Raw genomic sequence first — 475352 nt, 5'->3', positions numbered from 1 at the left:
GAAAACGGGGTAGCCTGGGTGGCTCAGCGGTTTAGCACTGCCTTCAGCCCAGGGTGTGATCCTGGGGGTCACAGGATCGAGTCCCGCGTCGGGCTCCCTGCATGGAGCCTGCTTCTCCCTCTGCTTGTGTCTCTGCCGCTCTCTCTCTGTGTCTCTCATTAATAAATAAATAAATCTTTAAAAGGAAGAAAGAAAACGATGATGAGAGAAAACATGAGTCTTAGGGCAGAATGGTCAGGATGTATATTTAGTGCCTTTTGTGAAATGCAGGAGGAAACTGACCCAGCGCTTCCATCAGGAGAGTTCTTTGCATGTTGGAGCGTACAAGTAGAAAATTACCACTCTTAATAATTAGATATAACCAGGATGGATGGTGGGGGGACAGCACAGAGCCTGAGATGAAACCTCTGTGTGGAGCACCTCGCCTTCTTAGTTTCTTTCTTTGCTTTTACGTTTTAACATTTATTTAATATTAGTGTAGCCTAATTGACAATGAAAGTAGCTGTGTCTTCTCAGACATGCATAAGCCTATAATTGATAAACTACTAAAAATGTTTCTACTCCAACTAATTTCTAGTATGGTTTTCTTAATTTATTCATAGAATTTATAATGATTAATTCCAGAAATGTATAATTTACTAGAACCATTCTGAACAGGTGGCAGCAACTTTAATACATGTGTGTGTTATCCATTATAAATGCACCTTTTACCCCCCTGTCCAGCAGGATATCACCTTGAGTTCCTATTATCTGCATGATAAACAATTTCAAAACTATACTTCAAACTCTTTTTTCTTTTAAAGATTTTATTTATTCATTCATGACAGACAGCGAGAGAGAGGCAGAGACACAGGCAGAGAGAGAAGCAGGCTCCATGCAGGGAGCCCGACGTGGACTCAATCCCCGGACTCTAGGATCACACGCTGGGCCAAAGGCAAGCGCTAAACCACTGAGCCACCCAGGATCCCCTCAAACTCTTAAGATACTTTTTAGCAAAGTATATTAAGAATCTTTATTTTATTTTTTTAAAGATTTTTAAAAATTTATTTATTCAGAGAGAGAGAGAGAGAGAGACAAGCAGAGGGAGAAGCAGGCACCATGCAGGAGCCTGATGTGGGACTCGATCCCGGGACTCCAGGATCACACACTGGGCTGCAGGCAGCGCTCAACCACTGCGCCACCGCCACCCGGGCTGCCCCTATTAAGAATCTTTAAAAAGCTCATGACCTTTGATCCAGTGACTACCCTCCTAGAAATCTATCCAACGAAGATAGAAATTAAGCAAAGATTTAGATATAAAACATGTTCACTGCATTTACAATGACAGAGATTGTAAGATATAAACAGTAGCAAAATCTTAAAGTGATATGTCATTTTATGCTTACCTTAAAATATGGTCATCTAAAATTTACAGAAATTTTTAAAAGTGTTTGAAATTCATGTGATCTGGGACACCTGGGTGGCTCAGCAGTTGAGCATCTGCCTTCAGCTCAGGGCATGATCCTGAGCCCCAGCATTGAGTCCCACATCCGGCCCCCTGCATGGAGCCTGCTTCTCCTTCTGCCTGTGTCTCTGCCTCTCTCTCTCTTGCCTCTCTCTCTGTGCGCCTCTCATGAATAAATAAATAAAATCTTTAAAAAAAATTCATGTGATCTTGTACAGTATCAACCCAAGTTTGTAAAAATACATGTATGTGCATAGAAAAAGGACAAAAAGCTACTAGGTAATGTTATCTGTTGTTATTGCTGAATAGTAAGATTATGGGCCATTTGAATTATCTTTTAACTTTTTCATATTCTTTAGAATGAACATTTTCTTTTATAGTCAAGGAAATAATAAATTTTACTTTTTAAAAAGAAAATAATTAGAGGGCTTAATAAACACTTCTTGATTCATAACTAATAGAAGGAGACAGTACTTAGGTGTAGTTAATAGCCCTGAAATAACCCCAAACAATGACTACTTCAGAAATCAAGCAGTCTCACTCTGCCTTTTCCTTTCTTTCATTCTTATCCTCATCTAGTTGTTAAAAACGTTTCCTACAGTAGGACTCCTGGGTGGCTCAGTCAGTTTAGCATCAACTCTTGCTTTCAGCTCAGGTCATGATCTCAGGGTCGTGAGAGCAGCCCCTGTCTGGCTTGGGCTGGATGTGGAGCCTGCTTGGGATTCTCTCTCTCTCCCTCTGCACTCCCAGTGTGCACACATGCATGCATGCCCCCCCACCACTCTTTCTCTCTCTAAAAAAAAATAATAATAATAATTGTTTCCCATGCTTCAAAGCCTATTACTACCAAAGTGGAATAGTACAAGATGAATTAAGTCTAACAGCATATACCTACATAAATCTAACATGCTAACTTAAAAAAAAGATTAATAACACAAGCCCTCAAACAAATGTTATGTATCATAACATGTTTCCTTCTTTCTAAAAAGCCTAGAGCCGTAGGCCCTGTGCTAAATACTGCAGAACTGCCATAACGGCGGGGGCGGGGGGGGAGAGTTCTACTAAAATATTCATATACATTTATATTTGAATATGTCCTAGGAAAATGTCTGGAAGGCTACATCTTGATGTCAAGGTGTATTAAGTCCCTGGGTTGATAGAATCATTAATGTTTTCGGGACATTTTTGTCAGTATTTTCAGACTGTCCTGTAATATGCAAACATAGCCTTATGTGTAAAACAAACAAACACAAACTTACCCAGAGCTGTCAGAATTAGTATTTCTGAGACCTTCCTAACTCACAAGTAGGAAAACAAATTACCAATCACAATATGGAGTTTTGGTAGGCTGAATAATATAGCTTTATATTAGGTATGTGCCCAGTACTTGGGAAGAAAAAGAAATAATTCCTTTGAACTTATCTGTGAAGCAATTTAGGAAATCCTCTTGGAAAACTCAGTTGTGCAACAACTATATAGAGATTAAGTTAACATCCTACTTTGGCAGTCATTTCAGTGGAGTCATATGTTGATGAATGATTTAATACAAGCCAAATACAAGTACTCCAATAGAAAATTTAACAAATACAAAATACCATTGGGAAACCAACAAGTTTCCTAAAAGAATAGCATCAAGTTAATAACTGGTGTTTAAATAAAAACACCTGGGACATTTTTGCATGTCAGAGCTTTTAGAGATGGAACATTACCAGTGGGTTGGTAATAAGGCCCATTTTATAAAGTATATGAGCACAGAGTTTGACATCAAGTAGATATTCAGTATCTTCTTATAAAAATGTATTTTGATTCAAACATATGCAATAGGAAATGACTCCTAAGCTTAATTTACAAATTAAGTTTGATTGTTTACTGAACAAAACATGTGGTGCTAAGTTTTTTCCCTAAATTTGAACATCTGGATGAAAAAGTTTCGATTTGAGTACACACCTAACAAAATGAAACAAAGCCATTAAGATCGAGGCAATATTATGCACTGAAAGACACTTTGAACAGTGGAATCTACTTCCAACATTGCAGCTAACCAGCTTGTAATCTTGGGGTTCATTTTCTACTACTGTAAAATAAGGCAATTAAACAGGATCATCTCCAAAGACTTCTCTTCATGTTAAACAGTCTGTAATTTGATGACAAATGTAGGAAGATACTAAAAGGTGGAGAGAAGGTAGACTAGGGACCTTGGGACCCAAGGCGCAATACAGAGGTGAGCCCTCTGGGTTGTCTTTCTGCCTCATAACCTAGACTTGGAGCTGTAGAAGCTGGCAACTAGCACAAACTAAAGGAAAGCCCCAAGGAAGCCTGGCTGGCTCAGTGGGTAGAACATGTGACTCTCGATTTAGGGGTCCATAGTTTAAGTCCTATGTTGGGTGTAAAGATTACAGTTTAATTCTCTCTCTCTCTCTCTCTCTCTCTCTCTCTGTCACACACACACACACACACACACACACACACACACACACACACAAGGAAAGCCCTAACAAAAGCCTACTCTCTTTAGCCAAAGGACATGAAAAAGGGCAGCCTAGCAAGACAGACTTGTAGGCACCAAGAGCCCTACTCCAGCCAAACGTGATAGAAAAAAACCTGTGGCCCCAACCCCACCCACATCAGTAGAGGCCAAGTGGAGAGCTCAGACTTCCACTTTCGCCAGGCTATCATGAAGTGGCTTAACCCTCCCCCCTCACCACCACAACCACCAGTGTGGTATCAGAGGAAGCCTAGTGGAAAGTAAGGGCTTTCACAACCACTGGTAGTAATGAGGCCAGAGGTCACTCACTTCCACTCCTGTGTTGTCACGGGAGTCTACTTGAGGAGTATCAAGGCCCCCTACCCCTCCCTACCAAGGATGTATATAAGTGGAGGCCTAATAAAGAGCTGGAACTCCTGTCTCCACCTATAAGTAATGAAAAGCACCCCCACCTCTGGTGCCAACACAGGCTGAGTAGAGGCTGAGAAAGTCTAGTACCTAAATGAACTTCTATACCCCAACTGGTAATAATGAGGTGGCCACCTCCCCACCCCCCATCCTTTTCCTGCTGGAGCAGTGTCAGAGAAAGCCAGCTAAAACATAATGCTTAAATGAGATCCATATGGTCTCCTTTGAAACACAAAAGTTTTTAATTTTGATGAAGTCAAATTTATCTGTTTTTTTTTCTTTTGTTGCTCATGCTTTTGGTGTCACATCTAATAATCCTTTGCCAAATCCCAAATCATTATTTCCCCCTATGTTTTCTTGTAACAGTTTTATTTTTTTTTAAAGATTTTTATTTATTTATTCATGAGTGAAACAGAGAGAGACAGAGATACAGGCAGAAGGAGAAGCAGGTTCCATGCAGGGAGTCCAACATGGGACTCAATCCTAGGTCTCCAGGATGAGGCTCTGGGCCAAAGGTGGCGCCAAATCGCTGAGCCACTGGGGCTGCCCTTTGTAACAGTTTTATAGTTTTAGCTTCTACATTTAGGTCTTTGATCTATTTTTGAGCTAGTTTTGTTATATGGTGTAAGATAAGAGTCCAACTTCATTCTTTTGCGTGTGGCTATCTAGTTGTCTCATCTTTTGTTGAAAAGAACATTCTTTCCCATTGAATAGCCTTGCACTCTTGTCAAAAATCAATTGACTGTAGATGTATGATTTATTTCTGGACTATCAATTCTATTCTATTGATCTGTATGTCTCTCCTTGTGCCAGTATCCCATTGTCTTGATTACTGTTGCTTTGTAGTACCTTTGGAAATCAGGAAGTGTGAGTCTTCCAACTTTGTTCTGTTTTCAAGATTAATTAGGTTATCCTGGGTTGCTTGCAATTCCCTATGAATTTTATTTTATTATTTTATCTTAAAATTTATTTTTATTTTAAGATTTATTTTTATTTATTTGTTTTTTAAGAGATTTACTTACTTATTATGATAGACACACACAGAGAGAGAGAGAGAGGCAGGGACACAGGCAGAGGGAGAAGCAGGCTTCATGCTGGGAGCCCGACGCGGGACTCGATCCCTGGACTCCAGGATCGTACCCTGAGCCAAAGGCAGGCGCCAAACCGCTGAGCCACCCAGGGATCCCCTTATTTTTATTTTAGAGAGAGAATGTGCACAAGTGGGGGAAGGGCAGTGGGGGAGGGAGAGAGAGAATCCTTGAGCAGACTCCTTGCTAAGCACAGAGCCTGATTCAGGGCTCTATTCCAGGAGATTATGACCGGAGCTGAGATCAAGAGTCAGTCACTTAACTGAGCCACACAGGATCCTTTTCCGTATGAATTTTAGAATTAACTTGTAAATTTCTACAAAAAAAGTCAGTGAGGGGTTTGATAGGGATTGAGTTGAATTTATAGGTCAATTTCAAGAGTTTTGCATCTTAAGAATGTTGAGTCTTTGGATCCAAGAACATGGCTTTTTCCATTTCCTCAGATCTCTTAATTTTTTTCACCGGTGCTTTATTGTTTTTAGAGAAGCTTTGACCTTCATTTGTTAAATTTCTTCCTATTCCCTTTTTTTTTTTAAGATTTTTATTTATATATTCATGAGAGACACAGAGAGAGACAGGCAGAGGGAGAAGTCGGCTCCATGCAGGGAGCCTGATGTGGGACTCAATCCGGAGACTCCAGGATCACGCCCTAAGCCAAAGGCAGACACCCAACCACTAAGCCACTCAGGTGTCCCTTCCTTTTTTATTCTTCTCAATGTTATTGTTAGTGACATTGTTTTAATTTCATTTTGAATTATTCACTGAAATTATATAAAACTACGATTAATTTCTGTGTATCAATCTTGTGTCCTATAACCTTTTGAAAATTTTTTCCAGTTCTGATAGTTTTTTAAGTGAAATCCTTAGGATTTTCCATATATAAAATCATGCCATCTCTGAATAGAGATAGTTTTGTTTTTTTCCTTTCCAATTTGGATGCCTTTATTTCTTTTATATATGTATGTATTTGAAATTTTATTTATTTAAGTAATCTCTATACCCAGGGTGGGGCTCAGACTCACAACCTCAAGATCAAGAGTCCCATGCTCTTCCAACTGAGCCAGAATTAAGTTAAGAATTAAGGTGTTCAGGGGATCCCTGGGTGGCTCAGTGGTTTAGAGCCTGCCTTCAGCCCAGGGCGTGATCCTGGAGACCCGGGATCGAGTCCCACGTCGGGCACCCTGCATGGAGCCTGCTTCCTCCTCTGCGTGTGTCTCTGCCTCTCTCTCTATGCCTCTCATAAATAAATAAAATCTTTAAAAAAAAAAAAAAGAATTAAGGTGTTCAGGGACGTCTTCAAGTGATCAGAGTGGAAACCCTTGTCTCATTCCTGATCATAGAGGAAAAGCATCCAGTCTTTCACCATTAAATATGATATTAGCTGTGAGTTTTTTGTAGATACCCTTTATCAAGTTAAGAAAGTTCTATTCCTACTTTGCTGAGTGGTTTGGGTTTGTTTTTTTGTTTTGTGTTTTGTTTATCATGAATGAGTGTTGGATTGTATCAACTGCTTTTCCTGTGTCTGTTGAGATTGCCTTAGTCTTTTTGGGCTGCCATAACAAATTACCATAGATTGAGTGGTATTAACAATAGAAATTTATTTTATTTTAGATGTAGAGGCAAGGAGTCTGAGATCTGGGTGTGAGCAAGATAGGTTCTAGTGAGAGCTCTCTGCCTGGCTTGTCTTCTTGCTATATCCTCGCATAAGGGAGATAGACCACATTCTCTGGTGTTTCTTCTTGTAAGGGCACTAATCCCATCATGAAGGCCCCGCTCTCATGATTTCATCTAAATCAGATTAAGTCCAAGGGCCCCATCTCCAAATATCACCATATTGGGGATTTGGCCTTCAACATGTGAATTTGGGGGTACTCAATTCAGTTTATAGCAAAGATGATTATGTGATTGTTTCCTATTCTATTGAAATGATGTATTGGTTGATTTTCAGATGCTGAACCAACATTACATTCCCTGGATAAATTCCATTTAGTCATGATATATAATTCTTCCTGTATGTTGCTGAATTTGGGTTGCTAGTATTTTGTTGAGGATTTTTGCATCTACATTCATATGAGATATTAGTCTGTAATTTTCTTTTGTGATATCTTTGGTTTTCATATCAGGGTAATAATGGCCTCCTAAAGTGAGTTGTGAAGTGCTCCCTCCTCTTCTATTTTTGAAAGACTTAGTGAAGGATTAATATTGTTATTTAAATGTTTGATAGGATTCAGTGGTGAAGCCATTTGCTCCTGGATTTTCTTTCTATTTTTAAAAATTCCAGTATAATTACTATACTTTGTTATTTTAGTTTCAGATGTACAATTAGTGATTCAACAATTCTGGACATTACACAGTAATGTACTCTTAATCTTCTTCACTTATTTCACCTATCTACCTACCCCCCTACCTCCCTCTGGTAACCATAAGTTTGTTCTCTATATTTAATAGTCCATTTTTTTGGTCTCTTTTTTCTTTGTTTTGTTTCTTAAATTCTACATATGAATAAAATCATATGGTATTTGTCTTTATTTGACTGACTTATTTCCCTTAGCATTATTCTCTCCAGATCATCCATGTTGTTGCAAATGGCAAGATGTCATTCTTTTTTATAGCTGTGTAATATTCCTGTGTATTGTGTGTGTGTGTGTGTGTATGTCTATGTATACTACACTTCTTTATCCATTCATCTATTAATGGATACTTGGGTTGCTTCCATAATTTGCCTATTGTAAATAATGCTACAATAAACATAGGAGTGCATATATCTTTTTTGAATTAGTGTTTTTGTTTTCTTTGGGTAAATATCCAATAGAAGAATTACTGAATCATATGGTATTTCTATTTTCAATTTTTTGAGAAACCTCCATATCGTTTTCCAGTAGCTGCACCAGTTTGCATTCTTACCAAAAAAGCACGAGAGTTCCTTTTTCTCCACATCCTCACCAACACTTGTTTCTTGTTTTTTATTTTATTTATTTATTTAATTTATTTATTTACTTTATTTATTTATTTTTCTTGTTTTTTATTTTAGCCATTCTAACAGATGACAGGTGATAACTCATTGTGGTTTTGATTTGCATTTCCCTGATGTTGAGTGATGCTGGGCATCTTTTCATGTGTCTCTTACCCATCTGTATGTCTTCTTTGGAGATATATCTGTTCATGTCTTCTGCCCATTTTTTTAAAGATTTTATTTATTTACTCTTAGAGACAGAGAGAGAGAGGAGACACAGGCAGAGGGAGAAGCAGGCACCATGCAGAGAGCCTGACGTGGGACTCCATCCAGGGTCTCCAGGATCACACCCTAAGCTGCAGGCGGCACTAAACCACTGCACCACCGGGGCTGCCCTTCTGCCCATTTTTTAATTATAGTTTTTTGGTAATGAGTTGTATAAGTTAAGTTCTTTATATATTTTGAATACTAACCCTTTATTGTATATATCATTTGCAAGTATCTTCTCCCATTCAGTAGGTTTTGTCTTTTAGTTTTGTTGATTGTTTCCTTCACTGTGCAGAAGCATTTTATTTTGATGTAGCCCCAATAGTTTATTTTTGCTTTAATTTCTCTTGTCTCGGGAGACATATTTAGAAAAAATGTTACTATGGCCAATGTCAGAGAAATTACTACCTGTGCTCTCTTCTAGGATATTTTATACTTTCAGGTCTCATATTTAGGTTTTTAATCTATTTTGAGTTTAATTTTGTTTATAGTATAAGAAAGTGGTCCAGTTTCATTCTTTTGCACGCTGCTGTCCAATTTTCCCAACACCATTTGTTAAAGAGACTTTATCCCAACACATATTCTTGCCTCATATGCCATAGATTAATTGATCATATAATTGCAGGTTTATTTCTGGGCTCTCTATTCTGTTCCATTGATCTTTCTGTCTGTTTTTGTGCCAGCACCATAGTGTTGTGATCACTATGACTTTGTAGTATATCTTAAAATCTGGGATTGTGATACTTGCAGTTTTATTCTTCTTCAAGATTGCTTTGGCTATTCAGGGTCTTTTGTGGTTTCATACCAATTTTAGGATTATTTGTTCTAGTTCTGTGAAAAATGATGTTGGTATCTTGACAGAGATTACATTAAATCTGTAGATTCCTTTGGTAATATGGACATGTTAACAATATTTTTTTCTTTTAATCCATGAACATGGAATATCTTTCCATATGTTTGTGTCATATTCAATTTCTTTCATCAGTGTTTTCAGAGTACAGGTCTTTCACTTTCTTGGTTAAGTTTATTCCCAGATATTTTATTATTTTTAGTGCAATTTTAAATGAGATTGCTTTCTCAGTTTCTCTTTCTGCTGTTTCATTATTAGTGTATAGAAATGCAACAGGTTCTGTATATTGATTTTGCATCTTGTGACCTTCCTGAATTCATTATCAGTTCTAGTAGGTTTTTGGTGGAGTCTTTAAGGTTTTCAATATGTAGTGTCATGTCATCTGCAAATAGAGGAAGTTTTAGTTCTTCCTTACCAATTTAGATGCCTTCTGTTTTTTTCTTTTTTTTTTAATTTTTATTTATTTATGATAGTCACACACACAGAGAGAGAGAGAGAGAGAGAGGCAGAGACATAGGCAGAGGGAGAAGCAGGCTCCATGCACCAGGAGCCCGATGTGGGATTCGATCCCGGGTCTCCAGGATCGCGCCCTGGGCCAAAGGCAGGCGCTAAACCGCTGCGCCACCCAGGGATCCCCCTTCTGTTTTTTTCTTGTCTGATTGCTGTGGCAAGGAATTCCAGTACTATGTTGAATAAAAGGGATGAAGTGGACATCCTTGTCTTGTTTCTGATCTTAGGGGGAAATCTCTCAGTTTTTCACCATTAAGTATAAGGTTAACTGTGGGTTTTCATATATAGCCTTTATTATGTTGAGGTATAACCCCTATAAACCTACTGTTTTAAGAGTTTTTATCATTAATGGATATTGTATTTTGTCAAATGTTCATTCTGTATATATTGAGATGATCAGATAGTTTTTATTTGTCTTCTTGTTAATATAAGATGTATAACATTGATTATTTTGTGAGTTTTTTTAAAAGATTTTTTATTTATTTATGGATGAGAGACACACAGAGAGGGCAAAGACATAGCAGAGGAAGCAGGCTCCATGCAGGGAGCCCGACGTGGGACTCAATCCTGGAATTCCAGCATCATGCCCTAAGCTGAAGGCAGATGCTCAACCACTTAGCCACCCAGGCGTCCCACATTGATTAATTTGTGAATATTGAATCATCCTGGCATCCCAGGAATAAATCCCACTTGATGGTGGCAAATGACTTTTTAAATGCATTGCTGAATTTAGTTTGCTAATATTTTTTTGAGGATTTTTGCATCTGTGTTAATCAAAAATATCAGTCTCTTTTTTTGTAGTATCTTTATCTGACTTTGGTATTAGGGTAATGCTGGCCTCAGAATATATTTGGAAGCTTTGCTTTCTTTTCTATTTTTTGAAATAGTTTGAGAAGAATGGGTATTAAGTTTTCTTTAAATGTTTGGTAGAATTCACCTGTGAAGCCATTGGTCCTGGACGTTTGTTTGTTGGGTTTTTTTTTATTACTGATTCAATTTCATCACTAGTAATCAATCTGCTCATATCTTCCATTTCCTCCTGATTCAGTTTTGAGAAATTATATATTTCTAGGAATTCATCCAATTTCTTCTAGGTTGTCCAATTTCTTGGCAAAATTTTTTCATAATATTCTCTTGTAGTACTTTCTATTTCTGTGGTATCAGTTGTTATTTCTCCTTCTTTCTCCCAACCTTTTTTCTAACCTCATTTTCCACCAGGCATCCCTATAAACTGTGTTTCATACTGGCTTTTTGTGCTATTTTTTTACACACCATGCACATTCATCTCTTAGAGCGTTTGTATTTTCTGTTTCCTATGTTCAGAATACCCTTCCTCTAGATATTTACAAAGTTTCCTCTTGTTTTCAGGCCTCTAATAGAATGTGATGGCTTCTGATAGAATGTGATGACTACCCTATCAACCTAGTCGCTCTCTAGCTCCTGACTCTTTCTACATAGCACTTACTAACACTTACATATCTGTTTGTTTATGATCTGCCTCCTTTTCAGATCATAACCTCCATGAGTGCAAGGATTTTGTTTACTACCGAATCCCCAGAGCCTATGTTGGTATTTATTTTTTTTTAAGATTTTATTTATTTATTTATTCATGAGAGACACAGAGAGAGAGAGAGAGGCAGAGACAGGCAGAGGGAGAAGCAGGCTCCATGCAGGGAGCCCGATGTGGGACTCGATCCCAGGTCTCCAGGATCAGGCCCGGGGCTGAAGGTGGCGCTAAACCGCTGAGTCTTTGGGGCTGCCTGGTATTTAAAACATAGAAAATGCTTAATAAATATTTGGTAAATTAATGAATTAAGATAATAGAGGAAATGGAACACCATAGAGGCTGCCAAGCAGAAAGATAGAATTGAGAATAAGGAAAATAATACCAATATGCATTGAATATGCTCAAAGTGAGCAGAATGCTGCCTGAGTAATAAAGGTCTTGTCCCTGCCCTAAAGTTCAGGAGTTGACAAGGCAATAGCCTGATAATATCTATAACAGAAATAAGACAATGTACATAGTAATATAATTTAGTGAGACAATAGAAGTATCTGTGTTCATATTTTTAGTAAATCTTTCTATGGAATTAGAAATGGAGTAGTATGAGGAGAAAGCTTATTTTTGGGTTATATAATATGTAAGAAGACATTTTGGATGTTAGTTATGACCATGGCTTGACATAAACTTTGGTCACATTTGTGAGTAGTTTTGACTCCTTTCTAAATATCTTAATAGCAAGTTTGGCCTGATTTAACTAAAGTGACACCAACTTCCTAAGGCAGCAGTAGGCCACCTACTTCATACCAGCATAATCTACTTTTAGACTAATTTCTAGGCATGTGGATAGTACTAAGGCCCTCTTGCCAGTGGTTCTTGGGTTTAGTATATTTATTACTGCTTCTGATACCACATTCCAGCTCAGAACTAGTGGATTACTTCACAGACTTAATATTCAATGTCCAGTCAAGCAGTAGATGTCATAGAACCTGGGCCTGAAAGATCCAGAGCCAGGATCTAACCCAGTTTAGTAGTATAATTGACCAGATGGTTCATCAGCAGCCCTGTTTGACCCCTGCTCTTATGTCATTTAACTCTCCTACACGTCAGCAACATTTATGATAAGGTAGAGTATAAATCCCGTCAACATCAGTCTCGATTATACCTATGGCACCTATGTTTGGTGAAATTCAGTAGTGAAGCCATCTGGGCCTGAGCTTTTCTTTGTGGGTAGTTTTTTATTACTAACTTAGTCTATTCACTTGTAGATTTTTCAAAATGTCTATTTTCTTCTTGAGTTAGTTGTGGTAATCTGTATCCTTCTAGGATTTATGTTTTTCATTTAAGTTATCTAATTTGTTGGCATACAATTATATGCCACAGTATTCCTCCTCATAGTATTCCTCTCCTTATTACTCATGGCTAAACTGAACTAAGTATTCCTCAAAATGGCCTGTGGTTTCCTGCCCTTTCTTTTTTGCACTTGGAACACTCTCAACTTAATCTTTACCTATTAAAATATATTGGATATCTACTGGGACCAAAACATTCTTCAGAGTTCTCTAGGGAATGCATGAACAATAGATATGATAAGGTCTTGGCTTGGGAATAGATAGCTGTCAACAATGTCAAGTGCTACAGAGAGGTCAAAGAGACCAAGAAATGGCACTTAGATTTAACAATCTTGAAGTAGTGTCAGCTTTGAAAAGAACAATTTCAGGACAAAAAGTAGATAAGAAGAAAATAATGAGTAAGTAAAACAATATGTGAACTCCAAAAAAGCAGGGATTTTGGTCCTTTTATTTACTTTGTTCCCCATTATTTGGACCATGCCTGGCATATTGGAAGCTCTCCAGAAATATTAGTTAAATAAGTGAATTAATGCATTGGTTAAGTGGTGGTAAAAAAAAACAAAAAACAAAAACAAAACAGTAAAGGCAATAGGAGTAATAAAGGAGAGACTAGAATAATAGTTGAAGAAAGGTGCAAGTTGAACATGCCTTTAGGGGGAGGACTCCAGTGGAAAAGTGGAAATCAAAGATGTTAAAAAAAAAAAAAAAAAAGGATAGTAGGGGAAACCCCCGGTGGCTCAGCAGTTTAGCGCCACCTTCAGTCCAGGGCCTGATCCTGGAGACCCAGGATCGAGTCCCACATCAGGCTCCCTGCATGGAGCCTGCTTCTCCCTCTGCCTGTCTCTGCCTCTCTCTTTTTCTCTCTCTCTCTGTCTCTCTCTGTCTCTCATGAAAAAATAAAATCTTTAAAAAAAAAAAGATGGTAAATAGTTGGCTGGTTCAGTCAGGAGAGCATGCACCTCTTGATCTCAGGGTCCTGTGTTTGAGCCCCATGTTGTGGATACAGATTATTTTTTAAAAAGATGTAAAATAGGAAAAACTGATGCAACATTATCATTAAAGCAATAGGAAATGAGAACAAGGTCATGAATAGGAAAAGGCAAGTCCCACTTAATGTAGAAAGACTCAGTTGCAACTCTGCACAAAATTATTCCTCATTATGGGTTCCATATTCTCATTAACTATGAAAATCCACTCAAAAAAAGAAAAAAAAAAAAAAGAAAATCCACTCAAGCACCCAAGCTAGAAACTCCAGTTTTAACACCTCCTTCTCTTTGTCTTCTTGCTTGTTTAAAAGAATAGAAAGTTATCTCAATTCCACTTCTGTAATACTCCCATTTTTACTCTCATCTTCCATTCCCACTGGCCCTACTCTAGGTAAGCTATTCAACATTTTCTTGCCTGGAATATTGCTGAAAGATAGTTGGAAGGCAGGTAGGCAGGGACAAGCCCCCTCCCCCCCAAGAGGAAACCACCCTTAAAAGGATTATACACCACCCTGGAAGGAGTCCCTCAGCCTTTCCCATTGACAGATAGGTGATAAAAATCTGATTGAATGACAGTGCGGGGAGGGTTAATCAGATTGAAACAGCAGCTAACAAGCCCATTAAAAACTCCTAGATAGAGAAACTCTCAGGTCCCCTCCCTCTTTGGGAGCTTTGTACTCTAAATTTACTCTCACTCAATAAACTTTGCTTTGCTGCCCACCACTCTGGTCTACCTCTTCATTCTTCAAAGCAGCGTGACCAAGGACTGTGGGCACCACCGACAGAAGAAAAAATCCTGTCACAATACTTAATTCTGATTATACTCTGAATTCAGTAGCTTTCTGCTCTCAGTGCTTTCTTCATACTGACATCAGAATGATGATCATAAAACACAGACATGATCATACCCTTATCCTCTTCAAAAGAGCCGTAATACACCATTTCTGTCTTTTACATTTCTTCATTTATTGAGCACCTTGCATATGCTAGGTGCTAGGGATATACTAGTGAGTTATACTAAAAATGGCATTTCAAATCAGGAGCAAAGAAGTGGCCACAACAAAATGAAAAGACACTTAAGAATGAAATGTTATTTTTCTCCTATGAAATTGGCAAAGATGAAAAAGAAGGAAAAGACTCAGTGCTGGCAAATATGTAGGAAAACAAGCAACTTTATCGGCTGTTGGTGAACATTACTAGATACCAACTTTTTAGAGGGCAATTTAGCAATACTTGCTAGGCAAATTGGTAATATCAAAATGTTAACAATAGTTATCTCCATAGTTGTGGAATTATGAAAGACTTTCTACTTCTCAGTATTTTTCACTACTTCTTAATAGTATATAAGTGTTTATAATGTGTATTTTTCAATTTGAAAAAATGAAGACAAAAAATGGAAAAAGTTCTCTTTCTCTGATGGATTCACACTTTCTAGGTCAACATTCAAGGCTATCCAAAATGAGTTCCTAACCTGGTTCCAGCCCTTCCTTCCACCATTCCCATTTTGTACCCAGGACTGTCCCAGGTAGTGCTTTTCACTCCTCTGTGCCTCTTACGTTCCTCTAACTGGACTGCCTTTTCCCCCTCTCCTCTATTCATCAAACCAGTACTCATCTTCCCAAAACAACTCAGGAGTCGCTTCCCTTTCTCTGTGAGGCTTGTCCTCCCATCTGGTTTTAATTGCTTCTTGTTGGTGCCGAGGGGGTAGTTTGTTTACACCTCTAACAGAGCACAGTGTGACTTGCATTGTTACTTGTGCCTGGTGTCTTCCTTGTTGCCATTGTTTATTCTCCATTTTATTTGCCTTTTCTGTGAAATAAATGTTGATTTCAAAAGATTACTCAGAGTCCTGTACGTTCCATACATAAACCCACACTTAAATTATACAGTTGTTAGAGAGGCATAGCTCAGCCATGTGGGCAATTTCCTTCAAGTTGCAAAATGCTACTTTGTATTAATTTGTATTTGAAGAGAGTGCAGGAATTAATTAAACATGCCTATAGATGCCTGGTGTGTATTCTCTGACAATGAGCCGGAATTATTACCTCACTTTAAGCCTTTCTCTGGTGATTTGTTTACAGAGAGTTGTGCTAAATAGCTGAATTGTTGTCATGACCCTTTGCCTAGATCTTTTCAAAACAGTCATTAGACTTGAGTTTTACATAACAAATACACACAATCTCATAACGGAGAGACAAACTGAAACCATTCTTAGAATTTTAAGGTTGCACTGCCTTAACATTGGACTTATGGTAATGGGCATAGCCCATAATTTTGTAACTCAATAATCAAATATGACCACTTATAAGTGCTGAAGTGTCTGTGGTTGCCAAACTGAAAAAGTGTAAAATTAACCAATTACTTTACATGAACTTGATCAATCGGGCTCCTTTCAATAAATCAAGGAATCAACTACTTTTTGCTGTTTTGGTGACTACAGTTTCAGGTCCCCAAGTGGGAGTAGCTCTTAAAGCAAAAGCGGCAGCCCCGTTATCACTTGTAAATTTCCACTCACAAGCCAGCCTGGCAGCGTCTGTTGGCTGCGCAGGCTGTGACCTTTCTAACAGCATAGTATTCGTCATTGTTTTGTTTATGAGCATCTATATATGCCGTGGAAGTTCTGGGGAAAGAGTTTCAAAAAAGGAAAACTGAAACTAAGAAAGAAATCAAAAGCAAAAAGCCAGAAACTACTTCTTTAGCCCTTTCTTTATGATCTCAGAACTTCAGGGACCTTGAAAGATTGATTGACTCTCACTCAAGTTTCTTATAAAATTAGCTTTGGCTCATACATTTGTAACACAGTAGTTAATTTTACAAGATAAGCAGTATAGTGGAAATGTATCTGAGGGGAGAAGCAAGTGCTGGAAGCTCCAGAGACAGGTATAAGGTCACAGAACAAAGCTGGTAAGGAAAGTGGTCCTACTATAGACCTGCAAATAGCAAAGGGTCTGCTTCGGGTTAATTTCAGTGTATCTTTCATCACATTTCACTTTTCTTCTCAGCCAGTATTAAATATAAGTGGGCCTACTGAAACCTGTTCTGTGAGAGTCTTTTGAATTACTCAGTCGAAGAGCAATCATGATTTAAGTCGAGAAACTTGAACTTTGTTTTAGCATCCGCTTCCCTATAATGGTCCCAGAGACTGTACTAGTCACAGCAATGAGTCTATTAACCAGGAATTCATGTTCACGGTTACTTATGCCATTTCTAGAAATGAAATGTACTTTTGGATAAGCCCCATTGGCTATCTGAGCTGGAAGGAATATTAGAGTCTTTTAATTCAATCCTCTCACTTTATAGAAGGGATTTCTAAGATTCACAATGTCTCCTAAAGATGAAGCAGTTTGCTTAGGAGCAGAGCTGGAATCAGAACCAGGTGTCTCAGCTAATCTAGATTCCTAATCTAGAGCTCTTTATACTTACAGTGAGTAAATGCCGGAATGATTTCTCACTTACACAGTCAGAGAAAGTCTCTGTGAATTAATTAATCTTTTTATTTGGATATGTTAATCTTTTAAAATATGCAGGAGACTCATTTCAATATATGTCAGCACTGGGAAAATACTCACAAATAAATTGCCTTAAGAAGCATTTTAGAGGGGTGCCTGGGTGGTTGTCAGTTAAGCTCAGGTCATGATCCCTGGGTCCTGGGATGGAGCACCCTCCCCTGGCTTGGCCAGGAGTCTGCTTCTCCCTCTTCCTATGCCCCTCCTCTTCCTCCAGCTCCTGCTCTTTCTCTTTCCAATAAATAAATAAGATCTTTAAAAAAAAAATCATCTTAGAGATGCCCTCTAAAATGGTTTGATGGAGCTGGCCTGTAAAACTGCCCAATAATGCACAAATTATAAATTTTCAAGAGAATATTAACTGGGACTTTTATGTTTCTACCTGCTTATCAAAATGCTGTGTTGAGGGCAGCCCGGGTGGCTCAGTGGTTTAGCGTCCCCTTTGGCCCAGGGCATGATTCTGGAGTCTAGGGATAGAGTCCCATATCAGGCTCCCTGCATGGAGACTGCTTCTCCCTCTGCCTGTGTCTCTGCCTCTCTCTCTCTGTGTCTCTCATGAATAAATAAATAAAATCTTAAAAAAAAAATGCTGTGTTGATCAACTTAATCAAAATTCCCTTCAAGTCAGCCATATCACTGAGGTTAGTCTGTGTGAATGCAGCAGTTCCCAGGCAAGATCTGAGAGGTACAGGATTCCTGTGAAACACTTAAGGCTACTCGTCCTCACCTCTTCTTAATACTTTTCCCTAAGACATGAACTTGGCATTTCTGAAGTGTGTCACTAAGAATGTTAACTTAGATTTGAAAAAAATGGTTCCATGATCAAGTAAGTTTAAGAAATAGAGTTAACTTGGTTTCTTTTATTATGCTAATTTGATTTATTCATTCAAAAAATATTTATCCAGTGCCTACTATGTGCACTGTTTTAGGTGCTCAGGGTACATAAGTGAAGGAAAAGAACACAAATCTCTGCTATTACGAAGTTCATAGACAGTATGAGGTATGTAGCTTTTTTCTTGCTCAATATTTTTAAAAGATTATTTATTTATTTGAGAGAGAGCAGGGGGAAGAGCAAAGGGAGAGGGAGATAGAGAATCCCACTAATCACTGAGCCTAGTGTGGGGCTCAGTCCCACAACCCTAAGATCATGACCTGAGTCAAAATCAAGAGTCAGATACTCAACCAACTGAGACACCCAGGCGTCCTTCTGCTGAATTAATTCTTAAGTTAAATTCCCAGAAATGGGACAATGAATTGCATAATTAATAATTTGCAATCATAATAAGTGCATTGAAAAAAAAATCCAAAGCAGTATGGGAAGATATAATAGAAGAATTTGTTAGGGACTTAATACCTTGTGGAGGGTTGCTCCCAGTGAGATTCTGAATCTGGCTCTGGGTAAAGAGAACTTGATATTTTGAAAACCCCTCTTAATGTTTCTGGTCCCTTCCACAGCCGTCTCTTCCCTCTATGAGAACCCTACACCACACCCTGGAGCTCCATTCTGGGACAGAGCAAAACCCCATCACACCCAGCTACTGTGGCCTCAGGCTCTTCTTTCCTCCCCCAAATGTTCTAGATGAGCAACAAACAACAATTGGCCTTGAAAGCAGGGCCAAGTGACAGAAATTTAAGCATGAGAGAGTGACTCAAGGCTCTCACCATTAAAGACTGACATTTCCTTTTAAACTTGACATCTAAGCAAACTTTTTCTGAAATGTAGAAAATGTTCACTTTTTTGTCAAAACCCATGACAGTTCTCATACTCTTTGATTCAGTGATCCCATTCCTGGGAATTTCACTTGAGAATTAATTCAACAGAAGGATAAAACTGCATCCGCCAAGTTGGTCATTGTAATGTTAAGTGTAATAATAAGGAGGGGAAAAGCAAACAATTTAATATTCTGCAGTTGAGAAGCTAATAGATTGTGGCCATTATGTAAACAGTGGAAAAATATGAATGAAGTTATGGCAAAATTATATGCTAAGAAATGCAAGCTATATAAAAATGGGTATGTAAAACATAGACGGTGGGTGGAGGGGAGAGGATCCCTGGGTGGCTCAGCGGTTTAGTGCCTGCCTTCGGCCCAGGGCGTGATCATGGAGTCCCAGGATAGAGTCCACATCAGGCTCCCTACATGGAGCCTGCTTCTCCCTCTGCCCACCCCCCATCTGTGTCTCTATGAATAAATAAATAAAATCTTAAAAAAAAAAAACAACATAGATGGCAAGGTGAAATGGAAAAGTGGAATCAATTTGCTGGGGTAGTAGGACAACAGGATAGAAGCCCATCATGAGCTGGTTTATGCAGACAGGAGAAAATTTATTGGCTCAAATAACCAAGTCTTAGGTAGAACAGAGGTGGCACTGGCCTCAGGGATGTCTTGAAAGAGGAACACAAGTTACCACCAGGGCTTTATATCCCTCTCTTTCCACTTCTCTCTGCAGGGAAACCTTTTTTCTCTCAACCCAGCTTCTTCCTAAGATGAGATCTTCATCTTCCCACAATAAATTTAGATCACTCTAAATTCACATTCTTATATCTTCCAGCTAGGATGAGTTTAAGAGCAATTTAAGAACTCAGGTTTAAGAACAATTCTGGAAATGGGTTGTAATTGGCTTGGCTTCAGTCACATAACCATCCCTGGGCCAATAACGGCCAGGTTTTCAAGGTTGGTACCCACCTATCAACCCATCATATGGTCAAGGAATCTGGGTCATTTAAGAAGATAGTCACTTCTGGGGCACCTGGGTGGCTCAATCAGTTGACTGTCTGACTCTTGAGTTCAGCTCAAGTCATGATCTCAGGGCCATGAGATCAAGCCTCATGTCAGGCTCTGTGCTCAGCACAGAGTCTGCTTGAGATTCTCTGTCTCCCTCACCCTCTGCCCCTCCCCCCTGAAATGCATGCACACATTCTCTCTCTCTAAAAAGAAAAAAGAACAAGAAAACAGACACTCTAAAGTCAGACATTTCCCTAAAAGGAGAGAGGTGCTGCTCTCAATGGAAATTAGTTTGCCTATTACTCAATTTTACATTTTGGAAAGATATCTTATTCTCTTAGTACTGCTCCCCAAAACAGGTTGTGATTCCCTGATGCAGTGTGTTTTATTATAAGGCCACATAGTACAGCAGAAAGAGTACTACATTGAATGCCAGGAAAATGGATTCTCCTAGCTCTACCCTGAATCAGCTGCGTGTCCTTGGTCTAGTCCTTAAACTTCTCTGCATTTCCGTTTCTTTATCTCAGAATGGTGTCATCTCCATGAGGGCAGGAACCAAGTCTCTCTGAAATGGGGATTTGTATTTGGTAACAACCTCTGGAACTTGGGTTGGACAGAGGAAGAAGGTGAATTGTGATATGATCACAACAAAGTCCTCAAATAGTCATGGGGAACCCTGGACTGAGGATGATCTTTCAGAGATGTCACAAATTTCATCAACTGGATCTACTTTATATCCCCGTTATAGCCTAGATGTGCATTGTCCATAGGGAGGGCCTTAAGCTTGGGTGAAGCAGTTTCCTGAGCCTCATTCAACCAACCCCTGGAGGATTCAGCTGAGAGCTGATGGCAGCCAATACCCCCAGCTGCTGGAAGAGGGAATGCTGTGGTCCTGAAAGGGGATATCTGAGCAGCACACTATGGCATCTACTATCATCACTATATTCATAGCAGCAATAGATACAGTGTCTGGCACAGGGTAGGTGCTTATTAGTGATTTGTTAAATGAATAAACTATGTAAGAAGGAAGGTGTGGCTCAGTTGGTTGAGTGTCCAACTCTCGGTTTTAGCTGAGGTCATGATCTCATGGGTCATGAGGCTCTGTGCTCAGCATGGAGTCAGCTTGAAGATTCTCTCCATCTGCCCCTCCCCCCACTTGTGCATGCTTTCTTTCTCTCACATACATACATACATAAGCAATTTTTTTCATAAATAATTTTTTAAAGGAAGGTGTGGATTAGATAATCCCTCTCGGCAATATTACATAAGCCTTTTTGTCTCTGGGAGAATAAGTAGACAGGGTGATTACTCAAAATCCTCTCAGTTTTTGTTATTGTTCTTTTTTTAAAAATATTTTATTTATTTGTTCATGAGAGACACACAGAGAGAGAGGCAGAGACATAGACAGAGGGAGAAGCAGGCTCCATTCAGGGAGCCTGATGTGGGACTCGATCCTGGGACTCCAGGATCACGCCCTGGGCCAAAGACAGGGGCTAAACCGCTGGGGCACCCAGGCGTCCCATGTTATTGTTCTTTTTAAATAAAGTAATGGGAATAAAACTAGGAGAAGACTGTTTACTAAAATTAATGTTGACTGACCTGTTTGGCTAGAGAGAATAAAGCATTCTTTGTAATTGAGTTAATAGTAGAAAACATTAAGGAAGCAATTACCATAGATATTACATAGAGTCACACTGTGTCGTCTAATACAGTAGCCGCTAGCCACAGTAGGCTATTTCATTTAAAACAATTAAAATGAAGGAGACAAACCATAAGAGACTCTTAATCATAGGAAACAAACAGAGGGTCGCTGGAGGGGAGGTGGGTATGGAAATGGAGTAACTGGGTGATGGGCATTAAGGAGGGCATATGATGTAATGAGCACTGGGTGTTATAGAAGACTGATGGATCACTGACCTCTACCTCTGAAACCAATAATACATTATATGTAATTAACTGATTTTAAATTTAAAAAAATAAATAATAAAACAATTAAAATGAAATAAAATATAAAATTCCTTTCCTCAGTCACACTACTCACATATCAAGTGCTCAGCAGCCATATGTAGCTACTGGCTATCACATTAATCTTGCCCATATCTCCATCTTCACAGAGAGTTCTATTGAACAGCAATGGTCTAAATAAAAATCTAATTTACTCTCATGAATTCTCTTGCTCATTATAGTAAGATGGAAGCCAAAACTTGGAAAGGATTGGGCAGAAAAGATTGTACACTTTCTTAGAAATCCAAGTAGCACAGGACAGTATTAAAAGGGAATATTCGTTATAATTTCATCCTGCTCCTGTTGGCTGGGTCATCTATCTGGATATAACCAGGACTAAAGGCCCTGGGCTTCTAAAGTGTGCTCTGCTCCTGGCTCCCCTAGCAAGGGAGGCGCTATTACTCCTTCAAGCCTCAAACTGTCCACAACCAGATTTGTGTTCTTTTTATTTTTTTTTTTATTTAAAAAAAAATTTTTTTTTTAATTTTTATTTATTTATGATAGTCACAGAGAGAGAGAGAGAGAGAGGCAGAGACACAGGCAGAGGGAGAAGCAGGCTCCATGCACCGGGAGCCTGACGTGGGATTCGATCCCGGGTCTCCAGGATCGCGCCCTGGGCCAAAGGCAGGCGCTAAACCACTGTGCCACCCAGGGATCCCAAGTGTTCTTTTTAAAATGCCTCCTACAGTCTAGGCATTACTCCTGAGTCTGATATATTGAAGCCCAGAAGAAATGTTGTCTCTTTCTTATCTATTAATTTTTAACCTGTTGTATTATCGAAAATTTTGGAACATAATCTAAGGTAGCAGGTTCATATGATGAATTCTCAAATACCCTTCAAGTAGTTTTAATAATTATCAACTCAGGGAACCTGGCTGGCTTAGTCAGTAGAGCATGTGACTCTTGATCTTGGGATAGTGAGTTCAGGTCCACATTGGGCCTAGAGCTTACTTTTAAAAAAATTATTAATAATAATAATAATAATAAATTATCAACCCATAGCCTATTTTTTTAAAGATTTTATTTATTTATTCATGAGAGACAGAGAGAAAGAGAGAGGCAGAGACACAAGTAGAGGGAGAAGCAGGTTCCATGCAGGGAATACGATGTGGGACTTGATCCCAGGTCTCCAGGATCACGCCCTGGACTGAAGGCAGCACCAAACCACCGAGCCACCTGGGCTGCCCAACCCATAGTGTATTTTGTTTCATTTATATCCCCACCCACTCTTTCCACCCAGGATTAATTTTAAGTAAATTCTAGAATCATTTCATCTGTAGATATTTTCATATGTATCTTTTTTTTTAGATTTTATTTATTTATTCATGAGAAATACAGAGAGAGAGAGGCAGAGACACAGGCAGAGGGAGAAGCAGGCTCCATCCAGGGAGCCCGATGTGGGACTCAATCCCAGAATCTCCGGGATCACTCCCTGAGCCAAAGGCAGATGCTTAACCGCTGAGCCACCGAGGCGTCCCCATATTATCTTGATGATTCCTTAATGTCTTCCAATGTCCAGTCATCCAAACAAGGTCCATATAATGCAAAATCGTTGATATGTCCTGTAGGTCTTTTTTTTTTCTTCTTTCTTCATTTTAGTTCTCTTCCATCTCTTTTATCCTTCCTAAGACTTTTTTAGAGGAAATCAGGTCTGTTCTGTAACGTTTTCCAGAGCCAGGACTTTGTTCATTACATCCTCATGGTGTAATTTAATATGCACCTATATCTCCTTTAGAATCAGATTCAGGTTTGACTTTTCCTTTTCTTGAGAGACATTTTTAAACATTGGGTGTGTCCTTCTATTTGGTTGAACTACTATATAATGATGCTATCAGTTGTTGCTAATCCATTGCCTGGATCCCTTCAATTCAGGCTGCAAAACTATAATATTCTAATGCTATCGTTTTCTTCATTTATTAGCTGGAATACATCCATAAAAAAAGACACTTCCTCTCATTAACTGTTCAGTTATCCAGAGGTAAAGTTAATAATAGGAAAGAGAAAAAAGGCTTGATTTTTTTTCTCTTTATTGCCAGTTTTCAAAAGAACAAGTCGATGTTTTACTATCCTCCAGAAGATTGTGTTTTTATTCTCTTAGTATCAATATCATTTAATCTACTGTAGTTATTTTTCTTATACAAACTGTCCCATCTTTGACCATTGGGAGCATCTTCGAGTTGTCTCTAAAGTCCTTTTGACATGACCTCAGCAGTCTTTAATAATTTTTTCACTATCTGTTATAACAATATGTACCCATTTTTAATCTGTTTACTTTGATATTTCTCTGCGAAGACACCAGTCACTCATGACTGTGCAGTTTCAGAACTGAGATATTTTTTTACATAAGAACATAGAGGGGCGCTTGAGTGGCTCAGTCAGTTGAGCATTGGACTCTTGATTTTGGCTCAGGTCACAATCTCAGGCTTGTGGGATCAAGCCCCACCTCAGGCTCCATGCTGGGCATGGAGTCTGCTTAAAATTCTCTCCCCCCCACCCCCACCACCAATCATGCATTCTCGATCTTGTTCTCTTTCAAAAAAAAGAACATAGAGATGGAGTCCTTGTATCTTCAATAGATTAGGAATAATTTATGTTCATTCACTTATTTAAACAAATAGTTACTGAGAATTGGCAAATCAGGCACTAGTATGATTCTTAATCCGGCAGGAAAGACAATAAAAAATTATGTGAATAATTACATATAATGGTTATATGCAACCATGTTCTAGGGAAAAGCACTCTAAAAGAAAAGGTGAGGGCACCATGAGAATATATGATACCTAGCCAGAAGTGTTGGGGAAGGCTTTCCTGAAGTAGTCAGAGAGAAGCCAAAATGCCAAGGGTAAGTAGGATGATGCAGAGAAATAGAGACAGAATAACACGTACAAAATCTGGAGTGGAAAATACCACGTTCAGGGAACGAAAAGGCTTGCATGAGTTGGACTGTGGTGAGGACGGAAAGGTGCATGATGGAGCTGGAAATGCATGCGGAGGTCAGATCATTCAGAGCCTTGTGGATCAGGTTAAGGATTTTAGACTTCATCCTAAAGAGGATGGGGAACCACTGGAGTGTTTTGAGAGAGAAACAACATGGTCAGATTTCCATTTTCATGAGGCCACTGTACCTGTTGCGTGGAGAATGAATTGGTAGGGGCAAGAATGAAAAATGAAAATTTGGGATTATTACTAGTGGAAAAAATCATAGTGTTTTGAACTCTAAGGTGACAGCATGAATATAGAAGTGGATAGATTCAAGAGATTTATGGACAACCAAAAGCCAGCTTTGTGCTTACTGGGAAAACAAAGGAGGCATTCTCCCTAAACTGAGTGTTTTTAACTCTGTGTCTTTTTTACAGGAGTAGAGACAGAACAGCATGTGCAAAGGTCTGGCAATGGGAACTACTTTGTCACATTCAAGGAATTGAAAGTGGGGGCAGGGAACTGCCTGGGAGAGTGGCTGCTCAGGGAGTGGGGATAGAGTGCTAGCTGATATTTGCTGAGTGAGGGAAGAGCTTAGCCCCACCTGGCTCCCTCCAGGAGGGCAGCATAGAGATTCTTCACTGCTACCTGTAGGGGAGTGTTGTAGCCAAACCAGACCTTGATAATGCCTCCTGAGATGGCTGGGCTGAGGGACCTGGCTCCTTCCTAGCTCTTACTGGAAGTTAGCAGTGCATTCTTTCCATCCTTCACAGGAAATGGGCCGCTCTTTTCACAACACATCCCCACATTAGACTTAATACCAGCAGGGGATGAACTAACTGGGCATTGTTTATCCAGGAAGGGGGTGAGTATAAGCCCCTCTGCTCTCTGCAGGCCAGCCCTCCCATGGTGAAATCTGCCACACATGGGCCAGAAAGCCAACGTCTCACAGGGTGCAGTTTGTGGTCAGGAATGGAGGAAAACTAATCTGATCGTTGAACAAGACCCTGACCTCACTACCCAGCCTCCTGCCCAGAAGAGTTAGCAGAGAATGTGGCAGTGTAGACCTCAGAAAAGCAATTTAATACACCTAACTACTGCCTGATTTCTTGTCCCAGAGAAGCTCTGGCCCTGGGAAGGTGACTTGAAGTCCATTTCCTGGAACAAAGGCAGACAGCAGTCCTGCTTCAAGAGCTGCCAAGTAAAACTGTCAGAATCTATTTAAGAAAACCAGGCCAGTCTGGCTGTGTTTATTGAGAGTAGCCATATGAGACAAAGAGGAAAGGAGTTTTCATTCAGTTCATTCACAGATATTTATTGAGGGCCTGTCATGTGCCAAGTCTTGTACTAGCTGGTAAGCATACAGAAATGAGCCAAGTAGACAAAACACTTACCCTCACAGAGCTTACATTCTAGTGGAGAGGACCTAGACAATAAAGATGACAGACAAAATGGGTATATATTAGGAGGTAGTAAATGCTCAAGTTTCAGTTAGCATTAAAAAGTGTATGTAGGAAAAAAAAAGTGTATGTAGGACATTTTTAAGACACAGAATGTGTAGTGGTAAAGGGCATGGATAAGGCAAATATTAGTTCCTATAGTAGATATTAGAGTGGTCAGTGAAGAGCTTCCTGAGGTGGTATTTAAGCTAATTCCTGAAAGATGAGGAACCAGCCTTGTGAAGAGGGAGAGGGAGAGCGAAATGCTACAAAAGCCTGAGTGAGGTAAGAACTTGGAATGCTGAAAACACAGCAAGAAGGCCAATTTCTACAGTGTACTAATCAAGGGGAGAGATCCTAAACACGAGACTGGGGAGGCAGGCATGCCATGATAAGGAACGTGGGTTCTTCTTAACTCACTGTGCTCATTATGGCACAATTATCTATTCTACTGTAACACTGCCCACTTAGCCACCTTGGCTGCCCTGCTTTACCTTGGAGAGAGGACATCTTAAGGAAGACCCAAGAATGGCCAGAAACAGACATAATAAAAACCATGTTCTAAAGCTCATACACAACACTCCTCAGGGAGCTTCTAGGATTTGTACTCAGCTTCTTACTTTACTGTTAAATACCCTTTTAATAAATTTCCTTATCTGATTTCCAAGCCCACAGCAGATTACAAGGGTAGGGAAGGGCAGGCACTCTGCTCAGTTGACATTTTAACTCGTGAGTCATTTTGCTTGGAAACCACCTTTCCCCATGACTGGCCTCACCCTGTACTGAAGAGCTCCAGGATTCATCCAAACACCCTCATGACATGTACATTTACTGTAGCATGATGTAGTGGTAAGAACGCTGATACACATTAGTCCTGGACACAAATCCTGACTCCAGCGTTCATATTTCTGTGTCCCCACAGATTGTGAATGATTAAGGGCATTGTGTCTTTTTTTTTTAAAGACTTTATTTATTTATTCATGAGAGACATAGGGGAGAGAGGTAGAGACACAGGCAGAGGCTCCCTGCAGGGAGCCTGATGCAGGACTCATCCCTGGACTCCAGAATCACAACCTGAGCCGAAGGCAGATGCTCAGCCACTGAGCCACCCAGGCGTCCCAAGGGCATTGTGTCTTAGCTTTGAATCACTCATAACCCATCCCCCTACTCCAAGCCTGGGATAATGCTAGTCATGTAATAGTGCTTGACAAATGGATCTTGAATGAGTAAATGAAAGTTATGATTGGAGAAGTTACCCTCTCTGATCCTCCACTGCCTCATCTATAAAAGGATGAGCTTCCTTGGGCATAAAATAGCAATATAATAGAAAGCACAATATAAAGTATAATTTACAATATAAATGCAAGATATTTTGCTACCGAGGTTGAATCAGAGGTGTCTTTCAAAGGTTCAAGGGGACCTTTAGGTCCTTGTGTCTATGACTTGAAGTAGTTGCCACTAGATGGCAATGTATTCTTAAGGCACATGTAGCCATTTTTGAGACTACCCTAGTTGCCTTCAATCTAGGGGTTCTTTTTTAAAAAAAAAAAAAAAAGATTTTATTTTATTTATTCATGAGAGACACACACAGAGAGAGGCAGAGACGTAGGCAGAGGGAGAAGCAGGCTCCATGCAGGAGCCCGATGTGGGCCTTGATTTCAGGACCCCAGGATCATGCCCTGAGCCAAAGGCAGAGACACTCAACCCCTGAGCCACCCAGGCATCCCCAAACTAAGGGTTCTTCAACTGCTGGGAATACAGAATGCTTTCCAAGATGTGCTCAATTATGGATAGCTTTGAGGAAATCACGTTTCCAGTTCTCAACGTCTATGTGCCTTCCTTCCTAAAACTAACCTGCTTGGGAAAGTATCTGTAGCCCTTTTCCAACTTTTCAAAAACAAAGACATAGCCATTATTCATCCCAAATCATATTTTATGGAATGGCCGGGTGAATAATATCCATCAGGGCATCAAACAAAAGGGAAGTCTCCTTCACTTATTAACAAGGAAGCAGTCTTTCCCTATCTTTTACATACTTCTGTGAAGAGTGAAACTTGGCTTTCAAAATGAGGTATCTTGGCTCATATTGTTGTGGTCTAAAGAAAATATATGGTACGGTGGGGTGGTGGGAATAAGGTTTTTTCCATCTGCTAAGAATTATCAAAGAAGGGAGAATCACTGGGTGGTTCAGCGGTTTGGTGCCTGCCTTCGGCCCAGGGTGTGATCCTGCAGTCCTGGGATCGAGTCCCGGGATCGAGTCCCAGGATCAAGTCCCAGGATTGAGTCCCGCATTCGGCTCCTTGCAGGGAGCCTGCTTCTCCTTCTTCCTGTGTCTCTGCCTCTCTCTCTGCGGCTTTCATGAATAAATAAATAAAATCTTAAAAAAAAAAAAAAGTAACTATATAAAGCAATCCTCAAGATAAAAAAATGGAACTATTTTAGTGAAGGTACTAAAAATCCTACTCTACACTGCTGTTTTAAATTAAATTAATATTTAATGTCTACATTATTATAATTCTAAATATTTTTATTGAGTCAAGTAATGCACAATTACTAAAGTTGGACAATTTATTGTTTTCTCTGGAAGTAATAATTGCCTCATGTTCTCCATTACTTAGTTTTCTAGCTACCTAATTCTCTAACTCTGACACTGCTATAAAATATCTCACAATGCAGTCAAATATTTCAAGTAATGTTTCATATTTTTCTTGGAGACATCCTTCTGGAGCCTTTCATTTTCTGCTCCAGTCTGGGCAGGTTCTCTGTATGCCTATTACTCATCTTTCCTTCTAGAACTTCTCGTCATTACCTCCCTATGCTTTCTTTTATTTGTCACCTGTGTTCAATCTTTTGTTTCTTGGATTTCCTCTCTTAGTATAATCCCTTGTTTTGGTGGAACACATTCTCCAATATCTTCCTAAGAAATTAAGGGTAGGAGGTAATTTATTTGAGCCTTTATGTTTGAAAACAGCTATATTCTGCCCTCAAACTTGGTTAATAGTTTAGCTGGCTATAAAATTCTTCAGAATTTTGATGACCTTTTTCAATTGTCTTCTTGATTCCAGTTACTCTTCAAGTCAAATGCTGTCCTGATTCCCAAGCCTTTATACATTACCGTTTTTTTTCTGTGGAAGCTCCATAGGGAGCTTCAGTGTGATTAGTTTTGCTTTATTGAGATATAACACGCGTTTTATAAAATATACCATTTTAAGTATATAACTACAAGAAGTTTTGTTTTTTTTTTTAAGATTTATTTATTTATTTAAAAGAGTAAAAAAGCATGTGTGACCAGGAGGAGGGGCAGATAGAGGGGAAAGAAATCCTGAAGCAGACTCCCCACTGAGCATGGAGGCTGGGATCAAAACCTGACCCAAAACCAAGAGCCAGCTGCTTAATTGACTGAGCCCCCCATGCACCCTATAACTACAAGAGTTTTGAAACACACACAGAGTAATATAATCAATCAATACTGCATTATTGATATTAAATATTTTCTGCATCTCCCTTTGCAGTTAATCCTCTACTCAATCCTTGGTGCCTAGAAACTTCTGATTAGCTTTCTGTTATTATAGTTTTGCCTGTTCTAGAATTCCATATAAATAGAATCATGTAGTATGTAATCTTTTATGTCTGGTTTCTTTCCCTTGGCATTTATTCTTTTGAGATTAATCAATTTTGTTGTATATCAGTTTTTTTCTTTACATTTGTTTCTAAGTAGTATTCCATTTTCAATATACCACAATTTATCCATTCACCAGGAAATAGACCCCTGGGGTATTTCCAAATGTTGGCTATTATAAATGTTCATGTACAAATCTTTGTGTGAATTTTTTCATTTCTTCTAGGTAAATTCCTAGGACTGAAGTTCTCAGGTCATTCATATATATATATATATATATATATAATTTATATATAAATTTATATATGTGTATATATACACATTTCCCAAGTTGTTTTTTTTTTTTTTTTTTAAAGACTTATTTATTTATTTATTTATTTATTTATTTATTTATTCAGAGAGAGCGAAAGAGAGGCAGAGACACAGGCAGAGAGAGAAGCAGGCTCCATGCAGGGAGCCAGACGTGGGACTCGATCCCAGGTCTCCAGGATCACACCCCAGGCTGCAGGCGGCACTAAACCGCTGCGCCACCGGGGCTGCCCTTTTCCCAAGTTTTTATTTAAATTGCAGGTAGTTAACATATATTACAATAGTAAGTATATATTAACTTCATAAGAAACTGCCAAACTGTTTTACAAAGTAGTTATTCTGGGCAGCCCTGGTGGCACAGTGGTTTAGTGCCGCCTGCAGCCCGGGGTGTGATCCTGGAGACCCGGGATCGAGTCCCACGTCGGGCTTCCTGCATGGAGCCTGCTTCTCCCTCTGCCTGTGTCTCTGTCTCTCTCTCGCTCTCTCTGACTGAATAAATAAATAAATCTTAAAAAAAAAAAAAAAAGTAGTTATTCCGTTTTGTATTCCCAACACCAGTGAATAAGGGTTCTAGATGGTATACACCCTCACCAATATTTGATGTTGCAATCTTTTGTCTTTTAGCCATTCTAATGGGTATATTGATATCTCATTGTGGACTTAATTTGCAATTCTCTTAATGACTAATCTGTTAATTATCTTTTAAATCTTGATGAATTCCATGTAGTAGATTGACTAGTGTTCCCCCAAAATTCATGTCCATCCAGAACCCCAGAAAGTGATCTTATTTTGAAGTAAGATCTTTGTAGATGTAACGTTACAGGATTTTTTCTCCATTGGTGCCTGATATTCTTGGTCATGATGCTTTGAAGAATGAATGAAGAGGTAGACCAGACAGACAGTGGTGAGCAGCAAAGCAAGGTTTACTGAGCAATAGCGAAGTGGGATAGTACAAAGCTCCCAAGGAGGGAAGGGACCTGAGATGGCTGCCACTAGAGTATCTAAGTCTAGGGATTTTTATGGGCCTGTTAGCAGGCTGTTTTAAGCTGATTAACCCTTCCTGTGCCTGTCATATAATCAGGTTTTTGTCACCTATCTGTCAATGGGAAAGGCTAAAGGGCTCCTTCTAGAGTGGTGGAAAATCCTTTCAAGGGTGGTTTCCTCTTAGGGCAAAGGTCTGTTGTCTCTGCCTGCCTACCTTCCAACTATCCATCAGTAATTAGCCCAGGTTGTTACTTATATTTCTGACCAACTCACTGTAAATTGGAGGTGTACCCAACCCCCCACCCCCACCGCCCCCATCCCCTCCTTGGGTTCTATTAATTTGCTAGAGCATCTCATACAACTTGGGAAATCTATTTACTCATTTGATTACTTGTTTATTACAAAGGATATTAAAGGATAGAAATCAACAGTCAGATGAAAAGATACGTGGGATGAGGTCCCTAAATGAAGGTGCTTCTGTCCCAGTGGATTTGGGGGCTTGGCACAATAGTATGTGGAAGTGTTCTGGTTCCCCATCTAGAAACTCTCTGAAACTATCTTTATGGTTTTTTATGGAGGCTTCATTATATAGACACAGTTGATTAAATAATTGACTGGAGGTCAGGACAGGTTGAGGAAGGGACTGAAAATTCCAACCCTCTAATAATGTGGTTTTTTCTCCCAGCAGCCAGCCCCCATCTTTAGGTGGGGTCCCAAAATCACAACATTAACATAACAAAGATACATTTGTTGCTCTTATCACTTAGGAAATTCCAGAGTTTTAGGAGCTCTGTGCAAGAAAAGAGGACAAAGGGATGCCTGGGTGGCTCAGCGGGTTTAGTGCCAGCCTTCAGCTCAGGGCGTGATCCTGGAGTCCCAGGATCCCAGGATCCCGGGATCCAGTCCCACATCGGGCTTCCTGCATGGAGCCTGCTTTTCCCTCTGCCTATGTCTCGGCCTCTCTCTTTGTGCCTCTCATAAATAAAGAAATGAAATCTTTAAAAAAGAAAGAAAGAGAAAAAGAAGAAAGAAAGAAAGAAAGAAAGAAAGAAAGAAAGAAAGAAAGAAAGAAAGAAGGAAGGAAGAAAAAAAAAAAGAAGGAAGGAAGGAAGGAAGGAAGGAAGGAAGGAAGGAAGGAAAGAAAAGAAAAGAGGACAAAGACCAAATATATATTCCTCATTATGGACCATAAACTCCCGGCTGCTAGAAGCAAGGAAGGAGTCTGCCTTGGAGACTTCAAAGAGGGTGTGGCCTTGCCACACCTTAAGTTTGGGCTTCTGGCCTCCAGAAATGTGAGAAAACTTTTCTGTTGTTTTAAGTCCTCCTCCCTACCCCCACCCCCTTTGGGGTAACTTGTTATGACAGCCTTAGAAAAAGAATATAGTCCAATTTATCCATTTTTTTTCTTTTATAGTTCCTGCTTTTTGTGTCCTACTCAAAAAATTTTTGCCTTACAGAGGTCACTAAGATTCTCTTTTTTTTTCCCTCTAGAAGTTTTATGGTTTTAGCTTTTACATTTAAGTCTACAATCCATTTCACATTAATATTTTATATGCTGTGGAGTAAGAATTAGGGTTAATTTTTTGTTTCAGCATTGTTCATTGAAAAAAATTATCCATTCCCCATTGAATTACATGGGAAACTTGGTCAAAAATTAATTAATCATAATTCTGTGGGCTTATTTCTGGACTCTTCATTCTGTTCTCATGATCATCTTTCTACCCATATCATAATATCTTTGATTTCTATAGCTTTATAATAGGTTTTGAAAACAGATAATGTAAGTTGTCCAATTATGTTTTTTTCAAAATTGGTGTTTTTCTAGATCTTTTGCATTTCCATCTAAATTTTAGAATTGGCTTGCCACTTTTTACAATTGGAATTTTTTTTTAAAGATTTTTATTTATTTATTCATGAGAGGCACAGAAAGAAAAAGAGAGACACAGGCAGAGGGAGAAGCAACCTCCAGGCCGGGAGTCCAACGTGGAACTCGATCCCGGGTCTCCAGGATCATGCCCTGGGCCGAAGGCAGTGCTAAACCACTGGGCCACCGGGGCTGCCCTACAATTGGAATTTTTTATTATTTGTTGCTAGTATATAAAAATATAATAGCTTTTGTATTATTGCCTTGTATCCTGTGAACTTGCTAACTCATTTATTAGTTCTAGTAGCTTTTTGTAGAATTTTTAAAGATTTTACATAGATAACAATGTCTTATGTGAATATAAAGAATTTTGCTTTTTCACTCTGTGGAAGACAAATGGATGAAATTAAATTTCTTTTCCTTCCTTCCTTCCTTCCTTCCTTCCTTCCTTCCTTCCTTCCTTCCTTCCTTCCTTGCCAGAACTGTCTAGGACCTCCAACACAATGCTCAATAGATGGGACTAGAGTGAGCATTCTTGCCTTGTTCTTAATCTCATTCAAACTTACACCATTTTTTTTTTTCAATCTTACACTATTAAGCATGATGCATCATTAAGCCCTTTGAACATTAAAGCTTATGTTCCTGGTATAAACTGCACTTGGTCATAATGCATTATCCATTTTATATATTATTGGATTCAATTTGCTAGTAATTTGTTAATCATTTTACAACTATGTTCATGAGGGTTGTTCGTCTGTAGTTTTCTTGTGATGTTCTTTTTTTTTTTTAAGATTTTATTTTTTTATTCATGAGAGACACAGAGAGAGCCAAAGACATAGGCAGAGAGAGAAACAGGCTCCCCCCAGGGAAGCCTGATGGGTACTCAATCCCAGGACCCTGGGATCACCCCCTGACTCAATCACTGAGCTACCCAGGTGCCCCTTCTTGTGATATTCTTGATGATTTTTTTTTTGATGATTTTTATATCAGTGTGATGCTGACTTCACAGAATATGTTAGAAAACATTCCTGTTCCTTCATTTTCTGTTAGGCTTTGTGTAGAATTGGTATTATTTCTTCTTAAATATCTGTAGGTTTCTCAGCCATCTGAGCCTAGCATTTTCTTTGTGGGAGGGCTTTTAACAACAAATCAATTTCTTTAGTAGGTATAAGGCTAAGTTATATATCTTCTTTTGAATGAACATTGGTAGTTTGTGTCTTTAAAGGAACATGTTTGTTTTATCCATGTTGTCAAAATTATTGGCAAAAAGGTTGTTTATAATATTATGATGCTTTTAATGTCTAGAGATTCTTAATGATGTTTTCTCTCTCATTCCTGATACTGGCAATTTGTGCTGTTTCTCTCTCTCTCTCTCTCTCTCTTTCTCTTTGTCTCTCTCTTTTTTCTCCCTGATGAATCTGGTTAGAAGTTTATCAGTTTCATTGCTTTCTCATTGCTTTGGTTTCATGATTTTCTCTATTATATTTTTGTTTTCTATTCATTGATCTCTGTTCTTACCTTTATTATTTCCTTTCTTCTGTATAATTTGGTTTTAATTTGTTCTTCTATTTCTAGTTTCTGAAGGTGGAAGCTAAAGTCATAGACTTAAGATCTTTCTTCTTTTCTAATATAGGTGTTTAGTGCTATAAATTTCCCATTAATACTGCCTTGGTTGTGCCCACAAATGTTGATAGGTTGCTGTTATTTTCATTCAGTTCAGAATACTTTCTAATTTCCTTTTTGCTCTCTTTTTTGACCCACAAGTAATACAGAGTATATTTAGTTTCTAAGTATTTGGAGGACTTCCCAGAGATCTTTTCATTATTTCTTTTTTTTTTTATTTTTTTTAAAATTTTTATTTATTTATGATAGTCAGAGAGAGAGAGAGAGAGAGAGAGAGAGAGGCAGAGGGAGAAGCAGGCTCCATGCACCGGGAGCCTGATGTGGGACTCGATCCCAGGTCTCCAGGATCGCGCCCTGGGCCAAAGGCAGGCGCCAAACCGCTGCGCCACCCAGGGATCCCTTTTTCATTATTTCATTCTATTTTGGTCACACTCTGTGTGAGTTGATTCCTTGTAAATTTATTCAAACTGATTTTATGGCCCAGAAGATGATTAGAAATACGATCCACCTGGGGCAGTTGGGTGGCTCAGTCTGTGAAGCATCTATCTCAGCTCAGATCTTCATCTCAGCCTTGTGAGTTCAAGCCTTGAGTTGGGCTCCATGCTGGACATGGATCATATACATATGATCCACCTAATGGGAGAAAATGAAGTCATTATTATGCTAATACAAGGACTAACTTTTGAGCAACGTTTTTCTTTTTTTAAGATTTTATTTTTAAGCGATCTCCACACCCATCATGGGGCTCAAAATCACAGCTCTGAGTTCAAGTCGCCTGCTGTACCCACTGAGCCAACCAGGTGCCCCAGTATGTTTCTTATCATAGATCAGTATATTGGAGTTTGGGTTTTACACATTAATCTGATGAGCTTTGTGAATATGAGTTCCTTATGGAGAGAACAAGCTGCCTCTTTATATTCACTACATACAATGGTAAAGATCTGAATGAAAAACCAAACATTAAAAAATAAATAAATAAATAAAAGAAAAAAGAAAAAAAAAACATTTTGGGGGATCTCCAGGTGGCTCAGCGTTTTGGCGCCTGCCTTTGGCCCATGATCCCGGGATCAAGTCCCGCATCAGGCTCTCTGCATGGAGCCTGCTTCTCCCTCTGCCTATGTCCCTGCCTCTCTCTCTCTCTCTGTGTGTCTTTCATGAATAAATAAAATTTTTTTTAGAAAATAAAAATAAAAAAATAAAAACCAAGCATTTCAATCTTCCAGGTATTTTCAAATAACCATATATTTTTATGCATATATTTGTTTTACCTTTAGAATATAAATGATGATTTTAGGTCTCTGAATAAATTGTCCTTTCCTGGATTACTTTGTTTCTCATCCGAAAATTCATAATTAAGTAAATTTTATTTACTATATTTATACATGAATGTATTTTTTAAAAATATTTTTATTTATTTACTCATGAGAGACACTGAGAGAAGGCAGACACATAAGCGGAAGAGAAGCAGGCTCCTCACAGGGAGCCCGATGTGTGACTGGATCCCAGGAGTCTAAGACCATGCCCTGAGGTGAAGGCAGACGCTCAAGTGCTGAGCCACCCAAGCGTCCCTACATGAATGTATTTTGATAGGAAATCCATATTGCTCAATATCACTGATTTAGCAGTTTAAGTGGCCGGTAAATATGCAGAATTTGAGCCTCCTTGGAATCAGTCCCAAAGTTCTGTTCATGAACATATTGAAATTCAATATTTAGATTAGATGGTATGTAAATACATTGACTCAGGATACTTTTCAATATGCTATTAGGAGTTATAACTGCAATATCTGAATAAAAATTACTGGTCTATTTAAAAGAAGTTGCTGGGGTGCCAGGCTGGTTCATTCAGAAAAGTATGTAATTCTTGATCTTAGGGTCATGAGTTGGAGCCACACCCTGGGTGTAGAGATTATATACATACATACAAACGTTAAAAAAATTTTTTAAAAAGTCATCAGTGTCAAAAAGTAAAGACAAAACAAAACCAATGAAAAAAGTGACACTGCTTCCCACTCAAAGCTGGCGGGAGTGGCTGGGGGAAAAAAAAAGCTTTATCCTTCCTATACTGTCCTCACAGCCAATATTTAGTCTCTTTAGTGTGTCTCTGGCCCTCTGTCCTTTCATGACTGGGGCTGCTAATCCTTAACTGTAGTGACAGTAAGATCAGCTTAAATCATCAAGCTCTTGTGAAACTGATTTCTCTCAGAAGGCTATCTGGCTGTTTCAAGCCCTAATTTTCAATATTGTTTCAGTGTATGTATGTAGGACCCACATGCCCCAAAGGAGGCACTAGTCCTTTCACTTGTAAAATGTAAAGCTGTATAGAAAACTAAGTGGTACAGCACCAGATCTCAGGAACCAATCATCAGTTTGGGGAGAGGGGAGACTTTTGTTCTAAAATAGCCACAAGCCTGGAGGTGCCTGGCTGGTTCAGGCAGTAGAGCATGTGACTTTTGATTTGGGGTTATGAGTTTGAACCCCATGTTGGAGGGTAGATTGTACTTAATAAAAAATACTTAAAAAAAAACTACAAGTCTGGGTGCACAAGACTAAATTAACTGCTCCCCTTTATAACATGTCAATGATAACTTAACCCCTCTCATTTGGTATGTTTTCCAGTTAAACATTGTTGGCACATCATGGAAAGTTTTGTGAAAAAGATAAAAAGAAAGCATTACTAAGTTCAGGCTTATATTTAAAGCAAAGAAATGAAAGAAATATCCCTTGCTCTGCCACAAGTCTACCACAAGGTAGGCAGCCAGTCCCTTCTGGAGAAAAATTTGTCCTGAAGTTTCTCCACAGCTTTTTAAATAATAATTAAAATAATCTATAGAATTGTAACTCTCTTCACATTCAATATTATCTCTTTGTGGAAGGAAGAACTGAAGTAAAAATATGTATAATTCAAGAAATCTTTTTTTGTGAGAGACAATGAAGTGAGAAACCAAATCCCCACAAACAACACTCCCAAGTTTCACTAATTTGACCTTTCCCTGCTCTCATCCAAGGGTGAACAAGAAAGAAGCACCTACTGGTGATGCAATGAGAAAACAGAATTGACACAGAATTGAGAACATTGGATAGGGAATCAGAAAACCTAAATATGACCCTGGCTTTGTCACTAACTTGTTGGGTGAAACGGAATTAAGCTGCTTAATCTTTCTACTCTGGAGTTCTTTATCTTTAAAGACAGGGGATTGGATTCATGAACTCTAAGATTCCTGTGGACTTCTCCTCTCTGCTTCCTTGGATTCCATGGCTTCCTGCTCATGATACTGGTGTGTCACCCAGATCTCTCCTTTTTTTTTTTTTTTTTTTTTTTTTTTTTAGATTTTATTTTTAAGTGATCTCTACACCCAAAGTGGGGCTGCAACTCACAATCCCAAGATCAAGAGCTACACACTCCACTGCCTGAGCCAGATCCCGTCCTTCTATACTACTGACTTTCCTTTCCTCAGCTGCTGGGAAGGTTGGAGGATGACAGCTCTCAGCTGAGTTACTTTCTAGAAATTGCCCTCATGCAAAGACAGCCACCTTACCCAAGACTGCATCCCCTTCCTGAGGAAAGCCATATCCAGTGTTTGTTCAGTGTGGGAATGAGAAGAGCCAATCCCCTTGCTTCAAGATGGGATAACTGAAGAGCCAGCCATACCTGCTCCAGAATTCTCCTGGTTTCTGTTGTGACTGCATTGCAATTCAACTCCTCCAGTTCTACAGGTGTTGATCTTGAGAGAATGCCTCAACTAACCAACTACACAAAAGTCTTCATTTCAGTGTCTGTTTCTTGGAAAACCCAACTTAAGACGGTTGGTGCCAGGAGTGATTGAAGGAAGCAGACTCTAAAATGGGATATTGGAACTGGACCACACTTTTTCTAGCTGGCAGTGAGTACCCCATCACTGGTGTTCAGAGGATCCAGCAGAAATGGCCCACTGCTCCTGTTAAGGACAAGTGTCCCCACTTGGTTTTTTTTTTTTAAGATTTTATTTATTTATTCATAAGAGACATACACACACAGAGAGGCAGAGACATAGGCAGAGGGAGAGGCAGGCTCCATGCAGGGAGCCCAATGTAGGACTCGATCCCAGGACCCCAGAATCACACCCTGAGCCAAAGGCAGATGCCCAACTGCTAAGCCACCCAGGCATCCCTCCCCACTTGTTTATAAATAATGCAGAGGCCCCTCAACCTAGATAAGAAACCAAAGAAGGATTTTCAAGAGTAGCCCTGCCACTTGGACAATATAACCCAGCAAACATTATGGTATTAGAAGTATCAGTGGTGGAAAGGAATGCTATGTGGAACTTATGGCAACATCCAATAGAGAATCACAATGTAGACCTCAAGGGTACTGCAGTAAGTCTATGCCAGCTTCACTGAAGAATTTTCCACCATTTGAAAAATGGCCTCAAACATGCTACTGTACTCTGGTAGAGACAGAAGGTCTGGTTATAGGACATCAAGTGAACATGTGGCCCAGGCTGCTTGTCACAAGATTGTTTCTATCAGGCCCATCCATTACACAATGGAAGTGGTAAATCTGGGTAAATCCACAAGAATAGGTAATCCAGAACCCTCTGTCATCCACTACTACTACACTGATGTCTCCCTCTCAGCTCACACCTACAGCTGCATTGGCATATTCAGGTGATCCACTCGGGGCTTTCTTAGGAGTCCCTTACTCAGTTTTGAAGGTTACAAGCACAGCAGCCATAGTGTAAGAAGTTTTTGGTGAAAGGCTTGCTCACAGGCTGTGGTTATCCACTTTCTGTGGGAAGAGAAGGGGCATGGGGTAAGGGGTAACAATATATAGGCAGCCATGGAAAACTTGGCAAGTTGGTCAGGGGTCTGAAAAAAAAAAACACTAAAAAATAAGGTTGAGGGCCTGAGTCACACACACCATCAAGGAAGCCACCTATATCAGCAGAGGTGCTGGCTGAGGGTAGGGGAACTCTAGAATGGGTAGTGGAGGGGGGAGACCCTGAGTTTTAGTTCTACCTGGAAGCCAGCTGTGAGGCTGAGTCCATCCCACCAACCTTTCTCTGATAAGTTTCCCCCAGGAAGAGAGACCAATCAGAATTCTGGAGGCGCTGAACTTGTTGTATAAAGCAAGTGGGTCTGAATGACATAAAAGGTAGGTTGTCATGGATGCTGTGATATATTGCACAAGCCCTCTGTTCCGGACCCAGGCACTTACTCTCCCAGATACTGGGTGTGTTGGCTGCCAAAAACTCCCAGCTAAGTCTTTCTCCAAGGATTGCCTTCAGCAGATGAGCACTCCCCTTCCCTGGCATGAAGTCCAGGGCCCCTGCCCCAAGATGAGACACTTCTGAAGGCCCATCCCTGCTTCAGAGCCCCCACTGGGTCATCTCAGGCCTCTCTTGAAACAGTGCTACTGTTCAGCTCCTCCCACTGCCCATTCCTCCTGCATTTACTCCCACACAGGTGTCATCCTGAGGGCACATCCCCTGTAAAATCCTGCACACCGGGGGCTTGAGGTGTTAGTGTTGAATGGGTACAGTTTTCAGTTCAAGAAGATGAAAAGTTCTGAAGATGGATCGTGGTGATGATTGCACAATAATGTAAATGCATTTAATTCCACAGAACTGCACAATTAAAAATGGTTAAAATGGTAACGTTTTTGCTACTCTGTTTTACCACAATAAAAAAAAAATTCCTACATATGAATCTCCCTCAGGGCCTTTTTCCTAAGGAACCTAACCAAACAACCTCTCTGAATATGGCAAAAAAAATTGCTAGTTTCCACCAACATTCATCCTTTGTTTCTTCTCTAGTAATTGAATTCAGCCTGAGACTGTAAGCAGTCTTACCATTGGCCATGGAATGTGAGACATGTGACTAAGTTTGGCCAGTGGGCTATGAGAAGTGATATGGGCCACATCCAGGTCATGCTCTAAAGCAAGAGGCATGTGCTCTACTTGTCACCACTCTTTTCTGGGGGCTGTGATGCAGATGCGGTGGCAGGAGCTGGAGCCATAGATGAAAGCCATAGATAGAAGATGACAAAGCCACCCTACCAACCCTAGACTGGTTATCTCTGGCTATTACAGGAGATAAAAATCAACTTCTGTATAGTATAGGTTAAGCCATGGAATTTGAAGTATCTTTGTTACGACAGCTCAGCCTGTATCCTAGCACTTGGATTGACTCCAAAACCCGTTTTTCTAATCCTGACTCCTTTTCCAAACAGCTCCTATTTCTTGTCCCCAGTTTTGAGACTCGCGTGTCTACATCATAATTTATCCTAATGCTTTCTAAACTTTGTTCCTTCTTTTGTTCTTTGTTTCTAATAATACCACAATTTCCTACTTAGGAAGAAAGAGCCCTAAACATTCACATAATGGAATACCATTCAGCCATTAAAAATGAGGAGGAGGTAGCCCAAGATATGCTAACAGTGGAACAATCCCCAGGGTCTGTTGTTAAGTGAAGAAAACAAAGAGAATGGGGTGCCTGGGTGGCTCAGGGGGTTAAGCGACTGCCTTCAGCTTGGGTCATGATCTCTGGGTCCTGGGATGGAGCCCTGCATCGGGCTGTCTGCTTCTCCATCTGCCCCTCATCCTGTGCTCTCTCTCTCTCTTTCTCATTCTCTCAAATAAATGAATAAAATCTTAAAAAAATAAAAAAGCAAGCAAAGAGCAGTACAGTGTCTATATAATATACCACTATTTGTGTTAAAAAAAAAAAAAAAAAGACTACCTACCTCTGTATTTGCGTGTGCATAGAGTATCTTGGTGAGGATAACCAAAGACTTGAGTTACTACTCAACTTATTTGTTTTTTATAATTTTTTTCTTTTCTTTTATTTTTTTTTTAATTTTTTTTTTAATTTTTATTTATTTATGATAGTCACATCAGAGAGAGAGAGAGAGGCAGAGACACAGGCAGAGGGAGAAGCAGGCAGGCTCCATGCACTGGGAGCCCGACGTGGGACCCGATCCCAGGTCTCCAGGATCGCGCCCTGGGCCAAAGGCAGGCGCCAAACCGCTGCGCCACCCAGGGATCCCTTCTTTTATTTTTAAGTAGTCTTTATACCCAGTGTGAGGCTTAAGTTCACAACACAGGAATTAAGAGTTACATATTCCACCGACTAAGCCAGCTAGGCACCCGTATTTGAGTTGCTACACTAGATAGGACAACTGGGGGTCAAGGTGGCAGAAAAACATCTCTTACATATACATGTTTGAATGGTGTGCTGTGTGCAAAGAGTTGCTAGATTGCACAACCCAAGGATGCATTATTCAAATTCTAATTTGTGTAACTGGCACCTCTGGTATTGTGCTATGTGTAGCCCAGGCAGCTGTTCATATCAGTCCTGTTATGCATGTTTTACATACTCAAAAAAAAGTTCAAGAAAATCTACTTACTCTTTGCTCTATAGTATAGTTTAAACAGAACAGCTATTTTTCTGAAACTGTCTCAGTTAAAATATCCTAGGATTTCACAGACTTCTATCTGGATTATTATTTACATCTCTGATACCATCAATTTAAAATGAGCTTTTATTATCATTTAAGAGTTCCCACTCTTAAAAAAAAAAAAAAAAAAAAGAGTTCCTGCTCTTTTCAGGAACTTCCTTCAGCACTGAAATGACAAGGCAGTTTTTTCCTCTGAAGACCTCCAAGGTGAGACTGGGGGAAGGGGAGACACTGAACTAAATTAGGCAACACTAGAACCTGCCTAACCCCCACAATTCTCCTCCTGGGAGCTGTCAGTGACCCAGGATATGATAACTGTCAGTTATTCATTACGGACTGAGAACCTGAAAAAATGTGCTTAATCTTTGACCCTGCTATGAATTTCCCACGTATCCTAAGGAAAGCATCAACAATACAGCAAGTCAGATGTACCCAAATGCTCACCATGGCTTATTTCCATTGTCTGTAAACAAAGCACAGAGCCATAGATTGACTAGTTAAATCTACTCTAGTCCATCTAGGTAATGGAATTCCAGGTGTTAGAAGAATAATGAAATGGGAAAATGATTACATTGTATTGATAAATGACAAAAGCAAATTACAAAGCAGTAGTTAAGGGTATTATCCTTAGACAATTTTTTGTTTTTTTTTAAGTAAGCTCTACACCCAATGTGGGGCTTGAACTCACAGCCCTGAGATCAAGAGTTGCATGCTCTTACCGACTGAGCCAGCCAGGTATCCCTCAATTTGTTTTTTAAGAAAAATGTATAACTATATCTGGAAAAGACATTCACTAATATGTTAATACTGCTTTTCTTTGAGAGTCGGGCTTTTATAGATAACTTTTTTTTTTCTTTGTGGTTGCCTGAATTTTCTCAAGTTACAATTAATCCAGTTTCTCTTATAATTAAAAAAATGTTATCCCCACCCAAAGTCAATTTGAGGAGTTCTCTGAACACTTCAGTTTGCTCCTCATTAGTCTCCCGTAGTACTCTGAGGCATATATACAAATTGTAAATGAGAAACATCAATCCTGGGTTATGTAGAGAATTTTTCCAACTTGATTATGTACTACAAGGAGGAGGTAAAAGTAGAAGGGTGGCAGATGGTAAGGGGGTGGGGGTGGGTAAAACAGATTAAATGGTGTTGTTACCTTTATTGTAAGTTTTCCTTCCAGAAAAAGTAACTTAATGATTTCTAGCTAAATGAGCTATTTTACATTTGTAGAGATGACAAACTTCACTATTCACCAGGACCATATGCTTTTTTGGTATTCATATAGGCTTTGAAGTCTAAAATACATGCTGTTTAGGAATGTTAGTCTAGACTAGAGAATAATAGCTCTCCTCTAAATAATATATAAGTATCTTTTTAAATTAGCCTTGGCAAGAGGAAATTTTAAAAATAGAAGATGTGGGTCAGAATCAAGTTCTATAAATTAGTACATTCTTTATAAAACATTTATGGATTTGGGCCACCTGGGTGACTCAGTGGTTGAGCATTTGCCTTTGGCTCAGATGGTGATCCCTGGGTCTCAGGATCGAATCCTACATTGGGTTCCCCGCAGGGAGCCTGCTTCTCCCCCTGCCTATGTTTTAGCCTCTCTATGTCTCTCATGAATAAATAAATAAAATATTTTTTAAAAAATTATAGATTTGACTGAAGGATTATTTTAGACACATTTGTGTATAGCTTAAATACAAATTAAATGTAAAAAAATTTAATAATGTAAAAGTGAGTCCTAGAAAGACCAGCAGGTGGCATAAATAATTTATTTAATCAAAACTGCCAAGATATATATTGTAATAGGTAGCTTCCCTGACCTTAACCCCCTTAAAAAAAAAATCTCATGAATATTTAGACCAAAATTCCCAATTAAAACAGCATAACAAGATTAACTTAGTTATAAATACGAAAATTAAAATTGCAGGAGAGAGAGATCTCATAGATATCAACCCAAGGCTAACCTGTAAACTTATGTGCCCAGGCCTATCATTAAACTGAAACACAAAAGACAACATATAATGAGAGCATCTAACATGGATGCTCCACCCAGCACACCAGCATCTCTGAAGTAGGAAGAGTGTGCTGACATTACAGACTCAAGAAAATATTGTTTTTAAAAGCTATGTGGGTGTGTACCTGCCCCAGTTAATTACTCTGTAAGAGCAACATTAAGCCTCTTCTCCTTTCAAATACACCTGGCATGCTGGTTTCAACAGTCAGTCTTTACTGAGTACTAATGAAGCTCCACCATACCAACCTATCAGATGCCTGTCGGCTGCCTTAGATCTGAAATAGGATATTTTCCTATTCCCTAACACCTGATAAATTGGCCAACAGGAAATATGTTTGTCTCTCCTTGCTTTTGTACCTGCTCCCCTGAAAATAGTTCCCATTACAAAGACACATGCCAGGGAAATAGCTGACCCTTGTCAAGGGTCGTCCTGCAGGTTCTTGATTCTTGGTAGCATGTAGCACAGAGGCTCAAGTCTGTGCAGCCAGCATGTCATCTAAGACCTCCAGAGCAGTGCTTCCTGACCTGGGACCCTCGGCTGGAAAGCCAGGGACCACAAACTTAGGTATAGGTTAGAACAGACTGCAGCAAACTATTAAAAATGCTTCCTCTGGAAGGTGAGTTTATAGCAGACTGTTTTTTTTATGCTCACTGTTCAACTTTTACTGCCTAGAGTATTACACATAGTAGATACTAAATAAATGTGTATTGAATGAATGAACACTTTTCTATCATGTCTAAATTTTTTGAATTGAGCATGTTATTTCTGAAATCATAATGAAAATAAAGGTGGGTTTTTTTGTTTGTTTGTTTGTTTTTTGTTTGTTTTTTGGCACTCTCAAACTCAAAAAGTAAAGAATTACTCTTCTAGACAATTTTTCCCTAGATGAAAACCTCATGGTTTTTCTTTCACAGTCTTTATTTGGATGAATTTAATTTTTGAGTGCAAATATCACTCAATATAGAAGCTTGACAAAACCCACCTAAAGAGTATCTAAATCAGATAACTCTTCAGTTATGTAAATCACCAATGACTCATTTCAGAGACTTCCCATGTGTCTCCACAACCTGTTTCATGTTCCTTAAACATGTTCCACTGTTATTGCACTGTTTGCTTTTCTGTGGACACCTTACACACAGCTGCATGCAATGCCTCTCAGGGTCTTGGCCCCTTCCCCACATTAGTGAGGAAGCAATACCGAAAGCCTACAGCTTTTTCTCAAGTGAGGCATTCACTGTGCTGCTCTGCGTTCTTTGAAGCAATCCTCAGTTTTGCATCCGGGTAGGCCAAATATTAATTGAAAGGCAATTGGGGTGGAGGGATGTAGAACGAAGTTTTCTTTAAAACTGTGTTATAGGGTCACCTGGGTGACTCAGTGGTTGAGCATCTGCCTTCGGCTTGGGTTGTGATCCCGGGGTCCTGAGATCAAGTCTCACATCAGGCTCCCGGCAGGTGAGCCTCCTTCTCCCTCTGCCTATGTCTCTGCCTCTGTCTCTGTGTCTCTCATGAATAAATAGAATCTTAAAAAACAAAACAAAGCAAAACGAAACAAAGCTCTGTTTTAAAAAATAATTGGATTCCAAGACCAACCCACAAAAGTTGGATTCACACATAATAAAGTGGAAACCAAAAAAAAAAAAAGTGGAAACCATTCAAATTCTGGTACATAGATATAGTAGGCACTCAGTATGTATTTGCTGGATAAATGGATATTGATAGTGCTTCTTAGCAGGAGGAATTTATAGACTGAGACTCGGTGTCAGTCTTCCTGCCCAGGGAGGCACCTACTCTGTTCCTAACACCCAGCAGCTGTTGATACCTGCAGGTATCACAGGGTATTACAAGTTGAGTGTTAGGAACTAGGACGATGCCTGTCTTAGGAAAAGATCTTCTGGTTGAAAGTATCTTGAGGGGACTAACTTTAAGTCCGCCAGGCTGTTGGTGCTCATACCCTCAGTCTGGGCGATTTTCGTCCAAGGATGGTCGTGGGCTGAGTGGCGTTTTAGAACTTCACATCACTTTAGTTTAGACTCATTTGGTGTTAAGGAATTGAGATTCACTAACATTAGCTAAACTAAAGGGATTTATTGTAAGTAGTGATCATAAGTCATTAATCCAAAAGGAATCATCCCAGGCTTCCTGTGGCTCAGGTAGAGGGTGGTTCTGGGCTCAGAGTTGTTCAGAAGCCCTCGGCTGCAGGGCTCTGTGCCTTTCCTGCTGATGCTCCTCCGTTATTATCCTGTGAATACACATCTGCAGTGTTTCACCTGCCTCCCCTCAAACCTAGCAGAACCTGTGGCAGCAGACAACAGAGGGAAAGTCATCAGTTAGCATGAAGATTGGCAGCCCTCCCTGATGAATTAGCTGTGGCCCAGAAGGACAGGGTGAAGGGTCACGTGCCTGTGCATGGGGAGCAGATCGTAACTGGCTGGCGAGGATGACTGCGGAAGCCCTTAATTTAGTATCTCTCTTGTAACCAATAGAATGCGACCAAAGTGACACTGCCCGCCTTCTGGGTCAAAAAAGGCCCTGCAATTTCCACCTAGTTCTCTTGAAATGCTTGCTCTCGAGATGATCCCTTTGGAAGGTAGCAGCCACACTATGAGAAGACCAGACCACTTGGAGAGGCCATCGTGGGTGTTCCAGTCAGTAGTCCCAGCTGAGACCAGCCTTTGCATCATACCAGCCAGGCACCAGGTACGAGTGCTAGAACCTTCAAATTATCACAGCTCCCGGTTAGTCACGTCACTCCCAACATTTGAGTTCCCAGCTAAGGGCCCAAGCACCATGGAGCAGAGACAAGACCTCTCCACTGCCCCGGACCCACATTCCTCCCCCGCAGAGTTTGTGAGCATAATGAGATGGTTATGGCTTTATACCACCAAATTTGGGGTGGTTTGATACACAACCATAGAAACCAGAAAACAAAGCATGACACATTCAAAGAACCAAAAGAAGGTAGCATGGCCGACAAACGTGGGCTTTTACTGGATACCTGAAGTAACGACCATCTCTGCTGCTTTCTCCCATCAGGAGTCCAAAATCAGATAAAAGAGAAGCAGGCGTGGTTGGGAAAATTATGGGGATGTGGCTTATGCCTCTGTATAATCCCTAAACCAAGCAGAACACCTTGTTCATTTTCAGTCTCACTTCTATTATAGAGATAGATGCAGAGGCGTCTGGTTGCACCCAGGTTTGCTCTCCCTGAGGCTTCCTTATAGCGCAGGGCCCCACAGGGTGGATCTCCCCCCACTCTGAGCAACAACCCAACAGATGTCTCCACTGCCCTCCACGTGTCCCTGTTGTGCAACTTGTTAAAGCCAGGCCGCTGCTGCAAACCCTGGCCATGGGGCTGCTCCATCCCACCTCCAGCAAAGCCATCCCCCTGTTAGTCGCCCTAGTTCCCTGAACACTGGAGATGAAAAGGCAAGAAATGTAGTTTCTTTTGGCCCAGATATGATTCTCCTGTCCCCTGGGCCATTCTACAATGGGCATCATTTTCAAGGACACCCTGCTGTGGCTCACTCTACCTTGTATTAATTGTATGGCTTTGCATGAATTGTAAATCCAGAGGCATTAGATCTTTAGGTGATTTGCACATGGTTTTCACTGTGGAATGCACTCAGGGTGCAGAGGGCAAATGCCTGCTGACCCTGCATTTATTTTTTCAGCTGGTGATTGAAGCTCTGGCCCAGTTATAATAGATGGGAATGCCAATGTCTTGTCCATTTTCAACTTTAGTGCAAATCTTACATTGAATAGGGGTCATATTTCTACTCTCAGCGTGTAAAATAAAAGTAATTTTCATGTATGTGTTTCCAAAGTAAATATCACTGTGTTTGCCCTCCCACCTCCACCCCATAGAACTGTTGTTGGGTTTTTTTTAAAGACATGAACATGGAAAAATAATATTGCAGGTTTCTGAAGGAATGTTATTAATACCTCCAAGAATGGGGGACACATGGTTGGCACTGTCAGTTAAGCGGCTGACTCTTGGTTTCGGCTCAGGTCCTAATCTCAGGGTTGTGAGATTGAGCCCCGAGTGGGACTCTGCACGGAGCAGAGCCTCTCTCTCTCTCTCTCTCTCCCTCTGCTCCTCCCCCACCTGCCCTCTTTCTCTCTCACTCTCTCGCGCTCTCTCTCTCTCAAATGAATAAATAAATTTAGAAAACACATATCTCCAAAAATGGGCAGACCTGTGAGCATGTACCGCTGGCCTATACACTGGGTGTGAAGCAGCTCATCATGGTAGGCAATAAGATGGACATCAGGGGGCCACCTGACCGTAGTGCATGCTTTGAGGAGATCTGGGAGGAGGTGAAGGCCTCAATCAAGATTAGTTACCACTCTAAGACTGTTGCCTTTGTGCCCACCTCAGGCTGGCATGGGGACAACGTGATAGAGCCCAGCACCAAGATGTCCTGCTTCAGAGGCTGGAAGATCACCAGGAAGAAAGGAGATGTGGTAGCCATGACACTGCTAGAAGCCCTGGACTCCATCATGGCCTCGCCTGCCCTGTGGACAAGCCCCTGTGGCTGCCTCTGCAGAATGTATGCAAGATTGGGGGCATCGGCACCGTGTCCGTGGGCCAGGCAGAAACATGCTTTCTCAAGCCAGGCATGGTGGTGACCTTTGCCTCCTGCAACATCACTATGAAAGTCAAGTCTGGGGACACCTGGGTGGCTCAGCGATTGAGCGGCTGCCTTCGGCTCAGGGCGTGATCCCACGGTCCCGGGATCGAGTCCCACATCGGGCTCCCTGCATGGAGCCTGCTTCTCCTCCCTCTGCCTAGGTCTCTGTCTCTCATGAACAAATAAATAAAATCTTAAAAAAAAAAAAAGTCCCAAGTCTGTCAAGATGCACCATGAGGCCCTGGCTGAGGCCCTGTCCGGTGACAACGTGGGCTTCAATGTGAAGAATGTGTCAGTGAAGGACATCAGGTGGGCTGCGTGGCAGGAGACAGCAAGGATGACCTGCCCTCAGAGATGGGGAGCTTCATCTCCCAGGTGATCATTCCCAGCCGCCCCGGCAGCATTGCAGCTGGTCACCAGTTCAGGATGGCCACACAGCCCACATTGCCTGCAAGTTTGCTGACCTCAGGGAGAAGATTGACCGGTGTTGAGGCAAGAAGCTGGAAGACAATCTCAAAGCCCTGAAGTCTGGGGACTCAGCCATTGTTCAGATGATTCCACAAAAGCTCATGTGTGTGGAAAGCTTCTCAGGGTACCCCTACCTTGGTCGCTTCACTGTGTGTGACATGAGGCGGACAGTGGCTGTTGGGGTCCTCAAGGCTGTGGAGAAAAAAACAGCGACTGGTGGCAAAGTCACCAAGTCTGCTATGAAAGCGGCCACGAAGTGAGTGGTGACAGCTACTTCAGGCCTTTCCAGGCCAGGGGCCGCCCAGGAGGAACCACAGCTGGGAAAGAACAGCTCAAGGAGGAGCGTTGGACTTACTCTTCCCTTGGCCGAACTATCTTAAACCTGTCCCTGCTAATGCAGTTTTCGTTTTGCTGATGAGTTTGAGGCATGAGAATAAAGTGCAGCAAATCTTTTGGGGGGAGGGGGATGGAAGGTTTTTCTTTTACTTAGAAAGGCTTCTTTAAAATTTATTTACTTATTTATTTTAAGTAATCTCTACAGCCAACATAAGGCTCAGACTCACACCCTGAGATCAAGAGTCACATGCTCTTCCAACTGAGCCATCTAGACACTCTATAATTATAAAAATATTCAACTCTATAATTTATGACCACTCTTCTGCCTGTAGCATCCCACACCTCCTTAACTGAGTAACATACTCCCCTTTTTATGTATTTACTTAATCATTTAACAAATATTGATTGAGTGCCTACTGTGAGCCAGATATTGGGGATTCAAGGGTGATCAAGAAAGACAAAATGAGGGGCAGCCAGGTTGGCTCAGCGGTTTAGCATCCCCTTCGGCCCAGGGCGTGATCCTGGAGACCCGAGATCGAGTCCTGCATTGGGCTCCCTGCATGGAGCTTCTCCCTCTGCTTCTGTCTCTCTCTCTCTCTCTCTCTCTCTCTCTCTCTCTCAATGTGTGTGTGTGTGTGTGTGTGTGTGATATGAAAAATAAAATCTTTTTAAAAATGCAAGTTCTAGAGTTAATCTACAATGGAATTCCAACTCCATCACTTGCTAGCTTGTGGGACCTTGGATAAATGTCTTAATTATCTGTATCTCAGTTTCCTCAGGTACAAAATGGGATTGTTGCAAAATTATGGTGGTTATAAGAATTAGATGAGATGTGTGGTGGCTTCAAAATACGTCTGCAAATTCTTCAGCACTCTTCCCTTCAAGATATGGGGCTGAAGTTCTCTTCCCTTGACTGTGAGTGAGCTAAACAACTAACAGAATATGGCAGAAGGGATGTCTTTGAGATGAGGACATAAAAGGTATTATCCTTTGGGTCACTTGCTCCGGGGAAAGTCAGCTGCCTTCTTGTGAGGACACTCAATCAACCGTTGGAGAGGCCCACGTAGTGAGGAGCTGAGACCTCCTGCCAACAGCCTGTGAGGGCGTCGTCTTGAAGGTGGATCTTCCATTCACCGGCAAGACTTCAGATGTCTACAGTCCCTGCTGATATCCTGACAGAAACCTCCTGAGAGGTTACCTAAACCAGAACGAAACTGTAAAGCCCTCCAGAGTTCCTTACCCTGAGAAAATGTGATAATAAATGTTCACTGTTTAAACCATTGTGTCTTATGGTGATTTTTTTACACAGAATTAGAGAACTAATACAAGATGATAATGATAAAGCACTTAAATATATATAGTAACTATTCGGTATATGTTAGTTATTGTCGTTGCTGCTATATTCTCTTTTGTATCCTTTGCACCTGACACCTGACACCCAGTAGGAGCTCAATATACAGCGTATGAGTGGAAGAGTAAATGAATGGACACACAAAGTAAAATGAAGGATTGAGGCAATTATCTAAGGCAGTTGTTTCTGAAGTTATTTGAGAAAGGACATTTAAAAAAATATATTACCCCATATCATCAGTCAGGGTTGAATCAAGAAAACAAAAACGACTTTGGGTATTTCATTTGTTTTAAGTTTTTATTTTCTTTTCTTTTTTTTATTTTTTAGATGTATTTATTTATTTATGATAGACATAGAGAGAAAGAGAGGCAGAGACACAGGAGGAGGGAGAAGCAGGCTCCATGCTGGGAGCCCGACGTGGGACTCGATCCCGGGACTCCAGGATCGCACCCTGGGCCAAAGAAAGGCGCCAAACCGCTGAGCCACCCATGGATCCCTAAGTTTTTATTTTAATTCTAATTAGTTAATATACAGTGTAATATTGGTATCGGTGTAGAATTTAGTGATTCATCACCAACATATAACACCCAGTGCTCATCACAAGTGCCCTCCTTAATAGCTGTCATCCATTTAGCCTATGCCCCACCAACCTCTCCTTCAGCAATCCTCAGTTTGTTCTCTATAGTTAAGAGTCTTTTATGGTTTGCCTCCCTTCCCTTTTTTTCCCCTCCCCTATGTTCATCTGCCTTATTTCTTAGTTCTACATATGAGTGAAATCATATGGTATTTATCTTCCTCTGACTGACTTATTTCATTTAATATAATACATTCTAGCTCCATCCACATCATTGCAAATGGCAAGATTTCATTCTTTTTTGATGGCCAAGTAATATTCCATTGGGTATATATACCACATCTCCTTTATCCATTCATTAGTTGATGGACATTTGGTCTCTTTCCAAAATTTTGTTATTGTTGATAATGCTAGTACAAAATGCTAGTACAAACAAACATTCAATGCCCCTTTGAATCACTATTTTTGTACCCTTTGGGTAAATACCTAGTAGTGCAATTGCTGGATCATACAGTAGTTCTATTTTTAACTTTTTGAGGAACCTCCATATGGTTTTCCAGAGTGGCTGTACCTATTTGCATTCTCACCAGCACTGTAAGAGGGTTTCCCTTGCTCCACATCCTTGCCAACATTAGTTGTTTCCTGTGTTAATTTTAGCCATTCTGACAGGTGTGAGGTGGTATCTCATCATGACTTTTTTAAAAAAGATTTTATTTATTTGACAGAGAAAGAAAGAGCACAAGCAGGGGAAATAGCAGAGGGAGAGGGTAGAAGTAGGCTCTCTGCTGAGCAGAGAGTCTAACACAGAGTTCAACCTCAGGACCCTGGGATCATGACCTGAGGTGAAGGCAGACACTCAACCAACTGAGCCACCCAGATGCCCCTCATTGTGGTTTTGATTTATATTTTCTTGATGACGTGTGATGTTGAGCATCTTTTCATGTGTCTGTTGGCCTCTGTATGTCTTCTTTGGAAAAATGTCTATTCATGTCTTCTGCCCATTTTTAAACTGGATTATTTGTTTTTTGTTTGTTGAGTTTGATAAGTTTTTTTTTAACAGATTTTGGATACTAACCCTTTATCAGATATGTCATTTGCAAATATCTTCTCCCATTCCATGGGAAACCTTTTAGTTTTGTCGTTTCCTTTGGTGTGCAGAAGCTTTTTGTCTTGATAAAGTTCCAATAGTTCATTTTTGCTTTTGTTTCCCTTGCTTGCAGAGACATGTCTAGTAAGAACTTGCTACAGTTGAGGTCAAAGAGGTTGCTGCCTGTGTTCTCTAGTATTTTGATGGTTTCCTGTCTCACATTTATGTCTTTCATCCATTTTGAATTTATTTTTGTGTATGGTGTAAGAAAATTGTCCAGTTTCATTCTTCCGCATGTGGCTGTCCAGTTTTCTCAGCACCATTTATTGAAGAGACTGTCTTTTTTTCTGTTGGATATTCTTTCCTACTTTGTTGATGATTAGTTGACAATATAGTTGTGGGTCCATTTCTAGGTTTTCTATTTTTTTAAAAAAGATTATATTTATTTATTCATGAGAGACACACATAGAAAGAGAGGCAGAGACACAGGCAAAGGGAGAAGCAGGCTCCATGCAGGGAGCCCGAGGTGGGACTCGATTCCAAGTCTCCAGGATCACGCCCTGGGCTGAAGGTGGTGCTAAACCACTGAGCCACCAGGCTGCCCTAGGTTTTCTGTTTTGTTCTATTGATCTATAGGTCTGTTTTTGTGCCAGCACCATACTGCCCTGATGACTATGGCTTTGTAATATAGCTTGAAGTCTGAAATTGTGATGCCTCCAAGCTTTTTTTTTTTTTTTTTAAGATTTTATTTATTTATTTATTTGAGACAGAAAATGAGAGAGGGAGAGAACATGAGCTGGGTGAGGCGCAGAGGGAGAAGCAGACTCTCCACTGAGTAGGGAGTTCAATGTGGGACTCCATCCCAGGACTAAGCCACAGGCAGATGCTTAACCACCTGAGCCATGTAGGTGCCCCAGCTTTGCTTTTCTTTTTCAAGATTGCTCTGGCCATTCAGGGTCTTTTGTGGTTCCATACTTTGGGTAGTTCAAACAGAGGGAATTTAATATTAGGAATTGGTTACATAGACAATGGAAGAGTTGAGAAGTCAAACAGGGGGGAATGAGGCAACCTAAAGATTAGCCAGAGCAGGAAGCCTCTGTTATTCTTAGAGTTTAAGGGACAATGAGAGGAGGTGTTATGGCCACAGTCCAGAAGTTGAAGCCATCCATAGTGAAACCCTACAAGGACAGTTGTTGGGCCAGAGCCATGAGAGAGAAGCCACCTGAGTCAGAGATAGAGAGGAAGAAGCACCTTAGTTCCTTCCTTTCTCTTGCCCTCCAATCTTTCACCAGTGCATCCCATTGGCCAAATCTCTCAGAAAGCCAACTAGCAAAGGAGACTTGGGAAATAAAAGTATTTCCTATGAAACAGATCAGAGCAAAAAAGGGCAAGGAATGGATCTAAGAGCAAAAACTATGTGTGCACAGTAATATTTGTAATAATATATGTATACATGTATTTATGTATATATGTGTGTGTATAAATATATAGATATATAGACAGATTTGCTATCATTATTACATAGACATATTTGCTATCATTATAAAGCAAATGTGGAAAAAAATAAAAATTAAAAAAATTAAAAAAAAATAAAGCAAATGTGGAAAAAAAAAATAAAGCAAATGTGGAAGGTGACCAACACCAACAAAAAGGAAAACAGATAAAAGCATTATTTTATTTTATAGGTTTAAATGTAAAGTACTTATACTTTTGTACAATTAACAAAAACACATGTTAATGGGGAGCTCGGTGGCTCAGTTGGTTAAGTGGCTGCCTTAAGCTCAGGTCATGATCTCAGGAGTCCTGGGCTCCACCCCCACATCAGGCTCTCTGCTCTGCTTCTCCCTCTCTGCCTCTCCACCACCACCACCACCCCCCCCCCCATCGCTCCTTCTCACTCTCTCTCCCTCTCTCTGGAATAAATAAATAAAATATTGAAAAACAAAACAAAACAAAAACCACACATGTTAACATATTAATACTCTCCAGTGTGTGTTAAAAAAAAATGGCCGGGGGAGGGGTGCATCTGGGTGGCTTAGTGGTTGAGTGCCTCTGCCTTTGGTTCAGGTCATGATCCCGGGGTCCTGGGATCGAGTTCCACATCAGGCTCCCCAAAAGGAGCCTACTTCTCCCTCTGCCTATGTCTCTGCCTCTCTTTATCTGTCATGAATAAATAAATACAATCTCTAAAACTATATATATATTTTTTTTTAAAGATTTGTTTATTTGAGAGAATGTGCACAAGTAGGGGGAAGGGCAGGAGAGGAAGAGAGAGCATCTCTAGCACACTCCCTACTGAGTGCAGAGCCCACCTCAGGGTTCGAGCCCATGACCCTGAGATCATGACCTGAGCCAAAATCAAGAGTTAGATGCTTAACTCACTGAGCCACTCATGCACCCACAGTGTGTTAAAATTTAATGTTACATATCCGAATGTGTTTATAGTTTTTATTTTTAATTTTTAAAAATATTTTTTATTTTATGTATTTATTTACTTAAAGATTTCATTTGTAAGTAATCTCTATGCCCAATGTAAGGCTAGAACTCATGACCCTGAGATCAAGAGTCACATGTTCTTCCAACTGAGCCAGCCAGGCACCACTTATATTTTGATTTTATTTTATTTTTTTAAGATTTTATTTATTTATTAGCGAGAGACACACAGAGAGAGACAGAGGCAGAGACACAGCCAGATGGAGAAGGAGAAGCAGGCTCCACGCAGGGAGCCCAACATGGAACTCGATCCCGTGACTCAGGATCACGCCCTGGGGCAAAGGCAGATGCCCAACCACTGAGCTACCCAGGCGTCCCTATATTTTGATTTTAAATAAAATCCTAGCTTTGGAAAACCACTCATCTAGATGATCAATCAAAACACTTTTACCCTAAAAAAAACAAAAAAAAACAAAAAAAAAACACTTTTACCCTAATTTTTTTTTGGTTTGGTGATAAATGACAATATAGATACTTGATAAAATTCAAATAGACTCTTGATCAGAATAATAATTATTATTATTAGGATATAATATAACTTTCCTGATTTGTATAATAGCACTATGCTTATGTAAGAGAAAAACCTTGCTTTTTAGGATGTACACTTATTTAGGAGTAAAGGGGCATCATCATATATGTATAGTGTGTCAAACTGTTCAGGAACAAAAAGTATGTAGAAATTAAATATAAAGACATTTCAGTTAAACATTTTATTTAAGTATAACTATATTTTATTTTATAAAACATTTTTTACACTAAAAATATTTAGGTTTGGGGAATCTAGGTAAAGGGAATTCTTGTACTATTCTTGCAATGTTTATGTAAATCTGGAATTATTTCAAAATATAAGCTAAAAATAAAGCATTTTTGCTTAACGTACACATGATAGAGTTGGGGGAGGGCTTGGTGGGACTGATTAATAAATCAATTAAGAAAAATAAGAGAAGAAAGACAAGCTTTTTTTAAAAAGATTTTATTTATTTACTCATTCATTCATTCATTCATTCATGAGAGACGCAGAGAGAGAGAGGCAAGCAGAGACATAGGCAGAGGGAGAAGCAGGCTCCATGCAGGAAGCCCAATGTGGGACTCTATCCTGGGACCGTGGGATCACACATGGAGCCAAAGGCAGATGCTCAACCGCTGAGCTACCCAGGCGTCCCAAAAGACAAGCTTTCGGCCAAATCTGAAAGAGGGCCAGCATGGTATCTTTCAGTCTCTGGCAAGCCACATGCATAGTGTCTGTAACTTGCAGCTGATGGCCTGGGACATTCCTGCAGCTACTGACATCTTCAGCTATCCGCCCACAAACCTCTGGAAGGTGAAGATGGAAAGCAACAGGCTGGCAGGATTTACAGAGCATTCCAATGCTCTTAGTTCCCTTCCCTAGTGACAAGTCTCAAAATGAAAGACACCAGACCAGGAGAAGAATTTTGAGAAACACAGGACATTTGTAAACGTAAGAAGATGAAGGAAATATGATTCACTTGGCAAGTAGAGGGGAAAAATAAACCTTAAATGATCCAGTAATTGTGTAAAAGTGTGGGATGAAGCTTAAAACTCCCAAGAGGCCATCAGCATATTGTAAATTAAATTTCCTGAAAGATCGTCTGGGATTAAACTGGTACCCAGCATATGTGAACTTCATAGAGGGCAAAGAGCTTTGCCTGCTATAGACTGGGAGCATTAATCTAGAAATTTTCCCTAAAATCAAGATACAATATCTGAAAGCAAGACTCAAAATTATATCAACCACTATTTACCAATCTTTCAGAAAATGATGGGCATTCAAGGAAACATGTATGAAGAAAACAGGCAATTTACTAAGAAGAAAGACAAAATGCCAAAAAAGACACTTTTTAAAAAACTGCTTAATGATACAAAGAAATACAAATTTTTGCAATGATGAAATACCATTTTTATTCATCAGATTGGCAAACTGTTTTTTTTTTCTAAGTAAACTCTATGCGCACATGGGGCTCAAACTCACGACCCCAAGATCAAGAGTCACATCTCTACTGACTGAGTCAGCGAGGCACCCCCTGGCAAATTGCTTTTTAAAAAAATTTTAGGGCAGCCCGGGTGGCTCAGCGGTTTAGTGCCGCCTTCAGCCCAGGGCCTGATGCTGGAGACCCGGGATTGAGTCCCACGTCAGGCTCCCTGCATGGAGCCTGTGTCTCTGCCTCTCTCTCGTTCTCGCACGCTCTCTCTCTCTCTCTCTGTGTCGCTCATGAATAAATAAATAAAATCTAAATAAATAAATAAATTTTAATACCCAGTGTTAGTAAAGGTGAGACGAAGGAATTGACATACTTATTATACATATATATCAAGCAAGCATAATTTGGAGCTTTCTAGAGCGGAATTTCCTCAAATAGTGTTTTTCTCCTTAAATAGAAGCTGGAGATGCTCCTTAGAAAGCACCGGAAGGGCTGCTTGGGCAGCTGAGGACACCAACCAGAAGACCAAGTCAATGAAGAGATATAGAGAATGCAGGGTTTGGACAATTTGGGATATTTTGAGAATTTAGGAATTGGGAGAATCAGGAAATACAGTAAGCATAGGAATCCTAGGGTGCTCCCTGATTTAGGCAAAAGGAAACTCGGGCCTTAACTTTTTAAAATTAATATCAAAAATGAAAGTACTCCTGGTCTTTCTTAGTACAAATCCCGAGTTCAATTGGCCAGCTAGATCTTCTCCTCTAAACTATTTTATTAAATATATTTTTCCAAAATTACATTACTAAAGTCTGAAAAGGAAGTTAAGTGCTCTAAATCTAGGAGACTATTCACATACTTGACCAAGAAATCATCCATAAGAAAAAACTCTGGGCTTTTTTTTTGGTGGGTGGGGGGGGTTCATTTGAACACAATCAGACTTCAAATAGTACCAACTTATGGGGACTTCTACAAGATAGAGAGAAACCACGCAATTCATCTGGGGTCAAAAAACTTCCTTGGACCACTTCTTCCCTACCAGGGCCTCTGAGACACCCCAGCCCCTCAAATTCCAGACCCTGTCCAGAGGTTGTCCTTCTCCAGGGTCCTCAGACATAGGATGCTGAGGGGCAGGGCCTGTGCTCGACATTCTCAGAACTGTAGCTTAGCACAAACCTCTACTCAGAAAGAAAAATTGAATTCCAAGCTTGATAGAGAAAAATCTCCATTCATACTGAACTGTAATCAGAAACCTAAGCCATTTCTACATCTTGGTAGAGATATTCTGGATTTCCCAAAGAAATCCTTGAAAAAAATCAATTCCTCAAAACTGAAATTGTTACCCTCAATCTAGGAAATTTAATTTCATGCTTCCAAATGGATATTATGCTTTGTTTTGCAGGGCACACATAGCTCTAATTATACGGAAACTGTGCGAGGAGGAACCACATGGCAATCATCATGCAATTGGAAAATAATTATCGGTTCCCTTCTGTTGACTAAACCACAGCCACAAATAAAATATTAAAATCGTAAATAATATAGTAATTAATCTGTTAACTCTTTGGGCAGTGTTCTTACCAGGTGTACATGCCTTGGGAGAGGGAAATGTTTAATCATAAAAATTTCAAGCCTCAATTTTCCCAAACAAAAGGACTTCAAAACAGAAAGAAAGAAATCCTAAGAACTATATAGCATCTAGCTAAAAAAAAAAAAAAAAAAAAAAAAAAAAAAAAAAAAAGCTGAACTGCCTGTTTTTTGCCTTAAGGAAACTATAAAGTGTTAGATACCCAGCTTTGGGGATAATAGAGCCAGAATGTTAGTCAACCCTGTTTAATTTTGCTAATTCATTCAAAATAAAAAGGATCCCAACCTGGAAAATGGGATCAGTCAAAACTGATTTGACAATTGAAGTGATTACTGGGTAAGCCTGCCTCAGGAGCTTTCTCCCTAAACTGCTTTTGCATTTCTCCCAGCTCTCCGGATACTTGCTATTAACAAATATTTGTATTAAGAGCTTACTAAAATGTCAGGTAAGGGGATTCCTAAAGAATTTCTTTGATCTCTCCAATTGCCTGGTGCAGTGCTAAGCACACAGTCGAACAGAGTCCCCAAATGGGTCATGACAGGAAATTGTAAGATCGCTGCCATAAGTTTGGTGCCAGCTGTCTCAGCCACTGATTACATTAAGCCATCAGTTTTCACTCTGGAGTGTCTACCCTGGCCAAGCACTGTCGATCGATTGAGCCAATCAAGTTGGTATTAGCCTTTTGGAATGTGAAGCTAGGAGAAGTTAGACTTTTCTGTCAAAGTCAGCCCCTGATTTTGTGTCCTCGGCAGGCAGCGTACATTAACAGGGCACCCAACTTGGCAGAGAGACTGGCATCATGGACGTGGATAGGCGTCAAGAGACTGGAAAACATAGTTCCGAGGCTGTAAGAGTTTACAGTCAGGCTAGGGATTAAGAATTTTGGTGCTGCTGTCAATTATATCCCGATAAAAAATTTAAAGAAAGAAGAGTTTTGATGCTGGAAAGGACCCTAGGGATAAAGAGATCAGCGAATAGGATTTTAAAGCCCCACACTCTTGGGGTGGTCAGTCACTTCCCATCCCACTTCCCCTCCTGCCAGTCACAGAGGGTCTGCTTATACCCAAAGGGTACGTGAATGTTTGCTTCCATTTTACATAAGTTACTCCATGTTATTATGTAGGTAAAGCACGTATTAATTTCAAAAGGGAGAAAAAAAGTAGGGGAAAATGTCTCCCCACCTCTCCTGGTCCCCAGCCATCCAACTCCCCATCTCAGAAGAAGCCACAATACAACTTTCTTGCATGTAGCTGTAGAGCTAGCTTATGCATCTAAGAGCATGTGTGCATGGAGGAAGATAAGGGTGTAGATATATACAAAATAGTGTATTATGACTACTGTTCTGCTCCTTGATTCTTTCACTTAATTTGGAGATTATAATCTTGGAGATCCCATATTAGAATTTATAGGCCTTCCTTATTTTTAAAATGTAATTTTTTTTTTAAATTTATCTACGATAGTCATACAGAGAGAGAGAGAGGCAGAGACACAGGCAGAGGGAGAAGCGGGCTCCATGCACCAGGAGCCCGACGTGGGATTCGATCCCGGGTCTCCAGGATCGTGCCCTGGGCCAAAGGCAGGCGCCAAACCGCTGCGCCACCCAGGGATCCCTAAAATGTAATTTTCTAATAAGAAATTAGTCACATGGTCCAAAATTAATTCAAAAATAAAAGTTTCTCTCTCACCCATTTCTCCAATCACCAAGAACTAACTAAACTTTATTATTTGTTCTTATATGATTTTCTAGAATTTCTTTATGTTGATGCTTACAAGTCAATGAACTTCTTTTACTTTCCATATTTTTCACAAAAGGCAGAATAAAGGACACCTCGGTGGCTCAGCGGTTGAGCATCTGCCTTCAGCCCAGGGCGTGATCCTGGGGTCCTGGGATCGAGTCCCACGTCGGGCTCCCTACATGGAGCCTGCTTCTCCCTCTGCCTGTGTCTCTGCCTCTCTCTCTCTCTCTCTCTGTCTCATAAATAAATAAAAGAATCTTGGGGGCTGGGGGGCAGGATACTATGCATACTCTTCTGCACTTTCCTTTTGTCATTTAACAATATAGCTTTGCAGAACTCTACATTTCAGGTTGTGGACGGCCCCTTCCTTCTTTTGTAACAACCATTCAATAGTATTGTACTGTACATTGTACCGTAATTGATTTGCTCTTACAAGTAAAGCTGTCAGTTAAGTAACCTTGTACTTGTGCAATTTCCTATACGTGCTAGTATTCGTAGGTTAAATCCCCAGAAGAGAAGTTGATGGGTCAACAGATATTTGCATTTGTAATTTTGATTGATATTGTCAACTTGCCTTCCAAATGGACTGCACCAATTTAAACTCTTACCAGATGAATGAATGAGACCTTATTTCCCCATACTCTGGCCAACACAGGGGTTTTTTGTTTTGTTTTGTTTATTTTTATTTATTTATTTTTAAAGATTTTATTTATTTATTCATGAAAGACACAGAGAGAGAGAGAGAGAGAGAGAGAGAGAGAGGCAGAGACACAGGCAGAGGGAGAAGCAGGCTCCATGCAGGGAGCCTGACATGGGACTTGATTTGGGCTCCAGGATCATGCCCTGGGCTGAAGGCAGGGCTAAACCGCAGAGCCACCCGGGCTGCCCCCAACACAGGGTTTTATCAAACTTTTAAAATCCTTATCAATCTTATAAATCAAATATGGTAATTTAAGGTTTAATTTCCATTTGTCTTAAGAATGAGTGCATATTTTCATTTGTGCAAGTATGATTTGTATTGCCTTTTCTGTGAGCTGTTTTTTATATCCTTTGCCCAACACTAGGTCCTTGGTCTTTTGATGATGGATTTGTGTGAGTTTTACATATCAGAGAAATTAGCCTTCATGCAATGCATCGCACACCTTTTTTCCCAGTTTGTTGTTGGTCATTGATTCTGTTTTTTATTTTCTCTCATGCAGCATATTTATTTTTAAGTAGGCTCCACGCCCAACATGGGGCTTGAACTCACCACTCTGAGATCAAGAATCGCATGCTCTACTGACCATGCAGTGAATTTTTATTTTCACATCGTCAATTGTATTAGATTTTTTAGAGATTCTGGGCTTATGTCTTTATTAGAAAGGCCTTTCCCCGCAGGAGCCTATACCAGAATATCTCACATACTTTGCCCCAGTACTTCCATAGTTTTATTTTTTATATTTAAATATTCAATCCAACTGGAACTTACTCTGACATAAAAAAAGGTAGAGCATACGATTCTTTTTTTAAAACAAATTCTTTTTTTTTTTTAAGATTTTACTTATTTATTCATGATAGACAGAAAGAGAGAGAGAGAGGCAGAGACACAGGCAGAGGGAGAAGCAGGCTCCATGCCTGGAGCCTGACGTGGGACTCCAGGATCATGCCCTGGGCCAAAGGCAGGCACTGAACTGCTGAGCCACCCAGGGATCCCCAGAGCATATGATTCTTGATCTTAGGTCATGAGTTTGAGCCCCATGTTGGGTGTAGAGTTTAACCTAAAAATAAAAACAGATTTTAAAAAATTAAATTGGGATCCATATTACTTGTCTTTTTTTTTTTTTTTAATTTTATTTATTTATTCATGAGAGACACAGAGAGAGAGAGGCAGAGACACAGGCAGAGGGAGAAGCAGGCTCCATGCAGGGAGCCCGATGTGGGACTCGATGCCAGGAGTCCGGGATCATACCCTGAGCCAAAGGCAGATGCTCAACTGCTGAACCACCCGGGCGTCCCTACTTTACTTCTTTCTAGATTGTTAACCAGTGGTCCTAAAATCATTATTGAACCATATTTTCCCCAATTTATAAATGTTACTTTGTCATATATTAAATTTCTCTATGTATTTGAGCCTAGTCCTCTACTTGCTGTTTTTATCCTTTGATCTATATGTCTGTACAGGCATTAGTGACTAGATTGAGTTCTCGAAGTCTAATAATACGGTTTAATATCTGGTAGGACAGTCTTCCCTCAAGGTTCTTCCTGTTCAAGATTTTCCTGGCTATTCTTGCTTGTTTATTTTTCCGCATGAACTTTAGAATCAGCTTACCAAGTTCCCAGAAAAAATAATCTTCTTGGTATTTTTACTGGGATTGTGGTAAATATTTTTAGATTAATTTAGTGAGAACTGATATCTTTACGATGCTGGAACTTCATTCCAAGAACGTGGCAGTCCTTTCTGTAAAGCCTTTTGATTCTCTCAGAAGTGTTTTATTTGTTTATATATATATATATATATATATATATATATATATATATATATATTTTAGTTTTTATAATTTTTTTTTTATGATAGTCATACAGAGAGAGAGAGAGAGGCAGAGACACAGGCAGAGGGAGAAGCAGGCTCCATGCACCGGGAGCCCGACGTGGGATTCGATCCCGGGTCTCCAGGATCGCGCCCTGGGCCAAAGGCAGGCGCCAAACCGCTGCGCCACCCAGGGATCCCATATTTTAGTTTTTTATTGGAGTTTAATTTGCCAACATATAGCAAAGTGTTTTAAAGTGTTATTCAAATACATCCTGTACATTTATTTTTTTAAAGACTTTATTTATGAATTTGAAAGAGAGAGAGATAACGAGAGAGAGCATGAGGAGGAGAAGGAGAAGGAGGCTCCCCTCTGAGCAGGGAGTCAGATGTGGGGCTCCATCCCAGGACTCCAGGATCATAACCTGAGCTGAAGGCAGACACTTAGCAGACTGAGACACCCAGGCGCCCTGATCCTGCACATTTCTTGTTCAGTTTATTCCTAGGAATTTTGTCTTTCTTTTTTTTTCCTTGGTGGAATTATAAAGTAATGTCTTTTCTCCTTAAATATTGAATATTTAGGGCATCTGTACATCTAGATCCATATTCTCCAATTTCATATATCATATATCTGAAGCAAGGTGACATCAATGCCAAAGTACTCCAGGATGTCTCAAATTATGAAACTTGCAAAGTAAATGAGTTTTCATTGATTTTAACTTTTTTAAATCCCCACATATTTAGGACCTGGTTTTAAAACTCAAGTTGAACAATGAAAGCTTCTCTAGGTAAAAAAAGAAAAATGAAAATCAATGAAAATTTCCTTTTTAAAAAGTAAGTTTTCACTACCATACCTCCAGGCATCCCTAGGAACAGAGATCTTCAAATGTAAACTGGATAATCTGACTCCCACGCTTAAAATCGTCAGTGGCGTCTCATTGCACTGGGAATAAAATCACTATCTAAGCAGACCTGGAAAACCCCATGAAGATCTGGCCCCTTCCTACCTCCTCTTCAGTCTCATCTACCTTGCTCTTGCCTCAGATTTTTGCACATGCCTTTCCACTGCCTGAAACATTCTTCCTTAGACACTCCTTTTCGTTCAAGGCTCAGTTTATTTTTTCAAATTAGTTTATTTGAGAGAGAGAGAGCAAGCATGAGTTGGGAGGAGCAGAGAGAGAGAGAGAGAGAGAGAATTTCTAAGAGACTCCATGCTGAGTGCAGAGCCTGACTCAGGGCTTGATCCCAGGACCTGGAGATCACATCCTGTGCTGAAAACCAAGATTCGGACGATTAACTGCACCACCTAGGTGCCCCTCATGGCTCAGTTTAAATGTCACTTACTCTGGGGACTTTTTCTGACCACATCTAAGGAGATTATCCTCTCTTATTGCTATATGGCAATCCTTTCTTTCCTTCATCACAAGTATTACAATTCTTAATTACCCTAATTTTACATTTTAGTCTTTCAACTTATTACTTGTATCTCCCTACACTATGAACCTTGCATGGGCAGGGCCTTTTGGGTCTTGCTCACCACTCTATTCTCAACATTAAACACCTGGCCTCGAGAACAAAATAGGGGTTCAATAAATAATTGTTAGAAGAGTAAATGCATAGATTCTCAAACAGGTCATCCATTTCCATTCGTCTTTATTTTTACTCAAACTCTTCTTCCTCCACTTTTCCTTTGCTGCCAAAATCCTACTCATCCTCCAAGGTCCAGCTCAAAGGCCAGCTTCTCCAGGACCCTTCCCCTAATGACTTGTGTACTATACATTCCTGTCCCCCACCTTCATGCCAGCTGAAAAACTTTCCACACACTTTCTTTCCACCCAACTTCTTCTAGTCCCTATGACGACTATTTTAACCTTTCAGTATTGGTACAAATTCCAACCTTAGCACTCCATGGGAAGGACTTTCCAACCCACTTAGAAAACAGAGGCCTTAGGGCGAGTTCCTCCGAGTGTGGTGGTTTCTTTCTATGTAATCATTTTCATCTCTTCCACCATAAAGACAAGGAAGCAAATATATAAGCAAATCTCTCCTTCAATCCATTTCACCCTTGGGTGAGTTATTTACTGCTATGTAATAAACTACTCCAAAATTCCCTGACTTAACAACAATAATTTGTGCACAATGCTACAGTTTGGACAGAAATCATCAGGGTGGGGTCATCTCTGCTCCATGTGGCATCAGTTAGGCTGGCTCAACTGGGGGACTGGAGGGTCTGCTTCAAGTTGGCATGTTAATGCTAGCTGTCAGCTGGGGCTATGAATGGCACCCTGGTTCTTCTCCACATAGACCTCTGCTCAGACTGCTTATGTTTCTGACAAACATTGGGGCTTCATTCAAGAGTGAATGTGTGAGAGGTACCTGGATGGCTCAGTCAGTTGAGTGCCCAGCTCTTGGTTTCAGCCCAGGTCATGATCTCATGGGGTGGTGGGATCAAGCCCCACATTGGGCTCCATGGTCAGCGGGGAGTCTGCTTCAGGATTCTCTCCCTCTGCCCCTCCCCCCATTTTCTTTCTCTTATAAATAAATATTTATTTATATTTTTATTATTTTTAAATTTTTTAATTTATTTATTCATGAGAGACACACACAGAGAGAGAGAGAGAGAGAGGCAGAGACACAGGCAGAGGGAGAAGCAGGCCCCATGCAGGGAGCTTGATGTGGGACTCTATCCCGGAATTCCGGGATCAGGCCCTGAGCCGAAGGCAGATGCTCAACCGCTGAGCCACCCAGGCATCCCATAAATAAATAAATTAAAAAAAAAAAAAAGAATGAGTGTGCAAGACAGGAGGTAGAAGGTACTAGTTTCTTGAGGTCTGAGTCCACATTACTTCCACCTTATTCTAATAGTTATGATTCAGGGAATGGGGATCTACCTTATGATGAGAGACCTATAAAAAAAACCTAGTTCATGTTTTAAAACCATAAAGCAGGTTCTCTCCCCATCCCTTTTGCAGCCATTCTGAGGTGGAGCACTTATGAATGGTATTAGTCTTCATATAAGAAGAGGCCAGAGAGCTAGCTAGATCTCATTCCACCAAGTGAGGCTACCACAAGGAGTAGGCAGTCTACAACCTGGTGGAGGACTTTCACCAGAATCTGACTGTGCTGGTACCCTGATCTTGGAAGCCTCCAGAACTGTGAGAAATAAATTTCTGTTGTTCATAGGCCACCCGGTCCATAGTACTTTGTTATAGCAGCCCAAAATGAATAAGACAGATGTCAAGGATCTAGCCCAGAGTTACACAGCTGGTAAGTAGCAACACCAAGAATCAGCCCAGGCAATCTGGCTTTGGAGTCTATATGTTTAACCACTATCCTACACTGCCTTTCAAAATACCTTGACCATTTAAAACTAAATAGTATTCCTATGAGTTAATAGACAACAGTTTGGATAACCAGTCTCCTATCATTTTACACATGCGAAAATTAGCTCTTAGAGATGTTTTTAAATAACTTGTACTTGCAGACTGATTAGTGAAGGGCCCAATTCATAATAGCTAATGACCATTAATTATTAAATGCCTGTTATCTGCATAGCCCTTATTCTAGGCCCTTAGAATCCTTACCCTTCTATGAGATTAGTGTTAGATATGAGGAAACAAAACCCTAAGAAATTAAGTAATGCTCAAGAGCACACAGCTGGCAAGCATCAGATCCAGGATTAAATTCCAGAACTTATGCCCTTTCTTCTCTGCTATAGCATCTCCCAGTTAATCACAGGCACTCTGTTTTTCAGTGCCATCTACATGAAGAACCTTCTCTCATACAATGCTGGTGAAAGTATGAATAGCTACAATCACCACAGAGGGCAGTTTGGCAATATTTGTCAAAATGACATATGTACATCGATAGCAATCTAATTATACTTAATACTACTGAGGTGTAGACTTAAAAATAAAGATGGTAAATTGTAAACATATGTTTTACTATAGTAAAAAAAAATGACATGTACATATCATTTAACCCAACAGTGTAACTAGAAATTTATCCTATTGGTATATACATATGTGGAAAATGGTGTATCTTCAAGAATATTCATTAACGATATGTATTAACAGAAGATTAGACACAGTGTCCATCAGGGGAGACCAGTAAAATAAATTATGGTCCCCTATCCAATGGAATACCGTGCAGCCTCTAGAAACGAGCAGGAAGATGTTATATTGCAAGGGAAAGATTGCCATGATATATTGTAAAGTGAAATGGGCTAGCAGAGGATGGGGTGCGGAGAGGCAGAGTCAGTAAACGGCTTTCTCGACAAGGCCAAGCTGAGAAAGGAATAATTGAGTCAAGACCCTATGGGGGATCCCTGGGTGGCGCAGTGGTTTGGCGCCTGCCTTTGGCCCAGGGCGCGATCCTGGAGTCCCAGGATCGAATCCCACGTCGGACTCCCGGTGCATGGAGCCTGCTTCTCCCTCTGCCTGTGTCTCTGCCTCTCTCTCTCTCTCTCTGTGTAACTATCATAAATAAATAAAAATTAAAAAAAAATTAAAAAAAAAAAAGACCCTATGGATGTGAGAAAGCAAGTCACATGGGTTTGTGGGGATTGAGGGAGCAGTGCGTGCAAAGGCTCTGGGGTTGCACGTGGGCTTGATGAGGAAGAGCAAGGAACTAGCACGGCAGATGGGAAGTGCAGAGGAGAGCAGAGGAGTTCAGAAAGAGAGGGTGCTGTGAGGGGCTGGACAGCGACCTGTGACCAAGTGAATTAATTCCTGGCAACTGTAACAATTCCTTATTCTCTGAGGTCCAAATAAAGCAATATAGATAAAAAGTGCCTGCCACAGAGTTTGACCAGAGCAGGTGGAGGTAAGTTTAATTGTCTACAAGTCTTTGCAGCTGTTTTTCAGGTTGGCGGATCATTTTTTTCCTAATGATTTATTCCCTGTGATTAGAGAGATGACTGTGTTCTGAACCATCTTCATGGAAACAAAAAAACCATGTGGCTGATGTCAATTAAGGTGTTGGAACATATCCCAGAGTTGATGTTTTTTATATCTAAGAGATATCTGCAGCTTACAAACCCACTCATCTGTGGCAGAGAGGAGGCTGCCAGGATAACTCTCCTTTCACAGAAGCTGAAGGTTGAAGAAGTAAAAGAGGAACAGTGGCCTAGGGTCCCTGGGGAATGACACAGACCAATGTAGTTGATTCAGCAGAACCTTTAGTCAATGGATCTATCTGACAGATTTATTCTCTGCAATGTGGGCTGAACACTTTGTCTAAGAGCAGATTTCTAAACTAGAGAATTGCCTTCACCAGACTGGGTTTTTCCCTCCTAGTCTTTCTATTTACTTCCTGAGAGTTCAAGATTTTAGTTGAAGAGGAATAATGGCAAGCTGACCCTTCAGCAGCCAATCAGAACACATTTGTCTGAGAACAGAGGCGAAAGGAAACCAGTAGAAGAACCTGTCTCCAATTCCAGATTCTAGAGAGCACAACTGCTTTCAATGCTTCCTTCAGAAGCCCTTGCTTTCTTTTTTTAAGATTTTATTTATTTATTTATTTATTTATTTATTTATTTATTTATTTATTTATTTATTTATTTATTTATTCATGAGAATACACACACAGAGAGAGAGGCAGAGACACAGGCAGAAGCAGGCTCCATGCAGGGAGCCCGGTGGGAATCGATCCCAGGTCTCCAGGATCACGTCCTGGGCTGAAGGTGGCACTAAATCACTGAGCCACTGGGCTGCCCAAACCCTTGCTTTCTGACCTGTAGAATAGCCCTGCTGTTCTAGGTGGGCTAGGTGGATTGAATTAATTTTGTTATCATCAATCCATCAATCTCAGATCTGTTAAATATTAATGCAAAAGGCCAAGATGACCTCAGGTTCTCCAAGAGGTATCCAGGTAACACATTTCAACTACATCAGCAACTAGAACCAACCTAAACACACACACACACACACACACACACAGCTATATTGACAGAGTGTGAACTAAAATTAGTTATTTTAGGGCAGTAAGATTATTGTATCCTATTTTTCAAAATATTGCTTTTGAAATTTAATAAATATGCATATGGGTTTTAGTAAATGTGGATTGCCAAAAAGCCTGTATAATTAACTTAAGACTCCAGGGACCTCAGGGTGGTTCAGCGGTTAAGCCTCTGCCTTTGGCTCAGGTCATGATCCTGGGGTCCTGGGATGAGTGCCACATCAGGCTCCCCCCACAGGGAGCCTGCTTCTCCCTCTGCCTGTGTGTCCGCCTCTCTCTCTGTGACTCTCATGAGTAAATAAATGAAATCTTTAAAAAATAATTATAATAATTCATTTAAGACTCCAAACAAAAGAAGATTGATTTTTTTTAAGTTAGCGCATTGATATAATGTGCAGCCATTAAAATATGTTGTAGAAGATCAATGACTGACCTAGAGAATGTTCAGGATATATTGTGAAGTGAAAAAGCAACGAGTATCATACAATGCCATTAAATAAATATTTTAAGGGACACCAGGGTAACTCAGCAGTTGAGAGTCTGCCTTTGGTTCGGGTCATGATCCCGGTGTCCTGGGATCGAATCCCACATCGGGCTCCCTGCATGGAGCCTGCTTCTCCCTCTGCCTGTGTCTCTGTCTCTCTGTGTGTGTCTCTCATGAATAAATAAATAAAATCTTGAAAAAATATATATAAAAAATTCAGCTGCCTAATATTTCTAAAAATCAAATTAATTTCCAACTAGAAACACAAAGCGATTCAGCTATCCACTTTCCCTCCTTCAAAAACTGGCTTGGGGGATCCCTGGGTGGTTCAGTGGTTTAGTGGCTGCCTTTGGCCCAGGGCGTGATCCTGGAGTCCCGGGATCAAGTCCCACATCAGGCTCCCTGCATGGAGCCTGCTTCTCCCTCTGCCTGTGTCTCTGCCTCTCTCTCTGTGTCTATCATGAATAAATAAATAAAATCTTAAAAAAAAAAAAACTGGCTTGGGAAGAGCACCCAGCAATGAGGTTTTGTGCCACTGCAATTTTATAATGACGGCTGCACCTACTCTGCACTAGGGACTTTATCAGTGCTCTCCTGCATCGCCTCACCTAATCTGTACAACCCTGTAGAGAAGATCTCATTAGAAAGCACATTTTAGAGATGAGGAAACTGAAAAGCAGGGAAGATAATAAATCACACAAGACCACAAAGTTAGGAAGAGGCACAGATCCAGGCAGTGTGTTGCAAAGCCTGAGTCTTCACCATTGCTGGGCGCCTCACCGCAGTCTCTGCATCCAAGCAACCTGGTAACCTCACCTATCACGTTCAACAAGCCGTGGCAAGTTCTAGCTCTCTCCTCAAGACTTCTGCTTCCCACCTGCCTTCTCACTCTTAGCGGTGAACTGATTTCAGAGAAAAGGAGAACCCACTTAGTTTTGTGCACCCTTCCCTAAGCTATCTATTCTTTCTCATATAGGGGAACAACCCTATATTATTGCAATATCTGGGACATATGTACACTGAACAAATTTCTCATTGTTCATATCTGAAATTCAAATGTAACTGAGCGTCCTATGTTTTGGGCAACCCTACTGAAAGAAGATTCTCAGCTATCTTTTATCCTAAGAAAACACACCAAAACAATCTTACTTCCCCATTCACTCCAAAAACCAATCACTGAGCCAAAAGATACCTTCATGCCTACCATATCCATGTCTCCTCCCAAGGAAGACTGTGACAACAGAACCCATCTCCTGTTGCCCTTGACAGTCCTGTTTGAACCTGTCAGAATCTGACCTTCACAGCTGATTGGAGGCTGGCTTAAGGGATTACTTAAACCTCCACCTCTGAGCACATCCCATAATCTGGCCAAATTCCAGTTGTCCCCCCCACATCCCCAGGTCGTGGCAGTTTCAATACACTAGGAGACCCCTGGTCATGGGAGACCCAACACCCGTAACCCTTGGTTACTATGTCTGATGCGGCCTCTGCCTGACTCAGCACCTCTCCTTCATAACCTTGATGCTCATAGCCTCAGGAAAAATGAACTTTGTCCTGGGCTTGCTGCCGTTGTCAGTGAGGTAAGGGAATGCACAACCACTCAGGAAAGGACTGGGGCATGGTAGATATTCCTGGAAAAATAGGGTTCACCCCACACCTTAGGGAAAACAGTATTATACTGGTTTCCCACATCTGTCTTTCCTGTTCTATACATTCCTTGAGAGTAAGAGCTATAATTTTTTTTTAGATTTATTTATTTGAGAGAGAGCACATGTGTGTGCGGGGGGAGTGTGCAAGAGTTGGGGGAAGGGCAGAGGGAGAGGGAAAGAATCCCAAGTAGACTCCCAGCTGAGTGCGGAGACTGACCTGGGGCTTGATCTCATGACCCTGAGATCATGACCTGAGCCAAACCAAGAGTCAGTTGCCGAACCAACTGAGCCACCCAGGCACCCCAGGAGTTATAACTTTTACATTTGTATGCTGAGAATGAGCTGGGATAGTTTTACCATGGATAAATAAATGAACCAGAAAATAAAACAGATAACAACAAAGAATAAGCAAATTGTGACATCTTAGCTACATGAGATACTACATAACTACTTAAATTAAGAAATATATATATATATATATATATATATATATATATATATACCATGTGAATACATAGAAACATGTAGGTGAAACCAAGTAAATTCAAGAAAATAGGGATCCCTGGGTGGCGCAGCGGTTTGGTGCCTGCCTTTGGCCCAGGGCGTGATCCTGGAGACCCGGGATCGAATCCCACATCAGGCTCCCAGTGCATGGAGCCTGCTTCTCCCTCTGCCTGTGTCTCTGCCTCTCTCTCTCTCTCTCTGTGACTATCATAAATAAATAAAAAATTAAAAAAAAAAAGAAAATAGAACATTAAATCATTGTAACTATACTAAAACCTACATACAGACCACAGACAAGACAGGCAAAACTTGGAGTTGTAAATAGTTTACAGACTAGTACTTAGTAGGGGATTTTTCTATATATTTGCCCAATTTCAAAACAAATATTTTCTTACAACTGAGAATCAAGAGGGACCTCAGCCCTTGAACCACTGAAATAAATAAATCTGCGGGTCTCAGAATTTGAGTTCCTATTTCCAAGCTAAGATTTTTTTCCCAGAGGGTAGCGTTTGCTTTCATGTTGCCCATACACCAATGTGATAGAAACAGCACCTATTCAACGCAAATGAAAAGGTCTATCTAGCCATGATTTGGTTGGTTTGACCAGTAAAGACCAAAATCATGTCTTTTTCTTCTACCAGATAATCCCTGTTGTCTTTTTGCATTTTATATTTGAATTTAGACTGTATTTAAGCAGTTAGCTTAGTTCAAGAACTATAGCCCCAGAGATCCATGTGAATCGTTCTCAAGACTATGTTTTCACCATAATCCTTCCCCAGAGCCCTCACTCCTGATTGCCCAATCCAAATTCCTCAACCCAGCCGACTCCTACAGCAGCTGATTCCAATCTGCCCTTACAATCTTATCTTTCACTAAGCTCTTCTGCTATAACTAAATTTACCTCTGGTAATTTATTCATAGAAATGCCTAAATCAATCCTTACTTTCTTTGTAAGGTCCTCTGGTCTTCCCTATTAGAAGAGACTTTTCTAATAGAGACTTCTATCCAAATTTCTCTGGATAGCATTTTTTTCCTGTATCTTCCTTTAGTCCTTATCATTCATCTGGTTCGTATTGTTAATATCCTTTGTGTGTGTTCATTTGGCCTTCCCAAGTAGACAATGTCATCATTGAAGGTAGAATGATCCAGCAAGATGATCTTCACAAGGTGGGTCAGTGGCCCACTAGAAAGGTAAATTCAATTATGTACATTCCCATTTCCCAAGTGGCACCTTACAATTTCTGGAAATAATGCTAAGCTCAATCTCTATGAGACTCAATCATGCTAACCAAAAGCTCCCAAGAAACTTTTGATAAGCCAGCTTCCTATTTTGCAGTGGGAGTGGCCATTTGGGTAGGCTTCTTTCCCTCAATGAAAGCCAAATTTTATATATATATATATTTTTTTTTTTTTAAAAAGATTTTATTTGTTTATTCATGAGAGACCGAGAGAGAGAGAGAGGCAGAGACACAGGCAGAGGGAGAAGCAGGCTCCATGCAGGGAGCCTGATGTGGGACTCCAGGATCACGCCCTGGGCCAAAGGCAGGCTCTAAACTGCTGAGCCACCCAGGGATCCCCTGAAAACCAAATTATAGATGAGAAAGTCCCTGGTAAGCAGAGACAAAGAAAATAAAAAATTGACTCTATAACCCTGTATTAGTTTTCTGTTGCTACTGCAATGACCACAAACTTAGTGGCTAACAACAATACAAATTTACTATCTTATGTTTCTGTAGGTTACAAGTCTGACACAGGTCTCATTAGACTAAAATCAAGATGTTGTCAGGGTTCTCTCCCTTTTTTTTTTTTTTAAGATTTTATTTATTTATTCATGAGAGACAGAGAGAGAGAGAGAGAGAGAGAGAGAGGCAGAGACACAGGCAGAGGCAGAAGCAGGCTCCATGCCGGGAGCCCGACGTGGGACTCAATTCCGGGTCTCCAGGATCACACCCCAGGCTGCAGGCGGCACTAAACCGCTGAGCCACCCAGGGATCCCCTCTCCCTTTTTTTTTTAAATTAAAGATTTATTTATTTATTTGAGAAATAGAGAGAGAGAGAGTAGGGGAGGGGCAGAGAGAGAGAGGGAGAGAAGCAGACTCCCCACCCAGCAGGGATCCTGACCCAGGACTCAATCCCAGGACCCTGAGATCATTACCTGGGCTGAAACCAAGAGTTGCACGCATAACTGACTGAGTCAGGTGCCCAGGTGCCCCTGGGTTCTATCCCTTTCTGCAGATGATAAGGAGAATCTGTTTTTTTGCCTTTCCCAGCTTCTAGAGGTATCTACGTTCCCTTGGCTAATGTCCCTTTTCCTCCATCCCCAAGGCTTGTAATGTCAGGTTGCTGATTTCTTCACAACTCCTCCTCCCCCTTTTAAAATTTTGTGATTAAATTGGACTCATCCAAATAATCCAGGGTAATCCCCCATCTCAAGGTTTTTTATCACATCTGTAAAGTCTCTTCCTATAAATGAAGAGATCTACATATTCTGGAGAACATGGACATGGACATCTTTGGGAGGCCATTCTTCTGCCTACCACAATCAAATTTCCAAAAAGATATTCATGTGAAACTTATGTATTAGGTATGAACTTTAACACATGTAAAATAAGGAAATATTGCTTTTTTTTTTTTTAAGATTTTATTTATTCATGAGAGACACAGAGAGAGAGAGAGGCAGAGACACAGACAGAGGGAGAAACAGGCTCCATGCAGGGAGCCTGATGTGGGACTCTATCCTGAGTCTCCAGGATCACGCCCTGGGCCAAAGGCAGACGCTCAACCACTGAGCCACCCAGGTGTCCTGGAAATATTAATCTTATTCCCAAATTTTGGCTCCCATTAGACTAAAATGATGAGAAATTAATTAATAATTATTGTTGATTGCACTTTATGTGGTACCTGAAATGCCAAAAAATCTTGATCTCAAAAAAAAAAAAAAAATCTTGATCTCAAGCCATGCAGTCCCCTAAAGTACAATAGCATTCTGTTCCGTGGGGTATGGGCATTTTTGCCCAAGTAGGATATCTTGAGTTCCCATCATTCTAGATGCCCCAATCTACTCTGACATGCTGACCATTCCCTAGACCCCCAAAGTAGTAATGAAGTTCATGGCATTCTAGAACCCTTCCTTTTTCTATCCCAAGCAGATACCTCTCTCTCTTCCTCTTCATTGGGGTTACACTTTTACAAAAGACATGAAAAGCACTTGGTTTTAACCTGCCTTTTGGCTTTCCCTCTTCCAAAAATTTTCCAGAAAGGAATTATAAAAGACCTAGAAACAAAGGACCTGGGGTGGGGTGAGGATGTGTGGAGGCTGAGAAATAATACAGTGAACAAAACATATTGCTACAATTAATAAATTAACATCTCAAAATATAATCCTGTTTCACAAATATAGCCTACTATTTCACTTTCTACCAGGACCTGTTGTTTCTTTTTAGATAATTTCTTTTAATTCATCTTCTTTATAAATAGTTCTACAAAGGCACTGGTAAATTCTTATTCTTTCAGGATCTTTTTTTTTTAATTGAGGTATAATTGACATATAATATTATATTAGCTTCCAGGTGTACAACATAATGATTCAGTATTTGTATATACTGTGAAATAATCACAACAATGAATCTAATTTACCAACCATCACCATACAAAATTACAAAAAAAAATTTTCTTATGATGAGAACTTTTTTTTAAAATTTTATTTATTTTTTTGACAGAGAGAGAGTAAGCGAGCACAAGCAGGGGGAGTGGCAGGCAGATGGAGAGGAAGAAGCAGACTCCCCACTGAGCAGGGAGCCTGACAGGGGACTCAATCCCAGGACCCCAAGATCATAACCTGAGCTGAAGGCAGATGCTTAACTGACTGAGCCACCCTGGTGGTGAGAACTTTTATTACTTACTTTCTTGGCAACTTTCTTTTTTTTTTTTTTTTTTTTTTTCTTGGCAACTTTCAAGTATGCACTATAGTATTTTTTTAAAGGGTCTTTTATTTTTTTAAGATTTTATTTATTGATTTGAAAAAGAGAGAGTGAGAAGAGAGAGAACACTAGCAGAGTGTGGGCAGAGGGAGAAGCAGACTCCCCACTAAGCAGAGAGCCCCATGTGGGATTTGATATGGAGCCTGATGTGGGACCCAATGTGAGTCTTGATCCTGGGACTCCGGGATTATGACTTGAGCCGAAGGCAGATGCTTAACCAACTGAGCTACCCAGGCGCCTTGCATTACAGTGTCATTGACTTATAGTTACCATATTGTATATTACATCCCATGACTTATTTATTTTATAGTCATGGTCTTCTTTTTGTTTTTTTAATTTTTTAATGATCTGTATAAGTCATGAAATTCTGTTTACATATGTCATTTTCCTATGAACATTTCTAATAGCATGTTTTACTTTATATTAGCTAGTTTAACCTGTATGCTCCCTTAAGGGGCTTGGGGACACTCTCTAATCTATCAGTAAGATATTTATAAAGCAAAGTTAGGATAGTTTGTTCTATCTGAAGATAACCAGTCCTTATTTGTTTGTATGTACATATGTGTGTTTTGCATATTTATTTTATTTTTAGAGTTTTATAAGTTATGGTAGCATATACACAACATAAAAGCTACCACTTTAACAATTTTAGAGTATGCAGTTCAGTAGCATTAAGTTTTATGTTGTGCGACTATCATCACTACTAGTTGCAGAACTTTCCCATTACCCCAAATGGAAACCCTATACCATTAATCACTTTCCCACCAATCCTTTATTTACAGATTTTTTATGTTAGTTTTTCACTTGATATAATACTCTCACAAACAATATTAACTGCATAAGCAATATAAAATATATAGACAAAAAGGCTCTTTCCTGCCCTATCTTGTTTCTCTGGAGTATGCTTCTAGGGTTTCTTTATACATATATAAGCAAAATTTCTCTTGTTTTTACATAGAATGTACCATTCTATAAATAGTTCTGTACCTTGCTTTTTTCATTTTTTTCTTTTTTTTTAACTTAAAATATCTATCTTTATAAAATTGTGGTAGCGGCTAATATGTAAGTTATCCTAAGTTCCAATTGCGGGCAGCCCGTGTGTCTCAGCAGTTGAGCGCTGCCTTCAGTCCAGGCCTGATCCTGATGACCTGGTATCGAGTCCCACGTCGGGCTCCCTGCATGGAGCCTGCTTCTTCCTCTGCCTGTGTCTCTGCCTCTCTCTCTCTCTCTCTGTGTGTGTGTGTGTCTCTCATTAATAAATAAATAAATAAAATCTTTAAAAAAAATAAGTCCCAATTGCTTGAGATAATTTATATTATGCCTGTTTTCCAGGTCAGTGTTTGGATGATAAGATACATGATCATCATATTTATATGGGGTGTGTAGCCTACTTTTTACCAAATACAAATAATCAACTCCCCCTGCTCAAGCTCTCTTTCTTTCTCAAATAAAAAAATAAAGTCTTCAAAAAAAAAAAAGACTTAAAAAAAGAAGGAACTGTTTAAACAATTTAAGATACTCAATGAAATGCTATGTACCCATGAAAAAGAGTGTTGGCATCAAGAAAATAAGAAGACAAGCCACAGATTAGGAGAAAATATTTGCAAGAGTCACATCTGATAAATGACTACTATCCAAAAATACACAAATAACTCTTAAAAGTTAACAGTAAAAAAATAAATGATCCAATTAAAAATTGGACTGAAGAGGGCACCTGGCTGGCTCCATTGGTGGAGCTTGAAACACTTGATCTTGGGGTTATGAGTTCAAGCCCCACATTGGGTATAGAGATTACTTAATAATAAAATCTTAAAAAAAAAAAAAAAAAAAGACTCAAAGACCTGAACAGATGTCTCACTAAAGACGATATATGGATGGCAAGTAAACATATAAAAAGATGTCCAGAGCAGCCTGGGTGGCTCAGAGGTTTAGCGCCGCCTTCGGCCGGGGGTGTGTTCCTGGAGATCCCGGATCAAGTCCCAAGTTAGGCTCCCTGTGGGGAGCCTGCTTCTCCCTCTGTCTGTGTCTCTGCCTCTCTCTCTGGGTCTCTCATGACTAAATAAATAAAACCTTAAAAAAAAAAAAAAAAAGATGTCCAACATCATATGTCATTACGAAACTACAAATCAAAACAATAAACAAATCAAAACACCTATTAGAATGGCCAAAATCCAAAACCTAGATAGGACCAAATCTTGAGGAGGATGTGGAACTCTCATTCATCGCTGATGGAAATGCAAATCCAGCCACGTTGGAAGAGTTTGGCAGGTTCTTATGAAACACACTCTTAACATATGATCCAGCAATCACACTGCTTGGTATTTACCCACATGAGTTGAAAATTTATGTCCACACAAAACAACCTGCACATAGATGTTTATAGCAGCTTTATTCATAATTGCCAAAACTGGGAAGCAACCAAGATGCCCTTCAGCAGGGAAAAGGCAAAACGATGACAGTAAAAAGATCAGTGGTTGGCAGGGGTTGGGGGAGAGGAGGGTGGGTAAGAGGGATGCATAGACAGAGCACAGAGGATTTTTAGGGCAGTGAAACTGTTCTGTATGATACCATAATTGTGGGTACATGTCATTAGACATTTGTCAAAACTCAAAGAATATATAACACCAAGGATGGACCCTAATGTAAACCATGGTCTTTGGGTGATAATAATGATCTATCAGTATAAGTTCATTGTTTGTAACAAATGTATTACTGTGATGTAGGATGTCAGTTGTCTGGGAGGCTGTGGGATACGGAGACGGGGTATCTGAGAACTCTCTCTCTCTCTGTATTTTCTGCTCAATTGTACTGTGAACCTAAAACTACTCTACAAAAATACAGCTTATTAATTTAAAAACTTTTTTTTTTTTGAGGGACTCCTGGGTGGTTTAGTGGTTGAGCACCCTCCTTCGTCTTAGGTCGTGAGGCCAGAGTCCTGGGATAGAGTCCTGCATCGGGCTCCCCAGCTTGCTTCTCCTTCTGCCTGTGTCTCTGCCTCTCTCTGTCTCCCTCATGAATAAATAAATAAAATCTTTTTTAAAAAGGGGATGGGGGGAGACGCCTGGGTGGCTTAGCAGTTGAGGGTCTGTCTTTGGCTCAGGGCGTGATCCCAGGTCTGGGGATCGAGTTCCACATCCGACTCCCTGCATAGAGCTTGCTTCTCTCTCTGCCTGTGTCTCTGCCTCTCTCTCTCTCATGAATAAATAAATAAATCTTAAAAAAAAAAAAAAAAAAAAAAACTTTGAGTGTGGCACACTGGTAAGAACCATCCTACTTTTAGATATAGTGTTGGGTGAATAAAGGAAGTTCAAAACCATGCTTTTTGATCCTATTTTGTGTAGAAAAAAATAGAGAAATGGGTATACTGAAATAGGGTCAGAACATAGAACATGCAAGGATATAAAAGAATTTGCTAAGCAGTTTCTTCTGGGGAATGGGTTGGGGAATCCGGAATGGGGAATTTGATTTCTTTTAGTATACAGATTAGAATTTTAATATGATCATGTAGTTTCCATGATTATTTAGTTAGTTTAGTTATTTAAAGAATAAAAATATATTTTCTTTGCAGAATATTCTAGCAATTCAGGTAGTGTCAAAGTGCTTTTGACCTCCCTCCACCCAGCTCCACACCCCTCCCAGGAAATAACCTCTGCTGGCAGTTTATTTGTATCCTTCTTTTATGATTTTAAAGGCATATGTAAGTCCTTTTGAGCTGAATCTCTGTGTTTACTATTAGTTGTAAAAGTCCCTAGTGACCACAGAAATACTCCTTACAGGGAAAGGGAAGTTTTAAAATAGGGAGAGACAGTATTTGTCATAAACTAGCCCAGCAGCAGGGAAAACCCCAGGCCTTTTTTAGATCTCTGAGACCAGAAGGATGGCTTAAGGTGACTGCTCAGGAGCTGGGAGCCGACAAAGCAAGGAAACCCAAAGAAAGGAAACCCAGAACAATAGGGTCACCCCACCTCAGCCCTTCTGGAGGTGGGGCCACTAAGGCTAAGTGTGTAGTTAGCCTTACCAGTGTGATTTAGGGATTAGAAAGCAGCCAGGGTTAAGATTTTAAGTCATTACTTTGAATTCTAAGATAGGATATGGTGTGAAGAGTGGAAAAGGCTGAGAGTCCAAACACTGCACCTGGTTAGAAAGGATGAAAGACAGTGCCACTCCAGTTACTCTGCTGCTTTACGGTTGTTATAGGGAGTAAAAACAGATATCTATAGATACTATCTATGTATATATGGAACTAGAATACTGCCACTAAGAAAGTTGCTTTCCATGTCGTTTTTGGAATATCATGCTATTTCCCCAAAATATTAATTTATTCTCCTGATCATTAAAAACAATTACTGAATTTTACCCTGTTCAGAAGATATATCTAGAGAGCTGGGAAATTCCTAATCAGAGCCTCTGATTCAATGGGAAAAACTTGAAACTAGATATGACCCGACTCCTGTCCCCAACCACTGTGCGATCTTTCACTTAATTGCCCAATGCTTTGTTTGTCTCCTCTGTAAAATGAGACTGTTGGTACAAACGATTTCTATCATCCTACGGCTTGAAAATCTATTAGTTGAACCCATCCAGTTAATGTAAGACTGTCAGACTGAATCATACACTGAAAATGAAGTGGAGAGTTGGATCAATGGTATGGATCATTCTGGAAAAAAAATAAATAAATAAATTGGACCTCAATTAGATATATTTCAGGCCAAAGTGTTTATTCTGTTTTATTTTTTCTGAGGCTGCAAGACCAGAATCCTACCCAATGGATCACCATGACTTCCTTATCCTCAGCTTCATTTCCCTTAGGTGGGCCCCTCGGAGGTTCAAACCTAAAAATGCCAGGCATAGTTTGCTCTATATGGGCTAGAAAAACAAACATGTTCTTTCAGCCTTAGTACTGACCAGGTTTCACATATAGTGTGTTTACCACCATTTAGCTAACCAGCCCTTCTCAAATTTTAAAGTCCCTATAAGTCACCTGGGGACTTTTAAAATGCAGATACTGATTCCCTAGTCTGGGGTGAGCCTCAGGAGTCTGCATTTTTAACAAGCTCCCAGATGCTGCCGCTGCTTGCTCGCCTGTTCTACACTTGAAGTAGCAAGGGGCTAAACCACTAGCCCCTTTTTGCCTTTTATAATCCTCTTTTCCAAATGCAAGCTATTTTTGATGAAAAATAACTAATTCTTCAACTGATGAAACCAATCCTGCTTTCAGATAGTATTTGTGAAATAAAGCCAGAATTAAGGTCATTCTTAAAATAAATGTGTTGGGTCTGGATGCATAACACTTTGTTAATAGGATAGGAAACTTACAAGCATGTTTCTTTTTCTTTCATTCTATAGATAGATACCTTATACAGTAGCAGAGACTTATTAACATATATAAATCCCTTGCTCCAGAAAAAGATTCAAGGCAGGAGGCTGTGATGATTAATGAAGCAACCTACGTGAAAAATCTTAGCCTCATGGCCAGTACTTAAAGAAAATACCTAACCAAAAGCTATATAACCAAGTAAGGCAAAATATATGAAGGAGCATTTCGTCTAAGGGAAATTGTGAATGGTCAATAAACATATGAAAGATGTACAGCATCATTGGTAATCAGAGAACTGAAAATTCAAATCACAACGAGATACCACTTTATGACCTTCAGATTGGCAAAAGGAAAAAAAATCCATATACTAGCACATGCTGGTGAGTATGTTATGTACTGTTTGTGGAATTTAAGTTGATGCAATTGCTTTGGAAAACAATTAGGCAATTTGAGAAAGTTGAAGAATATGAGTATCCAAAGATCCAATAATTCCAGTCATAGCTACAAATCCTAGAGAAATTCTTAGACTACACATCAGTGGACATGCACAAGGAAACTCATAGTATCACTGTTCATAAAGGCAAAAAATGGAAACAACTCAAATGCTCATTCATAGTAGAATGATTAAGTAGTTTTATATTCACGTGGTGGATATTACATAACAGTGAAAAACGAAGGTATTACAGTCACATACATCATCATGGATGAATCTCACACACTTAGTGTTGAGGGGGGAAAAGGCAGAGAAGAATTCCTGAAATATGAGAAACACAAAATGAAAACGAGTTCTTTAAGATGACATACATGTGTCATAAAACTGAAAGAAAGTAAGAGAATGTTAAGTACAAAAATCAAAGTAATGGTTTTATTGGGTTAAGGAAGTAGACATGACTAAGGTTGGGCACCATGAGGCATTTCAAATATATTGACAACGATTGATTTTTAAACATTGGATGCTGGATACATTCATTTTTCTTTTTTTTTTTTTTTTTTTTTTTTCATTTTTCTTTGACAATTCTTTAAACTATGCATATATTTTATATGTACTCATATATATGGTGTAATCCATTAAAAATCTTTTAAGAAATATGTCTAAAGACATACTATTAAAAATATGGAAGGAATGAAAGAATAAAAAATTGAATCACCATAACCTTTGGTAATATTTTGGAATATTTTCAATTATCTTTGTTTTTTTTAAGTGGGCTGTTTGTTTGTTTGTTTGTTTGTTTAAATAATCGCTACACCCAATGTGGGGCTCAAATTCACAACCCTGAAATGAAGAGCTGTTGCTTAACCGACTAAGCCAGGCAGGTGCCCCACTTATTCTTTTGTCAAAGGTATATTGAGGCTTTTCCTCTGTGTGTGTGTGTGTGTGTGTGTGTGTGTATTTTTTATTTTTAAAGATTTTATTTTTAAGTAATCTCTACACTCAATTTGGTGCTTGAACTCACAATCCCAAGATCAAGAGTCACATGCTCTACTGACTAAACCAGCCAGGCACCCCCTTGTGTGCTTTTTTTTAAAATAATTATAATCAGGGGTGCCTGGCTGGCTGAGTTGTAGAGTGTGTGACTCTTGATCTTGGGATTGAGTTCGAACCCCACATTGGATGCAGAGATTAAAAATAAAATCTTTAAAAATAAAAATAGAAATAAATATAATTACAATCATAGTCTATGATACTTTAGTATATGGCTTTTTCTTTTAATATTATCCATGCTGCTATGGTCTTTATAGCCCTATTTTAATAGTCTCTCACAGCAAGCAGATCAATTACTTAGCTGTTTTTATATTACTGGACAATTAGATTATTTTCTTTTTGACTATTATTACTATTCTGGTTTCCAGTTTTCCTCCCCTTTCAGATAACTTCTATATCATAAATTTCTAACAGAAAAATTGTAAGGTCAAAAAGGTTTGAACGTCTGTATAATTCTTTAGACATGTGCCTAACATAATTTCTGCAGAGAAAAATATATCTCTATTCAGATTCACTCTCATCATTTCAAATTCAGGGTTTCTAAATTAGAAGTTATCATCCTCTCTAAATGCCAACCCCCACCTTCCTACAAGTAATAGAAATATTAGCGGGCTTCAGTCCCTGATTTAAAAAAAAAAAAAAAAAAAGAAATGTCAGGAACTCAGGCTGACCAAACCCTGCTGCTAATTCCTAGAATTATGCTGCTGGAGAGAGATTGTCCAAAGTGGAGTCAGGATCTTCCTCAAGGGCCTAGACTTCTGAAAGAGCACACCCTTTCTCATAGAAGAAGGCATTTTAACATCATAATCAATACCAATGATGAACATGTAGTCAGCACTTACTATAGGTCAGGCACTGCTCAAAATGCTTTACATTTATTAACTGTGAAGTACTTCTAGAAACTCCATTATTTTCAAAAATTTGTAGAGCTTCAGTGATTATGCTAACCAAAATATATGTTTCTCCTTTAATTAGCATCATTTATGTTACTATTATTTTGGGCTGTAGTGAGCTTTATTCTTTTATACATATATATGTACATGATTTTAATTATAAAATTATAACTATATATATTTTTATTATATATAATTATAAAATCAATATATATTCATTACAGAAAAGTCATAAACAAGCCCCTCTCAAAAAACAAGGAAAAAATTCCGCAGTAAGAAAAAATGAGATCAAACTACTGCAAACCGTTTCTGAGCTTTCAACTGTGACTATAGATGTACTCATTTCTTTTTCCCTTTTACTAAAATGGGATCATACTGCTTAGACTGTAACTGCTTGTCTAAGTTGAAAATTTACCCCATCGGTTAATACTAACTAGCACTTGCACCTGATTCTTCCCAGGCCAGCTCATGTAACCCACGCAACAACCCCATGGGGTGGGTAGGATTATTATCATCTCCATTTTGCAGATGCAGGTCAGAGAGGATCAGTGGCTCACCCAGGGCCACGTGGCTTGTAAAAAGCAGAGACAGGATTTGAACCCAGGGAGTTTGGCTGGTCCTGTGGCCCAGACTCTAAACAACCACTGAACCTGACCTCTTCATAGGACTAAATTGTTGATTATCCCTCCTTCTTGAAATTCTTCTCTTTTAGCTTCTGCACCACCTTCTCCTACCCCCAGTGCCCCCTCTCTTCCTTCATTTCTAACCCCATCAGCACTAATATATGTTAGGTCCTTGATCTAGGATTATTGGAGTCACCTAATTTTTCTCACCATGTCTAATCTTCCTCTCCAGTCTTTCCTTCTATCCTTTACTGCAGCCAATAATCTTTCTAAAATTAAATTCAGGGATGCCTGGGTGGCTCAGCAGTTTAGTGCCTGCCTTCCGCCCAGGGTGTGATCCTGGAGTCCCAGGATGGAGTTCCTCATCAGGCTCCCTGCATGGGAGCAGGGAGCCTGCTTCTCCCTCTGCCTCTGTGTGTGTGTGTGTGTGTGTGTGTGTGTGCGTGCCTCTCGTGAATAAATAAATAAAATCTTAAAAAATAATAAATAAATAAAAAATAAAATTAAATCCAATATTGTTCCTCCCCTAGAACTCTTAGAGAGCTTCTTGTTTTCAGGATAAGAAGCATAGAAGACGGTGTTTTTGACATTATAATAATTAATACTAACATTTAGTCAGCACTTTATATGGATCAGGCACCATTCAGAATGCTTTATGTTTACCAGTTTACTAACTTGTCCTTACAACAACCCTGTTAGGCAGACATTGTTGTTATTATGTGGCTGGCCTATAGCGGATACTCAATAAATCCTTTTTTACAGATGAGGATACAAAGGTGTGGGATGTTCAGGTGCCCGGATTTCTTATTTATTTATTTATTTATTTGTTTGTTTATTTATTTATTTATTTATTTATTTATTTATTTATTTATTTATTTATGATAGGCACACAGTGAGAGAGAGAGAGGCAGAGACACAGGCAGAGGGAGAAGCAGGCTCCATGCACCGGGAGCCCGATGTGGGATTCGATCCCGGGTCTCCAGGATCACGCCCCGAGCCGAAGGCAGGCGCCAAACCGCTGAGCCACCCAGGGATCCCAAGGTGCCCGGATTTCATTGCCAGTGGTAGTAAGTTAGTTACACAGGGCAGTCTGCCTCCAGGGCCTATGAATACTATCCATGATACCTCAAGTCTCTTTAAAATTGGACCCTAACCTACTTCTCTGGCCTCATCTATGGATACTTCTAGTGTCCTTTTTCTTTTCTTTTCCTTTTTTAAAGATTTTATTTATTCATGAGACACACAGAGAGAGAGAGAGAGAGAGAGAATTGCAGAGACACAGGCAGAGGGAGAAGCAGGCTCCATGCAGGGAGCCCGACCTGGGACTCAATCCCAGGACTCCAGGATCAGGCTCTGGGCTGAAGACGGTGCTAAACCCCTGAGCCACCCGGGCTGCCCTAGTGTCCTTTTTCTATCCTAATGACCATTCTATGAATTTCCGAAGCCAGACCTTCATACTTGTGCATCCCTTTCCAGGCTCTTGGCTCTGGAGTGCCTTTGTCTTCTCCCCTGGTGTTCAGAGGTGCTCTTCTCTACCTTCATTATCCATCTTTCTTCTGACTTCCCTGAGAAGCGCTTTTTCACCCTGGGGCTGAATTACTCTCTCCTCCTCCTTTTGCTCCCAGAACACTTTATTCATGCCTCTAATTACAGACACTAACACTATATTATGATTTATTTATGTGTTTGCATTTCACCAGGTTGTATTCTCCTTCAGGGCAGAGACTGGGTTTCATTCATGTTTGTATCCCCGGCCTGGCATGTAATCAGGATTCAATACATATTTGTTAAATGAATGAATAAATGGATGTCTTTGATTTGACTTTGCAAAGGATAACAGGAAATATTTCTTTGAAAGGACATTTCTTATAATCACCTTCCTATAGGAGCTAAGGGCATACGATTAAATCTTAATTTAGCAAAGGCTCTTGGCAGGAAACTATTTCAATATCAACAAGATATCTTGCTTTCTGACATTATTTAATACAAGGGTGGCAAGGAACAGTTACAAAGACCAATCTTAAGTGCACTTAAGGGGAGGAGGCTGAACAAATAAATATGAATGGTTTGCTGATAGTCACAGTCGAGGGAATGAGACCTGGGGAACTTAAAAGCCAAAAAAGCTTCAAATTTTTTTTATCTTTTACATATTAGACAAAAGAGTTGAGAATAGAGAAAAAAAAATTACTAGGCACTTGTGCTCCATTTGATTTTATGACTTCTAGTCCAAATGCCTTCTCAAAAACATTCGGGACGTCAAGTCTCTTGCTGTGGGTTATGTGTCATCTCTTCTTTGTCTGTGTGAGGTGTGGATAACAGCAAATTCAGCTTCAGAGACCAGTAGTTTGGTAGCTTATTTGGATCCTCTGAAAATTGTTAATTCCTGCCAACCTGTCTTGCTAACTACTAGCTTCACGAGAGATGCATCTGACTCATCGACAGATCCAGAAGTTGGGGCATCCTTTTCATTGTTATCCTAGTATAATACTTGACAATTATTCCAATATTATTTTCAGGAACTTGGTTAAGTATTTCCACCTTTTCCCTCCCCACCTTTCTGTGTAACCAAAAATATCATTTGAAAAACTCTTTGAAAGAACCTGCTCTTAATTCCATTTCACGAATATGACCCAAAACATCAACTCCATGGTGATAAAAAAACTCAAAAAGCACTATTTGCAGAGAGATTTCTTCCAGTTCTTTGTCACTGCTTCTTTGGCAAACTTAATCTGCTGTCCAAAGAGCCAGGATAATGAGATGAACGCTTTGGTCCGTGGGAAAAGGAGCATCAGACAGGAGCGTTCATGCTGACTCGATCGAACTGTAGAATTATAAGTGTCCATGTTAAAGAGAGATGCAAGAGATGCAAGATTCAGAAAGAGAGAGAGTGATTAAAATTGCAAAGCCCAAGAGAATGGGGGTGCGGTGTGTGATCCACAGCATAGGCAGAAAAAAATAGCCTTAATAGGTGGAAAGGAGGGGTGTTATTTTGATGGCAGGAAGTTGGAGGAGTTCTTTTTAGCATTCTGTTTTAGCTAAAGTAGGAGGTGAGGTCATTCTTGGAGGGTGAGGTGGGAGGGTCAGAGATTTGTGGAAGTTTGAAAACACTTGTGGATAATGGGAAACACTCGTTTTAGCCTGGCAGCCCTGAGGACCCCTTTGCAGGTTGACCCGCAGAAAGGCAAGGGAACAGAGGGGTCAAGGTAAAGGGCCAAGAGCTAAAGGCTGGAGAAAGAGAAAATAAAAGCGGAAGGAACTCTGCCCAAAGGAAGAGAGAGGGAAGAAGAGGTCAAAGAATCCAGGTGAAGAGCAGCTGAGGAAAGGGCAGGGTGCGAGGAAAGTTTGGTCAGGGAAGTGGGGTGTCCAAATTAGAATTATTATTTTAAGTGTCAAAAAATAGTATCAGCTTGAAAAAAATTAAATATACTGCCAATTTGTAATCTTGCATTTGAGCATTGGTTTTACTTGTATATTGTGGTTTTCAAACTTTTTTTTTTTAATGTAGACTCCATTCCCAACTCAAGGCTTAAACTCACAACCCTGAGATCAAGAGTCACATGTCCTACTGACCAAACTAGCTGGACACCCCCAACACTCTTTTTTTTTTTTTTTTTAAGATTTCATTTATTGGGACGCCTGGGTGACTCAGCGGTTTGGCGCCTGCCTTTGGCCCAGGGAGTGATCCTGGAGTCCTGGGATCAAGTCCCACTTTGGGCTCCCTGCATGGAACCTGCTTCTCCCTCTGTCTGTGTCTCTCTCTCTCTCTCTGAGTCTCTCATGAATAAATAAATAAAATCTTTAAAAGAAAAGAAAAATATTTTATTTATTTATTTCAGAGAGAGCAAAAGCAGGGGAGGAGCAACAGGAGAGGGTAAGCAGACTCCTTGCTGAGTGGGCAGGCTCCATTCCAGGACCCTGAGATCACGACCTGAGTTGAAGTCAGATGCTTAACTGACTGAGCCACCCAGGCACCTCCTCTCGCCCCAGTCAAACTTTTTTTAAATGAAATTTTATGGAGATCTACTTGGTTAGATCCAGAGTGAATGATTTAGAGGCCATCCACTCTCTGCCAGTTTTATACCCCCCATAGTAACCTCTAAGGCATTTCCATTGTACCCCAGGACACCTTGGGACACATTTAGGGCCCCTGGGTGGCCCTGTGGCTTAAGTGTCTGCTCAGCTCAGGGCATGATCCCAGGGTCCTGAGATCGAGCCCCACATTGGGCTCCCTGCGCTGCAGGAAGCCTGCTTCTCCTTCCGCCTCTCACCCTGTTAGTGCTCTTTCTCTCTCTCTCAAATAAATAAATAAAATCTTAAAAAGAAAAAAGAGAACACTGTTTAGATACCACCGTTATTCCTATTTTGAGACTGAAAAAAATGTATATCGAATGAACACAATCCTGGTTCTGTTCTTGAAAAGAGGCTGAATCACATATTTACTATCAAAGTCCTGCTAGCATCTCAAAAGTACATTTCTACAGTTTCTATATTTTTCACAGTAGACATGCATTGCATTTATAATGCATCCCAAGCGAAGTCAGAAACGCAGTCGATTCTGGGTTCAGTTCGGTAATGCATCAAGATACACCAAAGAGCCAGCGCTTAGGAAATCCCAGTGCCGGGTCTCCCCAGCTGCAGCAAAGAGGCAGCTAGAGCTAATTCTGTATTTTTAGGGCTAAAGTAGGTTTCTTGTCTGTCCTGTCTCCTTATTTAACATTTTGACATTTGAGCAGAGGTGAGTGAAGTGAGGGAAGAAATGTGGAAGGAGGAGCAGCAAGTACAAAGGCCCTGGGGTGGGGTGGGGGGGCAGTGGGGCTAGAACTGACACAAGGAGTGGGAGAGCAATAGAGCCCGGGACTGAACCTGAGGAAGACGGTGCGGAGCCTAGCATTCACCAATATGGGACTTTGATGAGATCACCAAGAAAATGGGTATAGCGTCAGACATTTAGAAGTAAGCTGGGAAATACCAATATTTAGAGATCTGGAAAAAGAGAAAGATCCAGAAAAGGAAACTAAAATAGGATGAATGAATGCTGTACTAGAAGTCTTGTGGGTAAATGTTTTAAGATAAAGAAGTTGTTTACTGTGCCAAAATTTAAGGGGTGGAAAAGCCTAGAATGTTCAGGGACCAGTAGCTCAAAGAGGAGGAGGAGAATCCAGGTAGGACAATGTCATCATAGTCACAAAGCAACTTTTTCAGTCAACCACCTTGACAACAATATTGATGAGAAGGCCTTAAATGTTATTTTAAGGCAAATGTGGAGCACTTTGCCTTTTTAAAATTACTTTCACATACACAGGCTCAGTTGTCCCTGTCAGCGACTATGCAGGGCTGCCTCAGTCATGGAGGAATGAGGGACTTGACCATTTCAGAGATGTACATTGACCAATGCCAGCTATGTCACTTTTTTTCTGGTTCAAGCGCCAGTGCTCTTTAAGCTACCTTCCCTGCCTCCCTTTAGCATAGAGTTGCAGCATTCAAAGTAGGCATAAACCTGATGAACAACTTCTTATGCTGGGGGCTTTTTCCTCACAAAAGTTTGCCTTTAAAAACTCTACAGGTAAGGGGCACCTGGGTGGCTCAGTGGTTGAGCATCTGCCCTTGGTTCAGATCATGATCCTGGGGTCCTGGGATCAAGCCCCACATCAGACTTCTGCTCAGTGGGGAGCCTACTTCTCCCTCTGCTGCTGCTCCTGCTGCTTGTGCTCTCTCTCCAAATAAATAAATAAAAACTTTTTTAAAAAAAGAAGTAAAGAGTGAAATCAATTCATAAGCTCTCAGATTTTGGTAAAAATGAAAAAGATAAATCTATCACTATTGAGACTTTATTCATAAGGACTAAGAGGGATCAGAATCTATCGGATTCAGCAGCTGGAGCTTTCTGTTTCTCTAACATGCTGGAGGTTAAGACATTCTTCTTTTTCAATGAGTTTTTTTAATCATGTACTTTACGGAGTTAATGAACTGAGCTTTTGGGGTTTTTTTTTTTTTTTCACTTCAGATTTTAACTAGTGTCCAAACCACACCTGAGGCACTTAATGGAACTATATGAGTTTGTTAGTGATGGGTTGGAGTTACTGTTTCAGCTTTGTAAATGGCTTGCTACATATTTTTTGGGGAAAGAAGAACTGACAGGGGTGTATGAGGAACATGTGAAGAAATTTAAAGTAAAGATGCTGATAAATAGACTTTAAGTTTACTAGAATAGTTTTTTTTTTAAGATTTTATTTATTTATTCATGAGAGACACAGAGAAAGGCAGAGAGAGAGGCAGAGACAGGAGAAGCAGGCTCCATGCAGGGAGCCCGACATGGGACTTGATCCCAGGACTCTGGGATCACGCCCTGAGCTGAAGGCAGATGGTCAGCCACTGAGCCACCCAGGCATCCCCAGAATAGTTTTTAATAGAGTTTACATAAGAGCTTAGGTTTACTAGCTCATTCCATTTTTTCTTTCTTTCTTTCTTTCTTTCTTTCTTTCTTTCTTTCTTTCTTTCTTTCTTTTTTTATTAAGACTCTATTTATTTATTCATGAGAGACACAGAGAGAGAGAGGCAGAGACACAGGCAAAGGGAGAAGCAGGCTCCATGCAGGGAGCCCAAAGTGGGACTCCATCCTGGACCCTGGGATCACACCCTGAGCCGAAAGCAGATGCTCAACCACTGAGCCATCCAAGCATCCCCCATTTATCCTTTGTTGACAAACATTATTGAATTCTCTTGGCTGAACACTCTGCTGTTTTTAATAACATCCATACACCTGAGAATCTGCATCTACACTGTCCCACATTATCCTATTTTGTTCTTTAAATTATAAAAGGATTTATAATTGTAGAAGACCTCAAACAATACAGAAATGTAGAGAGCAAAGCAAAGGAATTGCATGAGAGAGGCTTTATGATATTCTATCATGGACTTTTTATTTTTTTTTTTTTAATTTTTTTTAGAAATAAAACTCTCCTCATTCAACATAAATTTTAATGATTTTGGGAGTTAGAAAAGGGAAAGGTAATCCCCACACCCATAGCATTTAACCTAAAGTTGATCTGGTAGAGCAAAGTAAGAAGCATCCTGGGATATAATCTTTTATCTCTAGCACCAACCAATGTAGGCATTTGTTGTTGATACAAAACTCTGGAGTCATCTAATTTTAGCATCTCTTAAAACATCTTTCCAAGTTGTTAACTGTATTTCTGTCTATGTTGGAAACATACAGAAAATATCATGGACTTTTTAAAAAAAGATTTGATGATTGATTGATTGATTGGAGGGGAGGAGAGAGGTACAAGAAGACTCCATGCTGAGGGCACAACCTGACAGAGGCCTCGATCCTACAACCCTGAGATTATGACCCGAGCTGAAATCAAGAGTCAGATGCTTAGCCAACTGAGCCCCCCAGTCTCTAGTATTGTTTCAAATATGCATCGTTGGGGCGCCTGGCTGACTCAACCAGTGGAGCATGCAACTCTTGATCTCGGGAGTATAAGTTTGAGCCCCACATTGGCTGTAGATTACTTAAAAATAAATCTTTTCAAAATGCATCATTATGGGGTTTTATTTGCCTGTATTTTTATTTGTTCCTTTTTACAAACTGGCAATTAGTTATCCTAATTACAAATGGTTAAGACCACAAAGTCTGGAGCCAAATTGTCTGGGTTTAAGCCCTGCCCTGCCACTTTTTAGCTGTGTGGATGACCTTGAGTTATTTATCCTCCTTGGGCTTCAGTTTCCTCATCAGTTAAGTAGCATCTATCTCATAAGATGGAAATGAAATGAGAATTAATTGGATGGATATACTTGAGGAACTTAGAAGAGTGCCATGCAGAGAGTATATACTGCATAAGCATTAGTTCTTAGTAGAATTACAAAGTTTTTCCCAATTATGTTGTGAACATCTTATTATATCTCATCTTCCTATTTACAGTTGGGTATATTTCTGGACTACTGACTCATCTGTTTAATCTTGTACTTATACCACACTGTTTTAATTATTGCTGTTGTATAATATATGTTAACATCTGTTAGAGTGAAATCTACCCTTATGACTCTTTTTTTTTTAGAATTAAAACATATGGGGATGTCTGGGTGGCTCAGTGGTTGAGCATCTGCCTTTGGCTCAGGTGGTGATCCCGGGGTACCGGGATCAAGTCCCCCATCGGGCTCCTTGCAGGGAGCCTACTTCTCCATCTGCCTATGCCTCTGCCTTTCTGTGTTTCTCATGAATAAGTAAATAAAATCTCCTTAAAAAAAGAATTAAGGGCAGCCCCGGTGGCGCAGCGGTTTAGCCCTGCCTGCAGCCCAGGGCATGATCCTGGAGATCCTGGATCAAGTCCCACATCAGGCTCTCTGCATGGAGCCTGCTTCTCCCTCTGCCTGTGTCTCTGCCTCTCATTCTCTCTCTGTGTCTCTATGAATAAATAAATAAATAATCTTTAAAAAAAAGAATTAAAACATATGTATATGTGTATATCCATAATTTTTATACATTTCTCAAATTTAATTTATTTTTTTTTTATTTATTTATGATAGTCACACACACAGAGAGAGAGAGGCAGAGACATAGGCAGAAGGAGAAGCAGGCTCCATGCACCGGGAGCCCGACGTGGGATTCGATCCCGGGTCTCCAGGATCGCGCCCTGGGCCAAAGGCAGGCGCCAAACCGCTGCGCCACCCAGGGATCCCTCAAATTTAATTTAAATTTAAATTTAAAGTTATTTAGTTTTGTTTTAGTGGCATGAAACCTGTAAAATAATTTGATAAATGACCTCTTTCAAATATATAATTTCCTCATCCAATAACGTGACCTGTCTATTTATTCAGGTCCTCTTTTAATAATGAAGATTCAAATAAAGTTTTCTATTTATCTTCAGAAAGGTCATACTCTTTACTTGCAAAATGACTTCTAGGTACTTTATATTTTTGTAGTTACTGTAAAAAAAAGTCTCTTTTTTTCATCATATTTTCTTATTCCTACTCCATAGAAATAGTCTTATTGTATGTATTTTATCTTAGATCTTTTTGTTAGTGGGATGAGCACTGGGTGTTAATACTATATGTTGGCAAATTGAATTCAAATTTTAAAAATGTAAAAAAATTCTTTTTGTTAGACTCAACACTGTTTACCATTTCCTTTATCTATAAGTATTCGATTAATTTTATTAATCTGAATCAATTATTAAAGTTATTTAGCTACATAATCACATTTAAATAATGGTGTATTACCTTCTCCTTCTGAATATTTCTATATCATATCCAATACATGTTTTGTTGCGTTAGTTAGAACTTCTCACACAATATTATAGAAAAGTGGCTATAACTTATGCAATAGGCAGAAGCTAAACTCTTTTGTATAGAAAAAGCTCCTATGAAAACCAGAGAAAAAGCCAACCAAGAGAAAAATAGACAAAGGATGTGAATAGATAGTTCGGAGAAAAGGAAATGCAAACTCTCAAACATAAAAAAAAAAAGTTCAACCTCACTTATAATGAGAAAAATGCTGTAGTGCCATTTTTCACCCATTAAATTGGCAAATAACCAGAAGTTTCTTAACACTCTGCATTGAGAGGCTATGGGAAAACAGGTGCTCTTATTCACTGCTGGTAAGAATGTAAATTGACTTAATCCCTATAGAGGACAATTTGGCAAGATCTATCTAAATCACAAACGCATCTACCCTTTGACCCAGCAATACTACTCCTAGGAATTAGCCCTGTGGATGTTCTTGCACACATGCTAATTGACCTATGTACAAGGTTATTCATTACAGTATTGTTTGTAACAGTAAAAAATCAGAAACAGTCCAAAAGTCTATCAATAAAGAACTGATTAAATAAATTGAAGTGTATCCATGAATTGGAATACTATGCTACCAAGAAAGAATGATGTACCAATGACACAGAAAGATCTTCAGGATCTATGTCTATCACTAACTGCAAAAAAAAAGGTGCAGAACAGTATGTATGGTATTCTATATTTTGTGAGAAAAAAAGGACCAAATAAGAAGATACATATTTTTACTTGTATATTCATAAAGAAATGTATTAATGCATAAAGTACTTAAAAAATACATTACTTTTGGCAGTCTGGGTATGAGCCCATGGGAGACAGGAGTAGGAAACTCTTAACTGAACCTACTTATTTTTTTTTAAATGCTTGAACCATGAGAATGCACTGTCTACTCAAGAAAAACATGCAGAGGCAGAGAAAAACATGAAAGCATTACATACTCAATATTTAAAAATTTAAGTCAATTTTTAAATTGGCTTTTATGAGCTCCTTTGAAATTGTTAGCAGAGCATGGAGAAGTAGCTGGACATATTGACAGGGACTCACTGTGTCAGCTGATGTGTCTCTGTGTAGCTTTCTGCCGTGGAGCTAGAAGACTGGATATGCTGGGTTCAAATATTGGCTGTGGCCTTGGGCAAGTTCCTTACCACCACAGGGGGTTGTCATGAGGCTTGAATGAGGGAGATAATGTACAGGTTTTAGTTTAAAGCGTGGCACGTGCCCGAGTGGAAATGTGTGATTTCCCATTTTCTGAGAGTTGTAAGGTACCTGGTACCCACTTCCCTTCAAAGCACGTAGCAGTTTGCAAGTGACCTCTTGAAGGCAGACCCTCTGTCTTACTCAGCTCTGTCCCTGAAGTACCAACACGTTGCCTTGTGTGTTGTAGACTACAGTGTGCATATAATAAATGCATGTTCCTTCATTCAACAAAGATCTGGTGAGTACCTACTGTGTGACCAGGTACTGTGCTTGCTGCTGAGCCTTGGAGAGATATGGGGTCCTGTCAACAGTCTAGCAGAGGAGACAGACATTAAATAGATACTTGATTGCAGTGGGATGAGTGAGAAGTATAATGTCTCAAGTACAAAGAGACCCTGCAGGGAGAGGCGAATCTGGGAGGAATTGGCTTTTAAAGTGAGAACTGAAGATAAATCAAATTATTTCAACTAAGATTTTGAAGAGAGTGTTGCAGGCAAAGGGAACTGCCTCCCCACAGAAGAGTTTTATGCCCTCGGGGAACCAAAAGGCCAGCTGACCCTTCTGGAATGAGGAGGAAGGAAACATCTGCAATGGCCCTGGAGGTAGACTTGATAAAACTTGTGAACCATGGTGTGCTCAATAAACAATCCGTTTCCACTGAAAGGTTTTGGGCCAGAGAAGGAATTGATTAGATTTACATGTTTCCAATCTTTCTGGCTACTCTATAAAGCTTAGGAGGCTTTTTATTTTTTTTTATTTTTTTAAGATTTTATTTATTTAGGGGCACCTGGGTGACTCAGTTGGTTAAGCATCTGCCTTTGGCTCAAGTCATGATCTCAGGGCCCAGGGTCAGAGCCCTGCATTGAAGTCCATGCTCAGTGGGGAGTCTGCTTTTCCCTCTGCCCCAACACCCCCTCCACTCAATGCTCGCTCTTTGTGTCTTTTTTCTTTTTTTTAAGATTTTATTTATTCATTCATGAGAGACACAGAGAGAGAGACGAAGAGACACAGGCTCCATGCAGGGAGCCTGACGTGGGACTCGATCCCAGGTCTCCAGGATCACGCCCTGGGCGAAGGTGGTGCTAAACCGCTGAGCTACCCAGGCAGCCCTTTCTGTCTAATAAATAAATAAATAAATAAATAAATAAATAAATAAATAAAATCATGACCCGAGCTGATGGCAGATGCTTAGCTGACTGAGCCATTCAGGACCACTACAAGGGGTTTTTTGTTTTTTTTTTTTTGTTTTTTTAAGATTTATTTATGGGGGGGGGGCGCACAAGCAGGAGGGCAGAGGGAGAGGGAGGCGGAGAACCTCAGGCTGACTCCCTGCTGAGCGTGGAGCCCAGACACATGTTGATCTCCTGAGATCACGAGCTGAACCGAAACCAGGAGTCAGAGGTTCAGCCTACTGTGACGCCAGGTGCCCTCAGGAGGCTCTTACAGTTGTGGAAAATGATGATGACTAAGCATTAAGTGAATGAATAGATGAACCCCAAACAACAATTCATCACCAATTTATTCACATGGAATATAATACAAGTTTACTTGTTTGCATGTTCTTTTGTATTTCACGGAGACCATCTCCTCTTTACTTTAGATCTAGGAATTCACAGATCTCTTCAAGCTACAGATTATTAACCATTTTTAGCATGGTTCCCTCTACAGATGGATCTTACTACCTGTTGAAATAATTTTACTGCAGAAAATAATCAAATCTTGAAACTCTTGGGAGACCTTTCTAATCTGTCCACACACTGATGGGTCCTACAAGGTCTTCATTCCACCCTACCCACCCGCTGCAGTCCCCCTCTGCTGGTACTGCCTCATTCTACTCAGGAGAAGCCCCAAAGGACTTTACAAGAAAAATAAATGTGTGGTTCTGGCAGAGGAGCAAAAGCAAATGTGGAAACTGAGGGATATCATCGTAAAGCCAGTTTCTATGTTAATTAGTGTGATTTTTTTTTCAAAGATTTTATTATTTATTCATGAGAGACACAGAGAGAGAGGCAGAGACACAGGCAGAGGGAGAAGCGGGCTCCCTGCAGGGAGCCTGACATGGGACTGGATCCCAGGTCTCCATGATCACATCCTGGGCAGAAGGTAGCATTAAACCCGCTGGGCCACCGGGGCTGCCCCAATTAGTGTGATTTTTACAGTAACTCTTTCGCTGCCTTGAGCATCTAAAATGAATTTTGAATAACAGTTCAGAAAGTGATACTCTTGGAATTGTAATGTCATTAGGGCGTTTCTCTTCTAACAATAGATGTCTAGTATATTCGGCTAAAGTTAATAGAATTAAAATGATATAGCAACAGATTCCATTTGTCTTTTTTTTTTTTAAGATTTTATTTATTTATTCATGAGAGACACACACAGAGAGGCAGAGACACAGGTAGAGGGAGAAGCAGGCTCCAGGACTCCATCCCGGGACCCCAGGATCATGCCCTGAGCCAAACCTGGAAACTCAACCACTAAGCCACCCAGGTGTCCCAGATTCCATTTGTCTTAACAAAATAAACTAATGCACAGTTTAAGACTCTGGAATTACTTTTATTCTGTTCTTCATTTTATCAAGAATTTGACACTATTGCTGATACAGGTGCTAAGTTAATAACGTTTAGAATTTCTGTTTAGAAGATTATGACTCTAGGGGAAAAAATCCTTTTTTTTTCTTCCTGTGACTTTCTTAAAAAGGGAAAAAGTCATTGTTTTATAATATAATTAGAGCTGCAGATATCAAATGTGATACTTCAAGCTGTGTACATCTGAATGAGTAAAAATTCTGAAGACAAAGATCAAGATTTTAAATGTCTTATTAAAACACATTTCCTCACCAGAGGGAGAGACTGTAAACACCATCTGAACATGAATCTCAAACACTGGAATCTCCTTTCAGAGTGACTTGATGAGGTTGATAAGCACCCTCTGTGACAAAATTATTCTTTGACTCTGGGGGTGGCTATTTGATAACAATATAAAGGTTGGATTTTTTTTTTACTTTTAAACCTAGGGAAACTATATTTTGATAGCAAACATTACATCTAACCACAATATAAAAGCCAATTTGTTATGGTTATAATTTATCAACAAATAAAAGATGAGTCATGAGAGCAGTGTGTCTTTGGAATGCCTGAGAGTGCCTGGAACCATGGATGGTGTGCAGACATTCTGAAATATCTATCTCCACCTGGTGACTGATAAATAATAATAATAAAATGTATTGGATGCTTAACAAGCGGTAGGCACTTTTTTTTAAAGTAATCTCTACACTGAACTTGGTGCTTGAACCTATAACCCTGAGATCAAGAGTCACATGTTCTTCCAACTGAGCCAGCCAGGTGCCCCTCAAGTGGTAGGTATTTTGATGTAAACTTTACAAGTATTACATGTATTTACCAATTCTCACAACGACCTTATGAAGTAGGTCCTGTTGTTATCTTCATTTTGCAGTTGGGAAGGCTGGATCAACTTGCACAAAATCACAGGGCTAGAAGGTAATGGAGCTGGGACACCAAACCAGGCATCTCTGTCCCTAGGGTCTTTAGTTACTACGCTGTTTCTTAAAAGTGAGATGACTAAAGCTGAGGTTTTCAAGCAGCAGCCATAGCCCAAAATTTCAGTGCATCTTTTAAAAATTAAATCGAATAGACTAGGGATGTCTGGGTGGCTCAGCGGTTCAACGTGGCCTTCAGCCCAGGGTGTGATCCTGGAGACCAGGGATAGAGCCCCATGTGGGGTTCCCTGCATGGAGTCTCCTCTCTGCCTGTGTCTCTGCCTCTCTCTCTCTCTCTTTCATGAATAAATAAAATTATTTTAAAAAAATCAAATAGACTAGAACTGAAAATATCAGAGTATATTACAATAAATGTAAACAATGTTTCATAGAACCACTGTCCTGTTTCAGTCATTTATGTGGAGAAAGGTGGATTGGGACACAATCTAAGATGTATTATTATTTTTTTTTTTTACTGTGGGTTGAAGTAAAAAAAATTTGGGGCACCTGGGTTACTCAGTGATTGAGCATCTGCCTTTAGCTCAGAACCCTGGGATCAAGTCCTGCATCAAGCCCCCCACAGGGAGCCTGCTTCTCCCTCTGCCTATGTCTATGTCTCTGCCTCTCCATGTCTCATGTCTCTCATGAATAAATAAATAAAATCGTAAAAAAAAAAAAAAAAAAAAAAACCTTGACTAATAGTAAAAAAAACACAAAAAACCTCCTAGAAGTAGAGGTAGACAAAACCTTAAGACCACAAAACTAATAATTGAGAACTCATGTGGTGAAGCATTTATCTTTCAGTTAAAACAAAAATTTGAATATCATAGTTCAAACTATTCCTATCTTTGGTCCTTTTTGTGCTTTTTGATACTTTTGAGCAAGCAAAACTTGAGTAATGCATTTTTAGGTTTAATTTTTCAAGTAAAATAAGATTATTTCCCTTTTTGGAAAACTGATTCTGTTAGGTTCATGTTTGTGACAATTAGGTTTTGTAATGTACTTTTTTGTTTAATACTATAAGGTAGATTGTTACCGTGTTTTTTTTTTTTTTTCAAGATTTTATTTATTTATTCATGAGAGACACAGAGAGAGGCAGAGACACAGGGAGAGGGAAAAGCAGGCTCCATGCAAGGATGTGGGACTTGATCCTGGGACTCCAGGATCATGCCCTGGGCTGAAGGCAGGTGCTCAACCACTGAGCCACGATCCCATTTCCATGTTTTAAAAAATAATCTATGCTCTTTTCTCAATTTGTCACCAAGAGTTTACATCATATGCAAATTATTTTATGGATGAATCATAAGAGATGAATTAACATTTGTGACTTTGTTTCTTCTTTGTGTGTAAGATTAATTATGACCTTGTTTGAAAATGTTTTTGATAGGATATTGAACTTCAGAATCTAAACTTTTGTCATCACTTCTTGGGTTATGGAAATGATTAAAGTTGAAGAATGAATCGAAGCTTTCATTATGTAGGCTAACCGTGTTTATTACGCTAATTATTCAGATAATTGCTGATTTTCAGTAGTGGGTTACTGATTAACTGTAATGACCTCCTCCACCATCTCTGATACATCTCTTTTTGGTTTGGTTTGCCCTGTAAATTCAGGTATCATAGTTTAATCATAGTTTAATATTTTATGAGTTACAAGAAGATTTCCAGAGGGAGTCTGAAAAGGATACAGGATTTTTCTCTGTGGAAAGCACCGAACATCATTTCTGACATATCTAAGTGACAAAATTTCTCCAAACAGATATAGCACATAATAGCATACAATATACTTTTATATTGCTTTGGACAAGGGATCTCTATCTAATAGGATTCTATGTGGCTGGTTGCACAGACTTTTCTCTTGGCACAAATTGTGTAAAATAAGATCCTTTTAAGCATTCGGGTTTAAAATAAGAGTCTTCAGGGACATCTGGCTGGCTCAGATGATACAGCATGCAACTCTTGATCTCAAGGTCATGAGTTGGAGCCCCACGTTGAGGGTAGAGTTTACTTTAAAAACATTTAAATTCCCCAGAAGCCCAGTTACAACTAGGGAGAAACTGAGAGAAAAATCAAATGAGAGATGACAAGTAACAATCAGATTTTGCAGAATGTGTAAATACTTTGTCCTGATTGGAGATCACCTACACTTATGGATTATAAGTGTTCAACTATTGGACAATAAAAGTAGAGGTTACTCCTCTGAAGTCTGGAAAACTTCAGTATATTAGGGTTATATATATGAAATCTTGAAAATGGAACTAAACCATTTCAAACTATGAAAGCAGAATATACAATTCATCCACTGACAAGTAATCCCATCTCTTTATTACATCCCAACAGTTTATTAGTACTTGTTGCAATCTCTCTCCTCTTGCCTGTAATCTTTTGACCTTCGTGTAACTGCTATTGTAAATTCTGTATATTTTCATCAACGTTTATAAAGTGAAGTTTAAACTACTTATAAAGAAAACATTTGAACTAAAAAAATAAAAATAAAAACATTTAAATATTTATATTTAAATATATTTATTTAAAATATAAAATATATTTTATTTTAAATTATAAAAATATAAAAAGATTTTAAAAGATTTTTAAAAGATTTATATATTTATTTATTCATGAGAGACACAGAGAGAGAGAGAGAGAGGCACACAGGCAGAGGGAGAAGCAGGCTCCATGCAGGAAGCCGGATGTAGGACTCGATCCCAGGACCCCGGGATCACACCCTGAGTCAAAGGAAGACGCTCAACCGCTGAGCCACCCAGGCGTCCCCCCCAGAGTTTTTCCCCCCAATTTTTTAAAAATAAAATCAGAATCTCCTTCCTGGGGCAGCCCGGGTGGCTCAGTGGTTTAGTGCTGCCTGCAGCCTGGGGTGTGATCCTGGAGACCCAGGATCGAGCCCCATGTCGGGCTCCCTGCATGGAGCCTGCTTCTCCCTCTGCCTGTGTCTCTGCCTCTCTCTCACTCTCTGTGTCTCTCATGAATAAATAAATAAAATCTTAAAAAAAAAAAAAAAAGAATCTCCTTCCTTCCAAGGGGTAATAGGGAATTTTATACATAGATTATATTTGCGGGGTTTTTAAAAAAGATTTTATTTATTTATTCATGAGAGACACACAGAGAGAGGCAAAAACATAGGTAGAGAGAGAGGGAGAAGCAGGCTCCCTTTGGGGAACAGGTGCGGGCCTCGATCCCAAGACCCCGGGTTCATGACCTCAGCCAAAAGCAGATGCTCAACTACTGAGCTACCCAGGGGCCCCATATTGCCTACTTGAGAAGAACACCTCACAAGCTAGCCTTTTCTGTCCTCCTTCAGGCCTGAGGTGACTACTTTGATAAACATTGTTTTCAGTCTTTTCTAAATCTAAGTTGAGTTATATGTTTGTTCGTTTGTTTTTTAAGAAAAAGGATTTATCAGCTCAACCTGAATAGCTGTAAAGTTTCATTCGTTCATTCATCCATTAATTCAACAAATATTTATTGGACCCATCTCCAGGTAGGCACCATTGGTAACTTAGTGGAATATGAAGACATACACTGCAGTATTTCTGCTCTTCAGAAGTTTACTACTCAGTTGGAGAGAGAAGATGTATAGTCAACACCAAACTCTAATCATTCAATCTCCTTAACATTTATTGAATCTTTCCCACCTCCTGCCTTCCCTAGAGGGTGCTACATCAGTTCAGGTCATCGCCAGCTCTTCCTCGGTTTTCTGCAACAATCAGTCTAACACACCTCCTTGTCCCCAGTCTTGCTTCCAATTTATTCTTTACAGTGTTCTTCCAAAAAGCTAATCTAATTACTCCCTTTGCTAAACCCTGCTAATGATTCACTATTGTCCTCAGGATAAAGTCCAAATTGCCAAACTCACTGGATCTGTTCTTGCTTCTCTCTTTTATCCCATTTCTAACTATTCACCTTCGTCAGATATGTTTTCTAGCCATTCTGAATTCCTTTCAGAGGCCCTAATTCACCACTCTTCTCTTCCCTCATTCTGTTCTCCCTGCTTGGAATTTCATCTGTAGATATGTGTTCATTAATTCATTTATTCATTCAGAACATCTTTTTTGAAGGATGTCTACATGCCCAGCCCTGTGCGCCACCCTGGAATTTCCCACTGTAGTCAGGAGATGAGCGTGTAAGCAGGTCGTTATACTGCAGAAGGCAAGACCCAGGATGGATGTAGGTACAGATGCTGTGGGAGTCATGGATGAACCCAAGCCCAGGGAATCGGTAAAAGCTCTGGAGGGAGGAAGAGGGTGAGGAACAGTCTGGATTGAGGAAGTAGCATACGTGAAGGCCCAGAATGAAGAGACTGTTATTCTGGGAAATGGCAATCAGCATGGCCTGAGTGGACAGTGTGCAGGCATCAGAGAATGAACAGGATTGAGGAAGGCAGGGCCCAGTCCCTGAGGGCCTTGCCTGATGTGTCAGGAAATTGAGGCTTCTTTTCTTGTAGAGTATTGGGTAGCCACCAAAGGATTTTCTAAAAGTAGAAAGGCACAGTCACATTCGTGGTTTGTTTTTTTTTTAAGAATTATTATTATTATTTTTATTTTTAAAGATTTTATTTATTCATGAGAGACACACAGAGAGACAAAGAGAGAGAGAGAGGGGCAGAGACACAGGCAGAGGGAGAAGTAGGCTCCATGCAGGGAGCGCGACATGGGACTTGATTCCAGGTCTCCAGGATCACACTCTTGGGCCCAGGGCATGATCCCGGGGTCCTGGTATCGAGTCCCACGTCAGGCTCCCTGCATGGAGCCTGCTTCTCCCTCTGCCTTTGTCTCTGCATCTCTCTCTCTCTCTCTGTGTGTCTCTTATGAATAAATAGATAGAATCTTAAAAAAATAAACATTTGTGTGCCTCTTCTTTATCTGCTGTAGTCTTCAAAAAGAAAGGATTACACAGAAGTTAAGGGGTATCATTGAGCCAGGAGGGACTTCAGGGATCTTTCAGTGTTTTGATCATCTCCTTAACAGTCAAGAGTTCTGTCTATTAAGGGCAAAACTGGGAGAAGAATCTAGATCTCTGGAATCTAGACATAGTTTGCTGTCCCATTTTGCAACTCCAATTTTATTTAATGTGGAAATATTTATAAAAATGTTGTTTGATCCTGTAAAACTCATTTTGGGGGTGGAGGTACAGCTCAAACCTGTCTCTCTCCACTGCAGAATTACTATAGAGCTTTATATCTCCTGTAGGAGCAGAATCTGGAATATAGATGTGGAATTCATAAATGAAGGTGCTTTTGTTCCTCAAGTAAACCTTGTATGTTTTTCTGTATGACAGCAACCAAAGAAGTTAATGCTGTGTGCCAGACCTTGGGGATTTCATGTTCGCCGGGGTCATAAAAGCAAATTCTCTCACGCCCTCCTACCAACGACTTCATTAGGACCTTCTGCCAGTTGCCTTCTCAGATCTGCGCGTGATTCTACTTTCTGGATTTCAGGACAGGCAGAAAGTTTGTCTTTGAAGCCCCAATTACTCTGTCCTCCCTTGCTGGTTCTCTTTTCTTCCCTCAGTCACCCTGACCTCATAAAAAAAAAAAAAAAATATATATATATATATATATATATATATATATATATATATATATATATGCTGGCAAGGGTGTCCGGGTAGCCCAGTTGGTTAACCGACCCACCAACTGATTTCCACTTAGGTTGTGATCCTGGGGTTGTGAGATCCAGCCCCACATGGGGCTCTGAGCTGGACATGGAGTGTGCTTGGGAGTCTCTCTCCCTCTCCCTCTGTACCCCCCACCGCCCTGCATGCACAATCTCTCTCTCTCTCTCCTCTCTCTCAAAAAAAACAAAAAACAAAAACAAAAAAAAAAAAAACAATGCTGGCAGATCTCTCATACCAGCTAAAATGTAAATGCCTGAAACCATTCTCCTCACCCCCTACCATTGTTCAGAAATAGAAGGGAGAACTAACAGTTGCCTGGTCCCTAGTTGTGCATCTCTAGAGGCAGAGCCTCGCAGACAGGAGCTGCCCCTGAGCACATTAGGGCTGCCTTTGGGTCCTCCCTAGTGGAAAGGACCCCTTAGTCCCAGTCTATGGAAGGCCAATTATATCTCCTGCCTTGGGGGTTCAGCCAGGGGGTCCAGATGGCCTTGCCAGGCTTCTTCTTCTTCTTTTTTTTTTTTAAAGATTTTATTTACTCATGAGAGACACACACAGAGAGGCAGACACACAGGCAGAAGGAGGAGCAGGCTCCCTGCAGGGAGCCTGACATGGGACTTGATCCCAGGTCTCCAGAATCATGCCCTGGGCCGAAAGCGGTGCTAAACTGCTCAGCCACCCCGGCTGCCCCCTTGCCAGGCTTCTTAGTGGGATTAATAGGAGGTGGGAAACCCAAACAGGTTGCTGTCCACCTCCTCAAGGAGGTGTTGGAGGGAGATGAACTTCTGATGGAAACACAACAGGAGCTCTGTGAACTTCCAGCTGCCTCTTGCCTGGTACTTCAAGCATTAGGTTTTGAGTTTTTTATCTTTCTCTAGCATCAGAACTGATGCTGCTATAAAACAAGACTGGATGAATTCTCCTGACACTACTGAGTGAACAACTCTACTGACTTAGCTCTAGTCTTTTCTAGCTGTAGCAATGAAAGCCTAAACTCCTCAGAGAACTGAGGCCCTTTTGGACCACCCTGGGTGTTGAAAATGCTGTAGTAAGATGCAGGGCCCTCAGGCTCTCCAAAACCCTTGATTAGTCTGTGTGTAGCACCATTTCTTGGTCTCCTGGCCCATTGTCTTTCCAGGCAGAAAACTGAAACTTTTGTATAAATTGAGATGTGTATCCCGGAGAGGTAGGAGGAAGTTGGAACTGTTTCCACCTGTATCATTCACAAATCCCCCTTCTTCCTTCTCTGTGGCTTCCTTGAGTTGAGTCTCTTGTTTTATCATAAAGATGATGCAAATTGCCCCTGGGTAATTAATTCTGGGATCTTCATTGTTTCCCCTCTCATCACCTCCAAAGGCCAACCCAACACTGTTTCCTTAGTTCCTTGGTCTGGTGAGTCTGTGGGCTTGTTTTGACTCAGCCTCTGGGATAGCATGTGGTTCCTGCCAGGACCACACCCAGTGTATGCTGCATACCCCCAACCACCCCACCAGCCATGGCTGTGTCCACTTGTTCCCTAGTTGTCCTTCCGCTTTGGCCTCAGTTTCATGCACCCTTGCCCATTTTATTTGCTCACCCTCTGTTCTTCTCTTCCCAAGTTTAATGCAAAACCCTTATTGGGGAATCTTGTTGTTACCCAATAGAGAGAGAAGTGCTACCTGTCACGGTGTAAACACAATCTTGAAAATAAAGGCTATGTAGTACTTTAGTGACTAAATCTTTTTAAAGATTTTACTTATTTGTTCATGAGAGACAAAGAGAGAGAGAGGCAGAGACATAGGCAGAGGGAGAAGCAGGTTCCATGCAGGCAGCCTGATGCAGGACTCGATCCCAGGACCCCAGGATCAAGCCCTGAGCTCAACTGCTGAGCCACCCAGGTGTCCCCAGTAGTGACTAATTATGTTCTGCACAAAACATATAGTTGAATTATCAGGCAAAATGCTTTCTTTTTCCCCCTTTTTTTTGAAGATTTATTTATTTGAGAGAGAGAATGAGCAGGAGAAGAGGCAGAGGGAGAGAAGAGTGAATCCCAGTTGAGTGTGGAGTCCCTAAGAAGGGTGCAGGGGGCTCGAGCCCAGGACCTTGAGATCATGACTGGAGCCGAAATTGGATGCTTAACGACTGAATGACCCAGGTGCCCCTAGGCAAACTATTTTCAAGGTGTCCTTCAGTATAATTGACTTATGTAGGAAAGACTTAAGAAAAATTTTCAAATACTTCAGCTTTCAAGGATCTCGGCATAGGTTAAACATTTTCAAATATTAGAACACATTAAAATTCTTTTTACAAAATATGTTCAATAGGCTGGACTTCTACAGGCAAAAAAAAGTGTCATGAAATAATTATCTGAAGAAATCATTTTAGTTTGAATTTATACTTTCATACATTTTCTGTGTTTGTGGCATTATGGCACAACCCAAATTTCCCTGTATATAAGGATTTTTTTTAAAATCTTGCTTTTTATTTAATTAAACATTCAAACATTTAGAAATCTGAATTACTTGTGGCCTTATTCCTGACTTATTTGTGACTGTTTACATATATAAAGCATCTGGCAAATAGTAGATACTGATAAACGGTAAATTTACCAAGCACTTTTCTTTCTTTCTTTCTTTCTTTCTTTCTTTCTTTCTTTCTTTCTTTCTTTCTTTCTTTCTTTCTTCTTTCTTTCTCTTAGGTTTTATTTATTTACTCATGAGAGACACACAGAGAGGCAGAGACAAAGGCAGAGGAAGAAACAGGCTCCCTGCGGGGAACCCGATGCAGGACTCCATCCCTGGGATCACACCCTGAACCAAAGGCAGAGGGAGGCTCAACCACTGAGCCACCCAGGTGCCCTTAGGCAATTTTTTTTTTTAATTTTTTATTGGTGTTCAATTTACTAACATACAGAATAACCCCCAGTGCCCGTCACCCATTCACTCCCACCCCCCGCCCTCCTCCCCTTCTACCACCCCTAGTTCGTTTCCCAGAGTTAGCAGTCTTTACGTTCTGTCTCCCTTTCTGATATTTCCCACACATTTCTTCTCCCTTCCCTTATATTCCCTTTCACTATTATTTATATTCCCCAAATGAATGAGAACATATAATGTTTGTCCTTCTCCGACTGACTTACTTCACTCAGCAGGCAATTTTCTTATAAACAATTATTACTATTTGATATCCAGCAGATGACTTTATCCAACTAGAAAAACAGTAAGTGTCCAAGATTCAGAGCCTTGTAAAGAGACCACTTTGCAACCTTCAAAATGTACCACGGAGACTTTTTGTTGTGTTGAGTGAGAAGAAAAATTTCATTAGGTTTCTTCAATTCCATGAACAATCCCCCACCCCAACCTTTTTCATTCCAGTTTTTTGAAAGTGTGAAGAAAGATGGAGAGGAAGAATAAGTGTATGCATGTACAAAGATTATTTATACTTCTGTGCAATTGAACAACTATTATAAAAGGAATTTGTAGAGAAGGGTATTGTATCTCATGCTTACTCTGTATATATATTTCTCTGCATTTCTTAGGTAAATGACATCCAGTCTCATCTACAGAGGATTAGAAATACTGAAATTAAAACTAAGATAATAGCCCATATAGTTATGCAACATTTTTTGCTTCTTTTTTCATGTGAAAAGTGGTTTAAATATTATTCATTTAGGGCATTCCTGGTGGCTCAGCAGTTTAGCACCGCCTTCAGCCCAAGGTGTGATCCTGGAGACCCGGGATCGAGTCCCATGTCAGGCTCCCTGTATGGAGCCTGCTACTCCCTCTGCTTGTGTCTCTGCCTCTCTCTCTCTCTCTCTCTCTCTCTCTGATGAATAAATAAATAAAATCTTTTTTAAAAAAAATAAAAATAAATATTATTCATTTGAAAATCTTGGGACACCTGGGCGGCATGTTGAGCGGCTGCCTTCGGTTCAGGGCGTGATCCCAGGATCTTTAAGAAAAAAAAAGAAAATCTTCAGATTCTAGTTACATTACAAATAAAGTATTGTACAGGCAAGTCATGCCAGACCATTCTTTTTTTTTTAAGCTTATTTATTTTTTTTAGTGATCTCTACACCCAACATGGGGCTCAAATTTATGACCCTAGGATCAAAAGTCCCATTTTCCTCTGACTGAGCCAGTCAGGTGATTCCCCCTCTTTTCTTTAAAATTTACTCATTTATTATCATAATATGCAAGACCATCCTTAAGAAAATAATCCAGGGATGCCTGGGTGGCTCAGCGGTTGAGTGTCTGCCTTTGGCTCAGGTCGTGGTCCCAGAGTCCTGGGATCCACCCCTGCATCAGGCTCCCTGCTGGGCGGGGAGTCTCCTTCTCCCTTTACCCCATCCACTCTTTGGGTGTGCCAACACCCTTCAAATAAATAAATAAATAAATAAATAAATAAATAAATAAATAAATATCTTTAAAAAAGGTAACTTAAGGCATGCCTGGGTGGCTCAGCGGTTGAGCATCTGCCTTCAGCTCAGGGTGTGATCCTGGAGTCACGGGATCGAGTCCCACATTGGGCTCCCTGCAGGGGCCTGCTTCTTTCTCTGCCTGTGTCTCTCATGAATAAATAAATAAAATCTTAAAAAAAAAAAATCATTTATTGTGGCAATTTTCAAAATGCCCGAGAAAGGTAGCTGTTATTGAAATAAATCTTTTATGTTATAACATTTCTTAAGGTAAAGATAATTGAATGCCTAAATTAAATATTAAACAAATGAACAAACAACATTTAGGGTTTATACTCTTTTTTCTGGATTTTAATCAGTTCTGAAATACGTTTTACAAAAACTCTGAAGTTTTTAATTTAGTTAAATTAGAATAAAGCTCTTTTTTTTTTTAAAGATTTTATTTATTGATGAGAGACACAGAGAGAGAGAGGGAGGCAGAAGGAGAAGCAGGCTCCATGCAGGGAGCCTGACATGGGACTGGATCCAGGGTCTCCAGGATCACGCCCTGGGCCGAAGACAGTGCTAAACTGCTGAGCCATCTGGGCTGCACAGAATAAAGCTCTTTTTAAAAAAAGATCCCCCCCCCAAAAAAAATAAATAAAAAATAAAAAAAGATCCCATTATATTCTATGTTTCAGTCCTTCCAGGTGATAATCTTTTTCTTTCTTAGCCATTATCATACTCGCTGTTTTTATTACTACCTTCACCTTCTGATCTCTCTCGGGTTTTGGTCTATCTGCTGCATCTGACATTCTCAATAAGTACATTGAAATCAGCTTAAAGTTGTTCAAGCCTAATACTGCCTGAAGACAGGGTGAGGTGCTGAGATTCTTCTACTGATGTATTTATGATGCTCATTTGATCTCTTTAGAGAGGAATTCTTTCTCTTCTGGAAATATGTTTTAAAACTTCTCCCAAGAGGAAAGAATTGTACAATACAGAGTACCCCCAAATAAGGTATTTTTTCCAAAGATTTTATTTTTAAGTAATCGCTACACCTAACATAGGGTTCAAAATCACAACTGGAGGATCGAGAGTCGCATGTTCTACTGATGGAGCCAGCTGGGCGCCCCCAAATAATGTATTTTTAATGAGCCCAGTACAAACTTGCACATACTATGCTCCAAACATTATTCGGGTGGACCTCCTTAGGACAAATTCTTCTTCTTCTTTTTTTTTTTTTTTTTTTAATTTCATTTAAAGGGCAGCCCAGGTGGCTCAGCGGTTTAGTGCCGCCTTCAGCCGGGGGTGGGGGGAGGGGTGGGGTGGGGGGGGGTGATCCTGGAGACCCGGGATTGAGTCCCACGTCGGGCTCCCTGCAGGGGCCTGCTTCTTTCTCTGCCTGTGTCTCTTATGAATAAATAAAATCTTAAAAAATAATAATAATAATTAATTGTGGCAATTTTGGAGATCTTTTTTTAAAAAAAGATTTCATTTATTTATTCATGAGAGACACACACACACACACAGAAGCAGAGTCACAGACAGAAGGAGAAGCAGGCTCCATGCAGAGAGCCTGATGTGGGCTCGATCCCCACATTCCGGGGTCACGCCCTGAGGTAAAGGCAGACGCTCAACCGCTGAGCCACCCGGGCGTTCCCTTGCAACAAATTCTTCAGAAATCCATGTCCCTATCCTACCCCAACAAACACCACAGTGGCATAATCTAATGCCTTGCGACTCAAAGTGTGGTCCATGGACTATCATCATTAGCATCAGCATTTTCTAGGAGTTTGTTAGAAATGCAGAATTTCAGGCCTTTTCCCAAATCTACTGAAACATAATCTGCATTTCAATAGGCTCCTCAGGCAATTTATATATACAGTAAAGTTTGAGAAACGCTGATCTAGTTGAGGTTCAGCTTTTTTTCTCCTCCAGTAAGCCAGGATAGCATCATAAATTTTTCTAAATAGATCAGGGTTCCTCAAGTTCTGCACTATTGACCTTTTTTTTTTTTCTTTTTGGAAGTATAGTTGACATACAATGTTACATCAGTTTTGGGTGTTTCACAACCTAGTGATTCCACAACTCTATACATTATGCTCTGCTCACCACAAGTGTAGCTACCATCTGCCCATACTACAAGTGCACTATTGATATTTTGGGCTGAATAATTCTTTCTTGTGGGGGCCTGTCCTATTCCTATCCTGGCAGCAACCCACTAGATGCTAGTAGCATCCTCTCCCCAACCACTTGTAACTACCAATGTCTTTGTATTAGTCATTATTATACTTGTTTCTGTTATTACCTTTACCTTCTGATCGGTCTAGGCCTATAACATGCTGTGTTTGATTCTGACATTGGCTAACAATGTTGTTCTGTGAGGCAATGTTTGATTGCTAAATGTCTCCTAGGGAGCAAAATTGCCTCCTGTAGAGAATCACTGAAATAGATCCACTAATTTTGCTAGATTCTTCATTTCTTCTAAAGTCAGAGCTCGTGATAGAACATTTTCTATTGTTAGAACCTATTTTCAGTTTATTATATGAGAAGAAGGCTTTGAAAATAGTCTTGATAAAATATTATCAAAATTTGATCTGACTATTCTTGTCTGCTTTTCAAATTTTCTGCTAATGGCAATAATACTTGAACTTCTTGTGAGGAGACAAATGAGTCCAATCTCATACATGTGAGAATTAAAGGAAGTTAAATGGGCCTTCCTTGGAGTGGCATCTAGTAGCCTCTTTTTGTTTAGAGCTACAGAGCTAGAGGATTTCACATCTGGTAACATCTCATCAACATTAATTACCGGGACTTCATTTGATTACAGAAGCCGAAAAAGATTAATTTGTGAATTCAACAAATATTTATTGAGTACAACTAGGAAGTTGGCACAAAGCCCCTGCCTTTAAAGAATTTGTGGGAGATGGAAAATGGAGATCCTAATTCCACCACACTCGTGGCAAATTTTTCTCCTGCAAGGCCAATCTTAGTAAACAGTAACTCCACCCTTCCAGTCACTCAGGCATCCATGGAGTCATCCTTGAATCCTCTCTTTCTCCCATATCCCAATCCAATCCTTTTTTTTAAAATATTTTTTTTAAGATTATTTATTTATTTATTCATAGAGATGCAGAGAGAGAGAGAGAGGCAGAGACACAGGCAGAAGGAGAAGCAGACTCTATGCAGAGAGCCCGACGTGGGTATCCAGGATCACGCCCTGGGCTGCAGGCGGCCCTAAACCGCTGCGCCACTGGGCTGCCCCTCCCAATCCAATCCTATAGGATTTCAGAATATATTTGGAATTTGAGCACTTCCATGACTACCATTCTGGTCTGTGGAAGAATGCAAAGTCTCCTAAATGGTCTCCTGAGCTCTACCCTTGCTTCTAGGCTATTCTCATCACAGCATCTCAAGTGATCCTGTTAATATTTGAACTCAGGTCAAGTCTTCATGATTCGCTCTGTTCAATCACTTGGGTGGTTCCCAGTCTCACTGAGAAAACAAGCTGATGCATTTACAGTAGCCTACTACAGTAAGGCCCTACCTCATCTGCACCCCTCCCCCCTTCCCTTTATAACTATGACTTCATCTCCTTCTTGCTCAGTCAGCTCTGATTACAACTCTGGCCTTTTTTTTTTTTTTTTTTAAGATTTTATTTATTTATTTATTTGCAAGAGAGTGAAAGCAAGAAATATCACAGAGGGAGAGGGAAAAGGAAAGGGAGAAGATTCACCGCTGAGCAGGGAGCCCCATGTGGGGATCGATCCCAGGACCCCAGGATCATGAACTGAGCCAAAGGCAGACACTTAACTGATTGAGTCATCCAGGTGCACCAACTCTGGCCTCCCTGGTGGTAAAGATTTAACAACGAGCTCTGAGGAGAAAAAGTACTGAATTTTAGCTGACTTCTGTAGTATAAGCACTCCTACCACGGCCAACGTCAGGCTATGAATATGGTGTCACAGACCATGGAGAGAGGCACCGTAGCACATCGTTATACAGTGATTTCCATCAGGCAAACACCACTGATGTAAGTAATCTCAAGAGCATAAAGAGCTGAGTGAAGTAAGTCAATCGGAGAAGGACAAACATTATATGTTCTCATTCATTTGGGAAATATAAATAATAGTGGAAGGGAATATAAGGGAAGGGAGAAGAAATGTGTGGGAAATATCAGAAAGGGAGACAGAACGTAAAGACTGCTAACTCTGGGAAACGAACTAGGGGTGGTAGAAGGGGAGGAGGGCGGGGGGTGGGGGTGAATGGGTGATGGGCACTGAGGGGGGCACTTGACGGGATGAGCACTGGGTGTCATTCTGTATGTTGGTAAATTGAACACCAATAAAAAATAAATTTACTATAAAAAAAGAGCATAAAGAATAGTAAAGTGCAATAACAGAAGTGGTGACTCTTGAGTATTTATTACCTTTGTTTTTAATATAGTTTATTTAATAATACATTTATATATAATTTAATTTTTTGTAATGGCTATGTTTAACAACCAGTTCACAAAATTCCTGAAAACTTAACAATTCGCTCCCATGGCTGACTCTAGATACCACTATAAATAACACACCAAACGTGCTGTTGCCTCAGGGCCTTTATTTCTCCATCTGCCTGGAAAGCTCTTCTCTTAAAATATTTGCAAGGACTTCCTCTTTCATCTGCTTCATGTCTTTTTTTAACTTACCTTTTTAATTTTTATTTATTAAGATTTTATTTATTTATTCCTGAGAGACAGGGAGAGGCAGAGACCAGGCAGAGGGAGAAGCAGGCTCCATGCAGGGAGCCCCATGTGGGACTCGATCCTGGAACTCCAGGATCATGCCCTGGGCAGAAGGCAGACGCTCAACCACTGAGCCACCCAGGCGTCCCTTAAGTTACCTTTTTTAAAAAGATATTTATTTATTTATTTATTTATTTATTTATTTATTTATTTACTTACTTATTTATTTAAAGAGTGTTGGCACACACAAAGAGGGGAGGGGTAAAGGGAGAAGGAGACTCCCCGCCCAGTGGGGAGCCTGATGCAGGGGTGGATGGATCCCAGGACTCTGGGATCATTACCTGAGCCTCAAGACAGATACTTAACCGGCTGAGCCACCCAGGCACCTCAAAACATTACCTGTTAGATGATAGTTTCCCTATCCATCCTGTCTAAAATTGCTCTACCCTCAACTTATTTCAATACCTCGATTCATTTTTAACCTTAGCACTTTCACCATACAACAACCATTTCTTTCTTATTTACTTCCAGGGTCCTCTATTAGACTTAAAACTCAAGGAATGCAGGGATTTTTGTAGGTTTTGTTTCCTCAAATCCTCAGCATTTAGAATAGTGACCAGTAAATAAATACTCAATAGATTGATTGAATGAATGGATTAGTGTCACCTCTTCATTTCCTTTTTTTAAACTTACTTTTCTGATTCTCGTTGCCTAATAGGTAGTGATATGGCTAATACATGAAAGAAATGGCATATCTTTCCAGGCTACAGATACTAATTCCACCTTTCCTGGTGTTTTGTTTTGTTTTGCATCTTATACATTTTTATTTTTGACTTAGAAATACAACTCTGTGGTTTCCTCTATTCTGCTTGAGAACAATCCTGGCTAAATGAATTTCTCCATGAGTAGGAAAGTCTGGGACCCATTGTTGAATGTCACCTCATAGAACTGTATAAGTTTCTGACTGTCAGACTATAACTCTGAGACTTGGCAGCCTTGTCAGATGTTTTTTTTTTTGCTATGTTCTCAAAAAGGCAATAACTCACTTGCAAGACAGTTGCTGATTCTGCTCCTGATTGATTTGAAGTTTCATAGACTGCATATAGATTATTTGCTGAGGTCTTGGACACATAAGGAGATTTAGCTCCACGAACAGAATAGTTAGAATTTTCCATAAAGATTTTCAACATTAGGGCAGCCTGGGTGACTCAATGGTTTAGCACCGCCTTCTGCCCAGGGTGTGATCCTAGAGTCCCGGGATCGAGTCCCACATTGGGCTCCCTGCATGGAGCCTGCTTCTCCCTCTGCCTGTGTCTCTGCCTCGTTCTCTCTCTCTCTCTCTCTGTCTCTCATGGATAAATAAATAAAATCTTAAAAAAAAAAAAAACAAAAGATATTTGACATTGTAAATTGATGTTGGTAGGAATAGGAGTATGCCTTCCCAGGTTAATTTTTTCTTGAATAGGGAGGGTATCCCTCTCTCCCACCTCCATGTCTGAGCATCATACACAATTGTACTGTTGTCCAGGGGCACCTGGGTGGCTCAGTCGGTTGGATGTCTGCCTTTGTTTCAGGTCATGATCCCAGGGTCCTGGGAGCGAGCCCCACGTCAGGCTCCCTGCTCATCCAGAAACTGCTTCTCCCTCTCCCTCTGCCTGCTGCTCCCTCTGCTTGTACTCTCTCTCTTGCTGTCAAAAAAATAAATAAAATCTTTAAAAAAAACCAAACAGAACAATTATACTGTTGTACTGTTGTATAATTGTTGCATCGGTAATGTTTTTTTTTTTTTTTGTAATGTTTTTTAAATCTGTGTTGCATCAGTAATGTTTTGTAAATCTACATTGTGATGTGATATGCTATTTTAAGAGGTATTTTTAAGAGCAAATACAAAAATAATTGCCTTATAAGATATTCACAGAGAAATATTTCTCCCAGCTTTTCCTTTTGGGTCTTACAAAGTTACAATTATGCCATAGAGATTCATTGGAAGAAAAATCCCATGGAATTGTGAATTTGTGCTCAACACATGAATACATGAGTCACACTCATGGTGTGTTCAGCCCAATGCCCATTTTTAATGACTGGTGGGAAGAAGTACATGTTGGAAGTCAGTGCTGTATCTCTGAGTGCAAAGCAGTATCAATTTTCTCAAGAGTGAGATAACCTATTCCATTATTAAGATATTAGGTTCACTGCATAGTCTAACTTTTTTTTGCTATATTATATGGACATTTAATCTTATTATTTGTGCATTCCTTGAAGAGCTCACCGTCAGATTGTCTTCAGAGCCAAAAGATTAAATTAAAATGCTTATTTTAGTCTGGTGTTATTGTAATAGCAAATATTTATGGCTTTGATAGGGATTAAACAGGCATGATTCACATATTGCGGTGGGTGTGTAAACTGATATAACCTTTCTTGGGGATATCTTGGTAGTACCTATCACAATAACAAATATAATGCCTTTCACATAGTTGTTACACTTCTAGGATGTTAACCTAGAGATATATTCACATTTGTGCCCAAAGATTAATGTACAGGGATATTCACTGTAGCATTATTTCTAAGAGGGAAAACCAGAAATGGCCCATTGTCTTCAGTGCGGGAATGGTTGAATCATTTATTGTACTGAGAAGATGGCAAAGGCTATGGGATTGTTAACAAGGGTGAAGTGGATTTATATATTCTTATGTTTAGTAAAAAGCAATTTATTGGGATGCCTGGGTGGCTCGGCGATCGAGCAGCTGCCTTTGGCCCAGGGCGTGATCTTGGAGTCCTGGGATCAAGTCCCTCATTGGGCTCCTTGCGAGGAGCCTGATTCTTTCTCTGTCTGTGTCTCTGCCTCTCTCTGTGTCTCTCATGAATAAATAAAATCTTAAAAAAAAAAAAGCAATTCACTGAACAATATGTATGGTATGATGTCATATGTGTTGAACAAAACACAAAGCAAATGTATTTATAAAGGCATAAAAAATACCTCAAAGCATAGAAAACCACAACATTAGTATATGTGCTGCTGAAGCGAGCACCTAAATCTTAATGATGATTCCTGGGCAAGAAAAAAATAACTGGGGGAATATATAGAAGGGAATTTTACTTTTTACTGTAGATATTTCTTTCTCTATTGTTTTCAATTGTTAGCCATGATCATGTATTAATTTAGTGGTGCCTGGCTGGCTCATTTGGTGGAGCACGTGAGTCTTGATCTTGGGATTGTGAGTTCAAGCATCATGTTGGATGTAGACATTACTTAAAAATAAAATAAAATAAAAATTTTTAAATAGAAATAAGTAGTAATTACTAAAAAGGATTTATAAGCTTCTGTTTCTCTTATTTCTGATTAATGTTATTATTTTGTAAGACGTGAACTAGGTTCTAATGTTGACTCAACTACTGTGAAGAGATACGGACCTGTGTCTACATGTATGTGCAGTTGAAGAAGGGGAAATTAAGAGTGAGATTGCAAAATAATAACTATCTGATAGGGTTACTATGAGAGTTTAGTGAAATATTCTACAAAAAAGTCAGCCTGCTGAAGAGCTGGCAGGCACTCAATACAGTTTACTTACATTTCCTTATCCCTATCCCACTCCAAGGTTTGGAATCTGTTTGATTTCAATAAATTAAAGCGATGAAAAAAATATTAGCCATGTCAGACCCGTGTTCTGAATTTGATATTGAAAATACAGTGATCAAACATCTGCTCCCATCACTTCTTTTCACACTTGTTAATAACAAGCTGATATTGAACACTGCATTTTGCCTAATTCTAGGCAAAACTGATGGGCTAAATATTACATCTGATTCACAATAGTCAGACAGATATGACCTCCTAGGGGAGTATGATTTAAAGTGGGATGAAAAGAGACAAAGGGACTGCAAATAAGACTATTTGAACTTTACAATTCACACAGTGCTTTATAGGTCACATCGCTCCTTCATACCCAATTGATTCTTCCTGGATGAGACAGGCATTAATGATTCAGCCAGCTTCATTAAGTGGGTGAAATGGGTGAAAAGGAAACTGAGGCCCAAAGAGGTGAAGTGACTTGCCCAAGGTCACACTCTGAGCAAAGCCAGGTCTATTTTTTTTTTAATTTTATTTATTTATTCATGAGAGACACACACAAGAGAGGTACAGACACAGGCAGAGGGAGAAGTAGGCTCCATGCAGGGAACCGGACATGGGACTCAATCCCGGGTCTCTAGGATCACACCCCAGGCCAAAGGCAGTGCTAAACCGCTGAGCCACCTGGGCTGCCCTGAGCAAAGCCAGGTCTTACTCCTAGTCACTTTTTATTCCTATTATTTTGACATAAAAAAAAAAAAAAAAAATCAGTGGCCTGGTCCAGGACCTGAAATGTGTAGGGGAAAAGTTTTTTAAAAACACGACAGCTGGGTCACCTGGGTGACTCAGGCCATTAAGCATCTGCCTTCAGCTCAGGTTGTGGTCCTGAGGTCCTGAGACCAAGTTGAGTCCCACATCACGCTCATTTTATTTATTGATTCAGGAGAGACACACAGAGGCAGAGACACAGGCAGAGGGAGGAGCAGGTTCCATGCAGGGAGCCCGAAGTGGGACTCGATTCAGTGGGGTCTCCAGGATCACACCCTGGGCCGAAGGTTGCGCTAAACCGCGGAGCCACCTGGGCTGCCCCAATAAATAAAATCTTAAGAAAACAAACAACAACAACAACAAAACGACAGCTGCTGTTTTCCTGGTAATAGAATATAAATGTTCCAAATGACTACTGGATACCATGTAGGTTATGTATTATGGTCTGACATTATTCAGTTAGGCAGTGAATAAAAATCTTAGGCCTGAAAGTCACTCAATAAATACTGTTTTGGTAAATCCAAGAGTTGAGTTACAGAGGTTATTTTTATTGGAGGATGAAGGAGGTTTATGTGTGTGTGCGCCTTTTTAAAAAGATTTTATTCATTCATTTGCCAGAGAAGAGCACAAGCAGGTCGAGAGGGAGAGCGGGCTCCCCCTTGAGCAGGGAGCCCAATGTGGGTCTCGGATCCCAGGACCACAACCTGAGCTGAAGGCAGATGCTTCATGGACTGAGTCACCCAGGCAACCGGAGGGAGTTATTTATAAGATTTATTTATATGAGACAGAGAGAGAGAGAGAGAGAGAGAGAGAGAGAGAGAGAGAGAGAGAGACAGAGAGAAGGGGGAAGGGCAGAGGGAGAGAATCTAAAGGGTTGTGATCTCACAACCCTAAAATCATGACCTGAGCCAAAAGCTTAACCGAGCCACCCAAGCGCCCTGTGAGGGAGTTATTAAGTAGTTTTTGATGTTAGCCATTGTTCATTGTGAAGGAAGATCTGCCGTTGAAATTGCATTTTAATAAATCATCGATTAACCTCTTGGCACAATGGGCCTAGAACATCTTGGTGGGCTATTTGCCGTGTTTAAGCAAAGAAAAAAACCAGGAAAGCTGATTTGGAGGGCACGTGGGGACAAACAGCGAGTCAACCACGTGAGAGGCCACGTGCATGTGACTTCCATAGAAAATACTATTTGGGATGATGAAGAACGTGAAGGGCAGCTCTGCCGAAGAGAAGCCGCGGGTAGGGGCAGGGGCCGGCCAAGGGCGCCTGGTGGGGGGCTGCCGGCGAGCGCCCCGGCCCGGCACGACTACCCGCGCTACACCAATTACGGAGATCTCAGGGTCTTTGTTTCCAGCAAGGGCCGGTTGCTGGAGCAGCCAAATCCCAGCCCGGGGAGACGCCGAGTCAAAGCCTGAAGGAGCCTCGCTCAGGACACCTGGTACCTGGTCCACGACTGAGATCCCGAGGCACCGGCCGTGCACGCCCCCACACTCGCCCGACCCCCCTCACCCCGCACTCCCGGCCCCCAACCCAGGCCTTTCGGACGGATCGGCGAGGTCCGGGCCTACGACCGGCCCCCGGGGCGCTCTCTCGGCTCCTTTCTCCCGCCCCTCCGCGATCGAAAAAACCACTGGGCGTGCCCGGCGTCCTCGCAGCGGGGCTCCCTCCCGCGGGGGCGGGTCCCGACCGCGGCGGGCTCCGGCCCCGCAGGCTGGCGGGAGCGGGCGGGGGCCGGAGCGGGAGCGGGAGCGGGCGGGGGCGGGCCGGCGCGGAGCCGGAGAAAGCCGAGCGGCCGCCGCCGCGCGCCGCGCTCAAACTCGCGCGGCTCCCAGCTCACGGGCGGCGCCGCACCCTCGCCGTCACCGAAGGCGCCCAGCCAATGAGCGGGCCGGAAAGGCCGGGCCTGCGGGCCAAGCCGCGGGAGGGGGAGCCGCGGGAGGGGGACGGGAAGTCGGGGGCGGGCTGCGCTTGATTGACAGGCGGCTCGCACCAATCCTCGGCGCAGCTCGTCGTCGCTCCCTTCGCGGCTGGGCTCGGCTCCGCGTCCCCCCTCCTCCGCCTCCACCCCCCCTTCCTTGCTCCGCTACGACCCGCCCCGCTTCCCCTCCCCCACTCTGCAGGCAAATCGCTGCTGGAAAGAGGCGGGGGCCGAAGCGGCGGGCTCGTGTGGAGACTTGAGGTGGGATTGACGGGCGGCCTGGCCAATGAAACGCAGGCTGATGGCGCGGCTGTGGCGGGAACCGGCCAATGGGCGGGCGGGCTGGGGGCGGAGGCCCAGGTTCCAAACGCTCCGCGGCGCCATGGGCTGAAAACTCAACCGAGATGGAATCTCCCAGTCTGAACCGGTTTCAACCGGTTCCGAGTTTGAGGCACTAGGAGGAGGGGGAGAAGCGGCTGCAGCGGCCGCGGCAGGAGCAGCGGGAGCTACAGCATCAGCAAGAGCAACAGTAGCTACAGCCCCGGCGGCGGTGCCTGTTCCAGTCTTTGCTGCTGCAGTCCGTGCAACCACCCAGAGGGGGAGGGGGGAGCCACCAGTCGCTGAGAAGCAGGAGAAGGGGGGAAAGTTTAGGCGAGCCCGGGTGGGGGGGCCCAGCGCCGGAGCCGCGTGAGAGAGGGAGCCGTGTTTTGGTCGGGGGGAGTCGGACTGCAACTGGCAGCGGAGCGTCCCCCGGCCTTGTGGACTCTCTGCCCCCTACTCCTGCCGCTTCTGCTGCCGCCTGTGGCTGGAGGGTCCCCCTGGGGCTGAATCTTTGGGACTTGACCCCTTTCCCCTCCCCCTTCCCTCACTCCCCAGCCAGGCGGGAGCATTTATTCCACGGATTAATTCCCCTTCCTTTTTTTGCGGGGGGAGGGCGGGTGGGTGTGTGTCGTGGGGGTGTCCCTGAAATAGTAAATATTGTTGAGCTTTTTTTTTTTTTTGGCCCTTATCTCCGTTGTTGTTGTTTTTTTTTAATTTCCCTTTTTAAGGTGGGGAAAACTGTGAAACCCACCTTGATTTCCTCCCCTCTCCCCCCTCCCCACCTTCCCTCGCCCTAATCCCCCCGGCAAGGAAAGAAGCAGCAGTTGGTTCAATCTCTGGGTAAGTCGGCTGCGGCTCCGGGGCCGAGGGGCGGGCGGCGGCCGGGCGGGTGGAGGCCGGCGTGGGGCGCGGCGGCGGCGGCGGCGGCGGCGGCGGGAGGCGAGCCCGGGAGGCGGCGGCGGGCCCACGGCGGAGCCCGCGATTGAATGGAGCCGCTTCTGCCGCTGGGGGATGGAGGCGGGGAGGCGGCCGCGGGAGGGTAGCGCTTGCTGGGCTCTCGGCGTGTGCGGGTGGCGGTGGAGGAAGGCGAGGAGCGTGATAGTGAAGCGGGGCCGGTGTGGGGGCGGCAGGGCTTCCCCAGCCCGGGGGGCTGGGGAGAAGTTGGGGTGATTTCAGGAACATCTCTGTAAATTATTAGGAGTGGAAGTTTCCAGAAATATTTAGTGCAGCAGCATTGAAACGTCCGCCTGCATCACGTGGCCCCTCGGTGGAGAGCTTGGGATCGGGGGAGGGAGGGGCTGCCGAGTCCCTCCTCCTCCTCCTGCAAGGAAACTCGAAATCTTTTCTGATTTTTTTTTTTTTTTTTAAGCGGGGTGGGAGGCAGAGTAGGATTAGAAGTAGGAAAGGTTAGTGGATTGTTGAGGGTTCTGGAAGTGGGGTTCCGTGCTGTAGTTGGGGGGAGGGGGCCTGAGAGTGGGGCGATCGAATGGTTTCCTGCTGGCAGCGTGCGGCGGAGGATGCCCTGGTTCTGCTCCGCTCGCCCGTCTCCGAGCTTGGGGTGCGGCGGGGAGGGCTGTAGTAGAGGCGGCTTACGGTGTGCCCGGCCCGGGGCGCCTCGGCTCAGGCGGAGGCCACGCTGCCCGGGGACGCGGCGGCCGACTGGGGCGCGGGGTGGGCGGGGAGAGCGCGCGCCCCGGGTGCCGCGGCGGGGAGCGCGGCGAGGGCGGGTCTCCGCGGGGTGCGCGGCTGCTGAATGGGGCCGCGGCGGCCCGCTCGGCCCGGGAGCGCCGGGGGTGGGTGTCTGAGCTAGTCCTTGGCGATCCCGAAGCGGCGGTCGCGGTCCGGATGGGGGCTGGCGGCCCCGCCGCGGGAGGATGCGGCCCCGCGCTCCCCGTGAGGGGGTCTCCGGGTGCAGCTCCCGAGGAGGCGACGCGGCCGCGGCCTCGCTCCCCCGCGGCGCCCGTTGGCGGCCGGCCCGCCCGGGTGTCTCCGCGTGTGGGACGCTGCTGGTAGTGGAAAGAATGTTTTGGAAGCTGCTTGATTTTGGGGGGGGGGGGGGGCGGACTCCGTGTGCTTGGCATGGACCAGAACGCCGCCATTTCTGCGCGGTTCAAGAATAGGCAGGTCATTCGGAAGGTAGCCTGGTTCTACGGCCGGCGCCCGCCGGAGTTGGCGCAGGCGCTGCCCGGAACCTGAGTGTTCGCAAGAATTGAGCTCGGAGAACTCTGTAAGGACAACGTACTTGAGCACGGGACTTTTTATAGTCAAATGGTTCTTTTTGTTTGGGTTGCTAGATTGCGAGAGGACGACATAGGAGGAAAGTTTGTTCTGTCCAATCTTTTAACCAAAAATTGAAAACTTAGGCCACGTACGTCTTGGTGCTTTGTGGGCACCTGTTTTTCAGCCTCAATTTTAAGACTGTTCTGATCCTTTAAAATTTTGTGGTGTTTGGTGGGAGGGAATGTACACGTTTGTTGGAATATACTTCCATTTTCATATTCATATTTAAAGACTTCTTAATGCACGTCTGATATTGTTAAAAACAGTAATAACTGCTATGTAATTTTTGGAGATCTCAGTTTTTGCTGTCAGTAACGGGTTGAAAGATTTCAGAGGAATGAGTCTTTGAACTCTTAGTTTTTCAATTTTTCCGTTATCCCTAACCTGACTCATTTCTTTACTTCTGATTTTTTTTTTTTGATAATTGGCATTAAGGAAAGCATTGGAGTTAAAATTGAAATTGCTGCCATTGTTATGAACATTTTTAAACTGCTCTCAAGTAGCCAAGAAATAACGTCTTTTTTCGTACCAAACATAATGTAATCAAATCCCACCCATTTCCTGATCCTGGAAGGTTCTTAAGAGGGGGGAGAAGTGGTGGTGACCAGCTGACCTTGTTGGGGCTAATAACTACAGTCAACCAGGGATTCTTAACCTGAGGTTTCATGCATGGCTTTCAAGGTGTCCTGGATTTTCTGTAATTGTGTATACAAAATTGTGAGTTTTAAAAAATTTTGGCAGGAGCTATCGTGTTTTTCAGATTGTAAGGCATCTTGACCCAAAAAGATTAAGGAGTACTGAATTAGCCAGTCAGACTCAAGTGGCATTGGCTTTGAAGAAAAAGCAAAGGAAAGATTTTTTTTTTATAATGCTGGGCAACAAAATTGTGAATATGTGCCAGCATCTTGGATTAGAATCCTCTTAAAAGGATAACATTGCATATGAACTGGTAGGCTTTAGTCAGTACATTATGTGAGATAAAGAAGCTCACTTTTCTGTTATCCTAGAATTTTTTATTTGGAAAATAATTAGCAAACTTTTTATAGGTTTTTTAACCTTCCCAATGAATACCTGGAAATCTAAAACATTTTTTTGACATATTACCATAGTTTTTCTAGAATGTGTTCAGGGAATTTTAATCTCCAAATTCATTGAGGGTTGGAAGAAACAAATAGATGGTTTGAATATGAAAGTTTTAAGTTTTGCTAATCATTGGTGTGTACAAAAAGATTTGGATACCACATTTAACTTTCAGCATCTTCATGTTTTTTCAGCATATCTTAAAAATTAAGGTAGCGTACAGCAAAGGAAGCTTTTAATGAAATAGAAGATTCTACCTAGGAAGAGGGAGAGATCCACTTAAACTTATCTGTATTTAAAAATTTGAGAGTGAGACTTTGAACTGTGTCAATTATTAGAGCCATAAATTCCTAATGATAGTTTCATTAAAACAGGTTAGGGGTAATTTTATTTAAATATTAGTAGGGTTTTAAAATAGACCTTAGGAAAATTAAATGGACCTTAACAACTAAAGCATTTATGGAATAGCTATCTTCAGCATTTAGTCGCTTTTACTGTTCTTTAGGTAGTGTCTAAAATATTATAATACTTCTAGGAACATGGTTGAAGTAAAATAACTTGTAGAAAATTTCTGACTGATAATAACAAAATTTCATAGGCATCTTAAATTTTTTTCTTTATTTACAGTAATCTATGCCAGCAATTATGACAATGTTAGCAGACCATGCAGCTCGTCAGCTGCTCGATTTCAGCCAAAAACTGGATATCAACCTTCTAGACAATGTGGTGAATTGCTTATACCATGGAGAAGGAGCCCAGGTAAAGTAGCTGAGCAAAACTTTATAACATTATTGCAATGTAACGCAGTTATTCGGTTTCAAATATGATTTTAAATTATCACCTTTTAAAAAAATTTTCTGTAGTTTGTATTAAATTGGAGCTATATATTAACCGATGAGAAGCAAGTCTGGAGAAATTGTGTTATATGTGTTGTATTTTGACATGGTTAGAAGGAGATGTTTTGGAATATTCTGTCTTTAAGAAACCTTTCTTTACTGTATTAAATGTTTTACAGATACTAAAGGTTGTATATCTTTTATGTATGTAATATATTTGGAATTCAAGGATTCTTATATTTTTGAAACATTTTAATTACAGAAGTACTTTACAGATAAAACTTGTTTTAAAGGTCCAACAATATCTAACATCTTAAATTATTTGAATTTAAGACCTGCAAAACGGTATATTAATGTAGGCAGTTATCATACACATAACCGATATTTGATCAGTTTAGGGTTTTATTTTTTTAAAACACCTGGCTGAATGATAGACAAGCGTGTTGGTGTTTTTAGTTTGTTACAAGAAGCTAGACAAACTTGAATCTTCACTCTATAGAGTTAATCACATGAAGAGTTTTAAATCAGTAAAATTTTCTGTTGTTGGATTTAAAAGTCTTTTAAGGTGATGTGACAAATACCAGTATAATTTTTTTTTGCCAAATGTTGTATTCCTAGTAGATGATGTTTGGTTAGTAGTACGTATGAAGTTACTTATATCTTTAAGGTATGAGTTTATATTTGCATAGCACGTGACTGCTATCATACTTTTTAGAAACCTGAAAGGTAGAAATTGCATCTTATATAGATAGTCCAAAAAGTACGATGTGTGAATACTAGCATATGCATAAATATTTCCGTCCCTTTCTGAAATCCAACATTATTGGTTTTACTGTAATATAATAAAGAGAAAACTTAAAAGGGAGCCATAAAAGTTGTATAAGTGGTAAAAATACTCTGCACTTTTTCTAAGATTGGTCCAGTTTTATAACTGCTAGGGGCTTTTGGTCTGTGTTCTTGTCTCCAAAAAGCCTTCCTGAGAAGTTATTCCATAAAGTATTGTGTTTGTACAACTACATATACCATGTAGTTGTTTCTTTGTGCTATACATGCAACATGGAACTTTAAGCTTCATTTCACTCTAACATGTATGTATAGAAAAGCAGCTGCTTTTGGAAGAAAGTATGGAAATAAAGTTTGGCTCAACTTTGAATATATTGGAAGCACAGGTCTTGTAGACATTAGGAAGATGGGCATGTAATTTTGTCACATAGCTGCTACTGCTGTTTAAATATTTTTTTTTTTTTAACATGGCTTACAGCATATCTAAAAGTTCGATTAAATGAAGAGACTTGTTAGGCTTATAACTAAGAAGTAGCAGTAGTTTTTATCATGGAGAATATATTGGTGGGGGAGTACCTGGCTGGCTCACTTGGAAGAGCATGCAACTCTTGATCCCACAAATGTGAGTTCAAGCCTAACGTTGGGTGTAGATTACAAAAAAACAAAAACAAAACAACTTTAAAAAATATATATTGGTGATGTTGCTTTTAGTGATATTTCACACTATTGAGATTTAATGATTTATTTAAAATTTGATTTTTAAATGAAATGTAGACTTGGAAAAGTGTTCTCTATTAAGGCAAAATAAACTTTCCCAAAAGTAAGAATTTTATGCCTAGTTGTATTATGACAAATTACTTGCATAAAGATAGGCGCAAATTGATATTTATTATAGTTATAGATAGGAAGAAACAGTCTTAGAGCTTGAAGTTAGCTAAGACTCTTTTTTCTAAAAGGGTGTCTTTACATTTCTAGTTCACTGTGTTTATCATATGCCCCCTCTTTAGGGGGCTTGTGAATAAAAAGAAAAAAGCTGTAGTGGAAAACATGTTTTTAGTGATAGATGTCTTAATTTTATTCCAGTAAATTTTCTAGTCCTTGCTCCAGAGTTTCAGCTACAAAGTTATCTACCTCACAGGAGTGGAAGATGGTAGGGTTTGTAAAAGCACCTGTTATGGTGCCTGATACTTAGAAGGCATTCTGTTTAAAGGGTACTTTAGGAAGTATAAGGAAGATGTAGCGTATGTCTTGTAAACTCATTGTTTTAAAATATGGTATGGTTTTTAATTTTTTTTCCAGTCTCTTAAAATATGTGCTAAATATGGCAACTGTAGAAATTACACTAATTAAATATTAAAACTCCTAGAAATATAGTTTTTTTTTTTAATGGAGTACATAATTTTGGAGAGGAAAAATTAGAATGGTGCCTTTTAATCTGTACCCAGAGCTTGTGTCCAAATGGGCAATATAGAAGGATATTTAACACTGTAACATTAGGACTACCTTCTCTTATAAGTATTTTTCTATTTTTAGCCAAGTTGGGCAGTCAGGAGAAAAAATAATATGGAAGAGTTGAGTGTTTTCTCCGATACTGTGTTAAGTGACTTGAACTCTTAATCTATTGCTTAGCAACTAAAATACTTTCACTGTTGAGTAAGTAACACAGGGAGATACCAAATTTTCTCCTTTAGTTTCCTTTTGTGTCTTTTTCGACCTCTCCAGGAGTTTTAAGTTAATAAAAAATTATGTAAGGATAGTGAGGTTAGGACAAAATAAAGACGCTAAGATGCAAGTAACTAGAATTGACTTTAAAAAGTAAAAGGACAACTAAAAAAGACATGATTTATGCAGAGTTTTAATGAATGGTAATAGTGTGGCAAGTATTGACTTACGTGTACAATGGTCATCATTTCAAAAGCTCTGAAAGAGTATCTTGACCAAGTAACTTTTACTAGGTATAGATCTTTGATATACCTCACGCTCTTGATCGTTTTATTTTATGTGCAAGACTATAACTAGTGAAAAATTGATAGATCTGGCTAGATATTCTCCCAGAGAATCAAAACATGGCTGAAGAGTGCTTTGCCCCTACATAACTGTTCTTTCTGTTTTTTGTCATTATATAGCATAATTATAATTCCTTTTTTTTAAATAATTCCTTAATTAAAACTATCAGTCCCTTAAATTCAAATCAAAATACATATATTTTAAGAGCTTATACTTTAGCTCTAACCTATACTTTTAGGTTGGAACCCAGGCAACTGGTTTTTCTTCCAACTTACATGTTGGTTCTTGCCAAGGTACAGAACTGCTACTTAAATTAGTGGATATATATTTCCAGTTTTCTTCTATATTTTATTTTATTTTAACTTCCAGTTTTATTCTAAACAAGAAGCATTGTACATCGCTAGTTGGTTGATGGGGGAAATTACTCTGATACCTAAGGAAAATAATTCTTAACATCAAAACCAATTTTTTTTTTTTTTTGTAAGTTGGAATAAAAGTTAAGTTAAAGGCCATTATGAGGTATCTGCCAGAGATGGTTTGAATTGGAATGCTTTCCCCCTTTTTGATGCTTACTTTATAACCCATAGAATTAACCCTTGGTCAAGTTGAATCAGTCTAACAAAGGTAACTGACAAATTTTTAAATTCTCAAACTTTGCTTATGTGTGATAGAAATAGGTAAAAAGGTAATTAGGATCCAGTTGAGCTACAAAACTGCCTTTAAAGATGAGAAGATTAAGCTGTTTCTTACTGAAAACAATAGAATTAACAGCCTTTGGTAAAATGTGTTCATAACATTAAAAAAACTATAATGGTTAAAATGAAGAAACGAGATACATAGTGTCCATGTGGCTAGATCTCCCAAACTTAATTGTTATACCTTACAATAAAGCTAAGGGAAAGTGTCAAATGAGAAGAGCACATTGTAGTATCCTGTAAGCAAAACCCCTTCCTCTCCCCAGGCTCCTTGCTCAGTGCAGAGTCTGCTTGAGATTATCTCTCTCTGCCCATCTCCTTGCTCTCACTCTTCCGAGTGCATGCTTTCTCTGGAAGATCTTTTAAAATTTTTTTAAAGATTTTATTTGTTCATGAGAGACATACAGAGAGAGGCAGAAACGTAGGCAGAGGGAGAAGCAGGCTCCATGCAGGGAGCCCCATGTGGGACCCAATCTTGGGACTACCGGATCACTCCCTGAGCCAAAGGCAGACGCTCAACCGCTGAGCTACCCAGGCGTCCCTCTAAAATGAATAAGATCTTTAAGATAGAACAAAGTTTTCAAAATAAGTTAGGAGTTGGTGTGAAATTTAGAAGACTCAGAATGGGGAAAGAGGGTGTATTTACAATACATTTAAGAGACTTCTGGGGCACCTGCGTGGCTCAGTTGGGTAAGTATCTGCCTTCAGCTCAGGTCATGGTCCCAGCCAAGGCCCTAGGATAGAGCCCCACAGAGCCCCACCTCAGGTTCTGCTCCACGGGGAGCCTGCTTCTTTCTCTCCCTTTCCCTCTCCCTCTGCCTGCCGCTTCCCCTGCTTGTGCTCTCTCGCTGTCTCTCTGTGTCAAATTGATAAAATATATTTTTTTAAGATTTTATTTATTCATAGAGACAGAGAGGGGCAGAGATACAGGTAGAAGGAGAAGCAGGCTCCATACTGGAAGCCCGATGTGGGACTCTATCCCAGGTCTCCAGGATCACACCCCAGGCTGCAGGCGGCGCTAAACCGCTGCGCCACTGGGGCTGCCCGATAAAATCTTTAAAAAGGAAAAAAAAAAGACTTTTTAAGGGGTTTCAGAGCCTTGTTTTTTATATCTATGGGTATTTGAGGTTTGTGGCTTTACTTAGTCCTGGTTTTTATCAGTCTTCTCATGAAATAGATTTTTATAGGTAAAGTTTGTTTGAGATATCTTGGTAACTTCTAAGGCAAGGGATACCATTATATAATTATCTAAGTATATGTGAATTTTTATATGTTGCCTTCAGTTGATTGTAAGTGCTGAGACTCCTTTACATTAGAGAAGTCTTTGTTAACATCAGTTGAATTTAAGTGACATTTTGAGAATACCAAATAGATGGCAAAAAAAAAAAAAACTTTTAAAGGGATACGTGTTCCGATAATGGATACGTTTATTTCTATATGGAATAATTATTTCTTGAGTATTTCAGAAAGTTAATATATAATCACAGCCCTATTTAGGATTTGTGTCTTGTTCAATACCATTTTAATGATTAAAAAGAAAAAGTGAGCTTAAAATTATTTTTATATAACATTTTAGCAAAGAATGGCTCAAGAAGTACTGACACATTTAAAGGAGCATCCTGATGCATGGACAAGAGTCGACACAATTTTGGAATTTTCACAGAATATGAACACGAAAGTAAGCAAGTGGTGGTTTTAAAATCCATTATTTCTTCTTTTCTTCCAGTCAAAAACTTTGAGGAAGGTATCTCATTTTTAGTATTAGCATTTGTTATCTGAAATTATTTAATATTGTTAACTTATTTCAAAATTTATTCTTACATAGAATTAATTCTTGCAAATAGTCCTAAGAATTATGAATGAAGTTTTGTAATTGGGACTAGTATGCAAGGTGGCTTTTTTGGTGGTTTTTTTTTTTGTTTTTGTTTTTTTGTTTTTATAATGTATACAGATCTAAGTAGCATAAATTCTGAATGTTATTCAGAGATGAAACATAACATCAAAGGAATTATTTTGGGCAAGTAATCAATATAATACAGGCTAGGCACCTCCAACACCAAGTGGTGTGGGCAGCATAAAACCCTGCTCCATGGTACCAATGCTTTTAATGGGACAGCACTCAGTTTTTATTTGCAATTGAAGAATGTTATAATTTGGGTCCTTTTTTCCTAGTTTGAACAGAAGGGTTGATCAAAATGTGTTTTGACTGTTTTAGGCTTGATGATTCACACTTCTCTTTAAACTGCCTTAAAGTAATAAAATACCATGCATGGCATTCTGTTTAATACACACAAGGTTTCCACTTGGTATACATTGTGTTAAAACAGAAAATAGCCATTTTCACATCTGTTTCTGAAATCAGACTGTATTAATTAACAGTTTTAAAATATTAATTAGTTTTGGCATCTTGTAAATTTTAGGGCAAAAATACAGTCCAGAACTTCCTCAAAGTGCTAACCTTAAGTAACATAATAGTGTTTGCCTGTTTGCTTGCCTGGTAAATTTTGCTTTTTATACTGACAGACATTACTAATGTTTAAGTTGATTTATCAACAGTATTTTTAAAAACTCAAATTTGTCTTGTGAAAAATGAGATGATTAGAGGAACAGAAAGAAAGCAACAGGTAAAGAATTCTTCAATTTACATAAATTACAAATGATTTGGTGCTAAATTTATGCACTATGACATTTGGCTTTTATGCAATCATTTTTTTTTCTTTAAAGATGTTAACACTACCTGATATTAATCATAATGTTCCATTATGTTGATTGCTTGTAATAGGAAGAAAAGGGGTGTCTTCCTGTGCAACTGACACAGCTAGGCTTTGACGGCAGGCCTCCACAAGGTCTACCCTTTTGATTCCCTTTAACTGAATTCTGTTCATCAATTGTTTTTGTTTCATGGGCGGTGGGAGGGGAAAGGGGAATTCAATGCATAAAAATAAGTATTTCTAAGGGCTCAGTAGAAATTTCTACCATAGGGATCATTTCATGCATTTATTTTTTCATTTAGTCTTTGCTGTTATCTGTCCCTCATCTTCATAACTCAGCAGTGGATTTCTCAAGTCCTGAGATGTAAAGCAGAAATGTAATTCATTCTTTATAGTGGTGTTTGGATTATTTGTGGATATTTCCAGAGTAGACATTTATCATTGGTCCTCAGATTTAGCTAGCACCTAAGGATTTTTTTTTTTAAACAAAATACTCTTTCAAAAAATGTGAATTCTCTTCATATGTAGTCTTAATATCTAGGTGAGGTTGTGTCAGGTTGCGGTTTAGGATATTTTGAAGGTGATCTTTGTATTCCTTTGACTTATGGAAAGTTTTTTTTTTTTTTTTTTAATGGAAAGCTTTTATTGGGTTTACTGCCTTAGCTGGTATGGCAGAAAGGAAAATACGAATTGTATCTTCAGCAAGCTTATGATACATACCTTTTTACAGTTGGAGAAAGGACTAAAGGTTAGTAAATAGGTAATTTAGGTAACAAAGTATCAAACATAAAGGAAGCAGGGTAGTAGTGTAAGCTGAAAAACACTGGCTAAATAGGGTGAAGTTATCACTGAGGCTCTTGGTTCTTGAAGTGGTATATATATTTTTTATTTTCTTTTGAAGTGGTATATTTATGGTGGATTTTTAGTTTTTTAAAGATCTTTTTAATTGGTGGAGAATTAATGAGGATATATATTCCATGTAGTAAGAAGTGTATTGTTTTGACTCAGTAAAACTAGTGTCATTTCATGTCTATAAAACTTAAAGTTTTTAGAGTAGTGTGTTCTCAGAAGTTAATTTAAAATTTCAGTTAATCAAGAAACCTTTTTTTGCCTATTCTATTTTTCTGAGACTTAGACTTATAAAGGGGTTGTAAACGAACAGGTTAGAAAGTTTCAGTATTTACTGCTGATTATGAAACCCTTTAATGGTATGAAATTTGTAATTTCAGAATTTTGCTTTGGCTTTGTTTTTATTTTGGAAGTCTTTATAAGGAATGTTCTGCAAATGTAGGATTTTAGTGGAAATGGCAAAATTTTTTTTAAGTATAAAATGTTGAAAGAAAACAGCAAAAACGTTTACTATTGAGCACAATGTAGTTCGGGACAGTCTATATTGTGCTTTGGATAAAATGAGCATTCACATGATCCCTTTGGTTGAAATACTAATGCTCCTATTTTATTGTGTGATGACTAACCATTTTAAAGATGAACTCTTATTCTCAGCCAAAACTTGCAATCTGAGGTTCTGTGTCTATATGAATGAGTTTACCTTTCAGGTATTATAGCTCATTCTTCCCTGATTCAATCAATTGAAACATACCACAACAATTTTGTCCCTTTTCTTCCTCCTGTCTATCCACACTAATTGGTCATAGTAATAATTTTGGGTAGTAACTCCTATAGCATTATAAATTATTGTGAACGTTGTTGACTATTTAGAGTGAGTAATCAGCAGGAGGGACAAAATGGCTTGAAAGTGGTATCTGTATTTATTAACTTTCTCATATTTTTAGTTACGACTTTTATATTTAGGAAGGAATACCTGAAAGGTAAATACAGATTGCAACATGCGTTTGTATATTATTTTTGACTGTGCACAAAAGTTTATCTTTAAATTAGTAGAAATAGCAAATGTAAGGGTGGGATTAAAATTTAAAATTAAACCCGTGGGCTGTCTTGCTGCTCCTTAAGTAACACACCAGTGATGTTTGTAAACACTTTCTATAGAAAGTATCTGTGACAATACTTTAATACTTGGCCAAGAGCTTACAACTCCTAGAGGATGGTAGGAAGCTTGAGAGCATCCAAGCTGCTAAATTCTTAGGAGCCTGGTCGTGTTAAAGTACGTGAGCCTATGAGCAGTCATTTATGCTGTGAATTCATATTTGGCTGCTACTTTTCCTTCTACAGATAAGCCCATTTGGCTGCTTAAAGGGCTTTTTATTTGGTTCTTCCTCCTGGTGTGAGCATGTATAAACAGCAGGACGTTAAATAGAGTAGTAAACAATAAAATGAGGAAAATGCATGAAAACTCAGTATATGGGTGAATAGATCCTTGTTTAATATATGTAATTAAACTTGGTAGCATAATGTTTTTGAAACTTTAGATGTAAATGTGTGAATGTCTGTCCATTTGTGAATCCTAAAAGTTGCCAGTATTATAGCAATATATTCACATGTTTCTATTCTCCCATTTTCAGTATTATGGACTACAAATTTTGGAAAATGTGATAAAAACAAGGTGGAAGATTCTTCCAAGGAACCAGTGTGAAGGTAGGAAAATGTTTTAAATAATTGTAAATTCAGAATTTTACTATTTTGACATTTTTATTATAGTTGAATATTGGGTGGGGGTGTTAAATCTTTAATAGTTTATTATGCTCTGATGGAAATTACTGCTTTTAGAGCCTTTGTCATGTGGCAGGGCAGGTTCTATTTATATTTGGGGCAGGGGAGGAAAAAGGTTGTTCTTTGGGAGAGAGAGGAGACCAAAGTGGTCAAACTGTTCACAATAAAAGCTGTGGTGAAACAATATCAATTAGGACTATGACTGAAGTGGATGAAATTTTGTTATATATTCTTATCCGTAGTTTTAAGTTTGCCAAACAGTAATCGATGAGTGATAAGTATCGTAGCACATTAAATAGTACATAAATTTAACAGAGCAAAGGAAAAACAAGGTTTTAAAAATCACAAAACTTGGGGCTCCTGGGTGGATCAGTCTGTTAAGCATCCGACTCTTGATCTCCACTTAGGTCTTGATCTCAGGGTTGTGAGTTCCAGCCCTGAGTTGGGGCGCACAGGGCATGGAGCCTGCTTAAAAACAAAAAAATCACAAAGCTTTACCTTTGGAAATTCTGGGGCTGCTTTAGAAGAAACCAACTTTTAGATCAGGGGAAGAAAAGAAAATGAAGATGTGCTGGTGCCTGTTGTCATAATTAACTTTTACTCTTTGTCTCAACTAGTTTAAGAAACTTAGAACAAGTATAGTGTCTTGGAGTATATTGATGCAGTTACTTACTGTTTTCATATTCTACCTCTATCACCTACTTTATATCACTTGTTTGTTTAATCTCTGAAAAATACATAAATATAAGCCTGGTCTTAAGTGTTACTATGGGTAGCCGTTTTTGTTTTCCTTTTAAGTTTGTATTAAAATAGGTCTCCTTTATTTGACTGTTGGTCTTTAATTCTGTCTTTCACTTGCTTTCTCATGTCATCTTTATGGTGGGAAAGTGACCTGGATTTACTCAGCTAGTCTTTATCTAGAAAGTTGGTATCTTTTTAGCATGTTTAGAGGTAAGACAGTTTTTAATGGCAATATCCTTACTGTACCATAAACCATAGAATAAGAATGACAGTACAGGGGGAAGTAGTGCCTCCAAAAAAGGTTCCTATTTAAATGTTTTATTTTGGGTTGAAACGTTCTAGATGATGATGTGTGACCTCTTAAGGTAATGAGTACAGTTTGGCTGTGTGGCCCAAATAGATCCTCCTTATTTTGCCATTGCTCTTTAGGGATCTTAGGTGCGGCTCTTGTTCCTCGGCTGCTGTTGGTTAAGTCTCTTGTTTCTAAACACCTAGACCCCTGCCTCTTCTCACATAACGATTGTACTAGATGGTCCTGCAATATTTTTTCCGGCTTTAAAAAGGTTTAAAATCATACTGGCTTATCAAGTTCATGGGTTCTATTTGTTACTAACGGTCTCCCTGAGGATTTGACATTTTTAGCTTTCTACACAAATGGGAGTTGTATGTTTTGGTTTTTATCCTAAAGACATAGTAGCTTTCATATTTATGCATAAGATTCAAATGTACACATACTCCACGGTACATAAGACTTTTGAAAAATGTATCACGTTTGAAAAAACTGGAGAGAGGTGGTGGTTATTCTGCCTGACTTAAAAAAGAGTTCTGTTTCACGCCTGTGTTCCTGTTCTGTGTTAGTGAGACACTTCTTTCTCTGCAAACAGTACAGTTGGCCCCTGAACAGCATAGGGGTCGGGGTACCACTACCACCACCACTTCCGTGCAGTTGGAAATCCATATATAACTTCCGACTCTCCAAAATAGAACTACTAAGAGCCTCCTGTTGACTGGAAGCCTCGCCATTGACCGTTGATGAGCACTTGTTTTGTATATGCTATGTATTACATACTATATCCTTATGTAACATAACCTTTCTGGAGAAAAGGATGTTATTGAGAAAATTGAAGAGAATATACATTTACAATACTGTATGTATATTTTAATGCACAGATGAGTGGATCTGTCCACTTAAAGTCTGTGTTGCTCAAACACCTGTATCTATAAAAAAGATTTATCAGAATCACCTTTTCACAAGTGTTTCTCCTCAAGACTAGTAATTAAGCGTGGTATAAACTTTCTAAAAGTACCTGAGTTACTTTACTGCTCATATAATGGTTACCATTGTCAGTGAGGTCATTATATGGAGGAAGAAGTGTGGTATAACTTCTAGGATCTGTAACAGGCTTATTAGAGGAGCATGTAAGGGGCGCCAGGGTGGCTCAGTTGGTTAAGCGTCCAGTTCTTGATACCGGCCGGCTCAGGTCATGGTCCTCAGGGTCTTCTTGTCCCTCTCCCTATGCTCCTCCCCCCTCACTGCGTATATTCTCTCGCTCTCTGTCAAATAAAATCTTTTTAAAAAGGAAGAACATGTTAAATGTCTCCCAGAGAATGTTTGTGAACTTGATTTAGACAACCATAGCCTTGCACGATGTATTAGTAATTTGTATTTTTAAGGTAAAAAATACAGTGCTGTATTAATTTGTAATAATTTTCAACATTGTCAATCCTGAGAGGCTTCTCTAAATCTTAAGATTTTGTATCTCACAAAATACACTCACATTTCTGCATGTTACTTTTCCTTCCTCTTTAAAGTATTGGGAGTAAATTTGTACAACCCACAAAAATAGTGTATATAGTTTTTTGGTCTGTAACTCTTAGAACTGTTGTCTCCGTTTAACTATTCCTTGTCCAACTTGCTTAGCATATATATTTATTTGCTTGGTACATACATTGTGTATCTGCTTTGTAGAAAGCGGTAGTAGGAATTAAGAGTGTAAATATATCCCTATATCAAAGTGGGAAATAATACACGTATGGAGAAAAAAGGTTAAATTAGGTATATATAGTGAGCGCTACTCTTGTTAAAAGAAGGGAATAATGATCATATTGGGCCCTTGAAATGAACTCCTTTATGCAAATGGGAGTGCTAGATGTATTTTAAAGGTAGAATACGGGATCCCTGGGTGGCGCAGCGGTTTGGCGCCTGCCTTTGGCATGATCCTGGAGTCCCGGGATCGAATCCCATGTTGGGCTCCCGGTGCATGGAGCCTGCTTCTCCCTCTGCCTGTGTCTCTGCCTCTCTCTCTCTCTCTCTCTCTGTGACTATCATAAATAAATTAAAAAAAAAAATTTTTTTTTAAATAAAAAAAAAAGGTAGAATAGGTTTGACCAATATCTTAAGTTATTTAAGATAAATAACTTAAATCTTTTCCAATCTAGCGTTCTTTTAATCTACTTTCAGGTTCTTGTCCATAAGTATATGTTAGATTTTCTCCTTTCCTTTTTCTTTTTTCTTCTTTTTTTCTTTTTTCTTCTTTTTTCTTCTTTTTTCTTTTTCTTTTTCTTTTTCTCTTTTTCTTTCTCTTTTTCTTTTTCTTTTTCTCTTTCTCTTTCTCTTTCTCTTTCTTTTTCTTTTTCTTTTTCTTTCAATGGCATTAGCAGTTTTCCCTTTAGTCTAAGGCATTCTGCCAGGAAAATCCCTGACAATTCTAAATTCTAGACTGAGATAGATGTTTATTTCTCTTAGTGTATCCTGTTCTGGTGGATCACGAATGAAATTTCAAAAGGCAGAATACACAACAGATAAAAATTAGCCAAGTAAAAGTGTTTCAGAAACATTAAATTAGGGACGCTTGGATGGCTCAGCGGTTTAGCGCCATTTAGCGCCACCTTCAGCCCAGGGCTTGATCCTGGAGCCCTGGGATGGAGTCCCATGTCGGGCTTCCTGCGGGGAGCCTGCTTCTCCCTCTGCCTGTGTCTCTGCCTCTCTCTATTCGTGTCTCTCATGAATTAATAAATAAAATCTTTTAAAAGATAAAGTTAGATTTTAATTTTTAAGAAGGGAGATAGAGTCTCATAATCTAACGTCTAACAAATTTAGATTTATGTAACAAAATTACTAAATTTCTCTGGTTTTTATTATTTTGCTTTAGGCTAGGAAAGTATTTACATTTGATGTTTTCCCTCCTCACCATAGCATTTTACACACGTGGCTGTCATTCCCCTACCCCCAAATAAATAAGCTTAATGATGTCAGGGATCCAAGAATGTTGATTACATATTCCCCCTCTTTTAAGATTTTATTCAGTTATTTATTTGAGAGAGCAAGCACAAGCAGAGTGTGTGTGGGGGGGGGGGGGGAAGGGCAGAGGGAGAGGAAGAGGCAGGCTCCTGCCAAGGAAAGAGTCCAGTGCGGGGCTGGATCCCAGCACCCTGGAATCATGACCTGACCCAAAGGCAGATGCCCAACTAACTGAGCCACCCAGGTGCCCCTGCTGAATGCATTCTTATGCTTGGTATATAATTACTCCATGAATCATTGCTGTTAGTGTTCCCCAATTTACTTCATTCCTCTACTTCAAGGGCCTAATAAGTTCCCTAATACTTTTGCTCGTGCATATATGTAAATTATATGTTTACATAAAATATCTTTGAAGTTCTGAAGCAAATATTTTCAAGTTATAGGTCAGACTCCATTTTTCACTGGAAAAAATGGAGAATTTTTATTTTAACTAAAATTTTTTTTTTTGCAGTGTAGTTGATTTTTAATGTTTTAGTTTCAGGTGTACAACATAATGCCATGCTCACAAGTGTAGCTACCATTTGTCACCATACAATGCTATTATAATATCATTGTATTTTCTGTGCTGTACTACACTTTTATCATTGTGACTTAGTCATTTTTTACTGGAAACCTGTACATTCCAGTTCCCCTTACCCCTTTTGCCCATCCACCTAAACATCTCTCTAGTAACTACTAGTTTTCTCTGTATTTTTGGGTCTATTTCTGCTTTGTTTTGTTTTTTTATTTTTTTAGATCCCACATATAAGTAAAATGGTATGTTGTCTTTTTACTGTCTCACTTTATTCACTTAGCATTTTATCTTCAAGAACTCATTCTTTTTGTACTATTCTATTGTGTGTATGTGTCCCCACATTTTTTTTTTCCATTCATCTGTCGATGGACACTTTCGGTTGCTTCCGTATCTTGGCTATTGTAAATAATGCTACAGTAAACAATAGGGGTACATAGATCTTTGTGAATTGTTTTCATTTTGAGTAAATACCCAATGGTGGAATAATGGGATCATATGGGATTTATAATTTCTTGAGGAATCTCCACACTTTTCTACAGTGGCTGCACCAGTTTACCTTCCCATCAGGGGTGCAGGAGGATTCCTTTTTCTCCGTATCCTTGCAAACACTCCTTAGTTCTTGTCCATTCTGACAGATGTAAGATGATCTCATTGTGGTTTTGGTTTGCATTTCCCCGGCGATTAGTGATGTTGAGTATCTTTTCATGTGTCTGTTTGCTATTTGTTTTCTTTGGAAAATGTCTATTCAAGTCCTCTGCCCATTTTTAATCAGATTCTTTGGGTTTCATTTTTTGATGTTGAGTTGTGTAAATTTTTTATGGGTTTTTTTGATATCCGTTATTGGATATATCATTGCAAATATCTTTTGCCATTCAATAGGTTATCTTGTTTTGTTGATGTTTTCCTTGGTGTGCAAAAGCCTTTTATTTTGATGTAGTCCCAATAGTTTGTTTTGGCTTTTGTTTCATTTGCCTGAGGAGACATATCTAAAAAACGTTGTTATGTCAAAGTTCAAGAGAATAGTTGCCTGTGTTTTCTAGGAGTTTGAACAGGTTCGAGTCTTATGGTTAGGTTTTTGATCTATCATGAATTTATATTTGTGTATTGTAATAAAGTGGTCCAATTTCTTTCTTCTGGATATAGCTGCCCAGATTTCCCAGCACTATTCATTGAGGAGATTGTGTGTTTCCCCATTGTATATTCTTGCTGCTTTTGTCATAGATAAATTGACCAAATAAGGGCAGCCCCGGTGGCGCAGTGGTTTGGTGCCGCCTGCAGCCTGGGGTGTGATCCTGGAGACCCGGGATCGAGTCCCACGTCGGGCTCCCTCCATGGAGCCTGCTTCTCCCTCTGTCTGTGTCTCTGCCCCTCTCTCTGTGTTTATGAATAAATAAAGAAAATCTTTAAAAAAATTTTTTGACCAAATAAGCATGGGTTTATTTCTGGGCTCTCTTTTGTTCCATTGATCTATGTTGAAGGGGAAATTTTAATACCTGGAATAGAATAATTTCCAAATAGGGACTGGTTGTTAGTCACCGAAGTGATTAAAGGTGTACACTAGGACTGTCAATGATGTTGATTCTGTCTTGGCTGCACATCAGCCTTCATTATCTAGCTAGTCCCTCTCCCTTTTTAAAAATAATTTTTGAACTTCAGGTAGAAAATTTAAATGATAAAGAAGGAGGCAGCCCTTTTGATCGTCCCTGGAAAAAAATTTATTTGTATAAAGGTAGCCTTTTGTTTTGTTTTTTAAACCAAAGGATCATGATTTAATCTGTTAAGATGTATCGCTTATGGTTCATTTCATTTCATGAGACAGATGAGAACTTGTTGATATTGAGAAGAGGAATGGTGAATTTATGAACAGTCCAAAGTAATAAGTCATAATTGAACATTATGAAAGTTTGGGTGCTTAAAGGTAGTTGGGCAGTTAAAGTTTGAGTTATACATGTTCTCTGTTTTCATTTGGAACATTGGTAAACCAAAAATTGATAACCCGTAAGGTTTTACTCAGTGTTTTATTAGTGTGATGTTGTATAAGATACTTTAAACTCTGAATCTTGACTGCCTTGCAACCTTGCTGGGATGTGATAGAAGAGATAGTGTATATAAAGCCTTGTGCACTTCTCAGTGCTAAGTATGAATAAACACAGCATGCATGTTGCCTGTCACTTTCCACAGAAATATCTTCATTCCCCCAAATAACCATGTACTCCTCTCAAATCACCTTGAAATTTCTGCTGTAGCTTCCTAACTGGGGTCCTTAATATCTATGTTTTTGTGTCCCTAATATTCACCATGAAGGATTTAGCATGGTATTTTTGTTTTTTCAAAGGGATTTAATGCAAGGAATTGATGGGTTTGATAAGGCCAAGAGAGGGCCATTGATGTACCACAAGTGTTAGTAAATGCAGGAGGCAGATACTAACCTTAGGGCTGGGGGAACAAAAGGAAAGAAAGGGTTGCCAGAAGCTGGAAGGTGTATAACTGTACAATTTGATTTTTCACCTAAACATGTACCCATGATACCACGACTATAATCAAGTTATTCACCTTTGTGATTGCCTTTGCCTTTTCTTTTACCCTTCCTCCTCCCCAGTCGTTCTGTCATTCATTGGATTAGCTGGAGTAGAATGGCTGGATCATGCAGGAGATGTGTGTTTAACTGCCAAACTACTTTCCAAAATGATTGTATCATTTTACATTCTCACTAGCAGCACAGTTGACCTGTAAACAATGTATAAGGGGTTAGGGGAACTAACCCCCTGGCAATCACAAATCCATGTAAAACTTTTGACTTCCCCAGTATTTAATCACTGATAGTCTACTTTTGACTGGAAGCCTCACCTATAAGAGTTGATGAAGGGACGCCTGGGTTGCACAGTGGTTTGGCACCTGCCTTTAGCCCAGGGTGTGATCTTGGAGACCCGGGATTGAGTCCCACATGGGGCTGCCTGCATGGAGCCTGCTTCTCCCTCTGCCTGTGTCTCTGCCTCTCTATTTCTTATGAATAAATAAATATAATCTTTAAAAAAAAAACAGGTGATGAACACATATTATGTATGTTATATGTGGTTTTTTTTTTTTTTTTTTTTTTAAAGACTATCCATGAGAGACGGCGGGGGGGGGGTGCAGAGACACAGGCAGAGAGAGAGAAGCAGTACTGTAGTAAGATATATCTTAGATAGGTATATTTTAGTGTCTATCTTTCTGTTGATCAGTGTTGGTGTTTTAAATGGATAGATTTTGCAATAAACATTTGGCAGGAGAAAAGAACCTTACTGTCATTCAGAATGGCTTTGATGGAAGAATGTACCAAATAAGTGGATCTGTGCTGTTAAAACCTGTTATTCAAGGGTCAACTGTAATTATTGAATCTTTAATAAAAGTTCTTTAGTGATGAAATATACATGACAGTAATTGCCATTTTAAGTGTATAGTTCATTGTCAAATACATTCACAGTATTGTACAACCATTACCACTATCTCCAAAATTTTTTCGTTATCCCAAATTGAAATTGTACCCATAAAACATTAACTCTCCCATTATACTGTCTCCCCAGTCTCCGTTAACCACTATTAAACACGTTCTATCTCTGTGAATTTGCCTGTTCTAAGTAACTCATGGAGGTGCAGTCTTAACAGTATTGTTTTTGTGTCCAGTTAATATCACTTAGCATATGTTTCCAAGGTTCATCCATGTTGTAGCCTTCAGTAGCATCTGAATTTCATTTTTGTAAATGGCTGAGTATTCCATTGTCTACCATGTTTTGCTTACCGATTTATCTGTAGGTGGACATTTGGGTTTCCACCTTTTGCCTATTACAACGATGCTATAAACTTAAGAAAATTTTAATTTCTGTGTATCTTTTATACTTGTTTGGTATTTGAGGCCATAAGAGTGATGGCTCATTCCTCTTAAAATCACTAAACATGTAGGTGATAAATTACAATTTGGTTCTACCTTATTTGTATAGGCTCTATGTTAAGAATTCCTGCTCCTTGGTTGATTTTAGCTGTTTGTCTCTCATTTTGCTGTTTGTTCTGAAATATTTCATTAAGTAAGGAGTAGGAACCATACTCTGGATTCATCTGGACAAGAAAGTGTGAAGTAAATAGGTATATTATAGTGCCTATCTTTCTGTTGATCAGTATTGATGTTTTATTTTATTTTTATTTTTTAAAGATTTATTTATTCATGAGAGACACAGAGGCAGAGACATAGGCAGAGGAAGAAACAGGCTCCCCATGGGGACCCCGATGTGGGACTTGATCCCGAAACTCCAGGATCATGACCTGAGCCAAAGGCAGATGCTCAGCTGCCAAGCCACCCAGGTGTCCTAGTGTTGGTGTTTTAAATGGATAGATTTTTGCAATAAACATTTGGCAGGAGAAAAGAACCTTACTGTCATTCAGAATGGCTTTGATGGAAGAATGTACCAAATTTGCATTGTTAGAGCTTAAGAGTGTTAAATATTTAAGTTTAATTGGATGGGCCCATGACTCAGTCAGTAGAACAAATAACTCTTAATCTGAGATTTGTTTTTGAGGCCTGCCTTGTAAGTAGATTTTACTTCAGAAAAATAATAAGGGTACCTGGCTGGGTCATTTGGAAGAGCATGTGACTCTTGATCTCAGGGTTGTGGGTTTGAGCCCCACATTGGATGCAGAGATCCCTAAATATGAATAAACTTTAAAAACTTAAAGTAGATTTGGATACTTTTTAAGTATTGCACAAAGGTTGGAACTGGAATGAACTCAGTTTTGTCTGTAGTTTTACTTGACGTTGCATTTTCTCTAGAACATGAAAATCAGCCACTTTGAAAGAGGAATCAGAATCGAATGTGCAACTTTTTTTATTTAATGTATTTTATAATCTGTCTCAGAATGCAATTTTTTTAGTAGGTAGAATCTGGTATTTGTTTCCAGTTACTACTTCATGGCAATCTATCACTGACCAGATAGGATGGTAAGGGTACAACCATATGATTAAAATATTGAAAAATAGGGCTTCTGGGATACCTGGGTGTGGCTCAGTCAGTTATGTGTGAGACTCCATTCACCTCTGGTCATGATTTCAGAGTTGCAGGATCTAGCCCGCGTGGGGCTTTGGGCTGTGTGCTCAACATGCAGTGTACATGTTCCTCTCCCTATATTCCTCCCTGTGCCCCAAATAAATAAATAAAATCTTTCCTTTAAATGTAGGGTTTTTCCTTCCATGGGAATATGGCTCCATCAGGAAGTGTAACATTTTAAAGGGTTTTAGTGAGGAACATTTGGTGGCTCATTCAGTTAGGAATCTAACTCTTGATCTCAGAGTGGTCAGTTTAAGCCCCTCATTGGGCTCCATGCTGGGTGTGGAGCCTAGTTTAAAAACTCAAAAAACTAAACCATTTATAAGGTATTTCTGTGAATCCTTTATGAAAATTAGGTTTGGTAATGCATTTCTTTTACTCTTTCATCAAGTATCACTTTTTAGAAGGTGTTCCTAGGGGATATGATTATTGCCGAGAAAATAATTTGCAAGATGATGGGGCAGCCTGGGTGGCTCAACGGTTTAGCCTCACCTTTATCCCAGGGTGTGATCTTGGAGACTCAGGATCAAGTCCCACCCACATCGGGCTCCCTTCATGGAGCCTGCTTCTCCCTCTGCCGTCTCTGTCTCTCTCTCTCTCTCTGTCTCTCATGAATAAATAAATAAAATCTTAAAAAAAAGACTTGGCAACATGATGGGTAATTTCTAAGGCAGGATGGAGTTTATGTTATTTATTTATATGGATGGGGCTTATTTTAATCAAACCTTTTCAGCTAGCTAAAGTTGACGCTATCCAATTACTAAGTTTATGTTGACTATTTGACATTGCTCTCTTAGTGGGACTGTCAAAGACATTTTTCTTGATCTTGAAAATAGATTATAAAAAGATAAATGCATAAGCTCTGAGATTTGGAAAAATTACATGTTAAAATCGGCCTTCCCATGACGTGTTAGACTTTTTTTTATACTAGTGTATATTAAAGAAATTGTACATGGCTGGTTTAAAAAAATTTTTTTTAAGGGTTTATTTGAGAGAGAGCATGTACACACAAGTTGGGAGAGGGGCAGAAGGAGGACAAGCAGACTCCCTGCTGAGCATGGAGTCCAAAGCAGGGTGCCATCCCATGGCCCTCAGATGTGGCCTGAGCCAAAATCAAGAGTCAGATGCTCAACTGAGCTACCTGCACACTCTATGCTTTTTTAAATAGCTAATAGCATCTTTATTTTTTATACCACTTTTTTATAAAGATTTTATTTATGTATTCATGATAGAGAGAGAGAGGCAGAGACACAAGCGGAGGGAGAAGCAAGCTCTGTGCCAGGAGCCTGACGCGGGACTCGATCCCAAGTCTCCAGGATCGCGCTCTGGGCCAAAGGCAGGCGCCAAACCGCTGAGCCACCCAGGGATCCCCTTATATCACTTTTCAATAAGTTGAAGGTTAATTAAAGCTTTTGAGGTGAGTTTTTGTTCAAATTGAGAACAGGATGAGGAGGCTACATATAAAAGATATTGAGGTGCTTAGGTGGCTCAGTTGCTTAAGTGTCGGACTCTTGATTTCAGCTCCAAGTTATCTCAGGTTTGAGATACTGAACTGCACTGGGCTCCGATCCTGCGTGAGATTCTCTTACCTCCCTCTGTTCCTCCCTGTGTGCTTGGTGGTGCGCGCACATGCGCGCGCACACACTCTCTCTCTCTTTAAACATAGTTAAGTGAGGGGCACCTGACTGGCTCAGTTGGTAGGACATAAGAGTCTTGTTTTTAGTATTGAGTTTGGACTCCCCCCCCCCCCCATGTTCAGTATAGAGATTATATATAAGAAATAACTTTTTAAAAAATGTTAATGAGGGATCCCTGGGTGGGGCAGCGGTTTGGCACCTGCCTTTGGCCCAGGGCACGATCCTGGAGACTTGGGATCGAATCCCACGTCGGGCTCCCAGTGCATGGAGCCTGCTTCTCCCTCTGCCTATGTCTCTGCCTCTCTCTCTCTATGTGTGACTATCATAAATAAATAAAAAAATTTAAAAAAAAATGTTAATGATTTTATGAATCCTTTGAAAAGCTTGATGATTGAGCAACAAGAACATAGTTGAACTTGCAGTGTTTCTGATTAAATAAAAAATTTTTTTAAATCTTTATGTATATGTATGTGTCAAATTTTCTTGATTCCCAAAGAAGAGCTTAGAAAGCTACTGGAAGGAATATCCTAGGGGCGCTTGGGTGGCTCAGTTAAGTATCCAAATTCTTGATTTTGGCTCAGGTCATGATCTCAGGGCCCCCATGCTGGGCACTACACTGGGCGTGGTGCCTGCTTAGGATTCTTTCTCTTGCTTACCCTTTGTCCCTCCATTCTCTCTCCCTCTAAAAAAGAAAAAATATTTCAGCTTCTTCACTTACACTTTTAGAATAGTAGGAAACCGATAAATTCATTTTAATTTTTACAGATTATAATGTTTTAATGACTTCTTTAGGAAGTACATTGTTTTAAGAAATTGATTTGAATGTCACTGTTAAGTCTTAAAAGCTGAGCTTTTCCTGCTGCTTCTACCCATTTGGCTTTTCTTCCTTGATAAGCATGACTCTTGTGTATTTTCTCTTTTTTACTTAAAATGTAAAACTGTTCTTAATTGAGCTGCTCTAATCTTTTTAAATTTTGGGTAATCCATGGGAAAGGATTTGGGAAAGAAGTTAAAGTACTTACTGACCTAAACTTTGTACTAGTAGTAGATTCTAGACAGACATTTTTATGTGCCGTAGTACTTGATCAGAAAAGGTGTTGTTCCAGTGTTCTGAAGGGACTGAAGTACAATCATTGTAGAGTGACATTAAATTAAGATTGTGTATGGTCTGTGGGAAGCTTCCTTTTCTTATTATTTCACTTTTTCCCTGTTTTCATCTTTTACCCTTTGCTCCATCTACAGGAGAACCTCAGAAGCCTCTGAAAAGAGAGGGAGAAGATACTTAATTGATTTAATTGGTAACAGAAGAGTTGACAGATCTCTGTTTGATCCTATTTTCTTGTTCTCTGAGGCTGAGAAAAGCCTCCAAATAAATATCTCAACTAGAGGCAGCAATAGTAGTTTTAGACATTGTCCTCATTCCTAATGACAGATTAAGAAGAAAACTACTAAATCTCTCATGGCTATATGTTTCCCATGTTAAAAGGTTTCAGAGGGATTTCTATTACTGTTTTTTTTTCTTTCTTAGAACTGCCATTTCCTCAATTTTTTAAAGAGGCCTTAGTGATAGTAATTTATATGTAAAGAACAGAAGGGCAAACCATACTAGAATTATGTTTTGGTTAAATATTTTAGATACTATTGATATGTGGGATTGTTTTGTGGGCTATCCTAAATAATTGGTATAATTCAGCTTTTTAAAAAAATTTATAGTTGTCATAATATTAATTTTAGGTATACAGAAGCTTTCTTTTGAAATTTGATTCGGAGATCCTTGGGTGCCTCAGCAATTTGGCACCTGCCTTTGGCCCAGGGCGTGATCCTGGAGTCCTGGGATCGAGTCCCGTATCAGGCTCCCTGCATGGAGCCTGCTTTTCCCTCCTATGTCTGCCTCTGTCTCTGTGCCACTCGTGAATAAATAAATAAAATCTCAAAAATAAAATACATTTGATTTTCCTAATTGTTTCCCTTTTTACTGTCTTACTAAAACTAGCCCTGATTTTGTGTTCACAAAGTCTGTTCATTTGAAATAATTTCAGTTAGAAGTGTTGCCCCAAAAATATAGAATGCACACCTTTTAGCTTATTCTAATATTAACAACTTCTACAAGCATAATAAAATTACCAAGCCGTAAGACAAACATTGGTCAGTACTATTAACTGTGGACATTAATTCAGATTTCACAAGTTTTCTGTCTAATGTCCCTTTTCTGTTTTACTGTTTGGTTAGTTGGGTCATTTTAGTCTCCTAATCTATGACAGTTTTTAATCCTTACTTGATAGGTCTTGGACACTTTTGATGAGTTCTGGTCAGTAAGTTTTGTTGAATGTATTTCAATTTAGGTTTGTCTGCTTTCTCATGATTTTTTTGGCAAGATATCACAACATGTGATGTCTTCAGTCCACCATGACACAGTGCAAATGATACCAGTACATTTAATTATTCATTTATTAACGTTTATTAGCTGGTGGTTCCTGCCGCTTTTCTGTTTACAGAATTAATGTTTTTTTTGTCAGATGATCTTGGGAAGTAATTTGACTACACTGACTGGTATCTTATTTCTTCTGAAAGATTTGGCCATTCTCCTTAGCCGTTCATTGGTGGTTCTCATTTGTAACATTTAGTATTGCGGTTTTTGCCTAGTAGAACTGTTAAAAATGTAAATGACCTAGTTTAAAATTGGATGGTATGTAAAAACCAGTTAAATTTTTGGCACCTAGCAGTTTTTCAAGTGTCTTAAACTATGAATTAAGAATATTGATACTTGACATTACATTTTTCCATTGATTGATAGCCCTCATGTGACATTATTGTACTAATAAAGTTTTTCCATAGTAAAGAAATTATCTTCATAATTAATGGTTTTAAATGTTTAGTTATTTGAAATATATGAAAGGAAATGAGTAGTTTTGCTATAATTCCTATTTGAAGTACAAATGAAAGGGAATAAATTTACTACTTTAACTCAGGATTAAGGTAGTTTTACAATCAAATCAGCATTTTATTGCATTTGTATTATATATATATATACACACACACACACACACACACACACACATATATATACTTATTGGTAAGTTTCTTCGCAAATCCCTTCTCCATGAAAATTTGAATCCAGAGTTCCAGATTTATTGGATCAGGCTTAGGGGACATAGTTCCAGAAAGTCTTAGCTGTATTTTCAGAAATCAGATTGCTCTGAAAGAAGATCATCATAGATCATTTGGTAGCTAATTAAATAAATGTGAGACTAATCTTTATTTTATATAGTAAGTAATATTTATTTAGGGATCCTACTTCTCAAACTCCTCGGGTATGTTAATGTGGGTTTACAGTATAACTTTAAAACTTAGGGGACCAGGGTGCTTGGGTGGCTCAGTTTCAGCATTTGACTCATTAAAGATTTTATCCACTTACAAGAGAAAAGGAGCGTGCGTGAGGAGGAGAGAGAAAGAATCTCAGATTCCCGTTCTGAGTCTGGAGCCTGATTCTGAGTGTGGTGCTTGCTTAAAATTCTCTCCCTTTATTTGCCCCCCCCCCCCCATAAGTAAAGAGTAGGTTGTATTAAGATACTCTTTAAGTAAATAACATTAGAAACCAAGCTTTCTCCTTAACCCTTCTTCCATATTGTAGTGGAGGACTAGTTAAAAGTCGTATTTCCAGGATTACCTTAATGTAACATCTGATCTTGATTTAGAAATATTTTACATGAACTTTATAGTGCTTACAAAATTACATCTTCAGGGGTTTTGTCGTTTTAATCCTTTAAAATAAATTTATGTGTGTGTTAAATAAATGGACAACATACTAGTCCCTTGTATTTTTTTTTATTTAAAAATTATGTTTTGGTATGTTTAACAAGTATAGCATTAAAGAACATCTTAGACGATAATTTGTAATTGTTAAACCTGTATTTGGTAAAGGTAACAAATTAAAACTTTAAAGGAGTAGTGCACGAAAGCGATTGGCATTAAAAAATGTCAATATTGGGGATCCCTGGGTGGCTCAGCGGTTTGGCGCCTGCCTTTGGCCCAGGGCACGATCCTGGAGTCCCGGGATCGAGTCCCGTGTTGGGCTCCTTGCATGGAGCCTGCTTCTCCCTCTGCCTGTGTCTCTGCCTCTCTCTCTATGTCTATCATGAATAAATAAATAAATCTTTTAAAAAATGTCAGTATTGCTGATGGGATTGGGGTTTATTATCTGACTTTACTTTTATCTCCCCCAGTTTTTGTTGTTGTTGCTGAAGATTTATTAGCATGCTCTAAAAGTGTTGAATACTTTTTTTAATAGGAATTAAAAAATACGTTGTTGGCCTCATTATCAAGACGTCATCTGACCCAACTTGTGTAGAGGTAAGACCATTTTTGAAGATTAGTGTGAGAATGTAAAATCATTTAAATATTAAATCTTGAACTTAAATCTACTTATAACAGGCATACAAACATGCACAACAATCATTTACAGTAGCTCTAATTATTTTTCTCAAAGGGATTTCTTTGCTTATGTTCTTACTTACTAAACCTGTTTTAGACTTCTAATCTAAACTTTTTTTTTTTTTTTAGAAGGAAAAGGTGTATATTGGGAAATTAAATATGATTCTTGTTCAGGTAAGCTTTGACTCAATTCATTATTTTCCTTAATTAAATGCTTCACTCAGGCTGATTAGTGGAACAAAATATTCAAACGGACTTTTATTAAGTAACTAGACTAACATCTTGAAGTAGTACTACTAGTAGTTTTTATAATAACTATAATAGTTAATCTATTGTTTCACATTTGAAATTGTAAATTTGCTACAAAACATCAGATACTATACTGTAAACTCTTCTGTGGCTCCATATGGATCAGATTTGTTAAAGAGCTTTCTCATTTGCCTGTTACTGTGCAGATTTCCTTTCCATGTTATCTCTGTTTGAATTCATTCCTTAATGCTTTTTCACACTTTCTAAAGTCTCAACTTCAAAACTATTTATTTACATACTATGATAGAACATTTTCTTGAGAACATTAATTGGTGTGTGAGGGGCAGCCCCGGTGGCTTAGCGGTTTGGTGCCGCCTTCAGCCCAGGGTGTGATCCTGGAGACCCAGGATCAAGTCCCACATCGGGCTCCCTGCATGAAGCATGCTTTTCCCTCTGCCTCTGTCTCTGTCCCCCACCCCCCGCCGCCGCCGTGTGTCTCTAATAAATAAATAAATAATATTTAAAAAATAATTGAGAAAAAAATAGATTTTTCTATTTAAGTCATGAAAATATGTGGGTTTTCATTCACTAAATCACACTGATATTTATACTGAGGACATTTGTTGTTAGCCTACCTTTGGGATGAAGGAGGAGTACAAAGAAATTAGTTAGCTCTTGGGGGCACCTGGGTGGCTCAGTGGTTTGAGAGTCTGCCTGTGGCTCAGGTTGTGATCCGAGTCCTAGGATCGAGCCCTGCATCAGGTTCCCCACAGGGAGCCTGCTCCTCCCTCTGCCGGTATCTCTGCCTCTCTCTGGGTCTCTCATGAGTAAATAAATAAAATCTTTATTGAAAAAAAAAATTAGCTCTTGTTAAAAGGTGGGCAATAATTGGGTTAGGAAAAAACCCTAGTATACAAAATACACAGTACAGACTTGAAATACAATCCAATTTTCGTCAGTGATGATTCTATCCCCAATTGTAATGCTGTTTCTTAGAAATTTATGTAGATAATATTACATTTCAAGGCTCAGATTCCACCCAAAGAAAATGGCTCTCACTGTCGATCACCTTTTTATTGCTTAAGAGTTTCACTTTGAGGGCAGCCCTGGTGGCTCAGCAGGTTTAGTGCCACCTCCAGCCCAGGGCGTGATCCCGGAGACCCGGGATCGAGTTCCACATCAGGCTCCCTGCATGGAGCCTGCTTCTCTTCTCCCTCTGCCTGTTTCTCTGCCTCTCTGTGTGTGTGTGTCTCTATGAATAAATAAAATGTTAAAAAAAAAAAAAACTGTTTTACTTTGAGTCTACTTAGGATAATTTGAACATATGTGTCTGACTAATATTGATACGCATGCACATTATTAGGACAGCCTAGACTGAGGTGCATGGCTGCTGGCTCAGTCAGTGGAGTATGCAACTCTTGATCTTGGGTGTGAGTTCAAGACTCTCTTAAACTTTAATAAAAAGAACCAGACTAGATCATTTGGGATAACTGAGAGGTGTTCTGGGCATTTGAAGCCAAAAACTTTATCTGTGTTCTACTTTATCCAATTTATTCTATAGAGGATGACACATTTCCTCTCTTAGTCAAGGAGGAGAAAATGAAAAGTGTGGGTGTTACTAACTCTTGCTTATAGTATTACACAAGTTCTTTGAAGTTTGTTTTGCCATCGAGAAGTGAAACTAAATTAACATCTATTTTATTTTAGATATTAAAACAAGAATGGCCAAAACACTGGCCAACTTTTATCAGTGACATTGTTGGAGCAAGTAGGACCAGTGAAAGTCTCTGTCAGAATAATATGGTGATTCTTAAACTCTTGAGTGAAGAAGTATTTGATTTCTCTAGTGGACAGATAACTCAAGTGAAAGCAAAGCATTTAAAAGACAGGCAAGTAATTTTTTTTGTTTTAGAATTTCTAAATTATTCCTGAAGAGATTTAAAGGAATTTGGAGGTGATTATAATTTTTTGAGAAATTGTGATTGTTAATGTGATAAATTACTTTTAATTATTTTTTAGTACAAATTTAAATAGTCTTAGAGTAGACCTAATCTTCTAAATCTGGAGGTTTGAAAAGTATGTGTGATGATAAAGGTAGGATATCACACTTTCAATTGTCACAGCTCAATAACTTTATACTTCTCATGCAAAAGAAATCTAGGTCAGGAATTCCCAGAAACCTTTGGGATCTGTATATAAACGGTTGACTACTTAAATATAAGCCCAAGAAATGACTTGGATCCAAATGGCAACTGATTTGTTACCAGCCCTGCATCTTGAGAATGTGCCTCTTTCTTTTCTTTCACTTCAAGTAATAAAAATTTGTTGCGGTCTTTAGGACACAGTGGTATTTCACCTTTATATATTCAGGCTAACGTCTGTATTCATAATTTTAACTCTGTTTCTGTGTATAACCACATTGTAGGATTTGAGAGATAAATAAACACATATACATACCCCCCTCTTCTAGTTTGGACAGAGTTTTGTTTCAACTATCTTGATTTAACATCTTAAAAAAAGACCAGACTGATTGAAATTATTTCAGATTAGACTAAGGATGACAGGAACCTCTTCTTTATGGATAATCTTTGAGAGAGTGATATTACAGGTAGTTCTAGCAACTTTGTAACATTTGATGAAGTTGTTGATACTTGTGTTTAAATAGTAACTGGAGTTTTTAATGACCAAATTACTGAAATCTTTTGTAATTTTGTTAGTATGTAAATAATTTCTCTGTCTTCTAAACTGATCAATTCTTTTTTTTTAGCATGTGCAATGAGTTCTCCCAAATTTTTCAGCTGTGTCAGTTTGTGATGGTAAGTGCTTTTGATACCGTTTTTTAAAAGTAACACTTAATTATATGAAGAGGATTATTTACAAGTATGTTTTTGTTATAGGAAAATTCCCAAAATGCTCCACTTGTACATGCAACTTTGGAAACATTGCTTAGATTTCTGAATTGGATTCCACTGGGATATATTTTTGAGACCAAGTTAATCAGCACGTTAATTTATAAGGTATAGTGAATACATCTCAGTTCTTATCACTGGATAGTTCCATATATTTTTAATTTCTAATGGTCTTTGCTCTAGAAAAGCTTGCATTTATAAGCATAACCTACCAATGTTGTGTCTAATATGAGAAACTGCTTAGAAGAACTTTTCTTTAGTTTCAGTTAATCTGTGTAATGGTGTCAAACTCTCAGGAATTCCTTGTGAACAGCTATTAAGGGATTTGATTTTAGTTTGCTATATAGGTCACAGTAAGGTAAGTTAAGGCTATAAAATGGAAGGTCTGGTTTCTTTCCTGTTTTTGTTTCTGTTTTAAAGCAGCAGCATGCAATACCTGTGTAAACTCTTAATACTTGTTCATCCAGAGACGACTGCTTATCAATAGGTTGTATTATCTTTCCAGATGCTTTCTTGGCAAATAGAAGGAATAAATTTGTATGCTTAACTGAGAAGATTATTATAACTTAACATTTGAGGTTTTGTAGTTTAGGGCTTGATAAGGTAATACATTATTCTAATATATGAATTTACAATATTGGAGACAGTTTACTGTTGACAGTGTATACATAAGTATATATATAACTTTGCTATTGTCAGTGGTACAAGAGGAAACTAAGTAATACAGCATTTATGTACCTGTCTATTTTGCATAAATGTTTATACATATAATTGTCAGATCAATGAACATAATCCATTTAAGGCTTTTTGATGCTTACCAAATTGCCATCCATAAGTGGTATGCCACTTTCATACTTTCTTAACAAATAGAATATGAAAGAGCCAGTTTTACCATACATTTGTTAATCGTATGTGTATCGCCCATCTCCTAAAATCCTGAGCAGTTATAAATCTTGGGTCTTTTTTAGACTATACATAAAATATGATGTCGTTAAAAGTCCTAAAATGGGTCCTGGGAAAATTACTAAGTGACTTTGTGTTTAGATGTCTGAAGACAGATCAGAAGAGGCTCAGTTTTTTCCTAAAGCATTTACTGTTTGTTGGGTAGATAATGAAATTTCCTCTATATATGTGCAAAACAAAATATCCATGGATTGATCTGATTTTTTTCCCATCTTATGATCCTGATTGTTAAAACCTTTATTTTTCTTAATTGTTAAGTAAAATATTACAGGCCATTTATTTTTTGCTTCCTTTTTTTAAAATTTTAAAATAGTTCCTGAATGTTCCAATGTTTCGAAATGTCTCTCTGAAGTGCCTCACTGAGATTGCTGGTGTAAGTGTAAGCCAATACGAGGAACAATTTGTAACGCTCTTTACACTGACAATGATGCAGCTAAAACAGGTAATACAACACTCTTAAGATCTGAGCAAACCATTTTAATGCCTTAGAAAAATTTGAGTTGGAGTTGAACTGTTCTGTCATAACTAATCATAACTATTGTGATTGTATATTTTTTACTTCATTTGATCGCTATACAGTGTATATTTATTAAAATAAGATTAGGCAGACATTCTAATGAACATTTGGAAATTCCTTGAAATAGAGATTCTGGAAGTATCCGAGGAATTTATTTACATAGACTTTTTAGAAGCTTGGAAACCTGGGGTTTAATATTACCTCTTGTTTCTGACTTTGACTCCGAAATGAAGAGATTGTACATTAACAGTCTTGATTAGGTATATATGAAATTGTTTAGAGTGTTAACCATAATACATTACCTTAGTGATCCAAATGAATTACTTAAATGTTCTTGTTTTTTAATAACACTAAGGAAGGAAAAGTCTGATACAGGGAAAAAATGAAAAGATACTTTGTGAAATCTTACTGTTTGTAACATTTTTAAAAACCACTAGAATGCAAAAATGCTATAGTGTAAACTGACAATGGATTCCTAGTGAAGAATAATCTAAGTCTGGCTTATAATATCAGTAACAAGGTGGTGAAATCTTGGTACTTAAAAGTAATATCTTTTGTTGATTTTTTTTAAGATGCAGACTAATGGTCCCTGTTTAAACTTGTAGATGCTTCCTTTAAATACCAATATTCGACTTGCATACTCAAATGGAAAAGATGATGAACAGAACTTTATTCAAAATCTCAGTTTGTTTCTCTGCACCTTTCTTAAGGAACATGGTCAACTTATAGAGAAAAGGTTAAATCTCAGGGAAACACTCATGGAGGTAGGCTTTGTGGAGCCTTTGGCTTCTGAAATTCTTAAATAATGAAAATTGTTTCAAAAATGCCTTGTTATAAAAATGCCTTTGTTGTGAAATGTCTACCTTTTCTTTTTTAAATGTCTGTACCTTTGGGCACTTGGGTGGCTGGCTAAGAGTCTGCCTTCAGCACGGGATCCTGGGATAGAGCCCTGCCTGCTTGTCTCTCTCCCTCTACCCCACCTCCAACTCTTGTGCATGCATCACTCCTAAATAAATCCTTTTTATTTTTTAAAATATTTTATTTATTCATGAGAGACAGAGAGACGCAGAGACCCAGGCAGAGGGAGAAGCAGGCTCCATGCAGGGAGCCTGACCTGGGACTCAATCCTAGGTCTCCAGGATCACGCCCTGGGCTGAAGGCAGCACTAAACCGCTGAGCCCCCTGGGCTGCCCAATAAATCCTTTTTAAAAGTATCTTTCTTCCTCTGTCGTGTGTCTCTCCCCGCTCCCCGCATGCTTGTCTGGGTCTTCTCTCTCTCTCTCTCTCTCTCTCTCTCTCTCTCCCCTCTCTCTCCTCTCTCTGAAGTAAGTAAAACCTTTTTTTAAAAAAAATAAATAGGGATGCCTGGGTGGCACAGTGGTTGACCATTTGCCTTCAGTTGGGGAGCCTGCTTTTGCCTCTGCCTATGTCTCTGCCCCTCTCTGTGTCTCTCATGAAGAAAATAGTCTTTTAATATAAATAAGATGTTTGTACTTGTGACCTCTTCTTACCTATTGTCCATGCATAAAATATGTTAATTTTGAATTACAAGCTGAATTTGTTCTGTTTTCTGCATAATGCCAGATCAATAATTGATAATCACAATTCAATTCCTAATTGGTCTTCAGACATTTCTGAGATGAAAAGTCTAAAGATGTTTAGAAACTGAGGTATAATCTATATAATATAAAACTGTTTTTAGAGTGTACAACTGTAGTGAGAGTCACAGAATTATTAAGTGTCCTCTATTCTAAAACATTTTCATCACCCGCAAAGGGTGATGTACCCATTGAAATATATAGGTCCTTCGTTCTGGTCTTCTCCTGCCTCTAGCAACCACTAATTTGTTCCCTATGGATTTATCTATTCTGAACCTTTAATGTAAGTGAACTCCTAGTATATGGTGTATTGTAATTAGTGTTTTTCACCTAGTGTATTTTCAGGGTTCATTTGTGTTACAGCATGTACCAGTATTTCTTTTTTATAGCTGAATAACAGAACAATACATTGTATTGTATCCTAGTTTGTATACCCATTCATGAATCAATAGACATATAGATTGTTTAAACCTTTTGAGTATTTGTATCAAATGTCCCTTAATATCCATACGTTTTTAGGGAACTTTTAACATGTGTATTGACCAAAAAATATACAAAATTTTCGAAGTGTTGTAGAACATGTTTGAAGAAAGTACAACTTGCTCCTAGAGAATTTCTAGTCTATTAGATGAATAATGAAACCTCAGAATTGTGCAAAATGAAATATGAATTTTATTTTTATGTTTATTAACATAACAAATGGCAGGCAATTTGTGGGAAAAAATAATGTAAGGAAAAAAATAATGTAAGGAATTATTTTTAATATTTTCGGTGTTCTTTGTAGGCCCTTCATTATATGTTGTTGGTATCAGAAGTGGAGGAAACTGAAATCTTCAAGATTTGTCTTGAGTACTGGAATCACTTGGCAGCTGAACTTTATAGAGAGAGCCCGTTCTCTACATCTGCTTCTCCATTGCTATCCGGAAGTCAACATTTTGATGTTCCTCCCAGGAGGCAGCTATATTTGCCCGTGTTATCCAAGGTAACAATAAAGTGGGTGGTAAATGCTACTCCTATCTATTTCTTGCTGTAATTTTGAAGACTTACTGAAATAGTGGGTTTTATTTTATTTTGACTTTTATAATCTAAATAAAAGGTAGAAAAAGAGCATCCAACAACTTGACCATGTTTTCAAAGCTAGAAAATTGAGAAGGATTGTTTTAAGAACCATAGTGTTTTCGTAGAAGCAGATTGCATTCCAGTGAGTTTATTAGAAATGCAAATTAAAAGATCACCGACCGGCGTAATGAATCACTCTCAACAGGAAAGTTAATACTTTATGTTTTATTCGTGATAAACAATGCATGGAAATCATTGTTGTAGAATTACATTTTTTAAGATTTTATTATTTGAGAGAGAGGGAACAGACTCCCCGCTGAATAGAGAGCCCGATTTGGAGCTTGATCCAGGACACCTAGATCATGACCTGCACTAAAGGCAGACATGTAACAGAGTGAGCCATCCAGGTGCCCCTCAAATTACATTTCGTAATGTTTCTGTTCTGTATTGTGGGAACAGTTTTGGGGGTATGTTGGTCTAAAGTGTGAAGTGCTTATTTCAAAGATGTAATAGATTTTTCTTGTTTGGTTGAGCAGGTCCGTTTATTGATGGTTAGTCGTATGGCTAAACCTGAAGAAGTATTGGTTGTAGAAAATGATCAAGGAGAAGTTGTCAGAGAATTCATGAAGGATACAGATTCCATTAATTTGTATAAGAATATGAGAGAAACATTAGGTGAGTCAAGAAATCCTGCCGGTTTGATCTTTTTAATTCTCTTCTGGGGTGGAAATAACTAAGAAATGGCGCGTACTTTTCTGAATCTGTTAATAATCACTTTTATTGCTGTGCTATTTCTTATTAAATGTTTTTTGTTCATAGTTTAGAATTTGAACTTTTGGAACCTTTTCCCTTCTTTTGTAGTTTATCTTACTCATCTGGATTATGTAGATACAGAAAGAATAATGACTGAGAAGCTTCACAATCAAGTGAATGGTACAGAGTGGTCATGGAAAAATTTGAATACATTGTGTTGGGCAATAGGCTCCATTAGTGGAGCAATGCATGAAGAGGATGAAAAACGCTTTCTTGTTACTGTTATAAAGGTATGCAAGGGATACTACATGTGAACTGAGCTCTTGGGTAACTAAATTGTATTATTATAAATGACTGAAATTGCTCTCATTTTACAGGATCTTTTAGGATTATGTGAACAGAAAAGAGGCAAAGATAATAAAGCTATTATTGCATCAAATATCATGTACATAGTAGGTCAATATCCAAGATTTTTAAGAGCTCACTGGAAGTTTTTGAAGACTGTAGTTAACAAGTTGTTTGAATTCATGCATGGTAAATCCTTATTATTCAGCTATTTGTATTTATTGAACAAAAGAAACCCCAAATTTTCTTGAAATTTTTTGATAATATTTTTGTTTTGTTAGAGACCCATGATGGAGTCCAAGACATGGCTTGTGATACTTTTATTAAAATAGCTCAGAAATGCCGCAGGCATTTTGTTCAGGTTCAGGTTGGAGAAGTAATGCCATTTATTGATGAAATTTTGAACAATATCAACACTATAATTTGTGATCTTCAACCTCAGCAGGTACGTAGAGCACTGAGCATCGTAGTAGTATGCATATTCATAGACAATGAATACTACGGTGCCCATGTGGGTGGCTCAGTTGGTTGAGCATCCAACACTTCATTTTGGCCCAGGTCATGGTCTCAAGGGTTATGAGATCAGGCTTCACAGGGGTGGGGAACCTGCTTAAGATTCTCTTCCCCCCTTGACCCAGTCTCCACCCAAAGAAAAGAAAATGACTACTATTTTTTTTTTTCTTATTTAAAGGTCTGTTTATTAGAGTAAGAGTACATGGTGGGTGGGAGGGCTCAATCTCAGGACCATGAGACCATGACCCAAGCCAAAACCCAAGTGTTGAATGCTTAACTGACTGTGCCACCCAGGCACCTCATGACTAGTATTTTACTCAGAATTCATAAATGGCAATAGAGTAACACCATTGGATTCATTCAACATACATCTATGGTTAAATTTTTTTAAATTCCAGTATAGTTAACATACAGTATTATATTAGTTATGTGTGTACAATATAGTGATTCAGCAATTCCATGTATTACCCAGTGCACTACTTACTCCCTATCACCTATATCACCTATCTCCCCAACCCACATCTCTGCTGGAGTCATTAAGTTTTCATTGTAGGACAAAAATTTAGCCAGAAGTTTATTAGGCTATTTTCTTACCTAATGTAAGTTGTTTCTCAGACTCAAAAAAGAAGGTCTAATACATATGTAAGTTGGTTGTTTGTGGTTATCCTTATGATGCATAAACATAAAATGTCTGCCATTTTACATAGGTCCATACATTTTATGAAGCTGTGGGGTACATGATTGGTGCACAAACAGACCAAACAGTACAAGAACATTTGATAGAAAAATACATGCTACTCCCTAATCAGGTTTGGGATAGCATAATCCAGCAGGCAACCAAAGTAAGTTCTACTCCTTTTTATCAAAGTTCAAATGGAATTCAAGAAGATCGTGTTATTTTCAAAAGTAACAAAAACTATACTGTCATTTTTTTCTGATTTGATGGTATATTGGGAATGTTAATCTATTCATAGTTGTAGCTACAGGTAATAAAGATTTCTGTGTTTCCCTATTTTGCATTGTAAATGTGGTAGTGATTTTGGAATAGGTGTGGGTAGTATTTTTTGCTTTAAATTTTCATGTGATAAATGAAATTTATTACTTGTCCTTCACAGAATGTGGATATACTTAAAGATCCAGAAACTGTCAAGCAGCTTGGTAGCATATTGAAAACAAATGTTAGAGCCTGCAAAGCTGTCGGACACCCCTTTGTAATTCAACTTGGGAGAATTTATTTAGATATGCTTAATGTATACAAGTGCCTCAGTGAAAATATTTCAGCAGCTATCCAAGCTAATGGTAAGTGATTCTGAATTTTTGTGGAATTGGTGAATAGCAAATCAATTTTACATTCAGTCTTGGGCAGCCTGGTGGCTTGGGTTTAACGCCGCCTTCAGCCCAGGGCCTGATCTTGGAGTCCCGGGATCTAGTCCCACGTCAGGCTCCCTGTACGGAGCCTGCTTCTCCCTCTCCCTATGTCTCTGCCTCTCTCTCTCTCTCTCTCTCTCATGAATAAACAAAATCTTAAAAAAAATTTTTTTTTACATTCAATGTTCATTTCTCAAAGATTTAAGTTAACTCTCCCAATGTTCCAAATGACAATTATTTTTAACTAGTTGCATATACCTTTTCCTTCTAAAATTAGTCTTCGTTTATTTTCCCAGTACATTCATCTGTGTGCCCTTGCCTTTATGCCTTTGGGTGGTAAATGGGAGCTATTATATCTGAAGTACATGTAACTGCCAATGTAGAGTTGTAGTTGTCAAGTTAGATTTCACTGGATTGTATTTTTTAGGCGAGATGGTTACAAAGCAACCATTGATTAGAAGTATGCGAACGGTAAAAAGGGAAACTTTAAAGTTAATATCCGGTTGGGTGAGCCGGTCCAATGATCCACAGATGGTAAGTGAAATGTTTTGCTTTTTAAGTTGATGCTGTATTCTCTGGTCTATGCACATAGCTCATTTAAAGGTAATTTCGAGGGAAATATTTGGGCTTATTTTACAATGACCTATTTTTTGAGTCCTTGAATGCTTGAAAATATTATGTACCATATTCCTAAGAAATTGCTGTTTGTGGAGGACACTAACAAGGTGATATTTAATAAGATAGCTTGGGTCATTTTTCACCCCCTGTGGATAGGTAGACATTTGGGAGAAATTTTTTTGTTTCTTCATGATTCTTCAGAGCAGTTTACAAAGCTGTCATTAATTTGACTCTGAAGTGAGAGTAAGGGCTTTCCCAGTGGAATGCTTAGAAATCTCTTTTACTCTTAATTTTTTTTAAGTTTTTAATCATTTCCAGAAAAGAAAATGGTTTCAGAAACTCAACCATACTCCATATATGCCTTAACATGGGAAAATGTGGGTTATTATTTTTTAAAGCGTGTATTTTTGATTTATTCTACCACTGATTGTCTTGATCCTTGAACATTACAAAGAATCTATCACGTTAATCTTTGGTTGACAAGTGTGCTGTTGCGTTTGTTCCAACAAATGAGATATTTTTCAGGGAACTTGTTCAGAAGACAGTTGTGGAATTCTCAAGATAATAAATGTTGAAAGATTTTAAACTAGTGTATTATGAGATCAGAAATGTATTTAAAATTGGACAAGAGGGGACGCCTGGGTGGCTCAGCAGTTGAGTGCCTGCCTTTGGCCCAGGGCATGATCCTGGAATCCTGAGATCAAGTCCCACATCAGGCTCCCTGTGTGGAGCCTGTTTCTCTCTCCCTATATGTCTCTGCCTCTCTGTGTGTCTCATGAATAAATCAATAAAATCTTTTTTAAGAAATAAAACTGGAGGGCAGCCCCAGTGGCGCAGCGGTTTAGCGCCGCCTGCAGCCCAGGGCGTGATCCTGGAGACCCTGGATCAAGTTCCGTATCAGGCTCTTTGCATGGTGCCTGTTTCTCTCTCTGCCTCTCTCTCTGTCTCTATGAATAAATAAATAAAGTCTTAAAAAAAAAACTGGACAAAGATAAGATGAATTAAAGGAATGTGAAATTCACAATTTAGAGTAGCTTGGGCAAATTTTAGGAGTATCAGTGATAATAATGAGAGGGTATCAATTTACAACCAAGATTTGTATTGAATGGGGCGGTGAATTAAAAAAATACTCAAAAACAGGGATGCCTGGGTGGCTCAGCCGTTTGGCGCCTGCCTTCAGCCCAGGGCCTGATCCTGGAGACCCGGGATTGAGTCCCACACCAGGCTCCCTGCATATGGAGCCTGCTTCTCCCTCTGCCTGTGTCTCTGCGTCTCTCATGAATAAAAAAAAAAAATCTTTTTTTAAAAAAAATAAACACACTTAAGATCCATCTTGTTAGGAAAGAATTACTGAAGTGTTAAAAGTAAAATGAGAACAGTTCTGGTCTAAGATATCAAGTGGGTTATTGGAAAAATAATTGTGCTTATCCTTAAAATTTTACTAGACTTGTATTATATATAGTAAGTAGGACACTACTAACACTAGTGACCTTGTTACAAGAAACACTGTTTATTGTCCATATGGTAATAAAGAACCTATTAAAGACACATAAAGCTACACCTTAATATGACCCTGTTTACTGAGACTCATGTCTTCCTGGTACAGTTCTAATTCCTTTTACAAGAGTAAGTGGTGGCTTTGGGTTTTGTTTATTAAAGTATTTACCAGTTAGCATTCACTAAGTTTAATAAAAATCATTGAATGGATGTCTACTTTGTATTAGATATGCGCTGCTTGGTTTTTATAGATATTCATTGACAAAATTAATGCAGTATTGATTAGGAGGGCTTTTCTTTTCTTTTAGGTAAGTTATCCCATATAACATATCCCTAAAATCCTGGCCCTGCCATAGTAACGTGTAGCCAGTAACTTCATTTTGGGCCTTAGTTTAACCTTAGCAATTAGATTTGAAATATCAATATATCTGTGGCTCTTCCCAGCCTATTATAATTCCTTGGTTTCTTTTGGTAAAAAGTCTTAATGTCCAAAACCAAATTAAAAAACGGGATTTTCTAGGGGTACTTGGTGGCTCAGGTAGTTGGTCCAGCAACTGCGTTTGGCTCAGGTCAGAATCCCAAGGTTTGTGATTGAGTCCCCACATTGGGCTCCCTGCTCAGTGGGCGGCCTGTTGCTCTCATTCTGTCAAATAAACAACCTTTAAATTTTTTTTTTAAAAATAAAACGTGGGGGATCCCTGGGTGGCGCAGCGGTTTGGCGCCTGCCTTTGGCCCAGGGCGCGATCCTGGAGACCCGGGATCGAATCCCACATCGGGCTCCCGGTGCATGGAGCCTGCTTCTCCCTCTGCCTGTGTCTCTGCCTCTCTCTCTCTCTCACTGTGTGCCTATCATTAAAAAAAAATAAAAATAAAAAAATAAAACGTGGGATTTTCCAGTTTTAAGCAGATATTCAACCTAAATTTCAATATAACATTGACCTAGCTGTTTATGATGGTAAGCAAGTGCATAGGATAAAACTTGGGTAAAGTTTTTTTTTTTTTTTTTAACAGGTAGCTGAAAATTTTGTTCCTCCTTTATTGGATGCAGTTCTCATTGATTATCAGAGAAATGTACCAGCTGCTAGAGAACCAGAAGTGCTTAGTACTATGGCTATTATTGTCAACAAGTTAGGAGGACATATAACAGCTGAAATACCTCAAATATTTGATGCTGTTTTTGAATGCACATTGAATATGATAAATAAGGTATGTGGTTTACATTTCAGTATGGGAAATTCTGCATTATGTATCCTTGTAAGACTTGAAAGCATAAATGATAGCTATGGGATTAACTAGTTTAAATATTTGAACATTTAGACCAGAGAAGTACTTTTAAAAATATTAACTATTGGGCAGCCCTGGAGGCCCAGTGGTTTAGCGCCACCTTCGGCCTGGGGTATGATCTGGAGACCCAGGATCGAGTCCCACGTCAGGCTCCCTGTGTGGAGACTGCTTCTCCCTCTGCCCCCCTTTCTCTCTCTTTTTCTCTCTCTGTCATGAATAAATAAATACAATCTTTAAAAAAATGTATTTACTATTAAAAAGATCTTTGGCCATTTGGATGGCTCAGTTGATTGAGCTTCTGCTCTTGGTCTCCGCTTGATCTTGATCTTGAATTCAGAATGGTGAGGTAACACACCAAGTCTAGTCTCCACACTCAGCAAGGAGTCTGTTGAAGATTCTCTCCCTTTGGTCCTCCCCCCAATTCACATGTACTCCCTCAAATCTTAAAACAATCTTAACTGCAAAATAGTAAATTTACATAAAAACTATATTCAGTAATGTATATGTGTATATATATACACACACACAAGAAATGGGGAAATGTATTAAGTAAGATAGGAAAATGTAGATCTAAGTCCACAAATTTACACAGTAGCTAAAAATTCTCGGATCTATATTTGTGATCTTGAAGTCAGAATCATAACATGGTAGTAATTTTCTTAAGAGTAACTTGAAAATATGTTCTTTATGGGTTTTGACTCCTTATAATGGGACCTTGTAGTCCTTATTTTTAGTAATTCATTTGTGTAATCAGTGGTAATTACATCTTCCATGAGAGGCAAATTGTGTTGATTTCAGGTTTGCTGATCAGGAAACCAATATCTTACATACACTGGATGGGGCCCATTAACAATTCCAAAGCTTTATACTAAATTAGGATTTACTTTTTCTTTTTTATTAAACATAATTAAGGCATTGAAACTTTATTTTGTTCTCATCTTTTGTTTATAGGACTTTGAAGAATATCCTGAACACAGAACAAACTTTTTCTTACTACTTCAGGCTGTCAATTCTCATTGTTTCCCAGCATTCCTGGCAATACCACCTGCACAATTTAAACTTGTTTTGGATTCCATTATTTGGGCTTTCAAACATACTATGAGGAATGTTGCAGATACAGGTAAATACACGTCCTTTTATTTAAATACCCTTTTTATTCATTCATCTTACAATCCACAGGCTCTTAAACTTAGATCTGAAGGAATTAGGTAGCACTGTTATGTGGGTTTTGTGTGAGTACATCTGTGGCATATGTAGGTCTAAGTAAATACTAAAAGCAGTTGAATCCTCTCTTCTATGGTTGAGTCCACAGGTGTAGGGTTGATTTACAGGGAGATGGGTGAAAATTCAAAGTAGAGCGACATTACTTTTCCGCATCCATACCAATGTTTCCTTTTCCCCATATGCTTTTCCTCTGTCCCGCTAAGGGTCAAAATAAGGAGAAAACCACATTTTCGAGAGAAATTTTTATTTTTTAATAGAAACTGGTTTATGTAATATACTTGTATTTTCGTAATGCTGTTTTTAGAGTTGATTTGGAGAGAATCTAAACTTTCAGATATAGTGGAAAGTTGGTAATGGTTATTACTGTAATCTATAAGCAGACATTGATGCTAGATGAACTCCCATTATTCAAGGTAATTTAGGCAAATAATTGTTAGTCACTAGTGGAAAGAGGGTTAAGAATGGCTTTTGAATCAGAAGAGTTGAATAGTGGAAATTCTGTGTGAATGTTAACCGGCTGTAATAACTTCATTAGTGTTTTTGTACATTTTAGGCTTACAGATACTTTTTACACTCTTACAAAATGTTGCACAAGAAGAAGCTGCAGCTCAGAGTTTCTATCAAACTTATTTTTGTGATATTCTTCAGCATATCTTTTCTGTTGTGACAGACACCTCACATACTGCTGGTAAGAATTTATAGCCATGAAAATCTTAAGTGTTCAAGTTGTTATTAACTGTGGAGTTAATGATGTTCTTCTTATCAACAGGTTTGACAATGCATGCGTCAATACTGGCATATATGTTTAATTTGGTTGAAGAAGGAAAAATAAGTACACCATTAAATCCTGGAAATCCAGTTAACAACCAAATGTTCATTCAGGAATATGTGGCAAATCTCCTTAAATCTGCATTCCCTCATCTACAAGAGTAAATACACTTTTTAATACACCTATATTTTTCAGTTAAAAAACAGTGATATTTAATCGTTGTGTTTTGTTTTGCAGTGCTCAAGTAAAGCTCTTTGTGACAGGGCTTTTCAGCTTAAATCAGGATATTCCTGCTTTCAAGGAACATCTTAGGGATTTCCTAGTACAAATAAAGGTACGTGCTTTGTACTTGGTATGTTTTAGTTGTTGGATTGTACAATGTACCGCTTTTTGTTAAAGCAAAATGAATGGGATTTTTGAGTGGTATTTAAGCTTACTAGTCCTAGACTGATACACAGTGAAAAACTAAGTCATCGCTGAGAACATGATGCGTTACAAATGTTTTTGGAAACTTGTTATTAATAGAATTCATTTTGGATGATCAAAATGTCTTGGAATAATGGTCATGTCATCCTATAGATGATTTTTAAATTGTGCATTATGGGGAAAGAAACACTGATTGCCCCTTTGGGGATTTCATACCCATTTTGTTAGTAATCCATTTTAGGGAATTAAGACAAATTAGCAGATAATCCACTTCTTTCTACTGCTGTTACACAATGCTTCATTTAAATTTATGGGAAGAAAAAAAAATAAATTTATGGGAAGAAGAAATTGTCTTGTATTACTTTCTTTTAAACAAATTTAAAAGTAATGTAACATCTGTAAGTTGATGGATTATCTTACTGGTGAAGGTTAAATAAGGATTGGTCGTACATGATAATGTTACTCAGATTTTTTTTCCCTCTAAGATAAATAGGTTTTTTAAAAATTGTAAATATATTAGCTATGTCATAAGTAGAGAATGCCAAAGAGAGCGAAAATTACTTGAAATTCCTATATAGGTCAGCTTGGGGTGGCTCAGCGGTGTAGCGCCGCCTTCGGCCCAGGGCCTGATCCTGGAGACCCGGGATCAAGTCCTACGTCCGGCTCCCTAAAGGGAGCCTGCTTCTCCCTCTGCCTGTGTCTCTGCCTCTCTCTCTCTCTCTCTTCGAATAAATAAATAAAATATTTAAAAAACAGCTATATAGTCACAATGTAGCTAAACTTTATCATTAGTTGTAGGAGAAACAACTTTTTAAATCTCTTGTCTTATGGAAGTATATTTTATATATGACATTGCACTATGCCTTTTTAATAAACTTTTTTTCCTCAGTTAACACCTTTGGTTTTAATTCAGCTACACAGAATTGTATCAGTATGCTATAATTTAGGGACACCTTGAACATCCAGCTCAGATCATGATCTCTGGGGCATGGTATCCTGGGATTAAACCCCCCTACCCTGCTCTGCACTCTGCAGGGAGCCTGCTTGTCCTTCCCTCTCCTCCTACCCCCCTGCATTTTGTTTGTAATACATATAATCTTTAAAAATACATACACTATAATATTAACCCAACCAATTGAAGGATAGGTTTTATCATTGTGTAGACAAAACAGGGAGGTGCTTGTCTATCTTCCTCCACCCCTCCCAGGAGGACATTTTCCAAAATTGAAGTTGGTTATATTAATACTTAACTATCTTGTTGTCACAGGAGTTTGCAGGTGAAGATACATCTGATCTGTTTTTGGAAGAAAGAGAAACAGCCCTTCGACAGGCTCAGGAAGAGAAACATAAACTTCAAATGTCTGTCCCTGGCATCCTTAATCCACATGAAATTCCAGAAGAAATGTGTGATTAAACTAAGAAGTCATGCTGGTTTTTTCTTTTTCTTTTTTTTTTTTCTTCCTTTTTTTGGTTGGGTTTTTCCCCCCTCTCTGCAACTCTTGTTAGCAGAAGAAAACAGCATCTGGATATTTGTCGACCAAAATGATGCCAATTTGTAAATTAAAATGTCACCTAGTGGCCCTTTTTCTTATGTGTTTTTTGTATAAGAAATTTTCTGTGAAATATCCTTCCATTGTTTTAAGCTTTTGTTTTGGTCATCTTTATTTAGTTTGCATGAAGTTAAAAATTAAGGCATTTTTTAAAATTTTACTTCATGCCCATTTTGTGGCTGGGATGGGGGGAGGAGGCAAATTTAATTTGAGCATATACTTGTAAATTCTAATGCAAAATTACACAATTTTCCTGTAAAAACAATATCAATTTTTAATTAGGGAGCATTTTCTTTCTAGCCTGTATTTCAGTCTAGAAGAAAAGATAATGAGTAAAACAAATTGCGTTGTTAAGAGAATTCTAGTGCTGCATTGTCTGAAGTTAGCACCTCTTGGACTGAATCGTTTGTCTAGACTACATGTATTACGAGTCTGTATGGCAAGTTTGCAGCAAGATCATGTGCATATCATCCCATTGTAAAGCGACTTCAAAAAATATGGGAACACAGTTAGTTATTTTTACACAGTTCTTTTTGTTTTTGTGTGTGTGTGCTGTCGCTTGTCGACAACAGCTTTTTGTTTTCCTCAATGAGGAGTGTTGCTCATTTGTGAGCCTTCATTAACTCGAAGTGAAATGGTTAAAAATATTTATCCTGTTAGAATAGGCTGCATCTTTTTAACAACTCATTAAAAAACAAACAAAACAAAACTCTGGCTTTTGAGATGACTTATACTAATTTACATTGTTTACCAAGCTGTAGTGCTTTAAGAACACTACTTAAAAAGCAAAATAAACTTGGTTTACATTTATTTTCCTTTATTGGCTCAAAATTATTCCTACATTAAAGTGGTTATATGTTTGCTATGTATTAGGTAATATTTTTAAGTAAAGTGGACACCTGTTGATGTATAAACATGATCTCTGGGTTATTGAGAGTTATGGCACAGTTAGGTAAATCAAACTTGCTCCAGTCTCCCTTTTGTTCTCAAGATCCAAATCCCTTACAGTGTGACTTGCTTTATCTGCCTTTAAAGCATCTTATTTCCTGGTGAGGAGTTATGTGTAACAGATAAAAAGCACAAGGTGTAAGAAGCTGTGGCAAATATTCTTGATTAATTGTATTCTTGTCAGATATAGCCCTTAGAAAGTGACCTTATCCCTTTGGAAAGGTAGGAAGAAGGGGAGAAATGTGTAGATGTCTTATAAAACATGAAAGGGTGTAGAACTAAGGAAATAGAAAAAAGAAACTAGCTTGGGTGGACCTGTTTCCAGAGGATTGAATCTAACCTTCTATAAACCTAGACTAAAACCTAAGCATTTGAAGTGCCTCGTGTTCATGCAGAGTCAGCAATTTTGTATAATTGCTGTACTCCAACTTTATAGGCTTTGACAAAACTATTACTTCAGTAGGATATAATCCTGTGTGAAACTTCTTTCTAGGAGGTAAATGGTAAAAGTTTAAATGTATTCGAAGAACAACATTGGGAAACTTTGTTTCAAACTTTAGCTGTTAAAATCTTTTATTTGGTTTTAAGTACTGTTTTTGCCCTAAAAGCAGCTTTTAAGAGGTTTTTTGGGATTTCCCAAGACTTAAGGTTCAGATTGATTGGTTTTGATACAGCTATGAAATGCATATTGTTAGTTTTGAGTAGCTGTCGCTGTGGCTGCCAATGATCATACGCAATTTTCTTATCTTCTAGCACATCCACTGTCTACCCCCTGCTTTCTTGGTATGTTCTAGATGTTGCAAGAAAACAAGCTTTGGCTTTGAAACCAGGATAGTCGGCTTTGAATTAGAGATGATGGGCAACGGGGATTCAGCTACTGCCAAGAGTAAATTTGCATCTTTTTTCTTCTAACGTTGTGTACAGGCCTCAGGACAATGTCATGTTAACTGATAATTCTCCCTCAGTATATATTACTCATTTGTTTTAATAATTGAACCACTGTATTATAACTGGGTACTTAAGCCTCCTGACTGACATTTCCCAACTTCACATGCAACCAAGTTGACTGAAATGAAACCAAAAGTGATTAAAAACTTCTGATAAAAACCTTTAGAGTAAAAGGGGACATGGATATGATGGTAAGAACTAGAGAAGCCATCTTAGATCATGAAATGAAGATAATGGATTAGAATACTTTACCTCTGTTTCCCCTTCTGATTTCTGTTACTGTCATGTACTTTAAATATACATATTATTTTGAACTCCACAAAATGTTAAATGTATACCTTGAATACATTGAATTACTTGAATACAAGTAATTAGAGCTATAGCCTAAAAGAATCATCTCTTCAGTGTTTATATAAGCTAAACACATTCAAGGAAAATACATAGATCCTTTGAACTAGAAACATTAAACCCAGGCACAAAGCTCTCCTCAGAGGTGTGTTATCCCATAGTTCAATCCCTGCATGAAGTGATTTCAGCAAAGAGATTTGACCAAAACCAGAGAAAACCATAGTGATAGCAAATTAAGTCTAGCTTAGGCATTTCTTGCTTAATTGCACATTGATCATAATTGGGTCACCCTCAAGGTAATTGACAGCACTCTGATTAACTGTCCATTTCAGCTGTTTGACATAGTGCTTTTTAATTCTTGGAAACAAGTTAGTCTGAATTGTTACAGGTTGTGGGGGAGTTGGGGGTACTGGAATTACCTTGCATAGTTAATTGGGTCTGAATCCTGGTTTAGACACTCATTAGTTGGAGAATCTTGGGTAAGTCATTTGAACTTGAAAAATGGGATCACACAAGCTGAGTCTCCTTTGATGGTTGGTTAGGATTTAGACAAATTTGACAATATGTCTGACACCATACCTCACTCACTAAGGTGCATTTTTTTTCTACACATTTTAGCTCTTATGAAATTGGAATATAACTTAACAGTCCGTGGCATCTTACAGTTTCTGGTGTCCCAGCAACGCCAGTAACATGTCTTTGCCTGTCCACATGTGAACTTAATCATAGCCGTTTGTGAGCATTAGTTTAATTGCTAAGTATCTTCAAAAGGATGGTCCAACATCAAAAAAAAAAACAATTCTGGGTACGAAAAAAGGTGCACAGAAGCAGCAGGACAAATTTGATGTTCTTGTTGGAAGGATAACCACAATTCCATATTTTCTTGATAAGTGGCAACCAAGTTTTTCTTGGGCCCTAAGGAGGGGAGCTTCCCAGAAGCTGTAATGCAGGGAATTGCCTACCAGGTTCCGAGCAGTGTGGTTTTATTCATGAGAAATAAGTGTGAATAGATTGAAATTTCAAAAAAAAGCCTGCTATAACCAATTCATGCATTGCAAGATTGTCAAGTACATTGTCAGAATTAACAGTGTTTGGTCGTTCTTGGTACATCTTGGAGTTGATGTGCTCTTAGATTTGAAATTAGTAAGTAAGCGGAGTGTGAGCTCAGCTTTCACAGGCTTTTCCTTAACTCACTTGGAGTCTAGTTACTTTGGTAGGCTTTCTTACCTAGGATACAGATATCTCATGTTTGAAGCCAACAGAGCTAGGGAAGGAGTTTAAAAAAAAAAAGAACATTAGAATACATAGCGGACCTAATTGGTCTGATTTGGCAGTGTATGTGTTGGGATTCCTACAAAAAAGGTAACAGCATAATTCATTCTATCAAAACATGAATGTTAAACCTCCATGAAAAAGAGGTTCATAAAACAGTCATGGTGCGCTTGGCTGGTTCAGTTGGTAGAGCACATGACTTATGTACACTAAATACACTAAATATTTAAGTGGTTAAAAACAAGTATATCTAATTACTATTTATAAGTAGTACTTTTTTTTAAGATTTTATTTTTAAGTAATCTCTATACCCAACATGAGGCTTGAATTTAAAACTCTGACATGGGATGCAAGGGTGCTCTGTGGTTGAGCATCTGCCTTTGACTCAGGACATGATCCCAGGATCTAGGATCAAGTCCCACATCTGGCTCCCTGTGGGAAGCCTGCTTCTTCCTCTGCCTGTGTCTCTGCCTTTCTGTGTTTCTCATGAATAAATAAATCTTTAAAAAGAAGAATGAAACCCAAAAGCTTTAAAAAAAACACAAAAAACTTCACATGAAGAGTCACATGCTCCACCAACTGGATCAGCTGTCCCCTCTAAGTAATACTTTTGAGAAATACTATTGTTAAAGTTTCCCTTACCATCTTTTATGCTTTCCGACTGAGATGTTCTGAGTAAATTCGGAAAATTAACAGTAATTCCATAATACCTAGTCTATGTTCAGGTCTCCTCAGCAGTTCCTGAGAATGTCTTAACACTTTCCAACTGGGAGTCCCAATTTAGGTTCATGCTTTTTGCATTTATAGTTACTGAGTTTTAATTTCAGTGATAATATTTTACTTAAAATTTATATCTGGTATTTTAAAATTCTATTTAGAAATGTCATCATTTTTCACATGTATTACAGCGTATTTTGTATTTCATAGCATCCATTACTCAGATTGACAAAAGCCCCCCTGCCCTACCTCGATGCTCGTAACCTTTAAAAAGTAATACTATTGGCCCTAGGAAAAAACACTAGCTTGTAAAGTAAGTGATTATACAGTAGTCTCCTTTTATCTGGGTTTCGCTTTATGGTTTCAGTTACTGGCGGTCAGCTGCAGTCCGGAAGCAGGTGAGTCAGGAAGCAGGTGATCCTTCTGACCAATCGTCAGAAGGTCAGTAGTAGTCTAGCGCTACATTACAATGCCTATGTCATTTTCCTTCATCTCATCACATAAGCATTTTGACATCTCACAAGAAGGGTGAGTACAGTACAATAAGATTATTTGAGAGACCACATTTATTTTATTACAGCATAAGTTTATAATTGTTCCATTTTATTATCGTTAGCCACTTATTGTGCCTAACTTAGAAATTGAACTCCATCATAGGGTATGTAGGTAAAGGAAGAAGCAGTATATATAGAGTACTGTCTGCAGTTTCAGGCATCCATTGGGTGGGTCTTGGAACATATTCCCCCACAGATAAGGTGGTACTACTGTGTATTTAAGAGAATGTTGTTATAAATGTTTCTTTAAAGATTTACTTACTTGAGAGAAAACGAGGCGGGGTGGGGGGGGGGTGGCAAGGGAGAAGCAGACTCCCACTGAGCAGGGAACCTGCCTTAGGCCTGGAACCCAGGACCCTGATATCATGACCTAAGCTGAAGGCAGATGCTTAATGGACTGAGCCACCCAGGTGCCCCTGCTATAAGCATTTTAGCATGTTTTCTGTTTTCCTTCTGGTTACAAGAAGTAATAATGCCAATGTTTATTTTGTCCTTGTGTCAGTAAGGTCTAGAGTTAACAATATAGAACTCATGAAGTTCAGCTTTATGATTATCACTAGGGTTCTTGACAAGGTTTATATATCGATATCAAATATGGGTGCAGAAGGTCAGCCAGGGTGGCTCAGGGTTTTTTTTTTTTTTTTTTTTTTTAATTTTTTATTTATGATAGTCACAGAGAGAGAGGCAGAGACACAGGCAGAGGGAGAAGCAGGCTCCATGCACCAGGAGCCCGACATGGGATTCGATCCCGGGTCTCCAGGATCGCATCCTGGGCCAAAGGCAGGCGCCAAGCCGCTGGGCCACCCGGGGATCCCGACTCAGGGGTTTAGTGCCACCTTCAGCCCAGGGCCTGATCCTGGAGTCCTGAGATCAAGTCCCACATCGGGCTCCCTGCTTGGAGCCTGCTTCTGCCTCTCTTTTTCTCTCTCTCTCTCATGAATAAATAAAATCTTAAATATATATGGGTGCAGGAATTTCAACTACTACATCTGCATTCTAGATAGGAGGAAGGCGGCTTCCGCTTTTAAGACGTTAAAGTCTCAGAAACTCACAGAACACTTTCAAGTACATCTCCATACACCACCCAGCAAGAGAAGCTCAGAAATAACAATCTTGAAGCTGAATGCTGTTCTGAATCAAATTGGCATTCTATTTAAGAAGAAAGGGGAGAGTAAAATGAAACTGCTATCCTCTACCACAAGTTCAAAATGTCTTAAGTGCAAATAAACGACAAAAAGCAGTTGATTTACTGGTAAAAGTAAAGTCTTGCCTAAGCATTCAAGTACTAATAATGCCAATGAAATCACTCCTGTAGCAGTGACCGCTGCCTCTGTCATTCACCGACCCCAACCTCACTATACAGGATGGCAGTCAAAACCATCTACTTGTCTTTTACTAATCATTATGTCCAGTTGACTTTCAAGAGAAGTAAAAAGAAACTACCAAAACTAATATCCTGACTTTACAAATGAAAACCCAAGTTCCTTAAAGGAGAGAAGTGACAAGTTGAGGGGAAAGAGTTGGGTCTAAGAGTTGGTAAAGTTTATATGGAATCTTTCATTTCCATTGCTTTTTGAAAAATGAGTATCCATTTAAAATTCTGAAGTCCTTGCTGTGATCCACTCTAATTAACCTAATACCCAAATAGTACCACTGTTCTCTGTTAGGATGCTTGAGAAAATTGTATCTTTTCCCCAGAGTTTGCCAACTAACCTAGACCTTTCTATTCTGACATGGAAGCATTTGCTCCACTTTCAAAAATCTTTCTTTAGGGTGTATGACTGGCTCAGTTGGCAGATCATGAGACTCCAGATCTCAGAGTTGTGAGTTTGAGCCCCACATTGGGTGTAGAGATTACTTCTTAAAAAAATCTTCCTTTGTCCTCTCACGGTAGAATTTCTTTAGAGCCTCCTGTAGGTCAACATGCAACTAAGTTATTAAGTCTGTCTTCTGTTAGCCCATTGAACAAGATCAGAGTTTTACACACGCTGGGATACACTATATTTTGTATGCCGGGAGGAATACAGAAGAGATCCAGCCTGAACATAAACTCTCTGTACTTGCTACCCTTACTGAAGTCTCTGACCCAGAATGTCCTTTCCCCTGGGTCTTGGGTCTCTTATACTAATGAGATCAGATATTCAAAATGAGGTCAGCCTTATTCAATATACCCAAACAGTTAAGAGCAAATTATTCCTAAATATGTTTCTCCTTTTTATGATTCATGCAGCTCTTAGACACGGAAATAAGTGCTGTACTCCTCCCCTTGTTTTCCAGACTATTGGCGAGGGTCCACAAGAAATCCTTTCATCCCTGAGTCCATCGCTGAGTCACTCCTCAGACCCAGCTGAGTCGTCATCATCAAGGACACTAAGAGATGGAAGCAACTTCCTGAGCTGTGAAGTTCGCCTACCTGTCCTTTAGGTTCCCCTAAGCATTACAAATAGTGCTTGTTTTTTTTTTTTTTTTTTTTATTTATGATAGTCTCAGAGAGAGAGAGAGGCGCAGAGACACAGGCAGAGGGAGAAGCAGGCTCCATGCACCGGGAGCCCGATGTGGGACTCGATCCCGGGTTTCCAGGATCGCGCCCTGGGCCAAAGGCAGGCGCCAAACCGCTGCGCCACCCAGGGATCCCCATAGTGCTTGTTTTTAAATTATTTTTATTTTTTTCGTATTTATTTGAGAGAGAAGGAGCAGGGGAAGGGGCAGAAACAGGCTTCCCCACTGAGCACAGGGCACGATCCAGGTCTTAATCCTGGGACTCTCAGATCGTGAACTGACCCAAAGGCAGACACTTAATGAACTGAGCTACCCAAGCACCCTTATTTTTATTTTTATTAATTTTATTTTTTAATTATTTTAGAGAGAGAGCAGACGCTGGGGGGTGGGATAGAAGGAGAGGGAGAGAATCCCAAGCAGACTCCCTGTCTAGTAAGGGGCCTGACTTACAGCTTGATCTCACTACCTTGAGTTGGATGCTCAACCGACTAAGCTACCCAGGAACCCCATTTTATTTTTTTAAAGACTCCCAGAGGGACACCTGGATGGCTCAGTCAGTTGAGCATCTGCCTTCAACTCAGGTCATGATCCTGGAGTCCCAGGATTGAGTCCAGTGTCAGGCTTCCTGCTCAGCAGGGAGTCTGCTTCTCCCTCTCCTTCTGTCCCCATTTGTGTTCTGTCTAGCTCACTCTCAAAACCTTAACATAAAAAAGACTCTCAGAGAAGAAATAATTAGCCAGCTATTAGCTATAAGAAGAAAGTTTTCTATTTCTGATGTTTTTTGCAACTAGTTCATGAGTGAGCTGTCAATAGGAAATAGAAAAATAGAGACTATGCACAAGTAAGAAAAGTGAAGAAACAAAACTATTAACCATACCCTCAGAGTTGAGAGAAGTTTTTGCAAACAACAAAGGTGAGTACTAAGTTTAGAGAACAAAAAAAGAAGCTTTCCGAATGAAAGAACACAAATAATTTAAGAGTTGAAGGATTGGGGAAATCTCCCCAAAATAGAGAGACAGAAAGATGGAAACTAAGAAACTATCAAAAAAATTAGAGGACCACTTCAAAAGTTTTATAATTTCTAAAGAGCATGGACAGAGAGAATGGAAGGAAGGAAAATAATCAAAGAAAGGATTCAAGAAAATTTCCCAGATTGGAAAGACATCAATTTGCAAATTGAATGTGCCCACCAAATGAAAGATGAAAAGTGGACCGCAACAGTGTATGTTGTAAAGTTTTAGAACAGTAGAACAAAGAAACAATAATATATACATGTTTCCAGAGAGAAATGCAAGTTACAGAAAGAATCCCAAATCAGAACAAGACTGCTGTGTAGTTAACACAGGAAAGTTCAAAATTAGGAAAGAAAATGATTCTCAGGGCAGCCCGGGTGGCTCAGTGGTTTAGCGCCACCTTCAGCCCAGGGCCTGATCATGGAGACCCAGGACTGAGTCCCACGTCGGGCTCCCTGCATGGAGCCTGCTTCTCCCTCTGCCTGTGTCTCTGCCTCTCTGTTTGTGTCTCTCATGAATAAATAAATAAAATCTTAAAAAAAAAAAAAAAACAAAGAAAATGATTCCCAGCCTAGAATTCTTTACTCAGCAAATCAAATATGAATCTCAGAATATTGAATTGTTAGAAATTAAAGATCTAAATAATTTTCCTTCCATAGAGCCTTTCTCAGAAACAATTGGAGGATACACTCCACCAAAACAAGGCAATAAAAAAGGATACAGAAAGCAGGACATTGACACCAGAGCATAGCAAAGCTGTCCCCCAGGATAATGCTGAAGAGAAATAACCAGATAACCAGCCAAGTACTATGTAGGGAAGGCAACCTACCTAGATCTAGGAGAGACTTTTTTAAGGACAACGAAGCTGACGGTGTTTGATGCAATAGGTCACATATATTACAGTTACTGCTGATATTTTGAAATATCAAAATATCAAAACTTGGCTCGATCCCAGGACCCAGAAATCATGACCTGAGCAGAAGGCAGATGCTTGACTGAGCTGAGCCACCCAGGCATCCGCTAGGATTTTATTTTTAAGTAATCTATGCACCAATATTGGGCTTGAACTTCACAACTCTGAGATCAAGAGTCACATGCTCTACTGACTTAGCTAGACAGATGCCCCCCAAATTACCATAGTTATTAACTCCTAGCTATAGCTTATTATTTAATGCATTAATAAACATGTTACCATATCACAAATAACATCTTAAAAATCGTTTTATAAGAGTGCCTGAGTGGCTCAGTTGGTTAAGCGTCCGCTCTTGATTTTAGTTCAGGTCATGATCTCACAATCTGTGGAATCAAGTCCTGGGTTGAGCTCTATGCTCCGTGGGGAGTCTGCTTGAAGATTCTCTGCCCCTTCCCCCACTCTCGCACACTCGTGCTCTCTTTCAAATCTTTTAAAGTATAACTTTGTTTCAATATGATTGGTTTTCTTTATAACCTTATATATTTTATTTTCTCAGGGGTCCACAGCCTTCACCAGATTGCTCAAGGAGTTAAAGTGTCATGTTAAAAATATGCACTAGGAGGACCTCAGGGGTTTCCAGGTAGTTTCTAGGCTACAATAAAGCGTACAAGTGGGATGTCCTGATGACTAATAAAATCCCTCAATGACAGACAAAAGAAACAAGACCAAAAATGAACTATTGGGACTTCATCAAGATAGAAAGCTTCTGCACAGTAAAGGAAATAGTCAACAAAACTAAAAGGCAACCTATGAAGTGGGAGAAGATACTTGCAAATGTCCTATCAGGTAAAGGGCTAGTATCCAACATCTATAAAGAGCCCACGAACCTGAACACCCAAAAAGAACAAAAAGTCCGGTCAGGGAATGGGCAGAAACCATGAACAGACATTTCTCCAAAGAAGACCTACAAATGACAGACACGTGAGAAGATGCTCAACATCTCTCGGCATCAGGGAAATACAAGTCAAAACCACAATGAGATACCACCTCACCCCTGTCAGAATGGCTAACATCAACAACTCAACAAACAACAGATGTTGGCGAGGATGCAGAGAAAGGGGAACCCTCTCACGCTGGCGGTGGGAGTGAAGCTGGTGCAGCCACTCTGGAAAACAGTACGGAGGCTCTTCAAAAAGTTAAAAATAGAACTCTCCTATGATCCAGCAATTGCACTACTAGGTATTTATCCAAAGGGTAAAAACATAGTGATTCAAAAGGGCACCTACCTGCACCCTAATGTTTGTAGCAGCAACGTCCACAATAACCAAAATATGGAAAGAGCCATCAAAAAGAATGAAATCTTAACCATTTGCAGCTACTTGGATGGAACTAGAGGGTATTATGCTAAGTAAAATAGAGAAAGACAAATACCATATGATTTCACTCATACATGGAATTTAAGAAACAGATGAACATAGCAGAAGGGAAGGAAAAATAAAATAAAAATTGAGAGGGAGGCAAACCAGAAGAGACGCTGAACTCTTGGAAACAGTTGCTGGAGGGGTTGTGGGAGAGAGGAAGGGATAATTGGGTGATGGGCATTAAGGAGGGCACACAATGTAGTGAGCAGCAGGTATTACATGCAACTGATGAGTCACTAAATTCCATCTCTGAATGTAATACCAAAAAAAAAAAATTTTTCCAACCTCACTCTCAATGACAGTAAAGTCTAAAAGCCTAAAGTAGATTTGTGGTGGAGAAAGGGAAGGAAGTGGAATAGAAAACAGGAAATATAGGAGATGCAGAGAATATTAGTTGATAGATTTTTTTTTTTAAGATTTTATTTACTTATTCATGAGAGACACAGAGGCAGAGGGAGAAGCAGGCTCCACGCAAGAAGCCTGACTCGGAACTCGATCTCAGGACCCTGGGATCATGCCCTGAGTCAAAGGCAGACGCTCAACCACTGACCCACTCAGGTGTCCCAAGATTCTTGACATTTAAAAATCAGTGTGTTTTTCTGAATCGGTAATTTGGGTGGCTCAGGGGGTTAAGTGTCAGACTCTTGATTTCTGCTCAGGTCGTGATCTCTAGATGGTGAGTTAGAGCTTCAACTTGCCTCCTTGCTCAGTGGGAAGTATGCTTGGGATTCTTTCCCTATCTCTCTGCCCTTCCCCCTGCTCGTGCATGTGTGATCTTGCTCTCTCTAAAACAAATTTTTTAAAGATTTTATTTATTCATGAGAGTCACACACACACAGAGGGAGAGGCAGGCTTCCTGCAGGGAGCCCGATGTGGGACTCGATCCCGGGACTCCAGGATCGCGTCCTGGGCTGAAGGTGGCACTAAACCACTGAGCCACCCAGGGATCCCCTGAAATAAATAAATCTTAAAAAAAAAAAAAAATCCATGCTGGAAAATATAGAAGGCACAAAGAATATAATGGAAAGGAAGTTTCCACTCTACCTCAATCCCACAGCCGTATTTCCTGTCTTTAAAGAAAACCAGTGAGTGTTATCCTTTGTAAATAGTTCCATGGATACTGTGTACAAATCAGCAAATATATAGATATGTTCTCCTCTGACCTTGTATTTGATAAAATAGCAGTATATGTTACATACTGTTTTGTAAATTGTTTTATTCTGTTTTATACTGAACAATACCTTTGGAGCTGCTTTCATGTTAGTGTATATAACCATTTCTCTTTGGGAGTAATAGTTACAGAGTTTTTTTCTCCTATATTAATGTGTCATGAATGAGTTTCCTATTGATAAGCATGCAGTTTATTTTTTATTATTATAAACTATGCCACAATGAATGTATACATGTCACTTCACACATGTTGAAGTAATTCTTTTTTTTTAAGATTTTATTTATTCATAAGAGACCTAGAGAGAGAGGCAGAGACATAGGCAGAGGGAGAAGCGGGCCTCCTGAGGGGAGCCTGATGCAGGACTCAATCTTAGGACCCTGGGATCACGCCCTGAGCCAAAGGCAGACCCTCAACCACTGAGCCACCCAGGGGCCCCTTGTTGGGTCTTTTCTTATTGATTTATAGTAGGTCTTTATAAAAATTAGTCTTTCATTCGAGAGATAATTTACAAATATTTTCCCTTTCTTTTCTGACCATACATAAATATTTTTTTAAATTGTTGGTTTTACCATAAAGAAATTTATTATGGTGATCGATCTATAAGAACAAATTGTTTAACTTCTCCAAACAGCTATAAAATAGAAATTAAGGGGCACCTGCATGGCTCAGTTGGGTGTCTGCCTTCAGCTCAGTTCATGATCCCAGGGTCTTTGAATTGAGGCCTGAACTGGGCTCCCTGCTCATGGGGTGACTGCTTCTCCCTTTCTTAACCACTCGTGCTCACTCTCTCTCTAAGTCTTTTTATTTTTTCTCTCAATGTCTTTAAAAATTAGAATGGAAATGATACCTACACAAAAGATAATGATCAAATAAGTTAATATATATAAAGCTTTTAGCACAGTATGTGTCCCAGAGGTGACTGCTAATTCCTTCTTGCCATTACCCGGAAGAAACTTCTATGTGTGTGAGTATATACAAACAATAAAATTCTAGGAGCAGAATATTTGTGGTGTTTTTTTTTTAAGATTTTATTTATTTATTCATGAGAAAAGAGAGAGGCAGGGACACAGGCAGAGGGAGAAGCAGGCTCCATGCAGGGAGCCTGACGTGGGACTCGATCCTGGGTCTCCGGGATCACACCCTGGGCTGAAGGCGGCGCTAAACTGCTGAGCTACCCAGGCTGCCCGGAACAGAATATTTGGACCAAAGAGTTTGTGCATTTGTCACTTATAATGGATGTAGTTACGTGTTGAAATATGGCCTCCGTTGCTTCAATATGATAAAATTCAGGATGTAAATTCTATAAACTTGTTACTTCAAGCTACTCATCCTAAGATATCATGATGATCATTGATAAATTGATCTCCTGCCACAGTGACATCCAAGGAATGTTTGCAGCATTTCTGCCATTTCGATTCCCATCACAGTAGAAAACTGCCTCTTAGGAGGATCCCCGTGTATCTTACCCTTTATTTATGTAGTTGTTGCTACTGGTACCAGTTTTTACTTTGGCTTTATCTTTATTGCTTCGATATTCTTGTATAGGTAGTAGGTTTACAGCTTTAGATATTTAGATGTCTTTTAAAAAAATGACCAACAGGGGAATGCCCAAAGTGATAAATTCATATATAGGGACATCATACATGAGTTTTTTAAAAGATTTTATTTATTTATTTATTTATTTATTTATTTATTTAGGCAGAGACATAGAGAAGCAGGCTCCTCGCAGGGAGCCCGATGCAGGACTCGATACTGGGTCTCCAGAATCATGCCCTGGACCAAAGACAGACGCTCAACCACTGAGCCACCCAGGTGTCCCCATATATGAGTTTAAAATGAATGGATCAGGGGTGCCTGGCTGTCTCAGTTGGAAGAGCATGGGATTCTTGATCTCAGGGACCTGAGTTCAAGCCATGCATAGGGCTAATCAATCATTAAATATGCTGAGTAAAAAAAAATTTTGTATACCATCCTCATAAAACTTGAAGAATATAACAAATTGTGCTATATTTTAAAAATTTATATAATTGTGCTATATTTTTAAAATTTATATAATCCTTTGTATTAATAGTATGAAGACATATTTGGGTGTGGAAAAAATGCCATATTTAGATAAGAGATTATGATTACTTGGGATAATTGGGAGGACAAGAGCTAATGGAATTAGGAAATACTTATTTTATTTCCCTAAGCAAAGTAAAGTGAATATGGGGCCATCTTGATGGCTCAGTCAATTGAGCATCCAACTCTTGGTTTCAGCTCAGGTCGTAATCTCATGGTCATGAGATCAAGCCCTGCGTGCAACTCTGCAGTGAGTGAGGAGTCCATTTCAGATTCCCCCCTGCCCGCCCTCTCTCCCTCCTCCTCTTCTCCATCCACTACCACTTTGCATGTTCTCTGTCTTTAAATGAATAAATAAAATCTTTTTTTAAAAAAAGCAAATATGGATAAAGAACTTAATAGAGCAGAGAGATTGATAAAAATGTTTGTGTTATTGTATTGGATTAGTTACAAAATTTTGCAAAACGGGAACTGACAGTTTATCTGTAACATGAAGGTGTTACTTTACCAATGTTTTTTGTTTGTTTTGTTTTTTAAAGATTTTATTTATTCATGAGAGACACAGAGAGGCAGAGATAGGCAGAGGGAGAAGCAGGCTCCTCGCAGGGACCCCGATGTGGGACTCGATCCCGGGATCCCGGGATCACGCTCTAAACCAAAGGCAAGACACCCAACCGCTGATCCACCCAGGCGTCCCATTACCAATGTTTTTTTGAAATACTGGTTTGCAACCCATTAGAAGGTTGTTGAATCAATTTAGTATTTTTTCAATTACTAATTTTTATATTTATTTATTTATTTATTTATTTATTTATTTATTTATTTATTATTTATGATAGTCACACACACACAGAGAGAGGCAAAGACACAGGCAGAGGGAGAAGCAGGCTCCATGCACCGGGAGCCCGACGTGATATTCGATCCCCGGTCTCCAGGATGGTGCCCTGGGCCAAAGGCAGGCGCCAAACTGCTGCGCCACCCAGGGATCCCTCATTTTTATTTTTTTATTTGACATATAACATTGTGTAAATTTAAAGTGTACAACATGTTGACATGATACATTTGTATATTTCAATATGATTGCCATTGTAGTAATAGCACTTCTAGCATGTTACATAATAATCATGACTTTTTTTAGTTGGAATAATCAAGATCTAGTATCTTAGCAAGTTTGAAGATGAGAATGATAATACATTATTGTTGTCTATATTCATTATGCTGTGCATTAGATATCTAGGACTTACTACTAGTTGCAGGTTACTTACTAGTTTGTACTCTGAACCAACATCTCTCCTATTCCTACATCCCCAGCACGAGACAACTGTTTTTTTTTTTTTTTTTTTTTTTTAATTTTTTTTTTTTTTTTTTTTATTTATGATAGGCACACAGTGAGAGAGAGAGACGCAGAGACACAGGCAGAGGGAGAAGCAGGCTCCATGCACCGGGAGCCTGACGTGGGATTCGATCCCGGGTCTCCAGGATCGCGCCCTGGGCCAAAGGCAGGCGCCAAACCGCTGCGCCACCCAGGGATCCCGAGACAACTGTTTTTACTCTGTTTTTAGGAGTTGGGTTTTTTATTTTTTATTTTATTATTTTTTAAAAATATTTTATTTATTTATTCATGAGAGACACAGGCCCAGGGAGAAGCAGGCTCCATGCAGGGAGCCTGACATGGGCCTCGATCCTGGATCACACCCTAGGCCGAAGGCGGCACTAAACCGCTGGGCTACCCAGGCTGCCCGAGTTTGGCTTTGTTAGATTCCACATATAAGTGGTATCATACAGTATTTGTCTTTCTCCATCTGACGTATATATAAGTCTCCTAGTGACTTATCTCAGTATATTTTATTCTTAAGATTTTATTTATTCATGACAGACACAGAGAGAGGCAGACATATAGAGGGAGAAGCAGGCTCCCCACAGGGGCTCCATGTGGGACTTGATCCGAGGATCCTGGGATCACAACCTGAGCCGAAGGCAGACACTCAACCACTGAGCCACGCAGGCATCCCTATCTCACTTAGTGTAATGTCTTCAAGGTCCATCCATGTGTTGCTACGTGTCCTGGTTGGCCTCGAAAAGTCCTTATTTAAGCCCATTGATCCAGGATGATTTTAAATTTTTTTTAAAGATTTATTTATTTATTTATCTATTTATTTATTTATTTATTTATTTATTTATTTATTTATTTATTTATGATAGACATAGAGAGAGGTAGAGACACAGGCAGAGGAATAAGCAGGCTCCATGCCGAGAGCCTGACGTGGGACTTGATCGCGGGACTCCAGGATCGCACCCTGGGCCAAAGGCAGGCGCTAAACCACTGAGCCACCCAGGGATCCCAATGATTTTAATTTTAAAAAATTTATTCTAAAGATTTTATTTATTTTGAGAGAGTCCATGTGAGCTTGGGGATGGGGAGAGAGAGAATCTAGAGTAGCCTCCTAGCTGAGTGTGGAGCTCAAGGCGGGGCTTGATCTCACAACCCTGGGATCATGACTGGAGGCAAAATCAAGAGTCAGATGCTTAACCCACTGAGCCCCGTATAAAATATATTTTACACATATTATCTCACTTCATTCTCACATCTCCTCTCACATGAATTCTATTATTTTCCCTATTTTACAGGTTAGGAAACTGACACAAATTAAGACTTGTCCCACACTACACAGATGGTATGTAGTTGAGCATCTGCTTTTTCAATACTAACACAAAGAAGCTTAATAAAACATTTGCTGTGAAATATTTTGGAGTAGATGGGAATTTGTAATGAGTTCTTAAATTATTTGCCTTTGGAATATTACAATGGGCAATTGTCTAAAAAGTGCCCATCACCCTTACATGAATGGTTCTCAGTCAGAATTGTCCAAAAAAGATTTGGTGAGAAATGGGTGGTGGTGAGGCACCTGCCTGGCTTGGTTGGAGGAGCTTACGACTCTTGATCTTGGGGTTTTGAGTCCCACGTTGCATTTGGAGATTACTTAAAAATAAAAATAATAATAAAGAAATGGGTGGTGGAAGCGAGGCAGTGACTGCTGTTCTCTGAAGGCTATCTTGATTATAGATCGTGAGAGACAAGGATTCCAGCTTGTCCTTTTCTCCTGGATTTGTGCTCTCTCGCCTGTGAGTCTTGCTGAGCAATAGTGACTCCACTTCTACCACCAGATGGAGAGTCCACAGTCTTTCCCTGCTTTTCCCACAGTTATGGATGCTCTTGTTCTTATGATGAATCCATTAGTTTATAATACTCATAGTGCTTATATTCCCCTAATTGAATCCCAATAGAACTACGGGCTTTATTCGTGTAGTTTAAGCATTCACAAGAACTTCTATTGTTTTAAAATTATGATAGTAAGATATCTTCATTGTAGAATGTATGCCAAAGGTAGGTAGGCAAAAAGAAAAAAAAATAATGTAACCACCCAACAAAAGTTAACTGCAAACCCACTGTTAACTCATTGTTTCTAGTCTTCTTTAATAGAGTGGAACCATATCGTTTATATTGTTTCATACATTAAAAAAAACTTGTATGCATTATTTATAACATATTTCCAGGTAGTTAAGTACTATACAACATCTATTTTCGTGATATTTCTTTGCATGGACACATTATAATTTACTCAATAATTTCTTTACTACTAGACATTTAGATGGTTGCCGGCTTTTTTACTATTTGAGCAAAGCTTTGATGAGCATTTTTATAACTAAGTCTGAGCTTGCTGCCCTTAGATAAATTACTGGACAGAATTTCTAGGCCAAAGCATATATAAGAATTAAAGATGTTAATGCCCATTGCCAAGTTTCTCTTCAGAAAAGCTGAACCAATTTTTTATTCTCATTAATATTGTATTACAGTTTGTGATCTCTCTCTACCTCAGCCAAGCCAGGAATTATTATAAAAAAATTTTCTTTCGGGATCCCTGGGTGGCGCAGTGGTTTAGTGCCTGCCTTTGGCCCAGGGCGCGATCCTGGAGACCCGGGGTCGAATCCCACGTCAGGCTCCTGGTGCATGGAGCCTGCTTCTCCCTCTGCCTGTGTCTCTGCCTCTCTCTCTCTCACTGTGTGCCTATTATAAATAAATAAAAAATTTAAAAAAAAATTTTCTTTCATACTATCTAATGAAATTGAAATTTTAAAAAAGATTTCTTTAAGAGTGAGAGCATGAAAGGGAGAGGAGGGAGAGCACGAGCAGGGGGGAGCAGCACGGAGAGGGAGAAGCAGACGCCCTGCTGAGCAGGGAGCCCAAAGCAGGACTGGATCCCAGGACCCTAGGATCATGATCTGAGCCAAAGGCAGGTGCTTAACCAGCTGAGCCACCCAGGTGCCTGAGATTGAATTCTTTTACTTAAAGTTTTCAACTTATGACAGCCTATTTTTTGTCTTATTTAGGTTTTTATACTTTGTATTTATTTGTACAAGTAGAATAGTATTTTTAATGTTAGAATAGTTTCCTCAGTTTGTGTGGGTTTTTTTCTCCAATTTTATTTATGGTGATTAGATATATATATTAAAATTAAAAAAAATTTTTTTTAAATTTTTAAGTAATTTCTACACACCATGCAGACTCAAATCCATGACCCCCAGATCAAAGGTTGCATGCTCCACCAACTGAGCCAGCCAGGTGCCCCAGCTATATGGAATTTTTAAAATGTAATAAAATCTATCAATTTATGGATTATGTTTTTCATGGCATGCCTAGAGTAAAGGCCTTCCACAACCTGACATTATATTATTTTCTCTTGTATTTTAGTAACTTTACAGTTTAATTCTGCACTTTTGGTAAATGATATGAGATTCGGAACATTTTTCTCCCAGAAAGACTAAGCACTTGTCCTTTCAGCCATTTTTTAAAAAGATTTTATTTATTTATTTGACAGAGTGAGAGAGTACAAGCAGGGGAAGCGGCAGAGGGAGAAGGAGAGGGAGAAGCAGAGCAGGGAGTCCATCTTGGGGCTCAATCCCAGGATCCTGGGATCATGACCTGAGCCAAAGGCAGGCACTTAACTGACTGAGCCACCCAGGGACCTCAAAAAAAAAAAAAAAATATATATATATATTGAAAAAAAAAAAGTAAAAAAAGAAGCTCCCTTGACATAAATTCTACCTTTACAGGGATCTTTAAATGAATTTTTTGTTATAATTGTCCTGGTGCCCTGCTTTCTATTTAACTTGCCTTGCCTCCTTACAGTAAAAAGGAGAAAAAGAAATCTCTAGAAGTGTGGTTTTACTGAGTTCATTGACTAAGATTCCCTGCCTCCTTTGCTTCAGTTCATCCAACCAAACCCACACAACAAACACAAACCAGTGATAGCACATTTCAGAAATATTTTTAGACATTAATTCTTTTTTTTAAAGATTTTGAGAGAGAGCGAGTGAGCAAGCGAGAGCATGAGTGGGGGGGCAGAGGAAGAGGGAGAAGCAGGTTCCCCGCTGAGCAGGGAGCCCCAAGTGGAGCTGGATCTCAGGACCCTGGGGATCATGACCTGAGGGCAAGACAGCCACTTAACTGAGCCACCCAGGCACACCTAGACATTAATTCTAATGAAAGCAGTAGTTTGAACGGATTTATATTAAGCTTCTAACAATCAGAGGAAATTTTAAAAAAGGAGAAACAGTCTCATATATATGGAAGCTCAAAAAACTTCGGTTATACCCACATGAAGAAATATTTGTTTAGGTTTCATTCAAGGAAAAGAGTATACAGAAAAGAGGGTAAAAAGCATAGAATGGGAGCATAAAGAGTAAAAGTAAAATTAAGAAAAAAGGTGCAGGGATCCCTGCGTGGCGCAGCGGTTTGGCGCCTGCCTTTGGCCCAGGGCGCGATCCTGGAGACCCGGGATCGAATCCCACGTCGGGCTCCCGGTGCATGGAGCCTGCTTCTCCCTCTGCCTGTGTCTTTGCCTCTCTCTCTCTCTCTGTATGACTATCATAAATAAATAAATAAATAAATAAATAAATTAATTAATTAAAAAAAAAGGAAAAAGAAAAAAGGTGCAGTAATGAAGAGAGATGGAAGGAGAGGGAAAAGGTTGACCATAAACAATTTCTAGGGTGAATGTTAATTTGTAGCAAAGTTCAATTCACGAATGTGCTCTGCTGTTCACTTGGGTTGTGGTAAATAATTTAACATCTATTAAAAATGGTCCTCAGTGCGCCTGGGTGGCTCAGTAGGTTAAGTGTTTGCCTTTGGTTCAGGTCATGATCGCAGGGTCCTGAAATAGACTCCTGCGGGGGTGGGGGGAGGGGGGCAGGTCCCTTCTCATCAGGAAGCTTGCTCCTCCCTCGACCTCTGCACCCACCCACAGTGCTCTCTTTCTCTCTGTCAAATAAATAAAATCTTGAAAAGAAAAAATAATGGTCCTTAACATGCTGATCAGTAATTAGATATACTTTTTAAGTTCTCAGTTGCTTTACACACACTGAAAGATCCATTGTTTTTTATGTTCCTGTGGCTGGTGCCCAGCATCTCCTAATAAGGCCAGGTAAAATAAAACTGAATTATTTTCCCCTGAATCATAGATGAAATTTGACATATATCAGTCTGTCTTGGATACCAACCAAAGAGAATACTTTCTAGAAATATCTCACATAATAACCAGTTCTTTTTTTTTTTTTAAGTTTATTTACTTAAATAATCTCTACATCTAACGTGGGATTTGAACTCTCGACCTGAAGATCAAGAGTCACATGCCCAGAGTACCTAGGGGGTCAGTTGGTTAAGCATCTGACTCTTGACCTTTGATTTGAGGTCAGGTCATGATCTCAGAGTCCACCCTTGGCCTGGAATCTGCTTGGGATTTTCTCTCTTCCTCTGCCCCTGTTCACTCATCTTCATTCTCTTCTCTTAAAAAAAAAAAAAAGTATCATGCTTTCATAGGATGTTCTTGTTTTTTGTCTTATAGATGTTATATACTTAGTATATTATCTTAGAGCAAAATGATGTAAAGGAAGTAAAGTGAAGAGCTTCTTCCAGGACCATTGTAAATGTATGATTGTATTCAATTAAGTTGCTAGGTATTTGTACTTCACTAGATATATTTAAAAGAGTTGAAACCGTTTTCTTTCTTTATTACTTTTGTAATAGATTTTATTTATTTATTCATGAGGGACACACAGAGAGAGACAGAGACACAGGCAGAGGGAGAAGCAGGCTCCATGCGGGGAGCCTGATGCGGGACTCAATCCCAGGATCCCGGGATCACAACCTGAGCTAAAGGCAGACGCTCAACCTCTGAGCCACTCAGGTGCCCCTGAAACAGTTTTATTTAAAATTCTAACATTTATGTCAGAAATCACAGCTTCTTTAGGTCTTTAAGGTTATGATGAAAAATGTTAGATGCCAAATTTAAGTATGCAAGGGATACATACTTTTTTAAGATTACTTTGTATTATGCAGGCAAAAGGGTTCAGAGACTCCAGATCTGACTGACTTTAATATTTCTGAGAACTCTTAGAGTTCTATGAATATGGTCCTAAGAGGCCACTCAGAAACATTATAAATTGTGGAGGAGAAAAAACACTTAAAGGCTTACTTATAATGAGCTGTCCTAACTTAGGAAAAATACCTCTCTACTACCATCCAGGCTTCTCACAAACGTCCACTTACTAACTCTCATGCCAAGATAAAACCTTTGTATCTCTTTTTAAGGTCATTTAAAAATTATTATCTTAAAAATATACACTCGACGGGGTACTGAATGGCTCAGCAGTCAGTTAAGCGGCAGCCTTCGATCTCTGGGTCCCAGGCTTCCTGCTCGTGAGGTGTCTGCTTCTCTCTCTCTCTGCCCCTCCCCATTGCTCATTCTGTCCCCCCCGCCTCAAATAAATAACAGTCTTTTAAAAATATATGCACTTGATACAAAACCGCTTACAAAAATGATTTTGTGGCAGGGAGGGAATATCATTTTTAGATATTTCACCTGTTTTATAAAGGATGAGGTATAGAAAAGTACTATGAAAGACAAGAAAAGAAGCAATGGCTAGAGATATCCAAATTTATAGACTTCAAAAAAAATTCATAGACTTCACACACACATGAAGTTTATTTGCTCTCTCCTTGAATATTTTAGTAGGAACTAAGGCAAGTGAGGGACTTACTCGTTCTTTTTTTTTTTTTTTTAATTAATTTATTTGACAGAGAGCGAGCAGGAGCGGGGGGGGGGGGGAGGAGCAGACACCTTGATATGCAGGGAGCCTGATGCTGGGTTCCTTCCAGGACCCTGGGGTCATGTCATGACCGAGCTGAAGACAGACACTTAACTGACTGAGCCACCCAGGCAGCCGGGACTTACTCATTCTTACATTGTTTTGTAATTTGTTAGGTGTTACGTAAAACCTGGGAAACTGTTGGAGCTACACAGTGCAGACTCTGTATCTCTGCTAACTTTTGTAGGAATTAGAAAAAGATGGGACACCTGGGTGGCTCAGTCACATAAGCCTCTGCCTTCGGCTCAGGTCATGATCCCAGGGTCCTGGAATCAAGCCCCACATCAGGCTCCCTGCTCAGCGGGGAGTCTACTTCTCCCTTTCCCTTTGTCCTTCCTCGTGCTTGTTCTCTATTTCGAATAAATACAATCTTAAAAAAAAAAAAAAGACACTTTTTCCTCAACATGCTTCCACATGTTGGAAAACTGTCTTGTTAAAAAGACACTTTATTGCTATCCTGCTATAGTAAACATACAAATCTATGATGTCCAAGGTGTAGATGGCATCTGTTCAGTTGCTCACTGCACAGGGACAACTAGACATAAAGGCTCTGGGAGACTGGCATCACTCAGGAGTTCATGACCTAAACCCAAGCTCTACCAAACTTTCATCCCCACCTGGAAACACTCACACTTTTCCAGTTAGTTTCCTCTGCTCTCCAGAACTTCCATTTCAAACCCATAGTCCTTTCAGTCTCTCATAATCCTGCCGCCTTCTTGTCTCCAAATGACTTTGGCTCTTATTTTGGGAAAAAAACCCAAAGTCATCTGATGGGAACTCCCTCAACTCATCAAATTAACACACGTGGGTACCCATCTTTTCCTTCTTCCCCATTCTCGAAAGTCAATCCTTCCACCTGTGAAATGGTGCCATGTTCCTCAACTTCTGAGAATTTACAGCAACCACTGTGACTTCTTTATTCTAGGATCATCACCTTCTGTCTCAACTCCTCCTCATTATTCTCTTCTGGAAAATAGAACAACAGAACATACTACATGAGGTGGTTGTGAGAATTAAACGAGTGCTCAGAACAGTGTCTGTTGCACCGTATGTACAAGTTACCTATTATTATTTTTGTGTTTCTGCTAGCATTTACACACATTAGTCTTCTCCTCATCTAGTTATTCCACCTTTACGTCCAAAGTCTTTTATTTTGTTTTTTTAAAAGATGTTATTTATTTATTCATGAGACACACGGGGGGGGGGGGGTGCAGAGACATGGGCAGAGGGAGAAGCAGGCTCCATGCAGAGAGCCTGATGTGGGACTCGATCTCGGGTATCCAGTATCAGGCCCTGGGCCGAAGGTGGCACTAAACCGCTGAGCCACCCAGGGATCCCCCACAGTCCAAAGTCTTAAAATAGTTTCCTATTTTAATAGTTTCTGGTCTTCAGTCTACTGTAATGAGGCTTCAATGTCCATAATTCCTTCCCCATGACCTCCCATGCACTAAATCTAATGAATATTTTGTAGATCTCATTTTAGTTGACTTTTAAGCATTCAACAATTGTCATCTTCATCCTTTCTGAGTACTACTTCTTTAAGTGGTATCAAAAATCCAGGGATCCCTGGGTGGCGCAGCGGTTTGGCGCCTGCCTTTGGCCCAGGGCGCGATCCTAGGGACCTGGGACCAAATCCCACGTCGGGCTCCCGGTGCTTGGAGCCTGCTTCTCCCTCTGCCTAGGTCTCTGCCTCTCTCTCTCTCTCTGTGACTATCATAAAAAAAAAAAAAAAAAAAAAAAAGATTAAAAAAAAAATCCATTCCCCACTATATTCTTTCAACTCTTTGGGGCAGCTTCTCTTTTGTACTCAAATTTTATTTTAATTTTTAAAAAGCTTTTTATTTTTTTTTAAAGTAATCTCTGCACTCAACATGGGGCTCAAACTCACAACCCCCGAGATCAAGAGTCGCACGCTCTTCCTACTGAATCAGCCAGGTGCCCCCTCTACTAAAATTTTAGACATTAAGAGTCCCTCAAGGCTCTTTGGTCTTTTTCTTTCCACTGTATTCCCTCTCTGTGTATGATCACAAGGCTTCATTTACCATTTGTAGCAGATAATGTAAATAAATTCAATACCCACTGCCAGCTAGCTTTTCCTTCTTCTACCATTGAGGCTGGAAAGCAAAATACTGGATTTCCAAGCTTTCCTTAGGCCTAAGGGTGGCCACGTGACAGAGTTCTAGGTAATAGGAGGGGACAGTTGAGGGAACTGGTTGGTTCTTTGGTTGTTCTTTATGCCTGGAACTTATAATGCTAAAGGTATAGCAGTTATCTTTCCCATAAAATAAAGATCTACTATACTAAGAATTGTTTTTGTATTTATACTTGCAGTCTTGAACTTTGAGCTTTGGATTCTAACTGCCTGGTCAACAACTCCTGGTTACCTCACAGGCACCTGAAATGGAGCATTTCCAAAATAGTACTTGTCATTAGTGATCCCATCTCCCTCTGGTTCTCCTTTAAGTTTTCCCTAACTTAGTGAATGGCACCATCACTTACCCAGTTGGGCAAATCTCTTATCTGGAGACAGCCCTGATACTATTTTCCCCTCTCCCATACTCATCAATCAAGTTTTGTCCTTTTCACCTCCAAAATGTTCTTAGAATGGACTCCCTTTTCTCCATTTCTTTCATATTACCCTAGTCCAAGCTATCATCATCTTTCTGGATTAATATTAATAACCCCCAGTTGTCCCTATCTCTAATCTACTCTCTACATATTAGTCTGAATATTTTAAAATAAAAACCTGATTGTGTTGCTAGCATACTTAAAAGCTTTCTATTGCTTTTAGGATCTAGGCAAAAATCTTTTTTTCTTTTTAAGATTTTATTATTTATTCATAAGAGACACATACACACAGAGAAAGAGACATAGGCAGAGGGAGAAGCAGGCTCCCCATAGGGAGCCCGATGTGGGACTTGATCCTGGGACCAGGATCATGCCCTGAGCCAAAAGCAGACAGACACTCAACTGCTGAGCCACCCAGGTGTCCCAGATCTGGGCAAAAATCTTAAAGTTTGTAGTGCTCTGCTAAGTCTGGCATGGGCCTTCTCTTGCAACTATGTTCTAGTCATACTGGCTTTATTTCTGTTCCTAGAAATAGGCAAAGAATTTTGTCTCAAGGGTGTTACATATGCTGTTCTTTTTTTTTTTTTTTTTAAGATTTTATTTATTCATTCATGAGAGACACACACAGAGAGAGAGGCAGAGGGAGAAGCAGGCCCCATGCAGGGAGCCTGACGTGGGACTCGATCCCAGGTCTCCAGGATCAGGTCCTGGGCTGAAGGCGCTGCTAAACTGCTGAGCCACCCAGGCTGCCTGCTGTTCTCTTTATCTGCATGCCACTTCTATTAGTTTTCTATTGCTGCTGAAACAAATTACCACAAATTTAGTGGCTTAAAACTAAATTTAACAAACATCATTTTACAGTTCTTTAAGTCAGTAGTCCAACACGGGTCTCATTGGACTAAATGAAGGTGTCGACAGAGCTGGCTGGGTTCCTTTCTGGAGGCTGAAGGGAAGAATCTGTTTCCTTGTCTTTTCCAGCCTCTGGAGGCCACCCACATTTCTTGGCTCATAGCCCACTTCCTTCATCTTCAAAGCTAGGAATGTTGCATGTCTCCAACCATTCTTGTGTAGTTACAGCTCCCTTTGCACAAAGCTGGGAATGGTTCTCTAATTTTAAAGCCCCAGGTAATAAAGTGAGCCCACATGAATAGAAAATAATTTTCCCTGTCTCAAATAATGTTTCCTTATCTGGAAAGTCCCTTTTGCCATGTAAGGTACCACATTCACAAATTCTGGGAATTTGGATATAGGCATCTTTGAGGGTTAGGGGCATTGTTCTAACTGCCACACTATTTTTAATGACTGCACTGAGCTATAAATACTCTAACACTAGCTTTTGAGTTTTGCATTTGTTAGCTAACCAAACATCTTATGTAGCAACAAGTAGGCAGGTGCTAGCACTGATTCAGCTGCTCAACAATGCCACCAGGATCTCAGGCCTTTTTTCCACTCTGTCATCTTCGATGCCTTGGCTTTTGCTTTTTGCCTACAGGCTTATTGTTTCAGGTTGGCTGCTACTTCTCCAGATTATCATAACTATATTTGAAGCAGATAGAAGGGGGGAAATGGGTGTACCAGACTCTGTCACAGTGCTCTGCCCATATCCTCTTGTTCTTATCACTTCAGTGTATGGTGGCCAGACTTCAACTGCTAGTACCTGTGTTTCTATGAAGGTTTTCTTCAGCTGCCCGAGCAAGAAGCCTACTTTACTGCTCACAACCTCTTCCCTAGCAACAACCAATGACTAAGGAGAGTAGATGTAAATAACCAGCCTTCCTTGTCCCTTGGGTAGGATGAATTTGTTTGTTTTTTGGGTAGGATGATTTTAAGGCACATGTTTTCTATTGGCTTTTAGAATTTACCAGGGAGATTAGGCTCTAGTTACTCTTAGGATTAAAGGGCTTCATAATGAATCTTGTATTGCATACTTACTCTCCCACTTCTTATGTCACTTCTCCACTATCTTTACCAAAGTTTCTTGGGATGACATCAAAATAAAACTTTTTCCACCTGTGTCCTTGTCTCAGAATCTGCTTTGTAGGGAACCAAAACCAAGACAGGCTATCATCACCTTTCCTTCTGTCTTTAAAGCAAACAGTGTGGTAGCAGCTAGATTACCACCAGGAGGTGACAAGCCAATATTTAGATGGTGAAATGGAGAGCAACAAAGAAGTTGGGCCCATAACCCTGAGCCATCATACTAGCCCCAGACTGGACTGTCTACTGCTTGTCACAAGAGAAAAATGAGTCCTATTCATTTAGGCCGTTTTTTTTTTTTTTAAATTTTTATTTATTTATGATAGTCACACTGAGAGAGAGAGGCAGAGACATAGGCAGAGGGAGAAGCAGGCTCCATGCACCGGGAGCCCGACATGGGACTCGATCCCGGGTCTCCAGGATCGCGCCCTGGGCCAAAGGCAGGCGCCAAACCGCTGCGCAATCCAGGGATCCCCATTTAGGCCGTTCTTAACTCAAAAATTGTTTACTTGCAGCCCAGTGTCTCCCAACTACAAATAAACAGAAATAAAGTAATTATAGAGAGATTTATAGTAACATCTCTGAAAGAAGTAGACAGTACTAGAATATTCTAGGGGAGAGGCGTTATTTTTTGAGATGATATTTAAATTGAAACTGTGAGGCTAAGAGGTTAGCTACTTCAAAGTTAAGAGAGTGTGTGCTAGGAAAAACAAAACTCACCAAGACCCAGAGCAGGAGATTTTATGTTTGAAAGCAGATCAGTGTGCCTGGAATGTGATAAGAGTGAGGTTAAGTTAAAAACCAGAGAGTTGGGATCCCTGGGTGGCGCAGCGGTTTGGCGCCTGTCTTTGGCCCAGGGCGCGATCCTGGAGACCCGGGATCGAATCCCACATCAGGCTCCCGGTGCATGGAGCCTGCTTCTCCCTCTGCCTGTGTCTCTGCCTCTCTCTCTCTCTCTCTGTGTGACTATCATAAATACATAAAAAAAAAAAAATAAAAAAAAAAATAAAAACCAGAGAGTCTGGGATGCCTGGGTGGGTTAGCGGTTGAGTGTCTGACTTTGGCTCAGGGCGTGATCTTGGGAGTCCCGGGATGAAGCCTGCTTCTCCCTCTGCCTATGTCTCTGTTTCTCTCTTTCTGTGTCTCTCATGAATAAATGAAATCTTAAAAAAAAAAAACAAAAAACAAAAAACCAGAGAGGTTGGGCAAGGGCCAGTTACGTTTATTCTAAATACAACAGGAAGAAGGTGTCTGGCTGGCTCAGTCATAAGAGCAAGCAACCCTTGATCTCAGGGTCATGAGTTCAAGCCCCACATTGTGTGTAGAGATTACTTAAATAAACATGTAAATTCAGGGGGAAATATTGAAGAGTTTTTAGGCAGGGAAGTGATATAATCCAGTTTGTTTATAAAAATAATCACTCTAGCAAGGTAAGAACCAAACAGCAGTTTGCTGAGCTTATGTACAAACAATTGGGCTGGGTGCTGTGGAAAGAATAAAATAGCATACTTGCCTTCTAATAATGACTCTAAGTTCCACAAAATAGTGATAAGCCTGGGTGTGAGGGACAAGAGTAAACTCTGCAATAATTCTGGCCTCTGATAGGAACAGCCAGGCTTAAATTCCAAACCTGAGAAAAAATCCTATGTTCAATAATTACAACCAGAATGCTAAGGACAAATAATTTCACTAGCAGTATTAGTTGAGGCTGGTTTTCAGGTAAGCAGCTATGAATATATGACCTATGTATTTCAAACTCAAGAATTACAAATTCATAGACTCTGAAATTTTACTCAAAGCAGGATTCTACCACTAGATGGTGACATGCATACAAAATATTGAAAACAATCTTAGCTATTGAAGGTGTATGGGGATTGCTGATTACTAGTTGGAAAATTAAGATTTAAAAGAATCTAGGAATATTTCAGCAGAGATTCTGCTTCATCCCACTATTTATTTATTAAAGAGGGAGAAAAAAAATAAAGAGGGAGAGAAAATGCATGGTGCAATGGGGGGAGGGGCAGAGGGGGAGACTCTCAAGCGGACTTCCTGTGGAGCATGGAGCCTATTGGGCTCCACCCCACAACCCTGAGATTATGACCTGAATGGAAATCCAGAGTCCACACTCAACTCACTGAGCCACCCAGGCGCTGCCCCTTCTTTTTTAAAAGTAGGTTCCATACAGTGTGGAGCCCCCCAATGTGGGACCTCAACTCACAACCAAGAGATTTAAGACGTGAGGTGAGATCGAGTTGGACATCCAACTGACTGTGTCGCCCAGGTGCCCCATACGTTTAGAATGCACATCCTTCAAATGTACTATAAGGTCTTATTGATACATATACTAAATCAGTACAGAAGAGTTAAGATTCTAGTTAGGAGGCAGGCAGTCTTGTTTTTCATGGTCTTCTATGCGTTTATGTGCTAACAAGGAGTTGGAGTAGATAATGGGTTAGTGAACTACAACCAACAGGCCAAATCTGGCCAGTTACATGTTTCTGAATGGTTTGTGGGCTAAGAATGGTTTTACATTTTTAAATAGTTGAAAATCTCAAAAGAAAAATAGTATTTTGTGATATGGGACAAAATTAATTTCAAATTTCAGTGTAAGTAAAGTTTTATTGGAACACAGCCAAACTTATTCCATTATATAGTCCACAGTTGCTTTTAACAGAGTAGTTGAGAAAGTTGGGGTGTCCATATAGCCTAAAATATTTACTATCTGGCCCTTTACAGAAGTCTGTTGAGCCCTGAAGTGATGACTGAGGAGCAATGATCATTTATGACAATAATACTCTAGATTCTCAAAGGATTTTATTTTTTAAAAAAATTTATTTCAGGGAGGGAGAGAGCGAGAATGCACATGAGTGGGAAGCGCAGAGAGCTCTCACAGATTCCACTCAGCGTAAAGCTTGATGTGGGGCTTGATCTCACAACTCTAAGATCAAGAGCTGAGCTGAAACCAAGCGTTGGGACGCCTAACGACAGCGCCACCCGGCTCCCCTTAAAGCATTTTAAATCAAGTATCATTGAACTTTGTAAAAGAAAAACAAAACCAGGAAGCAAAACATCCTTAAGCATTTAAAATCAAACTGTGGCTTCCACACATCCTAGGAATACTCCACATGTATGGTAGCAGTTGTTCTCACTTTCTGTGTCAGTAATGTGTTTGGCCCCAAATAATGGGAACCTAAGAGTGGCTTAAAGAAAATGGGACAGACATAAGCAGTCTGGGGGAACTGCCGCTCAAGGATGTATTAGAGGCTCACGCCTTACTTTTCTGCATTATCAACTTTATAGTTAGCGTTTATCCTGTTCGTGGTTTCATTGTGAAAAAAAACCCAAAAACTAGACAACAGATGCTATATCACTTTGTAAATCAAGACCGTGTTTCAGACAGAAAGAAGGGTTAAGGGGAACGTCTGCTCAATTTGTCCCTTCTCCTATTAGTAATGGGCAATTCTGTCCCAAAGATCCGCTCTGCAGATTTCTGCTCACGTTTCACCGGCAAGGACTCAAGACACAGGTGCAGCCCTACCATGACGGTTTTAAACCAGTAACGAGTATTCCTTGCGGCTTTCCTCCCGAAGTTCCAAGTCTCTAGCTGCCACCTGAAAAAACACAACAAAATTTGGGTTTGGCAAATTCCCCCGTTGGCCGGTGGCGACGGATGCCCGAAGGGTGGAGGGGCAAAGTCAGGTCTGCGGACACCCACGTTTTGGAGCAATGATGGGAAGGGAAGATGATGGCAGGGGGGGCTCTACAGCTGCGAACCGACACTGTCGACAGGTGGGCAGAAACGACGGCATCAGGGTCGGGCAGCAGGCAGGTAAGGAGGCGGGCGGAGGTGGGCAGGACCTCCAGAGAACCCACCGGGTCTGAAGAGCTGCTCGGCTCACAGCCTTCACGGCGGGGACCCACCCTCCCTTTCGGCCTGTGCAGCCGCAGCTCCGTCAAACAGGCCGCGCTCGGGAGGCGGCGAGGGTGTGAAGCGCAGGCGGGAGGAAGGTTCTCCCAACGCCGGCCCGAGCCGGCCGTCCCCTTTCCCTCACCTGCTCTTCTTCATTTCTCTCCCCACCTCAATACCCCGGCGGTTTGCGCTTCGCTGAGGGGCGAAAGTACGCTATTTCAGGTGAAGAGCCGTAGACGGGCAATTGGCGCAGGGCCCTCTCGCGCACAGGGGAGGAGACGCCATGTGAGCGCTCCTCGCGCCGCCATTTCTAGTCACGTCAAGGTGTCTGACGGCTCGAGGGCGGACGAGCCTCGGAGAACCGAGGGTGGCGGTCCACGCGGATGCAGGTGACGCCGCCCCCGGGCTGTTCCATCCTCACTCGGCCCCGCGGGGAGGGGCCGCGGGCCCCGACTCGGGCTGCAGCGTCGCTCGGGCCCCGCCGCCCGGCGAGCCGCGGCCTCCTCCGCCCCCCCCCGGCCCCGAGCGCGGGGAGGGAGAAAGCGCCCGCTGGCCGTCCTCGTGGGCCCGGAGGAAAGATGGCGAGGCGCAAGGGCGGGGAGCGGGCCGGCGCGGGGGACCCGGCGCTCGCTGGGCCTCGCAGCCCGCGCAGTGGGCCGCGGTGGGCGACGCCGCGCAACCGCGAGCCGCCCGCCGCCTCCGCCATCTTCCCCTACTCACCCGGACTCCCCCCGCGGCCGCGCTGGCTTCGCGTTTCCCTTCCGGCCGCTGACAGAGATCCGGGCTGGGCGGGGTGGGCGAGCGCGCGAGGGGGTGGACCGAGGGCGGGGAGGCCGGACGGAAGAGGAAAGGGAGGGCGGCGAGCCGGCCGCGGCGGGGTGTGGGGCGAGCGGCGTGTGTGCGGAGGGAGCGGTGGGAGGGCGGGAGGCGAAGAGAGGGCGGGAGGCGGAGGAATGAGAGCGCGAGGCGTTTCTCGTCGGCTCCTTCGCTCGGGCGGAAAGAGCCGAGCGCAGCCCGAACGCTCTATTAAAATGGCGGCGGCGTCAGCGGTGGCCGCGGCGTCTGGTCGGTGAAGTGACTCTGCTGCTTCTCTCCCCACCCGCCCCCTCCCTCCCTCTCCCCTCCCCCCGTCCTTCCCCCCCTTCCCCGCCGCCGGCGCCTCCGCGCCCCTCCGGCCTGCGCACCTCCCCTCGCCCCCCTCCTCTCCCCCGCCCGCTCCGGGGACCGCCGGCCCCCTCCCCCATACTCCTGCTCTCCGCCCCGTCCCCGCCGCCGCCCGCCCTCGTCGCCTCCCCGCCCCGCCGGCCGGCCGGCCCCCTCCTCCGCCTCTCTCCCCTCCCCCCCGCCGGCCGGGATCAGTCAGTGCGATCCGAAGCGGGGGAGGGGGGGGGCGGCGGCCGAACGATGTGCGAGAACTGCGCAGACCTGGTGGAGGTGTTAAATGAAAGTAAGTAGCCGCGGCGGCGGCGGCCTGTGGGGGTGCAGGGCTGGGGGGCCCCGCGCCGCTCCCCGCGCTGCCGCGGCCTGCGGAGGCGACGGCCCGGCCGGGCGGCGTGCGGGCCTAGCGCCCCGGGAAGGTGCGGTGGCGCGGTCGCCGCGGCGCCTCGGGCCCAGCCCGGCCCGGTTACCTGGGCGCCCGCGGCGGGGCCGCCCCGGAGCTCCGGCCTGGCCGGGCCTGGGCGGCCTCCCCGCTCGGAAAGTTTCCTCATTACAGGTGTCAATTAACGAAGGCGCTAATGAGCCCTGGCGGCGTTCGCCCTGCCGGGAAGGTGAGGGGAGGTGGGTCCGAGGACGCGGCTCTCCTCCGCAGTCCGAACCTTTCGGCCCTCCGGCCGCCCTCTTGGCTTTTTCAGCGTGCTGCCGAGGAGGCCTCTTCTACCTGCTTAATTTTCATTAAACTCCCTGGGAGGAGGTTGGTGGTTTTCCCCTCCCTTGGGGGGGTGTGTGTGGGTGTATTAAACCCTTCTGCCAGCCCCGAAATAGATGAAAATCTGAACTGTAGTAGTCACGGTTGGAACCTTCGTGCCTTTTCAAATTAAAAAAAAAAAAAAAAATTTTTTTTTTTAAATTAATGATGTTCCTTCTTAGTGTACCATTCGCCGTTTTAAATGGTAGATTTTTATCAAGGAGGGCACTGTACTACGGATACCATCCCAGGATTCTCATGGCCTGTCTCTTGGAATGAAAGACCTTATTTCTTATACTTTTGATTATTAAAGAGCATACACTGATTTTTTTCTTTTCTTTCTTTCCTTTCTTTTTTTTTTTTTTTTTTTTAAGCCAGATTCTTTTATTTCCGACCTTTGTAAGATAGTATTTGAGCCTAAAGAAACAGACTGTATTTGCAACTTAGCTACTTCTGGGCCCAAAGGCCTAGTTGGTTGAGGTGCATTAGATAAAAGATTAATTTACGAAAACTTGATTGTTGAGAAAATGCTCATTTACGAACTGCGGGTTTTGGATTTGTGTTCTGATATTTCCCAAAACTTCCAAACTACTACCCCTTTTTCTAATGCCATTCTTTTAAAACCATGGCTTTGTAAATGTGTCCTCTTGTTTGTATTTGAATTTTACTTGATCATTGATGTGCTTGAATTTCACTTGAATAACCCAGGGCAATAGTAAAAGTGGAATGGTTCTAGTTTACATTGAACTGTGTGTTTACTTTCTGACAGGTGGAAGCAGGTTTTGCACATATTCAAACTGTACTTTCCAATATTTGTGTTGGTTCTAAATTTTCCTTGAATTTTAAGGTAACTTGTATGTATTTTGAGATACTTTTACTTTTGGTGCAGGTGGTTTATGTTATGGTGGTTATGTAGGTAAAGTCATTAGTACTTCAGTAAACTTTTATATCTCATAAGTTGTGTAATTATGGTTTATTATTAAGTTGGGAAAAGTATATCTTTGCTCTCTAATATAAGAAAAAACTACTTTAATAATTTTTTGGTGTTTTAAGTTATTTTAAACGTAACTAGGAAAACCAACTTTAAACATAGTATCTAAGAAACTAAAGTTTATTAATCTTTGTTTTCTTTTGAGAAGAGACATGATCAAAGTTCCTATTGAAAATTATTTGGGAAACCCCTAGAACTTTGTTTAGAAGCTCTCAAAAATGCAGTGGATTTATGGAAACTTTGTAGAGAATCTTGAAGTAGAATTTAGCTTTTATTACTTTAATTATATACAGTTAGTTGAAGCAGGTTCACAGAATTTGGCCATGGAGATCCTCTAAGAAACCTGTCTTAATGAACAAATAAGGATTTTCTATTTATGTATAAGCCAGTGATCTCTAAAAATACTTAGGATGATTTCTTAGTATTTCCCTTAAAGCTTAGTTTAAAAATTTGCCTCCTAAACACTAATCTCAGAATGATGCTTTTTTTTTTTTTTAATTACTTCAGCAATTTTATTGGTAGGTTATACCAAACTATTACAAGCAGATTTCTTCCTTTCTTTTCTTTCTTTCTTTCCCTCTCCTGTAGTTTTAAAATTGTTTTCATTTTTCTTCTGTGTAGTTCTGGTATCCCAAACATAAGATGCTTAAGTTTCTTGAGAACAGAGGGTATTAGTTTATCTCATTATACTAACATTAATCCGTGACTAGATATAAGCATGATGGTTGGAATTTGATAAAACTTGTTGAGGTAGGTTATAACTCTTTCTGGAAATTTTGCTCAAAATAAGTAAGTCTATACTTTATTCCCCAGAGGTTGTGCAAAGATGAAGATCAACTCATCCTTGATTAGAAAATCAGACTTAGGGGATCCCTGGGTGGCGCAGCGGTTTGGCGCCTGCCTTTGGCCCAGGGCGCGATCCTGGAGACCCGGGATCGAATCCCACATCGGGCTCCCGGTGCATGGAGCCTGCTTCTCCCTCTGCCTATGTCTCTGCCTCTCTCTCTTTCTCTCTCTGTGAATATCATAAATAAATAAAAATTAAAAAAAAAAAAAAAAGAAAATCAGACTTAAAAGTCCCCAAATAATGTGCTCAGAATTTTTCTCCCAATATGATGCCCTGTAAGAGTTTAATCAAGAGAAGAAATAAAATTATATTTTTGGGTGATGTGTTTCAAGTTGATTTTTGAAAAGGAATTATCAAAAAACACACACCAAAAACCTATTTCTTTCAAATTTACCAACACTGATGAAACTTAAAAGAAATTTTGTGCTTTAAATGAAAGGGTAGATAGAATGCAGTAGTACTGCTTTATATCTGATATGCACAGAGGTTTTGATAACAGGACTTCAAATGTTTATTTAAACATCTGGCAGAATGCAATTTAGTTGAAAGTTGGTAACAAAAGATTATAGTCTGCTTCTGTCATCAGTTTTTGATGAGAGAATATTACCTTATACTTCTGCTCCAGCTGGCAATCTGAAGCTGTGAACTCTCACCAGGTATACAGACATAGTTTTGCCTGCGATTTAAGGGCCCATTGAAGCCTGTCCAAGGAACCAGGCTAAGAACCCCATAATAAGGACCCCCATATCGCCTTTTCAAATATAGTCTTGACAGATATCCTAAAACTTGAAAATTACATTTCGGAGTAATGTTTGGCTGTAGTGTTAGAATAACCAATCTCAGTACAACATATTTAAGTTTCTCTTTTCCTTTCAGTGCTTTATTTTTTAAAAAGGACATTTTAAAGGCTTGGGATGTGTTGAGTTAATTTGGCTACTATCAGTTTGTGAGGTTGAATTTAGTTTAGGAATGTATTGAGTTAATTTGGCTGCTATTAGTTTGTGGGTTTGCATTCAGTTTAAGAAATAATTTTAAGTTTATATTGTTTTGCTAACTCTGTTGAATTTGTATATACACAGCTTTTCTAGCTGTTTTTGTGAACCAGTTCACTGAGTCCAAAGCATTTCTGGGTGTTGATGAGAAGTTGGAAGTCTGAAGTTACGCTTTGGACTACCACCATAGCTAGCTCAGTAGTAAATTGAGGTCATTATTTGCCTTGATAAAGTAGATTTCTCTGAGAGAAGACTGAAAATGGCTTTAAATGTAGATTTTTATCCTATGGGTGTGTGTAGTGAATTACAGTTTGCCAACTGTAGCATTTAAACAAAGTAGACCAGTTATTTGTCTCTCATTATCCTTGGAGATGGGCAGTAGCAAGTATTGGTATCTAAGTTTTAGAGGTGAAGAAATTGAATCTCAGGAAGGCTAAATGGTTTGCCAGATAAAGGTCACCTGTCACTTATTTAGCTAGTAGTCCTATCTAAGCTTGAACTCAAGATACTGTGATAGCAGTATTTGCAGAATAATTCTGTTTGCATTATTTTTAAAGCAGAATATTGAGCAGTTTGTGTTGAATACTTTATCAGCTCTTTGAGGTAGGGTAGGTACTGTACTCTATCACCCTCTTCAGATAAGAGAACCAATATTTAGGGTTTATATGACTTGGTTAGAGTCCCATGAGTATTTGATGGAGTCAGGATTTGAATAGGATTTAATCTTAGGTCAGGCTAAAAAGGCTATGCTCTTACCAGTTATACTGTGCTTTGTAAACCTTATGACGATCTGTTTGAACGGTAGACATAATTGTGAGTGTCCTGTTTAATTGACAGAATAAAAAATTAATATGTATTTTTTTTCTTAAAGATTTTACTCATTCATGAGAGACAGGGAGAGAGAGAGAGAGGGAGAGGCAGAGACACGGGCAGAGGGAGAAGCAGGCTCCATGCAGAGAGCCGGACATGGGACTTGATCCCGGGTCTCCAGGATCAGGCCCTGGGCTGAAGGCGGTGCTAAACCGCTGAGCCACCCAGGCTGCCCCCAAAATTAGTATATTTTTATGTATTTTCACAACTTCAGGCATAATGCCATTGTAATTGTAGTAGGAATTTAAAAGCTTTAAGTAGCTGAATGGAATCTAAGTATTGTTAGCATTGAGCCCTTTAATTAATCATACATTTCTAGAGTCTTTTTGATATTAAGAGTATAGGCACTAAATTCATTAATATTTTTTGGTTGACCTCTACTTCTAAAATTTGAAGTGATTCTTAAAATTGGAAATCTGATTTTACAGTACAAAGTTCCAAATTATGAATTATTATTTGGTGATCTAGCTAAGTATATATCCTCTTTTTTTTTTTTTTTTTTTTTTTTTAAGATTTTTATTTATTCATGAGAGACACAGAGAAGGAGGCTCCATGCAGGGAGCCCAATGTGGGACTTGATCCCGGGACTCCAGGATCACTCCCTGGGCCGAAGGCAGATGCTCAACCGCTGAGCCACCCAGGCGTCCCAGTGTATATCCTCTTAAACCAATTAATATTTGAAGTAGTGTTCATGATTTCTTTTCTAAGATTTTATTTATTCATGAGAGACAGAGAGTGGCAGAGACATAGGCCGAGGAAGAAGCGGGCTCCCCACCCGGAGTCTGATGCGGGACTTGATCCCAGGACCCTCGGATCACGCCCTGTGCCAAAGGCAGATGCGCTCAACTGCTGAGCCACCCAAGCGTCCCTGTTCATGATTTCAATTCGTATATTTTTATAACTTAGAAACCATAAAGTACTAAAAACGTGTAGTATGTTAATGTAGGTTATCTGCATTGTCAGTGGTAATTGTTAATTAGCTTTAGCACTATATTCATTAAACATTAATTTTTCTTGTATGTTTAATGATAATACCCATATATCTGATTTAAAAGTATTTCTAATGTGTGTATTAGTGTGTACTAGTAAGACTTTTTACATTTTCAGAAAGAGAAAGGAACTTTTTCAATAATGGCTTGACCAAGATGTGACAGACCTGAGAAAAATGAGTTGCCTCTCTTTTTAAAATTTTCTTAATTATAAACGTTGCATATTCTGATTGTAGACAATCTGAAAACTGTAAATCTAATCATCCACTGATGATTCCTGTTGATGCTCTGAAATATTTTTGGTACACATTTACAATTTTTTTTTTAAAAGATTTTATTTGACAGAGTGAGCATGAACTGGGAACAGGGGCAGAGTTGAGAGGGGCAGAGAGAAGCAGACTCCCCACTGGGCAGGGAGCCTCACTCTGGGCTCTATCCCAGGACCCTGGGATCATAACTTGAGCTGAGGGCAGATGCTCAATCGACTGAGCCATCCAGGCACTCACACATTTACATTTTTTTAATTTTTTATTTTTTACATTTACATTTTTGAGAATGTGATATATATAGTTTAATATGTAGTTTGTTTTGTTTTGTTTTAAGATTTTATTCATTTATTCATGAGAGACAGAGGAGAGAGGCAGAGACACAGGCAGAGGGAGAAGCAGGCCCCACGCAGGGAGCCCGACATGGGACTCTCGATCCCGGGTCTCCAGGACCAGGCCCTGGACTGAAGGCGGCGCTAAACTGCTGGCTGAGCCACCCAGGCTGCCCATGTAGTTTGTTTCACCCAATGTTTTGTTTGATTGTTTTCCTTATTAACCTGTTTTGAAAATATACTTTTTGTCTGTACAGTATTTCATTTTGTACAAGACTTAATATTTTCCTATTGTATGTTTGTTTCCAATTCTTACGAATAATGCTGCAAATGAGCAGCCTGTACATAAATCTTTTATTTACATTACTGTGTTTTTTTAGCTAGGTTTGTATAAGTGATCACTGTGTCAAAAATATAAACATCTTTTGTTGTCTACTTGTTCAGAAAGGATATACTGATTTCCATTATTTAAGCATTGTCTGCATAATGTGGGCACTTTACTTGTACTGTATATTATCCTTGAAAAAGTGTTATTTTGGTGAAAGTTGTAGTAGCCAGTTACTGGTAAGTTTAAACACTTGTATTTTTATTGGCTATTTGCATTTTTTAATACATTGCCTGTGTTTTTTCCTACTTCTCAGGTTTTAATGTTTTATGTGATTACCTTATGAGTTGCTCGTTTATTTATTTTTTAAAAGATTTTATTTATTCATTCATTAGACACACACAGAGAAACAGAGAGGCAGAGAGGCAGAGACACAGGCAGAAGGAGAAGCAGGCTCCATGCAGGGAGCCCAACATGGGACTGGATCCCTGGACTCCAGGATGATGCCCTGGGCCGAAGGCAGGGCACTAAACTGCTGAGCCACCCAGGGATCCCCGAGTTGCTCATTTATTAACCATAGCATCTCTTGGTTGTATTCACCACATCCATTTTTTTCATGTCCCCCACACCTTTTTTTTTTTTTTTAAAGATTTATTTATTTATTCATTCAGAGAGAGAGAGAGAGAGGCAGGCAGAGACACAGGCAGAGGGAGAAGCAGGCCCCATGCAGGGAGCCCGATGTGGGACTCGATCCTGGGTCTCCAGAATCACACCCTGGGCTGCAGGCGGCGCTGCTGCGCCACTGGGGCTGCCCCTCCCCACACCTTTTTAAATGTAGTCTCTACATCCAGTGTGGGGCCCTGAGATCGAGTGTTGGATGCTCTGCTGACTGAGCCAGCTAGGCGCCCCTTTCCTGTTTTTCTGTTCTTTTTTGTTTGTTTGTTTTGGTGTTTTTAATTATAGGTCTTTAAAAAATGTTTTTTATTGTTCAGCTTCTTCTGCAGAGTTGCCTTCTAAAACACGGTATATGATTATCATATGACCTGCTTAAACCATCATAGATCTTCATTGCTTGAAGAATAAAATTCTAACTTCTCTGCCTGACGTATATGATAGCAGAGTTTGGGCCAAACTCCTCTTCCTAGCTTCAAATCCCACTTTTTTGGTGAGGCCTTCTTAACTGTTTCCCAACCTCTCTTGAAATGACTTATATCCTTTAGTTTAGAATATGTACTTTCATTATATAGCCCTTTTTCCGTTTTAAAAAAATTTTTTTAAAAGGTTTTATTTATTCATGAGAGACACAGAGAGGGAGAGACGTAGAGAAGCTCGTCCCTACAGGGAGCTTGATGTGGGACCTGATCCCAGAGTTTTGGCATTCTTTTTTTTTTTTTTTAAAGTTAACATTAGCCTTCCTTGCTGGATGATGAGCCCCTTACAGTCAGGGGTCATGTTTTCTTTTCCCAGTCCTTAAAGTAGTGCCTTGTAGAGGATAGGTGAGCATTTTAGGTAATGAAAGGTTTTTGTAGAAGAAAGATGGGATTGTCTAGTTAAATCAGTATTCTTGGGCCTGTAATCGAAAATAACTTGAAAAAGAAAATAACTTGAATATTTTTTAACATAAGCTCTGCACTCAACAAGGGGCTTGAACTCACACCCACAAGGTCAAGAGTTACATGTGCCACTGACAGCCAGCCAGGTGCCCCTAACCAGTAGTGGTTTAGGTATGAGTTTCTGGCTGAAGTATGCTGTAGGTGAGGACTGTATCATATCTATTGCTTTTTATTACCTTATTCATGAATTGTTAGGTATATGCTTATGAAAAATACCCTAAGCAACTCTGTTCTAAATTAAGATGCATTGCAAGATTTTTTTTTGGGAAAAAAAAAATCAAATAGTATAGAAAATTATAAAGAAAATTAGGAAAAGGGATCCCTGGGTGGCGCAGCAGTTTAGCGCCTGCCTTTGGCCCAGGGCGCGATCCTGGAGACCTGGGATCGAGTCCCACATCGGGCTCCCGGTGCATGGAGCCTGCTTCTCCCTCTGCCTATGTCTCTGCCTCTCTCTCTCTCTCCTCTCTCTCTCTCTGTGTGACTATCCTAAATAAATAAAAATTAAAAAAAAAAAACTTTTAAGAAAATTAGGAAAATCTGAAACTGCTTATCAAAGAAATTGTCCATGTTTTAATAAGCATCTCTTAAGTCATTCCTGGTTTCTATAACTTTCCTAATACATACTATTTATGTAAAAAGCAAATTACATGCTCTATATTTCTGTATCATTTTTTATTAAGATATAGGCATCTTTTTATGTTAACATCCACTTTATAATTTTTAATGGCTTCAGTGTAGTCTTCCATTATTTGGTCCTACTGTAACTTAACTAGTCCTCTGTTGATGGGCATTTGGGTTTTTGGAAGTCTTTGTGTTATTGTTTGAATATTAGGGATCCCTGGGTGGCGCAGCGGTTTGGCGCCTGCCTTTGGCCCAGGGCGCGATCCTGGACACCCGGGATCGAGTCCCACGTCGGGCTCCCGGTGCATGGAGCCTGCTTCTCCCTCTGCCTGTGTCTCTGCCTCTCTCTCTCTCTCTCTCACTGTGTGCCTATCATAAATAAATAAAAAATTTAAAAAAAAATGAATATTACCTTGAATATGGTCTGTGAAGTCAGATTGTTGAGTAGCTCATACAGCATGTCTGGAAGGAAATTTGACAATGTGCTAAAACTTAACAATAGTGCATCAGTATATTGGCTTTATAGTCTTAAAGTTTGACTCCTAGGTCTGTGGGGCTGTTTTAGCAATGTAGCAGTGTACTGGTTCTAAACCACCATAAGAAAATAGATACTTTTTATTCTGGGTAATTTTGCTTGTCAGACTCATAAACCATATTCTGATTACTGAGAAAGTTTCAGTAACCAATGATGATTGTAAGAATATAGGAGCAAAAACTCAGAATAAATTTAGACTTAAGAAAATGCTAAGACAATAGGGGTTTTGAAGCTGTGTTCAAAGTAAGAGTATCATTAAGGGGTTAGTGGGCCCACTGTTTGATGGAGTGGCATAATACAGCAGTGGTGGTATTGGTCAGAACAAAGTTGTTTTATTCTAATCATACCTTGTTTCTACCCCCCCCCCTTTTTTTAAAAGATTTTATTTATTTATTCATGAGAGAGAGGCAGAGATATAGGCAGGAGGAGAAGCATGCTCCCTATGGGAAGCCCGATGCGGGACTCGATCCCAGGACCCAGGGATCATGACCCGAGCCACCCAGGTGCCTGCCTATTTCTCTTTTAAGAGGAGTCACCAGACATGTAGGATAAAGTCTATATTAAGCGGGAATCTAATCTTTAGATTGGTGAGGAATGGTGAGAGTTTTGTTAGTGGTGTTAAAATCTCCAGGTCTGGGCAGATTACATCCAGTGAAGGTGATACAGTTTTGGTTGTGTGTGATTGTGAAGCTCTAGCTGAGTTTCCTGGAGAGCAGAAATTGGCAAGTATTGTTTTAGGTTATTTTTTCCCCATTATTTTGGGAAATAGAAGAGAAACTTTCCACTACTGAATAATCACTTAGTAGTGAGTGAAATGATGGTAAAAAATTGGAATGACACTAAGTAACTTAAAACAATGTCATTTTTTTTTTTTGCCTTAGAAACCAATATGATAAAACATGGAAATTCTATATGTATGACCTATTTTGATTATATCAATGTGATAGAATCTTATGCCATCCTGGTAGAGAAGATGAAATGTATTTTTGTTGTTGTTTTAGAGGGACTTGACTGGTGGCAAGCCACAGGATCTTGGCCTTAATTCTTTCCTCTTCAGGATTTTCAGTAATGATTTTTGGTTTGTAAACAGTTCTTGGAATGTAATTGTTGCTATTTCACGGAAGTGAAGGGGATTTCAGAACTTTTTCCCTTTTAAAAAATTAAAAAATTAATTTACTTTAATTTGTTTTATAAATTGGAGTTGTATGTAAGGTTTCTTTTGGGGAGAACACGGTGTAGCTGCTTTTAAAATAATTTTGAAGGGGTGCCTGGGTGGCTCAGATGGTTAAGTGTTTGCCTTTAGCTCAGGTTAGATCTCCAGGACCTGGGATCTAGCCTTGAGTTGGGCTCCCTGCTCAGCAGGGAGTCTGCTTCTCCCTCTCTCCCTGTTTTCTCTCTCTCTCTCTCTCTCTCTCTCTCTCTCTCTCTTTGAGAAGCTTGACGATGGGAGTTGGAAGACTCATGAAAAACTGACAAAGGAACTATGGAGAGATTAATTCTGGTTAAGTGGATTAGGCAAGGTTTCAAGGAAGATGGAAGATTGAATTGGGCCTTTAACTGCTCGGAATAGTTGTTGGGAATAAGGGAAGTGGAATGGTTTACCACTATTTGTGATGTAGCCACTGCTAGCCTCATTCCCTTGCTTTGTGCTTTCTCTCAGGGATGTTATTTGCTGCCATGATGAGCCTTTATGCATGCCTGGTATTTATCACCTTACTATGCCTTCAAGTCTCAACCTAAATGTTACTTTTTCAGAAAGGCCTTTCTTGAACATACAATGTAAAGTATTTCTGATTTTTTTTTAAGTTTTTACTTTATTTAATTATTTATTAATTGATTCTCCACACCCAGTATGGGGCTCAAACTTGTGATCCAGGGATCAAAAGTTGCATGCTCCTCTGACTGAGCCAGCCAAGTGCCCCTAAAGTAATTCTGGTTCTTATCCTTTGTAGCATTTTCTACAGTTTAGAGTTAGGTATTTTTGTTGTTTTATGTTTTTGAATTTTATAAGACAAATTCTGTGGTTGCGACTATTCACTGTTTCTTTTTTTATGGGTCTTTTTTTTTCTTTTAAGTATTTTTATTTATTCATGAGAGAGAGAGAGAGAGGAAGGAGGAGACCTAGGCAGAGGGAGAAGCAGGCTCCCTGTGGGGAGCCCCATGTGGGACTCAATTCCAGGACCCTGGGATCATGACCTGAACCAAAGGCAGATGCTCAACCACTGAGCCACCCAGGCGTCCCTATTAACGAAGTTTCATAGTGCCTGCACATACAAGGATCAATACTTACTTTTGCACATACTTTAACAATACTTATTGTTAAAATGCTGAAAAATCTTAAGATTGGTGGAGGTAGGTAATGGAATGGAAATCAAGGGTAGGCTGGATGTGTGGTAGTTTTTCCTGCTTTCTGAATCTACTTGGATATTTCACATTCTGTCAGTCCTTTAGTGACAGCCTGCTTACCACCCCCAGTCATAAAAAGGTACTTCACTGATTAAAAAAAACAAAACAAAAAAAAACCCAAAACCCTAATTTTGTTGTCAAGATGTATGTTTATTTTTTAATTTCTGAATATCCCTTGATATTTACACCCATGGGTTAAAAATGGAAGATTGGTAATTACCTTCTGAACCAGGTAGGACTTTGTTGTAAGGATCAGAAAGAAAAGAACTTCTTTGGTGGAAAAAAGGATTTTTCCCCCTAAGCTATAAATAAGCAGTTCAGGTGTGTGCTGTCTTTGGGTGTGGTCTATTCCTTATCTGTGGATTCATAACATTATCAAGACTTCATTTCTTTTTGGCTTGCTCTCTGTGCTTCCTTGGTTTGACCTCAGTTTGGCTTTTCTCATGGTAGCAGAAATGGCTACTTCACCATCTGTATACCACTGTTTGAAAATCATGTTTTTGTTTTTAAATACTTTATTTATTTATTCATAAGAGACATAGCGGGAGAGGCAGAGACATAGGCAGAGGGAGAAGCAGGCTGACTCCATGCAGGGAGCCCAGTGTGGGACTCGGTCCCAATCCCGGGACTCCGGGATCACGCCCTGAGCTGAAGGCAGGTGCTTAACTGCTGAGCCACCCAGGCATCCCGAAAATCGTGTATATAGTATACAGAGGACGGGCACCTGGGTCGCTTAGTGTTTGAGCATCTGCCTTTGGCTCAGGTCATAATCCCGGATCCTAGGATGGAGTCCCACATCAGGCTTCCCTCAGGGAGCCTGCTTCTCTCTCTGCCTGTGTCTCTGCCTCTCTGTGTCTCTCATGAATAAATAATTAAAATAATTTTATTTAAATAATTAAAATCTTAAAAAATACAGAGGAAAAGAGAATCTCTTCTGAAACCTGTATTTGATGGCAAATGGCATTTCATATATCATTGGCTTACATGTTTTTGGACTTACTCATGAATAAGAGCTCTGAGTGGTTGGGCTTTAGTTGGCTTAAACTAATCAACTCATTTTTGAAACTGATCCCACTCAAACCTCATAGCTAAAAAAAAAATTTTCCCCCAAAATTTGGTATGTTGTGAGTGTGAAGAAGGTAAGATTGTTTCTGGGCAGCAAACATGTGCATATCTAATACGTTATGCTGTATTGAAAGCTTAATATGAGTGCTCCGAGGGAAGCAAGGAGGTTGGAGCGGCAGCGGGTGGCGGCGGTCAAGTTGCTTCTGAGGGGAGGCCAAGATGATGGGCTCGAATGAGTTCAACCTGAACTAGCGCTCGAGGACAGCATCTCCTCCGTGAAGTTCAGCCCCAACACCTCCCAGTTCCTGCTGGTCTCCTCCTGGGATATATCAGTGCGCCTCTATGATGTGCCAGCCAACTCCATGCGGCTCAAGTACTAGCACACCAGCGCCGTACTGGACTGCTCCTTCTATGATCCAACACATGCTTGGAGTGGGGGATTAGACCATCAATTGAAAATGCATGATTTGAACATCGATCAAGAAAACCTTGTTGGAGGATCCTTGGGTGGCGCAGCGGTTTGGCGCCTGCCTTTGGCCCAGGGCGCGATCCTGGAGACCCGGGATCGAATCCCATGTCGGGCTCCTGGTGCATGGAGCCTGCTTCTCCCTCTGCCTATGTCTCTGCCTCTCTCTCTCTCTCTGTGTGTGTGACTATCATAAATAAATAAAAATTAAAAAAAAAAAAAAAAAAAAAGAAAATCTTGTTGGAACCCATGCGATGCCCCTATCAGATGTGTTGAATACTGTCCAGAAGTAAATGTGATGGTGACAGGGAGTTGGGATCAGACAGATAAATTGTGGGATCCCAGAACTCCTTGTAATGCAGGGACCTTCTCTCAGCCTGAAAATGTGTGTACCCTCTCAGTGTCTGGAGACCAGCTGATTGTGGGCACTGCAGGCTGCAGTCTTGGTGTGGGACTTACGGAACATGGGCAATGTGCAGCAGTGCCGCGAGTCCAGACTGAAGTACCAGACTCGCTGCATACGAGCATTTCCAAACAAGCAGGGTTATGTATTAAGCTCTATCAAGGGCCGAGTGGCATTTGAGTACTTGGACCCAAGCCCTGAGGAACAGAAGAAGCATGCCTTCAAGTGTCACAGACTAAAGGGGAACAGTATTGAGCAGATTTACCCTGTCAATGCCATTTCCTTTCACAACATCCACGATATGTTTGCCACAGGTGGCTCTGATGGATCTGTAAACATTTGGGATCCATTTAACAAAAAGCGACTGTGCCAGTTCTATCAGTACCCCACCAGCATTGCGTCCCTTGCCTTCAGTAATGATGGGACCACGCTCGCAATAGCATCGTCGTATATGTATGAAATGGATGACATGGAACATCCTGAAGATGGAATTTTCATTTGCCAAGTGACAGACGCAGAAACAAAACCCAAGTCACCATGTACTTGACAGGATTTCATTTACTTACATGCCATGTTGATGATGATAAAACAGTTCGTATCACCCCCCCAAAAAAAAGAAAGCTTAATATATTTTTTGTGGTTTTATAACTTTGACAATCAATGATTAGTTCTCATCCACATTGATCTGTCTATAGATTTCTGAACGTGTTGACATGTACATAGGTAACCAATAGATAGGATTTGTTTTGTGAATTTTTATGTTTTCTGGCCATCTGTATGTGGATATGGTATGGGACATTCGTTATTGCTTTGGCCTGGAAAGCTTTGTTGATACTGGTATCAGTGTTGACATCTAGAGTTCTCTTCTCTGGCAAACTTCTAGGTCTCTGGGTGCCCAGGAGTCACACTTGTTGAAGCCCACACGGTGAATGTACTTGTGAATGTGTGTTCTGTAGTGACTCTTGTTGATGGCAGAATGGCCCACCTCTCCACCCTTCTTTGTGGGGAGGCTTTCTGCTGGGCCCAAGTTGGAAAGTTGAAAATCCTTTCTTTTTCTCTTTTTCTTTTCTTTTCTTTTCTTTTTTTAAACTATTTCTTAGTCTACGTACTGAGTACATTATTTGAAAAAAGTCTTCACTATTTTTTTTAACATCACTGTTGATATATATATTCAACATAAAAAAATACATTAAACGTTTAACTTGGTTAAGCACTGTGCTGAAGACTGTAGTAGATATAGAAATAAATTTAGATGTATATCTCCTCTTAAGGAAAGTTGGAGTCCAATAAGGATGAGGCAGTAGGATGGTAACTGATTGATGTCTGGAATGTGATAGACTTGAGTTAAAATGCTATTCCTGTCATTTATTAAATCTCTGGCTTTGGTTAAGTTCCTTAACCTCGTAATGACTTCTTCCTTATTTGGAAATGAGGATGATACTTAATCCTCACAAAATCTCTATCAAGTGTAATTAAGGTAGTAAGATAATGCACATAAACACCTAACAAAGTGCCAGCATAAGATAAACTGTGTGAGAGAGAGAGAGAGAGAGAGAGAGAGAGTTATTAACTGACATGAGTTATTTCAGTTAAGTTTTGTGGTAATAGTAAACATAGTATGACTTTTTTTTTTTTTGAGATTTTATTTTATTTTATTTTATTTTATTTTATTATTATTATTTTTTAAAGATTTTATTTATTTATTCATGATAGTCACAGAGAGAGAGAGAGGCAGAGACACAGGCAGAGGGAGAAGCAGGCTCCATGCACCGGGAGCCCGATGTGGGATTCGATCCCGGGTCTCCAGGATCTCGTCTTGGGCCAAAGGCAGGCGCCAAACTGCTGCGCCACCCAGGGATCCCTGAGATTTTATTTATTCATGAGAGAGACAGGGAGAGAGGCAGAGACACAGGCAGACAGAGAAGCAGGCTCCATGCAGGGAGCCCAACGTGGAACTTGATCTCAGGTCTCCAGGATTACACCCTGGACCGAAGGCAGACGCGTAACTGCTGGGTGCCCCTGGTATGACTTTCTTGAAACTTCACAAAATATTGTCTCTGGTTTATTATTTTTTTTAATTAAATATTTTATTTATTCATGAGAGACACAGAAAGAGGCAGACACATAGGCAGAGGGAGAAGCAGTCTGCCTGTGGGGAGAGCCTGATGTGGGACTCCATCCAAGGACCTCAGGATCACCACCTGAGCCAAAGGCAGATGCTCAATCCCTGAGGCACCTAAGTGCCCCGTCTCTGGTTTATTCCCCCCCCCCCCCCGGTTTATTTTCTTATATTTCTCCAGGACCTTGCTCTTTTAAGCTCTTTTTTCCTCCAGTGTCTTAAGTTCTCCTGAAGCTTCTGAAATCTGGCTTCTGCTGTTGCCTAAAAACTATATTGTCACAGGTTACCAGTGGCTGCCTTTTACCAAGCAAATGGGGAGTTTTTTTCCCCTATAATTTTCACATTGGTCAGTGCTTTCCCTTTGTTTCACTTATTGTTTGGTGCTTATGGTTGTGATGTATATGATTGTTGTAGGAAGTTTTAAAGAACTAGTATACATCAATAAAACATAATTACTTTGTTAAAATTCTAGTATATCATTCTAGCTATTCTGTGACTATATAAAATTGAGGTTTTTTTTTAATGATTTTATTTATTCATGAGAGGCAGAGAGAGAGAGAAAGAGGTAGAGGAAGAAACAGGCTCTATGCAGGGAGCCCAATGTGGGATTCGATCCTGGGACCACGCCCTGAGCCAAAGGGAGACACTAAACTGCTGAGCTACCCAGGCGTCCCTAAAATTGAGTTATGTATTCTGTTTCCTTTTTTTTAAATGGTCATTTTCTCATATCCTTCTAAGAACGGAATTTAACGGCAGCCTACTTCTAGTTTTTGCATATAACACGTATTTAACTAGCGTTTTTCTGTTTAAAACAAAACAAACCCCAAAACCAAAAAGCAAAAAAGCAATGAAACTGTCCTTGAGTATAGAAATCCAGATCATGTTCTAGGTCAAAAAGTAAAAAATTTTAAGGCTTCTGATTGCTAAAAACCTTGAAAGGTTATACTAATGTACCCTGTCAGTAGTATTTGAGAATGCTTGTGTTTTTGCATTAAATATTCTATTTTAAAAAATCCATATAGAGGGGGAAAAACAGAGTTGCTATCCCAAACTATTTGGTTTCTGCAAGAGTTTGGATATTGAGGATATTTGCATTATTTGTATTGTGACATATTTGGTTCCTGAGTGAGTTGTCTGCTACTTAGAAAGGCTTTTCTCTGAGATCAGATATTTGATTAATTTTTTTTCTAGCTTTTTAATGGATTTGTTGAATTTTTAATCTGTCTGGAATTTATTTTGATCTAAATTAAGTGGGATCTGACTTTACCTTTTCCAAATAATACTCAGTGGTCTTAGCATCTTCTTTTTCCCAGTGATTTGAAATGCCGCTTTTGCTTGCTTGCTTGCTTGATTTATTTATTTATTTACTTACTTACTTACTTACCGTTCCTGGAAGTACTGCAATACCAGGTCAATGCGTGGAGTGGACAGAGCAAGCTCCTATTCCATCTCCCTGCTCCAAAAATCCATTTAATATATTGTCCTTTGATAGAGGACGTATCAGATATTAAACTGATAAGAACAGATACTACACTTGATCTTAGCCAAAAGGCCGAGAAGCGATTGTTTTACTTATTTTTAAAGGTTTATTTATTTTAGAGAGGGGGAGAGAGATAGCGCCCTGCAAACAAGAGCTTGCATGTGAGCAAGATGGGGAGGATGGAGAGGGAGGGAAGGTGAGGGAGGAAGAGAATCTCCACCACACTGCCCCACAGAGCGTGGAGCTTGATGGGGGGGCTAGACCTCATGACCCTAAGATCATGACTTGGGCTGAAATAGAGTCAGATGCTTAATTGACTGAGCCACTCAGCCTCCCCAACTGTACATCTTAATTCACTGTATTCACAATTATGCAACCATCATCATAGTCAATTTTATTTATTTTAATTTTATTTATTTTTAAAAAGACTTTATTTATTTATTCATCAGAGAGAGAGAGAGAGAGAGGCGCACAGACACAGGCAGAGGGAGAAGCAGGCTCCCTGCACGGAGCGGGACATGGGACTCCATCCTGGGACTCCAGGATCACACCCTGGGCTGAAGGTGCCGCTAAACCGCTGAGCCACCCGGGCTGCCCCATCATAGTCCATTTTAAAATACTTTCGTCACCTCAAAAGGAAACTCCATACCCTCTAACTGTGACTCTAAATCCTCCATCCATAGCAACAATCTATTTTCTCTGTGTAGTTGTCTATTTCAAATATTTCATGTAAATGGAATCATAATATATTGTCTTTTGTGACTGACTTCTTTCACTTAGCACATTTTCAAGATTCATTCATGCTGGAGCACAAATCAGTACCTCATTCCTTTTTATGGCTGAATAATATTTCATTGTATGGTTATAACACATTTTTATCCATTAATCAGTTGAGAGATTTGGGTTCTTTTAACATGAATAATGCTTCCTTGAACATTTGTTTAAAAAGTTTTTCTGTAGTCTTATGTTCTCATTTCTGTCAAATCTATGTCTAGGACTGGAATCATTAGGTCAGCTAGTAATTGCATTTAACTTTTTCAAAAACTGTGAGATTGTTTTTTAAATTGCTGTACCATTTTATAGTCCATTTATTTATTCATTCATTCTTTTGTCCTTTAAAGGTTTTATTTATTAGAGAGTGCATAAATAGAGGGAGGGGCAGAGGGAGAGGGAGAAGCAGACTTCTTGCTGAGCAGGGAGCCCAATGTGGGGCTAAATCCCAGTACCCCAGGATCATGACCTGGGCCAAAGGCAGGTGTTCCTTTAGATTCCCTTTAGCAGTGTATGAGGGTTTCATACATCGTCACCAACACTGGTTGGTTGGTTTTCAGATCATTATTTGTTTCTTTGGTGGGAATTTTTTTTTTTTTTTTTTTTTTTTTTTACAGCTGGAATATGGAGGCAAACACTTGATATTTTGACTATTCTAGCCATCCTAGTGGATATAAAGTGGTATCTCATTGTGGTTTTATTTTTGGGGAAATTTCCCTTCAGATCCTTCACTCACTTTATAATGCGGTGTTTGTCTTTTTATTATTTGTATGAGCTTTTTTTATATATTCTAGGCATAAGTCCCTTATTAGATAGGATTTGCAAATATTTTCTCCCATATTGTGAATTATCTTTTCACTTTCTCAGTAGTGTCTTTTGGAGCACAAAATATATATATTTTTTAATTTATTTATTAGTGGGACGCCTGGGTGCCTCAGTGGTTGAGCGTCTGCCTTCAGTTTGGGGCGTGATCTGGGAGTTCCAGCTCGAGTCCTGCATCGGGCTTCCTGCTTGGAGTCTGCCTCTCGTCCCTCTGTCTATGTCTCTGCTTCTCTCTCTCTCTGTGTCTCTCGTGAATAAATGAATAAAATCTTAAAAAAAAAAAGAAAGATTTATTTATTGGAGAGTGCTCGTGTGCACAAGAGACAGCAGAGGGGGAGGGGCAAAGGAGAGGGGAGCTAGAGAATCTCAAGTAGACTCCATGTGGAGCATGGTCCTGTCTCATCTTGCATGAGGCTGTCCAGTTGTTGTAGCACCATTTGTAGAAAAGACATTTTCTACTGACTGGTCTTGGCATCTCTGTTGAAAATCAGTTGACCACAGATGTGTATTCTGGACTCTTCTGGACTCTAAATTCTGTCCTATTAATTTTATATCTGTCCTTTTGCCAGTACTACACGATCTTGATTAGCTTTGTAGTAAGATTTGAAATTGGAAAGTGTGAACCTTCTTTTTCAAAATTATCTTGGCTTTTTTTTTTTTTTTAACGTTTGCATTGTTCATTGCCAGTGTATAGAGATAAGCTGATTTTGTGTGTGTGTGTGTGTATTGGTATTTTGCAACCTTTTAAAACTGGTTTATTAATTTTCTTTTATGGATTCTTTAGATTTTTCTCAGGATTTATACAAGATCATGTGTGTGAATGGAGACTGTTGTACTTCCCTCTTTTCAAACAGGGTATCTTTTATTTCATATATTGCTTTATTAAATCATTACCTTCATTTGGCTCCATCATTGGTTCTTAGAGTGTTATCTCTGAACCCTTAAGGGTCTAATGGAGCCTTTGAAGGGAGTCTGAGGGGTTAAAACATTATTTGCCTTTTGGTTGATATTTTCACTGATAGCTCAAAGGCATGATAGATAAAACTGTTGGCTGCATTGCAGGAAATAAGGCTGTGGTGATGTAGAAAATGGTTGGAGTTCAGAGCCAATGGCCAAGAAAAATTTGAGAATAATAAAAGGTGGTTTTATTAAAGCCGCGGGGTCAGGACCCTGGTCAGAAAGAGCTGCACTGGGGGTGTGAGGAGTGGCTGATTTTATACTTTCAAGGTGGGGGAGGGGTTAGGGATAGCCTTAGTCTCTAAGGAATTTTGGAAGCAAGGTTTCCAGGACCTTGAGGGGGCTAGGTATTTTTAATAAAACCTTAGTTGTGAGACCTTTCAGATGTATATGGGTGGGTCATACGCTTGGAGGATGATTGCCAGCATGCATCTTGGGGGGTACAGAAGTTTCCAAAGGTATTTTTATATGTTAAAGAAGACTTAGAAGATTTTGGGGGTGGGAAGAGGGATGTCGGGATAATGTTAAGCTAAGATTACCTTTTGCCACTAGCAAAGTGTTAGCATCGAGGCAGCTGAGTTCCTAGAGGAATGTCACTTTGCCTATTTCAAAGACTTGTCAATGGGCTGTAAATAGTAAGGAAAATCTTTTGCCTTTGCTTCCCAAATTAGTGGCACTGAGTAGTTAACATAGTCTTCACCGCCAAGCATTAGCTGTTTGGCAAGTGATGTCCTTGATGAAGCAATGAAAATTAATCTTATTAAATCTCAGCGCTTGTGTACATGTCTTCATGTGTATGTACTGTGATGAAATGAGAAGTACATGTAAAACATTTCTCCTTCACACTGCCGTGTAAGATGGTTGTCTTAAGGAAGTGCGATCATATGATTGAGTTTTAAGCTGAACAAGCTGCTCTTTTTCCTGAAAAATGATTTTAATTTGAAAGAATGATTGACTCAAAGGTTATCCAGATTTGGGTATTTGGCAGACATTTTCTGGAATGAATGAAGCAAAGCATATCATTTCAAAGAAGACAGTGTTAGTTGCCAGAGATAAAATTGAGCTTTCAAGAAAAGATTATAATTTTGGAAAAATTGTACCTGTCACTTTGAGTTTGACAGCTACCCAGTACTTAGTTTTGAGGAGATTGAGGGGAATATTAATGATGTAATTTTTTGATACTCTGTAAAGAAATATGTCAACATAACTTAGTGATCCAGTATTTTCTGTAACACCACTGCGTGATGTTACAAAAACATTTATGGGCTGATCTATTCAGAGTGAGATAGATCGATGGATTTTAATGTATCAGTACTGACACAGTTTTAGATTTCATTTTGCAGTGTAATCTTTAAGAAATTAACAGTCATTGAGTTTTGGTGTAATATCAAAGAATAATATCCAAAATTATCTGTTAAAGCTACTAAAATACTTCTAATTCCATTTTCATATTTTTTTTAAGGATAGACTTCATATACTTAAAACAGTATTTGGCAACAGACAGAAGCCAGAAGCAGTTAATGAGAATACAGCTGTTTTCTATTAAGCCTAAAGAGGTTTTTAAAAATTTAGAAACTTGTCATCAAGCCACTAATTTTTTAATAACCCTAAAATCGGCAATGAATTGTTTATAAACTTAACACGATAAATATTGAAAGATAAAAATCGTGTAAACATAAGCTCTTTGAAGTCTTCGGTTTCTGAGCATGTAAAAGGAGTTCTAAAAACAAAGTTTTGGGGGCACCTGGGTGGCTCAGTGGTTGAGCCTTTGACTTGGGTCCCATTCCCAGGGTCCTGGGATGGAGTCCTGCGTTGGGTTTCCTGCAGGGAACCTGCTTCTCCCTCTGCTTCTCTACTAAATAAATAAAAACAAAAACAAAACAAAGTTTCAGAACTGCTAGGCTGCATATTGAAATTTTCTTTCTTTCTTTCTTTTTTTTTTCATATTGAAATTTTCTACCTGACTCTGGGTTGCATTATTCTAATCCTTTAAGTGTGGAGATTACCTAAAGTTTAGTCTTTTGCTATGTATTTTCAGAAGAAGTTTGAAGTAAGGATTCAATCTACTAGTACTATCCTCTTTTAGACAATTCTGAGTGTGTTTCTAATCCTGATTAATTTTCCACGCATCAGTTCAATATCTTTAATTTCATGCTGGTCATTTCTACTTAAGTATCTTCCTTTGTTTTTGAATTTCAACAAAAGTGAAACTGAATCCTTCATCTTGTTCTCATATTTTTTTTTTTTTTTTTTTTTTTTTTATTTATTTATGATAGTCACAGAGAGAGAGAGAGAGAGGCAGAGACACAGGCAGAGGGAGAAGCAGGCTCCATGCACCGGGAGCCCGACGTGGGATTCGATCCCGGGTCTCCAGGATCGCGCCCTGGGCCAAAGGCAGGCGCCAAACCGCTGCGCCACCCAGGGATCCCTTGTTCTCATATTTATCTTGTTTGCTTCTTTACCAGAACCTTTCTTAATTATGTGAGTTTCTCACACTGCAGTCTGTTTTAGTACCTTACTACTTTTCAGACTTTAGAATAGTGCCTCTGGAAATTTAATGTACATATGAATCACTTGGAGATTTTCTTTAAAATGCAGATTCCAACTCTGGCGGTTTGAAATTTTGCCTGAAATTTCTTCATCCTAATAAACTTCCAGATGATGCTGATGCTATTGGTCCTTGGGATGCACTTTGAGTAGCAAAGCCGTAGAATACTTTCAATTTCACTTAAACTACTCCTGTCTTTTATAATGCTGTTGTAGTGTGTTTTTTTAAATTTTTTTTTTAACTTTTATTTATTTATGATAGGCACACAGTGAGAGAGAGAGAGGCAGAGACACAGGCAGAGGGAGAAGCAGGCTCCATGCACCGGGAGCCCGACGTGGGACTCGATCCCGGGTCTCCAGGATCGCGCCCTGGGCCAAAGGCAGGCGCCAAACCGCTGCGCCACCCAGGGATCCCATGTAGTGTGTTTTAATTAATTAATTAGATTTTAAAAATTACGACCTTATTAATTTATAAGGTCAGTATTCATTTAGATTTACCCTTTTTGTTGCTTTTCATTCTTTATTTCATCATTGGGCTTTTATCTGGGATCATTTTTCTTTTAGCATTTCTTTTGGTGTGGTTTTGCTGTTGATGGTTTTTCCCTATTTTGCTTGTCTTCTAAAATGAAGGGCAATGATTACATTTTCATACAAGCAAACACTGAAATGGGTTATTAAATTACAGATTGGCAGTTACTATTGCTTCTCTCATTGAGCACCCCCCCTTCCCCCCCCCCCCCCCCCCCGTTTAAATTTTTTCTTCTGCGAAGTCAGCCCTCAGTTTTGCTTCCTTGAAGGTAAGTTTCTGTTTGATTGATTGATTTAAATATTTTTCTTTTTGTCTTAGGTCTTAAGGTTTTAGCAGTTTTACTCTGGCGTGTCTGTATCTGTTTTTGTATTTGCTTGGAATTTATTCTTGATTTTGGTTTGACTTACTAACAATTAGTTTCAGAAGTATGTAGCCATTATCTCTTCAGATAGAGATCCTGCCTCATGGTTTCGTCATCTTTTGGGCCTCCATTTACATAAATGGTATGCTTTTCACCATCTTCCTTTCTCTTGATCTCTTCTGTATTTTCCATCCTTTTGTCATTTTGTTAAATGTATACACCCATGTAAGCACTACCAGAATTCAATATTTCTGCCAATCCACCATTCTTGTAACTGGTGATATGCTTTTCTCTCCCCAGCTTTATTGAGGTGTAATTGACATATAACATTGTATAAGTTTACAGTGTATGATGTGATGGTTTGATAATATACATACATTGCAAAATGATTACCACATTAAACATCCATCACCTCACATAATTCTCTCTCTCTCTCTCTCTCTCTTTTTTTTTTTTTGGCTTTGGCAGCAGGGACATCTGAGATTTACTCTTAGTAACTTAAACACACACATATAGTTTATAATACAGTATTATAAATTGTTTATTTATTTATTTTTTTAGTAATCTTTACACCCAGTGTGGGGCTTGAACTCATGACCTTGAGATCAAGAGTTGCATATTCTGAGCCAGCCAGATGCCCCATATAATGCGGTATTATTGATCATGGTTATCACGCTACCACCTGCTTATACATTGGATTCCAAATATTTAATCATCTTATAATTAGAAGTTTGGACCCTTTGACTAACATCTTGTGCTTAGTTTGATGTAGTCTTACTTGTCTATTTTTACTTCCATTGCTTGTGCTCTTGGTATCCTATCCAAAAAAAAACATTGTCAAGACCAGTGCCTTTGCTTTTTTCCCCCGCGTTCCTGATTTTAGGTCTTACAGTCAAGTCTTTAACCCACTTAGAGTTAATTTGTGTTTGTGTAAGATAAAGATCCAGTTTTATTCTTTCGCCTATGGATATCTAGTTTTCCCACCATCATGTATTGAGTATTCTTGGCTCTGTTAACAAATATTAGTTGACCACATATGCATGGATTTGTTCCTGGCCTCTCCATTCTGTTCCTTTGGTCTCTGTGTCTGTTTTTATGCCAACACCATACTGTTTTGATTTTTAGAGCTTTGTAATATAATTTGAAATCAGGAAATGTGATGCCTCCAGCCTTGTTCTGAGGATTGCTTTGTGGTTTTATTTGAATTTTACAATTCTTTCTTTCTTTCTTTCTTTCTTTCTTTCTTTCTTTCTTTCTTTCTTTCTTTCTTTCTTTCTTTCTTTCTGATTATTTATTTATTTATTCATGATAGACATAGAAAGAGAGAGAGAGGTAGACACAGAGGGAGAAGCAGGCTCCATGCAGGGAGCCCAGTGTAGGACTGGATCCTGGGACCCCAGGATCGTGCCCTGGGCCAAAGGCAGGCACCGAACCGCTGAGCCACCCAGGGATCCCCGACAACTTTTTAATTCTATAAAAAATTCCTTTGGAATTTTGAGGGATTGCATTGAATCTAAATCTACAGATGGCTTTGGGTAGTATGGGCATTTTAACAGTATTCTTCTGATTCATGAACACATGATATCTTTTCATTTATTTCTGTCTTCAGTTTCCTTCATCGCTGTCTTAATGTTTTCAGTGTATAGACCTTTTACTTTCTTGATTAAGTTTATTCTTAGGAATTTTATTATTTTTTATGCTATTGTAAGTGGGATTGTTTTATTTCTCAGTTTGTTTTAGTCTGTAGAAATGTGATTTCTAGATGTTGATACTGTATCTTCAACTTTATTGCATTTGTTCTAACAGGTTTTTTTTGGTGGAATTTTTAGGATTTCTATATATGAGATCATATCATCTGCAAACAGAGACAGTTTTACTTCTTCCTTTCCAGTCTTGATGCTTTTTATTTTTTCTTACCTGATTGTTGTGGGTAGGACTTCCCAGTACTGTATTGAACAAAGAATGGTAAGAGTGAGCACTCTTCTTTTATTCCTTCTCCTTAAGAAGGTAAGCTTTCAACCATTCACATTCAGTAGATGGTTTAGTGTGGGCTTGTCATATATGGCTATTTTGGGTTCATGGATGCAACTCCACCTCGTGTTTGTGTGAAGCTTCCACACACTTCAGACCCCAGTAGGTTGTCCAAGAATTCAACTCAATTCTGCTCATTTCTGACACTGTTTACTCTGAGATATTCCATAGATAAAGGGCTCAGTCCCCTCCACTTGAGATACCATTTGTAATCCTAGATTGTTACCTTTACTTCTTATCTGCTGGTTGTAAATCAGACATTCCCACAACCCCCTCATTGGTTTCAATTAATTTCTTAAAACAGCACACAGAACTCAGGCAGCCTATTAACTTACTGCATTACCAATTTATTTATTTTTATTTATTTTTTATTTTTTATTTTTATTTATTTATTTATTTTTGCATTACCAATTTATTACAAAGGATGTTAAAGGATATGAATCAACAGCCAGATTAAGAGATACATAGACCGAGGTCCCAAACAAAGAAGCTTCTGTCCTTGTGGATCTTGGGGTATATAGCCTGGTAGCATGGGTGAACTTTCTGGTTCCCCAAACTGGATGCTCTGCAAACCATGCCCTCTGTTTTTTTAAAAAATTTTTTAAAAGATTTTATTTATTTATTTATTTGTATATATAATTTTATTGGAGTTCGATTTGCCAACATATAGCATAACACCCAGTGCTCATCCCGTCAAGTGCCCCCCTCAGTGCCAGTCACCCCAACCCCCTGCCCACCTACCCTTCCACCACCCCATGTTGATTTCCCAGAATTAGATGTCTCTCCTGTTCAGTCGCTCTCACTGATATTTCCATGCAGGAAGCCTGACATGGAACTCTATCCCAGGTCTCCAGGATCATGCCCTGGGCTGAAGGCAGTGTAAAACCCTGAGCTACCCAGTCTACCCGCCCCCCCCCCCCTTTTTTTTGTTTTAAGTCTTGTTTCCTCTATTTCTGCTCTGATCTTTATTTCCTTCTGTTAACTTTGGGCTTAGTTTGTTCTTTTTTTTTTTTTTTAAAGATTTTATTTATTTATTCATGAGAGACAGAGAGAGAGAGAGAGAGAGAGAGAGAGGCAGAGACATAGGCAGAGGGAGAAGCAGGCTCCATGCACCGGGAGCCCGATGTGGGATTCGATCCCAGGTCTCCAAGATCGCGCCCTGGGCCAAAGGCAGGCGCCAAACCGCTGCGCCACCCAGGGATCCCTAGTTTGTTCTTTATTAGTTTCTCTAGGTGTAAAGTTAGGTTTGAGATTTTTCTTTTTCTTTTTTAAGATTATTTATTTTAGAGAGAGGGAGAACATGCATGCATGAGCAGGGAGAGGGGCAGAAGGAGAGGAAAAGAGAGAATCCAAAGTGGGCTGCCCTCTGAACATGGAGCCCATTGTGGGCTTGGGTGGCCACCACCCAAGATTACAGCTGAAATCAAAAGTTGGATGCTCAACCGACTGAGCCACCCAGGTGCCCCTATTTTTCTTTTGTTTTTTTGTGTTTTGTGAGAGAGAAAAAAGGTTGCTGGGGCAGAAGGAGAGAATCTTCCAGCATACATCATGCCTGGTGGGGAGTCCTTTATGGGGCTTGATCTCACAACCCTGAGATCATGACCTGAGCAGAAACCAAGAGTCAGACACCTAACTGATTGTACCATCCAGGTGCCCCTATTTTTCTTACTGTAGCATTTATCACTGTAAGTTTTCCTCTCAGGATCTCTTTTGGTTCATTCCATTAGCTTCGGTATGTTGTATTTCCATTTTTGTTTCTCGAGATTTTTTTATTTTTTATTTATTTATTTATTTTTTAAATTTTTATTTATGATAGTCACACACAGAGAGAGAGGGAGGCAGAGACATAGGCAGAGGGAGAAGCAGGCTCCATGCACCGGGAGCCCGACGTGGGATTCGATCCCGGGTCTCCAGGATCGTGACCTGGGCCAAAAGCAGGCGCTAAACCGCTGCGCCACCCAGGGATCCCTCTCAAGATTTTTTTAAGTAGGCTTCATGCCCAGCATAGAGCTCAATGTGGAGTTTGAACTCACAACCCCCAAATCAGGAGTTGGACACATAGAGCTCAATGTGGAGTTTGAACTCACGACCCCAAAATCAAGAGTTGGATGCACATAGGTACCTCTGTCTCTCAAGATGTTTTTTTGATTTCCCTTTGGACAATTTCTTTGACTCATTGGTTGTTCAGAAGTGTGTTGTTAAAACCCACTAGTTTGTGATTTTTTTCCCTCTTCTTACTGTTTCTAGCCACAATAGTGTAAAACAGAAAAGATACTTTGTATGATTTCAGTCTTCTTTAATTTGCTATGGCTTATTTTGTGACCTAATCTTGGAAAATGTTCTCTGTGCACTTGAAGAGAAGGTCTGTTCTGCTTTTGGATGGAATGTTCTGTGTATGTCTGTTTGATCCATTTGTTCTAACATACAGTTCAAGTCCAGTGTTTGCTTTTTGATTTTCCTGTCTGATCTATTCATTGCTGAAAATGGAGTATTGAGGGTCCCCTGCTCTTACTGTATTGTTTTTCTTTCTTTAGATGTAGTATTTGCTTAATGTGTATTTAGATACTTGAGGTTTACATGAAATATCTTACAAATAACAGTCCATGTTAGGCTGATAACTTTATTTCAACTGCATACAAAACTTCTACCCATTTACTACCATCCCTCAGTTTTGTTTTTGAAGTTTCCATTAATATCTTTATATCCTGTGTCCATTAAAAAATTGTAGCTATTGTTATTTTTAATAGTTTTGTCCTTTAATGCTTTTGCTAGTTAAGTGATTGATAACCCCGTATTACAGTAATAGATTATTCTGAATTTGACCACACACTTTTATTTATTTATTTATTTATTTTTTTAAAGATTTTATTTATTTATTCATGATAGACACAGAGAGAGAGAGGCAGAGACACAAGCAGAGGGAGAAGCAGGCTCCATGCACGGGCACGGGGAGCCCGACGTGGGATTCGATCCCAGGTCTCCAGGATCGCGCCCTGGGTCAAAGGCAGGCGCTAAACCGCTGCGCCACCCAGGGATCCCCACACTTACTTTTATAAACGTATTTTATATATATAAATATATAATGTATAAATATATAATATGTAAATATATAATATATAATATATAAATATATAAATTGAATCATATATATATATATATATATATGATTCTATTTAATTGTGACAGTGGGCAGGGGCAGAGGGAGAGAGACACAGACTCCACACTAACTGGGGTTCGATCTCAGGACCCTGAGATCAAGACACTAGCCAAAACCAAGAGTCGGATGCTTTGACCGACAGAGCCACTCAGGTGCCCCAAGTGTGTTTTATATTTTCATGTACTAATTAAGTATTCTTTTATATCAGCTTGAAGAATTCCTGTTAGCTTTCTATTAAGGCAGGTGTACTGGTGATAAACTCTCTAGGATTTTTTTTTTAATATTTTATTTATTTATTCATAGACACAGAGAGAGAGAGGCACAGACACAGGCAGAGGGAGAAGCAGGCTCCATGCAGGGAACCCGACGTGGGACTCGATCCCGGGTCTCCAGGATCACACCGCAGGCTGCAGGTGGCGCCAAACCGCTGCGCCACCAGGGCTGCCCCTAAACTCTCTAGGATTTTATTTTCAGGGGAAAGTCTTTATTTCTCCCTTTCTGAGGGACATCTTTGCTGTGTAAAGTATTCTTCGTTGGCAGTTTCTGTCTTTTTCTGTCTTTTTTGGCAGTTTTTTTCTTTCAGCACTTAAGGGATCATCTCATTCTCTCTGGGCTTATAAGATTTTGTTTTTTTTTTTCTGAGAAATCTGGTGATAGCCTTATGAGGGGATTCCCTTGTATGTGAAGAACTTTTTCTCTTCTATAGTTTTATTTTATTTCTTTATTTTTTTGAGATAGTTTCATTATTAATATGTATTGGAGATCTTTTTGAGTTGAAATTTTTTGCAGCTATGAGCTTCACGAACATGAATGTCCAAATCTCTAATCAGATTTGGGAAGTTCTCCACTGCTATTTTTTTTTAAATAAACTGCTGCTCCCCTTTCCCTTTCTTCTGGGTCTCCTCCAAAAATACATGGATTATTTCTCTTAATGGTATCTTATAGTTCTCATAGGCTTTCTTCACCCTTTTTACTTTGGAATGTGTAATTTCAAGATTACCTGCTTTCTACTTCACAGATTTGTTCCTTCCACTTGGTCAAGTCTGCTGTTGTTGCTTTTTTTTTTTTTAATTTATTTATGATAGTCACCCAGAGAGAGAGAGAGAGGGGCAGAGGCATAGGCAGAGGGAGAAGCAGGCTCCATGCACCGGGAGCCCAATGTGGGATTCGATCCCGGGTCTCCAGGATCGCGCCCTGGGCCAAAGGCAGGCCCTAAACCGCTGCGCCACCCAGGGATCCCCTGTTGTTGCTTTTTATTTCATTTTTATTTCATTCACTGTATTCTTCAGCTATACAACTTCTGTTTGGTTCTTTTTTATAGTTTCTATCTCTTTAAAAACTTCACTTTTGGGATCCCTGGGTGGCGCAGCAGTTTAGCGCCTGCCTTTGGCCCAGGGCGCGATCCTGGAGACCCGGGATCGAATCCCACATTGGGCTCCCGGTGCATGGAGCCTGCTTCTCCCTCTGCCTGTGTCGAGCCTGCTTCTCCCTCTGCCTATGTCTCTGCCTCTCTCTCTCTCTCTGGGTGACTATCATAAATAAATAAAAATTAAAAAAAAAAAATAAATAAAAATTAAAAAAAAAAACTTCACTTTTTTATGTGTATTATTGCTTTTCTGATTTTGTTGAATTATCGTTTTGTGTTTTGTTGTGGGTCACTGAGCTTCCTTAAAGCAACTATTTTGAATTCTTTATCAGACAGGTTGCAGATCTCTATTTCTTTGGGGTTGGTTACAAAAAATTACTGTTTATTTGGTGGTCTAATATTTCCTTGTTCATGTTGCTTTAAGTTTTGAGTTGCCATTTTGCATTTGACAAGATGTTCCCTCCAGTTTTTACTGACTAGCTTCAGGAGAGCTATACCTTCTCTTAGCCTTGTTGGGGATCTGAAGTTTTTTCAAGATCTTTGCTATGGGTATGCCTGTTTGTCATTTCTTATTTTCTCTTGTAGGGTATTCTTAGGTTAGTATGCCTTCTCTTGACCATGCAAAGCTAAGACAAGTGTGACAGTCTCTTCATTTGCTTTCTGTAGGACAGTGCTGAATTGTCAAGTTTGTGTGCTTTCTCCCAGTTCTGAAGAGTCAGGATAGCTTTATGCATTTGCTCACTAGCTATCTATAAATGCTTGTGCCCTCTCTGTCTGCCCTTGGGGTGAACACAGGGAGCTAGCCACAAGGTGAGAGCATGTGTGGGTTAGATGTATAGAGAGGGCTGATTGTTTACTAATTGGCAGCATCCTCAGACAAGGCAGCTTGTTGGTGGGCTTCCCAATAAAGTCCACATCGCAGTTAGTAGGATCTTTATCCTATTTTATGTCTTCTGAGACTCCTACCGTTCTTCTAGCCACTCCCTTCCCCCTCAGTTATGTAGTGTACTTCAGTATTCTGGGTGGAATAAAAATGAAATGAGTCTCTTTGACAGTGTCCCACACAACTGGGAAAGCTGTGTGCTCACTTACACCCAGGGAAGAAATCACAGATTAAGAAGATCTCTCCTGGCACTATGCTGTGGAGACATGGGGGAAAGGGTATGGCAGGTAAAGTCAAACTGTTTTTTTTTTTACCCCTTTCAATGTGTTCAATATTGGATTAGGTGGGGGCATTTCTAGTGGTGTGCTGGAACTTTTCCATTGGACTCCCGGATGTTTGTAAAGGAACTGTTGTCTACAGGTGATTGTTAAAATCTTTGTTCTTTGGGAGGAAGATGGTAGAAAATTCCTATTTTGATGACTTCACTCTTGGCTGACATGCTTTATGCCACCCATACTTAGATTTGTCTTTTGTATGGTTATACTAAGGTGGAAATAAACTTTATGTACTAATCGTATCTGTTTTTTTTTTCCCCACTTAGCATATGGTTATAAGGTATTGTCTTATTAATGTATCAGTAGTCTGTTGCTTTTTAATGCTCAGTGGAATTCCTTGTGAGGATACGCATGCCTGCATTTGTGCGCTCACTCTCATATATGTGTGTATATAAATTGATTCACTGTTGGACACTTGATTTGTTTCTAGTTTAAGGCTCTTTGAATAATTTGTTTTGTTCATTGTACTTTTGTGCTTTGTTTAGTGACCTGCCTGTACTAGATTGTAGCTGCTCTGCAGTTTGTAGTTACTGATATCTCTTTAATTTTTTAAAAAATAAGTAATTCTGTTTTCATTTTTAAGAATTTTTAGGAGTCATTCCTCAGCAGAATAGCTTAGTGGTCTTGGTGATTGATTTGTTTTTTTTAAGGACTGATTTATCTTATTTTCTTTTTATTTTTTAAGATTTTATTTATTCATGAGAGAGACAGAGAGAAAGAGAGGCAGAGACACAGGCAGAAGGAGAAGCAGGCTCCATGCAGGGAGCCTGACGTGGGACTCGATCCTGGATCTCCAGGATCGTACCGTGGGCTGAAGGTGGTGCTAAACCACTGAACCACCTGGGCTGCCCTAGGACTGATTGATTGATTGATTTAAAGATTTTATTTATTTATTCATGTGAGACACAGAGAGAAAGAGAGGCAGAGACTCAGGCAGAGGGAGAAGCAGGCTCCTTGCAGGGAGCCTGATGTGGGATTCCATCCTAGGTCTCCGGGGTCACACCCTGGGCTTGAAGGTGGTGCTAAACCACTGAGCCACCCGGGCTGCCCTCTGGGACTGATTTAATCTCAAGGTTCCCATCTTCCTTCTTTTCCTTTGCTAGTTGTTGAAGAAACTGCTGATCCTGTGGATCATTCAGACATAGAGGTTTTTGAGTCTGAATGTTGCTTATTGTGTCTTTGTGTAATTATTTAATGGGTTTTTCAGTCTATTCTATTTCTGTAATTTATTAGATTTAGAGGCTTCATCAGATTCAGATTAGGTTTCTTGGCAAGACAGCTTCAGAGGATGTGTTGTTGTATTCCATCAGAGAGCACATGATGTCATGTTGTGATTTTTGTAATGCCAGCAGCCATTGCTATTTTTAGCAATGAATTCTTTAAAATTTCAACATTTGATTTATGATCAATTAGTCTTTTTTTTTTAAATTTAAGAATCATAAAAATTTGTGGTTTTTTTTTTTTTAGAATCATAAAATTTTGTAATTAAAAATGTTTTTGCCTTTATTCACTTTTTGGGAGATTATTTCATACCAGTTGGTAAAAAGCTTTTTCCTTTTCTCTTTTTTCTTCTCTTTTCTCTTTTTTTTTCTCTTTCTCTTCACTCTTTTTTTCTTCTCTCTCCTCCCGTTGTCTCCCCCGCCACCCCCGTCGTCCCCCGCCCTCTCCCCCATCCTCTCCCTTGTCCCCTCTCTACTATTTGGTAAATAGTGCCAAAGTCTTTTCACTGATGTATGAAAATACCCATTTCCTCCTGAGTTTACCAACTCCAGGTATTATTTAAACTTTTTGCAACCTGGTAAGAGAAGTAGTTCAGTGATATGTTTGAATCATGTGTGCATCAATTTTCTTTTTTTGGCCCATTCTTTTCATTTCTTTTCCACTAATCTTTCATTTGAGCTCAGAGAGATTACCCTGCAAAGGCTTCCTAGTTTGCAGTTTTTTTGAAGTTTGCTTTTTTGTTTTTTTTTTGTCATTAGTGTAAATATTTTAAATACTCTAATGTATCAGTTCAGGACACTTTAAGAATGCCAGTCTTTATTTCTGCCATTTTCCATGTTGTCTCATATTTCAGTTGAATTTTAAGGCTCTCAAACTAATACATACTTAAAAATTTTTTTTCACTTTATATATTTAGATTTATCTGTGTTTATTTCCTTCATTACCATTTTTCCCCTTTTTGTTCCTGTTACTCCCCCTTCCACCTTTTCTTTTGAGGTACCTTTTGATTTCTGTTTATTTTTTACTCTTATATTCAGGCATGGCCTGCCAATGGTAAGTATACATATTTGTCCAAAATTTTATTTCACCCTTCCTCCTGAGGGAGGTTTACCTGGGTATAAAATTTTAGATTGGCCATCATTTTAACATCTTGAAGTTTTTATACTGATCTTATTATCAGAAGCCTGCCTTTTACTCTTAATTATTACTGCTCTACGTAACATCTTTTTTTTCCTCTGATGCTTTACTAAAATTTGCTATGACAAATTTCAAATATATACAAAAATATACCTTTAAGATATTAATAGTTAAATGTTGTTTGACAATAGTTCATCCAAGTTCATAAATGCATAGTATCTTCTTAATTGCTTATATGTATTTACTTGGCCCTTTGAGTAGCCTTTTACTTATTTATTTATTTTAAAGATTTTATTTTTACATAATCTCTATACCCATCATAGGGTTTGAACCTACAACCCTGAGATTGAGTCACATGTTCTACTGAATGAGCCTGCCAGGCACCCTGAATAGCCTTTTAAATGTGTTTTTAGGGCGCCTGGGTGGCTCAGCGGTTTGGTGCCTGCCTTTGGCCCAGGGCATGATCCTGGAGTCCCGGGATCAAGTCCCACATTGGGCTCCCTGCATGGAGCCTGCTTCTCCCTCTGCCTGTATCTCTGCCTCTCTCTGTGTCTCTCATGAATAAATAAATAAAATCTTAAAAAAAATAAAAAAAAATAAATGTGTTTTTAATTCCAGATCTACCTTTAAGGCGACACATTGTAAAGTTTTTTTTTTTTTAAAGAAATCAGTAGAGACTTTATTATTTTTTTTTTAAATTTTTATTTATTTATGATAGTTACACAGAGAGAGAGAGAGGCAGAGACATAGGCAGAGGGAGAAGCAGGCTCCATGCACTGGGAGCCCGACGTGGGATTCGATCCCAGGTCTCCAGGATCGCGCCCTGGGCCAAAGGCAGGCGCTAAACCGCTGCGCCACCCAGGGATCCCACATTGTAAAGTATTTATGATTTGTGTTTTATAGAATTTTCTGACTGCATCTTGTATTATTTAGTGAGTCAAGCCTTAAATTTAGTAGCATCTTTTTTTCTTTTTAAATAATCTTTCTGCCTGATGTTGGACTCAAATTCATGACCCTTAAATTGAGTTACATGCTTCACTGACTGAGCCAGCCAGGAGCCCTAACTCATCAGCTGCTGCTGTTGCTGCTTCTTTTTAAAAGGTTTTATTTATTTACTTACTTACTTGTTTGAGAGAGAGTGAGAACATGAGTGAGAGGAGGAGCAAAGGGGAAGGGGGAGAGAGAGAATCCTAAGCAGGCTACATTCAGAGTGTGGACCCCAAAGCAGGGCTTAATCATCTGACATTGAAATTGTGACCTGATCTGAAAGCAAGGTTTGGATGCTTAACTGAGCCACCCAGGCACCCCAAGGTTTTTTATTTATTTATTTATTATCTAAATTCAGTTAATTTTTTTTGTTTATTTATTTATTTATTCATGATAGACAGAGAGAGAAATGGCAGAGACACAGGCAGAGGGAAAAGCAGGCTCCATGCCAGGAGCCCTATGCGGGACTCGATCCCGGGACTCCAGGATCGTGCCCTGGGCCAAAGGCAGGCGCTAAACCACTGAGCCACCCAGGGATCCCCTAAATTCAGTTAATTAACATAGAGTGTATTATTAGTTTCAGAGGTAGATTTTAGTATCAGTTGTATATAATACCCAGTGCTCATTACTTCAAGACCCTTCTTAATGCCCATCACCATGTTATCCCAGCCCCCTGACACACTTCCCTTCCAGCAACCCTCAGTTTGTATGTTAGAGTTAAGAGTCTTCTATGGTTTGTCTCCCTCTCTGATTTCCTCTTATTTTTTTTTGTCCCTTCCCCTATGCTCCTCTGTTTTGTTTCTTTCTTTCTTTCTTTCTTTTCTTTTTTTTTTTTTAAGATTTTATTTATTTATTCATGAGAGGCAGAGACACAGGCAGAGGGAGAAGCAGGCTCTATGCAGGGAGCCTGATGCAGAACTCGATCCCAGGACTCCAGGATCACGCCCTGGGTCAAAGGCAGGCGCTAAACTGCTAAGCCACCCAGGGATCCCCTCTTTTTTCTTTTTTTAAAAGATTTTATTTATTTATGAGAGAGAGAGGCAGAGACACAGGCAGAGGGAGAAGCAGGCTCCTCTCAGGGACCCGGTGTGGGACTCAATTCCAGGTCTCCAGGATTATGCCCTGGGCCAAAGGCAGGCACTCAACCGCTGAGCCACCCAGGCATCCCAAGATCTTTTAGTTTTAAATAATTTCTACCTCCAGTGGAGGGCTCTAACTCAAAACCCAAGATCAAGAGTCACATGCTCTATTGAATGAGCCAGGCAGGTGCCCCTGTATTAATTTTTATTAAATAATACATGCTTATGTAAAATGTCAAATAGTGTTGCCAGGCTTGTAACAAAAAACAGCAGTCTCTTGTAGCAGTCCCACTTTCTTTCTCCTAGAGGTACTTTCTTTTTTACTCCCCCCACCCAGCCTTTTTTTTTTTTTTTAAGATTTTATTTATGACACACACGCAGCGAGAGAGAGGCAGAGACACACACAGGCAGAGGGAGGAGCAGGCTCTATGGAAGGAGAGTGGGACTCCATCCAGGGTCTCTAAGATCACGCCCCGGGCCGAAGGTGGTGCTAAACCACTGAGCCAGCCACCTGGGCTGCCCTCCCCCTAGCTTTACTTTTATGTGTTTAAATAATAAAAATGTTATTTTTTATAGATATTTTCTTTTATTAATATTTTTTCAAACATTTAATTTTTTTCTTTTTTTTTGAGAGCAGAGTGAATGAGAACATAGTGGGGGGGGGGGGGCGGGAGGGGCAGAAGAAGAGGAAGAAGCAGGCTCCCTGTTGATCAGGAGGCCCTATGTGGGGCTTGATCCTAGGACCCTGGGTTATGACCTGAGCTGAAGGCAGCTGCTTAACCAACTGAGCCACCACACCTCCCCTGTTTATAGACATTTTCCACTGACTTTCTTCTATGGAAAATTTGTTGGTCTGTTTTCATCTAATTACGGAAGAAGAGAATAGTAGTTTTCCTTTGTCTCCCCTTTCCAATTATTTTTGAATTAGTATTGTGTATTTGTTACTAATGTCCTGTAAAATACTTACTGCTGATCCATGTAGTATGCTGTAGTTACTTTTCCTGTACAGTTTCTTTCATTACTATACTTAGTAGTTGCCAAATATGTATGCATATGTGTTTGCCCTGTAAGCTTGAAGTGTTTTTAAAATCTTTTAGACTAAGTCACATGTAAAGTATATTTAATTCCCTCACCTCTGACCCATCTTACCTAATGTACTTTTACTCCCTTGATCCTGTTTGAACTAGTGTTATTGAGATCTGTGCACAGTTGTCTAACTTGGTTATTCTTTCACATCATCTTGGGGATTTTCTTTAAACGTGAACTTTTTTTTTTTTAAAGATTTTATTTATTTATTCATGAGAGACACAGGGGGAGGGGCAGAGACATAGGTAGAGGAGAAGCAGGCTCCATGCAGGGAGCCTGATGTGGGACTCGATTCTGGGACTCCAGGATCACACCCTGGGCTGAAGGCAGGTACTAAACCGCTAAGCTACCCAGGGATCTTAAACGTTAACTTCTTTACTTGAGATGCTGTCATTTATCTCTTTCTGTTTTTAACGTCTGAACTCTTAACCGTCTAGCCTTTGCTTAAAAATCATCTCCGAGGGAATCCCTGGGTGGCTCAGCGGTTTCGCGTCGGGCTCCCGGCATGGAGCCTGCTTCTCCCTCTGCCTGTGTCTCTGCCTCTCTCTCTCTCTCTGTGTCTATCATAAATAAATTAAAAAAAAAAATCATCTCCGAGAATCTCTTCCTGACTTCTCCATTCTAAGATGGGTTATGCTTATTTGATACACAATACCCTACGTGATTTCTTCTTGGCATTTATCACTATATGTATGAGTATTTTTACTTCTTTACCTCTTTTTTGTCTTTACTCTTCATCACTAGACTAAGTTCCATGAGGTGGGTACTGTTACCTTTTCACCAATTGGGTATCTACTACTTGGTGTATACAGAGCTAAAAAAAAATCTTAAATGAACACATATATGACTCCTAGGTATTGCAGAGACTTAAAGGTTATGTTATCTTGTTGGACTTTGTCTAGAATGGAATTAGCAAGGCGCCTGGGTGGCTCAGTTGGTTGAGTGTCTGACTCTTTATTTCAGCTTGGGTCATGATGTCAGGGTCATGAGATGCAGCTCAGTGTTAGGCTCAATGCTCAGCATGGAATATGCTTGTCCATCCCTTTCTCTCTGCTTCTTGGTCACATGTTTGCATGTGCTTTCTCTAAAATAAAAAAAAATTTTTTTTTTGAAAATTTTACTTGAAAGAGAGCAAGCATGAGAGGGAGAGGTAGATTTCCTGCTGAATGGGGAACCTGAGGTGGGACTCCATCCCAGGACTTTGGGTTCGTGACCTGAGCTGAAGGCGGCAGCTTAACTGACTGAGCTACCCAGGTGCCCCTAAAATAAAATCTGAAAAAAAAAAAAAAAAAAAAAAGTCTGAAAAAAATTAGAATGGACTTGGCAAACCTTGGTCCAGTGTACCTGATCTTTCAGATGTTTGTTTTGTAACATGGCCATGCTTGTTTGTTTACACATTATGTGTGGCTCTTTTCAAGATACTATGGCACATTTACCTAGTTGTGCAAGAGATTGTTTGGCCTTCAAAGCCTAAAGTATTTTCTTTCTGGCCTATTAAAGAAAAAATTTGCTGACCAGATCTTCTACACTTAAACGTTTTACATTAGAAGATTTATTTGGACAAACCGTAGTTTCTGAAAACTTTTTTCCTTTCTCAATTTACTGTAGATTCCTTTCATTGTAGTACACATTGTATATGAAATGCCAGTACATGAGTCAAACGCCAGTCAGGGAATTGAAAGGGAATTTATTAAAGACAAGTACTTACACAAATGTTGGAGGTAAAGAACAAATGGAACCGGGATGACTCCCAGAGATGATGATGAGGACAACTGTGATAACTGAGGAAGCAACCAGTCTTCCCAAAAAGAATGGAGAAACAAAGGAAAGCTGGTTGTCAAAATCTAAGAATAACTTAGAATCACTTTGGAGGTGGGCCCTGTGAAGGGGTAGGACTTAAAAGAGAGGATGCTGTCTGGCTATCAGTGGTACCTCTAAGAGGAGTACCATGAGATTGCTTATTGGAAGCTGCCACTTGGAAACTGTGCTGCTGCTGAGTAATGCTTTCATATATAGAAAGTGAACATGTCTTTGGTCTCCTCCTGCCTTCTGGTCTTCTAGTGCCATATAAGCAAGGAGGAAGATCTTAACAGAAAGCCAGCTGGAAATGAAAAATGGAGCTTCCATTTTCCCCAAATATGGGACTTCCAGAGCCCCAGCATCACAAAGCATATAACAGAAGGAAGATTTGAAGTAGACAACACTAGATAGAATAACTGGCAAAGTATTTTCTCTCTTGCTCCCCCAATACATCTATAAAAAAAAATCTGAAAAATTTGCATTTAGTCTAGGCCTTTTTTTTAAGTGTTGGCTTTAATACTGGTTTAGCGTTAATTGTTCCTGATATTAAAACGTGTTTTTTCTACTTTATTTCAGTATCAGATATAGAAGGTGGTGATGGACTGCAGCTCAGAAAGGAACATACTCTCAAAATATTTGCTTATATCAATTCCTGGACACAGAGGTATGCATCTTTAAGTACTTTAAAGACTAACTTTGTGAGTTGTACTTTAAGTTGGCATTGTCATGAAATTTCCCTTTTAGAATGTTGGGTTGTCTATATGTGGTTATTAAATGACAATTTAATAACTTCCCTTCTTCCCTTCTTTATCATGAGGCCATTCATAGTTTTGTTTTTACTTAGAGAGAAAGAGAGAGAGAGACATGCGCACTAGGAGCAGGGTTTGGGGAGGGGAGTAAGGGGAGAGGGAGAACAGGCTCCCCCCGAGCAGGGAGCCCAACGTGGGGCTCCATCCGAGGACCCTGGAGTCATGACCTGAGCAGAAGGCAGACACTTAACTGACCACCCAGTGCCCCACCCCCCATGGTATTGTTTTTAAAACAGAAAAAAATTTTAACTCTTGCATTATTTAGAAAGAGCTTTAATTCTAAAAATAATTATTTTGGGCAGCCCGGGTGGCTCAGCGGTTTAGCGCCACCTTTGGCCCAGGGTGTGATCCTGGAGTCCCAGGATTGAGTCCCATGTTGGGCTCCCTGCATGGAGCCTGCTTCTCCCTCTGCCTGTGTCTCTGCCTCTCTATGTTTGTCTCTCATGAATAAATAAATAAAAATATTAAAAAAAAAAAATAAAAGTAATTATTTTGAGAGATTAAAGAATTTTTAATGGCATAGCTAGAGACCTTTAACAAACTTAGTCCATTAAAAAAAAATCAGTGCTGTGGGAATGGACACTTTGACTCTTCTGAAAGCCACTTGTTACTTATTCTATTTGCATAATAGGTGTATTAGACCAGCTTTTAAGAAATACATATATTGAGAATATAAAGAATAAAAGTTCATTGAACACAGTAATTAGTATAATCAAGAATTTTTTGTTTTTAAAGATTTTATTTATTCGTGAGAGAGACACACACAGAGAGGCAGAGCCATAGGCAAAGAAGGAAGCAGCCTCCATTCAGGGATCCCAACGTGGGACTTGATCCCCGGACTCCAGGATCATGCGCTGGGCCAAAGGCAGGTGCTCAACCACTGAGCCACCCAGGCATCCCTATAATCAAGATTTGTAACAAGAGTTTGCAAATTCCTGTTCCCTTAACATGATTTTAGCTGGTCTTGGCTAAAGATTGTTTTTACTTATGTGCCTGTCCTATTTATTAGTCCTTATAAAATTTTTATGGGTAAAGAATGTTTGAAGCTTTGTGTGCAATTAGTGAACATGTTGAATGCAACTAATGTAAATGTCCTGAGGCTCACAGTCTAGCTGATCATAGAATTTATCTTCAAATCTCATTTGTTCTACAGTAATATCCCTTTTTCTTATGATTTTTCCTTCTTTGTCAATAAAGTTTTTGCACATATTCTACGAAAGATTGTAGCTTTTTTACATACATCATTATTGGCATCTCTTTTCTGAGTCTTGAGCAACTGAATTATTTTTAGCTAAGTTTAGGAATGGTTGCTGTTCCTCTTGTTATGGATAGAGTAGACGATTGGATATTCCATAACACTAATGTTAATGATTTAAAGTTAGTATCAGTAGTCCAAAGGATTTGCTGAGAAATGTTGCATTTCAGTCATAACTTTGTATTTATTTACTGTAACTGCAACTGGGTAGCAGCATGTTATGCCACTAAATAAAATGAAATCCAGAGAAATGATAGAATTTTTTTAGCGTTTCACCACTCGTTAGGTGGAAGTTACGTTTTCCCATTCTTAGTTGATTTTTATCATTGATAAATACTTTTAATTCTTGTATCAGCGATTTATAACTTGGAGTGTGTGGATGGGAATTAAATTACAAAGGAAATATTGATATGTACAATTTTAGGCATAATTTGTAGGTTTCATCAGAATGTGTAAGAATGTTTGCCCCCAAACTACAGACATCCTCTTACTTTTATCTACTATTGCACTTGAGTATAGTGGTTACGAGTGTGGCTGTGGAGCCAGATTGATGTGGCTTCAAGTCCTACTTCATCACTTGTGTATTAGATGATTATGACAAATTAGTTGGCTTGTAAGTTTCTTACTTCATTTGTGAAATCAGAATAATGATGTCACTACTTAGATTGTGAAGAGACCAAGTGCTTAGTACAGTACCTGACAAAAGTAATAAATACCTATCTTAATTAAAATTGTTAAAATTTATTTTAGAAGATGGTATACATGTTGAAGGTTATGTAAGCTAAAGTGTGAAAAGCTGAACTAAAAACATTGTAACCTTTATCATTTTATTCACATGTCAATAAATAGTAGTATTTAGCTGGTAGTAAAAAAGTATCCAAGAGTGGAATGTTACACTTTTCTTTTTTTTTAAAGATTTTATTTATTCATGAGAGACACAGAGAGAGAGAGAGGCAGAGACACAGGCAGAGGGAGAAGCAGGCTCCATGCAGGGAGCCCAATGTGGGACTTGATCCCGGGTCTCCAGGATCAGGCCCTGGGCTGAAGGCAGGCGCAAACCGCTGAGCCACCCAGGGATCCCCGAATGTTAGACTTTTCATTGTTCATGCTGAAGAAGAGATAAATGATGATAAAATATTCAGGTGGATCCCAGTGTTCAGTGATAAAAAATTTTTTGGCTACTCTCCCCTCCCCCTCCTTTCTACTACCTCCCTCTGTTTCTTTCTTGGGCATTGGAAAATACTGTTGCCTAGATTAACATGGTGGTTCTTGTAGGTGATAAACAGCAACTAATAAGTTAATCTTCAAAGGCAATTATTAATTTAGGGGCCCATGACCATGGAGGTCCATAAATGTACCATAACATACTAATGAACCAATGACATTTCATACAAAATGTTCCTGATAGGTTTTCTAGGAGAAAAGTGTTAATAGTTTTCATTAGATTATCAGTGGTTAAGAATCATTATTCGAATGTATTGATTAGAATAATGATTAGATAGAAGGAGCATGTTCACTTAAAAAATAGTATATTGGTAAGAATTTAATATTGATAAGCATTACAACTTACTAATATTTTAGATTATTTTCTTACTATTTAACTATGTACTCATTGTAAAAATCTTTGAGAAAATAGAGAATCAAACTGTGTTTAAAAAAAAAAAAAAAAAATGGGATCCCTGGGTGGCGCAGAGGTTTAGCGCCTGCCTTTGGCCCAGGGCGCCATCCTGGAGACCTGGGATCGAATCCCACGTTGGGCTCCCGGTGCATGGAGCCTGCTTCTCCCTCTGCCTATGTTTCTGCCTCTCTCTCTCTCTCTCTCTGTGTGTGACTATCATAAATAAAAAAAAAAAAAAAAAAAACAAAACAAAAACATGCCACTACCCAGAGTAACAACTGGTAATTTTTTCTTGTATACCCTTGACTTAAGCTTGTGAATCATACGGTTTAAAATTTTACAAAAATGTGATTTTACTACATGTCTGTTTTATAAAATTGGACTTTTCATACATACTCAACGTTCAACCTAATCTCTCCATGTCATCATATACCATTTTTAATTGCTCTATAGCAGTTGTATAGCTGCCATTCCTTATTTTATTTGTAAGATAAGTTACATGTTTGTTTAAAAGGTTATCATTATTTTATTAATAGTGCAATTAGAATGGGAGGAAAACTAATTCAAAATGGAGAGAGAAGATTAAGAGAATAAATTAAAGAATACAAGTTAATAAAAGCATATAAAGGTGTGAAAGTAATATGGATGATAAAGCATTGAATTATGTTGCCCTTTTTTGGACTTGTTTAAAACATCACAAAAATAGGCTTAGGTTTCTGTCTTGTAAATTCCAAATTCCTTAGTAGACATTTAAAAGGTTCTTCGTTGTCTTCTTCCAATCTACTTTTTATTTCATGATTCATCTTCTGAAATAATTCTAGGTGCCAGCAAGGGTGAGGTTCTGTCAGCTTTTTGTATTTTCAGTTTTAAAAATTGTATATTTCATACCTGTCATTCATGGATCTTAAATGTTTGAGGCTATTGCTTTTTTTTTTTGGTCATTGTTTCAATAAACTTTAAAATTTTTAAGTAAACTCTACATCCAGCATGGGGCTTGAACACCTGATCCTGAGATCAAAAGACTAGTATACAGTATTGACTAAAGCCAGGTGTCTCAGTAAACTTTATTTTTATGAACAGTTTTAGAAGCTGTTGCTTTCAAATATATTATGTTCTACACTCTCTAAGGCTCTGCCTTTTATTTTGGCATTAAGAAATTTGGGGATATTGATAAATTCAGTGAGATAATGATGTTGACCACTATTTAAAGTAGTGCTTTTCACAAATTAGTTCATAAACAACTTTTGCTAAGGTTGGATACTGTGGATTACCAGTCCTTTCATGTGTAACACAGTAACAGGCCAGAGACAGATCCATTGGAATATTGGATGTTGTTAGATGGAATTATAGAATCCAAGTTAAAAAACAGTTTAGTTTTGACATGTAGATTTCTCATGAAAATTGTATTAAAATTTGTTAATTGGAACTATGTATTTTATGCTAGGCATTAGGAAATTTTATCGTATTATGTTCTTTTTAAAATTGTTTTCAATTTTTATTCCAGTATGGTTAATATACAGTGTTAAATTAGTTTTAGGTGTACAATATAGTGATCCAACATTTCTGTATGTTACTTGGTGCTCATCAAGATGAGGATGCTCTTAATCCCCTTCACCTATTTCACCCCATCTCTCCAGCCACATCCCCTATGGTAACCATCAGTTCTTTATAGTTAAGAATCTGTGTTATGGTTTCCTTTTTATTCCTTTGTTTCTTAAATTCCACATATGAGTGAGATCATATGGTATTAGTCTTTTCTTGTTGACTGACTTCGCTTAGCATTATCTCTCTGGATCTATCTGTGTCATCGCAAATGGCAAGATTTCATTTGTTTTCATTCTTAAATTGAATTTAGTTAATATATATTGTTTTATTAGTTACCAGGGTGGAATTTAGTGATTCATTGGTTGCATATAACACCTAGTGCTCATTATATTAAGTGTTGTCTTTGATGCCCATCACCGAGTTACCCTTTCCTTCACCTTTCCTCCTCTTCAGCAATCCTCAGAGCTCAACATCTCTTATGGTTTGCCTCCATTTTCTTCTTGTTTTATTTTTCCTTCCCTTCCCTTATGTTCATCTGTTTTGCTTTTCAAATTCCACATGTGAGTGAAATCATATGGGTAATTGTCTTTCTCTGACTGACATATTTTCATTAGCATGGTACCCTCTAGTTCCATGATTTTTTTTTTAAGGATTTTATTTATTCATTAGAGAGAGAGGCAGAGACACAGGGAGGAGAAGCAGGCTTCTCACAGGGAGTCTGATGTGGGGCTCCATCCCAGGATCCTGGGATCACGCCCTGAGCCAAAGGTAGACGCTCAACCACTGAACCACCCAGGCGTCCCTCTTTTTTTTCTTCTTTTTTTAAAAAATATGAGTAATGATCTGCTGTGTGTATATCTATGGTACATCCTCTTTATCCATCCATCTATCAGTGGACACTTGGGCTTCTTTCATAGCCTGGCTGTTGTAAATAATTCTGCAATCAATATGGAGGGTGCATATATCCTTTCAAATTAGTGTTTTTTATTCTCAGGGTAAATACCCAGTAATATGGTTAATGTATTAGAGGGTAGTTCTATTTATAATTGTTCAAGAACCTCTGAACTGTTTTCCACAGTGGCTGTACCAATTTCTATTCCCACCAACAGTGCAAGAGGGTCTTTTTCTCCACATCCTTGCCAACAATTCCTGTTTCTTGTGTTTTTGATTTTGGCCATTCTGACAGGTATGAAGTGATATCTCATTGTGGTTTTGATTTGCATTTCCCTGATGATGAGTATCTTTTCATGTGTCTGTTGGCCATCTGTATGTTTTCTTTGGAGAAATAAATGTCCATATTTTCTGCCCTTTTTTAAAAAAATTATTTATTCATGAGAGACACAGAGAGAGAGGCAGAGACACAGGCAGAGGAAGAAGCAGGCACCATGCAGGGAGCCCGATGTGGGACTCGATCCTTGGTCCCCAGAATCACACCCTGAGCCAAAGGTGGCACTAAACCACTGAGCTACACAGGCTGCCCTTCTGCCCATTCTTAATTAGATTATTTTGTGTGTGTATGTGTGTTGAATTGTGTAAGTTCTTTATATATTTTGGATACTAACCCTTTATCAGATATATCATTTGCAAGCATCTTCTCCCATTTGGTAGGTTGCCTTTTTTAGTTTTGTTGGTTGTTTGCTGTGCAGAGAGTTTGTATTTTGTTGTAGTTCCAATAGTTTATTTTTGCTTTGGTTTCCTTTGCCTTGGGAGATGTATCTGGAGAAACCTTGCTATGGCTCATGTCAGAGAAATTATTGCCTGTGCTCTCTTCTAGGATTTTTATGGTTTCAGGTCTCAACATATAGGTCCTTATTAATACTTTGAGTGTATATTTTATGTATGGTGTAAGAAAGTGGTCCAGTTTCATTCTTTTTGCATGGAGCTGTCCAGTTTTCCCAACACCATTTGTTGAAGATGCTTTTTCCCATTGTATCTCCATTTCTTCTCCATGGAAGATTAATTGACCATATAATTGTGGGTTTATTATTGGGCTTTCTCTTCTGTTCCATTGATTTATGTGATTTATGTTTTTGTGCTAGTACTTTACTGTTTTGATTACTAACTACTGCTTTGTAATACAACTTGAAGTCTAGAATTGTGATACCTCCAGATAGGTTGTTTTTTAGATTTTTCTTTTTTGAGTTCTTCTGGGGTTCCATACAAATTTTAGGATTGTTTATTCTAATTCTGTGAAAAATGCTGTTGGTATTTGGATAGGGGTTGCATTAAATCTGTAGATTGCTTTGGGTAGTATGGACATTTTAACATTTGTTCTTTGAACCCATAAGCATGGAATGTCTTTACATTTCTTTGTGTTATCTTGAATTTCATAAGTGTTCTGTAGTTCTCAGAGTACAGGTCTTTTACTTCCTTGATCAAGTGTATTCCTGTGTATTATATTTTTGGTGCCATTATAAATGGAGTGGTTTTTCTGCTCTTCATTATTAATGTATAGAAGTACAGTGGATTTCTGTACACTGATTTTGTATGTTGGGATTTTACTGAATTCTTCAGTTCTAGCTTTTTGGTGGAGTCTCTAAGATACTGTATATATAGTATGTCATTTGCAAATAGTGAAAATTTTATTTCCTCTTTACCAATTTGGATACTTTTCCCCTCCTTTTTCTGTCTGCTATGGCTAGAAATTCTCATGTTAAATGAAAGTGGTGAGAGTAGATATTCTTATCTTGTTCCTGATCTTGGGGGAAACCTAAGTTTGTCACCATTGCTAAGATGTTACTGTGGGTTTTTCATATAAGGCCTTCATTATGATAAGGTGTGTTCTCTCTAAGCCTACTAAGCATATTCTTTAAATGTAAGCATACTCTGCTCAAGCAGCATATAACTAATTGGGTAAGAAAGTCTTAGCATGCTAGTAATAATAGCGGTAGGACTAAGGAGAAAATAGGATAAATTTAGGTAGTGGAGGGGTGTGTCTCAGATTAGTGTATAAATGTATACATAGTTTATTATGTTTTTAAGGATTCTATTTAAGAGAGCACAAAGTGAGGGGGGAGGGGCAGAGGAAGGAAACAGACTCCCTGCTGAGCAAGGATTCCAAAGTGGGGCCTGATCCTAGGACCCTGAGATTATGACCCTTGTGTGCAGTTTAAAAAGTAAACACAGAAAAAGGCCTGTAATAAAGTTCATTGTCCCCTATCTCCTCCGCTCCCCTTCTGCTTTCAACTCTTTCAGATGTTGGCTTTGGTATTAACCTCTGTATTCTGAAATGGTATTATGATACTGCTGTTCTTTCATCAATTTTAAGTAAACTATGAACTTTGGTTTCTGATATATAAAGATTACATTCTTTCATCCTTCCCCATTCTCTCAGGATAATTCTAAAAATAACAACTCTGCTCAGTGGTGAGCCAGAAAAGGTTCTTTGGTTCATTTTATATTTTACAAGAAATAAATTCTTGTTTATCTTTTGTGTGGGTTTTTTGTTGGTTTGTTTCCTAGAGTCTACTGGCTTGTTTTTTATAATTTTCTAGTTATGAATCACTAATTCTTTCCAACTCTTCAATCTTTCTTAGTACTACTTTTAATATTTTTATGCAGCATCATATGATCTGTTATTTCCTTCCCTTCCCCTGTCCTGACTCTCCTTTGGTCTTTATCTTCCTATTCCATGTATTGATATCTTCAGATCATCTTTGAAACTTCTTTTGATTTTCTTTTGTTTTGGATCTCCAGTTTCCTGGATGCTGTGTTGACATTTTTATTGGTTTTCTTCTTTGTTTTGTCAGAATGGCATCTTTTCTGAGAAGGGGTGCATGGGGAACAAATTATTTTAGACATTTCAGACCTTAAAGTATCTATTCTACTCTTAATCTTACTGAAGTCTTTTGGATACAGAATTCTAGATGGAAAGTATTTTTCTTTCAGAAATTTAAAAGTACTGCTCCATTGTGTTCTAACTTCTGATAGTGTGCTGAGAGCTTTAAATTTTTATTTATTATTTATTTACTTAAAATTTATTTTTTATTTGAGAGAGCGCGCACGTGAGCAGGAATGTCAGAGGGAGAGCGAGAGAGAATCTCAAGCAGACTTCATTCTGAGTACAGAGCTGTTGTGGGGCTCGACCTTAGGACTCTGAAATCATGTCCTGAGCTGAAACCAAGAATTGGATGCTTTATCATTCGTATCACACAGATCCCCCTTTATTTATTTTTTTAAAGTAAGCTCTATGCCCACTTTGGGGCTTGAACTTAGGACCCTGAGATCAGGATTTGCATGCCCTACAGATTGAGTTAGCCAGTCTCTCCCCACACCCCCATTCCCCCCCCCCCTTGCTTTGGAGAAGTATTAGCTATTTTTGTTCCTGAGCTTTTCCTTGTCACTCTTTCGATTCTCTGTGAAAGCTTTTAAAATGTTTATCTATTACTCCCCCCCCCCCCCCCCACCCTGCTTCAGTAATTTCATGATAGGTCTTTTGGTGGGCTTTTCAGTTATGAAATTTTTTGTTATTTATTTCCTCACCCTCATATTTTCTGTCATCTTGGGGAGTATTATTAGTGAGGTAATATATGTCCTTGATTGATGATGATACACTTTTTTCTCCCCCTTATCTTTTTAAAATTTATTTTCCTAAGAGATTTTTACAATTTTACTTGTGGACCTTCTGTTGAATTCTACAAATTGGTATACTTTAAAAAAGTTTTTTGAAGTTTTATTTAAGAAATCTCTATACCCCATGTAGGGCTCAAACTCAAGATCCTGAGATCAAGAGGAGTTGTATATTCTTCTGTCAAATTGCTATAATTGTAATTGGTTTTTAATTTGTGACTGACACATATGCAAAAGCTAAGCAGTATATATTTGTACACATTGAAGAGCTCTATTTTGTACTTTGAATGTATTTTAATGGTATTTTGTTCTTGTTCACAGTGGTCCAGTATCTTTTGTCTCTGAGGATGTAAATTAAAACCTTTTTTCTTTTTTTGCTTTTTATCTACTTTCTCAAAAAAATTTTTTTTTATCATTTGTTTTGATCTACCCTTGGTGATGCAACTTTCCTTGCAAGTCTCATTGGTTATCCTTTCACGGTTATGAGATGGGCACTGAAAGATGGATTGGAAGTTCTGTGTGGATGGGGGTATCTCAGATGTTGGTCTACATTGTAGGATGGTAAAATGCTGAGCAAGCTTCATTACCAGGGGTAAATGGGCTTTTCTTTTAGATCATTCATATTCTGTAAGAGAAATATCTTTGTCTTGGCCTTAGTCTGGCTGTTAGTCAAGGAAGGTTAGTTGAGGTTCACCAGTTAGTCATAGTTTCACTTAATTTTCTTGTTTTCTTTTTCTTGTATTATCTGAGTCTTCTTTAGCATCTGGTTTTCCAGGGTTTATCTTGTTCATTTTATGTATGGGAAGATTTTATTGTTTCCACGAATCAAGTAGAAATTGTATCCTGGCTGTCTGGGTTAGGAACCAGCAGGCTTTTTTTTTTTTTTTTAAGATTTTATTTATTTATTCATGAGAAACAGAGAGACAGAGACACAGGCAGAGGGAGAAGCAGGCTCCATGCAGGGAGCCCAACATGGGACTCAATCCCGGGTCTCCAGGATCAGGCCCTGGGCTGAAGGCAGCGCTAAACCACTGAGCCACCTGGGCTGCCCTAGGGAACCAGCAGGTTTTAACTGTATCTTTCATTTAGTCCTATTTACTCCCTGTGCTTCATTGGCAAGTTGGTGCTGCTTGGTAGTGGGACCAGTGCTCATTTTTTTCTCTCCTGTGGCCTGCTCCATGGGCTCCTTGACTAACTTACGACATAACTGTCTTCCCTCAGAGTGAGTGATCAGAAGAGAGCAAGGCTGAGTGGCAGTGCCTCTTATGACCTAGTTTCTGATGTCACACAGTCATTTCTGCCACATTCCATTGTTTAGACGTTAGTCATTAAGTCTGCTCCACATTCGGAGGAAGGAAAATTGGGCTTCACTTTTTAAAGGGAAGAATATTAAAGAATTTGTGTCTATACTTCAAATCTGCCACACTAGGAGAAATGAAATTATGTCTACATGGTCATATAGGGAGTTGGTGCTCTATTTGGACTACGGTATAGATTGTTTGATAAGTACAAATTGTAAGTAATAGTTTATTGTCATCCATCATTGGATTCAGTTATCCTTTTTTACTTTTTCTAAAGATTTCATGCATTTTATTTGAGAGAGTGAGAGTATAGGCAAGGAGGGGCAGAAGGAGAGGCAGACTTCCCACTGAGCAGGGAGCCTGACATGGGACTCAATCCCAGGACCTTGGGATCACAACCCGAGCTGAAGGCAGATGTTTAATTGACTCAGCCACCCAGACACCCTATTTTTTTTTTTTTTTTAAGATTTATTTATTTGAGAGAGTGCAAGCAGGGCGGGGGGTGGGGTGCAGTGCAGAGGGAGAGAATCAGCCTCCCTAGAGTCTGCCAGGGTTGCTTCATCCCAGGACCCCAAGATAATGACTTGAGCTGAAGGTAGGTGCTGAACCGACTGAGCCACCCAGATGCCCCTGTGTGTAGTGATTCTTAGAATCTGGTACTTGAGTATAATTTATTTGATTTACCAGACTCTTTGGTTATCCACAGTATTGCCAGGCATTATGCTAATTGAACATGTCTAAGAACTAGATTTGGGTGTAGGAATTACTGACTCTTCTATATTTATTTATACACACACACACGCATATATACACACTGAATAGTGTTAAATGTATGTGTTATTCTTAAATGCTTTTTTAATCAGCCAAATAGTATAAGATTGTCCTTCCCAAGTTAGCCTTCAAGCAAATTATTATTTTAAGATTTATTTACTTACTTTAGAGAGAGAGAGTGAACAAATAGGGAGAAGGGCAGAGGGGGAGAGAGAATCCTGAAGAAGACTGAATGGAGCCCAATGTAGGGCTCTATCTCGGGACTCCCAACACCATGACCTGAGCTGTGAGCTGAAATCAAGAGGCAGCACCACTACCCTCAAGCGAATTATTAATGTTAAAATACAGCTTTTTATTAGTTGACTATAAATCCCTTTGTGTAAAATAATTAGCTTTACTAATAAGGTTTTTATTTTAGCCAGGTTCCTGATATTTATTAAACATATATTTAGTACTCAGTATTTAGTACTCACTTAGAGAAGCAAAGATATATGCCGTAATTCTTGTTTTTAAATTGTTCTTTGTGTAGAAAGGCGGATAAATACACATAAAACTGAAGACTATAATTGTTAACCTAGTATTAGGTTAGTATTAGTTAACTTTGTATTAACCAACGTACCAGTATTTGGTGTGATACTAACTTTATAAATTATTATGGTGTTACCCTATCAGGAAGGAAGAAGTAAAAACTTAAAAAAAAAAAAAAGTACTTTAGTATTTGCTTATATTTGTATCTTTTGTATTACATACTTGAAATACATAATTGTTATCTCCCTAGAAAGCATTAATTAAAACATTTTCTTTCTCTTATAGGCAATGTCTATGCTGCTTCAAGGAATATAAGCATTTGGAGATTTTTAACCAAGTAGTATGTGCACTTATTAACTTAGTGATTGCCCAAGTTCAAGTACTCCGGGACCAGCTTTGTAAACATTGTGCTACTATTAACATAGATTCCACGTGGCAAGATGAGACTAATCAAGTGGAAGAACCACTGAATATAGAAAGAGAGTGTAATGAAGGAAGTACAGAACGACAAAAATCGATAGAAAAAAAACCAAACTCTACAAGAATTTGTAATCTGACTGAAGAGGAATCTTCAAAGAGTTGTGATCCTTTTAGTTTATGGAGTACAGATGAAAAGGAAAAACTCTTACTATGTGTGGCAAAAATTTTTCAAATCCAGTTTCCTTTATATACTGCTTACAAGCATAATACTCATCCTACTATAGAGGTATGTAAACATAGGTATTGTTAATGTTAAGTAATATCAAGTTATGTTGACAGTTTCTCACTTAAGAATAAATGTGAAGACAGAGGTATTGTTGATGGAAAAATTTATAAAACACTGTGGTTAGGAAAAGTATTCTGGTTTTCTCTAGATCATTTCTGCAGCAACTTGGTTTGGCATTTGTTCACTATAGTCCTATTAAGGAAAGATTTATACATTGAACTCATAAAAATTAAACTGTCAGTGATTTAAACATTTTGCTGGTATACATCTATGCTCTACTTACTGGACAATTTTCCAAAAAGTAATACTTTAGGAAAAAGAAGCATCTGGAATTTTGAATTTCATTTTCATAAATATTGGTAACAGAATTAGGGATTCCTTTCATTAAAAAACTTAAACTATTCCTGAACTAATAGTTTTATTTATTATTATTATTTTTAAGATTTTATTTATTTATTCATTAGAGACAGAGAGAGAGGCAGAGACGTAGACAGAGGGAGAAGAGGGAGCTAGATGCGGGACTTGATCCCAGGTTTTCAGGATCATGCCTTGGGCCAAAGGCAGGCGCTAAACCACTGAGCCACCCAGGGATCCCCATGAACTAATAGTTTTATTTATTTATTTTTTTAAATTTTTATATATTTATGATAGTCACAGAGAGAGAGAGAGGCAGAGACACAGGCAGAGGGAGAAGCAGGCTCCATGCACCGGGAGCCCGACGTGGGATTCAATCCTGGGTCTCCAGGATCGCGCCCTGGGCCAAAGGCAGGCGCTAAACCGCTGTGCCACCCAGGGATCCCGAACTAATAGTTTTAAATGATAGTACTTTCTTATGGAATAACTGATATTTTTGCAGCTTTTCCAAGAGTTTAAAAACAACCTTAGGTTTATTTAGTTGATGGCATTGCTTTGTACACATGGTGGCAATTGAGACAGTTATATGTAATGTATTATGTAAGTAGCCTGCAACAATAGAGATTTATTATTTCTCATTATTCTCTGAGTTGGCTAGATAGTTCCTCTATTGGTTTTATGTAGCCTCACTTAGGCAATACCTTTGCTTTGAAAGTGGGAAGACTTTGAAGGTCCAACATGATTCTCATATGTCTGACAGTTGGTGCTGGGTGGTATTTAGGGCTCCTTGGTTTTTCTCCATATGGCCTCGCATTCTCCACTAGAATTGATTGGCTGCTTTACATGGTAGTCTTAGCATTGATCGAAGAAGGTGAATGTGTAAGTTATGAGGCCTCTTACGGTCCAGTCTCTGAAACGATATGGTATAAATTTTCCCACACTCCGTTGGTTGAAACAATTAACAAGGATTCAAAGGGGTATGAAGTAGACTCCCATCTCTGGGTGGTAGGAGGGGGTAACATTTCATTGTGAACTTTAACATTTCTATCACATGCTTTAAGAAAGAAATCTGCCTATTTTCTCTGGCTTATCTGTTCTATATCTTTCATAATGACTTAAACTTCTTTCTTCATCTTGAAAAAAAAATAATCCTTTACTGAAAATGTTTTCATATTGAATTGAGACTACTTAAAAACACAGCCCAGGAGGTAGGTATTTCCTCAGTTGGAATTCTGCATAAGATTATTTTAAGTCAGATTGTACTCTGCCTTCTAGAATTCTTAGTTTCTTATTTTTTCATACAGAATCTTTTAATGAATCTTAAACGATGTGAGATATTTAGTAAACATCCTTAAAAAATGTCAGCTCAGAATCCTTTTTCAACAAATGGAGTCTGTTTGTACAAGCAAGCAAAATTTAATCTGAACACCATGTGAATAGTGTTTTTAAAGCCTTAAATTGATAATTGAAATATACTGAAAATAATTCGATTAGGGACCCAGATATATGAAATTCATGCAAAGTTTTTTCATAAAATTTTCCAGTTTAAGACTTCTTAACAATAGAATTATGTCAATGCCACGTCTCATCTATTTTCTTCCTGAAATCAATTTGCTCACTGTTTACCATTTTTAAAAATCGTTAGAAAAAAAAATCTCCAAATATAAGCATATTTGGATATGCTTCTCTACTTTCTCTTTTGAAATAAAGTGCCTCATTATTACTGTTCTTAAGGGTCATTCCATGTGACTACTTGGTTGAAAACAATAGTTTCATGATGTCTTTCTGGTAAAATTCTAATAAAAAACAACCTTAGATATAATGTAATATAGTGTTACACTGAAATCTCCTTATATGGAATTTGTGTGCTTCTGTAATACTCTGTTCATAATAGAGCTGTTTCCCAGGTTTTCTATTATGTTAGTAATGATCTGTTACAGATACTTGAAGTTTATAGTTTCTATCCTAGTAGCCATGTGGTTTAAATGGGAATAGTCCTCTTTAATTTTGATTTTGACTTTTCTAAAGAGGAATAGATCCAAGATGCTTTAGAAAATGATTTCAGTACTCATGTAACAGTATTTATTTAGATAGCTGTGACTTAAGAAACCTAATTAACCACCTTATTTCATATAAGAGGGAATTAGCCTTTTTTTTTTTTTTTTTGTTATTTAATATCTACACCCAGCATGGGGCTTGAACTCATGACTCTAAGATCAAGAGTTGCATGCTCCTCTGACTGAGTCAACCAGGAGCCCCAAGAGGAATTGGCTTACACAGGTTAAACTTTTTGGTCACTCTTGCACAGTATATTGTTGAGGCAGTTGTAGAATTCAAGTCATTCTGCTACACTGTTTCTCAATCACTTCAAACTAACCTCTGTAGCTGTTGAATCTATTGTCAGTAATAGGATAGGAACTTGGAGCCCCTTCTCTTCCCCCATCCCTTCCTGTCTGTATCCTTTTTTCTTTCCTATCAAAGTTGATAATATTTTAAAAGATGTAATTAGAAATAAGTAATATTTAATTCAGGTTAAACTTTTTTTGTGGGGGCAGGAGCTGTTACATTCTTTTTTAATCCTGAATCATTATATGTAAATCTATGATATATTGCCCCAGTATTTTAAGTTTTTATTCTAAGTGAAATGAGTATAAAAATTATAGAAAGAAGAGAAAGCAGTGTGCTTGTTAAATCTGTGTAGTATGATTAGATAGACTAAATAAGTACATTATGTTCCAAATTTCTGAATCTGTTTTGGTTTTCTCTTGCCACTTGGCACTGACAAATTTTACTCCTTATTAAATTGAAAAAATTCTAGGGACGCCTGGTTGGCTTAGCGGTTGAGCGGCTGCCTTTGGCCCAGGCCCGATCCCAGGGGTCCTGGGTTGGAATCCCACACCGGGCTCTCTGCGAGTGTCCTGCTTTTCCCTCTGCCTGTGTCTCTGCCTCTCTCTGTGTATCTCTCATGAATGAATGAATGAATGAATAAATAAATAAACCTTTAAAAAAATTCTAAATTCACTCATAATGTATATAGTTTAGTAATTTGTAATATATTCCCACAGTTGGGGAACTGTCACTACTGTCTGATTTCCATGCTAATGACTTCTTCTTAAGCAAAAATTATATTCCTAATCCACTAGCTTTCCTTTTATCATAGTTTATCAGGGAGCAACATTTTCTTTTTGTTTTTTTTAACATTTGTTTAATTAGACGTAGAATTACTCATTTATTTTATTTTATTCTTTTAAAGATTTATTTATTCATGAGACACAAAGAGAGGCAGAGACATAGGCAGAGGTAGAAGCAGGCTCCTTGCCAGGAGCCTGATGCAGGCCTCGATCCCAGGACCCCAGGATCACACCTAGAGCCAAAGGCTGATGCTTAACTGTTGAGCCACCCAGGCATCCCTATTTTCTTTTAAAGTAATAGGCAGATTCCTTTTTTACTTCTGGAAATAGAATGGCGTTATTTTACTTAGTAAATGTGAGCTTTTGTGAAAGGACAAAAATGTTTTAAACTGATAGGATTTTTAAGGCTTTTTTTTTTAGGGATCATAAAACATTAGAACTTTTTAAACAAAAATGATTCAGCTTTTCGGTAGGTTTCCTAGTGTTTCTATTGTTACCTATAGATCTATGTTAACTTTTTGTATACTACTTAAAATGAGATTGCATTGATACTTTAGGATAATGGCTTCATGTAGCCAGAGTAGGAACAAGAAATGATAAAACCGTTCGTTTGAGTATGTAACCAAGTCCATGAGCAACATTTTACATATCAGATTAGAATTCTGTTAGGACATTTTTTCTTTAAGATTTTATTAAAAAATTTTTTTAAATTTATTTGAGAGATACAAAGGTAGCCCCAGAGATAGGGAGAACAGGAGCTTGGAGGAGAGAGAGAAGCAGGCTCCATCCCAGGACCCTGAGACCATGGTCTGAGCCAAAGTCAGATGCTTAACCAGCTGAGCCAAGGACAGTTTCTAGCTGTGTCCTTGTTGGGCACTAGAAATCTTGACCCTAGACTGAAAATGTAGCATGGTTCATGTGGCCCGTGAATCTCTGTTTAATACCATAGGTGTTTTTACGTTCTGGACTTGTTGAAGACTAAAGCTTCAGTGAGAATAACTTAAAGCTTTATCTATGGTTCTACCAGGAGAAGCTCAGGAAAGGATTTAGGTTTAGTATACTTGCTTTGACAAATGTTTTGACCTGTTTTAGCACAGTTTTTGATATTTTGAAATGTGAGAATTTTATGTGATGCCCTTGATCATTTGTTCTCAAACTTTATTTCAGCAATGGGACTAAGATAAAGCATGTAACAGCAATGAATAAAGGTTTCTTTGGCAGCTAACTTTTTTCAGGTGAAAGTATCTACTAGCTTTCTGATTATAAAAGTAACATTTTCAGTGTGACTAAAAAATACAGAATATACAACTACAGATTTAAGCCTTGAACCTTTCTTTTTCCATCTCAAAAAAGAAAAACCATTGTTAGGAAATAAGTTCAGATTATTTCTGGACATATAAAAAGTAATGAAAATCAGGTTGTATTAATCCTGATTTTTAAAAACATTCAGGATAGTATCTTTCTGTGCCTGTACATAGCTTTTTAAAGAAATAAGCATAAAAATGAATTGCTTAAAGTATATAATTTTAACCCTTTTAATAAATGTATAGAGTTATTTAACCATTACCAAACTCCATTTTTAGAATTGTTCAGTCATCCCAAAAAGAGCCATCATGGTATTCACCTTATTTTTGGAAGCTGCATAAAACACTGGATGGTTATGCCACAATTGAATTAGCCATCCAATTAATGGGTATTTATTGGTAATTTTGAAATATAAATAATTTCATTGAGCATCATTAAACATTTTCCAGCACTACTATTATTAGTTGTTAGTGTAAATAACCAGAAGATGTATCGCTGGGTCAAAGGGAATATGCATTTTAAATGTTGATAAATATTGCCAAATTGTCCTCCAACAAGGTCATACCAGTTTATATTTTCACCAACAGCAGATGAGTGTGCTTTAGAGTAGTTTAAATCATATGTATATAAAGCACATTGTGAAACTTGTGAGTATACCTTTGGGAATTCCAGAGCTCAGTTTTAAAACCACGTAACTAAGTTACTAAATTTTTGTAACAACACAATTCTTTATGGAAACATTTTTGTTTAAAGCAAGATAATATATAGTACATAGCATAGAATGGTTTCTTTAGAGAAGACTTAAAATACATTTTAGAACTGAGCCATATTAGCTTAAGTTAGGGATACTGTTATTCATGATGAGAAGCAATTGCAAAACCTGTTTCAGATTTTATAAACTCAAGTCTTTAGAATATTGTATTTTTTTAATAGACACAGAAAATTATTTTTTTCGGAGATGATTATGTCATAGGATAACCTAATTGTGTTTACTTTTTTTTTTTTTTTTTAATCAGGATATATCAACCCAAGAAAGCAACATATTAGGGGCATTCTGTGATATGAATGTAAGTGTTTATTTTTCTTATTCTCAGGTTTATGGAAAATTTGGTTTTCTGTTCATGTAGGTCTTTGAGTTTAGTTTTATGTCTCATCAGTATCTTTTCCATATTGGTAATAAAATGAAAATTATTCCTGATGAATTTTAAAATATTTTTTTTCCTTAGGATGTAGAAGTACCATTGCATTTGCTTCGTTATGTGTGTTTGTTTTGTGGGAAAAATGGCCTTTCTCTCATGAAGGATTGCTTTGAATTTGGAACTCCTGAAACATTGCCATTTCTTATAGCACATGCATTTATTACAGTTGTATCTAATGTAAGTATTATTTGGAATTGGTTTTAATCTTGGGAGTAATGTCTAGAATTTTAATAACATGAATTTTATGTCCATAAAAGACAAATTTTGAGTAATTGGTGCATTTCCTGGATTATATTGAAAAAATTGATTTCAGAAGCCTTTTTTTAAAAAGATCTTATAATAAAAATGGAATTTGTTTAAAAGTGTTTTTGAATTTGTAGAAGTTATGAATTTAAAATAAGTAAATTTAGCCATTTACTACTTGTAAAATATAATATAGGTAGCTATTCACAAGAATCTTCTCTTGATTCTAACTTTCCTTGCTTGGGAGTTTGTGCGGGGAAATTTTTGGGTTTTTAGAGTTTTACTTGAAAGATGGTTAACTTAGAGAACTCATGTGCCTGACTTTGGTCTGTATTACAAGACCTACTACCATTTTTCTGCATTTTTAAAGAACATATATGTTGTGAATGTCAGTTACTGTGAAGCACAATAAGTATGGTAGCAGAGAGATTTTTTGTTTTATTGAACTTTGTTTTTTTGTGCTTCCCATATACTGAGATTTTTACAAAATGATGGTTTGTGGCATCCTGTGTCAAGCAAGTCAGTTGATGCCATTTTTTCCAACAGCATTTGCTCACTTTGTGTTTGTGTCACTTTGGTAACTTTTGGAACATTTCAAAATTTTTCATTATTTTTATATTTGTTATGGTGATCAGTGATTACAAGTCATTGAAAGCTCCTGTGATGGTTAGCATTTTTTAACAATAAAGAATTTTAATTCAATTTTAAACATTACATTATTTTTGGATATGCTGCTTCATAGTTAATAGACTACAGTATAGTATAAACACAACTTCATGTGCACTGGTAAACCAGAAACATTTGACTTGCTTAATGTCCATACTAGCTTTATAATGGAGGAGCAGAACCGAACCTGTAATATTTCCGAGGTATGCCTGTAATGAAATTGAACATTGTTGCATAGGCTTAAAATTGAGCACTGTTTCATAGGCTTATTTACCATTTGGTTTTTTATAAGTACCTGTTCAAGTCTTTTATCTGTTGTGAAAAGATCACATAATCTGCTTTTTTCCTTACAGATGTATAGATTCCTTACATATTTTATATGCAAATCTTTTGTCTGACATACTTAAATTGCTACTATCTTCTTCCCTACTATGATTGCTTTTCATTGTGTCTCCTGTGTCTCATCAAGAGCTATTATTCCTCAGGCTTAATGGTTTGTAATTTATCAAAAACATTTCGGTAGCCTTATGTTTTCATTTGTGGATGAAGTCTATTTTATCCTAAGGTCATGAACTTATCTTCCTATATTCTAGAAGTTCTATTGTTTCACATTTTGATTACAGCTCAGTTGGAACTGATTTTTGTGTATGGTGTGAGTAATGGATCAAGATTAATTTCTTTTTAAAGCTTTATTTTAGAGCATGTGAGCAGGAGGGGTAGAGGGAGGGAGGCAGGAATCTCAGGCGGACTTCACGCTGAGTGTAGAGCCTGATGGAGGGCTCGATCTCATGACCCTGACATCATGACTTAAGTCAAAACCAAGAGTTGGACCCCTTAACCCACTGTGCCACCTAGGTGCCCCTAATTTTCTTTTTCTTATAGATAACCATTGGTCCCAATACTTTAGCAAAGACAATCCTTTCTTCATTTCCATTTCTCAGTATGAGTTTTTGATATAAATTAGGTGTTTTATGTGCATGGGTCTGGGATTTTTAATACACTACATTGGTCTCTTTGCTTAATCTTTAGCTATTTGCCCAGCATCCTAATTTCTGGAGCTTCATAACCAGACTTGCTGTCTGGTAAAGGGAGTTCTAATTAATCTGTCATTCTTTTTTTTTGTAAAGTATAATTGACATATAGCTTATATTAGTTTGAGATATAGAATGTAGTAAACCAATATTTGTATATATTGCAAAATCACAATAAGTCTAGTTAACATCCATTCCTATTCATAGTTAACAATTCTTTTTTCTTATCATGAGAACTTTTTTTTTTTTTTTAAGATTTTATTTATTTACTCAGGAGAGAGAGAGAGAGAGGCAGAGACACAGGCAGAGGGAGAAGCAGGCTCCATGCAGGGAGCCCAATGTGGGACTTGATCTCGGGCCTCCAGGATCACACCCTGGGCTGAAGGTGGCACTAAACTGCTGAGCCACAGGGGCTGCCCTTATCATGAGAACTTTTAAGAATTAATTCTTACTTGGCAACTTTCACATATGCAATACAATGTAGTTGATTATAGACAACGTGCTGTATATTACGTCGCCATACCCTATCATTTTTAAAGAGCGTTTTGGCTCCTTGTGGAACTTTCTCTTTGGAATCAATGCCTTATTTCTGCATATATACCTTTTGGGTTACCATGAATCTGTTGATTTAAGAGAATGGTCATCTCTGCAGTATTGAGTCTCTTTATCTCTAAATATGGTAAATGTATTTTTATTTACGTGTTCTTAAATTTCTCTCATAATTTTCTTTGTTTCTGTATAGACTTGTTTTTTTCTTTTTTTTTTTTTTTTAACAGTATTTATTTTTTTCTTTGAAGTAGGCTACATGCCCATTGTGGGGCTCAGAATTATCACTCTGAGATCACAAGTCGCATGCTCTACAGACTGAGTTAGCCAGGCACCCCTGATAATAATTTTTTAATCATTTTATTTTATTTCATCATTAAAAACACACTTTTTCAATCCCCATCCTCTATTTTCCTCATCTCTCTCATCCCTCATCCCCTCTCATAACTATCAGTTCTCTACAGTTAAGAATTTCTGGTTTTGTCTCTTATTTTCCTTTACTCATTTGTTGTTTCTTAAATTCCACATATGAGTGATGAATTCATATGGCATTTATCTTTCTCTGACTGATTTATTTAGCTTTGTATTATACTTTCTCTAGCTCTATCCATGTCCTTGAAAATGCCAAAATTTTATTCTTCTATGGCTGAGTAATACTCCATTACATATGTGCGACATCTTCTTTAATCATTTATTTGTCAGTGGATACTTGAGCTGCTTCCATAGTTTGGCTATTGTAAGTAATGCTACAGTAAAATACCCAGTAGTGTCATTACTGTATTGTAGGGTAGTTCTGTTATTTCCTTCAGGAACCTCTGTACTGTTTTCCATGGTGGCTGTGTCATTTTGCATTCCTACCAATAGTGAAGGAGGGTTCCTTTTTCTCCATATCCTTGTCAGCATTTTTTTTTTTTTTTTGGTATTTTTTATATTGGCCATTCTGACAGGTATGAGGTGGTATCATTGTGATTTTCATTTTCATTTCCCTGATGATGAGTGATGTTGAGTATCTTTCCATGTGTTTGCTAGCCATCTGTATGTTTTCTTTGGAGAAATATGTTAATATTTTCTGCCTATTTTTAATTGGATTGTTTTTTGTACGTATGTGTTGCTTAAGTTCTTTATGTATTTTGGATATTAACCCTTTATCAGATATGTCATTTGCAAGTATCTTCTCCCATTCAGTAGGTTGCCTTTTTGTTTTATTGTTTCCTTTACTGTGCAGAGACTTCAAAATTTTTATTTTTTAAAATTTACTCCAGAGTGAGTGAGAGAGCATGAACAGGGAGGGGAGAGGGAAAGGGAGAAGCAGACTTCTTGCTAAGCAAGGAGCCCAGTTTGGGGCTGGAACCTGACATGGGTCTTGATTCCAGGACCCCGAGGTTGTGACCTGAGCCGAAGGCATATGCTTAACTAACTGAGCCACCCAGGCACCCCCAAGACTTTTTATTTTGATGTAGTCCCAGTAGTTTATTTTTGTTTTGGTTTCTGTTGCCTCAGGAGATATATCTAGAAAAATGTTTCTGTGGCTAATGTCAGAGCTTTTAGGACTTTTGTTGTTTCAGGTCTTATATTTAAGGCCTTAATCCACGTTGAGTTTATGTTTTTTGTATTGTGTAAGAAAGTAGTCCAATTCCATTCTTTCTGGATGCAACTATTTAGTTTTCCCAATACCATTTGTTAAAGAGGCTTTTTCCCATTGTGTTCATGTCTTCTTTATGACCATATACTTGGTTTATTTCTAGGCTTTCTGTTCTAAAGCATTTGTAAAAACTTTTTTTATTGACACAGAGCATGCACAAGCAGAGGAAGTGGGACAGGGAGAAGGAGGCTTTCCAACTGAGCAGGGAGCCAGATGTGGGGCTCAGTCCCGGAACATGGGGATTGTGACCTGAGCTAAAGGCAGACTCTTAACTGACTGAGCCCCCAGGCATGGGCTTTCTGTTCAGGTCCATTGATCTATGTGACTGTTTTTGTCTCTGTACCATACTGTTTTTTTTTTTTTTTAAGATTTATTTTTAAAGATTTATTTGTTTGATAGAGAAGAGAGAACACAAGCAGGGGAAGCAGCAGAGGGAGACAGAGAAGAGGCTCAAGCAGGCTCCCTGCTGAGCAGGGTTTCCTGACATGCGGCTGGATTTCAGACCTGGAGATCATAACCTGAGGCAAAGACAGACATTTAGCTAACTGAGCTACCTATTTATTTATGTTAGAGAGTGTGAGCTAGAGGATGGCAGAAGGAGAGGGAGATAGAGGATCCCAAGCAGACTCCACACTTCATTGTGGGTCCTGTGACCTGGAGATCACTTGGTTTCCAAGTGGAAACCAAGCAGACACTTAACTGACTGAGCCACCGAGGCGCCCCTAGTACCATTCTGTCTTGATTACTGCAGCTTTGTAATACAGCTTGAAATCTGGAATTGTAATACTTAGATTTGTTTTCCTTTGTCAAGATTGCTTTGTCTATTCAAGATCTTTTGTGGATCCATATAAATTATAGTCTGGATTCTTCTACTTCTGTGAAAAATGCTGTCAGTATTTGGATCGGGTTTGCATTAAATATGTAGATTGTAAAATTGTAGATGGTTTTGGGTAGTATGGATATTTTAACAATATTTGTCAAACCCATGAGCCTTTCTGTTTCTTTGCATTGTATTGTGTTGAATTTCTTTTGTCAGTGTTTTATAGTTTTCAGAGTATAAATCTTTTATCTCCTTGATTAAGTGTATTCTTAAGTATTATTTTGGGTGCCATTGTAAATTTTTTTTTGTATATTTTTTTTATTGGAGTTTGATTTGCCAACATATAGCATAACACCCAGTGCTCATCCTGTCAAGTGCCCCCCTCAGTGCCCATCACCCGTCACTCCAACCCCCTGCCCACCTCCCCTTCCACCACCCCTTGTTCGTTTCCCAGAGTTAGGTATCTTTCATGTTTTGTCACCCTCACTGATATTTCCCACTCATGTTCTCTCCTTTCCCCTTTATTCCCTTTCACTATTTTTTATATTCCCCAAATGAATAAGACCATATAATGTTTGTCCTCCGATTGACTTACTTCACTCAGCATAATACCCTCCAGTTCCATCCACGTTGAAGCAAATGCTGGGTATTTGCTGTTTCTCATGGCTGAGTAATATTCTATTGTATACATAAACCACATCTTCTTTATCCATTCATCTTTCGATGGACACCGAGACTCCTTCCACAGTTTGGCTATTGTGGACATTGCTGCTATAAACATCAGGGTGCAGGTGTCCTGGTGTTTCACTGCATCTGTATCTTTGGGGTAAATCCCCAGCAGTGCAATTGCTGGGCCATAGGGGAGTTCTATTTTTAACTCTTTGAGGAACTTCCACACAGTTTTCCAGAGTGGCTGTACCAATTCACATTCCCACCAACAGCGCAAGAGGGTTCCCCTTCTCCACATCCTCTCCAACATTTGTTGTTTCCTGTCTTGTTAGTTTTCACCATTCTCACTGGTGTGAGGTGGTATCTCATTGTGGTTTTGATTTGTATTTCCCTGATGGCCAGTGATGTGGGGCATTTTCTCATGTGCTTGTTGGCCGTGACTATGTCTTCCTCTGTGAAATTTCTGTTCATGTCTTTTGCCCATTTCATGATTGGATTGTTTCTTTGGTGCTGAGTTTCATAAGTTCTTTATAGATCTTGGATACTAGCCCTTTATCTGATAGGTCATTTGCAAATATCTTGTCCCATTCTTTTAGTTTTGTTGACTGTTTCTTTTCCTGTGCAGAAGCTTTTTATCATAAGTCCCAATAATTCATTTTTGCTTTCGTTTCCCTTGCCTTCATAGATGTATCTTGTAAGAAGTTGCTGTGGCCAAGTTCAAAAAGGGTGTTGCCTGCATTCTCCTCTAGGATTTTGATGGATTCTTGTCTCACATTTAGATCTTTCATCCATTTTGAGTTTATCTTTGTGTATGGTGTAAGAGAATGGTCCAGTTTCATTCTTCTGCATGTGGCTGTCCTGTTTTCCTAGCACCATTGATCGAAGAGACTGTCTTTTTTTCCAGTGGATAGTCTTTCCCGCTTTGTCGAATATTAGTTGACCATAGAGTTGAGGGTCCACTTCTGGATTCTCTATTCTATTCCACTGATCTATGTGTCAGTGTGCCAGTAGCACACTGTCTTGATGACAACAGCTTTGTAGTACAACCTGAGATCTGGCATTGTGATGCCCCCAGCTCTGGTTTTCTTTTTCAATATTCCCCTGGCTATTCGGGGTCTTTTCTGATTCCACACAAATCTTAAGATGATTTGTTCCAACCCTCTGAAGAAAGTCCATGGTATTTTGATAGGGATTGTATGAAATGTGTAAATTGCCCTGGGTAGCTTTGACATTTTCACAATATTAATTCTTCCAATCCATGAGCATGGAATATTTTTCCATCTCTTTGTGTCTTCCTCAATTTCTTTCAGAAGTGTTCTGTAGTTCTTAGGGTATAGATCCTTTACCTCTTTGGCTAGGTTTATTCCTAGGTATCTTCTGCTTTTGGGTGCAGTTGTAAATGGGATTGACTCCTTAACTTCTTTTTCTTTAGTCTCATTGTTAGTGTATAGAAATGCCTCTGATTTCTGGGCATTGATTTTGTATTCTGCCACACTGCCGAATTGCTGTATGAGTTCTAGCAATCTTGGGGTGGAGTCTTTTGTGTTTTCTATGTACAGTATCATGTCATCTGCAAAGAGGGAGAGTTTGACTTCTTCTTTGCCAATTTGAATGCCTTTTATTTCTTTATGTTGCCTGATTGCTGAGGCTAGGACTTCTAGTACTATGTTAAATAGCAGTGGTGAGAAGGGGACATCCCTGTTGTGTCCCTGATCTTAGGGGAAAGGCTCCCAGTGTTTCCCCATTGAAAATGATACTCGCTGTGGGCTTTTCATAGATGGCTTTTAAGATGCTGAAGAATGTTCCCTCTATCCCTCCACTCTGAAGAGTTTTGATCAGGAATGGATGCTGTATTTTGTCAAATGCTTTCTCTGCATCTATTGAGAGGATCATATGGTTCTTGTTTTTTCTCTTGTTGATATGATCAATCACATTGATTGCTTTACGAGTGTTGAACCAGCCTTGCATCCCCGGGATAAATCCTACTTGGTCATGGTGAATAATCTTCTTAATGTATTGTTGGATCCTATTGGCTAGTATCTTGTTGAGAATTTTTGCCTCTGTGTTCATCTGGGATATTGGTCTATAATTCTCCTTTTTGCTGGGGTCTTTGTCTGGGTTTGGAATTAAGGTGATGCTGGCCTCATGAAACGAGTTTGGAAGTATTCCATCACTTTCTATCTTTCGGAACAGCATTAGTAGAATAAGTATTGTTTCTTCTTTAAAGCATTTGATAGAATTCCCCTGGGAAGCCATCTGGCCCTGGACTTTTGCGTCTTGGGAAGTTTTTGGTTACTGCTTCAATTTCCTCCCTGGTTATTGGCCTGTTCAGGTTTTCTACTTCTTCCTGTTCCAGTTTTGCTACTTTGTAATTTTCCAGAAATGCGTCCATTTCTTCTAGATTGCCTAATTTATTGGTGTATAGCTGCTCATAATATGTTTTTAAAATCATTTGTATTTCCTTGGTATTGGTTGTGATCTCTCCTTTTTCATTCGTGATTTTATTAATTAGAGTCTTTTCTGTTTTGTTTTTAATAAGGCTGGCTAATGATTTGTTTATCTTACTAATTCTTTCAAAGAACCAACTCCTGGTTTTGTTGATCTGTTCTACAGTTCTTCTGGTTTCTATTTCACTGAGTTCTGCTCAAATCTTTATTATCTCTCTTCTGCTGGGTGTAGGTTTTATTTGTTGTTCTTCAGTTCCTTTAGGTGCAAGGTTAGCTTGTGTATTTGAGTTTTTTCCAGTTTTTTGAGGGATGCTTGTATTGTAATGTATTTCCCTCTTAGGACTGCTTTTGCTGTATCCCAAAGGTTTTGAACGGTTGTATCTTAATTCTCCTTAGTTTCCATGAATCTTTTTAATTCTTCTCTAATTTCCTGGTTGACCCCTTTCATCTTTTAGCAAGATGGTCTTTAACCTCCATGTGTCTGAATTTCTTCCAAATTTCTTCTTGTGATTGAGTTCAAGTTTCAAAGCATTATGGTCTGAAAATATGCAGGGGACAATCTCAATCTTTTGGTATCGATTGAGACCTGATTTGTGACCCAGTGTATGGTCTATTCTGGAGAAAGTTCCATGTGCACTTGAGAACACTGTGTATTCAGTTGCGTTTGGATGTAAAGTTCTGTAAATATCTGTGAAATCCATCTGGTCCAGTGTATCATTTAAAGCTCTTGTTTCTTTGGAGATGTTGTGCTTAGAAAATCTGTCATTTTTAGAAAGCACCGTGTTGAAGTCTCCCAGTATTAGTGTATTATTATCTAAGTATGTCTTTACTTTGGTTAATTGATATACTTGGTAGCTCCCACATTAGGGGCATAAATATTCATGATTGTTATGTCCTCTTGTTGGATGGGCCCGTTAAGTATGATATAGTGTCCGTCTTCATGTCTTACTACAGTCTTTGGGGGTAAACTTTAATTTATCTGATATGAGGATTGCTACCCTTGCTTTCTTTTGAGGACCATTTGAATGGTAAATGGTTCTCCAGTCTTTCATTTTCAGGCTGTCAGTGCCCTTAGGTCTAAAATGAGTCTCTTGTAGACAGATGGGTCTTACTTTTTTATCCAGTCTGAAACCCTGCGTCTTTTGATGGGATCATTAAGCCCATTCACGTTCAGAGTTACTATTGAAAGATATTAATTTAATGTCATCATAATACCTATTCAGTCCCTGTTTTTGTGGATTATTTCTTTGGGCATCCTCTTTCTTTTACAGAGTCCCCCTTAATATTTCTTGCAGAGCTAGTTTGGAGGTCACATATTCTTTCAGTTTCTGCCTATCTTGGAAGCTCTGTATCTCTCCTCCTATTCTGAATGAGAGCCTTGCTGGATAAAGTATTCTTGGCTGCATGTTCTTCTCATTTAGGACCCTGAATATATTCTGCCCATCCTTATTCTGCTGTCCTTTTATTTGGCCTGCTAGGTCTCTGTGGAGAGATCTGCTGTTAATCTTTTTTTTTTTTTTTTTTTTTTTAATTTTTATTTATTTATGATAGTCACAGAGAGAGAAAGAGAGAGAGGCAGAGACACAGGCAGAGGGAGAAGCAGGCTCCATGCACCGGGAGCCCGACGTGGGATTCGATCCCGGGTCTCCAGGATCGCGCCCTGGGCCAAAGGCAGGCGCCCAACCGCTGCGCCACCCAGGGATCCCAGATCTGCTGTTAATCTAATAGTTCTCCCCATATAAGTCTCTTGCTGCTTTAAGGATTTTCTCTTTATCTTTGGAATTTGCAAGTTTCACTATTAAATGTCGAGGTGTTGAACGGATTTTATTGATTTTGGGGGGGGACCTATCTCCTGTATCTGAATGCCTGTTTTCCTCCCCAAATTAGGGAAGTTCTCAGCTATGATTTGTTCAAACATGCTTTCTGTTCCTCTCTCCCTTTCGGCATCCTCTGGAACCCCAATTAAACGTAGATTTTTCCTTCTGAGACTGTCATTTATTTCCCTTAATGGTCTTTTAATTGTTTTTCTCTATTTTCCTCAGCTTCCTTCCTTACCATCAACTTGTGTTCTATGTCACACATTCTTCCTCCTCATTAACCCTCATTGTTAGGACCTCCAGTTTGGATTCCATCTCATTTAATTGATTATTTCTATATTTCTATATTTATTTATTTATTTTTAAATTTAATTTATTTTTAATTTCGGCCTGATTAGATCTAAATTCTGGAGTCATGAAGTCTCTTGAATCCTTTATGCTTTTTCCCAGGGTCACCAGTACCTTTATAATTGTGCTTCTGAATTGACTTTCTGACATCGAATTGTAATCCAAATTCTGTGACTCTGTGGCAGAGAGTACTGTTTCTGATTCTTTCTTTTGTGGTGAGTTCTTCTTTCTAGTCATTTTGTTCAGTGCAGAGTGGCTTAAAATGAGTTGTACTTGTTAGAGGCACAGACTCTTCTCTCTGTAGTGTTCTAGCTATTCTCTCTTTAAGTCTCAGGTCGAATTCATAGGTTTTCAGGATGATTTGAAAGTTATCTAGGTAAGTTGGTGGGGACAGGGGACTTGGGGACTCTATTCCTCTGCCATCTTGTTCCACCCCCCCTTTAAAAAAATTTAAATCCATCTTACATATTATGTATTAGATTCAGAGGTCACTGATTCATCAGTCTTTTTTTTTTTTTTTTTTGGTGCAAAATGGTGGTTTTATTAAAGCTGATTCATCAGTCTTATGTACATCAGGTGCCATCCTTAATATCCATCACCCAGTTACCCCATCCCTCCACCTCCAGTAACCCTTAGTTTATTTCCTATGATTAAGGGTCTCTTACGGTTTTTCTCCCTCTCAGATTTTTTTTTTTAAATTTTCATTTATTTATGATAGTCACACAGAGAGAGTGAGAGAGAGAGAGAGAGAGAGAGAGGCAGAGACAGGCAGAGGGAGAAGCAGGCTCTATGCACCGGGAACCCAACATGGGATTCGATCCCGGGTCTCCAGGATCGTGCCCTGGGCCAAAGGCAGGCGCTAAACCACTGCGCCACCCAGGGATCCCTCTCCCTCTCAGATTTTGTCTCACTTTTTCCCTCCTCCTCTATGATCCTCTGTTTTGTTTCTTAAATTGTATATATGAGATCATGTGATAATTGTCTTTCTCTGATTGACTTACTTCACTTAGCATAATACCCTCTAGTTTCATCCATGTTGTTCAAATGGCAAGATTTATTTTTTGATGGTTGAATAATACTCCATTGTGTGTGTGTGTGTGTTTGTGACATCATCTTTATCCATTCATCTGTTGATGGACATCTGAGAACTTTCCATAGTTTGGCTGTTGTGGACGTACATTGCTAGTATAAACATTGAGTGTAGGTACTCCTTGGGATCATTACATTTGTATCTTTGGGATAAACCCCAGTAGTACAATTGCTGGGTCCTAGGGGAGCTTTATTTTCAACTTTTGAGGAACCTTCTTACCATTTTCCAGAGTGGCTACACCAGCTTTGCATTCCTACCCACAGAGTAAGAGGGTTCTCCTTTTTCTGTGTCCTCGCCAACACTTGTCATATCCTGAATTGTTAATTTTAGCATTCTCACTGGTGTGAGTTGGTATCTCCTTGTGGTTTTGATTTGTGATTTTGATTTGTATTGTGGTTTTGACGTGTATTTCCCCAATGCCAAGTGACGTTGAACATTTTTTTTCACGTTTCTGTTGGCCAATTTTATGGCTTCTTTGGAGAAATGTCTTTTCATGTCTTCTGCCCATTTCTTGATTGGATTATTCTTTTGGGTGTTGAGTTTAATAAGTTCTTTATAGATTTTGGGTACTAGCCCTTTATCTGAGAAGAAATTTGCAAATATCTTCTCCTATTTCGTAGGTTGCTTTTTAGTTTTGTTGACTGTTTCCTTTGCTGTGCAAAAGCTTTTTATCTTGATGAAGTCCTAGTAGTTCATTATTGCCTTTGTTTTCCTTGCCTTTTGAGATGTGTTTAGCAAGAAGTTGCTGCAACAGAGGTCACAGAGGTTGCTGCCTATGTTCTCTAGGATTTTGATAGATTCCTGTCTCATATTTAGGTCGTTGATCCATTTTGAGTTTATTTTTGCGTATAGTGTAAGGAAATGGTCCAGTTTCATACTTCTGCATATGGCTATCTAATTTTCCAACATCATAGTTGAAGAGACTGTATTTTTCTTGGATATTCTTCCTGCTTTGTTGAAGAGTAGTTAACATAGACTTGAGGGTCCATTGCTGGGTTCTCCTTTGTTCCATTGATGTATATCTGTTTTTTGTGCCAGTACCATACTGTCTTGATGATTACAGCTTTGTAATAGAGCTTGAAGTCCAGGATGTATCTAACAACTGCTTTCTTTTTTTTTTTTTTTTTAAACTTTTATTTATTTATGATAGGCACACAGTGAGAGAGAGAGAGAGGCAGAGACACAGGCAGAGGGAGAAACAGGCTCCATGCACTGGGAGCCCGATGTGGGATTCGATCCTGGGTCTCCAGGACCGCGCCCTGGGCCAAAGGCAGGCGCCAAACCGCTGCGCCACCCAGGGATCCCTAACAACTGCTTTCTTAGCCATTGCACTCCTTCACATTGGCATTGTTTCCATTCAGAAAACTGCCTGTCTCTCTTCTACAGGATTTTTAAAAAAGATTTCATTTATTTATTGATGAGACAGAGAGGGAGGCAGAGACATAGGCAGAAGGAGAAGTAGGCTCCCCAGGGGAGCCAGATGCAGGACTCGATTCTAGGACCTTGAGATGACAACCTGAGCCAAAGGCAGACGCTCAGCCACTGAGCCACCCTGGTGTCCCAAATGATCTTTAATGTGTCTTGCAGGGCTGGCTGGTTTAGTGATTACAGATTCTTTTAGTTTATGTTTGTCCTGGAAGCTTTTTATGTCTCCTATTTTTTTTTTTAAGATTTTATTTATTTATTCATGAGAGACACACACAGAGAGAGAGGCAGAGACATAGGCAGAGGGAGAAGCAGGCTCCATGTAGGGAGCCCAGTGCGGGACTCGATCCCCGGACTCCAGGATCACACACTGGACCCAAAGGCAGGCACTAAACCGCCCAGGGATCCCCTTTCCTTCTATTTGAATGGCAGCCTAGCTGGATAAAGTATTGTTGTCTACATATTTTTTTCATTTAGTATCCTGAATATATCATTCCAGTCCTTTCTGGCCTGCCAGGTCTATGTGGATTGGTCTGCTGCCAATCTAATGTTTCTACTGTGTAGATTATGTACCTCTTGTCCTGAACTGCTTTCAGATTTTTTCTTTGTCTCTGATATTTGCAAGTTTTACTATCCTATGTTGGTGTGTTGACTATTTTTATTGATCTTGAGGGAGGGTTGTCTTAGCCTCCTGGACTTGAATGCCTGTTTCTTTGCCCAGATTAGGGAAGTTCTCAGCTGTAATTTGCTCTGATAATTCTTCTGACCAACCCCTCCTTCCTCTTCTGAGCTCCCAATTATTCTAATATCGTTTAGCTTTGTGGTACCACTTATCTCTGTTTCTTCCCTCATGATCCAGTAGTTAATCTCTTTTTGTGCCCTGCTTTTTTTTGTTCTCTTACGTTACCATATTTTTTTTTAAAGATTTTATTTACTTATTCATGAGAGACACACAGTAAGAGAGAGAGGCAGAGACACAGGCAGAGGGAGAAGCAGGCCCCATGCAGGGAGCCCGACGGACTCGATCCCAGGTCCCCAGGATCACACCCTGGGTTGAAGGCGGCGCTAAACCACTGAGGCACCTGGGCTGCCCAGGTTGTCGTCTTTATCACAATTTCTCTCTTCTGCCACATTTATCCTGGAGTTGTATCCTCCATTTTTTAATTGCACCCCATTAGTAGCCTCATTTTGTTTTAAAGATTATTTATTTATTTATTTATTTATTTATTTATTTATTTGAGACCTAGAGGGAGAGGCAGAGACATAGAGGGAGAAGCAGGCTTCCTGTGGGGAGCCAATGTGGGACTTGATCCCAGGATCACGACCTGACCCAAAGACAGATGCTCAACCACTGAGCACCCAGGCACCCTCATTAATAGTCTTTTTGATCTTGACTTGATTATATTTTAGTTCTTGTATTTCACCCGAAAAGGATTCCCTAATGTCTTCTATAGGTTTTTGAAGCCCAGCTAGTGTCTTTATTATCATTATTCTGAACTCTGGTTCCAAATTGTTACTTATATCATATCCCATACTGATTAGGTCTTTGGCACTCTGTTATGCCTCTTGTTCTCTTTTTTAAGGTACATTTTTCCATCTTGTTATTCTTGCAGAGTGTTGTCACTTTTCTGTTTGTAGAGTTTCAGCTATTCTTTTAGAAGTAGATCTCTGGTTGAGTTTGCAGTAGATCTCTGGTTGAGTTTGCAGGTGTTTAGAATAATTTGATAGCTGATAATTTGAATTCCTCAGACTAGAGGAAACTAAGGTCTCCTACTCTTTTGCCTCTTGGACTCTGCCCTGCCCTGGCTTGGTTTTTCTTAATTTCTATTTCTGCTGCTTCATTATTAGTGCATAGATATGCAGTGGATTTCTTTACATTGATTTTGTATCTTGTGATTTAATGAATTCATTTCCTAGTTCTAGTTTTTTGGTGAGTCTTTAGGGAATTGTATAGTATCATATCATCTGCAAATAGTGAAAATTTTATTTCCTCCTTACCAGTTTCAATGCCTTTTATTACATTTTCTTGTCTAATTGTTGTGGCTATTGATCTCTACTACTATCTTGAATTAGAGTGATGAGAGGAACATCCTTATCTTGTTCCTGTCTTTAGGATAAGAGCTTTCAAGTTTTTCACGAATGAATTTGATACTGACTGTGGGTTTTCCATATCAGGCCTTTATTAGGTTGAGATATATTCCCTCTAGACATACTCTATTGACGGTTTTTACCATAAATGGGTGTTGTACTTTGTCACATGCTTTTTCTGCACTTCTTGAAATGATCATATAGTTTTTGTTCGTTCTCTTATAGATATGATGTGTCATGTTGGTTGATTTACGAGTATTGAGCCATCTTGCGTCCCAGGAATAAACGCCACTCAAATATGGTGTATGATTTTTATTAATGTTTTGTTGGATTTGGTTTGCTAATAATGGTTTTTTTTTTTTTTTTTTTGAGGATTTTCGCATCCATAGTCATAAGAGCTCTTGGTTTGTAGTTTTTGTGTGTGTGTGTGTGTGTGTTTTGGTATTGGGGTGATAACTGATCACCTGGAATGAATTTGGAAGTTTTCCTTCCATCTCTGTTTTTGTGGAATAGTTTGTATTAACTCTTATTTAAATGGTTGGTAGAAACATCTGTGAAGTCATGTGGCCATGTACTTTTGTCCTCTGGGGGTTTTTTGATTACTGATTCAACTTCATTGCTGGTATTTGTTCCGTTCAAATTTTCTATTTATTCTTGGTTTACTTTGGTAAGTTACATGTTTCTCTAAGAATTTTTCCATTTATTTTAAGTTGTCCAGTTTATTTGCATCTAGGTTTTCATAATATTCTGTTAAAATTGTGTTTCTTTGGTGGTATTATTTCTCCTTTTTCATTAATTTTGTTTCCTTGGTTTCTCTTTCTTCTTAGGAATCATGCTAGATGCTTATCTCTTTTGTTCATCTTCTCAAAGAACCATCTCCTGGTTTCATCTGTTTTATTGTTTCTTTTTAGTTTGTATATCATTTATTTCTACTCTGGTCTTTATTATTTCCTTTCTTTTCCTGAATTTGGGGTTTTTTAAAATTTTTTTTCTGAATTTGGGTTTTGTTTGTTCTTTTTCTAGCTTCTTTAGGTGTAGAGTTAGGTTGTATATTTGAGATTGTTCATACTCCTTAAGGTAGGCCTATATTGCTCCATACTTTCCTTTTTTAACATTTTATTTTTAAGTAATGTTAACACTCAAAGTGGGGCTTGAACTCATATCCTTGAAATCAACAGTTGCATGCTCTACTGACTGAGCCAGCCAAGCGCCCCTATCACTTCTCTCTTAGAACCACTTTTTCCATATCCTAAAGATTTTGGATGACTGTGTTTTCATTTTCATTTGTTTCCATGTAATGTTTGATTTCCTCTGATTTTTTTTTCCCTTGACCCATTCACTATTTAGTAGCATGTTATTTAATCTCCATGTATTTGTGGTTTTCCCAAATTTTTTCTTGTGGTTGATTGCTAGTTCATAGCATTGTGGTTAGAAAAGATGTATGGTATGACTTCAGTTCTAAATTTGTTGACATTTGGTTTTTGGCCTTGTATGTATTTTGGAGAATGTTTCATGTGCAATTGATGGAGAATGTTTCATGTGCAATTGAAGAGAATGTGAATTCTGTCTTAGGGTGGAATGTTCTGAATATGTTAAATCCATGTCCAGTGTGTCATTCAAAGCTGCTGTTCACTTATTGATTTTTCTGTTTGGATGGTCTGTCCGTTGATGTATATGGAGTGTTAACGCCCCCTACTGCTATTATATTACTATTGATTCTTTTAAGTTCATTATTAACTATTTTATGTATTTGGGAGCTCTCATGTTTGGTGCATAAATATTTATAATTGTTATATCGTGTTGGATTGTCCCTGTATTATTCTATGGTGTCTTTGTTTCTTGTTACAATCTTTGTTTTAAAGTCTTATTTTGTCTGGTGTAAGTATTGCTTCCTTGGCTTTCTTTGGATAGCTATTGGCATGACAAATGTTTCTCCATCTCCTCACTTTTTTTTAGTTTGTTTGTTTATTTATTTATTTATTTAAGTTTTATTTATTTAGAGGGGGAGTGCACACAATTGGGGGAGGACCCGAGGGAGCGGGACAGGAAGACACTGTGCTAAGCCTGATGTGGGGCTGGATCCCATGACCCTGAGATCCAGGCATCCCTCCATCCCCTCACTTTCAATTTCCACATGTCTTTCAGTGTAGAAGGAGTCTTGTTTTATTATCCATTCTATCACTCTGTGTGTGTGTGTGTGTGTGTGTGTGGTTTTGTTTTTTGTTTTGTTTTCTGGTAATATTTGAGTGAGAGAGAGAATGTGAGCAGGGGCAGAGGGAGAGGGAGAAACAGACTCCCTGCTTAGCATGGAGGCCAATGTGGGGCTTGTTCCAGAACCCTGGGATCGTGATCTGAGCTGAAGGCAGACACTTAACCAATTGAGCCACCCAGGTGCTGCACTCTGTGCCTTTGATTGATGTGTTTAATCTGTTTACATTCAGAGTACTTATTGATAGATATGTATTGCCATTTTGTTATTTGTTTTATGGTTGTTTGTATAGATTTTTTTCCCTGATCCTTTCTTCCTTGTACTCTTTCATTGTTTATTGGCTTTAGCAATATAACTGGATTCCTTTCATTTCATTGTTTGTATATTTATTACTGGTTTTTGATTTGTGGTTGCCATTAGGTTTGTATTTAAATTTCAGCGTATAGTAGTCTGTATTAAGTTGATGGTCACTTCAGGTTATTTTTTAAAGATTTATTTCAGTGAGATTGAGAGAGCAAACAATCATGAGTGGGGGGAAAGGGCAGAGAGAGAGAATCCTTAAGCAGACTCCTCAGCGAGTGAGGAGCTAGACATGGGGCTTGATCTTCTGGGAGCATGACCTGAGTTAAAATCAGACATCCCACTGAGTGAGCCACCCAGATGTCCCTTAAGTTTATTTACATGGTTTTATTTTCTTAAATTTTAGATTCTGTTATAGTTAAGCAGAAACTAATAATATAATTTTATATGTTAAGTTTAAATCCCTTCCTAACCCTTCTTTTTACAGTGTTTCAGGAATATGGTGTCATATTTCACATGCTTTTTTCTTTTTAAGATTTTATTTATTTATTTGACAGAGAAAGAGAGCCCAAGCAGGAGGAAGGCGGAGTGCGAAGTAGGCTCCCAGCTGAACAGGAAGCCCTACTTTGGACTCAGTACTGGGACCCTGGTATCATGGTCTAAGCCAAAGGCAGATACCCAACTGACAGAGCCACTCATGTGCCCCTGCTTTTTGTCTTCATTTTCTCTTTACTTTTTACTCCAAGAGTCCCCTTAGTATTTGTTGTAGGTCTGGTTTAATGGACATGAACTCAATTAGTTTATGTTTGATAAACTCTTTATTTCTCTTAATTCTGAATGATAGTTTTTGCTAGAAAGAGTATTAGTGGCTGCAGATTTTTCCTCTGAGCACTTTGAATATATTATAACATGCCCTTCTGGTTTGCAGTTTCTGCTGAAAAATGTGCTCATAACCTTAAGGGTTTTCCTTGTATGTAACTATCTTCTCTTGCTGTTTTAAATTTTTTTGTATTACTAATTTTTGTCATTTTAATTACTATATGTTTTGGTGTGGATCTTCTTGGATTTAATTTGTGGGGATATATGTGCCTCCTGGATCTGGATATCTGTTTCCTTTCCCAGAGTAGGGAAGTTTACAGCTGCTATTTCTTCAAATCAAATTTCTGCCCCCATCTCTATTCTTCTGAGATCCCTGTAATTCAGATGTTAATATGCTTGATGGAGTCACTGATCCCCTAAGACGATTCTCTACTTGCACAATTATTTTTCCTCTACTCAGCTTGTTTACTTTCCATTACTCTTATTTTCTAGGTCATTAATTCATTCCTGTGCTGCTTCTAGCCTGCTATTTATTCCAAGTGTGTTTTACATTTCATTTGTTTTGTCTTGATCTCTGATTTTTTTTTTTTTTTAATCTCGTTAAGGATTTCAGTGATGTCCTCCACTCTTATCTCAAGTCCGGTTGGTATCTTATGATCATTAATTTAAATTCTCTATAATTTGTTTCATTTTGTTTTTTCTGTGGTTTGGTCCTGTTCTTTAATTTGGGAGATATTTTTCTGTCCTTCATTTTGATCTTCTATGTCTGTTTCTTTGTGTTTTCTTTTTTATTATTATTTTTTTGTTTCTTTGTGTTTTCAATGTCAGCTAATTCTCTTGCTCTTCATGATAATAGGCTTATGAAGAAGAGGCTTTATAGTGCCCTGTAGTGCAGTATCCCCTGTTTTCTAGGGCCTGGCATTTCAAGGAATATGTCCTTGTGTGTTGCATGGGCTCTGTTATTGTGTCTTAGTCTTTTTTTCCTTCAGTGCAAGTTATATGCAGAAACTCTCTGTTGTGGTGATATTTGGTCCTCAGCAGGGGCTGGGCATAATTAACAAGATAGGGAGTGGTTTGCTTGGGAAGTGAGATTTGCCCCTGCAGCTACCCCTGGTACTGAGGACCTGCAGGAGAGGTTAGATCAGGAGATGGGGGTGTTGGTAGGGTTTGTGCTGGTATTTTGGGTAGGGACCTGCAGTGCTGGAGCTAAGGAGATTTTGAAGGGTAAGACCAGCAAAACAGAGGTATGGGGTAATAAGAGGAGCTTGGTGCAAACAAGTTAGGTAACGATTGTCGGCCCTATTGCAGGTTTCTGCAGGTGCCCATTCTTTTTGCTGGGAGGTGGAGGAAGGAAATGGTCCTTGCCAGCTCTTTTGTTCCCAGAGGGATCTCCATGTAGTTTCTGTTTCTCTGGCCATGATCCGAGATGAGGAAATCCCTCTCACTCCTGTCTGCTCTCAGTGTTTTTCAAACTTGTGGTTCTGTGCTCTTTCTGCAGGGCAGTTTGTGGTGCTGTCTCTTTAAGGGTGGGGACTCTGCTAACTAATGCTCTTCCTGTTCTTGTTTAGCCTAACCCACTGATTTTTAAAATTCCAGGCTTTGGGGCGTCTGGGTGGCTCAGTTGGTTAAGCTTATAGAGTCTTGGTTTCAGTTCAGGTCATAATCTGAGGATTGTGAGACGTCCTAGGCAAGGAGCCTGTTTAGGATTCTCTCTCTTTCTCTCTCTCTGCCCCTACACCCCTGTACTCTCTCCTGAATGTGCGCTCTTTTGTTCTATTAAAAAACCAATTCCAAGTTTTAAGTTCCCCTGGTTTTAAGAACTCTCATTTTCTAAGTCAAATATTGAAAGTTTTTTGCCCTTTTTTGTGCCACTGGCTCCCTCCCCAACACCGTTAGCTTCAGACATCTTTTCCCTTTCTACCTACTTTGATGTGGTCTCTTCCCTACCTTTAGTTGAGGTGTTGTCTAGAAGTGTTTGGGCTATTTTTCTGGGTTATTTTCGCTAATGTGTTTGTTATCTAGTTGTATTTGTGGAGGCTTTCCTGGAAAGACAGTAAGATACCTTTCCAGCCTCCTCCAAGGTGTGGCATGTTTTTATTAGAGTTCTCACAGACATACATTTTTTGAGATTATTTTAAGGAGAACGTTTCTCTTAAAGACTTGTTTATTTGTGGAAAGAGTGTGAGTGAGAGAGGAGGAGGGGGAGATGCGAAGGCAGAGAGGGAGAGACAGGCTCCCTCCCCGACCCCATGCAGCAGGGAGCCTAATGTGGGGCTTAATCACTGGGTCCCAGGATCAGGACCTGAGGACTTGAGCCAAAGGCAGACTCTTAACTGACTAAGCCACACAGGCGCTCCTTAAGGAGAATATTTATGAAACATTATTTAGTATTTGTTCCTGGTAATACAGAAAATATGTGCATATATAATTTGTATATGTACATGTGTATATATGTATGTGTATTAATTATTTGTATTAGCTTTCTAAGCAGCATTCTTGCCAAACCATTTAATTCTAGAAGCATTTATATGAAAAGTATTTTGGATTTTCTGTTCCCATAATCATGCTATCTCAGACTAAATAATATTTTTAATTGCAATATAGTTGACATACAGTGTTACTTTAAGGTATATAACAGAGGCCTTTGACAAGTCCATATGTTACACTATGCTCACCACAAGTGTAGTTACCATCTATCACCATATTACCCCATTTTTATATTGATTGACAGTATTCCTTATTCTTTACCTTTTGCTTTTGTGACTTACTCATTTCATAAGTGACAGCCTGTATTTCCTTTTTTTTTTTTTTTAAAGGTTTTATTTATTTATTCATGAGAGCCAGAGAGAGAGAGAGAGAGGCAGAGACATAGGCAGAGGGAGAAGCAGGCTCCTCTCAGGGAGCCCGATATGGGACTCCATCCCCAGACTCTGGGATCACGACCTGAGCCGAAGGCAGGTGCTCAACCACTGAGCCACCCAGGCGTCACAGCCTGTATTTCCTACTCCTCTTACCCCATATTGTCCATCACCCCATGTTCATCCTCTTTGGCAACCACCAGTTCTCTGTATTTATGGCTCTGTTTTTGCTTTTTGTTAGTTGTTTCGCTTTGATATTTTGATACCACATGTAAGTGAAATCCTGAGGTATTCTTCTTCCCTTTTTTTTTTTTTTAATTTTTATTTATTTATGATAGTCACAGAGAGAGAGAGAGAGAGAGAGGCAGAGACACAGGCAGAGGGAGAAGCAGGCTCCATGCACCGGGAGCCCGACGTGGGATTCGATCCAGGGTCTCCCGGATCGCGCCCTGGGCCAAAGGCAGGCGCCAAACCGCTGCGCCACCCAGGGATCCCTTCTTCTTCCTTTTATGCCACTCAGTATAATACCCTTTAGGTAAATTCATGTTGTTGCTTATGGGAAGATCTCATTCTTTTTTATGGCTGAGTAATATTTTATTGTGTATGCATGTATATGTGTGTATAATTAATTTTTTGAGGAACCTCCATACTGTTTGCCAAAGTGGCTGCACCAATTTACATTCCCACCACGAGTGCATGAATTTTCATTTTTCTTTACTTTCTTACCAGAACTTGCCTTTTTGATTCTTGCCGTTCTGACAAGTGATAACTCATTGTGGTTTTGATTTGCATTTCCTTGATGATTAGTGATGTTGAGCATCTTTTCATGTATCTGTTTGCCACCTGTATGTTTCCTTTGGAAAAATGCCATCTGTATGTTTGGAGACTCTGCCCATTTTTAATCAGATTATTTTTTGTGTTGAATAAATTCTTTATCTTTGTCAGGTATGTCATTTGTAAATATTTTCATCCATTCGGTAGGTTGCCTTTTAGTTTTGTTAATTGTTTCCTTTGCTGTGCAGAAGCTTCTTATTTTAGTGTAATAAGAATAGTTTATTTTTGCTTTTGTTTCTTTTGCTTGAGAAAACAGATCTAGAAAAACTGCTGAGGATGATGTTCAAGAGATTACTGTCTGTTTTATTTGAGGAATTGTATGGCTTTAGGTCTCACATTTGAATTTATTTTTGTATATGGTGTGAGAAAGTGGCCCAGTGTCATTCTTCTGTATGTAACTATCCAGTTTTCACAGTATCATTTGTTGAAGAGACTTACTTTTTCCTCACTGTGTGTTCTTGCTGCTTTTGTCATGGATTAATTGACCGTATATTTGTGAGTTCAGTTGTGGATTCTCTATTCTGTTTCATTGATCTGTGTGTTTTTGTGTCAGTACCATACTGTTTTGATTACTACAGCTTTGTAATACAACTTGAAATCTGGAATAGTGATGCCTCCAGCTTTCCTTTTCTTTTTCAAGATTTGTATGGCTATTTGGGGTCTTCTGTGGTTCTATACGAATTTTAGAATTATTTGTTATATAGTTCCATGAAAAATGCTGTTGTTATTTTGATAGGATTGCACTGGAACTGTATCTTGCTTATGGTCATTTCAATAGTTTACTTCATTCTTCCAGTCCATGAACATGGAATCTTTTGTGTTATCTCCAGTTTCTTTCATCAGTGTTTTATAATTTTCATAATACAGATCTTTTACCACCTTGGTTAAGTTTATTCCTAGGTTGGGACACCTGGGTGGCTTCAGCGGGGTTAGCACCTGCCTTTGGCCCAGGGTGTGGTCCTGGAGTCCTGGGATCAAGTCCCACATCGGGCTCCCTGCATGGAGCCTACTTCTTCCTCTGCTTATGTCTCTGCCTCTCTATATCTCTGTGTCTCATGATTATATTAAAAAATCTTAAAAAAAAAAAGTTTATTCCTAGGTATTTATTTTTGGTGCAATTGTAAATGGAATTAAAAAAAAATTTTTTTTTCCTGCTAGTTTGTTAGGTAACACTGGTTTTAATGCTTCATTTTTAGTCTTAGGACTTCTAGTTAGTTTCTTTTCTGTGTAGGGCCTTCAGATCAATTTGAATTAAAAATTTGCTTGTTTTGTTTGTAGTCTTAGAAGGAAAAGTTTTAACGTTATACCTTAGGATAGTGTTTGCTGTGGAACTTAAATAGGTATCCTTAATTAGAGTGGAGCCATACATTTTGTATTTCCAAATTTGTTTTTAATTTGCATCCCTTGTCTTTATTAAGGCATACTATTATTGCTTGTTTGATAATTTACTTAGGACTTCTATTCTTATTTGATACTTAACCTACTAATTATGAGAATAAAACTATAAAGTAAGCATATTTTGAAATGAGTTGGAGTATGGAGAAAATTATAAGTTATTAAGTCTTAAATTGTATTTACAGTAAAAGTTTAATTCAGTAAATAGTTGATACTGTAATCTGTAAAATATACTTTCCTTAGATGGATAATGAAATGACTAGGAATCACAGATAATTTGATATTTTTTAGATGAAACGATGGGATTTTTGTTAAAAATTAAAATGGTTTATTGAAAAGCTAATGTAGTGCTATGGTATTTGCGTTACTGTCATACAAAGAGGTATAGAGTATCCTAAGTAAGATCATATTACCTGGATAAGTAGGTGGACTCCCTTTTTAGCAAGAAGGTAACAGTCTTTAGATTCATTTTATGTATATGTTTTAAAAATGTATATTGGTTAAATTATTTACCTGATATGTATAATCCTATTTTTTAGTTCATCCTTTTTAAAATGTAAAATATGTAGTTTCAGAATCAACAAAATACTAAATGTTCTTGTTTGCAGTTACAGTGATGTGTATGTCACATAATCATTATACATTAATGATGTCTTATTTATGTTTCTTTATAGATTAGAATATGGCTACATATCCCTGCTGTTATGCAGCACATTATCCCTTTTAGGACCTATGTTATTAGGTAAGTTTTTAAAATCTTTTCCCTTTAACATTGTAATATATTTAATAGTTTATAACATAGTGTAGAATTACATTGTTTGAAAGTCCCTTTTACTCATGTCCTCTAGAGAAAATTTTAATTAACCATTGGGTTATACTATTTTTTATGCTCGTGTAGGCTCATATTTAATGTTTACTTTTAAACAATTTATGTTGGACCTTTTTTTCATTAACTATTTTTTTATTTTTAAGTCATACCTACATCCATCTACCATGGGGCTCAAACTCAAAACCACTAGATCAAGAGTTGTGTGCTTCACCAACTGAGACAGCCAGGTTCCCCTTGACCCTCTTTATATGTTCATGTAAAATTAAAAGAAAAAAGGTCAACAGTGGTTACACGGTACTGCATAGTGTGCAGTCATCAAAGATATACTGATTATTATGTTCTAGGTTTTGGGGATATAGCAGAGGAGGAAGGATTTCTCTTTTTGTGCAGTCTCTGTACCAAATAAGTAGATGATACAGTTCATGGGAAAGTTACATTACAGAGAAAAGTAGCAGCCAAGGAGATGTCTTAGAGGTTGGCGCACAATACGGGGTTATAGAAGGTCTAATTGAAGGAGGAGGTGGCATTTGAGTTTAAGTCTCAAAGAAGGAAACCTAAGAGGTTGGAGAAAGAATTGTATTGATTAGAATTGGAGTGTGAACTGTTAGAGGAGTTCTGTGCTTGTACTTCTTGTCAGTTTTTTTTTTTTTTTAAAGATTTTATTTTATTTATTCATGAGAGACAGAGAGAGAGAGAGAGAGAGGCAGAGACACAGGCAAAGGCAGAACCAGGCTCCATGCAGGGAGCCCAACATGGGACTCGATCCTGGGTCACCAGGATCACGCACCGGGCTGAAGGCAGCACTAAACCGCTGAGCCACCTGGGCTGCCCACTTCTTGTCAGTTTTTGAGTTCTTTATACCTTTCTCACTTAGATAAAGATTTGAGTTCCTATTTTCCTGATACTATTTGAGTTTTTGGAGAAGGTATTAGGAAAATAATCAGATAGTGATGAATTCTATGGAAGTGTAAGGTAATGTGATTAGAAATACAAGGTCTTTCTGAAAGGTGGCATCTGAAGATCATGAATCAGCTAATCAGATGATAATTGCAAGAACATATTCCAGGTAGGAGGAATATAGGATGTAATCTTTGAGGCTGGAAAGAATATGACATTAAAGAAAGTAGAAGCAGACTGTATGGAACATAATGTATAAGGGGGAATAATTATTATTTTTTTGGGGGGGATAATTATTATATGAGGTTGGATAAGCAAGGTCAGGTTATTCAGGATCTTAAAGTCATTATAAAGAGTTTGGATTTGATTTTAGTAATGGGAATCTATTGAAGGGTTTTAAGCAGGTGAGTCATGATGATTTTTAGAAGATCACTTTGGCTTTGAAGTGGATCATAAATTGTAGGATTGTTGGAGTAGAAGCTGGGAAACCAATTGAAAGGTTAGTATGTCGTCTTGGAAAGAAATGATGTATGGTTACTTGTAACAAGGATTGTTGGTGATTTTTGAAAATTGAATTTTTGTCCATTTTATTTTCACTTACAAGATTGGTGATTCTGGAATTTACAGGAGTAAGCATCACTTAAGCACTCCCCCTCAATTTTTATTTTGTACTGTATAATTTACTGAGATGTGGACTGAAAGAACTTGAGGACTTTATTTTGAGATGCCTGTGGGGCATTTAAGTGGCATTTATGAATTGGGACTATAACCATATAATTAAGAACAGGATCATAAATTGAGTTATCAGCATAGAGAAAGCTTTTATTAAACACCTCAAAGTGAATGAGGTCTTCTGGGGAGAGAAATCTAGAAAGTGAATAGAAGTGTGTTGAGGATGGAGCCTCTATCAGTTTGCTTTTGCCATGTAAGAAAACAACCTGCAAATCTTAGTGACTTAAAATAACAGCCATTTATTATTTCTTATAGTTCTTAGGCTGACAAGTTCTTTTGATCTGGGCTGACTTGGCTGGAACTGTACGCTCAAAGGATAGTACCTCATTCATATATCCTCTGGTTGACAGGCTGATTGTTACTGGAAGTGGAGGCGAGTTCCTATTCATCTTCCAGTTGGCTAGGTGTTAGTTGGGGCATTAGCCATGTTTCCTTCATCTGGCAGGATAGCCTGTGTTCCTTTTCTGAGTGAGGAAAGAGTTCCCATCAAGAAAGAGTAAGCTCAAAGGCTTTTTAAGCTTCTGTTTTTGTCACATCTCTTATTGTTCCATTAGTCAAAGCAGCTTTCATGGCAAAGTTCAGATTCAAGGGAGTAGAGAAATACATGACACCTCTTGATGGGAACAATGGCAAAATCGTATTTTAAAGACCTTTATGTAAAGTGATAGAAATAGTTTGGGGCCATTTTGCAATCCATTACAAACCCTGAGATTACTAATGTTGAAATGTTGGATAGAGGAGGAAGAACCAACCAGATAAAATGGGCAAGACCTGAGGAAAACCAGTGATGTCTGGAAGCCAAATAAGAATTATGTTTAAGATGTACACATTTTAAAGTGTTTTGGCTGTGTGGGGAGTAGAGGTACTATTAAATGAAAAGCAGCGGTAAATTTCATTATTAAACCAGGAACTGTATATGTAACATTTATGAGAATAATAAAGCTTTATGGAAGGATCTGAATCCAATGTTAAATTACTTGGCTCTTGACAGTTTCTGATTTACAGTGGACTCAGCAAAGGACATAACGCCTCAGGTCAATCTTTGAAGCATCTTTTATTTTTTAAAATTTTTAAAATTTAAATTCAATTTGCCAACATATAGTATAACACCTAGTGCTCATCACATCAAGTGCCCTCCTTAGTGCCCATCCCCCAGTTACCTCCCCTGCCCCCCCACCGCCCCTTCCACTGAAGCATCTTTTAGAAATGTTAATCCTAGGATGTCAGGTTCTACTTTATTAAACATTTTGAAGGTATGGAGCAAGTGAATATTATTGAATTATTGAAGAGTCTTTAGGAATATTTTGCAAGTTTTTATGTATGTTTTATTTCTGAATCATTTAAGGTATTTATGCAAGCTCTCTGATCAGGAGTTAAGACAGAGCGCGGCTCGAAATATGGCTGACTTAATGTGGAGCACAGTGAAAGAACCACTGGATACAACGTTATGCTTTGATAAAGAAAGCCTAGATCTTGCATTTAAGTACTTTATGTCACCGACTTTGACTATGAGGTTGGCTGGACTAAGTCAGATAACGGTAAGCTATATTTACTTATTTCGAGTCATTTTTTATTTGCTTTCCACACTTTCATCATCCTCATCATAATAACTGTTATTTATGGACTACTTATGTGAGGCTAAGGTATTTTACATACGTTACTTTGTATTGTCTTGATAAATAATTTCAGTATTTTCCCTATTTTAAATATGAAAATTAAGCTTAGAATTAGAAGGATTTGTACTTTAGATCTTTTTTTTTTTTAAGGTTTTATTTAAGAGAGTGAGAGAGAAACAAAGCATGTGCATGCAGGAGCAGGGGAACGGGTAGAGGAAGAAGGAGAAGCAGACTCCCTGCTCAGCAGGGAGCCTTACATGGTGTTTGATACCAGGACCCTGGGATCGTGACCTGAGCCACCCAGCCCCCCCCACACCCCCCTTTTAAAAAGATTTAATCAGTTATTAGAGAGAGAGAGAGAGAGAACATAAGTAGGATAAAGGGGGAAAGAAACAGACTCCGCATTGAGCGGGAATCCTGACATGGGTCTTAATCTCATGCCCCAGGATCATAATCTTAGTGGAAATCGAGAGTCAGACTCTCAACTGATTTAGTCACCCAGGTGCTGCCCCCCCAACTCCTTTTAAAGTAAACTCTTGGCCCAATGTGGAGCCTCTGTGGAGCCCTCTACTCACAATTCCAAAATCAAGAATCCCATGCTCCACTGACTGAGCCAGCCGGGTGCCCTTTGGTCTTCTGGATTTGAGGGTCTCATTCTTTCACCTTTTTTTTTTTTTTTTTTAAACTATGCGATTTTTGTACATTTAGAAAGTGATCTTTTTGTGGAGAGGAAAAGAATTTAGGAGATTGTAAGTAGATACTTAATTCATGTTCCTGTCAGAAGCCATAGATAGTTGAATCATAGGCCAAATTTGATTAATAAAAATATTTTATTTGGATTGGACAGTAGCAAATAATGTTTTATTTTTAATTTTTATTTTTATTTTTATTTTTTTTGCAAATAATGTTTTAAATAGAAATATGTATTATTGTCTTGAGGATGAAATGGGAAGACCTGGTATCCATGAGTCTGTATTCTTGCATAATAGCAATTTGCTAGAGCTAAGTAGATAGCTGAATCCTTTAGGATGAATATGCTTTTTCTGGCTTACCAAGGTCTCCATGAACTTTACTCCTTTGTAGTTCTTGCCTGTTTTTGTAGTGTAGTTATTCTTGAAGTAAGTAGATTATACCCAGGTATTGGGCTTTGTAAATATAGAAAATACTTGACATTTTTCTAAACTAAATCTTGGGATCCCTGGGTGGTGCAGTGGTTTGGCGCCTGCCTTTGGCCCAGGGTGCGATCCTGGAGACCCGGGATCGAATCCCACATCGGGCTCCCGGTGCATGGAGCCTGCTTCTCCCTCTGCCTGTGTCTCTGCCTCTCTCTCTCTCTCTCTCTCTCTCTGTGACTATCATAAATAAAAATTAAAAAATTAAACTAAATCTTAAATGTGTATATTGAGGGTGCCTTTCCTTTAGTGACATACCGTTTGCTTGCATTAGATTTTTGTAATTTTCCCTTATTTAGCTTTGCTTTCTCATTTTCTCTCTTGTACTTAGTGGAATAAAGCGTGAGTATTACTGGTAGAATGAAATTATTTTAATATGATAAAGGAAATTACCAGACTAATTGGTAAGTGTGTATGTGAATCTTATTGTTTGTCTAGTGTTTTATAATTTTGATCTAGTTACTGATTTTATATATCTCAAATCATGCTTCTTCACAGTTGGTAACATATCAGAAAAAAATTTGTAAAAAATACAAAACTAATTTTTTCTTTAATTATAGAATCAACTTCATACCTTCAATGATGTATGCAATAATGAATCCTTGGTATCAGACACAGAAACGTAAGTAGGAGCATTAATTTATACATAAGTTTATTGTCTTCCTGTGCAGCTGCTTATATGGTAAATGATAATTGTGACTTTATTAGGTTTGAAGTGTTTATTAGAAATTCTTTGCCTTGTGGCTTCATTTGTACAGTCTTGAAAAAGCTTTCAGAACAATATATTGAAACATTTGTTTTTTAAAAGATACACCAACACATAGTGTTAATGTCGCAAAAATGCAAAAGGGTACTATTTATAAAGGAGAATTTAGTAGTAAAGAATATGGTATTAATAGATTTCAGAAAGTACATTTGATGCTGATAATGTGAAGACCTTATTAGCACATTTTATGGGAAAAAACCAAGTTAACGATGTTCAAGATTAGAAAGAAGTCGTTATTATAGCTTAGGGCTTTTCAGTATCTTAGAAATATTTATTTATTCAAGTATTCCATTTAGGGGTTTGTCCAGTGTATAAATCCCTTTTAAAATCTCATTTGGGTAGTAATATCTTTTGCTTGAACAGAGTTGTATAGTTTTAAATTAAGTTTATAGTGTAGGTCATTGTTAGAAAATTCATAATAATACGAATAAGTCATATTTTTGCTTTACTCTAACTTCTGTGCACTGATTTTATTTCTTCCCTATGGGGTTAATCTCAGTTGAAACCAACCCCTCATGAATTGGAAAGCCAAAGATGTCTCTTTACTCTTTTTCTTTTCCTGGCTAACAAGTTCTTATCTTTCCAATATATGTTATGATGATTAGATTTATTATCAGGCCATTCTTTCATCTCTGGAAACATTCTTTATCAGTGATCCCCTTAAAATACGTTGCCTAGAATTGGTCATAGCTTTATAAATTCTGGGTCATGCCTGGAGTGCTATTTCCCACTGTCAAGACCTTACATAGACTCCACTGTAAAACTACAGCTCTGGATTTCTCTTTTAATCCCTTAGTAGCCCCCCTCCCCCAGTCTCTTTACTCCATAAGACTGCCTGAGAGAATGTTAAATTTGCCAATGCAGTTATCATCCCATACCTCTGTCGCCCCCCCTCCCCCCAAAAAACCCCATATATATCCTGGGATATCAATACAGGAACTTCACCTTTCCAGGACTGGTAGCTGAAATAGAGATAGGAAGGAATTCCATTAAAAAAAAGAAGTGTAAGGAAATATACATACTAAAGACATGATTAAGAAAAGGAGGAGAGTCAGAATTTTGAGGAATAGTGGGTAGAGGTAGTTCAAATTGGGAAGACAAGGGTTCTTAAAACATGAGCAAATTGGAACAAATAGAAAAACCATAACTACTGTTGCAGCTTATGAATTGTGTTCTTTTTAGCAGTTTAATTCGGGTATAGATACTGTACCTATCATAAAATTGACCTGTTTTTACAGCAAATTTTAGGGAATTGACAGGTTTGTGTGAAAATCATCATAATCCATTGTAGAACATTTCCATCACTTCATAAAGATCCCATATGCACATTTGTAGTCAGTTCCTAGTCTTATTTTTTCCCCGCTAATATACTTTGTCTCTATAGAATTATTCCTTTTTGGGCATTTCACATGGATGGAATTAGAATAGTCCTCTTTTTCATTTAGTTTATTTCATTTACTCTTTGACTATACTGTTTTTCTTGAGGTTCATTTATGTTGTGGAGTGAATTAGAACGTCAGTACTTTTTTTCTTTTCTTTTTTTTTAAGATTTTATTTATTTATTTATTTATTTATTTATTTATTTATTTATTTATTTATTTATGAGAGAGAGAGAGAGAGAGAGAGAGAGAGAGAAGCAGAGACACAGACAGAGGAGAAGCAGGCTCCTGCAGGGAGCCTGATGTGGGACTCGATCCCAGGTCTCCAGGATTTGGCCCTGGGCCAAAGGTGGCGCTAAACTGCTGAGCCACCCGGGCTGCCCAGAACTTCAGTACTTTTTATTACAGAATAGGATTACACTATGTAGATACAACATTGTGTTGTTGGCTATTTTAATTATTTTTACTCTTTGGTTAGTATGAATAATGGTCCTTTATTTTACTTCTTAGAGGATTTGTTTTAGAGAGAGTGTGTGTTTGTGCCTATATGCAAGCAGCAGGGAGGGGCAGAGGGAGCGGGAGACAATCTCAGGCCGACTCCTCACTGAGTGCAGAGCCTGAGGTGAGGTCAGTCTTAGGACCTTGAGATCATGACCTGAGCCAAAATCAAGAGTATGATGCTTAACCAATTGAGCCAGCCAGATGCCTCCTGAATGATGTTTCTTTAAATATACATGTCCATATCTTTTTATAGACATGTTTTCTTTCTTTCTTAATTTTTTTTTTTTTTTGGTAAATAGTATAATTGCTGGTTTGCTCATTTATCTCACTTTTTAAAAAAAATTGTCAATATTTTCCAACATAACTGCATCATTTTACATTCCTACTAGTATGAGTGTTATGAGGGATCTAGTTTCTGCCCATTCTCAGGAGCACTTGTTATTATGTGTTTTTGATTATAGCTGTGCTACTGGGTATAAAGAAATATTTCATTATGGCTTTAATTTTGCATTTCCCTAATTAATGATGGTGAACATCTTTTTATACGGTTACTTGCCTTTCTGTTTTATGTCCTGTTTTGTTTTGGTTTTGGTAAATTGTTTATGCATTTTATTTTTTTGCCTAGTTTTTAATTGAATTGTCTTTTTTTATGGACTAGCATAAGATGTCTACTACAGAATATTCATGGGTCCTTAGGAAGACTATACTTAGCTTTCCTCCCCTCTTTCTGTGCTGTCATAATGATGCACATGAATGTCCTGGCAGTTTCTCTCAAGAATATTAACAGTACTGAAAAGAGAGGCAAACGCCAGGTTCTAATTAGGCCGTGCTCCAAAGTCCTCTTCTGGTTTCTAAACTGATGATGAATCATGTTTACATTGGCAAATATGAAATCATTGGTAAGCACAGGCCTGGGAAAATTGTTTTGAACCTCATAGGTTAAACAAGTGTGGAGTGATCAGTCCCAGATTTGATGTACATGTCAAAGATCTAGAAAAATGGCAGAAAATCTGCTCCTGTCCTGCCAGTTTGGTTTCATTGTAATGACAACCTCAGGTGATTGCATGGACCAGAAAGAAATAAGATGAAAATGGAAGGGAACATCCGGGGATTCGTTTTCTAGGGATCTAATACAGAAGTGCAAATAAAATGCCTCAGTGGACTTTGGTCCTTCAAAAAAAAAAAAAAAAAAGGCTGTTTATTTTGACGTTTATGTCTGTTAGGTCTAATGAGTTTGTGATATTGTTTGCTTTCTGCCTAGTTCTATTACTGAGAGTAATTACTGAAATCTCTAATTCCATTTAATCTTCATTTTGTGTTGTATACCGTATTTGTGAATTTGCCTGTTTGCTGCAATTTATTTCTAACCCCCAAATCAACACTTGTGCTGCTTTTCATGGTCATTTGTGGACATGCAGAGAGGAGTAAAAAATCTGAGCTGCTCAACATGCACATTCCCAGCTGAAGGCAAACAAGGTGATGCTCTGCCTTCTTTTGTTAGCGCTGGCACAGAGGTGACCAAAGAATGGAAATGGTAGGCAGTGCGTTGTAGTTGCAAAGCTCAGTTCTGAGGCCATCTGAGTAGAAAGTGAACCCCGACAGGTTAGTGGGACAGCCGTAGCCATATCATTTAAACACTTCTGAAGCTCATTTTGTAAGATAACAGAAAAAGGAAGATAAGTTGTGTGTGTGTGTGTGTGTGTTTTTTAGGACTTAAAATGAAAGTGTTTTAGTATTAATTTAGTGCAGCAACTTTAAAGAATTGTCAGGAGCAACAAAATTGACTGTATTGTCTTTATTTCCCATCAGTTGTGTGTATATAATGGCATAGTATTCAACCATAAAAAAGAATGAAATCTTGCATTCCATGACAACATGGATAAGACCTTGAGGATGTTAACTAAGTGAGATAAGTCATAGAGAAAGATGTAGGAACTCATTTGTGGGCTTGAGAAACAACAAACCAAAGCTTGTAGGTGATTATCAGAGGTGGAGGATGGGGAGTGAGTGAAATGGGTGAAAGGACTCAACAGGCATAAACTTCCAGTTAGTAAGTTAGAGTTGTAATGTATAGTATGTTGACTATAGTAATACTGTACTACATATTTGAAAGTTGCTAAGAAATTAGATCTTAAAGTTTACTATTACAAGGAAAAAAACTTTTTTGTAATTGCATGGTGATGGATGTTAACTAGACTTAGTGTGGTGATCATTTCATAATATATACAAATACTGATCATTGTTTTACACCTGAAACTAATAAAATGTTGTAGGTCATAGCCCCTGGCATCTTTACAGAAGGGGTACCTTCCTTGCATCACCCTTAAGTGGGAACTTCAAGATAAATTTTAGTTCTGTGAATGCGTGTCTTTAAATTAATTTTGCATATGGATTGTAGAACAAATTGTGTACTTAGATCATATAAGATACGCATTTAAACAAATCCAGTCTTCCAATCAGCGGCAAATGGAAAGTCACATTATTGTACTGAGTAGTGCTTCTAAAGAGCACCCACTTTATGATGCAGTTGATAAAGATGCTAATAAGGACTTTTACCCATTAAAGCAGCAGGTGAGAATAATTTGAAAAAGGATTCAAGGGGTCGGTATTAGCTAATTTAGTGCAGTGGATTTATGTGTGTGCCACAGAGAGTAACAAGAATTGGCTGTATTATCTTTTTCTCCCTTCAATTCTGTTGTTTTTGTTTCATGTATTTGGTACATTTTTTTTAGATCCACATATGTTTATAGTGGTCATGTTCAAAATAATTTCATCCTTTTCTCAGTAAAAAATGTCCTACTTTATTATCTTTTTAAAAAGTTGTATTTAAATTCAATTAACATACAAGGTATTACTGGTTTCAGAGGTAGAGGTCAGTGGCTTATCTCATCAGTCTTTTAGAGAGCACACACCTGTGAGTTGGGGAGGAGGAGACAGAGCAAAGGAAGAGAGAGAATCTTAAGCAGGCTCCATGCCTAGCCCTGGACCCAATATGGGGCTCAATCTCTAATCTCTGAGATCATGACCTGAACTGAAATCAAGAAGTCAGATACTAAATGGACTGAGCCGCCCAGGCATGTTCCTTATCAGTCTTAAATAATACCCAGTGCTCATTATGTCATGTGCCATCCTTAATGTCCATCACCCAGTCACCCCATCCCCGCACCATCCTCCTCTCCAGTAACCCTTCATGTGTTTCCTGTGATTAAGAGTCTCTTATGGTTTGTCTCCTTCTCAGATTTTGTCTTGTTTTATTTTTGCCTCTCTTCCCCTAATGATTCTCTTGTTTCTTAAATTGCACATATGAGTGAGATCATGTTATAATTGTCTTTCTCTGATTGACTTATTTCACTTAGCATAATATCCTCTAGTTCTATCCATGTTGTAAATGGCAAGATTTCAATTTTTAAAAAATTTTATTTATTCATTCATGAGGGATACATAGAAAGAGGCAGACACACAGGCAGAGGGAGTAGCAGGCTCCTCATAGGGAGCCTGATGTGAGACTTGATCCCTGGACTAGGATCACGCCCAGAGCCAAAGGCAGACACTCACCGCTGAGCCACGCAGGTGTTCCAAGATTTCATTTTTTTGGTAGCAGAGTAGTATTCCAGCGTGTGTGTGTGTATAAATATATACACCACATCTTCTTTGTCTATTCACCTGTCAGTGGACATCTGGGCTCTCTCCATAGTTTGGCTACTGGGGACATTGCTGCTATAAACATTGGGGTGCAGGTACCCCTTCGGATCACTGCATTTGTATCTTTGGGGTAAATACCCAGTAGTGCAGTTGCTGGATTGTAGGAGACCTCTATTTTCAACTTTTTGAAGAACCTCCAAACTGTTTTCCAGAGTGGCTGCACCAGCTTGCATTCCCACCAATAGTGTAAGAAGGTTCCCCATTCTCTGTATCCTTGCCAACATCTGTTGTTTCCTGACTTGCTAGTTTTAGCCATTTGACTGGTATAAGGTGATATCTCATTGTGGTTTTGATTTGTATTTCTCTGATGCCGAATGATATTGAGTGTCTGTTGGCTCGATTTGTCTCTTTTAAACATTTTGTTTTTGTTTTTTTATATGTTTTGTTTTTCTGTTTTGCCTTTATTGCCTTTATCCTAGTATACCATCTTAATTCCATTGATTTTATTTATTTATTTTTTATTTATAAGATTTTATTTATTTATTCATGAGAGAGGCAGACACAGGCAGAGGGAGAAGCAGGCCCCCTGCGGGGTGGGAGTGGGGGTGGGGGAAAGCCTGATGCTGGACTCCATCCCAGGACCCCGGGATCACAACCTGAGCCAAAGGCAGATGCTCCACCACTGAGCCATCCAAGTGCCCCAATTCCATTGATTTTTTAATACTTCAAAAATTATTTTTTTAATGGCTGCATTATAGGTTACAGTAAGCATCTTAGTTACTTCCTCTTTACCTCAGATTTCCTAAATATTAATAATAATTTAGTGAAACACAGAAACATTGTTCCAGTATAGCTCTTTGCTTCTGGTGAGAAATCAGCTGTTAAACTTACTGGGGTTCCCCTTTTAGACATATTTCACTTTCTCTTTCTAATATCAAGATTTTCCTCTTCATCTTTGGCTTTTATTTTATTTTTTAAAGATTTTATTTATTTATTTATTCATGAGAGACACACACAGAGAGAGGCAGAGACACAAGCAGAGGGAGAAGCAGGCTCCACGCAAGGAGCCCCACAACAAATTCCAACTAAGATACACCCAGGGAGAAACAGCTAGCCTCCTCATTAAACTGTTAAAAGCCAAAGATGGGGCAGCCCTGGTGGTGCAGCGGTTTGGTGCCGCCTGCGGCCCAGGGTGTGATCCTGGAGACCCGGGGTCCAGATTATCAAACAGTGCCAAGTGATTTTGAACTTTTTGGCAGCGGAAGGGAGATTGAGTACTCAGCATATTGACTGTATTTGGGCTGCAGCACAGGTAATATTAACTGGTCACATTTATTAAGTGCTTCCTTATTATTTGTTCTAAGTGTTTTATTCCCTTATGAGGTAGATCTGTTCTAATTTTATAGCTAAACATTTTTTAGCAAAGTGATATATTTTGGCCATAATTTATGTAGTTTGCTTTGGTTTTGGTCATCCCACTTCTTCTGGGAATCCACTTATATGTAAGTTTCTGCAGCCCTGAGTAGTTGTGATTAATAATGTTCAGCTTTGGGCAGCCCCGGTGGCGCTGCGGTTTGGCGCCGCCTGCAGCCCAGGGCGTGATCCTGGAGACCCTGGATCAAGTCCCACGTCAGGCTCCCTGGATGGAGCCTGCTTCTCCCTCTGCCTGTGTCTCTGCTTCTCTCTCTATCTCTCTGTGTCTCTCATGAATGAATAAATAAAATCTTTTAAAAAAAATAATGTTCAGCTTTATACTTGGCTAAATTGTAGTTATAATTCTGAATCCTTACAAAAGTCCATGGGTCTCCTTATAATATCCTTCAAGATACCAAAAGAATGAGGTTTATTTTTTTATAATTGCTGAATTGTCTTTCTGTATGTTTAGGAGAGGGTCAGATAATTGACTCAAGGATCATAGCTTTTATAGGGATGTCCAAGAATAGATAAATCATTAGTTTTATTTTTATTTAGTTTATTTTGGAGATAAAGCAAGTGAGCAGGGAGGAGAAGCAGAGGGAGAGGGACAAGCAGATTGTGCTGAGCACAGATCCTGACATGGGGCTTGATCCCATGACCCTTAGATCATTATCTGAGCTTCAATCAAGAGTTGGACACTTAACTGTCTTGGGACACACAGGTGCCCCATTTTGTTCCTAAAGATTTTATTTATTTTTAGAGAGAATGTGCATGTGAGGGGATATCAATAGTTTTAATGTTTTCCCTTTTGAAGCCCATATATACCTAACTCATAGCTTGCTTTTTCCTCCTTAGACTTAAAAGGCTTTTTAAATTTAATTCTTATATAGATAAATAAGATAAATTATTTCATCTTTTCAGTTTTTCTGTGTATAATTCATATAGATGGAAAGATGTGGGAGCTCTTGTGGCCAGTCCTGTTTTGAAATCTATTTTCTTTCATTTAGAATATACCTGTCACTACTTTTTTCATTAAATGTTTGGTAATAGCCTTTCTTTTCTTTTCTTTTCTTTTCTTTTCTTTTCTTTTCTTTTCTTTTCTTTTCTTTCTTTTCTTTTCTTTTCTTTTCTTTTCTTTTCTTTCTTTCATTCATTCATTCATTCATTCATGATTTTATTTATTTATTCATGAGAGGCACACACACACAGAGAGAGGCACAGGCAGAGGGAGAAACAGGCTCCATGCAGGGAGCCCGATGTGGGACTCGATCCCAGGTCTCCAGGATCACACCCTGGGCTGAAGGCGGTGCTAAACCGCTGAGCCACCCAGGCTGCCCTGGTAATAGCCATTTAAAAATGTTTTTAAAGAAATAGGCAATCTGAAGAAGCCTGTATTTATTAAAGAAATTGAATCAAGATTTACTGACTTTGCTGGAGTGCTTGGGTGGCTCAGTTGGCTAAGCATCCAACTCTTAATTTCAGCTCAGGTCATGATCTTGGGGATATGAGATCAAGCCCTGTGTTGGGCTCTGTGCCTGCTTAAGATTCTCTCTCCCCCCTCTCCCTCCAACTCCCCCAAAAAAGCATTACAGACTTTGTCAAACAGCATCAGGCCCATATGTGTTCATTGGTGAATTCTATCATTTAAAGAAGAAATTTAAGGAAGAAGTTACCCTAATACCAAAGACATGTAAGAAAACTACAGCCCAGTATGTCTCATGAACATAAATGCAAAAATCCTTGTAGAATATAAGCAAATCACCTCCAGTAATATGTAACGAGAACTATATACCACAACCAAGTAAGTTTTATTTCAGGGATACAAGCCTATTTCAATTCATGTAATCCATCACATCAACAGGCTAAGGGAAAAAAAATCACACAATCATATGAATAAAGAAAAAGCATTTGGCAAACTCAAACATTCAAGGTAAAAACTGAGTGAATCAGAGAGAACTTCCTCAACTTGGTAAAGAAATTACAGCTAGCATTATTTTATTAGAACCTCAAAGGTTTTCCAGTCAGGAATAAGCAAAAAGGTATTTGGTCTCATCATGGTCTTTTAACATTGTACTGGAATCCTACCTAATGCAGTAAGGCAAGGCAAGGAGACAAAAGTTGGGACAGATTGGGAAGCAAGAAATTGATCTTTGATTGGAGATGACATGATCATCTGTATAGAAAATCTGAAAGAATTGATGGACTCATGGAACCTAGCGAGCAAGTACAGCAAGGTTTGGGAAAGAATGATAATAACGTTTTAATGTGTTAACTGTCTTTATTATTTAATTTTAGGTCCATTGCAAAAGAACTTGCAGACTGGCTTATCAGCAACAATGTGGTAGAGCATATATTTGGACCAAATTTACATATTGAGGTTTGTGAACAATTATATGACTGATCTATTAAGAGAAGAATACTTTAGAAGATTAGCTATAATGAGATTTTCTTTTCCAGATTATCAAACAGTGCCAAGTGATTTTGAACTTTTTGGCAGCGGAAGGGAGATTGAGTACTCAGCATATTGACTGTATTTGGGCTGCAGCACAGGTAATATTAACTGGTCACATTTATTAAGTGCTTCCTTATTATTTGTTCTAAGTGTTTTATTCCCTTATGAGGTAGATCTTTTCTAATTTTATAGCTAAAGAAACTGAGACATAGAGAAAGCTGGGTATGGAATCTGTGGAATCTGGCTTTTCACAATCTATGTCTTCCTACATTACGGGTAGAATTGAAGGAAATGAGAATTAGTCAATTAGACATTGTACATGAAACCATCTTGGTTTTTTAAGAGACATTTACCTATTATGTTTTGTTGATATATAGTAAACCATTCTATCCTGAATGTTGTGTTGGTATTTTTCTTTCCTGTTATACTGTTTTTTTTTTTTTCTTTAGTCTTTTGAATAAGCATATATCTGCACGGTTCAAAACAAAAAAAAAGTGTATGTTATATATTTCCCTCCCTCCTGTCCCTGTTTCCCAGGAATGCAGATCTTCTTAGGGTACGTCATATTTTCTACATAAGTGGCTACCTGTAAGCTTTTTCCTTGTCTTTTTTTTTGGGGGGGGGGCTCTTTATTACAAATGTTGCATACTAAATGGACTTGGCTTCCCCCCCCCACTTTATTCTGAAGATTATTGCTACATATCACTACATAAAACACCGATTTTTTTAAAGAGAGCATAGTGTTTTAGTATGATATTTAATTCCCATTCATAGGCATTATCTTTTCCCAATCTTTCCTGCTACAAACAATGCCAAAGTAAATTGTAACATGTTAATTTCATCCATGTGCAAAATTATTATGTAGGATAAATCTTTTAAGGAGAATTATTAAGCATCTGTTTGGTTTACATGTGGTACATAATGGTACGATAATGCCTCCTCATCTTCCTCAATACATTGTGCCCTACACTACTTGATATTTGCTAAACTGATGGGTGAAATGTATATTTTAAATTTGCATTTTGTTTATGTGAATTACATTGCAAATCTTGTGTTTAAGAGCCATTTTTGTTTCCTTTGCTGAGAATCTCTGTTAATATTCTTTGTTACTTAGCAGTGATTTTACTTGTTCTTTTTTGTAGGAGACCTTTATATATCAGTGAAATTGGAATTGAGTCTGTGTTAAGAGTTATGACTATTTTTCTACTTTGATGTTGTCTTTTGGTTAAGGTGGTTTTTGCTGTTCAGTTTCATGTTTGTGGTTTTAAACTTGTGGTTGAATTTTTTTTATGGCCTGTGGATTTTGTCTTATGGTTTGAAATGCCTTTTCCAGTCCACAGTTATAAGAAAGTTCTCCTTTATTTCCTTCCTGTACATTTTATGTTTTAATTTTATGTTTTAGTCTTTTTTAAAAAAGATTTTGAGAGAGAGCAAGAGCGAGAACATGAGTGAGGAGTGGTACAGAGGAGCAGAGGAAGAAGGAGAAGCAGACTCCCTGCTGAGCAGAGAGCCCGATGTGGGGCTCCATCCCAGGACCCTGGGATCATGACCTGAGCCAAAGGCATTCACTTAACTGACTGAGCCACCCAGGCACCCCTATATTTTAGTCTTTGATCCATTTGGAATTTTTCTTGGTTCAAGGTTTCATGTACCTAACTTTTAACCCCATTTTTTTTGCTATGTAGTTGTCCCTGTTCCACTTGTTCAGTAGTTCTTTTCCTTATTGAATTGACATACCAGTTTTATTTTGATGAGGTCAATTTTTGGAGTCTGTAGATTGACCTATCAGTATAGGCAGTCATGATCTGTATACCAGGGATTGGTAGACTTTTTTGGCTTGGTAAACAAAGTTTTTGGGCCGGCCACTTCATTTTGTAAATATTTTTGCAACATAGCCTTGCACGTTCTTTTGCATATTGCCTGTAGCTACTTCCATACTGTAGTGGCAGAGTATAGTACTTGTTGTAGAGACCTTATCACTTTCAATCCTAATATATTTACTGTCTAGTCCTTTAAGAAAACATTTGCTGATTGTGGGTTTATACTAATGTCTTTACCTTTTTTTTGTTGGTTTTTGGTAGTATTGGTATCTGTCAGGGCTGGTTCTTTTTTATACATTTTTAAAGAATTTTTCTGTTTTCTCATGTAAGTTTTAGCACTGACTTATTTAAAAATACTGTGTGTGTGTTTTTTTTTTTTAAAGATTTAATTTATTCATGAGAGACACAGAGAGGCAGAGACATAGGTTGAGGTAGAAGCAGGCTCCTTGTGGGGAGCCTGATGCGGGAGTTGATCCCAGGACTATGGGATCTCAACCTGAGGTGAAGGCAGACGGTCAACAATTGAGCCATCCAGGCGCCTCTCTTTAAAAATACTATAATCGTAATTGTAATAATGATGAAATTGAAGAGAACTAAAGTTGTCTTCTTATCTAAAGCTTAAACTATTATTTTTTTGCTTAAACTATTTTTTTGTGTGAGATTCAATTTAAAGTTACTTGTCTATAAATTTTATGTTAAGCTTATTGTTAGAATTTAAGTTACATTTATTATTGCTATGATAATAGCCATTTCTCCCATTATGTTTTTCTTTCTTCCATTATAGTTGATTACTGCGTATATTCATAAACTTTTTATATAAACATTTTCAGATTTTTGATAATAATTGTATGCCTTGAGACCTTATGTCTTTGGTTGTGCTAATTTTTAACACTTTTTTTACTTCCTGTATTTGATATTGTATATTTATACATGAATGTCATTTCAATAAATTAAAGAAGCACTTTTCTGTTTCAGAACAAAGGAAAATTTTCTTTCGTAATTTTCTGAAAATGTTAACTTATTTTAGTAGATTTAAAATTTTTATTTTGTTCACAGTAAAACTAGAAAAAGAGAACAATGATACATTAAGTAATACAGAATAAATAGCTAGGAATAGTGGAACATTCTTTATTGAAACTGAAGTTAATCAAATTGATCATAGATAGTATGGCCTATTAAAAGTTTTAGCATTTTGCCCTAGCAAGAATTTAAAGTAACCTCGGAAGGGAATAATTAAATATTGGTATATTATCTGTGAGAGCAAAAATTTAAAAATATCTGTAAGAGATTATATAAAATAAGTGTATCTTAAGGGTTAATTTAATTGAGTCTGCAGTTCATTACTACTTTACTTCTGAAACTACCACAGATTTAGAATGACTAGGAATTTTTACATTTTGAGTTTTTAAAAATTTGAGCACTAAATATAATTAATTTCAGAGTGTCTTGGTCTGGTTAGTTTCATGCAGTGTCACCTGAGTCTTTTTTTTCTTCTGTCTGGAGCAAGTTTTTGAGCTCACTGCTCACCTGAGATACACAGACACACACACATACACACACACACACGGTTCACCCATAGTAATTGGATTGGCTGCTGCTGTTTTCATTGTTTGTATCTTAGCTCTTACACTGGAATCCAAGGAGAAAATAGACAAAGGTGACAAATGGATTTGAAATTGATAGAAAAAGAAGTGTTTGTAAATATTTGAAAAATGCTTATATTTGTAATTAAATGTAAGTTCAAATAATGTAATGGCATTTTCATGTATTGGTTAGTTCCTATTATGTTTAGTAATGCATTATATTGACCAGAGTGTGGTATAACTTTTGGGAAGCAATATAGCAGTTCTATTTCTGGTAACTTATTCTGTAAATACATGTACATGAAGATGTTCTGGTACAGCATTGACTATACTAGCAGATACAGAATGTCATTGTAAGGACCACTTAAATGAGTTTTGGGAAATTCATATAATAGAATGCTTTGTAGCCATGAGAAGGATTAAAGGTACTATATTATGTTCGTGTGGAATAATATATAAGAAATAGTTTCACTGGGGATCCCTGGGTGGCTCAGCGGTTTAGCGCCTGTCTTTGGCCCGGGGCGCGATCCTGGAGTCCCGGGATCGAGTCTCACGTCGGGTTCCCGGCATGGAGCCTGCTTCTCCCTCCTCCTGTGTCTCTGCCCCCCCCCCATCATAAATATAAATATAAATATAAATATAAATATAAATATAAATAAATAAATAAATAAATAAATCTTAAAAAAAAAAGGAAACATCATTTAAAAAAAAAAGAAATAGTTTCACTAAACACTGCGTAGGTAATAGATCTTTTATTGAGAGAAAATCCCAAGTACACAGTGTATTCTCCCAATGTATATTTGAACAATTATAAAAAGAGGATGTGTGTGTGTATACACACACACACACACGCACTTTGTACTTATGAATGCCTGGAACTATTTGGAAAAATAAGAAATTTTAATAGATTTGTTTCTGGGCAAGTGGCCTAGGATAGATGGAAGACTTCATTTTTATTGTCTATACTTATGTAAACTTTGAAACTTTCGCATGTGTATATTAGTTTTTCAGTAAATACAGGACTAGTATATAAAGTTAAAGCAAATATTTTGACCTTTAAATGATTCTATACCATTTAAAGTTACTGTTCTGGTTTGATTAGATTACCTTTTTTCCCTCTACACACCTTTTCACCATAAAATGTTTTAGACATAGGACATCAAAAATGCCTTCAGAATTCTTGCACTCTTGGAATTAATGTTTTCCAAGTTTGACGAATACTTGCATAAATGCACGGAAATTACTGATATAAGATAATTTTATCTTAAAATGGGGCTAATTTGGGGGGTAGATCTTTGTGTCAATGACAAAAGTCAGATCTCTAGGATTTAGAAGGACTTAAGTGTCTTCTGATTTAGATATGCATTATGTACGTAATTGTTATTAGTTTCTCAGAAGGATTAGTGATAACTAATTTTAGATGCACTGTTCTATATTCTAGTGGTTATTAGCTTCTGCATGTGTATTTATATATACATTTAGGTTACTGCTTTATGAGACATTGCATACTACTAGCTTGTGCTGTTATTACTCTACTTGAGTTAGAATTTGGGCACTGTAGGGATCCCTGGGTGGCGCAGCGGTTTGGCGCCTGCCTTTGGCCCAGGGCGCAATCCCGGAGACCTGGGATCGAATCCCACATCGGGCTCCCGGTGCATGGAGCCTGGTTCTCCCTCTGCTTGTGTCTCTGCCTCTCTCTCTCTCTCTCTCTGTGACTATCGTAAAAAAAAAAAAAAAAAAAAAAAAAAATTAGAATTTGGGCACTGTAGTATCCTTCTGTGTTATAGCTTAAGATTTCAATTCTTTGCTTCCTGCCGTTTTAGGAGCTTTTAATATGAGCTGTGCTTTTTTTTTTTTTTTTTATGTTGTTGGATGTCTTCATATATACCTTTGTTACCCATTCATATTTAAGAAAGATAACTAAGGGGACGCCTGAGTGGCTCAGCGGTTGAGCCTCTGCCTTTGGCTCAGGGCATGATCCTGGGATCCGGGATCGAGTCCCACATAAGGCTTCCCTGTGGTGAACCTGCTTGCTTCTCCCTTTGCCTGTGTCTCTGCCTTTCTCTCTGTGTCTTTCATGAATAAATAAATAAATCTTAAAAAAAAAAAAAGATGTCTAGGTATTCTTGGATGTTGTGAAGTCTTTTTTTTTTTTTAATGTTGTCTCAGATGGGACTCCTGTTTTGCACCATTTTCTAGGGTAGTAATGGTAAAACAACTTACACTTTTCTCATTAGATTCACTAGCCTTTTTGCCTGTGGAACTTATAAATAAGAGTGAAAAGGGATACCATTATCAGTGCTTGAAAACTATGGCTTTATACAATTTTTTATCCAGGGGAGAGTTCTGGTGTGTGGGTAGAGTACATAAGTTGTCTGTATTTTTCTGACTGGTTGATGACTGACAAATACATTTATTAAGAGTATTCAGGGAAATCCTGTTTTTATTTCCATACCTCCTGCTGTCCATCAGATCTAGTTCTCTGAGTCCAGTATCTTCCCCAGTTATATTGGGAAGGTTAACTTATTTCCTCTGCTGCTCACTCACAAATTACCCTGAGCTACACCTTTCTCTACCTGTACACTTTAAAATATATTCCCTTCATTTTAGTCTTTGAAAAGTTTGTTGAAAAAAAAAAAAAGTTTGTTGTAATCTAGTTATCTATTTACTCATTTTCTTTATGGGTTTCTTTTCATTCTAAAATACAGTAATGATTGATTCACTTCTAGAAAAGATGAGAGAATTCTCACCATTTCTTTTCTCATTTTCTGTGTTTCTGTTTTTACTTTATTTGTACCTTATCAAATTATATGTTTTAAATTTTACATTAGAACCATAATTTCTATAGTTGTTAAGGGCTAATTTTGTCTTTAGGTATATGACTCACTACCAGTCCATTTTCTTCATTACTGTTTCTCTCATCGAGGATTAATGAATATTTATTCCTGTGGATTTCACTGAGTAGCCTTTGTTTTCCCTAAAGAGAAATTTGTGCATGGTCTATTCTGGGTTACTACACACTTGAGATGTCTCTTTTCTTTGTACTTGAAGTGTTTGACTGAATGTAAGATACCGAAGCTACTTCTCAGAACTTTGTAGTAGATATGATTAGTAGTTGATTGTTCTCTGAACAGCTTTTTAAATTTTTTTGCTTTTGTTTTTAATATTTTATGTAGATATGTATATATCCCACCATTTCTTTTTAAAGTTTATTTTTTAGTAATACCTACTACACCCAATGTGGGGCTTGAACTCATGACCCTGAGATCAAGAGTCACATGCTTCTGATTGATCCAGCCAGGTGCTATTATCCCACTATTTTTTATTGGCAGAATTTTTCTCTCATGCTGTTTTTCGTGTGTTAAGTAATCATTGATGTGTTTTTGTTTTGTTTTAATTTTAACTTGTTTTGAGTTTTGGGATGATGCCTTTTAACACATATAATTACCTTTTCTCCTATTTTTGTTTTTAATTTTTTTATTGTGGTACAAATATATATGTTAACATAAAATTTACCACTTTAACCATTCGTAACTGTACAGTTCAGTGGCATTAAATACATTTAGTGTAGTATAACTATCACCAGAGTCTGTATCCAAAATTTTGACACTATCTCCAGCAAAGACTCTGTACCCATGAAACAATGTCAGTTTTTCCCTCTCCCAAGCCCTTGGTTTCTTCCATTCTGCATTCTATCTATATGAATATGCCTATTCTAGGTACCTCAAGTAGAATAATAAAATATTTACTAATAATTAAATTTGAATATTTAAAGTCAATTTAAATAAATATGACTAAATATTCCATTGTTTGCATATACTACGTTTAGTATATTCATTTTTTTAAAAAAATTTATTTGAGAGAGAGGAAAAGAATGTGTGGGGAGGGACAGAGGGAGAGAATCTCCAAGCAGCTTGATGCCACAACCTATGAGATCTCTACCTGAGCTGAAACCAAGAGTCAGGTGCTCAACTGACCAAGCCATACAGGCATCCCTAGTATATTCATTTCTACATTCATGGACATTTGATTTGCTTCTTCCTCTTGGCTATTTATTATAAGTAGTGCTTTTATGAATGTAAATGTACAGGCATACATATGAGTCCCTGCTTTCAGTTCTTCTGCATATATATGCTTAGGGTTAGAACTGCTGGGTCATAGGGGTGTCTGGGTGGCTTTATCAGTTCAGTTTCTGACTCTTGATTTTGTCTTGGGTCATGATCTCAGGGTTGTAAGATTGAGCTCTGCATTGGGTCAGCACTGGGAATGAACTCTGCTTGGGATCCCCCTTTGCCCCCTGAGGGTTCATGCTCTCTTTCTCTTAGGAAAAAAAAAAATTGCTGTGCCATATGGTAATTGTCTAATCTGAGTTACTATCAAACTTTGTTGATAGTGACTGTAGTATTTTACATCCCACCCAGAATAGAAGGGGATTCCCATTCCCATCCTTGCCAACACTTGTTATTTGCCTTTAAAAAAAAAAAATTGGGGCAGTCCTGATGGCCCAGCGGTTTGGTGCTGCCTTCAGCCCAGGGTGTGATCCTGGAGAGCCAGATCGAGGCCCACATTGGGCTCTCTGCATGGAGCCTGCTTCTCTCCCTCTCCCTCCGCCTCTGTCTCTGCCTCTCTCTGTCTGTCATGAATAAATAAATAAAATCTTTAAAAAATAATTTAGGTGCTTTCTTCAGCAGCACATATACTAAAATGATTGGCATAGCCCTTGCGCAGGGATGACATGCAAATATGTGAAAGGTTCCTTATTTATTTATTGATTGATTGAAATGTTCCATATTTAAAATAAATAAGTAGATAGGTGGGTAAATATTTAGTCATCCTAGTAGTGTGGTGATAGCTCATTGTGGTTTTAATTTGCATTTATTTGCATTTCCTAATGACTAATGACTGGAAACACTTTCATGGGCTTATTGGCCATTTGTATATCTTTTTTTTGAGGAATGTGTACTCACGACCTTTTTCCTTTTTTGTATTCTGTTGTTTTAGAAGTCTTTTTGGTCAAGTTTAACAGTACTTTTTACTTTCTGGATATTAATCCCTTATCGGATATATAATTTACATATGGTTTCTCCGACTCTGAGTTTTCTTTTGTTTTCTTTGAAATATCCTTAGATTCTGAGGTGCCTGGCTGGCTCAGTTGGTAGACCATGGGATTCTTGATTTCGGGGATGGTGAGATCAAGCCCCACCTTGGTAATAGAGCTTACTTAAAATAATGATCTAAGTATCTTTAGATGCACAGAAAGTCTTAATTTTGATGAATTTCAACTATTCATTGTGTTACCTGTGTTTTTGGTGTCTTAGTGATGAGACCATTGCAAAATCAAATGAAGGTTCTCCCCAGTGTTTTCTTAGCAGAGTTTTATGTATTTATGTCCTGAGTTTAGGTCTCTTATCCATTTAGAGTTGATCTTTGTGTATGTATAGTGTAAGATAAATATATACCTTCATTTTTCAGTTTGTGAATATTCATTTTTCTCAGCACCTTTTGTTGAAGAGGCTATCCTTTCTCCATTGAATAATCTTGGCACTGTTGTTGAAAATCAGTTGACCATTCATGTGAAAGTTTATTTCTGGGTGTTATACTCTGTTGGTCTACTATCCGTCCTTCTGCTAAAACCTACTTTTCTTGTAAGTTTCACAGATTTTTGTTTGTTGTTGCTGTTGTTGTTTTTGAAGATTGTTTTTGCTTTTAGAACTCCTTGCAGTTCCCTGTGAATTTGGGGCTTTTCCATTTCTAACCAAAAAGGATCTTGGAATTTTGAAGGGATTGTGTTGAATCTGTAAATCACTTTGGGTAGTAGTTTTTTTTTTTTTCTTTTTTTTTTTTTTTTTATGGTAGGCACACAGTGAGAGAGAGAGAGGCAGAGACATAGGCAGAGGGAGAAGCAGGCTCCATGCACCGGGAGCCCGACGTGGGATTCGATCCCGGGTCTCCAGGATCGCGCCCTGGGCCAAAGGCAGGCGCCAATCCGCTGTGCCACCCAGGGATCCCCTTGGTAGTATTAACGTTAAGTCTTCTATCCATGAAAGAGAGGTGTCTTCTCATTTTTTTAAACCCTAATTTCCTTCAGTCTTTTGTAGTTTTTTTCAGTACAGAAATATTTTACCTTTAAAAAAATTATTTGAGAGAGAGAGAGCATGAGCAGGGGAAGGGGCAGAGACAGAGACAGAGGGAGAGAAGGAGAGAAGTGGACTCCCCGCTGAGTGTAGAGCTGGACATGCGGCCCAGTCCCAGGGCCTTGAGATCATGATCTGAGCCGAAGTAAGACACTTAACTGACTGAGCCACTCAGGTGCCCTTCACTTCTTTTGTGAGATTCATTTTTAAGTACAGTTGATCCTTGAACAACACAGGTTTTTAAACTGCCTGTGTCCACATACATGTAGTTTGTTTGTTTTTAGTAAGTACAGTATACCACTGTAAGTATATTTTCGCCTCAACTTTTCTTAATATTTTCTTTATTTTAAGAGTACAGTATATATTAGATATACAAAATATGTATTAATTATTTTTTATCGGTATACTGGTTAAAGGTACTGGTTTATGTTACTGGTTAGACTTACGGTCAGCAGTAGGCTTTTGATAGTTACGTTTTGGGGAGTCAAGGTTATATTCTGCTTTTTGACTACACGGGGGATCATTGCCCCAAACCTCTGGGTTGTTCAAGGATCAGTTGTATTTTATTCTTTGTATGCTATTATAAATGGAATTGATACCCTAAATCCTTGTCAGATAATTCATTGTTGATACATGAAAACATAGTTGAATTTTGCTTGTTGATCTGTACTGTTACAGTGTCTATTTGATTTTTCTTTTAGCTCTACTAGCTATTTATGTACAGGTTTTCTGTATATAGGATTGTGTTATTTTTCAGTAGTTTTACATCTTTTCTAATTTGGATACATTAATTTTCTTTTGTGGGGGATGGAGTCTAATAACTCTGGCTAGAATTTCAGTATAGTGTTGAATAGCAATGGTAAATATGAGTGTCCTTATCTCATATCAGATCCTAGGGGAAAATCAGTCATTTATCATTGAGTATGCTGTTGGCTGTGCAGTTTTCATAAATATCCTTTATCATGTTGAAGAGTTTCTTAGTTCTGAGAATTTTTATCATGAAGGAGTGTTGGATTTTGTCCGATGGTTTTTTTTGGCATCAATTAAGATGACCATGTGGCTTTTTTCCCATTGATTAATATGTATTAGAGTAATTCTTTTTTTGAACCATGTTTGCATTCCTGGGATAAATCTTACTTGGTCGTAGTGAATAGTCCTTTTGGTAAAGTCTTAGATTTGATTTGTTAATAGTTTCTGGAAGACTTTTTTGTCATTTATGAGATACTGTGTAGTAATTTTCTATTCTTATGAAGATTGGGTCTCCTAGGACGAGTTTGGTATTTCCTTCTGTTCAGTTTTTTTGGGAGGGTTTGTGAAGGATTGGTGTTAATTATTTATTATATGTTTGTTAGGATTCTCCAGTTAAGCCATGCATTATATATATTTCCTTGTTGAGAGTTTAATTTCTGATTCAATCTCTTTATTATAGGGCCTACTGACTTTTTTTTTTATTTCTTCTTGAGTCAATGTAGGTAGTTGGCAAGAAATTCGTCCCTATTTTCTAGGTTATCTAATTTTTTGGTGTACTATTGTTCATAGTATTCTCTCTCTCTCTCTCTCTCTTTTTTTTTTTTTAGAAGATTTTATTTATTTATTAATGAGAGACACAGAGAGAGAGAGAGGCTAAGACACAGGCAGAGGGAGAAGCAAGCTCCAGGCAGGGAGCCTGACCTGAGACTCGATTCCGGGTTTCCAGGATCAGGCCCTGAGCTGAAGATGGCGCTAAACCGCCGAGCCACCAGGGCTGCCCTGTTCATAGTATTCTCTTAAGTTTTTTGAATCTGTAAGTTTGGCAGTAATATCCCACTTGCATTTCTGATTTTTTTTTTTTTTTTAGCTATTTATGTCTTCTCCCTCTTTTCATTCTAGCTAAATGTTTGTCTTTTAGAAGAACCAACTATATTGGTTTTGTTTTCTCAATTGTTTTTCTAATCTGTATTTTATATATCTTTGCTCCTTTGATCTTTATTTCTGTTCTTTTAGCTTTGGGTTATAAAGTATAATTATTATATCTTGTATTGAACCTTTTATAAGTAAATTATATCACTTTTTGTTAATATTTAAAAAACACTGTAGGAAAAAGGAAACCATGTAAGTTTACCCTCTGAACCATTTTTAAGTACTAATAGTAACTATATTCATATTGTTGTATAACAGGTCTCTAAAACATTTTCTTCTTACAAAACTGTACTCATTGAAGAACAAAGGGGCACCTGTTGGTAAAGTATGTGACTCTTGATCTTGAGGTTATAAGTTTGAACCTCATACTGGGCATAGAGTTTACTTAAAAATTAAATTAAAAAATCCAGTAAATCATTGAACCACCATCAACTTCCTTGTTCTCCTTATTCACAGCTCCTGAAAGCCACCATATTACTGTTCTATCATTTTGACTCTATATATTTTATTAGTGGAATCCTATAGTATGTGTCCTACTGTGACTAGCTTATCTCATTCAGCATAATGTCTTCATGGTTCACCCATGTTGTAGCATGTGACAGGATTGCCATTCCTATAAGGCTGAATTAGAACCCACTGAATATAAATGCCACAATCATTTGTTGATGGACCTTTAGTTTGCTTTTTGCTTTCATCTTTTGACTGTCCAGTGAATATAGGTGTGCAAGTATCTTTTTGAAATTTTACTTTTATTTACTTATTTATGTGTATATGTATGTTTATAATCTCTATGCCCACTGTGGGGCTCAAACTCATGACCCCAGGATCAAGAGTTGCATCCTCTTCTGAATGAGCCATCCAGGCCCCCCCTGAAATCCTACTTTTAACTCTTTTGGATATATACCCAGAAGTGGGATTGTTGGGTAATGTGGTAAGTCTCTTTTTTGTCTAGTAACCTTTCAAAAATTTAAAGACTATCTTGTTTGATTTTAGTATTGTCAGCCCAGCTCTCTTTTGCTTATTTGCACAGAATATCTTTTTCCATTCTTTAACTTTTAGCCTATTATGTCTTTGGATATATAGTGTGTTTCTTGTAGACCACATACAGTTGTATCATGTATGTGTGTATATATATTTATATACATATGTTTTGTTTAGATTTTGTTTCTAGAGAGAGAATGAGGTAGAGCATGACTGTGTGAGTAGGCGGAGGAGCAGAGGGAGAGGGACAAGCAGATTCCCAGCTAATAAGCACGGAGCCTGATGTGGGGCTTGAACTCAGGACTCTGAGATTATGATCTGAGTCAACATCAAGAGTTGGATGCTTAACCACCTGAGCCACCCAACTGCCCTGAAACCATTTATATCTAAAGTAATTCCTTGGGGAGCCTGAGTGGCTCAGTTGATTGGGCGTCTACCTCTGGTGCAGGTCATAATTCCAGACTTCTGGGAGCAAGCTCCACGTCAGGCTCTTTGCTCAGCAGGGAGTGTGCATCTCCCTTTCCCTGCTGCTCTGTTTACTTCTGTGTGCTCTCTCTTTCTCTGTCAGATAGTCTTTAAAAAAAATTCCTCAAAGAGTGATTTATTTCTGCCATTTTTCTGTTTCTTTTCTATATGTCTTATAGTGATTTTGTCCATCATTTTTTTTATGGCCTTTTGTTGTTTCTAGTTGATTTTGTTTGTTTGTTTGTAGTTTGGATTCCCTTTCTCATTTCTTTTTTGGTATATTCTATAGATAATTTGTGTTTAACATGAAAATTACATTTAATATCTTGAGATTGTTATAGTCTAATTTGAATTTGTCAACTTAAGTAGTACACAAAAATTATCCTCCTGTATAACTCCTTCTCCCTCAGTTTTTTTATTCATGCAACAGATATCAGCTTTATACATTGTGTGCCCAGTTACGTAGATTAGTAATAATTCTTTTTGCTTTTGCCTTTGAAATCATATAGCAAATAAAAGGTGGAGTTACAAATGAAAACAATACTAGCTTTTAATTACCTAGGTATTTATCAGAGGTCTTTATTTTGTCACTGTTTAGCTTCTTTTCATTTCATTCTGAAGGACTTCTTTAGCATTTCTGGCAGTGCCAGTCTAGTTGTAGTAAACTCCTTTAGCTTTTGTTTATCTGGGAATGTATTAATTTCTTCCTGATAGGACAGTTTTGCCAATTAAAGAATTATCAACTAAAGGTTTTCTTTCAGCCCTTATCATCCCACTTCCTTTAGTAATCAAAGTTTTTAATTAGAAATTAGCTGATACTCTATTGAATATCTCTTGTAAGTGGTGGGTTGCTTATCTCTGTTTTCAGTATTATTTTACTGTCTTTGTTAACAGTTTGATTATAATAAGGTTGGTCTAGGTCTCTTTGAGTTTACTTGGATTTGTTGAACTTGGATTTGTAGATTCATGTCTTCTATCAAATTAAGATGTTTTTCAGCCACTATTTCTTAATATATACTTTAAAAAAATAAATAATTTAGTCATAAGAGACCGAGAGGCAGAGACACAGGCAGAGGGAGAAACAGGCTCCTTGCAGGGAGCCTGATGCAGGACTTGGTCCTGGGACTCCAGCATCATGCCCTGGGCCGAAGGCAGGTGCTAAACTGCTGAGCCACTGAGGCATCCCTATATTTCATCTTTTATGTCAAAATTAGGTTGTGCATATTTACTCTGATATAACAGAAGAGAGTTCAGATCATTTTTGCCTGAAAAATAAAAGGTTAGTGTTTTTGAATAGAGAAATGTACATTTTCTGATATAATTTTTATGAATCGAAGATAAACTTGATACCTCAGATTTTTACTTTTGGAACTCTCAGTTTGGTAATTACTGGCTTATTTGTTGCATATCTCGATTTTGTAGTTTGTAGCTTTATGGCTACAAAAGACATTTTACACGATGTAGTATTTAGTAGTCACTCGTAAATGTTATACTCTCTCTCTCTCACACACACACTCTCTCTCTCTCTCTCTCTCTCACTCAATCACTCACTCACTCACTCACTCACTCAAGATAGACACCCAGAGCTTGAGCAGAGGTATAGGGAGAAGAAGGCTCCACACTGAGAAGGGAGCCTGATGCCAGGCCTGATCCCAGGACCCTGGCATTATGGCCTGAGCCAAAGGCAGATACTTAACTGACTGAGCCACTCAGGCACCCCTTTCTCTCATAATTAATCTGTGTAGTATAAGAAAGGAGACTCTTTGTCTCTTAGTTTATTAGTATATAGACCTTTATTTTAAGGGAGTTTCTATTGTGTACTCTAGTAAAATGAACATCTTATATGAATATTTCATAACCGTTTAATGTAAGAAATATAGTACACTTAAGATAGTAGCTTGGTTAGTTCTAATTGCAATTTATTATTTTATTTGTGACAGCTTATGTTTTAATATAGTTCTTATTTTGTTTTTAGCTCAGTGATACATATATAAATTTAATTGGAATCCTCTATACTTGGATCATGGACTTCCTTCTTGTTGGAAAATTAAGCTTGTGGTTAGTTTGAATAAGATATAGTTTTGCTTGAGTGGAATTTTACTTTCACATTTTGTGTATTGCCATTTATGACACTTGGTAATTAGCATTTTCCCAACATATTAAAAAATATTAACTGTTCCAACTGCTTTCTTTTAAACTGCAGGACTTTTTGGTGTCAGCTTATTTATAGTATAATTAGTTTTGATTATTGTCTCTACCTTTATTTTCTAGTTGAAACATTGTAGTCGTTATATCCATGACTTGTTTCCTTCACTCATCAAGAATCTGGATCCAGTACCACTCAGACATCTCCTTAATCTGGTCTCAGCTCTTGAGCCAAGTGTTCATACTGAGCAGGTAATATGTTCAAACCATAATGGTAAGGTTTGTTTTTTTTTTTTTTTTTTAAGTGAAAATTTGTGATTCAGGTAACTTAATTTGTAGGTTATTACTGTTGGCATTTCATTTAGGCAAAAGGATATTAAATTTGTTTTGAAACACTAATTTCAATCTCTCTCTTTTTTTTTAAAGACATTGTACTTGGCATCAATGTTAATTAAAGCATTATGGAATAATGCACTAGCTGCTAAGGCTCAGCTGTCTAAACAGAGTTCCTTTGCATCTTTATTAAATACTAATCTTCCTATTGGAAATAAGAAAGGTTAGTAAAGTGTAATGTATTTTTTATAAAGTAAATTTTCTAAAGTTTATCATTCAAATTTGAAGTAATTTCTGTTCAGTATTAACTTCAAAATAAGTTTGAAATGGGATTTATCTTGTTTGTGAAAGGGCTAATAAATTGGAGTTAGCTAATGTTTTTGGTTTACCCTTTAAATAAAGAACAGTAATGAAGTTGTAGTAGTTAGTAGATTTTCTCTCATTAGTGTTCTTCCCTTGGTAGGGGGCAGTTGTTTCATAACAGCTTTGGAGCTTTTGATTAGAAAACAGATAACATGCTTTTAGAAATAATTTTGAGAGCACAGCATAATGGCACATTTCTGTGTTTTCTACCACTTCAGGTGTTTTGTGTGTGCTTTTCTATGTATAGCTTTCCAGGGCTTTTTAAAACCATACCACCTTTACCCCATTTTTTTTTTTTTTTTTTTAAATCTCCTGACATCATATACTACGCATTTCTTAGGATTTTCTAGTCAGTCACCTACAACTACTGCAGGTGTTAGGGACTTCAGTTATTTCAGGTTCCTAAGTCTGTATCTTGTTGTTATGTAATAATAATAAGAACAATTGATAATCTGTTCCAAAGAAGCTTAGTCACTTAGAATATTTCCCTCCTGTTTTTTTCATTTTCCTTCAGAGGAAGAAGAGCTCAGGAGAGCAGCTCCATCACCTTGTAAGTTGAGCCTTAGAAAATGCATGGCAAGATGATGTGTGTTTAGATTTCACAGTCGTCTAGAATTAATTTTACATATTTGTTTCAAAGCCATGAAGTTTTTTCTTGAGCAGATACAAACCCTTAACTGGTTTTCCATTTTACTTTCAATTGAGATCATGTTTATTCTCTTTAGAAATAATTGGCAAATGTTAACATATTTCCAGATTATGTTTTGGACTATTTAGAGTACAGCTTTTGTAAATAATCAGATTATTATGTCATTCTGATAAAGCCATGTTAATTCAAATAGGAGTAAAAACAAAAGATCTATTTAATACAGGGTCACCTGCAGCTAGTCCTCAAAGCAGTGATAACAGTGATACCCATCAGAGTGGAGGCAGTGACATTGAAATGGATGAGCAACTTATTAATAGAACGAAACATGTGCAACAACGACTTTCAGACACAGAGGTATGAAAACAGCCCCCCCCCCCACTTTAACAAGATTTTTGGATTTGGGGGTTTCTGCCATGTACATCATTTTTTTTTTTAAGATTTTATTTATTTATTCATGAGAGACACAGAGCGAGGGAGAGAGGCAGAGACACAGGCAGAGGGAGAAGCAAGGCTTCCTGCAAGGAGCCCAATGTGGGACTCGAACCCAGATCCCCAGATCACACCCTGAGCCGGAGGCAGACTCTGAACCACTGAGCCACTCAGGCATCCCTATGTACATCCTTTGAACTGGGAATATAAACGTCCATATTCAGACCTTTCTTGTAAATAGTTACTATTGAGGTTAAGTTTTTGTTGGTGTTTTTAATTCTTTTTGTATTTCTTAAAGGGCTATGTCAAGATTGTGGCAGCCTTTAAATAGTACAATGTGTTAATGTCAGTTACTTTTTTACTAGTTTAAATGTTTATTTAAATCTGTTTCTTTGTAAATACAGGAATCCATGCAGGGAAGTTCTGATGAAACTGCCAACAGTGGTGAAGATGGAAGCAGTGGTCCTGGTAGCAGTAGTGGGCATAGTGATGGATCTAGCAATGAGGTGAATTCTAGCCATGCCAGCCAGTCAGCTGGGAGCCCTGGCAGTGAGGTACAGTCAGAAGACATTGCAGATATTGAAGCCCTTAAAGAAGATGATGAAGATGATGATCATGGTCATAATCCGACTAAAAGCAGTTGTGGTACAGATCTTCGGAACAGAAAGTTAGAAAGTCAAGCAGGCATTTGCTTAGGGGATTCCCAAGGCCCATCAGAAAGAAGTGGGACAAGCAATGGAACAGGAAAGGACCTGGTTTTTAACACTGAGTCAATGCCTTCAGTAGATAATCGTATACGAATGCTAGATGCCTGTTCACACTCTGAAGACCCAGAACATGATATTTCAGGGGAAATGAATGCTGCTCATATAGCACAAGCATCTCAGGAATCTTGTATTACACGCACTGGGGACTTTCTTGGGGAGACTATTGGGAATGAGTTATTTAATTGTCGGCAGTTTATTGGTCCACAGCATCACCACCACCACCACCACCACCATCACCACCATGATGGGTAAGTTTCCTTAAAAATAGATAATATTGGGGTGTCTGGCTGGCTCATTTGGTTAGAGCACATGCCTCTTGGTCTCAGGGTTGTGAGTTTAAGCCCCATGTTGGGTACAGAGATTATCTAAAAAAAAAAATCTTTAAAAAGAATAAAGCTTATATTTCCTTTAGGGAAGCAATTACAGCTTGTATTCATTCAATTAGAATATATTCTAGATTAGTGCTAATAGGAATATAATGTAAATTCACATCCATGCTGCAAGTATGTAATTGCTAGTTTGCTTCTGAGCATGTTTTAAAAAGCAAAATGAAATAGGTGACATTAATTTTAAATATAAATTTATTTAAAGCAGTAATTTCTAAAGTATCTCCACATGTAAATCAGTGTAAAAACAAGATATTTTTCTTTCTTTTGTATTAAGGCTTCAATATTCTGTGTATGTTTTATATTTATAGCACATCTTTGTTTAGACCAGCCACTTTTCAATGTGTGGAGTGACCACATCTGGCTAGTGGCTATCATATTGGACAACACAGATCTAGATCTTCAGCTACTTGTAATAATTGCCTAAAAGCAGACATAAAATTGCTTGTGGAAACTTCCATTAACGTGTGATCATGAAAAGTGAAATTTTACACACATACTAATTTCAGGGTACTAATAAGGATGAAGCCTTAACATAAAGCTTTTTGATTATATGTAAAATATATTTATAATTAAAAGTAAGTGGTTCTGTCACTAGGTGTTACAAATGTTGAGCAAAGTACTTAATTTTTCTGTCAGTCTTTTTCTCATCTATAAAATAGGAACAATAGTACTTACCTCTTGGGTTTCAATGTGAACATTTTATGGGCTGATAAGATTGGAACATAACAAAAGCTCAATAAATGTTAGCTGCTATTTATTGCTGTCATTATAAGTAGTAATATTTGAATTGATGATGATAAAATATAAATATGTGGATTATCAGGATGAATTTTTTTGGACTTGACAATTTGCCAGGCTTTTCAGAATTCAGTATGCTTGTTTGGAAGAACCACATGTCCATATATATTAATACTATATTTCTTTTGCCTTTATTTCTTATTACTAACCCATTTGAGTTTAAGATACCATCTTTCAATCTTGGCAGTGTTGACATTCTGGGTCAGAAAATTCTGTGTTTTGAATTTACAGCAATCTGAATGAATTGTAGGATACTTAGCATCATCCCTAATCTCACTCTCTCTCTAGATGCCAGCAGTACCTCCCAAGTTTTGATAACCAAAAGTATCTCTAAACGCTGCCCAGTGTTGTCCCCCTGAAGACCAAAATCACCTGTGACTGAGAATCAGTGGTTTATAGTCTGACATTATACATATACACGTTCGAAGTTCTTCCCAGGACAGCTCAGGGGCAGACAAAGCAATTAGTTTGTTAAACTGAGGTCAGATACATGCATTTTGACACATTGCAATTCTTTAAGTTTTCATACCTGCAGCAGTTCCCTGCTTTACAATGCCTTGAATGATTAAATTTTTCATTTCATTTTAGCACTTCACATAGTCTCTTTGTAAGGTACCACTTGTGAAACTCTAATCCTGACCTTTTCTTTTTTTTTTTTCTTTTTTTTTCTTTTTTGTTTGCCATCTTTAAAATACCCAATATGATAGGTTTCAGAAGCAAATGCTGGTGTGCCTGGGTGGCCAGTTATTTGGGATCTGACTCTTGATTTCAGCTTGGGTTATGATCTCAGGGTTGTGAGATCAAGCCTGGCGTTGGGCTCTGGGCTTAGTGGCAAGTCCGCTGGAGATCTTTCTCTCCCTCTGTCCCTTCTGCTTGCATGTGTGTGCGCTCTCAAATTTTTTTTTTAAAGTGAGTGGTTAATAGGTATTTATTGTTTTAATAGATGTTTGTATCATATAAAATTCTCCTGGCTAATAACTACATCTAGATTGTAGCCTTAAATTGAAGTATTTTCCTGGTAGTAACTTCATTTGATTCTACAGTTGTAAGAATTTTAATGATTCACATTGTGATTTGAGTTGATAAAATAATTATGTAACAGTGAGTCAACGGATCTCTAAAATTACTCTTTGAGTTTGTTTTTGTGAAGTACGTTGATGGGTCAGACATTATGTGGGTATATTGTATAATGTATAGTTCTGACAATGTGGGCTTCTTAGTTTTGGTAAAACTTATAATATTGTTACAAAAGAAATGTGGATTTGTTTTAGACTCTGATGTAACTTGTACTGAATATTTTGAAAGATAGTTTTTGTGATTTACAAGGTGTGTTTAACTTTGTGCTTTTCTCTGTGTTATAGGCATATGGTTGATGATATGCTAAGTGCAGATGATGTCAGTTGCAGTAGCTCCCAGGTCAGTGCAAAATCAGAAAAAAATATGGCTGATTTTGATGGTGAAGAATCTGGGTGTGAAGAGGAACTAGTTCAGATTAATTCACATGCAGAGCTAACATCTCATCTCCAACAACATCTTCCCAATTTAGCCTCTATTTACCATGAACATCTTAGTCAAGGTAAGGTTCCATAGTAAGTAAAATATATTACTTTCTTTAAAACAGAAGAGCAATTTATACTCTTAAAAGGATTTAACATTTAATGATACGTAAATATTTTTGCCAGGTAACTTTCATGTGGTTAGTTTTCTTTCCTAGGGAATGAAGTTTTATGAATACTCTATCATGAATATAAAGGATGCATTTCCATCAAGAGATATTTAGCTAGGAAAGGAAATAATATATATAAAATTATGACTGCATTTTAGAAAATACATGGCTGTTTTAAGTTGTATATTTAGAAATCTCAGGAGCCTAATTGAGATTACACAGGGTCCTACATTGTATGAGTCCATTTATGTATAATGTCTAGCGTAGTCAAATTTGTAGAGAATAGAAAGTACAATAGTGGTTGCCTGGGGTTAGGGGGAAATATCGGAGAGATAACTGCTAAAGGGCGAGGTGTTCCATCTGGAGTGATGGAATTGTTGAAAAAAAAGATGGTTTTAATCACTTCAAATCAATCTAAAAAAAGTAATAGGATATGACCATACTTGGAAGAATGGAGGTTAGAGGAGTTAAAGAATAATAGAACAAAGAAGAGGAAAGAGAGGCAAATTAAGAGGGAAATACAGTTTTAGAATTAACATTTTAAAGGTCCAGCCTCCTGAAACTAATGGAACATTGTGTGTCAGGTATACTTAAAACAAAACCAACAAAAAACGGATATATATATACATTAAAAAAAATAAAGGTCCAACTTCATGCTTTGTAAGGTACTATCAGCACCACTACTCTAGGAAATGGGTTTTGGGATGCCAGTACACTACAGACTGAGTAAACCTGATGGATTAAGTTTATGCTGAAAAGCCGTGATCAAATTTAGAGATTCATCCTGTGGACTTTGGCAACAACTTACTGATTTCAAATGTTACTTGTGCATAATATAGATTAGGATACCTTGACTTTTTTATTGTCTTATTGTATTTACTAAATTTTCACCACTATTTTTAATCATTTTTCCCTTTTATTTAGTATTACATGTATTTTTTAGTATATGAAGTGAGAAATTGAGCAGAATTATTATGTGTATTAATGCTCTCCAAGTCTACTTTGTAATACTGTATACTATAAAGAACTGTTTAAAATGGGCCTGGATGGCTCAGTCCGTTGAGCGTCTAACTTGTTTTTGCTCAGGTCATAATCTCAGGATTGTGAGATCAAATACTGTGTTGGGGTTCTGTGTGGAGTTTGCTTAAATTCTTCCCTATATCTCCCCATCTGCCCCTCCTCCTACTCCTGCAAGTGTTCACTTTCCCTCTTAAAATCTTTAAATAAAAATTGATAAAGTTTAGAATAGTTAAAAGAAGATACAGAAAATTGGTCAGTAAATACATGAGAATGATACTATCTCTGGTTACCTGGGAAATGCCAATACCACAATGCAGTACCACTACATACCTACTGGAATGGGTAAAATTAACCGACTGAGCCACCCAGACACCCCTGGAATGGGTAAAATTAAACACTAATCATATTAAATGACACTAAGGATGTAGAGCAACTGGAACTCTCCATTGCTGTTGAGGAGTATAAAACAATACAGCCAATTTGGAGAACTATTTTACCAGTTTCTTATAAAGTTGAACTTGTATTCTTCATATGACTCAGCAATTCCTATCCTAGGTATTTACCTGAGAAATGAAAACACATGCCCACAAAAAGATTTGTACGTTGAACGTTCATACCTGTGCTGCTTATAAGAACCTCACCTGGAATTAACTGGTAGATTAACAAATTATAGTATGTTCACATCGTGTATTAGTACTCATCAATAAAAAGGAAAGAACTACTAATACATGCAGCACAATGGATAAATATCAAAAACATCAAATGATGTTTTTGATCTAAGCAAATGAAGCTACCAGAGAGTAGTACATACTATTTATCCCTTGTAGATAGTAATGGCTGAAATCTACTTAATGATTACTGAAGATTTGGTGGTAGGGAATGATTGTAAAAGGTCCAAAGGAAATTTTGGGGGTTAATAGAAATGTTCTATATCTTGCTTATGTGTTTATATTTTAATAAAATTAGTTTAAAACTAAATGCCCAGGGGATCCCTGGGTGGTGCAGCGGTTTAGCGCCTGCCTTTGGCCCAGGGCGCGATCCTGGAGACCCGGGATCGAATCCCACGTCGGGCTCCCAGTGCATGGAGCCTGCTTCTCCCTCTGCCTGTGTCTCTGCCTCTCTCTCTCTCTCTCACTGTGTGCCTATCATAAATAAATAAAATAAAAAAAAATTAAAAAAAAATAAAAATAAATGCCCAAACCAACAAAACCTCTAAAAGATAAGCCAAAGATTGGGAAAAATATTTACAAATCATATATCTAATAAAGGGCTTGAATTCAGAATATATAAGAACTTTCACAAATTAGTAATTTAGCAAATAATGTACACAAGTGATAGCACCTGAAAAGATACGAAACATCATTAATCACTCTAGGGAATTGAAATTTAAAACCTTAATGAGATTCTACTGTACACCTGTTAAAATGGCCAAAATGAAAAAGTGTGACCATGGCAACATATGTGGGGATGTGGGGGAACAAGAACTGGTACTCTAACAGACTGTTAGTGGGTAAGTAAAATGGCACAATCATTTTGAAAAAGTTTGGCAATTTCTTCAGATGTTTTTTTTTTTTTTTTTTTAATTTATTTATGATAGTCACACACACAGGGAGAGGCATAGACACAGGCAGAGGGAGAAGCAGGCTCCATGCACTGGGAGCCCGACGTGGGATTCAATCCCTGGTCTCCAGGATCGAGCCCTGGGCCAAAGGCAGGCGCCAAACCGCTGCGCCACCCAGGGATCCCTCTTCAGATGTTAAACACACATTTATCCCGTGAATCACCAATTCCAGTTTACCAAAGAGAAAGGAAAGCATGTGTCCGTGAATTGACTTGTTACATAGACATTTATGGCAGCATTATTCATATTAGCCAGAGATTAGAAACTCCCAAGTGTCCATTAACTGTTGAATATAATCAAAATGTAGTATTTCCACATAATAAAATATTACTCTGTCATTAAAACGAAGGCACTAGTGATATGGCTTTGACATGAAAGTACCTCAAATATTTTCTGAGTGAACAAATTTAGACCTAAGACCATACATATTGTATAATTCCATTTACATAAAATTTGTAGAAAAGGCTAATTATGGGAATGGAAAAACAGATTAGGGCTTGGGAATTAATTTTAGGGTGGTGGAAGTGTTTTAAACCTTATGGTAATAATGGCACAATTCTTATTTTAATGAAATCCATGTGTATGTACGATTCAGTGGGGAAGTTTCAGGGTAAAGCAAAACGGTTTAAAAAGACAAGCATTTTTGCTTGGTAGAACCAGTGAGAATTTATTTACCATGGCCCTCAGCACCTGAATTATAATAGTAGAATCTTTTTTTTTTTTTGAATAATAGTAGAATCTTTGAATTTAATTGAATGTTATGGGTAAATCAACTCCAATTTTTTTTTTTAATGTAGGGATATAAAACACTATACAGAAGATAATACAGAAGAATGTTCTTTGGCTGTAGAATTATTTCCAGAAAATTTTCTTTATGCTTAATTTGGGTTTCAAGCAATTATACTGTTCTCTTGACTTGCATTAGAAATAGTGAAAAGACCAACAGAGGAAAAATCTTAACTTTAGTTTTATCAAACTCTGAACAACACTGTGGTGTTCACAAAGCAACTGTTGTGTTAATCTTGTATTTTTATTTTTATACTTCGGATTTGTTAGTATTATGAATGCTGTAATTCACAATTTCTATCAGTTGCATTCCTCTAGCGCATGTTATATTTTGCCCTTTCAGGACCTGCTGTTCATAAACATCAATTCAACAGTAATGCTGTGACAGACATTAATTTGGATAATGTTTGTAAGAAAGGAAACACTTTGTTGTGGGATATAGTCCAAGATGATGATGCAGTAAGTTACCTACTAGAGCAAAAAGATGACAAAATTACAAAGATGCAATCAGAATAAACAGTAACTTTGTGTGTATACATTTTTTTTGTAGGTTAATCTTTCTGAAGGATTAATAAATGAAGCAGAGAAACTTCTCTGTTCCTTAGTATGTTGGTTTACGGATAGACAGATTCGAATGAGATTCATTGAAGGTTGCCTTGAAAATTTAGGAAACAACAGGTAAATGGGAATTAAAAAAATTTTTTTAAATATATATTAGAGTTTATTTTGTGTATTCTGTACTTGACTATATGTGGTGGACTCATAGCTTTTAATGTACCATTACCGATCTTTTTTTTTTTTTTATGTGATTGTGCATTTCCTGTTAGGTTTGAAGATTTTTACCTCACATGGTTTTTTTGTTTTTTAATCAGTTGTCTTTCAGCACTTTTGCCACTCTTGATTAGATATCCTCCCAACAGAAACAAAGTAATAATACTTAGTCTCTCCTTGTTTTGGGGAACATAGTGGTAACTGCTATGTTTCCAAACTACACTTGAATAAACATAAGCTGAAATATATTTTGATAATGATGTTGTTCTTCCAAATGGGTTAATCTTTTGTGTCTTGACTTCTGTAGTGCATAAAGAATTAAGTTAGTGGGTTTTTTTTTCCTAGTTTGAATTCCATATATTTATATACTTCTTATTGGGTCTCAGGTGATTCCCACAAGTTTCTTGAGTTTTCAGTTCTTTTCCATTGGTATAATTTCAGGTTTTCTTTGTCTTATACTGCTTTGGTAATGCAATTCTCTGATATAGTAAATTGAGTTACTAATGGAATATATTGTATTCTGTTTTACTCATAGAATGTTCTCAGCCTACCTCTGCCTTGACCTGATATAAATATTTAATTTTATTGAATATTTAAGTGCTTTAAAAATGCCACTGTGCTCTAAGTATTATCACATATGACCATCATTTACTACGAAACTAACATTCAGTTAGTCAGTTGAATAGAAATATTCTAATAGTTTAATTAGAAAAAGTATTTGTGATATTTTCCACTTTTTAAAGGGCTATATAATTTTAACAATCACAATTTGTTTTTTTGTTTGTTTGTTTATTTATTTATTTATTTATTTATGATAGTCACACACGGGGGTGGGGGGAGAGAAAGAGAGAGAGAGAGGCAGAGACACAGGCAGAGGGAGAAGCAGGCTCCATGCACCAGGAGCCCGACGCGGGATTCGATTCCGGGTCTCCAGGATGGCGCCCTGGGCCAAAGGCAGGTGCCAAACCGCTGCGCCACCCAGGGATCCCAACAATCACAATTTGTATCAATTTCCCATATGTGCATCTGTACCCCTTATGGCCCAGTAGTTCCACTGCTAAGTGTGTATGTTACAGAAGTACATCCAGACAATTACCAAAAGGTACATTCAAGAATGTTCGTAGCAGCATTATTCAAAATAACTAAATAGTGTTTATATAATTATCCAAGTGCCAAAACAGATTAGAAAGAAAAATTGTGGACTGTTTATTGAATGAAATTATAGCAGTAACATTGAATGAACGGTGGCTGCATGGAACAGTATGGCTGAATCTCACAAATACAATGTTGAATGAAAGAAGCCAGATATAGGAGAATATATCACTATTATTCCGTTTATGTAAAGCATAAAAACAGGAAAATGATAGTATTTAGTAGTCAGGATAATGGTTACTGTTGGGTTTTTAGTGACTGGAAAAAAAAGGACACAATGAAGACCAGAAGTATGAAAGTATGAAGAAGTATGAAAGATGAAATATCATGCAGCCTTTAAAGAGTCCATTTTTAAAAAGATTATATGATTACATGGGCATTTACTTACAGGCTTACCTTTTAAAAAAGATTGTAGGCAGTATTTGAGACTGTAAAATGGTTATTTCTGGAAGGATTTATTTTTCTCTTATGCTTTTCTATTTTCTAGTTTTTCTATTAGCATATCTTTCTGTTGAAAGGGAAACTTAAAAGAGACAAAAGGAAAAGTCTGTGTGAAAAATGGAAAATTGTTAATCTGGATTGTTTTATTAATCTTTAATTTGTTCGCTCCCAAATGAAGATGAAGCATTTTTCATTTATTCAAGTCAATTCCTGTATCCTATACAATGTTTTGAGTATATAGTAAATGTAATTATTGTGTTAAGCTAATTTTGCCCTCAAACTGGACTTTTCCTACAGTTACTATTTAATATTAGTTTTGTAGTGAATGATGGTCATATGTGATAATACTTAGAGCACAGTGGTATTTTTCAGTATGGGAAATATGCAACATATCTAAGTGTATACTATCTGAACTTCCCAAAGTTATTATGCAAGTTTGAAAAAAAGTTTTGTACATCGTTAGTATGGATTTCCTGATAAACTAGTGGATTTTAAGGGGGGTGATTCCCCCCCCCCAGGCCCCCCAGCAATGTCAACCAAGATATTTTTGGTTGTCTAATAAATGGGATTGGAAGTATAATTACAGGCTAGGGATGCTGCAAAGTATCCATCAATGCAGAGACAGCCCCTCCACAACAAAGAATTACCTGGCTCACAATGTTAATAGTGACCTCAGAGTTTTAGAAATCCCATTCAAAATGCAAGGATCCTTTCTCAAATCTAGCCCCCTGAGTTTACCATCAAAAAGGAATGTTGCGCAAAGATGCTAATAGTAATAGAAAAGTTCTTCCATATGTTGAAACAAATGGGTCACGACAACCTTAACTCATTTACTATTTTCCTGTCATTGGCAAAAGAATACAGAAGTCTACTTCCTGATGTCGTTTTTTTTTGTTTTGTTTTGTTTTGTTTTTTGGTTTTTTTTTATGTATTTAGTAGGGAGGCTTTAACTTTTTATTTTCTCTATGCTAAGTTTTAAGTTTTCTTTGCAGTTCCTGATTTGCCATGGTTTATGGATCTGTCAGCATTTTTCTTTCTTTTCTATGGTCATATTCCAATTTATTTGATGAAGTGAACTTAGCTTTTCTGGAACAGTAATATGGGTTTATTCTCAGGAAGCATAGAGATCTGAAAAAATTAAAGTCTTCAATAAATCTACCCATAATTCTACCATTTATATGGAACCATTGTAAACACTTTTTAAAAAGGCCTTACATAGTCTGTGGTATACAACTTGTGTTTTGTGTTTATTTAGCCTCAGACAGATTGTTTTATTTTTTTAAGATTTCAATTATTTATTCATGAGAGAGAGAGAGAGAGAGGCAGAGGGAGAAGCAGGCTCCATGTAGGGACCCGATGTGGGACTCGATCCCGGGACTCCAGGATTACGCACAGGCACTAAACCGCTGAGCCACCCAGGGATCCCAGACAGATTGTTTTATAAGGCACATAAGAACATTTTGTTTTGTGATATTAGATGTAATTTTCCTATTTTTTTTTCCTTTGTGATGTCCTTATTTTATGGTTGTAAAGCCTTAGGTCAAATTAATACGTATACATTGGTTTTTTTTTATGTCTTAATTTTTAGGAAGAACTCTACTAATGTTTCTGAAATTTTGATAAGAGATTTGAGTTTTTTGAGAGACAGAGAATCTTAAGCAGGTTCCATGGAGCCTGATGCAGGGCTTGATCTTAAAACCCGGAGATCATGACCTGAGCCAGAATCAAGAATTGGTTGCTTAATCAGCTAAGCCACCCAGGCACTCCTTGACAAAAGATTTTAGACAAAGAATCTACAATTGTTTCCCCCTGATTCTTGATGATCCTTTTCCCCAAGCATCAATAATGTGTAGCTTCTTGAAAAATATTTAAAATGTTATTATTAGAAATATATTTAAAAGTTTAAAGTTTTAAAAAGATTTGTTCTTTAGTGACGGGGAGAGAGAGAGTATGTGTGAGGGTAGGACCAGAGAGAATCTCAGGCAAAGTCCCTGCTGGGTGCAGAGCCTGACCAGGAGCTCCATCTCAGGTCCCTGAGATCATGACCTGAGCTGGAATCAAGAGCCAGACACTTAACCAGCTGAGCCACCCAGGTGACCCCCAATTTAAATGTTTTTAAATATATAAAGAATATTAGGCACTTACTATCTCCATGACTTAACTGCATTGCATACTCCTTAGTCTGTACCAATGTGGTTTTTAGTCATCTAGCACTCTACTAACATGCTATTTATTTTGTTATCTGGTGATATTTTTTTGTTTGTTCTCCTCCTTTGTGACTGTATTAGCATTTTACACTGTACTTCTTACTCCTTACTTGAAAGTCTTGTCTTGCCTTTAAATTCTTTATTAGATCATTATTTAAACTAATATGTATTCATTGTGCATCATATGCAGGGATTTTTAAATTAATAAGACCATCTTTGCTCTCATTAAGTACATTCTAGTGGTAGACACATTAAGGAATTATTCATTAGGTGATGAATTTTTCCTACTCATTACCTACCATTGTTTCTGTCATACTCAGAAGTGCAGCTCTCTATTTTGATTTTCCTGGTACTCTTCTAAAAAAGAGGAAGTATTTTGGAGAACTTACTTGTATACCATATATTTTTTTAAATTTTTATGCAGCAATATTAGGTTCCTTAAAAAAATTCACTACCTCATTGGAGTTTGTCCTGCTCCTTTCAAGACTTCATGCAGCCACCTCCTTGCCTGCTAAGACTTAGGGGATTTGTCTGTCTCTATCTTCCCTATACCGCCTCCCCCACCCACCTCAAGATAGGCACACTCAGATCTGTTTAAAGTTGTAGAGTGATTTTCCTTTTTTGTTCCTTCATACTTTAAGTGTATGGTGTGCTTTCATTATTAACATGGCTCATAATGAAGTGATTTTCAAATTAGATTCAGGTCATATTAAGTAAGAATTAGGGAGAAAGGAATAATTTGTATAGTTTGAAAAATGCTATTTTATTGCTGCTCAGAATGTGGTTCACAGACCAGCATTTTAAGTATCATTTGTGAGCTTTTAGGAAAACTTAGTATCTCAGACATGCCAATCAGAATTTGCATTGTAACAAAATTCTCCCAGGTGAATAAAGTGCACATTAAACTTTGAGAAGCTCTGTTCTAGATAAGCTGCTTTCCCCCCATTTTCCTTGATTAAATCCTCAGAAGCAGCCACAACTTAATTTTTATTTCATGAAAGTACTTTTAAATATTCTCCATTTGTTTTTATACTCAGGTATTTATAGTGTATTTTACTTTAAAAATCTTGGATTGAGATGTTAAAACTTGGATTTCTTGCCCCATTATATAAAATTTAAACTTTAGGGAAAATTTTTTCAGTGTTTATGTAGGAAATATGTTTATAATGTAAAGTTCCTTAAAATCCTTTTGCTTAATTTAAGATTTATAAATAGCCAAATTTCTGTAAAACACTAGAATTAGTAACTAAAATTATTTTATTCTATACATCTCTGTTTTGCTGTTTCAGATCAGTAGTAATTTCACTTCGCCTTCTTCCAAAACTGTTTGGTACTTTTCAGCAGTTTGGGAGCAGTTATGATACACATTGGATTACAATGTAAGTAAAAAAGAAACAAATATTCATTTAAGGATTTTTTTTAAATAATCATAGTTACCAAAGTTTTGAATAACTTAATAGCTTTTTTTTTTTTCACCAGGCATATTTGAATTTTGTGTGGCTCAAATGTTTTCTTAGATGTTCCAGAGTGTTCTTTGCCATTTAGCCCATGGAGATTTTACCAGCATCAGTAAAAAAAAAAAATTTGACATTTGTATTCTTTGTAATTTAAGAAGAATACTGTAGCAAGAAATTGGTCTAATTTTAGGGTGAATATTTGTAGTATATCAACCACAGTAAAGGATTCCTGAAAAAGATTCACACTAAAATAAACAGTCTAGGGTGCCTTTAATTTTTCCCATTACTAGAAATTGGTTGTAGATATTACATAATGTTAGGAATTATCTTGACACAACCCTATTACTCGTTTACATTTACAGAGAATTTAGGATTAATCTATAAGAATGTTACTTGCTTTATTCACATAGATTTTTGGAGGGATTTCAGAGACATTTAGATTTTAGGAAAAATTAGGCCTTTTGAGGGATTCATTTTTGAGGTTAAACAAGATAGCTTTTCATATTATTCCTTCTATCTAAAATTAGTTAAAAGTACTTGTTTACTTCCAAAGTGAGTATCATTTAGAAAAATTATTTGAAGACTTCACAGTAGTTCTAAATAGATGAAGTGCTCAGTTGTAGCCCTTGCTGTTTTTTTGCTCTTTTAAAGGGGGCCTATTTAACCTGAACCTCTATTTTTTAGAAGAGCATCTCAGTATCTTTTGTTATTGCAATGAGTCATGTGACATTTTTATTTCTAAATATAAGGGGAGGTCCTTGAGATACTAAACAGAGGGATAGGGAAAAGCATTTAATATTCTTTAAATATAAGAGGAATGTGAATCCAGGTCATTGACTCTGAATAGTTTTTAAATGGTTGAATGACAGAATTCTCAAGTATTAAAGGGATTTACTCATAGCTAATTTGGGCAAGTTGGTGACATATTGTAGCCATTTGAGAAGGTTTATATTAAGGAATAACAAAGTAACATTTTATAGAAGTGACCTACTCTGTATGGTCAGTTACTTATCAAGTACCTGAACCTAAGTATATTGAATCGAGACCCTTTTAGCTTGATCTTTAAATTAAATGTAAATATAAATAAGCTCAGTTAATGGCAGTTCACAGGATTTCCTATCTGAGACTAGTTTCCTTCCTAAATCTCAAGTGGATCATGTAAAAGAACACTGAGCTCCTATGGCTAGTTGGCAACAATAATAACAAAAACTTCCACTGTGAATCTATTCTATGCAGCGGCACTCAACACTTCATACATATTGTCTCTTAAACTCTTTAAGACCCATAGTTTAAAACTGGAAATTGTTACTCCTTATCCTCTTAGTAAATCTTCAGGTAACCAGCAAACAGACTTCAAAAGAGGAGGTTACTTGCCCAGAGCCATGTTGCAAGTGTATTGGAACTGGTTTCAAACATGTCTTAATAGATTTTTTCTGTGTTAACGTCATCTTCTTTAAGGGATTGTCAAGGTGAGAGTAATTTATTTTGAAAAAAAGCATTATAGCAAAAACATGATGTAAATTATATCAGAAGTTTTGGAATTTTAATACTTCTTTACAAAGTAGATGTATTGGTAGTAAGAATTCTGTGGAGTAGATGATGTTGGTATGGGTGTTATGGATCCTGGGATCTCTGATTGAATTTATTACTTTATTTTTTTATTTTAGTGTTTGTAGGTTGTTTTGGAGCTGATACCTGATTTTTTTTTTTAAACAAATATTCTACAATAAAAAAAAAAGATTTAGCAGATTTGTATTGTATGTGTATTACATGCCAGGCATTTGATAAATTTTACTAAATAATGACTAAAGCACATAGTCCATCCTTCTACGGACTGTATCATACCATTTTTTAAAAATTTTATTTATTCATGAGAGAGACACACACAGAGAGAGAGAGAGAGAGGCACAGACACAGGCAGAGGGAGAAGCAGGCTCCATTCCATGCAGGGAGCCTGACGTGGGACTCGATCCCGGGTCTCTAGGACCACACCTGGGACTGAACGTGGCACTAAGCCGCTGAGCTACCCGGGCTGCCCTATCATACCATTTTTAATATTAACTCATGATAGTCATTTATGATGAGTACTGGCCAGACACTTTATCCTTTTCACAGAGATGGAGTGTTTTGGGATTTAAAACTATAGTGATACTTTAAACTCATAAAAATTAGGACAAAATGTTTTGTATCTTCCACAATTCAAATATAAATCGAACTTTAAAATTTTGATAATTGGAAGATTTTGCCTTTTTTTTTTTTTTTTTAAGATTTTGCTTTTGAAAAATTTTTAGATCTGCATTTTTTTCTTGTCCTTGAATAGATTTATTCTCTTACCCTGTGCCTTTAAAAGTGTTTTCTCTTTCATTTGGGCCAGGTGGGCAGAAAAAGAACTGAACATGATGAAGCTTTTCTTTGATAATTTGGTATACTATATTCAAGCTGTAAGAGAAGGAAGACAGAAACATGCACTGTAAGTACCTTAACTAGGTTACTTATTTCTAAGTTTTGATTGTCTATCCTTTAAAAGATAATGTTCTAGTACTTCTACTCCTTTTCTTTCATATAGTAAATGAATGTGATAAAAACTTTAGTTGCAAAAATTTTAAGAGATAGAAAAGCTCTTGTAAGTTGGAGAATTTTACAAGGTTATTTTTATAGTTTTTAACATAGGGAAATGTAGGTCATATAACTCTTGGGGGTTGGTTAACTTTCACCATTGAGTTCTGTTCAAAGTCACTTTTTTGGGGGGATCAAAAGTTTTTTGCCTTTTTTTCCCCCAGAAATCATCAATATCTTGCTTTATTCTCTTAGGGCATTGATTCGGAAATTTTGAAATACTTAATCATTAAGTGACTTTGGATAAGAATTGACAGAAATTGGTCAGTGGTATAGGTATGTTTAAAGTTTCTTGCAGGAAAATTGCTGCCTGGAAGGAAACATCTAAAATTCAGAAGGTTTCTGCTTGTTAGTCAATTGGTGGGGGTTGATGGCCAGGTTGAGAAAACTAGCTTTAATGTATATCTGCTAGCCTTAGTATTTATTGAGAAAATAATTCTATAGAAACTACTACATAGATGAAAACTGAGCACACTATGCAAGTGTTCAGAAAAGTAATAGACCGTTAGGGCATACTTAAATCCAAAAATGAATTATTTTTTCCATAAATTAGTTGTATCTCCAGATTTTACTATGTCCTTCAGAGTCCCACCATCCTCTCAGTCACCTTACACTTGGAGACTTTGGGGCCTTTGTTTTGTTCTGTCATTTCCAAACATAAATGATGATAAAAATACCACTGTTCATTGATGCTTACTCTATGCCAAATACCATTTAACTATTCAGTATTAATTTCAAGATATACAACAACTAATTTTTGAATTAGGCAGTCTCATTTAAAAAATGAGAACGTTTAAGCTATGAGATGGTAAATAACTTGCCCAAGGTCACACATTTTATAAATAGTGGAGTAGTTTGTTTTCTCTAATATTCTTGAGTTCTACATTATGCTGTCATCAATCTCTAGTTATCTTAATGCTAAAATATATTTCATGTATTTTCACAAGTTGACATTCCCATGGATGCTGTTCCAGTCCTGTTATCCAACTTCTGGATCAGTTGTTTTGCCTCATTCTCTGCCTTACTCCTTAATTTCTTATCTTCATTATATTAGGAGTTGTAATATAGTATTGAAGGAAAGAACCTGGGCTTGTGAACCATACAGACTAAGGGTTTAGAAGATGAATGTATTATTTAGAAGGGTTTAGAAGATGAATGTATTGTTTCAATCTTATTTTGATTAATTTTTATAAGAATTAAATAATTTAGTAAGTTGCACCTGGCACATAGATAATCTATAAACTATAGTTACCTGGCTAATAACAAACTATGATACAAAACAAACAACAGAGTTGCTCTTTATCCCCATTTAGATTCTTCTCTGTGTAAAAAGTAAATTCCAGATCCTTCAGCCTAGTATTTTGGGCCCTCTAAAATCTAAACTCAAGCAGCCTTGCCTTTTTGATTACTGATTACTCAGTGATTTTTAAACTTTTAAAGTTTATTTATTCAGGAGAGACACACAGAGAGGCAGAGACATAGGCAGAGGGAGAAGCAAGCTCCCTTTGGAGACCCTGATGTGGCACTCAATCCCAGGACCCTGGGATCATGACCTGAGCTAGAGGCACATGCTCAACCACTGAGTCACCCAGGCGCCCTTACTCAGTGATTTTTTTAAAGACCTCCTATCTTACAAGCCTATCAAATTATTTCTGAGTTATTTCCTTAAATTTATTCTGTAGCTTTGTTTACAAAGTTATCTCTACATAAGATAAATTTCTTTAAATGCTATTAAAATTCTAAATGTTCTTTGTAGTCTGTATCTTCCTTTTAATTCTTGAAGCAGAGGTTAAAGATAATTATGGTTTCCTGTGTCTGAGCATCTCCATAAATCTGTAAAAACCACAAGATTGATAAGCAGAACCACACAACCCACATCTTGAGCATTTTTAGGAGACAGAATTCAAGTTACCTGTGCATAGATAAGTAAACACTAAGGTTACAAAAGAGCTTTCACCACCACTACAAGCCTGTGGGCTTGATGAACCAGGATGGGAGGCTTAATTTAGAAAGGGTTGTGGAAGATAAGACCAAGGTGAATCATCCTCAAAAAGAAAAAGTCCGATGTTAAGTGCCAAAAAAATAAACACAGGTCTGAGTTTTGATTATTCACAGCATTGGCTACAGGGAAGTTGCTGACTTTGTTAGTGGAATTAGAGGTGGAGCCTCATACAAGCATTGTTACTGTGGTGAAAAAGATAGTGGAGTAATGCTCTTTGGAGAATGAGTTTTAAACTTTCTTAGGATATATATTATCCTTCCAATCCTCTGGTCTTGCCTTGTGGCCTGGCATCTAAAGGAGAATAAAACCTTAAAACAGAGAGATGTTGTCTAGCCTCTTGGTATAACTGCCTTGTTCCTTCAGGTTGTAAAACAGAGCTGTAAATTTGCTACCCTTTGTTAAAGCATGCTGACCTTTTGAGTGTGTAGCCCATTGTTTTCCGTTTGTTCATGGGGATTTTAGTAGGCAAGTTCTAAGATTTTTACCTAGGACAAAAAGATTCTGGTGGTATGAGAGATAACACTTCGTTTCCCAAATAGATACATTATATTTTTCTTGAACCAGTGGCCTCTAGAGAAAATCCTGTCTGTGTCAACAAAGAGGCTACAAACAGAATTTTTTTTTAAGGCTTAAGTTCTCTACTAAAATTTCATGCCTGTAGGGAGATTATTTTTGTCTTATATTTCCTATAATGTCAGAAGCCATAGTCGAGTCCATGAGAACTTGTCAACAATTGATGTTAACTTTTGTTTTGCATCTCAAGAAATTTCCTGGCTAGTGATTTTAGCAGCCAGTGATACCCTGACAGAGCAGAATCCTTTGAAGTGTGGAACCAGTGGCTCTAACTGTGGAAGCTGAAAAGAGGACAAAGGGACTGGGTACATGCCTTCTAGGGTTGGTCTGTTACTGAGTTGCAAATACAGGAAAGAAATGTGCAGGAAATTAAAGCATTTTGTACAGGACAAGATTTCATTCTTCCTTTATGTGTGTGACTAGTGTCCCTCAGGCTCAGAGAAGTATAGTAACTTACTTAAAATCACAGAACTGATGGATGCTAGCTAGAACTCGAATTTTAACCTGTACTCCAGGCTTCTGCTACAAAACCCATCATCCTTTTTAGTAGAGAGATGAGAAGCTGTTAGGAGCTGTCTTAAATTTTATCTGGATGGCATTCTAGTCTGTGATTGGCTTACTCTCATCCCTCCTTCGCAACTGCCATCTTGCCACACTTTCATCTTCACCAAGGACACTGCAAACAATAAAGAAGTGAAAGTTCATCTTTTCTTTGCCAACGTTAATATGAGACAGCAAAAGTAATATTCAGCAAACTTAATCTTTAGAAAACCTTAACTTTAAACTTCAACAGTTGAAACCAGTTAATTTTGGGAAGCTTTTAAAATTTTGCACTTAGTTGAAGATTATATAGGAAGTTGAATTGAGGTGCTTTGACTCTCTGCAACCTAGTATCAGGGCTCAGACTGGCTGCTGCCTTTTGTTGGCAAAGTAATTTGGGCAATTCATCCACAACAAGCCTTTTATTTATAATATAGAGGTAAGAACTCATGATTGATTTAGTTTCATTGACTGGGTGCTCAGGTGCTTGTGGGAATTAGAATGTTTTGTAGTATCACAGACACAGTTCATTATGTAGTTTACAGGATTGCTAAAGGAGTCCTAAAATGTAAACCTGATCATGAGTCCCCTCTACCTCTAACACCCTTTAGTGATCTCCTTTTCCATCTAGAATAATACCAAATTCTTCTGTTTGACACTTTAGGCTGGCCACAGTCTGGCCCCTATCTGCCTCTTCAGATATATCTCCTACCCTTTCCCTGACAGACCAACACTTGATTCTTAAAATGCTGTTCCTTTGCACATGTTACAAATTGAATTCCCTGAGAACTTTGTGAAGTCACCTACTTAACAAGCCTCCAACTCTTACTATTGATTTTGTGCACATGAATTATAATTATTTAGATTTGAAGTAACATTCAAAAATGCCAGTTTTGTATTAGCTGTATTCTTTATGAACTAGATTTATGGAAATGATACCTCATTAGCATTTCTTGTTTAAGGAATATAGTATTGTCACTGATGGGACAGTGATAAGGAAACATGCAGTTTTTGGATAGAGATGCAGTTTATTCTAACCTATGTGCATATTTCATAATTTCAAAATGACGTATTTCTTTTGTTCCACTGTTGAGTTCTTACGTACTTTCTCATCTAATTTAAAAGTATGTTTTCTAATTGTTTGCAGATTTTTATAATTTATTAAGTAACATAAATCTCAAACATACCATTTGGCTTTTATGACCTTTTTTCTGTATAACCAAAGTTATATACAGTTGACCCTTGAACAACATAGGTTTTAATTGCATAGGTCCACTTAACATGTGGATTTTTTTTTAATTAATGCAGTACAGTACTATAAGTGTATTTTCTCTTAAAGTTTTCATAGTAACCTTCTTTTTCTAGCATACTTTATTGTAAGACTTTAATACATATACAAAATATTTGAGTTGTGTATGTTCTCAGTAAGGCTTCTGGTCAACAGTAAGCCATTAGTACTTGAGTTTTGGGGGAGTCAAGAAGTTCTACACAAATCTTCACCTGCAAAGGGTTTGGCACCCCTAACTCCATGGTGTTCGAGGGTCAATTGTAATTAAAATATTTAATAATTAATGATATTACGATGGAATTTTACTTCTTTGGTATAATTTAAGATTAGGGCCTTTAAATCTTTAAAAATAATTAAGAAGTAGGATCTTTCAGTTAATTATTTTAATGACTTTTTAAATATAGGTACAGCCATAGTGCCGAAGTTCAAGTTCGACTTCAGTTCTTGACTTGTGTGTTTTCAACTCTGGGATCACCTGATCATTTCAGTAAGCTTTTTAATCAGTCTTTTAATCAGTATTTTAATCAGTTTTTAGGTCTGTATTGGCTCTTGGAAGAGTCCAGTTAAATGTGCTCATGCCTTTAGATTTCTATAGTGATTAATTAATATTTAATTCATATTTTCAATACCAAATGTCCTCAGTATGTATGGCAATATGAGCGTGACCCTGACACATTTCTGCTTCAGTCTCTGAAAATGCCAGTTTCTCGGTGGATAAACAGCTCACTTCAAGAACAAAATATTTGGAGTAGGGAAAGATACCATGTTTAGGGGTGGCTATATTTTTTATTTCTTTTAGTTATATAATCCTTTTTTCACTCTAGTTGTAAATAGCCACTGTCTACATATTATTATCAGGTCAAGTCTTACCCCAAATTGCTTGGCTTCACAGGCGATAGAGACTTTTAGAGGCCCTAGTTTTAATTAATTTAAAACTTGATTTCATTAATAATTAACCTTAAAGAAATTGGTCTGGTGTATTTAGGGTATGGACCATATCTAAATCCACACACTAAGATGTTCTCAAAGGAGAGGAGGAAGCCTGACATCCTTTTGGCCAGAGCTCCTTTTCTCTTATGGGACACATTTGTGTTATTTTTCACTCTTTATATACTCTTTTCTGTGTGAGCATGTCAACAAATTTTGTTCTAGGGCATTCTCTTTCTTTAACTATGGCTAATAGAGTCAAACTGATAAGTGTCTTGCTAACGTAAGAGATGTCATGTCATCATGGCTCTTAAGTCCACGTCTGTGGTTGAGATACACCATTTGTTCATTTTACTTTTAACTCTGTAATTTCTTCAAGTTAAGCTCTTTGTAATAAATGCCACTAACATGATACCAAAAGATTTTAAAATGAGACACTGGTTTTTGATAGGAACTTCTATTTCATATTATTAGGTCTTCTGTCATACCCATGATGACTGATAACATATAAGAAATGAACAATAAAAAAAATCTTATACATGGACAAGTCAAACCAAGATAGATATTATCAGCATAAATAATTTCACATGACTGTGAAGTTTCATATTTGTTTAATTAAGATTCTCACTGGAAACCATTAACTATTCTCAGTATTTGAGTAATGAATTAGTTATTTTACTGTTCCCATTCCAGGGAGCACAGTGTAGATTCTTAGTGTATAGGCTTATAATAGCTATTTTCAAATGGAATCAAGCTGAAAACTTTTTCTCCCACATCATAATCGTTTTTCTCTTACTCGCATGGTTCCTGTCAGGTATAATAGTTACTCCAAAGTTATATTTGATGAGTGAATACTTATTTAATATACCAATAATGTATTCTTTAAAAAGCTTAATAATGAAAGCTTATACATTGCCTTTTGAATGTGGATTGGTGATTCAATTATGATAACTTATTTTATGATATAGCTTACTATAGTTAACCTGGATACTGTTTTTTTGTTGCTGTGTTTGTTTTTTCAACTTTTTGCTTTCTTCTCTCTTAATTATTGAATGTAATTGTACTCTAAAGATTGTTTCTGGTTCATTCATTCATCCAGTCTTTTTTCTTTCTTTCTTTTCTTTTTTTTTTAAATGTTGGCTTCCAGGGTATAAGTTCTTCAACTTGTATGGTTATGTGAGAAACTGATAGGATACCTATTTTTGATCAAAGTCTGTAGACTGATGTTGCTACTAAGTAAATATTTTCTGAGGTGTTTTTTTTTTTTTTTCTATTCTGGATCTCATCTGTTTTTCCCATGAAATAGGTTTCTTATGATTGTATCATATTTCCTATCCCTTCTGGTTCTGGGGAACAACCTAGGCTTTAGAACCCCTTTATGATGAACTTTAAAAATCCCTGTGATGCTTTTACTCTGCCTTTCCGGATTTTCTCCTTTTATCCATATTCAAATTTGTGATTTCCTATAATGCCTTCTCTTTGGTTCTGAGCAGTTCTTTTGCCTTCTTTCTGCCAGACTTTGGGATCATTTATTAATGGGTCAAAGTACCATACAGATTTCATCTCATTATATCAACTTCTTGAATATAATTGAATATCCTGACGTGTTGCTGTTTTCTCTTTTCACTTTATTATACAGATCCTTCCCCCACCACCATAGTTCCAAAAATAATGCTTATTGGCATTTTTTGTTCTTCTATGTGCATAGAATGATCTTTGAACATGATGTGCATGTACTCTCTTAACCCTTAAACCTTAGAACTGACTCCTCAACTTTTGGGATTACCTCCCTCTATTAATCCTGTTTATTGTAATACAATGATATGTTTTTATTTTAATGAGATTGACTTTCCAGATGAAACGGCTCTTGTAGGATACTTTATAAGTTGTGTGTTTTTAGATGATTTATATATGGATTATATATAAGTATGTTTTGAAAGCATAAATGATGTGAAAACTCTTATAAAACAGTTTTTATAAAATGTTATAAAATATCTTCTTTATATTTCTGCATATATTGGTGCTTCTAGTACATTGAATTAGGACCAAGATATTGTATGAATCATGATTCAAAATTTGTAATTTTTATCTAGGATTAAGTTTAGAGCAAGTCGACATTTTATGGCATTGTTTAGTAGAAGATGCTGAGTGTTATGATGATGCACTCCATTGGTTTTTAAATCAAGTTCGAAGTAAAGATCAGCATGCTATGGGAATGGAAACCTACAAACATCTTTTCCTGGAGAAGGTAATTTTATTTCTAGACTATTTTACTGCTAATGTTGTTTTTCCATATTTCTTCATTATCTCTTGAAATATAAACTCTGTAATGTTAGTTTTTTCCTCTTTTGTCATAGGTTTTTAAAATAGACAAGTGTACTGTCGTTCATCAGTCCTTATGTAATTTTGCCACTTAGATTTTAATTTTATCTTCTACAGTGTTTTTAATCTATGAATATAAATGAGAGCTGCCTTTTATGACTCTTAGTTGGCTGTGGTTTTAGCCAGTCCTGTGGTAGAGATAAGCCAATCTCCAGATTTTTTGTGGATTCCAAAAAATCCTTTTTAGGAGGTGCTGTCATGTGTTGTTATTAAAGATATTTTTCAGTCCAGTTTTTGTTCTTTATCAGATGCTACAGTTGGTTCAGGTAATAATTTTCCATTTGAATTTTGAAACCTGAGAATAATAAAGCAATAGACTGTTTATTTTATGCTTATTTTTGAGTCTTGGCAAACTCATTTTCTCTCTGGTAGAATTGACTATATATAAATAAGTTTTGGTACATATAAACTAAACCACTTAATCTACAAAGCTACAAATCCTTGAGGATCTTAATTTTAAGCCCTAACTTATATACAAACTGTACATTTAGTTACACTTCTTATAAATGTGAATGGGATTGGTATATAATAAGTGATAAAACTTCTTATTCATGTCCTCCAATTTGGATCTACATATATATTGAAAATTAAAATACATATTAAGATTTCAATTATGACCTGAATAAGATTTTCATGAAATTATTATCTTTTAATTTTTAAAATCATCACTAAAAGTTTGAGCTGATACATTTTCCTCTGCAATGACTTCAATAAAATTGTTAAATTTGTTAATCTAAATTTGATAAAATGTATTGTCACACTAAACTAGTTAAAAAAAATTTTTTTTTAAGATGCCCCAGCTAAAACCTGAAACAATTAGTATGACTGGCTTAAACCTGTTTCAGCATCTCTGTAACTTGGCTCGATTGGCGACAAGTGCCTATGATGGCGGTTCAAACTCTGAGGTATGGACTTAGACTTGTCATTTTATTAGTTCAGGTTTTATGGAATTTTTCTTTTATTTTTTTTTTTTTTTTTTTTTTTTTTTTTTTTTTTTTTTGGAATTTTTCTTTTATTTTTCAGATTAGATTACTGAATTAATTTCTGCCGTCTACCAGGCATTGAATTTACTATGAAGACTGTTATTCTTAAGTTTTAAAAAGCACATTTGGTGATTCTTGTTGTCATTGTTGCTAAATGTAACCTTGGTTGTGATTAATAAAAACTTACTATACGTTCCTTAATGCAGAAGAGGCCATCTGAGTCTTCTTTCAGTCCCCTGAAAGCTCCTAGCTAATATAATCAAGTAGTTCTGTCCACTAGGAGTGGATTTATCTAAAGTCTGATTGTTAAGCCATTTGTGTGGCCAACCTTTTACTTGCTCTTGGACAGCTCCAGAGTTCCTAGAATACAGTCTACCTTAAATCATCTTGACATATCATGTCTTTTCATTAACTGAAGACTCACAAATTGCTAGTCTTATTTCTGGCTTACTGTTAGATTTGCCTCAGTAGGTGGCTGCTAGGTTTTCTTGAAGGCATTATTTCTTAGACTCTCTCCCAACACAGATGATTATTTGATAGTCTTCCTCATTGGACACTCCAGTTTATTAATGCTAGCTTTGAATTAGGTAGTATCTACTCATGTTTTTCATTAATTTTTCTTTAGAAGTTAATGAGAATAGGTAAAGAGAAAGATGGGTAAAACTGATACTAACCTATGTGGTAAAGAATAATTTTAATTGGGTCTAGAGTAATTTGATAATCTCTTCCTACATTTTTTCCTTGTTTGAATAGTATTTTGTTTTTTTTAATATTTTGGTCTTAATTCTTTGACAAATTTCAATTTGGTCATTTCAGATAACTGGTCAGATCTGTTTTAACCTAAGAAGTAGTCCTACTCTAATTTCGAAGTAACACTACTTTTTAGTGTTATGAACTACTTAAAAAGTAGTGGATGATATGAACGCTATTAGAAGGATACCTTGCTTTAGCCTGCTCAACTTTGGAGAACTTTGACTCCATTTTTTCTGTAGTTTTCAGTGAAAACATTCTTTTGGTCATCACACAGTTAAAATTAAAAATTTAACAACTTGGTTTATTAGCATATTTTAAAATTTTTCTCTGAATATCTAAAAGTAAGTTGGATGAAAGCACTGAAGCTTTTTTCTGCTAGTAATTGTGTTTTGTTTTTTATTCACTTGTAGCATGTTTTGAGGATTTGAATTTTTCCCACTATATAGTCACAACTTTGGAGTTAAACACCACATACACAAAGACAAACAGCTGCTTTATACTTTCTTTTTTTTTTTTTTTTTCTGTAGAACCAGTACAGGTATATTTCAGTTCTTGAGGAAATTTTCAAAGCTTTTATCATTTTATTTAATTTTAACAGGAATTACCCTTAAATACTTTATAGAATATTAAAATTCATTGATATTATATGACTTTGAAACTTAAAACTACTTCAGCCTTCTAATGATTTACATTTTTTGGCAATAAAATTTACAGATGTCATTGTATTTTTTTTCTTAGCTTTGTGGTATGGACCAATTTTGGGGCATTGCTCTAAGAGCACAGTCTGGTGATGTCAGTCGAGCAGCTATCCAGTATATTAACTCCTATTATATTAACGGTAAGTGAGTTGGAATATTGTCTGATAATTTTTTATGTGGGGATGTTTTATTTTTATTTTTTATTTTTTTTAAAAATATTTTATTTATTCATAGAGACAGAGAGAGAGAGGGAGGGAGGGAGGCAGAGGCACAGGCAGAGGGAGAAGCAGGCATCATACAGAGAGCCTGATGTGGGACTCGATCCAGGGTCTTCAGGATCATGCCCCGGGCTGCAGGCGGCGCTAAACCGCAGTGCCACCGGGGCTGCCCTATGTGGGGATGTTTAATTTAGCTGCAATTCCTTTTATTTTTTTTTATTTTTTATTTTTTTAACACAGAAGATTGAGACACTGTCTAAACATCTGATTTTCAGGTAAAACGGGTTTGGAGAAGGAGCAAGAATTTATTAGTAAGTGTATGGAGAGTCTCATGATAGCTTCTAGCAGTCTTGAACAGGAATCACACTCAAGTCTCACTGTTATAGAAAGAGGACTCCTTATGCTGAAGACGCATCTGGAAGCATTTAGGAGAAGGTAATGGTTTTATACCACATTATTACAGTGAATTTGTTTTTGTTTTGTTTTGTTTTACTGCTAACATGTACAAAAATATTCTTAAAGTAAAGGTTTTGTTGGGGCAGGTAGAAAGCTTAACTTAACGCAAGTGAAGGGTTAGTAATAGAAGTACTTTTATTCCTAATATGTATCGTTTTGCCATGAAATAGACAATATAGGTTCCCAGTAAATATTGTGGAGCTTTAAAAATTCTTGAACGCTGAGAAGATATGCATGAATAAGACTCTCTAGACAGAATTCCACCTCTAGGAAAGTATTACAATGATTGAAAGGCAGAACACCAGCACCAAAAAAAGTTTCACTAAAACCCTCACCAAGAACATCAAATAATCTCTCATAGTTGAATCAAGTTGAGTCATTTGTTTCATTTGCTGTTTTTTTTTCTTCCTGGACTAGGAGACAGTATTTTAATTTTGAATTTCCATTTACCATGGAAACATGATCAAAAAATTCTGTGTTAATGAATATCTGTATAATTAATTTAGACATACCCTGTGTAATACAGAAATAAAGCAAATTAACATTTATGAATATATCGACTGAAATGAAAGGTGAGTAGATAGTTTTAATTAAGAAATTCTGTTTGTTAAAAATCATGACTAAATGTAAAAAATAAAACGAACTGTGTTGGCAAAAATTGTTAAAATCTTTCAACTTCAGAGTTTAGTTTGATAATGAGTCATTCATTAAAGATTTTTGAGATTCTATTTAGATTATCAGGAAATATTGAATAATAAGAGGTATTCTACACATTCCTTATAAAAATCATGGCTTCATGATTTAATTGGGCATTGCAAAATTCTTTATTTTGATTATGGTTGCAATTTGTGGGAATTATACTTAAATAATTCCTTGTGCTTTTAAAGAATGTGTTAGGGAACTCTATAGAATTTTTTTTTTAACAGAAACGTTACACTGTCTCATAATTTTTACCACTCTAGAAAATTAAAATAAGCAAATGTGATGTGTCTTTGACTAAATAAACATTCATACATACTATTTATAAAATTTAGATATTATAGTAAGGGTAATACCACAGAAAATGAAAGTCATCATAATTTATCTCTTCCTTTTAGAGATAGTTATTGTTAATGAGATGATATATATTTTTCCAAAATTTTTTTTTGCTACAGAGTCTATAAACAACAAACCAAAGAGTGCCCTTAGTTCTTACACAGTGTTACCTGTGTTTTAAATAAACATTTATTTTAAAAGTCTTTAAAAATAAGTTTCCTAGGATTCAATGGTGCTATTTATAAGCTGAATGAATTTCAGTTCAAAAATCCCTTCTCAGATGTATAATTTTTTTCTAACTCCTGGAAAATGATTGTAGTATCCTTTGCTAGAAATCTTTATATTTTTATTCATATTTTACTCTAAAGTTAATGTTGATGTTAAATAATTTCTATAAATATTTATTTTTGGAGTGGCAAGTAGAGAAACTAGAAAAAAAAAACTCAAACTAAGATGTTTAAAAATGTCAGGAATTTTCATGCACACATTTGTTATCAGTGTACAATTTCAAGTGCTTAATGTACTTAATTCTACTAATTTAAAATTGCCTAATATTTATAGAATGAAGATATTAAGTAATTATTGTCTTTGTGTATTCCTTATATTAAAAAAAGTGTGGGGTTTTGTTTTGTTTTAAAGAAGAAAAGCTATAATTTGAAGAGTGGTTCTTAAACTAGAATCATTTTGTTTGCCGGGGACATTAGGTAATGTGTGGAGACACTTTTGGTTACCATGGCTAAAGGGAGAAGGGGGTATTATTGGCATGTAGTAGGTAGTGACCCAGGATGCAGCTAAACATTGTATTGTGCACAAGACCATTTCCCCTGCATCCCCTTGACCTAGCTAAGAATTATCCAGCCTCAAAATGTTTAAGATTATTCTTTTGCTCAGCCATAAAAGCTGAACATTGGATCCCTTCTAGGAAACCAAGTCCATTTATTTACTTTTTGTCCTTCTGTTCTAGAATTGCTTATTAGTTTTTGACATTGATAATTCTTTTCTTAATGAAATTCAGGTATCCTGGATCCTGTCTTCAACAACTGAAAATCAGTTAGAAAACTGACAGTATTTAGTGAGTGACCTGCTAGATGCCTTTCACCCTTGAGATTAGTCTTTGTGGTTTATTTTATAATTTTAGTAATCACGGAATCAGCTCTCAAATTCTGTTAAGCATATATTTGCTGGGATACATTTCTGACCCTGAAAAATGTTTCCTAATACGTTTTTTCCCGTTGTGAATGTAGGAATGGGAACTTGCCATTTCACTTTCTGGATTAATCTGTTTCTTTGAATTCCTCCTGCCTCTACTACTCCCCTCCCCTCCTTTAAAAAAAAAAAAAAATCTTGGTGGGATATTTTTTCCTCAGTAATTTTTCTTGTAAACTATCTTAAGGAACTCTTAGCTGTATTTATGTATTTAAGTTTAATGCAGTATGATGAATCTTAGCGCTGTAGAGTACATTGGAATGTGCTAGAACTTTTTGTGGGCTTTTTCATTTTGTAAAATATTAAAAACTTCTCTGACACGAACATGGTTTAAAATGGCATTCTTCCTATGTGTGGTTTTTGTGTGTTTTAGGTTTGCATACCATCTCAGACAGTGGCAAATTGAAGGCACTGGTATTAGTAGTCATTTGAAAGCACTGAGTGACAAACAGTCCCTGCCGCTAAGGGTCGTATGCCAACCAGCTGGACTTCCTGACAAGGTAGTTACATAATTTTAGTTTCCAAATTGTTAACATTTCCCAGTTCAAACATCTATTCTTGTTGTATTTTTAAATTGGTTGCATCTCATATTTCAGATGACTATTGAAATGTATCCTAGTGACCAGGTAGCAGATCTTAGGGCTGAAGTAACTCATTGGTATGAAAATTTACAGAAAGAACAAATAAATCAACAAGCTCAGCTTCAGGAGTTTGGTCAAAGCAGTCGAAAAGGAGAGTTTCCTGGTAAGTCCAACAGTTTAAATTTTTAATTTTTTTCTAGGTTCTGTTAAATAGCAACTTAGGACCTTTGCATCTTTTAAGAGTACAAAGCATATTCATGGCTCCCCTCCTTTTGGTAGGGTGCCATTGATCATAGAGAAGTGTTAAGAGTTGCTTCAGATGTTATTTGCAAATATTTTTCCTCATTTTTCTAAAAAAATTTTACTTTTGAGGTTACTTGATGGGCAGTGTGGGAATTACAAGCTTTTCTTTCCATGCACTACTTAAGTACCTAGTTTTACCCAATAAATTTTTGGGGCATTTTGATATATTTCATTTTTTTTCTAGAGCACATGAAAATAATACATCCTTAATCCCACTGTGCCTCTCCCCCTTACTTCCAAAAGAGTATCATATTAAGGAATTTTTCATATTGGCTCAAAGGGTATATTTTGTTCTTCCTTTATTGTTACCAGTAGAGCATTTGTAGTGTCTTTTCATAGCACAGAAAATATGAATTAATTAGAGGAACAACCATGAAAGCTGTTATAATTTGAGACCTTTAAATTTTAAGTAAAATGTGACAAGCTATATATATAAGTTTAGAAAAAAAAGTTTTAAAGTTTAAAAGCTTCTTTCATGATTTTAATCTGCCTTCGTGCAATGATAATTCTTTGGCATCTTTTAGTGAGGAGGATCATGCTTAAGATGAAACCATATGTATCTTTTAAAGTATCAGATCTTAAATTTTGTTCTTGGATAATTAATATTCTTGGTACAATAGAATAGATATTGAAAAGTCTCCTTCCTGTCCATTTCTAAACCACTTCTTTCCCTTCTCTTCTATACTCGTCAAGGGATACCAAGATATACTATAAGAATTATTCATGTACTTCAGACACAAATGTAGCAGTCCATTTATAGTGCATATAAAAATTACTTCATTCTTTTTAAATCTACATATTCTGTAATATGGTGGTGCCATGATGTATTTTACTTCTCCTCTGTTAATGGACATATAGATTTTTTCCATTTGTTTGCTATTTATAAGCAGTGCCACAGAGAATATCCTTATACCTATATCATCTAATGAACATTGGCTAAATACCTAGTTATGGAATTTTCAGGTCAAAAGGTATTTATTCTCTTTTGTTACATTGAAATGTACATTAAGAAGAGAATATGAAATGAGTAATAAAAAGATGAAAACTGTCCATGTATAGTACCATCCAGAGTAAGAACTGGAACATTATTAGAAGCTATTTATGTATGCTTCTTTAATATCCTCTTTTCCACTTCCCCTTAACACTATCTTGATTTTTTTTTAGTTTATCATCTTTTGTGTGTGTTCTTTATAAAAGCCTTACCTTGGGTATATATACCTAAAATATGTATTTACTTTTGTTAAATAGATAAGTGTGAATTTGACAGATTAGAGAAAGAGTTATTAGTTAAAGGACCAGAGAAGGAAATAAGCTAAAGAGGGTGTATTTTAACCGTCTTTAAAGGTTTTTTTTTTTTTTTTTTTTAAAGATTTTATTTAATCATTCATGAGAGACACAGAGAGGCAGAGACATAGGCAGAGGGAGAAGCAGGTTCCATGCTGGGAGCCTGATGTGAGACTCAATCCCAGAACTCCGGGATCACACCCTGAGCCGAAGGCATGCGCTCAACCGCTGAGCCACCCAGGCGTCCCTCTTTAAAGGTTTTTATAGATCCTCATCTGAGGGTATCAGGAGAGTTCTCAAGTTTAAGTCTTGGCACAGTCAGAACCTGTCTGTGCTGTAATTTTGGCAAGATTCTGGAATATCCAAGGGAAACATAGTCATAGAGTTTCTGATCTTTTCATGACCTATTTCAGCTCTCAGGAATAGAATAAGGAATAATTTCTTTTGTGAGATATGAATGTTTTCTCCTGATTCAGGTAGTAGGACATGGAAATGGGAGTATGGTGAAGGTATTTTAGGTTCAGCTAAGAATACAGGTCAGGTCCACTTGACATTCCTTCTTCAGTGAAAATATTGAGAAGGTAGAAGGGATTTTGGTCAAGATGGCCCCACAACAACACATTTCTCTACTATCACTCATCCTACTGATTGCTCTCCACATCTGGTACACAGCAGTAGGTATCCTTTATCGTCGTCCTGGTAATTCTCTTTGTCTCTGTCACATGTTGGATATCCTGTTTCTGGTATCCCATGTCTTCTTTATTGTTTGACTTGTTTTTGTTTTTTACTGGAATACAGTGCGGTTGTTCAGTAAAGTTTTGATTCTTTGAATAATTAAAAATTTGTTTCTCATGTTTCTAGACTTAAATGATAATTTGGCCAAGTATAAAAGTCAAGGATGGAAATAATTTTGTTTCAGAATTTTATTTTATTTTTAATTTATTTATTTGAAGGAGAGAGAGAGAGTGAGGAGAGGGCAGAGAGAGGGAATCTTTTAAGCCGACTCCCTCCTGAATGTGGAGCCAGACATGGGGCTTGATCTCATGGGACCCATGACCTGAGCTGAAACCAAGAGTTGAACGCTCAACTGACTGAGGCACCTAGGTGCCCCATTTCAGATATTTGTTAGATATATTTCTGCATTGCATTTCTTATTTCTGTTGTTGCTGAGTAGTCTGAAGCCATTAGCTTTATGACATATTTTTACATATTCTATTTTTTTCTTTTATAGAACTTAATGAGTCTTCTTATTCCTGATGTGTTGAAATCTTGTAATACCTGCTCTGATATTTGGTCTGTTTTCAACAGTTGTGATGGACACTTTACTATATAGGTTGGCAACTTTTAGTTTGGCAACTTGTATCTATCTTTGAGGACATTTTCTTTTAATTAGTTTATTGATTTCCAGTCTACCATTTAATAATTTCTCTCTTTCTAGAAATTCTTTATATTTACATGTTTCATCTCTTGGTATCCCAGGTTTACTTTTTCATGTTTTACTTCTTTGGCTTTAAACTTCCTGAGAGATGTGTTCAACTTTATTTTGCATTCCTTCTTTTGAGTTTTCATGCTTTTAGTATCTAACATCTTTGTTCTTCTTGAGTACTCCTATTTTCATGGTTGAAATATTTTTTTGAGGCTATTAGTACTTTTTAAAATTTTTGAGTCTTAAAATTCAGACTCGGGCAGCCTGGGTGGCTCAGCGGTTTAGCACTGCCTTCAGCCCAGGGCCTGATCCTGGAGACCTGGGATTGAGTCCCACGTCAGGCTCCCTGCATGGAGCCTGCTTCTCCCTCTGCCTGTGTCTCTGCCTCTCTCTCTCTCTCTCTCTTTGTGTCTTTCATGAATAAATAAATAAAATCTTAAAAAAAAATTCGGGCTCATGGTTCCTGCATTTTATTTTTATTTATTTATTAAATATTTTATTTATGTATTTGACAGAATGAGAGCCCAAGTGGGGTGGGGGGAACAGCAGAAGAAGAGGGAGAAGCAGGCTCCTCACTGAGCAGGGAGCCTGATTTGGGGGCTCAGTCCTACAACCTTGGGATCATGACCCAAGCCAAAGGCAGATACTTAACTAACTGAGCCATCCAGGCGCCCCAGTTCCTGCTTTTTAAATAGAAGGTTTAGCAAAGTATCTATATATTTTTTTATTAGTTTCATCTCATCTTTTCTCTCTTTTACCAAATAGTTACCATTTTGGCATTTTTCATTGCCACCTATAGATCAAAATTCCCATTTGATTACATTCCCCTTTTTTCCCCCTTTATACTGAACTTCCTTTAAAAATGTTAGAACTTTGTCTTATGGTGATATGTTTTCTTAAGCTTTTATTTGAAAAAAGTTCATTTTGCCTTCAATTTTGAAGGATATTTTCCCTGGATGTAGAATTTTAGGTCAAGAATTATTTTCAGGACTTAGTAAATAGTTAAACCCATAGTCATTTCATTTACAGTGTTTCTGGTTAAAAGCCTTTTTTTTTTCTTTTATCCTTTGTATATATAGTGTGTATTTTTTTTTTAAAGATTTTATTTATTTTAGAGAGGAAGAGAGGGTGCAGATGCAAGCAAGGGGGGAGGGGCGAAGGGGAAGAGAGAGGAAGAAGAATCTCCGGCCCACTCTGCACCAAGCTTGGGGATTTACCCCAGGATCCCCAAGATCAGGGCCTGATCCAAAATCAATGGCCTGACTCAATTGACTGAGCCACTCATTTGTACCTCTGCCCCCTTTTTAATTGGGTAGTGGGGGCGAAGAAAATCTTAAGCAGGCTCCACACCCAGTACAGAGCCCACAGTGTGCTCAATCTCACAACCCTGAGATAATGATCTGGACGGAAATCAAGAGTCAGATGCTTAACCGAGCTGAGCCACCTGGGCACCCCTACAATATGTCTTTTTAACAGTTGTTGATTTTAAATAAATTTTTTGCAGCTGTTGTTTTGGTTTTTAAATTTTTTAAAGTAAGTTCTACCCCCAATATGGGGCTTGAACTCATGACTCTGAGATCAAGAGTTGTGTGTTCTACCAAGTGGGCCAGCCAGGTGCCCCAAGATTTTTTTTTGACATTGGTTTTTAGCAGTTTGATTTTAATGTGCCTTGTGTTTTTGTGTTTATGCACTTTGGGTAAGTTCAGCTTCTTGGGCCTTTGTCTTTATAAAATTTATCACTTTTGAAAAGATTAGCGACTGTATTTTTTTTCAAATATTTTTTCTTTTTCCTTTCCCTTTGACCTAATTTCTATGCATCTAGTTAAATGTGTCCTAGACTCTTCATTAATGTCTCACAGATCACTGAGTTGCTCTTCTTTTTCTTTTCTCCATTCCCTCTCTTTTACCCTTTCTCTCCCTCCTCCTTGCCTTCTCTCTCCCTTGCACCTTTCCCCACTTTTTTAAGACTTGATTTTCTTCCTGTATTCAACCAGTATAAATCAAATTACAGATTATAAGACTGTCTCTAGATTGAGATTTATCTTTTTAGCAAGCTATTTGTCACAAGTTCACTTGCTTTTCGGCTTGCAAACTTGGTTGGTATTGTCTCTTCCTTTTGCCCCTGTCCAGTATTAGTAAAATTTTAAAAATTTACTTTATTGGAGTTTCAGAGGGTAAAAACTAGATATGTAAATATACCATGATAATCTAAGGGTTTTTCCAGATTTCTTGTTACTCTTTTTTGTTTTGAAACATTTACTTACATTAAGATTTGATATTTTTAGAAGTAGTAACTCTTTCCAGAACTCTTAAGGAATATGCAATTCTTATGATAAAAAGGATACTTTCAAAAGTGGAAAAAGTTAGAAAGCTGTTCAGTTAATTTTAAGAACCAACTGAACCATTATAATGAAAAGTTAATGTGTAATTCTCAATACGTGTAGGCCTGTCTCACATCCAAAAACCTAAATAAAGTAGTAGCCATCTTAGTTCTCTTTTGGAACAAAGTTATGTATGCTTACAGTATCTGGCACGCTTGGAACCAAACCAACTGTAATTCTTAGCACTTCATCATAACTAAGGATGTTTTATCTCAATATTTTAAAAATGATCAGCAGTCATAGATTGTATTATTATCTCAATAAAGTAGAAAAGACATTTAATAAAAGTCTGCCAAAGTATTAGAAGTTTAACATAGTTTCTGTTATGATATACTTGGTCAAGTGTTCATTTAATATATCTACTTAGCATGTCTGTACAAATATTGTAGAAATACAGAGCTAATTTATTTCTTGATCTATTCTATCTAAAATCTTAATGGAATTTTAATTTTAAATTTGATGAAATTACTCTGAATCATAAACTGGCTGCATAAACTAAGCAATATCAGAATAGCTGAGAGGAAAACCTAAAAAATTAATAGAGATGAATTTCAATACTAGCTTTAAAACATTTAAAAATTAACATGGTTTTGATGAAGAATTGTATCATTATGGAAAAGCAGTGTCCTTATTTCACCCATTCCTAAAGTGCTATATAGTGTCTGTTTGATGGATTTTTTTAAGCAGTTTATAAAATTTAACAATATTTATATAATCCATCAGATATTTCATCATTTTGCTTAATTTTCTACTCTTATCAAGCATTTCCTTGTTTAAAAAAATTTATTGGATTAAACAATAAATTTGAATGCTTGCTATTTCTTAATGGTGGCAGTAGATCTTTGAATGTAATAAAATGTCTGCCTTTATGGAACTGGGCTTTTGTTTCTTTGAAGCAAGACCAATAAATATATAATATCAGATGCTAGTAAGTCTTTAAAGAAAGATAGGGTAGAGTAAGGGATTAATTTAGTGAAATGAGGTTCTTTAGAGTGAGTGGTTGGGAGGAAGACTCACATAATGCAGTCATGTATTTGTGTCATCACATAGGTTAGTTTTTATAATACTGTTCACTTAAAGTTTTCTATTTTTAAGGAGGCCTTATGGGACCTGTCAGGATGATTTCATCTGGACATGAGTTAACAACAGATTATGATGAAAAAGCACTTCATGAGCTTGGTTTTAAGGATATGCAGGTACACACAAATGTGGTTTGAGTTTTAATCTATTAACTATTATAGTCAGCAGTTGAATTGTTGAAAATATCCTTCAAAAACAGTTATTGCTTTTAAGTGTATGTGGAGTTTGTGTGTGTGTGAAATTATTTTCTACTTAGATTTAAAACTTAGTATGTCTAATGTGTTGTTGTTTTCCCTTGTTGGTATTGTTTTTGTAGATGGTATTTGTATCTTTGGGTGCACCAAGGAGAGAACGGAAAGGGGAAGGTGTTCAGCTGCCAGCATCCTGCCTACCACCTCCTCAGAAGGACAACATTCCGATGCTTTTGCTTCTACAAGAACCTCATTTAACTACTCTCTTTGATTTATTAGAGATGCTTGCATCATTTAAACCACCCTCAGGAAAAGTGGCAGTGGAAGATAGTGAGGTGACTATGTCATTTCATTTTTTATAGTGTCATACTTGTCTTTCTGTTGAGTGGAAAATAATTTTTTTCAGTAAAATCTTTATTCTAAGATTTTAATTATTTGATAGAGACTGTGGACATGTGCACATGAGCATGGGATGAGGGAGTAGAGGTAGATGGAGACAAATAATTGACAGGCCTCGCAGATAGTTTCAGGTAAACAGCTAAATTTTAGACATAGGCAGCTGCTAAGACTAACATTATTAGGGAGTAATGATAGAAACTCATTTATAAATATTATTTGGTCAGGGAAGGTTTCTCTTAAGGAAACAATATGTAATCTGAGCTTGAAGGATGCAAAGGAACCAACTAAATGAGAATTGAGAGATTATCTGCATACAGTAATCTCATTCCTGAAGCCCCTTCCTATAAGGAATCAGGCAGGTCTAGGAATTGTTGGAGGGCTAATAATGAGTAGAATGTGGAGGGTAGTGAGGGAAGAATGAGAGAAACAAGATTGGAAAGGTGAGTAGAACTTTTTTTATTGTCCTCATAGTAAGGTGAAGAGCAGTAAGGTGTTTTAAGCAGAGGGAGAAGCACACGTTTTGATATGGATTTTAAGGTAATAGATTTGTTTGGCAGGAATAGAAAAAGTGAGGAATCTAATGCTCTAATCCAAGGAAGACTTGATGGTTCCCTGGAATAGAATGATAGGAATGGACAAATTAAGTCAACAGTAGGTGGTGTGTTGGATTAGGGGTGGGGTTAGACTCATGTTCAGGAACAAGGAAAACGAGATGGTATCCAGGTTTCTGGTTTGAGCAACTGGTTAGATTCCATTTGAGATGAAGAATGGATGCTCATGGGACATTAAATGGAGATGTCAAGCAGTTGGATAAATGAGTTTGGAGTTCAAGAAAGGGGTTTGGGCTAGAGAAGTAAGGTTTGGGTAATCACTGTAAAGATTTAAACTCCAGGGCAGCCCAGGTGGCTCAGCAATTTAGTGCCACCTTCAGCCCAGGGTCTGATCCTGGAGACCCAGGATTGAGTCCCATGTTGGGCTCCCTGCATGGAGCCTGCTTCTCTCTCTGCCTGTCTGTCTGTCTGTCTCTCTCTCGAATAAATAAATAAATAAAATCTTTAAAAAAAATAAAGGTTTAAACTCGGGAGTGTATGATGTCACTTAAAGAATTCAGTATTAGTCCACTGACTTTTATTTTAAAATTAAGTAGCCTTATCCCAAGAGAATGTTCACTGATGAGTCTCATCCAGTGAATTAGAGATTGCATGACAAATAAAATAGTGCTACTATTCTTTCTCAAGAATGTTAAATGACTTTTTTCCATTTTTCAAAATCTGTTTGATCATGGATTCAGTGGTAGCTGCTGTTGAGTCCTCTGTTCCCCATATCCTGGTTTCTCTTGTGGTGGCTCATTTTTAAATTCTTAAAAAAAAATCTTTTGTTCAAGTAGAATAATTAGTAACAGATGCTTATGAACCTCTACTTTTTTTACCGTTAGTATTGTATGCCCACATACTTACTGACCTTTTACTTCATGTCAGCACTGTATGGGTGGTTTAAAAGAGAGAAAGATAATTAGAAGAATTTTTCAGTTTTCTGGGAGGTTGTTAAGCAGTGTTTTATGAGAATATAGGGAACAAAAATTTGGGGAAGGTTTTGCAAAAGGGGAGTTTTAAATTGGGTCCTGCTACTGCTGAGAGCAAAGAAAGCATTACAGATTCACAGAAAAGTGAATAGATGTTTGAAAAACTGGGAATGTGAATATAGTGTAATTCAAAAAACTGAAAAGGAGATTGGAACCTATACCACAAGGGGCCATATGAGATTCTCTCTTCTCTGTAAAATGGATTGCCATCATCATGGAAGGTTTTAAAGGAACAAAATAAAAGCATAACAGCTTTTAACATAGGCCATTAGAAACAAAATTTGGGGTTAGTATGGTGGATGTATTAGAGAAAACAAAGACTAGATGTAGGAAGCCCAATTAATAGGCCATTATTATGTAATAGTCCACACGAGGCCTGAATTGGAGGGGAAGAATTCATTTTTTAGCAGATACTTAATTGAATTTTGTGGTAAGTATGCCATTGTTGATGTGGGGTTTCTTTGTTGTTCAAGACTGGTTTAGTCTTTTAAAAGATTACCAAAACAGGGACGCCTGGGTGGCTCAGTGGTTGAGCGTCTGCCTTCAGCTCTGGGCGTGATCCCAGAGCTTCAGGATCAAGTCCCGCATTGGGCTCCCTGCATGGAGCCTGCTTCTCCCTCTGCCTATGTCTCTTCCTCTCCTTCTCTTTGTGTCTCTCATGAATAAATAAATGTTAAAAAAATTCTGTTTTACTGAAGAACTTTCAGTACCGTTTCCCCAGCTAAATCAATGATGTTACTTTGGGTTGCTTCTCTCCATCAGGATTGAGAAAAGCAAAGGATACTTTGACACTCTATGATTTGCTTGCTTTCCATGTATACTAGCTTTATATCTTTATATAAAAAGAACTAAATGTTTTATTAGATATGAAGATTACTTTGGCATCCCATGGACTGTATTATAGTGAAAAAATCATTATGATAGCAGCATTAATAGAATTATAATATACATACTCATACTCTGGAAAATACTAAAACTGTAAATTTTAGCTTTCCTGTTTACCTTTTGAGGTTATGCTTTTTTTTTTTTTAATAAAGGAAACTTAACTGCTTTTTATATACTTTCTGAAACAATCTTCAGGTTGCTATTATCTCAGCGTATTACAGAATTCAAATTTAATAGATAATGGAAAAAAGTAGGTTCTTTAAAATTGTTTGCTTTTCTCTTAATCTGCTTATCTTCCTTATTTTCTAGTGAAAATAAGGTATGGATTAGCAATATAAAAAAGAAATAGCTGTTCTCTTTTTCCCAAATGTAAGGTCAAGGATTTAATTCACTGGGACTTTGTCGTAGTTAGAATAGTGACCTGGAAAGAGGAAACAATTGGTGTAATGTTCTTGAACTTAACTTGAATGGCTTTGTTAAACAGATGTTTTCACTTCTATTTGAAAAGTTACCTGAATAAAGTGTCAAAATTTACTGGTCACTTTTTTTCCAAAAAGTGCTCAGTAATAACAGGTTGGAAAACTAATACTTTGACATAATGATCAACTTATTGAATAAATGTATTTGTTTATAAATAGTAAAATAATAGTAAAATAAAAAAGGTATAAATTGTTGACTATGAAACAAATGATTTATTTCTCATATTTTAACTAAGACCGAAAAATATTATGAAATTTGATAATCAAGCATTTTATGCAAAAAAATTGAACTTTAGATTTTTTTTTTTAAGTGAGCTGTTCTTATTTGTGTAGAGCTTAAGATGTGAAGAACTTCATCTTCATGCAGAAAATCTCTCTAGGCGTGTATGGGAGCTACTGATGCTTCTTCCTACATGTCCTAACATGTTGATGGCATTCCAGAGTATCTCAGATGAACAGGTAAACCCACAAAGTCTTTTCACTCTCCTAGAGAATGGCATCATTTTATATTTCATCCAGTGTATGAGATTGCATGTTGACCTATATCCTCAGTAAAATTTTGCCCATTTAATGGTTGAAAGCTCCAGTTCATTTTAATGTTCATTTGTTAGTGAGGTTGAATAATAAAGGCCTAATACAAGGCCAAGGATGTTTTCTAAAATTATCTTTAGAAAACATAATTTGTCTTTAATGGTATTTTTTCATATTACTGTATGTTCTGAACATATTCCTATAGGGTCATGACCTCACAAATGTTAGAGGTCTTTGTAAAGATATGTTAAAATTAGATTAAAAAAAAAAAGCTATATGATAAAGGGTTACTTTGTGGAGATATGTATAGGACACCTATAGGATGAAAGGAAAAATAGTGTCCTTAAGTTGTGTGCTAATGGTTTTTTATAATTTGCATCTTGGCCATGTAATTTCAGAAGGTCCTATATCTCAAATGACTTAGATGTGAAGAAGGTTGGCCTGGCAAATGGTTCCTGATGACTCAGAGTAGCTCTAATATTGCTGTCAAAGATGTACATTGTGTGTATATCACTTCATAAGTTGAGATTAGAAAGAACAATATTTTAAGAAATATGTATTTGTATATGACTTTTAAATATATAGATGTGACTTTATAAGTATTAAATACTTTACTACTGCTCTAGGCTGCATGGTGTCCATTGGAAAGATACTGAGTTACCTGATCTGTTGTGAAGGTTAACAGGCCAAATTTTTTCCCTATGCTGCTATTCGTATGGTTTTTAACAAAACTTGACAAATAATTGGTGTTTTCAGCACACCATGAGTACCAGTTATACAATTGGTCTTCATATGTTTGAACATATATCAATGTGTGTATATATGTAATATTTGAGTTCTTATATAGTATCAATTTCTTTAAAGTTTTTTTTGGAAGGAGTCCCTTAGTTGGCTTGATAAAACCTGTTTTTCTTTTTAAATTTAAGAGTAATGATGGACTTAATTGGAAAGAACTTCTCAAAATTAAAAGTGCTCACAAGCTATTATATGCCCTGGAAATTATTGAAGCACTGGGAAAACCTAACAGGAGGATAAGAAGAGAATCAACGGTAATTGAATTTTCATTCTTACCGTGAAATACTTGTGTTTTCTCTGGAGCTGAATTCCAGAATGTGTTTTTAATTCTAGAATAATTTTTTTCTCCTGCACTTTTTCTTAATATTATTTTTTGCCATTCCCACAGGGAAGTTACAGTGATCTTTATCCAGATTCAGATGATTCAAGTGAGGATCAAGTGGAAAATAGTAAAAATTCCTGGAGTTGCAAGGTTTGATCATTTATGTGATGCATTGTATTGATAAAAATTATCTCTAATTTTCCAAAAGTAGGTATCATAATTATTAATTGGTTTTAAACTAATTTACTATTAAAATAAAGCATAGTTTAAAAATCGCATATAACTCTAAATCACAGAAGGTGAGATTATTTAATGCTTTGGTACTCTTGTTTTTAGCACTTTTTTTCCTTTATTGGAATACTTTGTTAGGACATCCTAGTGTCTGCGATTAAATGGTCAAAGGAATATAAAGATATCTTTAGATTTTTGCAAGAGTCTTTTTAAAAAAATTTCTTCACAATACGATGTATGTTATTTTTATAGAAGTTATTCTGGGTATTTAAATCAGAGTAATTTCCTAGATTAGAGATATATAGTATTTTACATATGCATACATATGCGTACGTATGCATACACACACACACACACACACACACACACACACAAATCCAGTTTCTGAAGCAAAAAGCTGGTCTTTTATGACATTTTGTAGCTGCATCTCTCTTATCCGTACTCTCACAATTGCTTACAGTTTGTTGCTGCTGGAGGGCTTCAACAGTTACTAGAAATTTTTAATTCTGGAATTCTGGAGCCTAAAGAGCAGGAATCCTGGACTGTGGTACGTGAAAGTTCACTGTTTTAACAAATTAATAGTTACCCTGTTTTAAGCACTTCCATTTTCCATTAGCAAGTATAACTTTTGCTACATTTCATTGTTGTAAGGAAGATTATGGAGTGTAGTAAAATTAATCTTTTTTAAATGGAGCTCTGATAAACTATTCATGAAGAGTTCTTCATCTCAACTCTCTTAAAAAATTTTTTTAGATTTTATTTATTTATTCATGAGAGACACACAGAGAAAGAGGCAGAGACACAGGCAGAGGGAGAAGCAGGCTCTATGCAGGGAGTCTGATGTGGGATTGGAACTCAATCTTGGGTCTCCAGGATCACACCCGTGCTGAATGAAAATGGCGCTAAACCGCTGAGCCACCCAGGCTGCCCACAACTCTCTTAAAATTTAAGTACCAAAATTCACGACTCTGAACTGTGGCTAATTCATAAACATTTTTCCTTTAAGTTGATAAATTATATGTTAATATTTATATAGTCTTCATGTTTGGATGCTTAAAAAAACTGGTTTATTTGTGTTCAATTTTTTGAGAACATTCTTTTTCTTTGTTTCATTTTGTTTTGGCTATTTCTTCCTTTATAGTAGTGCTACTCAAATACGTGTTGTGTTTTCAGACCATTTGTGAGTGCTCTGAAATGAAATTGAGAGTAAGCTTTCAGAAATTTTTATAGCTATTGAACATTCTACAGAATTTTTTACAGTGTTTCACAAAATTATTAGTTCCCAACAAAATGGAAGTTGTTTTTTGTTAAAGATACTTTACCTCTATTAACTTGAAGAAGCACTATTCTATAATATTAGGAAAATGAAGTTGCTTATGAAATATTAAAAATTGATACTGCTGTACCAAACACTACAATTTGGTTAACTTAAATGGAAAGGATGCTCCATTTCCTCACTTCCAACAAAACAGAATAGCGTTATCATACATGCCATCAAATATTAATTTTTTGATACTTGTGTTTTAGAATTATCTTGGAGTCTACAAGTCAGGTGTTCTTGATTTAATATCAAATTAATAAAATATGTTTAGAAAATGCATTACTGTGTACTAAGATAATTGTTACTCTTACCACTGGTTTTAATACTTATTTTTCCATTTTTGTTTTATTTATTTTACTATGTTATTTTCCTTTTTAGACTAGATACTCCAATTTATTAATTATTATAGTTCTGTGACTTATAATGTATTTTATTGTTAGTCATATCTTATTGTCCCATTAATCTCTTAGAATTCTAATGTGCCTTTTAGTTCTTTGGCACAGTAGGAGAATATAACTAAAATTTTTAATGAGTGGTTAAGTGTCTATAGAAATTTTATTTATAAACTGCTCTAAGTTTAGTTTTGAGTAAAGTTTACAAGGAATCAAGCACAAACTAGAGGGTTTTTTTTGTGTGTTTCCTTTGAAATTGTGATTACTTTTATGAAGTATTACTAATGAGAAAATTTTAACTACTGCATGTAATACATTGTAGCCTGCCAATGCCTGAGATGCTAAGCATGCCTGCGACACAGATGCTTTCAAGTTAATATCCCCATTTATAATGCATCTATCCTAGCATATAGAATACTTAAAAATTTAGAATCATTCTTGTTTCTTAGACAATTTAATTTTTCTTTTAAAAAGGAATTTAGTTGAAGTCTACTTTGAAATTTTTTTGAGTTAAAATTCATGTACAGTAAAATTCATCCATTTAAAAAGCAGGGAATTTTAGGAGCACTTGAGTGGCTCAGTGATAGAGCATCTGCCTTTGGCTCAGACCATGATCCTGGGATCAGATCCCACAATTGGCTCCCCATAGGGAGCCTGCTTCTCTCTCTGCCTATGCCTCTGCCTCTCTGTGTGTCATTCAGAAATAAATTTAAAAATCTTAAAAAAAAAAAAAAAAGGCTGATTTTTAGTATATTTGTGGAGTTGTGGAGTTGTTACCAGTAATGCCAGAACAACTTCATCCCCTCAATCAGAAACCACCACACTTATTAGCGGTCACTCCTCATTGATGAAAACAATTAAGCCCTGGGCAGCCACTAATCTAATCTATTTTCTATATAAATTTGCCTGTTGTGGACATTTCACATAAATGGACCATATAATATGTATATGGTCCTTTGTGACTGGTTTCTTTCACTTAGCATAATGTTAAGGCTAATTCCTGGATGTATATCACCTAGGGTCACAAATATTAATCACTATGCTTTTTTTAAAGAATTATACAGCTCTAATTCTTGAATATTTAGGTATCTGATCCATTTTAATTTTTGCGTGTGATATGAAGTTGAGATGTACTCTTCATGCAGTAGGTAGTGAACTCATTTAAAAAGTAGAGTTTAGGTTTTGAAAAATGTGTATACGTGTGTAATCTGCCAACACAACATAAAGAGCATTTCTATTACCTCAGAAGTTCCACCCTGCCTTTTTTTTTTTTTTTTTTTTTTTTAAGGGGAGGTATAGAGAAGTGGGAGGGTAAGGAGGGAGGGCCAGAAGGAGAAGAGCGAGGGTCCTGAGCAGGTTCCATGCCTGATCTCATAACCCTGAAATCATGACCTGAGCTGAAATCAAGAGTCAGACGCTTAACCAACTGAGCCACCCAGACTCCCCTCTACTCTGCTTTTTTACCATCAATTCCCCCCACTTCTCCCAACCAACCAGCCCTATGCAACCACTGATTTTTTGTTGTTACAGATTACATTTTTTGCATTTAATAGAATTCCTTGTAAATGAAATAATATAGTATGTTCTTTGTATCTCGTGTTTCTACTCAGTATGTATTTTGATAAATGTTGCTGATAAATGTTGCATGTATTGGTTGGTTGTTTTTATTGCTGAGTAGTATATCCCTTAATAAGTGTACTACTCCTTGCTTATCCATTCACTTATTGATGGACATTGGAGTTTCTGGTTTTGGGCTATTATAAATAAAATTGACAAGCATTCATCTACAAGTCTTTTTGTGTACATAAATTTTTGTTTCTTTTGGATAAATACCAAGAAAATAAATGAATTTCCTGAGTAATATGGTAAATATAAGATTGACTGTAAGAAACTGCCCAAGTGTTTTCCCAACCAGCTGTACCATGCAGCATATGAGAGTTCCAGTTGCTTCATATCCTCAGCAACAGCTGGTGTGGTCAGTCTTTTTAATTTGAGCCTTCTACTGGGTATGTAGTATTATCTTATGGTGCTTTTGCTTTGCACAATCTCTGGTGACTAGTGATGTTGAGTATTTTTACAAGTGCTTTATGTGACAATGTAGGTTTTTGTTTTTTTTTTTAAATCATGGTAAAATACACTTAACATTCACTATCTTAATCATTTTTAAGTGTGTAGTTCACTGGTATTACATATCTATGCCCTTATAGTGGAATTGTCACTATTCTCTATCCCCATTACTATTTTCATCTTGTAAAAGTAAAACTTTACCTGTCAAATGATGATTCCCCAGTCTCCCTTCCCCCATCTTGAGACAAACCACCATTATACTTTGTCTCCATGATTTTGACTACTCTGAGTACCTTGTGTAAGTGCAATCATATGGTATATTTGTCTTTGACTAGCTTATTTTAGTAGCAAATGTCCTCCAGCTTCACCTTTGTAGCATATTGCAGAATTTCCTTCCTTTTGAAGGCTGAGTAATAATTCATTGTATGCTGTGTATACCACATTTTGCTTATCTATGCGTTCATCAGTGGACGACATGGCTTGCTTCCATATTTTCTCTATTGTGAATAATGCTGCTATGAATATAGATGTATAAATATCTTTGAGACCTTACTCTCAGTTCTTTTGGGTATATACCCAGGAGTGAAAATGCTCATATGACATTTATGTTTTCAGTTTTTTGAGGAACCCAACATACTGTTTTTCACAGTAGCTATACCATCTTAACATTCCTCCCAGTAGTGCACAAAGGTACTAATTTCTCTATATATTTGCCAACATTTCATTTTCTGATTTTTTTATATTAGCCATCTTAATGGGTGTCAGGTGGTTTCTTATTGTGGTTTTAATAAACAGTGAAGTTGCATTTTCTTAATAAACAGTGAAGTTGAGGATCTTTTCTTGTGCTAATTGGCCATTTATATATCTTCTTCAGAGAAATATCTTTTCAACTCCTCTGCTCCTTTATGGAGTTATTTGGTTTTTTGAGTTTTAGAAGTTCTCTATATTGTGAATATTAATCCTTTATCAGATACATACTTTGCAAAGATCTTCTCCTATCTGTAGGTTGCCATTTTACTCTGTGGATAGTCTTATTTATACACAAAATTTTTAAATTTTCATGAAGCCTAATATGTCTTTTGTTGTTGTTGTTACTTATACTTTAGATGTCCTATCTAAGAAATCATGTGTCCAAATACATTGTCATGAAAGCTTCTGTTTTCTCCTAAGAATTGTTTTAGGACTTCTATTTACAACCTTGATTCACTTAGAGTTAATTTTCATATATGGTGTTTTAGTGTGCAAGGGTTCAACTTTATGCTTTTACATATGGCTATCCAGGTTTCTCTGCACAGTTTTTTGAAAATACTGTCCTTTCTCCTGTTGACTGGCCTTGGCACTGTTGTCAAAAATCATTTGACCATATATGTGAAGGTTTATTTCTGGGTACTCTGTTCCATTCCATTAATCTATATGTCTGTCTTTATGCCAATACCACATGATGTTGATTACCATAGCTCAGTAGTAAGCTTTGAAATGAGGAGGTATGAGTCCTCCAGTTTTGTTCTTTTAAGATTGTATTAGCTCTCGGATCCCTTGAGATTCCATATGAATTTTAGCATGGGTTTTTCTTTATTCTGCAAAAAATGTCATTATTTTGTTACAGATTATTTTGGGTAGTATTGATATTTTCATAAATGTTCAGTCTTTAGCCTTGTGTTGTAATTTTCATTGTAGAAGTCTTTGATGACCTTGGTTGATTTTTAAGTACTTTATTCTTTTGATGCTATTGTAAATGGAATTATTTCTTTTTCATAGTGATTTTCTTTTCATAGTGTTCATTGTTCATCCAGTGTGGATGCTTTTTGTTTGTTTTTCTTACCTAATTCTTGAGGCCAAAACTTCCACCACTGTGTTGAATAGAAATTAAGAAAGCAGATGTCCTTGCTTTATTCCTTATTTTAGTTGAAAAGCTTTTAGTCTTCACAACTGAATGATTTTCACTATGAATTTTTCATATGTAGCTTTTGTTCTGTTTAGGTAGTTTTCTATTTCTGTGTGGTTTTTTTTTTTGTTTTTTTTTGTTTGTTTTAGTGTTTTTATCAAGAAAGAGTGTTGAATTATTTCAGATGCTTTTTCTGCATCAGTTGAAATGATCATGTGGTCTTTCTCTTCATTTTGTTATGGAATATTGATTGAGTCTTGTATGTTGAACCATTCTTGAATTCCGAGAACAAATCCCAGTTAATCATGTTGTATAATCCTTTTGATATGCTGCTAGATCCTGTTTATGTTTTTTCAAGGATTTTTGCATCATTGTTCATAAGGGATATTCGTCTGTAGTTTTTCTGTAGTATTTCAGTCTGGCTTTGATACAGGGTTATGCTGGCTGCATAGAATGAGTTGGGAGTGTTCCCTTCTTAGAGAATTTGGTAAGGCTTGGCATTAGTTTTTTAAATGTTTGGTAGAATTTACTAATGAAGCTGTCAGGTCTTTTTTTGTTGGGAGATTTTTAATTATAGATCTATTTAGAGTTTCTATTTCTTCATGATTGAGCTTTTATTTTGTGTTTTTAGAACTTTGTCCATTTCATGTAGGTTTTCCAGCTTTTTGGTTTATAGTTGTTTAAAGTACTCTTCTGAAATCCTTTTTATTTCTGTTGATTTGGCAGAAAAATTCCTCCTTTTATTTCTGATGTTAGTAATTTCACTCTTTTTTAAAGATTTTATTTATTTATTTATTCATGAGAGACAGAGCGAGAGGCAGAGACATAGGCAGAGAGAGAAGCAGGCTCCACACAGGGAGCCTGATGTGGGACTAGATCCCAGGACCCCAGGATCACGACCTAATCCTAAGGCAGATGCTCAACCGCTGATCACTCAGGCGTCCCTCACTCTTCCTTTTTTTTAGTTCTCTTAGGCTAAGGTTTGTCAGTTTTGTTTTCAAAGAACAAACTTTTATTTACAGTGATTTTCTTGTTTTTCTGTTCTGTTTTCAACTCTGTACTTTATTATTTCCTTTCTGCTAGCTTGGATTTAGCTTGTTCTTTTTCTAGTTCTTAAGTGGGAAAGCTAGGTTGTTGATTTGAGGGTTTTTTTTTTTAAGCATTTTTAGCTATAAATTTCCTCCACTAAGTCTCCTTCTCAGTGCATCTCACAAGTTTCATAGTGACCACGTTTTTTTAATGAAGCATCTATACTTATCTTTAGGCCCCCCACCCCTTCCTTTCCTTCTGATCTTAGTAAAGAGGATTTTTTTTTTCTTTCATCAGTTTAGACAAATTTTTCTGCTAGATGTGTGTATAGTAATATTTGCAATCTGTGGCTGCCTTTTTCATTATTTTGACAGTGTCTATTAAGCAGAGAAGTTTTTTATTTTAACAGAGTTTGTATCCTATCTAAGAAATCTTTGAAGTCCACAAGGATTTTTCTCCTGTTTTTCTTAAGTTTTATAGTTACCATTTTCATTTAGTTCTATGATGCATTTTGAGTCAATTTTTTTTAATTTATTTTTTATTGGTGTTCAATTTACCAACATACAGAAAAACCCCCCAGTGCCCGTCACCCATTCACTCCCACCCCCCGCCCTCCTCCCCTTCTACCACCCCTAGTTCGTTTCCCAGAGTTAGCAGTCTTTACGTTCTGTCTCCCTTTCTGATATTTCCCACACATTTCTTCTCCCTTCCCTTATATTCCCTTTCACTATTATTTATATTCCCCAAATGAATGAGAACATATAATGTTTGTCCTTCTCTGATTGACTTACTTCACTCAGCATAATACCCTCCAGTTCCATCCACGTTGAAGCAAATGGTGGATATTTGTCATTTCTAATAGCTGAGTAATATTCCATTGTATACATAAACCACATCTTCTTTATCCATTCATCTTTCGATGGACACCGAGGCTCCTTCCACAGCTTGGCTATCGTGGCCATTGCTGCTGTAAACATCGGGGTGCAGGTGTCCCTGCGTTTCATTGCATCTGTATCTTTGGGGTAAATCCCCAACAGTGCAATTGCTGGGTCGTAGGGCAGGTCTATTTTTAACTCTTTGAGGAACCTCCACACAGTTTTCCAGAGCAGCTGCACCAGTTCACATTCCCACCAACAGTGTAAGAGGGTTCCCTTTTCTCCGCATCCTCTCCAACATTTTTGGTTTCCTGCCTTGTTAATTTTCCCCATTCTCACTGTATATGTATTTGTATATGTAGAGTGAGGTTGAGGGTTTGGTGGGGTTTTTTGTCTGTTTCTTTTTTTTTTAAATATGGCTACTATTCAGTTTTCTACCACCATTTGTTGAAAGGACTGATCTTACTGAAATTTCTTTGTAACTTTCTTGAAAATCTGAATTGCTGAATTCCCTTCCGAGGTATATTGGTATAGCTATTACACAATTTGGCAGTGAGATTAGGAAGATAGGAAAATAACTGTTGAAGAGAATACTGTGAAACTCTCATCTTGCACAAGAATTATATCAATTTACTTGACATGTTTTTAAAATTTTAAGGTAGATCTTTAAATCAGAAATGAAAATTTCAAACTAAATATTATACCAAATATTTCTTTTATTTTAAATGTACTTATGTAAAGTACAAAATTTTCAGTTATTTTTTTAGAATTCTTGAGAATTGCTTTGGCTTCCAAAATATTGGATTATATTCTCTACTTGGCTAGAGAAACAACTATAAATACTTTGTCTCTTAATTCATGTTGGGGTAAATTACATTTTTGTTTACATTTTAGTAATTAAAAAAATTATACTACAATCTGAGCAGTAGATCAGATGACATTTGGATGTTTTCTTTACCTCTTAGTATCTAGATATTTTTTGTCATTTTTATAAGATTGGATTGTTACTCAACAGAATACATAAGTAGTAAAACTTCTTTAGCACATAGATAAAGTACTAGCTGTAATTATTTTTACTTTCTACTTTTAGTTTCAGGTTGTATAGTGGCCATGTTAAATTAATCAAAATAGGGAAATGACGTTTTCTTCTTATCCACAGTGGCAGCTAGACTGTCTTGCTTGCTTGCTGAAGTTAATATGCCAGTTTGCAGTAGATCCATCCGATTTGGATTTAGCTTATCATGATGTCTTTGCCTGGTCTGGTATAGCAGAAAGCCATAGGAAAAGAACTTGGCCTGGTAAATCAAGAAAGGCTGCTGGTGATCATGCCAAGGGTCTTCATATACCAAGATTAACAGAGGTAAAGTACAGAAGTTACCATTAAATTGTAGTAATGAATTCTATTTGTGTTTTACAAAGTTAAGAATATGGTAATGCATAAGAAATGCAATTCTAGATTACCACATATGACTTAACAGCTAAAGTGATACCTTCATTTTTTAATCCAGTAGTAATTATGAAATAGTAGTATTTTTTAGTTCATTATCCAAATTGCAGGAATGAATTGTATGCTATTCTAATGTTCTCTAACTGTAGGATTTAATCATTTACACTCAGTAATTTATATACTGAATTTGTGAGAGCTTAGGGAAATAACCACACAGATGTTTCAACAGAAGAGATTTAAAATAAAGATTTGGTTTCACATGTCTGCATTGGAGGTCTAAACATATAAAAAGAAAATACTGAGGTAACCCAGACAGGTAACCATTCACCACTCCTGGGGTTTAAGGAACATACAGAAAAAGGTTGGGAATATCAGAAATGAGGAGATTATAAGAAAGGATCTTGTTGACCTGGGGTTTAGGCCTCTAAGGAAGGGGTTCTGCTACTATTTCTGAAACTAAATAGCTTCTCCTGGGTTAACTATGGTACAGTGTTAATAGAAAAAACAAGGAAGTAATCTCTGTCCCAGATTAGCAGAACCTCCTAGGAAATCAACTGGCAAAGGAGGAATTTAGTTTGTGATGTACCAGCCCTAGATTCACAAAGCAACTCTGTAGAATGGTAGATGCAGTGCTGACTAAAAATGGCACAAAAACTAGCACATCCAGCAGTATAATTAGAATTTTGTCTGTGGATTCTGTCATTCATATGATCAAATATTTGCCCTTTGAATGGCTCCATCTTTGTACTGGGATCTAGTGAGATCTCTTATTCATTTGTAACCTTTTGAGACTAGCACTTTACCTCATAGCTGGGAAAGAAACACTAGCGTAATGAGTTGTTTCTGATAAGAGAAGTAGTATAGTGAAACCTAGATTGGAAACTACTAGTAAAAATTGAAACCTGATGCATATTTCATATTTCCCTTTCAGAATTTTGGAGATTAAATGGGACAAGTGACCTCTGCTAGGATTCCAAATCATTTACAGCTAATACAATTAAAATAGAACTGTGGGGACTACAGTGTAATCTAAATGTGTTCTACAGTGTTGCATATTGTTGACTACTTATTTTAACCTTGCATTGCTGTAATGTTTGTTACTTTTTCTCCAGAATAGTCTTCCTAGGTTATAATTTAAGAACTAAAATTGTGTTCTGTTAACTCATTAAATAACTTCAAAGCTTTTGACTTTAGTCATTTCCTCTTGAGATTTTAATAATAGTATTATTATTCACACATGCCAGTGTTTTTATAGTTTCAAAAAGGTGTTTATTTTTCCATTAACTTATCATAATCATAATTTATGTTAAGCTTTTGGGGAACAAATTTTTGTTATGTTAATTCTAGAGACAAGTTATCCAGTTTGGATATCCTGTAGATAGTGTGGAAGAACCCTAATTTTTTTTATAATTGACTATCATGAATTATTTCATTTGTTGCCCATAAAGCCCTTTCAGAAGGTTCAAGTTCCAGGTCAGACTTTAAGATTCCAGCCTAAACAGCTTTCCTTGAAAGGGATAGGTTTCGTTGCTGCTCTCTTTGTTCTAGTGGCACATTGTATTACTTGTGTTACAGTGCTTTCTGTGTTATCTGCTACACTGGACTCACATCTCCAGGATGGAAACAGTGCTTAAAACATTAGTGCCCAGAAGAGTTGAGATCTGCTGAAAGGAGTCTATAATTCTCTATTTATATAAGTAGCAAATTATTTTCTCCCATTATATAGAACTTATATAGAACATGATATAGAAGAACCAGAACCTAAAAATTAAGTATGTATTAAAATCAAGCAGCTTGAAAGGATGCAAACTAAATGTTGAACCTAATGGTTTTTAAAATAGAATCTTTGCCCTGTATTCATTCTTTTCTCTGTTTATTTCAGGATGGTTGAGATTATCTGCCACTGCTTGGGTTTTTTCCCCTATTTCAAAAGCAAAAACTGTTTCATTCTTCATCACCCCAACAAACCACTGACATATGTAATAAATTTTTTTCACTCACTTGGGTGACATAAAGAATTTGTAGATCAAATATAAAGAATAATTTTGCTTTTGTATTTGTAAATTTTCTTTTTTTAAGCTTATGTTCCTAAGTTTGGTTACAAAATTCTGATTTTCTGATACTAGTATTTTTACAGTATGATATTCCTTATCTTGTCATAGATAAAAATCAAAGTAATTTGGAGTTTTGTGGTAAAAATGCATTTTTGTGTTTTAGTGTATTTAAAGATTTTTTTAATGTTTTTGTTTTAAAGGTATTTCTTGTTCTTGTCCAAGGAACCAGTTTGATTCAGCGACTTATGTCTGTTGCTTATACGTATGATAATCTGGCTCCTAGGTATGAAGTTTTACATAATTTTCGTATATACTTGTACCAAAAATATAGTGCTTTAAAACTTCATTTTGAAAAAAATTAAAGGTTAGCAGAAAAATTGTTAGGGTACCTCAACTCTCATACTTTCACCTTCATTTGCATATTACCAATATTTTGCCAATTTTATTACATATCATGAGTGTGCATTTTCTGTGTGTCTCTGTGCCCATATTTTTTCTTACATATTGTCCTGAGTTCTGTGGGAGTAAGTTTCAGATATGCCCATTTACCAATAACACTTTGATACCAGGACATTTTCTTAATAATGAGTAAAAGACTCAAATATAGAAATTTAAATATTTGCTCTGATAGTGTTTATTTAATGTATGGTCCATACTCAAATTGTCCCTTGAATATTTTTTTATGACACTTTTTTTTCCCCTCGGTCTAGGATCATGTACTGCATTTAGTTGTTATTTCTTCCATTTCCTTTTACCAGGGATACTTCAGTAGCCTTTCTCTCAAGATACTGACATTTCTAAGTACTTCACGCCCATTCTTTTATGAAACATCTTCCAATTTAGGTTTTCTAATTCTAATGTTTTTTATCTTTGTGATTAAATTCAGATGATATATTTTTATTTTTAGCAGGAGTACTCCATAAGTAATGTGTCTTTCCCAGTATATCCTGCTGATGTCAGTTGGTCTCATTATTAGTTATACTAATTTTTATTAGTTCATTTGGTTTCCTGCAGGTTTCTCTATAATAAAATTTCTGATTTTTACTAATTAAAAGTGACCTATGGAAAATGATTTCTCATAAAACTTTTGTTTATTGATTTTTAGCATTTGGTGTGATTCTTGTCTGAATTAAATATAGTAAATGTAAAGTAGTGATTTTCTGATTCTTAAGCATTCTTTTTCTGTTTATTGGTTGACATTCTGTTATAAGGAAGAGCTTTCTCTTCCTTTAAGTTAGTATCAGTTTGAATTCACGGATTTTTCAATTTGTTGTAGTTCATGACTATCACTATTCACTTTACTCAAATTATACCTGAGTTGACCTTCTCAAGCTTGTTCATGTCCTTTTGACATAGCCTTATTATTTAGAGCGGAAAGGAGTCATCCTTTTTTATTTTTTCCTGTCCCTGTAAGATCTTCAAGGCGTGTAGTTTCCTACCTTAGCCCTGAAATCAGCCATTTCTTTAAGAAGCTATAGTTCCTGTTGGTGGGAAACTTCCAAAAATACGGATTTTTGGTGGACTCTGCTACTGAGATTCTCTTGCTTCTGGGCCATTGGTGGACAGAGCTGGAAATGTGTGTGTAAGAATATAGTTTGAGCATGTAATATCCCATTTATTTGTGCTACAGTAGAGATTAAAAAATAATGTATGAAAAAAAATTTTTTTAAAGATTTTATTCATTCATGAGAGATACACAGAGAGAGACACAGGCAGAGGGAGAAGCAGGCTCCATGCAAGGAGCCCGATGTGGGACTTGATCCCGGCTCTCCAGGATCACACCCTTGGCTGCAGGCGGCGCTAAACCACTGCGCCACCGGGGCTGCCATAATGTATGAAATTTTAATACAGAAATTCAAGCGTGATAATTGCTGACTAATACATGGGGACCTGACTATACATGGGGGCCTTAGATAATCACATAAGCTATGTTAAAGAATGTAAAATTAATTTCTAAGTATTCTGTTGCTGCTTTGTTGGGCTGAAATTTGCCATTGTACTCAAATGATTTATAAAGCTGATGTAAACATGTTTGAAAGTGCTTAACCGTATTTGTGGCTAATCGCTGTTTTTAGATGCTTTTAAAAGTCACCTTCATAAGCAGTGGTTGAATGTAAATAGCATGATTATTTTAAGATTATTTCTTTTGTAATTTACCTTTCTTTTGACTCCATCTCAGTTGAATTCACATTCTTTACTTGATCAATATCTGCTTTACCCCACTTGACTCTAAATTCTATATGAACTGTATCTCATTTTGCTCACCATTATATTTTTAGTGCCAGATACCTTATCTCATTGTTTGTAAAACTTAGGAATGGACAACGTATAGAAAGGAAGAAAGTACTGTAAACATGTCTTTGATTTGTATGATAAAATATATTTTATACCCAGCCACCAATTAACTCTCCAGTTAAATCATATTTAACTCCTCCTCTGTGTCCTCACTAACACACGCACTAGCTCATTATCCCACGTACCACGATATATTGAAGTACTAAAACCATTCAGTAACTTTTAGTTTGCTTTTATTTCTTGAGAATTAAGGAATGTTCACTTTGTTAATGTTACACAAGGAAAAATAAACATGCAGGTTTGATACCAGCTGCTGGTTCACTCTGTGGCTGTTCTTGTTTTCATTCTTCCAGTTCCATTCTAACTTTTTATAATCTTTGTAATGTAAGCCCCCTTCTTTTACCCCCATCCCTGTATTTCTTAATCTGTGCCTGTTCATGCACTGTTACCTTTTCTTAGGCTCCCACCTTGAGTTCATAAGGTGCTAATAAGTTTATATAAATTAAGGCAGCTAGAACAAACTTCTTGCCTGTTATCAAAAATCTTTTTTTTTTTTTTTTTTTTTAAGAAAAAGATTGTTTATTTGAGAGCGAGCATGAGAACTCAGGCTGGGGGCAGGGGAAAAGGGAGAAGTAGACTCCCTGCTAAGCAGGGAGTGGGGCTCTAGGCTCTAGGCTGCATCCCAGGACCCTGGGATGATGACCCAAGCCAAAGACAGATGCTTAACTGACTGAGTCACCCAGATGCCCCATCAAAAATTTTCTAATGCTACATATTTAAAAGGTGGATGGGTAGGTTGCTTTTGGTAAAGTTGGTTATACCAATATGATAATAATTAAACATGAAATATGAACAGATAATGTGATTTATAAGTTTTAACTTCTTGGTACTTTTTATTTTTTTAAAGATTTGAGAGAGTACATGTGCATGTGAACTTAGGGGGAAGGGGGAAAAGGAGAGGGAGAGAGAATCTTAAACAGACTCAATGCTGAGGGTAGAGCCCTGAGGCAGGACTCCTATCTCACAACCCTGAGATCACGACCTGAGCTGAAACCAAGAATGGGGTGCTTAACTGCACTGCCCAGGTGCCCCAGTACTTTTAACTGTAAATCAATAATGTGGGTGAATGTTGCTTTCTGAGATTTTGAAAGGTGTTTTGTTAATTATAACAAAATAAGGATGCAAGGAATCAGTGCTTTTCTTTTTTTAAACGGAATTTATTTGTAAGACAAATAATTCTCACTTACTGGTTTTGTTAAAATGAAAGTTTTTAATACTTTTGTTTAAATTGAAGTAATACATTTTCCACTGAGTAACTAAATGTGTGGAGAAAAATTGATGTAAAATAATACAGAATTAAATTAGTTTTCTCTACTTTTTAGTAACTGGCTTTTAACCTTCTGATAGAAATTTGCATTAACAATACTAAAGGAAGGGCATTGTATGTCAGTGTAGGATTTTTTTTTTTTAAATTAGAAGTCTGAAATTTAGAATCTAAACCATTATAACCTTTCTATTTGTAATATTGCGTCTCTTTAGTAACTAAATCATGGGCACTTCTTTTCTTCTTTTTAAAGATTTTATTTATTTGTATGCGAGAAAGAAAGCACACGCGCATGAGAGAGTAGGGGGAGGAGTAGAGAGAGAGGGACAAGCTGACTCCAGGCTGAACACAGAGCCCAATGCAGGGCTCAATCTCATGACTTTGAGATCAGGACCTGAGCTGAAATTGAGTCAGATGCTTGACTGACTGAGCCACCCAGGTGCTCCATCATGAGCACTTCTTGAGGGTTCAGTTATTTCAGTCAATACTGTATTCACTTAGATTTTGTTCATTAAATCTGAACAGTCATATGCAGTGGTCTGTAATAATTTTTTTCCATGTTTCGTTAAAAGATAAAGACCATAGGAACAAATATTTTTCTTAATTTATTCTTTTTTGTTAAGGGTACATTGTATAAATTTTAAAGGGATGTGTGGTAATAAATTGAGTCCTTTATATTTTATTGCTGAAATTAATGAGTGGTGGTTTGTTTTTTTTTTGTTTGTTTGTTTGTTTTTTTCCCTTTTACAGAGTTTTGAAAGCTCAGTCCGATCACAGGTCTAGGCATGAAGGTAAGTAAGGGTTCCACAAAGCTAATTTTTAATAGACAAAAATTTGTTTAACTAGGTAATCTTTAATAATGAACATTGTGTTTTCTTTACAGCACAGGCCTTACAGTCATATTTTTTTTCTAACTTCTCTTTAGTTTCACATTATTCAATGTGGCTCTTGGTGAGTTGGGCGCATTGCTGTTCTTTAGTGAAATCTAGCCTTGCTGATAGTGACCATTTACAAGATTGGTTAAAGAAATTGACTCTCCTTATTCCTGAGGTAAGATAAACACTGAAAATCAGTACTATTACTCTTCTTATTTTTTAAATTATTAGCATTGATAATTAAAGAGCTAATGGAAACAAATGGACATAATTCCATAAGTATATCCCATTATCTGGGATGTACTTATTAAACACTTTAAGATCTTGAGTGTTTTTGAAACTATGTAGACTTAAATGTGAACATTAGGAGGCTCTTAACCATAGGAAACAAACTGAAGTTTGCTGGAGGGGAGAGGGGTGTGGAAATGGAGTAATTGGGTGATGGACATTAGCGAAGCATGTGATATAAGGAGCACTGGGTATCATATAAGACTGATGAATCATTGACCTCTATCTTTGAAACCACTAATACGTTTTATGTTAATTAATCGAATTTTAAATAATTTTAAAAATGAAAAAACTGAATGTTAAAAGTCTATAGCATTCATATTTTTCTTTTTCTGAAATAAAATTTTGATTATTTTGCTTTGGAGTTTTGAACATTTTCTGGGAAGAGCTAGAGTTTATTTTGGTAATTTATATTTTAGAAGAAGCTTCTTTTCCTTTTTCTATTTAATTGCAGTGTGTCCTTAGACACAAGAGATAATAAAAATAAGTCAAGTATATTTTGATTCCAATGTAAACACTGAAGGTCAGTATAATTGTCACTAACTGCATCTTGATATTACACTATATTCCTAAATGAAATAGTAGAAACATACTCTTGCTAAAAACACTTAACCACAATAGTCAAAATAGTTACATCTTTTTAAGACAGTCCTGTCTTAATATACTTAAACTCTGAATTGAATGCATATATATTCTTGTTCTGGCTGTGTCACAGGCAGTGATTGTGACATTTGGGCAAGTCCCTTAGAAACTAAAATGTTTTGGTATAAGTACTTTCTAAATTGCTTCTTGTTCTGCAAATATTTTATCTTTTTATTTAGTTTATAAATAAATGATTATGAATATCCTCTCCTTTGTCCCTTTTGTATTTGTTATTGTTACATTTATTTGGTGTTTTTCATGTCCACATTTGGGAATTTCTAACATGTTTATACAAAGCACTATATACGTTGGGGGTACTTTATTTGATAATATTTATGTGCATTAGTATGTGATCAGAACTTTGCATTTAAGAAATATTAAAGAAACCATCTAACATTATTTCAGCTGACAATTGATTTTAAGATTAACTTTTTAAAAGTTAACTCAATCTTTGGAACTTGCTTTTTTCATCTAGACCGCAGTCCGTCATGAGTCTTGCAATGGTCTTTATAAGTTATCTCTGTCAGGGCTGGATGGAGGAGACTCAATCAATCGCTCTTTTCTGCTATTGGCTGCTTCAACACTATTGAAATTTCTTCCTGATGCTCAAGCACTAAAACCTATCAGGGTAAGATTTTACTGTGTTTAGGAGAGGCTCTTTTTTCTTCTTCTTTTTCTTTTTCTTTTTCTTTTTCTTTTTCTTTTTCTTTTTCTTTTTCTTTTTCTTTTTCTTTTCTTTTTCTTTTTCTTTTTCTTTTTCTTTCTTTTCTTTTCTTTTTTTCTTTTTTTTTTTTTTTTGATTTTACTTATTCACAAGAGACACAGAGGGAGAGGCAGAGACCTAGGCCGAAGGAAAAGCAGAGTCCCTGCAGGGAGCCTGATGTGGGACTTGATCCCAGGACTGCCTGGGATCACAACTTGAGCCACCTATTTCTGCAATTTTCTTGCCTCCACGTTTTTATCATTGTATTATATACTCGCAGTAATTTTGAGTACTTGTGTACTGTATGTAGTTTTTACCAAGAGGATAGTTATACAGTTTTTAAAGTGACAGTATTGTGGACATACTGTGTCCATGTTATACCTGGGAATGGAATCTATGTTCTTTGATTTCAGCTCTTTGGGGTCTCCTTTGGATATTGTGTTTTGGAGATAGCATTTGTTCTTACTATAATCAAATGATAAAAACATAAATGTAGCTTTCTTCTCCTTCAGTCACATAGATTTCTTTTTTTTTTTTTAATCTTTATTGATGTCCTAAATTTTGAATTTCCTTTCCTTATCCAGGGTATATACTGGCCTTGTAAAAAGGCCTTTTACAACATAAAAAACTCAGAGCTCATTTACTAACCCCAGAAATACGATGCATTGTAGGATTTTTTTTTAAATTTTATTTATTTATGATAGTCACACACAGAGAGAGAGAGAGAGGCAGAGACATAGACAGAGGAAGAAGCAGGCTCCATGCACCGGGGGCCCGACGTGGGATTCGATCCTGGATCTCCAGGATCGCGCCCTGGGCCAAAGGCAGGCGCTAAACCACTGCGCCACCCAGAGATCCCTGCATTGTAGGATTTACTATTTTCCTCCTTCATATTTACTTGTCATCAAGTCTGTAAGATATATATATATATATAAGGTGTTTTTTATGTTTTAGATTTTAAAACTATAATAAACCATTGCATATGGGTAGATTTATTCATGCTTATCTTTTGTAGGTTTCTTTTGTTGACACATTTTCATTGAATTTTTAGTTCATAATACATTATTTAATGTTATTTATATAATTTTTTCAAGTAGGTTATAAGAAATTCAAGGGTAATGTTTTTCTGAAAGTTCTTATACTCTTCCCTTTTCGATCTCGTTATTCTAATTTTACAGAAGTTAAGAGTGTTCTTTCCATTTTTTGTTAAATTTTGAATACTGTTTTTACATGGATTTAATTTTTTCATAAGGTCTGTCGTTTTGTATTGTGATTTTAAGTTATCCTTTTTAAAATGTTTTCACGAAGTTTAATTCTTTTTAATAGATAGATGATTATGAAGAAGAACCAATGTTAAAACCTGGATGTAAAGAGTATTTTTGGTTGTTGTGCAAATTAGTTGACAACATACATATAAAGGATGCTAGTCAGGTACGTTCAGAAAATTATACCTTAAAGTGTGCACGATCCATCCAACATGATAAATATATGTTAAAGACTTTATAGAAGTCCTTATTTTTAAGGGCATTTGTATCATTCTATAAGAGTTGAAAATGCCTTAATTATTTATTGTAGTTGGACATTTTTGTTTTGCCCGAATTCTTTTTTCTTTTTTACTTTGTCCTTTGTTGAAATATCTTCATCTGGTACCTATAAGTAATTTTCTATTTCTTCTGAGTAAGATTTGTAGATATAAAATGTGACTCGGAATGTAAAATTTAGACTTTAGATGTAAATATACAGTGTTCTGTAATAGCATGTGGGTTTGGAGTTTTGTGTGCAAAATAAAATTGCAATTCAAAGAGAATTTATTTTAAGGTTAAAAAAATATTAGTTTACTCATCTAATTTTCTTAGACTAAAATAGTTTTAAACAGATGCTTAAAACAAGTTAATTTCAAAGACAGAATTGCTTTGTAAGTCTCTTCTCCATAAATTGAGTAAGCTAAAATACATCTTAAGTGTTCTCAGAAAGTGAGAAACACTTTTAAGAAGATACATTTAAATATTTATGAAACATTTTCTCTCTTTTAAATGTATTTTAACCCAAGAGTGGCTGCCTGGCTCAGTCAGTACAGCATGTGACTCTTAATCTTGGGGTTGTAAATTCAAGCCCCACAATGGGTGGAAAGATAACTTAAAAAGTCTTAAAAAGTGTATTTTAATCCATGTACATTTTATATACACTTTGCATTTTTAAAAAATCCTATAATATTTCCACTTTCTACTTTTAAGGAGCAGGGTACATTGAATTCTTAAAATACTTTTCATTTGAGAAATAATTAGAAATACTGAATGTGTTTTAACTTGATTATTCATATCAATCAGATAAACATTGATTTCTTTATTTAACCTGGGGTTGCCCATTTGAAGTTGGAATCTAATATTTCTTGGTTGCCAGTCAGCATAATTTTTTCTTAGAGATCTGAGTTTCTTGAGAATCCTTTTAAGTTTTGTGTGTGTGTGTGTGTGAAGTGTTTTAATTTTGTTGCTCAGTTATAATGAAAATTAAAATTTTCTAAAACCTTTAAATTTATTTTTTTGAGAGTGAGAGCGTTTGAGGTAGGGTACAGTGGGGGGAGGGGCAGAGAGAGGGGGAAAGAGAGACAGTTTTAAGCAGGCTTCATGCCCAGCTCAAAGCTGGCTCAGGGCTTAATCTCACAACCCTAAGAATATGCTTAACTGACGGAGCCACTTAGCCCTTTAAATTTATTTTTAAAGCCCATTTAAAAGGTGGTGGTAAAAACAGGCCTTCATGGGCAAATTAACTGGTATTGTGGATTATATGTCAATAAAATTGCTAGAAAATAAAACAATAAACCTTTGTATCTTCTCCATACATTACTATGACTATCATAATTTGTTACTGACATTCCATGGATTCTCTTTGGAAGGACTGTCAATGATGTGTTTATAATTATATTAATTGACATTATTTATAAGAGTGACTTATAAGAGTATTATTTATAATTTAATTAGTATTCTAATGAATTCGGGAGAACCAAATTCTTACTATTTACAAAGGAAGGATGTTTTTTGTTTTAGTAATCTCTGGCTATTAAACACAAAAATCTATATTTGAATTTTATATTTTCTCTTTGTATTAAGACCACACTCCTCGACTTAGATGCTTTGGCACGACATTTGGCTGACTGTATTCGAAGGTAAAATTTGATGTGAAGTTGACATTTATATCATTGAGGAAAGATAAAAGACATAATTATGTGAACTATCTGTTTTGTTTGTGTTCCTTTTTGTAGCAGGGAAATCCTTGATCATCAAGATGGTAATATAGAAGATGATGGGCTTACAGGACTCCTTAGGCTTGCAACAAGTGTTATTAAACACAAACCACCCTTTAAATTTTCAAGAGAAGGACAGGTAGGTATTAAGAAATTCAAATGTTTATATGAAATATGGTTGAATATTTATTGTTGAATTTATGTGGCTATATTAAATTTTCTTAAACATGCAAACATAAAACTTGCTAGAGTTTTATTGTGGGTAGGAAAAGTTGAACATTGAATAAAATATAAATGCTAAGCTTATATTTAGCATGCAGAAACAAATCCTATGACTTGTACACAGAAAGGTAACCTCTACTCCAATTGCTGTAGGGTTGAATATTTTGAATTAATAATATTCAGAATTAATAAGTAGTCATTAGAGTACCTCTCTTACTGGTTTCATATTTTAGAAGCCCATTTGACATAAAATCTATTATTTGATAAAATCTGATGACTATACCCACAAAAGTCTGATTACTCTTTAGATTAAGATTAAGTTATTTACTCTGCCATTAGCAGTTTTGTCATTGCCTGCATCAAGGGAGGGAGTTTTGGTTTGGAGGATTATTTACTTGAGGTTACTATTTGTGGTAAGAAACTCAGGAGAAACCAGGAGGATGGGATAGTCCTCATGAGCATAGAGTTAGGGATTCTGAAGATAAATTTAAGGTGACAGTCTTACTGTCTTATTCTATACTACTTCCCCTATTTGACAAAGTCCCTTCTTAGGCTATTTTTCTAGGTCCTTTTTAAATTTTTCCTATACTCACTGGGAATAATTTGATCTAGTTTTACTGGTTGAAGTATTATCTTACATAAGCTAGTATATAACTTTTATTCTAAAATAATGCTGATTTCTTTGATAACATTATGATGTGAAAATCATTGTAAAAAAAAAAAGTTTTTCAATAGTGCAAAGGGGAGATCCCCATATATATGTTTGATTTCCCATGATGCTTAGGTGATGGATGAATGGCCTTCCAGAAGTTTCCATGGACATATTAAATGCTCAAGTATATCATTTATATTAAATACCATTCTGTGATCTGCTGTCTTTATTTTAAAAAGTGAATACACTAAAAATATATTTTAAAAAATTAGATACATAAAGAGGGAAACAATTTTTTTATTGACATTTATGTTGTTATTCCTTTTCCAAAAAAAAAAAATGCAACTGCGAGAAACAACCTCATTGCATACCTGTCCCATTATATATTCCTATTCTTAAAATAAATTTGATTCGTTTTGATCTTAATTCATTAGTTTACAAAAGGCTATATCTTCTTATTCTCCCAGCTGCACTATTTTAGAATGTTTCTAGTGTCTTTTTCTCAGATACTCCCACATATGAAGGGGATATCTGAGACATTGCTTACATGCAAAGTCTGTCAAGTCTCACTGTTGCTTTAGTTTTATATCTTCAGTTACTGTTGAAGATGAGTGTCTTTTTCTGTATGTACTGTCTATTCATGTTGTGAATTTTCTGCTTATAATCGATGTCTATGTATCTTTTGTCATTTTTTTCCTCATTTGTAAAATTCTGCATTTTGGAAATATGAAAGAGAATTTATTCTTTTTCTCTCCTTTCCAGAATTCTTTTTTGCTTATCTGTGTTTTTTAAAGACCACTTATTTTTTTCTTCCGTTTTGTTTATTATACAGATAATAATCTTATCAAAGTTTTGAGCCCTTATAAGGTAGATGTTATTAGACTCTGTTTTGACAAATGATGAAATTAAGGCATAGACAGGTTCAGCAACTTGCCTCACTGAAGTTACCCATACACTTCACTTAGCCGAGCTTCTAACCACTATGCAATACTGGCTATAGATGTTAAAATTCTAAATACATGGCTCTATGGTTTGCTTTTTTCACCTATCTTAGAGTCTTCTTATCAGTATATACCATATATAGTTAATTTATTCTTTTTTGGCAACCACATAATACTCTTTGTATGTATATCTATACACACACATATATATCTAACTAGCTCCTAATGATGGAAGTTGTCTTACACTCTTATAAGTGATATTGCACTGAAGATGTTTATGTATCTGGTCACTTGGAAAGTCTGTAGGAAAAGATTCTGAAGTAGAATTGCTGGTTCACAGGGTATGTATCTTGTTGACTTTGGTTGATACAACGATGTTGCTTTCAATGAATACTGAGCCAGTTTATGGTTCCACCTATACTATATATAGGTGAGTGCCTATTTCTTCACATTCTTACCAACCCATTATAATTATCAGATATTTCATTTCTGCCAGTACAGTAGGTAAAAAAGATTCTCCCAGGTTTGTTTTATTTTTTGTAATATGAATAAGGTTGAGCTTCTTTGCAGGTGTTTGAAAACCATTATTTTGTGTAATCTTTTCTCTGATCTAGACTCTGGGTAGAAAGCTAGGAGGGCAAATGTGTTGGGAATCTAGCTAGGAAGTTTGGAGTGGTTCTGGAGAGGGATGATGGTGAAAACGCGCTTGGATTTGGGATGTTTATTGACGAAGGTAGAGCTCATAGACTGCAAATTTGGATAGGATTGTGAAGTGGGAGAGAAAGACTCCATTTTAAGCCTAAGAAATTGAGTGAATGATAATTCCATTTATAGAATATATAGGATATATCAGGATATAGGATATATATAGGATAGATCAGTTTTGAGGAGAGGTAGGAGTGTCAGAATCAGATCTATTTTGGACACATTAAATATGAAATGTATATGCAAGTGGAGGTGTTTAAAGCAGTTGGTTTGGTGTAATATTAAGAAAAGTTTTCCTGGGCAGCCCCTGTGGCTCAGTGGTTTAGCGCCACCTTCAGCCTGGGGTGTGATCCTGGAGACCTGGGATCGAGTCCCACATTGGGTTACCCGCATGGAGCCTGTTTCTCCCTCTGCCTCTGTCTCTCTGCCATGAATAAATAAATAAAATCTTAAAAAAAAAGAAAAAAGTTTTCCTTATCTTCTAGGTATTTAAAATGTATTTTCTACTTTAATGATTTTACTTTATTATTTAAGAATTCTTAAAATTTTCTGAGAATTTACTGTGGTTCAGGAATGAGGATTTTCTCTTAAAGAGCCTTCTAGTAAATATTTTAGGCCCTGCAAGCTAAATACAGTCTCTGTCACCGCCATCACCACTGCTTCTACTGCTTTTTCTTTCTCGTCATGCTCTCTTCCTCCCTTGTTCACTTTTCCTCTTTCTCCAGTTTTCTAATTCCCTTTTAAAAATATAAACCCCGGGGACCTTGGGTGGCTCGGCAGTTTAGCGCCTGACTTTGGCCCAGGGGTGCGATCTTGGGGTCCCGGGATTGAATCCTGCATCGGGCTTCCTGCGTGGAGCTTGCTTCTCCCTCTGCCTGTGTCTCTGCCTCTTTCTCTCTTTCATGAATAAATAAATAAATAAAATCTTTAAAATACACACACACACAAACCCCATTCTAATCTCTACTACATTGCATGGTATGTAGCAACAAATATATATTTAACAAACTGATGATTAAGACTCAATCCTGATCTTAAGAATTATTTATGTATTTTTTAAGAATGGACAATTTAATTCATTTTTTTCAGCAGGTAATTATTCAGAAACCTGCCTTATTCAAAATTTGTATGTACTTTCACAAATAATGGCTGCTCAGGATATTTGCCATTCATCATTTAAAAAAAAAAGTGGCATTAAAGGAATACCATCAGGGATGTGAAAGATCACATAGCACTGACACGATTAGGAAAGGCTTTGAAGAGGATACAGTTTTCATAATACAGAATAAAGGTTTTTAAGTAGAAAAGTAAAGGAAATATCTGAGTCCTAGAAAAGAATATGAATAAAAATTAAGTCATGGGAAACCACTGGGTAGGTCCAGGAAATTGAGGGGTTAATTCAGCTTGACTTGAGTTTGAAGAAATATAGGAGATAACTTTGGGAAGCTAGATGGTCATCTCTTATGTTCACATGAATTTATTTTTATATGTACATGGTATAAAACAAAAGCATTACTTTTGTAATTTGATTTAAAAAGGGGGCCTTCAAAGTGTTTGATCCAGTCAAATAACGTTAAGAATGTGCTTTTAGCAAAATATCTGGACAGATCAAGAGCCAGCAGAGTGCAGTGGTCCTCAAACTTTTATGGCTCACAGAGGAAACCTAGGTGTTCTCTCACAGATCTTTAAACTTTGAAAAATTTCTAGATTTTTCAACTCTGTTTTTTTGTTTTATTGGTTTAAGTTTTTAGTTGTAGTTAACATACAGTGTTATATTAGTTTCAGGTGTACAATATAGTAATTCAGCAATTCCATCTTTCACCTGGTGCTCATCACAAGTACACTATTTAATCTCCATCAACTCCATATTTTTAAAGAGTATAATTTCCAGGAATTTGTTTATTTGAAAAAAATATAAAATAGAGTGTATTTTAAAAAAAAAAGAAAAAGAAAAAAAATATTTATTTCTTGTGACTTCACGGTGTTACCTGAAATTTCCTTCTGTATTATCATTATGTTACGTTTATTTGGACATGGGCAATCAAAGCAACATAAATGAAAAAAAAAAAAAAAAAAAAAAAAAAAAAAAAAAACAAAGCAACATAAATGTACTTTTTTTACATATACACAGCAGACTTTAAAAACTTTTTAGTAACATATTTTATAGAAGAAAATTTGTATCTTCATCAAATGTCAAAAGTTCATTTTCTAGCGTTAAAAATAGTTGGCAATCTAGCAATAATTTTGTCAAACTTTCTGTTTGAATTTTTTCAGTCTCAAAAATGGAACTATATTCTTGATACGTTTTTATAGAGTCTGTTGTTTTGCAGTTTGATTAGTAAGAACAGAATGGATTTAGGATATCTCATTTTTCTCTGAAACTTTCTTATTTTTATGCATTGTAAATACTCTTTGTTATATCTGGGTCAAAGTTGTTTCAGCATGGATGTCATCTTACATGATTTTCGAGATTTCCTTCTTATGAACTTTTGGGGTGGCAAAGTTGATGTTCTCCTTGTAAGTCATCCTCCTAGGATGTGAAGAATTCCCAAATGGGACTTTTTTTTAAAAGACTCAAAGCCTTAAACCTCAAGGTCAGCAAGAAAGCAATGAGTCTAGTTGGCTCTGTGGGTACTGGAGCTGCTGGGGGGTCTTCCTTGAATTCCACTTCTGATCACCAAGTAATGTTATTACCCTTTAAAAACAAAGCTGCCGGGATCCCTGGGTGGCGCAGCGGTTTGGCGCCTGCCTTTGGCCCAGGGCGCGATCCTAGAGACCTGGGATCGAATCCCATGTCGGGCTCCCGATGCATGGAGCCTGCTTCTCCCTCTGCCTGTGTCTCTGCCTCTCTCTCTGTCTCTCTGTGTGACTATCATAAAATAAATAAAAATTTAAAAAAATATAAAATAAAAATAAAATAAAAACAAAGCTGCCTGTTATTTTACCAGCAAAAATGGGTTATTTGGGAATAGCAGAGACTACAATCCAGCGCATGCATTCTACTGCAGAACCATAGGCAAGTCCAAATATACCTTCACTTTTGCCAAAGAAGTATGAGACATTAAATGAAACTTAATTGAAAATGAATGTATTAACAAGAAGGATGGGTCTTTTAAAATTAATTCATGTAGTTACAGGTGGATGTTCTTTGTTAAGGTCAAATGTGTGTTCATTAATTCTCTTCCTCCTTTATAATTTATAGATGTAGGTTCTGGGAAATCTTATTTACATAATGGAAATGTAAACATTTACATGTGTACAGTAGAAATGGAAGTTTTATTTTAACAGTATTAATCTTTAAGTTTCTTCTGAATTACATCTTAAAAATCACACTGATTATCAGAAACTAATTTTAGTATTTTCTCAGCAGTTTGAGGTGGTTCTTTTTGTGAAGTATACCAAAATGGTTTTGCCATTATTTATCATATGGATATATTAAGGGGTGCCTGGGTGGCTCAGTCAGTTGAGTGTCTGACTCTTGGTTGTGGCTCAGGTCACAATTTCAAAGTCGTGGGATTAAGCGTTGTGTCAGGCTCTGTGCTCAGTGGGGACTCTGCTTGAGATTCTCTCCCCCCCACCCCCCCGCTTTCCCCTCACTTATGCTTCAGTGTGCATGTTCTTTCTTTCTCTCAAATAAATCTTTTAAAAAATGGACCTATTAATGTGTATCAGTTACCCTTTCGCTTAGAGAGATCTTCTTTTCTGGTAAATTCAGAGTAAGGAAAATAAAAATATTATTCATTTCATTAGGGTTTTACCAACCTGATATTTTGATAAAATGTTTTTATCTTATCATAGGTTTTAAGTACATTTTAAATACATCAAAGCTTTGGAGCTATGGAAACTTTGCTCTTTCAGTTTCTGGATCCAAACTGATTGGCAAAGATAGTTAATTTTATTTATTTTTAATTTTTTTAGAGGGGAAGAAGGGCAAAGGGAGAGAATTATCCCCAATATCATTTTAAACTAGTTATTAGCCAATCCTATTTTTTTTTGTATGCCGTTATTTTATAGTTGAAGTAAACATGTTTTCTTTGTCTCCAAGACATATCATCTAACCTGAATTCTAAGATAGGCAGGATACAGACTTATCAGTCTGTTAACTATATGAAGTAGACCTTATTCACTTTCCATATTTCTTAGCCAAACTTTTTGTTGCAAATTCAGAACTTTGTACTTTCTTTGACAGTAACGAGATGGAAGAGGTGAGATCATAATGGGAAAGTATTTCAAATTGTCTTTTATTTAGTACCTGTGGCAGAGGTTCCCAAGACCACCCTCAGGTTCAGTCTATCACTAAGGGGGCTCAAAGAACTCAGCATTTAGTTGTACTTGTGGCTAAGATTTATTATAGTGAAATAATACAAAATGAAATTAGCCAACAAAAAGACAGCATCCAGCTAATCTGGTGGAAATGAGGTACATGCTTCTATGAGTCCTCTCCTATTGGAGTTTCAGAGGATGTGCTTAATTTCCCCAGCAATGAGTGTAACAAGTGTGAGGTGTCGTCTTATCAGGGGAATGAACTCTCTTGAACCTAACAAGTCAAGAGTTTTAGATGGAGTGAAGGTAGGGGTTGTCATTTATAGTACCTATGTAACTGACCACAGTGTCTGAAATTCCAGACTCTCAGGTAGAAAGCAAGTATTTAGCAAACCAAATACAAAAGGCATAATAAGTCATTTTTATCATAGGAAAAGTTTTATATCAGAGGAACAAATTCTTTACCATTCAAATTTTTTTTTTTTTTTTTTGCCATTCAAATTTTCACATGACAACCAGGAGCCAGCCTTACAAACCAGCCATTCTAAGGATAAGAGAATGTTATGTTAGTCTTAACTATATTACCTCTTTTCTACACAATACACTGAGAGGTTTTATACCCCAGAACAATGTACCAGGGTAGTATTTGAGGCATGGGAGAAACAACTACCTTTGGTAAAGTAACAAAGGACCAATTAATAAAAAGCAAGTGGGAAAGGTGACCCTTTCTCAGGTAGATTGAATTTAAAGAAGAATACATCTAGCATGGTAGAACCTTGTACTTGAGTTTGAACTTCACTGGGATAGAAATTAGGAGCTTGGTGTCTGAAATCCTGGCTCTGACTTCTTCCAACTCTGTGACTCCAGGCAAGGTTCTTAGCCTCCTCTGTTTTTTTGTATGGGGGCCTTGAGGTATTATCTGGCATCATAACTTTTCATTAAGAGTATGGTGGTGCTTTTGCTACTGCTGCTGTTACTGTTAGGAGAGTGAAATGAGAAACCAAAGTAAATAGCAAAGACAGTCAAGATAGGACGTAATGAGTCTTTAACAAAAACTTTTGGTCACTTAATGGAGTAGAAAATAATAGGATTATAGATGGGAATTGAGAATGAACCTATTATCTATCAAGAGATAAAGAGGAATAAAGGTGATCTCTACCCATTTTGTTTTCTTTAAGAGAAATGAACATTAGGAAGACTTTCAGATGATTGTATATGATGCTGCTCTAAATGTTTAAATAGCCTTTAAGTAAATTGTAGATTGTCATATAGTTTACTCTATGTAAGATATTCATTATATTTAGAATATAACTAATATGTAATTTTAGATAATGTACTTGGCCTTTCTCCTTTTTCCAGGAATTTTTAAGAGATATCTTCAATCTTCTATTTTTGTTGCCTAGTCTAAAAGACAGACAACAGCCAAAGTGCAAATCACATTCTTCAAGAGCTGCTGCTTATGATTTGTTAGTAGAGATGGTAAAAGGATCCGTTGAGAACTATAGGCTAATACACAACTGGGTTATGGCACAACACATGCAGTGTAAGCATACTTTTCCTTTTAATCTTTCTAAATTTTATGAGCAGGAAAGAGATTTTGGAGGGCATGGCTTAAAGAGAGAATTCACTATTCATACACTTTTAACATTATAAACTATCATTGTCAAGATGTTAAAAATGTAAACATTGATTTTAAAAAAGTGTAAAGGACTTTTTCTAGGTATCCCAAGTATTGGAATTTTTTGATTGAATAATTTAGTGTCAAAATTAAATTTTGGCAGTCTTTTGAAATCTTAGAGCATGAACTAGTTTTTCTATGTGTTCTTACTAATTTATTTTTTGAATATTATTGATATGTTACATTAGTTTTAGGTTGTCCTATATAATGTTTAATGTATATTGACTGAAGTAATGGAGAGTAGTGGCTGTTAGTAAAAGCAAAATACATTATGTTTCATAGTTTGTTTGGGGGGGGGGGCATCTTTTCCTCCCTTTTTTTTTCAGCAGCCCATGCACCTTATAAGTGGGACTACTGGCCCCATGAGGATGTTCGTGCTGAATGTAGATTTGTTGGCCTAACTAACCTTGGAGCTACTTGTTACTTGGCTTCTACTATTCAGCAACTTTATATGATACCTGAGGCAAGACAGGCTGTCTTCACTGCTAAGGTAAGTTTTCTTCACATTAAGTATTAAAACTATAAAAGAATTTTAAATTTTGTTAATAAATCTTGATTATTTCAACGTAAAACATTGAGAAAATAATTTATGAATTTAAAAAATGACAGTATTTGATTACAGAGCTTGTAATATCTTAAATATTTTTACATTTCAATAGGTTACTCCTAACATAATGTAATTTATTTCTCAGAGGAAAACACAGTTGTGGAATATGTACACTCAGTGTATACAATGAAAATGATATTTTCAGTAAAAATAAATATAAATTTTCCTACATAGAAAATAAGCAAAGTGTAAAACAAAGTAGAATATACCAGGATCATAACTTGTTTTATTTATTTATTTATTTTTAAAGATTTTATTTATTTATTCATGAGAGATATAGAGAGAGAAAGAGGCAGAAACACAGGCAGAGGGAGAAGCAGGCTTCATGCAGGGAGCCCGATGTGGGACTCGATCCTGGGACTCCAGGATCACGCCCTGGGCCAAAGGCAGGTGCTAAACTGCTGAGCCACCCAGCGATCCCATAACTTGTTTTATTTTTTATCCCAAAGTAAATTTCAGTGTGGGCTTAGTTTATTTGGGTAAGATCTACTTCATACTATTTTTCTTGTTTCTCGTTTATACTCTTTTTAACCAAGGACTATTTTTTAGTTTGCTTTCTGCACTGCTTTTATAATTTCTTGGCAAACTTACTTTATGCTTGAACTTGGGTTTTTGTTTTCCTCCATCATGTCATCTTGATGTCCTAACTCCCTTCCCCCCCCCCCCCACCAAAAGTATTGCAACTCTTTATGTATTTTCAATGAATCTTTAATATGTTTAAGGTAGGCTTCAAATTGAATCTCCAAGTTACAATATAGTTATATTAATATTTTTAAGTTTATCTTCTGAGACTGATTATGCTTAGAAATAGTTGAATAACTGATTCATTTAGCATATGGAAATTTTTGTGTCTAGATTTGTGGCCCCATCTTCTTAATTTTATACAACTAGGGATGATCAGAGAGGCATAGTTTTAGTGATTTGTTTTTTCTGGCTAGCTGCTAACATGGCCATACTTCGTGATTTCTTTTCTAAATATCAGTGATCACTGTTTAGCCATTAGCATTTTCAGAAATTAAAATGTAGCACCAGAAAAAACAATTAAATGTGCTAATAAGGAGTAGGTTTCATAAACAGTATTTTTTGTTAGAAACTAAATTTAGACTTGTCTCTACATAAAAATTCTTAACAGAATAGAATTTGACATGACTTTGGAAAGTACTCTAGTCAAATGCACACTTGATTATTTACTTGAATACATTAGTTATTTTTATTTCCTTTTCTGATGTTCATAGAAAATTTAAAAGAAGCTGCGTGTATTTTAATTGTGGTAAAATATACCCAACCATCTTCTTTTTTTTTTTTTTTTTTTTTTTTTAGAATTAACCATCTTAACTGTGTATAAGTGTATAGTTCTGTGGTAGTTAATACACTGACACATTACCATCAATCTCAAAAATGTTTTCACTTCCCCCAACTGAAACTGTACCCATGAAATACTTCCTATTCTCCATTCCCCCAAACCTCATGCAACTACGTTCTACTACTTGTCTGCATGATTTTGACTATGCTAGGTACCTCATTTTTAAGTGGAATCCTACAATCTTAGCATAGTGTCTTCGGGGTTCATCCTTGTGGCACGTATCAGAATTTCCTTCCTTTTTAAAGGCTGAATAATATTCCATTATATGATCTGTTCCACATTTTATTTATCCATTCATCTGTCATTGGACACTTCTCGGTTGCTTATATCTTTTGGTTATTCTAGATAATGCTTCCATGAACACGAGTGTCCCAAGTATCCATTTGAGTTTTTGTTTTCACTTCTGTATATATACCCAGAAATAGAATTACTGGATCATATGGGAGTTCTGTGTTTAAATTTTTGAGACCCACCATGCCAGTTTTCTATAGTGCCTATGCCATTTTACATTCCTGCCAGCAGCGCACAAAGGTACCAATTTATTCACAACCCTGCTGACACTTATTTTCTGTTTTTTGACAATAGCCATCCTAATGGATGCAAACATGTATTTCTTTAAGTAGAAAATACATATGTGGAGTATATATTTGGAACTTATACATTAAGTAAAATAAAACATTCTTTTTCTTAATTTAGAACTCAGTCACTTCTGTTCTTCAGCCAACAACTCATTCTCTAGCAATGAAAATATAAATCCAGGTCTTTATTCCTGAGCATTTTTGTTTTATATGTATAGTTTACATGTATCAGTTCTATTACGTGTTGGAAAATGTTTTGTGTGACTTTTACTCTAATCTCATGGAGTATTAAGCCTCCCATATTTCGGAAATATTACTACAGTTGTTTTCTCAATTTTGTTGATTACTTTTACTCAGTTCCTGTTGTACATAATATAGTTACTGCAAAATTATATGGTATGTTGAATAGATTCCTATTTCAGTGTCCTTATGTCCTCAGTTGGATTATAAGCTCTTAAATAGCAGACCACATTACTGAACACTCCTCACAAAATTGACACTACTGTAATACTTCTGGCATAGAGAAGTTTATTATTCCATGAGACTATCAGAGCTTATTCACAATTTTGACAGGTAGTAGTTTGTAGTGAGGGTCGTATTTCATAGTTTTTTTTTTTTAAATATTTGGATGAGCTGGACTATATCTAATAAGTGCCTGTAAGGTGGTGTTCATGACTAAGCCTCTAGTGAATGGATCTAGTTAGATACCTAAATCTCAGTTAATGATATTTGAATATTTGGGGTTTTCAGGCATCTTGGCCAGTAATTTTTCTGCAGTATTAAGGATATACTACTGTTATAGAAAAAAATAAAGGTATGACTAGGTGATGGAGAGATGTCATTTATTATTATAACAATTTTCTTAATGTATGAATTTATTTGTAGAAAATATCTTTATTGCACACATATGATGTTTTCTGTTCTTTGCACAGTTACTAATTTGTGAAAACAGTATTGCACCAAATGAGCTTTGATCTGAAAGCAATTTTTTAAAAAGATTTCTTTATTCAGTTTTCTTTATAATAGTGATGGCTATATTTATATCAAAATATTTTAATTTTTAAAATGCTAAATTGAATAGACTTTTTCTACATAGAGCTAAAAGAATGAAAACAGATACGGTATTAAGCACATTTTAACACTTTCTTCATTAGAATGTCTTATTTGCTACCATCAGTATGTTATAATGGAACATTTCTCTTAATTTCCAGTATTCAGAAGATATGAAGCACAAGACCACTCTTCTGGAGCTTCAAAAAATGTTTACATATTTAATGGTATGTTTGACAACTATATATGGAAAACTAATTAGCTATAACCTATATAAGCTGCAGACATTAAATGAAGTTCATTTGTATTAGATTTGCCCTTAACTATGTACTCTTATTTTTCAAATTAAATTTGTCAGTTATTGGTGTTGTCAAAGTGACTTTTAGTAGTCGTATGTCAGTCACCGTTGTGATGACTGTTAATTTGTCCTTTAAAGAACTTTTTGTATCTGGTCCCTTCCCCTCCATCCCCCCGTAGAGTTTTCTGATTGATTTCTCTTTGTTCCTCTTAATTCCCACCCCCAAAACTATAAAAGTAATCAATCTTTAAAAATTAACAAATCTTACAATATTATTCCCCTGCTTAAAACACTTCAGTAATTTTTTACTACGAACAAAATAGTATTCAGTTTGATCAGCATGGCACATATCTTCTGATTTTGCCCCTTTTGTTTAACCCCCCTCCCTTTTTTTAAGTTTTCTCAGTACCTAATGTGGGGCTCAAGCCCACAGCCCCGAGACTAAGGCAGCCAGGTTCCCCTTCAACCTCTTCTCTTACTCCTTCCTATACCAGCCTCATCCCGTAGCAGGTATCCTTTCTTGGAAGCCCATCATGACTGTTGCTTCATCACTTGTGCAGCTGTTTATGCTGTTCCTTCTACCTGCAGCACTCTTTCCTTAGCACTTTTCTCCCTTTTCTTCTTATTGTCATCTTTCCCAAATCAACTTGTTTTTCAGCTCCTCTAAGAAAACTAATTCTACAACTCTGTCTCATACCTGCCACTTGTAGTGAAAGTTGCTACTCTTGCCTGTTAGAATCCTGAGGACCGAGATTATATTGTTTATTCCTGTGTTTTTCAACTTCTGACACTAAGGATTCAGTAAATGAAGTTTTTAACAAAATGAAAAGATTCACTAGTCATTCAGGGATTCCAGTTGTTTTGGGGAGGGGAGAAGTAAAAGGGAGAGGGAAAGAGACAATCTTAAGAAGGCTTCATGCCCAGCACAGAGCCTGATCTGGGCTCAGTGTCACAACTCAGAGATCATGACCTGAACTTGAAATCAAGAGTCAGATGCTTAACCGACTGAGTCACGCAGGCACTCTTCATCCCGCTTTGAATCTCCATTTAACACAGTTGGAACATGCCATCTGAACTGACAAAACAGAAGAGTGTTTTAAACTATTCTTAAGAACTACTAAAGTTCAGGTGCACCCAGGTGGCTCACTTTGTTAAGCATCTGCCTTCAGCTCATGATCCTGGGGTTCTAGGATTGAGCCCCACGTTAGGCACCCTGCTCAGCAGAGAGTCTGCTTCTCCCTCTCCCTCTGACCCTCCCTGCCTGCTGGTGCTCTCCACTTGTGCACTCTCTCCCCCTCAAATGAATTAAAAATAAATAAATAAATAAATAAATAAATAAATAAATAAATAAATACCTACTAAAGTTGAGTCTGTAGGAAAATTTATTTAACCCACAAAATATTAGTATTTTATGTTTGATAGTACAGATCTGTATCTCTTGAGTCCCAAACTCCTTCGTAGAAATTATTAGACTTAAAAAAACACAGACTTCATAATTAAGCATCTTTGGGCACCAAGACTATTAAACTGAAAATGCCATGAAAATCATACAAAATGAAATCGAAAAGAGCGGTTGCTTTGTAGATTTACTCTGTTTTGTTGTTTTGTTATTTATTCAAGAACCTTGTGATAATGTTCTTTTTTTTGAGACGTAGATTTGTTTCTCCCCCTTTTCCTTTGCAGGAGAGTGAATGCAAAGCATATAATCCTAGACCCTTTTGTAAAACATACACCATGGATAAGCAGCCTCTGAATACTGGGGAGCAAAAAGATATGACCGAATTTTTTACTGATCTCATTACTAAAATTGAAGAAATGTCTCCAGAACTGGTTAGTACCAGAATACTGATGTTAGTTTGAAATCCGTACAGACCTGCCCAATTTTAATTACTCACTTTTGTTTGTTTTTAAAGAAAAATACCGTCAAAAGTTTGTTTGGAGGTGTAATTACAAACAATGTTGTGTCCTTGGTAAGTATTGTATCTATTCTTTTCTTTTGGAAATCTTAATGTATATTTTAGCTTATTATAATAAATTACTGATATTTGATTGTTGATTGACCAGGATTGTGAACATGTTAGTCAGACTGCTGAAGAGTTTTATACTGTGAGGTGCCAAGTGGCTGATATGAAGAACATTTATGTAAGTAACATTGTATATGTTGTTTAGACTGTTTCTGCTTCTAGATACTTGTATACGGCAGTTTTGTTTGTCATCTCAATAGAAAATTAACTTTCATGTTTTCATCTATTCTTCTAGCTATGCAGATCAAATAAGAATTAAAAGTAGACCACAAAGCTGATTTTTCCCCCTAAGTTGAAATGTTTAGTACAATTTTTATTTTTTGAAAAATTGTACTTTTGAAAAATTTAGTAAAATTCATGGAGCATCTTGTCAGTTTTGGGGGGGATTTTTTTCGTGCTAAAATTTAGAATTTTGTTATTAAAAAGTTTCTTTTCCTCTGTGCATCCTGCCCAAATGATAATTACTACTTTTCGTAATTTTGCCTACTGTAAACAATAATATGAAACTTTAAAATCTGATTTAATACACAGGAATCTCTTGATGAAGTAACTATTAAAGACACTTTAGAAGGTGACAACATGTATACTTGTTCTCATTGTGGGAAAAAAGTACGAGCTGAAAAAAGGTACGCTTTTTGAAATGTAATATTTACCATTTTGATACATCGTCAAATGGAAGTAAAATACAATGAATTCATGTTAAACTTTTATTAAAAATTATGTGATTAAGGTTAGGATCAGCTGCTTGGAGCTTATGCTTTTTTTTTTTATTTTTAAAGATTTTATTTATATTGAGTGCAAGCAGGGGAAGGGTGGGAGGCAGAGGGAGAGACAGAATCTCAAGCGGACTCCACACTGAGCACAGAGCCTGATGAGGGGCTCAATTCCCCCAACTAGATCATGAGCTGAAATCAAGAGTCAGTTGCTTTACTGACTGAACCACCCAGGTGCCCTGAAGCTTATTCTTGTATGGCAACATTTCATTCAATTATTCAAGTATACTTTGAAGTTCTTTAAATTTTTCCAAATTTTTGTGTCCTTTTAATTATTTACCAAGGTAATATTTACCAAGGTCTGATTGCTTTAGCCCTTTGCTGTGCACTTAGTGAATCATGATAAAAGGTCTCCTCATGAACTGGAGAGATCCTTCTCTGAAGTGGGATATTTTTTTTCTTAAGAGCCAACCATAAGATGGCCAGTTTAGGACAGAGTAGTTGAGTAAAGAGGTTTCAATTCTATAACTGAATGTTGAATGGCAAGTAGAAATTGGATTAAGAAGGGAGCATCATATGCAGTTATTAGGAACAAAGGCAGAGAAATAGAAATGACCTTGTTGTGCAAGAAGCCTGCATTAACCAGTAATAGAAAATATGATTGATTGGTAATACACAATGACATAAGATGATTAACATCTAGATTTTGGGGGCAGCCCCGGTGGCTCAGCGGTTTAGCGCCGCCTACAGCTCAGGGTGTGATCCTGGAGACCCGGGATCGAGTCCCACGTTGGGCTCCCTGCATGGAGCCTGCTTCTCCCTCTGCCTGTGTCTCTGCCTCTCTCTCCCCCCCCCCCCCCCCGTGTATTCTCATGAATAAATAAATAAAATCTTTAAAAAAAATCTAGATTTTGGGATTATTTGCATAATTGGTTGACACCATTTGAATATCTGCCTGAGAAAGAACATAACCGTTGTAAAGGGCTGATTATGAGACTTAAGTCAACCTAAAAGTGCAGAAGAAAAAGTGACAGAATTGAAGGTAGGAAAGAAAGAAAAAGTGACAGAATTGAAAGTAGGAAAGAAAGAAAAAGTGACAATTGAAGGTAGGAAAGAAAGAAAATCATTACCATCATAGGATGGTAATGTAGAAATTAGGAAGAGCATCTCCCGAAGAGGGTATTCAATTGACGAAGTCCACAAAAAAGAGGGAAAATGACAGCTGAGAAAAAGCATTGGGTTTTGCAAAAAGAGTTTTGTGGAATGTTTTTTCAGGTTGTAGCAATAGAAGCGTTGTTAGGGTATAGGCCTCAAGTTTAGATCATTAACTTTAGAAGTTTGGCAATAAAAAAACAATAAGGAAAATGGAACCTAGAAAGGGCTTAAGGATCAAGCAGGACTTTTCTGGATAGATCTAAGCATGTTGGAAGACAGAAAATGAAAAGCCAGGTCTTAAAATACTTAATAGAAGATTTTTCCAGGGAAATCTGCACTGATAGGAATACTAGTCTTTTTCTCAGTCTCCAGATGTCAAGTTGGTTGCAAGAGAGAAAAGTTACACGGTAGACATACTTAAGTGAAAGCATAACTGTGCAAGCAGTTACAGGGATAAGACAGGCTCATCCAATGAGAATTAGGGTTAGGGTTAGGGTATGAGTTAAGACACAAGGTTTGTTACTGTGGAGGGGGGAATAGTGAGGAATCAATAAAAGATAATAAACTCTGGCATTTTCTTTTGAGAATGTCTTTTTAGTTGAAAGAAATAAGCTTCTGAAAATATGTCATTTTTTATAAATTCCTACTTCGTGAGATACTCCCTTGTTTTGGCTAATACAATTCTGCTGTTTTCTGAAATATTCTCATTTTTCAGGCAAAGTATTACTCGGTCCTTTTATATTTTCCCCATACTTTTGAATGTCTATGATAACATAGTAAGTGGTCACAACAGAAAGAAAGGAGCTTAAGGATCATCTTTTGCTTTATCTTCAAACCTCTGTTTTTCTGTTTATTCATTCTTTACTGAGTAATTCTACCACCATAACATCAATCTTAAGATTCTTAATTCAACTGAGCTGAATCAGAATGTTGTGCTTTGTTCAACCGTGACTTCTGTGTTATAGATTAAATAAGTCTGTAACATAACTCTCGTCTCTTTAGTTCCATTACATCATTTATCCTCTAAATCTTGCATGGTTTCATGGACCACCATAGGTCCTTTAGTGACTTAACTCAGGATGCAGTTCATACACTGATATTGCACAGAAGGCCCTTCATCATTTGAGTCCTTTGTACTTACATAACAGCATATTTTGCCAGTCTCCCAAATAATCGGTAATGATGGATTTTTAGACTTAATTTCTCTGCTTGTGAAATGCTTTCCCTACCTTCTTTATCTCTTTAAATTCCTTATTTTTTTATTTTTTATTTTTTTTAATATTTTTTAAGATTTTATTTATTAATGAGAGAGAGAGAGAGAGAGAGAGGCAGAGACACAGGCAGAGGGAGAAGCAGGCTCCATGCAGGGAGCCCAACGTGGGACTCGATCCCAGGTCTCCAGGATCACACCCTGAGCTGTAGGCGGCGCTAAACTGCCGAGCCACCCGGGCTGCCCTCCTAATTTTTTTTTAAACTAAGCTCTCTTAAAGAGATTCTCTTTAAATTCTAAGATTTCAAAATCTCTAGAATCTTAAGTTGAGTGAAGAATTTGAAGAAATCAAATTCATATTTTTCATGAATCCAAACTTCTGTATATGTTTAAACTAAAATTTTGGTTTAATTTGAACTAGCAGGGCCCCTGGGTGGCTCAGTAGTTGAGCATCTGCCTTTGGCTCGGGTCATTACTCTGGGTCCTGGGATCAAGTCCCACATCAGGCTTCTCGCAGGGAGCCTGCTTCTCTCCCTGCCCCTCTCTCTCTGTATCTCTCATGAATAAATAAATAAAAATCTTAAAATAATTTGAACTTCAAGCAGTATTTGTTATGCCGTAAGATTTAGGTATCTTGCTGCTGCTATTGTTGTAATATCAAGCAATATTTATTGAATGTTATTTGCCAGGCAGTATTCTAAAAGTAGGAGGGAGTAGGCACTTAAATCTCCATTTTATAAATCTCCAAATTAGGATTTAAACTCAGAGGGGGGACACCTGAGTGGCTCAGTCGGTTAAGCATCTACCTTAAAGTCGTGATCTTGGGGTCCTGAGATCAAGCGCTACATCGGGCTCCCTGCTCAGCAAGGAGCCTTCTTCTCCTTCTGCTTATGTCCCCCACTTGTTCTCCCTCCCTCCCTCTCTCTGTGTTTGTCTCTCAAATAAATAAATAAAGATCTTAAAAAAAAAAAAAAAGGAATTAGGCTCAGAAGTTAAGTACTTGTTGAGGATCATACATCTGGTAAATGATACAAGTAAACTTTGCAATTCTAACTTATAAAAATAATTCAATTCCTATTTAAGATGGAAAAGAAAATTTTGAACCAAAGACATCACCCTTACCTTTGAAGTTTATGCTTCCATAGCACCTTTACATATATATCTTCATGGAATTTACCACAGCATACTGTAAATTTATATTTTTCATACTTAGACACAGGAAAACCCTTTCAGAATGAAAAAAGACATGTAAGAGGTAGATATAGGTATAGATGTATTTAATAAGAGCATGACTTAAAATACTATTTATTATTTACTCTGAGTTGAATACTGAAATACATATAGTATAAATGTAAGTGACACCAGATAAAGTACTTTTAGAAGAGATTTTTAAGGTGTTTTTTGTTTTGTTTTGTTTTGTTTTTTTCCTGTCTTTCAGGGCGTGTTTTAAGAAATTGCCTCGCATTCTGAGTTTTAATACTATGAGGTATACATTTAATATGGTAACAATGATGAAAGAGAAAGTGAACACACACTTTTCCTTCCCATTACGTTTGGATATGACACCCTATACAGAAGATTTTCTAATGGGAAAGAGTGATAGGAAAGAAGGTAATTTTTTTTTATCTCATTCTCTTGCCTGTATTATTAGACAGTCATAATTATGAAATAACCAGCTATACATTTAATAAAATGAATTTGAATTTTAGAAAGGAGAATGTATTTAAATACAGTATGGCACGTTCCGTCATTTCATTAGTAGATATTTAGCATTTATAGAACTATGTTCTAGGCACTCTTCTAGGCATTAGGGACATGGCAATGAACAACATAAAAAATGGTTCCTTATCTCACAGAACTTAAGTCTAATTAGGCAAGTTTTATTGAACAAGGAATTACAAACAGGATGTATGTCATTAGATTGGATGGTAAGTATATCACAAATCTAGGGGCATCATTGAAGCAGAGCTTGAGTAAGGAATAGATTGAGAGGAATGGCTAATTTCTTTAGGTGGGTAGGAGGTGGGGGTAGAGTTGATGAGATGGGCAAAAGGTAGTGGCCAAATCATTTTGTTTGTAGAAGATGATAACTTTGAAAATATAGGCAAAGTTAAGAAGTAGGCATTGTTTATATACACCCTACTTTTTAGAACTCTTCTCAAATAATTTATAAAATTCCAGCAAGACTGTCCAGTTATTATGCTTTCTGGTATTCTTCATGATGCTACCTTGTGTAGAAGTAGCAGAAGTTCATGCCAAGATGAAGGATTTTTTTAGGCCATAAGTTACACATTCAGAGTCAGATCCTAGCATATTTGAACTTAGTCACTACTCAGACGCTGTCAGCTGTTTCCTTCTCTCCTCAGTTGTCACTTTCCAGTTTAGAGTGCACTCTAGTTAACCTAATCAGCTTTCACTTAGTTCTTTCTGATTATGCCATCCTTTGTATATGATGCTAGAAATATAGATCTAAGTCATAAATCTTCAAACTTACAGATCATTCTGTAATTTTTCCTTAGTATCTTTTATATCTTTCAAATTTAAATATTTGGGGACAGGAAGGTCTTTTATTTTGTTTCTGTCTCCTAATACAGAATATTTCTATAAACAAACAATTGCAAGCATGCTACCTGCATAGTGCTCCATTTTCTTAACCTGAGATTAAAGGGCATGAGTATCTTAACACGTTTCTGGATCTTGTATCTGCCTGCTCCTAATAAGATAAACTTGAATAAAAAGTTTTGTACTATTTTAATAAGAATAAGATTAAACAAAAAGAGCTTATTTTATATTTACTGCACATGGTTGTTTTTCCAAATGATTTGTTTAAATGCACTTAAAATTGTAGGTTATCAGTGAGGAATGACTAGCAGATGGAGTTGTTTTGTACCTGTTATATAATGTCTGTGCCTGTTTCTGTAAGAAAAAAATGTTAAATAGTAAAGTGAGTCAAAGATGTTACTGTGCAGTTTTCAAAATTATTACCATTATTTTATGTATTTATTTCAGGTTTTAAGGAAGTCAGCGATCATTCAAAAGACACAGAAAGCTATGAGTATGATTTAATAGGAGTGACTGTTCACACAGGAACGGCAGATGGTGGGCACTATTATAGCTTCATCAGAGATATAGTCAATCCACATGCTTATAAAAACAACAAATGGTAAGTTTTAAGTATTTTGTTCTTGGGATTGAAAAACTTTTTTTCCTGTTTTTAGAGTATAAATTTATTGTTGTTTTTGCTTTAGATATGTTTTCTGATTTTATTTCTCTAAAAACTTTCTCAGGCAGCCTGGGTGGCTCAGTGGTTTAGCGCCGCCTTCAGCCCAGGATGTGATCCTAGATCCTGGAGACCCAGGATCGAATCCCATGTCGAGCTCCCTGCATGGAGCCTGCTTCTCCCTCTGCCTGTGTTCCCAAGCGTCTCTCTCTCTTTCTCTCTCTCTCTCTCTCTCTTTCTCTCTGTCTCATGAATAAATAAATAAAATATCTTAAAAAAATAAAATTAGAAAAGGAGGCAGTTTTTAAAGGATACTGACTTTCATTAGACAGTAGAAATCAGTTATTCTTACATTTCTTTTGAGTATTTGATGAATGTTTTCCTAAGAAAAATGAAACAAAGTTTTGCACTCAACTTTAGATTCATAGACAATATTGCACCTTCCAAATCTTTTCTTTGCTCACTCATTCAAGAGCTGCTTACTGAGCAACTCTAACCACTATAGGGTGGTTTGAGGTTCTTGTATATGACAATTTGAAGTTACTTGCGTGCTCCACTCTCTCCGCCTTACTTTTCCCTTTCCAACCTGAACATTCTTTTATCATCTTTTATCAAGGTAATGTTTGTAAGTCATTGCATCAGTGCTTAATAGCTGTTTTTTAGTCTTCAGATGTTGTTAGGTAGAGTATCACGTATAGAAACTATGTATCTATGGTAGGCATTGTTCTAAAAGTGTTAGGGATATTGCTTTGAATAAAACGTACATTGGTAAATGGATTTCCATTTCACAGAATAGTTGCATTGAACTCTTTAAGCCAACATGTCCATGGTGTCTTACCTTGTGTCCATTTGAATAAAATTCCATAAATCTATTTTGAATCTATTTTGATCATAAATGTTGAGATGGTATCTTTATCTTTGGAAGTTCTTCCATCTCTTAATCTTTTCTGTCCAATAGCTGTACATGTTATGTTTATGCAAACTATTTCTTTGTTTTCATGAATTCTTCTGGTACTCCTAGTTTATAAATGGATTTATCAGATTTTAGGGCAGTTACAATTAGTAAAATTATATTCCCAGTTTCTAATAGATTAGTGTTGTCAAAATAAGAACTTAGAGTTTATTTACCTCATTAAAAATAGTTTGCTCAAGTTTTATAATTTTGTCATTATGTAATATATTTTTATAATAAGCATAATAGCATGTATATACTTGATCAGGTACTTGGTATGTATGTAGTTGATCGACACTATGTGCTCTGTTTTAGGTATCTTTTTAATGATGCTGAGGTAAAACCTTTTGATTCTGCTCAGCTGGCCTCTGAATGTTTTGGTGGAGAGATGACAGTAAGTTTTATTCAGAAGTTATAAATGGTTTGTGACTTTCCAAGTGATGTGCAGTATCATAAAATCCAGTGGCAGAACTACATAACTTTCTTTTAATTGCTATGATTAAATCTAAATTTATTCAGTTATTTATTAGATGTCTAGTCTGTTTGGCATATATGCCAGACACTGGGAAATTCTTTTTAAATTATAATTTCTGCCTTCAACTGATTAAAAAGGTTAAAACTTAAAATTGAAAATAGGATAGGAACTGAATGGCATTGCCATGAAACATGGTAAAAGTTGTCCACTTGAATGGGATTCAAGCAAAAAGAAGTTACTCTATTGAGTTGATATGAAAAATCTTTGTTGAAGAAATTGACTCAAGCTGAACTTCAAAGAATTACTCTTTCAGTGCTTTTTTCCCCCCCAAAATAATAGCATCAATCTGGTTACGACTATTGACAGGATATACAGAGACTATCTTATCTGTTATATAATTAGCCCTAAGACATGAAAAAGACAATTAGGTTTGAGTAGTAGTATTATAATAACAACGTAACTGCACTTCATAGGCATTTTAGCCAAGACCAATGTTCTGAGAACAGTTTTAAAATACTGTTTTGATTCTCATAAGTCAAGCATTAGTCATTTCCATTTCACAGGTAAGCCCAAGTAAAATTTTTCATTTTAATAACCATGTCTATTGTGAAATCACTGTTCACATTGTGGATTTTAATAAAGACCTTCCTTATTGCTCTTTGGTGCTTTTATGTACTACTTTGAATAGAAAAGAAGTAGGCAAATTGCTAACACTTCAAAAATGGGTAGAAGGAAGTAATGAATAAGTTGCTGATGTGCCATAATTAAAGTGATTGTATCTCTAGATATTATTCCTAGGATAGTTCCTCAAAAGGAAAAAAAAAAGTAAAAAAGGGCAGCCCGGATGGCTTAGCTTAGCGCTGCCTTCAGCCCAGAGCATGATCCTGGAGACCCGGGATCAAGTCCCACGTTGGGCTCCCTGCATGGAGCCTGCTTCTCCCTCTGCCTGTGTCTCTGCCTCTCTCTCTCTCTCTCTCTCTCTCTCTCTCTCTGTTTCTCATGAATAAATAAATAAAATCTTAAAAAAAAAAGTAAACAAGTAAACTTTGCAAAGCTCTTCTCTTAAAAGTTCTTAAATTGCAAGTATATTTTATTATACTTTATATGTTTTATGGTAAAGTATCTTTAAAAATGTTTTGAATCTTTGTTTTTAGGTACAGTTGACCCTTAAACAATGTAGGAGTTAAAGGTGCCAGGCCCCTACACAGTTGAAAATATGAGTATAACTTTTGTCTATTGATCAGAAGTCTTATTGATAACATGAACACACACAATTATTTTGAACACTCATACGTATCTTATATGTTACACTATATTGTATTCTTACAATAAAACTAGAGAAAAAAATGTTACTAAGAAAATCATAAGGAGGGACGACTGGATGGCTCAGTCGGATGGGCATCTAACTCTTGATTTTGGCTCAGGGTCGTGAGAGCAAGCACCACATAGGGCTCTGCTCATCTGGGAGTCTGCTTGAGATTCTCTCCCTCTTCTCCCTCTGCCTTTCTTCCTACTCACCTCTCTAAAATAAATAAATCTTTTAAAATCAAAAGGAAAATACATTTATAGTACTCTCATATTTATTGGGGGAAAAAATCTGCCTTTAAGTGGACCTGTGTTATTCAAGGGTCAAGGGTCAACTTTACTCTTAGTCAAAAACTTCTGTTAAGGATTTTTAATGAATGTAATACTATTAAAAAATTTATAAAGTTACTATAAAGAATGAATTTAGCTGTTTATGGAATATTTCATATATAAATGTAACTGAGATAAATATATATATATTTTTTAAAGAAGGAAAACTTTTATTTTTTTAAACAGACCAAGACCTATGATTCTGTTACAGATAAATTTATGGATTTCTCCTTTGAAAAGGTAATCCTTTGTTTCATTGTAATTTACATTTTTTCCTTTCTTCCATATTATCTAATTTTATAATTTGTCAAAATGAAAATAAATTTTTTTTTCTTTGCCTCTTAAAGACACACAGTGCATATATGCTGTTTTACAAACGCATGGAACCAGAGGAAGAAAATGGCAAAGAATTCAAATTTGATGTTTCGTCAGAGTTACTAGAGGTATAACTTAACTTTAGCAATTTAAAAGCATGTTAAGTATTAATACAAGTAATAGAACTACAGGAATAGGCTATGGCAGTGTTAGGATTTGTAATCCCAGGTAGACCTTAATGTTATTTGCTAATAGTCTTGGTAATACAGACATAGGACAGGTGCATATAAATTGAGTGAAACATAATTATTAGTCAGCAGTTCGGGTGGCTCAGCGGTTTAGCACTGCCTTCGGCTCAAGGTGTGATCCTGGAGACCCGGGATCGAGTCCCACATCGGGCTCCCTGCATGGAGCCTGCTTCTCCCTCTGCCTGTGTCTTTACCTCGCTCTCTCTCTCTCTCTCATGAATAAATAAAATCTTTAAAAAAAGAAAAGAATTATTAGTAACATTAAAGAAAAACAAGCAAAATGGTTGATGGAATTGGAGCAAGCTTTATCAGTTAACTTGTATGTGTGGTAATGTTCTTGGATTTTTGCTTCATGTTACGTAGAAATGTACCATGTATTTGAAACACATTTAAAATATGTATTAAATATTTTTAAAAGTGTCTTTCTTGTCTGTAGTAATTAGGCTTTCTTTGTTTCATGATGTAATAAGTGATAATGTTACTTTAATGTCTTAAGAGCTATAAAATATATTCACAACTCACTGTGTGTTGTATCAGTGTTACAAACTCAACCAAAAGTACAAACTGTAGGTATACCTACAGGTATACCTGATAAACATTTACTCTTCCATCTAGACAATTCAGCTTTTACTATCTGATTGATTACTTGATTTTTGCACTGTTGTGATCAAGTCTTAAAACCAAGTAGGTTTTGTTCCCCAGACATACTTTTAACTGGTATCTTGCCTCCTCAGAATGTTACTGATAAACAGCCAAGAATATGATCATCTTTTAAACCCCCTGCATTGGATTTACCAGCAAAATTAGGTGTTTCACTAGATTTCTTTTTCTAGATAATGACCTAATCGTGTTTAATGACAACCTAGCTCACTTGTGAAGTGAAATGAAATTTCATATAAAACTTTCATGAAAAAAAAAAAAAAACTTTCATGAAAAAAGAAAACTTTAATGATGTATATTCTTTACATTAATGGTTCTGAGACTCCTATTCTCAAAATTTTTATATTCTTAAAAAATACTGAGAACCTTGAGTTTAATAAATTAGTTTTAATGCCATATCTATTTACCATATTAGAAATAAAACAAATTTTAAAATTTATGTTTATTTAAAAATAACAAAAATTAAGCCATGACATGCTAATATAGATACCATTTTATGAAAAAAAAAAACTTTCAGAACAAAACCATTTGGTGAGGAAAGTGGCGCTGTTTTGTGTTTGTAAATCTTCTTAATATCTGATTTAATAGACAACAGCTGGAGTCTCATAATAGCTGTTTGCATTTGCTCTGTTGTGATCTCATTCATCATTTAGCCTCTGAAAAACTCCATTGTATTCTCAGGAGAGAATGCAAATATAAAAGGGCAAATAGCATCAGGATTTTATTTAAAAAATGGGTTTGAGCTTATATATACCCTAAAATGGCCACTGGTACCCTCATAGGTCTCTGAACCATTCTTTGAGAACCACTGATATATGTTTGTGACAAAAGGGAATCCCGGACTTTTGCTCTACTTTAACAAGAAAATCAAATTGAACACTATTTAGAATATTCTTGATTGCAGATCTAAACCAACCATTTATTTTCCCTATCATCATTTTAGCTTACTAATGGAAAAAGAGTTTGCCTGCATATACCTTTACTAAAAATATTAAAGTATGATAATACTGTTATTTACTATTAACATAGATTTTAGGTATAATCTCAGATGTGGTCCTTTATATGTACAGTTAAAATATAGCTAGGAGCAGACTTTCCCAAATAGTAAATAGGAAATTTAGAACCATAAACTTATTTTTAGGGAGTTTATTTATTTATATATGTATGTATTTACTTATTTAAATATTTATTTATTTGAGAGTTGAAGGGGAGGCAGAGGGAGAGGGAGAGAGAATCCCAAAGAGACTCCCTGCTAAGTGTGGAGCAGGGCTTCATCTCACGACCCCAACATCATGATCTGAGCTGAAATCAAGAATCGGATATTTAGCCAACTGAGCCACTCATGCATCCTAGAACCATAAAATTTATTAAGCTAACATTATAAATTGTAATAACTTACGGATAAAACAAAATGCTCAGAAAGGGTAGTTGATTGGAATTGCAGGGGAAAGTGATTAGGACATAGTTCAGATTAAGCTTAAACTGAGACTTGAAAGTTAGTGAAGACTTAATCACATGAAAGGGTACTCCAGGCAAAGAAACGATTATGTACCAATTCCCTTAGTAAAGACATAGATTATTGGCATGTTTTAGGAGCTAAAAAATGACCTCTGAGGCTGTGATGATAGTAAGTGCAATGAAATATGGTCCACGATGAAGTTAAATGGGTTTATAGGAAATACCTGTAGTAATTTTCACACTTATACACATCCACGTGGCTACACATATGTTGTATTGATAAAATGTTTAAAAAGGATAGTCAAAAAACAAGATGAATATTTCTGTAGGACAGAAATGGAACAGAAATAAAAGCATTGAGTCTGGTGGAAACCACAAAATTTACCAGGCTTAGGTCCAAATTCGATAATGGTGGCCAAAAGTTCTTGAGAGGTAAAGGAGACGAAAATTGTGACATAGGATCTAGAGCTAAACTCCTGGATGGAAATAAGAAACTTGGAATGGGACTCCATTGCTATGAGAAAGCACTGATGGATGAAGGCTGTCAAACTGTTTTTGAGGCCACAGTTTTCTAGAAAGCTGTGTGCATAGAAATGCAAGAGGACTAAGAACTCTGAAGCAGTCCATTCAGTGACTAGGTCTGTATCTGTGTGAAGCAGGAGCCCTAATACGTGATTATAAGACCTGGTGCTGGGCTACAGTAGTAGGCTGGGAGGCCGGGAGTAGTTGAAAATATTTAGGAGGGATAAATACAGGCAGTAATATCAATAATCAGAATATAAATTTGTTCCAGATAAAAATATTTTGGGTAGCCTGGGTGGCTCAGGGTTTTAGCACCACCTTCAGCCCAGGGCGCGACCCTCCAGGGTCGAGTCCCACATCGGGCTCCCTGCTTCTCCCTCTGCCTGTGTCTCTGCCTCTTTCTCTGTGTCTCTCATGAATAAATAAAATCTTTAAAAAAAATAATTTTATGGAATTCTAATTTAGAGCATGTTTAGGATATTCAGAGAGCTAAAAGAACACAAAAACTAAGGTCAGCAGAGCAGTTATATAAGGCTCACATTAGAAATAATCTTTTTTCATAATTGTTACAGAAGATTAAAAAGGAAATAACATGATTTAGGTCTGCCAATCTGAATTGTTTTTATTTTGCCAGTTATTGAACATAACCTTTTTCATAACCTGTTTTCAAAGTGGAACACAACATAACTGTATTCATTTATATATTTGCTCTTCAGACAGATGGGATTTCAGACTTCTTACTTTCAAAATCTTTATAATTGTATTTTTAAAGGACTGTGATTGTTTGAGGTAGCCAGATACATGATGATAAACTAGAGCAGGCTTAGTAACTATTTTCATATTCCACATAGCTGGGAAAGAACCAGCATGAATTACAAGTGCCTGTATTTTTTAGTTTTTTGTTTCTTTTAGAGAAAATCTGGTTTTGTCTTTAAAAAAAATACTTATAAAATGTTATAAGCAAATGCTTTCTGATATCTAATGTTAACCATTTTCTTTTTCTTCAGTGGATTTGGCATGATAACATGCAGTTTCTTCAAGACAAAAACATTTTTGAACATACATATTTTGGGTAAGTAGTAAATTTAGTAATATATTTTTTTGTTACACATTTAAAACAAATTTATTCTATAAGAATTGTAACTTATTATTTTAAATTCTAGGTTTATGTGGCAGTTATGTAGTTGTATTCCCAGTACATTACCAGATCCCAAAGCTGTGTCCCTAATGACAGCAAAGGTAAGATATAAGCCTTAGATAGATTTTTCATAATTGACTACTTTAAGGTAATTTTTAAAATTTTTTTTTGCTAAATGGTATCTTTTCTTACAGTTAAGCACCTCCTTTGTCCTAGAAACATTTATACATTCAAAAGAAAAGGTATGTGTTTTGTTTTGTGGATTTCTGTCATTTACCGGGTGGCTTTTGGTTTTCTTTATCTTAAGCTCAGAAGTCCATGCCTTAAATGAATTTTTTTTCTTGCCTTTTTTTTTTTTTTTTTTTTTAGCCCACCATGCTTCAGTGGATTGAACTGTTGACCAAACAATTTAATAATAGTCAAGCAGCTTGTGAGGTGAGGTGAAATAATTAAACAAACAATGCATAGCTTAAGCTGCACTTTTTAATTTTCTTTTATTCTTAGATGCTACAGCAAAATCTATTATATATTTACATTATTATAAATCATAGGAATCCCAGTGTAAGTTGTTCCCCAAAATACTTAACAGCTGAGGTTATAATTTGTTTTGTCCATTACATTGATTAAATAATTGAGCTATTTTGAGTAATGCTGCTGTGAACATTTATGTACAAATATTTGTGTGGACATACGTTTTCAGTTCTTTTGGTTATCTACCTAGGAGTAGAATTCCTGAGTCATAGAGTCATTCTAGGTTTAAATATAGAAAGTTCAAAAGACTACCAGATATTTCTTAATTAATTGTGGGTATTATCAGAAAATACTTGAAAATAGTATCTTCCTTCCCTCCCCTAGATAAAAATGCATATATCCTAGTCTATCAGTTTATGTCCAGTTTTATCTTCTGTATTATGTTCTAATACATCCATATAATAATATATCCCTAAGGATAATCTGCTCACACGTAATGATCACTTAACCCTCTTGCCACCTTAACATTGTTTTATCATTTTTTGATTAGCTCCCAAAGTGATGCTATAAGCCTAGAATTTCTAGGAATGCAAATCTTAAAAATTTCCAGAGGTGGGGGATAACATAGTATGTAGTAGATGAAATTAGTTGAAGAACTTTTTCTTGTATAGAAGGTTATCTGATTTTGCCTTGGAGCGGTGAAATTGGAGAATTTGATCATTGTAGATTTCAAACACAAATCCATAATTTTTTAAAACTTTGTAATATTTCAATAAAAAGCACAAAAGTAGGAAGATAAAGAACTGTCAGGTACCTATTGCCCAATTTTCAACAAACAGTAACATTGTTTTGTTCTCATCTATTGCTATCTCCCATGCCTGTTTTCAGCTGAAGTGTCTTAAAGCAAGCCCAGATAGCATATCATACATCCATAAATACTGAGTATGTATCTCTAATAAATGAGAACTTTAAAAAAATATATATAACCATGATTTCACTCACTCCTTGTAAAATTCGAAGTGATTCCTTTAACATCCAGTACTCATTTTGTGTTCACTTTTCTCTGTCTAAAAAATGTTTTTGTTTGTTTGTTTGTTTGGCTTCTTTGAATTAGTATTCAAACAAGGACCACATTTCACTTTTTTTTTTTTTTTTTTAAGATTTTATTTATTTATTCATAGAGATGCAGAGAGAGAGAGAGGCAGAGACACAGGCAGAGGGAGAAGCAGGCTCCATGCAGAGAGCCTGACGCGGGACTCCATCCAGGGTCTCCAGATCACGCCCCGGGCTGCAGGCGGCGCTAAACCGCTGCGCCACCGGGGCTGCCCCACATTTCACTTTTGTCCTGTAAATTAGCTTTCATCTAGAACAGTTACTTTTTTTCCCCCCCTCTGCTACTTTGTCATTTGATCTGCAGAATTCTCCATATGCTTGCTTTGACTGATTGTATCCTCCTGGTGTTAGTTAACAAGTTCCTTTACTCCCCTCCCTCTTAGTGACTTTTTTTAAAGCTATTTGATCCAGAATGTTGATTAGGTCATAATTCGTTGTATTTTTTTGTTTGTTTTTATTTATAAGTTGCCACTTCAGTTTTTTGGGTTTTGTTTTGTTTTGTTTTTACTAAAGATTGGCCTCCAGAATTCTCTCAGAGAGTTAAAATTCCCTACAGTCGTCAATGATTGTGTGTATACACATAGTAAAATTCAGTATAGGAGTTAAATATGTGATAAAGAGATATCTTGAAATCAATAAAAAATTGTTTTAACATGAAGGATGTTTTTTGGGGGCACGTGGATTCCTCAGTCGGTTAAGTCGGTTAATGCAGATATGACTCTTTTGATTTTGGCTCAAGTCATGATGTCAGGGTTGTGAGATCGAGCCCCATGTCGGTGCTGCACTGGTTTGGAGCCTGCTTAAGAATCCCTGTCTTGCCTCCTCCCACACTGTTCTCTCTCTTTCTCTCAAAAAATGGGGGGAGGTGTGTTTTTTGTTATGAAGAGAGCATAATTTCTTCTTTAAGAAAATCCTACTCAGATCATATATTGATAGGAACAAAAGGTTCTGCAGTGTGGTGTCTTTGAGGACTAAGAGGAAAATAGTATTTCATTTTATTATGTTAAGGACTGTAGGTTGCCATCCTGCAGGGTTACACTGTGATGTAAATGGCATTCGTGGAATTCTGTAAGGAGATGACCCTGATAATGACTTTAGGCATTTTAGTTTTAGGCCTTTTTTTTTTTTTTTTTTTTTTTTTTTAAGATTTATTTACTTTCTTAGAGCATGCCTGAGCAGGGGGAGAGGGACAGAAGGAGACAATCTCAAACAGACTCCCCACTGAGCATGGAGGCCTACTCAAGGCTCGATCCTATGACCCCAAGGTATGACCTGAGCTGAAAGCAAGAGTCACATGCTTAGCCAACTGAGCCACCCAGGTCCCCCTAGAGTTTTAGACTTTCTAACAGTGGAAGAATCTGTTTTGGTAAGAACTTAATAATTGAAGCATTGACTAGAAGTAAAACCTTTGTGTGATTTTTTTTTTTTAATCCAACAAGTATTGGTTGAAGGTTAATATCACACTATTTTTTTTTTTACAGTGGTTTTTGGACCGTATGGCTGATGATGACTGGTGGCCAATGCAGATCCTAATTAAGTGCCCTAATCAAATTGTGAGACAGGTAAGAAAAAATTTATTTGAAAAAGAAATGGCTTTCAAGGTAATAATTCTAAATCTGCTTGTGAGTATATTTTAACCCAGCATTGAAAGTAGTTATAAAAGATTGACCTCTTACCATAAAAGTCATTTTGCTATTGTTTCATAGCAAATCACCTTTTAGCAAACCAACTATCTTTCCAACCAAGTGATTAAAATCATTAACATTTCCTGGTTATAGGAAGGTAGGTATGTGCCTTTTCTCTCATTTCCTTCTATCTCTGCTTAATGAATTGTACTGATTCTTTTTCAGAATCTTAGATATTCTAACCATGGTAGGGTACTGTAATGACCTTGAAAGTTAAATGAACAGTATATGACATTTCTGTGAGAGATTCTGAACTCTCAAATGAATCAATTTGTTTTCCTTAAATCATTGGAAAAATCAGATGAGAAAAATGTACGTATTATTTTATATTCACTTATGATACAGAACCAAAAATTTAATCTGAAAATGCTACTTTTCAGTTACTACTAAGATAAAAAACACACCATATAATTCATCAAGACCTTTCACAGTGTAAAATTTAGTGGTTGTTAGCATATCCCCAAACTGTGTGACCATTATCTAATTTTATAACACCCCTAGAGAAATTCTGTACCTATTAACCATCACTGCCCTTTTTATACTGTCCCTTCTTTCCAGCCACTAATGGCAGCCACTAGTCTACTTTTTGTCTCTGTGGATTTGCCTATTTTAATGATAAATGGAGTCACACAGTGTGTGTGATCTTTTGTGATCGGCCTCTGAGCAATGTTTTCATGGTTTATCCATGTCATGTATATGTGTTCTTTTCATTTTATTGCTAAATTATATTCCATTGAATGGACATACTAAATATTGTTTATTCATTCAGCAGTTGATGCATGTTTGGGATGTGTCCCTTTTAGGGCTATTTTTGAATAATGGTGCTGTGCATATTTATGTACAAATACTTGTGTGGACATAGGTTTTTCAGTTCTTTTGGTTATCTACCTAAGAGTTGAATTCCTGAGTCATAGAGTCATTCTAGGTTTAACATTTTAGGAACACTTAACTGTCTTTCATGATGTCTCCACAGTTTACATCCCCACCAGAAATCTGTGAGCGTTCCTGTTTTCACTACATCTTATTTAGCATTTGTTACTGTCTTTTTGATTTTAGCTATCCTAATGAGTGTGAAGTAGTTGTGGCTTTGGTTTGCATTTCCCTAATAATTAATGATAGTGAACATCTTTTAATTTGCTTACTGGCCATTTGTATATCTTATTTAGAGAACTCCCATCTCTTTTTATTTTTTTATTTTTACATATTTTTTAAGATTCTATTTATTCATTCATGAGAGACACACAGAGAGGCAGAGACACTGGCAGAGGGAGAACCAGGCTCGATGTAGGGAGCCCGATGTGGGACTTGATCCTGGGAGTCTAGGATCATGCCCTGAGCTGAAAGCAGGCACCAAACCGCTGAGCCACCCAGGGATCCCCTCCCATCTCTTTTTAATCCATGTTTCTCTCAGATAAACCTAAATCATATTTCCTTCTCCTACTCATTGAATTCTGGCAAAAGATTGGGATGCCTAGATGGCTCAGCTGTTGAGCATGTGCCTTTGGCTCAGGGCATGATCCTGGAGGCCCAGGATCAAATCCCACATCAGGCTTCCTGCGTGGAGCCTGCTTTTCTCTCTGCCTGTGTCTTTGCCTCTCTTTCTCTTTGTCTCTCATGAATAAATAAATCCCTAAAAACATTTAAAAAAAAAAAAGAATTCTGGCAAAAGATAATCTATGGGGGAAAATAGAAATGTGTGGCAAAGAATTTTGAAACATGTTAAGTTTTTAGTATCTTTGGTACCTGATATAAGTTGGCTCTTTTCCTTTTTAGATGTTTCAGCGTTTGTGTATCCATGTGATTCAGAGACTCAGACCTGTGCATGCTCATCTTTATCTACAGCCAGGAATGGAAGATGGGTAAGAAGTACCTTTTTTGAGCATTTTAAGCTTTTTAATGACTGCCTACAGAGTATTTTAAATACCCACATGGAAATATTTAGGTTCAAGGCACCTGGGTGGCTTAGTTTGTTAAACATCTACTTTCAGCTCAGGTAATGATCTCAGAATCCTGGAATCGAGCTCCACATCAGGTTCCCTGCTCAGTGGGGAGTCTGCTTCTCCCTCTCCCTCTGCCCTTCCCCCAGTCTGCTTATGTTCATTCTCTCTTAAATAAATAAAATCTCTAAAAAAAAGAAAAAAAATATTTAATTTCTTCTATTTTAAAGTCTGTAATAATGTAAATCAAGAAGAAAAAACAGTATTGTTTATTTTTAATTAAGTGCCTCAAAATGCTCTACAAATAACTTCATGACTGAGTCTTTTTATTTAGATTGATTTAGCCAGATACCATAATTGGAATCCACCTACTTAAATTACTGCAATTGGTTTTCATTATAAAAGGATGAAAGAAATTTGTTTTTTTTCTATTTTTATTTATTCATGAGAGAGAGGCAGAGACACAGGCAGAGGGAGAAACAAGCTCCACACAGGGAGCCTGATATGGGACTCGATCCCAGGTCTCCAGGATCAGGCCCTGGACTGAAGGTGGTGCTAAACCGCTGCTGAGCCACCCGGGCTGCCTGAAATTTAGGTTTTTAAGGATATTTCTCTTCCTAGAATATCTTTCCACAGAGTTAATACTGTTTCTAAGGTATATTAAATTGTGTTTTCAGGTCAGATGACATGGATGCCTCAGTAGAAGATATTGGTGGTCGTTCCTGTGTCACTCGATTTGTGAGAACTCTGTTACTAATTATGGAACATGGTGTAAAACCTCACAGTAAACATCTTACAGAGTATTTTGCCTTCCTTTATGAATTTGCCAAAATGGGTGAAGAAGAGGTAAGGCTATATCTTGTTTATCTCTGGGATTATGTACCTATTTTCAATATTTAAAACTTAATTGTTTTTGTTTTATATTTTTAAATCAATGTTTTCATTTTTAGAGCCAGTTTTTGCTTTCCTTGCAAGCCATATCTACAATGGTACATTTTTACATGGGAACCAAAGGGCCTGAAAATGTAAGTATAACTCTCTCTCATATTGGGGATTTAGGGAGCCATGTTTTCAAGTTTGTATCATAGAAGATCATTAGATATAAGATCCCTTTAAAGTCCCTTCCAGTGCTGATAGTAGGTAATTTTAAGGGTCTTAGATTGGTTGATATTTTTAATGGATATAGCAGGAGAATAATCAAGTGATCAATTTCATTAGCAAGGCCCTAGAGCATAAATTTAGGTAAAATGGCCACCAACCCACTTTGATGTCATATCAGTAGCTTGCTGTTTCAGTGACCGTTTTTACTGGCCATATTTTTAAGTTCTTGCTATTGAGTTTGTCACAGTTTTCCTAAAATTTAAGTATCCTAGTCTGTTTATAATATTAAAGCATGACATGAACTTTGTGTTGTCTTTAGTAACCACCTTGGCTTATGCTCTATTTATACTATCTTATTTAACCCTATCTCAACTCTGAGGTGTAAATACTATTGTTACGTCCATTTTACAGATCAGGAACTTGGGCATAAAGAGGTTAACTTGTTTCAGATTACAGTGAGTTGGTCTTTGATCTTTGGTCAGAATCCTGAGCTAAACTATTAACCATTATATTGTAATGCTTCTCAGAATGTGGACTTCTCCTGTCTAATTCCTGCATAAAAAGCTACCTGTTTAGACTGCTTTTCTTTTGCTTTGTTAAATCATAAAATCATTTCTGTCTCTTGAATTTAAAAGCAATAGAAGTCTTTGGAAGACTTGTTTGGATTATCTGAACACTGCAAATAAGGATACTTTAATTTGTGTAACTTACATTTTTACTGAATAGAAAAACTATCTTATAATGCTCCTATAAAATTTGATCCTGTTTTATCTTCCAAAGGACCTGCCTATAAGAAAAAAAAATATATTGAAAGATGTATACCTCTGTGAGGTGTAAATAGTCATAGTATTGAGAATCATGTTCTTTACAGTTCTGCTTGCTACATCTAAAATTGTCCTGAATGATGTTTAGTCAGCATTAGGCCTTTGATTGGTTGTTCTTCATGATACGTACTCCTACCCTGGGTAGACTGTAAAACAGTCAAGTTATTCTTGCTTCAAGATAATTCAATTTTAATATATTAGTTTTAACATTTTGTTCTAGCCTCAAGTTGAAGTGTTGTCCGAGGAAGAGGGGGAAGAAGAGGAGGAGGAAGAAGATATTCTTTCCCTGGCAGAAGAAAAATACAGGCCGGCTGCCCTGGAAAAAATGATAGCTTTAGTTGCTCTGTTGGTTGAACAGTCTCGCTCAGAAAGGTGAAATGTTTCAACATTCAAAATGGTTAAAGCATGTTTGATTTTACTCCTTTTACCTAATTGTTTTATCACTAATTTTGTTACATAATTCCTTTTCAATAATACCACTATTTATCAACTCTTGTGGCATAAGTATTTCAGTCCTTTGTATGAGATGACTTTGTACCTCTGAGTCATGTTAGAAATATACATTGAAGAAATATACAGTAAAATATTTAGCAAATTATATGTGCATTCATCCTTTAACCTGACAACGCTACTTAGAGAAATCTATTCCCCAAATACAGAAAGATGTGTGTGCATGGATATTTATTGAAGCGTTAAGTTTATAATAGAAAAAGACTAGAAATAACCAAAAAGAGAGGATTACTTGAAAAAAAGCAGGCATCCACTCAATATTCTATTGCTGAAAAGAAGAAATATGGAATATATCTGTACTACATGGAGAGATCTTAAGGGTCAATATTACCAAACAAAAAAAGCAAGGTGGATAAAAGTATGTATGGTGCTTTTTGAGAAAGGGGTGGCTATGGGGTTGCAGAGATTGAGAGCTTGTACACCCAATTTTCATTATTCCTTATTATGGATCTACTGTTTGCAATTTGTGTACTTGCTGGGATTTATTGCAATCCCAAAATCAGTACTCATGGCTCTTTTTACAGTCATGGGTGGACTGCAAATATCCATGTGCAGAGTGGCAGAAAATTTGAATTATCTGATACATACATACCTTCCCAGCCAGTGTCAAACAGGGTGACACTATGACTTCTTGTTTCATTTCTCATATTGTAAACAAATGTCCTTTTCATGGTTTATGCCATGTTTTTCACATTTGTGCTTTTTGTTGGTGACTTCATGTTTAAAACTGCCGCTAAGTATAGTGCGAAGTGCTATCTAGTGTTCCTAAGCTCAAGAAGGCCATAATGTGCCTTAGAGAAAATGCACATTAGGCAAGTTTCATTCAGGTATGAGTTAATAGTATTAATTTTCTGTGATTTCAGTGCTAATGAATGAACAATGTGTATTAAATAAGGTATCTTTAAACAGAAACACACTTAAAACAAGGTAACATATTGATTGGTTGAAGAAAATGTGACCAGAGGTTCACAAGAACCTGACACCCTGTATTTATCTTATGAGCAATGATTCAGTAATCACTAACTTGGTGTTTGCAACATTTTATAGAACATAAGTACTACAAATAACAAGAATTTACTGTATTTTTTTTATGAAGATTAAATCAAAAAATAAAAGAAGTTTCCTGTGGTTGGGGAAGGGAAAAACAGACTGGAAAGGACAGGAATGAAAGCTTGACTTTGAATATACTTTGTTTTTGTTTTTTAGATTTAAATGTAATCATGTAAATGTTTTATATAATGATAAGTAAATTAATAAAATGCAATCCCTAAAAATCAAAAGCAGACTGAAATAAATGAATTACATATTGACCTGGTGGCATAGCCTCTGGAGAGGAATTCGTTAAAATGACTTTAGAACACATTAATTTAACTGTAAATTCCTAGTTGTACATGAAGACATAAAGAATTGTAAAATTATCCTAAACTGTTCTACTAAGTATATTGTTCATAGTGTAATTGTAATTATTATCCTGAAACTAGCATATATCATAGAATAAAGCAAATAAGTAACTGTTAATGTCATTAGAAACCCAAGATTTTCAGCAAAAGACAGAAGGAATACAAATATAAAACTAGGTTTTTTATGTAAGTTCTTTAAATTTGAATTTGGAAATAACAGAATCTATGGTGTATTTTGTCTTAAGCAAACAAAAAATGTTTTATATACTTCCGTTTTCTGAAAAGGCTTAGAAATGCTGCCCAAATGAGAATGAGTGAGTGCTACTGGCATCTAAATTGTAATCCCTAGATATCATTTGCTGTGCAAGAAAATCAAAGTTCCTTGAAAAAATGGGCAATTCCAGGTTATGGTCAACGAAGGAATGGGAAGCGTAGAATGTTTTGTCATTTTGGAAAGGAGAGCTATCAAAGACTACTAAGATTGTGTTAAGAGGACTCAAGAACCCATTATGGATATTCCTGCTGGTCAAAGATTGGACAACTTGAACATCAGTAATAGAATAACTACAAGAGGACTAAAATGCATCACAGATGTTTAAATCAATGGTTGGTAATGGTACCTAAAAACAAATGAAACTACTTACTGGTAACCTTTGGAGTATATTAGGAAATCAAAACATAATTTTGGAAACATACTAATAAAGGAATGATACGAAGCATTCGTCTTACAAGCAAGAATTTACCTCATAGAAACCAAATGATAAATGAGAGGAAGCTCGCCATCTTGGAGGTGTTTGAGCTAATGAATAAGCAAATAATGCTGAAATTAGACAATCTGTATTTTGCACCCCAAATGAAGTAATGGATCTAGGAGATGATCATCAATGACTGACAATATTACAAAAAGACAGCCTTTCATTGTGTGCCTCCTGATGAAAGTCAATATCACCACCTATAAAGCATGCTTAAGATCAAACCTAGATATGATCAAGTGTCTAGATCTAAACTACCAGTTTACAGTAAATACAGGGACAAAGGAACAGGTTAAAGCAACACCACAAGGATATGATCAGCAAAATGGAAATGTGGGAAATTCTTCAGGACCACCTACCTACCTACTCTCTTCAGCTCATAAATTGCGAGATAAAAACAAAATTGGAGGGGAAACCAGTAGTCTGTAAGATATTTAAAAGACATTTCAACCACTTGCAGCAGAGGACTTTATTTGCAACAGAGTCAACAATTTATTTAAAAAAGTTTTAGAAACTTGAGGTAATCATACACTGGATATTGTATGGTAGTAAGGAATTGTGGATTTATTTAAAGTGTGTGAAATGGTAGTGTGGTTATGTTTTTTTTTATTTTATCTGTTAGAAATAAATAGATTTTTGGATTAAATGATAGAATACCTGGAGTTGCTTCAGAATAGTCCGTATTGAGTGAGTGGGAGGTACAAATGAAACAAAACTAGTCATGAATTAGCAATTTGAAGCTGAGTAATGGGATACTTCCATTATCTTATTATTTTTTTATGTATCTGAAATTTTCTATAGTAAAGAAATAGCAGAAATGGTAAACTGGTAACAAACTCTTTAGTATTTCTTAAAAGTTCATTTTGTTTTGAAGGGTCTCATGTCAAAAAATAAAAAAAGAACAACTCAGACCCATCCTAGTGTTTATAGTACACAAATATATAGAGTTAATTAAATGGGAAATAAATAGGTTTGGGCTTCTATATATCAATTCTGGAATCTTGAAAAGTTATCTAAAAGATGTCTGTCTAGCAAGTAAGTTTAGCCAGCAGAATGTTCAAAAATCATTTTGTGTTAGTGGCTTGGTACATTGTAATTGAATTGACAGTTTTGATGCATGTCATGATACAAATAGCTACAGTAGCACAGAGGGAAGAAAAACTTATTTCCACTAATGTTTCCTTTCAGGCATTTGACATTATCACAGACTGACATGGCAGCATTAACAGGAGGAAAGGTAATACTTTATATATTAGAGGATTTGATCACCCCACAAATAATAACGATTCTTAAATGAACAACTTTTACTTTTAACAGGGATTCCCCTTCTTGTTTCAACATATTCGCGATGGCATCAATATAAGACAAACTTGTAATCTGATTTTCAGCCTCTGTCGATACAATAATCGGCTAGCAGAACATGTAAGTGCTAAGAAACAGTCTTAAAGCTTTTTGGTAGTTTTTAAAAGAATGTTCTGAAATCCCCCTTTTTTGTTTTAGATCGTGTCTATGCTTTTCACATCAATAGCAAAGTTGACTCCTGAGGTATGTACACATTAGTTAATTCATGTTTTTAATTCATGTTTTTAAACCTTTCTAATTGTTGCTGGAAAAAAAATACCAAAGTATCTCCCATAACAAAGCTTATTTTTCATTATATAATCTGAATAAGCTGAGTTACTCCTTTATATTTTACTATCTTAAATGTAATTTTCCCAGTTAAATATAAATTTACGTATAAGTTCAACATATTGGCATGCCACATAGAAACTAAACTTTAAAATTGTTTGATTTGAAGCATGTATCATAATTGTAGTCAAGAAAAACGTAGACTGACCAGATAAAAAAAAAAAAAGACATAGATAATAATACAGTATTAAACAAAAGTAGTTTTGTAAAATGGTAATGTTTTAGCCACATTAATGACACTTTATCAAATGATGTAATTTACACCTTAGAAATAAAGGGATGCCACAAGAAACATTTAACCTGAATTATTCTATAAATAAGGTTGTCTCATTAATAAAAGTTTTGAGTGGTTTTTTCCAAGTTGATATCCAGAAAAATACATGTTTTCTATTATATGTGATGCCCATGCAAATTGACTTTGTATCCCACGTTGATCCTGCTGCTTTATGATAGTTCAAGTTTACATGCAGGAGTACTGAGATCTGCTAACCTAACATAGATTTAAATATGATGTGTAGAAAAGTTCCATGTGTTTCTTTTCTCCTGAAACAGATGGGTTCAAGTACATGTAAATACACAGTTATGTATGTTTTACAGGCAGCCAATCCTTTCTTTAAATTGTTGACTATGCTCATGGAGTTTGCTGGTGGACCTCCAGGAATGCCTCCCTTTGCATCTTACATTCTACAGAGGATATGGGAGGTAAGTCTTGGAATAGAGGTTTCAGTATTTCTTTTTCTTAGAAATTTATTTTTCTAATAAAGTTATTACCAGCTTAAGTACCATCTTACTTGGGTAATCCAAATGGTTTTAGAAGGTCACAAGTCAGGGAAGAAGACATGCTGCTAGTCAGGAGACTTAGGGGAGAAAAGGAGTTCTTGTTTCCCACAAATTTAAAGACTGTTGTATGTAGAGTCATAAAAATAGTCTTCAGCCAGTTTAGCGTTTTCATTCCCTTCCCTCAAAAAAAATTCTGTAAGGTGATAGAATCTTAGAAATAAAAGCCACATGTTTACTGTAGTTAACAGAAATGATACAGGAAGTACCAGCCATGTCCTTTCCTTCAGAATAACTGCTGAGATCGCAGAATTTCTCTTGAATGGTGGGAAAACCTACTTTTTAGACCAAGGGGTCAGCAAACTTTTTCTCTAACTGATCAGTTAGTAAACATTTTAAGTTTTGTGGGCTCTGTGATATCTTTTGCAACCGTTCAGCTGCTATTTTAGTTAATGTAAAATCATCTAGACAGTACATAAATGAGTGGGTATGGAACTGTCCCAAAAGCCAAATCTACATTCTTAAGATTTCTTTATCCAATGGGAAAAAATCTCCCTAGTAATGCAGTTACTACTTTTCATTCTCATGTGCAATAGTAGATTGGACACACAATAAGAAAAATAAAGATGAGAAACTACAGAATTAGAAGCACTTTTAAGTCAGTTTATAAATTGAATGAGTTCTAAAAATCATTGGGTCCCTGACTGCTTCTATGTTAGAGTCCTTGGCTATTTTATTTTTATTTTATAAACTGATGACAGATTTTTCTGAATATTTCCTATGGATAAATGTAGCTTTAAAAATGGAGAGGTGCACCTGGGCGGACCAGTCTGTTAAGCATCCAACTCTTGATTTTGGCTCAGGTCATGATTTCAGGGTCGTGAGACTGAGCCCCATGTTGGGCTCTGTGCTGGGCATGGAGCCTGCTTTAGATTCTCTCTCTCCTGGTCCCTGTACCCCTCTCCCCACCTTAAAAAAATTAATTTAAAAAGAAGAAAAACTGGTGAAACTTAGACACTAGTTTTCAAAAAACTACCTTGACTTTAAGTGATTAATGGCATATACCAAAAGCAAGTAAAAAAGTAACTCCTCTGGGACCCCTGAGTGGCTCAGTGGTTGAGTGTCTGCCTTTGGCTCAGGTCGTGGTCCTGGGGTCAAGTTCTGCATCGGGCTCTCACGAGGAGCCTACTTCTCCCTCTGCCTATGTCTCTACCTCTCTCCCTGTGTCTCTCATGAATAAATAAATAAAATCTTTAAAAAAGAAAGAAAAACTCCTCAATTAGTGGATTATACTCTGTTCTTGTCATTTTATTTTTAGGTAATTGAATACAATCCTTCTCAGTGTTTGGATTGGTTGGCAGTACAGACACCCCGAAATAAACTGGCACACAGCTGGGTCCTACAGAATATGGAAAACTGGGTCGAGCGGTTTCTTTTGGCTCACAATTATCCTAGAGTCAGGACTTGTAAGTTAAATATTCAGAACTTAAACCATTTGTTGTTCCAAGTTTTGCTCTTTTGTTTTGTTTTTAAGGCAATTATAGTAATGCCCATTGTATATTACAAAGACTTTTGGAGATACTGATTTAAAGGCCAAAGTTACATTATTAGTATTTGGAAATGGCAATGTTTTGCAAATATCCAGTGTTTTTTGGTGTTTCAAGGATAGGAAACTGTCCTGTCTTGGTTGATATCACCACCACCACCATTTTTGTTTCCTTGCTTGATAGATTACAAAGCATGATAAGCATTAATTGAAGAGGAACATAATAAAAAGGTATTGAAAATATTGAGAGAAAATATTCAATGAAATCATGGGAGTTAAATGATAAACACCTTTACAGAGGCTAGAAGAGAATAAACATCTTGGAAGACAGATGGACAAATGCGAAAAGTAGATATTTCACAGACTAGAAAATTGCTTGTTAAATAATATATTTTCTTTTGGTAATATTAAAAAATCAAAGCTGATTTTTAAAATGCATTTAATTATTAAATTTAATCATTAAAATCATACTTCCTAACCATCTGCTGAAAGGGCCTAGAATGAGTGATACTGCAATAGCAACTTGCACATGGAATGCCCCTAGATGTAGGTTTCTAAAGACCATTCTCCAATAAAACAAATAATAGCTCTTTGAAGAAATGGCTGATTCTAGGTCTGGGGCAGGTAATATACAAGATGAGCCTGGAGCATCTAGTAGGACCAGAAAGTAAAGAAATACTCAAAAAACAAAATGATAGGAGTATGTCGGACGGACACAGAACCAACCTGAAAGAACGCCCAATGGCTAAAGCTAGAACAACTTGAGTAGAAAAATTAACATAGTGCTGGATTATACCCCCAAGTATAAAATAAATACCTATGAATCCACGCTGATAAAGGATCAAATAAATAAATGGAGAAAAGACAAATCTCCTATACAAAAAAATTCTGAATGTATATATGTCCATCCTCCCTCCAAGGAGGTGGAGCTTAACCTCCCAACCCCTTAAGTGTGAGTTTAGTGACTTGCTTTCAAGGAGTAGGGAATGGGGAATGGGTTATGTAACTTTTTTTTTTTCCCAAATTTTAGTTAATATACAGTGCAGTGTTGTTTCAGGAAGATTGAATGATTTATCACTTAAAACACCCAGTGCTCATTATATCAAGTGCCCTCGGTGTCCATCCCCCACCCAATCCCCTCCATCACCCCGCAGTTTGTTCTCTCTTTAAGAGTTTCTTGTGGTTTGTGGGTAGCATAACTAGAAGTGAAATTTGACAAACATTAACTCAGCCAGGTGATTATGGTTAATATCATCACTGATGAGTGTTGATAGAATGTACCCTTGATGTGATATGATATAAACTTTGTCTGGTCTTCATTACAAAAAAACATCATTTGAGGGATGCCTGGGTGGCTCAGTGGTTGAGCACCTCCCTTCAGCCCAGGGCGTGATCTTGGGGTCCCGGGATTGAGTCCTACATCAGGCTCTCCCTCTGCCTGTATCTGTGTCTCTCGTGAATAAATAAATAAAATCTTTAAAAAATAAAAAATAAAATAAAATAAATAAAATAAAATAAAATAAAATAAAATAAAATAAAATCTTTAAACTGTCAAGGTTTTCCAAAATCAGGGAGAGCCTGAGAAACTGTCACAGCCAAGAGGAGCTTACAGAGACATGATTAAATGTAATATATCCTAGATGGGATCCCGGAGCCAAAATAAAAGAACATTAAGGGAAAACTAATAAAATCTAAAGTATGGAATTTAGTTAAAAGTAATGTGCCAGTGTTGGTTCCTTAGTTACAACAAATATACTATAGTAACAAGAGATGTTAATAGTAAGAGAAAAGTCAGGAGAGAATATGGTAACTATGTCTCTTCTGCCTGTCCTAAAATAAGAAGTTTGTTTGGGAAACATACCTTGTACTGATTGGGTACGCATGGATTGGCATTGGTACTCATCGGCTTGTTTTTCCTGCCAGTTTATGTAACCCTATAGTGACGGGTCATTTATAAATGCTGACACCTATGCTGATTGGCATTTATGTTCTGACTTCTGACCATAAGACAATAAAAAATATATCCTGAACCCAAAAAAAGTTTTTTTTAGCTATTAAACGTAATTTTCATGTACTGAGGAAGTGGCCTCCTCATACATGGCAGTTGAAGTTGTGAGTAATATTACTCTATGAGAGGCAGTTTAGCTATTTGTACCAAGATCTTCAAAATGCTTTGCCCTTTATAAATTCAGTAATATCATTTCAAGGATTCCAGTGTTGTAAATAAGTCATTCAATATATGGGTGCTTAAATAGCCTTATTTATTATGTTTATGAAAAATTAAAAACTAGATGTTCAGTTGGGAAATAATTACAGTCAATCATTTAAAAATTATAAGACTATAATAGTAATATGAATAAGTCCTTTTGCTATAAATTGAAAAAAAGCCCAGATATTTGAATGAAATCAATATAACAATAAGAATTATAGTAACATGTATAAAAGAAAAACTACTGAGAAGTATATTAAATCCTACAAAATTCTAAGGAATGCTTCAGAATGTTTAAAAAAAGTGGAGACATAAGTTTATGTCTTAAAATAGTTGAAGAATTGTCATATAGAAATGGAGATCGACTTATTCTAAGTTCTCTACAGTATAGAACTAAATGAAGGGACTCTTTAGTCATAGCAAGGCAGTGTTTAGCGTGATAGCCTATTCTTCCATATTGACCTTCCTGGAATTTATTTCTCCTAAGAAGACCTTATTTTTTATTTAGAAGCAGATAGCTCCTAAATAAATAGATGGTTTGGTATATAATAAAACTAAATGTTCATTGTAGAATTTAAGTGGGTCTTTGGTAGAGTATTTTGAACCTTGAGTTGTGTTTGAAAATGTTTCTTAAGATTTGGGGGTAAAAGTATGTAACCAAGTAAGTTTTTTCTAATCACAAATTACTTTTCTCAATAGCAACTTACACAGTGATTGATCAAGATGACCCCTACATGCCAAGTTTTAATATTGGAAACCTATACCAAATTGAGCCTAACCAGGGCGATATTAATAGGTGAAAAAATACGTAGAAATGTAATATTGTGCACAAAATTGTGCATAAGGTTTAATTTGAAATCTGTAAAATAGGTTATAATTAATTTTAGAAACCCTAACTTTATTTGCTTTGACAGAACACTGGAAATTATCAAGTTATAGGTAAAATAATGGGAGACAAAATTATAGGTATATTGAAGAGTTAAAAACTCTAAGGAATTGGAAGCCATGAAGAGGCTCTCTGGTGATTGTTTTTAGGAACATTAGCTCATGAATCTGACTACCGGGGTTTGAATTCCAGCTCTGCCATGAGATGTGTAACATGGGTGTAGTCTGACTGTTTTAAGTCTGATTGAAAGTGAGGATAATAGAATTAGTGCCTGCTACATAAAGTTATGGTATTAAATAGCATAAACATTTGATAAATGTTAGCAGTTCTTGTTGTTGGACCACCATCATCATTATTGTCTCCCAGGGCTAAATCTGAGTTTCACCTCTATCTGTGTGACCTTGGTCTTTGCTTCTCCAAGATTTAGATTTTCCAGTGTAACATTACCTACCTCCAGAATGATTGTGAGGATTAAATGAAGTAATATTTTTAAAGTACCTAGCTCAGTGCTTTGCATACACAGTAACTGTTTTTATGGATGAACTCAACTAATGAGTCATTTATTTCTCAGAATTGTATGCTTAATAACATTTTTCAGGTATGTTGAAGAAGGGATGCTTGATTTGTGTTCAGAGTCAGCCTAGAAGCTTCTAGTTACGGAATGAATAAGTCATGGGGATAAAGCATATAGCATAGGGAATATCAGCAATGGTACTGTAATAGTGTTGTGTGGTGACACTGTGGTGAGCACAGCATGACATATAGAGAAGTTGAATCATTCTGTTGTACACCTGAGACTAATACAACATTGTGTGTCAACTGTACTCATGAAGAAAAAATCTTAAAAATACAAATTTAGCCTAGGAGACTTGTAAAGATTTTCCAGTTAATGTTCTATAATTGGCGCATATATATATATATAAAATCTTCACCTTACAATGCACTTTAAAGTAGATTTCATTCTGTCTTTATAACTTTATATTTTACTGCTAATCTGTAAATTATTACAAAATAACTTACCCTTATTTTGTAAAGAAGAAAACATGCTAACAAAATTGAATGATTTGACCATGTTCAGACAGTCTTAGCTAGGTCTTCTGACTCTAAATGCTGTGTTCTTTTCAGGTTAAACCATATTATTTCCTGAGAAGAAATGCAATGATAAAATAAATGGAAAATTCTACATCTCGGGAAAGCTTCTATTAGTGCAATTATTGTTGCCACTTAAAAAATAACAATGACAGAATGGAAGATGTTTGTTTTCATCATTCCTTAGAAAGTTTCTTTGGGGCCAGTGGTAGAGCAGAAAGATATTAAGAAATGTTCATGTCCCTTAATTTTTATTCATTTTATTTTTTAAAGAGAAGAGTGGCTTTGTGTTTAATGACTGCTCTTCAGTCTGTTTTATATCTTATAAGGATCTGACAGTTTTGTTTTACATTTTATAGCTGCAGCTTATCTTCTGGTGTCCCTTATACCAAGCAATTCATTCCGCCAGATGTTCCGGTCAACAAGGTCTTTGCACATCCCAACCCGTGACCTTCCACTCAGTCCAGACACAACAGTAGTCCTACATCAGGTCTACAACGTGCTCCTTGGTTTGCTCTCAAGAGCCAAACTTTATGTTGATGCTGCTGTTCATGGCACTACAAAGCTAGTGCCCTATTTTAGCTTTATGACTTACTGTTTAATTTCCAAAACTGAGAAGCTGATGTTTTCCACATATTTCATGGATTTGTGGAACCTTTTCCAGCCTAAACTTTCTGAGCCAGCAATAGCTACAAATCACAATAAACAGGCTTTGCTTTCATTTTGGTACAATGTGTGTGCTGACTGTCCAGAGAATATCCGCCTTATTGTTCAGAACCCAGTGGTAACCAAGAACATTGCCTTCAATTACATCCTTGCTGACCATGATGATCAGGATGTGGTGCTTTTTAACCGTGGGATGCTGCCCGCCTACTACGGCATTCTGAGGCTCTGCTGTGAACAGTCTCCTGCATTCACAAGACAACTCGCTTCTCACCAGAACATCCAATGGGCCTTTAAGAATCTTACACCACATGCCAGCCAGTACCCTGGAGTGAGTAAAATTGATAATTATATCTGTATCTTCAAGTTGATTGGAAATAACCTATTTTTCCCCATTGTGGGAAGTGGTAACAAAATATGGAGGTATGGTCTACAGTCTTTATTAAGGACTTAATGTGTTTGTTTTCTTGAATATATGTATATAATGCTATATTACTATAAAATTTTTAAGTAATATGGATAATTTTTCTTAGGTTGATGTTGAAATTCTATCTCTAATTGAACTTAGCTCTTATCATTTGTTTTTTTTTGTAAATGTGTCTTTTATATGTGCCTAATGAAAAAAGTCAGTTTTGTGGTACGGTTTTAGGGAAGTATTTACTGTTTAGATAACTGATCATTAAGATTAACATGCTCTACTAAGCTGTGAGCTAGACAGTATTTTTATCTTAGCTATAGTATCTCTACTATACTCACACTGTATTTAGGTGAATGAAATGGTTAAGGGATCTATCAGGATACAAATATGTGCAGTCTAAATCTGATTCCTTTTTTTCTACAGACTATTTGTAGATTACATATTAAAACTTTCCCCCTTCATGTATGGCTGTCATTCCTGGATATTTCTTTTCACTGTTGCTTCTTAACTCTCTGTTGTAAACTGAATATTACACCAAGAGGATATAAATCTAGAAAAAGGGTTGGAAGAAGAGTGCAGAATACTTTTTTCAAGCTATTATAATATAGAAGCCACAAATTGCCAATGTGAGAAGTTTTTGCTAAATGGGAGATGGTGGGAGTGGAGGAGCAGGAGCTTTTTGACGACTTCCAGTGCTTAAGAGTTTAATTAAATGAATACATTGAAGAATATTTTAATTATTGGTATCCTTGAATTGCATACTATATTTCTTTTTCCTGTTGTAAAAAGGACCTTTCCTGTCCTTTAGATATGATGTAGTAAATTGTTCTCATCCAGAAGGAATAACCTGGTTTCCAGCCAGGAAATTTAGAGTGCCTAGAATAGAGGCAAGAAAGTGAGTATACTAAGTACCAAAAAAGATTCAAAGCCAAGACTGTAAGAAGACCAAAGGAAACGAAAGTGAGTCTGCCTGACCTCAAAGGAGTCAGGACAGGATTTATTAAGATTATCAAGATTCAGTGGATTTTCTTAATCACATTCACATAAAAAATATTTGACTTAATTACTAAACATGATGTCCATGGTTAAATATACCTTTGGATGAGTATTGGGCAAGATAGAATATTTATCTGATAATGTTGTTTCGTGACATCAATGAAATATAACATCTTTTATTGTAGAGCTTTATTGGAGGTTTTCATGAAAATGGTGCTTAAATCAATTTTTTCCATGGAAATTTTGGAATTGGGGCTTTTCAGTTCATTGATAAGTATGCCCACATGCCCATGGTAAAGGAATTTATAAACCCACAGTTAACGGTTTTGCTTAAATATTGGTTTCCACATTTCATCAGTCAGAAAGTTGAACTAACGATTCATCAGTCTAGAAAGAACATTCCAAATGTTTGCATAAAGGGTTTTCTCAGAAGTGGTATTAATTCAAATGTTAGTGAAAATTTTGTGATGAAAATTGTGTTTTCTCATTAAAGAAATGGAGCAAAGGATTAGGGTAGCATGTCTGGATGCCCATTTGAAGTTACAAAGCTAGTGCTTGAAACAGTGTTAAGACTAAAAATGAACCTAAAAATGAGTCTACCTGAAAAATTTAAGATTATTTTCTTTTAGTGAAGAATATATTAAATTTTAAAAATAGAATTCATTGGTAATTTTGTAACTATTCTTGAAAGGTAGTGTAATCTGATATAATTTGTTTAGTTTTAAAAGCTGACAAGTGGGTCTAACATTCAGAAATGAGAAGCAAACATTACAGAATGTTATAGGGTTAAAAGATCACCATAATGCTTATTTGCCCTTTTTAGGCAGTAGAAGAACTATTTAACCTGATGCAGCTGTTTATAGCTCAAAGGCCAGATATGAGAGAGGAAGAATTAGAAGATATTAAACAGTTTAAGAAAACAACCATAAGTTGTTACTTACGTTGCTTAGATGGCCGCTCCTGCTGGACTACTTTAATAAGGTAAAAAGGTGTTTTCTGGTGTTTTGGTTTTTTTTTTTAATTTGTTTGTTTTTCCAAGTGAGGGAATGGGGACCAGCCTTTTGACACTTAAAGAGTTATAATTATTTATAACCAAAAGTTTACCAATTCTTTAATTAGGGAAGCATTTTTGCATTCAATCACCTTGGAAAGATTTATCTTGTAAAAAATGAGTTACTTTTAAACAGTTTTTGGTTTGGTTTGGTTTTGGGTTGTATCTTTTATCACAATCATAGAATCAAGATTGGAAGGAACCTTAATATACAGTCTTAAGCCTAAACCTTGTATCCTCTTCTCTGTTCTGATTCATCCTGCCTTATGCTTGGAGATTTAGTTCCACAAGCTTCCAGAAATAGCTTTCTCCATCTTTGGATGAGACTTAATGTATTTTTCATTCTGTCTAGCCCAGATTTACCTGTCTTTAACTGTAAGAATTAGACAAAGTAACAAAATATCATCTTTATCGTTGTTCAGAGCTACAGAAGTTATTGAATGGTTATAAAGGAACTCTACAACAAATTATACATAATTCCCTTTAACTGTGGAAATAAAGGCCAGGTCAATTTCTTTCCTTTTTTTTTTTTTTTAAGTGGTGGGCAGCAAAGCAAAGTTTATTGAGCGCTAGTACAGAGCTTCTGAAGAGGGATGGGATCCAAGAGGGTTGCCCAGTCCAGGTTAATTTCTTAAAGTGCTTCTGTGTATTACATCTAAGATTTGGAGGTAATGTCCTTTATCAGGCACACATTTTTTGGTAGTACTTCTTTGAACATTACAGCATTTTTTTTTTAAGATTTTTAAAATTTATTTATTCATGAGAGACAGAGAGAGACACACAGAGAGAGAGGCAGAGACACAGGCAGAGGGAAAAGCAGGCTCCCTGCAGGGAGCCCAACGCAGGACTCCATCCTGGGTCTCCAGAATCAGGCTCTGGGCCAAAGGCGGCGCTAAACCGCAGAGCCACCCGGGCTGCCCACATTACAGTATTTTATGCTTAACCCAAGATAAGGTTATTTCAGATTATCTTCTTCAGAAAACTTTCAAATTTGATTCTTTATTAGTACACAAAATGAATTAATTATGCTTTTGGCAGAATTCCTCTAAAGGAATTCTTTTAAAGTTTTGATATTAATTTTGAATACATTTTGTTTCCAAGGTTTACTACTTAAAGCTTATTCTCTAAAAGAAATAGAAAGATTTTGAGCTTTCTTAATTCTTTTTTTTTTTTTCTTTTTTGAGCTTTCTTAATTCTTTTTTGAAAAAAGGAAAGAAAACATAGGGAGTGCCTGGATGTCTCAGTTGATTAAGGGTCTGCCTTCGGCTCAGGTCATGATCCTGGAGTCCTGGGATGGAGCCTCCCCACTTTGGGCTCCCTGCTCAGCAAGGAGTTCCCTCTTCTTCCATTCCCTCTTCCCCCATAACTCATGCTTGTATTCTCTCTCTCTCATTCTTTTTTTTTTTTTAAGATTTTATTTATATATTCATGAGAGACAGAGAGGCAGAGACATAGGCAGAGGGAGAAGCAGGCTCCCTGCAGGGAGCCCGATGTGGGACTCAATCCCCAATCCCAGCACTCTGAGATGCTCAACCACTGAGCCACCCAGGCATCCCTCTCATTCTCTCTCTCTCTCTCTCTCACATAAATAAATAAAAATCTTTTAAAACAAAACAAAACTAATTGAAGTAAAAGGAATTCCAGTTGTACTACATATAGCAGCAGTTTCCAGTACCTAATAATGAAATTAGGTCCATTAACTGCTTTTGATGATTATCACATAGATTATTTTCAGGGCCAAAATGTATTTCATGTTTTCCCCCTCATGTTTCTCTTTCTTCCCAAGAATCAGCTGACAAGTGCTTGGATAGTATATTTTGTTTATCTAGAGCTTAAAATAGTTTAGAAGCTAAAAACACATTATAAAAATAAGCATTGTTTATACTGAAACTTAAAATATATCTCCATGATACCTCTCTTCCACCATTGTGGATAATTGTTGACTAGATACTAGCAGACATAACTTTTCCATGTTACTTAGAGGGTTTCTTAATATTAACTCTTTTTATTATATTACTAGGAAACAGATATAGCAGTCTCTCTCCTGTAGGCAGAAAAGAGCTAAATTACAGTTTACATCTGTCTGTTTTTTATCACCAAAGTTTTCCATTCTGATTCAAAGTTCTCAACCTGGACTTTTTTTTTTCTTCTAGTGCCTTCAGAATACTATTAGAATCTGATGAAGATAGACTTCTTGTTGTATTTAATCGAGGGTTGATCCTAATGACTGAGGTAAATATTTTAATTCATTTTACTGTAGATATATCTTATTTTAATATTCTCACCAAGACTACTTTTTTTGTGGATATTTAGAGTTTATGCTAGAGTGTTTTACAGGTGTCTGGATTTTTATTATATAGATCAGTAAATGCTATATTACAAAAATGTGATTAGGTCACAGTTTTTAGGTTGCTGTTTTCTTTATCCATACTAATTCCATACTTTTCCTATTTTGTGTTTAGAACAACCACTGGAAATAGTTTAGTTTTATTCATATCATTTAAAGGGTAGAAACAGATGAAATTCATACGATCTAATCACTGACAGAATTTCTCAAGAGCTCACTTATTTGATAGTATGAAACTGAGATTAGCTTCATCAGAGAAAACCATTGAGTCTGTTAGAGGTGATTCAAATCACCTGTTCATTCTTCCCACAATTCTTGAACATCCACAAACTATGAGATGATTTTAAAGCCATAAAGGTGCATTTTACCCCTTAAGTCTAGCAAAGGAGAGAAGATAAAAGAGTATATGCCAAGAGTACCTTGAGATGTAAGAGATAGGATAGTTTTCTTCAGTCAATAGTATTATAGAATAGGAATACAACATATTTGAAACTGTATTTTGAAAAATTTGGACTTGTAAAAATAAGTGGGAGAGCATCTAGATAAATGACTTGGTAATTTCTTGCAGAGGCAAGAAAGTATTGTTGTATTTGAAAAATGCTATTATTTCTGTTTGGCTAGAACAAAAGTATGAAAAGTAGTGAGAATTTCATTGTTTCATTCACCAGATGTTTGAATGTGTCTACTCTGTGCCAGTCATTGTGCTAGGCATTGGAGAAGGAGCAGTGAATAAGCAGACATGGTTCCTATTGTCACAACTTACACTGTTTGAATGCCACAGAAGTACATTGTCCGGATTATGTACTACCACCGATTCTAGACTATGCATTTTGAACTTCAAATAGTGGATGGTCTATAGGTTATAGGGAACTGATTCGAGAGGATTAGAAAACCTTTATAGAATGAAGTAGGAAAAAAAAAACTAAGGATTTGGAATTAAAAGATTTAACAAGCCAATAAAATTAAAGGAATTCTTCCTTTTGGAGCTCTTTCCCTTCATTCAGATTTACTGTTTTGGGTATGGCTGACAACCATTTCACCATTGTCTTTCTTCCAAAGCCCTGGAAAGTTAGTTAAAGCAGTCACCCATTCTACCCAATCTTCTTGTTGCCTGCTGCTTTGTAATTTCTAAGGCTTGTGGTCTTAGAACAAAGAATAATGAAAAACAAACTGATTAAACAGGTTATTCCTTCAGACCAGAAAGTATGCATAAAATATCAGCTCTGAAGGTGAGCACTGTTTTTATATTTTATAAAAGATCTGACTTGGGAGAATTTGACTTTTAGGTAGACAGCAAATATATTTGCTTTGTGCATATATGCACACACATAAGGTCTGAAAACATCTGTCATAAAGGATGAGTACTACCATTTTGTGGCTCAGTCAAGTAAAAATGAAATGAGGTTTTCCTTTTTTTTAAATCACTTGTAGTCTTTCAACACACTGCACATGATGTACCATGAAGCCACAGCTTGCCATGTGACTGGAGACTTAGTAGAACTTCTGTCCATATTCCTTTCGGTTTTGAAGTCCACACGCCCTTATCTTCAGAGAAAAGGTTTGATTATTCCTACTTCTTATTTTTGTTACTTCCCTTTTTTTTTTTTTTTTTTAAGATTTTATTTATTCATGAGAGAAACAGAAAGAGAGGCAGAGACACAGGCAGATGGAGAGGCAGACTCCATGCAGGGAGCCCAATGTGGGACTCGATCCAGGGACTCTGGGATCACGCCCTCAGCCAAAGATAGACACTCAAACTACTGAGCCACCTAGGCATCCCTTATTTTTGTTACTTCCAACTATTAAAGAGTGAAATAAGGATTTCAGACCACATCCTTCAGAGAATTTATCTTTATCTCTAGTTTATGTAGAAGATGGGGCTGCTGCTGGCTAACCATCAGGAAATGTTCATCATGACCTGGTATAAGGCTGGAGTGCTTTTGTTTATTCTCTTATGCCTGCCTAAAAAATAGGCAAGCATCCTATAAGTGTTATGATAAGATTTAAAAGATAGGGAGACACTTCCCAAGCACAGTAACAACATGGGTGTTTTGTGAAGGTTCTCCAGCTGGAAACCTCCATGGCTTAGGTTAGACCATTTTTAGTTTTAAGAGAAATAACTATAAAACCCATGTCTTGTGTCCCTGTAAAATTGCATGTGAACTCTGAACTTCATATAAATTTCTAGAAAATGGACATACTCATCCCTAGAGTATGTGCTTAAAGAAATTTGTCAAGTTTCACAGTAGTAGCCATCTCATGAAAATCATCACTTAGCTTTCACCAAAGATGTTTGTCATTAGATATTCTTAGTGTTAGCATCCTGTAGATAATAATAGAAAATAATTGTGAGGAAGTTTGAACTCAAATGACATTTTTATGTATACTTTTGTATTTGCAGATGTGAAACAAGCATTAATTCAGTGGCAGGAACGAATTGAGTTTGCTCATAAACTGTTAACTCTTCTTAATTCCTATAGTCCTCCAGAACTTAGAAATGCCTGTATAGGTAAGTTAGTTGGAAAATACATCTGTATAAAAACCTAATGGAAGATGATTTTTGTGGAATATTCTTTGTAAGATGTGGTATTAGTTATGCAGGGTTTGGAAGACACTTGTCCTTTTTATGTGTTACAATGGCCAGCAGGTCCTAGAAAATCTAGTTACATTTCTCAACATGCCAATAATTATGCTATATGATCACTGGCAGGTCATGTAGTATATCTGGGCTCTTTGTCCTTAGGTTACCTCTAGATATCTTCCAGCTCTGAAATCTTCTGGTCCTATATAAATAAGGTAGGATCATGCAAATGTTTGCAAAGGAGAGCTGATACTGTAAAGGGTTCGGAAGATTATTTTACTGCCTGTTCTTTTGCCTAGACACAGTAGCTGTTCTTAGACTCCCAAGAATTTTGCCTTTTTATTGATTACATAGTTATAATAAGGTGATAATTTGTGCCTGTTAAGGGATCCCCCCTCCCTCGTTTTAAATTTATACTGAATTTTGTTTTACTAGTTTAGAAGCCATTTAAAAAAATTCTCTCTAGAGACTGTAACTTTATTACCAGTTTCTCGAAATGACATGAATGGCTGTCATGTGTAAGCAGTAAGTTTTGGCACGTTTCGGCCTGATGTTCTGTGGAATTACTGGTCTATACTACACTAACCTCTGATTGTCAATAGCCTGTCATCACGAGCTTTACTTCTGTGTGATTAGTCCATCTAGCATCATGAAACATTAAAAGTAGACTAAGGATTAGATCTTAGATCCAAAGAACTTTGAACCTTGGATTTTCCGTCTAAGTTGCTTTGGTTGATTTTTTGGAAGACATGTCATCAATGTGCATTAAATATTTCCCTTAGTGTACTCTTCTCCGTGACGCTTCTCTTGGATAAATAGAATACAAATAAATAGTTTTAAACTTTGGTTTCTAAATGATGACTGTATTATGGTTAGTAAGTGTGCTGATCCAGATTTGATTGAACATCAGACAGAATTTCTCCCAGTGTCAGCAGCTAAAACAGTTTGACTCGTTAAAACTTGTCGCCTGCCATGCTGCCACTAGTCACCCTAACAGGGTTTGTGAGTTCGAAAGAAGCAGGTTAGAGATACTCTAGTTTTTTAATACTCATATTGTGTTTTTATTTTCAGATGTTCTCAAGGAACTTGTGCTTTTGAGTCCTCATGACTTTCTTCATACTCTGGTTCCATTTCTACAACACAACCATTGTACTTATCATCATAGTAATATACCAAGTACGTATTCATCTAGCACAGTACTTGAATGTGGTTGGTATTTAATCTTTCTGCACACTGAAACATGGAGATTTATTTTTTTCCATTTATTCTTACTGTACACTTTTAATGTCTTAGTGTCTCTTGGACCTTATTTCCCTTGTCGAGAAAATATCAAGCTAATAGGAGGGAAAAGCAATATTCGGCCTCCGCGCCCTGAACTCAATATGTGCCTCTTGCCCACAATGGTGGAAACCAGTAAGGTATGTTGGGATGCCAGGAAAACCATGTTTCTGTAGTACACAGTAATTTGAAATTTCCCCTCTGGCAGTTATATTAAACTTAAATGACCATTTTGTGGATCCTAAGAAGATTAGACTCATTTGGACTTTTTCCTTTTAGTGCTCTGAGATGTTGGTTGAATATTTGCAAAATCAACAATAAGCACAAGTAGTAAGTTTTTTCCTCCCTCAAAAAAAAAAAAAAATACCCTAATAGAAAGTCCTACTAGTATTTGTCACTAGGCTAAATTATAACTGGGCCATATATCTAAACCTGAAAAGTCAAGTTAGGTATTTACTATTGTTTAAATTTGGCCATTTAATTAATGACTTCTTTTACTGCCCTTTTAATTATAATCCTTTCACCTAAGCCTAATATCACTGATTGATAGCTTGACCATTTGTAGTCTTGATTCTTCTCTTCTAATGCGTATCCTAAAATAATGCTAATTCTAAATTATAAAGAACGTACATTGACACAAGATAATTTCTCAGTTTCAACATTTTTTAAACAGTTTTCCCCCTTTATCTTTCTTCACTCTGCTTCATTCACACTCTCCCTTGCCCACCGTCTTTGGATCTTAAATATACTTCTCATAAGATAAAATATTTAAAATAATTAACATTGCAGTAACCATTCCAGAAAACTTTTGAAATCTATTTCAAAAATCAAATTTAATTCAGCTCTTCTTGATGATGTCTGTAGAACTAAAGTGTCACATTTTAAAATCCTATAGTAATTTTACTTGATTAAAGAAAGTATATAGAGATAATGGGTAATTTTAATTGATAAGCATTTGCACACTGAAAATAAACTTGTGACAATTAAGATCTTAACATTTCTAGAAACTTGGAATTTAAAAGTAGGTTCTTATAGAATTTAAATATTTAATCAGCTTTTTAGTTAAACTTATTACATTTGCACAAAATATGCTCTTTAATTTATTATACAATTTAAGTGCAACCATTTTATCATCTTTAACCTTCAGGGCAAAGATGACGTTTATGATCGTATGCTGCTAGACTACTTCTTTTCTTATCATCAATTCATCCATCTATTATGCCGAGTTGCAATCAACTGTGAAAAATTTACTGAAACATTAGTTAAGCTGAGTAAGTATAAAAGATAAGCAGTAAATTCCACTGAATTATTTTAAGCCCCTAGCCACTTAGGAAGGGGAGACAAAAATGAGACAACCCTTTTTTTCTTTTTTAAAGTGCCGGTTTAAAAATATTAATTATTCTTGGGAACATTTTTATTTTTATTAAGAAAACACCAACTTACTGGTTTCCATTGAATAGTTCTGCCCAGAGTTTCAGCTGGCCTATAAAGGAGTGTGGAGTAGGGCTGATCACTTTTGTACATAGAAGCCCAAGTCCTCCTCCATCTGCCCAGCAGAATTTTAAAACAAAAACCAAAAACTACTCTGCTTAGGGAGGCAGGCTTAGAGAGGTGGACTTTCCCAGCCCTGATCTTGAGGATAAGATGAGATCTATAGAGCCAGCTGTGCTTTGGAGCTGGCAATGCCAAGAGCAAACTGAGTGGGCTTGCCAGGGTGAAGCAGAGGTGCATATGTGAGTAAATTAGGAGGTAAGTTTCATGAAACAGAGAGGTGAATGAGAAGAAAGGAAATTTGAAAAAGGAAGATATGAGAAATAGAAAACAAAACCGTCAGTGAATTATAAAAGGGGTAAAATCTCAAATTACTCCAGGATGTGCTTGAGAGCTATAAGAGAATTGCTGCCAGTGGGTGACTTTTTCTAGCTGATAAGTCTTTAGAAGACATGTCCCCTATCCCAGGACCTCCAGAGTTCCCAGACTCTGTGTGTTCTTTGAATCTTAACTTCTTTAGGGATGGCCCAGGATCCTCTCCCAGTGTTGTGTAGTTTTGTTTCAGAGCATAGGAAGTGAAATGCTCATGGAATTACCACTCAGGTCAAGAAACAGAATATTGCCATGCTCTAGAACCTCCCCCTTGTGCTTTTCCTCAATCACAACCCCTTCTTTCTATGGAAAAGTTTTGATCGATTTTAAATAGGGCAAGATATGTGAACATACCTTAGGTTTCATTATCGGAGAAGAAGGAAGTGGTAACAGCTGTCAGGGATAATTCTTCTTCAGAAAAACCATTTTATTGGTAAGTGATTAGTGTCTTCAGATTTAAAAGGTTGTTCCTTCCATCGGTTATCATTAGCTGGTTTTATATACATACGGCTGAATTGCCAGGTTGGGGGTGGTGGGCAGGGAGCACATACTCAGGTTGGCCATTTCATGATTACACAGTTTGGTCATGGCACTTGGTAAAAAACTAAAACCTAGCAGTGGCAGTGATCAAGTGTGAGAAAATGTCCAGGAATTCTAGTAACACAGCTTTACTCCCAGATAAGGAGGGGGACTTACTAAATGCTGACCTTGAGAACGGTTCTTGGTAATCATGTTCACATAATTTATACCAGAAGTTATGTGAGGAGCTATTTTAGCTGCTTGAACAGCTCTGATCAAATAGTGAACGTTTTACCCTGTTTGGGACTGTCTTCCTCATCAATACAGATACACAATTTTGAGGAAATTAAACATGGAAGAGAGGAGGAGAGAGGGAGGGGATGGACATACACTTAGCCTTCAACATTAGCTGAATCAACTCTCATAATACTTTATACTTACATTCCTCTTGTTACCATGAAGCACTGTTGATGCTGCCTCCTAGTGTTTAGTTTTCTACATAGCACCATTCTATAGAACTTTCTTTGAGGATGGAAATATTCTCCAACTGCATCATTGTGCATGATATGATAGCCACAAGCCATATGTGAGTGTTGAGAACTTGAAATGTGATTTAAGGAACTGAACTTTTATCTTAATTTTAACTAAGCCAGATTTGACTGGTGGCTGTGTATTGAATAGAAACCAAAGCCGTTACAAATTGAGCAGGAAAAGAAATTTTTCAGAGTTATATATTTTTGTTAGATCCTCATACTCTTCCACCTTTTCCGGAACTCATTATATCTTAATGCAGAAAATTAGACACTATTTTAACAGAGACCTAAAAGCAGTGCTTTCCTCATGCCTCATCTGAATGAAGAGAGTATGTCCCAATGTTTAAAGTTAACTTCCACTTTCAGCTGAAATGATTATTTCCAAGGAGAGTCACTAGGAAAAAGCTTAAGAAGTTAAGCCCATGTTAATGACTGTAACGGGGAGCAGAAAGTTGATAAGGAGTTCTAATTTGTGTAGTTTTTTTTTTTAAGATTTTATTTATTTATTCATGAGAGACCCAGAAGGAGAGAGAGGCAGAGACACACACAGGCAGAGAGAAAAGCAGGCTCCATGCGCAGGGAGCCTGATATGGGACTCGATTCTGGGTCTCCAGGATCACGCCCTGGGCCAAAGGTGGTGCTAAACTACTAAGCCACCAGGGCTCCCTAATTTGTGTAATTTTCTTTTTTTTTTTTTTTAATTTGTGTAATTTTCTTAAATTATATTTGGTAACAAAGAAAGGGAAGGGTAAATTTAAATTGGTTATGTCTTTAATCATTTGAGCCTTGAGATTAGATCCAAGGGCCAATATTGTGACCATGGGTGGGATTGTCTCAAAACTTGGTTTGTAAGTCACTTAGTTTTGAGGAAAAGACTTTGTAGTAATTCTTATATAGGTAACTGAGTAGATTTTATGATTTGTTAGGAGATAAAAAGGAAGTATGTAATAATTGTATATTAGAATTGTAGGTTAGGGGCATGGGGTTAGGGGAAACAAAAGTGGAGGAAAGAATTTTGGGAGAGTGAATAAAGCTACGACTGCCATGTGAAATAAGTGTCTGAAACTACAGTATTTTGATTAATTGAAAAACAACAGAGTTTAACCAAAAAAGATTCTAAAAAAGAATAATAGGAGAACCTGACACTATTAATTTCTGAAATACTTACTAAAGATCAGTAATCTTTAATTTTATTTTTTAGGATTTACTTACATATCATAATTTATAATTCAAAATAACAAAAGGTACACATCACCATACCATTCACAGGCCTGCCCTCCACTTATATTAATTTTATCTTTTTTTGCATGAAAACAGCAAATACAGGTTTATTCTCTCCTTTCTTACATAAAAGTAAACTATAATGTTTAAAGCTATGTATTGTAGGTATGGAAATACATAGGTAGAAAAACATACACGGGCAAAAACAGCCCCAGACAAACATAAGGATACATGAGGATTCTGAAGACAGTAAACATGACCTATCAAACCTGTGGAGACGGTATGGTATTGAGGGAATCACGTATGTAGGGAGAGGAGGGGCAGAATTTTATTAATCTACTTATCACTTAGACTAAAATAGATTAACCCAAAGATTTAGTTGTGAAAAATAAAATTATAACAAAATTAGAGAAAAATATAGAATCATATAGATAGTACCGTCCAACTTGAAAGGTCATGTTAAACAGGACATAAAACCCATAAACAAGAGAAATTACAATTTTGGCAACATAAAAACTGAAAATACTACGTGTTGAAAAATGCCATAGGTTAAAGTACAGCTAATGGGGAAAATACTGGCATTCTAAACAGGTAAATGGCTAGTATTGTCAATACAGTGATTTTTAGGATTCAGTGAGATGGGAAAGAACGTTAGTAAGATAAGTAAAGGACGTCAACAGGCAACTCCTTCACACATACAAAACTACTAAATATTTGGTAACCATAGGAGGGTTGCCTCTCCTTATTAATGTTGGTTTCTCTTTTCTCTCATTTTTCCCCCCAACTATGATATAAAGTTTAAATGGTATACATGTTTAAACAGTTTGGGGAAAGAAGAGCTGTTACAATGGAGTCAGTTTAGGGATGCATATTAGTATTGCCAATTTGGATTATCCATGGCCCTTGATGCTGCAGTACCAGATCTAAGAGTCTACCCTACTCTACTTATAAAAGTGTCCAACAACATACATAGGCTATTTATTTTCATTCAGTTTTTATTGGGTAAAAACTGGAAACAACTGTCCGTTAGTAGGAGCTTAGTTAAGTAAATCTGTAATTTATCATAGAGTCATTAAATAGTTTGTATTATATGGTCTTTAAGAGGATAGGAAATGACCTTGGATTACATGAAAAAAAGCAAATTGGAAAACAATATGCAGAATGTGATCACAGTCCTACAACAATAGGAAAAATAACTTAGTACATGTGGAAGAAAAAAAAAAAAACACCCACACAAAACCTAGAGGAATATACATACTCCCAGCTGTGTAAGGATGAAATTATGGGTTGCTTTCAAGGTCTAGGTAATTTTCATTTTCAGAGATAAAACAACAATCTGTCACCTTTACTATTTAACGTTGCTTTTGACAGTTTTCAGAATGCATTGGTAAATGAAAGTAAAAAATAGTAAAAGGAAATTTTGCAAGCAACATGGTATACCTAAAAATTGGAAATCTTCAAAATTTCTAGAATTAAAAAAATTACGACAGCTGGTAAAACTAAACAAATTAGAAATTCAGATTATAAAAAGCACAGCTCTGGTTCATGCTTTACCTTTTTTGATGTCAGTGTGGTACATTGTGATTGGAAAGACGACAGCTGGTTAGCTGTTTTCCAAAGACGACTTAGAAAGGTGAATGAATATACCAGTCATTCAGTGCAGATCAGAAGGCAACTTCTGCCAGTCTAACAAGGGCAAATCCATTTATCCTAGGCCTATACTAAGTAATTCCACTTAATAGATATATCTATAATTTAGCAATTGATTACCAGTCTGTTAATTTACAACAAGGAAGAACAGGCACAAGGATCTGAATATTCCATGGGTAGGGCCAACAGATTTTTTTTTTCCAGTAACCTACATGGAAAACCAAATAAACAGCAGAAGGTTGCTTAGTGTGTATGAGTGAGAACAAGGTGAATTCTTAGGCTCTAAAATGTCTTGATGATTCGGTCCCGTAGTGGAGCATTACTTGTGGGCTTTTATCCATTGGCAGAAGCTACCACTTCATGGATAATGCTTGGATGGTCTAAATACTCCTATAGAAAACCAAACAATCCTAATACAGTTCAGATAGGAGATGACCTGAACTAGTAAATATACATATAAAATATTTCATCCTCACAACAATCATCTGAATTGCCATTTTACCTACAAAAACAGTTTTAAAAAGATTTAATAATGCATCTAGTAGCTTCTTCAGTATATAGTGTTACTAATGAGGGAAAGATATTTGGAATAGTTTTTTTTTTTTTTTATTGTATATTAGTTCCTTTGTGGATGGGGTAGAGAATATGAACCCAGTGAGGATGTCTGAAGTCACAGGATGAAGAAAGATGGGCAGAAGCCAGTATGTCTTAGGCCTGCCTGTCCTGTTTCATGAGACAAGGCTTGGACGTGGTGCTTGATTGCCTCTCCCTGTGCTTTGTGCCCAGTAAGAAAGACACCCCAGAAGGTATTGGAGGAATGTGTGGAGTAAGATGGCATTGGCCTCTACCTTGAGTCACAGAGCCAAGATGCACCTGATCCTCAGTGCTTTGTGAAAATGCTAGAAAGAAACTGAAACTGTGTTGCTCTGAAAGGATGCCCTCCTTCCAAAGGAGGTGCAACTCAGGAAATAGGACTGTGAGAGAGGTAACTTTGGCTCACTGTATGTAGGTGGCAGTGTTTTTCAGAGTGTAGTGTGGAAGATGGTCCAGGGAAAATAATTTTATATTATAAATACGTATGCCTCTTACCATGTCACAAAAATATACAACTAGTATGCCAAATTTGTGACTTCCTAGATGTTATGCTGCCTAAGGCTAATAATGTAGAATTAGTGAATCCAAAGATTAGTATTAAGTAAACAGTACAGGTGATGGATAGATAGGAAAGCAATAATGAAAGTGATATGAATGGCTGAAGTTTGGGAATACAGTGATGACTGAAAAGATTATAGGCTTCAGAATAAGGTATACCTGGGATAGACATTGTGCTCGCTGGCTTTTGCGATGAACCTGAGCAGATAATCTCTCTCAGCCTGATTTCTTCATTGAGTAGAGACGAAAGGAGGATAAAACAATGCCTCCCAAAGTTGACGAGAAAATTAAATGTAATTATCTGATAGACCTAGCACAGTAGATGCCAGTGTATATTTATTTCCTTCTTCTCTTGTAAAATAAAGATACTTGTATCAGATTATTACTTGGAAGTGATCTTAGATTACAGAAATCCTCCATGGTTTTGTTTGTTGTGATAGTGCTGGCTTTTTGGTAGTTGTGGAAAATAGGAATAAAGATTATTATGCTTTGATGAATAATTGAGGAAAAAGTAAAAACTAAAGAAAAAATTGTGATGTACGGTATACTTTCACCGGAGAGGGTTAAGGTCAGAAGAGCCTTTTCAGAGGTTGGCAGACTCTTTCTGCAAAGGGTGTACTTTGCTGGCCATATGTATGGTCTGCATCACGTATTCTTCTTCACTGTTCTTTTTACAATCCTTTAAAAATACAAAAGCCCTTTTTAGCTCAGATGGCCATAGAGACAGGTTGTGAACCAGACTTGGCCTGCAAGCCAGAGTTTGCCAACCTTTGGTCTATGATAATTATGGATTATGGATAATTATGATGCAGAGACGAGGGAGCATGGAAACTCTTTCCTGTACCCAACAATTTTGATGCCCTCATTTGCTTATGTGTATTGTGCTCTTACGGTGGGTAAATGCCTCCATCCCCATCCAGATTAGGTTAGGACAAAGGAGAGTGACTATCATTTCTTTTGGGGGGGGGGGTGTCTCTCTACAAAGGGATTAATCTTGACAGGAAAATAAATAGGCTTACCACAAAAGGGAATCTTGGCATCCTTGGATGACCAAATTGGATGACTGATCTGACTTTCCTGTCCTAAGATTTTCTTGAATTTTTGGTCCAATAAACAGTAATAGTCTGCATGCTGCCTGATTTTGTATAACCAGTGAGCTTACCTGCATGCTAAGGAGGATCTTTACATTTTTTAATGTTTAAAATTTTTAAATGCTAGGTTATTCTAAATATTCTGTGACACAAAAATTACATGTGATTCAAATTTCAGTATTCTTAAATTTTATCGAAAGACAGCCACACCCATTCATTTGGTGTTGTCTTTCACTGCTTTCATACTACCCTGCAGAGTTGAGTAGTTGTAACAGAGATCATTTGGCTGCAAAGACTAAAATATTTACTATTTGGCCCTTTACAGAAAAAGTTTGCTGACTTCATGTCTAACTCATAATTTTTTCTTAACTAGAGGAGAATAGTTTTATTATATTTCTCCTCCATCATCAATTTTCCCTGGCTTTGCTGATACTAGTAGTATGGAGAATGAGAAATTTACTTACACCTGTGGGTATAGCAACTTCTGTGCTTTTTGAGAGGTAGGAGGGCAGAGGGTAGAGGAATAATACATTTCTTAAAGATACGCTTTGACATTTGGAATAGGAAGAGGAAAGGTTGAAACAATAGAGGTTCCAAATAGGACACTGACATACAGCTAAGTATGGTCCACCCAGAAGAATTTGGAGACAAGGCTAGAAGCTGTTAGACTCAAGAGCAGTGTTTATGCAAATCTACCATAAAGGTAATTTTCCCTGGCTTTGGAGAAACAAGGTAAAAGAAAAAGGAACACTATGTTTTCTAATTCTCCACATCCTCTTTTTAACCTTGTCCCTCCTTCCTCTCCAAATTTAGCTAGTCCATGAAAATTATCTAATACATAGAATGGTACCTTAATCCAAGAAGGCTTTGGAACCACTTGCAATAGCCCTTATGAAATTGTCCCAGATAAAGTTCTAATTCTTTAAAAGCAGAATTGGTTTAAGTTACCTCAGATCCTGATGGGAATGAGGTGTGGAATGTGAGTGGATTCCGCCAAAGTATACTGCATTCTAAAATATTTCCCTGGTTAAAGCATTGGAATGAATTCTTTCCCTTTAAGTATTCTATATAGTTCTAAAACATGTAGAAAATACTAATAGTTATGAGTAGATGCCTATAGAATTGTACCTGCAGAGTTGAATATCTCAGTAGTGTAATCTATAATTATAACCTATTCTGATTTCTTTTTAAATATTAGGTGTCCTAGTTGCCTATGAAGGTTTGCCTCTTCATCTTGCACTGTTCCCCAAACTTTGGACTGAGCTATGCCAGACTCAGGTAAAGAAAATGAGTTTTAGATGATTTTGGTCTGTCATCTCATCTGACCATTTGGTCAGTAATTTTAGGAACAGTGGATTGAACACAAGCTGGAAATTGGTGTTTTAGAATCTTGGTAGGTAAAATATGATTAATGGAAATAATAGCTATTGAGTATTGGGCATCAAGTTGCCATTTTGAGATTTTTACTTTAGTAGATTTGTATCCCAGAGGATGTTTCAAATGAGCTATTTATAATTTGAATTTGTAATTTATAGGTTAATGTAAACAGTTGTGCTAAAAATCGAAAACAGAGAGGTGTATTTACGGGAAGAAGGCATATGCCACTTGCTCTCCCTCACCTGCCCCATCTCTTGCTCCCCTCCATCCTTCTTAAAACTAGCAGAAACCATTGTAGCAGTCTTCTTTACCTCTTCCTTGTTACTTTGGAGAGGTGTTCAAGAGTCTGATCACTTACTTTTACCTGCAGTCTCATTGAGAACAGGAAACTGTATCCTACCTATCTTAAGTATCTAAGAGCCAACTCTTTAAAATAAAGTGGGCACCTCAATAATGCTTGTTTAATTGGGGCAGGGGTTGGGGAGAATGGCAGGGATGTGGGGAGAAACCTAATTGGTCCTAAGATTTGGCTCATTGCTTGGATCATGCATAAAAGATCCTCACTTTTAGACTCAGGGGGGAAAAAAAAGCAAGCTATTGGTTCCCTGCCTGGTTGCAGCTGCCCATCCCCAGAGGAAGAGATATTTGTTTACTTTGGCTTAAACTTTACCCAAATTACAGCATCTGAAACATTGAAACACTGTATGCCTCTGGTGCAGCCTCCTGCCTGGGCTGTAATGCTGTTTATTCTCCTCGTGAATGTGTGTCAAGTGGTGCTATGATAGTTGTTTCTCTGTCTCCTCCTTACAAACTGTGGGTTCCTCAAGTATAGAAATGGAGTCTTCTCTAGCCTCTAAAGAAATATTTTGTTTTCTACAATAGGACTCTTTGAAAGGTTAGTTTAAATTGATCACTGGGCTTTTAGTATATTGCGGACTTTGAGAAAATGACTTGCTGGTAGATTTATTTTTTTTCTTTTAGCTACGTGGTCAGTTTCATAAATTGGAGCAGGTCTCTGCATTTTCCCCCTCTGCCCCTACTACTGTTCTTCTCCTTCTTCTTGATTTGGGTAGTTGCTTTTTTTGGTTTTCTGTACTGTGCCACTATTGCTTCCCTGTTGTTTTATCTACTCCAGCATTTTACTCTTCCCGTTATTGGCTTGTTTTCCACAGAATTCCGTATCTCCAAAAACTTCCTTTAAAACACCACCAAACTCTCTTAAAGCTCCTAAAACCCTGCCAGCGTGGTAGCAGCAGCCATCAAGAAACACAGGCAGCAGGCGGAGGCTCTGGCTGGTAGAATGAGGCAGATTTTCATGACACCAAGGATCTGAAGAGCTGGGTCCTGGTCCTGTTAGACTCCTGATTTCTTAGATGAACTTGAGTGTACTTACCAAGTTGCTTTACTCCAATAAGATATTTTAAGTATATACCTGTACATATTTAAAGTTTGTCCTATTTTCTTAAATAGTCCATTTTGTCTTCCATACAAATTATCTATTACTAAAATACATATAATCTAGGGAGTATATCTACTTAAAGACATACTACTTGTGTTTAAGAGCCATGACCATTTAAAAACAGGAAAACCAAATTTTAGTAAACTTTCCATATATTGGGGACCCACTAATTATCTTTGTGAGGTAATTGAGATTTGCTTTTTTACCTTGGCAGTATTCATGGGGGGAAAAGGATACTTAACAAATTATATTTCTTAACGTTTTAACTCCTCTTAGGGAATAAATTTAATTCTTAGAATTTGTCTTTTCCTCTACGTAGTTTGGTTACCTATTAATTATTCATTAATTTGGTCCCCTGAAAACATTTTTATCCTGTTTGGCTAGTCTTATTTGTCCAGTCCTTGTTCCCTCTCTTAATGCTAGATCAATAAAGTTGAATTTCTTTCGAAATGTATTTTTTCGTTTTGCCCCTCAAACCTGTTACAAGTCTCTTCCTTTTATACTCAACCTGTAGAGTCCAAGTGCAGATGATTTAGTTTACTGGGAGGACAGTTACTTGACTGAAAGATTAGTAGAGTTAAAAGTGGCTTCTCATAGGTTGTAAAATGACTTTGGATGTTCATCATAAGCAATGTGTAAGCCTTGCAGTTATTTCAGTGCTCAACCATCAGTACTTCTTCTTCCCCACTGTAGTCTGCTATGTCAAAAAATTGCATCAAGCTTTTGTGTGAAGATCCTGTTTTTGCAGAATATATAAAATGTATCCTAATGGATGAAAGAACTTTTCTAAACAACAACATTGTCTACACATTCATGACACATTTTCTTCTAAAGGTATGTCCTGCTTTTGGAAACTTACTGTGTTATTCCAACCAGTTAATGGTTGTGTTTTCATTATTTTAGTCTTTTGGAGATTTTTTTTAAAAAAAATTTTCCCCCAGGTTCAAGGTCAAGTGTTCTCTGAAGCAAACTGTGCCAATCTGATCAGCACCCTAATTACAAACTTGATAAATCAGTATCAGAACCTGCAATCTGATTTCACCAACAGAGTTGAAATTTCCAAAGCAAGTGCTTCTTTAAATGGGGTAAGAATTGGGGTGCCTGGCTGGCTCAGTTGGAGGAGCATGTGACTGTTGATCTTGGGGTTGTTTCAGCCCCCACCCCCTTGGTGCAGAAATGCTTAAAAATGAAATCTTAAATAAATAAATAAAAGGGGTTAAGAACTGTGGAAGTCCTGCACTTCAGGGCTTTCCTTAAGTCAACTCTAAATTTGGCTTTAGTTAAAATTTAGGGAATTAGTTGCATTATATAGATACCCATGATTGCCAGGTCATACGATCCTGGAATGCTAGCACCTGTCCAACAGTGGCCTCCCAGATAACAAAATGTTGCTTAGATGCTAGAACAGATTACATAGCTGAGTAAGAAAGACTTTACTATTGGATACTTACCAGAAATCATAATTGAGCAACTGTGATCTCCAGATTGGAGGCCTTAATTTCTCAGGGATAATTCAAGGCTTATTTTTTAAATCTCTATCTAAATTCTACCTTTTTTTTTTTTTTTTTTTTTTTTTTTTTTGCCTTTTCAGAACACTTACTTGACCTAATTAGTGGCATGACAGATAAAATATTGGTATTAATGACTTAGAACCCATAAAATATAGTAATATCCTAATGCTGGCTTTCTAGTTTTAGCATTCCCTAAAAATGCCAGAACGGATTCCTAGAAAAGTAGAGGTGTGTTAAAACACAAAACAGCGGTGTCAAAATATTAGCTTTAGTACTTGAAATGTTCCTGTCTGGCTTTTATAGGATCTGCGGGCACTTGCTTTGCTCCTGTCAGTTCACACTCCCAAGCAATTAAACCCAGCTCTAATTCCAACTCTGCAAGAGCTTTTAAGCAAATGTAGGACTTGTCTGCAGCAGAGAAACTCACTCCAAGAGCAAGAAGCCAAAGAAAGAAAAACTAAAGGTTAGCTTTCTGGACTAATATTACCTTTAGGGTGGGAGAGGGGAAGAATGCACTCCATATAACTGGCTTTACAATAGCTGTCTGTTCGGTTGGGTCTCCTACATAGAAGTGCTAAAAACAAAACCCCCAGTGTGATCTTAATGACTCCTTTCAGAGAATGATGTTCATTTTCACAGATGATGAAGGGGCAACTCCTGTTAAAAGAAGGCGTGTTAGCAGTGACGAGGAACACACCGTAGACAGTTGTATCAGCGACATGAAAACAGAAACCAGGGAGGTCCTAACCCCAACTAGCACTTCAGACAATGAGACAAGAGACTCCTCAATTATTGATCCAGGAACTGAACAAGATCTTCCTTCCCCTGAAAATAGTTCTGTTAAAGAATATCGAATGGAAGTTCCATCTTCGTTTTCAGAAGACATGTCAAATATCAGGTCACAGCATGCAGAAGAACAGTCCAGTGATGGTAGATTTGAAGACTGTAAAGAATTTAAGGACCTCCACTGTTCCAAGGAGTCTAACTTAGCTGAGGAAGAATCTGAATTCCCTTCTACTTCTATCTCTGCAGTTCTCTCTGACTTAGCTGACTTGAGAAGCTGTGATGGTCAAGCTTTGCCCTCCCAGGACCCCGAGGCTGCTTTATCACTCAGTTGTGGCCATTCCAGAGGACTCTTTAGTCACATGCAGCAACATGACATTCTAGATACTCTGTGTAGGACCATTGAATCTACGATCCATGTGGTCACGAGGATATCTGGCAAAGGAAACCAAGCTGCTTCTTGACATTAGATGTAGCATGTCTACTTTTAAGGTCCCCTCTCCCCCCAATGCTGTTTGTATAAGTTTTGCTTATTTCTGTTTTTGTGCTTCAGTTTGTCCCGTGCTCTCTGCTTGAATGGCAAGATAGATTCATAGGCTTAACTCTTGGTCAGGCCGAACTCCAGATGGAAACATTTGCATCTTCAGTATACTTCCTAAAGGGCAATCAGATAAGGGGTATGTTTTATGTAATTAAGAGTTCACTGTAGTGGCTTTCATCTAACACGGCTGTCTGGGAGGAACAGGGCTCCCTGGCCCTGTACAATGTAATTTAAACTTACAGCATTTTTACTGTGTATAATATGGTGTCCTCTGTGCCAGTTTTGTACCTTATAATAGAGGCAGATCGCCTCCGATCGCTGTGGTTCTTATTATCGAAATTAAGTTTACTTGTATACGGAACAACCACAAGAAATTTGATTCTGTAAAGAATCCTCTTTAGCTGTGGCCTGGCAGTATATAAATGGTGCTTTATTTAACAGAATACCTGTGGAGGAAATAAAGCACACTTGATGTAAAAATAATTGTTTTATTTTTATTGACATGACTGATTGCTATTCTGTGCACTTAATTAAATGGATTGTGATGACTTTTCACTTGTTTACATTTAACATTGCTTTAGTCTTCTCAGATGAAAGTAATGAGAAAACTGAATGGGAGGGAAGTACTTCTCCATTATATTCTATTTCCTTAGCAGGAGTCATGGCCCAAAAAATAACTTCCCCCATAGCCTTTCAGGCCTCCGCCCAAAGTGTGGAACTGCTGCAGGGAGCAGCCTCATGAGAAGGCCTGATGCACCTCACTTCAACATGCTGCTGCTTTGCAACCTAAGAGCTACAGACCCTAAAAACCCTGAAGTAAAATAAAGGAATAGTATCAACGTGCCATTTATTTTGTCTTCCTGAACTAAAACTACAGCTCAACTATAGTCGGAAACTTCAACTATCTGTACCCAGAGGCTCAATGTCTTCCCAGAGAAGCATCTGTGGGAGGTAAGATTAATAATGAATTTCCAGGTTGCTTGCTACCTTTTAACCCAATGAGAGTCTAGTCGTAGTAAAGAGTCAATCAGTGCTTCGAATTCTGTGTAAGTTCATGGATTTCATCCAATATAAATTGTGTTTTTTCTTTTTTAAAAAGAGAAATAGTGAGGAAGTAAACTTGATACTTTTCCTGCTTACAAAAAGTAATACCCTTATAAAAGGTGGTCAGCTGCAGTAAACCTTTTATTTCTTGAAAATGGTGCTTCTGCCAACAGAATTTCATGCTCTCTTCTTTACAGACAGGAACTCCTTTACAGTCTAATTGCAATTCAGTTTGCCCTGCAGTAGGCACAAAATTCAGTGCAACTGTTGGATAGTGTTCAGGGGGGTGGGGCACAGGGGCAAGCTTGAGTGTAGACTCTAGTAACAGAATACTAATAACATACCTTCTGGCAGTTCCCACATCTCCATTTCATGACAATATTTTTATTTGTCAACTAAAAACAAAGGGGAAATTCCCTTAAGACAGCTTTTAAAACTCCCAACAATACAGGAAATCCTGTCGTTAAAACCCACGTACTAAAGGTACTGAATGAACAACAGTACAGACCCATCTTCCAGGGTGTTCGGCAGCACCAGTGAGAACCGATGGTTCATGGGTGCCACAAGGTCCTCAACAGCAGCAATATCAAGGACAGAAGTCCAGCTCTATTTTGGTTACTAGTGTCACTGATGTCAAGGGGTGAGGCAACCAACACTGGGCAACGTGGATCATAGTGATTTAGTGGCAGAAATGTGAAACTTTTACAGAGCAAGACCTGAGAATTAATTATGAACCATAAACATTAACATAATTACTGTCCAAATAAGTCTTCATCTTTATCATTTACTTAGTAGGTGTAACATGTTTTTTTCTACAACCAAGTATATATAACTTTTTACTATAACCAATTTTATAAAATTCTCAAGTTTCCGTGAGCCCAGATAAAAACCGAAAGCAAGATAAAAAGAGCATGGATTTTTAAAAAGCAATATTTGGGTGCCTGGCTGGCTCAGTTGGAAGAGCATGGGACTCTTGCTCTTGAGGTCATGAATTCAAGACCCACACTGAGTATGTAGAAATTATTTAAATAAAAAGATAAAAATAAAGCAGTATTAACAGAAGAGTCAGTCCCAGCTTACTTTAACCCTAAAGATTACTTACCGATTCTATATATTCACCAGTGATGTTCCCATCAAATATTTGGAATTTCCCCCCCTTCTCAGCTTCTAATACCGCAGGAGATATAGAAAATTGTTGCACCAACTAAACAAGCAAAACAAACAGCAGACATGTTAGTCCAGCCTGTCTTAAACCTTTTTAACCTAAATGCAAAATATTAATTTCTGTGATTTGGGTTTTGTGTTTTTTAATCCTGAATCTGAAGCCTTTACTTACAAGCTTTCTCTCCCTCTCTTTCAGCAGGAGAAAACTCAGTAATGGGTCCCCTAAATGTGGATATATTTCCCTCAAGTGCCCATCTTTTACCCTCTTAAATTTTTTAGGAGTTAAAGACTTCTATCACTACCATTCTAGATCCCTTCAATTAAATTGTAAGATGGCGGCCATATGGGAAACTAAAAACCAGCCCTAGTTCTTAGTGGCACATTTTCTCTTCATGTCAGCACTGAAGATCCTAGCTTGAGAAGTTACTTACATCTTTTGTGGTGAAGATGTTGTACAGTTGCTCTATAGTTGTGTCAAACAGTTCTGTCATGTGCATTGCCATAGTGGATCCTGGATCCCTGGATCCTTACACCCACCCCACTGGAGGTGAAGCCTGAATCTCAAGAAGAGGTTCCAAAGGATAACTAGCTAAAAAAAAAAAAAAAAAAAAAAAAAGATAACTAACTAGCATGCCCAGAGTTACAGCTACAGAGATTTTAAAATTCTGTCTTCCCCTCTTAATAAAACACCAAAATGTCCCCAAATTCCACACACCCCTTCGAGACACATGGAAATAGCACGAAAAGCCTTTTAGCACCACCCATCCTGGTTACTGTGAAACACCGCTCATTGTTCCTGTGAGCCCTTCAGCTTTGTTCCACTCGCAGGCCACAGCTTAATACCCCAACTCCTACTTGGACATAATGGCCCAGAGGGCACAAAAATAAGCATATAAAGGACAACAGCATGTAAGGCCAAAGGGTGTCAATTACCCCCACCACCACTGCCACCACCAGATGCCAAGGATTGGATCTAAAACCTCCCAACCCAAAAGTCTGGAGAGGTTTTTTTCTATTGTAGGTGAACCTCAAAGTCACCTGGTTGTATAATCTGTTGCCAACCAAAGAACCCAGCCTTAGGACACTGTCCTGAACTAAATTCAATACTTATCCCACAAGAAGGCCTGTTTCCATCAAGGATGAAAGTCTCATTTCATCATTTCCCCTAAAAATGGCAGGAGATGTAAAGATGCATGACCCTGCCCTCCTCACTAGCCTTTACGGTTCCCCATCATTTAGAGCCTGGGAGCATCCTCATTAAGCACTTTCTTTGCCCTCCCTACATACTTGCCCTAGAGGTCATACCTGCAAGGTATTCTCCCTCAGTTTCCTTTTAACTGTTGAGTCCTGGGTTGCCATAGGTTTCGTTGGTAAAATCATTCCCATTGTAAATAAAGAAACCTACAAGAAGTGATTTTGATTTTAAAAAACAAAAAAACCTTTTTCCCCTTCAGCACCAACAGTAAGGCAGAAAGTCCAAAACAGCATACAGTAAGAGAACTGATACTTGTAAAGAATTTCTATACCATTGAGAATTTCAAGACCATATCATCTTTTTACAGATGCTAATTATGAACATGAGTTCCACAGCAACCAATGCCTGTCTTTTCAAATGCCTCACTTTTATTTAGTTCTTGGTAAAAGAGTGATATTTTCAAAAAAATTTTTCCAAAAAGCTCAATTTTATAAAACTACTACTAGCTTTATGACCTTCACCTACTGTCAAAACCAGACCCTTAATTGCTTCACCACCACCTCACAAAGCTTGGCCTCACAGTGTTCAAGCCTGTGGGCCAGCTACCTAGATACTCCAGTAACCGAGTCCAAGGATGAGGTGCAAACATATGGGCCCCACTGGTCATTTTGCCTGGCAGGTGACTTCTCTAATTTAGGAAAGAAGAGAATAACCTTACTTCCATGCAGGGTATGATCTAGGTAAATTTCAACTGTGTCTGTAAAGCCTTTCATTCATTCTCTCAACAAGGATTTATTCATAAGCACCTACTATATGCCCAGCATTGTGCCAGAAGCTGGAGATACAGCAGTGAACAAGACACACACCTTCTTTGCCCCTTTAGAGCTTACACTCCAGAAGATAGACCTTGAACAAGTAAATTAGACAAACTGAATAAAACTATCATTCCAGAAAACTCTTAGCAATTCCATAGGCAAAATTTAGTTTGTGAGGTGTATGGTACCAATCATCACTAATTACGGTCCTACTTGTGACTCTCAACCTCCAGACTACAGTTTATCCTGCAGCACAGAGAGGTATTTCCAAAGCCTTACAGACATCACCCTAACCTAGGAATCCAGACCACAGTACAGAGCATAACTTGGGTAAATAGAAAAGGGACCCTCTGGTTCACAAGGGTTGCCTTCTTTACCCGTCTTAAGTGCCTTCAGGTAATCTCCAAGGGCCTCCCTGACCTTGGAGGTACCTGCAGTTTTCATAAGATCCTTCAGTATATCCCCATCTCCTTTCTTTTTACTCACGTTCACCTACAAATCAGAAAAATACCTAAGAAAAATCTGGTTTGATGTGCTCTTACGACATCAGGACATATGGCTGGGAGAAGCAACGTGATGTTGAGGGGAAGAAGTGAACTCAAGAGATGTGCCAGGTTTCTTCGCAGACTTTGAGAAGCTGTAAGAGTTTATAATCAAAGGTCCATTGACTGGGTCGATGGCCAAATCTAGAGTGGATTTCTTAGAAATGTGAACCCTTGATTTGCATATACAATGTTACGTGTATGTGTATGTATTATATTGATGATGTAGTCACCCCATGGCTTTTATCAGGGTCTAGAAATGCGCTGTCCAGTATGGTAGCCACTAGCCACATTTGGCTGTTGAGCACTTAAAATGTGGCTGGTCTGATTTGAGATGTGCTATAAGTGTAAAATCCACAACAGACTTTGAAGACTTAATACAAAAACAATGTAAAATCATCTCAATAATTTTGATATTAATTACATGTTAAAATGGTATTTTTTTATATATTTGGTTAAATAAAAATATTAAAATTAATTTCACCTGTTTCTTTTAACTTTTTTAATATGGCTACTAGAAAAATTTAAATTCCATATGTGGCTTGCATTGCATTTCTATTGAACAGCGCTAGTCTAGAACCCCAAAGCCAGAGTAATTAGGAAAAATCAAGCTCCCACAGTAACGGGACCTTGGGCTACACTTTTTTACTTTTTTTTGTGGGGAGGGGGGTGGGATTGGGAGAGGGAGGAGGAAAAGGGCCGGGGAGTGAGGGGAGGAAGAGGGAAGCATCAGAATGCCGCTCTTGGAAGGCTTCTGTGGTCTTCTGAGAATGAAAAGCCGTACCGGTTTGAACTATTTAGTATCCCTGTGATTTACCCGAGCTGGGCCTGCTCCCGGCTCATGCATCCGTCTGTCCTGTAAGCCAGCAAAGGATGAATCTAAAAGGCTCATTTAATATGATGTAAAACGTCTCTGCTGCATCTGAACAGGTGAAATCACGGCCCTTAGTAGGGCAGCCACCCATGTGAAGGGGGGTCTGAGCCCCCTTTGCCGGCGTTCTGTGACCTCGCGTGAAGGCGAGTCGAGTCGTAGGCATGTCGCTCAGTGTGGTTTAGTTGTTCTTTGTTAGACTTCACATTTAAATATGTTCGCAAATCAGACCCTTTGTCAAACTATCTTGGTTTAGAAAATCGACAAATGGTACATCTGGTCCCTCCCCAGAACCAAGCTTTCCAGCTGCAAGAGGGCAGTCACCGAAAACCAAGCCTGGGAGCTCCAGAGAGCTCCAGCTCCCAGGCGAGCGAGGGCAGCCGGTCAAAAGCAATGCAGACAACGTTGCCAAAACCCACGCGATACGGCCAAAGGGGATGCCAGCGAAAAGCTGAGAATTTTCACTATTAAAGGGAAACAGCAAAGCTGCAGAAACCAAACCCCGTTCGTCAAGCTGGGCATCTGCGTGAGGGCGCCGCAGGGATTTACCTGCTACCACCCCGAGTGCCGATGGGCCGCGTGGCACCCGGCGGGGGCAGTCTGGGGCGGCGGGGCTTACTCGCCTTCCCACCGCTCCGTTCCACACCCACGGGACAGCAACCTCGGCGAACGAACCCGACACGATCCACCAAAACTACCACACGGGAATCGCAGTCTATTAAACGGTTTTTCAAATGCCCCATGTATACACAGTAGAAGCTTGACTTATTAAAAAAAAAAAAAAAAAACTGGCAGATCCCTCACCTCGGTGTCATCTACTTCATTTTCTTTAGAAAGGTTGGGCATTTCAATCAATCCTTTGTGCTTTGCACCAGATTCTTTAAACCTAAAATGAACAAAATACATTCTTCGATTGCAAAGTAACAAGTGGTTTATGCAAAACTGACTTCACTGAATAGCCCCCACCCTCCTCAGCGGTGCCGCCACCGCCACCGCCACCGAGGACAAGGCCGCCGAAGGGCCCACAGCGAAGGGCCCACAGCGGGGGAAGCAAACGAGGAAGGCGGGGTAAATGAAAGCGCCCACAAAGCTAGGGGCCAGGTGGAAGCATGAGGTTGCAGGAAGAGGACCTTTAACCAACGCTCCTGTTTTCCTCTCCTGATACTCTTCACCAGGTCAGAGCAGGATAAAGGGCTGTCCTGAAGAGGAGTCACACAAGGGATGAGAGGCCAGAAAGGGGCAATGAGTTCTAATCATGAAAAGCATGAGGGGAGGCAGGTTGTGGCTGGGGGAAGTTGTGCACTGGACTCCGGGTAGCTGGATTTCTTTCAATACCAAGGTGCCGATTTCAGGGACATCAAGATGGCAACACAGGTTATTCCTGACTTCAGTCCCCTTCACAAAACCAACTAGCAGCTATCCATAGACAAGACACCACTGGGAAAATCCCAGAATGCACCCTTGCAGGCCAGAGAGAAAGGACCTAATTAGAAGGGGAAGAGAAGTGATAAGACTGACTAAATCGCCCCTCTCCCATGCCAGCACAGAGCTGTGGGTTCTTCAGTGGGAAAAAACGTGGACATGCAGGTCCACGTTTGGGGACCTGGCATTGGGGGATGCTTCCTAGAAGGCGCATCTGGGTCTCCATTTGCAGGGACCACTGGGGATCAGACAGAGTGGGACAGGGTTTTCAATAACCAGCGCTCAAATCTTGTAGCAGAGCATGAGCAAAGACTCTGGCCATCTGCAGAGCTAGCCGGTAGCCCTGCGTGGCCAGGATGCTGGGCTGGCAATTATGCCCCATTAGGACATCCAGTCAATGAACTGAAACCGGCTGTGGAGCCCGATCTACCGCCCCTACCCAGGCAAGGAAGCAAATATGCAGCCCATTCAACTGCTGAGGGCAGCCTCCCATCATCTGGACCACAAAGGAAGCCTGATCAGAGAATGTGGGCGGCCCCAGAGCCCATCCTCCAGCCCCTCTTGGGCAGGAAGCCAAACCAGCAACCCTAACCAGTTGCTGAGCACAGTGTCCGATCCCTATAACTGAAAAGCCCAAATGGTGACCTTAAACAGCCCTGAAGCTCAGCCTACAGACCTGCCCAAATGCTAGACAGAGGTTGGGGCCTTGTCCAGAGAAAGAGCCCAGACAGTGAACCCACACAAACACAGAGCACAGCCCAGCCCCAGCAAGCTGCAGGATACAGCTGGAGGCCCATCGCCATCGGAGAGCCCAGCAGCACTGTGGCTACCTCATCTCGAAGTGACGCCTGCAGACCTGGGCAACTTCAGGGCACGGTCTGATCACAGAGCACAGCCTGAGGCCAGGTGCAATCAGGAAGCCCTCGCTGTGGCCCTCTCTGAACAGAGTCTAGCCAGCAGAACCATCTGGTCAGGGAGCATAGCCTGAGACCCCACCCAACCAGGAGCAATGGTGGAGACCCGCCCATAGCCCTGCCCAATCACAGTGTCCAACCAATAGTACTGCCCTTCCAGAGAACACCTCCAGTGACTACCCCTCTAACCAGAGGTAACTGCGAGCCCATACAGAGGCCTCGGTGACCACGGAGCACAGCCAGCAGCGACACCCACTCAAGGAGTCTGCCCAGTGCCCCGCTTGAGCACAGAGCCCAACCAGCAGACCCACCCAACCAAGGAGCCCAGCCAGTAGAGCCCTGACTTCCGACTCAGAGTATGGGCAGTGGCCCACCTAACTGGAGACCCTGACGGCATGCCCTGCCCACCACAATGCTACTAGCTGACCCACCCAGCAACCCAAACTAAGCTAAACGGTAAAGGTCTTTTCCTACAGTAAAGCCTGTAAAGTCTGGAAAAGGAAACCACTTACATATGCAGATACCAACGCAAGGAATTAAGGCTCATGAAAATTCAGGCAAACATGACACCACCAAAGGAAACTAATAAAGTTCCAATAGCACATCCTAAAGAAATGGAGATCCATGAACTGTGTGACCAGTAAGTAAGAATAAATCTCTAGGGCAGCCCCGGGTGGCTCAGTGGTTTGGCACCGCCTTCAGCCTGGGGTGTGGTCCTGGAGTCTCGGGATCGAGTCCCGCATCAGGCTCCCTGCATGGAGCCTGCTTCTCCCTCTGCCTACGTCTCTGCCTCTCTCTCTGTCTCTGTCATGAATAAATAAAATCTTTTTAAGAACTTTTAAAAAAAGAATAAATCTCTTAAGAAAGTTTAGTGAACCACAAAATCACACAACTAAACAAAATTAGCAGAATACATGAACAAAATGAGAAATTCAACAAAGAAACACAAACCACAAAGTAACACAACAGAAATTCTAGAGGTGAATACAATAACTGAACTCAAGACTTATACAGAAAGCTCCAACAGCTTAACTGACCAAGCAGAAGAATGAAAAAATGAACGGGAAAATATTTGAAATTAGCATCATAAAAATATATGAATGTGTAAAGCCCACTGGTAATGGTAAATATATACTTCAACTCAGATTATCTAATATTGCAATGGTTTTGTATAATTCACTTACTGCTCTACTTTAAAAGTTAAAATGTACTAAAAATAACTATAAATACAATAATTTATTACTGGAAAAAAATTAAAAAAAATAATTTATTACTGGATACATAATATGAAAATATGCAAATTGTAATATCAATAACCTAAAACAGGAGAGAAGTATAAATTTCTGTATGCTACTAAAGTTGTTAGTAGTTTAAATAGCGTATTATATGGGACGCCTGGGTGGCTCAGTGGTTGAGCATCTGCCTTGGGCTCAGGTCGTGATCCCGGGGTCTCAGGATCGAGTCCCACATCGGGCTCCCCATGGGGAGCCTGCTTCTCCCTCTGCCTGTGTCTTTGCCCTCTCTGTGTGTCTCTCATGAATAAATAAATAAAATCTTTAAAAAAATAGCATATATAAAAATATTTCATGTAAGCCTCAGGGTAACCACCTGAGGAAAACCTGTAGGAGGTGCACAAAAGATTATGATAAAGGAGTCAAAGCATACTACACAAAAGGCTGCAGATCACCAAGGAAGGTAAGAGAGGAAGGAACACAAGACCTACAAAAGAGAAAACAACAAAATGGCAAGCATAAGTTCTTACCTATCAATAATTACTTTAAACATAAATGGATTGTCCAATCAAAAGACACAAATGGGGCGCCTGGGTGGCTCAGTGGGTTAAGCATCTGCCCTGCGCTCAGGTCATGATCCCAGAGTCCCAGGATAGAGACCCACCCCCGGGCTCTCTGCTCAGTGGGGAGATTGCTTCACCCTCTGCCCCTCACCCAGCTCATGCTCTCTCTCGAATAAATAAGACCTTTTTTTTAAAAAAAAAAAGGACAATGTCTGAATAGGATTAAAAAGAGGGAAAAAAAGATCCAACAACAAACTGCCTATATTAAGAGATTCACTTTGGCTTTATTTATTTATTTGTTTGTTTGTTTGTTATTTATTATTTTATTCAGAGAGAGAGAGAGAGGCAGAGGGAGAAACAGGCTCCATGCGGGGAGCCGGACGTGGGCCAGGATCATACCCAGGGCTGCAGGTGGCGCTAAACCGCTCTGCCACTGGGGCTGCCCTCACTTTGGCTTTAAAGGGACATACATAAACTGAGAGTAAGGGAGAAAAGAGGTATTTTAAGCAAAGGGTAACCAAAAAAATAAAAAAATTTTAAAAAAGCAGGAGTAGCTACACTTGTATAAGACAAAGTACTAAGAAAATCTAGTCAAAAAAGAACTAAAGGAGGTTATGATATAACACTAAAGGGCTTAATTCATCAAGAAGGTACAATTGTAAATATTTATATACCCAACACTGAAGCGCCTAAATTTATAAAGGAAATATTAACAGAACAAAAAGAAGAAATAAACAGCAGTACAATAAAAGTTGGGGATTTCAATATCCCGTGATCAAGAATGGAGGGATTATCCAGACAAGAAAATCATCAAGGAAACAGCAGACTTAAACATTATAGACCAAATGGACCTCACAGACATATATAGAACAGTCCAGGGCAGCCCGGGTGCTCAGCGGCTTAGCACCGCCTTCAGCCCAGGGTGTGATCCCAGAGTCCCAAGATCGAGTCCCACACTGGGTTCCCTGCATGGAGCCTGCTTCTCCCTCTGCCTGTGTCTGTGCCCTCTCTGTATGTCTCTCATGAATAAATAAAATCTTTAAAAATAAAGAAAGAAAGAAACAGCAACACAATACACATTCTTCTCAAGGATCCCTCAAACGTCTTCTAGGATAAATGATGTTAGGACACAAAACAAGTCTCAACAAATTCAAAAATACAGAAATTAGGGATCCCTGGTGGCTCAGCGGCTTAGCATCTGCCTTCAGCCCAGGGTGTGATCCTAGACTCCCAGTATCGAGTCCTGCGTTGAGCTCCCTGCATGGAGCCTGCTTCTCCCTCTGCCTGTGTCTCTGCCTCTGTCTCTGTGTCTCTCATGAATAAATAAATAAATTTTAAAAATACAGAAATTATAGTATCTTTTCAAGCCATAATGGTATGAAATCAGAAATTAACAATAGGAGGAGGGGAGGCTCTGGTGGCTCAGCAGTTTAGCGCCCGCCTTCAGCCCAGGGTGCAATCCTGGAGTCCCAGGATCGAGTCCCATGTCAGGCTCCCTGCATGGAGCCTGCTTCTCCTTCTGCCTGTGTCTCTGTGTCTCTCTGTGTGTGTTTCTCTCATGAATAAATAAAAATAAAATCTTAAAAAAATTTTTTTTTAAATAACAACAGGAGGAATGCTGGAAAATTCAAATATACGTGGAAATTAAACAAAACACCCCTAAACAACCAATAGCTCAAAGACATCACAAGGGGAATTTAAAAAATACCTTGAGACAAGTGAAACTAGAAACACAATACACCAAAACCTACAGGATGCACCGAAAGGAGTTCTAAGCAGGAAGTTTGTAGTGATGACCAGATACATCAAGAAAAAAAAAAAAAAAAAAGATTTCAAATAAAGAACTGAACTTTGTGTCTCAAAGAGCTAAAAAAACAAACAAAAAAAAATAAGTCCAAAGTTAGTAGAAGAAAGCAAATAAGAAGAATCTATAGATCCAGTGCAATGAAAATGCAGTTATCAAAATGCCAATGGAATTTTTCATAGAAATAGAACAATTCTGGGATCCCTGGGTGGCGCAGCGGTTTGGCGCCTGCCTTTGGCCCAGGGCGCGATCCTGGAGACCCGGGATCGAATCCCACGTCGGGCTCCCGGTGCTTGGAGCCTGCTTCTCCCTCTGCCTGTGTCTCTGCCTCTCTCTCTCTCTCTCTCTCTCTCTCTCTGTGTGACTATTGTAAATAAATAAAAAATTTTTAAAAATGCATATATTAAAAAAAAAAAATAGGACAATTCTAAAATTCGCCTGAAACCACAAAACGCCCCAAACAGCCAGCGCAATCCTGAGAAACCAGAACAAAGCTAGAGGCATCACGGTTCCTGATCTCCAACTTTACTACAAAGCTATACTGATCAAAACATATGATACTGCCTTAAAACAGACACAGAGACCAATGGAACGGAATCAAGAGCCCGGAAATGAGCCGGTGCGTAGGCTCAGCTGCTGCCGGAGGAGGCGGGGAGACTCCTCGGGGGTCCAAGGCGTCTCTTCCCTAAATGGTACCGGAGACGTGACACTCCCGCGAGGAGCAGTGACCCCGGAGCCCTCTGGTCAATCACTCACAAAAACTGAAGGGGATTATAGACCTGGAACCATCAAAGGCTCCTGACGGGTCTTGGCGTAACGTTCGGCGGAGACACCAAAAGCCCGAGCAGCAAGAGCGAAGCGGCTGCGCGCGAGACCCTCCCCCGGCCCCGGCCCCGGCCCCGCAAGGATCGACCCGGTGGGACGCGGCGTCTGCACCTCATCCCAGGCCCAGCGCTCGCGACGAGCTCCTGAAGCCTGACGCAAGCGAGCCAAATAGTCTCATTAAAAATGGGCAAAGGACCCGCACAGACCTGCAGCCCCCACCGCCCAGCAGGGCCCCCCCCACCGCCCAGGAGGGGCCCCCCAGCCCCACCGCCCAGCAGGGTCACCCCGCCCCCCACCGCCCAGCAGGGCCCCCCAAGCCCCACCGCCCAGCAGGGTCACCCCCCCACCCAGCAGGGGCCCCCCCACGACCCAGCAGGGCCCCCCCAGCTCCACTGCCCAGCAGGGCCCCCCCCACCACCGCCTGCGGGAACCCAGAGGCTGCGCCGCGGCCGGGCTGTATGGGCCTGACCCGCAGCACCACCAGCTGCTTCTGCGGTCCCCCCTGGGTACACCGTCTCGAAGACACACGTGCACCTCCGGGGTCACTGCACAGTTGCCACGACGTGGGTCCACTGATGGGTCAACGGATGAGGAAAGTGTGGTGGACACTTGCCGCCCACGACGGTGGGTCACCCAGCCACACCAAGGAAGGGGGCCCGCCCTGGGACAAGTGGGTGGGCCCTGGGGACACCCCGCTGAGGGAGAAAAGTCAGACAGAAGTTGTATGATCTCACTGGCATGTGGGGGCCAGAAAAACCAAAGGCACAGACAGAGAGCAGACTGCTGCTTGCAGGGAGGGGGGACGTTGAAGGTGGTCAAAGGACCAAAGGGTTCAAGCTTCCAGCAAGTCATTTTTTTTCTTCCAGCAAGTTCTGAGGATGTGATACACAGCCTGACGACCACAGCCAACAACACCATATTGCATATTCCAAAGCTGCTAAGAGGGGATCCCTGGGGGGCTCAGCGGTTTAGCTCTGCCTTTGGCCCAGGTCGTGATCCTGGAGACCCAGGTTTGAGTCCCCCATGGGGCTCCCTGCATGGAACCTGCTCCTCCCTCTGCCTGTGTCTCTCATGAATAAATGAATATTTTTTAAAGAATAAAAACTACTAAGGAAGTAAACATATTTTTTAAAAGATTTATTTATTTATTCATGAGAGACACACACACAGAGAGAGAGAGAGAGAGGCAGAGACACAGGCAGAGGGAGAAGCAGGCTCCATGCAGGGAGCCCGATGTGGGACTCGATCCCAGGACCCCAGGATCACACCCTGAGCCAAAGGCAGATGCTCAACCGCTGAGCCGCCCAGGAGTCCCAAATACTTAAATACACACACACACACACACACACACGCACGCACACGCACATATATATACATATATCATCCTGCTACATACGTTAACCTCGCAATTTTATAAGTCAACTGTGTCTCAATAAAGGTGGGAAAAAAACTAGGTAAAATCTAATCAAAAAAAGAAAAAAGAGGGCAGCCTGGGAGGCTCAGCAGTTTAGCGCCACCTTCGGCCCAGGATGATCCTGCAGTCCCGGGATGGAGTCCCACATGGGGCTCCCTGCATGGAGCCTGCTTCTCCCTCTGCCTGTGTCTCTGCCCCCCTACTGTCTCTCATGAATAAATAAATAAAATCTTAAAAAAAAAAAAAAAAACAGAATGTTGACTCCCCCCTGAGGGTCCCACATGCCACCTGGAGGAGACACCAGCAGTCAGGGCAGGCCCTGCTTGGCCTGTCCTCCAGCCCCTGCCCGGGAGTGGCTCAGTCGTACCTTCCTGAGGAGGTGGCTGCTGCTTTGGGGTGAGGGAGACAGAGAGGCACAAGGCCACGAGCCTCCCTGGGACTGCCAGAGCCCTGTCCTGGGGCCGGACACCCTGCTGTGACCCAGCCAGCTGCGGACAACCCAGCCTACCGTGGAACTCTCCGAGCAACTCTCAAGAAAGGGGCGAGACTCCTGAGCAGAGGCCCAAACTTTAACTCAGTACCATCTTCTAGAATTAGATCTGTCCCTCTCTCTTCCTCTTCCTTTTCCCCTTTGTCTTCACATCCATGATTATTTCAACAAATATTCACTGAGCACAGACTACTAACCAGCCAGGTACCGGGCGTCACAGGAGAACCTTACTCTTTCAACAAGCACACGGTATTCCCGACAGTGATCTGGACCTGGAAACCGAACCAATCCATCCCTGACCAAACGACCTACGGAATGAAAACAACACAAATGTCCATCAACTGATTAACAGATGGACAATATGTGCCAATATGTGCCATGTCTGTGCAACAGAATACCTTCAACCACAAGGGATGAAACATGCTACGACATGGATGAACCTTGAAAACCTCATGCTACGTGAAAGGAGCCAGTCACCTAAATGTGCAACATGAAACGAGCCATATGCAGCAACATTTTTCCAGATATGTCTCCTGAGGCAAGGGAAGTAAAAGCAAAAAATAAACTATTAGGAGTACATCAAAATAAAGGCGCCTGGGTGGCTCAGTCGGTGAAGTGTCTGACTCTTGATTTCAACTCAGGTCATGACCTCAGGGTCATGGGATTAAGCCCCACCTCCGGCTCTGCACTGGTGCACTGGGCCTGGAGCCTGCTCAGGATTGTCTCTTCCTCCCCCACTCACATGTGCTCTCCCTCTCTCAATAAATAAATAAATAAATAAATAAATAAATAAATAAATAAAGGCAAACTACATCAGAATAAAAAGCTTCTGCACAGCAATGGAAATAATGAACAAAACTAAAAGATGACATACTGACTGGGAGAAGATATCTGCAAATGATATCTCTGAGAAAGGGTTAGAACCTAAAATATATAAAGAACTTATACAGGGGTGCCTGGCTGGCTCAGTTGGTAGAGCCTGCGACTCTTGATCTTGAAGTCGTGAGTTCAAGCCCCATGCTGGGTTTAGAACTTACTTAAAAAAAGAAGTAAAAATATTTTTAAAAAGGTAAGAACCAAAAAAAAAAAAAAAAAAGAACTAAAAAAAAAGAAAAGAACCAATACAACTCAACACCAAAATAATAATAATAATAATAATCCAACTAAAAATGGGCAGAAGACAGGGGTGCTTGGGTGGCTCACTCAGTTAAGCATCTGACTCAGGTCATGATCTCAGGGTCCTGGGATTGAACCCCATGTCAGGGTCTGCTCAGCAGACTCCTGTCTGCTTGTCCTTACCCCTCTGCCCTTGTCCCTGCTTGTGCTCTCTCTCCCAAATAAATATTTTAAAATTAATTATTTTTTAAAATGGGCAGAAGACATGAACAGACATTTCCCCAAAGAAGACACAGAGATGGCCAAGAGATACATGAAAGGACGCTCAGTGTCACTCATCATCGGGGAAACGAAACTACAATGAGGTATCACCTCACACCTATCAAAATGGCCAAAATCAGAAACACAAGAAACAACAATTGGTGAAGATTGTACAGCTGAAGCTAACTTAACATTTACATTAACTACACGGGAATTAATATTTTTAAAAAAGAGCCCATCACAAAAGACCACATACTCCATGATTCCATTCCTGTGAAATGTCCCGAATAGGCAAATCCCGAACACATGAGTGGTTGCCAAAGACCGGAGTGACTGAGGGTTTTTGTGAGAGGTGAGTGTTCGGAGATGGATCGGAGCGATGGCTGCACAACTCCGTGTACCCAAAACCACTGCGCTGCACACTTTAAATGGGTGAACTGTACGGTATGTGAAGCAGATCTCAATAAAGCGGATATTTAAAAAAAATAAAATAAAATGAAGCTGATATTTTTTTAAAAATTCCCCGCCCTGACGAATGGGGGCAGAAGGGGAACCAGAATAATATATTTAAGTAACCATAGAAAGATATCAAATAGCAGTGCTTGGGGGGAAATGAAGCAGGGAGGGAGACAGTACAAAGAGGCGACCTGCGGTTTTGACAGGACGGAAGCAGGTGGCTTCGCTCAGGACAAGGGCCGGCAGGACCCAGGAGCGGCAGCGGGCAGCTGCGGGAATCCCAGGCCGCAGGTGCCTGCGGACAATCCTGCTGAAATCAGAGGGGCTCTAAGCAGCTGGGGGCTGGGGGCTCCCTGGACAAAGGAAGCCCCCAGGACAGAGGGGACCTGCAACTCCCGACACCAGACTCCCCAGCGGGCTGGGCCCCTACCAGGGGCTCTAAAATGTCTGTGGAATGAACGAGCGGAGGGAACCGCCCCTGCCCCAAGGCTGCCTCCAGCCCTAGGCCTGCCCGGAGCCCCTCCCTCCCAGCTCAGCGCTCCCCTGGGCTGCTCCGGGAAGCCTCAGCTCCCACCTGCTGCAGCTCCCTGGCCCACCTGGCCCGCCTCCTCCGCCGCGACGCCCCCCAGGAGGTCGCGGAGCTTCCCCGTGGACCCGCTGGGGGCATCCCGCTCCGTCCTGCGGGGACCAGGAAGGCAGAGCCACGGAGGGAAGCCCGGCCCGGATCCCCGGGACCAGCTGTGTCCCCTCCCGCGGCCGCGAGACACCCGCCCCCCTCAAAGCTCCAAATGTGCTGCTTCGACCAGATTTCCACCCAACACTAATATTCCTGCTGACTTCCTTCAGATATAATGATCCTGTTTACTGCGTAAAGCAGTATTTTGTCTTAAAAGCACTGGCTTATCCTGGGGTCAGGGGGCGCCTGGCAACCTCACCCACTGGAAATGGGTGGGCAAAGCCTGGCGCCCACAAAAAAAAGGTGGTCATGACTGCCATCGTTTTAATCAAAACAAGACAAATTATCGAGACATATCAAGATTGCTCTCGGGCAATCTTCCCAAATAAATGTTCCCATTTTAGGGAGTGCAGATGAGGAGAGAGAAGTCCCCCATGTGTGGTCCGTGGTGACAAGGCCCGGGGACGAGAGGCCGGGGCCCCGGACCTGCCTCAACCTCAGCCCGGAGCCGAGAGGTACCACAGGCCTCGGTGATGCTGCCTCGAGAGGCCCGGGGCGCGGCCGCAGAGCTCAGCCCGGGCTGCGGGTGGCGGGCGAGGAGGCTCGGGCTCCCGGAGGGGCGGCGGGGCTCGCCAGAGCGCATCCCTCGGAGGTGCCGCCGAGATCCGGCTCCTGCTGGGGCCGCCGCAAACGAGACCACGCCCCCCCCACCGGCTGCTTCTCGCTTCCAGAAACAGCAGGAGGGGTGGGGGGCTCTTAAGGCCCCAGGCTGTCGAAGTGGAAGAGGCAAGTCGGACACCAGTCAGGGGCCCAGGCCCGCTCTGCCAGGGAGGGCGCCGAGGTCCCCGGGCCGCGCAGACTAGCCGCAGCCGCGGGGAGGGGGGGCGGCACCTGCGCAGGCCCCGCCCCCCGAGGAGCGCCACCTGCGCGGGCCCCGCCCCCCGAGGAGCGCCACCTGCGCGGGCCCCGCCCCCTGAGGAGAGCCACCTGCACGGGCCCCGCCCCCGAGGAGCGCCACCTGCGCGGGCCCCGCCCCCCGAGGAGCGCCACCTGCGTGGGCCCCGCCCCCGAGGAGAGCCACCTGCGCGGGCCCCGCCCCCCGAGGAGCGCCACCTGCGCGGGCCCCGCCCCCCGAGGAGAGCCACCTGCGCGGGCCCCGCCCCCCGAGGAGCGCCACCTGCGCGGGCCCCGCCCCCGAGGAGAGCCACCTGCGCGGGCCCCGCCCCCCGAGGAGCGCCACCTGCGCGGGCCCCGCCCCCCCAGGAGAGCCACCTGCGCGGGCCCCGCCCCCCGAGGAGCGCCACCTGCGCGGGCCCCGCCCCCCGAGGAGCGCCACCTGCACGGGCCCCGCCCCCCCCAGGAGAGCCACCTGCGCGGGCCCCGCCCCCGAGGAGCGCCACCTGCGCGGGCCCCGCCCCCGAGGAGAGCCACCTGCGCGGGCCCCGCCCCCCGAGGAGCGCCACCTGCACGGGCCCCGCCCCCACCCCAGGAGAGCCACCTGCGCGGGCCCCGCTCCCCCCCCCCAGGAGCTCCACCTGCGGAGGCCCCGCCCCCGAGGAGCGCCCCGCCCGCCGCACTGGTGCCGGCTGTCCTCGTGGGCGCCGTCGCCCGCTCCTCCACGACCCAGCGCGGGTCGCCTCGGCCCCCCTTGGCCAGGTCTGCGCCCGCGGCGTCGGCGTCGGCGGACGAGAAGCCAGGACCGCGGCGCGGGCGGCCGTGCGGCTCCGCAGCGAGGTTTCCCGCCTCCGAGCCGGGGCCGCGGCGTTCGCGGCGCCCAGAGAGGGTCGGAGAGCCCCGCCCCTGCGCCGCCCGGCCGGGCCCGCTGCAGGCGCGGAGGGAGCGGGGGCCCGGCGGGCGGGCCCGGGCAGGGGCGCGGGGGGGGGGCGGGGGAGGGGGCCCGGGGCCGGGAGGTCGGGGCGCGGGGGGAGGGGCCCGAGGCCGCGAGGTCGTGGCGCGGGGATCTGGGGCGCGGGGGCCGCGAGGTCGGGGCGGGGGGGGTGCGGGGGGCTGAGGCCTCCGGGACGCGCGCCCGGGTGGGGGGCGGCTGCGGGACTCGCAGGTGCGGGGGCACGAAGGGGGGCCTCGGCCGCCAGCGGAGGACCCGGACGCCGTCCCGGGATTCCTTATTCTTACGGCAAAGACCATTTTCGTGCTCGCAGGCGGGACGGTAAGTTCGCCGGAGGGCGGCGGCATCGGGACGCGGCGGGCGGGCTGTGAGCGGCCCCGGTCGGGAGCGCCCCACCTCCTGGGGGGGACCGAGGGTCCCGGGGGCCGAGGGGCGGGGGGCCGGGGAGCCCGCGGTGCACGCCGCGTCCACCCTCTTCTGCGGGTGGTTCTCCCGGCTCCGGGGCCTCCCAACCCCGCGCCGGCAGCACGAGCTACCGGGTTCTGTTATTTCTGGAATGTTCCCATTTTATTCACGCACTAATCCTCCGGAGGTGACCGCGGAATGTAATTGCAAGGGCAAATTATTGCAGCTTAACGCAGTTCTTCACTAATTAAGTGGATGTTGATGATTCCTTCCACGAATTTTCACGGACCTGCAAAAACTGCGCCAACTCTACGGAAAATGTCACTGAGGTGTCTATGGATCTTAGTTGAGCAGGGAAAACGGAAAATGACAATGAAAGGATGAAGGTACCTGACTCTTCTCTTCCCCTGGGGTGACCTGTCCTTTGCCTGTGCTCTGTGCTCATCAGAATCACTGGTGGAGAACATTTTCTGTGTTTGCTTACTTGAGCTACTATGTTCCAGCGTCTTCCAGAAAGCGATCCCATCTGTGTAGTGTTTGGTCCCCAACAAAGTGTTCAGAGTGTTTTGATCCCCTTCCACTCCCCCCTCTAAAAAATGTTGATTTCACCTTTCATAGCTTTACTTCACCAAAGGCATGGACACGAACACAAGGTATCAGAAAGAAAAGAATAGCAAGTGGGCACCATTTTCTTGTGGATTCACTGTTTCATCTTTTTCCAATTCATAGAAAGCATCAGGCTGGCTCAGTCAGTAGAGCAGGGCACTCTTGATCTCAGGGTCCTGCCTTGAGCCCCTAATTGGAGGTAGAGATTGCATACAGAGTATTACTAATAGAACATTACACGGTAAGGTTTAGGTATATCTAAGTGTAACCTGGGGTAAAATAAGACGTCGGAAAATATACAAAGGCAGAAGCCATAATCACTGAAATTTTATACGAACAAAAGTAGTTTGTAATATTTATACAAAGAATTTATCCCAATGGAAAAATTCTATTACAATGTAAATGGAAAAGGTATTCTATGTAGATAATTAATCAAGAATTAAATTTGCCTAAAAGAAATTGTTCCAAAGGGTAATTTCACAAAGAAAATCTTCAGAATTCATGTTATTATTAAAATATTTGTTTTTGTAAAACTGAGGTAAGAGTCTCAGATATTTGTACACCCATGATCGCAGCAGCATTATTCACAATAGCTAAAATGGGGAAGCAACCCAGTGTACGTTCACGGATGAAGGTATAAGCAAAATGTGGCATATACATATAGTAAAATATCCTTTAAAAAGAAGGAAATTCTGATGTATGCTGCAACATGGATCAGGCTTGAGGTTCACCTTATGCTATTAATGTGAACTTTACATTATGTGGAATAAGCCAATCACAAAAAGACAAATACTGCTTGATTATGCTTCTCTGAAGTGTTTAGTCTAATTTACAGAGACAGATGAGTGGTTGCAAGGGGATAAGGAGAGGGAACATGGGAAGTTATTGTTTAATGGGTATAGAGTTTCAGTTTTGCAAGATGCAGAGTTCTGGAAATGGGCAGTAATGACGGTTGTACAACACTATGAATATATTTGATACCAGTGAACGGTATGCTGAATGGTTAAGATGGTAAGTTTTATGTTTTACCACAATAAAAAAAAAATCAATCAATGAGCAAAATATTGTTGGGGAAGAGTATGAAGGTACCACACACACACACAGAGTTTGCTTTTTTTTTTAATTTTTTTTATTTATTTATGATAGAGAGAGAGAGAGAGAGGCAGAGACACAGGCAGAGGGAGAAGCAGGCTCCATGCACCGGGAGCCCGATGCGGGATTCGATCCTGGGTCTCCAGGATCGCGCCCTGGGCCAAAGGCAGGCGCTAAACCGCTGCGCCATCCAGGGATCCCCAGAGTTTGCTTATTAACTACAAAAGAGAAAAGTGATCTTTACAAAGGAAGAAACTGAGGATCACCAACAGTGGAGCAAACGGACGTGGATAAGCATCACCTCTGTAAGATTCCTGCCAAAAGTGCTTAATCTGAATGAAATGAGGAAGCAAGCAGAAAAGTCCAAGTTGTGGGAAATTCTGCCTAATGGATCTGGCCTAGACTTTTTGAAAATAAACATTTCATGGATGTCAAAAGAAGACTAAAGAGAAAAAATAAAAAGACTAAAGAGAGGTGACAACTCAATGCAACGCACAATCCTAGAGCTAATGGTTTAAAATGGCAAAATTGGGGAAGTTTAAACTGCATTGCAGACTGCACATTGAATAACTATGTCAACGTTAAGTTTTTCTGAGCACTGAGTTTTAGTTACAAAGGAAAATGTTCTTGCTCTTTGGAGATACATGCTGAATATTTAGGGAGTAAAGTGTCATGATGTCTGCGATTAACTCACTTGGGTCCGAGGAAAAAAGAAGCAAGTGTGGCAATGTTGGGAACTTGTGACTCCAGGTGAAGAGCATCTGAGGGTTCCTTGTACTACTTTTGCAACTCCCCTGTATGTTTGAGATTTTTTTTTCAAGATCAAAATTGGGAGGGAAACTGAGTCAAGACGTCTTCAGGATCAAAGCAGTGGTTCCATCCCTTCGTCAGCATCCTTTCCTAGGGCGAGTAAACATCTCAGCACAGTATTTCCTGTACATCTACTATGTGTGCGAGGCTGCTCTATACTGGAGCGGCTGAAAAAGTGAAGACCCGGGGCTTGGCTACTAGTGGAGGAGACCAGAGAGTTCATCTTCATGGTCAATACCGTCTGACCTGGGAGCACAGAGGACCGAGTGCCTAATTCTACCCAAGGGAATGTGGTGCTTCGGTGGGTCTTTTCTCAAGGGAGATTTGAAGCATGAGGAGAAGAGCAGCAAGCGCCCGGGCCCAGAAGCCCGAAGCAGCACAGTGCGCCGGGGTGGCTGCGATGGGGCCATAGAAGGGGGCCCAGATGCCCAACGTGAAAATCCTCGTTGGCCTTGCTGAGGAGCTTTTGTGGTATGGGCGATGGAAAATGTTCGGGTGGTCTAAACGGAGACATGGCATAATCAGACTTGGGTTTTACAAATATCACTTTTTTAAAGATTTTGATTGTATTTATTTGACAGCACAAGTGTGGGGAACAGCTGAGGGAGAGGGAGAAAGAGAAGCAGGCTCCCCATGGAGCAGGGAGCCTGACTCGGGGCTGGATCCCTGGACCCTGGTATCATAGTCGGAGCCAAAGGCAGATACTTAACTGACTGAGCTACCCAGCACCCCTACAAAAATCATTCGTAAGAAACTTCGAACAGGGGCACCTGAGTGGCTCAGGGGTTAAACCTCTGATTTCAGCTCAGGTTGTGATCCCCGGGTCCTGGGATCAAGTCCTGTCTTGGGCTCCCTGGAGGAAGGCTGCTTCCCCCAGTGCCTGTGGCTCTGCCTCTCTCTCATGAATAAATAAATAAAATCTTAAAAAAAAAAGAAAAGAAAAGAAAAGAAAAGAAACTTCAAACAATGGACAAGCATGGGGGTAAAAACTGGGAGCAAGGAGATTTGTCAAGGTGGGGAAGAGGCCACAGACAGGTATTTGGAAGTGGAATCCATGAGCAGGTCAGATATTGGGGCGTAGCAGAGGAAGTGTTTTCAGTGGCTGGGACTTTCAGCTTGGTGGGTCAACATCACCCCGAGAAACTAGAATGAAGAGAGGCTGGGAAAGGGCTTAGGTTATGACTCCAGAGATCAGCATTCAAGAGACAGGCAGAGAAGATGCAGCCTGAAAAGGTGCAACCAAAGGAGGAAGAAAACAAAGAAGGCATTTCATCATGGAAGCCTCGGCCCCCAGCGGAGGGAGCGGTCAGCAGTGTCGGATATTGGCAAGTGCAGGTAAGAGGAGAAATTGTTCTTTGGATTTTATGAGAGGGTCAATGGGCCCTTTGCATTGAGCAGTTTCCCTCATCGATGAAGCCAGGTCACTGTGGGCAGGAGGTGGGAAGGCAGGGAGGTGAGAAGGCAGAGGCGTGCTCTCAAATGTGTGACAAGGGTAATGTCCCTATAAATGTTTTCCTGTGCCAATGGGGACTAGCTGATGGGAAAAAGACGACCCTGTCCACGTGGTAGGGCAAAGCCCAGAAGCAAGGGGGGGAGAGGAGTCCGAAGGCAGGTGAGGTCAACCTGGGATAGGAAGACCCAGGAGAAAGGGTTCGGTTGGACGTTTCTGTTCCAAGCTTGGTTTTGATCGGTTTGATTTGGGGACGGGGAGGGAACAACTTTAGATGGCATCTTGCCTGCAGCAAAGTGAGGGTGATAACCCTGACAGGCTTTGGGGAAGAAAAGAGAAATGTTCCAAGTATTTCTTCCCGTCTGTACTGGGGTAAGCATAATTTTATTTATTTATTCATGAGACACACAGAGAGGCAGAGACATAGGCAGAGGGAGAAGCAGGCTCCCTGCAGGGAACCTGATGCCGAACTCGATCCCAGGATTCCTGGGATCATGACCTGAGCAATAGGCAGACACTTAACCACTGAGCCATCCAGGTGCTCCCTTTGTCACCTTTTCTAAACACAACTAACTCCACCACACTTTCTGTGTCTAGAGAAAGTTGAAAAGTATGCATCCAGGATTGACTCTTACCAGCAGTGCATTAGAGAATCAGGACTTTGATTCAAGCTTCCGATCACAGTAGATCTGATTCTGCTGTTGAGAAAGTCATTATTCTGATTTACTTTTATAATTCCAATGCCTATGCTGCAGTTTGACTTAATTCCACTAACATTTATTGAGCCACCACTGTGCACATCTGCTCAAAGCACATGATAACTCACAGCATTTCGTTCTCAAGCTGTACTTTTTCACTGGCCCGCTTGCCTTGAGGACGGAGCCTTCCTTCTCTCGACACCAAGGTCAAAGCTACCTCAGCCCAGGGTGCAATGTCACGAGATGTATGGATGACTGGATGAAGAAATAGTTCTCAAACCTGAATGTTCCAAAATATTAATAGGCTATAAAACCAATTCAGTAGGCATCTGCTGATTGAAATGAAAGTGAATCGAGTTTAAATTATCAGAGTGATTACATATGATAAAGGCAAATATTGCTTCTTAAATCATTACGTGTATGTGTTATGTCAGGGTTATATATACTAAGGTGGATGTTTGTTTTTTGTTTTTTGTTTTTTTTCAGTTGTAAAGCCACAGCTATAGCAAACCCAAAGATAAAGGCAACGCCGTGTACAGCTACCTGTTGATCTGTTTTGCATACTGGAGAATCCCCAGGGCCTAGCACATGACCGTTCTCAATAAATGTTGGGTAAATGAACAAATTCATACGAGTAAAAGACAACATTGGTTGAAGGAATACGAAAGGGGAGAACTGGGCCTTTGAAAGAAGGATGGAATTTTCACAGGTAGAGGTTAGAGAGGTGGGTCCAAACCAACGAAGGAAAGCGGTGACCAAAGGTGTGAAAGTGAGGAAAGTCGTCAGGGGCCCAGAATGGGCGCCAACATGGGGAGCAGCTGGACGTCCCGGGCCACCGCCTCCTCCCCTCCCAGCAGGTGGAGGCACAGGCCGTGCAGCCGGGCCCAAGGTTAAGGCTGCGCACCCCCCACGCCGCCCCACAGGGAGCTGATGCCCGAACAGCTGCAGGCCTGGGGCGCAGGGGGGCTAGCCCAGCGGCGTGTTGCCGAGTGACAGTCTCTCCAAGACTTGGGAGCAAATCCACTGCAGGTCCGGCGTCGTGATTGTGGAGGCTGAGAAAAATCCAGGCCATCCCACCTACAGTTTAGCATTAGCACAAGTATAGCCATCTTAGGCCCCTGTGAATAAGAGCTGAACTTTACGGGGTAAACTGCAGAATGTCCTCAGTGTCCCCGCAGGGAATCCCATATCAGAAAGACAACAGAGCCCACACCCGAGGTAGGAAGTCCCATATTAGAATGAGAACAGAGCTCAATGCCCTTAAAGCCCCATATCAGAATGTAAACAGAACTTGAGAAATTCCTCCACCCCTTCTGAAAATCCCCTAGACCAGCCTATAAAAAACCCAGCTGTAACCCACTTCGGGGTCCAAGTCCCTGCTCCGCTGCGCCGGGTATACTTGGACCCAAGCTCGAGCTTGCTAATAAACCCTCATGCGCTTGCATCGGTGTCGGCGGCTCCTTGGTGGTTTCTCGGATTCGCAATCTTGAGCACCGCAGGGATCCAGGCCCAGCGGGGCCAGCGCTCCGCAGCGCCCGAGGGCGGGAGGCGAGCGGCCGAGGAGCAGCGGCGTCCAGGCCCGAGCCTGGGTCCGGTACCGTGGGGAGGCGCTCGGGGGCCCGCGTGCGGCCAGCGCGGAGAAGGCTGCGTACACCGCGTGCGGCGCCCCCGGCAGGGCCCGACACCCGCGGCTTGGCCCCCGCGTCTTCGTGCTTCGCCGTCAGACAGCCGCGCAGCCAGATTCAGCTGCTGGTGACCAAACAGCAACGACAAGTCAATACTAAGCAAGACGGCCTTTCCCATCTCCTCTCGCGAACGAACAGGCAGCGGGCAGAGCCCTGAACTTACACCCGCCAGCCCCACACCCGGCGCGCCATCACGGCTGACCCGGAAGCAGGAAGGAGACAGCGCCCGGAAGCACATCCCCAGCCCTTAGGCCACACCCCCGATACTTCCGCTCCGACACCACTGGCTAGAACGGGTCACGTGGCGGTTCCTAGCAGCAAGGAAAGCTGGGAAGTGTAGTCCGCATTCTGCTCGGCCACGTGCCCAGCTCACGCATGGGAGTTCTGCTACCAACAAAAAAAGGAAAGCATCCCGGGGGCAGCCAGCCTGGTCCTGCCACCCCACCTCACAGGCAGCAGGAAGTTAAAGCAAGTACTACAACCAAAGCTATTAGAACAGTACCAGGCACTTGGAAGCACCTGATAAATGTGTTAGTGGCTTTCCTCACGCTCCCCGAAGATCTTCTCCACTCCCGTGTATACACCAGCTGCCACCTCCTCCAAATACTCCTACAAGGACACTTCTAGCCTCGGTTTCCCAGCCAAGCTCAAGGCAACTCCTGTAGCCAGTGATCTGCTCTGTTAAAGGTGGCTTACAACCACTTCCGGATCCTCACCTGCAGGAATAGGGAAATAAAAGGAGACTGTGCTGCTCTTCTTTTAAGGGCATGATTTGGAAATTGCAGATACCACTTCTGTGCTCGCCTGAATGGCCAGAATTTACATGCCCCCCCCCCCCAGATAAAATATGGGGGGGGGGGCTGTTATTGTAAAAAGAAAGGTAGAATGGATATGTGGGGAATAACCTGCAAGGTCTGGCTCACTGCCACTTCCTTGAACCTGCTCCTCCTCCTGTTTCCCTCCTGGCTTCCTTTTTTTTTTTTTTTTTTTTTTTTAATTTTTTTTCTTAATTTTTATTTATTTATGATAGTCACACAGAGAGAGAGAGAGAGAGGCAGAGACACAGGCAGAGGGAGAAGCAGGCTCCATGCACCGGGAACCCGATGTGGGATTCGATCCCTGGTCTCCGGGATCGCGCCCTGGGCCAAAGGCAGGCGCCAAACCGCTGCGCCGCCCAGGGATCCCCCCTCCTGGCTTCCTTTTCTAGGCCTGTGGGCCTCACCATCTATAGTAATTCAACGGCTGGATGTGCTACTCATTTGTGACTCCACCCCACCCTTGTCTCCAGAGCATCACACTGCACAGCTAGGCACCATGCATGTTCCAATCTACACTCCACCTTGGATTCTGATATATTAAATGAACAAACACATAAACGGAGAGGAGGGAAAGCCTATTTTTTAGTAGAATGCCAATATTGGCAAAATGTTAAAAGAAGTAAAAACTTATTTTTATAGTGGAGAAATCCAACAGATACCATCTTAATCAAGTGATAAAAATTTAAATTACATCCATTTCTATGGGACAAACTGAGAGCCCATGCTTTTTTTTTTTTTTTTAAAGAGTTATTTATTTTAGAGAGAGAGAGTGCAAGTGGAGAGAGGGGCAGAGGGAGAGGGAGAGAGAATCTCAAACAGACTAACTGCTGAGTGCAGAGACCTATACAGGGCTCAATCTCACGACCCTAAGATCATACCTGAGCTAAGACCAAGAGTTGGAGGCACCTGAATGGCTTAGTGGTTGAGCATCTGCCTTTGGCTCAGGGCATGATCCCAGGTGGGATTGAGACCCACCTCAGGCTCCCCACAGGGAGCCTCCTTCTCCTTCTGCCTATGCCTCTCTCTGTGTGTCTCTCATGAATAAATAAAATCTTAAAAAATTAATAAAAAATGAAATCAAAAGTTGGATGCTCAACTGACTGAGCCACCCAGGCACCCCTAGAGAGCATGTCTCCTGATATGATGCACTGAGATCACAGGATCACTTCTAGATTATTTCTGCCAAAGATACATGACCTGAACCTAATCATAAAGAAATATCAAGAAACCCAAACAGTGAGAGACATTCTACAAAGTGGCCTATAATATTCAAAAGGGTCAAGGTCAGGAAAACTCAAAGTTTGAGGGATTGGTCCAAGTTGAAGGAGAGCAAAGAGATGCCACAAGTAAATGAAAAGCATTATTCTGAATTGGATGCTGGACTTATAAAAATATATTGGGAAAATTGGCAAATCTCGAATGTGGAGTACATGGCAGTAGTGTACCAATTTTAACTCATGGTTGACCTGTGGTTATTTGGAAAAATGTCTCAATTTTTAGGAAATATGGGCTAACATACTAAGGGTAAATGATATAGCATGTTTGTGTCTTACTCTCAAATTCTTATAAGATATGAATGATAAAACGCATGTAAACTTAACTTGGGAACCTGAGTTAAGGCACCCAGTTTTGTACGACTGTTGCAGCTTTTCTGTAAAATTTGAAATTTTTTCGGTATAAAATGTGTTTTCTAAAAATAAGCCTTTTGGGCCACCTGTGTGCTTCAGTCCATTAAGCTTCAAACTCTTGGTTTCAGCTCAGGTCATGATCTCAGGATTATGAGATGGAGGCCTGGGTTGGACTCCGAGGTCAGCATGGAGTTTGCTTCTTTCCTTCTCCTTCTCCCTCTCCCTCCCCTTCTCCCCTCCCCACTCCATCCTCACTCACACAGACTCTCTCTCAAATAAATACATAAATAAATCTTTTTTATTAATAATGATTTTTAAAAATAGGTCTTCTCAGTTTGTTGTTGGTGTTTGATGTTATTTTTTTCTGATCAGAAGTTTTATTTTAATGTTTTGATTTATCAAACTTGTCCCCTTTGGCTCTTGGATGATGTGCCCTACTTGAGGTAGTCATTTGAAGAAAGTCCCTAAGTCAACAGCTAATTAAAGAGGAAAGGTGGCAAATTTGATCTTACTTCTGCAAGAGAAGCACCAGTGGGCACTGAGAGAGAATTGCTCAACTTTTCACTGAATCCACAGTTTAGGAGATGGAAACACTCTGAAAGCTTTACTGATCACTGAGCATCTTCAGTCGAATTTCTGGCAAATACCTCAAATTCAACAGATCTAAAACCCAGCTAATCTCTTCTCTCAAATTAGTCCCCTCTCTAGACTCCAATTTCTGACAATCTCTCAGGTATCCAAGGTCAGAAGCCATCTTGGTGTCCTACTCTCTTTCCTCCCACATCTCACCAGAAACTCACATTCTTCACTCTCTTCATCATCTTCTTGTTTGCTGCCACTTCCCTATTCCAGATCCTCATCCTTCAAATCCAGACTGTCACTACAGCCACCTCCATTTATCTTCTGGTTGCTACTCTTCAAAAACCTAATCATGGAGGAAACACCTCATGTCTTCAACCCCCCCTCCCATTATGATGTAGAAACATAAAACTGGATATCAACTTCTTACTGTTTGAGCTCTTATTCAACTGTAAAATCAAAACAAATTTACAAATCAAATACAAAAGCACAAAACCAATAATATGCAAATTAACATTTAGTATCAGATGCTGTTCTTTGACTGCTCTGCTGCTCACCCCATCCTTAAGGCACCAATGTTCTACTGGAAATTCCATGTGCCTGTACTGTCATGGGCACTGATGGCCAATTTTGCCACCATTTTCTACTATTGGGGCATTTACAAAACCATGGTTAGTATAGTCAGTCACCAGGAAATTGGTCTTCACTTGACATAGTTGCATTGTTTACATATTAATTCCTCCTCTAATCTTTTCTCATCAGCTTGCAACAGAGTAATTTGGCTCCCTAAATACAAATGCAGATATTGGTAATGAAACCATGAGACCATATGGGAATACATAGTAATAAATCATCATCTATGTAAGTCTTAATTTTCTTAGATAAACTTTTAAATATTTATAGCAACATTATTCACATGAAAAAAAAAAAAAAGCAACCCAAGTGTCCATCAGTGGATGAATGGATAAACCAAATGTGACATATACATACAAATGGGATATTATTCAGGCTTAAAAAGTAAAGGAATTCTTTACATAGTAGGGAAAAGACAGTCTCTTCGACAAATGGTTTTGGGAAAACCAGACAGCTCCATGCAGAAGAATGAAACTGGACAACTTTCTTATGCCACACACAAAAATAAGCTCAAAATGGATTAAAGACCTAAATGTGAGACTTGAAACCATAAAATCCACAGAGGAAAACATGGGCAATAATTTCTCTGATGTTGTCTATAGAAACATTTTTTTCTAAATATGTCTTCTTGAGCAAGGGAAGTGAAAGCAAAAATAAACTATTGGGACTACCCCAAAATAAAGTGCTTTTGCACAGTGAAGGAAACAATGAACAAAACAAAAAGGCAATCAGTTGAATGAGAGAAGATATTTGCAAATGATACACCTGATAAGAATACCTAAATATATAAAGAACTTCTACAACTCAACACCAAAAAAACACCCCCAAATAATCCTATTTAAAAATGGGCAGAGTAAGGGGTTACGATGGTGGAGGAGAAGGGGTACCCGAAGTTTGTCTCCTCCCTCAAATACAGCTAGATGGTTATCAAATCATTTTGAACACCTGAGAAATCAATCGGAGGTTCCAGAAAACAAATGCTGCAAGTCTAGAGAGTAGAAAAGCGGCCAACCATTTGGAAGGTAAGAGATGCAGAGACTTGTCGCCGGTGTGACAATGCCGAGGACTCAGCAGGACAGAGGCTACCACAAAGTACTGTAAGCAGTGCAGCCCGAATGAGAAGCTTTCCAAGTGGGCTTAGAGGCGCTCATGGGGGAAGCAGAGCAGAATGCTCTGAGGATCCCTGGAGTCCCAAGAAGAATGGGTGGCACCTAAGTGTTGCAAGGTTCCCAGGTGTAGGAGTGGGGACGGCAGCTGAGAACAGTTTAGGTGCTGGTTTTCTGCTCTGTGTTGCCATAAACTGCAAACTGCGGCCTGGTGGTGCAACCGCTTCCCCGGGAGGGGTCGGCCGGAGGCAGAGCGTGGGGAGGCCCTCCCCGGGAAGAACCGCACGTCTGCACCGTGGACGTCCCTAAAATTGGGAGCTTTGAGACTCAGCTGCGTGCCTGAGATAAAAATGCTCAGACACAGGTAGGGTGAACAGCGTTCTGCCGGGGAAACAAGAGTGACTGCTGCTCTCCTGGGAGGGCTCACTGAAGAGTGAGGGGTGGGAATCTTCAGCTCCTGGTTAGAGACCTGGGTGCCACCAGGTTCACCCTGTCCCATGTTGGTGAAAGGCTCCGGGGGAGCAAAACAGCGCGACTTGGTGGAGGCTGCAGCTGCTACACTAGGCCCCGCCTCCTTGTGCCTTGGGGGTGCTGGTCCACCTGAGTCAGGCCGCCGGCCCCCCCAGGAGGCCAGCACAGCTTGCTCTCACCAAGCTTCCAGCTTCCTTTCCGGGGGGGCATAGTATCCAGCTTCCTGCATACTTTTATTCTTTAGCCTTTTTTTTTTTTTTAAGATTTTATTTATTTATTCATGAGAGACAGAGAGAGGAGAAGGGGGGAGAGAGAGAGAGAGAGAGAGAGAGAGAGAGAGAGAGAGAGAGAGAGAGGCAGCCGAGGGAGAAGCAGGCTCCTCGAGGGGAGTCCAATGTGGGACTCGATCCCAGGACCTCGGGATCACTACATGAGCCAAAGGCAGATGCTCAACCACTGAGCCACCAAGATGTCCTTATTCTTTAGTCTTTTGTTATTTTTTCAATTATTTTATTTTTAATTCTTTTCTTTTAAAATTTTTATTTTTATATATATCTTATATTTTTTAAATTTAAAATTATAAAAATTGTTTCCTTTTACTTGTATTTTATTTTTATACATATGTATTTTTTCTTCCTTTCTTATTTTGGGGTCTAGTTTCTTTTAACAAACAGACCAGAACACATCCAGGATCTAGTTTCTTTTGTTGTTGTCATTTTCTTTTTCTGTTTTTCTTTTCTATACAAAATGACGAGACAGAGAAATTCACCCCAAAAGGAAGAACAGGAGATAGTACTCACAGCCAGGGATATAATGAATATGGATATAAGTAATATGTCTGAACTAGAATTTAAAACAATAATTTTAAGATACTGATGGGCTTGAAAAAAGTTTAGAAGATACTAGAGAATCCCTTACTGTAGAGAGAAAAGAAATAAAATCTAATCTGGTTATAATTAAAAATGCTATAGCTGAAATGCAATCCCAAGTGGAGGCCATAAAAATGAGGATGAATCAATCAGAAGAGTGAACCAGTGATATAGAAGGTTAAATTTTGGAAAACAATGAAGCTGGAAAAAGAGGGAAAGAAAACTAAAGATCACAAAAGTAGACTTAGGGAACTCAGAGATTCCATAAAGCGAAATAATATCCATATAATAGGAGTCCCAGAAGAAAAGCAGGAAAACGGGCAGGTTTATTTGAACAAATTTTAACTGAGAACTTCTCTAATCTGGGGAAGAAAACAGGCATTCAAGTCCAAGAGGCACAGAGAACTTCCATCAAAATCAACAAAAATAGGTCAATGCTACGACATATTATAGTGAAACTTCCAAATTGTAAAGATAAAGAGAAAATCCTGAAAGCAGCTTGGGACAAGAGGTCTTTAACCTATAACAAGACCCTGTTATAGGTCTATAACCTATAACAGACCTGTCCATAGAGACCTGGCAGGCCAGAAGGGACTAGCATGATATATTCATTGTGCGAAATAGGAAAAATATGCAGCAAGGAATACTTTATCCAGCAAGGCTTTCATTCAGAATAGAAGAAGAGATAGAGTTTCTAAGACAAACAAAAACTAAAAGAATTCATGAATACTAAACCAGCCCTGCAAGAAATATTAAAAGGGACCCTTTGAGCATAAAGAGAGACCAAAAGAAACAAAGACCAGAAAGGCACAGAGACAATCTATAGAAACAGTGACTTTATATATTTTTTTAAAGATTGATTTATTTATTCATGAGAGACACAGAGAGAGAGAAAGGGGGGGCACCGACACAGGCAGAGGGAGAAGCAGGCTCCATGCAGGGAGCCAGACATGGGACTCGATCCCGGGTCTCCAGGGTCACGCCCTGGGCTGAAAGTGGCGCTAAACCACTGCACCACCAGGGCCACCCAGAAACAGTGACTTTAGAGGTAAGACAATGGCACTACATTTATATCTTTCAATAATTACTCTGAATGTAAATTGTAAATGGAATAAATGCTCCAATCAAAAGGCATAAGGTATTAGAATGGATTAAAAAAAGTTGGCGTAGCCATCCTTGTATTAGACAAATTAGATTTTAAACTAAAGAATGTAATAAGAGATAAGCAAGGACACTATATCATAATAAAGGGGGTCTACCCAACAAGAAGATCTAATAATTGTAAATATTTATGCCCCTAACTTGGGAGCAGCCAAATATATAAATCAGTTAATAATAAACTTAAACTCATTGATCATAATACAACAATAGTAGGGGACTTGAACACCCACTCACAGCAATGGACAGATGATCTAACCAGAAGCTCAACAAGGGAACAAGAGTTTTTTTTTTTTTTTTTAAAGATTTTATTTATTTATTCATGATAGTCACACAGAGAGAGACAGAGAGGCAGAGACACAGGCAGAGGGAGAAGCAGGCTCCATGCACCGGGAGCCCGATGTGGGATTCGATCCTGGGTCTCCAGGATCACGCCCCGGGCCAAAGGCAGGCGCCAAACCGCTGCGCCACCCAGGGATCCCGGAACAAGAGTTTTGAAGGACACACTGGACCAGATGGATTTCACAGATATAGTCAGAGCATTTCATCCTAAAGCAGAATATACACTTTTTTCAAGCACACATAGAACATTCTCCAGAATAGATCACATACTGGGTCACAACCCAGGTTTCAATCAGTACAAAAAGACTGTGATCATACCATGCATCCTTTCAGACCACAATGCTTTAAAACTTGAAGTCAACCATAAGAAAAAAATTGGAAGGACTACAAATACATGGAGTTTAAAAAACACCCTACTAAAGAATAAATAGGTAAACCAGGAAATTAAAGAATTAAAAAAAATACATGGAAGCAAATGAAAATGAAAACATGACAGTTCAAAACCTTTGGGATGCAGCAAAAGTTGTTCTAAGAGGAAAATATATAGCAATACAGGCCTTCCTCAAGAATCAAGAAAAATCTCAAATACACAATCTAACTTTATGTCTAAAGGAGCTGGAAAAAGAACAGCAAATAAAGCCTAAATGCAGCAGGAAAAGAGAAATAATAAAGATTAGAGTATAAATCAATGTTAAAGAAATTTTTAAAAAACCAAGGAAACAGATCAACAAAACTAGGAGTTTGTTCTTTGAAAGGACTAACAAGACTGATAAACCCCTTATCAAAAAGAAAAGAGAAATGGCCCAAATAAATAAAATCATGAATGAAAGAGATCACAACCAACACTGAAGAAATACAATTATAAGAGAATATTATGAGCAATGACATACCAACAAATTAGGTGATCTGAAAGAAATGGATACATTCCTAGAAACATCTAAACTACCAAAACTGAAACAGGAAGAAATAGAAAATCCAAACAGAGACATAACCAGCAAAGAAATTGAATCACTAATCAAAAATCTCCCAACAAACAAGAGTCCAGGTCCAGATGGCTTCCTGGGGGAATTCTAACAAACATTTAAATAATTAACACCTATTCTTCTGAAACTGCTCCAAAAACAGAGATGAAGGAAAACTTCCAAACTCTTTCTATGAGGCCAGTATTACCTTGATCCCAAAACCACACAGAGACCCCACAAAAAGGAGAATTCCAGAACAATATCACTGATAAACATGGACGCAAAAATTCTCAGCACGACACTAGCTAATAGGATCCAACAGTACATTAAAAGGATTATTTGCCACGACCAAGTGGGATTTATTCCTTGGCTGCAGGGGTGGTTCAACATCTGCAAAGCAATAAACATGATACACCACATTAATAAAAGAGAGGATAAGATCCTCTCAATAGATGAAGAAAAAGCGTGTGACAAAATATGGCATCCTTTATCAAAATCCTCCACAAAATAAAATAAAATAAAATAAAATAAAATAAAATAAAATAAAATCCTCCACAATGTAGGGGTAGAGGGACATACCTCAACATCATAAAGGCCATCTATGAAATATCCACAGCTAATATCATCTTCAGTGGGGAAAAACCGAACCTTTCCCCTACAGTCGGGAACACAATGGGGATGTCCACTCTCACCACTGTTGTTCAACAGAGTACTAGAAGTCCTG

General features: G+C 38.2%; 3 protein-coding genes, 2 long non-coding RNA genes, 1 other non-coding gene and 2 pseudogenes across 11 annotated transcripts; 6 read left to right on the top strand and 2 right to left on the bottom strand.

The window, feature by feature from the left end:
• Window positions 1-45879: 45879 nt before the first annotated feature.
• Window positions 45880-51005, top strand: LOC118355890 (uncharacterized). Its single transcript, XR_004819202.2, has 2 exons — window positions 45880-46986; window positions 48668-51005. It is a non-coding gene; the product is annotated as an uncharacterized LOC118355890 (long non-coding RNA).
• A 68216-nt stretch (window positions 51006-119221) lies between these two features.
• On the top strand, window positions 119222-166350 carry XPO1 (exportin 1). 5 transcript variants are annotated; one of them, XM_025468695.3, is made up of 25 exons: window positions 119222-120019; window positions 123167-123298; window positions 128437-128538; window positions 132052-132124; window positions 147756-147817; window positions 148028-148072; window positions 149855-150036; window positions 150915-150963; window positions 151045-151164; window positions 152333-152461; window positions 153142-153300; window positions 154919-155116; window positions 155730-155868; window positions 156055-156236; window positions 156324-156480; window positions 156573-156736; window positions 157512-157646; window positions 157920-158103; window positions 158600-158706; window positions 161299-161493; window positions 162523-162691; window positions 163349-163483; window positions 163565-163724; window positions 163802-163898; window positions 165258-166350. In XM_025468695.3, exons 2-25 carry the CDS (start codon window positions 123173-123175, stop codon window positions 165402-165404), a joined length of 3216 nt encoding a protein of 1071 aa, XP_025324480.1. In that variant the 5' UTR covers window positions 119222-120019; window positions 123167-123172; the 3' UTR covers window positions 165405-166350. The 5 variants fall into 5 exon arrangements, with proteins under 5 accessions (XP_025324480.1, XP_025324500.1, XP_035577567.1 ...); XM_025468715.3 differs by lacking the exon at window positions 119222-120019 and adding an exon at window positions 120366-120585; XM_035721674.2 differs by lacking the exon at window positions 119222-120019 and adding an exon at window positions 120904-120972.
• Window positions 166351-172760: 6410 nt separating this feature from the next.
• Window positions 172761-178345, top strand: LOC125756009 (uncharacterized). Its single transcript, XR_007413810.1, has 2 exons — window positions 172761-173739; window positions 175309-178345. It is a non-coding gene; the product is annotated as an uncharacterized LOC125756009 (long non-coding RNA).
• An 18687-nt stretch (window positions 178346-197032) lies between these two features.
• On the top strand, window positions 197033-441221 carry USP34 (ubiquitin specific peptidase 34). Of its 2 annotated transcripts, none has more exons than XM_035721667.2 (80): window positions 197033-197512; window positions 235937-236024; window positions 248042-248462; window positions 254269-254319; window positions 254479-254628; window positions 278373-278440; window positions 281502-281694; window positions 283505-283566; window positions 292944-293025; window positions 293106-293198; window positions 308254-308379; window positions 308554-308683; window positions 309338-309373; window positions 309696-309826; window positions 310306-310916; window positions 313217-313431; window positions 317292-317407; window positions 317499-317626; window positions 322809-322898; window positions 325351-325446; window positions 330400-330482; window positions 333016-333170; window positions 334096-334209; window positions 335779-335878; window positions 336232-336391; window positions 339027-339153; window positions 339250-339397; window positions 345724-345824; window positions 346025-346234; window positions 349578-349703; window positions 350702-350824; window positions 350959-351042; window positions 351584-351670; window positions 359852-360052; window positions 362394-362476; window positions 366563-366603; window positions 366738-366862; window positions 368093-368245; window positions 369647-369751; window positions 371428-371483; window positions 371580-371700; window positions 379704-379887; window positions 380349-380512; window positions 383782-383847; window positions 385602-385748; window positions 385832-385888; window positions 385983-386060; window positions 386474-386568; window positions 390459-390631; window positions 392030-392183; window positions 393508-393586; window positions 395489-395542; window positions 395650-395745; window positions 399513-399577; window positions 399669-399744; window positions 399838-399885; window positions 400013-400078; window positions 402709-402789; window positions 404686-404771; window positions 405527-405695; window positions 405800-405874; window positions 406995-407146; window positions 410625-410673; window positions 410754-410858; window positions 410937-410981; window positions 411723-411827; window positions 413221-413368; window positions 417992-418626; window positions 420533-420690; window positions 422914-422992; window positions 424539-424665; window positions 425509-425616; window positions 426760-426864; window positions 426982-427106; window positions 428114-428237; window positions 436194-436273; window positions 438525-438665; window positions 438773-438916; window positions 439646-439805; window positions 439982-441221. In XM_035721667.2, the coding sequence occupies exons 1-80, from the start codon at window positions 197470-197472 to the stop codon at window positions 440587-440589; spliced, it is 10644 nt and encodes a 3547-aa protein (XP_035577560.2). In that variant the 5' UTR covers window positions 197033-197469; the 3' UTR covers window positions 440590-441221. The 2 variants fall into 2 exon arrangements, with proteins under 2 accessions (XP_035577560.2, XP_025324409.3); XM_025468624.3 differs by having other exon boundaries at window positions 197349-197512; window positions 380352-380512.
• On the top strand, window positions 210043-215446 carry LOC112673120 (mitotic checkpoint protein BUB3-like; annotated as a pseudogene).
• Window positions 214185-214375, bottom strand: LOC112675727 (U2 spliceosomal RNA). Its single transcript, XR_003146033.1, has one exon. It is a non-coding gene; the product is annotated as a U2 spliceosomal RNA (small nuclear RNA).
• Window positions 301179-301268, top strand: LOC112675834 (U6 spliceosomal RNA; annotated as a pseudogene).
• Window positions 441222-441700: 479 nt separating the features above from the next.
• Window positions 441701-444993, bottom strand: LOC118355888 (activator of 90 kDa heat shock protein ATPase homolog 2-like). The gene is made up of 3 exons (XM_035721672.2): window positions 443306-444993; window positions 442813-442914; window positions 441701-442105 (listed from the first exon to the last, which is right to left on the bottom strand). Exons 1-3 carry the CDS (start codon window positions 443375-443377, stop codon window positions 442043-442045), a joined length of 237 nt encoding a protein of 78 aa, XP_035577565.1. The 5' UTR covers window positions 443378-444993; the 3' UTR covers window positions 441701-442042.
• Window positions 444994-475352: the final 30359 nt, after the last annotated feature.

The sequence above is a fragment of the Canis lupus genome, chromosome 10 (genome assembly GCF_003254725.2).
Source record: "Canis lupus dingo isolate Sandy chromosome 10, ASM325472v2, whole genome shotgun sequence".
Taxonomy (NCBI): Eukaryota; Metazoa; Chordata; class Mammalia; order Carnivora; family Canidae; genus Canis; species Canis lupus.
The sequence above is the reverse complement of the archived record's forward strand: the minus strand, read 5'-3'. Positions and strand labels throughout refer to the sequence as shown.

What these genes read in the sequence shown, in the direction of transcription:
- XPO1 (XM_025468695.3), top strand. Translation starts at nt 123,173, where the DNA reads ATGCCAGCAATTATGACAATGTTAGCAGACCATGCAGCTCGTCAGCTG. An exon ending in TAAATATGATTCTTGTTCAG is followed by an intron (nt 148,073 to 149,854) that starts GTAAGCTTTGAC and finishes ATTTTATTTTAG; the next exon opens with ATATTAAAACAAGAATGGCC. An exon ending in GCATTCCCTCATCTACAAGA is followed by an intron (nt 163,725 to 163,801) that starts GTAAATACACTT and finishes TTTGTTTTGCAG; the next exon opens with TGCTCAAGTAAAGCTCTTTG.
- USP34 (XM_035721667.2), top strand. Translation starts at nt 197,470, where the DNA reads ATGTGCGAGAACTGCGCAGACCTGGTGGAGGTGTTAAATGAAA. An exon ending in CTAATCAAATTGTGAGACAG is followed by an intron (nt 402,790 to 404,685) that starts GTAAGAAAAAAT and finishes TTTCCTTTTTAG; the next exon opens with ATGTTTCAGCGTTTGTGTAT. An exon ending in TTATCCTAGAGTCAGGACTT is followed by an intron (nt 413,369 to 417,991) that starts GTAAGTTAAATA and finishes TACATTTTATAG; the next exon opens with CTGCAGCTTATCTTCTGGTG.
- LOC118355888 (XM_035721672.2), bottom strand. Translation starts at nt 443,377, where the DNA reads ATGGCAATGCACATGACAGAACTGTTTGACACAACTATAGAGCAACTG. An exon ending in ACATCTTCACCACAAAAGAT is followed by an intron (nt 442,915 to 443,305) that starts GTAAGTAACTTC and finishes TTGCTTGTTTAG; the next exon opens with TTGGTGCAACAATTTTCTAT. An exon ending in CTGGTGAATATATAGAATCG is followed by an intron (nt 442,106 to 442,812) that starts GTAAGTAATCTT and finishes CTTTGTTTTTAG; the next exon opens with TTGACAAATAAAAATATTGT.